At 42.2% G+C, this 565,503-nt stretch overlaps 7 protein-coding genes, 3 non-coding genes and 6 pseudogenes across 14 annotated transcripts; 7 read left to right on the top strand and 9 right to left on the bottom strand.

The window, feature by feature from the left end:
• Window positions 1-78,603: 78,603 nt before the first annotated feature.
• Window positions 78,604-79,989, bottom strand: LOC128566873 (vacuolar protein sorting-associated protein 4B-like; annotated as a pseudogene).
• A 23,715-nt stretch (window positions 79,990-103,704) lies between these two features.
• CBY2 (chibby family member 2) lies at window positions 103,705-119,969 on the bottom strand. The gene is made up of 3 exons (XM_053563615.1): window positions 119,815-119,969; window positions 119,432-119,512; window positions 103,705-105,076 (listed from the first exon to the last, which is right to left on the bottom strand). The coding sequence occupies exons 1-3, from the start codon at window positions 119,887-119,889 to the stop codon at window positions 103,886-103,888; spliced, it is 1,347 nt and encodes a 448-aa protein (XP_053419590.1). The 5' UTR covers window positions 119,890-119,969; the 3' UTR covers window positions 103,705-103,885.
• Window positions 106,748-107,620, bottom strand: LOC128566966 (homeobox protein TGIF2-like; annotated as a pseudogene).
• A 15,803-nt stretch (window positions 119,970-135,772) lies between the features above and the next one.
• On the top strand, window positions 135,773-137,053 carry LOC128566602 (tubulin beta chain-like; annotated as a pseudogene).
• Window positions 137,054-212,520: 75,467 nt separating this feature from the next.
• Window positions 212,521-263,030, top strand: ERICH6B (glutamate rich 6B). Its single transcript, XM_053563320.1, has 13 exons — window positions 212,521-213,102; window positions 215,751-215,811; window positions 218,620-218,662; window positions 220,737-220,918; window positions 227,697-227,759; window positions 234,196-234,284; window positions 241,867-242,003; window positions 243,920-243,981; window positions 247,327-247,472; window positions 254,994-255,079; window positions 255,241-255,393; window positions 260,259-260,484; window positions 262,845-263,030. The coding sequence occupies exons 1-13, from the start codon at window positions 212,521-212,523 to the stop codon at window positions 263,028-263,030; spliced, it is 2,016 nt and encodes a 671-aa protein (XP_053419295.1).
• Window positions 263,031-269,377: 6,347 nt separating this feature from the next.
• Window positions 269,378-356,637, bottom strand: COG3 (component of oligomeric golgi complex 3). 2 transcript variants are annotated; one of them, XM_053563638.1, is made up of 23 exons: window positions 356,329-356,637; window positions 335,423-335,569; window positions 333,311-333,372; window positions 332,055-332,220; window positions 331,250-331,324; window positions 329,753-329,845; window positions 328,972-329,097; window positions 327,219-327,299; window positions 321,992-322,035; window positions 321,408-321,534; window positions 320,738-320,829; window positions 319,556-319,695; window positions 318,068-318,228; window positions 308,659-308,764; window positions 304,728-304,852; window positions 301,916-302,005; window positions 298,790-298,910; window positions 295,123-295,211; window positions 294,882-295,016; window positions 279,756-279,831; window positions 275,419-275,546; window positions 274,573-274,671; window positions 269,378-271,409 (listed from the first exon to the last, which is right to left on the bottom strand). In XM_053563638.1, the coding sequence occupies exons 1-23, from the start codon at window positions 356,500-356,502 to the stop codon at window positions 271,380-271,382; spliced, it is 2,487 nt and encodes an 828-aa protein (XP_053419613.1). In that variant the 5' UTR covers window positions 356,503-356,637; the 3' UTR covers window positions 269,378-271,379. The 2 variants fall into 2 exon arrangements, with proteins under 2 accessions (XP_053419613.1, XP_053419614.1); XM_053563639.1 differs by lacking the exon at window positions 356,329-356,637 and adding an exon at window positions 355,948-356,242.
• LOC128566686 (39S ribosomal protein L42, mitochondrial-like) lies at window positions 325,260-325,894 on the bottom strand. The gene has a single exon (XM_053563646.1). It carries the CDS (start codon window positions 325,686-325,688, stop codon window positions 325,260-325,262), a length of 429 nt encoding a protein of 142 aa, XP_053419621.1. The 5' UTR covers window positions 325,689-325,894.
• A 3,863-nt stretch (window positions 356,638-360,500) lies between the features above and the next one.
• On the bottom strand, window positions 360,501-421,643 carry SLC25A30 (solute carrier family 25 member 30). Of its 4 annotated transcripts, none has more exons than XM_053563640.1 (10): window positions 421,464-421,643; window positions 411,603-411,721; window positions 410,195-410,342; window positions 399,558-399,652; window positions 389,918-390,003; window positions 387,403-387,498; window positions 386,527-386,651; window positions 384,494-384,632; window positions 383,051-383,131; window positions 378,612-381,859 (listed from the first exon to the last, which is right to left on the bottom strand). In XM_053563640.1, the coding sequence occupies exons 2-10, from the start codon at window positions 411,664-411,666 to the stop codon at window positions 381,818-381,820; spliced, it is 876 nt and encodes a 291-aa protein (XP_053419615.1). In that variant the 5' UTR covers window positions 411,667-411,721; window positions 421,464-421,643; the 3' UTR covers window positions 378,612-381,817. The 4 variants fall into 4 exon arrangements, with proteins under 4 accessions (XP_053419618.1, XP_053419615.1, XP_053419617.1 ...); XM_053563642.1 differs by lacking the exon at window positions 421,464-421,643 and adding an exon at window positions 419,605-419,728; XM_053563643.1 differs by lacking the exons at window positions 378,612-381,859; window positions 383,051-383,131 and adding an exon at window positions 360,501-360,960.
• Window positions 363,353-363,457, top strand: LOC128567129 (small nucleolar RNA U13). The gene has a single exon (XR_008374784.1). It is a non-coding gene; the product is annotated as a small nucleolar RNA U13 (small nucleolar RNA).
• A 17,167-nt stretch (window positions 421,644-438,810) lies between the features above and the next one.
• LOC128566457 (putative protein FAM10A4) lies at window positions 438,811-441,004 on the bottom strand (annotated as a pseudogene).
• A 13,151-nt stretch (window positions 441,005-454,155) lies between these two features.
• Window positions 454,156-470,111, bottom strand: LOC128566456 (keratin, type II cytoskeletal 8-like; annotated as a pseudogene).
• Window positions 470,112-509,255: 39,144 nt separating this feature from the next.
• Window positions 509,256-511,131, top strand: LOC128566454 (glyceraldehyde-3-phosphate dehydrogenase-like). The gene is made up of 2 exons (XM_053563319.1): window positions 509,256-509,438; window positions 510,565-511,131. Exons 1-2 carry the CDS (start codon window positions 509,256-509,258, stop codon window positions 511,129-511,131), a joined length of 750 nt encoding a protein of 249 aa, XP_053419294.1.
• A 147-nt stretch (window positions 511,132-511,278) lies between these two features.
• On the top strand, window positions 511,279-511,762 carry LOC128566453 (glyceraldehyde-3-phosphate dehydrogenase-like; annotated as a pseudogene).
• Window positions 511,763-529,522: 17,760 nt separating this feature from the next.
• On the top strand, window positions 529,523-533,330 carry TPT1 (tumor protein, translationally-controlled 1). The gene is made up of 6 exons (XM_053563645.1): window positions 529,523-529,756; window positions 530,032-530,105; window positions 530,633-530,823; window positions 531,223-531,328; window positions 532,109-532,225; window positions 533,131-533,330. Exons 1-6 carry the CDS (start codon window positions 529,729-529,731, stop codon window positions 533,131-533,133), a joined length of 519 nt encoding a protein of 172 aa, XP_053419620.1. The 5' UTR covers window positions 529,523-529,728; the 3' UTR covers window positions 533,134-533,330.
• Window positions 532,933-533,062, top strand: LOC128567104 (small nucleolar RNA SNORA31). Its single transcript, XR_008374768.1, has one exon. It is a non-coding gene; the product is annotated as a small nucleolar RNA SNORA31 (small nucleolar RNA).
• Window positions 533,331-545,977: 12,647 nt separating the features above from the next.
• Window positions 545,978-546,084, bottom strand: LOC128567013 (U6 spliceosomal RNA). Its single transcript, XR_008374689.1, has one exon. It is a non-coding gene; the product is annotated as a U6 spliceosomal RNA (small nuclear RNA).
• Between the last annotated feature and the right edge of the window lie 19,419 nt (window positions 546,085-565,503).

Below are 565,503 nucleotides of genomic sequence, written 5' to 3'. Positions count from 1 at the left end.
AACCTGTCTGTGGATGGTAAATAAAAAGCTGCCCTCCCCCTCTTTGGCCCCTCAGTGCCCCTTATCTTAGCTGTCCCTTGACTCTGCCTGACATACTGACCCTGAAATTTACTTTCGGACCTATCAGATCAATTGTCAAGGAAGCCTTCATGGTTTAATTCTTCAATTTCAGGCCACTGTTAGTTACTGGCAAGATCAGGATTGAGCAAGAGTTCTAATCCTATTGCCTGTCAATTCACTTTAACCTCAATCTCCCCTACCTGCTTATTCCCAGGACCTGTTTCCTGCTCTCACAAAGGCTAATAGAAAGTGCCTTGAATTGATCTGACTGATCAAGACTGCCTGGCTAGCATGAATATTCATGAGCCAGAGTACTTTTCAGGCCATGTCCTCTCTTGGGACCATTCTGCACCCCATGGTCTACCACATATTTGCCCTTTGCCTTGAAATACCATCAAAGACCTGCACTCAGGTTGCTCAAGGCTGGATAGAGACTTCTCTGAAAGAAGGGAGAAAGTAACCCTCCAGAAACTTGGGATCTAGGGTTCTGTTTCCCAAATCTTAGTGTGCTTAAGATCACCTGGATAGCTTGATTTCTGGCCCTGGAGCCAAAGATTCTGATTCAGGAGGTCCATGTGGAAGCCAGGATTGTGATTTTCAACACTCCTGTTGAAATGGAATTTTGCTGGGGCATTTTGCTAAACATTAGATTCTTAAAATCAGAGCCAGGGTTCTAGTGAGAAAAGTGGCCACAGGAAACAAAGAAGAAGGTAAAGAGCCAGTGCTTCTGCAAGAGGGAGGAAGTCAGGAAAGCGTGGCTGGAAATGACTGTGGTTACATTCTGATGGAGAATCAAGAAAATTTTAATGGAGTTCAAAAAGCATAGCAGAGTGGCATTAGGCAGAAGCTTCCTGTAACCCAGTGCTAGAGGGAATCCATGCTTTTTGGACATTTGGGGATGGGAGGGGAGGATGGAGAGGACAGAGGAGCCAAGGGAGGTTGTGCTGGCAGATCGCAGGGCCACCCTGGTGCAGCCCAGGTGCTGACTGTCACCCAGTGGCAATCGTCACTGCCTGCTGCTGTGGTGACTGTGTGAATCTCCCTGGGAGCCTGGGAGCATGGAAGGGGCTCATCCTGCAAATCCCTACCCAGTGGGATGGTAATTCACATTTAAATCTCTGCCCCCAGTCCTGACAGGAAGATACCTCACAAATCCCCGGGAGTCATTTATTTAGACAGCAAATCTCCCCTGGTGGCCTGAGCAGGGGTCACCATTTCAGGGTCTTCCCAATGGGAATATGAATTATCAGACTTCTTTCTCTGACAGCTCAGAGCTAAGCTCCACATAAACCCTGCATACAGAGTAGAGAGACAGAAATCCCTGAACTATCTTCTTATTAGCCTAGAGGTAGACAAAATAGACTCTGCATCCCCTCTGCAAGGGGGGCCAATGAGAAAAGCATCTATTAGGCATCAAAGTTGGGAGGTTTAATTATCATCCCTCTAGGAGGGAACCCAATCTTCCATTTTCTTTGCCTCTTCCTGGGTTTCAATTCAACTTCCATTTATTCACAGGAAGTGGGCATTTCTGATTTTTTAGATATGACTTTAGGAACAATTCTGAGAATTATAAATTCAAAAAATAAACACCATCAAGCACCCTGAAACATTGATGCTTTCAGGCCAAAGACGATTGCTGATGGTCCCACTTTCTGTAAACAGTGACAAAATTTTCTAGGCCAACCAGCAAAATTCAAGGAAGTTCTCTGGAAAGGCTGTGTGCATTATTTGAACATCCAGCTCTGCACCTCCACTAACTCAGGAGAAGTGCTAGATAGAAAAGAAGAAGAAAAAACTCATTATCAATGGAGGTAGTTTGGAGAAGGAGCCAAACCCTGAGAACAAAGCTTAGTTGGGGAATGGGGGTCTAGAGGGAAGAGGACAGGGAACAGGCCTGCTTAATAAAATACAGAAGACCCAGTTAAATTTGAATAACAAGAACAACAAAATTGAGTATAAGTCTATTCTGGTCTATGAAAATTAGGTCAACTTAAGGAGGTGGTCAGTGTAGGGATGTGGTCAACTACGGAGATTCTATTGTACAAGAAAAAGTCAGGTCCTGTGGAATCTTCATCTTCAAGGTTCTTGAAGAGCTGAGCGGGCCACAGAGCCTTACACATATGACAGCTTCCAGGTTCCCTGAAGTAAATGATAAAGGAGACTGAGTCTGACAGTCAGCGACCCATTCTTAACCCGTGGAGTCTTCATTATAACAATGCGAGGAGTGCATTAATGGGGAATCCGGGGAGTGAGCTTCCTGAGTCAGAAGACAGTCGAAACACCAGGGCTCTGTTTAAGGAAATCCAGTTCATAATTAGAAATCAACACTTTAGAACCATGTTACTGCATAGTGTTGCTCAAATATCTTCTTTTCCACTATTTTAAGATGTGCCTGGGACTTGTTTTAATCAAGTATAGTAATATAATAGACATGAAGACCACTGCCTTTAAGAGAAAAGTGTATTACTTACAGTTCAAAGGAGGGAGCAGGTCACCTTACACAGGGCCATGCAAGGAAGAAATGGGGTCAGTTGGGAGGCAGAAGGATGAAGGGAAGCATGGGCAAAAGCCCTTCTTGTTATTTCCATGGAAGGAATGGGTGAGGCAGGTGAGCAGGTGAGGATTGAATGGTAGTCTCTTGTCTGTGCCTAGCCCTGCAGTGATATAAGGTAAGGGGACAGATTGCAAAAGCCCAATGGAAAGGACAAGTGAGGTATGGACTCAGGATCAGTTGGTTTGCATACCAAAGACGTGTTCTCAGGTGAGTTGTTTGCTCTCTCTAGGAATCAGTTGACCCTGGGATGGGCAGTATACCGCCTAGGTCTGCAAGGCCCCAAGATGCCAAAGCATCATAAAATATAGAAAATAAAACACATGACTAATACACCCAACCCCTAGAAAATTTGTTCTAAGTGTTTAGACTGAAGAAACTAATAGCTTAAAAAAGCTTTAATCGTTTTTCATTTGTTTTGTTTTCTTGAAGCAACTACAGAAGACAAGCTTTAATCTCTTGAAGAAGGTTATGTGGGCTGCAAAGAGTTAAGATCTTTGCAGAAATTTCTCCCTTCACCCTTGAGTGGCAATAGAAGCCCAAACCAAAGCAGTAGAAACAGCAGAGCTTATAGACAGACAACAGCCTTTCAAGAGGGCAGCAATTCATATATATAAGGCAATGTTGTTCAGCCCATGTGAATGGTGTCCTCTGGATTGTGCAATGCACTAGCTGCACAACTGTCCTTGGTAGCCCTAGCTAACTTTGCACACCCAGGATACACAGGAAAGGGAGGGTATATCTCTCAAAGTTTTTAGTTGCAGACAAGAAAGAGAAAATATCAGGTTATTTGTAGTTTGGAGGCACAAAAATTAGTATACTAAAGCAGGGGTGTCCAACCTGTGCCCGCAGGCTGCATGCTGATTATCTTTGGAGTTGGATACATGAAAAGTATGCTAGACTTTTTTTTTTTTTTTGCTCTTCAGCTTTTGCTCCTGTGTGGCCAAGGCAACTCTTATTCTTCCAAAGTGGGGCAGAGAAAAAAAAGGTACGACACCCCTGCCCTAAAGTACGATGTTTTGGCATGTTACACACTTCACATTAAAAAAAAAAAGAAAAAGGGAAGATCTCAGAAGCTGCTTCAGAATGCAAGTGTCCTTCTCTTGTCTTTCCCCTCAAGTGTAAGGGTGTGCGTGACAGGGTGCATTCTCATTCTCTTATTCTTTCTCTCTCTATATAAGTGCCCTTATCTGAGGGAAGTTTTTCCAAAAGAAACACAATTGTCTTTAACACTCCCTCCATCTGAAATCTTATTAACTATGGAAGACTAATCATCAAAGAAGAAACTGAAAGTTGTCACCACACCCTCCCAGACAGACTTTTCATATATTTTTTGAAGGATGTTATCTTATCTATATAATAAGATAACCTTTGGGCTCGGCGCCTGTGGCTCAAGCGGCTAAGGCACCAGCCACATACACCTGAGCTGCCGGGTTCCAATCCAGACCGGGCCAGTCAAACAACAATGATGGCTGCAATCAAAAATATAGCCAGGCGTAGTGGTGGCGCCTGTAGTCCCAGCTACTTGGAGGCAGAGTTAGGAGAATCGCTTGAGCCCAAGAGTTTGAGGTTGCTATGCACCGTGACGCACGGCACTCTATCCAGGGCGACATAGTGAGACTCTGTCTCAAAAAAAAAAATAATAATAAAAATAAAAATAAAAAACCTTTGCTATGGATCCCTGGAACACAAGCCAGATAAGGTTCCCCTGTTATCTCATTTTACGTCCTCAGAGCTTGGTTTTGTGACTAGGTGAAAACTCTATCTAGTCCCTGCCAGCTGGAGAACACAAAATGTCATTTTGTGCCAGGCAGTGAACTATGACATGCTAGGAACCTAAGACAGGTTATAAATAGCATTCTCTGTCCAGCTATGCCAAGCTGTCAGAAAAATGTCCTAAGAGGCTTTGGGCCAAAAGGGTCTTTTTATGTCTCAAGCCTTTGCTGCCCAGTCAGTGCTGAAAAACCCCAATCTAAGTAGCACATGCTCTGGTGTCATGAATGAGCGGGCTTGTGAGCGGAGGCACTTCACATGTCTACGGAGGAGACCAAAGACATCGTTCATAAACACTGCCCTCAACTCTCTGTGAGAACAAGTTCTTTTCTTTCTCTGGGAATGAACTCTTTGGATTATGGGGGTCATACCCTCTGTACCCCCTTTGAAAATACCTCTCAAATCTATGGTAAAAATTTGTTCTGAGGTTGGAAAGTTACCTCCTGGTATTTCCATGGAAAGGCTTATTGGATTGTCACTAATGGAATAAATAGACCATTGAATATCCTAATCATCAATGGCCAATAAATTCTTTAAATTGAAAAGATTTCTATATTTGAAAGAAATTTTAAAGATCTCTCATCCTAAACAATTTCTCTACTGGTATCTATAGGGAAATCAAATTAAAAGGACACAAAAAATGTAGCCAGACTTTGGGACTTCATTAAAGCAGACTTAGAACAAAAGCTAAAATCTGCACACCCGAATCCATTTTCATTCTACTCGGAAAGAAAAAGATCAGTTCACCAAAACATACCCCAAACAAATAACCTTAAAATCAGATTCATAAAATTGCTAACTTAATACCAAATTTAAATATCAGTGTCATAATTAATTTCATGAGGCTAAACTGACATAAATTATAATTTCTATGACCTTTTCTTTAAATTTTATTTTCCAGATTTAAGAAAAATTTTTTCTTTAAAGCTATCTATAACTTATAACAATTTGATAAAGTACATTTTTGTAAACAGAATTAAAACATTTACTTTTATCCTTACCTGATCCCTCCAAATTAAAAAATTATTTTTTCGAGTATTCTCATTTTTATGATAATATAGTTATTTACATAAGTTCAACTAAAATCTGTTCCTCTTATAACAGGACACAATTAAAAACATTGGTTCTTACAGTGAAACAGGTACATGGATCTCAGTATTAAAGTTTCCTGTTTTTCCAGACTGTCCAGGTAATTGCCTTTTGAAAAAACACATGGCTTATCCTGCTATTCATATAGTTTAAGAAAAAAAAATTCAATGAAAGTATAAAAGAAAAAAACCCAAACACTGATTATATCACCAAAGCTTTAACTAACATGTCATATTTTCAGCTATGACCAGACTGCTCTAAGGAACTGAAGTTGACTTTATGGAAGCAATAAAAAACCTGGCCTAGTACATCAAATAAACAGGTCAGATGATTGCTTTATGAGTGAGTAAAACAATGTCACTTCCTGATAGGCCCAGAAATCTGAAAATATTTTGGAAACATTGAGAAGAAAGATTTTCACCCAATTTTACATATATTATAGGAATAATTTGAGGCCAAATCCTTCCCTTGTCTTCCTAGCTTTTAAAAGTCTAATTTGTAATTCCATATAAAAGATTCCAATAAGGCCAACTTAAAAAGGTTCTATAAGATTAATCACTGTGCTTGAGATAAACTTATGTAAATAAGCTAAACATATGAGACTAAAAATTTTTTTTAAATAAATTAGACTTATTGTGATTATCTTTGGTAGAAAGGGGGTAAATGGAGGGAAAAAATTAGGTTAAAAAAAACTGTACTACTCCTCTTATTAGATTCTACCCTATTGGTTTTGAGATTTTATTATTTATCTACAGTTTGAACTGGATTTGGATTTTCTTTGTTTCCTCCAACATCTAGCTACAAATTTCCAAACTAACTTTCCTGATTTTCTCCTACCCTTCTGACTTGAAATCACTAAAAACAAAAACTGCCTTTTTCCTAAAGCACTGAAAACTATACCTGATTGACTTGATAAATAGACTCTAGAGAAACCACTTTACATTCAAATTACAAATCAAAAGAACTGTCAGATTGCCACTGTCTTCTTACACCCAAATAAAGATGCTTTGAGTTTAATTTCTAAAAATCTTCTCAGCTGGCTGTTTTCCACACCCAGAAACTGGCTAATAGACTGCTCTGAATATTAACTTTTATTTTTCTTTTGTTTCTATAAAAATGCCTCTTACTAAAGAACTGTTTGCTTGCACCATGTAGGGTCCTACCTTGGTATAATGGAAGCCTACAGGCTTCATTACCTTCTAAAATGAGACACAACTGTTTGACCTATTCCCAGTAACGAGAAACTGGTGTAATAGAAACCCTTGCTACTCAACCACTGATCACAACCATCAACTCAACTTTAACATGTGAAACTTCTAAGAAAGTTTCAATATGGGGAAAGGGGAAAGGGAGGGAGGGGCCTGGGGAGGATGGGTGGAGGGAGGGTAATCGGTAGGACCACATCTATGGTGCATCTTACAAGGGTACATGTGAAACTTACTAAATGTAGAATATAAATGTCCTAACACAATAATGAAGAAAATGCCAGGAAGGCTATGTTAACCAGTGTGATGAAAATATGTCAAATGGTCTATAAAACCAGTGTATGGTGCCCCATGATTGCATTAATGTACATAGCTATGATTTAATAAAAAATAATAATAATAAAAGATAGTTTCAGACAGAGGACTGTTGGGACTCAGAAAACAATAACCCAAAGTAGGGTTCTTTGGCATGTAGAACATTTTAAATTAATGAAAACTGGAAGGCCTTAGAAGCTGCCTCAGAATCAAGGTGTCTCCAACCTTCCTTTGTCCCCCCCGCCCCCAGAACAGAGAAGGGTATTTTCTATCTCTCTTTCTTTCTCTCCCTCTCTCTGAAGTTGTATTTGACTGAGGGAAGTTCTTCCAAAAGAAACACAATTACCTTTAATCTCCTGTCTGAAATCTAATTAACCAGGGAATATTAATCACTTGGGGGAGGGGGGAATAAATTAAATGTCATCACCATGCCCACCCAGACTTTTCATCTATTCTTCTTAGGACTGCTACCTGAGAGATTTTATCTGCATAATAAGATAACCTTTGTTCACAGTGTAGATCCACCCTTTACCTTTCCATAACTTATTGCCACCTGCCCTGGCGACTAGGGGAACTTTATCCCCAGACTATTGTCTATTCTTTATGCCCATTCTTCTCCCTAAAATTACCTACATCCTCCACTTCCCTCTTTGCTGTGAAGAAGGTATTTAAGCTTCAATTTGGCCCTTCTTTGATTTTCCTAATTGGTATGACTCTTATGCATTTTCACATTAACAAATCTGTATGCCTTTCTTCTGCTATGTCTATTGTCAGTTTTTTCAATGGATTCAATTATTGAAACTTCAGAAAATGCCCTTCACCCTGACAATAGCAAGGCTTGAGAGTCACACAACCAGGGACAGGGAAGTAAGAGAAAATACCCAGCTATAGCTAATAGAGATACCACTGCTGTTGCTTGGTATCTTCTGCTTGGCACCTTGAAATTAGGAACTAGACCCTTAGGGTCAGAAACTGCCACTGCTGTACCAGAAGAGCGAGCTATGCCTGCCATCATGCTTGCCAGAAGATCAAATCTCTAAATCATAAAAGAATCCTAGGAAATTTGGGAGAATGTGAGTCTTAACTTTTAGGACCTATAGCTCAGGAAGACAAATTTCAAGGAGATCGGAACCGAAGTTAAGTGAGCCAGTTACACTACCTGCAGCAGTAAACAATGAGAAGCTTAGGGTTTCAGGAAGAAAACTAGGGATTAAAAGCAAATACCACGGGATTATCACCTGAGTTCTTAACTGTCCCCATGCCAGTATGGGCTGGGCAATAAAGCCTGAATAATCTGAAGAGGCACCAAATTCTTAGTAGGCAGCATTTTTCCTATAGAACTATTCCTAAAATAATGAGCTAAATCACATGCTAAATGCCATATATAATATAATATAATGCCATATATAATCACTTTAAGAATTCCATTGTGAATTCTTTTGCAAATATCTTTCTATATTTCTTTCATGTGAAGCTGGATTTAATATATTGAAATTTTTTAAATCAAAGAATACCATCCCATTGGAGCCTTTTAAAAGAACAGAACATCACAAATCTTACGGAAGGAGGCTATAAAAAGTCACGGTTTGTACATAACGGGGCACAGCATAACTGCACATGGAAACTGCCAATTGTCAATGCCATTGTTTAATTTCCTGCCTTCCAAGTTAAGAGCACATGGAGGGAGAGAGCTGGACTGTCCTACATGGTATTCTCACAGTAGCTAAAGCCCTTGGAACATCAACTCAAAGGTAGATCACAGGTTGCACATCCACATGTGTGCTATAAATACTCACCAGGGTGCTAGACAAGAAGAGTAGAAAATCAATGTTCGTATAAAAAACAGTGTGCAGATGATAATTAACACCTCACACCTTCTGTCCCCAACAAGCAAAGCAAAATTGTTACAGTGGTGGCAGCAGCACAGGGGTGTGGGGCTTCCTGTCTAAGCTTTCATTCTTATTTATTATTATTTTTAAAAAATTTTTGCCCAAAGAGCTAGAGGCTACAGCTGCACATTATAAATATTTCTCTGCCTACTCACTCACATTTCAGCTCATAAAGGAGATTGGTTCTCGTTAATAGATTCATGTACTTCCTTCCCCAGGGCCTTGTCAAATAATAGCACAGTCAGAGCAATAACAGAGGAGTCCACACTCACAGGTCTCACAACTCCACCAGGAGGAGGGGGGCGTGTTTACTGCACTGTCTGGAGTAGAATCAAATTATTTATGGACCATTTAGATGCAAATGTATCATTCCTTTAGCAAATGCACTGCATATGCAGACAATTTAGCCAAACAATGGATCTATAAGGACATCTCCACTAATCTCTGAGTATCAACTGTGCCTTTTCAAAGGGGATTTGGATTTTCTCTGAATTGATCAAACTTGACAAGTAATTTCTGCCTAATGTTTAGGCTAGCCTCTTCTCTCCTTCTCCATCTATAGGTGAGAAATCCTATTTTCTGCTTGTGACAAGGTAATGTAAAAGGCTACAGAGGCAAGTGAAGGAAGAGAAGGAGATTGTGTGCCCACAACTATGTTGCCACAGAAAATAAGACCATTCTGAAGGATCTGGTTTGGTTGCTTTGAAAGTACAAAATATTTCCATTTGACACATGCTCCATCCCCCAACCCATGAATGCTTTCTGAGCTATTGCAGGAGAAGAAGCTGTGATGAAATCTAAGCTATCTTTGCAGACAGAGAGAGAGAGAGAGAGAGAGAGAGAGAGAGAGAGAGAGAGAGAGAGAGAGAGAGAGAGTTCACATACCCTCTCAGAAGAATGTCAGGGTCCCCGATCAGGAATTGTAAAAAAGCCTGGGCTATTGAAACAACTCCCAGAATCAATGGAAACCATATTAGAGATAGAGAGTCCAAATTTGAAAACTCAGCTCATCCAGGAGTTTATTATCAAAATGTCAGCCTGATTCAGTTGTACTAAACAACTGGGCAAATGGGAGGAAGATAACGTAATCAGCACAGCAGGTCAAAGAGGTAAGATGGAATTAGGTGATTTTTTCTACCGCAGGCTGGGAGGGAGGGGCAGAGAGGCTGTGCTGCCTCTGAGTGACTTCTGAAAATCAGCCTCTAATATTCTAATCTCACAACTAAAGCTTACACAGGTTTCTGTCTTGGTGCCAATGGGTGACCTTAACAAAACAGTCACTTTTTCTTTTTTCATGTGTCTAAATGGAAAATTGATAACCCACTACCTGTTCATTGTGCCTCGAGGAGCCATTGCCCAATTGAGGCTTCAGACAACTACAGGCTAGTCTATCATTGGGATACAATAATTACATTTCCAACACATTCTGTAACTGAGTTACGAGTTACCGCCTGTTTACTGGAAGGCCAGACAATGCCTAGATTCATCTGACAGTAATAAAGTGCTAATAATGTGTTCCAGGAACACCGGGGTAGGCGCCTTTTAAGTTTCTTAAGGGGAAAAAAAATCCCTTCTCAGCCTTTTGCCTCAAATGAAGAAAAAATAAAACCTTGATATTGTTTGGTATTAACTAAAAAAAATTTGTAAACAGAACTCGTATCAAAGGAATTGTAATTCATCCTCATGTCTCCCCACCTCTCCTTCCTCACCTGCCCATGTGCATGGGTGCACACACAGTTTCCACACACTCTCCATCCCCCAGTCCTTACACTGTTAAAGAAAACCAGAGTCTGACAGTAGTTAAAGTAGTAAAAATAGATTTTCCTCAGAAACAATTACAATGAGGGTGGGGAGCCCTCATTATAGAACAAGTGGGGATTTATGACCAAGTAGCAGAGTAGGGAGGAGGGCAGTGGATGGAAAGTTACTCAGAGGAGTCACCAGAGGTAGGGGAATTCTTGCTAAACTGATCCACTGAGATGGGCCAGGGTAGTCAGATACCACCTGGAGGATAAGGACTTTGACCAGAAGTTGAGGGTGATCAGATGTTACTCCCTAACTCCAGCTAGCTAAGAGGTTTCAACACTCCCCCTTTAAGACAGGAAGCTCAGCTGAAAGAGTTTAGTAATAACCGCAAAGCCCCAGCTCCCCCTTGTAAACACTCCCCTTACCAGGTGTTGGCTCTTGGGAAATTCGGCTTGCGTTAAGGACTTCTCCTCCCCTACCAAAAGCCCCTTATAAAAGGTTTCCACCCCTGCTTCTAGGGGTCGAGAAACTTTGAGGTGTGAGCCTGTTCTTAGCCGGCTGATCGATAAAGGACCCTTGCTTAATTTGGACTCAGTGTGCTGGCATTTCTCTATTCCACTTGCTTCGGTATAACACAGACATCAAGGGTGTGAGTGTCTCTGTAAGCTGAGATTGGCAGGATTCTAGTCCAAACCGGGTGATGCCATTCCAATCCTGATGGACACTGATGGTTATAGTTGAAGCCTAGTGGAGAGGACTCAGCAGAGGCTGACACAAGTTAGGTAAGGAGAGAGTTTTTGTTGCGAGAATCCAGGCTCTAGAAACTGATGCTTGGTCTTGGTCACTGACGTCTAAGGTCTTCCTTTTCTGTGTTCCAGCTTCATCCCTTACAATCCTACTTCCTCAGCGCTTTCAAAGCCACAAAGTACCAGCTTATTGTTAAATCCACTGGCTTCTAACTCTCTGCTACTTTTTTTTTTTTTTTTGAGCCAGTCTCATTCTGTCATCCTTGGTAGAGTGCTGTGGCGTCTCAGCTCACGGCAACCTCCAACTCCTGGGCTTAAGCGATTCTCTTGCCTCAGCCTCCCGAGTAGCTGGGACTCCAGGCGCCCGCCACAACATCTGGCTATTTTTTGTTGCAGTAGCCACTGCTGTTTTAGCTGGCCAGGGCCAGCTCAAACCCACCACCCTCGGTGTATGGGGCTGGTGCCCTACCCACTGAGCCACAGGTGCCACCCCCTCTCTGCCATGTTTGATGCTATGGACACTCATGAATTTCCAGAAAATTCCTGAACACTGAACAGAGAGGCCCACTAGGCACCTGAGACTGAACTGGCCTGAAGTCAACATTCCCTGCACCCGCTTACCAGCATCAGGACATCCCCACCGAACCGTTCCTCCTTCGAGTTCCACTCCTCTGGTGAGGCAGCACTCCCCGTTCAGCTCTGGCCTGACAGGAAACCCCTAAAGGCATTTTAAGCCCCTCTCTCTGCCTCATCCCGCTTTCGCAGGGCAGCTTGACATCCCCTGACTTTGCCTCTCCATCTCTGCTTCTCCCTGATGTGTCCACATTGCTGATCAGAGATGCCAGCAGCATTTCACCCACGTCAGATTATGTTGCACTTACAGCAGTGGCCTCCAGGATGATTTCAGTATGAAATAGTCTGCCTACTCCACATGGAACTGCATAGTGTTTTATTATAAATAGCTTCCTTCCTGCTTCTCCTTTATAGCATACTTAGCATATTATCATTTCTGAAATTATGAGACTAGGTGGTTATATTGTTTATAGACTTTATTTCAGATGGGTTGATAAATACTCCTCTCTTTTATAGTTTATATTTAAATCTACCTTTTCCAGGCCACTACTCCTTTCCAAATTCTTACCTAGGTACTAAAATTATCATTTGTTCCCCTCCCCATTGCTTCTCCAGTCCTCCTAGGAAGATTATCATCATATAGCACATGTCAGACCATGTCACTCCCCTCCTGGAGTCCTCAATGGCTCCCCACTGCCTTGTGCTACAATTCTAACTTTGAGTATGGTGTGTAAAGTCATGGTGATGGGGCTCCTGCTCTTTCTCGGGCTGCTTCTCCCCGTGTCCACCACACATCCTGTGCTTCTGTGGGAGACTGGAACATACCCACTGAAATATGAAGGATTGTTGAGTTGAAGGCAGTTAAGAAGAAGATGCAGGAAATCTCTCTGCCCTCCCTCTATTGGCCTAAAAGCAGGACATAGATTTATAAAGACGTGAGATATCTCCCCACCCACCACCACCACCACTGCTTCCAGAGTGGATAAAGTTTAACCCTGACTATAAAAAACAAACTCACTTTTTCCCACTATCCTCTCCCAAGGCACTCCTGACACCAGATGTGTGGGATTTCTTCCCCACACACCCAGCAATCAATTCTGCAGCAGTCACCCGCTGGGCGTCCTCTACGTCAATTCCATTCTGACACTGTCTACTTGGAGACGGCGTCAGCTCACACTGGGTGAGAACTCAGTCCCACAAGGTTGAGCCCCACTTTGGAGGCCCACAGCCCCATGTTATTTAGCTTGTGCTTTCGATTGACCTGCCGTAAATCAAGGTTCCTGTGCCCTCCTCTGGAGGTTTGATTAATTTGCCAGAGTGACTCACCAAACTCAGGGAGACGCTTGCATTTACTGCTTTCTTATTATATCAAAGATATTACAAAGGACTCAGATGAAGAGATGTGTAGGGCAAGGTGTGGGGAAAGGGGCATGGAGCTTCTGTGTGCTGCTAGAGCTTGCCACCACCACCACCCCAATTTCTGGAAGCTTACAGAACCCAGTCCTTTTGAGTTTTTATAGAAGCTTCATTACATAAGTATGAATGAGTACATGATTGGCCACTGGGGATCAACTTAACCTTCAGCTTCTCTCCCCTCCCCGAGGTTGAGGGGTGACCTGTGTTGGTCTGTCTGGTGACCAATCCAACCCTAAAGCTATCTAGGGGCTTCCAGCCATCAGTCAATTATTTGTATACAAAAGACATCACTTTGGAGAGTCTAAGGATTTTAGGAGTTGTATGCCAGAGACAATACCAAATATCTATTTTGTAATATCACAGGCCCTTCTTGGCTCAGAGATAGTACCAGAGAAATCTACACTAAGAAGCTTTACAAGCTAGCATTTATCTTCCGTTATTGTCTCTCCCCGCAAGTTGCAGACTGTAGAGACTCTAGTCCAGGCATCCTCAAACTTTTTAAACAGGGGGCCAATTCACTGTCCCTCAGACCATTGGAGGGCCGGACTATAGTTTAAAAAAAAAAAACGTATGAACAAATTCCTATGCACACTGCACATATCTTATTTTGAAGTAAAAAAACAAAACGGGAACAAATACAATTCACACCACTTCATGTGGCCTGCAGGCGGCAGTTTGAGGACACCTGCTCTAATCCCTACCAGACTTCCCCCTTGTCTTGTCACCTCTCAAAAAATTTACTCTTGCTGGAATTCAAGCCACCTCTTTGAGAACTGCTCATCCCTGGGTATCTCCCATGTATATACACGAGTTTGAAATACGCATGTAAATAAACGTGTTTGCTTTTCTCTTGTTTGTCTGTCCTTTGTTACAGGGATCCATTCTACTTAAGAACTTAGGACTCCTGAAGAAAAAATTATTTCTCTTCCCCTACACTTCAGTAACTGAAGTTTACTCTTCCAGACCTCTGCTTACAACTGTTCCCTCTGCTGGAGCTCCCTTTCCTGACCATCAAAACAGCATGAGCCTACAAGCCACAGGACAAGGGTTACCCTCAGTGAAACCTTCCTGTCCCCAGCTGTTACCCCCCATTCCTCCTGAGCACTCTCCCTGAGCACTCCAGCTCACCTTGTCCCAGCATTGTTCATGTATCTCTACTCCCACTGAACAGTCCAGTCTCGGAGGACTGTCTCATTTGTCCTACCACCCCTTACCACTTCACACCTTGACAAAGTGAGTGCTCAAGAAAGGCTTACTGGGTTCAGCTGAAAGAGCAATTCCTCCTAGAGCTATGAAAGTTGTCAAAATTAAAATGAAGTCAGAGGCCAGGTGTGGTGGCTCATGCCTGTGATCCTAACAGTGTGGGAGGCCAGGCGGGTGGATTGCTTGAGCTTAGGAGGAGTTTGAGACCACCCTGAGCAAGAGTGAGACCCCATCTCTAAACAAATAGCCGAGCATTGTGGCGGGCTCCTGTAGTCCCAGCTACTCAGGAGGCTGAGGCAAGAGGATCACTTAAGCCCAGAGTTTGAGGTTGCTGTGAGCTGTGACGCCACAGCACTCTACCAAGGGTGACATAGTGAGACCGTGTCTCAAAAATATATATATCAAAATGAAGTCACTAATGTTAAGAAAACCCTGACAAATAGATTCCAGGAAGGCCATACAGAGAAGGTTCTCATGCTCATGTGCCTGATAACGAAAAAGATTTGACAAGAACCACAAGCTTGTACAAAAGCCATCCCAACCTCACATGAAAAGTACTTTGCAAAGATGTCTGCCTGGCAAAATTGCCTGTCCAAACTTGGGCTGGAGTCACCCTTGTTTTTGATCTTTACAGCCAAGGATAATTATTTCAAAACAACTGTGTGAATCTCCTTAATGTTTCCCTTTAAAACCCCTTGTCCTCTGTTACCTCCCTGGAATCGCATATAAATGTACTATGCATGTATATTTCCATTGCAACGCTCTATTCCCCAACACTTCCTATTCCTCTATTCTCTATTTCCTAACAAATCAATTTTTTTCTTTTAGAAAGCATCTCTCTGTTTGTAATTTAGGTGGATAAGCGCAAAATATGACTGGAGAAAGATGGATCTGGTGAGACAGAGGTGGGAGAAGACACAGCTGCTGCCTCCATGGCAGTATCAGTGGAGCTAAATTCAGGGCTTTGAGCTCCTCCGGGAGAGGTCTCGCTTTCCTATTATTGTATTTTATTTTTTATTATTAAATCATAGCTGTGTACATTAATGCAATCATTAATACACTGGTTTTATAGACCATGTGACACATTTTCATCACACTGGTTAACATAGCCTTCCTGGCATTTTCTTAGTTATTGTGTTAAGACAATTATATTCTACATTTACTAAGTTTAACATGTACCCATGTAAGATGCACCACAGGTAATCCCACCAATCACCCTCCCTCCGCCCATCCTCCCTCTCTCTCCCCTCCCTCTCCCCCTTCCCCATATTCTTAGGTTATAACTTGGTTATAGCTTTCATATGAAAGCCATAAATTAGTTTCATAGTAGGGCTGAGTACATTGGGTACTTTTTCTTCCATGCTTGAGATACTTTACTAAGAAGAATGTGTTCCAGCTTCATCCATGTAAACATGAAAGAGGTAAAGTCTCCATCTTCCTTTAAGGCTGCATAATATTCCATGGTGTACATATACCACAATTTATTAATCCATTCGTGGATGGATGGGCACTTGGGCTTTTTCCATGACTTAGCAATTATGAATTGGGCTGCAATAAACATTCTGGTACAAATATCTTTGTTATGATGTGATTTTTGGTCTTCTGGGTATATACCTAGTAGAGGAATTATAGTATTGAATGGCAGATCTATTTTTAGATCTCTAAGTGTTCTCCAAACATCTTTCCAAAAGGAATGTATTTCCTATTATTTTAATTGAAATTAAAAGCACACATCAAAAAAAACCCAATAATTAATAAACGCAGCACTTTCCTGAAAGGTCATACCATGATGCCAACTCAACTCACAGAACTCTGCTCCAAAGCACCCCTTCTTTGCCCAACTGTCACCATTTTGGTCCTGGAAGTTCCCTCCAGTGGTATTGTTGGGGTTGGGGTGACTCTACTGGCCAGTTCTTCCAGCTAAGAGTAGGTTTACAACATTCATTCTGCAGTGGGCTGGGGACCAGGACACCCTGGGGACCATGTTCCTTGCAGGCAGGTCTCACCAAGGGTCATGGCTAAGTGTGCCAGCACTCAGCCTGGCCCGTCACCCCTTTGTGGCCTCCATGGTCATCTAACTCCATTTGGTCCTAGCCAGGCGTGTCCCCAGCCTGCTTTTCTTCTGTTGCTGTGGGCTCTGCCTACCTGGCCCACTTTGATTCTATATTCTCTGTCATTTCCCCCCACCCCTCACACTCTGTCCTCTGGCAATTTGGACCATCTTTCAAGCCCTGAGACTCGTTCCACATCCCCTCTCTTCAGGGTCTTCTTGATGTTTTCTCTTCCTGCTTTCCACCTTACCTCCATTTAGCTGGATAATGCTACTTCTCCTTCAAGCCTCAGAGAGGCCTCTCCTGACACCTTCAGTCTAAAACTCACACTAAGTCAAATCCCTCCACTCTGAGCTCCTTGCATCTGGTTACCCTGTAACTCTTGTCACACTTGTAGTAGTGTGTGTTTTTGTTTATTGGGGTTGTTTTGTTTGTTTGAACATACTATAACTTCATTGAAAATTAACTTATCTATAATTATTACCAAAAAAGACCAAAATTAATTGTAATCTTTATGTATAGATGGTACAGATTATTAATTTCTGCATCATGATTACTGTATGAATGAATTACATTATATTTCTTAAAAAACCGAAATACCATGTGATGGTAAATAATTTATTATCTATCAAATTATAGGTGTTAGTTTTATTTCACTTTTATCATTTTTCTTTACTGCAGCCAAAAAGTCAGAAATTTTACTTCCTGTTTACCTTAGAATTTTGGCTATGTAACCTGCTATTGCAGTAAATTTCAGACATATCTAAAAATTTAAATTGTCTTCGGTTGATGTTCAAATAAAAATGGACTAGATAAAAACAATCAACAATTAAAGTATATTTACGAGTTAGTTTTGAAAGACCATTTTAATATTCGTTTTTTAAAATTTCAAAATGTTAAGGGAGTATAAATGTTCTTGTTACATGGCTTGAGTCAAGGCTATAAATGTACCTGTTAATTGGGTTTTTGCTTGGTTTCCACTGACTTTTACTTCCCTCTGTGCACATGTGTGCCCATCCATGAGTACCAGCTTATTAGAGAGCACATGTGGTGTTTATTTTTCCATTCTTGAGATACTTCACTTAGAATAATGGTCTCCATTTCCTTCCGATTCATTGCATGAGGCATTAGTTTATCCTTTTTATGGCTGAATAGTACTGCATGGCATACATATACCATATTTTATTAATCCATTCACAAATTGATGAGTACTTGGTTTGATTCCAGATCTTTGCAATTGTGAACTGTGCTGCAATAAACAGTCAGGTGCAGATGTCTTTTGGATAAAAGGGCTTCTTTTTCTTTGGGTAAATGCCCTTTGGATTGCTACATTGAATGGTAGGTCGATCTTTGGGAAATCGCCATGTTTTTTCCATAGGTGTTGCACTTATTGGCAGTCCCACCAACAACGTGTAAGAGTTCCTTTCTCTCTGCATCTTTACCAGTATCTATTGTTCTTCGACTTACGGTTTTAATTTGCATTTCCTTGATGACTAGTGATGCTGAGCATTTTTTCATATGTTTTTGGCCATTTGTCTACCTTCTTTTGAAAAATGTCTGTTTATGTCTTTTGCCCACTTTTGAATAAGGTTGTTTGTCTTACTGATTTGAGTTCTTGGTAGATTCTGGACAGTAGCCCTTTATCAAATGTGTAAATTGTGAGTAATTTCTACCATTCTTTAGGTTGTCTATTTACTTTGTTGATTGTTTTCTCGGCTGTGCAGAAACTCTTCAATTTAATCAAGTCCCATTTATTTATTTTCGTTGTTGCTGTGATTGACATTCAGGTTTTAGTCATAACTTCTTTGCCTACACTGATATGTGCTATCTAGAAGAGTTTTTCCTAATCTTCCTCTAGAATTCTTACAGTTTCATGCCTTTCATTTAAGTCTTTTATCCATCCTGAATTAACTTTTGTGAGTGGTAAGAGATATGGATCCTGTTTCACTCTTCTGCATATGGCTATCCAATTCTTCCATTACCATTTATTAAATAGGGCTTCTTTTTCCCCAGGTATATTATTTTCTGCTTTGTCAAAGATCAATTGGTTGTACTCATATGTGCATAGTTTTATATCTGGGTTCTCTTTTCTGTTTCATTGGTCTATGTCTCCATTTTTGTGCCAATATCATGCAGTTTTGTTTATAGCTTTGTAGTATAATTTGAAGTCTAGTAATGTGATGCTTCCAGCTTTGTTCTTTTTGCTAAGGACTGCTTTGGCTATTTGGGCTTTTTTTCTGGTTTCAAATGAAGTATAGAATTGCTTTTTATAGATTTGTGAAATATGTTGTTGCTATTTTGATGGGGATTGCATTGACTCTGTAAAACACTTTGGGTAGTATGTACATTTCAACAATGTTGTTTCTACCAAGCCATGAGCATATGTTTTTACATTTGTTCATGTCATCTGCCATTTCTTTCCTCAGTGTTTCATGGTTCTCCTTGTAGAGATCTTTCACCTTCTTGGTTAATTATATTCTTAGGTATTTTATAAATGGTATTGAGTTTTTGATTTGACTTTCAGGTATCAATTTCTATACATTAATTTTATAATCTGAAATATATTTACTGATTTATCAATTCCAGGATTCCCTTAGTACAGTCTTTGGGGTTTTCTAGATGCAAGATAACAGCGTCAGTGAAAAGCAATAGTTTGACCTCTTCTTTTCAAATTTGGATATCATTTATTTGTTTCTCTTGCTTGATTGCTCTGGCTGAGACAATCAGCACTATGTTAAATAGAAGTGGTGATGGTGGGCACCCTTGTCTTGTTCCACTTCTTAGTGGAAATGCTTTCAATGTTTCTTATTCAGGATAATGTTGTCTATGAGTATGTCATATATGGCTTTTATAATTCTGAGATATGTTCCTTCTATGCCTAGTATATTGAGGTTTTTATCATGAATGGGCACTGGATTTTGTCAAATGCTTTTCCTGCATCTATGGACATGATCATATAGCTTTTGGTTTTGCTTCTGTGTGTGTGGTGAATCACATTTATTGATTTACGTGTGTTGAACCATCCTTGCATTCCTAGGATGAGGCCCACTTGGTCATGGAGATTTATTTTTTCAATGTACTGTTACATTCAGTTTGCTGGCATTTTATTAAGGATTTTTGCATCTATATCCATAAGGGATATTGGTGTGTAATTTTGTTTTTTTTTTACTGTTGTGTCCTGTCTTGGCTTTGGTATCAGGGTGATACTGGCTTCATAGAATGAGTTGGGGAGTATTCTCTCCTTCTCAATGTAATGGGATAATTTCTGCAGTATGGGTAACAGTTCTTCCTTGTAGGTCTCATAGAATTTAGCTATGAATCCATTTGGACTGAGGCTATTTTTTATTAGAAGACTTTTAATTATGTCTCCAACTGTGCTTCTTTTTATTGGTCGGCTCAGGAGTTCTATTTCTTACTGATTGAATATTCGAAGGCTGTATGTTTCCAGGAATTTGTCCATATCCTCCACATTTTCTAGTGTACATGCATAGAGACTTTTGTACTATTCAAGGATGATGTTTTGTATTTCCATGCTGTCAGTTGAAATGTCTGCTTTTTCATTCCTGATTGAGCTTATTTGGGGCCTCTCTTCTATTCCTGGTTAATCTAGCAAAAGTTTTTTATCAATTTTATTTATCTTTTCAAAGAACCAACTTTTTATTTCACTGACCTTCTGTATTATTTTCTTGTTTTCCATTTATTTTAGTTCTGCTCTGACTTTTGTTATTTGTTTGCTTCTGTTGTTCTGGGGTTTGGTTTGCTCTTCTTTTTCTATTAACTTGAGATGTGATATTAAGTTGTTAATTTGTCAACTTTCTGACTTTTGATGTGGGCATTTGAGGCTACAATTTTTCCCATTGGGAATGCTTTTGCTGAATCCCATAGATTTTGGTATCTTATGTCCTTTTTGTCATTCAGTTCAAGGAATATTTTGATTTCCACCTTAATTTGGTTGTTGATCCAATAATCATTCAGCAGGAGGATATTTAATTTCCATGACTTTGTGTAGAAATTAGTTGATACTCTTGGAATTGATTTCTAATTTTATTCTACTGTGGTCTGAGAAGATACGTGGTATGATTTCTATTTTTAAAAATTTGTGGGGATACGTTTTGTGGCCTAAGATATTGTCAATCTTGAAGAATGTCCCATGTGCTGAAGAGAAGAATGTGAATTCAGTAGTTTAGGGGTGGAATGTTCTACAAAAGTTTATTAGGTCCATTTGTTTTAGGGTCTTATTTAGAGTCAGTTTTTCTTTATTTATTTTCCATCTCTGATAGTGGGGTGTTGAAGTCCACAGAAATTACATTTTCTTACTTAGCTCCAGTAGATTTTTATTTATTTATTTGGGAGCTCCTGTATTAGGTGCATATATATTTAGGATTGTTATGCCTTCTTGTTGAATTGCTACCTTCACCATTTTATAATGACCATCTTTGTCTTTATCGTCATTGATTTTAAAGTCAATTTTGTCTGATATGAGAATAGCTACCCCAGCTCTCTTTTGGTTTTGAATTATGTGAGATTTTTTTTTACATCCTTTCACTTTGAGCCTGTGTGCATCCTTATATTTTAGGTGTGTCCCTTGGAGACAACAGATACTCAGGTTGTGTTTTTTATCCATTCTGCTGGCCTGTGTCTTTTGAGTGACACATTTAAACCATTAAAATTAAGATACAGAACTGATAAGTGGGATGCTATTCTGTTCATCATGTTGGGTAGTACCTTCTTACTTTGTTTCCTCTCTTATGCTATTGCGTGGTAGCTTTTTGAGGTGATTTTATACTGATGGGCATCTATTGTGCTGTTTTGTGTATAATGCAGTTCTAAGTATTTCCTAGATGGTAGGTCTGGTCATGACAAATTTCCTCTGTATTTACTTATCTAGAAAAGACTTGATTTCTCTATCAATTATGAAGCTTAGTTTTCTAGGAAAAAAATCTATGCTGGAAGTTGTTCTGTTTGACAAGCTTAAAGATGGGACCCCATTCCCTTCTGGCTTGTAAGAGTTCCACTGATAAGTTTGCTGTTAGGCTTCCAGATAGTTATAGTTCTCCAAATCAAGGACCAACTTAAACTTTAATTTATGTGAAAAACAAACCTGAAAAATATGCTTCAGAAGCTGTGCCTAGTTCTAATTGAAGCCAGATTATATATTCAAATTGTAATTATGTGATTTAAATATTAGAACAGTATGTAATGTAGTATAATTACCACTATTTTAAAACAATTCATTTAAACACTGCTGCAGTATTTCAATATCGTGCTTGAAAATATGTACAGTTTTTTCCAATAGCAATACCTTATATAATACTTTAAATATTTTCTAAAAGTGCCTTGTGTCAACATTACCTTTTTTTCAACATTATCTTTTATAAACATTAATAAGACTTGTTAGTTTTAAATACTAAAGGAAATAAGAGCTGGAAAACCCCTCTGTAGCTTAAAATCAATCATTAGAACTAACAATAAAATCAATATAGCCACCTATTCTTAATGTGTAAGTGTAATTTGTTCCAAAGATGGAATATTGAAACTTAGTTCATGTCTATTGTAATGTATTATTTAAATGGGACTAGGCACTTCATATTAAATCATGTATATCAATAACTACAACAAAGACCAAATATGAATAGCTAATGTGGCTGCTTTGGTGATAACGGACTAATATTGGTGTGTTAGATTGTAAGGTATTAATATTTAGAAATGATTTTATTTCTAAATTCATGTACTGTGTATAACCTTAAGTGAAAATAAAATGCCTTTTTTTTTTTTTTAAAGGAAGTGTGCTGTTAACCTGATGGGTTCACCTTTGTAAGAGACAGTTGCTTACATCTAATTAATGGCTTGTAGAATTTTCTCCTTCATTTTGACTTTGGCCAAGTTGATTAGTATTAGTATGTGTCTAGAAATGTCCTATTTGCTGTGACTCTTCCTGATGTTTAATTACCACCTTATATCTGTAGGATAATATTTAGAAATAAACATATCCTACATCAAGCACACAAAGTGAACTCAGTGTGAGTTTAAAATGGCTTGGTATTTTTCCAGAGGCTTAAGGGACCTGGGCCCCCCTGGGACACACGCAGAGTTGGCTTGCCTGAAGTTAAAAATTCCACAAGCCCATTCTCTGAAGCTGTGTGCCCTATGAAGCATGAGATCAAAGAGCATGCTGCCCTTCCTCAGAGTTACGGGCCAGAGGGTTGACGTATGTTAACAACATATTCTCAGAGGTCTATTGGTGCTCTGCCCTGAGGAAAAGACACAGTCGTTACTTCATGCCGGGTAAACTGAGTGAACGTTTAAAGATACTCTTTCATTAACTCTGTTCCCCTGTGGCTACTTTCTTCTTCTTTTTTTTTTTTTTTTGGGAGATTTTCTATAATTGATTTTATTTATTTATTTACTTACTTATTTATTTATTTATTTATTGTTGGGGATTCATTGAGGGTACAATAAGCCAGGTTACACTGATTGCAATTGTTAGGTAAAGTCCCTCTTGCAATCATGTCTTGCCCCCATAAAGTGTGACACACACCAAGGCCCCACACACCTCCCTCCTTCCCTCTTTCTGTTTCCCCCCCCCATAACCATAATTTTCATTAATTGTCCTCATATCAAAATTGAGTACATAGGATTCATACTTCTCCATTCTTGTGATGCTTTACTAAGAATAATGTCTTCCACGTCCATCCAGGTTAATACAAAGGATGTAAAGTCTCCATTTTTTTTAATGGCTGAATAGTATTCCATGGTATACATATACCACAGCTTGTTAATCCATTCCTGGGTTGGTGGGCATTTAGGCTGCTTCCACATTTTGGCGATTGTAAATTGAGTTGCAATAAACTGTCTAGTACAAGTGTTCTTATGATAAAAGGATTTTTTTCCTTCTGGGTAGATGCCCAGTAATGGGATTACAGGATTAAATGGGAGGTCTAGCTTGAGTGCTTTGAGGTTTCTCCATACTTCCTTCCAGAAAGGTTGTACCAGTTTGTAGTCTCACCAGCAGTGTAAAAGTGTTCCCTTCTCTCCACATCCACGCCAGCATCTGCAGTTTTGAGATTTGGTGATGTGGGCCATTCTCACTGGGGTTAGATGATATCTCAGGGTTGTTTTGATTTGCATTTCTCTAATATATAGAGATGATGAACATTTTTTCATGTCTTTGTTAGCCATCCGTCTGTCGTCTTTAGAGAAAGTTCTATTCATGTCTCTTGCCCATTGATATAAGGGATTGTTGGCTTTTTTCATGTGGATTAATTTGAGTTCTCTATAGATCCTAGTTATCAAGCTTTTGTCTGATTGAAAATATGCAAATATCCTTTCCCATTGTGTAGGTTGTCTCTTTGCTTTGGTTATTGTCTCCTTAGCTGTACAGAAGCTTTTCAGTTTAATGAAGTCCCATTTGCTTATTTTTGTTGTTGTTGCAATTGCCATGGCAGTCTTCTTCATGAAGTCTTTCCCCAGGCCAATATCTTCCAGTGTTTTTCCTATGCTTTCTTGGAGGATTTTTATTGTTTCATGCCTTAAATTGAAGTCCTTTATCCATCTGGAATCAATTTTTGTGAGTGGGGAAAGGTGTGGCTCCAGTTTCAGTCTTTTACATGTAGACATCCAGTTCTCCCAACACCATTTATTGAACAGGGAGTCTTTCCCCCAAGGTATGTTCTTGTTTGGTTTATCAAAGATTAGGTGGTTTTAAAATGTTAGTTTCATTTCTTGGTTTTCAATTCGATTCCAAGTGTCTATGTCTCTGTTTTTGTGCCAGTATCATGCTGTCTTGAGCACTATGGCTTTGTAGTACAGACTAAAATCTGGTATGCTGATGCCCCCAGCTTTATTTTTGTTAGTAAGAACTGCCTTAGCTATACGAGGTTTTTTCCGGTTCCATACAAAACGCAGAATCATTTCTTCCAAATCTTGAAAGTACGATGTTGGTATTTTGATAGGAATGGCATTGAATAGGTAGATTGCTTTGGGAAGTATACACATTTTAACAATGTTGATTCTTCCCATCCATGAGCATGGTATGTTCTTCCATTTGTTAATATCCTCTGCTATTTCCTTTCTGAGGATTTCATAGTTTTCTTTATAGAGGTCCTTCACCTCCTTCGTTAGGTATATTCCTAGGTATTTCATTTTCTTTGAGACTATGGGTAAGGGAGTTGTGTCCTTAATTAGCTTCTCATCTTGACTGTTATTGGTGTACACAAAGGCTACTGACTTGTGGACATTGATTTTATATCCTGAAACATTACTGTATTTTTTGATGACTTCTGGGAGTCTTGTGGTTGAGTCTTTGGGGTTCTCTAAGTATAAGATCATGTTGTCAGCAAAGAGGGAGAGTTTGACCTCCTCTGCTCCCATTTGGATTCCCTTTGTTTCCTTGTCTTGCCTAATTGTATTGGCTAGAACTTCCAGCACTATGTTGAATAGTAAAGGTGACAGAGGACAACCTTGTCTGGTTCCAGTTCTAAGAGGAAAAGCTTTCAGTTTTACTCCATTCAGTAAAATATTGGCTGTGGGTTTGTCATAGATAGCTTCAAACAGTTTTAGAAATGTGCCACCTATGCCTATACTCTTCAGTGTTCTAATTAGAAAAGGATGCTGGATTTTCTCAAATGCTTTTTCTGCATCTATTGAGAGGATCATGTGATCTTTATTTTTGCCTCTCTTAATATGGTGGATAACGTTTATAGACTTGCGTATGTTAAACCAGCCTTGCATCCCTGGGATGAAGCCTACTTGATCATGATGAATGACTTTTTTGATGATAAGCTGTAATCTATTGGCTAGGATTTTGTTGAGAATTTTTGCGTCTATGTTCATGAGTGAGATTGGTCTGAAATTCTCCTTTTGGTTTGGGTCTTTTCCTGGTTTTGGTATCAGGGTGATGTTTGCTTCATAGAATGTGCTGGGGAAGATTCCTTCTTCCTCAATTTTTTGGAATAATTTCTGCAGTACAGGAATAAGCTCTTCCTTGAAGGTTTGATAGAATTCTGGAGTGAAGCCATCTGGACCAGGGCAGTTTTTGGTTGGAAGATTTTTTATTGTTTCTTTGATCTCAGTGCTTGAAATTGGTCTGTTCAGGAGCTCTATTTCTTCCTGGCTGAGTCTAGGGAGAGGGTGTGATTCCAAATCCATTTCTTTCACATTGTCAAATTTCTGGGCATAGAGTTTCTGGTAGTATTCAGAGATGATCTCTTGTATCTCTGTGGGATCAGTTGTTATTACCCCTTTATCATTACTGAATGAGGTTACTAGAGATTTTACTTTTCTATTCCTCGTTAGTCTGGCCAATGGTTTATCTATTTTATTTATTTTTTAAAAAAACCAACTTTTTGTTTCATTAATTTTCTGAATGATTCTTTTGTTTTCAATTTCATTGATCTCTGATTTGATTTTGGATATTTCTTTTCTTCTACTGAGTTTAGGCTTAGATTGTTCTTCTTTTTCCAATTCCATAAAATCTCTTGTGAGATTGTTGATGTGCTCTCTTTCTGTTTTTCGAATGTAGGCATCTAAAGCGATGAATTTTCCTCTCAAAACTGCTTTTGCAGTATCCCACAGGTTTTGGTAGCTTGTGTCTTCATTGTTGTTATGCTCAAGGAAGTTAATGATTTCTTCCTTCACCCATCTGTTATTCAATAGAAGATTGTTTAATTTCCATGCCTTTGGGTGGGGTCGAGCATTTTTGTTAGAGTTGAGTTCCACCTTTAGTGCCTTATGGTCTGAGAAGATACAAGGTAAAATTTTAATTGTTTTGATTCTGCTGATATTTGTTTTGTGTCCCAGGATATGATCAATTTCGGAGAATGTTCCATGGGGTGATGAGAAGAATGTATATTCTTTATCTTTGGGATCGAGTGTTCTATGTGCGTCTATCAAGCACAGTTTTTCTAGGGTCTCATTGAAATCTCTTATATCCTTGTTTAATTTCTGTTTAGAGGATCTGTCCAGCTCTGTAAGAGGAGTGTTAAGGTCCCCTGTTATTATGGTATTATCAGATATCATATTGCTCAGACTGAGTAAGGTGTGTTTCAACAATCTGGGAGCATTTAAATTGGGTGCATAGATATTCAGAATTGAAATGTCTTCTTGTTGTATTTTTCCCTTGACCAATATAAAGTGACCATCTTTGTCTTTTTTGACTTTAGTTGCTTTAAATCCACATGTATCTAAAAATAAGATTGCAACTCCTCTTTTCTTCTGAATTCCATTTGCCTGAAAAATTGTCTTCCAACCCTTGACTCAGAGCTTTAATTTGTCTTTTGAAGCCAGGTGTGTTTCTTGCAGACAGCAAATGGATGGCTTATGTTTTTTAATCCAGTCAGCCAATCTATGTCTCTTCAGTGGGTAATTCAAGCCATTAACATTTATTGAGATAATTGATAAGTGTGGCAGTATTCTATTCATCTTATTTTGTGAGAGTCCATTGCTTAGTTTTATCTTTTGCATCAGTGTGGAGGTTTGGTTCTGTCCTTTAATTTCTGAGTTCTTACTTTGCTGCTGATCCATTATGGTGGTCAGTGTGCAGAACAGGTTGAAGTATTTCCTGTAGAGCTGGTCTTGTTGAGGCGAATTTCCTCAATGTTTATGTATCCGTAAATGATTTGATTTCTCCATCAATTTTGAAGCTTAGCTTAGCAGGGTACAGAATTCTGGGCTGGAAATTGTTCTGTTTCAGTAGATTAAAGGTAGATGACCATTGTCTTCTTGCTTGGAAAGTTTCATTAGAGAAGTCTGCCGTCACTCTGATGGATTTGCCCCTGTAGGTCAACTGGCGCTTACTCCTGGCAGCTTGCAGAATCTTTTCTTTTGTCTTGACTTTGGACAGGTTCATCACAATGTGTCTTGGAGAAGCTCGGTTAGAGTTGAGGCGACCTGGGGTCCGATATCCCTCTGAAAGCAGTGTGTCAGAATCTTTGGTGATATTTGGGAAATTTTCTTTTTTTTTTTTTGTAGAGACAGAGTCTCACTTTATGGCCCTCGGTAGAGTGCCGTGGCCTCACACAGCTCACAGCAACCTCCAACTCCTGGGCTTAAGTGATTCTCTTGCCTCAGCCTCCTGAGTAGCTGGGACTACAGGCGCCCGCCACAACGCCCGGCTATTTTTTGGTTGCAGTTTGGCCGGGGCTGGGTTTGAACCCGCCACCCTTGGTATATGGGGCCGGCGCCTTACCGACTGAGCCACAGGCGCCGCCCCGGGAAATTTTCTTTTGTAATATTCTCTAGTATGGCTTCCATTCCTCTGGGGCATTCTTCTTCCCCTTCTGGAATTCCTATAACTCGTATGTTGGAACTCTTCATAAAGTCCCATAATTCTGACAGTGAACGTTCTGCTTTCTCTCTCTTCTTTTCTGCCTCTTTTACTATCTGAGTTATCTCAAAAACTTTGTCTTCTACCTCTGAAATTCTTTCTTCTGCATGTTCTAACCTGTTGCTGATACTTTCCATTGCATCTTTAAGTTCCCTGATTGACTGTTTCATTTCCTTCAGCTCTGCTATATCCTTTTTATATTCTTCATATCGTTCATCTCTGATTTGAATCTGTTTTTGGATTTCCTTTTGGTTATTTTCCACTTTATTAGCAGTTTCCTTCATTGTTTCCATCATTTCTTTCATTGTTTTCAACATGTGTATTCTAAATTCCCTTTCTGTCATTCCTAACATTTCTGTATAGGTGGAATCCTCTGCAGTAGCTACCTCATGGTCCCTTGGCGGGGTTATTCTGGACTGGTTCTTCATGTTGCCTGGAGTTTTCTGCTGATTCTTCCTCATGGGTGATTTCTTTTATCTGTTTCCTTGCCCTAATTTTCCTTTCACTTCCTCTGGCTCTTTAAGTTCTCGTGCCTGTGAACTAAGGGTTACAGGACCAGAAGGGTGAGAAGGTTTAAGAGCAAAAAAGGGATGAAAGAAAGGAGGACCAAGTGATAAGGAAAAAAAAAAGAAAAATAGAGAAAGGAGAGGGGGTGGTTAAAAGGAATATTGACAAAAAGAAGAGAGGCACAGAAAGAGGGAGACAGAGCAATATAGGTGTATAGTAGGGTACTTTGATACAACCTTAAAAAAAAAAAACCACCTTCTCGGGGTGCCCCATTGGGTGGTTCCCTTGAGGTCAGCAGCTCTTTGCTAACCTGATCAGACACAGTACCCCACCTCCACCAAGTAGAGAGGAAAGACAAAAATGCTATAAATCAAACCAAAACAAGGAAACAGAAAACTTTACGGGATAAAATTGGCTGGAAAAACCAAATAATAGCGGTAGAAACACTAACAAAAATGAAGTTCTAATTATTGAAATAGGCAGCAATGGGAAATTATAATTAAACTAGAAAAAAAAAGGATCTGTATGGAAAAGGTTGAACCAAGAAAACAAAACAACAATCCACAACATCAAAATAAACAAAAAAAGAACAACCAAACCAAAAAAAAAAAAAAACACAACCAAAAACAAAGCAGTATGTATATGTTATTGAATATTGTCTGGGCAACACGTGGTCTTCTGGGGTATGGGATGTTAATCACAGTTCTGATACGACTGGAGGCTGCTGGTTTCTCAAACCCCAGCAGGTAGACACCCTAAATCTCTCTTCAGCCCACTTAAAAGGCATTTTGAACTTGTTCACTTACTGAGCAGAAGCTTTCTCAGGGAAGTGCTTGTCGCTGGAATCACTGCTGAAGTGGCTATCCACTTACCCTGTGTGTCAAAACTGGTCTCCCTCTGCCCCCGAGGGTTAGGACTGCAAGGTGGCTCAGACCCCGCCCTTAGGCTACTTGGTCCCTGGGTTACCAGCTCCCACCCAATTCCAGCTCTGCGACCCTGAGGGTGGAGCTTGCTGGGGCAGATCGCTCACAATGTCTGCCTGTGACCCAGAGCCAAACACTATTAGCTCCGTCTGGCTCAGCGGCTCAGACTGGGACCCTAGACAAACACCAAAGTTCTCCGCACTCCCGCTCAGGCTCTCCCCAAGGCAGTTCAGCTGAGTGCCAAGTCCAAAGACACCAAAACAGTTCACAGGTAAGGCCTTTCTGGTTTGCAGTCTCACTGCTACTGAACTTACAGTTGCGGGCGGGTTTAGACGGATTAAACACACGCGACCACTTGCCGGTTTTCCACTGTTTTAGTCCTCCTGTTGGGGTCCAGAAGTCTCTCGCTGACTCCCTGTATCCTCTCAGGGGTGATGATAGGCAGATCCCACCAGCCAGAGATGCCTGGAGTCCTATATCCCCAGACTCACGGTGCCCAGATGCAAGGAAGCTGTTACTCAGCTGCCATCTTGCTCCTCCCTCTATGGCTACTTTCTTCTTTGTGATCTTTATTTAGATACCTGCCCAGAGATTAGTCAGTGTCTAGAAGAAGTTATTTACTGCAAAAGTGATTGGTTGATATGGTAACAGGATATTTTCTTTCAAGTTAATTTCAGATAGGTAAAATGAGGTAATGGTGAAACTAACAGATGATAGATTAAGTGTGTACGTGACTAGAAAGGTATAAAATCAAAACCCTGAATAAAGAATTTTGCTACACGCCATCCTATCCTATGTAGTCTGTTTCTTGACTTAATAATTACAGGAGCAAGTTTACACCCACGGCAAAGTTGCTGTTCATTAGCGTCTCCGGTCACGCAACTGTATCTGACTATCTGGATCTCTGGTGATACCAGGGATGTTTTCCTCAATAATTCCCATGAATAGATTTTCCATGCTTTTAGCTCTTTCTTCTTCTTCCTCATGGATACATATATTTCATATGTTGGTTCACTTCACATAGTCCCATATCTCTCTAAGTGATAGCTTTGCCTTTTTGCTTTCTTCTTTGCCTCTTTAAATGACTGGGTTAGCTGGAGAGCCTTATCTTCAAGCTCTGAGATTCTTTCTTCTCCGTGGTTTAGTCTGTTGCTGCAGCTTTCTGCTGTTTTAAAAGTCTCTAAATGACTCTTTCATTTCTTTAGTTCTGTTATACCCTTTCTTATGTTGTCTAGCTCTTTAGTAAGTTTTTTATTAATTTTTGGAAATTTTTTTGGCTTCTCTTTGTTATATTTCAATTTTATTTTCAATTCTATTCTTTTTATTTGCCATCTATATTCTGAATTCACTATGATAGTACCATTGTGATCCCTTGGATGTGTTGTACAGGTTTTGTTTTTGTTTGTTTGTTTGTTTGCTTTTTTTTTTTTCATGTTGCCAGAGTTCTTTGCTAGTTTCTTCTCATTTAAAACCTCTTTTGTCAACTCAGGGCTAATAGGTTGACAGGACATCTGTTCTTTGCTGTAAATTCTGCTTAATTAGAAGGGGAGGTCAGTATATGGCACTCCTCCCCTACCCTGAATGTTGATGTGGCAGTGGAGGGGCATGTACACTAGAACCCTATAATGCACCTGTTCTGCAGCTGTTCTGCTTTGTCCTATTTACCTTTGGTTGTCATTGTTCAAGCCTTCGCTGGATGATCTTTGTTCTGGGCATTGGATTAATAATCAAATAGTTATAGGAAGTTCAAGATGGGAGCTTGGCAAAACCCTCTTCACAGAGGCTGGCATTGTGGGGATTTCTCTGCCTGGGGTCTCTCTGTAAAGGTGATGGTGGTATCTGGGTGACGCTATCTAGGCAGTGGTCATGGGTTCCCAGCCTGTGAGCATTTCTCAAACCAGGTCCCAGTGTTTGAGAAACACTCAAGGCTCAAGGCTCAAGGCTAAGGGTCCCTGGCAGGGTATTGGACCTTAGAGCAGTTCTACTGGCCCTCTGGCAGTGGTAGATGCTCAAAGGTGGGGGTCTCAGGGTCCAGATGCAATGCTAAAATATCAAGGGCAGTGTCCTAGACATGGATGGAGCTCTGGAGCCACAGAAGTGGAGGTTTGGGTTCTGCCTCAGGGCCAGGAATTTGAGGGAATCAAAACTCAGACTTTTGAAGAGAGTCTCAGAGCAGGAAGCAGGGCTGTGTAGGCACCAGGGGTGATCTGACCTAGAGGACAGGGGTACGGCCAAGCAGGCAGCAGGCTATTCCATGGGATTAGGGACCATGCATATACCAGGTGACTTGGGAGGAATCTGTTTTTAATGCAGAGCTCTCCCTGCTCCCCCATGACCCACTGAAACATTGCCCAAAGCATCCCAGGTCAGAGCCTACAGCACCCAGTCAACTCCCATGCTCAGATCCTGTTGCATTATAGGAGAAGGGTATTTGCCTTCCAGTCACAGGTACAGCCAAGAGACGACTGTCCTTAGTTCTTTCCTTCCCCAGCCTAGTGGGAGGAATGTAAAGGCCACTGCCACAAAGCTGAGTCTTATACCAGCCTGGTTCAGGGAACCCAAAATCACAGGATGGTTTTAACTATAGTAAATTGGCTGACACCCAATGCCCACTGTGCCTGTTGTCCAGTGCAATGACTCTGCACAGAGTCCAGGCAGGTCTCTGTCCAGGCAGAGGCTGGTGGTGAAGTAGGGAGCACTCTCACAAGTCAGCCACAGTGTCTCTGGGGTGAGCAACAGCTACCCACCACTCTACCCTCCTAATCTTCCCTGCAGGTAGAAGCCTTCCCACAGTTACCTCCAATCTTGTCAAATGTATCACCTGGTCACTTTCTCCCTCACTCCAAGTGTCCCACATCACTCCTCTGATTTCACAGTATTCCTTCCTGAGCTATCTGCAGGTAGGCGTCTGCTTACAGTTTGCATTGCTTTTCTTGAGAGCACCACCTCAGGGGCTGCTCCTAATCCACCATCTTCCTTTGTACTTTTTGAATCAATTTTTTTGTAAACCTAAAACCACTCTCTTTCAGCTGGTATCTTTCCCTTTGATCCAGCAATGCTAAACTTCTCCTAAGGCATCCTTCTCATGGTGGCTTCAGGATACATTCATCCAGTGGCAGTAGCCAGGCCCTGTAACAGCTTCCACTGGCAGCCACAGAAGAAATTTTCCCTGGGCAGAGAGGGGCACTAGAAACTTGTATGGGGCCTCCTGTCTTCCCAACAGCAGCAGAATGTCCCAGAACCAGCCACGGAAGGCAATGATGGCAATGCTCACTGTAAGCTACAGGCTGGGGCTGAAGCGCAGGCAGCTTCGCATGGCTCTGCTGTGGATTGCTTGGTACTATATCTGCCCTGTAGCCTGTAGCCCCCAAGATGCCAGTGGCAGCCTTTCTGCTGAACTTCAAGCCCCTCAAGGATTGACTTTCAGCAAAATCGCTCCTTTCTGTTCTGTTTCGCTTTCTCTTACCATGGAATTTCCAGTAAGTTCTGGCACTTTTCCCTCAGAATTACACCTGAGGTAAATTTTCTTTTCAACTAAAACTTTTCCTTCTTTTTGGGACAATTTGGTGACTGATGTCTGTAGTCAACCATCTTGTTGCCTCCCTCCCGTTTTAATATTCTTGATTTTAAACATATCTTAAAAGCTATTCATGTACAGTAGAAAATGAAGAAATTTATTTGGAAATAACTAAATTCCTGTGAAATAATCAGTGGTAGAAAAAATAGAACAACTTACGAATAATTAAAATAACCATAAGGTAGTAAGTGTGACAATCATTTCTCTACTGTGGAACTCAGCTGTTCTTAAGAAGAAAGGCACAGGGTAAGGTGGGAAGGGGCAAGGTTTCTCAGAGTTTCCATAGCTTCTATGCCTTATCTGTGCACAACCTTCTCCCAGAGCCCCCATGTGCTTCTTAACTGAGAAGCTACTATAGTAACATGTTTTGTATTTGTTTCCCCAGATCTGCATTTGTTCACCAGTGTACCTCAGGCCCAACACAGAGTCTGACACACAATCAAAAAGTTAATAATTATTTGCTGAATTGAAATGTGTCTGACTGGGTTGGTCTGCATATTTCATGTGAATGTCTACCACATACCAGCAGTTGTTCCTAAAGCTGTAGGGGAACAGCTCTGAAGAAAACAGGCAGAATCCCTCTGCCATGGGTCTTATGTTCTGATGGAAAGAGAGAGCTTAAGAAAACACATAAATAGATCACAAAGGAAGATGATTACTTCGAATAGTACTCATAAAAAGTTTTTATAGAAAGTATTCAAATCCTCCCTTTCTTCATTAACCTGTTAAGGTTGCTGAAGTTATATGAGCTCCAACTCTCTTGAAACCCATGATCACCTGATACCTGAACAAAATTAGGCTGATGTTAATGAGAAAGAAACAAGACCCTAGCCTTTGGGTTGACAGCTGGGTTTCTGCCATCTTCCTCCATGCTTGGTCTGTCTCTCATCATCTCTGTCTACACCATTGCACCATCTCAGGTCCTCTTTAGTTCCAGTTATCCACAAATGTCTCTCTGCATCTTTATTTGTGAGCAGGGCAGTGGAGACTATCACTTCTTTAACCCTACACACAACTCAGTAGATAGTAGGAGCTAAATAACATTTGCTACTTATGATAAAGCTGAACTTTAAGTACAGAGAAATAGAGCAAAGAGCAACTTGACTTTTGCAAACTTTGAAAAGATAATTCTACATGATTCATTTACTGGTCTTTCTAATAATACCCTGTTTCCCTGAAAATAAGACATCCTCCAAAAATAAGACCTAATTATGGGAAAGATAAGACGTCCCCTGAAAATAAGACCTAGCGCATCTTTGGGAGCACACCTTAAAATAAGACACTGTCTTATTTTCAGGGAAACAGGGTAGTATTCACTGGGTCCCTGTTAGCAGATTTGAAGATGAGTTGGTGTGACATTGGTCAAAGTCCCCATTCTTTTGTCACTCAGCTATCCTAACTCTTTGGTTCCTGGAGTCTGCTACCCATGTCTAAGGCCAGACCTCCCACCTATAACGATGACAGCCTCCTCTGGGGCTTAGCAGAGACATGTTCCACATTCATGCAGCTGACAAATATGGTTCTATGCACACTCTTACCATCCCTATACAAGTCAGAGCCAAGCCTGGTGGACTGGGGATGTTCAGAATATAAGGCAAGGTGGGAACATCTTGAAGGCCTGGATAGGAGGGTGAGCAATTTTTCAAAGTTTCCTATCAACTGGCATCAAGTTGTCCTATTCCTCTGCCATATGACGGTATCAGAGAGAAAGAGAGTGCCAGCAGGGGGCACTCAATGAAGGTAGAGGTGCAAAGGGAGAAGGAGGAGGTGACAAAGTTGGGAGGAAGAGACAAGGAGAGAATTATTAGATCAGATCAAGGCATCTCAAGCTTTAAGGGTGGAATCACCTGGAGATCTTATTAAAATGAAGGTGGGTAGAGGCTCAGATTCTGCATTTCCCAGGTGATATCTATGTGGCTTGGCCTTAGACCTCATATTATGTCATAAAAAAGGAGATGATTTCTGAGGCCCTGTGTACTCTAAGACTGAGCCTTTGACTCTGTGTGAAGGGTTGGAACTAGGTGTGACCATACTGACTCATGGGTGCTAGAAAAAGTGTCCTTATTCCATATAACCACATGCCCAAGTCAAGTGGGATAAAATAGTATTGTATAAGAAAGAAAGAGCAGATTTTGGAGAACAGCTGCCACTGCCACAAGAACACTGAATCATCACTTACCTAGGGGTGAGCTCTACATGGGTACTTTATTTGCCAGGCACTTCCTATACAGTGGGTACTCTCATTATTCCTGTTTTACAGCAGAGGAAATTAAGGCTTATGGAGGCTTACGTAGTTTTTCCAAAGTCACCCAGCTTGAAAATGGCCAAACAAGATTTTGAATGCAGTAGCCTGAACTGAGAGGCCATGATATGTAATTATTTTGACATGGCCAGGCTACTTGAATTTAAATGAAAACTCCAACACTTCCTGGCTGTGTTCTCTTGAGCATATAGTAGGCACTCAGTAACATTATTGACAATTATTACCATAATTATTATCATTAAATGAAAGATTTGGCGTATTGAGATCATGAGGGAGGAGGCCTTTGGGATTTAGAAAAGGAAGGGAGAAAGGGGAGATTGCTGTGATGCTACTGAATCTCTTGACTACAATTTAGCCTCTGCTTATGCAAAGCCCTGAACTGAGAAGAATGGTCCCCATCATTTGCCCTCATTCGGTCGCTCTTTCTCCTGAAGCATCCAACACACCACAGGGAAGTAGTAGGGCAAAAGTTGAGCCCAGCCTCACGGTCATCGTCTTTAGTATGTGTGTCTAACAAAGATGGGACACATTTACTGCAGCAGAAAGAAGACCGGGCAGATGTGGCCAGCTGCTCATACAGATGACAGGCGACCTTGAAACCTGGCAAAATATTCTCACTGGGCGAGAAAGGTGAGGAATTGTGTCAGGCACAAAATTTAAGCTGATGCAATCAAGAAAGTCAAGATAATTTTTTTCTTTTGTTTTTTGAAGTTTTTGGCTGGGGCTGGGTTTGAACCCGCCAACTCTGGCATATGGGGCCGGAGCCCTACTCCTTTGAGCCACAGGTGCTGCCCTTTTTTTTTTTTTTTGAGACATGGTCTTTCTCTGTTGCCCAGGCTAGAGTACAGTGGTGTCATCATAGTTCACTACAGTCTCAAACTCCTGTGGTCAAGTAATTCTCCTGCCTCAGCCTGCTGAGTAGCTGGGACTATAGGTGGTCACTACCAAACCTGGCTAATATTTTTTTTTTTGGTTTTTTTTTTTTTTTTGGCCAGGGCTAGGTTTGAACCTGCCACCTCTGGCATATGGGACTGGCGCCCTACTCCTTGAGCCACAGGCGCCGCCCCTGGCTAATATTTTTTTGTATTTTTTATTTTTGTTGCCCAGGCTAGTCTTGAACTCCTGGCCTCAAGTCATCCTTCCATCTTGGCCTCCCAAAGTGCTAGGATTATGGTGCGAGCCACTGCACTTGGCCAGAATAAATCATATTTTAATGTAATATGCAGTGGACTGAATGTTTATTTATCCCCACCCACAAGTATATGTTGAAATCCTAACCCCCAAAGATTAAGGTGATTGAGAGGTCATTTAATCATGAAGGCGAAGCCTTCATGAATGACACCAGTGCCCTTATAAAAGAGGCAAAGAGAACTCCTTTGCCCCAGTCCTCCATGTGGGAATGCAATGATAAAACAATCATCCATGAAGAAGCAGGGCCTCACCAAACCCACCAGTGCCTGGATCTCGGACTTCCCAGCTGTGAGACGTAGAGAGCCATGAGAAACACATTTCTACCATTTATAAGCCACTTGTCTAAAGTATTTTCTTTTAGCAGCCTGAACTAAGACAAAATATATATATTTTTTAAATCAAAATTGAACCAGGCCCAGTGGCTCAATGCCTGTAATCCTAGGACTCTGGAGGATGAGGCAGGTGGATTTTCTGAACTCAGGAGTTCCAGATCAACCTGAGCAAGAGCAAGAGCCATCTCTAAAAATAGCCAGGCTTTGTTGTGGGCACCTGAGGCAAGGGGAACACTTGAGCCCAAGAGTTTGAAGTTGCTGTGAGCTATGATGCCATAGCACTCTACTGGAGCAAGAAAGTGAGCTTCTGTCTCAAAACAAAATAAAACAAAACAAAAAACAGAAAGAAAATCAAAATTGATACCAAAATATCCATGATGAAAAAATATAAAAAATTTAAATAAAGAACAAATCTGATCTGGCACTTTGCACAACTCTAAGAATGAGTTCCTCATTCCCTTCACGTGGTCCCAACTTTGATAAGCTGGACATGGACCAGAGATTTAGCCCTCAAGATGCAGTGTAGGGACAAAAGGGGAGGTATGACTCTTGCCCTTCAGGGACTTGCAGGTTTAACTCCATCAAGCCAGAAAGGGTTCAGAAGAATAGTTGCTGTCAGGCCTAAGGAAGGTAGGACAACATTTAAGGAGGTTAAAATGGCAGTATTGGTCAAAATCTTTCAAAATATTCTTAAAGCTCAGAACATGACACCCCAACATATGGCACCTTGCATAATAAGTATTTCAAATTTTTTATAGTAAGTATTTTTACCTGAAGGAAATTGATAAAACCATTGAAGCAGAAAGGCAACTCTCTGATCCTCTCCTGCCTTTCTCCTCTGAATCAAGGCCATAGGGGAGTTCTCTGACCCACCTCTCAGGAGAGCAAGTGTGGCTCTCATGTGACATTTGTCCTGCCCTACCCCTGGAGGCTGAGAAGTATATGAATAAACAGGCCTTGCTGACTTCTCTTCCACCTCACTACCATTAGCTCACATCTCTTTTAGTTCAACCATGTTTCTCCACAACTATCCACTTCTTTTATCAGACTTAGAATAAAAATATACAGTTTTTCCAAGAACTTCCAAGTCTCTGGGTCTTCATTTCTGAAGGGTCCTGTGTCACATAAAATTTTGGTTAAATACATTTGTTGTGCTTTTCTCCTATTGATCTGTCTTTTGTTATGGGATGTGTGTGGAGGGGAGTGTTTAGAAAATGACACCCCAACTATGGTGCTTTCGTGTGCCAAACAAAAGAAGCAGCATCCAGTGCTCTCCAACCTTCCCACCCGCACTCCCAGCCCCCAACTCCTGTCTCTCAGTTCCCTGTCTCTCCCAAAGCACAGGAGGAAGCTCTTCTCTGAGGTTTCCTTATTTACCAAGAAACCAGACCCTGCGAAAGGGAGACAATTCATTTTGATTTTTTCCCCTGAAATTTCATTAACTGGACATTAAAATTCATATCACGGATGAAGAGACTGAAAATTAAACATCACACTTGGCCCTCAGACAAACTTTGAACTTTGTCCCAAATCATTATTTGTTCCCTGATCCCTTCAGTTTCCAAAGAGAATCATTCACAAGATAATGTCTGCCTCCAGGGTCCAGTCCTCTCTCTTAAAATCATTTACTGCTTGGGGCCTTGGTGTGTATCACACTTTCTGGGGGCAAGACATGATTGCAAGAGGGACTTTACCTAACAATTGCTATCAGTGTAACCTGGTTTATTGTACCCTCAATGAATCCCCAACAATAAAAAAAAAAAAAAGAAAAATCATTTACTGCTACACGCCCCATCTCCTCTTCCTCTCTGAAGAAGGGGATATAAGCTGGACCTCTCTGGTAATCATTCTCCTATGAGTCTCCTATGCTATACAAATTAAATAAATTTTGTATACCTTTTTCTCTTAATAGTCTGCATATTGTATGTTCATTTTCGGCAATTCTTCAAAGAGAGAAGAAGATTTTCCCTTTGTATCCTACAGGTATCAGCTGTGAACCTTGTGGTGGCTAACAAAAAAAAATTATTTTTTTTTCTCCTGCAATATGCATGCTCTTTAACTCAGCAATTTCACTTCCAGAATTTATCTTAAAGAAATAATAACAGATATGTGAAAAGACATTCATCATTGCAAAGTTTATATGACAGAAATAAGTAGAAGCTTCCAAATGTAAAGAATTGTTTTGAAAATAATAGCAACATGTTTATATCATAAAGTAGTATTCTGCCATTTTAAATCAGTTTATAGAAAAATTATCAGTGACATGAGAAAAAGCCACGGCATACTATCAAGTAAAAAAAGTGCCTTAATATATATGAAACCATCACTAAAAGGCTAAAAACAATTACCTTTGGGGGCAGTGGGATTATTATGATGGTTGGTATTGTATTCTGAAAATGAATTGTTCTTATGATCATACTATACTTTTTAATGAAGCAAATTTCTATTTATAGGCTGCTGAAGCTCTAGAGCCCTGAGAGGAGAGAGATTTGTGTGTAAAGCTGTCCTCAGGAGTAGGAGAACTGGCCAAGTGTGGTAGCTGAAGAGGAAGGTGAGGAGAGCTTTCCAGGGCAGGTGAAGGGCACGGGCAGAGAGGGATGGCCAGTGGGGTGCCCAGAGTGGCTGGAGCTTAGGGTCAGAGGAATACAGGAGTAGAGGAAAAGATCACTGGGCTCAACACAGGACACAAGCGACCAGACAGCTGGCCACACAGCTTCCAATTCCAGAAAGCCCTGATAATCCTGAATACTTTGAGAAGGATCCGGGGACCTGCTTCATCAGGGAATGGAAGGAGCCACTGGCATAATTCAAAGACCATGATCGAAGTTTCAGCAACTCCTCTGATTAAAACTGAAAATCCACAGCTCTGCAGCTAATCCCTTGGTGAAAAGGGAAGATTAGCACAAGTCCCAGCCCTGATAACTCCTCCCTTTGAATTGCATGTAAAATTTCAGGCATCTCCCTGGAGAGCCCAAGCTGGACTATTGCCATTGCTCTCCCACTAATTGGAAAACTATAATAAAAAAGTAAACATTGCCGAGTCCGTAATAACCTGGATAATAGAGCAGCCAGCCTTGCACTCCCTGATTACTAAATACACTTGCATAGATTGAAAGGATGAATCATGGGGGCTATCCTAAGCCTTTGATTTCCTGTGTTTTTCATTATATTAAAACAATAACATCTGCATTGAGGGAGATCATTTGGTCCAGAAAACCTTTGATCTCCTTTAGGGTGGCTTGGGAGGCTTTGCAGATTTGAATGACTCCCTTTGGCAACATAAAGACATCAGCTTTCTTTGGCCACAACTGAATCATCAAACCTCAGATGGAGGAGGAGGCAGGTGCCTCAGTCAGGCTGTCACTTCTTCATTCCTCCTTTTTGTTCCAAAGAATTTTACTTCTGCGGGCTGCAGTGTCTTAGGCTATTACTTTGTGGGGTAGAGGAAGCCAGGCAGAGTCCATCAGGGAGAGAGGAATTGAGCTTCTGTGCAGAATAGACATACAGTCTAGTTCTGCTACCACCCAGGGACTACCTCCCTGCTCAACCTGGTCACAAGGTCCAGAGAGCCATGTGGCCATAGCCTGCCTGCTCCCCCTGGGGAGGACCCAGTCACCCACCATGAAGCCACAGAAAAAATTTCAGGAAAAGAAAGAAATGCCTTACAGCCTCAGCCCTGGGTGACCCTTAGTCAGACAAAAGACAATGCAGGGACCCAAGGACCCCTCATGCAAAATCCACTGATTTTCTAACTGATGTTTTCCCAGAATTTTTTCTAAAGCTCTCCTGCTTTTACTACTGATTTCTATAGAGTTAGTGAAGTACGGGAATGGGGCAGGAGGGTGCAAAATACAGTGCTGGGACATTGACTTTAATTCAATCACTTTACCTTACTTTTTCTTGCATTAACTGCATTAAGGTATTAAAATGTGCTGAGGTTGGGCGGCGCCTGTGGCTCAGTGAGTAGGGCGCCAGCCCCATATGCCGAGGGTGGTGGGTTCAAACCCAGCCCCGGCCAAACGGCAACAAAAAAATAGCCGGGCGTTGTGGCGGGCGCCTGTAGTCCCAGCTGCTCTGGAGGCTGAGGCGAGAGAATCGCGTAAGCCCAAGAGTTAGAGGTTGCTGTGAGCTGTGTGACGCCACGGCACTCTACCTGAGGGCGGTACAGTGAGACTCTGTCTCTACAAAAAAAAAAAAAAAAAATGTGCTGAGGTTATTAAAATAGTGGACAACAGTAAAGGAAATATAATATAGTGGTGTGCTTTTTAAAGTATCAGATTTAACACAGAGAAAGCATTAATGAAATTTGAATGAGAAGTCAGCTCGCAGTGATTTTACAAGTAATGATTACCTTCACTCCAAAAACTGTCCTAATAACTATCACCAGAGTGATGTGAGCCGTTAGCAGAGGTAGGTATTCCTAAGAAAACCTCTCCAGAAACAGACCACAATGGTTAATTTGGCATCAGAATAGCAGAGGTGTTCACTGGTGATGATGTCTAGACTTCATACAAAAGAATGTATTTTTTTTTAATGGGTTCCTGGTTTGGGATAAAGTCACAGGAGTGCTTCACAGCTTGTTAACAAAGGAGTGTGAACTAACATAAAATATTAAGGCTCCCCCCAGCAGCTGACTGACTGCACCCCCCTCTTGGCCAAGGGGAATCCCTTAAAATTGAGTTGGTAGCTCAAGGAGTAGGGCACCGGTCCCATATGCCGGAGGTGGCGGGTTCAAACTCAGCCCCGGCCAAAAAAAAAAAAAAGAAAGGAGATCAGATGTACTTCATCATGTTCCCCTGCCTCCTGAGAGATGTCCTTTGAGACGTTAACAGACCTAAGACTATGCAAGACATATCTGTAGGTCCATAACAAATCACTTGAGTCTAGGCATATGTCCTGTAGTTTGTCTCTGATTAACAGACCCTTATCAACATTCCGTTTCAGCATTCCTTTTCACTAACTCCTGGTCTATTAAAGTCTAACTCTTTCAGCCAATTGTCAGCTAAAGAATCTTTAAGAACACCTGCAGCCTGTAAGGAGCTCTCCAAACCCCGCTTTGTGTGCCCTACCTTTTGGGGCCAAATCAGTGTATGCCTTCCATACTCTGTATGGCTTCTTTTCCATCAATGGAAAGATGCTTCTGATAAATGCAAAGCAATTTTCCACAGGATACTGTGAATACCATTTCCCTTTGCCTAGAATAAGCAGTGGGAAATGAACAACACTTGAATTGCAGAGAGCATTCAGGGCCCCTCGTAAGGTGTGCATGGTAGCCCATAAACCATAAGAGAGGAAAGGCTGAAGGGTAGGGCAGAATAGGACGGGAGGAAGAAGAGGATATTGCTGGATGAGTGTATGGTGGTCCTTGGCATTGTCCCCAAGACCATGCCATTTTGTTAAGCCCTGTGTATTGGGGCTGTACAAACTTTTTATTTATTTATTTATTTATTTATTTATTTATTTTTTATTGTTAAATCATAGCTTTGTACATTTGTGCAATCAAGGGGTACAATGTGCTAGTTTCTTATGCAATCAGAAATATTCTCATCAAACTGTTCAACGTAGCCTTCGTGGCATTTTCTTAGTTATTGTATGTAGACATTTGTATTCTGCCTTTAGTAGGTTTCACATGTACCCATTCTAAGATGCACTGTAGTTGTGGCCCCACCCATTTCTCTCCCTTCACCCTAACCTCCCCCCTCCCTTCCTCTCCCTTGGCTCTTTCCCCATATTCTTCAGCTATAGTTGGGTTATAGCCTTCATATGAAAGCTATAAATTAGCTTCATAGTAGGGCTGAGTACATTGGATACATTTTCTTCCATTCTTGAGATACTTTGCTAAGAAGAATATGTTCCAGATCCATCCATGTAAACATGAAAGAGGTAAAGTCTCCATCTTTCTTTAAGGCTGCATAATATTCCACGGTATACATGTACTACAGTTTGCTAGTCCATTCGTGGGTCGATGAGCATTTGGGCTTCTTTCATGACTTAGTAATTATGAATTGGGCTGCAATAAACATCCTGGAACAGATGTCTTTGTTATATTGTGACTTTTGGTCTTCTGGGTATATACCTAGTAAAGGAATTATAGGATCGAATGGCAGGTCTATTTTTAGATCTCTAAGTATTCTCCAAACATCCTTCCAAAAGGAACATATTAGTGTGCATTCCCACCAGCAGTGTACAAGTGTTCCCTTTTCTCCACATCCAGGCCAACATCTCTGGTTTTGGGATTTTGTTATGTGGGCTACTTTTACTGGGGTTAGGTGATATCTCAAAGTAGTTTTACTTTGCATTTCTCTGATGATTAAGGATGATGAGCTTTTTTTCATGTGTCTGTAGATCGTGCATCTGTCTTCTTTAGAGAAGTTTCTCTTCAAGTCTTTTGCCCACCCTGAAATGGGACCACTTGTTCTTTTCTTGCTAATACGTTTGAGTTCTCTGTGGATTCTGGTTATTAAACCTTTATTGCAGGTATAACCTGCAAATATTTTCTCTCATTCTGAGGGCTGTCTGCTTGCTTTACTTACTATGTTCTTCGCTGTGCAGAAGATTTTTAGTTTGATCAGGTCCCAGTAATGTATTTTTGATACTGCTTCAAAGGGTGGGGGAGTCCTCCTCATAAAATATTCACCCAGGCCGAATGCTTCAAGAGTTTTCCCTGTACTTTCATCAAGTATTTTTATAGTTTCATGTCTTAAGTTTAAATCTTTTATCCAGTGAGAGTCTATCTTAGTTAATGGTGAAAGGTGTGGGTCCAGTTTCAATCTTTTACAGATCGCCAGCCAGTTCACTCAGCACTATTTGCTAAATAGGGAATCTTTTCCCCACTGAATGTTTTTAATTGGCTTTTCAAAGATCAAATAACAGTAAGTAGCTGGATTCATCTCTTGGTTCTCTATTCTGTTCCAGACATCTACTTCTCTGTTTTTGTGCCAATACCATGCTGTTTGATCGCTATCAATTTGTGGTATAGTCTGAGGTCTGGTAGCGTGATTCCTCCTGCTTTGTTTTTATTGCTGAGTAATGTTTTGGCTATTCGAGGTTTTTTCTGATTCCATATAAAATGAAGCATTTTTTTTTTCAAGATCTTTAAAATATGACAATGGAGCTTTGATAGAAATTGCATTAAATTTATATATTGCTTTGGGTAGTATAAACATTTTAACAATGTTGATTCTTCCCAGCCCTGAGCATGGTATGTTTTTCCGTTTGTTAACATCTTCAGCTATTTCTTTTCTTAAAGTTTCATAGTTCTCTTTGTAGAGATCTTTCACGTCCTTTGTTAGGTATACTCCCAAATATTTCATCTTCTTTGGCACAACTGTGAAAGAAATAGAGTCCTTGACTGTTTTTTCAGCTTGGCTATTGTTGGTATATATAAAGGCTACAGATTTATGAGTGTTGATTTTGTAGCCTGAGACATTGCTGTATTCCTTGATCACTTCTAAGTTTTGTAGTAGAATCCCTGGTGTTTTCCAGATATACGATCCTGTCATCTGCGAAGAGTGAAAGTTTGATCTCTTCTGACCATATGTGGATACCCTTGATTGCCTTTTCTTCCCTAATTGCAATGGCTAAAACGTCCATTACAATGTTAAAGAGCGATGGAGACAATGGGCAACCTTGCATGGTTCCTGATCTAAGTGGAAATGATTTCAATTTAACTCCATTAGATATGATATTGGCTGTGAGTTTGCTGTAGATGGCCTCTATTAGTTTAAGAAATGTCCCTTCTATAACAATTTTCTTAAGTGTTCTGATCATGAAGGGATGCTGGATATTATCAAAAGCTTTTTCTGCATCAATTGAGAGAATCATATGGTCTTTATTTTTTAGTTTGTTGATGTGTTGAATTACATTTAAAGATTTACGTATATTGAACCAGCCTTGAGAGCCTGGGATAAATCCGACTTGGTCATGGTGTATAATTTTTTTGATGTGTTGTTGGATTCTGTTTGTTAGGATCTTATTGAGTATTTTTGCGTCAATATTCATTAGTGATATTGGTCTATAATTTTCTTTTCTTGTTGGATCTTTCCCTGGTTTAGGGATCAAGATGATGTTTACTTCATAGAATGGATTGGGTAGTTTTTCTTCTTTTTGTATATTTTGGAAGAGGTTTAGTAATATAGGTACTGGTTCTTCTTTAAAGGTTTGGTAGAATTCTGATGTAAAGCCATCTGGTCCTGGGCTTTTCTTTTTAGGGAGATTTTGTATATTTGATGCTATTTCAGAACTTGATATAGGCCTGTTCAACATTTCCACTTTGTTCTGGCTAAGTCTTGGTAGGTGGCATACTTCCAAGGATTGGTCAATTTCTTTCAGATTTTCATATTTCTGAGAGTAAAGTTTCTTGTAATATTCATTAAGGATTTTTTGAATTTCTGAGGGGTCTGTTGTTATTTCATCTTTATCATTTCTGATTGATGAAATTAGAGATTTTACTCTTTTTTTCCTGGTTAGGTTAGCCAAAGGTTTATCTATTTTATTGACCTTCCCACCTCCAGAAGAGCTGCACCAGGACCTGTGATTGGCATCCTCCCGGACCTCCGGAAGAGCTGCGCCCGCCCATACCCTGGTAAGAGCTGTGCAGGGACACGCTACCCCACCTGCTGGGCCTCCCCATGCCCTGACCAGGAACTCCGGGAACCGTACAACCCCATGTCCTCCCTCCCATACACTCCTTGCCTCCACACCTGCCCACTCATCTGGCCAGGGACTCTGGTAGCCACATGCCCTCCAGAGCCCTCTTTGCCTCTGCGTGGAGCCCTTCTCCTGGCCAGAGACTGCTGGAACTTTGGGCTCTCTGTGCCAAAGTCACTGGGCATCAAGCACTCCCAGAATCGTGTGCACCACCCCCAACCCTATTGCTGGATCTGGGTGTGTCACATTCTGAAGCTGCTCTCACAACCAGAACTCCCTGGCTGGGGCAGCCCCAGAGGAGCTACACAGGTTAACTCCCTACAAAGATCCAGCAACAATAGAGCGATCCCGCTGACATCTAATCTTGGAGAGACACCTCCCAACTCTGAGGATGGTCAGAGGCAACAGTTAAAAACAATCATGAGGCTAAATCAAGGGGAAAACTCTGCAATATGAATAATCAGAGTAGATCAACTTCCCAAAGGAACAATGGGGCAGACACAGCACAAGATCCCATGCACAAACAAATAGTTGAGATGTCAGAAATCAAATTGAGAATCTGGATAGTAAATAAGATCAAATTAGAATTCCAAGCAGTAACCCAAAAGATGTCTCAAGAATTCAACAAATTCAAAGACCAAATGACCAAAGATTTTGACACATTGAGACAAGAAGTTGCAGCCTTCAAAGATTTGAGAAACCCAGTAGAATCCCTCAGTAACAGAATGGAGCAAGCAGAAGAAAGGATTTCTGACATTGAAGACAAAGCTTTCGAACGCTCCCAAACGCTCAAGAGGAAGAGAAATGGAGGGCAAAAACAGATCACTGTCTCAGAGAGCTCTGGGATAATTCAAAGAAAACCAATTTTCATCTTACAGGGACCCCTGAAAGCAATGAAGTGGCTTCACAAGGCACAGAGTCTCTTCTCCATGAGATTATGAATGAGAACTTTCCAGACATGCCAAGAGATTCTGAAATTAGATAGCAGACAGTTTCAGAACTCCAGCACGACTTAATTCAAATAAGACATCCCCCAGACACATCATATTCAATTTCACTAAAGTTAATATGAAGGAGAAAATTCTGAAAGCAGCCAGATGACAGAAAACCATTACCTACAAAGGGAAGAATATTAGAATAACTGCAGATCTCTCTGCTGAAACCTTTCAAGCTAGAAAAGGATGGTCATCAACTTTTAATCTCCTAAAACAAAATAACTTTCAACCCAGGATCCTGTACCCAACTAAACTGAGTTTCATTTATGATGGAGAAATTAAATACTTTCATGACATTCACATGTTGAAGAAATTTGCCACAACTAAACCAGCTCTCTAGGATATTCTCAGACCTATCCTGCATAAAGACCAGCATAATCCTCCACCATAAAAGTAAACTCACCCAGAAAATTTTGATCAAATTCCATCTTCCACAGTTGCAAAAGGATTAAAAATGTCCACTGGACACTCAAAAGGCTCATCAATATTCTCAATTAATGTAAATGCTTTAAATTGTCCTCTAAAGAGGCACAGGTTGGCAGAATTGATTCAAAAACTCAAGCCAGATATCTGCTGCATACAAGAATCTCATCTTACATTAAAAGACAAATATAGACTCAAGGTGAAGGGATGGTCATCTATACTCCAGACAAATGGAAAACAGAAAAAAGCAGGCATTGCAATCCTATTCACAGATGCAATAGGCTTTAAACCAACCAAAATAAGGAAAGATTAGGATGGACACTTCATATTCGTTAAAGGTAATACTCAATATGAGGAGATTTCAATTATTAATATTTATGCACCCAACCAGAACGCACTCATTTTATAAGAGAAACTCTAACAGACATGAGCAACTTGATTTCCTTCAGTTCCATAGTAGTTGGAGATTTTAACACCCCTTTAGCAGTGCTGGATAGATCCTCCAAAAAGAAGCTAAGCAAAGAAATCTGAGATTTAAACTTAACCATTCAACATCTGGACTTAACAGACATCTGCAGAACATTTCATCCCAACAAAACTGAATACACATTCTTCTCATCAGCCCATGGAACATACTCCAAAATCGACCACATCCTAGGCCACAAATCTAACCTCAGAAAATTTTAAAAAATAGAAATTATTCCTTGCATCTTCTCAGACTATCATGGAATAAAAGTTGAACTCAATAACAACAGGAATCTGTATACCCATATAAAAACATGGAAGCTAAATAACCTTATGCTGAAGGATAGATGGGTTATAGACAAGATTAAGAAGGAAATGACCAAGTTTTTTGAACAAAACAACAATGAAGACACAAATTATTAGAACCTCTGGGATACTGCAAAGGCAGTCCTAAGAGGGAAATTTATAGCACTGCAAGCCTTCTTCAAGAAAATGAAAAGAGAGCAAGTTAATAACTTAGTGGGACATCTCAAGCAACTGGAGAAGGAAGAACATTCTAACCCCAAATCCAGCAGAAGAAAAGAAATAACCAAAATCAGAGCAGAATTAAACAAAATTGAAAACAAAAGAATTATACAACAGATCAATAAATCCAAAAGTTGGGGTTTTTTTGTACAAACTTTTTAAAGAAGAATTTTCAAATGTATGACAATTCCTATCAAATGTATGATATAATCCTATCATAGCTAAGGCCTATTAGAGCAGGCTTTCTCAAATTTTAATAGGCGTCTGAATCACAAGAAGATCTTGTTAAAATGCAGATTTGGATTTGGTCAGTGTGGGTTGGGGCAGAAGATTCCCATATTTCTAACAGGTGGGTTTGAACCCAACCCTGTCCAAACTGCAACAAAAAAATAGCCGGGCATTGTGGTGAGCGCCATGGCACTCTACTGAGTGTGACAAAGTGAGACTCTGTCTCTAAAAAAAAAAAAAAAAAATTAGGTTTAATTCTTACAGATATAATTCCTTACACTCCCCTATCCCAGTGTGAATTCACACATACAGGCTCAGCTTTCAGCTTGTTGACATTTCTTCAACACATCTCTTTGACAACATTTATCAAGCAACTACTTGGAGCCAGCCCACGGCTGAGCTCTGAGCTTATGCAAAGCAAGCCCTGCTAAAAGGCACTCACAGGTTTGGGGAGCAGGCTTTCTCAAGTTTTAATAGGTGTCTGAATCACATGAAGATCTTGTTAAAAGGCAGAGGGGAGGCAGGCAAGGCAGAGGGACAAGTAAACCAGCAGCTCTGATAGGGCATGGCCACGCTGGCATCTCAGTATGCGCTGGACAGGCTCACATGTCTAACTAACATGCATGTAGTCAGATTATTGTTTTATTGTCCTTAGGTAGAAGGGAAGAAAAGAAAAGAAAAGGGAAAACTAGATTTTTTTTCCAAACTCCTACAACATGATAGCCCTTGGACATATATTACTTTATTTGACTTCACATCAAACTGAAATACAGGTAATGTTATCCCTGCTTTAAAGCTCTGTCTGACCTTATCCAAGGTCATAGAGTGTGAGCAGCATTTGAATTGATGTCTAACTGACTCCAAAGCTAGTGCTTTTCCCATATACCACTGTTCCAGCAATCCATTGCTGCAAAACAATCCCATAATTTAGCAGCATAAAATAACATCTATTATTATTATACTCAAAGATTTTGTAGGTCAGAAATCCAGAAAGGCCACAGCTGGGAACATTCTCTTTTCCTGGCTACCTTGGGCTAAGATGGCTCAAAGTGGAGTGAAAACATATAGTTAAGTCTGGAGGAGCCACGTCCAAGAAGGCTTCTTCACTCATGGCCTGGTGCCAGGTTGGGAAGGCTTAAGGGTGAGCTTGTTCAGCTGGGACAGTCCCTTGGATTGCCTCCTGGTGGCCTCTCCAGAATGGAAGTCTCAAGAGAGTCAGGCTCTTCACAGTGGCTCAGGGCTTCAAGAGCAAGTTTTCCAACAAACAAGGTGAAGGATGTATTCTAGCCTTGAAATCACGCAACATTACTTCACTTTTCTCTACTGATACGCCATTGTTCACAGAGCACACCAGATTCAAGGGCAGCATATAGACTCTGTTCCGTCTTTTGATGGGAAATGTGCCAAAGAACTTGTGATCACATTTTTAAATCAAATGAGGCTTAAAAGTTCAGACCAATGGGGTGGGGGGAGGTTTAGAAACTGACCCCACCGATGGTTTGTTTTCACCTGCCCTGTTGTTCTGTTTAAACAGATGTACAAAAATCCCCTCAGTGGCACCAGTCCCTGACCCCTCCCCACACCGTTATATCACTGTTTTAAACCATCACAATCACTTTGACCCTACTTATGTGTAGCTCTTGCCTCTCAGAACACACAGAAACCATTTAATAACTCAGCCCAGGGTTTGAGGACATCTGACAGTCCAACATGAGTCAACCTGGACCCCATCCAAGGGAGTGAATTACTGATTGGCTGAGAAATATCGTTAGAGCAGCGGTAGTCACTGAAATAATTAAAGAGACTTGAGCAAGTAAAGTTTTAGCAAGGAAGGAAAAGTTTATTTTAAAAGCCCGATGCAGTTAGAGTCTGGATATACTTAGAAGATGGACTGAACAGAATTGACTGCAGACTGGATATAGGGTGTGAGAGGAAAAGCAACACAAAAGCCTACTCCAGAGTTTTGCACCTGAGCAATGGGAAGCTGGGAGTCATCATTCTCCAAATGGAGAAGCATGTGGGCAGAGCAGAATGGAGAGGAAAGAGGAGGTGTTCTGTTTGGAGTTAGAGGTGCCTACCACACTTCCAAGAGGGGACAGCAAGCGGGCAGTGAGGGGTTTTGGCATTGCCAGTGGGGGAACCATTTGAGAGGCAGCCATTCTGCAGTAAGGCCTGAATGCTCACAGGTGACAGCAGGAGCAGCCTTCCCTGAAGATATGAGTATTGGCTTTTGTCAAAATGAGAAAGCAAGTCAAAGGTCAGTGATCAATCAACACGCGTGCTCTGGGCACCTGCCAGGTCGCAGCACAGTTCTAGGCATGAGCTCAGGCATGAGTGTCTCCTTCAGGATATTTTAAGTCCCCAGCAGAACTGACGCTCGAGCTGCACTCAAATCAGCGAGTTAATAGATATCCTGAGAGCACCGCCTCTGTGCCAAGCACTAGAGGAAACACATACAGGTGCCAAGATACAACCAAGAGTTATCTAGAGTTACGAGAAAAAGTCATAAATCTGTGAAAATGTAAGAAGAAATTCATTAAACATCACAGGAAAAGCTTGGCTCCTGCAGTTCTGTGAGTAAGGGTGCCTGCCACATACAACGAGGGTGGCGGGTTCAAGCCCGGCCCAGGCCTGCTGAACAACAACAACTGCAACCAAAAATAGCCAGGTGTTGCGGTGGGAGCCTGTAGTCCCAGCTACATGGGAGGCTGAGGCAAGACAATCACTTAAGCCCAAGATTTTGAGGTTTCTGTGAGCTGTGATGCCACAGCACTCTACCAAGGGTGACATAGTGAAACTCTGTCTCAAAAAAAAAAAAAAAAAGAAAGAAATTAAAAAAAATAAAAATAAAAGATCACAGGAAAATCAATGAGCTGATGTAGAATAAAAGAAGGATAAGCTCCCGCAAATGACTTCTTGTTCAAGACTTTTTGGGGGGGAGATTTGAGTATAAAATCAGGGGAAGCGAGACCTGGTTGGATTGAGCAAGTTATGTGCTCACCAGCTCTAGAACAATCCACCTCTGGTTTCCATAAGCCTTCTGAGATGCTGATAATGGACTTTAGGAATCATTTCATATCTAAACTTTATGTTAATGATTCTCAAACCATAGTGTTTTAGGAACTTGTAAAAAATTGGACCCCTAAACCATGTCTATAGGAATTTTGATTCATTAAGTGATGTTTGAGAAATTTTTTCTCTATGCATTATGGCCATCAGCCCCGTGGTGATTTTTAAAAGCCTAAAAGACTAGAATCCAGAATCCAGTCTCTATTGAGAGTAACACCCCCCAGGGGAGCATTACCCTAATGATCCATCACGGCAGCCACAGACGGGAGTGAGCAGGTGGTTGCCAGGTCCCAGGGGATTGGGCTTGGGGAGACAACAGTCAGCAGGATTTAAGGGGTCTTGATGATTTACTGACTCATTCAGAACTCATGAGTCTCTATTTTAACCACATTTCATTATCGTTTTCTTCACTTTAACAAAATCGAAAACAAAAAATTTGGTGTAAATCCATTTCTGGAAAACATAATGAAGTATATTCACCTAGCACTGATTTCTCTTCGATGATGAAGGAATAAAAGCAACCACTAGGGTTAGATTCTCTTCTTTTCCTGCTTTTGATACCACTGGGCATTGTCATTTTTGAAATCAGGCTACTTACAACATAGAAACATGATAATATCACACCCCCGCTAGGGCTAAACACTAGAGGAAAAAAAGGATTTTTGTGATCTCTTAATTATTGACCCCTATATATGAACCACAGGTTGAAATGTGTTAACTATGGTTCTTTGAAGGCAGAGCAGTGACAAATCCATGTGTACATGGGTATTGAGCCCTATGGGTTCATCCGTGATAACCTTACAATAGTCTCTGACATGTCAGGAAACAAACACAGTCATGGCACACCCTGCTTTTCTTATTTTATGGCTGTTTAAAGAGACCAACTTCTTGAGCAGCTGTTCACACTGAGTGATGAAGAAATGAATCTGCCCAAGACCACAGGCTGAGAAGTGGTGCCTCTAGAATTTGAACCCAGGTCTGTGTGATTCCAAAAGCCATTCCCTTTATACCCTTTCATTGTGGAAAGCACACCTGGATCAATTTTTAAGTTTAGACATTTCCCCACAATCAATCAGGCTGAGAAGTAGTGACAGGTCTCTTACCACCCCTGCTCTAGGTCAATCCAGGATGTAATTTGATAGGAAGACCCTGTTTGGTGAAGAGAAGCATCTTGTGCACACCAAAAATAGTACAGAGAAAATTAAATGATCCTATCACTTGAGTGGTAGGGAATGAGTTCCAGAGAGCCCCCTTTGTACAAGCATAATCAGGGGATGGAGCATAAAATGTATACAAAAACACTCTGTTCTTCACCCTTTGTGATCATGGCTTCATTCAACCCTTTAAAGCACTATGAATGAAAGTTGCTTTATGCCAACATAACAGCATCACAGTCCCAGGACTTGGCAGGTGGACAGGGTCTGAGGGAAGGAAGGAAGTAGAGAAAAATGGATGAGGCAGTCACTGAAATCAGGAAAACAACCAGCAAAATTGAGCGCCTTCTAACCTAATGCATTTAAATCAGATCTGGTAAAGTGTTGCACTGGTCCCTCGTGACTGTGCTATGGAGATCTCAGCCAATTCTGATTCACACTCTGGGTGCTTTCTGAAATGCTCTTTCTCAAAGTTGTTGAGACTGGGAAAAGTAGAGGCTGATGCTGTTTACCAGCTGCTTTCCCCCGTCTGGGCACACGTTAGGAGGGCACTTCCTGGTCTTTTATTACTGGATGGGGCCCTGTAACCAGCTTGGACTCATAAATTATGTGTTACTTCCAGACAGAGATTTGAGAACTTACAGAATACTTCCTTCTGGTGTGGCAGCTCACCACTTCAAGATGGTGGCTCTGCCATCCTCAGTCCTGGAAGGATTGCTACATGCGCACACCCCTTGGCAGCCCTGGATAAGCAGATAATATGTGAGTGTCTGCCTACATGTCTGTGACCTGGGGGCACATAGCCATGTGTGAAAATGCCTTGTTGTCTTAAGCCACAGTTTTTGTTACTGTGATGTACTCCAGCCTATCCTGACTGACTCAGAAAGCAAGCTTTTGAACCAAGAACAAGCCAAGCATACTTTGAGGTTGCAGGAAGGTTTTACCAACATCACCTTTAAGAAATTACAGATGACCCAAGATTTCTAGTGTACCATGAAGACTTCTGTTTCTGAAGAACTGCAGTATGAAGTCTCTAAAGCCCTCCTAAGTCTTTTTTGACTATAAGGGTCATCTCATGATGCTGGAGGGTATGACTTTTAGTGCTGTGACCGCCTGTAGAGATACTCAACAGACATCAATACAAACCGAAAAGTCAGTAACTTGCCTGGGCAATTATGGTGTTCAGCCTTCAACTGAGTTCCTTGCTTTAACGTGGTTTGGGATGATGACCATGTGTTCTGGGGCTAGACTGATAAGATTCAAATCTCAACTTCACTAGCTGTATGACCTATGGACAAATTAGTTAAATCTCAGTTGTTTTTAAACTGTGTAGAGGAAATAATACTACTACCCACCTCATAGGGTTATTGTAAGGAATAAACAAATCAATATAAGTAAAGAGCATGGACCAATGTCTGGCACATAGTAAGTACTGTGTAAGTATTTGCCATTAACATGATTAATTTATTGTTATTCTCATTAGTCCATTTTTCTTGCTATCGGTGAATAGCTCCCCCCCCCCACCTTTTTTTTTACTAGACTGGTAAATCTGAGTATGCATCTAAAGGATTTTTCTTGACCATAATTTCAAATAAAAATATAAATTGTAAATAAGTTTTGTTCACTCTCAGAGCATTTGAGAGCCATTCTGCTGCCATCATTCAGATGACCCTGCCTTGGCAGACCTCACTTGGAGTGAGCACTGTGCTGCCACCCACAGCACTCATGCATCGAGCTTTGGTGCTCTAGGATTCAGGAAACAGTAAAGTGACCATTGTTCTTGGCTCTGGACACCATCCTTTTAAGATGTCTCCTTGCTGCACAGTACTCACAGTTCACCAGTTCTGCAGTACATACTGAGACGTTCACTGTAAGACAGAAACTTAATCTTTAACTTCTGGTTGAGCTCAGTGCTCCATTTTATTGAATGACCCATGGGTTTAACAACCCAAGGAACAACCAAATGATGCATCAACATTTTTCAGGTAGTACTATCCTGTTTCCTCGAAAATAAGACATCCTCCAAAAATAAGACCTACTTACAGGAAAGATAAGACGTCCCCTGAAAATAAGACCTAGCACATCTTTGGGAGCACACCTTAAAATAAGACACTGTCTTATTTTCGGGGAAACAGGGTAGGTCCCACTTGACTTTCGAAGTGTCTGTCACCAAAGTATCCAATGCATTTTGGAGGGACTCCTAGAGCTCGGTGTGCTCACAAATGCCACTTGCTTCACTTCCCTTACCAGCTCCCACCACCACCTACTCTCCAAGGTGCTAGGGACTGCCAATGTGCCACATTGCAAGTGTCATGTAGCACATTGGCAGTCCAATCCGCCCTGGGAAGCTCTAGTGGTCAAGTGTCCCTGCATCCTCCATCCCCACTGAACGCCCCCAGTTTCAGTCTCTCTCCCGAAGGTGAGTCTGCTCTATAGATTACAATGAAAATGGCAGAAAATAAATTAGCCCTTCTTTTGCCCTTGGAAAGTTTGGGATAGCTCTATTATTTATTTTGTGAGTTCAATTTATTCACCTGAAGTTTCTATACAGTAGCACTTACTCTTCTCAGGTGTATGATTCTCTAAACTTTCACAAAACACATAGCTATATACCACTATGGTTGTGCAGCTTTTAATCCAAAGGTTGGGAACTTCTTCTCGTGGGATCCCCGTGGGGATGCCAGGGAATCCAGAGGACCGCAAATGCAGCTCAGGCTTCTGACTTCTGGACTTGCATTCTTGCCCTTCAATCCCCCAGACGACTGATCAAAACCACTTTGAATACTTACCAGTAAAGGGCACATAAGCTCCAGTTTTCTATTGGACTCTGAGAGACTGAGATGGCACCTTTCAACTAAGCAGAGTTGTTTATAACTGGATTAACAGTGACTTTTTATTTTTTTTGTATTTCTAATGCTTTGACATCTGGGGCTTTATGACATGGACAGACTGCTTCCTCCACCAGCCAATTCCTAGAGACAGAAAAGAATCAATTTACAAATGTGCCTTTCATGTGCAAACTAACCAGTTCAAGGCCAACATCCCCTCCACCTCCTCAGCTGGGTTCTAACAGGGCTTTCACACTGAGCCACTATCTTGGTGCCCTTATGTCCCCAGGGCCAGGTACCAGACAACTAGGATCAACCCTGTGCCGCAGAGCAAGCTCTGAATTTATTCAAACTAGTCAAACCTGATCCTGTTTACCCTGCTTTGCCTTGCCTATCTCATGGAAACCACAATAAAGGCTCATGCTCAAGCTTTCCTCTGGCCCCTTCTGCCTCCTGAGGGATCTGGGTATTTAAGACATGGGAAGAACTGCCCTTGTTGGCTCTCTGTGGTTGGGTACAGCCATGTGACCAATTTTATCCAATGAGTTGGATGCGGAAGAGATATGTATTAGTCACTTCTAGTCTGAGCATGTAATTGCTGAAGTGAGACCCTAGAGCTGCGGTATCTAATGACTTTTGAAGTGTCTTTCACCAAAGTATCTAATGCACTTTGGAGGGACTCCTACAGCTTATCGTGCTCATAAACACCACTTGCTTTAGGAACACTAAGCTTCCCTTGCCAGCCCTCCGGCTGCTCTCCAAGGTGCTAGAGACTGCCACATGGCACTTGCAATGCAGCAGCCACTAGCCTCACTTGGCTATTAAGCATTTGCAATGTGTCTAGTCCAAATGAGATGCACTGTCAGTGTGAAACACTCATTTTGAGTTACAAAGACTCAGCAGCAAAAAGTGTGCGCGTGTGTGTGTGTGTATAGGAGCACATATGTGAATGTATTCATAATTTTATATATTGAAATTATAATATTATGTAAAATAAAATACATTATTAAAATTAATTTTACCTTTTTCATTTTATCTTTGAAATGTGGCTTCTAGAAATTTTGAACTTACAAATGTGGCTCATATTATAGTCCCATTGCATAGAGCTGCCCCAGAGCTTTTTTCCCTCTGCTTTAGTAACTGCAAATGTGCCAGATAAAGCTATTTCTGATGGCCAGGGTTCTAGAGTGAGGGTGTCAATGACATGGAGAGAGGTGCCCAGCTATCTTCAAAGGACATGTAAGAAACAAAGCTTTGGTTGGTGTAAGAGAATTGGGTTTGGATGTTAATGCAGCACTGCCCAGTCTATTCTAACACAGGATGAAGACTGTGGGTGGATGCAGGTCATACAGCAGAATAAGGACAGAGAGGAGCAGACATTGCTATGTTGGAATGTTGCCTGTGACTGTTCCTGCATGTACAAGTGTGCACAAATGTGCATGCGCACACACATAACTGTTTATTTCATACGGAGAAGGAAGGACCCAGGGCTTGAAATGCTCTTTTTTCCTCTAGGGACACCTCAGACCAACTGTGTCCTACGAGACTGCACAGATCTCATAAGGATCTTGGCGTACAGGGATGGTCTATGCCAGGGGTTTAGCTGGCTATGTAGCTCCTGCACAGGCTGACATGTTCTCACCTCAGTCCTGCTCATGGGCCATTTCCGATGTTTCACTCTTAGCACTGACAGTCACAGTGATGCCTCATCCAACCTGCATCCTCAATTCACTCAGGATTCATGATGATGGTGCAGAAAAAATAATCCTGGGAACCAACATCTGAAGGAAAATTTGTAAAACGTCACAATATAGGTGTGGACATCATCATTTGGTTTTCAACAAGAGAGATCAGAAAGTCTGATTGTAAAGGTGGTGTGAGTGGTTTCTCTGAAGGTAAATTTGCCAAGAATCAGAAGCCATACTTCTCTACCAGCTACCTGTCACAGCTCTGCTCCCTTCTTCATTTTGTTTCTTTTCTGAGTTTTTGTTTTATTTTTTTGAGATGAGGTCTAACTCTGGTGCCCAGAGTAGAATGCATAGCTCACTGCAACCTCAAATTCCTAGGTTCCAGCAATCCTCCTGCCTCAGTTTGTAGCAGCTGTGACTAAAAGTGTGTGTTACTATACGTGGCTAATTTTAAAATATTTAGGTGGAGATGTGGTTTCTGTGTGTTTCTCAGGCTGGTCTTAAGGTCATCACCTCAAATGATCCGCCTACGTTGACCTCCCAAAGTGCTGGGGTCATAGACATGAGCCACTGCACCCAGCCTTCTGTTTTGATTAGGGTATTTTAGCTGTAAGTAATGCAATTCTTAATGGTGGTTTAAAATAGGAATTTATCTTTCTCACATAAGAAGATGTTCAGAGATACCAGCCTGGGGCTAGTGTAGCAATTCACCACTGTCTTTAAGGACCCAGCCTTCACCGAGGCAGGTTGGTGTGTTGCCCACTGGTTGCAAGATGGCTGCTTTAGGGTCAGGCATCGTACCTGCCCTTAAGACAAGGAAAAGAGGGAAAAAGAAGGAGCTAGCGTCAGGCCCACTTATGTTGTGAGAAGAACAGGGCAGATGCTCTGGCCTCACACTTAGGAAAGGAGCCTACTTTGAGAAAGGGCTGTGGGCTATAGAGGAGATGTACTTTCTTCTCCTGACTCCCTGGGCCTTGACTGGGAAGAAGAGGCACTGTTTTGAGACCTTACTCCCTAGGGGTTCTCCTTTTTCCAATATGCACAAAGGTACTGATTATGCTAGTGACATTGGACCTAGCAGCCTTGTAGGACAGGCCTTTGCTTCATACCCTTTCAGGGGCGTCCCCAGCCAGTGGTCACTTTTATAATCACTTTTATCAGGAAAGATGATCAATAGTTTAGAAAACAGTACTTAAATAGTTATACTGCACACAGCCCAGAAAGGGTCACTCCCAGTCTGTGTCTGGCCCCATGCTAATCCCACTTCTCCTCCCCTCCCCACTCCATCACCACCAGCAGTAGCACCATCCAGAAACACAGCAAATTCTTACCTATCCTAGGGCAGCTGATTGACAGCTCATCCTTGCTCCAAACCGAGCAGATAATCACAAAGTGTTATGCTCCCGAAAGCCCTGATATTAACAGACTGCTCTGGAAGCTTCAAAGCCTTTCCCAGAGCTCGAGGGCCATTGGTAGCTATGAAACTGAGAGAGAACAGCTCTGGGGCAAGCCCATCTTGCTCCTGCTCTGCTGCCAGCCTGGAGGCTCATTGGAATTTTCCACAACTCCCAACTCAGACAGGGATGCTGAGCCCCTTCAGCAAAGACAACTCCCACAAGTGGCATTTCTAGCTGGGTAAATTGCCCTGCAGCAAAAAGAGCTGGTGCTAATTTAGTGTTCACTTCTCACCAGCTGAAATGTTTTTATTTTTGGAGGGAATTGGCAAGCTATAATTATTATTGATCTCTGTGACAGCAATCAGAGAAAGCTTTCGTGTGCCCTCCAACTAGTGGGACCAAAAATAGTGTCTTTCTCAGCCAATCATGGCTTCTCTTTGCTCTGAATTGATTTTATAGCAAATTGTCATTTGAAGAAAAAAAATAATAAAGTCCTGCATAGTGAATGTGGGTGTCCTAATCCTTCCGCTATCAGTCTTTATGGCATATTCATTGGAGCCCCGGTCTTAGAGAATGCCTTACCTGACTTGCAACAGATAGATGTTAATGGGATATTTATTTACAGAATAAAATTAAATTGGAGCTGCATCTTAATGCACAATTTACATAATCAGCTTTGTTCTGAACTGATGAGCTGTTTTCAATAGCACTTGGGACCTTTCCATTGCAGCTGCCTCAAAGCGGCAGCCACTGAGAATGGAGATTAAACAATTTCCTAAAGCTAGAAGTCTTCATAAGGACCTATTATTCCATCCCAAAGACTTCAGAATTTCTCTAGACACCAGCATAGGATCCAAGATTCATATTCGCTTCTTGCCATAGTTTGGGAGCAAAAGGAAGATGTTCAATTTGCATTTGGAAACCATTATAGCCTTGGATAATCTCCATGCCCACCCTCACTTTTGTAAAATGTGTGGCATTTCTATTTTTATAAAGCCACGTGCTCCAAACAACACATGTAATTACCAACGTGCCGCACCATGTGCATGGGGAGCCTGGAGGGGACCTTCCTAATGAGGAATTTCATTGTGATAAGTGTTCACAGACAGCTGATCTCCAGGGAGAGCAAATCGTAGGTCAGAGGAGTTCAGACTCTGAAGGGGCAGAAGGGGTAAATGCTGTGTGCCAGGAGAGCAGAGTTACCAAAGCTGGATCAATAATAATAATAATAATAATAATACCTGTTACCTTTCTATCCCTATCCCAGCCTATAGGGCAGTGCAGTGATCAAATACCTTTTGTTTTCCAACCCTGCTGATCCTGACCAATTCCCCAGCGAGCAGCATTTCTCCTGAGAGAAGTCATAAGAGCAAACACTCAGACTCTTTAAACTTGCTGTGATTGATTTCTCCTTAAGAGATAGCGACTCTTACTGCTACCCCCCCCACCTTTGCCAATGAGAACACTGAGTCTTTGAGAAGCTGGGTTACTGGCTCAAAATCCCTCAGATGGAATAACCAGGAGTTGAACCTTGGCCGTCTGGCTCCAGAACACAAAGCACTTACCACTGTGCTACATGGAATCCCAAGAAGCGAACAGCCTGGGAAGTTCTATTAGTAGACCCGAGGATCCCACTTATTCATAGAAATAAAAGCATTCTTAAAATGAGAATTTCATTCCTTGGGGCTATATTTCCTAACCTTGAATATTGGACAAACACAGAAAAATCCTCAAAGGAAAAGCTGATTTAATTATTTATTTATTCATTGCAAAGTGGCTTATTCCAAAGTTAGCTACAGTGAAGATAACAGTAGAAAGGTCAGATCTGCAAGCCCCAGGGAGAAAGCAATGTACACAACTGAGGTCTCAACAGATTTGGATGTGGGGACCGCAGCTGGTTATCCAAATAAACTCCAATCCTAAGGGAGTGGTTCGTATACATGAAACATGTTCCTAAAATCCACTGAGATCATTAGGACAACAAAATGTAGCAGGGGAAACACTCGGCTGGGAGTGAGGGCTCCCCGGACTTCCCCGCTCCCCAGGGTGCAAACTGCAGTTGAAGGCCTGCCAGGCTAAATGGCCACTACACCCTATCTATACTTAAAAGACCAACTCAGTTCCACCACAGCCTCCCTTACTTGCTTGCAACTATCCAGAAATGAACCAGGGCAGGAAAGGGTTCACTCTTCCCTGCAGAGTCCATGAAGGTGAGCCATTATAGATATTGGGCAAAATTCGGAATGGGCAAACTCTGCCTTTGGCTTCCTAACGTCTAACTTGGGTTCAGTCCCCTGGGAATGCAAGGTCTCAACTGATAAAACCCCTTCCTACCCCCCAGAGCCCCACACCACTGCTGCCTCTGATTGCTTAAATAACGTAGACCTCATCCGTGCCCTTCCTTCAGGGTCCCGCCCTCTGCTCTGCACTAATGGGCACTAAATGTCCACCTCCTCAGAGTTACTTTACTTTCTCTTAGGGAGAAAGTCTAGCAGCACAGTGCTTAAATTTCAGTTATATTTCTAAATGGTGGCAGTTTCACACTTAGCGTTCAGGAAAAGTTTGTACTTGTTCTTGACACTTCATCAGAAAAAACATGAGAACAAGTGGTTTTTGAGAAGAAGCAAAGGAAAATTTATTACCTTGCCACCAAAGGAGGAAAAATGGCAGACTCTTTGCCTCAAAATATTGATTTTTCCTGAACATAAGCAGAAACACAGAGCTTTTAAAGGGGAGGACCAATTGTCATTCAACTATAGTTAATGATTCTTGTTGCCCCATCTCTGTCTCATCGGTGCTAAAGACAAAACCTGGACCTCCACCTGCCAGGGAAGCCTCCACACTTGGCCAGCCAGGCACCAGCCTCCAGCCCCATCTTCTGTAGTGCAAAGAACACAAGACATTTCCTTCCACTGCCCAATCACCACCAGAGGCAGGAATATAGGTCCCAGTTTCCAAAAAGAGTTTTGTTTCTTTATTTTTATATTCCAGACTAATATGAGAGTACAAATGATTACATTACATTGTTTACATTTGCCAAGCAAAGTCCAAGTTGTAGTTGAGCCCTTCACCCAGGGGGTGTGCTGTATACTTTTACATTGTGCCCTTAGGTGAGAATTTACCAATCCCCCATTCTCCTCCCCTTTCCCCCACACTTGAATTTAATTGTGTTTTTCTTTCATGTGGGTGTGTAGTTGTCTTTCTATTGGCTTCATATTGAATACATTAGATACTTGCCTTTCCATTCTTGTGATGCTTTACTGAGGAGAATGTTCTTCGACTCCGTCCAGGTTAATACAATAAATGTAAAGTCACCATCTTGGTGTGTATATACACCACAGTTTGTTAATCCATTTATGAACAAACAGAAAACATTTTTTGCTGGTTTTTTTCCAGGTCATTTCCTCCATTAAATATTCCCACTGTCAATGTTACACTTCCATATTTATGAGAGGAGGGTGGCTATCCTGTTACACAAGGCAGCAGGTTGGGAGAGAGATGACTGCTGCAGTGGTTTGTTGAACAGTGGCGTTTAAAAAGGTAGCCCATGCTTTAACCCTTGGAACCTGTGATAGTGTCCTTATTTGGAAAAAGGGTCACTGAAGATATAATTATTAGGATCTCAGGATGAAATGATCTTGGATTACCCAGGTGGACCCTAAATCCAATGGCAAGTAGCCTTAAAAGAAACAGAAGAGGAGAAAATAGAGATACAGAGACAAAGTCAAAGTCAGAAAAGCGTCTACAAGATGGATGGAGTCTGAGAAGCAAAGCTGAAGCAATACAGCTGACCGAGAGGTTTAGGGATAGAGTGAGGGTGACGGTCTGCAAGGTGGGAAGGCCAGCCCCAGGAATTGAGGAGACTTTATTAGAAAAGAGCAGAGTCGAGTCTGACTAGGAGCCAGCCACCTCACACAGTTCCAAGAGGCTTTTATTGCCCCTTAGTAGTGTCATTGGAATGAGGGTGGGGGTTGGGAGGGGTAAGGGGAGAGTCACTCTCTTCTGCTGAGTAAAAATGTGGGAGGGCGTGAGGGTGAAGGGAGTGCTTCTCTTCTGCAGAGTGACCGATCTTCATCCCAGGGGCTTATCTTTAGTGCCAGCCAGGACCAGGGGATGGAATTGATTGTTTGATGTTTCCCTGACCACCTGATGTTTCCCAGGCCCACTGACCTTGAAGCATTCCTAGAGTGTTGGGAGGGGGTTGCTGTAACCGTACCACTTGGTTTCTGACCAGCTTTCTATCACTAGCTGTCCTCCTAAGATGACTATAGTCTTATCAGGTTCATGAAGACTCCTTTCCCACACTGACCTAGTTAGTTTGCTCAGCCCACATTCTTTCCCCTGGTACGTTCCATGATTGTCTGGCAAAGGTTTCTCCATAATTGTGAGGATGTTTATCGCAAAAGGCTTTGGGGGAGGTAGTAATGCTTAGACTATAAGTATTATTACATTGTTATAGTAAAGGCCCTTTCTATGTTGTTTTCTTTGATGATTCTTTTAGATAAAGTTGAAATTTTCTATGTTTGTTTCCTTGGATCCCATTAAAAAAATTATTAGAATTGTAACAGAGGCAGAGCAGTCTTTGAGAGGCTAATTCCTCACTGTTCTCCAAAACTGCTGACCTTCTGATAAGAATGCCTGGTAGACCTATAGCCCATTTGTGTGTATTGGCTGGACAGTGACAGGCAGCTGGACTTCTTTGTCCAGCAACGATTGCGAACATGGAGGTGAGACTGGAGTTGTGTGGCCACAAGCCAAGGAATGGCTGGAGCCACTGGAACCTGGGAAAGTAAGGAGGTATTACCAGATGAGGAGAGTCTGGCCCTCTGTCACTGTCAGCCAATATACAGAGACAGAGACAGGTCCACCAAATTCTATTTGTCAGACGCTGGCAATTCTGGAGAACAGTGAGAGTAGCCTCTCCAAGACAGTTCTGATCTTCCATTTCCAAAACCACAGTTGCATACATGAAAGTTCAAAGCAAAACCTGTGTTAACCCTTATCTTAAACAATAATCGTCATAACCCATAAACCACAATAAATAATTATCAGCATAACCCATGACTCAAAACAACATTTCTAATTCAAAAGCTAATCTCCTAAATCAATAGCCCAAAACTACTCATGATACACACTTTTAGATTACAGCTAATTTACAAAACAACAAGAATGGGAGACATGAGGTGAAGGTCACATAGGACCTGAACCAGCCATTCCAGCTGTGTCATCTCACCCTGGCCTGACCAACTCCATCTTATTCTCACTACGCGTGCTCTCAGAGGGATTCTCCCCCTGAGCCTTCACGTGGTCCTACCAACAGTTTGTATTCAGAAGTTTGGTTCCCAGAACTGGGAAAGAATAAATTTCTGTTGTTTCAAGACACCAAGTTTGCAGCAATTTGTAATAGCCCTAGAACCTGAATACAACCACCTTGAGAGAAGACCTTTCTACAAGCACACAGGTGCCCCTGCCTTCTGCGCTGATGTGGAGAAGTAGTCTGAGCCATTGCCCTTCACCCTTCTGTGTCTTCTCAGAAAAGCGACGGGTGAGTTCGTGACCCTATGAAGCTCTGGTCTTGTCACACCACTGGGGAGCTGACTGTCTCCTGGGGGTATCTGTATTGTGTGTGGCAACCTTCCTCACCAGCCCCACCTTTCTGCATTGGGAAAAAGGTGGGAGGCAAGTGCCCAGCATTCTTCAGACTCCACACTGGGAGAGTGGATCATGAGAAAAACTCAAAAGCATAAAATCTATCGCACCATGACATGCTTGAGAGAGAATGTCACAATTTTCCAAAATATTGAAGAAGAGTTTAACATAACAAAGGGGAATGGTGAAATAAAGAAGTAATGGAATTAAAATGAGAAAAGAAATACTTAGATGAATATGCAACTGCAAGGTGATTTCAATAGAGAGATGAGGGAAGACTTGTCCCTCAGAACATTTAAAGCTCAATCAGTCTGCAAGATCACACAGAAGTGAGATGCATTATCAGGGCCATTACTCAAATAGTCAGGAAGGTAAAAAATACCATTCTTTGAAATAAAACAGTTCTGTCATCTAAAAAAACTACATTTGATCTTCATGCTGTTTGAATTCATCTGGCAGTTGTTTGTCTACTTTTTTGTATAAATTTGTAAATGCATTCAATTTTCCTAGGGAACCTTGTCAGGGTTAGGTAAACATCCTCTGCCAGCAGGAAAATCAAATTAGCATAAAGATGACCCTAGCAGGCTCCAGTGTCTGATTGCTGGAGCTCAGAGGTTCTCTCTCTAGGCGCTCCTAAAGGTAAGATGGCTCTTGTGCTGGCCCCATCTCTAGCCACCAGCTTCATTTTCCTCCATCCTCCAGGCCTCACGATGGGGCAGACTATTCTGAGGGCCTTCCAGAGGTTGCTTGAATGAGTCACCTAGACAATTTCCTTAGGCCACAGCGAGCTTGTGCTCCTCTGCAAAACCAGGAGACAGAGAGGGGTGCTCTGTCCTTCCAGCACCCAGATTCAGTCCCCAGGTAATGCTCTGCCAGAGCACACACTTTACCTCCTTGAGAGTCGGATTTGACCCAGGCTTTAAAAGGCACAAGCTCCTTTACTGGAATGAGTGATCACCATCAGCCAATTTGTGTTCTCTTGCGTTCTGCATGTTCATATCACCTGTGTTAGGAACATGGTAGGAGACACATACAAAAAAAGAAAAACACGTGGGGATTTTCTACTGTAATATTTCTATCTCTGGAATGCATGTCAAAGTCACTGGGAATATGCCATTCAATCATTTTTGCTTAAACCTTCAAGATGTACCCAAGATAAGTAGGTTCCATTCAAAGGGTGAGACTTCCAGTCTTCCCATGGAAGGAAACAAGGCTCTTGTGTTACAGAGGGAAGGCCTTAAAAAAAAAAAAAGGAAAAAACATTTTCTGTTTCCTCAACTCTTGGGGAACTGAAAAACTTTCATCCCTGCCACAAGCCACTTATTGGGAGAGACAGGAAATGTCTCTTGTTCTTTGTGCCACAGGAGATATCTCAAGGGAATCACCCCGGTGGAGGTCACAGGATCTTCTTAGCTAAAGTTAGAATTAATCTAGATGGAAGCCATGAAATTGTTTTAGCCAGAAGATGGGATGAATCTGGCCAGAAGCCACCAGATTGTCTTGGCCCGAGATGGGATTATGGGATCAGAACCTTTAAATGCTCTGTGTTTCTGCTTAGAAGGAGCAATTTGGATTCGAGACTATTTGCTGCTTTCCTCTTTTGCCAGCAAAGTTATAAACTTCTCTTTCCCTCTCCTCAAACCACTTGTCCCTCTTTTTCTGACACAGTTTTGGAAGACAAATGCAGAACTTTCAGTAACACTTTCCCCCTTACAGTTTGCTAAAAATTCACTGACATGAGGCAGATTGACTAATAGGAGAGAAAAGATGCAAATTTATTTAACATGTGCACATGGGAACCAGGGTCAGAAAGAAGATCAACTGTTCCCCAACAGAGCTTAGAAGCTTATGCGCCTTTCTGGAGAGAGAAGAGGAGGAATTCTGTTAGGGGCACTACAGAATTGCTCGAGAGGATGAGTGGGTGGGGAACAGAGATTAACCCACAAATCGTTCTCTTTGAAATCTGAATGAGTCTGAGAGATAGGACATTATCTTCTTAATAAGTCTGTTCAGACGTGGTCAGATCCTGGTCTTACTGGAAGGGAAAGAAAAGAAAAATTGTTCTCTTTGGTCCGTCTGGACCTTAGGCAGATAAAGAACTTTTGGGGGAATGCCAATGTTGGGAGAAGGTCAGACAGACCTTGAGCCTTCTCCAGTCAGTCCAGAATGTTAAAACATCATATTCTGGAGTGAAATATTTCTAATTTCCTTCAATCCCTACTTTGAAACTAAAAAGTTTTGCATCTTAACAGCGAAGATGATAGCTTTGAAGAAGCTTGGGTTACAGGTTGTTAGACAGTGATAGACAAAGGAATGGATGGAAAAAAAACAAGTTCAAATAAATGGAAAAGAGCAGATTTAAACCTATCATACCGTATCTTCTTTAGCCAGTCTATATATATATATATTTTTTTTTTTTTTTTTTGAGGCAGAGTCTTACTTGCCCCGGCATCACAACTCAAAGCAACCTCAAACTCTCAAACTCTTGGGCTCAAGTGATTCTCTTGCCTCAGCCTCCTCAGTAGCTGGGACTACAGGTGCCTGCCACAGTGCCCAGCTATTTTTAGAGACAGGATCTCGATCTGGCTCAGGCTAGTCTCCAACCTGTAAGCTCAGGCAATCCACCCACCTAGGCCTCCCAGAGTGCTAGGATTACAGGCATGAGCCACCTTACAGTCTCTTACTTCTGTAAATAGATCAGTTCAGCTGAAGACAAGCTTTCAAACAGAAGAAAATAAAGGCTAATATTTGGAACAGTTATAAAACTAGCTTCCTTAGAGTCTGAAGGGCATCCAGCTGAGGAGTCTGGATATTAAAATTGAAGTGTCTTAAATTAAAGCGCAAGTAGGCAGGGGTGACCTGACAATTTTTTTTTGCCCAGAGTTTATATGTAACAAAATACACTTGCAGGGCCTCAGGAAAAAGGTAGTAGCAATTTCACTGAGTCCAAGACTAAAGAAAAAGGGAAAGAAAAAATTGAAAATGTTGTTTGAAGACTTGTAGCCAAGAAAGAATTTAGGATCCAATGCAAATTGTAGGCAAATAACTCAAAATCAAAAAGGCTGGGATCTAATAAAGGTTTTATGCATGGAAAAGAATCCATGTTCTGCAAAATAATTTAAAGAGGTTTATTCTGAACCAAATTTGGGGACCATACCCAAGAAGCCAGAGCCATACCCAAGAAACCTTAAACAAGTAGATTCATGGTAATGGGGTTACAGTTTAGCTTTATATGTGAACTAAAATAAAATCTTAAGCATCCCCCCTCAGCAACTAACTGACTAGACCACCTCTTGGCCAAGGGGATCCCTAAAAACTGAGTTGCTAGCCATGAATAAGGAGATGAGATACACCTCATGGTGTCCCCTCCCTTCTTAGAGATATCCTCTGTGACTGATTAACAAGCCTAAGACTGTGCAAGACCTAATGCAGGTCCTCAATATACATAACAAACCACCTGAGTCTGTCCAGTACTTTGTCTCTAATTAACAGACTCTTTAGCTTGAGCATTTCTTTTCATGGACTGTTGGTCTTTCAGGAAGACCCTAACTCTTTCAGCCAATTTTCAGCTAAAAAAATCTTTAAACCCACCTATGACTATAAACAACACCCCCCCACACACACCTCCAGATGTCCCACCGATTTGGGCCTAACCAATGTATGCCTTTCAAGTATTAGCTAAAGACTTTACTTATAATTCTGGTCTCCCTGGCATGTATAAAACCAAACTGTAAGGGCTGGGCACAGTGGCTCACAGAGTAATCCTAGCACTCTGGTGAGGCTGAGGCAGGTAGATAGCTTGAGCTCAGGAGTTCAAGACCAGCCTGAGCAAGAGCAAGATCCCCTCTCTAAAAAAATAGCCAGGCATTGTGGTGAGCATAGTCCCAGCTAATCAGGATGAGCCCAAGAGTTTGAGGTTGCTGTGAGTTATGACCCCATGGCACTTTACTAAGAGGAACAAAGTGAGAGATTCTGACTCAAAACTAACCCCACCACCATGAGTCCATTTGCTCAAGGCTTCTGGGGTGTGGCTCTGGATCATGGTCCTCAAATTTGACTCAGAATAAACCTCTTCAAATTATTTTACAGAGTATAGCTTCTTTTCCATGGACATATACATTTCAGAGATTACAGATAGATAGATGCTGAGACCTAGGGGTTTATTATCTATATTGAGGACTAGGAGGATGTCTTGAATAACCTTAGACTTGCTAATAAGTCACAAAGGATGTCTCCAAGAAAGCAAGGGAACATGATGAGGCCTGTCTGATCTCCTTTCTCATGGTTGGCAACTCAGTTTTCAAGGATCCCCTTTGATAGGTTGATCAGAGGAACTCCAAAAACAGAGCAAGCAAGGGCCACTCCATTTGGAGCATAAGGCACTCATCTTGGCTGTTCAGTGACCTTAGCTGAAACCATCACTTTCTGGGACCCAGCCAAAGGAAGGGGGAACTAGCAGACACAATGGCTCCAGGGGGGCTAAACCATAAACAGAATGGTCTTAGTGTGAAGTCAACTGGAACAGTACCTGGCCACAGTCACTAGCACACCAAAGTAACACTCTCCCCATCTTACCCCACCTAAAACCTTTAAAAGACAATCACTCTTGCTCTTTGGGGCTGATGCCTGTTCAGTCTCAGCCAGCCTTCACTGAGGTGAAAATAAACTTTAGCTATTGCTCTGTATCCAGCTTCGTAACTTAGGCTCACTCCTGTAATCCTAGCACTATGTGAGGCTGAGGTGGGTGGATAGCTTGATTGCATTGGCCTCTACCTTACATCATTGGATGGGGGGACAGGGTGTCCAGTCAGTCAGCCACTGGAGGGGTGGAGTCTTAAGATTTTAAGTCACAAGTTTACTATAGTTTCTTTTCTTTTTTGGCTGGGGGTGGGTTTGAACCCACCACCTCTGGCATATGAGGCTGGTGCCCTACTCCTTTGAGCCACAGGCGCCTCCCTACTATAGTTTCTTTCTATAATTCTCTCTCTAGTTTGCCATTTTTACCAAAGACAAATCATAGTGTTGTAGAAAGACAAGGCCTAACGGAGAGAAAGAGCACCCAAACACCATGTCTTTAAGAGGAAGGGCTTTATTCACTGGCCGGGATCTTACAGCATAGAAAAATTCCAAATGGTTGTGATCCCCATTTGGCTTGGTCTTTTCCTTTTTATTGATAGTCAAAAAGTTCCACCCCACAGGTACCTTTCTCATTGACCAGTTTGAATAGATTTCACAGAAGTGGAAATTTCCAAGTTCCAAGAAGTTAAGTTTACAAATTCCCAAGAGCTGAGTCACCATGGAGAGGACCCTGCAGGTGTATCCTTGTGGTTTCCTTGAGAAGACCTGGTCTCCTAGACCTCACCCTTCTCAGGTTTCCTCTCTCAATAGCAGGACCAATTTATTTGTAAAATAAATTTTAATGTCATTATACCTGGCCTGACTATTTGCATAAAGTATAACAAAAATAATTATTGGTCATACAGGCTTTTAAAAAATTGGCTTCATGGGAATTTTTTTTTTTTTTTTTTATTGTTGGGGATTCATTGAGGGTACAATAAGCCAGGTTACACTGATTGCAATTGTTAGGTAAAGTCCCTCTTGCAATCATGTCTTGCCCCCATATAGTGTGACACCCACCAAGGCCCCACCCACCTCCCTCCTTCCCTCCTTCTGTTTCCCCCCCCATAACCATAATTGTCATTAATTGTCCTCATATCAAAATTGAGTACATAGGATTCATGCTTCTCCATTCTTGTGATGCTTTACTAAGAATAATGTCTTCCACGTCCATCCAGGTTAATACAAAGGATGTAAAGTCTCCATTTTTTTTAATGGCTGAATAGTATTCCATGGTATACATATACCACAGCTTGTTAATCCATTCCTGGGTTGGTGGGCATTTAGGCTGCTTCCACATTTTGGCGATTGTAAATTGAGCTGCAATAAACAGTCTAGTACAAGTGTCCTTATGATAAAAGGATTTCTTTCCTTCTGGGTAGATGCGCAGTAATGGGACTGCAGGATCAAATGGGAGGTCTAGCTTGAGTGCTTTGAGGTTTCTCCATACTTCCTTCCAGAAAGGTTGTACTAGTTTGCAGTCCCACCAGCAGTGTAAAAGTGTTCCCTTCTCTCCACATAGATGCCAGCATCTGCAGTTTTGAGATTTTGTGATGTGGGCCATGCTCACTGGGGTTAGATGATATCTCAGGGTTGTTTTGATTTGCATTTCTCTAAAATATAGAGATGATAAACATTTTTTCATGTGTTTGTTAGCCATTCGTCTGTCGTCTTTAGAGAAAGTTCTATTCATGTCTCTTGCCCATTGATATAAGGGATTGTTGGCTTTTTTCAAATCTTGAAAGTACGATGTTGGTATTTTGATAGGAATGGCATTGAATAGGTAGATTGCTTTGGGAAGTATAGACATTTTAACAATGTTGATTCTTCCAAGCCATGAGCATGGTATGTTCTTCCATTTGTTAATATCCTCTGCTATTTCCTTTCTGAGGATTTCATAGTTTTCTTTATAGAGGTCCTTCACCTCCTTTGTTAGGTATATTCCTAGGTATTTCATTTTCTTTGAGACTATGGTGAAGGGAGTTGTGTCCTTAATTAGCTTCTCATCTTGACTGTTATCGGTGTACACAAAGGCTACTGACTTGTGGAAATTGATTTTATATCCTGAAACATTACTGTATTTTTCGATGACTTCTAGGAGTCTTGTGGTTGAGTCTTTGGGGTTCTCTAAGTATGAGATCATGTCGTCAGCAAAGAGGGAGAGTTTGACCTCCTCTGCTCCCATTTGGATTCCCTTTATTTCCTTGTCTTGCCTAATTGTATTGGCTAGAACTTCCAGCACTATGTTGAATAGTAAAGGTGACAGAGGACAACCTTGTCTGATTCCAGTTCTCAGAGGAAAAGCTTTGAGTTTTACTCCATTCAGTAAAATATTGGCTGTGGGTTTGTCATAGATAGCTTCAATCAGTTTTAGAAATGTGCCACCTATGCCTATACTCTTCAGTGTTCTAATTAGAAAAGGATGCTGGATTTTATCAAATGCTTTTTCTGCATCTATTGAGAGGATCATGTGATCTTTATTTTTGCCTCTGTTAATACGGTGGATAACGTTTATAGACTTGCGTATGTTAAACCAGCCTTGCATCCCTGGGATGAAGCCTACTTGATCATGATGAATGACTTTTTTGATGATAAGCTGTAATCTATTGGCTAGGATTTTGTTGAGAATTTTTGCGTCTACGTTCATGAGTGAGATTGGTCTGAAATTCTCCTTTTGGTTTGGGTCTTTTCCTGGTTTTGGTATCAGGGTGATGTTTGCTTCATAGAAAGTGTTGGGGAAGATTCCTTCTTCCTCAATTTTTTGGAATAATTTCTGTAGTACAGGAATAAGCTCTTCCTTGAAGGTTTGATAGAATTCTGGAGTGAAGCCATCTGGACCAGGGCATTTTTTGGTTGGAAGATTTTTTATTGTTTCTTTGATCTCAGTGCTTGAAATTGGTCTGTTCAGGAGCTCTATTTCTTCCTGGCTGAGTCTAGGGAGAGGTGAGTCTAGTGATTCCAAATATTGATCCATTTCTTTCACATTGTCAAATTTCTGGGCATAGAGTTTCTGGTAGTATTCAGAGATGATCTCTTGTATCTCTGTGGGATCAGTTGTTATTTCCCCTTAATCATTTCTGATTGAGGTTACTAGAGATTTTACTTTTTTATTCCTCGTTAGTCTGGCCAATGGTTTATCTATTTTATTTATTTTTTCAAAAAACCAACTCCTTGTTTCATTAATTTTCTGAATGATTCTTTTGTTTTCAATTTCATTGATCTCTGATTTGATTTTGGATATTTCTTTTCTTCTACTGAGTTTAGGCTTAGATTGTTCTTCTTTTTCCAATTCCATAAGATGGCTTGTGAGATTGTTGATGTGCTCTCTTTCTGTTTTTCGAATGTAGGCATCTAAAGCGATGAATTTTCCTCTCAAAACTGCTTTTGCAGTATGCCAGGGGTTTTGGTAGCTTGTGTCGTCATTGTTGTTATGCTCAAGGAAGTTAATGATTTCCTGTTTTATTTCTTCCTGCACCCATCTGTTATTCAACAGAAGATTGTTTACTTTCCATGCCTTTGGGTGGGGTCGAGCATTTTTGTTAGAGTTGAGTTCCACCTTTAGTGCCTTATGGTCTGAGAAGATGCAAGGTAAAATTTCAATTCTTTTGATTCTGTTGATATTTGTTTTGTGTCCCAGGATATGATCAATTTTGGAGAATGTTCCATGGGGTGATGAGAAGAATGTATATTCTTTATCTTTGGGGTGGAGTGTTCTATATGCGTCTATCAAGCACAGTTGTTCTAGGGTCTCATTTAAGTCTCTTATATCCTTGTTTAATTTCTGTTTAGAGGATCTGTCCAGCTCTGTAAGAGGAGTGTTAAGGTCCCCTGTTATGATGGTATTATCAGATATCATATTGCTCAGACTGAGTAAGGTCTGTTTCAAGAATCTGGGAGCATTTAAATTGGGTGCATAGATATTTAGAATTGAAATGTCTTCTTGTTGTATTTTTCCCTTGACCAATATAAAGTGACCATCTTTGTCTTTTTTGACTTTAGTTGCTTTAAATCCACATGTATCTGAAAATAAGATTGCAACTCCTCTTTTCTTCTGAATTCCATTTGCCTGAAAAATTGTCTTCCAACCCTTGACTCGGAGCTTTAATTTGTCTTTTGAAGGCAGGTGTGTTTCTTGAAGACAGCAAATGGATGGCTTATGTTTTTTAATCCAGTCAATCAATCTATGTCTCTTCAGTGGGGAATTCAAGCCTTTAACATTTATTGAGATAATTGATAAGTGTGGTAGTATTCTATTCGTCTTATTTTGTGAGAGTCCATTGCTTAGTTTTATCTTTTGCATCAGTGTGGAGGTTTGGTTCTGTCCTTTAATTTCTGAGTTTTTACTTTGCTGCTGATCCATTGTGGTGGTCAGTGTGCAGAACAGGTTGAAGTATTTCCTGTAGAGCTCGTCTTGTTGTGGTGAATTTCCTCAATGTTTGTATATCCGTAAATGATTTGGTTTCTCCGTCAATTTTGAAGCTTAGCTTAGCAGGGTACAGAATTCTGGGCTGGAAATTGTTCTGTTTAAGTAGATTAAAGGTAGATGACCATTGTCTTCTTGCTTGGAAAGTTTCATTAGAGAAGTCTGCGGTCAATCTGATGGATTTGCCCCTGTAGGTCAACTGGCGCTTACTCCTGGCAGCTTGCAGAATCGTTTCTTTTGTCTTGACTTTGGACAGGTTCATCACAATGTGTCTTGGAGAAGCTCGGTTAGAGTTGAGGCGACCTGGGGTCCGATATCCCTCTGAAAGCAGTGTGTCAGAATCTTTGGTGATTTTTGGGAAATTTTCTTTTATAATATTCTCTAGTATGGCTTCCATTCCTCTGGGGCATTCTTCTTCCCCTTCTGGGATTCCTATAACTCGTATGTTGGAACGCTTCATAAAGTCCCATAATTCTGACAGTGAACTTTCTGCTTTCTCTCTCTTCTTTTCTGCCTCTTTTACTGTCTGAGTTATCTCAAAAACTTTGTCTTCTACCTCTGAAATTCTTTCTTCTGTATGGTCTAATCTGTTGCTGATACTTTCCATTGCATCTTTAAGTTCCCTGATTGACTCTTTCATTTCCTTCAGCTCTGCTATATCCTTTTTATATTCTTCATATCGTTCATCTCTGATTTGATTCTGTTTTTGGATTTCCTTTTGGTTATTTTCCACTTTATTAGCAGTTTCCTTCATTGTTTCCATCATTTCTTTCATTATTTTCAACATGTGTATTCTAAATTCTCTTTCTGTCATTCCTAACATTTCTGTGTAGGTGGAATCCTCTGCAGTAGCTACCTCATGGTCCCTTGGCGGGGTTGTTCTGGACTGGTTCTTCATGTTGCCTGGAGTTTTCTGCTGATTCTTCCTCATGCGTGATTTCTTTTATCTGTTTCCTTGCCCTAATTTTCCTTTCACTTCCTCTTGCTCTTTAAGTTCTCGTGCCTGTGGAAGTTGCAGGCGGGTTTAGATGGATTGAACACACGCGACCACTTGCTGGTTTTCCACTGTTTCAGTCCTCCTCTTGGGGTCCAGAAGTCTCTCGCTGACTCCCTGTATTCTCTCAGGGGTGATGATAGGCAGATCCCACCTGCCAGAGATGCCTGGAGTCCTATATCCCCAGACTCACGGTGCCCACATGCAAGGAAGCTGTTACTCGGCTGCCATCTTGGTCCGCCTCCCGGGGATTTTTTTATATGGACTCTCAGGTTAGACTTAAATGCCTCTCAAGCCAAGCTAAAGATTTAACTGTGCCTGTATGCATTGGCTAAATACTTCTTTTTCTTGAGGTCCCAATGTAACTTCGGGGTTCTTGAACCTGTCAGAAAGTGACATTCTTTACTTACTGCAGATCATGAAATGTTACTGGAAATGTTACTGATGAGGTATTAATGTAGCAGGAAACCAACACAGAAAGGGAATCCAGGCACCAGTTGGAAGAGGAAGTGGCTGTATTCACAGGCTGGGAGACTTGGTGGACTAGTGTCCTAAAAACTGAGCCCACCAACTCAATCTCTTGCCTTCCTTTCATACATTTGTAGGGCTTGGGCTCATGTAAAGGTCATGAAAGACGTGAGAGATGTTAGAGACGTGACAGACGTGAAAGTCTTGTAACTCGAGGAAGGTTAGGTTGGCTCATGCCCTTGGTACTGGGTGGACTACCTGTCCTCAAAGGTGACAGAAGGTTAGGGAAGTTAGAAGGTTACTATCTAGGCCCAGCACATACCATGGGAAGGACATTCGGATAACAGAGACATCTGCTGCAGTAGAGGTAGTAGTTAGTGGTACAGACCACCTGGCTAATGCCTGTACAGAGTGACTAGGACAGAATTTAGCTCTTCTTTTACTCTCTTGCCTCACTGATACAGGACTCCCCCATTCAAGGCTGGGCAGGGACCCCTATTTTCTAGGCCTGAATGATCTCAGAAATCAGTCTCATCACAGACTCCCATCTCTAGGTACAAACAGGCCCTTTCCAGTCCAAAATGGAGCAAGATTATGAAAAAAGCAGCCTGATCAATATCTCACGTGGGCAATTCCTCCTAGAGTAGGGAGCATACATCCTAACGCCTTGCCTGGAGCAAGGACTGCAAGGACCAAATTCCTTTGCTAATTTTAGGATTGTTTTCTGACTACAGAAAATTGCCCCAGCCAATTATGACATGCCCCAGCCAATTATGACATGTTCTGGACATACATTCCCTCACCCTCGCTGCCTGCAGGATAGGAAAAGCAATATATAGACGCCTAGACAGGGTCTACATGGTCTGCCTACTTGGATCCCCCTCCATTGCTGAAGGTTTTGTTCCTCCTCTGTCTCATACCTGTCTCTTTTATCTTTCAATAAACTCTGTCCATTCACTTACTTGAGTGGTCTGTGGTTTCATTCTTCAAACCCCCAGATCAAGGACCTAACAGAGAGAAATTCGGGCTACAGTACGAGGACAGTTTTTCCAGAGGGTTTTTTTAATTGGTCTTATAAAGTCAACCTTAATTCCTCAAAACATCTGGGCATATCTAAAAATATACTGTTCCAGTCAAAGCCTTGGTAAAATAACCTGTGTCTCTAATTCCATACCTTTAGAAAAGAAAGCAGATTATTATTGAATTTATGCAAATAACTGTATTCCCATAAAATAAGAATACTTACAAAGGAGCTAAGAAAATTTAACCCCCAAATAGTATTCCTTTGTATGAAGATTATTATTTTTTTTATTGTTAAATCATAGCTGTGTACATTAATGAGATCATGGGGCACCATACATGAAGATTATTTTGAATTAAAGGCTATTCATTATCAGAGAACTTTGAACAAAGACTTTCATCTATCTTAAAGGGCTGCTAGACTCCTTATCACATGCTAATAGACCTGTGATAAGGTCATTTGAAGCACAATACCCATCTCTCTGTTTCCCCTCCGTCTACTCATCCCTCCTTAGCAACCACTTGCTGCACGTATACTTTCCATTTTCTCTCCCCACTCCATTCTAAAAGCATCTTTGAAAGCCACTATCACTAAAACTTGGAAATCATTCTTGTGGTTCCCCCTCCACCCATGAGCATGGTATTTGGAAATAAACCTTTCTCTTATTAATCTACTATAATTCTGAGTTGATCTTCTTAGCGAACCAACCTAGGGGAAAAGGGCAAGTTTCCCTAAGACTCCCCTTCACTTACAAATAGTTTCCAAATTCTGGAGAAATCAAATAGGAAGAAAAATAAATGTTTGAAATTGCTCATAAATATATACTTTACCAATTTGTTTGTAAGCTATAAATAGCTCAAAAGAAGGAAGAAAATGTTTTGATTTCTAAAAAGAATCAGCAATACATTAAACAAAAAGTTATGAAAAAATAATTCAGTCCCATGTATTAATTTTTGCTCTGTTTGAGGTTGGGTTATCAGTCCTCATGAATGGATCAGCTTTTTAATTAAAGTCTTGGAAGGTTTCCTAGTTCAGAAGCTACAATCTCCAAAGTTATCAGTTTCACTTGTATTTTGAAGTATTTGTGAGAATCTTTGCCATAAATTTTCTTAAAGAAGCAAATTTTGAAATGTAGCCAGTTAAAAGCCAGTTTGTTTCGTTTTAGAAGAATCAAAGTAAAATAGTAATTGTCTTGTGTGTTTGGTTTCAAGGCAGCTTCCTGAATCCTACAATGTCAGGGTTCCAAACAATTGCCCAGACCCTTGGTTTTTGGAGTGCTTTTAGTTGAAAAATGACCAGACACCACAAAGTAAGGCAAGCATGAAACAATGTTTATTGAAAAAGAGAAAAATAGGTTTACAGAGTAAGATATAGGCTTACAGAGCAAGATACATTAGCCATAGATGGTGAATAGGCCACCATTTTCACAAGGAAAAGGTCTGGGTCATGGCCACTGATTCTGTTTTATACTGTCTGAGCCAGGGCAACCTCATGGTTCAGAGGTCACCTCAGAATCCAAGTCTTACTTGGCATGTGGACTTCTCCTGAGCCTCTCTGAAAGCCCATTGGAGGGGAATGTGGACACAGTATACATTCAAGCTAATAACACAGTAATTAGTCTATTAGTTTTTGGCAATACCAGGTTATATCAATTTACTTCACATAAGAGCAGCGTATTTCAGGCCTATGATTTCCATTTGATATTAACAAAAACAACCTGTACAAAAAAACCCCAAAGGCAACCATATAGCCTAGTATGTAAATGTGCAAGTATACTTTTAAAATGTAAGTTATTCTGCAATATTTCCAAGGTAGAACATTATAGTAATTAAGGAATCTGCCCCATTTTAGCTAACTTAATCTTTTACATGTATGGCCAATGCAAATGGATAAGGCACAACTTAGTTTTGATGCTAAAGAGTATAACACACATCCTCACATTCTTTATTTGAAGATATTAAAATAATATTATATTTTTCTTTTATTTGTAAGTCATCAGCTCATTTCTAAAGCTTTATAGTGCATTATGCTAAATAACATATTAAACTTAAAAAGTGAAAAACAAGGGCGGTGCCTGTGGCTCAGTGAATAGGGCGCCGGCCCTATATGCCGAGGGTGGCGGGTTCAAACCCAGCCCCGGCCAAATTGCAACAAAAAAAAAAATAGCCGGGCGTTGTGGCAGGCGCCTGTAGTCCCAGCTGCTCGGGAGGCTGAGGCAAGAGAATCGCGTAAGCTCAAGAGTTAGAGGTTGCTGTGAGCTGTGTGATGCCACGGCACTCTACCTGAGGGTAGTATGTGAGACTCTGTCTCTACAAAAAAATAAAAAAGAAAAATAAAAAAAAGAAGTGAAAAACAAGACCCTATACTGCTACCTTACATTAAAAAAGAAATTTATACATACATATGCACACACACACACCCCAACATCACACACAAGAAAATTCCCATAACGCAAAGAGAGGACATTTCCTTATTAGCAAATTTTCCCATTACAGTATTTCATGACAGTTGTTTAAAAATTACATACTTATTTACCACTTGTTTAGGTCAATACTACAAAAAAATTGAAATACATAATTGTCTTCTTCAAGGTAAAGAAAATGCTTAATTTAGAAAGTCTTTCTCTTGAGATTGGACAGTGAAAGGTATCATTTAATTAAATATAAAAGCATGCTGCTTTAAAAGAAACTACTTAAATCTAAACAGGAATCAACCTATTAAAACCAATAAGAAGAGCTCAATATAACTCAATTCAAAATCTTTCAAACCCAATCACAGTGCTTTTTGCTTTTTATTTCCTGTGCCTACAAGTAAAAATTCTATCATTTTTAATTCTTTAACAAAGTAAATTTTACATTGATAATAAGAATGATGTTTAAGAATTTTTTTCAAAATATAAAATAAGCCCTATTTCATTTTAGTTCAAAAAAAATGATAAATGCTTTTTACAAAGACCACCATTCCTAAGAATTCTAAAGATTTGTATGTCAATTTCTAATAATCTTTTCACTAGATAATTTCTTTTCTTTTTTTTTTCTTTGTCATTTATATATCACTCAATTCTTTATAACCCATTATTTTATTCTTTTTGTTAATGGAAGTGTTTGATAGGTAATGGGGGAAAAGTACATATAAAACTTAAAGGAACTCTGAAGTAAGATGTGTATTTGCCTGTGGTAAAAGGCATTACTGAAAATAATCTGAATGCTATTCAGGAAAGGTAAAAATGTCTACGAAAGAAACAACACATATGGTAAACATCTTCCTCATTTTTGGTTTAGCCTTCTTGACCAAAATCTCCTGCAAACTTTTTTAATTTCCAAAAAGTCATATTCATTGACTGTGGGTTTTGTGTTGGAGAGTGACCACAACATATTTGACATGGAAATAACTGGCTCCAAAAGTTTATCCCCACAGACATTTATCCATGTCATCACAATGGCAACAGGGTTGCCTGGTGTTAGAAGATCATCAAGAGGCTGTTAGAGTCGGCCTGGGAAGGTCCATGAACCTTTTAAAACGAAGAGCTGATTGTACTTTTCTAACAGACTGCATAAGTACATCATACACAATAATACTTATATCTGCCCCTGAATAACCATCAGTTTTCTTCCCAAGTTCTTGGAAGTCTTGTTTCTGTTAGACTGTTCTGAGTGGCCAGCAAATGCAGTGTAAACATTGCTGCTCAGGCTTGGGCTTCAGGCAAAGGAATATAAATTTTTCTCCCAAATCTTTGCCTAATGGCATAATCCAGAATCTGGGGTGTATTTGTAGCTTCCAGAGCCAAAATTCCATCATGGTCCACATCAACCAACCCCTTGCATTGGAACTAGGAACTCTGTCTTGATTCTATATGCAGCTTCACTTTCGTTTTCCCTTCTTGAACCAAATGGAGAAAATCAATTTGATCAATGAAGATAATGGAGGGCTTGTTCACTCTGGCAAGTTGGGATAAATTCTTAACCAGTTTTTCACTTTCACCTAGCCACTCTGAAATAAGATCAGAGGAAGATATTGGGAAAAATGAAGAGTTGTTTGCTTCTGTGGTTACAGCTTTGGCTAAATAGAACTTTCCTGTTTCAGGCAGCCCAAATAATATAGAATTGCCCTCCAAGGCAGTGGTTCTCAATCTTCCTAATGCCACGATGTATTTTTATTGTTACAAAGGGGTCGCAACCCACAGGTTGAGAACCGCTGTTCCAAGGTGTCTTTTTGACCATAAAAAGATGAGGAAATTTAATAGGCAGTGCTTCTTTGGCTCTTTTAAGATCAGCAACATCATTCCACTTCCCATTTGGTTGTTCTATCATAATGTCACTTTGAAGTTGATTCTGTAGTTTTTTTTTTCCAGGATCATCAGATTGCATCATTGTCATTCCCTTTGTCATCCATCTGACTCAGCTGTTCCCCCCACACTGTCTTCTGTGGGTTTTTTTTTCCTCTTTCTTTTGCAGGTACTCCTTACATTTTTTGGCTCTATCAAGATATATGCAATGTACACTTTACCCTGATACTTTGCTTGGCTTTTTCACCTTGTGCTTCATATCTAACTACATGGAGAAAATACTATATGTTGATAAACTTGAAGGGCTTCTTTGTCTTCCTGGGCTGATTCGCTAGCAAGATCTATTGCTTTCTAGAGTTTGGTCAAAGTTGAAGTCATGGTGGAGATCTGAGGTCATTCCCTATGGGGAGAAAAGGCCAGAGAAGAGCCTGCAGCAGCAAAGTCGAATTGCAGTAGCTGTAACAGTCTCTAAACTGGGGAGGCTAGAGGCCCTCTGACCCTGAGTGGTGGCCTCCCCTACAGAACTTATCCTAAAATAACACCATTCCCCCTCAGCTGGGGGACCTTTCTCACAAAACCATGGTAAGTAGTCTTAAGGCTGTTCCATATCAACTTAGAGACTCTATTGTACCTACTGCCAGGCTAGAGGGTTTCTATGTTTTTTTCCAGTTGGCATGCTAAGTTCTGATTGGTATATTGCTAAGATGTTCCCTTCTCCCCAGGTGTGAGCAATTACTCAAGACAGGATCAAGGTGAGTAGCACCAGGATTGGGGGCCTGCACCCCGCATCCCGCACTTGTTCTCCTTCCCTAAGAGAGCTGGATTTCTAGTTATGTACCTAACATGTGAATGATAAAATGTCTTTGAGCCACAGGTGCCACCCCAATGAATGATAAAATGTCTTAAAATGGTCATGAGTAAAAATAGAATTGACAAAGAAAGTTGGTTATTTTTGTGGCATAAAATTAAATATAACCACAATTATTACTGATAACATGCACAAAGGCACATTAAACTTTTAGGAATTTCATACAACTTTGGAACACATCAATTATATGTATACATATGTGAAGAAAGTTAAACATTTCATATTTGACAATGTTTCCTGTATAGTTTAATATGCCAAATAAGCCCAGTATCTCTCTCTTGGAAATGGCCCTAATATTGAAAAAGCTAGTTAGAGGCCAAAAAGACTGAATTTAGAATTTTGATTTCAAAAAATATGTCAAATAGCAAAGATTTAAAACATTCGTTGTCACCAAACAGGATTACAGCTTACTATAAAATAATAGTCATTTATTTAACCAAAGTAATAAGTGGAAGATTTTCAAAGGCAAACATTTTTCCATTTGATAGAGAGGAGAATCAATTTCTTAAACAACCATAAGGCCTAGTAAAGACAAACTGAAAGACAAAGGATGTCAGGAAATTTCACCCCAAAATATGACTCCTTGCTATAAAGAGTATTTTGAATTAAAGACCCTTAGAAATCAACAGCTATAAATAGGGGCTTTCCCTCTTTCTTCATTAAAAAAAAAAGACCTTCAAAAAGAACAGTGGATTTCCCTTCTTCTGCCTGTTATCTCAATATATTGCAGGAAAGAAGATCAAGAATGCAACCAGACATGGCCCAAATTATTTTAAATATAATATCTATGTCTCAGGTTAATTTAATTTCCAAAGAGAATCATGTACAAGTCAGTTAGTTCCCTCATCTAGTCATTTTCCCAAGTATCTGTTCACCCTCCCTAAACAGAATTACCTGCATTCCTAATCTCCCCCTCTACTCTAAAATGAAGTCATATAAATTTCTGGGTTCCACTGGTAAATTGAGTAATTACTCCGTGAATCTCTCCATGTGCACAGTAAATAAATCTCTTTCTCGTATTAATCTGCCTTATTGTGAGTTGATCTTTCAGAGAATCTTTTGGAGCAAAAGAGAAGTTTCTCCTCACCCCCATGCTAATAAAGGGGCAAACTGAATATGTCTGTTTCTCTCTGCTCTGTTGTTTTTTTTTTGCAGTTTACTCAAAAGGTTAAAAAAATTATCTCTATGAATATTATATCAAAATCTCGTTTAAAAGAGAACACCATATTTTACCTTAGCGTTAGAATATAATTAATGGCAAGGCTAATTTTAATAACATCTTATAAACTACACTATTTAATCTTAATTAATTTGACCATAAGGTAAGATTTCCATGAACCTTTTAAAATTTTTATTCTTTCCCAACTTGTATCCATTTAGTTTATCATTATTTCTATTTAATTTAAAACAATGCTTAAAACCTTTAAATTAGGCAAAATTACTTTTCATTTAATAAAGCACACATTTCTGTGTCTTTTTCTAACCTTTTCTCCATCAAAAACCACATTCTACTTTCCTGCACATTTTGCATATAGAATTTTTCTTATATCTAGTAGTTTGAAATATTAATACATATATTAGAAATATTCCACTCTAAAATATGACATTTTGAGGGGGCGGAGACAAGATGGCTGACTGAAGCCAGCTTTCCACAGAGGTGCCTGTCCAGAAGGAGAGTTAAAAAACAGAAATATAACAAGTGACCTGGTGGATTAGAAATTAGCAAGTGACCTGTTGGCACCAAGAGAGAAGGTTGAAGAATGCACATCAACCCTGCTGAGGCAAGCTGCGACCCTTAGGATACAAAAAAAAGGTACAAAATGCATCACCAAGTGGACGGGAATCGCCTCCCCCATGAGAATGGCTAAGTGTGCCCCACAAACAAACGAGCAGAGTTCAAAGGTCCTCCCACTACACTCCATAGGAGAGACCCTCTAAAAACTGAACCTACCTCCCCTATTAGGGTGCCACGGTGTTCTCCTGCCAGGCATAAAACTGTATAAAACTTCATATATTCTCTACCTGCAATTCTGAGCTCCTAGCACTCCCCTCCACTCTCACTCTGAGTTCTGGAGGTCTGTCCCAGGGAGTCCAGATTCTTGGGTGATTTCTTGAGGGGTGTGGACAGGGCCTGGACTGTAGCTGGTCAGTACTGATTCTGCAGCACGGGAGTGAGGAGAGGACGGTCGGCTGAGAGGGAACCATGCCGGAGCGGCAGTGCCCCAAGGCACAGAGCAGCAGCCATTTTTGGCAACAATAGGGCTCACTCCTGGATATTCCAAAGCCACACCCCCTGTCTCTCTGGGCAACCAGAGGAGGCTGGGCATCTTCTCAGGTGGCAACCACCAGTGGAAGATCTGGGACAGAAACGCAGGCCCCATGAGTAAAGGGTTTGCCTGAGGTGGTATTAACCTGGCTGGAGCAATGGACTAGAAAATGCACATGCAAGCCAGGAGATTCCCAGGGTGGGGCTGACCCAGAGGACCACTTTACTGAGCCTAAGACGCACCTGGCCCTCAGGATCATCAGCCTATAGACAAAGGAAGGCAGGAGGCTAGAACTGACAGCTAACGGTGCTGTGAATACAAACCTGCAGGAGCAAAGACAGGGCCTGAGGCATAGGTTCTGGGAACTCAAAGCAGCTTCTCTTCTGCATGGGAATTTAGCAGGGATAGAAGCAAATTCCCAAAAAGTTGTTCTGTTCTTTCAGAAACATCAATCAGGGGTGGGGCTGGTACTGAATGAACACCCCCCAGCCTCCATCAAGCAGCTGAGGTTGTTAGGCCTCACCTCCCCCTGCTGGATAGAGGCAGAGAGCAGTGGCCTGGCTGAGCAGATACAGATTTACTTGTGATTCAGGCAGGTACAAACCCCTGGAGTATCTGCTCATTGGAGGCAACTAAGTCACAGCCCTGCGAGGCTATCAGTGACTGGGTGTGACAAAGGTACAAGGTGGGGAAGGAGGCATCAACCTTCCCAGACTAATCTATTTGCTGGGTGGGTCCTCCTGACTTCACGGAGCACCCGAGCAAGTCATATGTGAGTTGTCAGCAGACCCCAGCAATCTAGTTGCCAGAGACCTTTTAAACTCTCCCACCTGAGACAGGTGCTGACTGAGACAATTGATTTGGACCTTTGGAACTGAGCCAATCGTGGGAGGACTATCCAAGTGGTGCCCTGGGTGTGTGGTTGTAGGAAGGTTTGATTTTTCTTTTCCAATTGTTACCTATGGGGGGGGCTGGGTGACTTAATTGCTGGTATTTCTCCACAGCTGAGACTTCAACCCAGAGTAACTGTTTCACTAGGGTCAAACAGAGACCAGCTGAAAACAAGACAGAACCACTTAGCCCCACCACACCAAACAGGTCTCCAGTTTCTCAGGCCATAGCACTGTATGGGTCCTCGACAAAGCTCCAGGGGAAAAGTCAAATGGTGTAAAATAATCATGGGGCAGAATCAGTGAAAAAACTCTGGTAACATGAATAATCAGAATAGATGACCCCCAACCAAGGAAAGATATGGCAGATGTAACTGAAGATCCCATTCATAAACAGCTGGCCGAGATGTCAGAAATCGAATTCAGAATTTGGATTGCAAACAAGATTAATAAAATGGAGGAAAATCTGGAATTAGAAATTCGAGGAGCAATTCAAAAGTTGGAATTAGAAATTCAAGGACAAATTCAAAAGTTGGCTCAAGAATTTAATGAATTTAAAGACAAAACCACCAAAGATTTTGACACTGAAGCAAGGTTTTCAGCCCTCAAAGATCTGAAAAATACAGTAGAATCCCTCAGTAACAGAGTGGAGCAAGCAGAAGAAACGATTTCTGACATTGAAGTCAAAGCTTTTGAACGCTCCCAAACACTCAAAGAAGAGAAATGAAGAGCAAAAACGGATCATTCTCTCAGAGAGCTCTGAGATAATTCGAAGAAGGCTAATATCCACCTCACTGGAATCCCTGAAAGTGATGAAGTGACCTTGCAAGGCACAGAGGCCCTTCTCCATGAAATTATGAAAGAGAACTTTTCAGACATGCCAAGAGATTCTGAAATTCAGATAGCAGAACAGTTTCAGAACCCCAGCATGACTCAATCTGAATAAGACATCCCCAGGCATATCATCATTAACTTCACTAAAGTTAATAAGAAAAAGAAAATTCTGAAAGCGGCCAGATGTAAGAAATCCATTACCTACAAAGGGAAGAATATTATAATGACTGCAGATCTCTCTGCTGAAACTTTTCAAGCCAGAAGAGGGTGCTCATTGACTTTTAATTTCCTAAAACAAAATAATTTTCAACCCCAGATCCTGTATCCAGCTAAACTGAGTTTCATTTATGATGCAGAAATTAAATACTTTAATGACATTTATATGTTGAAGAAATTTGCCATAACCAAACCAGCTCTTCAGGATATTCTCAGACCTATCCTCCATAATGACCAGCCCAGTCCTGTACCAGAAAAGTAAACTCACTCAGAAACTTTTGATCAAACTCCAACTTCCACAGTGGTGAAAGGATTAAAATGTCCACTGGACTTTCGAAAAATTTGATGCCCAAAATTTTACCAGACTTATCAATGTTTTCCATTAATGTGAATGGCTTAAACTGTCCTCTAAAGAGGCACAGGTTAGCTGACTGGATACAAAAAGTCAGGACAGATATTTGTGGCATACAAGAATCACATCTTACTTTAAAAGATAAATATAGACTCAGGGTGAAAGGATGGTCGTCCATTTTTCAGGCAAATGGTAATCAGAAAAAAGCAGGTGTTGCAGTTCTATTTGCAGATACAATAGGCTTTAAACCAACAAAAGTAAGGAAGGATAAGAATGGTCACTTCATATTTGTTAAGGGTAATACTCAATATGATGAGATTTCAATTATGAATATTTATGCACCCAACCAGAATGTGCTTCAATTAATAAGAGAAACTCTAACAGACATGAGCAACTTGATTTCCTCCAGCTCCACAATAGTCTCAGATCTCAAAACTCTTTGGCAGTGTTGGATAGACCCTCCAATAAGAAGCTGAGCAAAGAAATTTTAGATTTAAACCCAACCATCCAACATTTGGATTTAGCAGACATCTACAGAACATTTCTTCCCAACAAAAGTGAATACACATACTTCTCATCAGCCCACGGAACATACTCCAAAATTGATCACATTATAGGTCACGAGTCTAACATCAGTAAATTTAAAGGAATGGAAATTATTCCTTGCATCTTCTCAGACTACCATGGAATAAAAGTTGAACTCAGTAACAACAGGAATCTGCATTCTCATACAAAAACATGGAAGTTAAATAACCTTATGCTGAATGATAGCTGGGTCATAGATGAGATTAAGAAGGAAATTGCCAAGTTTTTGGAACAAAATGACAATGAAGACACAAATTATCAGAACCTCTGGGATACTGCAAAGGCAGTCCTAAGAGGGAAATTTATAGCACTGCAAGCCTTCCTCAAGAGAACAGAAAGAGAGGAAGTGAACAACTTAATGGGACATCTCAAGCAACTGGAAAAGGAAGAACATTCTAACCCCAAACCCAGTAAAGAAAAGAAATAACCAAAATTAGAGCAGAATTAAATGAAATTGAAAACAAAAGAATTATACAACAGATCAATAAATCAAAAAGTTGGTTTTTTGAAAAGGTCAATAAAATAGATAAACCTTTGGCTAACCTAACCAGGAAAAAAAAAGTAAAATCTCTAATTTAATCAATCAGAAACGACAAAGACAAAATGACAACAGACTCCTCAGAAATTCAAAAAGTCCTTAATGAATATTACAAGAAACTTTATTCTCGGAAATATGAAAATCTGAAGGAAATTGACCAATACTTGGAAGCATGTCACCTTCCAAGACTTAGCCAGAATCAAGTGGAAATGTTGAATAGGCCAATATCAAGTTCTGAAATAGCATCAGCCATATGAAATCTCCCTAAAAAGAAAAGCCCAGCACCAGATGGCTTCATGTCTGAATTCTACCAAACCTTTAAAGAGGAACTAGTACCTATATCACTCAACCTGTTCTAAAATATAGCAAAAGAAGGAAGACTGCCCAACACGTTCTATGAAGCAAACATCACCCTGATCCCCAAACCAGGAAAAGACCCAACAAGAAAAGAAAATCATAGACCAATATCACTAATGAATATAGATGCCAAAATATTCAACAAGATTCTAACAAACAGAATCCAGCAACACATCAAACAAATTATACATCATGACCAAGTCAGTTTTATCCCAGGGTCTCAAGGCTGGTTCAATATACATAAATCTATGAGTATAATTCAGCACGTAAACAAATTAAAAAACAAAGACCATATGATTCTCTCAATTGATGCAGAAAAAGCTTTTGATAATATCCAGCATCCCTTCATGATCAGAACACTTAAGAAAATCAGTATAGAAGGGACATTTCTTAAACTAATAGAGGCCATCTACAGCAAACCCACAGCCAATATTGTACTGAATGGAGTTAAATTGAAATCATTTCCACTCAGATCAGGAACCAGACAAGGTTGCCCATTGTCTCCACTGGTCTTTAACATTGTAATGGAAGTTTTAGCCATCGCAATTAGGGAAGAAAAAGTGATCAAGGGTATCCATATAGGGTCAGAAGAGATCAAACTTTTGCTGTTCGCAGATGATATGATTGTATATCTGGAAAACACTAGGGATTCTACTACAAAACTCTTAGAAGTGATCAAGGAATACAGCCGTGTCTCAGTTTACAAAATCAACATTCATAAATCTGTAGCCTTTATATATGCCAACAATAGTCAAGCTGAAAAAAACAGTTACAGACTCTATTCCATTCACAGTAGTGCAAAGAAGATGAAATATTTGGGAGTTTATCTAACAAAGGACATGAAAGATCTCTATAAAGAGAACTATGAAACTCTAAGAAAAGAAATAGCTGAAAATGTTAACAAATGGAAAAACATACCATGCTCATGGCTGGGAAGAATCAACATTGTTAAAATGTCCATACTACCCAAAACGATACACAATTTTAATGCAGTCCCTATTAAAGCTCCACTGTCATACTTTAAAGATCTTGAAAAAATAATACTTCTTTTTATATGGAATCAGAAAAAACCTCAAATAGCCAAAACATTACTCAACACACGCAACCACTTGCCAGTTTTCCACTGTTTTTGTCCTCCTCTTGGGGTCCAGAAGTCCCTTGCTGGCTCCCTGTATCCTCAAAGGGATGATTATAGGCAGATCCCATCGGCCAGAGATTCCTGGAGTCTTGTCTCCCCAGACTCGCTGTTCCCAGTTGCAGGGAAGCTGTTACTCGGCTGCCATCTTTTCACATTCTTTGATTTTGTATCTTGCAATTTTTATTCATCCTTCAAGGCTCAATTCAATTATGATCTGTTTCAGGAAGCTTTCCTGAAAACTCAAGATCAGGCCAAGGGTGCCTCTTCTGTGCTCTGCTACCTACTCCTTCTACACCAAGCATGATCATCAGATTATCAAAAAGTAGTTTGTTTATGTATCTGTCTCTCTTCCCAGCCTGAGAATTCCTTGAGGACAAAGTTAATCATCTAGAAATTCCTCCACTGCCCTGCACTATGCCTGTCATACAGTAGGTGCTCAAGCAATAAACTCAAGGAAAAACATGGAGGAGAGTTATGATGCTCATCTGTCTGCTGGCAGCTTAGTTAACAACTCCATGCCTCCATGTATGCCCTTTGCTAATGGAGTCCAATTTACACTGTCCACCAGCTCTAGATATTGAGGATTTAAGTCCCAAATATCAGAATGTTGAAGTTGATGTCATCAATAACAGATACAGTTGTGCTAACTCTCAGCAGTGTTTTTTACTGTCAGCAAATGAGAAGAAACATACCTTCCCAAGCAGAGAGACAGAGAAGTGAGAATTATTGCATTAGTGAGGAAACCACTGGAACACAGGCTAGCTTTCATTGCTATCTCAGCACCCTGGGGATTTAGTGTTATTTTAGTTAGAGTTTGCAGACTGTAATTGGTAGCAAATGATTATATAAAGAGACTAGCACAGAGTCAATATTACAGAATGACTCTACCAGTTGCAAACACCAAAAGTTCGTAAAAGAACTCACATCTTGATCACGAACACCACCCACCCACATAAGCATGCACATAACTGAGGCTGTAAAATGTACCCCTTTGAGAAATATGATTTATTGGAGCTGAAAAGCTGCAGAGGGCTCTCTGTTCAGGGGCCTTCAGAGATGTCCTCCATAGCTGCCCTTAGCAGGACACCATGGTTAGGTCACCCTAGTCTCTTCACTTCACTGACCATCCTTAGTGGAAAAGTCTGGGGAAGAAGGAAGGGATGTTTCAAAGAGGACAGAGAAATTACAGCAGTGATTTTTGGAAGAATTAGCTTTGACTCGATGCGTGTCATACACCATGGGAAGATACAGTCAGAGCCATGTCCGTGTACCACCTGCCAGAGGCAGCAGATCCTCCCAGCGTATGTTAAGTAGAGTTATCCAGAGAAACAGAACCAATGGCATCTATATGTGCATGCACACACACCTGAAAACTTGGGGGGCAAGTGCCTTGCTGCCTACAGTCTGGCACAGCAAGCAGAGTGACGAAAGCCACTCTGTTCTACTAGAAAGCCCCAGTGAAGAAAAACCAGGAATCCTGACAAAGCCAGCAAAAGTGTAAGGATTTCTTACCTGCCGGGCTCCTGGCTTCTCTCCCTGTGCAAACAGATTGAGCAAACAGTAAAGATCACTATTTGTCTGTTTTTATTAATGAGAGAAAAAAGATTTGTGTGACTAGTCTTGGTACAGCGACTCCCGTGTACTTTTGGTTTTATGATATGAATTCATGTTGCTTGGAACCTTTCTTCCCAGAAACAGTATTTTCTTTCGTTCTGTCTTTCTGTGTTGTTCTGTCATAAAGAGGAGTATTGGAGGAAGTTCCCTCTCACTTTGTTTTATTGTCCTTGACCATGTGGGAGCCCTCCCTCTTGGTCGCCAACATCCAGGGTATACCATTTTCAGATTGTGTTTGGTGGCCAGCATAAAAATGGCTGGGAATTCAAAATACATGTGTTCTGAAAGTGGCAAGCTCTGGAGAGTATTTGTCAAAAAAGTCCCATTCATTAAGGAAGGGCTTACTTTATTTCTGGGAAAATGAAGGGATCTTTGGAGTCATTTCTTCTCTGAAGAGGCTATTAAGTTACTGTGGAATAAGTATAACATTGAAAATGGCCAAAAGCAGTAGATGATACAAGCTAATACAAGGGGTGATGTAGGGGAATGAGGGAGCAGGAAGAGGGGAGGAGGGAGGTGGATGGGGGGTTATCATGTATGCCACACCTCTTGGAGGTGGACACAATTATAAGAGGAACTTAATCAAACAAATGCAATCAGTGTAACTTAATTCTTTGTACTCTCAATGAATCCTAAACAATTAAAAAGAAAATGGCCTGGGCTTGGCGCCTGTGGCTCAAGCAGCTAAGGCACCAACCACATACACCTGAGCTGGTGGGTTCAAATCCAGCCGGGGCCTGCCAAACAACAATGATGGCTGCAACCAAAAAATAGCCAGGTGTGGTGGTGGGCACCTGTAGTCCCAGCTACTTGGGAGGCAGAGGCAGGAGAATCACTTGAGCCCAGGAGTTGGAGGTTGCTGTGAGCTGTGATGCCACAGCACTCTACCCAAGTGACAGCTTGAGGCTCTGTCTCAAAAAAAAAAAAGAAAGAAAAGAAAAAAGAAAATGGCCAAAAGATGAATCCTTTAAATTAGAAAGACTCCTAACTTTTTGAAAATGAATTTTATAGATCTCTTATTCTAAACAATGACCTTATTTGTATTAATAGAAGGATTAGATAAAAGAAAGGACACATGATAGCCTTAAAAATTATCTAGACAAAATTTAAGAGCAAAATTTGACCCAAGAGATAAACATTACTCAGAAATAAAAAAAAAAAAAAATCCTTTTTATGCTGTCTATCTAGGAAATAGTTATTCCTATGGGAATAATGATAAGAGCTGATTTGCCTTGTACCTAATGGTTAAATTCTGTGCTTGCACCCCAACCTACTGGCTTTGACTCCTGGTCAGGGAATGAGTCTGGCTAGGATGGTTGCTAGGGAAGATAAATGGATGGGGGAGAAATAGCTTTACTTGAAGATTAACCTGGGAGAAAGGTATGCATGACCCCATTCCCAACCCTCATTCCTGAAATATTTTGGGATAACAGGAGGGGGAGAGGAAGTCAGTTGTCCCCCTTGATTCTCGATCAGGTCAGTCCAGTTTATGTAGGTAGAGGGAAGGCCTCCTCCAGTGTTTCTTGACTTTGAATGGCCTTCAATACAAAATATTATTTATATCAGGAACTCATATTTTGGGGTGAAATTTCTTTAGCTCCTTTATTCCCTGTCTGAAACTTCCCTAGAAATTTCTATTTCACAAATTAAAAGCTGAATCAGTAGTTGCAGAGAGATCAGATTAGTAGTCCGTCAACAAGAGATCTAAAAAAGGAAACAAGAACATAAACTACATGAGAATGAATAAGCAGAAAATAACAGATCTAAGCATGTTTGCCCACAGTCCATTGAACCAGTCTCCTATTCCTGGGAATAGTCAGACCAACAGAATGGTTTTACTTTATTAATCTGATGGAGAATATTTCTTTTGTTTTTGAGACAGAGTCTCACTTTGTCACCCTCGGTAGAGTGCCATAGCATCATAGCTCACAACAACCTCAAACTTTTGGGCTCAAGCAATTCTCTTGCCTCAGTCTTTCGAGTAGCTGGGACTAGAGGTGCCTGCCACAATACCCAGCTATTTTTGGAGGTGGGGGTAGGGGGGCAGGTCTCGCTCTTGCTCAGGTTGGTCTTGAACCTGTGAGCTCAGGTAATTCACTTGCCTCGGCCTCCCACAGTGCTAGGATTATAGGCATGAGCCACTGCAACTGGCCCCTGATGGAGAATATTTATCTTGTCTTTTAAGAGATGTAGATCAGACTCTATTTTCTCTGAATGATTTATGTAGAAACAGAATTTTTCACCAATAACTGCATAAGCTCCTCCCTGTTGGGTGGCCAAGGCATCCAGGATGAGGTGATTTTGAAGTACAGCAGAGGCTGGGCTATTTACTTCTAACTTAGGCACTCCTATTGCTTGCGTGGTAATGTTGAACTCATGTTCTATTATCATAGAGAGATTCAAAGTTGCCCTTTCAATATAAGTTCTGGAGAGAAACCCGAGCACTGAAAAGAACTTTAAATTGTGATTTATAGGCAAGTTTCTGTATTGTCATTCTTTGTGTGTGCATGTGGTGTCACTTTATGAAGGAAAGAGTCCAAGATTGTAATTTGGCTGGCATTTAAAGTGGAGTACCTGGTAACAGAGGGTGTCAGATAACCAAGTCCATAGTGTCCTGACCATCTAGGTGGAAACCACTTGCATACTTTATCATCATATAAGATAAACGGACTGGTGTTATTTACACATAGGGTCAGGTTGGCACCTGCCACCTTCCTTCCCAGAGTTTGATGTGCCTCTCCTTTGTTACTGGCACTTCCTCATCTCCATGGCCATGTGCCTGTGGGAACAGACAGGTTGTGAAATATTTGACATAAAGACTTTTGGTCTGGTTCCAGCAGTTATGGGACTTGGTTCTGTCATCCTACCATGTCAGTCCAGGCTTTTAGTCTATCCATATGTAATCTCTAGTGTCTGGCAACTTAACACGGGGAGAGAATGAACTACCCCAAGTTGCACAGGTCTGGCCTGTGGGCTGCCCATAACATCTGGTGATTTAACAAACACTTACATCAAGAGGGTTGATGTCAGCACCACCTATGATCTTTGCAAGAGATGCAAGAATGCCATTTGTGGAATCAAACCATAGAGTCTGATCACAATATCACCCTACAATATGTCACCTAGAAAATGTCACCTCTGTTTTCAATGCAGAGGGGAAAAATTCCTTTCTGGTGACTTTATTTGGGCAAAAAATAGTTCTTGAGTTTCCACAGATGTTAACAGATGGAAAAACATACCATGCTCATGGCTGGGAAGAATCAACATTGTTAAAATGTCCATACTGCCCAAAGCAATATATAATTTTAATGCAATTCCTATTAAAGCTCCATTGTTATACTTTAAAGATCTTGAAAAAATAATACTTCATTTTATATGGAATCAGAAAAAACCTAGAATAGCCAAAACATTACTCAGCAATAAAAACAAAGCAGGAGGAATCACGCTACAAGACCTCAGACTATACTACAAATCCATAGTGATCAAAACAGCATGGTTTTGGCACAAAAGCAGAGAAGTAGATGTCTGGAACAGAATAGAGAACCAAGAGATGGATCCAGCTACTTACCGTTATTTGATCTTTGACAAGCCAATTAAAAACATTCAGTGGGGAAAAGATTCCCTATTTAACAAATGGTGCTGGGTAAACTGGCTGGCAACCTGTAGAAGATTGAAACTGGACCCACACCTTTCACCATTAACTAAGATAGACTCTCACTGGATAAAAGATTTAAACTTAAGACATGAAACTATAAAAATACTTGAAGAAAGTGCAGGGAAAACTCTTGAAGGAATCGGCCTGGGTGAATATTTTATGAGGAGGACTCCCCAGGCAATTGAAGCAGTATCAAAAATACACTACTGGGACCTGATCAAACTAAAAAGCTTCTGCACAGCCAAGAACATAGTAAGTAAAGCAAGCAGACAGCCCTCAGAATGGGAGAAAATATTTGCAGTTTATACCTCCGATAAATGTCTAATAACCAGAATCCACACAGAACTCAAACGTATTAACAAGAAAAGAACACGTGACCCCATCTCAGGGTGGGCAAGGGACTTGAAGAGAAACTTCTCTAAAGAAGACAGATGCACGATCTACAAACACATGAAAAAAAGCTCATCATCCTTAATCATCAGAGAAATGCAAATCAAAACTACTCTGAGATATCACCTAACCCCAGTAAGAGTAGCCCACATAACAAAATCCCAAAACCAGAAGCGTTGGTGTGGATGTGGAGGAAAGGGCACACTTCTACACTGCTGGTGGGAATGCCCACTAATACGTTCCTTCTGGAAGGATGTTTGGAGAACACTTAGAGACCTAAAAATAGACCTGCCATTCGATCCTATAATTCCTTTACTAGGTTTATACCCAGAAGACCAAAAGTCACAATATAACAAAGACACCTGTACCAGAATGTTTATTGCAGCCCAATTCATAATTGCTAAGTCATGGAAGAAGCCCAAGTGCCCATTGACCCATGAATGGACTAGCAAATTGTGGTACAAGTATACCATGGAATACTATGCAGCCTTAAAGAAAGATGGAGACTTTACCTCTTTCATGTTTACATGTGGAGCTGGAACATATTCTTCTTAGCAAAGTATCTCAGGAATGGAAGAAAAAGTATCCAATGTACTCAGCCCTACTATGAAGCTAAATTATAGATTTCACATGAAGACTATAACCCAACTATAGCACAAGACTATGGGGAAAGGGCCAAGGAATGGGAAGGGAGGGGGGAGGTTTTGGTGGAGGGAGAGTAATGGGTGGGGCCACATCTATGGTGCATCGTAGAATGGGTACAGGCGATTACACTAATGTACACAGCTATGATTTAACAATAAAAAAAAGAAAAACAAATAAAATGGCAAAAAAAAAATAGATGAAGTCATAAAAAAAAATAGATGAAGTCATAAAAAAAAGAAAAAATCAAAGAATGTTCCAGATACAGACAACTGTGTGGACAGAGAACCCAGAGGCTGTAGATATTTCCATATTGCTGCTTTACAAGGTAAGGAGTCCTAGAAGACAGAGATAGCAAATGGAGCATGGTCTGCACAGCGTGGGTTTTATTCTTCAAGCCTTTTTCACATCATGGCACAAGTAGTAAATGGCACCAGTGTAGAATACAGGGGTAAATCAATGGGGCTGTGCACAGCTTGGTCACCTTTTGAACTACAGGGATCAATATTCTTGCACACCTATAATTCAACCCAGCACACTGGTGGGGAAAGTCTGCTAAAAGAAATAAAGAGCCATTAAAAGCTTTGAAGGAGGGTTATGACACTGTGTCATTGTGCATTTTAAATTACTCATGCTAGCTGCAGTGTGGAAAATGGTTTTACTTAGGATTTGACCATAATCCATAATCGTTTAGGCTAGAGCTGAGGAGGCCTGAACTGAGTCAGTATTTGGACGGATAGAGAAACGGACAAGTTCTAAAAACACTGAGGAAGTAAAATTGGCTAAACTTAGTGACTTAATACTTGTAGAAAATCAGAGAAAAAACTGGGAGTCTAGGGCAGCTCTCCCACGTGTAGCCCAGGTATTGAATAAATGAATAAATATAAAAATCTATTTTCTCCAAAAGATTAAGATCTTTCCCCATTCATCACACCACACAAATTGAGCTAGAGAGTGGTTTTTTTGAAGACTTTCTACTTCAGACAAGCAAAGAAAACACTGGAGACTTTTGGTATCCTCTCTTCTTTCTCAAAGTCCTATTTGAATTTCAGAAACAACATTCTTGAAGAGACATAATTTAAAACAGAAAAGAAAGCAGGGAAGCTTGTCTCCCAATAAACTACAAGGTAGTATGTAGATCAAGGGCATTGATGAGCTCAACCAATTGCTCCCCTGTGGCCATGTCCTTTGTAGCTCCTCCCTAAAATAGGTAGAATGTATTTCACATCCCTTGAATTTGGTCTGATGTGGAGACTTGCTTTTGCCTGTAGAATGTGGTTATCAGAAGTGGAGATGGACCAGATCTAAGACGAGGCTCCAAGAGGCCTTGCACACTGATACTTCTCCCTTTTGGATCCCTTGCCTTCTCCATGAGACCAACGCTGGGACCACTTCCTGGATGATGAGGGATGACAAGGAGTGGAACTAAGAGGCCCTAATTCTCAGCCAACCACCAAAAGCAGAACTGCACATGTGAAGGGAGGAAGTGAGGGAGGAGCGAGTGGGGAAAAGACAGGCCAATCTATCAGATATTGTGTGACAATCTGATATTAAATTCTTAGTGATATATATATCTCTCTCTCTCCTTTTCTCTAGTGCTTTAAACTTTCTCTTTATTCTTTCTAAATAAAATCTCTGTTACCCTGAAAATGAATAAATAAATTCTCCTTCGTGTGGGGCCCCTTTGCCATCTGTTGTATCTTAGGGCACTAGAGGGAACCTTGTAGAAACAGCTCCTTACCTCTTCTCTTTCTAAGACATCAGGTCTCAAGATAAAGGTTTGAGTCTCATTTGTTTCAAATGACCTTGAAATCAATGAAGCTAGCCACTGGGCAATATTGGTTACAACACCTCATAGCTCTAGGAAGCAGCTTTCTAAACAGTTCTAATATGGCCACACTGGCCACACTGGCATACATCTATACTGAGCCCATCAGGGCATGGCTGGCCTGATTTCAGGTGACACTTGTGAGCACTAGATGCTCCAAGAACTGAACTAAAATTCTCCTTCTTGAAAACCAATGTATGAAGCATAACAACAAATGCAATGCATGGGTCTTATTTGGATCAGACAGACAATGGATAAAATTTTATTATGGATTGGGTATAAGACGATATTCAGGATTTGTAGTTATTTGGATAAGTGTGATAATAACATTGTGGTTAGATAGAAAATTAAAAGAAAATGCCTACCAGTGATACATACTGAAATATTTACAGGTAGTTAATTTTTAAAAACAGAGCTTACTTAAAAAAATAAAACATTTTTCCAAAAAAAAAGTTGAGGGAAATAAACAATGATTGACTATCAGATGATCAGTACCAGCTGTATCCCAGAGGTGTAGAGGCCCATATAACTTACATATGCCAGTGTGTCCAGGAGGAAATTTCCATCATAAAGCTTTGTTTTGCTTCTATTTAATCCATTGACTCCACCTGTTAGCTTTGAATTCTCAGCATCATGTAAAGCCAAGATGCATTAGAATTAGGAATGAATTAGGGCTGGTTAAGAGGTAGATTCTTTTTTAAATCATTGACCTTGTTGCTGCAGTTATATAATAATCATGGATACCATTATTTGGTGTTCATTACCCCTCAGGCACTGAGCTAGTAGTTTTACAAACATTGATTTATTCCATCTTCACCATAAATCTGTGTTTAAGAGCATAAAGAAGAGCCCAGATGCTGACTCAAGACCATTCTTCCAGGAACTACAAAAAATTACTCTAGTTAAACAAGCTGAAAAATCCTAAAAAGCCTCTGAGGCAGGTTTCTGTGAATTGCTGTAATTTTTATCTATGTCCTTAAAGGTACCCAGAAAAGCATGAATATGATGATAATAATGACTAGCATTTATTGAGCACTTACTCAATAGTGTGTATTAGGTGTACAACACAGTGTATAGGCTGTGTTGTAAGCACTTTCCATGTATTGTCTCCCAACCAGCTATAAGGTAATATGTAGACCAAGCATTGATGATCTCAATCAATGGCTCCTCTGTGGCCATGTCCTTTGCAGCTCCTCTCTAAAACAGGCAGAATGTATTTCACATCCCTTGAATTTGGTCTGGCATGGAGATTTGTTTTTGCCTACCCAATGTGGTCATCAGAAGTGAAGATGGACCAGATGTAAGCCGAGGCTCTGAGAGGTCTTGCACACTGACACTTCCCTCTTTTGGATCCCTTGCCTCCTCCATGAGACCAACCCTGGGATCACTTCCCGGATGATGAGAGATGACAAGGAGCGTGACTAAATGTCCCTAATTCTCAGCCAATCAAAAGCAGAACCACATGGGTGCACAAGGGAGCCCAGCCAAGACCAGAACTCCCCAGTGGAGCCCAGCCTAATCTGTCAAACTGTAGAACTGTAAGCTTAATCAATGGTTGTTTCAAGTCATTAAGTTTTGAAATGCCTGTACAATGCATCAAAAGGTAACTGATATAAGTACTGCTATATTCTTCATTTTATTGATGAGAAAACACAAAAAGGTTAAATTACTTGCCCAAGGTCACATATTACATGGTGGAGCTGAGACACGTCTCCAGAAATCTACCCTAAAGTCCGTGCTGCTTGGAGCAAGCTTGTTCAAAGCACATGATCTTTACTAAAGGAAAGGAGCAGGGTTAGAGGTTATTAGCTTTAGGCACTCAACAGCATAAATTATATCCAGGGTGGGTTCATTACAAATACCTAGCAAGACGGTATCCCCACCTGTCTTAGGTAGAGCTACGATAACAATATACCATATACTAGGTGGCTTGAACAGCAGCTTATTTTCTAGAAGTTGGAAAGTCTGAGATCAGAGTGCCAACATCGTCAGGTTCTGGCGAGGGCCCCCTTCCTGGCTTGCAGAAGGTCACTTCTGTGTCCACAAATGCAGGTAGAGTGTGAGTGCAGGCACTAATCCACCACGAGAACCCCTCCCCCATGCCCTCATCTAAGCTTAATTATCTCCCAAAGGCCCCATTTCCAGATACCATCACAATTACAATTGGGAATTAATGGGGGAGGGATGAAATTCCCTCTATAGCACCATCCTTCCTCATGACTCTCCAACCACATCTTCCCAGAGCTGTCTGACCTTCCCAGGAGGAGGAATCTTTGTCCTGCCTGGAAGTAACTGCCATGAGACAGGAGTGACATTTGATTAGATGATGTTGATTTCTGAAGGAGCCCAGTGGGGATCCTGAGAAGCAGTGATGTGGTAACTGAATTCAGAAGGTCAGAAGAATGTTAAGTAGCATCTACCCTTAAGCCAGAGATCCACAGTAAAAATTTGTTTTATCTTAAAAACCATGGAAAATTAGTGGTGAATTTTAAGTAAGGAAATAACATGACTATATTTATACATTTAAGAAATCCAGGTTACAACCTGGGGAATGGGCTAGAAGCAATCGATTGCAACTTAGAGACAGGCCAATTCGGAGTTGTAGCAATCACCCAGAAGACAACACTGGCTACAGTGGGATTGTCCTCGATGGAATGGAGAGAGATGGAAGGGTTCAAGTTTCCCAGTGCTCTTTAGAAGACAGGATCTGCAGTTGCCCAGTAAGTGACCCAGCAAATGGAAGAGAGGGGAAAGTGAGGACCAGACAACCACAGGTCCCCAGAAGAAACTCTCCCATCCAACAGTGTCTCTAAGTGACTACTGAGCAGTTTTTGGAAAAGGTTCCTACCAAGTGAGAATTTCTAAAGCAGAGCTCTGAATCACCCTATCTACAAAGAATAAAGGCGGGCTTAGAGAAAAAAAAAGTCATAAATTAAACAGCCACTTGTCTCGACAGCCTTAAAAATAATCTGTCACCTGCTCCTAACTTTGTTCTCAGTTACAAAGACCATTGTTTGAGTGAACAAAGAGGGTAAGGAATCTGGAAAGAACTGTTTACTCAGAGAAACTGATAAGAGCTGAGACTGGAGAAGACCTGCATGTGAATGAGAAAGGGATGGGCAGCTCCGAGCGCACACATGCTCTCTGCAGCAAACAGGGAGACCAACTCAGAGGCTCACTGTCACCAATGGGATGTTCAAAATATTCTAAGAATGACTTGGCTTCACAGTAAAAGCCATTTCCCATGATGAACCAGAAATTTCTCTCTAAGGACAACAACCTGATAGTGACTGAGAACAACTCAGGACCTCCAACTTGCTCCATCAGACACATCCTGTCAGTGTACCCTCCTCTCAGCTGGGTCCCACACTTACGAGCATAACACTGGACTCCAGCAAGCATGGATTCCAGGCAGATTGAGGTCACTGAACGTTAGGTTGGCCAGACTAACTCCATCTTGAAAAGCCATTCTGTGAGACACTGTTGCAGGTGGACATAACGCAGAGAAGAGAAAGACATGCTGCAGGCTATTCCTTGCACCAGCCCAATTATAGACACAACCAAGAGAAGTATGCTGGCATTCCAATAAGAAGAATCTTCCCAGAGAGTCCCTATAATGAGATAAAATCTTTAACGTCCTGATGAGAACAGAAATTTGGTGGTCCTTGATAGAAACCAGATTATCAGCTCCTCAGCCAGCTATGCACCCAAGTGTAAAAACAAACAATGCTGGCTTTCTTACATTTTGGTCTGGAATGTTCTGATATGCTCCTTTCTTCAGTTTTTACCTATCACTCTATTTTACGGAAATTCCTCAGAAAAGAGAAGTGTTTAAGAATGGAATCTGAGCATGCAGAAACTGATGGGGTTTTAAGGAGTTGTTTGATTCTGCTTCCTATTGTTGGCTCTCCCTACAAAACACAGGATGGCCAACTTTGTAGAGATGACTTCCTCATTGGAATCCCTTCCCCAAACTAATACTAGAGCTCTAGTTTCCACTAGCTAAATAATTGCTTTAGGTTGTGACTTTTAACTTAACGGTACTAAATCAACCTATGGACAGAAATTTGGCCAGTTCAAGAGGAGGGTTGTAGTTGACTCCAACAATCAAAAAGGCTATCCAAGTCAAGGACAAAATGGGAGAAGATAGGAAAGATAGAAAGCATAGCTCAGAGCAAAGACCTGCCCTACAAAAACAAAACAGCTTTAGCCATTACAGAAGGACCTGGGGTCAGACCAGAAGACGGACACCGAAAAAGCTGAGAAAGGAACAGAAATGCTTAGAGGACTCTCTCCTTGAAGGATGAAATTTCATTCTGCTCAATAAGAGGTTAGGTCTCACTAGAATGTGAATTCATCGATGACAGATTGCACAGTATGATGAAACATTGTTTTGAAGCAAATCTCCCCCACTCCATAAAAATGACATTTTATGGCTTGTCTTGCTAATTTTTCACCCATTTAGATTCTGCCTGACAGAGACTAAGTTGACATTGTTAAATAGTAATACGTTCTCTGAGCTCTCTCAACTTCTGAGAAAGCAATCCCACTAATGTTGTATACATTAACTCACATTAAATATTTGTAACATGAACATGGGGAGAGTGCCTGTGGTCTTCTAGTTATCTCAAACCACAGAAATCAATTTTTTTTTTTTTTATCAAAAAAGCACTGTATACCCTGGGTTTAAAGTCCTGGGGGACTTTAAAATGGTAGAATACTTTATCATGCCCTGAATGATGAATTTACCAAATAGAGGAAAATAAAAACCAGCAAAGGCCAGGGACTTATCAACAATAACTTCTCATTTTTCAGATTTTGGTGGCATTAGAGGAATAAATTCAGCTTTTGTGTGTACATCAGTTACCTTTCACCTTTTTGTACAGATTATGTGTGTAGAGCGAAAGAGCTCAGGAAATTTTACCCTAAAATATGACTGCTTGATAATTTTTTTTTTTTTGAGACAGAGTCTCACTATGTCACCCTTGGTAAAGTGCTGTGGCACCATAGCTCACAGCAGCTTCAAACTCTCTTGCCTCAGTCCCAAGCAGGTGGGACTACAGGCGCCCACCACAACGCCCGGCTATTTTCGTGTGTATGTGTGTGTGTTACTGTTGTCATTGTGTTTAGCAGGCCCTAGCTGGGTTCAAACCCACCGGCCCTGGTGCATATGGCCAGCACCCTAACCACGGAACTATAGGTGCCAAGTCAGACTCCTTGATAATTTTCTAGATAAAAAGGCATTGGAAGGGCTTTCCCTCTGTATAAACCCAACTGATGGAACAAAAGATCAAAATAAATCAACGGACCTCCCTTCATGTTATCTTAAGATATTGCAGATTGCAACCATATCTAGCCCAATCATTTAAAAAAATAATACCCATTTGTCAGGTTAATTTAATTTACTCAGATTAATTTAATTTCCAAAGAGAATCACTTACAAGTCAATCAGTTTCCCTCATCCATTTTTCCTCCCTAGTACCATTTGTCACCAGTAAACAAAATTACCTATACTCTTCATTTCCCTTCCCTTCATAAACACAGATATAAAAATATCTGAACTTCACTGGGATATTGAGTAATCATTCTATGATTCTTCCCATGAGCAGGCTAAATAAAACTTTCTCTCCTAATCTCCCTGAATTGGGAGTTAATCTTTAGGTGAACTTTCAGGGGAAAGGGTAAGTTTCCCCTGAAGAGGTAATACTAGTGAGAGGAAATACTCCTACCCATTTGTTCTCCCTCCTTTGGAATTTCAGAGGCTATTTTAGGTAAGACTTGCAGGTTCCCAAATCTGGAAAATAGGCACCAAAACTATTTTTAAAGTTAATTTTCACAGGCAGGTTTACTTGGCAATGTGATCTCATAGAATGAATTTGAGATCTGCAATCATGTGGTCTATGTTGAAGTCCTAGTTTGGCTCTTGCCAGCTGACTACCAAATCGCTCAGAGTTCCTGTTTTCATAGCTGTAGAAGAAATGCTAATGGCTTCAGATGGTTCTGATGATCATAGGGGGGTCACATCAAATGAAAAGTGAGATGCAAAGAGTTCTGTGGCTGTGGGCTATTACCTAAGGCTCAGCTTCTAGAGCTTGCTCAAGTTCAGAAATGCATGAAGAATGGGGTAAAAGTAAGGAAACTCCAGTCTCAAACTATGTCTCAATACAAATATCGGTTTTCCCTTCAGCAAAAAGGGTATACACCTTCTTTCCTTAACACATCCCTACTCACTAATGTTCATTACTAGTCAAAGAGGAGCATTATACTGAGAATCGGAAGGCTTAACTGACCTAAACTTTGCTGCATATTGGAATTAGCCAGGAGCTTCTAAATATTCCAATGCCCACTCACACCCAATATCAATTAAACAGAATGTCTGGAAATGGAGTTCAGGTATAAGTATTTTTCAAAGACCCTCGAGTGATTCCACTATGCAGAAAAGTTCAGGATTGCTCTCTCCAACTCCCTTCTGTAGTAGCCTAAGGTTAACTTTCAACTTCTTGGATCTAAACTACGTCCAATTTTGAAAGGAGAATTGATGCCCATGACAATAAATCTGGAGGCTCTACACCTCCCTCCAGGAAGTCCAGTGGCCAAACACCCCCACCTCTTGCATCCAAGTGGAAAGTGTGAACCATGAGTAAGCACAGGGATGCCAGGGGTAAGGAGCGGAGCCTGCGGTTGAGGAGAGCTCAGAGGACTCCTTCCCAAACCTGGTGAATAACAGAGAGAACAGAAAAAAAGATTTCAAGATCCAATAAGATTGGGCAATTCTGTGTTCCCCAAAGATAAGCAGAATTGTAAATCTGCTGAGGAATATTTTAGCAGTGTTTTCATCGTGAAAAACTTTTCATTTTCTCAGAGCATTTCTAGGATTAGTATTCCGAGTATATACTTTGAGAAACCGACAGCAGGGTTAGGATTTTGTTCTCTAGGTAATATTCGGCATGTTGGAGACATATTTGTCACAGCTGGAGGTCAGGTGGCTGTTACCGGCACCTAGTGGGAGGAGGCCTTGGATGCTGGTAAACATGTACAATGCTCAAGACAGCCCCCACTGTAAAGGTGCCAGGCCCCAAGTATCACCAGGGGCACCAGAATCTACTGCTCAGAGTGACCTTTCTCCCATAGACCAACCTCACCTCACAGCCTCGGAAATTAGAGGTGATGAGACAGCAAGAAAGACAAAGGAGGAAGAGAAAAGGAGAAAGAAGGGGGAAAAATAAAAGAAAAAAAGACAGTAATCGAGGCAGAGGCAAGAAACGGGCTGGGGAAGAAAGGAGAGAAATCAGATTCCTAACTGCCAAAACGTGGAAGCAACCAACACGGTGCTCAGTTGGTGAACAGATAAATAAATGATGGGACATCCGGACAATGTAATATTATTCAGTGCTAAAGAGAAATGAGCTATCGATCTATGAAAAGACACGGGGAAACTTCACTGCAAATCTGAGTGAAAGACGCCAACTTGAAAAGCCTCTATGAAGTACAATTCCAACTTATACAACGTTCTGGAAAAGACGGAACTACGGAGATAGTAAAAATATTCATGGTTGCCAGGGGGTGTGGGTGAGGGAGGAGCAGGCAGAGCACAGCGGCAGGGCTGGGTTAGGGCAGTGGAACTGCTGGGTATGATCCTACAATGAAGGCGACATGTCGTTACACACTTGTTCATCCTGGGGAGCAAACCCTAACGTAAACAGTGAAATCTGAGTGACTGCAAGGTGCCCACGCGGCTCGATGGTCGGTCACTCAGGCACCACTCTGGAGCGAGGGCTTATGTGTGGGGGGGGGGAGAGGGGGGCGGGAGCAGATGGGAACTTCTGTACTTTCTCAGTGTAACCGAGAAACCAAAACTGCTCTACAAAATAAAGTCTACCTTTTCTAAAAAGCAAGAAAAAGACGGCAGAGCAGCACACTGGCGTTGACCGGCCCCAGCCTCCTCACACCTTTATTACTTCTCTGCGTTTGGGAAGGCGGATGACGCTGCTCTCCCGGGGGCGTGAACAGGTGGCGAAGGCGAGGAGGCTGGGGAAGGCAGGGGACGCTCTTCCGCCGGCCCCGTGCCCCGAGCCCGGCGTCCCGGCACACGGCGAGGCCTCAGACCCTGCTGGGCTTCTTGGGGTCCTTGCTCTTGGCCGGCATGAAGGCGTACAGCTCCTCGATGAGCATCTCCATGCGGGCAGTGACCTCGGTCACCGTGTCGATGACCAGCTTCTGCTGCAGCTTCAGCTTGTTGTTCTCCCACAGGGCCTTGTTCTCCTCCTGGAAGATGCGGTGCTCCTCCCGCAGCACGTGCAGGGCCCTGTTCTCCTCCTGCAGCAGCCGGTTCTCCTCCCGCAGGGCCTGCAGCGCCTGGTTCATCTCCCTCAGCAGCTGCAGCGACGGGCCGTCGGGCAGGCCTGGGCCGGCCTTGCTCTCCTCCTCCCCAGAGGGCCCGGCCAGGTTGCTGACCATCTCCCGCAGCGCTCGCAGCGTCTTGGAGTCCTCCTGTGGCGTCGAGGTCCCTTTGGGCTCCTCGAACGAGGAGCAGAGGCCTGAGCTCTGGTCGGGCAGCAGCCCGGGGCTGTGCGGTTCCTCGTGCGGCGACGCGGCGGGCTTGCTGTCGTCGGCAGGGGCCGCCTTGTCCTCCCCGGGGCCCCAGTAGGCCTGCCTCTGCTCCAGCAGCTGCTGCAGGGCGCGGTTCTCCTCCCGCAGCAGCTGCAGGGTGCTGCTCTCCTTGTTGCGGTGCACCTGCGGGGCCGCCGCCGCGTCCTTCTTGGCCAGCTCCGGGGACGCGGCGTCCTTGTGCAGCAGCGGCGACGACGCCCGGCTGTCCTCCCGGCCCAGCGTGGCCTTGTGCTCCTCCCAGAACACCTGCAGGATCTTGTTCTCTTTGCGGAGCGTCTTGTTCTCCTCGCGCAGGGCCTTGTTCTCCTCGCGCAGGGACTTGTTCTCCTCCTGCAGCAGGCACTCCTTGGCCAGCCGCTTGTGGTGCAGCTTGTGGTGGAAGGACGGCGACGGCGAGAAGTAGGGCGACTGCAGGCGGCAGTTCTCGTTCACCCAGCGCCCGTCCTGGAAGACGAACATCTCGTCGCTGAGCTGCACGCGCGGCGGGTTGTAGTCCAGCTCCAGGTCGGCCTGCGAGGTGGGGCGCTCCATGGGGTCCGTGGGCACCGAGGAGAAGCGGTTCAGCGGGTACGAGTGCTGGCTGGCGACCCTGCGGCTCGGCCGGGGCAGGGCGGCCTGCCTTGCGCAGCGAGGGGTGGAATAGAGGTTGTGCAGCCTCAGGAAGGGCTCAGCCGTGCCCCTCTGCGGAGAGAGCAGGGAAACCCAGCGTTAGACAGGCCGACACGCCCAGGGCCAGCGGCAAAGCGAGAGACCCAGACACCCCCGCCACCCCACCCCAATAAACGCAGCCTGATAGCCTGGCCCCGCCACTGTGGTACTCTTACCTCCTGGGGTCCTACCAGGGAAATACTTTCTAGTACGCACAGGCAGTTCCGCTCTACAAAGTCACCTCCAACACTGAATTAACGAATGCAGAACCATTGCTCCCAGGGAGACACAGGACTAGGTTCCTGCGAGCCTCTAGCCACAGCATTTTTGTCAGCTGATCAATACACAACCTCGTTTTGCGTGTTTCTGTTTAAACAGACCTTAATTGGTAGGTATGGCAGCAGCACTGTCTTTCATGCCTGGATATAACTTGTCTAACACGCGTTGTCTCCATAAGGCTCACACAGCCTTCTTGTGATTGAGGGGAATATTACACGGCACCTAGCTTGTGAGGGCTTAGAAGCCATTTTTATCTTACTTGTTTAATTTTCGGATCAATATGAAGGTACAAACGATTAGATTACAATGTTTGCATTTGCAAGGTAAAGTTCCTGTTGTAGTTGTGTCCTGCGCCCAGATGCGCCCTGTACCTTTACCCATTATCCACGTGGAGCACACAATCCTTCTCCTCCTTCCTTTCCCCTCCTCTCTCCTCTCCCCTCCCCCAAACTTGAATTGGGTTTTTCTCTGTGTGAGCATCTATTTGGAGAATAAAAAAGAGAGAACATTAAAGAAAAAATATCCACTGCTTCAGTCTAGCTTACTTCCCCACCATCCCCACCACCCAAAATACAGTAAATAAAACAAACAAACAAACAAAAAAACACCTCTCTGGTTTTACCATGTTTCTCTGCTTTGGACCTGTAAGGTTTAGTCAGATTCTAAGGACTATCTTTTATCTCCTGTGCCTGATGCAGAAAAGCCAATGTCCACAAGTTGTTTTGTTGTTGTTGTTGTTTGTTTTGGTTACCCAAACCAACAATACAACAACCATTTGGAATTTCACACAACTACAGAGTTAGCTGGTACTCAACATAAAAATACTCCTTTCCTTATAAAACACTCCCAAATCGCAGTGGCGGGTCATTCCTAGTTTGTCAGATTCCACTGTGCAATGCATTCTCATTCCCCACACCTGGGCTAACTACTCCCATTAATGCAAACTACAGCAAAAAGGGAAAAATAAACAGTTTAGCAAAAACCTAAACATTCATCTGGAGTCAGTTCTGTTACATCTGCTGGGCTCCTCTTTTTTGTTCACATTTATGAACTTGGAATGTCCACACCTGGCGGCTTGGAACCAGCATAGGTCTGAATGTAGCTGGACTCCTAAGCCCAGCCCTGGAAACCAGGCTGAAACAAAGGTGTCCCAGGAATCCTCTGGAGAAGCACCACCATCCCTGTCTCCAATCTCTTGATCTCACCACTGAGGGGAGGCCTGGAGAAATGGCAAAGTTAGCAGAGGAGCGGTCCCTCTGTCACGGAACAGTGACTCCAGCTGGCGTCTTCCCGCTGAAGACCTCTGGACAGAGATGATCCTGATGTTTGGCAGTGATCCATAGAAAACCCTTTGTATGGAAGGGAACCAAAACGGAAACCCAGGGCAGCTGTCTCAACCCTCAAGCACCTCTGAGTAGGAAGAGCCTACTTGGGGTTTTCAGAGACTAAAGGAATGAGAGTGTGTGGTAATGGGAGAGATGGGTCCTGCTGCTTCTGAAGTGCCATCTCAGCTGCCCTCTGTAGAGCCACCTCCACCAGCAGCTGCAAGCTGCTGAAGTCTCCTGCATCCTGCTCTGGGCCTGTGGGTGGAGGCATGTTGAAGAGTCTACCTGTGAGGCTTCTGGCTCAGCCCTGGTCAGCAGGGGGAGGCTGCCACCAGGGTCACCAGAGGCTTAGGGGGCTCCAGCTCTCCCTGTGAGAAAGGGGCTGCTGGCTTTTTCCCTGGCTTGAGTGAAGTGGCATGGAGCACACAGACAGGAACAGCACATTGGGGGAGACTGGTACAGAGACAGCCAGCACTGAGGGCTGCTTCTGCCCAGAGGGCCATAGCTGAGGCCTCACCCCCAGCGGGAAATGGTGGGAGAAGCCAACTCCAAGTGTTGATGAACCAGTTACATATCTACAGCACTGACGGATTGGTCTAGAAATGCGTTACGGAGGTGCATGTACAGCTAGTTCCCGAGGATCTGCATGGACACCTTGGGCAGGTTCCCCCTGCACTTCTTGCTGGCCAGAGAGGAGGCCTTTGTCCTCACCAAGATCACTGGCTGATATGGTGTCTAGGTGCCAGGCTGGACCTTGGGCAAGCTTTTCCGAGCAGCTTGTGGGTCCACGTGGCCTCAGGCTTGGTGAGGGCATCCTGGCAGGGGGTGGAGGGCACTGGGGGAGTGCCCTGTGTACCTGCAGGGCCTGACACTCCGTGTGACAGCTCACAGCTGGAAAGCACCTGGAGGCCTGACTCCAGATCCTCTCTCCTCCCCTCTGCACATACCTCAGCTGCCCCCACCTGGAAGCCATTTTTAACAACAAAATCACCAATGCAAAGTATTAGAGTGCAAAAAAAAAAAAAAATGGCACTAAATAGACTGTCAAAAGGACACTATCAGTGTGAGAGCTGAAACAAGAAGACTTTAGCTGGGAACTCAGCATTATTTGCAAAATTTTTCACTTCTCTGTGCATATTTTAGAGTAACCGTAAAAGTGCTGTGAGTATTGATTTGGGGGTTACAAACAAATTTTAGCAAGTAGGAAAATTTGCTGATATGAAACCCATTAAAATAACTGTGGAGGCTAATGGCATTGATTTTAGAGTCAAACATATTTTGAGTCCTGGCCTCACCATTTATCAGTTACAAAAAATTTGTCAAAAGAAAAAAAAAGAATTTGTCAAATTATTTGAGCTTTAGTGTTTCTATAATTTCAAATTAGGTAATTGCATTTACCTCCTTGACTCATAGAGATAATGAGTGAGAGCACACTCTGTCGCCCTATCATGAGGGTAGTGGTGAATCTCAAGACCACAACATAAAATGGGGATCAGATCCACGGAGCTTAAATTCAACAACCCAGTGGCTTTCATATTCCCCAGTACAGAAGAATAATCCAAGTTTTAAATGCAGATTTCTGAGCCTCCTACTTGTACATCTGATTCCGTCAGTGTGGGGCGAGGCCCAGGAATCTGCAGTTCTGACCAGCTCCTTTTAAGGTGATTCTGGCTACTAGTGCTCAGGACAGCTTTGAGTTACATGGAATGTGCAATTTGCCTAGATGAGGGTTACACCACGGTTAAGGACTGAGGGGCCAAGACTAGGAGGTCTCAAAGATTCTCCTTCTGTTTCTGATGGGCAGAGAGCTCTCTCACCCTCTCTGACATCCAGATTTTTCACTGGTGAAAAAGAAGCAATCAGACTCCATGGTCTTAAAGGCACCTTCCAACATGAAAAGTCAGTGAAATGTACCTGTAAAATGGAAACAATAATATACTCCCTGCTTAATTAACAACATTGTTGCAAGAATTGAATGGGATAACAAATGCAAAAATGTTTTTAAATCCGCCAAGTGACAGAGAATTGTAAGGTACTGTTATTAAGTAGATTTCACTCATGCAAGAATTCTGGGATATATTCAAAAAGAAGTGAACGGGTGGAATGCACACTGGAAAAGAGGCAACGCAACTGCAGCAGTACATTTAAATAAAAATAAAATCAGGATAGCTACTTCCAAATACATCAAAAACTTTTCATTCAAGTACATCAATGTTCTCCAGATATTAATGCCTTATTTCTTAGATTATTTTCACAATTGTATGGATAAAGAAGATGGAAAACAAGTCAGGTTATCGGTATTATGTATGTGTGGAGAGAGAGATATAATTTGCATAGTGTATGAAGTTCTTAGAATTCCTTAAGACTCAAAGAGCTAGACAAATAGAAGATGCAGTTCTGTGCGGTTGACTTTGCAATAAGCACATGTCATTAACTTTGTAAGGATATGCTCAATCTTCCAGATAGCAAGGGCGTGAGGGCATTTTGCAATCAGAACCTTATTTACTTTAAATAAATTCAGCCTCCATGGTATTCACATTTCTCTGTTGGGAAAGAACCTTTGAGCCTATGTCTGAGTCGGGTATTAGAATGAATCTCAATGTGGATAACACCTGAGGTCTGGAGTTCTGGGAAGATGAAGCAAAGGCCAAGAAGGAATGAATTGTAGGAGGTCCCTCCATCCTTACACTAGAACCAGTCCAGAGCTCCATCTCAACAGATCTGGATCCAGAAGGTATTACTATGGGGAAAAAAACGTGTTTTTAGTAAAACCACATGTGTGTATCTGAATCCTGAGAAGGAAAGGGAAGAAGAAAACAAATATTGAGCCCCAATTTCATGCTAGGCCCTGAACTGAACATTCTGCCTATTGAATTCATTTGATCTTCACAACACTTACATATAAGATGTTACTATTACCCCCATTTTACAGATGGAGAAGCAAACTCAGAGAGGTTAAATAACCAGCACTAGCTCACTCACTAAGATACAAAATCACATCCTGCTCTCTGAACTGACATACGAAGTATACATATGGGAAATCTCTGTGGATTTATTAAAAGACTTGTCAAGATGGTTTTTCTTAAATTTTTATAATGGAAATTTTCAAATATATACGAAAAGAGAGAAAATAGTTTAATGAACCGTGGACCATCACCTAGTTCCACCAAGTTTCTAATCAAGGCCACACTAATGTGTCTACATGTCCATGATGGCCTTTAACTCATGCCAGTCACCTGCCTTTGTTCTATGTCCACATTCCAGACTGAGTGCCCAGGGAATGTTCAACTGACCCCTTAAAAGAAATGCACTGGGTAAAAGCTTGCACCATGGCAGATCCCTAGCTAGGCACAATCTGGGTATTTGAGCCCTGGTCCTTTCACACACCATCAGGTGACCGTGACCACATCCTATCACTTTCTGGCCTTAGTTTCCAATTCTGTATAATGAAGTGTTGGAGGCATTATCTCCACATGCTCCATTGGCCTAACTTTCTCTGATCCAAGGGATTTGCATTTGTAAAATGGAACCACAATGGCCATAGTAGCCCTCTTTTCCTAACCTAGATGGCATCTTGTCCTCTCCCTTAAGTGGCAGACCCTTCCCAAGCAGACCTTGTGCCTTCATACCTGCTCCATACCCACAGTAATCCAGGAAATGTTGATGGACTAAGAGATCCTCTTGACCTCCTTAATAGGAAACCAAATGGTCCTCTTATGACTCAGTCCTGGTACATTCCTCAGACAGGACAAGTAAGTGGTCAAGTCCAGCATTGTCTCATGGCTTACTTTCTCAAAATACATAAATATATATTTTTAAATTTAATAGTTATGTATTTGTTTGAATGGATAATAGAAAAATACCTATTACCAAGCCCATAATCCTGTGGATATTATTAAGGTGGGCCAGAGGAAGCAGCACAGTTCCTATTTCTGAAAGTGAGAAGATTTATGGAAAAATATCAAGCATACAGGCATTTTCAGCTATGACAAGAACCATGATTGGACTTTGGGGAAACATTGATCCAAATAAATTCCTACATTCCTTTTTTTTTCCTGTGATATTTCTCTGATTGCAGTCAAAGCTAGCTGGATTTAATGCTCAAAGGAAAACTCTTGACCTTGTAGAATAGAAATTCTTCCCCCTAACTTTTCTCCAACTTGGAATGTTCTTGCACCAATTTTTCCTCTACATTTGCACCAATCAGCTGACATTAACTTGGCATCTACTGTGTTCCAAGCTCACAGACCCTGCTGTCTGGGAACTTCCAGTCAATTTGAAGGATTAGTAAATAGCACCAATTATTTCTTGGTGCAAATGAGAGAAATCAAAGTGCAAGAAACATGAACACAGGAAGTGAGGTGTGGGAATAGGAGACTGGACGTTATAACACCTGAAGAAAGTCCTGGCTCAGTACTGTATAAATGAATGATCTTTACAAAGTCACTTAATTTCTGTGTCTCAGTTTCTGCATCTAGAAAATGCAGACACTAACACAATTCAGGGCCGCCCCATCCATTTTTGCAGGCAGTAAAACACCCAAGCCAGGGGAGTGCTATTCACAACTATTGTTGCAGGGCAGGATCTGTACAACCATCCACAGCAATCTCACTAACATTTGCCCTATTCATTTCAAAGAGTTTGTTATGGAATTCAAAAGGAGAAGGGGAATATGTAACATTATCTCTGTTTATAAAGAACTATAGATACACAGGAGGTGTTATGGCATTTATAAGAGAAATTGCATCACATTTCCTTAAAGGAAGAGTGTATAGAACAAGAAAAAGGAAATAACACTTATGGTGTGTCTATTATGTATCAGACAATATGCTAAATGCTTTCTGTATTCAAATGTAATATCATACCCTAAAGAATTGGCATGTTTCTACTTAAGTACAGCCAGAGTTTAAAACTAGGATATTTGACCCCAAACTCCATGCTCATTCTAGCACTCCACAATACTCAGATATTTTATCTGAGTATGTTAATATTATTACTTGCAAGGGTTCTCTTACATCCAGTCCCCCTCCCCAAGGACATTTACCTATCCTTTATAATATTATAATAATAATATTTAAATATTATTATCTATATGAATAAATTTCAGCTCCCCAAGGACAGTTGCCTATCCTTTTTTTTTTTTGACATCCCTAGTCCTGGGAATCAGAACAGCAAAGTTCACATACAATGGAGATTTAACAAGTCCTTGCCAATCAACCAAAACGCACTGAAAGGTTGGGAGGAAATATTGAGTTGAGTTAAATGATTAATATTTCACTATTTGGGTCTAAAAAAGTAGCAATTTCTTTTGTGTTAATATAGACTATTTAGCGTGTTTTGGTAAAGCTATAGCCTCATTTCAATTCATATTTTAAAACTTTAAAATCATCACGGGCAAAGCTGTTACTGTGTGATATAAAATCTGTAACAGTGGATGGGTTTCTCCCCATGTGAGTTCCACAAAGCCCTGGGTCCATCTATGTACTCCCCTTAGAGCAGCAGTTCTCAACCTGTGGGTCGCGACCCACAGGAACTGTATTAAAGGGTGGCAGCATTAGGAAGATTGAGAACCACTGCCTTAGAGGAAGCTGCTCCCTCACTCAAGCAAGCTAGTTGTCTTTTCTGTCATCTGTCATCTTGCCTCTATAATCCAGCGATAGTAGAGGCCCTAAATTCCCAGCAGCTTTGGGCTCAAATGTCTCACCTTTGACTGCTTCATTTCTTTGAATGTCACCTCTAAAACATAGTTGCTCTGTCTACTTCCTAAGAGGCTAAGAAAGTGGTAGGCAAGTTGTCATAAAGACAGACAGATGTCAGTTATACTGGTAAGGTGTAAAACCTTCCTGGCCTAAACCACTTTAGCAAATGCCGAATATATTTCCTTACAAAAGGACTTTCCAAAAAGTAGGCATCAGAGCTAAGCAAACACAAGTGGGTATAGGATCTCAGACCTCCTCAGCCTGTGTTTGAACCTAGTTGGTTTCATGGGCTGAGTTAATATGCCCTGACATCCTTCAGCCCCGGGAAGATGTGTGTGGAAATAAAAAGCCCCCCGGAACACCCAAGAAAGATTCTCCTAAGCCTGGGAGGTAGAGCCCACGGTAGTAACACGGGGAGAAGGCAGGTAAGGAAGGTCGAGAGAGCCTGAGTGTAGCTGTGTCGACCGACACCAGACACAACCACCCTGAGCAAGGGAGGGTCACTGGCCAGTCAACAGCCCAGGACCACCTGAGGACGAGTGAATTACCAAGCTGAATGCCTTACAAACTGTGCTGACCTTTCTGTGATGGCACTTTATGATTAACCTTTATGGCCTGACCACAAGACAATGTTTGCTTATGGCTGTATCCTAAAGGGTTTTGAATACATAAAAATGTTACCAGCGCCCTATAAGGCAATTCCTGCTCAAGCAAAGGCCCCCTACTCTGTCTATAGAGTAGAATCTATTGTCTCTCTCTCTCTCTCTCTCTCTCTCTCTCTCTCTCGTTACTAGCTTGCTCTCCAATTCTTTCCTGAATTCTTTCCCACATGAAGCCAAGAACCCACTTGGTGAGTTCAGAGGGCTTTCCTCTTTTGTTGGGGCTCCCCCACATCAGTAGCATGGCCCAACTTTCCCATGAGGGAAAGGATTGTCCATTCCTGGTCTCTGAGAAGTATCCTCACATAGGGACTTTTCAGCAGGTAGGGAAAAAAAAGAGTGCCTTCTTCACAGAAGAATGGGCAACGAGATGGAAGCAGAAGGGGGAAAGTCAGCTGTGGGCTCATCCTGTGCAAGCTGATCATGCTGATTGAGTCGTCTTGTCATACCCAACTAAATCACAGTCAAGGGGATGCTGCAGGGGGAGCACTCATTGCTGCAGAGACGGAATTCTCTGCAAGTTCGGCATCTGAAACTGCCCGTGGTAACCTGAAGCCAGTGTTATCTGTAACTGCTGAGATAACTTGTAACTCTGAACTACTTTTGCCTACCACCATCATCTACCAACTGGAGCTTGTCAGCTCCCCAAACCTTTACTGATTGATACCAGTGAACTTTGTCTCAAAACCATGCCTAACATTCCTGCTCTTTTTTATAAAATCTCCAACCTTCTCTTCATTTTTTGAACAAACCAAAGACCACTGGGTCTGTGCATATGCCCCAAATTGCAACTCTTTCTTCCCAAATAAAATGTTAAATTTAGGGATTTGTCTCTACGTTTTTATTTTGACTTCCACAATATCTTCCTATCAGATATTAGAAAGGTGACAATGAGGGTATGTCCTCAGGAGCACCGTACTCCTAGCTGGGACTCCAGGAAGGGCTGTGGACACAAACACCACCCTCACAGGGACGCCTGAAGTCTCACCTTCTGCCTGTTTTTTTTTTTTGTTTTATTTATTTATTTATTTTTTGAGACATAGTCTCACTATGTCACCCTCAGTAGAGTGCCATGGCACCACAGCTCACAGCAACCTCAAACTCTTGGGCTTAGACAATTCTTTTGCTTCAGTCTCCAAGTAGCTGGTACTATAGGTACCCGCCACAATGCCTGGCTATTTTTTGTTGTAGTTGTCATTGTTGTTTTAGCTGGACCGGGCCAGGTTTGAACTCAACAGCCTTGGTGTATGTAGCTGGCACTGTAACCACTGTGCTACGGGTACCAAGCCCCACCTCCCGCCTATGAACTGGAATTCTTCCTAAGTATTAGGCCTGCAGCACCCCAACACCTCCCAGCATCTCCTTTAGAAATGTGACTGGCCCAGGAGGAAAATGCTTGAAATCACCAACTGTGTATGTCTGTCAGATTTCTTCACAGCCTGGTGGCAAGTGAAGAACTTGGGGAAGAGTGACCAATTGAAAGACTGGTCAGGGATGGGGAAAAAAAAAGAAAAAGAAAGAAAGAAGAGAGGTAAAAGCCAAAAGCCAAAAGCTGAAGGCCAAAGGGGAGGTAACAGGACCAAAGTCCTTTACAGTGTTACAAGACATCTAAGGATCAGGGTTCACTGGGCAGGACCTTCTAGGATGGAGTTCTGGGGTTGGTGGCCTACCAGCTAAAAAACCTGGGGACAGGACTAAGCAACGAGCCAGGCTTAGCTGCCATGTACTAGCGTCCTCTCCACTACTGGGAAAAAGAGGCTACCACAACCCAGAAGAGATGCCCAAAAATGCCTGGTAGGGTTACTATCAGAGAACATTCTGCCATTTGAGGTTCTTTTAAGGCACGTGACACGGAGTGACTCCAGGATTCTGGAAGGAAAAGCCAAACATGCTACTGACTTTCAGATGAGATGACAAGGCTGAGTCTCATTATCATTATTTTAAATTAACTCAGCTCCCCAGTACCTTGACAAAGTCAATGTTTGTTTTAATAAACACCAACAGCCAAAAGGATAACTCACAAGGTAAGTGTGATTGATTTTGATAGAACTACAACATTAACAGCAAAGAGGATAAAGAAGGTGGCATATGTGGTGGTTTTAGCTAATTGTTTAAGAGAGAACCTCCTGAAATCGTCCTCTGAACAGTTATTCAAACTGGCAGAAATACAGGTGCTGTCAGCAGGATTCCACGGTTCAGAGGAACAAGCCCAACAAAGGAGAAAAGGCCACAGGGAGGGAGGGAGGGAGGAGCCCTTGCAGGGTACCGTGGGAGCTTGGTCTGCTCTGGCGCTACTCCTTCATTAAGGATCTGGGAGTAAACAATGCCTTAATGAAATTCACACAGAGTGTCACTGGGGAAATGCCAATGCCTGTGAGAACTGAATCATTACGTACAAAAGGAACTAGGAGTTCAGCTAGCTCGGGCAGGAAATAACATTGATGGCTTCCAAGTGAATGCACTGAAGGGAAATAGATCAGAAAACACAAATATTTAATGTGAGGACAAAAAATGGGAAATCAATAAGACCTGAAAAGACCTAAGGGTGCTAACAAGTAGTGAACCACAGGCATTTGCAATGTCACTGAGAAGCCCCGTGCGCAGAACTGCAGGACTGTGAGCTGGATGCCAGAGGCATTTCTTATAGACACGGGGCTGCCACCACCCACCGAGTCCTTCCACCCCAGAATAAAGCAGTATGTGGCAGGTGTACCCAGGGAGTTCCCCATGAGCAGTTAAGACCTGGGAAGAGGAGGTGACATCTCCTAAAAACAAGAGAAGAACCACAGAACTAAGACACAAACTGTCCCAGCCAGGTGGTATGTGCCTAGCCTGCAGCAGAGAGGAAAGCATAGACACTGACCTGGGTTCACACCCCTACCTCCAGCCCTGCTATTACCAATGGGGCTCCGGGGTATACCAGTTCCCATACCTATAAATTCTCTAGCTCCCACTTTCAAGGCCTTGTGCCCAACACATGATCTGATCAGCCCTGTCAGCATTTCTTCCTCCCCTTGTTTTCTAGATCAATCCTTTCCCCTGAACCATGTACCATCTCATTTGGAGATATGGAGAGAGCACATCAGTCCCTCCCACAGCCCCGATGGGGGTTAGGTTCCAATTATCTAGTTATAGACACCAACTTCTCCCCCAGAGTACCAGGCTAGAGCATCTTGGCAGGTATCCAAAACTTCGTGCACAAAGTATTGTGCCCCCTTGGCAGGTGCACCTACCAGATCACATCTGGCCAGGTGGGGCATGTGTGCTGAGATGGCAGATATCCTCTCATTCCATGCCCATCCTTCCCTCCAAGACCCCAGCAGCAGCTCCAGGTGCTCCATCACAGGAAGTGGGCAGCCCCAGAACAAGGTCAAACCCTCTAAAACTTTGACCCCCACCCCCAGGCCTCAGGCCAGTGGGCGGGGGCCTGTTAGGAACCTGGCTGCACAACAGGCTAGCGAGCAAAGCTTTATCTGTGTTTACAGCCACTCCCCATCCCTCAAGTCACTGCCTGTGTTCTTGCTGCTGTCCCATCTGTGGGGCCATTAGATCCTCATAGTAGTGCAAACCCTACTGTCAACTTTGCAAGGGAGGGATCGAGGCTGCACTCCTTAAGAGAATCTAATGGGCCTGTAACCCTAGCTCTCTGGGAGGCTGAGGCAGAGAGAGGATTGCTTGAGCTCAGGAGTTTGAAACAGCCTGAATAAAGAGAGATGAAAAACTAGCCAGGCATTGTGCCAGGCATCTATAGTCCCAGCTACTCAGGAGGCTGAAGCAAGAGGATCACTCGAGCCCAAGAGTTTGAGGTTGCTGTGAGCTATGATGCTACAGCACTCTACCCAGGATGACAGAGTAAGAAAAAAGAAAAAGAATCTAATGCCTGATGATGTGAGGTGGAGCTGAGGCAGTGATGACTGTGCTGGAGAGTGGCTGCAAATACATATTTTATCATTAGCAGAAAGTTTTAAGTACATGGACACCATAATAAATCAATTGCTTGCAGACTCGTCTCAAAACCCTATCAGTGAATGGCAAGTGACAATTAAGCTGCATTTGCTGGATGGCGAGTTATATAATTATTTCATTACATATTCAATGTAATAATAATATAAATAAAGTGCATGATAAATTTGATTGTGCTTGAATCATCCCCCGAGCCATCACCCCACCCCACCCCCAGTCCATGGAAAAATTGTCTTTCCATGAAACCGGTCTCTGGTGCTAAAAAGGCTGAGGACCACTGCTCTAAGAAACCATCCCGCCTCCTCAACCTGCTGGGCTGTTTCCAAGAGCTGGGGAGGGAAAGTTGTGCTTGGTGTGGAAGGAAGCATCTTTCTATTCTCTCTATCACATGGCTACTACTGTTTCAAATCCTACTGCCATCCTCTCCCCACCTTCAGCTCAACATCCTCTGCCTGTCCCTTGGAGATGGAAACATTGGTGTGGACGAGCTGGCAAGGGACTAAGAGCAACGCGCAGCCTCAGTGGGGAGGAGTGCCATGGGAGTCCATGCGTATTGCAAGTGGAAAGAATCAGACCTAAAAAGATCCCTACAGCTTGTTGTCATCCTGTCGAATGAGCAGGAGAAACTTAGATTCTGGCTAAGACTCAAGAGCTGAAACAGATAGAAAAGTGGCTGCTCATTACAAAGGTATAAGGTAAGCACCCAGAATGTTTCTTGTTCTATGTTTTGCCTTCTGCTGGATGTCCTTGCCTAGATTGTTACAGTTGTGTGGAGAGAATGGCCATAGGTGATGGGTCCTCCTCCTACACACCCCTGGACAGAGCTTTCAGAGATTTACCTCTGCACTGGATTCCTCCATCCTACATTTCAACCCCTCTGGCTGCATGGCCATGGTCTTCCAATGGGGGCTTAGGTGACTCTGAAGCAAGCAAGGCCACCCCTTTGTGACATAGCAGTGGTAGAAACAATTAGTCAAGAGATTCCACCACGGAAACCGCTGATTACAAGAGGAGACCTGAGAACCTCAAGCCTGGCAGGATTTCACCAATTCATTGGCCTTGAAAAAACATATGCCCATCTCCTTACACTCTATCTTTGGTACATAGCAGAGTTTACATCTCTTGACAACTCCAAATAACTCTGTACCCCATGGTCCACTTAAGAGGTCTTCTCAGCATTCCTTCTTATACATTTGATTCCAACTCCCATTTCTGATTTTCCCCCAGAAATCCAGAGTTGGTACTGAAGGAACTCAGGAAATTTCACCCCAAAATATGACTCAAAGAGTATTTTGAATTAAAGGCCCTTGGAGATCAACAGGCCCTTGGAAGGGGCTTTCTGTTTGCATAATCAGATGGACCCATCAAAGAAGAAACTGGCTTCCTTTCCCTTCCCTGTTATCTCCCTATATTACAGGAAAGACAAAAGAAAAGCAAGAATGCAATCAGACAGACATGGCACAAATCATTTTAAATACTATACCTGTTTCTCAAGGCTAATTTAATTCCCAAAGAATCACTAACAAGTCAATCTCTTTTCCCCATCCTTTTCTCCTCCCTAGCACCATTTGTCACCTCTAAACAAAATTACCTATATATTTCTCATCTCCCTCTCCCCTCTAAAAGGAAGGTATAAAAGTTTCTGGACCCCAATGGGATATTGGATAATCATTCTGTGATTCTCTCCATGTATATGGTAAATACACCTTTCTCTTACTAATCTGCCTTAGTTATGAGTTGATCTTTCTGAGAACTTTCAGGAGAAAGGGGAAGTTTGCCCTCAACCCCACAGTGCACAGCAGCGAAAGATCTCATTTTGAGAAGGTTGGATTGCTTCAGAGCGTCATAGAAACTTGGAATGTTTGGACTAGAAGGTCCTACCAAGTCAACAAAATCCAGCCCCTTCATTTAAGGGCAGAGGAACCCAAGGCCCACAGAGCCACGTGGCCTTCCCAACCACACAGCTGCCTGGCAGCCAACACATACTGCAAATCTGAGCAGCTGACTCTTCTGCTTATTCTACAAAATCTTGCCCAAAATTTTTTTTTTGTTGTTGTTGCTTTTGGTTTATTTGTTTTTTCCTTTTTCTCCTCTCTCTTGCTCAAGTTTTGTTGTTTGTTTGTTTTTTGAGACAGAGTCTCAAAGCTGTTGCCCCAGCTAAAGTGCCGTGGCGTCACAGCTCACAGCAACCTCAGACTCTTGGGCTTAAGTGATTCTCTTGCCTCAGCCTCCCAAGTAGCTAGGACTACAGGTGGTTGCCACAATGCTCGGCTATTTTTTGGTTGTAGTTGTCATTGTTGTTGAGCAGGCCCAGGCTGGATTTGAACCAGGCCAGCACCAGCATATGTGGCTGGTGCCCTAACCGCTTAGCTACAGGTGCTGAGCCTCTCTTGCTCAAGTTTCAAAAGAGGACACTTATTCTGACTAGGACTGATAGTTACACCCTTCTGTGATTGTCCCTACCTGAGGCAGAACCACATTGATTGGAATTTCTAGGTTTTCAGATCTGGTATCTCTTTTTCTTGTAAAATTTGGCCTCGAGTGCTGTGGAAAAGAGAAAATAAGAAGATTTCTGCTTCCCAGCCCACCATCTAGGCCTCAACTGCCTACTTGGAAAATAGGACTTTCTACTCATGCATTCACCTACTGTCAATTACACGCATTATGAAAATCTGAGTCTTGAAAGAATGTGTAGATGATAGCTGATGATTTGACAATCTCTGAACAGAAATTAATACAGGTACTATAGCTCACAGAAAAGCCTTTTGAAAGTTTTTGAAGCAGAAATAGCTGTACCCACTTCCTTGTCTAAGATACTTATTTCTATCTCAAGTAAAAAGCCATACCAATGTGAGGTGCCAGGTATAGGTCCTATGTAGAAGTTGGTCACCAAAACACTCAGAACATTCCAGAGGTGACATCACAAGACAATAAGGTGTTTTTCAGGGCTCATGGTTTCTCTCTGAGCATCACAGCTGGGATTGAGGCATCTGACAGGCAGGAAGAGTTTACGCTGGATATGACCACAGGGTTGGTTGCAGTCAGCATGACACACAATAGCCCAAACAGTAGCCCCCTGTGTGCTCATCCTGGTTGCCACTCACACCCTCACTGCCAGGCTGGGTTGACAGCCCCAGCCTCTTTCTAGAGGTGGCATCCTCTACTTGGACTGGGATCACTCAAAAAGGAAGAAACATAAACTAAACTCTTTCTAGACCAAGGGAGAAACGTAGTTTGAGGTGTTTTCTGGCACCACCCAATTCTCTGGCATCAACTGGGTGTCCTACAATTCAATTTCATTCTCACACTGTGTACCTGAGTTAACATCAAATCCCATAAGTTAGGGGCTTAGCCCCACAAGACTATCTCACTTCAGGTGCCAGTCACATAGGGCCACCATCAGAAGACTGACCAGCTATTAACTGGAGGCTCCCACAACTCCCTTTTGGATTCAATAATTTGCTAGAACAGTTCACATAACTCAGGAAAATATGGTTACACTTTTATTGTAAATAACACAACACAGAAACAGCCTCACGGAAGAGATGCCTAGGGTGAGATATTGAGGGGGGAGGGGCATAGAGCTTCCAAACCTCCCCTGGGCATGACGTCCCACCACCACCATCTCACTGTGTTTACCATTCCAGAAGTTCTCTGAACCCTATTGTTGGGGAAGGTTTGAGGGGTATGGTTAAAATTAAATCACTGACGTTTGGTAATTGGCCTCAATCTCTAGCCGCTCTACCCTTCCTGGAGGCTGTGGTTGGGCGTCTGAAAGTCCCGGCTTTCTAATCTCAGGGTAGGTTACTCTGGCTACCAGACCTCATCCTCCAAAATTCACCTTATTAGCTTAAACCCATGTGTGTTCCAAAGGGGCCTGTTCTGAATAACAGAAGATATTCTATCATTCAAGCAATTCCAAAGATTTTAGTTTCTGTCCCTGCCAGGAACCAGAGACAAAGGCCAATGACATGTTTTATTATAGCCTATGTAGAAACTGCATCAAGACGGTAGAGCCCACCCCCTCTGACCTGAATTCTGTCAAATCATTCACCTCCAGAGGCTATTAGTAGGAGCCCTTTTGTGTATCTCAAGCCTCTTATTAGCCAGAGAGCCCTAATTCTACATTAATATGCCACAAGTAATGGGAAGGAGACCCGGGTTAGAAGATCCAGTGACGATGACCTGCACACTCGCATCTCCACCCCCATGTTACAAGCAAGCTTTGCTTTAAGAAAATCCAGCATATGGGCGGCGCCTGTGGCTCAAGGAGTAGGGCTCCGGTCCCATATGCCAGAGGTGGCAGGTTCAAACCTAGCCCCGGCCAAAATCCAAAATAAATAAATAAAAGAAAAAGAAAATCCAGCATACAAATTTCAAAGATATACTTATGGAAAAACCAAGGTGATCAATTACATTATCAAAGATTTCTTCATTTAACAAACGAATTTCCCCAAGGATATAATTTTTTTAATTTTTTAAATTGTGGTTACAAACACATAAAGTTAAATTTACAGCCTCAAGCATTTGTAAGCGTACAGTTCAGTAGTGTCGAATATATTCACATTGTTGTGAAATAGATCTCTAGAACTTTTTCATTTTGCACAACTGAAACTATACACCCTGACCCCCAACCCCCACTCCTCCACCGCCCCCAACCCCTGCCTCAGCCCTTAGCAACAAACTGTCTACTTTCTCTTCCTGTGATTTTGACTGCTTTAGATATCTCATGTAAGTGGAATCAGAGTATTTGTCTTTTTGTGACTGGCTTATTACATCTAGCATAATGGTTCCTTGTGTTGTCACATGTGACAGCACTTCCCTCTTCGTAAAGGATGAATAATATCTTATTAAACGTATGCACCACATTTTGTTTATTCATTCACCCATAGGCAATTGCTGGGTTGTTTTCACCTCTTGACTATTGCAAATTAATGTTACAACCAATGTGGGTATCTTATAGATCCTGCTCTAAATTCTTTGGATGTGTACCAAAAGTTGCATTGCTGGATTGTATAGAAGTTCTATTTTTCTTACTGAACCAAACTGGGGTTGCTCACACAACACAATAAAGCCAGATATTGACACTGAGATTTGTGGCGAGAGAAAAGGACATCTATTACATGGTGCCAAGCCAGGAGAACGGGTAGCGAAGGCTTAACATCTGAACCCCACCCCCCATGGCTTACAAGGAAGGGTTTTTAAAAGCTGAGGTACGTTTCAGATGAACAGAAGTAGCAGGCAAATCAATACATGGAAGTTATACATTGGTTTGGTCAAAAATAGCAGTACATCTTGAAGTAAGAGTTTCCAAATCATAGACAGATTCAGAGATTCTTTGATTTCTATGGGTGTGACTCTCCAGGCCCATCAGGAAGAAATTTCTATAAAGAAGGGCAGTCAGAGTTCATTTCTAATTCCCCCCTTATCTGAGGTGATAGTGGTCTTTCCATTTGGTGGGGGGTTCTGAATAAAATGACTCAAGAACAAATGTTAAGATATTATCTTTAGTGGTGGTGATGGCTCACACCTGTAATCTTAGCACTCTGGGAGGCCAAATCCTGTGGATTCCTTGAGCTCAGGAGTTTGAGACCAGCCTCAGCAAGAATGAAACCCTATCTCTGCTAAAAACAAACTAGCCAGGCATTGGTCATGTAGCATCTGTAGTCCCAGCTACTTGGGAGAATGAGGTAAGAAGATCACTTGAGCCCAAGAGTTTGAGGTTGCTTTGATCTATGATGCTACGGTACCCTACCCTACCTAAAGCAAAACATAAAAAAGACATTATCTTTTAGTTTCTATAAGGAACCAAAACGCCTTTTGACTCTGGACCCTTGGGAGACACTATTGTGATTATTTTAAAAAGTATGTTGCTCACTTAACTTTTCAAGGCTGGCTAGATACCTGAGATTTCCCTTGAAGGGACTCAATATTTTTCCTTTATTTTCATGCTTGGGGGACTCAACAGGCCGCCAAGAGGGCTCATTGTTCAGTCTCATTTTTAATATATATATGTATTTTTTTTTGTAGAGACAGAGTCTCACTTATGGCCCTCGGTAGAGTGCCGTGGCCTCACACAGCTCACAGCAACCTCCAACTCCTGGGCTTAAGCGATTATCTTGCCTCAGCCTCCCGAGTAGCTGGGACTACAGGCGCCCACCACAACGCCTGGCTATTTTTTGGTTGCAGTTTGGCCGGGGCCGGGTTTGAAACCATCACCCTCGGTATATGGGGCCGGCGCCTTACCGACTGAGCCACAGGCGTCGCCCCCATTTTTAATATTTTTGAGTAACCTCCATGCTGTTTTCCAAAGTGGGTGCACTATTTACATTACCTTCAACAGAAGGGTTTCAATTTCTCCACATCAGCACCCATACTTATTTTCTGTTTCTCCAAGGGCTTTTTTATGTGGCTAACTTCTATGCTGTCTGAAAACAGAATTCTGTTTTTCCCTTATACTCCCATACCTCACACAAGCACCTGTACGTGCACCAGGTCACAGTAAAAAGAGCTGCATCTGGCATCAGGGAAATATGGGTGTCATCTTGGAAGGGGGTCTAGAAGGAGCCCCTCAAGGCTGAGCTAGGAACTAAGCAGAGGATAGCAGCTGCATTCATTTTCTAGGAATTCCCCAACAAAGGACCATGAACTTGATGGCTTAAAACAACAGAAATGTGTTGTCTCACAGTTCTGAAGCCCAGAAATCCAAAATCAAGGCATTGACAGAGCCCCACTCACTCTGGCACCTGTGGGGAGAATCCTTCCTGGCCTCTCTCCAGCTTGTGGGGGTTGTCAGCATTCCCTGGCGTCCTTTGAACTGTCAAAGGACAGTTGTCTTGTACTCAACACTTCAGTCCCTGCCTCTGGCATCGAATAGCACCACCACCCTCTCCCCCGCCAACACGCCCAACCCCGCCAGCGTGTGTACATCTGTTCTCCTCTTCCTATAAGCACCCTGGTCATATTGAATCAAGAGCGCCAGTATGCCCCATTTAGACCTCATCTTAGCTCATTACATCTGAAATTACCCTATTTCCAAATTAGGTCCCATGGTGAGGCATTGAGGGTTAGGACATCTTTTTGGAGGACACAGTTCAACCCATAACAGAAGCTGACATTAAATGTCTAGCAAGGACTGGTACTATGCTACTTTGTGTGTGAGGCAAGTAACTTAAATCAAAGTCATGGGCATGTATGCAGTTCCTATCAGTCTTCAGGTATCGCCCTACTCTTAGGGTCCCTATACCCATCACCCTGGTCCATCTCCAGTGGGTTCAATGGAGCCTCTTCTTCCCACAGGAAAGTCCTCCAGTACCAAGGAGGACAAGCTCTGCCCTGAAAGGTCCCTCATGTGCAAAGGAATCTGCTAGGATGCCTGGTATGTTTTTGTTACTATTATACATATTATATTGTTCATGTTTGTTATTATTTCTGGTGTGTTATTTTGCCTGCTCTTAGTACTCTGCCTTCTCTACACTTTTGGCTGTCTGGTGACTGGTTCCCCTTAGTGCAGTAAAAACTTGACTCTGTCTCTGTTCTATAGGCGATACCTGAAAAAAGATAAAACCCACCCCACTTAAGTCCCTCTGTGGTTTTCTTCCTAAAGTTATATCCACGATATCAGGGAAGGCTTGAGGTACAGTCCATTCCTAGAAAGGAAGTCTTGCTCTCAGTTGGCCGTGAGAACTCCTAGGGCCCAGACAACAGGGCAAATCACCTGTCAGTCCCATGGAGTCGTCCTCCCCGGGGCATCCAGAAGGCCCTTCTCCTTGTGAGCTCTCTCCTTCCTCCAAAGGCCAGAGCCTTTGGCCTTTGTCTCCCCAGAGGCCTGGCTCCAGGTGAGGGGGCAGTGCAGATCCTTCTGGATCTCACAGGGGGATACGTTCAGCATCACCATGTCTGGGGCTGATAGGGGTGGCTCTCACAGTCTCACTGTGACTCATTACCGGGTCAGATCAAAGACCCTCACCAAGGGTCTGCCAAGGAAGTACTGAGGAGGGAATGAAGGCAGATGGAAGCACAGACTTCCCTGCCATATTAGCATTAAAGGGACTCCTTTACAGAACCCAAAGAGAGGCAATGATGGGACAAAATGAGGCTGCAGATAGCAAGGTTATGGCTATTGATGTCACCAGACCTGGTTCAACTCTGGAAGCCAAGAAATAGTTACTTACTATGTGAGTTGGTCGGTTTGTGCTGCTATAACAAAATACTACAGACTGGGTGGTTTAGACAGCAAAAATTTAATTTCTTTTCTTTTCATTTTTTTTTGTTTGTTTGTTTTGTTTTGTTTTGTTTTTGAGACACAGTCTCACTTGTTACCCTTGGTAGAATGCTATGGTGTCATAGCTCACAGCAACCTCAAATTCCTGGTCTCAGGTGATCATCTTGCCTCCGCCTCCCCAGTAGCTGGGGCTCCAGGTACCTGCCACAATAGCCAGCTATTTTTAGAGATAGAGTCTTGCTCTTGCTCAGTCTGGTCTCGAACTTGTGAGCTCAATCAATCTGCCTGCCTCAGCCTCCCAGAGTGCTAGGATTACAGGCCTGAGCCACCACACCTGGCAGAAATGTACTTCTTACAGTTCTGGAAACTTGGAAGTCCAAGATCAAGGTGCTAACACCCCAGGGCCCACTTTCTAATTTGTAGTTGATGCCTTCTCACTCTGTCCTTGCATAGTGGAAAGAGAGAGTTCTGGTCTCTCTTCTGCTCCTGCGAGGACATGACTCCCATTGTGAGGACCCCACCCTCATGACCCTATCTAAACCTAATCACCTCCAAAATTTCTAACATTGGAGTTAGGGCTTCAACATATAAACTTTAGAGAGGCACAAAGCCCGTAGCACTATTTGACTTGAGCAAGTAATTCCACTTCTCAGAAGCTCAGTCTCCTTCTCTCCAAATTGGTAAGTTATATCAACACACATAAAAAGCTGACATTCCATAAGCTCTCAATAAATAATCATTGTTTTGGCTCCACAATACAAAACTATCCTTTGGCTCAAAAGCTTCTGCAGCTGACACAGTTGGTGCCTCTTTTAAAAAGGCCTGATACTGCAACTTTTGTGAAGACTTGTTTGCTTCTTGTTGGATTTACTTTTTGTTTCTAAAGGAAGGAACATTTTAAACTGGGCCATCCTGGTCCCAATATCTGCAGTTAGCCATTAGCTGGTTTCTTCCTGCTCTGTGGGACACAGGCATCCATAGCCCAGTACCGAGATGCTTCTTTGAGACCAGGCCCAAAATGTCTGTTATTACTCAGATTAACACCATCATCAATCATCCACGTTCTGTGAGCAGCTGCAATTGGTGAGTGCTATACAGGGTACAGAGGGAGACATGCCTCACAGATTTCTCATCTGAACAGACAGGTAGAGCAGAGACCAGGGAAGGGGCAAGCCTGCACCGAGCCTCTCCAGGCTTCCCCGGCTTGCAACTGTCCGATGATGAATCACACGGGGAAATTCAACAAGCAAGGGCCCATCAAAGAGCACAGGGCTCCCTGCCCTTTCCCAGAGAGTCACAGAAACCGCAGCTTTTGGCCCAGGAGTCAGAGGTAGACAGTGGGGGTTATGCTCTTTACTTCCTCTGGCTCTCATTTGTAGAGAAGGGGGGCAGGAAGGTGGATGGATGTGGTAAATTGTCATGATGCTTGTCATCTGAAAGTTGAATGATGTGATTGGAAATATTGATTATCTTTGCTACTTAAAGCAGAGGGTAACTCAACTCTAGAGCCAGAGGAGCAGCCCAAGTACAGTAAGGCCTTAGGCAAGCTGCCCTTGGAGCAGGTTGATAGCTCCTGCCTCCTAAGGAAGTAAAAATCTCAAGAGAGGATGCTAATGAGTCTACCAGGCAACAAATAAAGACCAATAGTAGGAAGAATCAAGGAGTGGAAAGAAGTAGTCAAACGGAGTGGCAGCTGTCAGGAGCAGCTGGTTGAGGGGAATGGTTTTTATAAGACAGAAGAATCACATTTGCAGGAATATAGAAAGAAGCAATGGAGATTATAGGTACTAGAAAGTACTATAGGTGGTGCTCCCAAGTTCCGGTGATGGTCAGGAGACTAAATCCCTCTTAGCGAAGTCAGAAAAGACCTTCTGTGTAGGACTGGTTCCCATAAGTAACATGCAAACTTGGAGGCTGCTAGAGCTGTGTAAGATCCCTACAAAACTCTCCTTCTGAATCCAGGAGCCACAAAATTTCCCCAATGTTCAGACTTTTTCTTAATATGAATTTGTTTACTTGATTAAAAAATGAGGCTCTATCAAAAGACAGCCAACAGAAAAGACTTTTGTTCTCTAAGAAATGGTCTTTTATTGTGGAAAAAGGCAAAAGACATGACTAAGGAGGTCTGTGCCCCTCCCCACCCTCCACTCTGAAATGATCATTGGCCTGGTGTCTCCAGCAGGGCAGGCACTTCCAAATGAGGAGGCAGGTAGGTCTCCACTTCACCTTTGACCAACAGGGGGAAAACTGAAAGCTTTGTTTATCAGGACAACTCTACTCATGATTTATGCAACTCTGTACACTTCAACTTAACCAGAATTAAAAATCATCAGATTAGTTAAGTGTGTAATCCCTTAAATGAGTTGTCAATTAGCTGCTCCTTAATGATAATGGAATGCTTACCAAATAGCATATGATCTCTGAGTAGTGCCAAATAAATTAATTAAAATATTTTGTCAAGAAATAACAAGTATGCCATTTGCTCAATGAGTTATAATGTGTTTAAGTCTTTGAAAAATAGATCTAAGATTGGACTTGAATTACCCCAAGGAAAGACAAACTTTTAAGGTTACTGTGTTGTTACCAAAGGTCCGGTACTTGTCTCCCAGACCAAATCCATGAGAAGGAAGAAAGAGAACAAATGGTTTGAGAAAAAGGAAAGAGAAGTTTATTAAATTGCCAACAAGTGAGGAGGGCATCAGACTAGCATCTCAAAAGACTGTCTTCCTGCCTTTAAGCAGAAATACAGGGCTTTTTAAAAAGGGAGGTGGGTGGGTTCAGAAGCTGAGCTCGGGTCTTTGTGATCAGGCTTTGAACTATTGTAGTTTAATATAGTTTGTGGTTTGACCAACCTTATCTCCAGTGAAAATGATCTCATGACCTCCAGACAATTCTATTGAGCCCTCTCCCGTGGTTCAAGATACTAGGAAACAAAGAATCTTTGATTACTGGCCTTCAGCAAGGCAGAAATACAAGTTTTAATTCCCAAAAGGGATGGGGAGTGTTAAAGAGACAAGTCATAAAACATTTTGCCCTTTTTCAGACCTTTTCCTCTGTTACAATGTAAGCAGAAACATTCACCTCCACACCTGGACCCCATCACAGGGGTAGCTGAAAAGGCACAGACCCTAAGTCAGAATGCCTACTTTGCAACCCCATTTCCACTCCCAGCTAGCTATGTGACCTCTGTCCCTTATTTTGGTAAGTCTCAGTTTCTTTGGTGAATAAAGGGACATGATAGTTCTTCCAATTTAAGGTTGTAGTGAGGACTTAAGTGACACAGAAGATGAAGGACTTGAAAGCTGTGGCTGGTAGGCTTCCCCCATGGTGGTACTCAATTAATATTTATTGGCTGAAAAGTTTAGGTGAACTGAAATGATAATTAATAAACACCTTGAGCATCATCATCTCTGAGCCAGGCACTATGCCTTAGAGATGGAGATAAGGAAGGGAAAAAAAGCAGCAGACAAGAGGAGAGGAGAAGAAATCAGATATTGATTCTCAAAAGGATTGTAATCTAGTTAGAGAGCCAAATTTGGGGAAATGAGAAACGATGATAACAGTAGTCAATATATACTGAGTGCTTCCTATGAGTCAGCCCTATCACAAGCCCTTTGAACATCATTTAATCCTCTGAACAATTCTGTAAGGCATTGTTTAACATATGAGGAAACTGAGGCACTGAGTTAAGTAACTTGCCTAAGGTCACTCAGTAAATGCCAGAGCTAGGATACCAACCCTAATTCTGCACTCTTAATACCACCTGCTGCATAGAGGGGTAGGAGGAATCCAGGCTTCGAGTCAGAAGTTCTGGGTTTGAATCATCCACACTATTTGTGCAGCTTTGGGAAAATCACTTCACTCAGAGTCTCTTCATCTGTGAAGTGAGTTAATATTCCCCACTGCACGTTTTCTGTAATCGTGGAATAAACTGAGTGTACTTTACATTGTGACTGGCAGGCAGTACATGTGTAATAAAGGTTAGCCACATCTGAATCCGGGTTGCCATTTATACCAGAATCTGTCTGCTAAAAATGCCCTGATCTCTATAGGTAAAACCTAGACACTAAATACACTTAGACCCTCTCATAAAGTTGACCCAGACTATTTCAAATACTATGTCAGGGAATTATATGTGAACACAGGTAATCCCCCATCAGTGAGCTATAAAATCTTTTCAAAGTGAATCCCACCAAAAAATCATTTTGAGCACAAATTCCTATATGTATATTTCTTAATTTAAAATTTTGATACTTTTTCTAATATATTATTACAGTATAAACATTACAAAGCATAGTCCAAAATAAAATTTTAATAGGACATACAAAGATGAAATAAATGTTTTAGAATAATGTAATCTTATTTTTCATCTGAGAGACCAAAACAGATGCCCCTTTAAGACAGACCCTAAGGTTAAGGAAACAGAAGTTACCTATCACGGAGAGTTCAGGACTCCACTGGCATGGCAACTTCCTAAGTTTCTAAGTCTACAAGAAAAACTATACTCTTGCTATACTCCCTAATGATAGGAGCTATAAGGCAAATTGTCATACCCTACCTAACTCTGATTTACTACCCAGACTATTATACCTCTACAACTCTAATGGGACAGCGGACTGGCCTTACAGACATTCTTTCCTGCTAAGCAGCTGCCGGCCTCAAACCACTTTCAGCAACTTACAGAGGCTACACACAAACTGTCCTTATGTCCAACCATTCACCTTTTGTTGTAAGGAGGCAAATTCCATCTCATTTTAATGCTAAAATCCCACCCCAAAGAGAACAAGGGATATCTGTTAACACATGGGGGTCCAACAATTAAGTTTGAGAATAAGTGCTACATACCTCGTTGCTGAATATCACTTTGGTCATCTTCGAAGTACTCCCTTCGGGAAGCTAGGCACTCTCCCCAGCACGTAGTCCACCCTTCAAAGCAGTTTTTCATATATGTTTACCCATTGTGCATGAGCTTGACACCCTTCATACATATGTATAGCTTTCCCCCCAAATACGCTGAATATGTATGACTCTATTGTGTAATACAGACCCTGTGAGATATAAAAAACAACCTGTCTCTTTCCTTCTTCCAAGAGAGAGCATCTTCAGTTTATGCCAGAGATTATTTCTTCCCAATTTGCAAAGTGTTATCACCAATAAAACTCTCCTTTCTATTATTTAGTCATCCCCGTCATCTTTGGGATAATAATGTCTATCAATAATACAAACAAAACTTTTGCTTTCACAAAAATCAATCATCAACAGCAATATTTTTAGTGAGCACAGTGTAATTAAATGTGGTTATCTTTCTTAAAATCTTAGCTTAAAACTGTGAGCTAAAAGATTCTAAGTTTACTTGGATTTTTTGGATCTAATGATTGTCATTGCTGAAAAGGAAATAGTACAAAGATTTATAGATCCCAGTGGTAAAATATCACATCAATTGCATTTTCTAAATCACAGTACTCAATATTTAATCTTATTCTCAAATAACCCAAAGGCTCTTACTAAAATTTTCCCACTAACGGTGCATCTTAGAATGGGTACAGGCGAAACTTACTAAATGCAGAATACAAATGCCTACATACAGTAACTAAGAAAATGCCATGAAGGCTACGTTGAACAGTTTGATGAGAAAATTTCAGATTGTATATGAAACCCGCACATTGTACCCCTTGATTGCACTAATGTACACAGCTACGACTTAACAATAAAAATAAATAAATTAAAAAAATCATAAAATAAAATTTTCCCACTAAATTTCTATCTTTTCTATTGTTAATGAGTTACTCTTCAACACTCACTGGTTGAGATGATGAAAACATTCTGGAATTAGATAGTGGTGGTGGGTGCGCAACTTTGCAACTAAAAAAAAAAAATTTTTTTTTTGAGACAGTCTCACTCTGTCACCCTGGGTAGAGTGCTGTGGTGTCATAGCTCACAGCAACCTCAAACTCTTGGGCTCAAGTGATCCTCTGGCCTCAGCCTTCCAAGTAGATGGGACTACAGGCACCCACCATGACATCCAGCTAATTTTTTTTTAGAGATAGCGTCTTGCTCTTACTCAGGCTGGTCTCAAACTCCTGAGCTCAGGCAATCCATCTGCCTCCCAGAGTGCTAGGATTACAGGTGTGAGCCACCAAGCCCAGCCTGCAAATAAATTTAAAACCACTGAATTATATTCTATAAAGGGAAGAATTTTATAATATGCAAATTATATCTCGATTTTTAAAATACGCATTGGAAGATTTTTGACAAATGAGTGAGAACTCACTGAAACTATTCTTTTAGAAAATTGCAAAAGAGATTAGAAATTTATCTTTTCGACTGTCTTCACCATAAAGAAACGGAAGTTTTTATAGGTGACTTCCTCATATCATTTGAGGTAATAAATGCACAGAACAATAGAAATATTTCCAAGTATCCCTTTTCATAATGTTCTCTTCAATGAATAAGTTACTTTCAAAGAAAAAGAAAATCTCCTAACTCCCTCACTCATTGTTAAAACACCACCTATCTCATGAAGAAAAAAATATAATTGCACTTTTTTTTCTTTTCAAAGTGGATTCTAGAGAGCAGACTGTTAACAGCCACTTGTCACTACAAGAAAAGGTCAGAAATTTGAAGCACTTGTCCTTTTGTAAGAATAGATAACTGCAAGATTGTCTATGGCCCAGGATCTTCATGATTATTCTCTTTCTTGGTGTGAGGTGTTTCAAAGAGCCTCACATTTCATACAGCTCTCTCACATTTAAAAATCAGATTAATTACATGTGTGATCTCCTCTGGCTCATTGAGCTCTTCTGACTTGAGTTCTGTAGCAGTAGTTGGCCTATGAATTATTACGAGGCAAATAAATTTCCTGAGTGATGCTATCTCTGTACTCCCATCCAGCATCCTCTTTGAATCCCATCAAAGCAACCACTCCATCACATGTTATCATAAACAATTCTTCCATGAGAACATTGTTTCTAGTAGAGAAGTTATTTACAATTGAGAACACATCTTTTTTGGCATGCTTTTCTATAATTGGTTCACCAAAGGGGAGCATTTTGTGTGATTTATTACCAAAGCAGAAGCTCCATCCATATTTCACCCGCCTATAAAATAAGTACTACTTGATTGGTTTCCATACTTGTTTCTTTAATGTTTTCTTTGCATCTACTGGCAATAGTTGCTGGGTAAAAATGAATATTAATTGCACTCAATCATTCATAAAGGATTTCTTGGCATGAGCCAATCACTGTTCTAGGCGCTAAGGAGGTAATTAACAAAACTAAGTTTTCATGGAGCTGTGTTCCCATAACCAGCCCATCACTGAACAAATTTTAGCGGCCTCTATATAATTCTTTCCCATAACTCCCTCTCCCTAACTACTTGACTTATTGCCAGAAATGGTGACTTTCCTATGAGACAAAGGAGCTGAGATTCTGAAGTCTTCTGAGCCAACCTCCCGACCCCAAGATTCACCATATCCCACAACTGCCCCAGTGCACAACAGCCCCCCATGAGATATACCACCATGTGCCCCAAGGCTTGAAAGAGACAGATTTGAGGCAGCTTCTCTCATTCTCCTGACAAGATGTCTGTTGAATTCAAAACTCCTTTCTTTCTTGGCAATTTTCTCTGTCTCGATTAATAATTGGATCTTTGTGCCAGCACATGGACCTAGAATGAAACCCCCATGTGGTTTTGACAACATTCCTATAAGAGATGACAGTCAACAAGCAAATTCTAAAAAATCAAATGTATGTCAATGGTGAGTTCTGTTAAAAAAAAAAAAAAAGAAGTTCAACAGTCTCCTGGGACAGGAAGTAATAGACGAGCCTTTTCAGGTGATAAGAAAGACCTCTCTGAGGAGGTGACGACCACCTCTAAGGAGGTGTTTTAAGGCCATGAGCCATGCATTATCTGTACTTTGAAGAAGAGCCAACCACAGAGGGAGCAGCAGAAAAGAGCCTGCTGGTTGTGGCTGAAGCACAGGAGGTCAGTGTGCCCATGCAGAGAAGGATAGTCAGTAGGACAAGGGGCAGAGGGCAGCCTAGGGAAGGTCACAGAGGGTTTTAGGGGTTAGAGTATTATGGATTTTATTGCGAGCAAGGCAGGAAGCCACTGGAGGGTTTCAGCATGGAATGACTTGACTTAGGTTTAAAGTGATTTCTCTGGGCCACCAGGAAGAACATAATACAACATAGCAAGGCAAGAACAGGGGACAGCGTCAATGGTCCAGATGAGAGATGGACTGAAAAGGTGGGGTAAGACAGTGAAGGATCTGGGATGTATCTTGATGTGAAACCAAAGATGTACTGAGAGATTTGGGTACAGGGTAAGAGGAAAGGAGATGAGGTATACTGTGGTTTTAACCTAAGCACTTGAAGAGGGTAATAGCCATTTAAGGGGGAGATGTTTGGGCGAAGGCAGGAGATAGAGGTAGTGTTACCAAAAGTTCAGGACTTGTCCCAGAGGCCAAATAAAGAACAAGGACAAGTGGCTTGAGGAAAAAGGAAAGAGAAGTTTGTTGATTTGCCAGCAAATGAGGAGGATGTCAGATTCTCATTTTGAAGAATCGATACCCTCCACCCCTTTTAAGCAGAAATGCAGAGTTTTTAAGGGGATTTTTCAGCTTCAAGCTAACGCTGTTTAACTATGGTTGGTGATCCTGGTCAACCTTATCTCCCCAGAAGACGATTCCATGACCTTTGCCAGATAATTCCATTGAGCCATTTCCTCTGGTTTAAGATACTAGAAAACAAAGCACAAAGAACCCTTCTCTGCCCCTGTAATTGCTGGCCTTGGGCAGGAATGGAGCTTTTCATTCCCAGAAAGGAGGGACATTTTGCCCCTTTTCAGCCCATTTTGCCCTTTTTGCCTTTTTTCAGGCCTTTACCTCTGTTACAATCAGGAAGTCAGTTTGGGCAAGTGAAGGAGCAGAAGCCTAGATATCCCAAGTGCAGTCAAGAAACCAGTCAGGAGTTATGGGGAAGGCATTTGGAACGGTAATATAAATTTGGAACTTGTCAGTGTATTAAAAGCCTTGTCACTGTATTTTGTGTGTGTGCATTATTTCAGCTGTTTTATTGCAGTAGAATAAGTATTTCCCACAGTTGCATGCAGCTTTTTTTTTTTCACTACTAAGTAAGAAATCTCAAAAGAAGCTTTTAAGCGCATTCCATTATACTAATTAACATCTTTAAAGATATTGCCTTGAATAGAACATGATTTTAGATAAGTGAAAAAGATTGCAGACATCTTTATTGTCTTTTTAGAATCATGATGGCTTCTTACACTTATTAGCTAATATCTCAAGCCATAACACAGGCAAAGGAGGGACATCATTAGTGATAGTGGGTATAAGTTTGGGTCTATACAGCTACTTAATTCCTTGACTGACAAAGGAGCAGTTGTGAAAGCAAAGCTGTGGCTGTGGCCGTTTTGTTCACTTACGCTCGCCTGTCACTACTACATCCCACTAACATCTCTGCAGACATCTTCTCCAGCCACCTGTCCATTCTGTGATGACGAGCTTGGTTAAGACTAGATAACATAATCCATAAATCCACTCTACCTGACATGTGTAAACTGCCATCCATCATTGCAATATGCAAAAGAGGAACGGTGTCACCCTCAACCCCCTGAGGAATTGGTTTTCTCTCAGGATAGGTTCCTTGACTAACAAGAAATGTGACACACTGTAGAGGCCCTGTGAAGGGACCAGTGCTGTTTATGCATTATTTATTAATAGAGCTTAGTTTTTTCCTGATTTTTTCGGAAAAATAAACATGTATAGAATTGCAATGTTTTCTTCCCTTGTCTCACTGAGCCACCTTCAGAGCTCACACTCTGCTCTAGCCCTTCTCGCTGTCAAAGAAGGTGACAAATGAGGCTGCTGCGGAGTTGGAACAGGACCGGACCCAGCTTCTGGGCAAACAGAATTCCCTTTAACACCTCAATTATCACACACCCAGTGGCACAGAAGAATGAAAGATCAAGTTGAGTTCCTAAGCTTAAAAAAAGAAAGCATTATAAAGCTGAAAAGCATCGCTTCCTAAATTTTATTTATTTTGCAGTTTTTGGCCAGGGCGGAGCTGGGTTTGAACCCACCACCTCCAGCATATGGGGCCTGTGCCCTACTCCTTTGAGCCACTGACACCACCCCTCGCTTCTTAAATTTTAAAGGCTTGTCCTCTGACTATTAAAAATTTAAAACTCGGCTCATTTTCTTCCCTGAGGTAATTGCTATTAAGTTGTTTTTGTAGCCTGCACAAGTCCTAACTTAAAAAAAAAAAAAATCTATTTTTGCATGTCTGTGTGGTCTTGCTAATAGAAGTCGTCTTCAGAGCGGATTAAGAACCTGAATGTCAGTTCTCCCACCTCCCGGCCCCAGTGCAGGCGCGCCCGCCCTGCCAGGCTTCCCTCCCATGCCTTCCCCTATTCTTTCTCCCTCTCAGAACCTTCCTGTCTGCCTGTTCAGACCTCACTGCTCCAGCTTTTGGGGCATGTTCCATTCTTTTAGCCTGCGACCAGCAGAAAGATAATCTGCCTGGTAAACACCTCGAGGCGAGCAAAAACAATAAATTTTAACTATGAGGGAAATCGTGCACATCCAGGCCGGTCAGTGTGGCAACAAAATCAGTGCCAAGTTCTGGGGGGCGATCAGCGATGACCACGGCATCCACCCACTGGTACCTACCACGGGAACAGCGATCTGCAGCTAGACCAAATCTCTGTGTACTGCAGTGAAGCCACAGGTGGCAAATGCGTTCTTCGTGCTATCCTGGTGGATCTAGAACCTGGAACCATGGACTCTGTTTGCTCAGCTCCTTTTGGGCAAATCTTCAGACCAGACAACTTTGTTTTTGGTCAGTCTGGGGCAGGCAACAACTGGACCAAGGGCCACTCTGGAGAAGGGGCTGAGCTGGTTGATTCAGTCCTGGATATGGTACGGAAGGAGGCAGAGAGCTGTGACTGCTGCAGGGCTTCCAGCTGACCCACTTGCTGGGTGGGGGCACAGATTCTGGATGGGTACACTCCTTATCAGCAAGATCCGAGAAGAGTGTCTTGACCGCATCGTGAATACCTTCAGTGTGGTGCCTTCACCCAAAATGTCTGATGCCGTGGGTGAGCCCTATAATGCCACCCTTTCTGTCCATCAGTTGGTAGAGAACACTGATGAGACCTACTGGATTAACAGCGAGGCCCTTTATGACATCTGCTTCCGTACCCTAAAGTTGACCACGGCAACTTATGGGGACCTGAACCACTTTGTCTCAGCCACCATGAGTGGTGTCACCACCTGCCTCCGTTTCCCTGGCCAGCTCAACGCTGACCTCTGCAAGCTGGCAGTCAACATGGTGCCCTTCCACGTCTCCACTTCTTCATGCCTGGCTTTGCCCCTCTCACCAGCTGTGGAAGCCAGCAGTATCGGGCTCTCACTGTGCCAGAACTCACCCAGCAGGTCTTTGATGCCAAGAACATGATGGCTGCCTGTGACCCCCACCATGGAGGATACCTCACCATGGCTGCTGTCTTCCATGGACAGATGTCCATGAAGGAGGTAGATGAGCAGATGTTCGATGTGCAGAACAAGAATAGCAGCTACTTCATCGAACAGATCCCCAACAATGTCAAGACAGCTGTCTGTGACATCCCACCTGGTGGCCTCAAGATGACAGTCACCTTCATTTCAACAGCACAGCCATCCAGGAGCTCTTCAAGTGCATCTCAGAGCAGTTCACTGCCATGGATGAGATGGAATTCATCGAGGCTGAGAGCAACATGAACGACTCGTGTCTGAGTATCAGCAGTACCAGGATGCCACTGCACAAGAGGAGGATTTTGGTGAAGAGGCTGAAAAGGAGGCCTAAGGCACAGCCCCTATCACCTCAAGCTTCTCAGTCCCCTTAACCTCTTCCTCAACTACCCCTTTCCTCTCCCTCAGAATTCGTGTTTGCTGCCTCTTATCTCTTTTTTTTCTTTTGAGGGGGTCTAGAACAGTGCCTGGCACATATAGGTGCTCAATAAATACTTGTTTGTTGAATGTCTTCCTTCTCCTTCCACTTTGGGAAGCCTAGATTTCTGCAATCTAGGTAACTCTATATTTCCTTCTGGTGCCCATTCCTCCCATCTGTCCAGTTAATATTTCCTTCTGTTTGTAAAATAATTCCCTAAGAAGCTGGGTCTCATCCAAACACCATTTATTTTAGAACCAACTTGCTGAAAATGCAGATGATGACCAGGTAGTTTGGGGATGGGAGGAGAGTAGAAAGTGGGAATAGAAGTAACTCCAAGAAAGGAGGTGGGATTTTTCCATCCTAGAAGAGTTTTGGAAAGGGAAATCCAGAATATTTAGTGATAACTTTCAGGTATTTGCAGGTTCTATCTCTCAGCTTCAAGGGAGGTATTAACAGTATTATCTTCATTTTCAATCTCCCTCCAAGCTCTCTCCTTGGGAGCATTTTTCCCCCCAAATGGGATCCTCCCCTCCTACACTTCACCTCACTGATACATCAGATTCCTTCCTTTCCCCTGATAAGAGAAGGGGATCAGGAGGGGAGAGAGACCAGCCTTGGTCCCTAAATTTCCAGAAATGCCCTCCCCATACCCACCTTTTCTTACCCACAAAAACATAATATCCCTGACTTATGTGGGAAAGGTATGTCCTGCCACCTAAATGGGCCATTTCATTCCCCAGAGAGGGGAAGGACACCCTCTGTTTTTTGCGACATCTCATTTCTTCCTTTTGCTGTTGTCTTTTTTTTTCTTAGTTTTTATAACCTTTTATTTATATAGAATTATAAATTACAACTTATTTTGCTTAATCTTTTCAATTATCATATAAAGCAGACAGGCTGGAAGACATTAGCTCCATTTCACAGGCAAGAATGAAAACACTGCTCCCATATTTAGCACAAAACAGTGGGGATTTCAGCCTTGGCTTCCATGCTCACCACTGCTTTTTCCCCCTGACTTTGCGATACATCATTTTAAAGTAATCTGACTTTACGATGCTTTAAAATATAACACTAACATCTATAACATCTATTTCTGGCAGGTTAACTCTGAAGCCAGTCGACCTAATTAATTACCTCATAACCTGGCACATTTTAAGGCACTCTTAATACCTCTAATGCAACATCACAGCTATGTGTAAGGGCCCATGAGCCAATGCTGTTGCCTTTTTTCTCCTTACATTTGTTTTTGTCCTATCCTATACTTCAGATTTCTATTTTGTGTCGAACTTGCTGCTTTTTTTTTTTACTGAAAAGATGACATTGCCCCAAGAGCCAAAAATAAATAGGAATTAAAAAAAAAAAAAGAACCTGAATTTTGTTTCTTAGGAAAGTTTTACACCTAATGTAAAAAATTAAGAGAAATTGAGTTAGAAACTAAGTGAGCTTTCTTATATCCTCTCTCAGAAACTGAAAAACTTTTAATTTTGCTCAGCAACAAAATAAGCAATGTTCCTCCCTTGAACATTGACCAAGATGAAATACCTCTTATCTTTGAGGTTTGAGGTGGTGGCAAGAATGTGAATGAACTCCCTAAATGATCTGGTTCTAAATGGCTGCTAATCATCTCACGGGCAGGTCCATAAATACAGGGCCACATTTCCAGGACGTCCCTTTCTCTTATTATCATTTCTCTTTCATACAGAAATCCAAACCTTAAACTAAATCATTTGAAATGTGTTATCCAGCACCCACCCCAAATTAATTGAACACCAGTGACACACACATCTGGGTGCCTTTCCCCTGAAAGATGGGATTAGTTGATTGGACTCCTACGAGTGACATTGCACTGAATGGTTCAAGGTTTACCAGTAACCACGACATTGCACAGTGAATGCTGCTTAGCACCCAGCCCTCCATGGAGTTACAAGGAGCCTCCAGCAAACCCAAATGCAGAGCTTATAAGAGTGAGGAAGAAAAAGGATGAGAAACGATCTGCATATTTTCCCAAGAAGCAAAGACACAGTTCATTTAGAACAGTTTTCCTAAGGTAATGGAAGTACCAGAACCCAATATAAGGACATGCGATGGCTTCATGCTGTCCTCTCCTGTTGTAATACCTGCAGGATAATCAGATTTCCTCTTTGCCCTGTCATTTTCTCATGTCTGGGAGAAGAAAAGCTTTGGTGGCTTTAGCAGGTCAAGTAACAGACTCCAACTTTCGAGAGAATGTGTTGAAGATACATTTGGCCTGGTTCTGCAACCAACTTAGCAATGGATCTAAAACAAATTTCAAAAGAGAATTAAGGCAGCTTTTTATAAATCTGGGTCAGATCTCTTCAGTTTGCACATCTAGATCTGTTCTCCACCCTTCCCTGCCCCAGGAGGCTGACCTGTGTGTGGAGACTAGAGTAACAAATGCCCTTGCCCTTGGGTTCCAAATGGGCTCAGCCAGTAGGGAGCCCTAGAAAGAGATGTTAGAGAGGGAACAAACTGGGAAAGGGTGTCATTCCCTTGCTTTCTACCTTAATATTTACAAAAGAGTAGGCAGGGTCAGGAAAACGACAGGGCAAGGTGCAAGTACCCCTTTGGGTACTAATAGACCAGTGCTACTCCCAAGGTGGGTTCACCTTGGCCTGGCTGTGATCTCACCCAAAGTCACTGGTCCCCTGGAAGTCCTTGACTATATGACTTCTCTCTTTCTGGTTTTAATAACTGCTTCCTATCCTCTTCCCTCTGATTCTATGGTGGCAAAATGCCCCTGCTACAAGCTCCAGGTTACTGCACCAACCTTGTGTTCTTCTAGACCCACACCTTTATAAATAGTCTTTTTATGAATAAACCATTTTGAATAATTCTATTTCAGCACTTGCTGTGTTTCCTGTTGGGTGTCTGGATTGATTAATACAGGGAATCCTGCAAGACCAATGGTCTGGACCCTAGTAGGCACCTTTAGAGAAGCAGTATCTCTTTCAGAATACTAAGGCTGACTTGGAAATGCCAGTTTTCTCCAGGTTCCCAGTCCATTTAAAATCCCAGGAGAAAACAAATGGGCACTTAAATTTAAGAGAAGTCCAGAATGACTTAATATTTACAAAACAGTAGGCAGGGTCAGAGAAACCACAGGGCGAGGTGCAAGTACCCCTTTGGGCTACTAACAGACCAGTGCTCCTACCAAGGCCCAAGGAGCAAAAGAAAGAGAGTGGTTATCAGAATGGGGAAATAAAGAAGACAGTGCCTCCTTGAGAAGAGCAGAGACTTCCTTACAAGATCACGGCCAGCAGAAGAAGACACCACAGCGGGAGTCAGTCACCAGAGTCGCGGACATGGCTGTTCTGTCTTTTTATCTCCAGCTAAAAGCTCCACTGATCAAATTCAAGAAGCCAGAGAGAGAGTTCCTCAACACAGTCACATTATGGGCCAAAGAGAAGGGTGGGGACAATCTAGGGAGCAAACAGAAGATGACCAGCACAATTCCCAAATGGCAGGAACTGCCTACACCAGTTCATTGAAGACACATTTTAAAAAATATACAATTTTCCCAGAGCCACCCACCACCCTCAAATTCAGAGTTAGAAAGTCAGGGGTTGAACCTCAGTCATCTGTTCCCCAGTTTGGAATCCCTAACTTTACAAGACACACAAATGACCTTGAAGATTTCAAAGCACATCACACAATCTCTTCTTATCATAAGATCAAGCCCAACAAGACTGAATCATCTCAAGAATCTTCTATAAAGTGATTGCATTCAGAACAGTGTCCTGTCAGGGACAGCCCTTACCAAAGGAAGAATCGTGTTACTTCCTATCATCAAGTACAGACCCTTAGGACAGCTGAGCCTAAGGATAAGTTTTGCATATTTGAATATTATTATCCTTTTAGCACCTGAGTAGAAAATATAAGTAGTAGCTCCAAAGGACCTGATTCCTTAGAAATGCTTCACACAAAGGCCGCTTGAAATGATAGCAGGCCCCAGTGGTTAAATGGGAATGTCCTTCCACGAGGGCCATTCATTGGCAAGGAACATCATTCAGAACTTTTTACTTAAAGATCATTCTTTCCATTATGATTGTCGAAATGAAGCCAAGAGGGAAAAAAATTGACAGTCTAAACTCTAGAATCTTGGCTTCAGAAATGCCTATTAATTCAATACAATAAAATCACAAACTCCCAGTATTCCTCAAGGTGCTCTTAAATTGAAATTGATTCTGTGAAACTGCTTTCGCCTACCCTCAAGAAGGAAAATTCCATTTTAACTCAACTCTTAACATGGAGGGTGTGCAGCAAAGTATTATGTCCAGGAATACAGAACATTAGGAACACTGGACTTCCTGGAAAGGAGAAGCAGAAGGTGTATAGCCAATCCAGACCTTGCATTTGCCTCTACTGCAGATTCTGGGTCTAGCGATTGCTCATTTTTCTAGGGAATTAAATGGAGAAAATATCTCATAATTTTCAATCACACAGCACAGTTAAATAGAAAGTTGTTTTCCGCAAAAGTAGTGTTATGGTTAATGCACCCAATATTAAAAGAAATTTGGGCCGTGGTAGGGGAGCGTAGGAGATACTTATTTACTTACATCCCCAGAGTAAAAAAACACTGCATTTGACTGCAGAAGTGGGAGCTGGAAAGTGTAGGTTTATCCAGTAATAAATGGGTCCCCTGGGCTGTGGTTGGGATTGCTGGACTCCTGGGTCCTATTTCCTGACAGGTCATTAATCTGCTGCGTAACCTTGAGCCAAGGCTCTTAAATGTCTCCCTCTAGCAATCTTCCAATGTGATGGTTAAAAATAAAAAATACCTACCTTACAAATCCTATCAGAGCCAAAATTCTTTTTCCGACAGCTATGTCCCACTATATCCAGAAGATTTGTCCCTAATTGCACTGAAATGCTGCTTACAATGAGTGAGAAATCAAATGGTTGTCAAGTGGTCTTTTAACTACTCTCAGCAAGTTGACTTTAAAAGCACTCATTTACAAGAGCGACTAAGAGGTCAGGTGCTAAAGACAGTTCTGTTTTCTTTCTGTAGCAAGACAATGTTTTTTGGTACATTAGCCTATGTTTTCTCCTTACCCCTTAATTCCCTTTATCCCATGACTCTCCTCCGTGCCAGGACCTTCTGCTTTTACCACTGTGTCAATGACAGCGTATTGATCACCAGGAACAAGTGCTCCAGCCCCTCTGCAGTATGTAGATGTTGCCGGTAAGTGACTCCCCAGCCAAGGACTGCCTTTCCAAGCCCTCTCAAATGAGGGCAAGGCCATGAGTCTGAGTTCTGGCTAAGGTGACAGGGGTAGAAATGATACACATTCATTCAGGGCTGTCTCTGCATGAGCGCTAGAAAGTCAAGGAACAGGACAGGACCCTGCAGTCATCAGGGAGACTCCTTAAAGCAGTTCAAGAAAACAGACATGGCTCTTCCCTTTTGTGAGTCCTTCGGCCTCACACACTTCCTGAGAATCAATGCAGCTGCCTCCCTTGCCCGAAACCAGGCACCTGCCTCCTTAAAAATCAACTAAGCCTCTGTTGACTGCCCATAATATGCCAAGATCTTTCACCTACAAACACAAAAACTCATTTTTAAAAATCATCTCTATTTAATAGAGGGGAAAACTAGGGTCAAAGAGATGCCAAGTGACTTGTCCAAGGTCATTCACATACCATTCAAATGCAGTGATGTCAGCACTATTTCACGGTTTCCTCTTCTGGACAACACACCCAAATGGATCTCAATCAGATGTCACCCTCAACCTCGAGCATTCAGTTCAGGGTCTGAGAATGACAAATTGCAGCCCACCTGTCTCTCAGGGGCAGCCTACTTAAAATTCTGAGGGAAAAAAACAAAATAAAAAGTTTTCTCGAAATTGTTTGATCTACATGAATGCATAGGCCAGGGGGTCTGACCATCTGTCCACCATTATCCTTGTATAACTGACCACTGACAGGTGTCATAACAGCCAGCATGGGTTAATTAGTTTAGTATAAACCGAGTTCAAGGTAATTAATCATGCAAACTTGAACCCTTCATGTCCAAGACTGCTAAAAACATACCATAAACTTGAGACAGTAGAAAAGATTAATGACCAAAATGGAGATAGAAATATGGCCTCGAACGCAGTTGATTCATGTTTGAATTAAGCCTGATACTCATGTGCCCAGCAGGGACTCCCTCAACTCACTATTGTTATCAATGAAAAATTCATGTGGCCTGAACACATATGGATTTCTGATCATGTGACCCACTATAGAAAAACCTCAAACAACCCCTTTGTGAACCCTTCCCTTCATACATTCCAACCAATTAGCCCAATATATTCCAGACCTACTGACAAGCAGCACAAGGAGTGCACTGCCGAGGTTACCATGGCAGCCCCCCAATGTTCCCCTTGAGAAAGGCCTCCATTTGCCAGCCCCATCCCCTCCATTATGGGACTACAACACATTTATCACCTTAGCTTCCCAAGACTGGCTATGATATTGATTGTTTTCGTGACTTAGGTGGGGAATTAGAGTGTTGGGTTGGTAATTTCCTATGTACTTTCACCTTCGTTACTTAAAATTTGGTGCTATTTTAATCCTTGGAAGAACGCTGTGCTGCTTGGATGCCCTGGTGGTGATCAAGAGCTAGTTATTTATCTGCAAAGCCCACTGACACCCAACATGTCCCTGGCTGATGTTAGATAGAAGATCAGGCCCCAAAAACTTGTTCAGCCAAAAACAAAGACTGAGAACAAATAAAGGACCCAACTAAACAGAAAATGCCAAAGCCAGGGAAGGGATGCTTTGTTTTGCTCTTTGAAAGATCAAAACTGGACTTGGAAGTCTCACGTCTGCCAAGGAGACCGCACACTGCAAGTGTTTACCTCCTGCAATTCTATTCCCAGGCAGCGTACTAGTTTACCCCAGGCCATTATCAGTCACATGTGTTCAGGCAAAGAAAGCTAAGAGACAGAGATTTCTCACCGGGAAACAAGGCCAGAAAGCAGCTCCCTTCCTCTCTTCCTCTTCCTTCTTTTTCCTCCTAATGCCTCTAAGATGATTCTGAAAACTTTCATTCCCTAGGCTGGAATGACTCACTGTACTATGAATTCTAATTTGTTTTGTTTTGCTTTGTTTAGAGATATAAAACACTTTATAGAGTTTAAGTTTAGGACAGTTAGGGACATCCTTATTCATTTTCTAGAACTGAAAAAGCTAAGCTGTCGTTCAAGCTAAAGTGCAGTTTTGTGATCATAGTTCACCACAGGCTTGAACTCCTGGGCCCAGGTGATTTTCCTGCCTCAGCCTCCTGAGCGGCTAAGACTATAGGTGCACGCCCCCACACCTGGCTAATTTTTTTAGAGATGGGGTCTCCCTGTGCTGTCCAGTCTAGTCTCAGACTCCTGGGCTCAAGTGATCCTCCTTCATCAGGCTCCAAAAGCACTGGGATCACAGGCATGAGTCACCATACCTGGCCTAAATTCTAACTTTAATCCCACTTTCAACTCATAGGTAACCAAGACAACCCACTAGGACCTAGTATTTTCCTTTAACCCTACTCCCAAAAGAAATTGGCAAGGAACGCCAAAGACTTAATCCTACGAGAAATGGTCACTTAATTTGACTGGGACCAAAACCCTTCAATTTATGGAACTGTTTCCCAACCACATTTGCCTGTCTCCCAGTGCCTTTTAGATTTTTTTTCCCAATTGCACCCCCACCTGTGAAATTTTAATACCACAGCCATACAGCTAGTGTGTATCTGTTTGTGCTTTGTATGTATATGTGTGATTTATAAAAAACAGAATAAGACATTTTTGTCTCCCAAGAACCAATTTTTGCCCTTTGGGAGGGAATACACAGGCTTAAATTCACATGAAAAGTATGTCCTGTTGAGTGGAGAGAATTGAAAGCTTGGTAAGTGGTAAAAGGGACTAGTTGGGGGAAAGGGTACCGAAGCAGGGAGACCCAAGATCAATTTACATATTTTATAATATTGTCAAAGGCCACACTTGAAGCTAAGCCTCTTTTTTAAAATTTCAAATTAATATGAGGGTAGATATTTTTAGATTATATCGTTTTCAGTTCTAAGCTAAAGTTCAAGCTGTAGTTGAGCGCTTCACCCAGGGGGCGCTCTGAACACCCTCACATTGTGCCTTCCCTCCTCCCCACTCGCCTCTCTCTTCTCCCACCGCCCCCCCCCACTAGACTATTTTTGTGTTGTATCATTCCTGTGCACATGTAGTTGTTTATATATTGGTTTCATATTAGAATTGAGTACACTAGATTTTTTTTTCCATTCTCAAGATAACTGTACTCTTTTACTGGCCCAGTATATCTGTTGACGTAAGGCATAAACATCACTTGCAATCTCTAAAACCACTGCCTTTCCCCACAGTTTGATAGGATCAGTCTTTAGAGGAAGTACTAAACCAGCAGTGATTTTAACTAATGAGAAGCACCTTTATTAGGACAGACATAGCCCTTTCCTCTGCCCCTCTCAGTGCTCCACTGTGTGACACCCAGTTTTGCCATGTCCCTCCAGCTCCTCCAGCTGTCCAGCAGTTCAGCTCTAGTCTCAGCTCCTTCCCTGGTGCTCTGTGTTGGTCAGAGTCTATTACAGTGTTCTGTAAGTAGCCAGGAGTATTGTAGATTCATGTTTGTATTCCTCATCTCCCTGATTTTTTTAAATTATGTGTCAGCATGAAGGTGTTAAAAAAAAAACTTAGCAGCAATTAACTGCAAAGCTTTTAAAGCCTAGTTTTCATTTCATTTCATAATTAAGAGCCAGAAAAAAATATCAATAACTATTGAAATCAAGTTGTATATTACCCCTGGTTTAGAAGGCAGTAAGTGGCTTAGAGGCACTATTATCTAAGGCAATATTTGCTAATCTTTTCCTTTTCTGCCTCATTTCTAGCTGTCAAAATCTCTTAGACACCCTCCCCCCCATAAATGAAAACATATCTAGGCAAGACTTAGCTGAAGTGGGCATTGCTCATTGCTATGGTCTGAATGTGTCCCCAAAGATCATGTGCAATGCATTTCTCAATGCAACAACTGTTGAGATGGGATCTTTCAGAGTTGATTAGCTCATGAATAGATGAATGCCACTGTTGCAGGAATAAGTTAGTTATCTGGGGAGTGGGTTGGTGATGAAAGGATGATTGTGGCCCTCTCTTCTCCCGTGCGTGCACACACACTCTCCCGCCCTTCAGTTTCATCCGGGGATCATGCAATAAGAAGACTCTCGCCAGATGCCAGTGCCTTGCTGTTAGACTTCCCAGCCTCCAGAGTTGTGAGAAATAATTTTTTTCTCAATATAAATTACCCTGTCTGTGGTATAGCAAGACAAAATGGACTGAGCTACGCATAAAGGTGGTGTTTGAGTGAATGCTCAAGATTTCTGACCACTTTTGGAATGTCACCATTTTGCTTTGGACAATGCTTAAGTTAGGACAGTTAGGGACATCCTTATTCATTTTCTAGAACTGAAAAAGCTAAGCTGCCAAAAAATGTAACCCTCAGAAGGTTATCTCAAACAATTGGGAGTGAAGAGCATAAGCAAGGGAGACAGAACTGCTCAGATGCCTCCTTTGTCGAGCACTGTTTAAAGAGCCCCCAAATTGCAGAAGCTTGGAGACCTGATTATTTTTAGGAGCAGTGAGGAGAGGCCCCCCTCTGGAATTTGGTATTTACTTGCCCCTGGGGTATACATTGATTGAGATAACCGCACCAAGTGTCAGTTGAGGATTCTAGACATCCAAGCAGCACAGCTAATGATAGAAGAATCTACTTCACCTTCACCTTCCAGTATTGCAGAAAAATGAAGGCTGAAATCTGGCAAAAATGTCCCCCCCAAAGCCTTCCATCTGCCAGATGCTAAGTGGTCATTAAAGCTTTCTATTCCCATTGTACCTTTTAAGGGTACCCTTAATTTTTTTTTTTTTTTTTTTTGAGACAGAGTCTCACTGTGTTGCCCCAGGCCAGCCTAGCTCATAGCAACCTCAAACTCCTGGATTCAAGGTATCCTCTTGCCTCAGCCTCTGAATAGCTGGGACCACAGGCATCTGCCACCATGCTCAGCTAATTTTTCTATTTTTAGTAGAGACAGAGCTCCCTCTTGCTCAGGCTGATCTCTAACTCCTGAGCTCTAATGATCCTCCTACATTGGCCTTCCAGAGTGTTGGGATTACAGGCATGAGCCACTGCCCCTGGTCCTGCATGCCAGTTTTAACCACATTTTACCTTCTTTTCTTCTTCCATATAAATGTGTGATTTATTAGCATTGGCACTGTTTGACATATGAGTTTTTAGTAAATAGGCTGAGTTGCCTGGAAGTGACAAAAGAAGGCCCAGTTTAGGGTTGGAATGGCAGGCTTTCCCTTCCTCCACTCTTTCTCGCTGCAGTCCCATTTGGCGGAGAAGTCCTGGATGGAGCTGACCTTCACATGGAGCATCCCTTGTTCTACATGGCCACCCACTCTTCTCAAAGGTGTGCAGAAGGAGGCCATACACATAGCTCCTCCCAGATCAGAATGAGAGCTGAGAGGCCAATGAAGAACATGGCAGTGCCCACAACCATCTCCCTGCCTCATGCCCCGCTGTTCATCTCCACAAAGCTCTCAGCGAACTGAAAATTATACAACTCTAATGTTTCATCCATGGAGAGGTTGCCCCAGAGGGCCTTCTCCTCCTTCAAAGCCGTCTGGTTGGCAGACAAGGGCTTGGCTTGGGTCACATTGGGCATAGGATATATGCACCCATTGGCATAACTTAGAAGAGCACAGTTGTCACTCCTGACAACAGCACTGTGTGCTCATGTGCACACTGAAGAGGGAACTGCTAGCTTGCCGACCAGGCTAAGTACTCTGGTGGGCAATGTTCCATCTGGGCCCAGCTGCCCATGACCATGACCACGACACTGACCGTGACCACAATGGTGGCTATAACCATAAGAGAAAGAGGCCACGCAGGGCTCCATGGAAGTTATTATGAAGCAGGAGGACACCTTCTACTTTCAGGTACAGCAATGTAAGGACTAGGGGGCCAGGGGAGGGGGCAGCCACCCTGGGATTTGGCCTTAGATTGCTGCTTCAGAAGATACAAAATTAACCTTTATTCTTGGGCTAACGCGTCCATCTGAGCTCATACACCTACACTCCTCTTGTCTCATAGCGTATTTCATTTTCTTAGATAAGTTGTCATGTCTGTTAGGAATCTCAAAGCCCAATGTTGTTGGGCTCAACTGCAGGATCCTTAGCCCACATTTTCCAACACAGTTATCTCACCCCATCCCGTGCTCATTACACAGCATTTGGCCTTTGTTCTTTTATCCTCACTTGGCTATGATTTTTAAAATAAGCTACCTACCCTGTAGCTTTTTTGGTGAAAATACATAAAAGAAAAAGAACTAAATTTTCTTTTAATGACTTTCCATTTTGGAGCAGCCAGTCTTTGGGACACCCCTGTTATTGCGAAAGGCTGATGTGGGGGTTGTGCACTTTTGTCCGGTGGTCAGCACAGCACACAAGTCATAAAGGCCTAGTCTGCTCCCCATGAACCGAAGTCATCCCTGCCTCCCTGGTGAAGTCCCCCATCTATAAAAATGATGACAATGCACACTCCTTCTCTCTGTCACACTCATGTTATGAGGATCAATGGGACAGCAACTATAAAATGCTTCGAGCTCCTCAGGGGACAGCGCTCTACGACTGTAATTCCCTTTATTGACAGCAACGAGGAACTGCTGTGGGCTTTTCAGGGAACGGTTCCTCATCCTCTGTGTCTGCCACAGCTCCACAGAGGTGGTTGGGGCAGCTGACGGAGTCACATGCAGGCAGGTTTGTCCTTCAGCTAGGGAACAATTGCCACTTGTTCTAATAAATGTCCAAAGCTCTGATACAAAAGAGAGTGCTCAAAATGCAAAAAGATTTGAAGAAGGCTGGAAACAACATGCCATTGCTACTGCCATTACCGGAATGTTTGAAGCACCCAACAGTGCATCAGTGTAAACTGGCATATTGTAGGCACAGCCGGTGGCAGGTGGCACAAGGCCCGGCTCAGCACAGCTAGTCGACACAAAGATAATCCTTTTCCTAGTTAGGAAATGCTTGCATAGGATTCCATTCTGTATATGGGGAAAAATAAATGATGTCCACATCCATCAAGCTGACAAGGCTTCTATGGCCTGTTTAGACTCCTTCCAGCAGCCTGTATTATTGCAAGGAGACACCTTGGTCCAAGTCCATAACTTTGGCATTGTGCATCCTGACTGCAACTAAGTGACTACTCTCCTTTCATTTTCTCTCCTCTGAGCTGACACGCTACATCATCTTCAGCTGGGTCAGAATTCCATGGGAAGATTCTTCCTCTGGACAGCTCTGATTTGTCCACAGTCTGCAACTTTACCCTTTGCATCCAATGAAATTTTAAGATTGCATTTTAAAAGTTATCGTATCATGGGGCCTGGTGGCTCACACCTGTAATCCCAGCACTTTGGAAGGCCAAGACAGGGGGATCACTTGAGGCCAGAGTTCAAAACCAGCAACATAATAAGACTTTATCTCTACACAAGATTAAAAAATTATCAGGAGGCGGCAGCTGTGTCTCAGTGGGTAGGGCACTGGCCCCACATACTGACGGTGGCGGGTTCAAACCCAGCCCCAGCCAAACTGTAACAAAAAAATAGCCCAGCATTGTGGCAGGCACCTGTAGTCCCAGCTACTTAGGAGGCTGAGGCAAGAGAATCACCTAAGCCCAGGATTTGGAGGTTGCTGTGAGCTGTGACACCATGGCACTCTACTGAGGGCAATAGAGTAAGACTCTGTCTCTTAAAAAAAAAAGAGAGAGACTCTGTCTCTTAAAAAAAGTGGCAGCGTCTGTGGCTCAAAGGAGTAAAGCACCGGCCCCATATGCCAGAGGTGGTGGGTTTAAACCCGGCCCTGGCCAAAAACTGTGAAAAAATAAAAAATAAAAAATAAAAAAATTATCCAGGTATGGTAGCACTGACTTGTAATTCTAGCTACTGGGGAGGCAGGAAGATACTTAAACCCAGGAATTCAAGCCTGCTGTGAGCTATAATCCCACCATTGCACTCCAGCCCTGGTGGCAGAGGGAGACCTTGTCCTGAAAAGAAAAGAAAAAAGCATCATATATTCTAATTCCTTCTCCAGCCCCTCTGTTTTGAGTATATTCTTCCAAGTCTTTTCTGTTCCTAAAGAATGCCAGGACAAATCCTAAAATCAGACATCATTCACTCGACTCCAGAAAAAGTATATTTGCCTGCTATTTTAAAAATCTGGGCACAACTTGTATAGTAACAATGGCTCACCAACAACTTCAAGAACCAAAGGAAATGAGGTGGTTTCTGGGTCAGGCAACTGTAAAGCCAAAGCAAAAAGAATAATAGAAAGAAAAAAAAAGATATATATGCATATATATATATATATATATATATATAGTTCCAGGCTTGATTTGGGCGCAAAAGAAAAATACACTGTACTTAGCAATTTAGCATCTCACTTCCAGTGAAGCATCAATAAATGCCAGGAAATGTGATTTCAGAATATCTGAAATTCAACTGCAAACTTGCATTAACACTTAGGAAAGAGGAGGGGAACATAAAATGACAAATTTGCTTGAAGTCTTACATACTCTTTTTTAGCCAAATTGCCAGTTTGAGACAGCTCATCATCTTTCTAAGAACATGAACTGCAGACTTGTCACTTTCCCTGCTCCACACTAATACAGGCTGAGTGATTATGTGCCTGCCCTCCCCAATCAGTAGCCGGGTTCCTGTTCTCTGCTGAGCAGTTAGAGCCACAGAAAAGTCCTCTCACAGGACTAATGAAGGACTGTCATCAGCACTGTATGACTGGATGATGGTGGAATAAATGTTACGGGTGAGCAACACCTTGGTGTGGAAAGTATGCATCTCACTAACAGAGAACAGACTCATTGGGTGAAGACCCTCTCAAGCTCAGCATTCAGCCAACGAGATGCTGCTTCTGGTTGCTTCTGTCTGCTGACCTGTCCTCAGGGACCATCACCTCTTTCTTCTACATAATCAGGCTTACTTATAGTTGGACAAGTGAGTAAATTGGGAGCATACTTCCAATGAAGATCTCACAGATACTTCAAGAAAAAAACTGACACTGAGGATCTGTGAACCCTCTGGCATAGGAGTTAGTGTTGATCTGACTATGTGCCCATAAGGGTATCAATAAGTGTGTAGTGAGAAGCAAGAAATGTATGGAATGATGTGTTAAGTACTTGGTTTATTATATGCCTATAATACCCTATTTTCATAAAAAAAATAATTTAATTATCACCATCACCCTATGAACATATCACTATCCTTATTCAAATGGATAAAGAAGTTTGGCCAAGTTCACGCAGCTGGTAAGAGTCTGATTCCAGACTCCACAGCTTAACTTTTTTTTTTGAGACTCTCACTGTTGCCCTGGATAGAGTACTGTGGCGTCATAGGTTACAGCAACCTCAAACTCTTGGGCTTGAACCATCCTCTTGTCTCAGTCTCCCAAGTAGTAATATAACGCAGGTGGACATTTCGGAGGACTCAAATGACAATGGCCCCGGGTCTCAGCACCCCCTGTCTTGCTGCTTAGCACTCTCCTACAGTAGCACTGGCAAGGGAGATTGGAATGTTCACCTGCATAGACCTAAATCTAGTTTGGGGATATCTGGGTAAAATTCAGCACCTCAGTGGAGACAGGACACCAGCAGAGTTAGAAGAGGATTAAAAATTACCCTTGAGCCAAGACAATCCAGCCTGAGGTCTGTAACCCTAATCGGTCCTCTTCCATCCCCTGAGCAACTGCGTTATCTATTTAGTTCTGCCTAGTTCTGTGATTTATTGCCTCCATCCTAATGACCTTTTTCATAATCAAAAGTAAAAATTAACTTTTTACTTCATTCTGTAAAGACATGCCCTAAAATCGTAAATAAAAACCTCCTGAGAATTTGAATCAGGGCAACACCTATCTGCCTCACCTCAGGCTGATGGGGGCCCATCTGTCTGGGTCTCAGCAGACTTTTTCACAAAAACTCTGAGTGGTGATTTCCGGTTGCAGTTTCTCCCTCTGCCTCCAGACACCTGGTGGTCAGGAAAGTCTCTGGGGAATTCTCAGTTCACTGTGTTACTGCAGTTCCTTCCTACACTGCAATGGGCTGGGACTACAGGCCCCCACCACAATGCCTGGCTAGTTTTTCTGTTTTTAGTGCATACAGGTCTCGCTCTCGCTCAGGCTGGTCTGGAACTCCTGAGCACAAGGGATCCTCCCACGTCGGCCTCCTAGAAAGCTAAGATTACAAACGCGAGCCACTGGGCCCGGCCTTCACGTGCTTAACTTACTTGTATACACTGCTTCCGAGTTTGTGAGCATGGGTCTTCTCTCCCAGAACTGTCCCTTGAAGCCAGTGACAAGGCAAACAGATACTGTGAGGCTCTACAGGAAAGGCCTGCAATTGGACACTTTATGTACAAGCTAATTAAAACCTCCTTCCTGCCCTCTCTTAGGCCCTCTATCAAATGCTGGCAAAGAGGAGTGAAGGACAAAGGTTACACCAGCTGCTATGGAAACCCATCTTCTTGTCCTGCAAGGGCAACATTCTCCCTCTGCTCCTACCATCCCCTACACGGCTGTGTCTAAGGCAGTCTTTTCAGCACGTGCTCTCACACCAAAGACTGTGTTTTTCCCAACTTTAGCTACTTGTTAGCCACAAAAGAAGGGGGTTTTACCCTATTGCAGGTGAGAAAAATTAAATTCTAGAGTCCCTCTGTCAGAAAGTCCAGAACTTAAAGAAAGATGGAGACTTTACCTCTTTCATGTTTACATGGATGGAGCTGGAACATATTCTTCTAAGTAAAGTGTCTCAAGAATGGAAGAAAAAGTACCCAGTGTACTCACCCTTATTATGAAACTAATGTAGGACCTCCACATGAAAGCTATAACCCAGTTACAACCTAAGAATAGGGAGAAGGGGATAAGGGAGGGGAGGGAGGGGGGAAGTAGGTGGAGGGAGGGGGATTAATGGGATTACACCTGCAGTGCATCTTACGGGGGTATATGCAAATCTTAGTAAATGTGGAATGTAAAGGTCTTAGCAAAATAACTAAGAAAATGCCAGGAAAGCTATGTTAACTAGTGTGATGAAAATGTGTCAAACGGTCTATGAACCAAGTGTATGCCCCATGATCATACTAATGTACACAGCTATGATTTAATAAAAAAAAAAAAAAAAAAGAAAGTCCAGAACTAAAATTCCTCTTGGATTCTCAGGGAAGTGCATACAGATGCAGCCCAGCTGAAATACAATGCCTGGGTCATCCTGCCCAGGGGGTTCTGGTGCTTGGGTGACAACAGGTCTGCTGTGCCCTGTTGACATGGTAGCATGTAAACTGTAGTCAAGGAAATTGGCCTGGGAAGGTCCTCAAGGTGATTTATTTATTCATTTTTTAAAATTTATTTCAGAGACAAGATCTCACTGTCACCCAGGCTACAGTGCAGTGGCCAGATCATAGCTCACTATAGCCTCAAATTGCCAAGCTCAAAGGATCCTGTTGCCTCAGCCTCCTGAGCAGCTGGGACTACCACCACATCCAACTAATTTTTTTATTGTTCTTGTAGAGATAGGGGTCTCTTTATCTTGTCCAGGTTGGTGTTAAACTCCTATCTCAAGGCCAGATATCCCAAACCTCTGCCACATGGTGGGAGGCCTTTTTTCAAACCAATTCTTGCAATTTGTTTTTGTTACATCAAATCCTATTTGCTTGCTATGGTGAGTTTTTGGGGTTTTTTTTCCTTTAAAAGAAAACACTAAAAATAAGTAAATTCCCAGAGGGATTCTATTCCACATACTTAAAATGTGGCTGGATCTGATAGCTCATCCTCCCTGCGTGTACCTCATTCCTGATTCGTACCTTCATTTCACAGAGGGCAGAAGAAGGGAGATTTGTGCCCCCCTCACCACGTGGCTGTCATGCTGGCAGCACAAGTCCCCTCATTGCACCTGTCCCTCTAATCACTTGTTACCATGCCACTGGGACATCTATAGGAATCAGGTTACTTGTGGAGACTAAATTAACTTTTTCAAAATTTATTATCACATAAGCACAATGTCATCAATTGATGAAATGATTTTCATGTATAAACTAAGACTAAAGCAAAGATGGATTTAAGTCATTATCTGCCGCGGACCACCCTGTCGGTGGGCTTCAGTCCGAGGGAAAGCAGGGAAACGGAGTCAGGTTGGTTGAAAGGTCGACGCAGGAATGACAGTCTGGCACACTACGGGTGAAGTATGCAGCTGCGCTTTACTGAGTTTTAAGTACAGTTTTTATACAGTTTACACAAAGCATTACAGGTTACACAAAGTATTTTTACAACTTGTTGACCTTTACAAGTTATATTTTAAGTTTGCAAACGTGGGTAGTTATCCATTACTACTTCTCAATGTTCTGTCCTTAAGGGGAACAAAGGTTAGTGGTTATCAGTGAAACCTGCTTGCTTCCTCTTATCTGAGGAATGTTAACATACTGCAACTTCTTATATTTAAACTTAAGTAATAGTAAAGGTATAACTTGTTTAAAAGTTCTTCTATGGTATATAAATGTTAATTTCATGTTGATTATATATATGTTTTTATTTTGTGTTTATTATTAATCATATGTAATTATTCCATTGTGCGTTGATTGACTAAAAAGTAAGTGAAGTAAGATGTTTTTTAAGGAAAGTTTTACTGTGGGTGGTGATGGTGTATATCGTGCTGGAACATCTTGTTTAAACATCTTGTTTGTTGTGCCTGCATTGTCTTAGCCCACTGGCGTTTATGGTGGGGACTTGCTTTTGTGCAGGCTTACTTGGAGCCACTGAGTCTGGCACAGTCATACTTCTAGTGCTGTTTCTGGATCAACTATCATTGTGTTCATTCTGACAAGACTTATTGCTTACTTATCAGGACAAACAGACATTCAGCTTAACATACACGTACACTGTAACAGAAAGCCATACCCTTAGGTTAATGCGACAAAAAACAGCATGCTGGGCAACATCTCTGTCGCTGCGCACACTGGGGGTGCTGGGGGCTTCGCTCCGGGGAGCACAGACCTCCTTTCCGTCGTTTTACAACGTGGACAGCGCCACCTCGCTGCGGCTTGGTGCCGAGGATGCGGCAATTATCAATAAGTCTATTTGCTGATTTGAATAAGATAATAGACATCAAACTGCTAAACCATTGTGTAGGGTAAAGTGAAGGGTGTGTGTGTGTGTGTAATATATATGAGATACATACATGAGTTACAAATGCATATATATGTCTGCATGTAACATGTATTTAGGTCAAGTACTATTAGTTCAAAGAGTTTCTCTTAAACCCTATCCTTCAAAACAACCCTTCACCCATTTGTGTTTGCAATGTTTTCCATACGTGTTTAAATTCACAGTCATCTGGCTCTAGAGGTCTTTTTGTGAGGGGATGGCTAAGTGTCAAAGGGATAAAGGATTCTCCGTAACATTCCCCTAGAATGTGAAGTCTCATCTTAGATTCGCTGGCTACACTCACTGCCTCGGTAGGGAATTGCTGGCAGAGGCTATTAAGCACTTTTTAAAAACTTACTATGCTTCTCAGTGATCCTTCTTATAAATGATTTGAGCCTCATGACAATTGGAATAATCAATCAAGAGAGGTTTTCTGCAGAGAAAAGAAGATATTTCACATTCCAAGGAGGACAGGTTTTTGCAGCTCTCACAGCCCACAGATAATGATGGTGAGAGCTTGCCAGAAGGCCCAGCTGTGACAGTGAAGTGTTCTGTGGTGAAGACAACAGTTGACCAGGAGCAGAGACTCAACCCAAAAGATTCAGTCAGAGAAATCAGGATGGGTGGCTGGTATGAATTCTTAGACGTCTAGAGTACTAGACAGTGACCATGACTTTCAGTCTTTTCCATTCAGCCTAAAGAAACTCTAAGCCTAGAAAAAAATACTAAAATAGAAAATTAATCCATTATCCTCAGCATACACAAACCTTCTGTCACCACCAGCCACCTACTCCTGCCCCACCGCAGTGTCAGCACCTTCTGAAGATGATTGGAGATGAAACCAGAGAACACATTCAATGCCTTCCCCCAGTAGCTTTATGTGGTCCTCAACTGTACCAAACAAAAATTTCAAGGCATTTTTTTATTTTTCATTTTTTCCCTGTTTAATTTTTTTCAAAATTTAGGATTCCTATGCTCAAAACATGAAACAACATAAAACTACATGAAAAAAATGGTTGTTTATCTCAGCATACCCCTCCTCTTCCAGCCTAACAACCTATTACCCTGAGGAATCCAGAGTCAAAAGGATGGTGTGTATTCTTCTGGAACTTTCTTCTAGCTTATGCACATATATTCTTGCAAATGTGCACATATACAGGAGGTTTTCTGGGTTTTGCTTGGGGCTTTTTTCCAGACTGAAATCACACCCTACACATTATTCTGCAACTTGATTTTTTCACTTGGCAATGTCAGGGACGTTTCTTCTTTATCAGTTTGCGATAAATGACTAATTTAGTATGGGGTTGCCAAACTACAGTCTGTGAAACAGCCACCTGTCTTTGCAAATGAAAGCTTTATTGGAGCACAGGCCAATTCATTTTCCTTTGGCCCTAAAACACACAGATAAATAATTATCATAAAGACCTAATGGCAGCCAGGCACGGTGGCTCACACCTGTAATCCTAACACTCTGGGAGGGCAAGGCAGAAGGATCACTTAAGGGCAGGCGTTCAAGACCAGTCTAAGCAAGAATGAGACCTCCTGTCTCTAGTAAATATAGAAAGAATTATCCAGGCATGGTGGCATGTGCCTGTGATTTCAGCTACTCAGAGGGTTAAGGCAGAAGGATCCACTGAGCCCAGGAGTTGGAGGTTGCAGTGAGCTATGACGATGTCACTGCTCTCTAGCCTAGACAACAAAATGACACTCTGTCTCAAAAAAACAATAAAGAGAATGACCTTATGGCCCACAAGTCTAAAGTATGTATTGTCTGGCCCTTTAAGAACAGTTTTGCCAATCCCTAGCTTAAAACAGCGTCATTTATTTCCTTCATTCTGGATAGTTCTTCTGCTGGTCTCACCAAGGGTCACTCATGAATACAGTCATTTGGCAGCTGAAGAATTGAAATGGTTTCACTCAACATGTGGACAATTGGTGCTGGCTATCAGCTTGGCTACCCAGGTCCAACAGATGTCTTCACGTGGTGGCAGCACTTGAAGAGGGCAAGCCCTGTGCACAGATGGAAGGCAGAGCAAGTCACAAGTCCTGCCCTGAGCCAGCAGGAGAGGAGACTACTCAAGCACATGGATCCATCAAAGGCTGTTACTATAGCGATCTATTCCACCTTCCAAGTCAATGGATATAGTCACTCAGTGTCAATCTAATCCTCATCTTATTCTGATTTCTTCAATCATAGTCATATAAGTGCACAATAATATATAATTTTACAAGAATGGATCATATGCAGGCCTAAGATTTTAAGACAGCATTTTTTTTGTATCTGTTTTCCTGCTCCTTCTTGCTCTCCTCACATCAGGAAACAATCTGGTCTATGCTCTCCACACTCTTCTCCATGTTCACACAATCACGCACACCATTTTACCTATATATGATCATATCACACATGCTGAGTTTTTTAACAGTATGTATGGGGTTTGGGGTTTTGTTTGTTTGTTTGTTTGTTTATATCCTCTTTCCTTTTCTGTTCCTCATCTTCACCACGTGATTCACCACTAACCCAAACACACACACATACACACACATCTGGGGAAGGGATGGGGGTTTGGTAAAATCACTTGACAGACACTTTTATGCATCTTGCTTTTCTTCGTACTCAAAGTATTTCTCAGAAACATTTCCAAATCAGCCAGTGTGGCCCTAATTCATTCTTCATACATGATTACACATGCTAGCTGTGGTGGATCCATTCAATCTCCATTCCACACTCTTCCAAGAGAAGTTGAGAAGCAAGAAACTCTACCCCAGATACCCTCGATTCCAGGACACGATGTAAATGAATTCCACCAATTAAATGACATCACGTAAGGTCCAAGTGGCAGAGGTGAGGTGGAGGTCATTTTCCTGCCCCTTTGGACTGTTTCTGCAGGCAAACAAGGTCATGCACATGATGGGTCTCCTGTCGGAGCACACCAGTGTTTGTTATCCAGCCTCCTGGATGTCAGGAAGCGATCATAGTGGAGCAGTTGAGGCTTTCTGGATCCCAGCTGTGAGTGATCCCTAGCTTTCTGTCCAAAGTCAGTCGCAGTTACAACAGCAATGGTGTCTTAACCTCAACATAACCTCAGAGGTGACCTCAGAGCAGTTACCTTCCCTAATGGGTCAGTTCTGTGATGTTTCAGGAGTCACAGCCCTTATAATCACCATGTAAAACAATAATTCCTTGTAGTAAAACCTTTTCTGCTTAAAATACGTGAAGTACTTTCCATTTTCTGCACTTAATCCTAACTGACACACTGATAGAATCCAATCATGCCTTACCTATGTGCATTCATTTGGTCTCCACATCTTTGCACTGTAAACATGCTGCAATAAACATCCTTGACTTAAACCTTTTATTTATACGAAGTACACTCCTGTGAGATTATATTTTAAAGGATGTGTTTTTTGAAAGATTTGAAAGATGAGTGTGTTTTTATGGTAAGAAATGTTTTCAGAACACTTTCCCAAAAGGCAGTAACAAATGCTATTTCTAGTAGCAATTGGACTGCTTTGCAAACCTGCCAGTAATAGGTGTTATTGTTTTTCATTTTCCTTAGTCAAAAGTAGTATTAAAATAGGATCTTATGTAGTAGCAACTTATCTCCCTATTAGCAAATTTGAACACCCTTCTGTATGTTTTTGGCCATTAGTACTTGTTTCACAGTACCTACTTCATTTTTATTTGGGGCTCTTTGTTTTGTTTTCTTTTTATAAAGAAAAGTAAATTTTGGTCAAACTTGTGAGACATCACTGAATATACAGATTTTAACACATTGCCAAATGCATTTGGGTTTTTTTATTTGTTTCGCTTTGTTTTGTTTTGTTATTTGAGAAAGAGTCTCACTTTGTCACCCTTGATAGAGTGTGGTGGTGTCACAGCTCACAGGAACCTCAAACTCTTGGGCTCAAATGATCCTCTTTCCTCAGCCTCCCTAGTAGCGGGGATTACAGACACCTGTCACAATGTCCAGCTATTTTTTAGAGACAAGGTCTCAGTCTTGCTCAGGCTGGTTTAGAACTCCTGAGCTCAGGGAATCCACCCGCCTCAGCCTCCCAGAGTGCTAGGATTACAGGCATGAGCCACCTTGCCCAGCTGTCAAATACATTTGTAATCTATAATTTCTCCATATTATATAGTCCATCATTATCTTTTTCTTTTAATAGATTTTGAGATTTCTGTCTTAATTAAGAAAGTTGTCCTCAAATCCTGGATTGCATTTGCAGTTTCTCAAATTTATTTTATAATTTTTATTGTTTTCTTTTTATATTAGCATTTTGATTTATTTGTAATTTCATACTAGACTATGATATAAATTGGGAACCAAGTAATATACCTCCAGATGGAGAACAAGGAAAGCCAACTTCTTTGATTGAATAAATCGACCTTTCCTACTGAGAATACATTTCTGATTCTCTGCTTGGCTCCACATTCTTTACCATCCTTTTTCAATCAGATTGGTGTTATTACAGTAGCTTTTGAGCATATTCTGAAACCTGGTAGTGCAACAGAATTTTTGCACTATTATGTTTTATATTTATTAGCAACCTGATATACAATTATTCTTCCAAATAATATTAAAAATCACATCACGCATTTCAAAACCAGCAAACAAAAAAAATACAACACAGTTGGGCTGTAACTGAAATTGCAATAAATTTATTTTAACTTAGGAGAATTGACATTTTTATGATATGATGTCTCCTCATCCAAGAATATGATATGACTTTTCATTTGTTCAACTAACATTTTTTACTGTTAAGTACTGTACCTTCTCTAAAGTTTTTTCTTTTTTCTTTTTTTTTATTGTTGGGGATTCATTGAGGGTACAATAAGCCAGTTACACTGATTGCAATTGTTAGGTAAAGTCCCTCTTGCAATCATGTCTTGCCCCCATAAAGTGTGACACACACTAAGGCCCCACCCTCCTCCCTCCATCCCTCTTTCTGCTTCCCCCCCCCATAACCTTAATTGTCATTAATTATCCTCATATCAAGATTGAGTACATAGGATTCATGCTTCTCCATTTTTGTGATGCTTTACTAAGAATAATATCTTCCACGTCCATCCAGGTTAATACGAAAGATGTAAAGTCTCCATTTTTTTTAATGGCTGAATAGTATTCCATGGTATACATATACCACAGCTTGTTAATCCATTCCTGGGTTGGTGGGCATTTAGGCTGTTTCCACATTTTGGCAACGGTAAATTGAGCTGCAATAAACAGTCTAGTACAAGTGTCCTTATGATAAAAGGATTTTTTTCCTTCTGGGTAGATGCCCAGTAATGGGATTGCAGGATCGAATGGGAGGTCTAGGTTGAGTGCTTTGAGGTTTCTCCATACTTCCTTCCAGAAAGGTTGTACTAGTTTGCAGTCCCACCAGCAGTGTAAAAGTGTTCCCTTCTCTCCACATCCACGCCAGCATCTGCAGTTTTGAGATTTTGTGATGTGGGCCATTCTCACTGGGGTTAGATGATATCTCAGGGTGGTTTTGATTTGCATTTCTCTAATATATAGAGATGATGAACATTTTTTCATGTGTTTGTTAGCCATTCGTCTGTCGTCTTTAGAGAAAGTTCTATTCATGTCTCTTGCCCATTGATATAAGGGATTGTTGGCTTTTTTCATGTGGATTAATTTGAGTTCTCTATAGATCCTGGTTATCAAGCTTTTGTCTGACTGAAAATATGCAAATATCCTTTCCCATTGTGTAGGTTGTCTCTTTGCTTTGGTTATTGTGTCCTTAGCTGTACAGAAGCTTTTCAGTTTAATGAAGTCCCATTTGTTTATTTTTGTTGTTGTTGCAATTGCCATGGCAGTCTTCTTCATGAAGTCTTCCCCCAGGCCAATATCTTCCAGTGTTTTTCCTATCCTTTCTTGGAGGATTTTTATTGTTTCATGCCTTAAGTTTAAGTCCTTTATCCATCTTGAGTCAATTTTTGTGAGTGGGGAAAGGTGTGGGTCCAGTTTCAGTCTTTTACATGTAGACATCCAGTTCTCCCAACACCATTTATTGAATAGGGAGTCTTTCCCCCAAGGTAAGTTCTTGTTTGGTTTATCAAAGATTAGGTGGTTGTAAGATGTTAGTTTCATTTCTTGGTGTTCAATTCGATTCCAAGTGTCTATGTCTCTGTTTTTGTGCCAGTACCATGCTGTCTTGACCACTATGGCTTTGTAGTACAGACTAAAATCTGGTATGCTGATGCCCCCAGCTTTATTTTTGTTACTAAGAACTGCCTTAGCTATACGGGGTTTTTTCCGGTTCCATACAAAACGCAGAATCATTTTTTCCAAATCTTGAAAGTACGATGTAGGTACTTTGATAGGAATGGCATTGAATAGGTAGATTGCTTTGGGAAGTATAGACATTTTAACAATGTTAATTCTTCCCATCCATGAGCATGGTATGTTCTTCCATTTGTTAATATCCTCTGCTATTTCCTTTCTGAGGATTTCATAGTTTTCTTTATAGAGGTCCTTCGCCTCCTTCGTTAGGTATATTCCTAGGTATTTCATTTTCTTTCAAACTATGGTGAAGGGAGTTGTGTCCTTAATTAGCTTCTCATCTTGACTGTTATTGGTGTACACAAAGGCTACTGACTTGTGGACATTGATTTTATATCCTGAAACATTACTGTATTTTTTGATGACTTCTAGGAGTCTTGTGGTTGAGTCTCTGGGGTTCTCTAAGTATAAGATCATGTCGTCAGCAAAGAGGGAGAGTTTGACCTCCTCTGCTCCCATTTGGATTCCCTTTATTTCCTTGTCTTGCCTAATTGTATTGGCTAGAACTTCCAGCACTATGTTGAATAGTAAAGGTGACAGAGGACACCCTTGTCTGGTTCCAGTTCTAAGAGGAAAAGCTTTCAGTTTTACTCCATTCAGTAAAATATTGGCTGTGGGTTTGTCATAGATAGCTTCAATCAGTTTTAGAAATGTGCCACCTATGCCTATACTCTTCAGTGTTCTAATTAGAAAAGGATGCTGGATTTTATCAAATGCTTTTTCTGCATCTATTGAGAGGATCATATGATCTTTATTTTTGCCTCTGTTAATATGGTGGATAATGTTTATGGACTTGCGTATGTTAAACCAGCCTTGCATCCCTGGGATGAAGCCTACTTGATCATGATGAATGACTTTTTTGATGATAAGCTGTAATCTATTGGCCAGGATTTTGTTGAGAATTTTTGCATCTATATTCATGAGTGAGATTGGTCTGAAATTCTCCTTTTTGCTTGGGTCTTTTCCTGGTTTTGGTATCAGGGTGATGTTTGCTTCATAGAATGTGTTGGGGAAGATTCCTTCTTCCTCAGTTTTTTGGAATAATTTCTGCAGTACAGGAATAAGCTCTTCCTTGAAGGTTTGATAGAATTCTGGAGTGAAGCCATCTGGACCAGGGCATTTTTTAGTTGGAAGCTTTTTTATTGTTTCTTTGATCTCAGTGCTTGAAATTGGTCTGTTCAGGAGGTCTATTTCTTCCTGGCTAAGTGTAGGGAGAGGGTGTGATTCCAAATATTGATCCATTTCCTTCACATTGTCAAATTTCTGGGCATAGAGTTTCTGGTAGTATTCAGAGATGATCTCTTGTATCTCTGTAGGATCAGTTGTTATTTCCCCTTTATCGTTTCTGATTGAGGTTATTAGAGATTTTACTTTTCTATTTCTAGTTAGTCTGGCCAATGGTTTATCTATTTTATTTATTTTTTCAAAAAACCAACTCCTTGTTTCATTAATTTTCTGAATGATTCTTTTGTTTTCAATTTCATTGATCTCTGATTTGATTTTGGATATTTCTTTTCTTCTACTGAGTTTAGGCTTAGATTGTTCTTCTTTTTCCAATTCCATAAGATCTCTTGTGAGATTGTTGATGTGCTCTCTTTCTGTTTTTCGAATGTAGGCATCTAAAGCGATGAATTTTCCTCTCAAAACTGCTTTTGCAGTATCCCACAGGTTTTGGTAGCTTGTGTCTTCATTGTTGTTATGCTCAAGGAAGTTAATGATTTCCTGTTTTATTTCTTCCTGCACCCATCTGTTATTCAACAGAAGATTGTTTAATTTCCATGCCTTTGGGTGGGGTCGAGCATTTTTGTTAGAGTTGAGTTCCACCTTTAGTGCCTTATGGTCTGAAAAGATACAAGGTAAAATTTCAATTCTTTTGATTCTGTTGATATTTGTTTTGTGTCCCAGGATATGATCAATTTTGGAGAATGTTCCATGGGGTGATGAGAAGAATGTATATTCTTTATCTTTGGGGTGGAGTGTTCTATATACGTCTATCAAGCATAAATGTTCTAGGGTCTCATTTAAATCTCTTACATCTTTGTTTAATTTCTGTTTAGAGGATCTGTCCAGCTCCGTAAGAGGTGTGTTAAAGTCCCCTGTTATGATGGTATTATCAGATATCATGTTGCTCAGACTGAGTAAGGTCTGTTTCAAGAATCTGGGAGCATTTAAATTGGGTGCATAAATATTTAGAATTGAAATATCTTCTTGTTGTAGTTTTCCTTTGACCAATATAAAGTGACCATCTTTGTCTTTTTTGACTTTAGTTACTTTAAATCCACATGTATCTGAAAATAAGATTGCAACTCCTCTTTTCTTCTGAATTCCATTTGCCTGAAAAATTGTCTTCCCTTGACTCGGAGCTTTAATTTGTCTTTTGAAGCCAGGTGTGTTTCTTGCAGACAGCAAATGGATGGCTTGTGTTTTTTAATCCAGTCAGCCAATCTATGTCTCTTCAGTGGGGAATTCAAGCCATTAACATTTATTGAGATAATTGATAAGTGTGGTAGTATTCTATTCATCTTATTTGGTGAGAGTCCATTGCTTAGTTTTATCTTTTGCATCAGTGTGGAGGTTAGGTTCTGACCTTTGATTTCTGAGTTCTTACTTTGCTGCTGATCCATTGTGGTGGTCAGTGTGCAGAACAGGTTGAAGTATTTCCTGTAGAGCTGGTCTTGTTGTGGCAAATTTCCTCAATATTTGTATATCCGTAAATGATTTGATTTCTCCGTCAATTTTGAAGCTTAGCTTAGCAGGGTACAGAATTCTGGGCTGAAAATTGTTCTGTTTAAGTAGATTAAAGGTAGATGACCATTGTCTTCTTGCTTGGAAAGTTTCATTAGAGAAGTCTGCGGTAACTCTGATGGATTTGCCCCTGTAGGTCAACTGGCACTTACTCCTGGCAGCTTGCAGAATCTTTTCTTTTGTCTTGACTTTGGACAGGTTCATCACAATGTGTCTTGGAGAAGCTCGGTTAGAGTTGAGGCGACCCGGGGTCCGATATCCCTCTGAAAGCAGTGTGTCAGAATCTTTGCTGATGTTTGGGAAATTTTCTTTTATAATATTCTCTAGTATGGCTTCCATTCCTCTGGGGCATTCTTCTTCCCCTTCTGGAATTCCTATAACTCGTATGTTGGAACGCTTCATAAAGTCCCATAATTCTGACAGTGAACGTTCTGCTTTCTCTCTCTTCTTTTCTGCCTCTTTTACTGTCTGAGTTATCTCAAGAACTTTGTCTTCTACCTCTGAAATTCTTTCTTCTGCATGGTCTAACCTGTTGCTGATACTTTCCATTGCATCTTTAAGTTCCCTAATTGACTGTTTCACTTCCTTCAGGTCTGCTATATCCTTTTTATATTCTTCATATCGTTCATCTCTGATCTGATTCTGTTTTTGGATTTCCTTTTGGTTATTTTCCACTTTATTAGCAATTTCCTTCATTGTTTCCATCATTTCTTTCATTGTTTTCAACATGTGTATTCTAAATTCCCTTTCTGTCATTCCTAACATTTCTATACTGGTGGAATCATCTGCAGTAGCTACCTCATGGTCCCTTGGTGGGGTTGTTCTGGACTGGTTCTTCATGTTGCCTGGAGTTTTCTGCTGATTCTTCCTCATGAGTGATTTCTTTTATCTGTTTCCTTGCCCTAATTTTCCTTTCACTTCCTCTTGCTCTTTAAGTTCTTGTGCCTGTGGACTAAGGGTTACAGGACCAGAAGGGTGAGAAGGTTGAAGAGCAAAAAAAAGGGGGATGAAAGAAAGGAGGACCGAGTGATAAGAAAAAAAGAAAGATAGAGAAAGGAGAGGGGGTGGGTATAAGGAATATTGACAAAAAGAAGAGAGGCACAGAAAGATGGAGACAGGGCAATATAGGTGTACAGTAGGGTACTTTGACACAACCTTAAAAAACCCCACCTTCTGGGGGTGCCCAGTTGGGTGGTTCCCTTGAAGTCAGCAGCTCTTTGCTAACCTGGTCAGACACAGTACCCCACCTCCACCAAGTAGAGAGGAAAGACAAAAATGCTATAAATCAAACCAAAACAAGCAAACAGAAAACTTTACAGGGATAAAATTGGGTGAAAAACCAAATTATATCGGTAGAAACACTAGCAAAAATGAAGTTGAAGTTATTAAAAAAGGCAGCAATGAGAAATTATAATTAAACTAGAAAAATTGAGAAAGAAAAAGGGATCTGTGTGGAAAAGATTGAAATTAAAAAAACAAAAGAACATCAGCAACGTCAAAATAAACAAACAAATAAACAACCAAACAAAAAAAAGAAAAAAATACACAACCAAAAACAAAGCAGTTTGTATATGTTATTGAATATTGTCTGGGCAACACGTGGTCTTCTGGGGTATGAGATGTTAGTCACAGTTCTGATACGACTGGAGGCTGCTGATTTCTCAAACCCCAGCAGGTAGACACCCTAAATCTCTCTTCAGCCTACTTAAAAGGCACTTTGAACTTGTAAACTTGCTGAGCAGAAGCTTTCCCAGCTTTCTCGCTGGAATCGCTGCTGAAGTGGCTATCCCCTTACCCAGTGTGCCAAAACCGGTCTCACTCTGCCCCTGAGGGTTAGGGCTGCAAGGCGGCTCAGACCCCACCCTTAGGCTACTTGGTTGCTGGGTTACCAGCTCCCACCCGTTTCTAGCTCTGCGACCCTGAGGGCGGAGCTTGCCGGGGCAGATCACTGACAATGGATCCGTGTGACCCACCGCCAAACACTATTAGCTCTGTCTGGCTCAGCGGCTCAGACTGGGGCCCTAGACAACGGCCAAAGTTCTCCGCACTCCCGCTCAGGCTTTCCCCAAGGCAGTTCAACTCAGTGCCAAGTCCAAGGACATCAAAACAGTTCACAGGTAAGGCCTTTCTGGTTTGCAGTCTCGCTGCTACTGAACTTACAGTTGTGGGCGGGTTTAGACGGATAGAACACACGCGACCACTTGCCGGTTTTCCACGGTTTTAGTCCTCCTCTTGGGGTCCAGAAGTCTCTCGCTGACTCCCTGTATCCTCATAGGAGTGATGATAGGCAGTTCCCACCAGCCAGAGATGCCTGGAGTCCTATCTCCCCAGACTCACGGTGCCCAGATGCAAGGAAGCTGTTACTCGGCTGCCATCTTGCTCCGCCTCCCTCTAAAGTTTTTTCATAGATACACTATAGTTCTGATAATCACAGTTAATGACATTAATGACATTTTCTTTTCTTTTGCTTTATTTTTTTATTTTTTAATTTTTTTTAGTGACAAAGTCTTACTCTGTCTCCCTCAGTAGAGAGCCGTGGTATCACAGCTCACAGCAACCTCCAGCTCTTGGGCTTAGACAATTCTCTTACCTCAGCCTCCCAAGTAGCTGGGACCACAGGTGCCTGCCACAACACCCAGCTATTTTTTGTTACAGTTTGGCCGGAGCTGGTTGGAACCCTCCACCCTCAGTATATGGGGCTGCACCCTACTCACTGAGCTACAGGTGCTGCCCTGTTTTTTGTTTTATTTTTGTTTTTGTTTTAGAGATAGCATCAAGCTCTATCACCAAGGCTGGAGCACAGTGGCACGATCATAGCTCACTGCAGTCTTGAATTTCTGGGCTCCAGCAATCCTTCTCCCTCAGTCTCCCAACTACAGGAGCACACCGCCATGCCCGGCTAATTTCTTCTTCTTAATTTTTGTAGACACTAGGGTTTTGCTATGTTGCTCAGGCTGGTCTCAAACTCCTGCCTTCAAGCAATCGTCCCACCTCAGCCTCCCAAAATGTTTGGATTACAGGCATAAGCACCTCACCCAACTAATGAAATTTTGAAGATTTACCTCAGTATTGCTAAAATAGAGCAAACCATTCATTTTCTATATTTACTGGCCAAACACTTTGGCAAATTCTCTATTAATTCAAGTCATTTTTTATTAGAGACTCAGATTTTCTGAGAAAACAATTATGGGGTATGCAAAAAAGAGAGACTTCTATTTTCTCTCATTGCTTATATTGATATTGATTATAAAAATACTACACTCCATAAAAATGCAAATTCTACTGTAAGTTCAAATGAGAAGAAGATAACTGTTTATCTTGGGGGGCAACACATATGTATCATCATGAACCCCCACCTTCAATGGCAGGATGGGTTCATACCCTCCATGCAGGAAGGAATTCAAGCACAGAGTCACAATCAGGAGTGAGAGTCCAAGCATTGAGTAAAAGCAGAAGCAGAAGGTTTTACTGAAAATAAAGTTCACTCTTTAAGAGCAAGTAAAAGAATAGACAGATCCAAGAAGGAACAGTACCACCCACCCCCCAAATTCTTGTCTTTTCTGTTATGTTAATCGCTAATAATATGCTAAACTGGGGTGGAATATTCACGTATTTTCTAGGAAAGCAGTGGAGAATTCCTAAAACCAGGAACACTTGCTTTTCTTGACTTCACAGAGTATATTCTGGAAGTTGCTATTTGTTTTTGTTTTTGTTTTTTATTACAAATTAGCATTTTATTTTTCTGATTATTAATACACTTATGTAAAGCACTTAATGCATAAAGTACATACATATCAGGGTGGCACCTGTGGCTCAAGGAGTAGGGCGCCGGTCCCATATGCTGGAGGTGGCAGGTTCAAACCCAGCCCCGGCCCAAAACCACAAAAAAAAAAAAAAAAAGTACATACATATCAATTGATATGGAAGTTGCTATTTGTAAACTGTTACACGGCTGGTGGGTATGCTGCTTACTACATTATTGAGGGTAATTCATTTAGGGACACTATTGCCTCAACTATGCACAGGCCCCAATTAAAGCAACTTCTCCTTTTACCTTAAGAAAAGATGTTCTGGATAAAGTAAGATAACTACAGGGTCCCTACTGGTTACATTTATCTTAGCTAAGTATATTCACACTCTTCTGACTTTCTTATCCTGTAGACCTTCTCCTCTGACACCTGCCCCAACAGCCTGCAAGGTATCTGACTCCTGTCTCAGGGGAAGGGGTGGTTAGGGAATACACGAAAGGGAAGTGGAAGGTGGATCCCTAAATCTCTATTATTTTCCTAGGCCAATCTCCCCGCCAAAACAGGAACCGAACAACTTAGCTTTATTGCCAATATCTAAAAAGTCCAGCCCTCTGATATTTAAACCATAGCAGACACATTCTATCACGTAGCCCCAGAATTGACTTTGACAGCACAGCCCAACTCCAGAATTCCCAGCTGTCTGCACAACTGATCTTATTTCATTAACTCACAAAAATACAACTCTATATTCTGTACAGTTGGATTTTAGGAACTTTGTTTACTACATTCTGGTGAGGTCTCCCAAGTTTTGTCTTTCTGTGTTTTTGTTTTTCAAACTGCATTCCCCCTAGAACCTTCAAGAAAATTGTTGACTATGAATGGCAGGAGGAGGAATTTTAGTGAACTTCTTGTTTGATTTTAATTGAAAACATTTTTGCATTTCATCACTTACCATAATATTTGCTATTGGTTTTTAGTAACTGTTACAAGTTATAAGTTTTGGTATTGGGTTTTTTTTTTTTAATGTGAAGTGGCTTTAATAGTGTCAAGGCAATGATTTAGACATGACAACAACTTAATTATCATAGTAGGAGCTAGCTCTGGTAAGAATAATATGCAGAGATAAGGCATTAGAAGGACCAAGCAAGTGCTGGTACAAAGAACTGAAGCTGAAGCAAGTCGTGGAGGTTCAGGGTCTGGGACCAGATGTGGGCATTCTAGAAGTGTTCATTCCTCCCAAATCTCTTCATGGTACGAGGCTCTGAATCTCACTGCATGACACAGCCATCTTCCTGGCCTCAGCTGGGCTCCAACAAAGTATGTTAGATGTTCAGGTTGTTGCAGGAAGACGAGGTCCCATGATGGAAAGAGTACCCAAACACCACGTTTATAAGAGGAAGGGCTTTATTCACCAGCCAGGAGCTTAGCATAGAAGAATTCCAAATGGCCAGTCTTTCCCTTTTTATTAACCGTCAGAAAGTTCCACCCCACAGGTACCCTTCTCATTGGCCAGTTTGAATCAAGCGGGAGATGCTATTCCAGCCCCTACAGAACTCCAGGATTTCACAGAACTTGGATATTTCCAAGTTCTAGGAAGTTAAGTTTACAAATTCCCAGTAGCTGTGTCACCATGGATAGGACCCTGCAGGTGTATCCTTGTAGTCTCCTTGAGAAGACCTGTTCTCCTAGACCTCATCCTTCTTGGGTGTCTTCTCTCATTCCCCCCTTTTGAGACTCTAATATATTTTAATTTGGGGTCTCAATAACAGCTTATTTCTGCAGGTGCCAATATTAATTACTTTTTAGCACTGAGGTCTTAGGGACTGTGACTCTTCTTGGGTTCTCTACCCAGGCCTTAATAGTACTATGGTGGTGGGCTAATACACATATGAGTTTTTACTTTTCCCTGTGACATTTCCCCCCCCTTTTCCCAAAGTCCAAAGTCCAATTAAGACAAATCCCTCAAAGAGTTTCCTCAGGCTTCAGCCGTGCATTGACCAGCCAGCTCCCAGTATGTGGCTAGAGCAGGACGTGTTGACTGTCTTAAAAGTTACCTTTACTTCCCAAGGTGCAGTGAAGTCCTATTCAGCCAGCTGTGAAGACTCGGGTGAGGATTCCTTCCACCTTTGCTGCTGTGCATATGGTCAGGATGATGGTGTAAAGTCCTTTCTACCTTGGTTTCAGGAGGCCAATTTCTGGTTCTAGACCTTGACTAGGTCCTCTTGATCCTCCAGAGAGAAAGGATGTACAGACACAAAAAACTAAAAAGAACACGGTTCATTACCCCAGTGGAGCTCTTCCTTGCTACTCTTTCTAGGGTTTTTGTCTATTCAGTTCACCCTTTCCCAGTTCTTTTAGGAGTTCCTGCTAAATTGCAGTGGATTGACAGAAGCCTCTTTGAACAACACCAGTGACAAGGCTTGTATCCAATTAAGCTTTGCTTCCTGGCAGAGTTTACCAATTTCTGCTCTTAAGGTCCTGTTCATGCACTTTACCCTGTCTAAGTTTTGAGGCCTATAAGTTATTCAAAACTTTAGCTTATTATTTGCACTAGTTCTATTATAAAGGCTAGCCCATTGTCAAATTTAAACCAGAATGGCAACCTAAACCATGGGACAATTTCTCTGGGCAGTACTTTCACTACTTCAGGAGTCCCTTTTATCCCGGTGGGGAAGGTTTTTACTTATTCCAAGTCTGATAGACCATCACCAGTAAGTACTTGTTCCCTCTAAACCTGGGCATTTCAATAAAGTCTATCTGGAAGTCCTCGAAGGGTGTTGCTCCATATGACTGGATTGCCAGGGGTACATCAGTCCTTGGCACACATTGAACTGGCAGCAGGTGACACACTGTAGACTGACAGCTTTGGCCAAGGCTGCCAGGTGGGAGATGTAGAAGTACTAGCCCAGCAACTTCATCAAATACTCCTGTCACCACAATGGTTCCTAAAATCTGGGGGACTGCTACTCGTCTGTCTGGCATCTTTAGTCATCCTTCCTCTGCTTCCTGGCTCCCCTCCACTGCTAACCATTCCTTCACCTCCTGGGAGTAGATAGGGGTGAGCTCTGGAACCCATGGGATGAGGGGAGCCACTTGCAACACCTGGTATGGTTCAAATGCAGCCCTTTTGCCTCAGTACCAACCCTAGTGTTCCCTTTAGTGATGGTGGAAGCATCTCCTTGATGTCCATGACAGTGCATCACTGCCACCTTCAGGGGTTTCCATACTGCCTCTAGCAACTGAAGTATCTCCTACTGATACTTAATGTCCTTTTCTCCAGAATTTAATAGTCCCTTCTCCTTTTACAATGCCCCGCATACTTGGAGAGTCAGAAAAGCATTCACATTTTTCCCCTGACTTAGTTCTAAGACTCAAGTCAAGGCAATTAACTCAGCCTTCTGAGCCAATGCTCCTTGGGATAGGGACTTAGCCTCTACAGTTTCTGTTACGGTAACCACTACATACCCAGCCCACCGCTCACCTTGCACCGTCATATAACTGCTTTAGTCTACATACAAGTCCCAGTTTGCAACTGTCCAAGGTTGGTCATGCAAGTCAGGTCTGCTAGAATACACATTATCTGTAACTTCCATACAATCATGCTCAGTCTCTCTTCCACTGACTGGAAGGAGCATGGCTGGGTTTAGGGTGTTCTTGCATTACAGAGTCAAAAATATTCCTTTGTGTTCATTAAAGTGGCCACAGAATGGGGTTCTTTCACCCTGAGATCCTGCCCTGGAGTCAGCTTATCATCTTCTAACACAAGGAGAGCAGTAACGTCTAGAGCCCATAAGCATGCTGGCCATCCTTTGCCACTCCATCTAACTGCTTACAGAGGTAAGCTACAGGCCTGGGCCAGGACTCAACCAGGACTTAACACACCTACAGACATCTTTCCTCTCTTTGAGATATACAGAGTGAAGGGCTTGACCAAGCCTGGTAACCCCAATGCAGGTGCATTTATCAGTCACATCTTTAGCTGGGAGAAGGCATGTTCCTGTTCTCCTCCCCATTCTAAGGGCTCTTCTTGCCCTCCTCTAGTTGCCTCATACAAGGGCTTAGCCAAGACAGCAAAGTTGGGGATCCAAAGACAACAAAAGCCGACTGTACCTAAGAATTCCAAACCTGCTTTTGGCTTGTGGGGGTGGGGAGGTGATTAATGACCTGCCTCCGTTCCATACCTAGATACCTCTACCCCTGCTGGATAGTAAATCCTAGATAACATACTTGCCACTGGCAAAACTGGTCCTTTTGTTTGGACACTTTATAGCCACATAACTCTAGATGTCATAAAAGACAGTCCGTATCTTGGGTGCAGCCCTCCTGGGTAGGGTGCCCTAAAAAGAGGTCATCGATATATTGGAGCAGCACACATTCTAATTCCTCAGCTGGGACTTTCTGGAGGTCACGAGCCAGCACTTCTCCAAAAATCGTGGGTGTTTTGAACCCCTCTGGCAATCTGGTCCATGTGTACTAGATTGCAGTTTCCATGACTGGTCTCTCCCACTGGAAAGCAAACAGCCTCTGGCTTCCCTGAGCCAGCCTTATACTGAAAAAGGCATCTTTTAAGTCCAAGCAAGTGGGCCACTTGGCTTCTGCTGGCAGCAGACTCAGCAGATACAGATTAGGCACAGTAGGATACAGTGTCACAGTTACATCATTTACTGGGAAATTCTCATTTTAGGTTTTAACTTTTTCCTCAGGTATCTGTATAGACACAGTAGGTAACATTTAATACTGCACAGATTTTTCCAGTGTAGCCAACAGGTGATCTTTATTGAGTCTTCAGGCTTCAGAGTAAATATAACTACTGTATATAATTCTGTGCTCTTTGGCCAGTCTCTTATTTACATTTAACAGATTAGTTCAGTAAAACCGTTATGTCTCATTTTATGAGTTGACATTACAGACAAGGCTGGGATTTAGTACAGGTGGGTCACAGCCTCTTTCCTCTTTGAACCATTTTTCTCTCTCTAATTTCTCTTTTTTACTAGAGACAAATTATAGCAGAACTAACTTAGTTGCCAAAATAAACCATACCTTCAGTACACTGGGTCTGATTATTTGCATAAAGTGAAGTAAGAATAATTAATTATTAGCCATCTAGGCTCTTCTATCCTTTAAAATTGGCTTTGCTGGAACCTTTTATAAGGAATCTCAGGCTGGACTTTCTTAAAAGCCTTTCATGAGCCCATATTTCATCTGTGCCATTAGATACCTGTATGCATTGGGTAAATTCCTCTTCTCTGAGCACATTTTGACTCCCAGACCCATCAGCAAGCAACCGTCATTACTTACCACAGATCAGGAAATGTTACTGATGGGTATCTGGCCAGTTTTCCAAAGAGCTTTTTTTCATTGGCCTTATAAAGTCAACCTTAATTCCTTAACACAGTCTGGATACCTCTGGAAATGCTAATCCAGCCAAAGCCTTGGTAAAATAACCAGCGCCTTCATCATGTCCTATAGAACAAAACAGATTCTTATCGAACTTATGCAAATAACCGTATTGTCAGAAATTAAGAATACTTACAAATGGCTTTCAAATTCCAGAGAAATCAAGGAGAGAGAAAAAAATACATGTTTCAAATTCTGCTCATAAATACATACATTGCTTGAAAAGCTACAAATAGCTCAAAGACAGAAAATTATTTTCTTGACTTCTGGAAAACAGAACATAGAAAGAATCAACAATATTTCAAACAAAAAGTCATTACAAACTAGCCCAGTTCCATGTAACTGATTTCTGTTCTGTCTGAAGTTAGGTTAGCAACACTCATAGATTTGTTAACTTTCCAATGAAAGTTCTAAAAATCTGCTTTTAGTCTGAAGGTATTCAATTTCCAAAGACATCAGGAATTTGAATTCGAGAGAATTCATCAGTCTCTCTTAATATTTCTTTTTAGGATAAACTTTGGACTCAGTTACATAAAAAATACTTTCTTTTTTAGATGAATTAAAATTATTATCAACAATATATATTAGGACAGACCAATGTCTTATATATTAGGACAGACCAATGCTTTCCAGGTGAGGACAGACCAATGCTTTATACATTAGGACAGACCAATGCTTTATAATATTGGAATATATATATATACGTCCATAACCCATTCAAAATTAATCACCATTTCCATTTGACATTGTTTCCTATACATTTTTAATAAATCAAATAAGTTTAATTATTTTTCTATGACTTTTAGTGGTCTTAATATTTTAAGAAGACCAAATTCAGAGTTGTATTTTTTGGAGTTTTTTGTTGTTGTTGTTGGCCCAGGCGGAATTCAAACCCGCCAGTTTCCATGCATGTGGCTGGCGCTGCAACCATTGCACTACGGGCACCAAGCCCCAAATTTAGAGTTTTGATTTTGGAAGGTTTGTCAAATATCAAAGGCCTAAAACAGTGGTTCAGATAAGATTACATGCTGAAAGATTTTAAAGGAAATACATAGTCAACTGGATCACATATAAATTCTTTCACAAATTCTCTTTTATGAACTTCATTTAACCTACACAGACAATCTACAAACACTCTAAACTTTCTTTAACTTTTGCCCTGCCTTTCACTTTCTTACACAACAATTCTGTTCCAGGACAAAATTTATCACACAAGATTCTTTCTTTACATAATGTCATTCTCCTTTCTGTCTAATTTCTGTTACTCTCAAAAACTCACTTCCCACAAAACAGGATCCCGGTTTACCATGAAGTCACCCATTCACTCAGCCAAACTGATGATAAGAAGGTTTAACAGGCAAGAATCTTATCCTTTGACAAAGACTCAGTTTCCCCAACAATTTAAACAACCGAATTATTACATTTTACAAATTAGAGACATTTTACAAGATATAACATTGATACAGGATTTTCCCATTCAGAGCTGGATAGGGAATCCCCATTTTTCAGGCTCAGGTAAGTTCAGACATCAGACTCCCATCTCCAGGTACAAACTCTGGTATTGGATTTTAAATTGCTTCTTTCTAATTAAGTCAAGTGTATGTTTGGCCTAAGTGTAACAGAAAACCTGATTGTAACTTAAACAAGAAATTTAGAGTTAGACCCCTGCTAGTGTTAACAGCTCAGCAAAGTCAGAAATAGAATACCTGTAACTACATTCACCTGTTTCTCATGTATGTTGCCTCAGGGCTGCAGAATGGCTGTACCAGCTCCAAACATTACAGTCACATTTAAGGCAAAAAGAAGAAAGAAAGGGATAATACCAACTATATTGATCCCTTTCTATCAGATTAGCAAAAGCTGTATCAGAAAACCCTCAGCACACTTCAGTTAATATGAAACAACAGGATTAAGAGCTAGATCCCAGGAATGATTTTGATAAAAACACATTCCAACCCCCTAGAGTAGAATTTACATAAGACTAGCACGAAAGGCCATTCCGACTTCTCAGGAAATTCATCCATCATGAGGCCAGGCCAGCAAGGTGTAGACAGTGGCATCAGAGCCCTCAGTTAAATGTAGTCACAGCTTAGCCATGGGCAATTGACTTAACCTTGGTTTCAGATTTCTCATCAATCATGCTGGAGAGAGATTACCCACCTTTGTGTGTAAGGATTAAATGAGATCCCCTAAGAGAAAACTCCTCACTCAGGGTCCTGTGAAGAGGAAGCCCTCTGTAAATTCACATCTACTTCCTGATTACTTCCCACAGTATTCTTGCCTGTGCTAGGGACCACTGTAGCACGCCTGGGCTGGGCTCCCCAGGCTGACACAGCAGAGGGTGCCATTGTGATTCTTGGCCACGCCTGAACCAATTCTGTGTCCAGTGTGCTACCTTCACATGCCTTCAAGGCTGATGGTCACTTCTGCTCTTCAGATTTGAGTGAGCAAACATACTTAGTGTTCTGAGGCCTGAGACAAACACCTGGAAGTGCCCGGTTCATCCTTCCCTCCCCTTTCCCCCACTTGTGCAAAAGAGGGAACATAAAGTGTTCAAAAGAATCTTGAAGCCTGTGAAGGAGGGTAAGAGGATGAGAAAAAAATAGGCAGGGTGAGGGGTGGGCTACAGTGAAGAAATAGGGAAATTTCCTTTTCTAATATGGAGGAGAAAGAAAATCCTGCAGCATTTTCTGGAAAATAATGTGGATGATGATATGGAGATGTGATTTTGATTGAAAACCTTTAGCTCATAACTAACCTGCAAATCTTAATGGCAGACTCAGAAAATCACAAAAGACCATTGTGTTGCTGGATAATTGTGTCCTAGTATACATTCGGGACATAAAATTCTCAAACTTCTCGCACCATTTCAGGAATGAATGAACATAACCAGTGGGCACTGCGTTTCAGAGACCTGGAAATAAAAGTTCTCTTCTAACAGGCTTAGAGCTAAAACAAGTCTTCACAGAGAGTCCTCCATGATGGTTTCAGCCAGTCTTTCATTAATGTAAATTGACATCTTTCCAATGAGATGTAGGAGGCCAGCCTCTGGGGCTTCAAAATAAAGTCTTGGCTTGCCCAGGAGTTCAGCCCTCTCAGTACTCATGTTTAACACCAATACCTCAAGCAAAAATAATGACCTCGGCTCCTGTTTCAGAAGGCACCAAGGCTATAATACAAAGGGGACACAGATTAGTAAACCAGGAGGTAAATCATTTCTGGCTAAGCTGCTTCAAGTTTCCCTTCTTTAATTAGCTCAGACAGGTAAAGGCTGAGCTGTTTAGAATTCTTTTCACCTGCTATTGGAAAAATTAACTCAATTCTCTCCAAAATGTTTAGAAAGCAAAATCATTATCTCAGAGTCTCAAAGTTCCAGAGTGGATTGAAACAGAATACACAATATGATTTCTCACAGGAAAAATAAGCTTCCCAACTACAGCCTGATCAAGCTCCAACTTTAATGGAGCCATAAAAGTGTTTGGTGCTGTACTCAGAGACAAGATCCAGTAATTCCTTCGTGAACTATGAAAAAAATCTATCACAGAGGCCTTGTGGGCAGGAACATAGATTCAGGTGGTCAAAACACCAAGCATTCCTATCCCTGACCCCACCACATGAACCCTTAATTAATTATGGGTGTCTTTACATGAAAAATATTTTCATAACTGAAGGGCAACCTATTTCCATTCATAAGCAGACCACAAATCAGTCATAATTCCCCAAACACCAGGAAGGGGTTGCTCAATTTGTATCTGTGTTGAGCTTCAAGTGTTGCATAATTTATATCTAAAAATCCACTCTCATACATCTACTAAAATACCCCCTCTGACCTTCGCTCCCAATCCCAACTGCATTAAAAGGGACTATAAATCACTGAAACACAGGCACCCAATCACAGCCCCGCTCTTTCGGAGCCAGGCAACTTTCTTCCCCTGATGAGTTCATCATCCTGCAGAACAGGTTATAAAAATTGTCTGCATTTCGAGATAATAATTCAAAGGCTCTTTATTTTACGCTGTGGTTCATTGTCCACCCAGGCGAACCAAGTGAGAATGTAGAGTAGACAAATGGAGCGACCAGGTTCCCCAGAGTTGTCATTTATCCCTCCCTCAAGACACCACCCTCAGGTCCATCCATGCTCACACCCTGCAATGAACCCGGCTTCGATTTAACAGAGCTCTGCTTTTGCTTCAACATACCTGTATCTGACGACAGCCCGAGCCACAAGCTCATATTGTCCTTTTATTACAGCAAAGCTTTGCCTTGAGGTACAAATATTTCTTGATTCCCAAAAGACAATGTTCTCTTTGCTCAGTTTTGCCAGGGAATGAAAGCTTTGAAACATTCTCCCAGTCCCTGGGTGCAGTTAATGTGTAAATGATAACGCTTCCACAGTAATGCTTCAATACTTCACAACTAATGATGTGAAGTCTGCCTGCACCCCAAACCACACTACAGGCAGAGAACTAGAGGCTCTGCAGCAAACCAGTACTGCAAGAAAAGGTTTCTTCCAGCAGTTTCCAGGGAAATTTTCCAAAGAGATTTAGGAAGAACTGTGAAGAAGTCTTGCTACCAACTGCCACCTGGCAGTGGGGCAGCTTAGGGTTTTTCTTGGCAACTATGGTGTCATCTGTGTCTGAGGCAGGGCTTAGTCTATCCAGGGTGGTAGCAGATGGATCTTAGGCTGGGACAATGGCTCAGTTTGCTTCAGACCTTCCATGAGTCTGTTTCCAGAGAGACAGTATGCTTGGAGTTGACATGTATCTGTCCTGTTCAAGAGACTTGGTCAATGACATACACCCAAAACCGAGTATTTATGGCCCCTTCCCCAATCCTCAAAAACATATTGTGCTTAGCTCCCTATAAAGGCACACACAACTTGTGTGTGTCACAAATACAAGCTGGCCACTCTGCTAAAAATAAGGTAAAGGAGCTGGGAACATACTGTATTTTGCTGTGTTTAATGTTCTCCCGTGTATAATGTGCACCCATGTTTTTGACACAAACTTTAAGGGAAAAAATATCTTTGGTTTTAACTTTTAATTCGGATTTTTATTTGCTTATATTTAAGTACTTGAGTTTTCTATTGTAAAGGAATTTTCTCTTTTTTAACATATTGTGCCTTGTAGAGTTACACATTTAATGCGTAAGTATAAATAAAAGAATTAAAAACATCTATATAGATATAGAATTTGTATGACCCATGTATAATGCACACCCTTATTTTTCCCTCAAACGTTTAGGCAAAAAGTGAACATTATACATGGAAAAATATACTACATATCTACCCACTAGCTTATTAAGAAATTTAAATTTCCTAGGCAGTATATAACATAAGAGGAAAAAATGTCTTCTCCAATGGTCACCACATACGGCAGAATTAGATCTGCTGTACTACCAAGAGATACCGCAGAAAGAGACTCTCCCATGTGTTTGATTCCTTTCTTCGTCTTCTTCTTTTTTTTTTAACTACTCAAAGATTAATTTTTTATCTTATGACACCCTCAAATGCAGTTAAGGGCTCTGTACAGTAAAGCCAAGTTAGCAATGTGCCAATTTGTTTGTTTATCTTGTGTTTCTGGGCCTGGAGTGCATCCCTAACCTCTGTTACCTGGGGGTGCTATTTCTTATGGCTGGGCAGGGCCAAGAACTAGAAGACGCAGGAGGGAGCTATCTAAGTGGAGGGTGTTCTACACACTTCAATTAAAGAAGGACCAAAGGAACCAGCACCCTGGGGGAGGAAAGGCTGATTGTCACTATATGAAAGGGAAAAATTTTCATAACATCTTTCGCCTCCCTTGTTCTTTAGAGAAAAGCTCCCTGAGTTTTGCTTGTCAGAGCCAGTTGCCCTCTGAGTGAGAAGATAGAAATCCAAGTGAGAGTAAGATTCAACATGGATTACCACCAGGCAGGATGGGAGGCATAGAGGCCAATAAGGGGGTAAGCAAAGGCCCCAGTGCCTGGCTTCTGAAAAAGGGAATAAAAGGGGTGCCCAGCTATTTAAAGAGAAGAGGTGCCCCTGGCAATCTTGGAGTGCTCTGTGAGACTATTTGTAGTCACCTGGAACAATACAAGGGAAAGAGAAGTCACCAGCTTGGTTTTATGAAAAACAGGTTTATCGGCCCATCCTCACTTGGCTCTGTGTGGTGACAGGTGGATGCTGGAGAGCAATGGATTTCCAGTGTTAGTTCTGGAGGCTTCCGTTAGACTCTGGATTCTCTTACTTCACTGGTAACCCAAGGAATTTGTCTCTGAATGAGTGATTTGGGGGCTGGTGGCTGGAGACAACAGCAAGTGGCCTGGAGAATGAAGGGGGAACAGAAGGTGGGAAGAGAAAGAAGGTCAGTTTACTTCTGTCCTGACACAGGGTGGGCAGAGGGCAGACTGGGCTCAAGGAGCGCCCAGGGGTGCCTGTGGAAGTGAAGGGAATTGTAGCTCTATTCTGTACCCCCTGGCCTGTCCCCTTTGGTTCTATCGCTGTTTACTGCTTCTGCTTTTCCAGGTTTTAAAACTGCTCTGGCAAAGTCAATGCTGAGAAGTAACAACAGAAGCCAATTTGCATACACATGCTTACTTCTCAGAATGTGAGTCTAACTAACGAACTTGTTAAAACTTCTAAGTTGCTAACAAACTCTAAATAAGGCCTGGTAATGAGAAAGGCTAAATATTTACTATCATTGATAAAAATGAACCATTGCCAAAAGTGACCATTTGTCCTAGTTTGCCAAGGATAGTCCCAGGTTATGCCTGTTGTCCATGCAAAATTTCCTGTATCTCCTTTCTTACTGACATAAGGTTCTTAGGCTGGGTAACAAATCATATGTTCAGCCAGCTGAAGACCACGTGGAAACTTCTCCCCCACAGCCTCCCCTCCCCTAATAATCTCCTGGTCCTTTCTTGCCCATTACTTTCTACTCTTACTAATTTAATAATTTATTATTCATATTCTACTTATTTCCAAAAAGGATGAAAATGGTATACAATGCATTCACTTGACAAATATGTACGGGAAGCTAAAAAGCCCCATGAATACTATACTTGAGGATGTAATTAAGCTCAAGTTGTTCAAATAAAAGCTAAAAGCAAAGGCAATGTGAGCCATACAAAGCCAGGTGCAGTGGCATATGCCAGTAGTCCCCGCTACTCAGAAGGCTCAGGTAGGAGGATCAGTTGAGCCCAGTTCAAGTCTGTGTTGTCATGATCATGCCAGTAAATAACCACTACACTGCATTCCAGCCTGGGCAACAGTGTGAGACGCTGCCTTTAAAAAAAAAGTACAGAGGAAGATTACTGAGTTAGAGACCATGGAGGAGACAGTAGTTGTAACTTCTATATTTGACTTTGAACTTGCTGGTGGTGAAACCAAGAAGTACAGGGTATGTAACACCAATCATATTGCCTAAAGGCATGCAACTTTGACACAAAAGATATCTTTCCCTGACACTAAATTCTATGAGAATTTAAACATACATTCAATAATTATGTATTAGTTGAGTACCTACCATGTCCCAGGCACTATTATAGGTTCTGGAATATAGACATGAACAAAGCAAAACAGACAAAAATCCCTGTCCTTGAAGAGCTTACATTCCAGTAGAGCAGAACAGACAATAAATAAAATAGATAATGTTCCAGATAGTGACAACTGCTGTTAAGAAAAATAAAGAAGAAGCTGGAGCAGAGAAGAGAGTGAGCTCAAAGAGAGGCAGCAGTTTTAATAGGTGGTTAGGAAACTCCTCCCTGAGAAGGTGACATCTGAGGAGAGACATGGAAGGGAAGAGGGGGTGGTCAGGCTGGCATCTGGGGAAGGATCTTCCAGACACAAAGAAAAGCAAGAGCACAGCCCCAAAGGTGGGAGCACAAGAGGCCAATGTGGCCCTGGTGACACAGTCAGGAGTAGATCCCAAGGACATCCAGTCAGAGCTGGAATGGGGAAGGACAAGAAATGGAGAACTTGGTTTCTCCCCTCCCAAGAAGATGGAAAGTCATGGGAACATTCTGAGTGGAGAAGTGTTAAGACCCAACATGTTTTAAAAGAGTTGTTCTGGCCCCCATGTTGAGTGTGGATATAGGAAACAAAGGGCAGAAGCAAGGAGACCAGTTAAGAAGCTTGCGAAATATCCAACCAGAGAAGATGGTGAGATCCTGGATGTGTGTTAAGGGTAAAGGCAACAGGATTTGCTAATGCATCACGTGTGTAATGAGAGAGAAGAGGGGTCCAAGACGGTTCGGAGTTGCTCAGGCAGAGCAGTGGAGCTGCTGTTAGTGACTGACAATGCCTGAGAGAGGAGATCAGAAGTTCAGTGTGGGCCAGCCAAATGGGACATGCCTGCTGGACAGTCTAGTAGAACTGTCCAGCATGTGGCTAGATACAAATCTGCGGTTCTCGTGAATCCTTACAAAAAGGACCTGGAAGGGTAAAGTGAACAGTATCTCTAGTAGATATTTTTGCCAAAAGTACAGAAATATCTGATTTATGACCATTTTTTATATCAGTCTTCAATAAAAATCAAGGGCACACTCTTCAATCACAGCCAAGTGAAGACATTTCTGGAGCAAGCCAAGTCAGTGTCTTTTAGATGTTGCCTTTGGGAATTTAATTCAGAACAAGTGTTGTTTACTGAACCTGGGAGAATAGGCAATTCCCACGCAGTTTGGCCTCTCTTTCACAGCTATGATTTCAGATTTGCCTTTGGCAAGAGTGAGCTCTTTGTATGTGTCCTCTGGGGCAAGTGAAAGGGCTGACAGTTTGCTTGTTAAGCCCAGGAGTTGGAGGTTGCTGTGAGCTGTGTGAGGCTATGGCACTCTACTGAGGGCCATAAAGTGAGACTCTGTCTCTACAAAAAAAATAAAATAAAATAAAATAAAAAACAGCAAAAGAGTCTGACAAATTCTCACCCAGATCAAAGCCCGATTCACCTTACTTGGATGTAGGTCACCGAGGATATCTAAAAGACCCACCAGAATTTTTCTCAAAAAGTAGCTATGAGTTTACTCAAATAGACAGACAAATCCAAAGCTAAGAGCCCAGAATGATAAGCTGCTGTTTAGTTATAATTTGGATTATCCAAGTTAAGTTTGGTCTTTCCCTGGCAAAAGGATGGATCTCAGGCTGTGGCTTACAAAGACAGATAGAAGTTAAATTCTCTCCCCAGCCAAATAACAAAAGAATCTATCATTCCTTGGTGTCACATCAATTTAGAGGGGAAAAAAGTGTGCAACTGTCAGAAATGTAGTAGAATTCTCAAAAGTATTTATCAGCAACATAAACAGGGAACCTTCCATCAGAGTTTTGCCTCTGAGAGTGTAAAGATCACAACCTTTTAAAATTCCATGAAACCAGAAATTCATTTTATCTTGCTCAGTCTGAATGTCCAGTGTCTCCTAGGACAAGACTAACACATAGTTGGTGTTCAATAAAATATTAAGCGAAGAATGACTCTAGCAAGATAATTTTTTTATAAACCTATGTGCGCCATCTTGTGGAAGACTTTGCCATGACAACATCCAAGAAAGATTGCAGGCACCAGGCTGGGAGAGGACATGAGAATTTCTGTGACAGCGACTTAGGGGTGATGGACTGTTGGAAGTGATGGGCTAGGAAACTTGTCGTGAAGCTGTGTTTGTCCACCAAATGCACGTTTTACTCATATTCAGATGAGGTCAATGGAGATTACAGGGGGCTACAAGCATCCCCAAGTCAGCCTTTGGCGTTGCCCCTGAGTATAGTTGAGAGGTGGCTCCTGTTTCTCCTGCACTCCTCCCTATTCCCTCTGATACCTGTGTGGACGTGGCGTCTCTTCTGTTTCTCTCCAACTTTGTCCACTTGTAAGAGGAGGGTGAGGGTCAGAGATGGGCACTGGCTTCAACTTGCTCATGTCCTCCGGGACCACCACAAGGAGCAACCTGGGGGTCTCTGTGCTCTGTATCTGGGACCACCACGAGGGGCGGCCTGGGGTTCTCTGTGCCCTGCATCCGGGACCACCACGAGGAGCGGCCTGGGGGTCTCTGTGCTCTGTATCCGGGACCACCACGAGGAGCAGCCTGGGGTTCTCTGTGCCCTGCATCCAGGACCACCACAAGGAGCAGCCTGGGGTTCTCTGTGCTCTGCATCTGGGACCACCACGAGGAGCAGCCTGGGGTTCTCTGTGCTCTGCATCCGGGACCGCCACGAGGAGCAGCCTGGGGTTCTCTGGCTGCTGCATCCGGGACCACCACGAGGAGCAGCCTGGGGTTCTCTGTGCTCTGCATCCGGGACCACCACGAGGAGCAGCCTGGGGTTCTCTGTGCTCTGCATCCGGGACCATCACGAGGAGCAGCCTGGGGTTCTCTGTGCTCTGCATCTCTTCCCTTGGAAGTCTTCCTTTTGTCATCCTCATTCCCCTTCCCAGGAGCTTGGCACAGGTCACCAAGAGACAAATGAAAAAATCCAGTAACACATCTGGGATGTATGGGGTACTCTGATTCTTCCGGTTTCGTATGTACCTGGAGCTTATACAATTTGGTGGACCTCTTCAAAAAAAAAATTATAAACACAAATTTATAAAGTGAATATTTATTTAGAATGAGAAAAGAAGTCACAGTAAATTACTGGCACTTCTTTTTTATTTTTTTTTCACCATACACTGGTTTTATATACCATTTGACAAATTTTCATCACACTGGTTAACATAGCCTTCCTGGCTTTTTCTTAATTATTGTGTTAAGACGTTTATGTTCTACATTTAGTAAGTTTCTCATGTACCCTTGTAAGATGTAAGGTAGATGTGGTCCCATCAATTACCCTCCCTCTCCTCCCTTACCTCCCCCCTCCCCTTATTCTTAGGTTATAACTGGCTTATAGCCTTCATATGAAAGCTATAAATTAGTTTCATAGTAGGGCTGAGTACATTGGATACTTTTTCTTCCATTCTTGAGATACTTTACTAAGAAGAGTATGTTCCAGCTCCATCCATGTAAACATGAAAGAGGTAAAGTCTCCAACTTTCTTTAAGGCTGCCCAATACTCCATGGTGTACATATACCACAATTTATTAATAATTACTGGCACTTCAAAGACCAGGTCCTTTTCTTCTGAGATCTCCGTGACTAGTGACCAGAAACGCCTGTGCAGGCAGCCTCCCTGCCCCAAATGGACCACTCTGCCAGTCCATCCAGAGTGGCCAGCACATGACTTTCATTGGCTTTCCCCAACCCTTGACCCCAGATCAAGTCCGTGTATGTCAACTCTCTGTCCCCTTCAGGGCAGTCCTGGAAGGGGGCGCAGGAGGACAAAGAGGCATCATTCAGGCTGTTCAGGGCTTTTTGTCCTGGGGACCAGCTCAAGTGACCTCACACTGTCCCAGCTTTTCATCTTAGCAACCACCCCCAAGCTCGGCGCTAGGCCCCAGGGTTCTAGAAAGTCCAGGTTGGGAGCAGTCTGACGTGTACAGTCTCTACAGGGCTGCGATTTCCACTCAACGCAGGCGGCCTTCGTGCAAACTACCACGAATACTTGCGGGCAGCCGGTACGCTGGGCCCAAACACTTCCCCTGCCAGGAGAGAGAGGCTGGGAACAGGACATGGAGGGCAGGTGGCAAAGACTCAGAACTCTCTGTCGCCAGCACTACCAAGATTAGGTTCTGCCGGGCAAGCTGAGAACGCTGTTCCCATGGTAACCGAGGCCAGGACACACGCCGGGCGGAGATTGCAGCAGACGCCCCAATCTGGCTCGGGTAAGAGTTGCAGATGAGCGGGACGCGCTCCAGGTGACCGCCTTGTCCCCGCCAGTCTGCCAGCCTCAGCCCGGCGAGAGGGAGCAGAGGGCAGAGCTGAGGGTCTGAGCAACAAAGAAGCCTCCAGCGCACGGACTTCTGTGTTCCTCCCTCGCTTTCTCCGCCCCTGCCCTCCCTGGGTGCGTCCTCTGCTCTGCGCTTCTCTCCGCTTCTCTCCCTCTGTGCAAGGCGTTTGGTCACAATGCTGCCACAGACACGGCGCCGCTTCCCCTCCAGAGAGCCTGGGCTCTGGGTGTGGGGAAAGTGTGGGGGCAGGGAAAGTGTGGGTGTGGGGAAAGTGTGGGTGCGGGGAAAGTGTGGGTGCGGGGAGAAAGTGTGGGGGTGGGGAGAAAGTGTGGGTGCGGGGAGAAAGTGTGGGCAGGGAGAAAATGTGGGCGCGGGGAAAGTGTGGGTATAGGGAAAGTGTGGGCATCCGTGGCAAGACGATGTTTTACTTGACCACCTACATAGACTGTTCAGTCTGGAAAAACATTCCCCAGATCTAAACTCCCAGCCTAGTCCACAAACCCACTCCTGTGACCCAAAGGCAAGTCATTCGGTTTCCCCGTGTTTCCTTCCCCCACCTCTCCGAAATGGGAGAAAGACCGTGGTCCAAACCAGCCGACTGGGCAGATGGTGGACAGTGACCAAAGGATGATATTTTACAAGTGTTCTGTGCCCCGTGCCAAGTGATGGCTCAGAGTCACCCTCCTTGAAAGTTCAAACCTGAATACATTTGAAATTCTATTTATAAAAAAGGTCCTAAGAAAAGATGTTTTAACAAGTGCACTGGGGGGATCTATACTGCTAAAAACTGCACTGATTGGCCTAAGGTGGTTCAGCTGAACTTTTTGACATGAGCATTTGCCCCTTGGCATTGTTTTAATGTGGATGCAGATCAGCTTAGCCCTGGCTTCCTGGAATTCACAGAAGTAGGTCATACGTGTGTGTCTCATGGAGGAAGGCCACTGACTTCAGCCAAGGATTCTGCCAGTTAGTTACAGAGGCTATAAACAGCCACAGAAGACAACAGCCTCAGCAACAAGAATGCCTGGGGTCTGCAGAGTACTGCAGGATACCCTGGGATCGTACACGGGAAGGAGGCGTCTCTCCTTGCTGCAACTTGGGTTCCAGGCATCTGTTGCCAGAACCTCAGTGTCCATGAAGGGCCCTAGGCCTCACTCCACCGTTTTCACCATCTCCCTCTGCAGTCTGAGCCCACCCAACACTCATCTTTTGAGTTTTCCCTGTAGCAGGAAGGAAAGTTAAGTGATGGGGCTGGAAAGTCCAAACCAGAAATTTCATTTGTAGTGAGTCTTCAGTGGGCCTCTCCTTCCCATGGATCACCTGTTCAGTCCACACCCTTCTGCGGAAAATCTTGCTGTGTGCCAGGCATTGCAATGGGCGACACAGTCTTAAAAGAGAGGCTGACGCATAAACCAAAGAGAAGAGCACCGTGAGAGCTGTGCGGTAAAGAGAGACTCTTTCTGGAAGAATCTGCATGCCTTCCCAGAGGAGGTGGCTTTGAGTTAGATCTTTAAAGAATGAATACATTTGCTTTAAAGTGATAAAGAAACTTGAAAGTAAGTTTGGGACTCCAAATGAAATTCCATTCTGAAAGAGTTGGCAGAAATATATTTTGCATCTTCTAGAAAACAAAAATCATGTTAGAATAAGAAATCAAGAAGAAGTTGGGGAACATGGGCCAGGAGGAGGCCCAGGCAGGAGGACTGCTTGGGTGACTGAGCCTTGATCCTAGCTCCAGGAGAGGTTTATGGTGCCCAATAAGATGCAAACTAATGCATGAGTAGCCCAAGTCCCAGCCTCTTCCTAGGCTAACTCTTAAATAATGTAATGCCTTCAGCAAGTCCTCCTAGACACATCAAGAATTAAAGAGAAAGACGTAGATCCTACAAGTAGAGTTTTGAATAAACTGAACTGTTGTAAGACCAAATTTCTCTTCACTCTTCTATTGGCAGGGATATTTACAACTGTCTACCGAAGTTTTAGGCTTCTCTTGTGCCATGAGATAGGGTGAAGCCCTGTCCTCCCAGCTCTTCTGGTGGAGATGGGGCTGATATAGCCTATTAAGAAGGGACCCCTAGCAAATTCCTCATCCTCCACAGACCTCAGCCAATTTCTTTGTCCTTAAGTCCCCAGTCCAGCCTTCCTAGATGTTAGTGGTTTACCTGGCCTCTTCGCCTTCTGTTTATGTAACTCAAAATCTCTTACTCTGCAAACATTTGCCTATGTTTTTCCTGTCCCACCAAAAATAGAATAGGAGTTTATTCTAGCTTTGAGATTTAATCCCTCCAAACTGGAACCAGGCATCCAGCCCCTCTTAGATTAGAGCCTTAGCCCTTTAGGAGAAAGGGACACTTCAGCAGCACTCTGGGCTGCATCTAGCTCCAAATCCATAGAAAACCCCAGTCCTGTTTCAACCAGTGGTCATGATTAACTTCAGCTACATGCTAGTTCACAGCGTCAAGCCATGGTTTCAGAGCCTGGCTGTGTGCCTGGTCTGTGCTCAGTGCCTGGGGAGCCACACCTGACAGTGTTCACAGACATGCTAACCAACAAAATGACACCCTCAGCATGTCTCACCCATGTCTAATTTTCTGAATTCCTGACAAAAGGTGGCACTCAGCAGCTCTGGTCAAGTCAGTCTGTGCAACCAGCTTCGACAGGGGCTCGGGGATTCTAGGAGGCACTGAGGAGAGATCTAGGGACAGCTCCCAAGTGATAGTAGGCACCTGGCCCAAGAAGCCACTAATTCCCAGAACCCTGTAGCTTTTTGGCTGTGAACATTTATTGCTCTTGCTAGGAAGGGCTCACTGCCATGGGATGCCCTTCATTGAATAAGGACATGAATCCAACATAAAGTAATGGATCTACCACCATTATGAGTAGAGACAGAGTGGCTTCTCTATCCTGCAAAATTCTTGCCTCCTGAAAACTTGCCAACTCCTGGCATCATCCTGGGCTCTGCAGCACCTGCAAATGAGCCATTCTGCCTGGACTTCTGAGATGCCAGTGTTTTTGCATTGAAAACAGCTTCTAAGTGATCTGAGTAATTGTGTTTGGAAGAAACCCAGTAGCAGTCATAACCAGAAAGTCTCTTTGCTCTTTACCCATCTTCCCAATAACTAGTACGAGGAATTTTCAGGTCCTGAAAGACCCCCTTCTTCTGATTCTGTCCCTCCCCGTTCTCTTGTTGAAATCTAGAATGCTCCCTGCTTATCTAGTCTGCCATGTGGAAATTTCAACCCTCTAGCCAAGGCAGCTGCCCTTGACTCTGTAGGGAAGTCCTCAGGAAGAAAGAACCCTGTGGGACAGGCAGGTAGGAGGGAGGAGAGAAGGCTGTCACACTGGGCAGTAACAGCATAGCCACCTTCCATAAATAAGCTCCCCTGGCACATTCTCTGCCTAGCTTTTAATTAAGCAAAGACTGCCCACTTCCCTGACAGACCCTATACCCCGGGAGCCAGAAGTAGTGCTGGCATCTACTGTGATATCTCGCCATTGCCTCCCATATAAATGAGTACTCTTCCAACTCCTATTAAAACTCTCCTCTTTCTTTCATTCATTACACAATCACATTATGCTGTATTTTATTTTTTTGTCTTCCTTCTTAAGCTGGAAGCTTTCTTGAAGTCTGCAGGTGTACCTAATGCAACCTTGTGGCCCCAATGCCCAACAGTGTCTAGCACATTTAAAAAGTCCTCAATAAATCTTTGTAGAAGGAAAGAGGAAAAGAAGAAAGAGAAAAGGGTAAAGGAGGAAGACTTGGATGCTTATTTTCAGAAGCACATTGGATAAGGCCTTGTTAATACACTGAATGATAGAATCAGAATTGATAAATAATCGCTTCTCAGTCTTTTGGCTAAGATTAAGTGTAGAAAAGTGCAGAATTCACAAATATTTGGGGCAGCCTGAAGGGTGAGGCAAAGTAAGCAAGATGAAATTTAATACCAATCCATGTAAATAACCTGTATCAGATTCAAAAAGTAAACAGAAGTTCAGCAGAGAAAAAGAAAAACAGATAAAGAACATAAAAGCTGCCTTCAAATATTTGCAGCTCACTGTAGAGCAAGGCTGTTGTGTGTAGCTCCAAGGAGCAGACCTGGGAAGCCGGCTAAAAGCCCAAGGGAAGATTTAGCAGCAGACGTCAGTACATTTATTTCGTGCCAAGTACAGCGCTTGACACATAGAAACGGTGGCTATGATCTTTGTTATTATTACTGCAGCGTCACGGGCATAATTTATTGTTTATTAGAGCTGTCCAACGGTCTGCCTCAGGAGGCACTGAGCTCCCATCCTTGGAAAATCCATGGTTGTCACTGGGGAACCTGCTGTCTAGGGGGTTTGTCGTACTGATTGTTAACCCCAGCCACCCCTTTTCCATAATCTCGTGATTCTAGGAACAATGCTCTGTATGTCCTGGGTAGTGAAAGCTGTAGATACAATTGCTGGCTGAATAAACTGTCTTTCCTATAAAGAAGGTTTTGCACTGCCTGCATTTGTTACCATGTGCTCGCTCACACAACCCCTCAGAAGCGTCTCTTTGATGTTGGAAATAAAATCGCTTTGTGTGAAAGCTTCTTTAATCTTCTATAGACACAAATGCCTTGTATCTTTGGGGATGAGCCCAGCCACTTTTAGTATTTCAGAATTAATCTTATTAAAGAAAGCTCTGCTTAATCCCCATTGCTGCTCACCAGAAATGTTGAATAATTCCTCATCTGTTCCTACTGCCAGTTTACAGCACACCCTGCCTGGATTTACTATTGTTGAAGAAACGCGTCAGCAAAATTAGGCTGGTTTAATGTGGTAGTAATAGTAATGTTCCCCTGTCTTTCTTTCAATTTCTTAACTAAAGAAAGGGAAAGAAAAGTAAAGGGAAGTTTACCTGGTGTGAAAAATAATAAATGACACGATGAAGTTGCTTCATAAACTAACTCAATATATATAATTAGGATAAATCATCAGTTTTATGATAACCTCTTCAGAAAAATGGGGTTCATAGAAGGTAACTGTTGTCTCTTCCCAAAGAGTATAGGAAAATTTTGTCATTGATAAGACCTAGTTTGCGAAATGTATTTTATTTACAAATGTACATTATATATACACACACACAGAATCATGTCCTACATAATGACATTTTAGTCAAATGACAGACCATGTATACAACAGTGGTCCCATAAGATTATAATACTGAATTTTTACTGTTCCTACATTTAGGTTCACAGTAACATGCTGTACTGGTTTGTAGCTTTGGAGCAATAGGCTATACCGTATGGCCTAGGTGGGTAGCAGGCTCCCCATCTAGGTTTGTGTAAGTACACTCTGTGACAATCACACAACAAGGAAATTGCCGACTGACATGTTTCTCAGAATATGTCTCCATTGTTAAGCAACATGTGACTGTTTACATCCATCAAAATGAACTTACTGGCTCCTTCTATCCATTTCTAGATCTTCTCTATTGGGTGCTATCAATAAATGATCCAAAAACCCAGCCATTTATTCATTTATTCATTCTGACAAATATTTATCAAGTTCCTATTATGTGCTGGGCACTGTTCTAGGTGGTGGGAATACAAAGGTGAACAAGAAAGTAAACTTCCTATTCTCAAATACACAGACCAATGAACATGATACATTCAGGAGTGACAAGTATTATGAAGGAAATACGATGACGTGATAAGATACACAGTGATTGGGGGTGAGTGTGACAGTGGGGGTAGGGTGATTTTAGATCACTTCCTCAAAGAAGGCCTGACTGGGCAGGTGAAATTTGAGCTGCAACTTGAGGAGACAGAGCCTTTGAAAGCCTACAAGCTGATGAAGAACTTTCCAGACAATGGAGAGGTCTAATGGAAGAGTCCCAAGGTCAGAGCAGGCTCTAGGGACAGAAGGATGGAGATTCCAGGAGGACAGAAGAGGAAGTTAGGCTTCCAAGAGTGGGTCTTGGAGGTCTTCCAAAGTGAAGTGGAAGCCACCGGGGGATTTTTAGCCAGGGAGCAACTATTTTATGGTCTATTTTATGTTCTTAAAAGATCACCTCTGAAGTATGATTACTGGAAAGCAAGAGCCAAATCAGGGCAATCATTGTAAAAAATGCTCATTAGATAAGGATGATTGCAGGGGTAGAAATAAGAATCCATGCAGAATATTCAGGGGGAGATATTGCTAAGAGGACTTACTGATTGATTTGAGTTTAGGAGGATGAAAGAGGAGTCAAGGGTGACTCCAAGCTTCTTCATCTGAGTGCTCAGTGAATTAAACTAGAGGTTCCCACACTTTCTTGGCTCACTAAGCCCTTAGTGTCTCCATGAAATTTTCATGGTGTCCCTGGGCCAAAAGATATCCCTAATGGTTCTACTTATTAAATAATTATATCCAAATAATGAATATTTTTCTTATCCTTACATCACATATTCATGTCACAATTAAATACACAGAAAGTGCAGCAAAAAATAATGCTTTTATTTCACTTTTAAATAGCCACAATGCCTTAATGATGGAATGTGTGTGCCTGTTGGATATCGCATAACTTCTCAAATCTTGAAATCACTTTGGACACGGTCACCCTCATTTCCTGTTCCATACTGACTTTTGTGTGGTACTTGCTCTTAACAGCTGCCCAAAACCCCAGCTTTACAAAATTTGCCATCATTGAAAGGAATGTAATGTAATCTAGAGTCAGCATTTTCCATGACATCCAACAAAGACTGAGTATCACTGTTTCCCTTGAAAATTTAAGCTACGGGCGGAGGCAAGATGGCTGACTGAGGCTCCCATCCAGAAAGAGAGTTAAAGGACAGAAATTTAGCAAGTAACCTGGTGGATTAGAGCTGCACCAAGAGAGAAGGTTGAAGAATGCACATCAACCCCACTGACGCAAGCTGTGACCACAAGGATACAAACAAAAGGTATAAAATCCATCACCAAACGGACGGGAGTCCCCTCCTCCATGAGAACGGCTCGGACTGCCCCACAAACAAACGAGCAGAGTTCAAAGGTCCTCCCACTACACTTGGGAGAGACCCTCTAAAAACTGGACTTATCTCCCCTACTAGGTGCCACGGCATTCTCCTGCCAGGCATAAAACTGTATAAAATTGTATATATTCTCTACTTGCAACTCTGAGCTCCCAGCACTCCCCTCCACTCTCACTCTGAGGTCTGGAGGCCTGTCCCCAGGAGTCCCAGATTCTTGGGTGATTTCTTGAGGGGTGTGGACAGGATCTAAACTGCAGCTGGTCAGTGCTAACTCTGCGGCATGGGAGTGAGGAGAGGACGGTTAGCTGAGAGGGAACCACGCCAGAGCGGCGGTGCCCTGAGGTGCAGACCAGCAGCTGTCTTTTGGCAACAATAGGGCTCACTCCCAGATATTCTGAAGCCACACCCCCGTCTCCCTGAGCAACCAGAGGAGGCTGGGCATCTACTCAGGTGGCAACCACCACGGAACAGATCTGGGACAGAAACACAGGCCCCGTGAGTAAAAGGTTTGCCTGAAGCGGTACTGGTCTGGGTGGAGTGCGGGGACTACAAACGCACGCGCAGAGCCAGGAAGTTCCCAGGGAGGGCCTGACCCCAAGGACCGTTTTACTGAGCCTAAGATACACACGGCCCTCAGGAGATCGTCAGCCTATAGACAAAGGAAGACAGATGGCTAGAACTGACAGCTAACTGAATACGAACCTGCAGAAGCAAAGACAGGGCCTGAGGCACAGGCTCTAAGAACTCAAAGCAGCTTCTCTTCTGCAGGGGAATTTAGCAGGGTCAGAAACAAATTCCCGCAAAGTTGTTCTGTTCTGTTCTGTTCTGTCAGTAACATCAATCAGGGGCGGGGCTGGAACCGAGTGAACACCCCCCAGCCTCCATCAAGCACCCGAAGTTGTCAAGCCTCACCTCCCCCTGCTAGATAGAGGCAGAGTGCAGTGGCCTGGCTGAGCAGAAATAGATTTCCTTGTTATTCAGGCAGGTGCAACCCCCTGGAGTATCTGTTCACTACAGGCAACTGGGTCACAGCCCTGCAGGGCTATCAGTGACTGGGTGTGACAGAGATGCAAGGTGGAGAAGGAGGCATCAACCTTCCCAGACTGATCTATTTGCTGGGTGGGTCCTCCTGACTCCTCGGAGCACTGGAGCAAGCCATATCTGAGTAGTTACCAGACCACTGCAATCCAGTTACCAGAGACCTTTTAAACTCTCCCACCTGAGACAGGTGCTGTCTGAGACAATTGATTTGGACCTTTTGAACTGAGCCAATCACCTGAGGACTATTCAGGTGGTGCCCTGAGTGTGTGGTTGTAGGAAGGTTTGATTTTCCTTTTCCAATTGTTGCCTGTGGGGGGTGGGGTGACTTAATTGCTGGTATTTCTCCATAGCTGAAACTTCAACCCAGAGTAACTGTTTCACTAGGGTTGAACAGAGACCAGCTGAAAACAAGACAGAACCACTTAGCCCCACCACACCAAACAGGTCCCCTGTTTCTCAGGCCATAGCACTGTATGGGTCCTCGACAAAGCTCCAGGGGAAAAATCAAATGGTGTAAGACAATCATGGGGTGGAATCAGCAGAAAAACTCTGGTAACATGAATAACCAGAATAGATCAAACCCCCCCCCCCCAAGGAAAGATATGGCAGATGTAACTGAAGATCCCATTCATAAACAGCTGGCCGAGATGTCAGAAATTGAATTTAAATTTGGGTTGCAAACAAGATTAATAGAATGGAGGAAAATTTGGAATTAAAAATTCGAGGGGCAATTCAAAAGTCGGAATTAGAATTTCAAGGAGAAATTCAAAAGTTGTCTCAAGAATTTAATGAATTTAAAGACAAAACCACCAAAGATTTTGATGCACTGAAGCAAGAATTAGCAACCCTCAAAGATCTGAAAAATACAGTAGAATCCCTCAGTAACAGAGTGGAGCAAGCAAAAGAAAGGATTTCTGACATTGAAGACAAAGCCTTTGAACGCTCCCAAACTCTCAAAGAGGAAGAGAAATGGAGAGCAAAAATGGATCATTCTCTCATAGAGCTCTGGGATAATTCGAAGAAGGTTAATATCCGCCTCATTGGAATACCTGAAAGTGATAAAGTGGCCTCACAAGGCACAGAGGCTCTTCTCCATGAAATTATGAAAGAGAATTTTCCAGACATGCCAAGAGATTCTGAAATTCAGATAGCAGACAGTTTCAGAACCCCAGCAAGACTCAATCCGAATAAGACATCCCCGAGGCATATCATAATTAACTTCACAAAAGTTAATATGAAGGAGAAAATTCTGAAAGCAGCGAGACATAAGAAATCCATTACCTACAAAGGGAAGAATATTAGAATGACTGCAGATCTCTCTGCTGAAACTTTTCAAGTCAGAAGAGGGTGGTCATCGACTTTTAATCTCCTAAAGCAAAATAACTTTCAACCCCGGATCCTGTATCCAACTAAACTGAGTTTCATTTATGATGGAGAAATTAAATACTTTAATGACATTCATATGTTGAAGAAATTTGCCATAACCAAACCAGCTCTTCAGGATATTCTCAGACCTATCCTCCATAATGACCAGCCCAATCCTATACCACAAAAGTAAACTCACTCAGAAACTTTTGATCAAACTCCAACTTCCACAGTGGCAAAAGGATTAAAAATGTCCACTGGACTTTCGAAAAACTAAATACCCAAAATTTCACCAGACTTATCAATATTCTCCATTAATGTGAACCGCTTAAACTATCCTCTAAAGAAGCACAGGTTAGCTGACTGGATACAAAAACTCAGGCCAGATATTTGCTACATACAAGAGTCACATCTTACCTTAAAACATAAATATAGACTCAGGGTAAAAGGATGGTCGTCCATATTTCAGGCAAATGGTAATCACAAAAAAACCAGGTGTTGCTATTTTATTTGCAGATACAATAGGCTTTAAACCAACAAAAGTAAGGAAGGATAAGAATGGTCACTTCAGACTGGTGGGATTACACCTGTGGTGCATCTTCCGAGGGTATATGTGAAACTTAGTAAATGTAGAATATAAATGTCTTAGCACAATAACTAAGAAAATGCCAGGAAGTCTATGTTAACCAGTGTGATGAAAATGTATAAAACGGTCTATGAAACCAGGGTATGGTGCCCCATGATCACATTAATGTACACAGCTATGATTTAATTAAAAAAAAAAAAAAGAATGGTCACTTCAAATTTGTTAAGGGTAACACTCAATATGATGAGATTCCAATTATTAACATCTATGCACCCAACCAGAATGCACCTCAATTTATAAGAGAAACTCTAACAGACATGAGCAACTTGATTTCCTCCAACTCCATAATAGTTGGAGATTTCAACACTCCTTTGGCAATGTTGGATCGATCCTCCAACAAGAAGCTGAGCAAAGAAATTTTAGATTTAAACCGAACCATCCAACATTTGGATTTAGCAGACATCTACAGAACATTTCATCCCAACAAAACTGAATACACATGCTTCTCATCAGCCCACGGAACATACTCCAAAATCAATCACATCTTAGGTCACAAGTCTCACCTCAGTAAATTTAAAGGAATAGAAATTATTCCATGCATCTTCTTGGACCACCATGGAATAAAAGTTGAACTCAGTAACAACAGGAATCTGCATACTCATACAAAAACATGGAAGTTAAATAACCTTATGCTGAATGATAGCTGGGTCAGAGATGAGATTAAGAAGGAAACTGCCAAATTTTTGGAACAAAATGACAATGAAGACACGAATTATCAGAACCTCTGGGATACCTCAAAGGCAGTCCTAAGAGGGAAATTTATAGCACTGCAAACCTTCCTCAAGAGAATGGAAAGAGAGGAAGTTAACAACTTAATGGGACATCTCAAGCAATTAGAAAAGGAAGAACATTCCAACCCCAAACCCAGTAGAAGAAAAGAAATAACCAAAATTAAAGCAGAATTAAATGAAATTGAAAACAAAAGAATTATACAACAGATCAATAAATCAAAAAGTTGGTTTTTTGAAAAGGTCAATAAAATAGATGAACCTTTGGCTAACATAACCAGGAAAAAAAGAGTAAAATCTCTAATCTCATCAATCAGGAATGACAAAGACGAAATAACAACAGACTCCTCAGAAATCCAAAAAATCCTTAATGAATATTACAAGAAACTGTATTCTAAGAAATATGAAAATCTGAAGGAAATTGACCAATACTTGGAAGCACGTCACCTTCCAAGACTTAGCAAGCATCAAGTGGAAAAGTTGAACAGGCTCATACCAAGTTCTGAAATAGCATCAACCATACAAAATCTCCCTAAAAAGAAAAGCCTGGGACCAGATGGCTTCACATCAGAATTCTACCAAACCTTTAAAGAGGAATTAGTACCTATATTACTCAATCTGTTCCAAAAGGTAGAAAAAGAAGGAAGACTACCCAACACGTTCTATGAAGCAAACACCACCCTGATCCCCAAATCAGGAAAAGACCCAACAAGAAAAAAAATTATAGACCAATATCACTAATGAATATAGATGCCAAAATATTCAACAAGATCCTAACAAACAGAATCCAGCAGCACATCAAACAAATTATACATCATGACCAAGTCGGTTTTATCCCAGTGTCTCAAGGCTGGTTCAATATACGTAAATCTATAAGTATAATTCAGCACATAAACAAATTAAAAAACAAAGACCATATGATTCTCTCAATTGATGCAGAAAAAGCTTTTGATAACATCCAGCAGAACACTTAAGAAAATTGGTATAGAAGGGACATTTCTTAAAGTGATAGAGACCATCTACATCAAACCCACAGCCAATATCGTATTGAATGGAGTTAAATTGAAATCATTTCCACTCAGATCAGGAACCAGACAAGGCTGCCCATTGTCTCCACTACTCTTTAACATTGTAATGGAAGTTTTAGCCACCACAGTTAGGGAAGAAAAGGCAATCAAGGGTATCCATATCGGGTCAGAAGAAATCGAACTTTCGCTCTTCGCAGATGATATGATTGTATATCTGGAAAACACCAGGGATTCTACTACAAAACTCTTAGAAGTGATGAAGAAATACAGCAGTGTCTCAGCTTACAAAATCAACATTCATAAATCGGTAGCCTTTATATATACCAACAATAGGCAAGCTGAAAAAACAGTTAAGAACTCTATTCTTCTGTTCACAGTAGTGCCAAAGAAGATGCAATATTTGGGAGTTTATCTAACAAAGGACGTGAAAGATCTCTATAAAGAGAACTATGAAACTCTAAGAAAAGAAATAGCTGAAAATGTTAACAAATGGAAAAACATACCATGCTTATGGCTGGGAAGAATCAACATTGTTAAAATGTCCATACTACCCAAAGCAATATACAATTTTAATGCAGTCCCTATTAAAGCTCCACTGTCATACTTTAAAGATCTTGAAAAAATAAAACTTCGTTTTATATGGAATCAGAAAAAAACTCAAATAGGCAAGACATTACTCAGAAATAAAACCAAATCAGGAGGAATCACCCTACCAGACCTGAGACTATACTATAAATCCATAGTGATCAAAACAGCATGGTACTGGCACAAAAACAGAGAAGTAGATATCTGGAACAGAATAGAGAACCAAGAGATGAATCCAGCTACTTACCATTATTTGATCTTTGACAAGTCAATTAAAAACGTTCAGTGGGGAAAAGATTCCCTATTTAACAAATGGTGCTGGGTGAACTGGCTGGCAACCCATAGAAGACTGAAACTGGACCCACACCTTTCACCATTAACTAAGATAGACTCTCACTGGATTAAAGATTTAAACTTAAGACATGAAAGTATAAAAACACTAGAAGAGAGTGCAGGGAAAACCCTTGAAGAAATCGGTCTGGGCGAGTATTTTATGAGGAGGACCCCCCGGGCAATTGAAGCAACTTCAAAAATACACTAGTGGGACCTGATCAAACTAAAAAGCTTCTGCACAGCCAAGAACACAGTAAGTAAAGCAAGCAAACAGCCCTCAGAATGGGAGAAGATATTTGCAGGTTATGTCTCTGACAAAGGTTTAATAACCAGAATCCACAGAGAACTCAAACGTATAAGCAAGAAAAGAACAAGTGATCCCATCACATGCTGGGCAAGGGACTTGAAGAAAAACTTCTCTGAAGAAGACAGGTGCACGGCCTACAGACATATGAAAAAATGCTCATCATCTTTAATCATCAGAGAAATGCAAATCAAAACTACTTTGAGATATCATCTAACTCCAGTAAGATTAGCCCATATCACAAAATCCCAAGACCAGAGATGTTGGCATGGATGTGGAGAAAAGGGAACACGTCTACACTGCTGGTGGGAATGCAAATTAATACATTCCTTTTGGAAAGATGTTTGGAGAACACTTAGAGATCTAAAAATAGATCTGCCATTCAATCCTATAATTCCTCTACTAGGTATATACCCAGAAGACCAAAAATCACATTATAACAAAGATATTTGTACCAGAATGTTTACTGCTGCCCAATTCATAATTGTTAGTTCATGGAAAAAGCCCAAGTGCCCATCGATCCACAAATGGATTAACAAATTATGGTATATGTACACCATGGAACATTATACAGCCTTAAAGAAAGATGGAGACTATACCTCTTTCATGTTTACATGGATGAAGCTAGAACATATTCTTAGTAAAGTATCTCAAGAATGGAAGAAAAAGTATCCAATGTACTTAGCCCTACTATGAAACTAATTTATGGCTATCACATGAAAGCTATAACCCAGTTACAACCTAAGAATATGGGGAAGGGGGAAAGGGAGGGGAGGGAGGGGGCAGGTGGGCGGAGGGAGGGGGATTGGTAGGATTTCACCTGTGGTGCATCTTACAAGGGTATATGTGAAACATAGTAAATGTAGAATGTAAATGTGTTAACACAATAACTAAGAAAATGCCAGGAAGGCTATGTTAACCAGTGTGATGAAAATGTGTCAAACGGTCTATTAAACCAGTGCATGGTGCCCCATGATCGCATTAATGTACACAGCTATGATTTAATAAAAAAAAGAAAGAAAGAAAGAAAATTTAAGCTATACTGTGGCACCCCTGTGAATTTTCTGCATTGCCAGGGGAGTCCTAGCACACAGATTGGTTATGCCATTTAGGGATGTGATGAAGGTGGCAGAAGAGGCACTGTAAATGAGGAATACTTGGGTTTGATTCGTTGTAGGGCCAAGGAAAGTTAAGGAAGTAACATTTAGTACAAAAAGAAATTCTACAAACATTCGTATATGATGTCAGACAATTAAGTTTGCAAAATTGTCCTAGAAAAAGTGCTACATACCTCATCACTGGATATCACTATGGGCACCTTCAAAGTACTCCCCTCGGCCACCTGGTGACTGTAGTGACAGGCAGCAATGAGGTATGTAGGGCTCCTTCTAGGATGAGTTCCCAAACTTGCTTGTCAGAAAAATCTATTTTCCAATATTACTAGGATATACTGTGTTCTCTGTCTAATTTTCTGGATAACTAACCAGAAAACATTTTTCTTTCAGCTGTTACTGTTGAAAACTCTCTTGGCTTGGACTCAGTTCACTCCCTGACGTTGTAAGTACTGAGCCATGAGTCTAAGTGGCTGCACTGTGCCAGCTCTTAGAGACTGCACAGTCATGATACCAAGTAATGTTCTCCTTGCTAGCCACTCTGTGAACTTGGAAACAGCATTGTCAAAATGGATCTCCATGAAGTGGATTTTATTTTCCTACAGAAAAAGAAAATTCATTTTAAATGCACTGTATTTCCCATCAAGAACATGGTATTAAATAAATCCTAGATGTTACCACCAGAAGGCTTCCAAAGAAATGTTCATACAGGGTTAAAATCTCTTATCTGAGAAGTCTGACATACAAAAGGTTCTGAAGACTGAAAGTCTTTGATACATGTGTCAAACTCATTGCCCACAAAACATTATCTCCTAGAACTCAACACATCTCTTGCACGTTGCCTGCCACACTAGAAAAAAATTTTTTTCCTTGGGGCCATGGTGTTTTATTAAGTCAAGGTAGGTCAAGAGGCATGCTTCACAAGGCTTCAGACTCAAAACCAGTGTGAGTTAAATACAACTCATATGGCAGTGAATGTGCTTGACCCAATAAAACCATGACCCATGGCTTGGTGCCGGTAGCACAGTGGTTATGGTGCCAGCCACATACACTGAGGCTGGCAGGTTCAAACCCAGCCGGGGCCAACTAAACAGCAATGACAACTCTACAAAAAAATAGCTGGGCATTGTGGCAGGCCCCTGTAGTCCTAGCTACTTGGGAGGCTGAGACAAGAGAATCACTTAAGCCCAGGAGTTTGAGGTTGCTGTGAGCTGTGACACCACAGCACTCTACTGAGGGCGACATAGTGAGACTATCTCAAAAAAAAAAAAAACTCCATGACCCCAAGGAAAAAAAAATTTTCTAGTGTGGCAGGCAATGTGTTGAAGTTTTTCTTTATTTTCCTTATTATAAAAATGTATGTGTTTCCTATAGAAATACTATTTTGTTGGCTGGTGCCTGTAGCTCAGCGGCCAAGGCACCAGCCACATATACTGGAACTGGCGGATTCGAATCCAGCCCGGGCCTGCCAAACAACAATGACAACTACAACCAAAAAATAGCTGATTATTATGGCAGACACCTGTAGTCCCAGCTACTTGGGAGGCTAAGGAAAGAGAATGGCTTAAGCCCAAGAGTTTGAAGTTTCTGTGAGTTGTGATTCCACAGTACTCTACCCAGGGCAACAGCTTGAGACTCTGTCTCAAAAAAAAAAAAAAAAAGAAAAGAAATACTATTTTATTATAAGACTCACCTTGGAGTACTGCCTCAGACCCCTTTAGGAGCTATAGATATTCCAAAGCACAAGTAGCCCCAAGAATTTTGAACAAAGGATATTCAGCCTTAGAAATAGGGTAGGAAGGAAGTCAGAGCTCTTCCAGGTTGGTCTATTCATTACCCAGAACACATGTGGCAGGAACAGGGATTGTATACAAAAATCAGAAACTTAGTCTGGAGCTCAGCCAAGACAGTGCCTCTTCCCCTGCCTCTGCTGCCTGCCACCCTGTGATGTGACACACGTGACCACACGCTTACAATTGCTGAAACTCTGGCATCTCAGCACACCACCAAAACAACCTTCTACTGAGATCCTAAAGTGAGCTATCTGAAATTGAAAATGGTGTTTACTATATGTTACTTACAACCCTGCTTTTTGCCAACAATTTTGATCATTTGATCATTCAAACTTTTTTATTGAAAGTGTCTCTATATGATTCCTGAAAATTAGTGCAGTAAACTTTTAACTGAGGATGTGATATCTTTTCATTTAAATATTTCTTTGTTCTGTTATATGATTGCCCACGAAAGCCTCTAAAGAGCTGAAGGAATCCCTAAGAACTTGAGTTGGCTGGAACGAAGACATACTTTGCTTAGCTCTTCTTTTGCAGCGTAGTTTATTTAAATTTGGGAATTAGACAGACCTAATGTGAAATCCTAAATATGGCACTTAATAGCTGTGGCCCAAGGCCGGTTACCTAACTTCTATGAAACCTGATTCTCTTAGTTGGTTAATAGGATAATTCTACTTTACCAAAGTAGAATTGATTGTGAAGTAGAAAAGATTGTGAATCTTTAAAGGAAAAAGGAAACAAAAAAGCAAAATACTTCATTCTGCTTTAAGCACCTAGACGTGCTCAGCATGTGACAGAAAACCACCTTCTCCCTCCTTTCCTCTTCTTACTCTCTTCGCTTCCTTTATCCAGGAGAATTATGGTTTAACTAGAGTTTGTGGAAGAGGCAGTGAGAGAACTAAAGCCTTGGAGGGAACCCTAGGAAGGTTTGCTCACTAGTTCTTTCCTGCAGAGCACTGCACTCAGGCACAGTGGTGACCTGGGTCCATCCTCCTTTGGCCTCTCGTCCGACCCCCTCCTCTGATTTCTCTGATCCTCAGTGCTGTCATCTATACAGTGGAGGTGATAGTGTTTCCTGCACAAGGCTGCTGTGAGGAACACTTTAAATAGAGCACATGGAAGCATTTTGAGCTCAAAGCAAGGTACAAATAGAGCATAGAGAGGAATGGGAGCAGTGCTCCAATCTGGAAATAGGAGACCCTGACTTAAAATGAGAGGAGGAAGCAGATGTGGCGAATCATAGCCCAGTCTGTTTCATGTCGATGCTGAGCAGAAGTCTGGAACACTTCAGTGAGGTGGCTGGGAGCACCTGACAGAGATCACGGGTAGCAGGGATCCTTCAAGAGCAAGCCAGGTGAGGCTACTCCCTTCAGACCACCCCTTAGGGAAGGGAGGATGCCTTGAAGGGGTTAGGGGTCTCAGGGAGTCAAAGAGAAGGGGCCTCCGAGGGTCAAGGGGGAGGGGCTTCAGAGGCCAATGAGGTGGGGACTCCAAGGGTCAAAGAGGAGAGGCTTTAGAGGGTTGAGAGGGAAGGGCCTCAGGGAGTTGACAGGGAAGGACTCAAGGTGAAGAGAGAGGAACCTCAGAGATGCCAAGGAAGGGGTCTCAGGGAGCCATTGAGGAGGAAACTTACAGAGTACAGGGGGGAGTGACTCAAAAGGTTGACCCAGCCATTCACCAGTAGAAAGAGTTGGGTTTTTTTAACACCTTATGGGTTTGTTCAGCAAAAATTCCTGGAGTAAGACAGGGTCTCATTCAGTTGTCCAGGCTGCAGTTCAGTGAGTGGATCATAGCTCACCACAGCCTTGATTTCCTGGGCTCAAGTGATCCTCCCACCTCAGCCTCCTGAGTAGTTGGAACTACAGGTGCCCGCCACCATGCCAGCTATTTTTTTTATTTTTTATAAAGATGGGGTCCTCACTATGTTGCCCAGGCTGCTCTAGAACTCCTGGGCTCAAGCTATCCTCCTGTCTCGGCCTCCCACAGTTCCAGGATTACAGGTGTAAGCCACCAAGTCCCACCTTGGTTCATTTTAATGCTCGGGGAAAAAAAAAACATTTTTTTCTCAAACTACTTTTTAAAGATTGTAAACTCTTCTGTTTCCCTCAAAAATTGACCCCCATTTCTTCATCTGTGAGCTAGGGATAGTGATATCCACATTGGGGTGGCTATGAGGATTGGGGGGATGTCAATTCCTTCTCCTCAGTCTCTCCTAAGGGAGGAGGGTCTGCAGCAGCCACCTCAGGGCTTTCTGATTTGACGTTTGTGTCAATGGTTTGGATGCGGACACAGATGAGAGGAAGCTGGGGGGAAGGGAAATGGCTGGCAGTCCAATGACAAACTATTTGGACAAGCCAGAGAAAAACATAACGTGCCAATTAGAGCAGAAGCAGCCCACTTGCCGTTTGGAGTGGCTGCTCTGGACACACTAACAGAGGTGGCAGAGTTCACTGTTCTCAGACATGCCAGGTGGTGTGAGGGGAGCGGGACCGTGCCCCGCCCCTCCCCTCTGCACAGTCAGCCTGGGCCTGGGCTCAGCTCTGCTCTGGGCCATGTGCATCAGAGAGCCCTCAGGATCCTGCCACACATCCACAGGAGAAGGCCCTAGAAGTCTTGCCAGCTAGTAAAGGTCACAGTAGCTGTGAAGGGGGTGTCACGACTCATACCTTTGTGTTATTACCTACTGTGTGCTGGGCAGGGTTCTAGGCACTTGAGCTACCTCAGTAAGTAAAAGATTCCTGACCACAGGGAACTTACTTTCTGATGAGAAGAGCCAGATGATGCATATCGCAAATAGATGGAGTACCCGGTGTGATAGAAGGTGAGAAGTGTTCTGGGAACAAAGGAAAAAGCAGTGCTGGCTAAGGGAAAGGGAAGTGCTGGGGATGGGCAGGGGACAGGAACAGGGCAGGGCAGACGCAGGAAGAGCAAAGGCCCTAAGCAGGGTGGCTGACTGACATGGTTAGAACAGCACTGAGACCAGCTCAGTGGGAGCCAAGGGAAGGAAGGGAGAGTAATAGGACATTGCAGCCCCAAAAGGTCTTTAATCTAATCTGGGAGATGGACATTAACACAGGGAAGTGAGGTGATCTGACCAACATCTTAAAAGCTGGTTACTCTGTGAAGAATAAACCTGTTAGGAGGTATAATGGTTAATTTTGGGTGTCAACTTGACTGGACTAAGGGATGCCCAAATAGCTTTTAAAAGAACTACTTACTTCTGCTGTGTCTGTGAGGGTATTTCTGGAAGAGATCAGCATTTTAGTCAGTAGCAAGAGTAAAAAAGATCACCCACCCCAGTGTGGGCAGACATAGTCTAACCCATTGAGGGCCCGGAGAGAATAAAAAGACAGAGGAAGGGAAACTTTTTCTCTCTCTTCTTGAGCTGGGTCATCATTTTCTATTGCCCTCAATCCCCAGAGCTCCTGGTTCTCAGGCCTTCAGACTCCAGGACTTACTCTAGCAGCCCCTCTCTCCTGCGTCTTAGGCCTTCACCTTATTCCGAATGACACCACTAGTTTTCTTAGTTCTCCCGCCTGCAGCTGGAAAATGATGGGGTTTCTCAGCCTCCATAATTGTGTGAGCCAATTCTCACAATAAAGCTTCTCTTATTTATATATGTCCTATTGGATCAGTTTCTCTGGAGAACCCTGACTGATACAGGAGACAAGTGTAGTAATGCAGGCAAGACGTGATGGTACCTCAGAGCCAACTGTGGAGGGCAGAGGACAGGTGAGGCCCTTTGAAGGAGAAGCCAGCCTGATCTCCTAGTGGATTTGACATAGGGTGAAAACCAAAGACAAGGGTGTATAATGACCCCAAGGCCTTTGTCATCAACTGAAGGGCCTGGGAGGAAGATCAGGATCTCAACATGTGCACAGTGAGCTTGAGATGTCTATTAGACATCCAAGCAGAGATGCTGAAATGGCCATGGCAGCTGAACCTAGAGCCTGGGAGAAAGGTCTGATTGCAGGCAGGGCGCAGTGGCTCCCAACTGTAATCCTAGCACACTGGGAGGCCAAGGCAGGTAGATTGCTTGAGCTCAAGAGTTCCAGATCAGCCTGAGCAAGAGTGAGACCCCATCTCTACTGAAAATAGAAAAATTAACCAAGTGTTGTGGAGGACACCTATAGTCCCAGATACTTGGGAGGCTGAGGAAGGAGGATCGCTTGAGCCCAGGAGTTTGAGGTTTCTGTGACGTAGGCTAACATTCTAGCTTGCTTGGGGGACAGAGTAAGACTCTGTCTCAAAAGAAAGAGAGATAGAGAAAGAAAGAAAAACAAAGAGAGAGAGAGAGCTGATTAATACCTGAAACACTGAAAAGGCTGTCGAATGGAGGAAGAGTGAGAATTCATGAGAAAGACTGATTCAATCTGATGCCTTGTGATCTGCAGCTGTCTCAAAATCAAATGAGCAGCTTCGTAAAGATCAGGCTCTCCTACATTTATAGATAACAACTTCCTGAAATCACCACCGAGAATCAGAAAATGTGCTGACTCAGAAATCGTGAGACAATTCTGTTTCGGCAAACAGAACATCACCATGAAAATTCCCTGGACCAGGCCACGTTTCAAGGAGGAGCACCAGCCTCTTGAGGATGAAAGGAGCTCAACTCTGGCATCACCTGTCATTTCACCTCCATCCCTAGGCCCAGCCACTAGGACTCAGGCTGAAGAACAGACATAGCCTAATCTCTAAACCTCTTAATGGGGCTGCAGCCAGCACCTGGAGCAGAGTGGTTGGAAAGCAGTCTTGTTTCCTCTTCCCATGCCATGGACTAATTAAGGGCTCAGAAGGACCCAATGCACACACCCTCACACATACACGTTTCACGCATTCACCCTCAGAGCTGCTTAGGAAGAAGTGTGCAACCACCACAACATAGCTCACATCTGTGCCAGGCACCACTTACATCTGCACACACTGCCTCTCTGCATCCTCACTGTCCTCAAATGGTCATGTTCTGGAAGTCAAGCCAGAGCCAAGATGTTTGCCTCAGATACTGGGTGTCAGGTTGCTAGATTGCATAGAATGCATTGCTTTTCTCATCCTGAAATGAGAATGCAACCAACTGAATCCTTTTTACAAGGTCTGAAGAGGTAGTAGGAAGAAAAGACCCATCACTCTGAACAATAGCGTGATGTTGATAAATGCCCTCTGGGCTGTCCAGGGAACCAGGTGATTCTGGTCTCCTAAACAGTTAAAAAAAAAAAAATCTGAGAAGTAGGGAGCCCTCAACTGTGAGCCTTTGATGGGAGTGGCCAGCTCCTACATGTGCTACTTACCACTCCGAGGGTAGGGCTGGACAGACCCGCTGTCACACAGCAGCAGAGCTGGACAGCCATTAAAGCAATGACAAGAGATTTTATTGCAGTAGGAGAAAAGAGACCTCAGGATGGAACTAGGCTCAGTTCTGAATACAGTAAGGGCACGTGGGAATTTATATTCAAAGTGCAAGAATCCAAATCAACATATAGAGAATTAACTCGGAGGAAACATCAAGATGTCATCAGAGAAGATAGAAAAGTAACTAAGAAGAAATATCAGGGTTAAGGAGGAATTCTTCCTAAATCAACCCAATGGGATTCCGGCTAAAAACAGACAAAGGGGATCAGACAGTACCCAGAAAGTGGAGAAGGGTGTAGAACCTGATCAGATGTCAAGGGTAGGTGGTAGATCAGGTAACAAGGATGGAGACTGGTTCTTGCTAACCTGACTTAATGGAGTTCTTGCCAAAACTGGATTTTATGAGAAAAATGCCTGGGAGAAGGTTCAAGAGCCTAACTAAAGTTTGGTCAAGCAAAGAATCTTTGTTACTGTTCTCTGATTGCACTCACCACATGGCTCTGGCTTAGGCAGAGCCCTCAGGAGCTAAATTCTGTAGGAGTCACAAGTGGACAGCAGTAATTGGTGGCTGAGGTTTTAAGTCAAAATAAAGCTGGAGGGACTTTCTTTAAACACAACAGGCTTCTGTACACGAAGCTATAGGTCCCAAGCCTTTCCCTTTTTCTGGAAGATAATTTTCCCTACCATCATCTCATGTATTATTCATACCTCACCTCCTCCAAAAGACATTCCAGGCAGCCTACGAGAAAAGAGGTTCACGTACTGCAGAGCCGGAATGATGGATGAAAAGACAAGTCAGCCACAGGCAGAGCTCCCAGTTTCTGCTATTTCTTAACTGACAAACAGACATGAGAATCCTCTTGCTCCAGAGATGCTTTAATCATAACACTTTCCCCATCACTGCTGTTAAACTGAAATGATGGGAGGCCATTGTTTTGGACTAGGCTCCTGCATAGGCCCCAAGAGAGCAGCCCAAACCAGAATGGAGTCACTCAAGCTAAATGCCACATAATCAAACTGAAACATCCAAAAAGCAAATAGACCCCCAAACAGACTAATTTTTCCTGAAAAGAGATTCCAGTCTACCCAAGTCAGCATAATAAGGAAGTCCCCTTAGCTTTAACCCTTATCGAAAGCAGTAACCTGAAGTAACCTGACATTACCCGATCATTCTGTTTCCTTGTTCCCACCTTACAAAACCCATTGTTCTGCAATTACTCAGTGGGAGCTCCCATCCTGTTTCGTAGAACGGAGGTGGCTCCCATTCGTGAATCACCAATAAAAGCCAATTAAATCTATAATATATTTGTTGTAATTTTGTCTTTTGACATGACCTACCCCCAAATGCTTTATAATGGGTTTTAAGCCTTCCATGAACTGGCACCCCCTTTGCTGTCACAATCCTTGTGTTCCCACTCTCCCTACCCCAGGCAGGTCTGGCTCCTCCCTACCAGCAGATCTAACCTTCTAAACTATGCAGCTACTTGGGAGACATCTCCCCAGGTCTTGGCAGAGAGAGAGGGTCCTTGTGGCAAAGTGTTAGGCAGCTACTACAGAGCTCTGGAGTGAGTGTCACCTCTCAGAGGTGTCCCACCTAGGATTGGTTGGGCTTTTCTACCCCCATCTTGCCTGGTCACCATACATAGGCTGTCCCAAGAAGGTCATAACTACTGGAAGGAGAATGCTGCTGTGGAGACAGATTCAGAGGAGCTGGTCCTGGAGGCTGTCTGTTGGCCACACTCCCCACAGGGGGGCAGAAAGGCCCTCTCGGAAAAGGCCTCTGGGCAGTGCACAACTCTTTAATACTGCCCCAGGCTAATGCTATCAGAATCCAATAATCCAAGGGCTCTAGCTACCCTGGAGGAGGATATATACACTCAATTGCCTATGATAAATGTCCTTGCCGGTCACACACCTCATCATGTTGCATTTGCTTAAAGTGATCCTGGTAGTCTTGTCTGGCTGGTTCCTTAGAATCTTCCCAATCAGAAAGCCAGAAAAAGGTGGGTCGAGATATTTATCTCTTATGTTCCCAGAGCAAATGAGAGGATTCTGGGCCCATTACCTATTGTGCAGAATAAATATTATTTTTAAGCCTTCAGAATGCACCACTCTAGAGCCACCTCTTCTTGGTCTTTCACTCAGTTTTTGGCAATATGTTTATTTTATTTTATTTTGTTTCATTTATTTTATTTTTTTGAGACAGTCTCAAATGTCACTTTATGGTTGAGTGCTGTGGCATCATTATAGCTGAGAAGATACAAGATATAATTTCTATTCTTTTAATTTTGCTGAGGTTTGATTTGTATCCTAGGATGTGGTCGATTTTGGTGCACATACCATGGGCTGATGAGAAAAATGGACATTCTTTAGCTTTGGGATGCTGTGTTCTGTAGATGTCTATTAATCCCATTTGTTCTAGGGTCACATTTAAGTACTTTGTATCTTTGCTTAGTTTCTGTTTAGAAGATCTGTCCAGTTCTGTCCAGAGTGTTGGATGTTAAACTCCCCAACTATTATGATGCTATGGCATTTCATATTGCTCAGACTCATCAAGGTCTGTTTCATAAATCTGGGAGCGTTTAACTTGGGTGCATAAATATTTAAAATTGAAATGTCTTCTTGCTGTATTATTCCTTGACTAGTATAAAGTGTCCATCTTTGACTTTTTTAACTTTAGTTGCTTTAAATCTGCTTGAATCTAAAAATAATATTGCAACCTCTCCTTTCTTCTAATTTCCATTTGCTTGAAATATTGTTTTCTAACCCTTAACCCTCAGTCTTGATTTGCCCTTCAAGGCTAGGTGTGTCGTTTGGAGACAGCATATGGATGGCTCATGCCAATCTGTGCCTCTTCAGTGGTGAATTTGGTCCACTGATGTTTATTGAGAGAATTGGTAAGTGTGATGGAGTCCTATTCATCTTATTTTGTGAAAGTCTGTTGTGTGGTTTTGTCCTTTGCACCATTGCAGAAGCTAAGTTTTGACCTTTAGCTTCTGGGTGTTTACTTTGCTAGTAGTCCATTGTGATTATCAGTGTTGAGAATAAGTCTCAGTATTTCCTGTAGAACTGGTCTTCTTTTGGTGAATTTCCTAAGTGCTTGTATATCCACAAAAGATTTTATTTCTACATCAATTTTGAAGCTTAGTTAATCAGGATACAGAATTCTGGGCTGAAAATTGTTTTGTTTAAGAATGTGGAAAGTGGATGACCATGCTGTTCTGGCTTGGAAGGTTTCAGTTGAAAAGTCTGCTATCATCCTAGTGGTCTGCCTCTATAGATCAATTGGCACTTAACTCCTGGCTGCTTGCAGAATTTTTTCTTTCATCTTGACCTTGGACAGGTTTATTACAATGTATCTTGGAGAGGCTCTGTTTGAGTTGTGATGACCCAGGATTTGATACCCATGTGAAAGGAGTGTGTCAGGGTCTTTAGTAAAACTTGGGAAATTTTCTTTTTTTCTTTTTTTGCAGTTTTTGGCCGGGGCTGGGTTTGAACCCACCATCTCCAGCATATGGGGCTGGTGCCCTACTCCTTTGAGCCACAGGTGCTGCCCAACTTGGGAAATTTTTATTTATGATTGTCTCCAGTAGGGCTTTCATTCCTTTGGGACAATCTTCTTCCCCTTCAGGAATTCCTATTATTCATACATTTGAACACTTCATGGAGTCACGTAGTTCTCTAAGCACCTCTTCTGCTTTCTCTCCTTTTCTGCCTCTTTAACTACCTGGGTTAACTCAAAAACTTTATCCTCTAGCTCTGAGGTTCTTTCTTCTCCATGTTCTAACCTATGTTTGATACTTTCTACTGCATCTTTACATTCCCTGATTGTCTCCTTCATTTCCTTAAGCTCTGTCATATCCTTTCTCTATTCTACATATCTCTCATCCAACTTTTGGTTCTGACTTTCCATTTTCTCAATCATTCCTTTCATTGTCTTTATCATTCATAATTTAAATTCCCTTTCTGTCAAGTCCATTAATTCTTTATAGGTGAAGTCTTCTGCAGTAGCTGCCTCATGGTCTCTTGGGGGAGTTCCTGTTTTGGATTTTTATGTTGCCCAAATTTTTCTGTTTGGGCAACATAAAAAACATTTCTCCTCATATGTTCTTTTTTCTTGTTCGCCTCCTTTTTCCTTCCCACTACCTCCTTTGCTTCAAATTACCTTCTCTCAGAGCTTAGGTCTTCAAGTGTCCTCAGCCTGAGCAAAGCCAAACTCTTCCTCCTGGCCAAATAAACAGAAATCCTTGCTCTTTGCGACAATATTTTGCAATATATTACCTGCACACCAGGTGGTGCTGTAGTTTTTTAGAAGACAGAGAGCACAGTCAGCTACCTCTATGGTCCTTATTCCAAACTTAGTTACCCTCGGTGATCAGCTGATTGTTTCCTCAGCATTCAGACCCTGCTGGTTGGGACCTTATAGCTCACAAGAATCCTTCAGAGGCGGTCTCCTTCAGGGGCCCCCTGACTCCAGTTCCCATGGAGTGTGGGGATCCCTCAGCCTGTCTCAAGAGTGGAGTTCTGATCCTGGCAGGCAAAATTGAGATTACAGTGCTTTAGGCCCCTGCTAAGACCTTCTCATAACCTTCCCACAATGACAGCCCCCTGGCCACTGAGAACTTCTCAGTATGTATGCCTTACCAGCCACCAAACCTATGGCAAGTCCACTCCAACCAGGATTCAAATCTTGGTGCTGTATACTGTTCAAGTCCACCCACTCTTCTAAGCTCCATTCAAAGCACAGCTTCCCCTAACAATTGAAAACTCCAAAACACTTCCTCCCATCCCTGATCTCTGTGGGGGGCCAGCTGATCCCAGCTGGATACAATCACTTGCCTAACTCATCAGATTTCCACTGCCCCAGATCATAATCTGTATTCAGCTTACCACCTCCTCACTGTACTCCCTGAGCCACAACTCTGGGTAAGGTTCCCTGTACCAGTTATGGCTGGGTTCTCTCTTTTTTCCCAGTTCTTCTAGGAGAGCTCAGCTGACCAGTCCTTCTGGTCCACCATCTTGCTCTACCCTTCCTGTTGGTTTTTTGCTTAAGCTGGTCTTGAACTTATGAGTTCAAACAATCCACCAACCTCAGCCTCCCAGAGTGGAAATACATTTTTAAAAAGAAATAGTCCCCATTCCCCACCTTTAAGAAGTTTGCACTGTTGGAAAAACAAACAGGTAAACAAGATAAAACTAGTTACTTTACTAAAAATATATAAGGCACAGGATGGAGCTTGGAAGGCTTCCTGGAAGAGTCAAAATGCTCACAATATTAAAGTAAGTAGTGTTTGTCAGGTAAACTAATAGTGGGTGGTGTGTCTAGCCAAGATGACAGTGTATGTGGCAGCCATGAAATGTGCCTTGCAGACCTCAAACCAAGGAGACCCTAATTGACCAAGGGCCCAACCGCTGTGTCTATACCACCCTGCATGATGTTCTTTCATTGCATTTGTCACTGTGTCTGTATAACCCCACATCTCCCCAAATTTCAAGCTCTTAGAAGATAATCTCTACCTCATTTATTGTGGCAACAAATATTTCTTGGTAAATAAATAAAAACTTTCTCCAATGATTGTACCACTAAACACTGGTCACTTTCCATCCCTCCTCATTTACTACACATTGTGTGATAATTTCAAAGGTTTTACCTTCATTCCATCTAGCGCATTGAGGGTAAAGCCTCTTTCGCTTTTTTTTGTACCTTTTCAAGGGCCACCATGTACTGATTTCCATAATTAAAGAGATCTCCAAAGACTATTGAATGAAATGAGTGAACAAAAATGGGTTTAAATCAACAAGCAGTTGCTATTACTGACTAATAAGAGTTTATTCCTTTCTTGGTTACCAGGATGAGGAGGTGACTTTGTCTGCTGTTGAAAGAGTCCATCTGCTCACTGCCTCCCCAGTATGTCTGCTGAAAATAATCAGCCATCAGGAGCATCATCTCCTCACTCTCCCACAGCTTCCCCGCATTCCACACAGAGCTTATCTACAGGGGAAGAGAATACTGAAATAAAACTAGATGAGGAAAGTTGTCAGGATGAATCTCTATTTCCTAAAGAGGAAGAGTATCTGGAGGAGGAAGAGCACTTGGGGGAGGAAGAGTTTCAGGAGGAGCAAGAGCATCTGCAGGGGGAAGAGTATCTTAATGGGGAAGAGCATCTGGAGGAGGAAGAGCATCTGGAGGAGGAAGAACATCTGGAGGAAGAAGAGCATCTGGAGGAGGAAGAGTATCTGGAGGAAGAACAGCATCTGGAGGAGGAGGAGTATCTGGAGGAGGAGGAGTATCTGGAGGAGGAAGAGCATCTGGAAGAGGAAGAGCATCTGAAGGGGGAAGAGTATCTACAAGAGAAAGAGTATCTGAGGGGGAAAACATATCCATATGAAGAGTCTCTGCTTGAAAATTATCTGAAAGAGGGTGAGTATCTGGAAGAGAGCAATTATCTAAAGGAGGAAAAGTATCTACAAGGGAAGAGTACCTGGAAGGAGGTGAGTATCTAGAGGATGACCTCTCAGAGGATAGTAGTTGTAATTCACCACAATAGCCGGGAAGGGGGGGACCTGAGATGTAGGCAAAGCTCAAATTTTCAGCCTGATTCACAGTGCTGACAGGTAGAACACCCATTACTGTCCAAGCTACAATACCATGCCCCAAAGTGTTATGTCAGCAAAGCTGACAGGGAGACATTGTGAACATAAAAAACCTGTTTAGGATAAGAATAAGAATTTGTAAGCTTTGCTTTTTCTTATTGCACAAGTAATACATGTTTATTGTGGATATTTTAGAAACTATACATGAGCAAAAAGAAGAAAGCAAAAATTACCACCCCCCAGAGATAGTAATCACTTTCCACACTTTTAGGTATTTCCTTCCAAGGCTTATTTTATATATACATGAGAACCTCCATAGTTAACCACCTCTCTACATTGACCCCACTCCTTAAGTTGACCTAATTTTTAATAGACTAGACATGCACCATACGTATGTATCAGTACAGTAGGCCTAGTCCTTATGTTGACTACTTCCATATGTTGACCAGTATGATATAGACCCTTGGGTGGTCAACTTACAGAGGCTGTACTGTGTACATACACACACACACACACTTCCCTCTCTTTTTGTAAAAGAATCGCACATTATATAGCATTTGTAACCTGCTTTTTAAAATGCCTTTATTTATATATTTATACAAAAATTATAATTCCATATAAATATTATATACTTATATGAATATCATTTCATAATTCATAAGTTTAATTTACTATGTTAATTTTTCAATAAATCATTTTAATGTTCCATTGTATTGGATTGATACACCGTAATTTTTTTTTTTTTTTTCTGGTAAGACATTTCACTGACCCCTTATTATCGATCATTTATTGCTTCTGATTTTTTGGACTTTTTTAAAAACAGAACTTTGGTGAGTATCCACATAGCTAAGTTTTATCAGTGATCTCTAGTTATTTCTGTCATCAACAGACGTAAGTATACTTCTCATGGTACTGTTTGGTCCCCTTAAAGAAATCATCTTTATGGATATGTGACTTTGAAGAGATTTTTCTTATTCTGTGGCTAACATTTTCCCAATACTGTTTCAGCGATTAGCAACACTTCCTCAAGTTGGGCTTTATTACTTGGCAGCAGCCTCCTTGTGTGGTTTGCTAGGTATGGCTGATGTGCGTTCACTCATAGACCCACATGGTATCTGCTCTTGATGTTGTGTCTGCATGGCCATATTCATCTAGTACAGAAATTTAAATCTCGTTAATCTCTATCGTCTTGATGTTGGCTTAGAAGTAGAGCCAATCTAGTTCTGCTATCCACTGCAAGTATCCCAGGCAGCTTGATTTTTTTAAATGCTTAAAAATCTGATCACACACTATCTTCATCCTAAAAGTTGAATGTTCTCAGCAGGCACACAGACATTATATTTTTACACCCCTTTCCATCAAATTAGATCTACCATCCTTGATTCCTACTCCCCTCATGAAAGCTTAGTTGTTGCATTGAAGAGGAAGTAACATTGCTGGATGACTCTATTCTGTGTGCCTCTACCATTGCAGTCTCTCTTGGAACCCTACTATCCCTGCTTTTCAAGAACCAAGTGTAATTCTAATACTGAAAACTAGCATTCAAGGTTTTTTCTCTTGCACAGTATGAATCAAGTATTCTTAACATGTACCCTCTACGCACTGGATCTTTGTAAATATATTACCCACTAGAGTAGGACAAATACAATGTGGTCAGGTGAATGGAACTGTGCATAAAGCAAAAGCTTTCAAAATAAATGTTCTGCTACTAAAAATTGGAGAGGCATGGAAAAAACTATAGGGAATGCTAAAATGCCTTTCAAGTCACGTGGGAAAATGTTTTGGTCTATGAAAACCCAGAATACCAAGCCACATTGTAAAAAATAGGGTAAGAAAGGGTTTACAAGAGATTTATTAACTTTTCAAAAGAATTTCTATCAATATTTCTTTCTGCAGAATATTCTCCTAACACCCTTTTTTATTTTTGAGACAGAGTCTCACTATGTTGCCCTTGGTAGAGTGCCATGGTGTGTCACAGCTCACAGCAACCTCCAACTCTTGGGCTTAAGTGATTCTCTTGCCTCAGCCTCCCAAGTAGCTGGAACTACAGGTGCCCACCACAATGCCCAGCTATTTTTTGGTTGTAGTTGTCATTGTTGTTTGGCAGACCCAGGCTGGATTCAAACGCGCCAGCTCTGGTGTATGTAGCTGGTCCCCTAGCCACTGAGCCACAGGCGCCGAGCCGCTCCTAACACCTTTTAGACGTAATTTTGTTTATACCCTTTGCTGAATCACAGTGCCTAACAGTGTCTTCCTAACCCACAGCACATGCTCAGTACATGTAAATTGAATCAAATGATCACATCCATTTCATAAAGCCAGGTACACACATGTGCATTCACCTGCACATACATTTACTTTTTTAAACTTCATGAATTGGCATCTATAAAATGAGCTCAAGAAATAACAAATGGGTTTTCATCTGTCATGCTGATGCATTGATTCCTAGAAGTCAGTGGTGAATCACTAGGTTGAGAAGAATTCCAAGGCCTTCTCTGGGCTTAGCAGGAAAGAATGCTGTGATCAACTAGTGATGTCTGCCACAGGACCAGGCAGTGGAGAGGGAACATGAGTGCCATTTATTTGTCTGCTTGGTGGCAAATAGGAGTCTGTCACAAAGATCACATTTTCTTTCTCTCTCAAGAGCTTGACTTTCCAGGTTTGAAGGCCAATTTTCTCCTACTCACTACTTAGACGAGCTTGGGAAAAGCACTTAACCTCTCTGTGTCTTGGTTTTCATCACTGTAAATTAGGAGCAGCAATAGGCCCACTTTATAGGATGTTTGGGGAAATTCAAGGGGTTAAATTATGGAATGCATTATGAGCTATGCCAGGCACATCACATTTTTAGCCCATGTAAGTGTTTGCTATTAGTAGTAGTATTACATTACCTTATATATTATTATTCTCCTGCCATTGACTTATGACGGCCACACTCCCCTGGACTCATTTCCCCCACTTTGTGAAATGGACATAACCAAAAGACAAGATGCAGTGAACTCAGGTGTGGGAGGGATCTGCATCCTCCCCACATCTACTCTGCAGGCAGATCAACTCCAGAGATTCCCAGTGCCCTGGATGAGCCTGGTTAGTCAGACTAACAATTTCCACACTCCTGTCTTCTTTAAAGGGATGGTCTTCTCCCATAGTTTGTGACGGATTCCAATAAAATTAAATAAGCAACTTGGATATACATGCAGCATCATTGCTAACGACTAACTGATAGTCACATCTAACTGGCCTCCCAGGGAGGTTCCAGATATAGGACATAGAACACGGGTATGAACACCATGGTGTCAGAGTCAGATGATCCAACAGTGCGGTGCCTGTGACCTCGGGCAAGTCCGTTGCCTTCTCTAGGTTTCAGTTTCATTTCCCCATGATCAAAAACACCTTTTCCCCAGTGTGGTTGTGATAGTTAAATGAAGTAACATATCTGAAAATGCTTTGAAAGCTTTCCACACCGTACAATTGTAAGGTATCAAAGCTCACAAGAAGGAAGGTGCTAGACAACCTACATGGCTCTTCTGCTGCCATAGAACGTGCTATGGAGTGAAACCACCCCATAACAAGATCTCTTTTGTTTTTCTTAGAACCCAGACCTTCCTAATGATGAATTCTGCTCTGTGGTAAATAATGCTGTAGAGAAGTCACAGTATGTTGACTTTGATCCATCATGTTTTTGCCTAGTAGTATTTTGATATGCATCGTGGGTTAGATTTGATTTTCTTTACCCTGCTGGCTCATCAGCATCTCCAGTACTATTTGGCCTAAATGCTATAATTCAGTTGCCATTTCCAGTTGCAGGTTGGTGATCTGACTACAATTTCCAACAGGGAACCTTGTCTGTGTATTTTAGAAGAAAGGTGTAAGAGATAAGGCAGGGATGGGAGAGCCGGCCAACTCTTTATGAGGAAGGCTCGTAGTTTGTGGCCTTGATTTGGCACCTGGGGTTGAGGGGCATGGGCTGAGCCCCAGGGCCATTTGCCTCCAGCCTCACTGTGCTGCCTACAGACAGCATCACGTTCTGCACCTGTCTTGTCCCAAAGGATGTTGGGGAGCAAAGTCCAGTGGCCTACGGTGCAGACTGTACATGTCACAGTCTCCCTCTCCTTTAATTCTTCCAACCATAATCCCCTCCCCTCCACTTCACAAATGAGAAACCTGGAGTTAAAGAGAGGGTATGAGCATAGCCCAATATTACAGAAAATTATCAGAAGATCCCAGACAGGCTCCTAAACTTTCTCTTCTCTTCTAGTGACTTCTTTCTTTTCTTCCTTCCTTCTACCTTTCACCCTTTGTTTCTGCTTTTTAATAATTTGTGTGCATAAGAAAATGCCATGAAGGCTACGTTGAACAGTTTGATGAGAATATTTCAGATTGTGTATGAAACCAGCACATTGTACCCCTTGATTGCACTAATGTACATGGCTATGATTTAACAATAAAAATAAATAAATAAAAATAATTCATGTGCATATTTTAATTTTAGAAAAGTGACATCAAAGAAACAAAATCTATTCTTGTTCCTTTCTTTTAAAAATAGAAAATGTGAAAAATAAGTACAAAAGCATCCCCCAACCTACTATCATCTAAGCACAAATAAAGCTAATTCACATTTAACTGATTTTTTTCTGTCCCTCTACCTGTATTTTTTGCATATTTGATAGTGGTGGTCTTTGTCATGTGATTTGATTTTGTTTTTACTGTTTTAAACATGCTGTTTATATTTTACTTTTTAAACTTAGTATTGTAACTTTATCATTTGCCCATGTTGCTTAATTTTTATAGACATGATTTTAATAGCTAAGAATATCCCCCCAGTAACATTCTGTTGCCTGGGCAAACTATGGATGTGTGTGAGTGTTCAACATTTCTGTCTCAAATGCAAATTTTCTGATTCTTACTCTTCTGTTGCTTCCACTGTTGCCATTCTCTGTCACTACAATTGGTGGCATATTTTACCCCAACTGTACATAAAATTCCTGATCTCATTTTATTGATGACAATCAGGTGATTAAATTACATAAGGAGAATCTTTAAAATTAATAAAAGTTCTTTAAACATTTATATCCTCTGCACCTTAGTCATCTCTGCTGGACAGACATCCTTTGTCCCAAGACAGAGAGTAGCTTCTATAATAGCCAAAGAAATTAGCAAAGCAAACTCAACCTTCTAACAGCCATGATTTATTCAAAATTATCTTCTTGAGTTATCTTATAAAATTTCAGCCTGATAAATTTTAATGGAAAACATTAACAGAAATAATACTGATGAAAAGTGAAAACAGGAAATTTCTATAATCGGGACCCTCTCCACCTCAACCCCAGCATCACCTACTTAACAGCACATTTTGAAATAGAAATATGCTTTTTTTTGCCAATATTGCTTTTCTGTTCCTTTTGTTTTTTCCAGAAGAACTCAAGGCATTGAAAACCAAGCATCATCTTGACACACGGTAATAATTTTCTTTTGGGATAAATTAGACACTATGTTTTAGGCACCTTTGGAGACCCAAAGAGGAGAAATGGGATTGGATAGGGAGTGGGGCAGGATAGGGTGAGGGGTGCAGGTCTCTTGAGGAAGAATGAGTGTAGTGGGAACTCCTGGAAGCCACAACCCTGCTCACACTACCACTCAGTCACTCACTAGAGAGGAACAAGTCCCAGGTTCAAAGTCCTGGGCACCCAGAATGTTCAGAGTTGAAAGGGCAGCAACCGTCTGAGTCTGGGGAGATGATCCCAGCCAGGGAGATCAGCAAAGGGCTCACAGGTTGTGCTCTCAGAAAAGCAGATCAATGAATGCTGGAAAGAAGTTGCTATCAATCTAGGAGAAGAATAAGCTCAGGCATATTTCCAAACTCTGAATTATCGTTCAGTGAATATTCCTTAAAATGCTGCTACAAGACTTGGCTCGCACTAGATGGTTAATAAAACATCTGTGGAATAAGTTAGTGAATGCCTTCTACGTGCCCAGCTCCGGAAAGACCAGTGTTGGGGCACACAAGGCTCCTAATCCACGGCCCTGTCCCCGGGTCTCGTGCCTTACAATTCCTCCCCAAAGAGTGCTCGCAGGAGCTTGGGGCATTCATCTCCACTGATGAAGTGGGCCGGCACTCACTAGATCTAAGGAGAGCACAACCAGTTTGGTTACAGTGAGAAACAGAAATGAAATCCTAGCTTTGCTGAGTGGGGAAGCCACAGGGTATGACTTGGGGGCACAGAGCTTCCCACAGGGCTGCCCCTCAACCTGGCAAGGTGACCCCCACTCTGACTCTGTGCTGGCCACTTTATTACCCCCCTCACATCTCCAGAGGCTCAGCAAGGCATCTGACAAGTAGCTCTCCCTCTCCTGAAGCAAGTTTAGCAATGTGGCCAGACAGCAAAAAGGTAGACAAGGCCAATCAGACCTCCTTAAAGGTGATGGAGAACTGGACCTCCAGGCCTCCGCCCAGCCAGCTGTGTGCAGAACTGGACCTCCAGGCCTCCACCCAGCCAGCTGTATGCAGAACTGGACCTCCAGGCCTCCACCCAGCCAGCTGTGCACTGCAGCTTAATCTCCTTATGCCTCATTTCATCTATAAAGTGGGGAGAGGAGCTGTCTCCTCCTCTCTCCCTTCACCTCTTCACCCAAGCCCCATACTCTAGCCCTCGCCTCCTCCCCACCCTGCATCAGGAACCCTGACCTGGATAGGGAACAGGCACATTTCACTTGCCCTGTGAGACCAACAACAGCAAGTATCCAAAGTGCCTCTGTGGTAATGCAGGAGCCAGCATTTAAGCTCAGGTCATCTCGCACCAAAGTCTACGTGTTTTCTACCAACCATAGTCACCACTCACTTATATGTTGGGCATTTTCCCTGTGCCTGTCTCTGCCCATCAGGAAGTTTACATGAAATAACACTCGGGCTTAGACACCCTCAGAGACTCCCCTTATTCATGTGTATTATAGTTTCCTGCCCCCAGGTCAAAGCCAGGGATTACTGAGCAGGAACTCAGTGTAGTTGGGGTGTGGGATCTCCTCTCTTGAGGCTAGGCTGACAGATAGCAGGGCCCCACCTCACACCCAGTGCCCTGCCCTCAAGCCCTTTGGCAAACTTTCTTGGTGGCAGTATCTCTGATGAGCCTGCTGCAGGGACAGACCTTGGTACTTGCTTTTTTAAACTGCTGTGGCATTGGAGTCAGTATTTTTTCCACTCAGCTCGCAGCCACTATGTGGCAGGAGGGGGCCACCAGAATGAGCAGAGTGTGAGCCAGGAAGAAAGAAGAAGGTCCTGGAGCATTACAGCGTCAGCTGTGGCGGTCTGCCCGCTGGCCTTCGAATGCACCCATGGATCCTTTCCTTGTTCTGTAAAGCAGCCGTGGCGATGTGTGGCTCTCTGCCCACTGTGGCATGTGGGCCTATTTTCCACTGTCCCCAAGCTGGTCCCTTTTAACCTCTTGATGTCCGCCATCTGGGACTAGTCACCGTAGAATGGGTCTCCGGGGCTGCCCCCATCTAGAAGCTGACCAACCTGTGCTCCCCTCTGCCAGGAGCCCAGACACCGACTCCTCTCAAGCCACCACTCCCTCCACTGTCTCACGGACCAGTGAAGTTACCTCTTCTCACGTCTACGAACCTGTCATGGGGTCTCCTTATGTTCCCCGGACGCCTTCTCCACCCCTCATGGTAGACAAGGCCAATCAGACGGAGTGGGCCTACGAGGGCGTTCTGGGTAAGGGCAGCTGCCCCGCCACCGGGCCGGGCTGTCTGCGGGCTGGGGGGTGGCCTCGCAGCATCTTAAGAAACAGTGTGGCACAAGCATCCTCTCTCATGCTAACCACGGTCTGCTGCTTCCTGGCCATCTGAACTCATATTCTGGGTAAGGAGTTAACTCCTCCGCCAGCCCTGCTATCTCTTCCCCCCCACACAGACCCCCTTGGAGAAAGATCATCAGCAAAGAGCTGAAACAAACAGCTTCGTTGCTCTTTCTCTGCCTCCTCCCCTGTTCCTTCATTAGTCTCCCCGTTCTTGTTCTATGTGAACGCAGCACCATTTCCCTCAGGGACACAGGCCATTTTCTTCCCAGATTACAGACTGGGGGGAGAGGCCATATCCACATAATCATGTGGACCGTGGCAAATGGGACCCAGCCCACCTCAGACTGTCTCAGTGTGCTGCCAGTCCTGATGCAGAACCAGCCAAAACCACGCATGTAGTGGACGTCTGTGTCTACAACGAGGAGACGCACAGCAGAGAATCCAGCAAGATTGCACTAAGGGTCTTCATTCTCTACCCAATTATGCCCCCAAGGCCCTCATTCTAGGGTCCTGGGGGTGGAAGGCTGAGCAGCATGTCTCACCATTCTTAATCATTTAAATCCTGCCTGCGTGAGGTCAATCCATCACTAACTCACAGATTTATTTCACATCTGTAGTCATGGCGGCAGGAAATGAGATTCCTCTCCACCTCACCTCTTGGCCCCTATCTGTGCCTGCTAAATTCTATAGCAAAAATTATTTAAATGAAATTAAGAGGCAGAGGACAGGCAGCACGGGCCGAGGAGTGTCATGGAAGCTACACTGGCTCATCTGGAACATCTCTCAGCATGTGTGTCCTCAGGCAGCCTGGAGAACTGGAACCATGCAGTCAGTGAGCACTACTGCTGGGGAAAATCTGAGCATGTAACTAAATATTCATAAGCAGGATTCTGAAAGTCATTTACTGGGTAATCACCAGTGCAGTGCCAACGCCAGGCTTGAAAGAGCATGGAGAGGAGAAAGGGGACCAGAAAAGGCTGGGTGTGATATCCTGTTGGTGCCAGTGTGGCCACACTGAAACCCTTGTTTCATTTCTCTGCTCAGTCAGCCACCATCCTTTTGGTCTTCGAGCGTAATTAATAGAGCTAGTCATGCCTGTATTAAATCTCAGTTGTAAGCACCATGTGTATTTGATCTTTATGGGTGTGTTCTGCAGCTGTGCGTCTCTCCAATACTGAGTTCCTTAAAGCAAACTTATGCTGAGTTTAGCAAAAGTCTGGCCACGCACAGTAAATGTCTACCAATCTAATACCGTGACTTTGGCAGCCTGAGCCAAAGCTATGAACTATTTTGGAGTCTCGAAGCCAGGATCAGTGACATCCACATCCCTACGGTTACCTAGGAGGATGGTCATTTGAGCAGAGATTGAAACACAAAGAAAAGTTGGCAATTTCCTGAAATCCATGAAGGTTTTTCTTTCCCCTTCTGCCTATGGTTTTCGGTCTCTTTCTGGAAAGCATTGGTGGTAATAGATACATTGTGTTCAGCCAATGGAGTGGAGAAAGTATGATGAAGAGTGACAGAAAATGTGTAGACTTAGCAGCCCTCAAGTCACCGCTAACTGCCAGGAGGATATTTATGGGCTACATAGCTGTCTTTCCACATCAGACCTGCCACCCTTTGGAGTTAATAGGTTTCAAGGATTTATCTGGGTATTTTCTTGCATATTTGGTTTGAAGTTCTCCCAAGAAAGCCCTGGAAAGGAATATTCCATCTCTTCTGGCAGCCTTTCGGGTCAGGGAAGCCAGATCCTGTGACCCAGGCTAAGAGGGAGAGAATCTGGCAGGTGAGCCCATCGCACTTCCTGCCATGCCGTCCACCTGCTGATTTTGAAATGGTCCCAGTTCTCAGCTCCATCAGAGTACCCACACTAACAAATCCCAGCTTCAACAGGAGCACCAAAAGGGAGCATCCACGTTCTGGCGCTTAGTCTCCAACTCAGGATGACCTCATGCTTAAGGAGGTGGCAGAGGAGCAGGACTTCATGAGGATGACAAGAAGGAAAGCTCCTCAGGAAGGCAGAGGAGCCAGGAGGAGATAGGGGAAAGAGACACAGGGACCTCAATCCATGGGCAGCGGGGAGGGGCACACGGAGCAGACTCCTGAGGATTCCCAAGCCTGGCACATTCGAGAAAGAATCTGCTCTCAGCCCAGGGCAGAAGCTGCTCAGACACCTGTTGGAGAAACACAGGTGGACATGGCAAAAGTAATCCACAGGGCTGGGAGCACAGGGCTGAGGCCAGCAGGAGCGAGGAGAGAGGAGGCCAAGTGTGGGCACCATGGACAGGGTACCCTCTCACTGGGCACTTGTGAAGAGGCAGCGTCCTAGCCTTTATTGGAAAACCAGTCTAAGACAGGTTTTTCCAAATCTGCATTCTCAGTAAGATCCTCAGAGGGTGCTTGGACACACAAACAATGGAGAACCAGGAACCTCCAGCTTGGGAAGAATGTTTGGGTGATAGGCTCCTGTTTTAAACCATGTCTTCATTACGGAATTGTTCCACCCTGATGGGTCAGAAACAGTATTTCATATGGCCTAGCCCTTTTCAACAAACAGAATTTCAAACCAAATATGTAAGAAAATACCCAGATAAATCCTTGAAAACTATTAACTCCAGAGAGTGGCAGGTCTGACGTGGAAAGACAGCTAAAGGCACAGGAGAAACCTCGGGCTCCATAGAAGGAGGTGTTCAGAAAGCCCCGAAACCCTATTTATGGCTTCACATGTCCATCTATCCAGGCACAGAGCAGGATCATAAACCAAGAAGTCCAGAAACTCTCACACAGAGTGTTTTATCCACGCTCGCAGAAATCCTCAAGATTTAGTGCCTGACACATAGTCAGTACCCATAAATATTTGTTAAATACTTGGAAGTTGTGGTTGAACCCTCATCTGATTCAAGATCAGATCGTGGTAATAAAAGGATATGTCCTACTCCATAGAGATAGTGTTGGTAGAAATGTGTGTACATGTGCATCACGTAGAAATGGGGGTGAAGACAAACAAGAAAGGGGAAAGTGATACTTCAAGCCACTTGGCCAGATGGAAAAGAAGTCTGGAAAGCTCTCCAAAGTGCAAACTAGTATGTTTGCACAGATTTGACTTCAGGAGAGTTGGATTTTGAAAGATGATTTGACATGCGGAGGTTAAAAGGACAAGGATGTTCCCAACAGTAAATATAAGAAAATGGCTCTGAGCCAGTGTGGTGGCTCATGACTATAATCCTAGCACTCTGGGAGGCTGAAGCAAGTGGATTCCTTGAGCTCAGGAGTTCAAGACCAGCCTGAGCAAGAGCCAGACTGCATCACTACTAAAAATAGAAAAACTAGCCAGGTTTTGAGGCAGGTGCCTATAGTTCTCAGCTACTTGGGAGGCTGAGACAAGAGGATTGCTTGAGCCCAGGAGTTTGAGGTTGCTGTGAGCTATGACGCCACAGCACTCTACTGAGAGTGACCTACTGAGACCCTGAAAAAAAAGAAAAAGAAAGGAAAAAGGTACTGAACTTTAAGAATCGTGTGGGCGGCACCTGTGGCTCAGTCGGTAAGGTGCCGGCCCCATATACTGAGGGTGGTGGGTTCAAACCTGGCCCCGACTGAACTGCAACCAAAAAATAGCTGGGCGTTGTGGCGGGCGCCTGTAGTCCCAGCTACTTGGGAGGCTGAGGCAAGAGAATCGCTGAAGCCCAGGAGTTGGAGGTTGCTGTGAGCTGTGTGATACCATGGCACTCTACCGAGGGCCATAAAGTGAGACTCTGTCTCTACAAAAAAAAAAAAAAGAATAGTGTCAGGAAAGCTGAATCTGGGATAAACATTCTTACCAAAAAGTAACAGTAATAATAATGACAATGATAACACAGACAGCAACAGAAGACAGAGGCCCTTTTAAGATACGATTAGGGCAAAAAGATCAAGATTGGTAGGCTACTGCTGTGTAGTGCAGTACTGATGAGTGATTCCGAGAAAGTCAAGTTCTTCCATCGCTGTTTAATTTTGACTTCACCTTGAAGGAAAATTATCCTCAGATTAAAAAGGGTACAACAAAATTAGGTAAGAAAGAGCAGAAACCAAAGATTGAGGGATAAAAATCAGAAAAGAATGATAACTGCTATCTCCTCACATAGATAAAATACACCCCAGAACATATGGACAGAATAGCTTAATCATGTTTCTGGTTTGTTTTTTTGTTGTTTTTTTTTTTTTTTGTAGAGACAGAGTCTCACTTTATAGCCCTCGGTAGAGTGCCGTGGCCTCACACAGCTCACAGCAACCTCCAACTCCTGGGCTTAAGTGATTCTCTTGCCTCAGCCTCCCAAATAGCTGGGACTATAGGTGCCCGCCACAACCCCAGCTATTTTTTGTTGTTGTTGTTGCAGTTTGGCCGGGGCCGGGTTTGAACCCGCCACCCTCCAAATATGGGGCTGGCACCTTACTGACTGAGCCACAGGTGCCGCCCATGTTTCTGGTTTTTGAGGAACTGTTAGAGATTGGGGAAATGAATCTGTGACCAATCTGGGGCAAATATTGAGAGCAAAATGACCACAAGAAGCCAGCCTCGGATCAGTAAAAGCAAATCATGTAATACTAGGTTTTAGGTCATTTTTTTGACAAGGTTATTAGATCAGAGAATGGTGGAAACCTCCTAAGGCCAAATTCCATTACCCATTTCATTTCCAAAGGCATCTTGATATTCCTGGACAAGATAGAGAAATATTAGATGGGTGCTAATGTAAGATGGTATTATCAGTAGAGGAAAGTAATTGAACACCATCCTGTTTAACAGACCAGAGTCAACCCAGTGTCCAGTGACAGTCATGGGGCTCTGTCCAATACAACACTTTTATGATAGACTCAATGCAGAGGTAGAAGGAATATTTATATTTGTAGATGCCCTGAAGCCATTGGAGGATGAGGATAACACAATCAGATTCTAAAAGATTTTGACAGGTAGAAACATCAGAGCAGAGTTAGCTAGATGAAAGATACTGGAAATTGATATTACATCCTGCTACTTACTAGGTCCCCAAAAAACAACGGGATGGAGAAGTACACAATGGAGAAGTCCTGTTTGTTTGCTTGTTTGTTTGTTTGTTTGTTTAACACAGAGTCTCAAGCTGTCGCAGTGGGTAGAGTGCTGTGGGCATCACAGTTCACAGCAACCTCCAACTCTTGGGCTCAAGTGATCCTCTTGCCTCAGTTTTTCTATTTGTAGTAGAGGAGGGTTCTCACTTTTGCTCAGGCTGGTCTAAAACTCCTGAGCTCAAGCAATCCTCCCGCTTTGGCCTCCCAGAATGCTAGGATTACAGGCGTGAGCCACCACATCCAGCCTAGAAGCCCTGTTTATCATAGGTACTTTATTCAACCACAAGCTCAACAAGTAGGTAGCATAATTAATATGACTGCCAGAAAAGTTAACATAACCAAACACAACTAAAAGTTATAGCCAGGCATGGGGGCTCATGATCATAATCCTAACACTCTGGAAGTCAAGGAAGGAGGGTCACTTGAGGCCAAGAGTTCAAGACAAGCCTGAGCAGGATCAAAACCCAAGGAAGGGAAGGGAAGGGAAGGGAAGGGGAAGGGAGGGGAGGGGAGAGGAGGGGAGGGGAGGGGTAGGGAGGGAGGTGGGGAGAAAGGAAAAATTAGCCAGGTGTGGTGCCACAGGCCTGTAGTCCCATCTACTCAGGAGGCTGAGACCAGAGGATAGCTTCAGCTCCTGGGAGTTTGAGGTTGCTGTGAGCTATGATGAGACCACTGACCTCTAGCCCTACAACAGAGCAAGATTCTGTCTCAAAAGAAAAAAAAAAAGGAAGCTATATAAAAGGGATTAGGTCCTGCTCTCTGCTCTCTGCTCTGCTAGAGCAGAGCCCTGGAGAGCCAGTCCTGGAACAGTGCACTCCATTTGAGGGACACCAAACTCTCTGAGGATTTTCAGCAGCTTGGCAGGGCAGCAGACCAACTGTTGAAGCAAAGGGAGATGTTGAGTCTGGTAGACACACGACTTTGAGATAGGAAAATACTTTTAAATATTTGACGATCTGCCTTGAAAACTAAGGCCTAAGTCTTCCCATCTGGATGAAGGGCTAAAACAGGACCACTAATGGAATCTCAGGGAAACATTTTAAGGAGGTGGCTTCTAACGGTCAGAATGATCTGATGGTGCAGTGAGTTTTCTTGAAATTGGAGAGTTCTCCACCTGTGACGCACTCAGCCTCACGCTGAAGATCTAGTGGGCACCGGATGGCACTTGTCCAGAGGCCCCTGCTCCCAACACCACAGGCCAGACCAGAGTGGACACTCTCAGAAGCAAATGGAGCAAGTGCTCTTGCTTTGTTGTCATGAACTTGCTAGTCCCAGCTATTAAGAATGAAATGGAGCGTGGGTATGTGCATGGATATGTCCGCATATGTTTAGGAGTGGGGGGCAAGAACAAATGTGGATGGCGGTGGCAAAAAAGGAGCTGGTATCACAAAATTCCAGAAGACAGAAAACAAATGTAACCAAGAACTTACAGAAATCTGAGCAAAGTACAGTAGCCTCCCATTGCAAATCCTACAGGATCTACGCTAGGCCATCTGTTTCCCAGCCAGCCCCCATTATGCACCCCTTAGGGACAGAACACAGAGACACCCACTTCCTACTGGAGAGTGTAAGGCTAAAAATCATTAATGCCTAACTTCTTCTGCCTTTTAACAGTGACAACTGTAAAATCGAAATTAGAAACAGATCAAGAAACCACCATGAAGTCTGGTTCAGAAGGTATAATTTATAATGATGTTTAATGACCAGTAGAAGTTAACTAATCTATCACAAGATTAGTGATGTTAATTTATCACGAGAAGGTAAGAAGCACAGAATCGTCATGCCCCTAGCCAAGAAGCACCCACATTTTAGACCAGGGCAAACTTAATTAAGGCCAGTGGCCAACACGTTGTTTCTGGAATTCTGAGTCAAGGCTCAGCCAAAATGTGGAGCCAAGAGTAGAGGGCTCTGCCCTTTTGAAAGGAGAAGAAACAATACTTACTCCTGGAGGGAGGAAGGGAGATAATGTGTTATCCACCCTCAGTTCATTTAGTGACATTTAATGCACCCCTACCATATAAGGAAGAGATATAAAGATAGACAAAACCCACCTCCCCCTCTCAGAACTTAAACTCTACCGGAAATGGTGACATATGAACCAAGGGAGGGGAATGATTGTTCACTGAGCATATGCTTCAGGCTTCAAATTGCTGCAGATCAAGGAAGCTCTTATCCCAAAATGCATGATCTCCACCCTGAGTCTCCCCAGCTATTTAGGAGATGTTTATTAAACTGATGTCATCAGGGATTAAAAGGTCTGGGCTAGTTCACCATCCCACATCCTATTAATAATTTGTCTTATTATTTTTCAGTGTCTCTTCCTGGTATAATGGTAACAGAGGAAGAAAATGGTAAGAGACATAATATATCCAAAGATCCTTGCTTTCTGCAGAGTGTCCTGGGCTGAGGAAGGTGCCCCAGATAGGTGGCTCCCTTGCTGGTCCAGCTTGCTCCGAATCCTAGAGGGAACCTAGAGACATGCTGAGCACGTAGCACCAGAACATCCCAAGGAAAGAAACAGAAAAGGAGCTCCAAAAGAGCAGGGCCAAAAGTCCTTCTCCCTGCTCAAAAGCTCCAGTCTAGAGGCTCCCACATTAAAGAGTGTCCAGTCGGGTTCTGAATTTCCTGAGGCGTGGGAAACAGAGCTTTACTCGGGATCCTATGGCACTGTGGTGGTGAATAAATTAGACCCCCTACAAATAATGCCCTTAAATATTAATTAGATGTCTAAAAAGGAGTTAGTTGAATCCTACCAAGGAGGATTACAGAACAGGAGAGAATCTTTAGGGAGGTAGATTCCTGCTCCACAAAACAAAATCCTGTAATTAACCACACCCATACTTGCTAGAAAACAATCTGAAGAGTATGAGCTGTTGTACTTGAGCATGGGAGTAGGGGGAGAGGGATTAGGTCTTATAGACACACATGCCCCACTATCAAACAAACTCAAACTAAACTATGCCTCCCACCCACCCCACTGCACTGTCAAAAGAGTAGGGATAAAGACAGTTTTCTGCACCTTATTCCGTCTCACAGATGTTTCAGAACTATGCTACTCAAACTTTAATGTGTGGGACAATCTCTTGGGGGTCTTGTTTTAAGTGCAGATTCTAATTCAGTAGGTCTAAGATTGGGCCTGTCTAACAAGCTCCCCAAAGCAGATCCATGGACCACACCTTGAGGAGCAAGGTTTGAGAACAGTTTATAGATTTGTGCATAAGCAACCACTAGCCCAGCCCAGACTTTGACCTACCTGCCTGGGCTAACAAGTAGTTCACTGTGTGCAGCGTGGAAGAGGTGAAAGTGGGGCTGGGTTTCACCTGTGTGCTCTTTAATACTAGCTGGCCCTGGGCTAGCTGCTCATGGCTTCTTCCCTCCCTTTTCTCTTCTATTGGTAAAGAAAAAGTTTTTCAATGATATGTGTTAAAGCACCAAATGGCAGATTTTATTTGGAACCAGTATGACACAGGGACCACAGCAGTGGGATTTTGCTACATCAGCGAGAGATTTGGCTCAACTCCAAACATAGCAGGGGCTGTTACAAAAGGTATTAGTTCACCGTTTTTTTATGGCTGAGTAATACTCCATGGTATATATATACTTGTGTCTGTATATATATATACCACATTTTATTTCATCCTCCTAAGTGAAGTATCAAAGGAATGTAAAAATAAACACCACATGTGTTCACTTTTAAATGGAACTAAATGTCTACAGGCCTGTGCACCTATGTCAGTGAAATTCAATGGAAATCCCACAGGTGGGGGAGGAAGGGGGATGGGTAAACTCACTCCTAACAAATACAATTGCTCTATCAGGGGATGGTTACAATTATAAGATTGACTCAAACTATACAAAAGTAATGCATGTAACCAAAATGTGCCCTCATAACATTCTGGAATAATAAATAAATAAATACAAACAAATACAGCATGGGCAAACGGGAATTTACAGCCAAAGAGAAGGGTGGGAGGTCAGCGGATGGAAAGTTACTAAGAGGCAACAGCAGGGGAAAGTCTGGCTGAACCAACCTAACAAGATTCTTGCTAAAGGCAGGGCAGGGGGACCAGACAGCACCCAAAGTGGTGGTGAAGGAGGAAGAACCCGATTAGAAAATAGCGGGTGGTCAGAGATCAAGAGTGATTAAGAACAACTTAATTTAGCAAGGGTTCTTGCTAAACTAACTCAGCAGGGTTCTTGCTAAAAATGAACTTTTCAAGGAAATGCACAGATGGGCCTGGGAGAAGGTTCGGGAACCTGTCTAAAGTTTGGTCAAGCAAACAATCTTTGTCATTACACTGTAGAAATTACTGTATATAATCTGCGGGGCAAATACACACTGCTCAAACATTTGTCCCCAACTTGGGAACTACAGTTCCCTCAAGAAAATGTTAGAGGGTGGCACGTGTGGCTCAGTGAGTAGGGCACCAGCCCCATAGACCAAGAGTGGCGGATTCAAACCCAGCCCCGGCCAAACTGCAACAAAAAATAGCCAGGCATTTGTGGTGGGCACCTGTGGTCCCAGCTACTCAGGAGGCTGAGGCAAGAGAATCGCCTAAGCCCAAGAGCTGGAGGTTGCTGTGAGCTGTGATCCCTCGGCACCCTACCAAGGGCAACAAAGTGAGACTCTGACTCTAAAAAAAGAAAGAAAAGAAAAGAAAATGTTAGAGGAGAGGCACTCGGATGAGGCAGAATTAAGAGTTGTTCTTAATCAGCCCTGGGAAAGACCCACTCCACAGAGGGAACAGTGTGTGCGGGTCCTGATCAGCACTGGTCTCCAAAGCCACCCTAAACATCACTCTTATCATCCCCATTGCACAAATGAGGCGCTGGGGTGCAAAGGGGCTGGGTGACATGTGGAGGTGGCCCAGGTCCCGCATCACAGGCCACCATTGGAATCTGGCCTGATGCCTCCCCCTGGCCCTCCCCCTTCCTCCCAGGGAGCAACTGTTAGGAGAAGATAAGGATCTCATCAGAACAGAGGTAGAAATTGACAAAGTTCCCAAAGGGAAAGGTAATTAGAAATAAACCTTCTCCTTCTCCTGCAGCCCTAGTTAGAGCTGTGTTGCTGTTTATTTACTGTGCTTGATGTGACATGTTGACAATGCCCACTGATGTTAATAAGCTTAATTACTGCGTTGACTTCAACATTTCTGAGCACAGCTATTCAGTATTCAGAGCTGCCAAGTTCCCCTTTTTCCTGTAATAACACCTACTTTTTCTCCCCTCAAATTAACATGTATTATTCAAGAAAACCTAGTAAAGCACAGAAAACACAAATGCTGGGGCTGCGCTAAGCAGATTCATTCTCCACCCCGGGCAAGCACCTGGAAGGTAGCCTGCCCCTGGCTCAGAGCATCTCACACCTGCGGCCAGCTGCTGGGTCTCTCAGCTTCCCATAGGTTCATGACTCCTCTCCAGTCCCACACATAAGGAGCTTCCTGAGTCCTAGCTTGAATTCCTAAGGATTCTTGTTGGGTTTCCCTAATTGGATTTTCAAAGTGTCCCTTGGTCGTTTCCGTGGCAGACAGTTCAGGAACACATTGTTTTTAAAATTAAGCCGCATGTTCCTCCTGGCTTTGCCCTGCTGCGAGTACCCCAGTGGCGGTGGTCTGGGTGTGTGCCCCTGGGGGGGCAGAAAGCCAGGAATCCGCGGGAGCATGAGGTCAGCCTGAGACACCTCGGGTGTCTGGCACAAAACGAGGCTGCAGTGAGAGGTGCACAAGAGGAAAGCACCCTGGGCCTTATGTGAGGAAAGGCAGCCCCAGCTTTGTGGAATTCGCTATCCCACCAGGAGCCCAAAGGAGTCAGAGCTTTCGTTACAGAGCCAAAATTGGGAATGAATATCAAAGTAACGTGTGGAGATCACCAGAATACCCCCTCTCCACCTCCAATAAAAACACAAAATCAAGCAAGTTAGATCAGTCCAGTGCCACCCGGGTGTGTTTTCAGGGCTCTCGGAGAGGCCAGCATGAAAGTGCTGGTGTCACCTAAAGCTGAAACAACAGACCACTGAAATTTCCCTGGGGGCCCAATTATTGTGGGAAGCTGCTTCCTCCCAGCTCTTCCCTCTGGAGCCACCTTCCCAGCAGTAGTGAAGACAGGCCCAAGTTATAATTATCAGTTCCACAATTCAATTTGCACTCCTTCTCACTGGAAGCAGGAAGCCCTCTCCTGGCCCGGAGAGCCATGAGGCTGTGGCTGGCCTTCTAGAAATTGGCAATTTTTGACAAACCTGGTAGAAGGCAGAGGTATTTCTTAAAATTTCCAAGAGTGGGCGGCGCCTGCGGCTCAGTGAGTAGAGCGCCAACCCCATATACCAGGGTGGCAGGTTCAAACCCCACCCCAGCCAAACTGCAACAAAAAATAGCTGGGCATTGTGGTGGGTGCCTGTGGTCCCAGGTACTTGAGAGGCTAAGGCAAGAAAATCGCCTAAACCCAGGAGCTGGAGGTTGCTGTGAGCTGTGATGCCACAGCACTCTGCCGAGGTGACAAAGTAAGACTGTCTCTAAAAAAAAAAAATTCTAAGAGAAAGTTATGCTCAGAATAATTATGCCTTAGAATAAAATCTAAAGTCCTTTCCACAGCCTGCAAGGTCCTTCCCTGGAGCTGGCTCCCCTCTCATCTGCCCTGCAGCTGTGTTCTTCATGCTCCTACCCTCTAGGCCTGATCCCCTTATGGTTTATCAAATGCGGCCCTCCCACACTCACCTCAGGGCCTTTGCACCTCCGCCAGGAGTGCTCTTCCCCACCTCTCTGCTTGCTCCTCCCCTGGCTTCAAGTAAGACCCAATCAAATACTGCTGTGTCAGACTGACCCTCACCAGCAAGCAGGAACACACGCTCTCTTTCTTAAGCCAGCCATCAAAACGGACCCTTGTATTCCTAATCGTATTAGTACCCCCAGGCTGAATTTTAGCTAATTTGGTGAACTTTATTTGAAGTCTTATTGATGATGCATGCACTTTTCGAAGGGCAAGGGTAAAAGCCATAAATTGTATTTCCAGTGTTCCAGAGTCCAGAGAACTGCAATTCACATTTCTCAGACTCTCTTGTGTGTAGGGTCCCCCGGGTGGCCTAGGATTAGAAAAACCAGATGTACATTGCTGGTAAGTATAGTTGACGATGTACTTCATTTTTGTTTTTGTTTTGTTTTGTTTTTTACATCAGTGTTAGTAGAAATTTCAGGGCCTAGTAATTTATCTTGGGCATCAGCTGACCAGGAATAGAGCACGTCTTTTGCTAGTGGAAATCACAGCAAGTTCTGGAGCCAGTAGACACATCAGATTTTTATCACTATGGCTGTGCAGTTCTTCATTGTGTAGGGTGTGGTTCTGGAGCCAGCGGATTACTGGTCATTGAAAGTCAGAAGCTCCCTTGGTGGCCAGTTTTGCAATGTGCCTTTGAACACATTTCTAAAAACTCAAAGGGGTCTATTTCTTCAGCACTTCTAATGATTCTACAAGCCATTTAATGACCGGTAATAAGTTCTTTCCTGTGTAAACCAGCTAGAGATCATTTTATTCTTAGAAACACAATCTTACACATAAATATAATCCTCTAACCATTGATATCCAAGTTAGGTCGGAAGCTGACTATCGGCTGTAGTCAGGACGTGCCTGGAATACCTCCCATACTTTCTTTTCAAAGTGAATTTCTACTCTCCTTTAAGACCTACCTCTCTCTTCTGTAACTGTGTCCCTCTTTTTCAGGGTTGCTTATAACCCCCTCATCTCCCACCACATTTTGTCTGTGCCTTTTTTTATTAGATTTTTACATTATATCATATGTTCCTTATAGCACGTCATGCTATTTTTTCCTGTCTTTTTTCTCCACAAGCCCACAAAATCCTTAAGACTAAAGAATATTACATTCATTCCTGTACCCCTGTACCTAAGAGAAGATATGATATACTTCACACCTTCAAAATGCTTGAGATAAATGAGTGTGTAAGGGAAAAACTGACAAGTATATATACCTATTTTTAGGCACATACATAATCCTCTCAAATTAGATAATAATTAATTAACTGAATTTTATTTTATTATCAAATTTTTTTCTTTTTGTTTTCCTTTCCAAATGCCTTCCTTTTGATGTGCCATCCAAAATTCAAAGTCATGGAGTTTGTTTCAAATGCGAACTTCTGGGAGACTGTATCAGAGGAACACATGGAAAGGCTGGAAGTTGAAGACTTTGAGCAAAATGTAAGTTGAAGAGAGACCTTTAGAGACATTAGAGAAAGCTGTTCTGAGACTGGCCAGGAACTGCCCCCTGAACTCTGAGAGTCATAGCTTCAATCTGTGGTTTGCACAACCTGAGTAAACTCCTCACAGAAACAGATATGATTGTAAGTGGGACGCATTAAATCAAAAAGGACTAGAAGAAAAGCAAACGTGGTGTTCCAAGCCCCTACTTCTGTAGCTCCCTGCTTGTAAAATGAACAAATACCCCCAAGATTGCTTTTGAAGGTGGCAAAGTGAAAAATAAAACCCATAATATTATCCAAGTATCAAGGCAAATCTTTCTTTGCAGAAATCTTGTGTAAAAATAAACTTAGATTCAGGAAAGAGGTAATCGATGTAATTTTTCCTATCCTTCCCATGAAATATAGCTTAAAATCCTAGACATCACACATAAAACAAACATAAGAAGGCTATGAAATCTGGAGAGAGGAATGCAGGCCACTCAGGGCTGTGAGACTCAAGCACCAGCACGACAATAAGTTCCCTGGATTCTCTTTTTGCCTCATATATTTCAGACTGGGTGGTAGAGAATACAGCAACCCAGAAACCCCAACAAGCACAGACTAAAAGAAGTTCAAGGAAAGCCTGCTCTCTCTACATATGCAACAACCTGGCAAAACAGAAAACTTTGGATTATACTTTCTGTGCTCCAGGCAAACTCCACAACAGATAATTGTGCATCTTCCCCAACTTTGTAGTTCTTTGACTCGAACCACCCTTCAGAGGGTCACAGAACGAGCCCTGTCAATTGGACAGGCACCCTCTCTTCAGCTGTACCCAATAACCAGAGACGTGACGGGAAGTCGTAATAGTTTAGTAAGTCTTATGTCCATCGGATGTTGTATTGTCTTTAAAACAAAAATTTTGTTATGAAGGGTTTGGAAAAAGTTGATTTCAGCCCTCATGGATAACACTGAGGACGTTAACTATAGATACAATAGAAAGAACAAGAAAACCAGAATTACAAGTAGAGCCTGAAGAAAAAAAAAAATTTTGTTGTTATGATTTTATGAACAGGCCAGATGAATGTTTTGCCTACTGAGGCAGCCTTAGGGGTCTAATTTCTTATGTCAACTTATCTCTAAGGATTACAACTCATGTTGACTTAAGTGGAAACATTATTATTTATCCTCTATTACCAAGATTCTCTCTCAGAATTATAGGTACTAACTACAATCATAAGAGTAAAGTCTTGTGTCCTTGGAACACCAAATTAAGCAAATATGTTTTTGTAAGCTTGTGAAAGAAGAAGAAAAAAAGTAGATATTTAGTTTTTTAATGTTTTTCATTGAGAAATTTTCTGGTCTCTATTCATATTTAATCCTAAATTCCTTACTTTCTAACGCTTGCTTCTATACACCACTGTATGAAGAAGATTTACTTTCAGAATACTGAAATACAATATTGAAGAGAGAATAAAGATAGTGAACTCAGCCATTTTAGAAAGATTTTCAACTAGAGTTGAAACCTAAAGAAATTGTTTCCATTAGACACAAATTATTCAGAAAGTTTTGAGGCTTCTGTTCACTGAGGTTTTGGTATATCGGTGATACTGTGTTCACAGGAGACACACCCTCGGAGTAGCTCTGAGAGGTCCAGAAAGGAAAGGCACATCTGGGGGCATTCAGTAGGAGAGGTCCAGAGAGGACTGGCACTTCTGGGGACATTCAGTAGGAGAGGTCCAGAGAGGACTGGCACATCTGGGGACATTCAGTAGGAGAGGTCCAGAGAGGACTGGCACACCTGGGGGCATTCAGTAGGAGAGGTCCAGAGAGGACTGGCACATCTGGGACATTCAGTAGGAGAGGTCCAGAGAGGACTGGCACATCTGGGACATTCAGTAGGAGAGGTCCAGAGAGGACTGGCACATCTGGGACATTCAGTAGGAGAGGTCCAGAGAGGACTGGCACATCCGGGGGCATTCAGAGGAGAGGTCCAGAGAGGACTGGCACATCTGGGACATTCAGTAGGAGAGGTCCAGAGAGGACTGGCACATCTGGGACATTCAGTAGGAGAGGTCCAGAGAGGACTGGCACATCTGGGACATTCAGTAGGAGAGGTCCAGAGAGGACTGGCACATCCGGGGGCATTCAGTAGGAGAGGTCCAGAGAGGACTGGCACATCCGGGGGCATTCAGTAGGAGAGGTCCAGAGAGGACTGGCACATCCAGGGGCATTCAGTAGGAGAGGTCCAGAGAGGACTGGCACATCCGGGGCATTCAGTAGGAGAGGTCCAGAGAGGACTGGCACTTCTGGGGACATTCAGTAGGAGAGGTCCAGAGAGGACTGGCACATCCGGGGGCATTCAGTAGGAAAGCTCCAGAGAGGACTGGCACATCTGGGGGCATTCAGTAGGAGAGGTCCAGAGAGGACTGGCACATTTGGGACATTCAGTAGGAGAGGTCCAGAGAGGACTGGCACATCTGGGACATTCAGTAGGAGAGGTCCAGAGAGGACTGGCACATCCGGGGTCATTCAGTAGGAGAGGTCCAGAGAGGACTGGCACGTCTGGGGGCATCAGTAGGAGAGGTCCAGAGAGGACTGGCACATCTGGGACATTCAGTAGGAGAGGTCCAGAGAGGACTGGCACATCTGGGGACATTCACTAGGACAGGGCGTGGGTCGGGATGCTCTCTTCACAGGCTCCTTGCCCTATCCAGGGCTGTGCCACTAAAGGATTTTAATTAGGGGTATGACACAATCAGGTTTTTAAAATTGTTTTGTTTAGGAATTTTGGTTCTAACTAGATTTTGAATTGTGAAGCTACCATATGTACATGAACTTTAAATATTGAAATAGTAGTGAAGGCTATAAAATCAATGTTTCAATTCTCTACTGCCTTACTTCCCAGAAAGAACTACTGCATACTGATTTTTATGTATCTTTCTGGACATTTTAATGCTCATTTTATGCTCATATATACCCATCTTTAAAAACATATGCATACCCACAAACGGAATCATAATGTACATCCTGTTCTATAGCTTGCTTTTTCCCTTAATAAGATATTTTGGAAATCTTTGGTATTCCCTTATATCCTGTACCATAATCTAACCAGTACCTTATCTGGGGATGTTTACGTTGATCCCAGTTTTGTTTTTGTATTTTGATGTGTGTGTGTATATGTGTGTATGTGTTTGTATATATATATATAAATAATTATTTATTTTAAATTGCACACGAACTTTATGTCCACCCTGTATAGCAATTACTTGTGCATATGTTATCACATACAAATGCTAGTGTATGTAAAAAATAAATTCCCAACAGTTGAATGCTGGGTTCGATGGTATCTGCATCTTTAATTCGAAAGGCATCAATAAATTTCTCCCCAAATAGGGTGTGCCATTTTCCCATTCCCACCGAGATACCCTGAGAATGCCTCCTGCATCACATCCTTACCCACCAGGGATCATAATTCTGGCCCACCTGATAAGGTGAAAATAACAAGATCTCATTGTCATCGTCTTCCCTCAGCGCATGTCTTTGTGTCCAAATGTCCCCTTTTAATAAGAACTCCAGTCATATTGGATTGGTGCCCACCCAAATGGCCTCATTTCAACTGGATTATCTCCAAACACAGTCACAATCTGAGGTACTAGGAATGAGAACTTTAACATATGAATAATGGGGCTCAGCACCCTTAGCACAGTGGTTACAGTGCCGGCCACATACACCCAGGCTGCCGGGTTCAAACCCAGCCCAGGCCAGCTAAACAACAATGACAATTGCAACAAAAAAAAAAACAGCTGGGCATTGTGGCAGGTACCTATAGTCCCAGCTACCTGGGAGGCTGAGGCAAGAGAATCACTTAAGCCCAAGAGTTTGAGGTTGTTGTGAGCTGTGATGCCACAGCACTCTACCAAGAGCAACATAGTGAGAGTCTGTCTCTAAAAACAAAAACAAACAAAAAAAGTATGAATAATGGGGAGGGGACATAATTCAAACCATAATAGGCATGTAACCATAAATTCTTAGCATGTAGTCAGATCCTTGGGACAGGAGGGGTTCCTAGGGCATTTCTGTCTGACTACTGCATGTAAACAGTATCCTTTTCCCCCAACCAACATAAGATCATGCCAGTGTTAGCTGGTTTTACATAAAACCCTGGAGGTTTTGGTTTGCACTTAGTGAGGAAAAGGTTTTGGGAGTAAATCCAGGAATGAAAGGGGATGAAATTGTGTCTTGTTTCTTATCTAAATGCCGTAGATGGGACTAGAACCCCTGCAGTTAGGGTGTGAGAACCAGCAGCTGGGAGTAGTCACAGTGAATACTGTGAGACTCTGGACACAAGGAGTGCTGCTCCGAGGCCCAGGGTATGACACAGTGTTGGGGGTTCTGTCCCATTGTCTGTACCCCTCTATGCCCTAAGGAGTGGCCGTTGAGGACAGTGAGGCACCGCCTGTGGCACAGATGCTACATTGTCATGGTTGGCAGTGACACGGCTGGGGAACCGGGCCTCCTCCGGGGAGCATGGTAGGTGGCAGAGGCAGATGAGCAGGCCAGCACCACAGCAGGAGGGGGGTGTGAACGCCGCAAGGAAACCTCAGCTGCAAGACTTGCTTGTGTGAACTTCTGAGGTCCCTTCTGAGGGAATATCGGAAACCACCAAGGAGTAGGTGATATCTTAGGGGGTTTTGATTTGCATTTCTCTGATAATTAGAGACAATGATCATTTTTTCACATGTTTGTTAGCCATTCTTCTATGTTCTTTAGAGAAGGTTCTATTCATCTCACTTGCCCATTGATATAAGGGATTGCTGGCTCTTTTTATCTTGCTTAATTTGAGTTCTCTGTAGATCCTAGTTATCTACAGATATCAGACAGAAATGCCCTAGCTTTTGTCCAGTTGGTAATATGCAAGTATCTTTTCCCATTCTGATGGTTGTCTCTTTGCTTTGGTTGTTGTCTCCTTAGCTGTTCAGAAGCTATTCAGTTTAATTAAGTCCCATTTGTTTATTTTTGTTGTTGTTACGATTGCCACTGGAGTCTTCTTCACAAAGTCTTTCTCCAGGCTAATACCTTCAAGTGTTTTTTCCGCACTTACTTCAAGGATTTTTATTGTCTTATGCCTTAGATTTAGATCTTTTATCCATCTTGAATCAATTTTAGTGAGTGGAGAAAAATGTGGGTTCAGTGAGAATGGCCCACATCACAAAGTCTCAAAGCTGCAGATGCTGGCGTGGATGTGGAGAGGAGGGAACACTTTTTCACTGCCGGTGGGACTGCAAACTAATACAACCTTTTTGGAAGGAAGTATCGAGAATCCTTCAAAGAACTCAAACTAGACCTCCCATTTGGTCCTGCAATACCATTACTGAGCATCTACTCAGAAGAAAAAAAATCATTTTATAATAAAGACATTTGCACTAGACTGTTTATTGCAGCTCAATTTACAATTGCCAAATTGTGGAAACAAGCTAAATGTCCACCAATCCAAGAATGGCTTAACAAGCCGTGGTATATGTAAACCATGGGATACTATTCAGCCACTAAAAGAGATGGAGACTTTACATCTTTTGTGTTAATCTGGATGGAGTTGAAACACATTCTTCTTAGTAAAGCATCACAAGAATGGAGAAGCAAGAATCCAATGTACTCAATTCTGATATGAGGACAATTGACGCTAATAAATGGTGTGGGGGGGGGATAATGGAGGAGCAGAGAGAGGGAAGGAGGGAGGAGCATGGGGAGTCATGGTGTATGACACACCTCTTGGGGGTGGGACACAATTATAAGAGGGACAAGCAGTGTAACCTGGTTCTCTATACCCTCATTATTTCCCAACAATAAAAAAAAAAAAGAAGCAGCAGCCACTGGGGTGCCGGGCACAGTGGCTCATGCCTGTAATCTTAGCACTCTGGGTAGCTGAGGAAGATGGATTGTTTAGCTCAGGAATCAGGGTCAGCCTGAGCCAGAGCTAGAATCTGTCTTTAAAAATAGTGGGTCATCGTGGCAGGTACCTGTAGTCCCAGCTACTCAGGAAGCTGAGACAAGAGAATTGCTTGAGCCCAAGAATTTGAGGTTGCTGTGAACTATGACGCCACACCACTCTACTGAGAGTGACAAAGTGAGACTCTGTCTCAATTTAAAAAAAAAAAGAAAGAAAAGAAACCACTGGGGTATAACTAGGGAGAGGGAGCTCTGATTTGGGGTGGGGGTTATCAGCCTATACTGTGGTTATTCTTTTTGCTGTTTTTAGTTCACTATCACATGCTCATTTTCATTTCCATGACACTGACACATCACAAACCTGCTATGCAAGAACCAGAGACTTACCAGGAGAGGTTCCTGGGCATGGGAGGCCTCATTACTGAGGCACAAGACACACCTACAAGATGGTGAGGATAGTTCTACCCTAAGGCTGGGCCAGCAGTTGGGATGAATCCTCTAGGACATCACCTGTGCTGGCTTACTAGAGAGGGATGACACAGTTTACATGGGATTAAAACCTCAACTCTACCCACCCAGTTGGGGAAATTCTCTAAAAGATCACAATAGACCCTGCTTTTTTTTTTTTTTTTTTTTGTGAACAGAACTTGAAATGCAAATGGGACGGTGACAGATCACTGGCCTAGCCAAATATTTAATAGAAAGTGACTCCACCCCAAAAGATGGCTTATCATCCATGAGGGATTTAGAGGCAGGGATATGAGCAGCCAGGCCCTCAACCGCCACCTGCCCTGAAACAACGATTTGAGTAATGGGGAGCAGAGGGGTGCCAAGGCTGCAATTAGGCAAGCCAGACATAAAGCACCCCAGCTTTACCCCAGCCTAGAAACACCAGCCAGCCACAGGCCATACCCATGCGTCTGTCCCAGGTTTCCTGCCACTCTGCATATGCTGATCTTGTACATACTGGGAGGCTAAGTAGTTGGTAGTATTCTAGCCATTGTCACACATTGAACAACAATAATAAAAACCTAACCTTGTAGGTGAGCAGGAATAGGCCACGTGACTGATGCCTGGCTTTCCTCTGTAGAAAGCCGGTCTTTACCTTCTATCAAAAGGGATCTAAAAAAGGAAACTCTGTGAGGCCCACCTATGGGTCTCTCTTGGTACGCAGCACAGAATCAGGAAAGAATGACCAAATTTACAAAACAAAAGGCAACTTGTAACGTCATGGCTGTGGAAGCATCTTCAAACGTGGAACTGTGCACTGGGAGCCACACTGCCTTCCTGAAGACTCGTCCTTCACACTGAGTACACAGACCACCACTGGGAGCTCAAGCCTCAGACGCTCTTAAAGCGAGGAAGAGCCTCTATGTCCCGTAGCCATTTGGAAAAAGAAGATAATTTATGTTCTCCAAAGATTTCTTGGCGTACTGATGTTTAAAAAAAAAAAAATGCTTGAAGGAACTAAGTAGCAAGAATAGGATATGATGATAATGGAAATGCTTGCTAACCGCTCTACTGTTCCCCAACACTGCATTTTTTGAATAGAAATGTCACCTGGTAACTTTGGGAATCAGAAAAATGATTAAAGAATGAATGATTGACTCCCTTTTTTTTATATTTCCTTTTTTCCTTTGGTCCCTTTGCAGTTTCTCACCAGCTCCTATCAGTCAATTTTTAAGACAATAGTCAAAGAAATGACTGCTCTCAACGAAGTAGAAGGAGACGTTGACATTCCCCTGGCTAACCTCGTGGAGAGTGGAAACAGAAGGAAACTGGCAACTCTGTGAGTGACCGGAGAGATCAAGCCGTTGATCAGGGGGTTCATGTAAGACAGAGGTGGGAGCAGGAAAAGTGTGAATTGGGCCACCCTGGGAGGAGCAAAGGCAGGGCCAGGCATTGCCCCCAAATCAAGGAACAGGCACAGGGTGAGCACGAGATCCAGGTGGGCAGAGGAGTCCAGCTGCCAGACCAAGATCAAAACTCAAGAGCAAGGAAATAGCAAACATGGGAAGCACAGGACAGGTTCGAGGCAGGCATGGCAAAGCTTGGAGATCCAGCAAGAAAAGTGTTGGAGGGCCCATGAACATGTACAGAGTGTAAGGGGCAAGCCTCAGACCCTTGGGCCTTTGCGAGGGTCAATGAGATGTCAAGATTCTGAGCCTTTGCCCAGTAAATTCCCTACCTTCATATTAGACTGGCTCTTGCTCTTCCGTGCTCTCTGAAGGAGGAAGAGCCTTGAGCCTCACTGCACTGGGGGTCATGGCCCCAGGAAATAGTCATCCTTTGCTGGACGGGGCCATTGCTCTTTGCTAGCTGAAATAGTGCAGCTCTTCCCAGCAAAGGATGTCCATTTCCTGGATTACAAAAGGTTAAATTATTATGTTCGCTTCAAGGAATCTAATCTAAGAACTTAAATCCTGTCATGTCAAAGGCTTCCTTCTCTGATCCAATTAAGCCTGGGAAGCTCACTCTTTCTGGCACTTTCCCTTTCAAAGAGGCTTGGATCCGAAAACCAGAAAACAAAGCTGCCCTGCCCTGGAGACCACCGTTATTTGGAAGTAAAACAGTCCATGCCATGATGTCAGGATAACTCACTTTGAATACTGACATGAGAGGGAAGAAAGGGCTTGATTATTTTGAAAGGCTGGGCCTTGGGTGACTTTCATGATAAGTCATTTTGAGAGAGGCTATTTGAATATGTTCTACTATATGCAAAGGGGTTTCAAGTGGCTCTGTCCAGTTCATAAACAGTGCTACTTTTCCAAGCTATTTCCAGATATAACCCCCACCGGGACGTGGACAACACATAGGAAACCTGGTTTCTTTTTTTTGAGACAGAGTTTCACCTTGTTGCCCTCAGTTGAGTGCTCTGGCATCACAGCTCACAGCAACCTCCAGCTCTTGGGTTTAGGCGATTCTCTTGCCTCAGCCTCCTGAGTAGCTGGGACTACAGGCACCCGCAACAGCACCCAGCTATTTTTTGTTGCAGTTTGATCGGGGCCGGATTTGAACCCGCCACTCTCAGTGTATGGGGCCGTGCCCTACTCACTGAGCCACAGGCGCCACCCAAAACCTAGTTTCTTATGCTGACTCCCAGAACCACCTTTGTGGTGGTTAAGCCCTCAAGATGACCATTGTTGAAGTCATCTGGAAGGGTTTGGGGGTCAGCCATGTGCTTAGCTTGAAGGTCAGTTAGAAAGCAGGACTCAATGCCATGTGGTAAACTTTACATCTGAGCATTGCCTGGAAGGAAAGAAATCTGGGTCAAAGGCAGAGCCATTGGCTCGACTTTCTACCTGTGTCAAAGACCCAGCAGGTTCTGGCACATGTAGGTCTGAAATGAGTCTTGGCTTTATTTATTTATTTATTTATTTATTTATTTATTTATTTATTTATTTTATGGAGACGGAGTCTCACTATGTCACCCTCATAGTAGAGTGCCATGGCATCACAGCTCACAGCTCACAGCAACCCCAAACTCTTGGGCTTAAGCAATTCTCTTGTCTCAGCCTCCCGTGTAGCTGGGTGGGACCCACCACAATGTCCAGCTATTTTTTGTTGCAGTTGTCATTGTTGGTTGGCTGGCCAGGGCTGGGTTCCAACTGGCCAGGCTCGGTGTATGTGGCTGGCACCGTACCCACTGTGCTACAGGCGCCAAGCTTGAATCTTGGCTTTTAAAGATGATTCATGTTCCTTTAGGCTGAAGAAAAATTATGAAAAGTACAAGGAAGCACTCTTGTGGCTCATGAAGAAACGTGATGGTAAGCTCTGCTCTATCACTTTCCAGCCTGACTGTCCTGTCCACATCTCACTGCCTCTCACACTCCGAGTGTTCTATAAAGGAGGTAGAACAGCTCGTTCACTCACCTGAGTGCCTCCTGGCTGGTGCAATCCTAGCTGATGGGGATGAAATACCGAACTTGACAGACATAGCCTAGGATCTCAGTGGCTTATCCCTCAGTTGGGGGTAGGGAAGAGAAGAGGCAAGAAAGTAGGAAATCATCATACAGAAAGGTCAGTGGAAGGAAGGTGATGCCGTAGGACCACATGGTGGGGAGCTAGCCTGGATTTGGGGGAGCGGGGCAGGGAGCTCCAGGAAGTCAATATTAATGCAAAATTTAGGAATGAAATAAGCCCTATGCCAGGAGACTAAAAGCATTTGGTATCCAGCTGTTAAGATTTGCCAGTTTTTAGATCTAATCATGGAAAGCTTGGGTCAAGGGCCTAGGCTGTCAAGCTACCTAATTCAAAAACTCAAAACCACAATACAGAATATCTTTCAGGTTACCAGATCCGACTAATGTAGAAATGACAGCAATCAATACCCATGGGGAACACACCTAATCAATCATCGAGTTTTTTCACACTGGGCCAGCTCACAGCCTGAGGTCCCCTCTCAACAGAGCGTTCCCATCTCCCAATGCCTATTCGTGCCCTGACGCAACTCCTCAGGAGTAGCTGCTGTGAGACAGATACTTTCACAATCACTCTCTGATGTAGTGGAATCTTTACGACCGAGTGAAGCAGGATAAACTAAGGTTAGAGTGACTAAGGGGCTTACCTAAGACCATCCAGCCATTAAATGGAAAAGACACATTCATGCCCAAGACGTCCCAGGTCAAACCCAGAGCCCATCCCCTTAGCATGCGTAGCAAACCACAAACGCCAGTATGTCTGGAGAAGAAAATGTGACAGGCCATCTAAGCCTAGGTTCCATGTCCTCGTCGGAGCAAGGGGGCCGGGAAACAGAGGAATCATCATCTCCAGCTGCTGAAGTGGGACCACCCTGCCTCCCACCAATATTCACACAATTGGGGTCCTCCAAACAAGGAAAAGCGTTCAGATTTTCAGCAGCCAAAAACACAACAAATGTCTATTACACTTAATGGGTCATACTTGTCTACTACTTATGTTTCTGTTCCCCCTTTCCGGTAGTCATCTTCCTTTTCTTGGTACTTTAACAAGGCACACAGTAGGCGCTCAGTATGTGTTTCTTGAATGGATGCATGCATGCATAGTTTTTTGCTCTGTTTGGGGAATAAAGGCCTTTCAGGACACTGTACTTCTGCACAACTAGGGTAGGATTTCCGACTGGACAATGAAATTTAATATAATACAGATGGCCCTAGACTTCCCTAATTCCCCACTTCTGGCCACACTCTGCTTCTCTGGACAACTAAAGCCTAGAAGACATGAGCTTTTTTAGAAACACAACATTTCTCATCGACAAGAGGCATCCTCCCCACATTCCTGCCATGGCCAGTCCCAAAGAAATCTCCCAGACACTTCTAGGACTCAAAGTCACTTGCAGTATGCAGCCCATTTTTCTGTATTCCAGGCTCACAGCCCTATGTCTGTGGACACTAAATTTCCAAACCAAGACCAGGTTTCTTCTTGTCCTGTGACCTCTGCTGTCACTCCGGGCTCCTGGCATGCAGAAGGATCCTGTGCTTGGTTTAAAGCACAGCTGTCACTGTCTTGAAATTCTTCGTAATCTAAAAACAAGGATCTCTACGTGTTCATCCTGTACTGGGCTCCTCACATGATGAAGCCTTTCCTGTTTCGAACCATCTAGCCTGGTGACAGAAGGGAGGAGAACATGGCACTGCTTGTATGATGAACCATCAAATGCAAAGCTTTTTGAGAAGGACACAGATACATCGACCTATTAGTGGTTCTCAACCTTCCTAATGCCATGACCCTTTAATAAGTTCCTCATGTTGTGGTGACCCCCAACCATAAAATTATTTTCGCTGCTCCTTGGGTGGCAGGCACTATGCATGCATGATTTCATAGTGACCCCACATGTATCTGTAGGCAGCATTACCCCATTTTAAGGCATCCAAGGCTCAGATACCATCATCTCTGCCTTGGAACTCCTTTTTTTTTTTTTTTTGGAGACAGAGTCTCACTTTGTCACCCTGGGTAGAGTGCCCTGGCGTCATAGCTCACAGCAATCTCAAACTCTTGGGCTCAGGCGATTCTCTTGCCTCAGCCTCCCAAGTAGCTGGGACTACAGGCACCCACCACAACACCAGGCTACTTTTAGAGACGCGGTCTCACTCTGGCTCAGGCGGGTCTCAAACCTGTGAGCTCAGGCAATCCACCCACATCAGCCTCCCACAGTGCTAGGATTACAGTTGTGAGTCACTGTGTCTGACCTTGCCTTAGAATTCTTGTCCCCCACTGACACCCATCTTCTTGTCTCTCCGTCCTTTCTTCACCTTCCAGCACACTCTTTTAAGACCTCTTCATTGGCTTTCCATTGCCTCCCAGAATGTGTCTGCATTCTCATATGGCTTAGAAGGCTCTCAGCGTGTTCTCTCCATGAACACTGACTTTTTTGTTGTTCATCACTAGGCCCTGTGTCCCCTGCCATAGTGCCTTTGTACTTGGGGCCCCTTCTGCCTAGAACAGACTTGGAGCCAATATCCCTGCAGCTTGTCCTTCATTTTATTCAGGGCTGTACTTTTTTTTTTTTTTTTTGAGACAGAATCTCACTTTGTCACCCTTGGTAGAGTGCTGTGGCTTTACAGCTCACAGCAATCTCAAACTCTTGGGCTCAAGCAATTCTCTTGCCTCAGCTTCCCAAGTAGCTGGGACTACAGGAGCTTGCCACAATCCCCATCTATTTTTAGAGACAAGGTCTCGCTCATGCTCAGGCTGGTTTCAAACTCATGAGCTTAGGCGGTCTACCTGCCTTGGCCTCCCAGAGTGCTAGGATTACAATGTGAGCCACTGCACCTGGCCTCAAGGCTCTACTTAAATGCTACTTCTCAGAAATACTTTCCCTGGCTACTCTCCATACGTGAGTTCTCTTTACACATCAGTCTCCATACGTGAGTGCTCTTTACACATCAGTCTCCATCCTCCCCCCCTCCTTTTCCCTTCAGAGCACTCATAACACCTGGCACATCACAGGTTGATCTGTTCACTTGTTTCCCATGTGTCTCCTCTGAGACAGCAGAGATTACACCATCCCTGATAGTTGAGATGGTTCTTAGCACACAGAGATGCGATTGGTATTCATTGAGTGAACAAATGAATGACTGACCTGCTCTGCCTCTCCTGAATCACATGTCACCACTACCCCGTTCCCCTTCCAGCCTTCAACTATGCAGAGCTTATGCTAGGACACACACCCCCCTCCCCTCCCATGCCTGTTGGAGACCTACCTTCCACTGGCAGTCTCAGCTTCAAAGCCTGGTCGAGTTCCCTTCTGCGAGCTCTCGTGGTGGCCCATGTTGGCCCAGTACTGGGCAACCCAGAGCTCCCTTCCCTGACCTGTCCCTTACGAAGCTTCTCACTCCTACCGAGAAGATTCTGGTGGATGCCGCAGTTGGAAGCGCCTCCCCATGCTTCACTGTCTACAGATCCCACTGTTGTGACACAGGAAGCAGGGAGTGTCCTTCAATTGTCCTTACTAGCTCAGTTTCAAAACTCAATTTTCATAAAAATGGGCAAAAATGAATGTACAAAGAAGCTTGTTGCTATGAAAACAAGTTGAAGCCAGGCTTGGGGGCTCACGCCTGTAATCCTAGCACTCTGGGAGGCTGAAGCAAGATGTTCCCTCGAGGTCAGGAGTTTGAGACCAGCCTGAGCAAAGCAAAACCCTTGTCTCTACTTAAAATAGAAGTTAGCCAGGTGTTGTGGCAGGTGCCTGTGATCCCAGCTCCTTGGGAGACTAAAAAAGAGGATTGCCTGAGCTTAGGAGTTTGAGGGTTGCTGTGAGCTGGCTGAGGCCATGCACTCTAGTCCAGGCAACAGAACAAGACTCTGTCTCAAAAACAAAGAATAAAAAACAAAAAAACCCATGAAGCTGAATTTCTTTTAAAACCTCAATAAAAAAATAGCTTTTAAAGAATCTGCTGTGAATTAGCTGTGGAAACATACAGCATATACAAAAGATTGGGGGATGCATAGAAATCTTTTTTCAAAATTCTATGATTCTGCACTTACACTATTTTAAACTCCCAAAAGTCAGAATGATAAATAATAAATAAGAGGTGTGATTTGAGCAAAAATGATTAAAGACCCAGTCATCTGACCTGCACTCAAAGGAAAGATCTTGGCCTTTATTTTAAATGGCACGTTCATATACAATTGCGCTTTAAGTTACAATAAGGTGTTTAAGGTAGGGGTTTATTTTAATGACTCCCCACTTTAGGCTACTTTTTCATTTACCAGCCACACTGTTGTTGGCTGAGTGAGTGCTCAGCTCATTACGGTGCAGTTGGCACATTGCCGCGTGGCCCTGTCGCACCCCCACATCTGGACTAGGTGGTCTTCACTAACACATCAGACATCTAGCACTGGGACAGCAACATTAGGCTCTTGATCTATATGTGTTGAGGGAATGAATGGCAAAAGAGAGTAAGCTAGAATTCCAGCCCCTTAGAAAGTCTTGCTCTCCTGGCTACCTGGCAGCCTTCCAGGAGCCCTCCAACTTCCTTGGGCACCTTGAGAGAAATAGATCTAAATTTCCTTTCTTTTTTTCCACTGAAATCTTACTCAATCCGATCACTGGATTGAATGAGCACTAGGTGCCAAGGTGACAGAGGCGAACACTGTTATATATCGTTCATTGGCGCAACCACCACCCGAGGAGCTTGAGACAAAAGTAAGCAGGAAACGTCGTAAAAGGAAGAAAGAACTAGATACGAAATGGATAAGTAAGAACACAAAAGTGAGTACGGCATTGCTTTGGTGTTTTTACTTTGCACAGATTTTGGCTCAGGTGAGACACACACACACCCCATCAGAGAGCTGTCAGGACCAGTACACAATGTGAACACAAGCAAGAAAAATGTATCCAGTGTATGCACATAAGGGTACATCTGTTGGGGGGAGGGTATGGGCTAATTGACAAGGATTTTTGCTAGGATGTAGATTCTTCTGCCTGCAGGGTCTATATTCAGCAACTGGATGGGAGGAGAAGTGTAATAAAGGATGTGCATATATATTATTCATGTGTGTATCTTATAATACATAGGTCCCAGCTAGGCACAGGTGGCCATCCCCTGTGTTGGGAGGTTGGGAGGGAGGATCACTGGAGCTGAGGAGTCAAGGCTACAGTACACTATGATTGTGCCTGTGAATAGCAACTGCACTCCAGTCTGGGCAACATAGTGAGATCCCACTTCTAAAAAGAAAAGAAAAAAATATATAGATTATAGATCCATCTTCTTGTAAATTAGAATCCACATCAAAAGTCAATCACATAGTGAATGGATAAACTGTAGTACATTGATACAATGAGATATGATTCAGCACTAAAAACAAATGAACTGTCAAACCATGAAAAGACATGTAAGAATCTTAAACACATAATTACCAAGTGAAATAAAGTAATCTGAAAAACTTACATAACATTGATCCCTACTCTACAACTTCTGGATATATGACGTTATACGTTTGTCCAAACCCATAGAAGGTACAACACCCAGAGTGAACCCTAATTTAATCTATGGACTGTGGGTGATAATGGTGTGACCATTATCAATTCATTGATTATAGCAAATACACCAGTCTGGTGCAGGATGTTGACAGAAGTTAAGTTGTGTTTATGGGAATCTCTGTACTTTCCACTCTATTTTGCCACGAACTGCTCTAAAAAAATGAAGCCTATAAGTAAAATCAACCATGTAACCTATTTCTGAAGATGGATACTGCAAAGTCATAAGTGAAAACAAGTCTCAAAATGTTAGAGTCATTGAGAGTAAGCTAATAACCAGGTCCGAAGTTCAAAAAAGAAGCATTAAGGTTAGAATTAGAGAGAAGCCTTCAGTAAATATGTATTGAGAAAATAGCACATTCTAGGCATCTTTCTGGGTGCTGGAGAGACAGAGATGAATAAAATAAAGCCCCTGGTCCAGGGCAGTGTACGGTCTAGGAGAGGAGAGAGCCAATATACAGAAGTACTTTACAAGGCTGTGTCAGGTATTGTCACGTGCCGTGTGGGAAAAACAGCAGAGGGGGCTCCAGTTGTTAAGCTGAGAGAGGAGCTGCTCTCATCCCCACAGGATGGTTGTGGAAGGCTGGTTGGGCCAAGACCCTTTGAGCCTAGGCATGTGTGAAATGAGGAAGCCATGGAGATTCCTGGGGCAGAGCTAACAAGTGCAAAGGCCTTTTCCTCAAGGACAGCTGTGAGCCAGTGAGAGAGGGGTAGGAAATCGGCTCAGGTGCCCAGGCCAGGAAGAACCCCTGCCTCAAGGACACACAGCCTATATTAGTCAGGACAATGCTCATTCACTGCTGAAACAAATGCTGCCTGAAGCTAGTAGCTCAATAAACAGATGTGTGTTTCTTGTTCTCATCTCATCTATTTTGAGTCTTGTAGCCCTTTTGAGTGACTCTCCTCCAATGTGAGCCTCTGGGCCCTTTCATCCTGTGTCTCCACCATCTTGAAGTTGTTGATGTCCAGTTGCATGGACAGGACGTGAAGCCAAGGTCCAAGCTTCAATTCCATTGACCAGAACGAGTTACATAATTCCACCTAGCTGTGAGAGAGCTGGAAAATGTTCTCCTGCAGTGTATCCAGGGGGGAAATGGAAACAGTTTTCACTATGAGGAAAAGCAATAAAACATCTAAATGTGATTAGAATGGCCTCACTTGCAGAAGAAGTGGAAGAGAATAGGGAACTGACATTTGGCCAAGAGGTGGACTCTTCCGCCTCCAGACAAGGAATGGCAAGTTCCATATTCCTTCACTTCCTGCAGCGGCATGGAGAGGGGAAGTCAGTGGGACCCATCAGAACTCCTATGGATAGAGGGGTTCTCGAGGTCATAACACACAATGGTAAGGGTATTGGAAGCCTTCATATAGAATTGTCAAACTTTCTCATCTCCTTGGCCTCATCTCCAATAAATTAAAGAAACTATACTTGGTTTCTGGCTAACTCCATGTCCCTTCCATACTCTGTTCTACCTGAGAGCTTTTGCACCTGCACCATCTGCCCCCACCCCACCTCCCAATCTAAAATGTCCTCCGTGCAGCCAGGAGGAAGAGATCTTCTCACCAAGATCTTCAAGCAAAGGCACCTTTCTAGCGCACACCATTCATGTCAGGCTGCACCGAGGGCCCCTGAGGTATGACAGGCAATAAATGCCAAGTCGTTTCCTGAGTCCACTAGCACTGTTTGTAAGTGTGTGCTGGTATTCGGGCCAAATCCAGCTTTCCAGCCCAGGGCCCAGTGGCTCCCGAGTGGCAGACGTGGCTCTAACACAGAGCGGGGTCTGCCTGGAGCCATTGTTCTTCCCCTGGTGGAACTGAAGAAAAGACCAGAGACATAGCCTCTTCTCCTTAACGTTTAGTTCTCAGCCTCATGCTCTGTCTCCAAGCAAATGGCAGTAAATCTCAGCCCTTTAAACATGCTGTTTATTTCCCAGGGAGAGAAAATGTACCAACTCCACCTCTTTGTCAGAGATTTTGTTTTGCCCACATGGTTCTTATCATCAGAATAATGTCATTACGTGACGAGTGAGTGTGACAAGCAGAAATCATCTTGAGAAATGTTGGCTTTTGAGAGGCTTTTGAAAATAAGACTTGAACTATAAATACCCTCTCCCATGAGAAATATCTGGACACCTCCTACGGGCCCCCAGGACAAACCAATGGTGGGTGTCTTTACAGAGGCTACTCTGTAGCCTAAATGTCCATCAAAAGATGGATGAATAAAGAACATGAGCTATATATACACCATGGAATACCATTCAGCCTTCCAAAAGGACTTCCTGTCATTTGTGACATCCTGGATGAACCTGGAGGACATTATGCTAAGTGAAATAAGCTAGGTACAGGAAAAAGTCAAATTTATAGAAGCAGGGAGTATCCAAGGACTGGGAGGGAGGGAAAGAGGGAGATATGGTCATGAATTATAAAATTTCACATAGGCAAGTTGAAGAGATCTGTTGTACATCAGGATGACTGTAGCTAATAACAATACATTGTATACTGTAACCTGCTAAGAAAATAGATTCTAAGTGTTTTCACCACAAAAAAAGTCCAAGAGGTAAAGTATATGTGAAATAATTTGATATAGCTCCCCCACAATGTATTCATATAGCCAAACATCACGTTGTACCATAATTATATGCAATATTTCATTTTTTAATGAAAGAAAGGGCATTCTTTTAGGTTTTAAGAGGAAAAAATAGCAGTGATTTGTAAGCTAAATGCTCAAGGTGCTCAGGAGCTTAATGGTGAAGGGCAGCAGTGGGCACCAGCCTGCAGCTTGGGGCTCAGATTGCCAGAGTCCAGGTTTCTTCTCGCTGGGTGACTTTGTGAAAGTCACTTAGCCTCTCGTAAACAAGGAAAATGACAGTGCCTATTTTGTACGGTCACTCTGTTGTGGCAGTAAAAGTTAGCACAGTGCAGGTGCAGTGGAAGGGCTTGGCTTTGCATTAACTGTACTATCATCGTCACCTCCAAGAGCAGTTTCCACCCCACTGCTCAGATTTCTGTGCAATTAAAGGTCATGGCCTGGGGACTCCCAGCAGCTGCCCATCAAACAGAGCTGCACCTCTTCTCCTGTCATCTTAGGTTTTGCATTCTGCTGTAAGCTATCTTTGGACAAAGGATTCTCCAACTGTCAAAGATTATAGTTTGAGCCTATCCAGTGGCCACAGCGCCCGCCCCTCCCCACCCTTCAGCTGGCAGCACAGCCCGTAGCCCTGCAATGGTGTCAGACATTGAGAGCCAGTGCTTAACTGAGAAAATAGGCCTCACTGGAAATTTCAAACCAAAGGTTCAACAACAAAAGAAAAGACACTCATGCATCAGAAAAGTGATTAGCAAACATTACAAAAGAATATGGCCTCATTTGTACAAACACCAGAATCTGACCAAATAAAAGGATTTAAGGAATTTCTTGAAACTACAATAAACTTCACAGAAACCTGCTTTTGGCCTGTGTTAAAGACTTCACAACAAGAAAGATAAAGAGAGAAGAGACCATCTGTTCAGAGCATTGCTGGCAGAAATATTCTTAGCCAGGTGTGGTGGTAAACATCTGTAGCCCCAGCTCCTTGGGAGATTGAAGCAGGAAGATGCTTAAGCCTAGGAGTTGGAGGCTGCAGTGAGCTATGAGATGCCACTGCACTCCAGCCTGGGCAACAGAGCAAAACCCTGTCTCCCAGTCAATCAATCAGTAATGTTTAAATAAAAATTGTTTGTAAAAGAAAGCAAAAATAATAGAATAAACAAATCAAAACATGTTTCTTCAAAAAGACTAGTGAAATAGGCAAACTTTCTGGCAAAGTTGATCCAGAAAAAACAGAGAGAAAGTATAAATAATATAAAGAATGAAAACAGGGACATAATTCCAGAGACAGCAAAGAGATTTCTTTAAGACACTATTTGACATAAAAATTTTATGACAATAAATTTTAGTTTTAAATATATTTATAACTTTTCCAAATTTTAAAACTTACATAGAATGTAAGTTTTAAATTATATTTAAAAATATAATTTACTAAAACTAATTGAGGAAGAATTTTTAAAAACCTAAATATGCCAACATTATGGGTTAAACTGTGTCCCCTTGAAAAGATACATTGAAGTCCTAAACCCTCAGGGCCTCCTCATGTTGTATAACTATTATCCTTATAAGAAGATAGCCATGTGAAGATAGAGATCATATATGGGAGACCAAAGTAGAGATTAGCATAATACCTCTCCAAGGAAAGTCAAGGGTCTCCACCTACCCTATGAAGCAAAGAAGGAAACATGGAAGAGATTCTTCCGCAGAGCCTCTAAAGCAGTGTTTTTCAACCTTTTTTAATCTCATGGTATACTTGAACCTACAGGTAAACTTCCCAGCACAACTTAAATTATGTTGATCAAAAACAAATTTTTTTAAAGAATATACTGATTCAGTGTTCATAGCTCAGTGAATAAGGGTGCCAGCCACATGCACTAGAGCTGACAGGTTCGAGCCCGGCCCGGGCCTGCTAAACAATGACAACTGCAACCAAAAAATAGCTGGGCACTGTTGTGGGCACTGGTAGTCCTAACTACTTGGGAGACTGAGGCAAGAGAACCGCTTAAGCCTAAGAGTTTAAGGTTGTTGTGAGCTGTGACGCCATGGCACTCTACCCAGGGCAACATAGTGAGACTGTCTAAAAAAAAGAATATACCTACTGTGCTTTGAACTTATTTTGAAAATAATAAAAAAATTTTTTTTGCGGCACACGGGTTGAAAATCACTTCCTTAGAGGGAGCCAGCCGGCCCATAGCTTGATTTCAGGTGAACTCCACAACAGTGGGAAAATACATTTTTGTGTTTGTTTTTTTTTTTTGTAGAGACAGAGTCTCACTTTATGGCCCTCGGTAGAGTGCCGTGGCCTCACCCAGCTCACAGCAACCTCCAACTCCTGGGCTTAAGCAATTCTCTTGCCTCAGCCTCCCAAGTAGCTGGGACCACAGGCCATTTTTGTGTTTTTAAGCTGCCTGGTTTGTGGGACTTTGTTCCAGCAGCCCTAGGAAACTAACACAACCCTTAACCATTGGGGTAATTGAAATGATCCTTTAAAATCTCTCTCTCTCTTTCTCTCTCATGTGGATCCAGTTCAGCCTCCTTATTGTACAAGCAAGTAAACTGAGGCCCTGAGAGCTCACCCAGCAAGGTGGTGGGCGTGATGGGTGGGACAGCACATGGGCATCCGACAACAAACAGATGGGGTCCCAGAGCTCCAGTGGCCCCACAACGCTCTGAATAGGACAGGGGGCACTGTGCACTTTCCACACTTTTCATAGTTTGTCTTTTCTTCCCAGGAACATCAAGGTGACGGAAAATTTGTTCTCTATCCCAATAAGAATGTCTTCCAAATTCTCTTTCCTGATAAGACAGGCCAGATGTAGTATCCTCTGGAGAACAGGGATGCTCCTATGGACATACGTTGGCACCTAAGTCTGTGATTTGAGGCTGGGGTAGGGAGTCTCCCCAAGGTCTGCAGCCTCTGCCTTCCCCGGGGGGTTCTCAGGGACTGCTTATGCAGCTTATGCCTTAACCACCTCCCAGTTATCCGTCAGGAAACCTGGCTATGCTCATCTTCTGTATGAAAAGCGAAACGTTCACGTACATCATCCTGGAAGACAGTAAGGACCTGCAGGTCCGGGCCCTTATCAACAACTCTGGCCATGCCACCTTCTATGATGAAAATGGAAATATCTGGTGAGATTGGGTCATGGATCCCAAATGCCCCTGCAGGTGGGGAAGTAGCGTGGGGGAAGTTCAATTCCCCGTCTGCATGGCCACCCTCCCTCCCCGTCTCACAGTGTTGGAAATGGGAGATGGGTGCCATGATGGGCCAGTCTGATGGAGCCAGCCCTCAGGGCAGATGCAATGCCCCTGCTGCACCGTTGCCCTCCCCGCCTGGGTGGAGCTACAGGTGAGGATCCACCGCCCCCCACCGCCCCGCGCTGTGCTGACTTGGTCTCCTACACTCTTCTTGTGCCCCAGAGAGGCAGGTTTGGTAAGGGCTTGGGAGACACGTATCTTCTATGGAGAGTCCACAATCAGAAAGGCAGCTTCTAAATAGCTCTTAAGTCCCCATTTCTGGTAATGGTGAAAACCGTCCTCTCACCAATTTAAGGTAACTCAGCCACTTCAGAATGTTTCCCCATTTCTCCCAGGTAAGGGCTCTCTTTTCAGGCTTTTCCCTTCTCCTACTGTCCAAAATGCTCATGGCATGGGAAACATATATCATCTTGGACCAAGTTTATACTTTCTTCTTGATAGTCAAAGCCAACTTTTTTTTTTTTTTAATTCCAGAAAAAAGTAGTTTCACTCTCTAGGTTTTTAAGACTATTTTCTCTGCTGTGAGTCTTTTTTAGACACCATTTCCTGATTCACTCCTTCGTTCTGGCAATACCTGCCCCCTGGCAGGGCCCATTGTGTGGAAAATACTTGTCTGGATGTGACTGCCTGGAGGTCCTAACAACAGGCACAGGGGGAGCAACTCAGCTGATTATCTCTAGTAGACTCTGGGGACGTATAGTCTGGCCTCCTCTCCTTAATGACACACTCCGCCACAGGACCAGAAGAGACCTGCGGTAAATCTAGAAACGACTTTTATTTTATTGAAGAGAGAATTTGGTTCAGAGAATACACTGAGCCACTTGCCCTGAGTCATGCATGAAATTATAGGCAAGTTTTATGACTTTTTGACTCAGCTGAAAAGAAAGCATTTTTTAGATGATTGAAGAACATGTACGAGCGCTATTGCTCCTTCTCCCTGAATCTCAGCCCACCAAAACCCAAGGTTGATGCTCAGAGTTAAGGTAAGGGCTGACTCTCCCCTGCCCTAAGACTGATTCTGTAGGTTTGGGGTAGGGCCTAGAGGTCTTCATTCTTTCCAGATGCCTCTGTGGGTCAGCCAGTTGTGGGTTGCCCTGCCAGAGTCCCCTCTACTGTGTCTCTGTGCCTTTAAAGCTGTGGAAAGGGGTGATGACCAAGAGTTGCAGCCATGACTCTGCCCTGTCTCCCAAGGGGTATGACGCCCTCTCGGGGCTGCAAGATAGAGACGGGGGACCCAAACCCACAGAGAGCCATACCTTGGCCCTCCCACAGTGTGCTAACACCCCAGACTGCTACTAGGGCCCTGGAAATGCTTCAACTTCATGAGGAAATGGGCCAGGTGTCCTGTCCTGGGGACAGCACAGGCCAGTTTTTAAGTCTATCTTATCCAGAACAACCTCGTTTCTGGGCTTCTGGCACCATCCTTGTAGCCAGTCATGGTCCGGAGGTCCCTGACTCCTCATCATCTTTTGGAAGCTGCTGCCTTTCTGCCCCTGAAGGAATTTTAGAAACTCGGAAACCAAAACTCCTGTATTTTCAAGAGTGGGAGAAGTACTGACAGCTTTCCCTCCTAACCCTAAGCTCCTCTGCTGGGGAAAACGGGGCGGCTTACAATTGGGAGGCCTCCTTGTGTTCAGAGCTCATCAGGTAGGCTCAGAGTGGGCTCCACAAATCTCAGCAAGTGGCCCGTGCAGTGTCCTGCCCACAAGGACACAGGCTGGGGCTCAGGCCACCCACTGGGCCTCTGCACTCCCCCTGCCTTTTTGATCCGACCCTCTGGGCAGCCTCTGACTCTTTTTTCATTCCTGGCTGCCCTCCAGGAAGGAGGAACCCCAATGGTGTCACTGATGTCTTCTTTGCCCTTCTTTCTTGGTGCTGGACAGATAGCCAAGCTGCCCAAGCAGAGGGAGAGAGTTCCCTGTTTACAGTCCCTGCACACAGCCACCTGGGTGAGAGATGACTGTCCACATGTACCCCCCCCATCCCCCTCACACTCCACCTCACCCCCGCCATTCCCAAACATCATACCACAAAGCCAGATCCTCTTCCTGAACAGTCTTCCCACGTGCAAGCTGCTTCCTTCCCCAAGAACAGCTGGCCAGAGAAAAACAAGGCTCACAGAGGGAGGACTTGGTCTCTAAGGGAGCTCATCCTGAAGACTGCAGTCCCTTTGTCACCAAGAGTCATTTGGGAATACAGAGCTGTGTGACCAGGGCCCCTGACCCTACTGCACTGACAGCTCCTCCATGGTACCTCGAGTGCCAGGCAGGATTTAGAAGTCCCCCAGGTACATAGAAACTGCCAGCTGAGGAGTCTGAGCCAGGCTCCCGCCAAGCTTGGAGGCTTCCACACAGGGCCAGTCTCTAGACCTGCCTCAACACATTGTCCAGGGCAGGTGGGTTCTATCCACTCTGCAGTTCAGGGTCTTCACACCCTCTGAGCATAAGCCTTCCAATTTGACCATTTCTGGGCATTCTCAATCCCATCCCCCTAAGGCACCCAGAGCCAGGCACCCCCAGGCAGGGGCAGATCCCCACCCTAGGGAGTGGGGCGACCTAGTGCAAGAACTCTGATGGGAAATGCGTAAGGGTGAAAAGCTTGCTGGGATCTGGTCCCTGTGGGGTGAAGTAGGATTGCTGTTTGCCCTCCTTTCCATCAATGCTAATAATAAGGAAATTGTTTTCTGAGTTATTGCTACCTATAGGTAGTACTATTATCATCTGCATCTTGAGTAAACTGAGGCCTAAAGAGGTTACGTAATTGGCCCAAGGTCACACAGCGTGCAAGCAGCACAGTCAGGCTTTGAACCCAGGAGGGTCTGGCTCCAGAGCCCAGGTGTTTAATTCATGACTGTACATACAGCCTCTCGCTTAGGTAAAGAGGAATGAGGTTGGACAGGCTGGAGCCCGATGGTGGAGGACTAAGGAGTTTGCTCTTTGAAATGGGAAGACGGGAGGGCCGGGGTTTGGCAGTGCCTGGGAATCTTCCTGGGGGGTGTCTGCAGCAGGCCCCCAGCCAGCCCAGACAAGTGGTGACACAGTGTCAGAGCGACCCAGCTTGGGCACGAGCTCTACCTTCTTCTAACTCAGGCCTCAGCATCCTTTCGTTTCTTCCCTTGATTCCCCATAGACATTGCTGCCTCAGGGCACCAATTCTAGGGACAGTCCAAGTGGGATTTTAAAAGCAGAAGCCAGGGCTAGAGGAATGGATGGGTTTGAAATGTCAAGAAAGGACAGCTCTTATATCACTTGATTGTTCACAGTCCCCCATCTCACTTGTGCACTTGGCTAGTCTTAAAAAACAACAAAAAAAGAAAGGACAGCTCAAGGGGCAGGCGAGCCCCCGGAGAGTAGGGGCCGGGTGGACAAGACAGAAACCACACACTCCCCACTCACTTTCATCTGTTTATGTGGGTGTCTGGCACAAAGCTGGGTGACAGGAATTCGGGAAGGTACTGACGGACGTGTCCCTGCCCTACAGGATTTTATATTTTGGTGGGGAGGAACAGATGATAGACGATCACAGTTGAGTCTCCTTATTCATGGTAGTTATGGTCTGTACAGTCACAAGAACACTGACCTGGCTGGTCCTACACCCACTGGTCCTACAGGAGATACGTATGTACCCCCACATCTCACATGGAACCGTGCACACACACAGAAGCTGGAAAACTTGGTTCCCAGTGTGCACGCTCCCATCTGAGACTGAGCGAGGCCATGCTCTGCCTTTCTGCTTCAGCTTTCCCAGTGAGGTGACCAGACGACAGAGGCGGGGTGGGGGCGTGGCCAGGGAAGGGCAGTCAAGTGTAAGAAGCTCTGGCCCAGGCCCAGCAGGAGAGGTTTGACTCCAGGTGGCAGCACCTGTGGAGCAGACTCAGGCAAGTCAAGTGACACTTCATTTTTGTTTTTCTTTCAGACTGTATAAAAGTTCTGAAACATGACACTTTTTTAAAGTAATTATACAGTATTTTTAAAATCTTTTTTATTTCAAAACATTAATTAAAGGGGTACAAGAGCTTCTATTACCTGGACACCTTGTATAATGCGCAAGTCAGTGCTTTTAGTGCACCATCACCAGAATAGCGCTCACTGTGCCCATTAGATAAGCTTCCCATGCCCAACCTCCTGCCCTCACCACTCCTTGGTTTCTCCTGTCCTTTGTATCAAGGGACATGACACTTCTGAGCCTCATTTTCTCCTTGTAAAATATAACAAATCTAGCAGGATGGGTTGTTTTGGGATTTGAGATTATAATCTAGGGGGGATCCATATGTGTGTGTGTCCATGTATCTAGTGCATATTTACCTGAGCAAGCCACGCGTTCAGTAGTCACTAAATCTGGCTTCATAGAGCTTAACTACTGAGAATAATGAGAACTGACCATATCTGTAAATTATAAGAAGGACACTAACAAGGGGTGGCAACAGAGTCCTGGCGGGAAGCAGAGGGGCTGGACAGGAGTCTCCTCTGAGGAGGTGACATCTGAGCTGAGACCCAAAGCACGAACAGGCACCAGGCATGTCACAACGGCCAGAGGACATTTCCAGGCAGAGCATGGCAGAGCCAGAAGGAGGAGGAGAGGGAGGGAGAGCAGGCATGCAGCGGGGCTGGGGGCAGTGCCTGGCCTCGGGTTAGCCTTCGTGTTGGAACTTCTTCCACTCACCAAGCTCCTGTGGCCTGCAGGGCACAGGGGAGGGCAGGGTGCCCGGAGCTGAGCCTGACATGCTTTCTCTCCTCTAGGCTAAGCCTGAACCCCAACCTGGGCTACTACTTCCTCAAAGACCAACACCAGAGAGCCTGGAACTGGTGGAATCTGGACATCCACGTCCATGCGCCCCCTGTCAGGCACATCTGCCTGAAAATCAATCGTTACATCCAGGTTCACATAAGGAGCCAGGATAAGATCATCTTCTGCTTTGCCCACAAACGGAAGCGGGTGTCTATAAATATGGGCACCAAGTACAAGGTAAGGCAGAAAGCTCCCCCCCAACCTTCTTTCTGCCAGGCAGAGTGCCTACTGCACACAGGCCGCTGCTGGCTTGGACCAGCCCGTGCTGTGTCACAGTCCTCTGGGCCCTGTTCTGTGGCACACAGATGTGTAGAAAAACAAGGCCATCTTCATTTCCCCGGTGCTTAACCACATGTCAGTGCATTCATGTAACTTACCAGCACCATGAGAGTGGGCCCTGAGGAAACCGACACCCTCAAAGAGCTCCGGCTGTGAGCCAGACAAAAAAAAAAACACAAAGTCAATGTACTATCATGTCACCTGACACTCACAGCAGCCCTTCATGAGGTGGGGCCAGGAACAGGGGGAAAATCTGTGTCCCCAGCCCTGCCACTGTGCTCTCTCCTCTCCTCCCCAACACACTCATCTCATTTTCCTGGGGCTGCTAGACCAAATTTCCACCAACTGGAAGGCTTACAACAACAGAATCTGATTCCCTTGTGGTTCTGGAGGCTGAGGCTGAAATCAAGCTGTCTGTGGGGCCGCCTTCCTCTGATCCCATAATGGAGGAGCCTCCTGGCCTCCCCCGTGTCTGGGGGCCACAGGCCTTTCTTGGCTGGTGGCTGTGCAGCTCCAGTCTCTGCCTCCCTCTTTGCCGACTGTAAATCTCTGCATGCCTGTAAATCTCCTTTTCCTTCTTCCCACGAGGACATCAGTTATTACATTTAGGGCCCTGCCTAAATCCAGGACGAGTCCATCCTGACAGCCTTAACTTAATTACATGTGCAAAGACCCTATTTCCAAATAAGGTCACATTCTCAGGGACGGGGGCCAGGACTTGGACTTAACTCTTGGGGAACACAATTCAACCCCTGCAAATTATGCATCTGGAGCCCCTGGAGTTCTGACAGATGGGGCGTGGTGGGGGGGCGGTGAAGGTGGCTCTTGAGGCCCTTTGTGAGGACCAGAGTCAAGAAGACGAATGGTGTCCTTGGCTGCCCCAGCAAGGCCCTGTCCTGCTGCAGCTCCTCGCGTCCATCCCATGTGGAGGCCCGTTTACAGAGCCCCCAGGGAAGCACTGGAGGCCTCTGGAAGTGGGACCTCCTGGGGAGACAGAGAGACGTCTGGCCATGTCGCCCAGGTGGTGGGGCAGATGGAGAAGCGGGCTGAATGAGGAAGTGGCCCAACATCAGAGTTAAGCTATTTGAGAGAGAGGAGGGAATGTGGTGGGCTCACAGTGACCGGCCACCCCAGTGCCTGGGTCTGACGAATCTTCCAAGACTTTGGGAGCTAAAACCTGGAAAGTTCCCAGTAGGCCTGGCCACTACAGATTCCTGTACTTGGCAATGCCTACTGTTTTGAAGGTTGAATAATGACATCCTACCATTGCCTATATTGCACTTCCCAGAGTAGCCAACCCAGAGGCAGGGAGATCAACACTCCCAACCCTGCACAGCCACTTGCACTCCTATCCCAGCACTGACCAGCCAAGAGGACGCGACTGGGGCTGGAAAGCATGGGGACCCAAGGCACCTGCCTCAGAATGGCTGGGGCTCCCCTGAGGGAAGAGGACCACACTGGGCCCCAGGAGGGCTGGCATGGACAGAGAAACCATGAATCCTGACAGGCCTAGGGAGCTGGAGAGCCGAGGGTAGAGGTTCCAGCACAGGGAAGGTCCCAAATGAAGCAGATCAGCACCAGTGACCCCAGTCAGAGTCCAGGGAAGGAGACAGAGCCAGGGCAAACTGGGCAGCAGCACACCCAGGCAAGAACAATGCCTTCCATGCCCAGGCCTCCACTGCTGGCCCATCTTCTGTGGCACGGTCCCTGATGTTGTCTGGCTTAAACAGATACACTGTGTCAAGGACACTGCATAAGCTAGTCACCTCACAAACACTGAATATATGAGTATCGGCTTTCTTATTCCCCTCCAGGAGAATCCTTTCTCCATCTTCTGTAGGTTACAAACCAAGGCAGCAGTGGCCAGAGGTAGCCTCACTGGGCCAAACCCAGACAGAAGCCAGGGGAGCCCGAGATAGAAGTGGGGCTTGCAGGCCACCATCATGAAGTCCCCTGGCCCCAGCAGGGTGCGGCTCAGCCACATGAGACCTGAAAACCTAGGAGAGTACCGCCTTCAGAAGGCAGGGGTCAGCCTCGGGTATGGCTTCAGCCCACATCGCCATAACCCATATGGCTACAAGCACAGGCCAGATAAGAGAGAGAGTATTTGGGGAGCAGGGGAAGGTCACAGGGGGCAGGGCTGGGAACGTAGGTTTGCTCTGAGAGCGAAGATTCCAGGGGAGACCGGCACAGAGCTGGGTGGAGGGTGTGGTGCCAGGCAGCAGTGACCCTCACCTCGCCTTTGTGAATCCCCACAGTTCATAATCCCGGAGGTGCTAAGTGAAATGAAGAGGAAAGCGATCCTGGAGGCGGAAGCCAGGCCCCTGGGTCAGAAGATCCAGATCCTTCTGGGAAAAATAAGTAAGGTCCTGAGTTACCAGACTGTCTCTGATTTGGAAACCTTCATAGCGGACACCAAGATCTTGCTAACAAACAAAATATAACTCAAAGAACAGGCAGTCTCTGCCCTGGTGTCAGGGTGGTTACCAAACGGTTCCGGGGCTTCTCCAGCTTGGGAATGTCTTGGGAAGGGGCAGTCCTCAGGAATTGCAGGGAAAACCCCAAAGACCTATTTATGTCTTTTGAGTGTTGGTTTGTAATTTGAGACTTTTGTTTAAAACACACACACGCATTTGCAGGGGTGGACAGGATCTGGCTGGGTAGGGAAAAGCTTTAGCAGTCAGCTGTTGTTTCAGTGGGCAGCACGTGTCAGCGCCTGTCCTGCTTGTCCCTGCAGGTCTCATCCAACGCAGCAGTTCTCTCGTGGCTGTGAGTCCTTGCCTTGACCCAGGACACTAACTATCCAGGCTCAAAGCCTAGCTCTGCTCTTTGTTAGCTGTGTGACCTTGGGCAAATGGCTTTATATCTCAGTTTCTTTATCTGTAAAATGGATCTAGAAACAGAACCTACCACCACAGAGTTGGGAGTTTTATTTTTATTTTATATTTTTGAGACGGAGTCTCACTCTATCACCCTTGGTAGAGTGCCGTGGCGTCACACAACTCACAGCAACCTCCAACTCCTGGGCTTAGGCAATTCTCTTGCCTCAGCCTCCCAAGCAGCTGGGACTACAGGTGCCTGCCACAACACCCAGCTAAGAGCTGGGAGTTTTAAATTGCTTAATAAATGCAGAGTCCCTAGAATAGTGTCTGGCCCGTAGACACCACTCAGTAAGTGCCACTCCAAATTGTTGTTAGCTTGGCCTTCCTTTTATATCTGGGAAGCTCAGGGAAGTGTTTGTCCAACATGCATCTCTTGGTAAGGCCAGCAGAGCACAGCCCCACCCAGCATTCTCAGACCTCCTCATGATACTTGCTATTATTCACCAAGCCTGTGCCAGAAGCAAGGCGGGTGCCGGGCTCAGTACTCTGCAAGTTCTAGCTCGTGTGGCTGTGATGTGGGCAGGCTTTTATCAGGGACACTGGGGCTCAGAGAGGTTAAATGACTTACCCAGGATCACACAGCAGTGTAGTAAAGGTGGGCATTCCAGCCCACTCAACTAAAAAGTGGCACCACTCTGGTGACAACATAGGTATTTTAACGACTCTCCACCTCAAGGTCAATAGCTCAAGGCATCTCCAAATGCTACTGTCCTTATTCTACTTTCTTGCACAGCCCATCCCAGGCCAGTCCCAAGAGCAGTCCCAGCCACCAAGCTGCTGCTTACTCAGCATAAATCATGTGTCAGCTTCTATGCAGCACCCCCCAAACACAGTGCTTCTTCCTAAAGCTAAGTAGGAGGGGAACCTCAGTGCCTGGGCCCCCCCAACACACACACACACACACACACACACACACACACACACACGCTTCCTGTACTGCCCCAAGGCTCTCTCCGACCCTGACCACATCACAAACACCCCTGCCTGCCCCCACCAAAGCAAAGGGAAACTCAGACGGCAAGCCCACACCGGCCTACACCCAGGACCCCAAACCAGGAGCCCAGCAAGACCCACATGCCAGTTCCCTCTAATAGCTGGGACTTTGCTCACAGGTAACAATTACAAACACAAGCAGCTGAAACAACAGGAAATGTGTAAACTGGATAGCAGAGGACACAGGGGGCCTCAGCAAGGATGGCCAGCCAGAAGGACTTTCAGCCTCCCACTTCTGTGGCGTGTTTTCTAAGTATCTCATTCACATGGCTTTCTCGCCCCTTTTGTCTCAAAAGAGGCCCAGTGGCCCTGGTTGGTCCTGTTTGAGTGAGACCACCCTTGTTCCCATCCAGGGTGGTAAGAGAGGATGGGGTTGTGTCTTATAAACATGGCTGCCAGCAATGCCTGAGCATGGGAGAGGCAGAAGTTTCTAGAAATGGGAGGCTCAAGCTGGGCAGCTCCAACAGAGTGCCTTTTACACAACCCCAAGACACCCGCAAACTTCCCAGGATGACCTTCACTCCAGCACCAACCAAGACAGTATAGAAAACCCCTTCCTTGGGCTCAACCTGGCAATGAGCCATTTCCTGCTGTGACCCGTGACACCCGAGTGCCACCTCCGTGATCTCTACTACCAACCTTCACTTCTAGAAATAAAAATTAAGTTGGGCTGTTTATCAACAATACTGCCCTGGTAGGTTATACTCAAGGATTTTCTGATGGGTAATTAATCAGTAAACGTCCCGAGGTAAATAAGCCCTCGGACAGGGGGTTTCCTCAGGGTTTAGTTGGGCCATGCAACAAATCCACACTGAACACCCACCAGGTGCTGAGAGTGGCCCTCTGCTCTCGGAGATTACAGAGCCAGGGGACAGAGACGCCAGCAACAGCAGAATGACGCCACCATTGCCTTATCGAGGAGGCCCGGTGGACCTCAGGAGAAGGGGCACTGGGAACAGCACGGAGGCCCCTTCTGCACGGAGCCGCAGGGTGAAGAGGAAGTTGGGGGTGTGGCATTTCTGGGAGATCAAAGGAGAGGCAAAGGCAGCGTGTGCAGAGTTGCAGAGAGCCAGGCGACTCGGAGAGACACAGGCCATGGCATGTGGAGACGTGCTGGACACGACTCTGCCTTTGGCTGTCCAAACCCCAGTCCTCCTTTGTGAGGAATCACCCTTGAGTGCATTTAGTAATGGGCAGCAGTACCCTGCCTCCAAACACAGAAACAAAAAATATATAGATTTATCAGTCAAGAGATCACACCCGTTATTTGAACAGGAAAAATGCAATGTGAACCAATACCAAGTTAATACTAAGAAGGGTAAAAGAGAACTTTAAGAATTCAAGAACAGGGCGGCGCCTGTGGCTCAGTCGGTAGGGTGCCGGCCCCATATACCGAGGGTGGCGGGTTCAAACCCAGCCCCGGCCAAACTGCAACCAAAAAATAGCCGGGCATTGTGGCGGGTGCCTGTAGTCCCAGCTACTCGGGAGGCTGAGGCAAGAGAATCGCTTAGGCCCAGGAGTTGGAGGTTGCTGTGAGCTGGGTGAGGCCACGGCACTCTACCAAGGGCCATAAAGTGAGACTCTGTCTCTACAAAAAAAAAAAAAAAAAAAGAATTCAAGAACAGCAAAAGCAGGTGTGCAGGGTAGTGAGCACGCAGGAAGTGGCTGCGGGGTACAGAGGCTGGTTCACAGATGCTGCTCACTGGCAATGCCAGGAAAACTCACCAGAGGGTGAGCGCCACCAGACCTCCCAGCCTCTGCTGGCAGCACAAGGAAGGAAAAGCACACACCAGAAACAGAAGGAGACACCTCCCCCAGGCCATACCGTGTCCCATTACCACTCCACAAAGCCTAGCATTGCACGGCTGGTGAAGAATCTCAAGGTAGGGCAAAAGTGGGGAATATGTAGCTGAGAGGCAATAAAGTAAGTGACCCAAAGAAAACTGTCCTCCTTTGTTCCAGCACTCAGTTTAGAAATCAGACACACACACACACACACACACACACACACACACACACACCCCATGGTGGGGGAGGGGAGGTTAGCTCACCTAAGATAAAAGCACGCTGCAGTGGCCCAGCCCAGACCCTGCCATAGTAGTGGAAACAGTACGGACCAACTTTCTCTGCTTTGAAAACAAAACGCACCTGTGACGCTTTCTGTTTTTATCCTTCTGGTTCTCCAGCCTCTTGTCTGTCCCCACAGTCCCTGTATCTTTCCAATAAAGCCCTTTCCTGCTCAAGTTAGACAGAGATGGCTTGTTTGCATTCAAGGATAGTGACAGGCATAGAGGATGCATACAGAGTAGACCAGGCCTCAGAGCCTGTGCGTCTGCAGGAGGGTCAAGCTTTATGAGACTGGGCTCTCGTTGTAAAGACATTTCAATGTTCTAAGCAAAGAACCGGAAATGAGGGCCTTGACCCAGGGCAAGGGCATTGGAAATACGGGGGTGGGGAGGAACTGCAGTGCTGTCTGGGATAAAGGGCAGCAGCTGGTAGTGACAGGATAGTGTGGGACTCGGGCTACAGTCCCTCAGCAAATCCTTACTGGGCACCACTGCACACACTGCTTCAGGTGCTGGGCGTGAGCAAAGAGCTTGCCATCTGGATTAGGGTTGAGGGACAAAAGACAAAACAGCAAAATCTATCATGTGTCAGGTATGAAAACAACTACACCAGGTGAAGAGAATAGCAAGTGCTGGGGCTTGGGAGGCTGCTACTGTATATAGCAGGCCTTTGCAACCTCTGCACTACCAACATTTGGGGCCATGTGATTCTTTGCTGTGGGGACTGTCCTGTGCGGGCAGGATGTCCAGTAGCCCCTCGGGCCTCTACCTACTAGAAGCCAGTAACACCACACACACACCAGTCATGAAACCCAAGTTATCTTCAGACACTGCCACGTGTCCCCTAGGCAGAGGGACAGATCACCACTTGCTGAGGCTGCTGCAACAGATCACATTTGGGACTTTTTGTGGTTTTGTTTTCTTGTGGCCTGGCACATCTATCTTGGCAAATGTTCCATGCATTTGAAAATAATGCATGTCCTGCACTTATATTCTGAATTTACTAATGGGAAAACTCAGGAACATTTAGACTGTGGCACATTCTATAAAATAAGACCCTTTACCGCCCCCCCACCCCCCAAAAAGCCAGTATGATGAAAACAAGCAAATAAATACATAAGAGGAATGGTCTAAATTAAAAAAGGACTACAGAGACGTGAGAACCAAGTAAAATGTGTGAACTTGAGTTTTAAAAAAGCTATGAGACATTTTAGGGGGATAATTAGAGAAACTGAACTATGGACTACATATATTATTGAATTTGCTTTTTTAAGGTGTGATCATGGTATTGGGATTATGTAGGAGAATACTCCGTTATTTGGAGATGGATGCTAAATTATTTAGGAGTAAAATTTAGGGGTAAAAAGTCATGAAGTCTGCAACTTACCTTCAGAAAATTCAGCAACAGAATATGAACATGTGTGTGTGTGTGTGTGTTTGTATACACTGATAACCAAAACCCACTTGATTTTCATTTAAAATGTGTAAAAGAATCCAGTCTTGTACAAAAAAATATTTTGTAATATACATTTAAAAAATATGGAAGCTATATGCCAAACATTTAATTTTAGTTTACAACTGAAGGCTCATTTATGAAAGACTTTCACATTTTAAAACCAAAATTCAAGCACTACAGAAATGTCAAGTAGTGAGCTCATATTTACAATCAGAAAAGAAGGTTTCTTTTAAACCTTTCATTTTAAAAAATAAATATATACATTTATCAGGCTGTACTGGTTTTCTAGCAGCTGTTTCCTTTTTGTATAAATTCAGTGCTGAGGAACAGAAGATAGTTAAGCTAGCAAAAGAACCAGGGCCAGGAAGGGTAGCTTGGGAGTCTGAAGTGGGAGGACAGCTTGAGACCAGGAGTTCAAGACCACTACACCCCAGCCCGCTCAGGCAAAAGAGTCCTTGTCTCAAAGAACAGCCACAGTAGAAAAGTGCACCAAAAGGGAAGCAATAAGGTCCCTCTTTTCTGCGAAGTAAAATCTCCCATCAACATCCCCAGGTTCCTTTAACTAATGGCCCTTTCTTAAAAGGTTGACTAAGCTGACTATTCCGTCTTACTCATGAAGTAACAGTAGAAGAGAACTGAAAGAGATGGTATCGTTAAAACAGGGGTGAAGGGGTGGGGGGAAGGGAGCTCGGCGCCCGTAGCACAGTGGTTCAGTGCCAGCCACATACACGGAGGTTGGTGGGTTTGAACCCAGCCCGGGTCAGCTAACCAACAATGGAATTGCAACAAAGAAAAAAATGGCTGGGCGTTGTGGTGGGCGCCTGAAGTCCTAGCTACTTGGGAGGCTGAGGCAAGAGAATCACTTGAGCCAAAGAGTTTGAGGTTGCTGTGAGCTGTGACACCAAAGCACTCTACCGAGGGCGACATAGTGAGACTCTGCCTCAAAAAGAAAAAAAAATGAAAACGGGGGTGGGGAGAATGTGTGTTTACTGCTACTACAATAATACTAAATTTTAATACAATTTTATGTGCTGACAGTATTCAGAAAATTGGCAGTTTTGCAAACAAAGAAAAAATGAAATTATCTTTTAACTAATGAAGCATTAGGATGCTTCAAAAATGTCTTTCCAAGATAATTATCTTGCCAAAGGAATTCACACAGTACAAGTAAAACTGGGGAAATGTGACTAAGATTGGTGGTGTATTAACATCAATACCCTGGTTGTGATATTGTGCTATAGTTTTAAAAGATGTTATAATATTGCATGAAACTGGGTACAGGGTTCATGGGATCTCTCTGTATTCTTTCTTACAACTGTATGTGAATCTACTAGTTACCTTAATAAAAAATTTTAAAAGAATCTACACGCATATGAAGACACACGAAGACAGAGTAGGAAGCAAAAATCTTTATTTTTTAAAAAATTCACATTTATTAAAAACAGCAATTTCTAGCCAAATAATATAAAGCACTTTAAATTAATTATTTGAAAGTATGTACACTCTTTGTATAAGTAAACACTTGAAACTGTACAGATTTAAACAAATATTCATTTAGCAAACAAGCTAGATCACTGTCACCTACTCAGCACTTTATAAAGTGTTTGAGTGTTTCAAGAAATAAAAAATCAAAGCACAAGTATGAGTGCCGTTAAATATTTTTATCCTTAAGAACACACATTTCCCTGTACATCAAATTAAGTCAGTCACAGTATTTATAGTATAATAATCATGCCCTCATTTCTTTGGAAAGGCTATTAAAAAATCAAATGTACATATAATACAAAAAACTGGATATTTTACAGTTTATTTCATTGAACAGGTATTTATAAACAGGTAAGTAAATATAATCTTCCTAATTTATTCATTTCATGGCAAAGAATGAACATGGACCCTCTTACCTTCTACCTTCCCCAAATATAGAGTAATAAGCTCTATCAAGCATCATCTATCACCAATTTGAACTGAGTGAAAAACAAGTGTCCTGTTAACACACGACAGACATCAGGATATAGAATGCACCCGTGCCCTACCAAAGTGCTGCCTCGGCCATTTCTAATGAGTTCCAGGCACCAACGGCACCACCGGGACTGCTGGTCCCATTCCAGAACTCTCTGCAGTGTCCCCACCCTTAGATTAGTGTTTTCAGTAACTCAGAATTCTTTTTGAACCAAAAAGCAGGTTACATTTACTGTAATACTGGAAGCAAAAGCAGTCCAATCAGGAAATAAGAATTTGTGGGAAAATTCACAGATGTACATAATTTATTTATGATCCCTGATCTGATCTGGTGCGGTAGTTTTATGATGTGGGCAGTGTGCGTCATGCTCATGTCTGTTGGAGATTCACAGGGCTGGGACACAGCACAGCCAGCTGACGGAACAGGCAAGGACTTGAAAGTGTTTGCTTTTCAAAGAACTGCTAAGACCAAAGGCAGCCTGCAGAAGGGCAGTAACCCTAACCTTCATTCAGGAGATGTGGTATTCTTCAGGTTTCCTTCTCTCCATTATATGCCAGATTTTAGACACCTAATTGGTACTTTGCACTCACAAACACTGACTATGGCACCAAGAAGATCCTCATTAAAGACAGTGCGCGCGGGGGCAGCGCCTGTGGCTCAAGGAGTAGGGCGCCGGTCCCATATGCCGGAGGTGGCGAGATCAAACCCAGCCCTGGCCAAAAACCAAAAAAAAAAAAAGACAGTGCGCATCTATCATAAGGAAACTGCAGCTCTTGCTTTGCAACCTTCTGTACCTAGTAACTCAAGGAATACCAAGACCTTACACCAGGTCCCTGCATCTTCAAACCAGCTCACATCAAACGGGGAGAAAGATAACACCTTCCTCAGAACCTGTTCTCAGAAGCGACCAATCTACTCCAAACTACATAAACTTCAAAACGACAGGAGAAATGTTACATCAAATAGAGAGTAGAAATAGTATTTCTACAAATTAAAAGAACAGTCACTGCAGAATGCTCAGTGGTTAAAAGTGTTACAGTATTTCACGTCCGAGCAAACCCTACTCTTAGAAGCTTTCTCATTAGCTGTGTTTCTGTGAAGTTCTTTACTTATCATAACCTGTTTTCATTGCACATGAGGAACCATTTCACTGCGTGCCATCACAGCAACCTCTTAAAAACTTCATGTTTCTTGTGACCATTTAAAGGAGAGAGTTACCACTACTCACAGATAAATCTTTGGCATTTTGATGCTTTTAAAAGGGAAACACTAAAGTCTTAAAGCTTTGCCTGTATTTCACTCTGCAGTCAGCACTGAGCAGCAGGCTGGTGTGGCTCTCAGGGACGTCCCCACGTTCCTCAGCGCTCTGCAGGCTGCAGGACTTCTCAGCCCTCTCCTCCCAGCAGACCATGCACGCACGCAGCCCTATGGCCTGCTCACTTAGAAACCGACAGCACGAGGCTCAGCTGAAAAGCAAAGTGAAGACGTAGGTTAGTTCTGCTGAGGAATACCACGCTCAAGAAAAGTTGTTTAGGGCGGCGCCTGTGGCTCAGTCGGTAAGGCGCTGGCCCCATATACCGAGGGTGGAGGGTTCAAACCCAGCCCCGGCCAAACTGCAACCAAAAAATAGCCGGGCGTTGTGGCGGGTGCCTGTAGTCCCAGCTACTCGGGAGGCTGAGGCAAGAGAATCGCTTAAGCCCAGGAGTTGGAGGTTGCTGTGAGCTGTGTGAGGCCACGGCACTCTACCGAGGGCCATAAAGTGAGACTCTGTCTCTACAAAAAAAAAAAAAAAAAAAGAAAAGTTGTTTAGAGCTTCAAAGACAGCATGAGAGAAAAAGACGGAGATTTTTATGAGGCCAACAAACATGCTGTGAAGCGTGAGCGGGTCCAGAGCCAGCTATCTCTGAAGCCGTCACTGGGCGCTGACCTGGGAGGCCCTGTGGACAGTTACACTGCACCATCAAATCTAGGCTGTTAGTCATCTAAAATCCAAGGAGGATGATGGCAAAACTATACAAACACTAACAAAAGACAGAAATACACCTACATAATCTATTGCACGCTGTCCTATGCAGAACATGTTGTAGTAAGAATTGTGTGTAAGATGAATTCTTTAAGTGACTTTTTTAAATGCTTAAGAACAGACATGACAAGTGAATTTCAGCTCACGTGCCAACTCTGACCAACCAGAGGGGGTGACCTACCCACTCTCTAAAGGAGGGTCAGGACATCAGAGCCAGGTCACAGTGGTGACAGGAAGGGAAGGGCGGCCTGTACACTAGGTGTCTGTCACTCAGGACCTGGGGACCTACAGGTAAACAGACCTGGCTATGAATCCTTCTCTATGATACAACTGCTTTGGTAATCTAGATTTCCCCCTCCCCCAATCTCTTTTATAAATCTGTGCTGCCAGAAGGACACAAAAAATCTGGCCTGTCAAGGTCAAGAAAGGCCATGGAGGACTGGTACCGTGGCTCACGCCTGTAATCCTGGCCCTCTAGGAGACTGAGACAGGCTCCAGCTCAGGAGTTTGAGACCAGGCTGAGCAAGAGTGAGATGCCATCTCTACTAAAAACAGAAAAACTAGCCAGACACTGCAGTGGGCACTTGCTAGGTTGCCCCAGCAAGTTTGAGGTTGCTGTAAGCTATGATGACACCACAGCACTCTACCCAGGGCAACACAGTGAGACTCTGTCCAAAAAACAAAAAACAAAAAAAAAAAAGAGGAAAGGCTATGGAACGGCACCAGGTTAAAAGAAACTAAAGAGACGTGACACCTGACAGCAATGCACAATCTGGGACTGGTCCTGGACTGAATTCTATACAGGACATTACGGGGACATTAATGAAATGTGAATATGAACTGTGGATGAGACACTAAAGCATCACTTAGTGTCCTGTTTTGATAACTGTATGGGAAGACAGTCTGAGTTACTCAGGCATAAGCAGCACAATGTTTTCCAACTTCCTCTCCCATGATTGGGAGACAGGGGGAATAAGCACAAGTGAGAGCAAAGCAAATGAAACAAAGTTAAATTAGGGAAAGGATATGTGAGAGCTCCTTACACCATTCCTGCATCTTTTCTGTAAGTCTGAAATTATAGCAAAATAAACTTACAAAAAAATTTGTACTGCCATATACTGGATATTACGATACAGCTATTCTGTATCTACCTTCATGCAAGTGCCTGCGAAAAAAGAAAATTAGACAACTGGGATGAATGGTCTCTCTTGGATGATCATAACCATGGAACTCAGGTGAGCCTTCCCCCCCTCCTCAATGTCAGCAACGACCCTTCTTGTCACTCAGAAACATGAAGCACTCAGAAGGGTCTCCACCCGCTCCCCTCATGCCTACCACCTGTATCTAGGCCCAGCAAAGGCCTCCCCCAACTGTTCCTGAGATTCTAGCCCACATTCTCTACTCAAGATGTTTTCCTTTCTTTCAATCTTCCTCATGAACACATAAATAGGCATTTTCCTCTGTCTTTAGAAAAAAAAGGAAGGACAATATAGTAACTAATACAAATAGTTATCTGAAACATATGTGGGGCACATGCCCCGGTCCCCGCTACAGGAGGCTGAGGCAAGAGGATTACTTGAGACTGCAAGTTCATAGTAAGATCCCCATCTCTTAAAAAAAAAAAGTTATCGGGGAGGTGCCTATGACTCAAAGGAGTAGGGCGCCAGCCCCATACACCGGAGGTGGCGCTCAAACCCGGCCCCAGCCAAAAACTGCAAAAAAAAAAAAGTAGAGAAGAGGGAGAGAAAAGGCTGGGTCGGACTGGAAAGGGCAAATTTACCTTGTTCTACAATTCTGACTTGGAAATCATAGAAATATTTTAGGTAATTTTAAAACATTAAAACAGGGAAAGAATCTCTAAATATTAAAAATAAACCTACCTACACATCAAGTTAGTGGTACGATCACAGAAAGTAATTATTTCAAATGACTTACAGAAAGTATTCTGACTGTACAATTCTAGACCTAAAGACTTTATATGACCCCTCCCTCACCTATTTCTCAAGTAACCAAACAAAATGACCCCATTTCACCCCCAGCTCCCATCCCACTCCAAAACACCCATCAAAAGATGTATCCACACTTCACCATCACCTGTGCCTCTCCTCCAGGCTCTGCCCACTCCGACCAGGCTCTCACTAGCATTGACCACTCTCCTCAACAATCTCCAGTCCTTACCATATACTAAATTTCTAAACTGAACTGAAGACCAGACATAGAACCTCCTCCACAGCACCAGGCTACTCCAAATATATAATGGGTGTTCTATAATTTCCATTTTTTTATTTGAAATTTGGGCATCTTATGTGCATTTTAAACAAATTATTCAGCAAGTTACATGCCACTATTTGAGTCTTTCACAAACACATTATTCATAGTAAACACAGCAATATTCAATATTGGAAAGGATTAAAATTCAACTAAACATTCTAAAACTATCCCCCAAAGTTTAAGAGAATAATTCAAAGTTTGAATTCTTGCTCATCAGAATAAAATAATGTGCAGTTTTTAAAACTAGAAATAGGTTTGTCCAAAGACATTTTCTGCTCAAGTAAAATACCCAAGAGGACATAAAAGTAACAGGGATCTTCGGTGTTACGGATTACCTGTTCCATGGAAGGACAGGAAATGACCTGGACGTCAGCAGGGCTGAACTCTTCCTTTAACAGAGCATGGAACTTCTGGAAGACTTGCTGAATATTATTCTTACACAGAAGGAGAGGAGATCACAGCATATAAGTCATCTTAAACAAGAAGCACTATACAGTGCATATAAGTCATCTTAAACTAGAAGCACTATACTGTTCAAGTGTAAAGTTATTTGCCAAAATGAGTGAAGGAAATATATCTTTCATGATATTATAAAAAATATGTGTATAATTTGCACTTAATATTTTGCATGCTGGTACAATCCAACTGAGACTTATCAGATAATACTATTCCTGGAAAAACTAACTCTAGCAAGCCCTGTCCCCCTAGAGAATAATAAGAGTCTTCAAGAGCAATTTCTGACACAAAAGATAATAACATTCCCAGACTTATAAAATGCCCAACAAAGAACTGGAAATTGTGAGCCCAAATTTTGCTCTGACATTTAATCCCGTAGTGGCCACTCTCACCAGTAAAATGGGGCATAATTCCTGAAATGTTGCTCTCTTGAGTATGGGACACATGCAATGTAAGGGTCTGAATTTTTACTTGTTTGTTTATTTTATAATTTCTACTTTCAGGGGTAACAAAAAAACTTAAGACAAATTCAAAGTGAAAAAAAAAAGATATCAGACAGATACAGGCTTTGTAAACCTTTCAAGAATCATAGCAATTATTAATTTCACTAGAGTAATATATCAACATTTATAAGTGTTTTCAGGAAGAAGAAAATGGTAGATGAGGCAAGAACAAACACTTGGAAATCACTGGCTAGAATTCGAAGAAGTTATCATGATACTCACTCTAACAGGTTTAAACAAGATGAACTCAGTATCTTTATTGGATAGGTACAACGACATACTTCTCAATGTCACGGGCAGCTTTGCTTTTATTGTCTTATAGGCAGTTGCTACCAGGTCACTAACCTTTGCTAGAAAGAAATTAACCTCATTAGTGTCACAAAGAAAAGGAGAAGAAACATTTCCATTTTAATTCAGAGGGGAATAGGGAAGGGGAACTAAAAGACTTAATTTCCCCAAAGAATTTCTTTCATTTTTCTAGTTAATTTATCAAGTTTAATCACAAACCCTATAAACATTCATTAAAGTATCTACTATATACAAATTCTAATCCCTAGGGCTAAGGCAGCAAAAAATAAAAAATTCCCTCAGTATTTAATGACCTTCATAGAGGCTATAATATGTGCCTTTGGAGTTTGGAGACAAGAGACTAAGGTTAAAAAGAAAAAATCATTTTCAGAGAGATACTAGTAAGAATTACTTCATAATGAATGAGCTTATTCATTTGCAGAACTGACTCACAGTAAAGGTTCTTGCTAATCATCTTGCTTAGATCATTCAGAAAATACCTACACATATTTAGAGGGAAACTAAATATCCATTTGTTATATTCTTATACTATATCATCACTAAGGGAATACAATTTCAGAAACTGTAACCCCATGTATTGCCTGAAGAAGCTATGGGGGTGAGGGTAGTAAACTATATTAAGCATTTAAAAGGAAAAATTACCTAGAAAGCTACAAAGAAAAAGACAATTAGGCCTGGCACCCAGAGCTCAGTGGCTAGGGCACGGGCCACATACACTGGAGCTGGCAGGTTTGAACCCAGCCCAGACCAGCTAAACAACAATGACAACTAGAATAACAACAACAACAAATAGCTGGGTGTTGTGGTGGGCACCTGTGGTAGTCCTAGCTGCTTGGGAGGCTGAGGCAAGAGAATCGCTTAAACCAAATAGTTTTAGGTTACTGTGAGCTCTGACCCCACTGCAGTCTACTAAGGACAACATAATGAAACTATCTCCAAAAAAAAAAAAAAAAAAAAGATGATTAATAACTTCAAAGATGCTCAACCTCACTCATAATTACAGAAATGAAATGCAAATTTTTTTTTTTTTTGTAGAGACAGAGTCTCACAAATTTAAAGCAGTGAGATATTTACAGATTGACAAAAATTACTAAGATTATGGATATGCATGTTTGACAAGGGTGTGGGGAAACAGGCATCTTTATTACCACTGCTGATGGGATTATAAAACAGTTCAACCTCTTAGGAGGAATACTAGGCAATATCTAGCAAAACTAAAAATACACATATTCTTTCCTCTAACATTTTCTACTGCTAGAAATTTACCTGATGGGTACACTTATAAAAATACCAAGATGTGTATGGGATCATTTATTGAAGAGTATGTGGGGGAAAAAAACTGAAAACAATTCAAATATCCATTAACAGAACGACAAAGTAAATCATGCTTTGATGATGCATTCAATGTATCTAATAAACAGAGTGGATAGAGCTGCGTGTGCTGGTACAGAAAGGTTCCTATATATATTAGAAGTTAAAAAAAAAAAAAGCAAGAGGAATAGTACAATCTCATTTGGATAACTTTTTAAAAATCCACATAGGCTAGTATAGACATCAATAATTTGGAGGGAAAAAACTATGATAATGGTTACCTCTGTGAGAAAGACTAGTCTGGAAATGGAAAATATAATTTTTTTTCATTTTATACCTTTTCACAGCTCAAATTTTATACCATGTAAAGATACTTTTTTTTAATTGAGGAGAGTTGCACTAATGCAGGATAAGAAAGTGCCAATGCCCTCAAGAAGAAAGAACAAATAAATCCAGGAATTGCTTATTTGTCATAAACAGATGAAAGCTCCTTTAAGACATTTACTCTGGTTCTTTAATCACTAACACACTTCAGCAGGGATCACTAAATCTGTTTTCAGAGCCCTTGATAACCAGAAAATAGGTGTGCAGGCTTATGAATAATGTGGCCTCTAATTCCTAAAAAGGGTATATTCTCAGAGTAAATTAATGAATGGGCGTCCTAGTTCATGACTCACACTCCTGTGAATTTATCCTAAAATGATCCCTGAGAACCTGGCCAAGTATGCATGAACCAGTAACCCTGGGCTTCCATAGACTGTCTTCCATGTTCCTACCCCAAGAGGCCCATAAATCTCTTTGACTTTTAAGCGTGGGCTTTAAATATTACAGACCAAGAAAAACCAACTTCATGCCTCCACTGTGGCAAAATGGGATAGAAGATACAACTACTGTGTAAAAGATAAACTGAACTGTCACTGCTGTGTTCACTAAGGTCTTCTCACCTAGAAAGGAAATGGACTAAATGACAAAACAGCAAGCCCTATTTCAAGCTGTCCTTTTGTCAGTTTCCTTTTGTCTATTCCTGCTTTACTAACAACAATTCTAGTAGTGCTTAAGAGCACAATACACCTAACACTGTGAATTCTATTAGGGTTACACTTGAGAAAATGACAGCTTCAATTCTGAGAGAAAGGATATGTCCAAAGGGAAAAGAACAATAAATTATGCATCAAGTACCTGGCTTAGATACACTAAATATGCCTATGCCTGTTGCCAGTTCCTACGTATTTTAAGAAAGATTTATTGCACCCAAGAATTTCATTTACATAAACGTTCAAAATAAAAATTGGTTCCCAATTCTAAGTAAACCCTATAAGTACAATAGGAACCTTGAGCCAGAGGCTCCAATTAATCCTAAAACAATCAGAATTCTTTCGAGAGCCACTCTGAGTTAATGAATTGAAAAGTCTGCTTCTTGACTATGCGGAATCAGGACAGGTAGTTAACACTACAAGAGATTATGATTAGAATTTCCAGTACTGTCAGTAAAAGAATCTAATTTTCTGTCTTTTGACAGAATGTAATACTCCACCAAGTGTGCTCTTTTGATGAGAGGTTGAAGACTTCAACACAAATGTTTAAAATAAGAAGTAAAATATTCCGGGCGGTGCCTGTGGCTCAGAGGAGTAGGACACCGGCCCCATATCCTGGAGGTGGCGGGTTCAAACCCAGCCCTGGCCAAAAACCACCAAAAAAAAAAAAAAGGTAAAATATTCCGTCTCTGTCATCACCGTAAACAAAGGGCCTAAAAGCAAGTCACAAAGTTTATCTGCGATCCAATCAATTCAACCCTGCACTGACATCATCAAGGTTCACAAGAGGAACCTCTGAAATAAAATCCTGTCTTCCTTTCAAAGACAACTGATAATGCTCTGCTAAGAGACACATAGCTACTCTTTTAATTTTTCAGTTCAACTTCAAATTAACCTGAGGCATTAATAATAAATGAACATTTGGAGGCTTAGAATGGCTCCAATCCTTTTCCCAAAGGAAATGAACAACTGACAGATATGACATTCTTTCAATATGGAAAATCAATCATATTAAAAAGTTGACTCCAGATTAGGTGCCTGCAGACAGCCAATTTTTCATGGATATAAAGCTAGAATCATTATTTTGGTCTTTTTTGTTGTAAGTGAAAAGTCCTCCAGCTTGGACACGACTTACCCATAATTAAACATGGATTCTTGCACCATTTTGCCCTTTTTAGTTTCAAAGGCTCTTTATCACAATATGGGCCAGGGCATAGCCAGAAATACCAATTTAATAAAATGATTTATTCTGCTTTTATGGTAACTTAAAATGCCACAAAACATACCAAAAATAACCCACAAAGTTAGTTCTGATTTTAAATGTCTAATTTCTAAAGCTAACGACAAAAAAAAAAAAAAAGAAAGAAAAGATTGGGAATATCTCAAATATATCTGCCAATCAGATGATAATATTGCCTACAACTCTCAAATCTCAATTCTTATGATATTTTTTCCAAGCACTCTAAAATGTCAACAGATGATGTAACCTGAAGAAAAAGTGGAACAAAATAGTAGCCCAACATTGTTTCACGTCATTAAAAATAGGTGTGCTCTTTTCACAATGTCGTCCTATCAAGTAAGATTTTCATCAAAGCTTGAACGCAATGAATAGCAGGTGTGCAGAAATCAGCAGACTTAAAGTGTTTCTACCTAAGCCATCTTTTATTTTTAACTGGGTAATATACTTAAAATTCTTCCTTCCTTAGAATGCTTGTTAAAATGGAAGTAGTACTTGGCCAATTAAGACAGCTGTACTGTCAGCTCCAAACTGAATCTCGCCTAAGCTCAGATAATACCACTCTAGAGTGAGCAGGAAACCCACTCTAAGCTGTCACAGCAAGGACTATATAAATACAAATTAATAACATCCTAAAAAAGAAATCCAAAATAGTAAAAACAATATACCTGGTTGTGCCCAAGGCTGCTGCGAGAGAGTATATTTGGGGCCTCCCTGAGTGGCCATTGTTTTTAATGCTGAAACCTAGTCGAGGAGACAAAAAGAAAAAGGTTTCATTTCACTGATGCCAATTCAAACTGCTATTGCTCTCAAAGGATATACAACACCATTTAAATCTATTAAAATGTAATGATAATCAAATCCTTTACAGCTAATAACATTTTTAGCACAACTTCTTTTATGATTTCAAGGCATATGTTATCTTGGGAAAAAAAACACAACAAAGTCCTGAGGCATTCTGGCTCAGACACTGCACAGTAGGAAGACAAAAATGAAGCCCAAGAGAACTGTCAGCACAAAGCAGGTCTGTTTCAAGTGGACTGTTATGTTAATATTAAATTATTATCGTATGTTATTAGACAAGTGTCACCACAGCAGGAACAAAATATCTTTTATATACTAAAGGATTCTTTTTCCTATTATAGCAAAGGCAGTGAGAATGTCATTAAAACAAATAAGATTTGCAAATACCAACAAGAGGTACATTTGGCCAACTAGCGCTGAAGATAGAGAATTGAAAGCCCATCTTCTATTTATCTCTTTTCACTAGTCAGCAGCTGCGTAGGAAATCGAATACATTTTGCTGCTTGGACAAGACTCTTCTGAAGACCATAATTGTGGGGAAGATAAGAGGTATCTGGGAGGGAGAGAGACACAACTGCATAAATATTGTATTAAATGGACAGTCATGTGCTAGTGACCCAGGCTTTGGCCTTAGTCTCACTGGAAGAGTCTCACTAGAAAAACTTGAGTACCAACTCTTCACATTTCTCACACAAAAAGCCATACAAACAGGGAGTAGCTGAGTTACAAGTGAGATAGGTTACGTAGGTTTGTGCTTAAGTTGAATTTGTATGTAAGTTGAAACAGGTACATTTACCAATGACCTGTAATAGCCTCCATTCATAAGTGGGACTTGTATATAAGCTAGATGTTTGTAACTCAGGGACATACTGTATTTATGCAGAGAATGGGCAGAAACAGAGTAAAATGCTGACTTGAATCTCTCCAGCCTTCTCTCTATTTCTACTTTATTTCTAGTTTCTATTTCTCCTCCTGGACCACTCCAGGCCTTTGCTCATGCTGCCTACATGTGTAAAATCACCCCTTTCCTCCTCTCCCTCTATTCCTCTGCATGCCTTTCTTTTTTAATGTGAGATGCAGCTTTTAAGAACAAATTGTGTATATAAATAGAAATTATGAGACAATGCTAAAAGGCAGACACATTCACATTTTAGTGTATATTGTCCTACATGTTTTCTGATATAAAAATATAAATATATTAATGTATAATACACATTTATAAAAATGGGAATACAATGTTCCATGAACTTTTTTTCCCCACTTAAATCTATGTTCGGGTTATTTTTGTGTCAAACAGTTGGGGTTTGTGTTTTTTTTTGAGACAGAGTCTCACTTTGTGTTCCTGGGTAGAGGGCCGTGGCATCATACCTCACAGCAACCTCAAACTCCTGGGCTCAAGTGATCCTCTCACCTCAGCCTCCTGAGAAGCTGGGACTACAATGCCCAACATTTTTTTTTTTTTTTGAGACAGGGTCACTCTAGCTCAGGCTGGTCTTGAACCCCTGAGCTCAGGTGATCGGCAATCCACCCACCTCGGCCTCCCAGAGTGCTAGGATTATAGCCGTAAGCCACCATGCCTGGACTCAAACAGTTTTAATAGTAAAGACTACCTACTTCCACAGATTCCTCCACAATTTAGCCAGTTTCATAAAGACATAAATGTAAGTTGTTTACAATTACTCTTATATTAAAAACAAATAGTAACTTATATATTCATGTCCAATTGCTATCCGGATAATTTACTTATCTTTAAGTCAAACCTCAAAGAGCATTTTCTTCTGAAGTTTTCACCAAAATCCCTATATTTTTTTAAAAAACCTACACAATGAACAAAGACCCACTATCTCATACTGATGATCTTGCTTTTCCTTTAGTTTATACATCCTTGAAATCAGGAATTAAATGTATAGGTCAAATCCTATTACATGTACTACACCAAGAAATAAATTTAAACTTACAGTATTACTGAGGAAATTAATAACACTCCAGAGGGAACATTAAGAGTAAACTGTAGTTGGGCAGCAGCTGTGGCTCAGTGGGTAAGGCGGGTTCAAACCCAGCCCCAGCCAAACTGCAACAAAAAACAGCCAGGTGTTGTGGCGGCTGACCGTAGTCCTAGCTACTCAGGAGGCTGAGGCAAGAGAATCGCCTAAGCCCAGGAGTTGGAGGTTGCTGTGAGCTGTGACAGCACTGCACCCTACTGAGGGTAATAAAGTGAGACTTTGTCTCTTAAAAAAAAAAAAAAAGCAAACTGTAGTAATCCTGCACTCTGGGATGTCAAGGTGGGTGGACTGCTTGAGCTCAGGAGTTTCAGACCAGCCTGACCAAGAAAGAGCGAGACCCTATCTCTACGAAAAACAGAAAAGCTAGCCAGGTGTTGTGGCAGGCACCTTAAGTCCCAACTACTCAGGAGGCTAAGGCAAGAAGATTGCTCAAGCACAAGAGTTTGAGATTGCTGTCAGCTATGATGACCCAGGATGACAGAGTGGGACTCTGTCTCAAAAAAAAAAAAAAAAAAAAAAAAGACTAAACACGTAATACTTTATTAAACTGCTTGAAGGAAAATAAACATTTTCTACATTGTAAGTGTGAGATTTTAGCATAAACTGGTCCCACACAAGAAAACACTTTTAGCTTAGATGTAAACCTGAAATTATATTTCCTTTAAAATGCCTTAATTAGGACTTGTACTAGACTGTTTATTGCAGCTCAATTTACAATCGCCAAAATGTGGAAACAGCCTAAATGCCCACCAACCCAGCAATGGATTAACAAGCTGTGGTATAGGTATACCACAGAATACTATTCAACTATTAAAAAAAATGGAGACCGGGGAGGAGAGCAAGATGGCGGCCGAGTAACAGCTTCCTTGCATCTGGGCACTGTGAGTCCGGGGAGATAGGACTCCAGGCATCTCTGGCTGGTGGGATCTGCCTATCATCACCCTTGCAAGGATACAGAGAGTCAGCGAGAGACTTCTGGACCCCAAGAGGAGGAATAAAACAGGGGAAAAACGGCAAGTGGTCCTGTGTGTTCAATCGGTCTAAACCCAACGCAACTGTAAGTTCAGTAGCAGTGAGACTGCAAACCGGAAAGGCCTTACCTGTGAACTGTTTTGGTGTGTTTGGACTTGGCACTCAGTTGAGCTGCGTGGGGGAGAGCCTGAGCGGGAATGCGGAGAACTTTGGCCGTTGTCTAGGGCCCCAGTCTGAGCCACTGAGCCAGATGGAGCTAATAGTGTTTGGCTGTGGGCCAAAGGGAGCCATTGTGAGCGATCTGCCCCAGCAAGCTCCACCCTCAGGGTCGCAGAGCTAGAATCGGGTGGCAGCTGGTAACCCAGCACCGAGTACCCTAAGGGTGGGGTCTGAGTCGCCTTGCAGCCCTAACCCTCAGGGACAGACTGAGACCGGTTTTGGCACACTGGGTAAGTGGATAGCCACTTCAGCAATGATTCCAGTGACAAGCACTTTCCTGGGAAGGCTTCTGCTCAGCAAGTTTACAAGTTCAAAGTGCCTTTCAAGTGGGCTGAAGAGAGATTTAGGGTGTCTACCTGCTGGGGTTTGAGAAACCAGCAGCCTCCAGTCGTATCAGAACTGTGATTAACATCTCATACCCCAGAAGACCACGTGTTGCCCAGACAATATTCAATAACATATACATACTGCTTTGTTTTTGGTTGTGTTTTTCCTTTTTTTTTTTGGTTTGGTTGTTTTTTTTTTGTTTATTTTGATGTTGTTGATTGTTGTTTTGTTTTTTAAGTTCAACCTTTTCCATACAGATCCTTTATCTTTCTCAATTTTTCTAGTTTAATTATAATTTCCCATTGCTGCCTATTTCAATAATTAGAACTTCATTTTTGTTAGTGTTTCTACCGCTATTATTTGTTTTTTCCAGCCAATTTTATCCCGTAAAGTTTTCTGTTTGCTTGTTTTGGTTTGATTTATAGCATTTTTGTCTTTCCTCTCTACTTCGTGGAGGTGGGGTACTGTGTCTGATCAGGTTAGCAAAGAGCTGCTGACCTGAAGGGAACCTCCCAACGGGGCACGCCCAGAAGGTGTTTTTTTTTTTTTAAGGTTGTATCAAAGTACCCTACTGTACACCTATATTGCTCTGTCTCCCTCTTTCTGTGCCTCTCTTCTTTTTGTCAATATTCCTTTTACCCAACCCCTCTCCTTTCTCTATTTTTCTTTTTTTTTTTTTCTAATCACTCGGTCCTCCTTTCTTTCATGCCTTTTTTGCTCTTCAACCTTCTCACCCTTCTGGTCCTGTAACCCTTAGTCCACAGGCACGAGAATTTAAAGAGCAAGAGGAAGTGTAAGGAAAATTAGGGCAAGGAAACAGACGAAAGAAATCACTCATGAGGAAGAATCAGCAGAAAACTCCAGGCAACATGAAGAACCAGTCCAGAACAACCCCGCCAACGGACCATGAGGTAGCTACTGCAGAGGATTCCACCTATACAGAAATGTTAGGAATGACAGAAAGGGAATTTAGAATACACATGTTGAAAACAATGAAAGAAATGATGGAAACAATGAAGGAAACTGCTAATAAAGTGGAAAATAACCAAAAGGAAATTCAAAAACGGAATCAAATATATGAAGAATATAAAAAGGATATAGCAGAGCTGAAGGAACTGAAACAGTCAATTAGGGAACTTAAAGATGCAATGGAAAGTATCAGCAACAGGTTAGACCATGCAGAAGAAAGAATTTCAGAGGCAGAAGACAAAGTTTTTGAGATAACTCAGATAGTAAAAGAGGCAGAAAAGAAGAGAGAGAAAGCAGAACGTTCACTGTCAGAATTATGGGACTTTATGAAGCGTTCCAACATACGAGTTATAAGAATTCTAGAAAGGGAAGAAGAATGCCCCACAGGAATGGAAGCCATATTAGAGAATATTATAAAAGAAAATTTCCCAAATATCACCAAAGATTCTGACACACGCCTTTCAGAGGGCTATCGGACCCCAGGTCACCTCAACTCTAACCGAGCTTCTCCAAGAAACATTGTGATGAACCTGTCCAAAGTCAAGACAAAAGAAAAGATTCTGCAAGCTGCCAGGAGTAAGCGCCAGTTGACCTACAGGGGCAAATCCATCAGAGTAACCGCAGACTTCTTTAATGAAACTTTCCAGGCAAGAAGACAATGGTCATCTACCTTTAATCTACTGAAACAGAACAATTTCCAGCCCAGAATTCTGTACCCTGCTAAGCTAAGCTTCAAAATTGACAGAGAAATCAAATCATTTACGGATATACAAACATTGAGGAAATTTGCCACAACAAGACCAGCGCTACAGGAAATACTTCAACCTGTTCTGCACACTGACCACCACAATGGATCAGCAGCAAAGTAAGAACTCAGAAATTAAAGGACAGAACCAAACCTCCACACTGATGCAAAAGATAAAACTCAGCAATGGATTCTCACAAAATAAGATGAATAGAATACTACCACACTTATCAATTATCTCAATAAATGTTAATGGCTTGAATTCCCCAGTGAAGAGACATAGATTGGTTGACTGGATTAAAAAACACAAGCCATCCATTTGCTGTCTGCAAGAAACACACCTGGCTTCAAAAGACAAATTAAACCTCTGAGTCAAGGGTTGGAAGACAATTTTTCAGGCAAATGGAATTCAAAAGAAAAGAGGAGTTGCAATCTTATTTTCAGATTCATGTGGATTTAAAGCAACTAAAGTCAAAAAAGACAAAGATGGTCACTTTATATTGGTCAAGGGAAAAATACAACAAGAAGATGTTTCAATTCTAAATATTTATGCACCCAATTTAAATGCTCCCAGATTCTTGAAACAGACCTTACTCAGTCTGAGCAATATGATATCTGATAATACCATCATAACAGGGGACTTTAACACTCCTCTTATAGAGCTGGACAGATCCTCTAAACAGAAATTAAACAAAGATATAAGAGATTTAAATGAGACCCTAGAACAACTGTGCTTGATAGACGCATATAGAACACTCCATCCCAAAGATAAAGAATATACATTCTTCTCATCACCCCACGGAACATTCTCCAAAATTGATCATATCCTGGGACACAAAACAAATATCAACAGAATCAAAAGAATTGAAATTTTACCTTGTATCTTCTCAGACCATAAGGCACTAAAGGTGGAACTCAACTCTAACAAAAATGCTCGACCCCACACAAAGGCATGGAAATTAAACAAACTTCTGTTAAATAACAGATGGGTGCAGGAAGAAATAAAACACGAAATCATTAACTTTCTTGAGCATAACAACAATGAAGACACAAGCTACCAAAACCTGTGGGATACTGCAAAAGCAGTTTTGAGAGGAAAATTCATCACTTTCGATGCCTGCATTCGAAAAACAGAAAGAGAGCACATCAACAATCTCACAAGAGATCTTATGGAATTGGAAAAAGAAGAACAATCTAAGCCTCAACTTAGTAGAAGAAAAGAAATATCCAAAATCAAATCAGAGATCAATGAAATTGAAAACAAAAGAATCATTCAGATAATTAATGAAACAAGAAGTTGGTTTTTTCAAAAAATAAATAAAATAGATAAACCATTGGCCAGACTAATGAGGAATAGAAAAGTAAAATCTCTAGTAACCTCAATCAGAAATTATAAAGGGGAAATAACAACTGATCCCACAGAGATACAAGAGATCATCTCTGAATACTACCAGAAACTCTATGCCCAGAAATTTGACAATGTGAAAGAAATGGATCAATATTTGGAATCACACCCTCTCCCTAGACTCAGTGAGGAAGAAATAGAGCTACTGAACAGACCAATTTCAAGCACTGAGATCAAAGAAACAATAAAAAATCTTCCAACCAAAAACTGCCCTGGTCCAGATGGCTTCACTCCAGAATTCTATCAAACCTTCAAGGAAGAACTTATTCCTGTACTGCAGAAATTATTCCAAAAAACTGAGGAAGAAGGAATCTTCCCCAACACATTCTATGAAGCAAACATCACCCTGATACCAAAACCAGGAAAAGACCCAAACAAAAAGGAGAATTTCAGACCAATCTCACTCATGAATATAGACGCAAAAATTCTCAACAAAATCCTAGGCAATAGATTACAGCTTATCATCAAAAAAGGCATTCATCATGATCAAGTAGGCTTCATCCCAGGGATGCAAGGCTGGTTTAACATATGCAAGTCCAAAAAGTTAGCCACCATATTAACAAAGGCAAAAATAAAGATCACATGATGCTCTCAATAGATGCAGAAAAAGCATTTGATAAAATCCAGCATCCTTTTCTAATTAGAACACTGAAGAGTACAGGCATAGGTGGCACATTTCTAAAACTGATTGAAGCTATCTATGACAAACCCACAGCTAGTATTTTATTGAATGGAGTAAAACTGAAAGCTTTTCCTCTGAGAACTGGAACCAGACAAGGTTGTCCTCTGTCACCTTTACTATTCAACATGGTGCTGGAAGTTCTAGCCAATACAATTAGGCAAGACAAGGAAATAAAGGGAATCCAAATGGGAGCAGAGGAGGTCAAACTCTCCCTCTTTGCTGACAACATGATCTTATACTTAGAGAACCACAAGACTCCTAGAAGTCATCAAAAAAAACAGTAATGTTTCAGGATATAAAATCAATGTCTACAAGTCAGTAGCCTTTGTATACACCAATAACAGTCAAGATGAGGCGGCGCCTGTGGCTCAGTCGGTAAGGCGCCGGCCCCATATACCAAGGGTGGCGGGTTCAAACCCAGCCCCGGCCAAACTGCAACCAAAAAATAGCCGGGCGTTGTGGCGGGCGCCTGTAGTCCCAGCTGCTCGGGAGGCTGAGGCAAGAGAATCGCTTAAGCCCAGGAGTTGGAGGTTGCTGTTAGCCGTGTGAGGCCACGGCACTCTACCGAGGGCCAGAAAGTGAGACTCTGTCTCTACAAAAAAAAAAAAAAAAGTCAAGATGAGAAGCTAATTAAGGACACAACTCCCTTCACCATAGTCTCAAAGAAAATGAAATACCTAGGAATATACCTAACGAAGGAGGTGAAGGACCTCTATAAAGAAAATTATGAAATCCTCAGAAAGGAAATAGCAGAGGATATTAACAAATGGAAGAACATACCATGCTCATGGATGGGAAGAATCAACATTGTTAAAATGTCTATACTTCTCAAAGCAATCTACCTATTCAATGCCATTCCTATCAAAATACCAACATCGTACTTTCAAGATTTGGAGAAAATGATTCTGCGTTTTGTATGGAACTGGAAAAAAACCCGTATAGCTAAGGCAGTTCTTTTTATTTTTTTTTGTTGCAGTTTGGCAGGGGCTGGGTTTGAACCACCCTCGGCATATGGGGCCAGCGCCCTACTCACTGAGCCACAGGCGCTGCCCCGACAGTTCTTAGTAATAAAAATAAAGCTGGGGGCATCAGCATACCAGATTTTAGTCTGTACTACAAAGCCATAGTGCTCAAGACAGCATGGTACTGGCACAAAAACAGAGACATAGACACTTGGAATCGAATTGAAAACCAAGAAATGAAACTAACATCTTACAACCACCTAATCTTCAATAAACCAAACAAGAACATACCTTGGGGGAAAGACTCCCTATTCAATAAATAGCATTGGGAGAACTGGATGTCTACATGTAAAAGACTGAAACTGGACCCACACCTTTCCCCACTCACAAAAATTGATTCAACATGGATAAAGGACTTAAGGCATGAAACAATAAAAATCCTTCAGGAAAGCATAGGAAAAACACTGGAAGATATTGGCCTGGGGAAAGACTTCATGAAGAAGACTGCCATGGCAATTGCAACAACAAAAATAAACAAATGGGACTTTATTAAACTGAAAAGCTTCTGTACAGCTAAGGAGACAATAACCAAAGCAAAGAGACAGCCTACACAATGGGAAAGGATATTTGCATATTTTCAATCAGACAAAAGCTTGATAACTAGGATCTATAGAGAACTCAAATTAATCCACATTAAAAAAGCCGACAATCCCATATATCAATGGGCAAGAGACATGAATAGAACCTTCTTTAAAGATGACAGACGAATGGCTAACAAACACATGAAAAAATGTTCATCATCTCTATAAATTAGAGAAGTGCAAATCAAAACAACCCTGAGATATCATCTAACCCCAGTGAGAATGGCCCACATCACAAAATCTCAAAACTGCAGATGCTGGCGTGGATGTGGAGAGAAGGGACACACTGCTTTTACACTGCTGGTGGGACTGCAAACTAGTACAACCTTTCTGGAAGGAAGTATGGAGAAACCTCAAAGCACTCAAGCTAGACCTCCCATTTGATCCTGCAATCCCATTACTGGGCATCTACCCAGAAGGAAAAAAATCCTTTTATCATAAGGACACTTGTACTAGACTGTTTATTGCAGCTCAATTTACAATCGCCAAAAAGTGGAAACAGCCTAAATGCCCACCAACACAGGAATGGATTAACAAACTGTGGTATATGTATACCATGGAATACTATTCAGCCATTAAAAAAATGGAGACTTTACATCCTTCGTATTAACCTGGATGGAAGTGGAAGACATTATTCTTAGTAAAGCATCACAAGAATGGAGAAGCATGAATCCCATGTACTCAATTTTGATATGAGGACAATTAATGACAGTTAAGGTTATGCGGGGGGGGGGGGGGAGGAAAAGCAGAAAGAGGGACAAAGGGGGGGTGGGGGCCTTAGTGTGTGTCACACTTTATGGGGGCAAGATATGATTGCAAGAGGGACTTTGCCTAACAATTGCAATCAATGTAACCTGGCTTTATTGTACCCTCAATGAATCCCCAACAATAAAAAAAAAAAAAAAATGGAGACTTTATATCCTTCGTATTAACCTGGATGGAAATGGAAGACATTATTCTTAGTAAAGCATCACAAGAATGGAGAAGCATGAATCCTATGTACTCAATTTTGATATGAGGACAATTAATGACAATTAAGGGTATGGGGGGAGAAGGAAAAGAGGGAGGGAAGGAGGGAGGGGGGTGGGGCCTTGGTGTGTGTCACACCTTCTGTGGGCAAGACATGATTGCAAGAGGGACTTTACCTAACAAATGCCATCAGTGTAACCTGGCTTATTGTACCCTCAATGATTCCCCAACAATTAAAAAAAAAGGCTTAATTTATACTTTTTATTAAAAATTATACTTTTAGGGTGGCGCCTGTGGCTCAAAGGAGTAGGGCACCGGCCCCATAAGCCAGAGGTGGTGGGTTCAAGCCTAGCCCTGGCCAAAAACTGGAAAAAAAAAAAAAATTATACTTTTAATTAAAATTATACTTTTTATTAAAGCAAAATCTTTACCTCAAATTTGCCATATTTTGCTATAAAATAACGTTTCTGCAGCACTTACAGTTAACAATATGCTTTTACATATATGCTCTCCTATATGGTCCTCACAGTATCGTTAAGCAAGGAGCGTGGATATTAGACTCTCTCCACCACAGAGATTAGAAAACCAAGGCTTGGAGAAACTGATTTGCTAACAATTTCAGTCAGGAGGTGTAGTAAGAATTAATGAAAAAGAAGTATCTCAACCAGAAGAGCGGACAAAGAAGCTACGTAAACAGAAGAGGCCCATTTGGAGTAGATGAAGGGGATCAGAATCATAGCCCGAGTCAAAAACAAGTCTTCTGACTTCATGAAGAAGACTGCCATGGCAATTGCAACAACAACAAAAATAAACAAATGGGACTTCATTAAACTGAAAAGCTTCTGTACAGCTAAGGACACAATAACCAAAGCAAAGAGACAACCTACACAATGGGAAAGGATATTTGCATATTTTCAATCAGACAAAAGCTTGATAACTAGGATCTATAGAGAACTCAAATTAATCCACATGAAAAAAGCCAACAATCCCTTATATCAATGGGCAAGAGACATGAATAGAACTTTCTCTAAAGACGACAGACGAATGGCTAACAAACAAATGAAAAAATGTTCATCATCTCTATATATTAGAGAAATGCAAATCAAAACAACCCTGTGATATCATCTAACCCCAGTGAGAATGGCCCACATCACAAAATCTCAAAACTGCAGATGCTGGCGTGGATGTGGAGAGAAGGGAACACTTTTTCACTGCTGGTGGGACTGCAAACTAGTACAACCTTTCTGGAAGGAAGTATGGAGAAACCTCAAAGCACTCAACCTAGACCTCCCATTCGATCCTGCAATCCCATTACTGGGCATCTACCCAGAAGGAAAAAAATCCTTTTATCATAAGGACACTTGTACTAGACTGTTTATTGCAGCTCAATTTACCGTTGCCAAAATGTGGAAACAGCCTAAATGCCCACCAACCCAGGAATGGATTAACAAGCTGTGGTATATGTATACCATGGAATACTATTCAGCCATTAAAAAAAATGGAGACTTTACATCCTTCGTATTAACCTGGATGGAAGTGGAAGACATTATTCTTAGTAAAGCATCACAAAAATGGAGAAGCATGAATCCTATGTACTCAATCTTGATATGAGGACAATTAATGACAATTAAGGTTATGGGGGGGGAGCAGAAAGAGGGATGGAGGGAGGGGGTGGGGCCTTAGTGCGTGTCACACTTTATGGGGGCAAGACATGATTGCAAGAGGGACTTTGCCTAACAATTGCAATCAGTGTAACCTGGCTTATTGTACCCTCAATGAATCCCCAACAATAAAAAAAAAAAAAAAAACAAGTCTTCTGGCAACCTAAAAATGTTCTCCACCACTAACATGGTTTATTTTACTATGCCAACCCATATATATTTTGAAAAATCAGTCCAACTTAGAAACAAGCTGAAGAAATTTTGTGGTTACATCGTAATGGTAAAAAGTGAGACCTACAAGCATATATCCAAATGAAAGTTGAATGTTGGTACCTTTCTGTACTTACGAATATTGTTTTTCCTGTAATCTTTTATCACGGTACAAGCACTAGCTGCCTTATAAAATGTTAACTACATAAAAGGATGAGATTCTGCACTTGCAGGTCATGAAATGCTGAGGTTTACTTCTGAAGAAAATCTTTTTTTTTTTTTTAATTGAGACAGTCTTACTTTATCACCCTTGGTAGAGTGCTGTGGTATCATAGCTCACAGCAACCTCAAACTCTTGCGCTCAAGCGATTCTCTTGCCTCAGCCTCCCTAGTACCCGGGACTACAGATGCCCGCCGCAATGCCTGGGTATTTTTTTGTTTGTTTAGCAGGCCTTGTCCGGGTTCTAACCCACCAGCCCCAGAGCTTGTGCCCGGTGCCCTAACCACTGAGGTATAAAATCATTTAATCATTTTAAACTTTTAAAATCTTTTATCCTTTCTCTGCTATTCAGAATGCTAATAATAATCACCAGGTAAAAAGTAGAAAATGTTTGATCCACAAGTTCTAAGATGCGCAGTCTTAAATGATCACATATGTGCGAACCCTAGTGCTTACATCTGTGTGTGTGCCCAAATCTTTGTCTCCAACTCACTCTATGCCAACAGGACAGGAAAAGACCTGAATGTGAAAGAAGACAAAAGTAAAAGGGATGCTCAGTCCACTAGGCTGTAGCATTCACTCCATATTTTGACTAGACACTCAGCAGCAGAGAGGAACAGGGTTGAAAGAGGAAAGTGACTACGAGAAGTCTGAACAAGGGCAGCACAGATTCTTCAGGGTGGGGTGAGACTGGTCTCTCCACGATGATAAGGGATGAGGCCCTTCCTCGCCCAATCCTATAGTGAAGGGAGCATAAAATGAGGCCACAAAACAGCACTCAGGAATCTCTGCTATGCGTATATAGCATTTCCTTAGCTTTAGGAAGATTTTCTATATAAGCCCCTATTTATCTCCTCCCTCCCTCCCTCCTTCCCTCCCTCCCTCCATCTGTCTGTCTGAAGACAGGGTTCCAGCCTGCTGCTTGTGCCATGTGCAGTGGCAGCATCACAGCTCACTGCAGCCTTAAACTCCTGGGCTCAAGAGATCTGGCAGTATAAGCCTCCCAAGAACTAGGACTACAGGTGTTTGCTGCCACACCTATTTCTCTTTTTTAAACATTTATAGTGTCCGGTGTCTTCTAAAACATACAACTGCAGAGTTATACCAGATTTACCAAAATTATACTAAGATTCAACTTGGACAACTATATCATGAATTTTGATTCACTTGATTTCTAGAAAAGCTGTACTTTTCTAAAATCCTTTAATCCTAGAGTTCATTATAATCAACTTGTTTATTTCAGAAGATTCATTTAAGCTATTCTGTTGTATAATATTGATCTATAGATATAATATCTTCCACCAGTATTAACATGGATACTCTGCCAGAAATACCAGCTGTTTTTTATAAGGATAATTTCCGTAAAAACTATAATTATCTATAAAGTACAAAGTATCAAATACTAGACTTTTAATTTCTAGATTTTTTTTATACCATTAAAAAAATCAAAACCTGATAGAACACATTTCTGCCACCCTCCTTGTAAATTTTTATGGTGGAAAAAAAAACACATATACACACATATTCCAAATACTTAAGAGTTAATGGACTAAAATCCATTAAACAAGTAATACACACACCCACCAATGATAAACAATGGAAGAGTTTGTTTTGACCTTCTGTATTTGTTTTTTGGGTCTTTTTATTATTTATTAAAACTATTATCTTCTTTCTTTATCACAAGCTTCAGACCTGTTAGTGTTGATGGCCCCAGCAACAAGTTACTAATGAACAGTTTGCAGTCTCCCTGTCTCCTGGTTGTTTCTTAGATACATCTTGCCTGCCCAGTTAAGACTGGCCAAATTTGAGGGAAAAGACCATCATATTTTCTTTTTTTTTTTTTTTGAGACAGAATCTCCCTCTGTCACCCCAGCTAGAGTGCAGTGCTGTCATCACAGCTCACTGCAACTTCAAACTCCTGGCCTCAAGTGATCCTCCTGCCTCAGCCTCCTGAGTAGCTGGGACTACAGGCACATGCTACCATTTCAGGCTAATTTTTCTATTTTTATACAGAAGGGTCTTGTTCTTGCTCAGCCTGGTCTCAAACCTGAGCTCAAGTGAGTGCTAGGACAAGCATGAACTACTGCGCCTGGCCATATTTTTATTATTTTTAATGATGTCCTCTAATACAAGTCTGGCTTAATACCGTAGAGGCTTAATGAATGGAAGTTAATTTCTAGACTTTTTAAACATCTTTAAGTCCTAAGTAATGACATTTAAATTTTAAAATACTGATTAAGTTGAAACAAGAGTGTGAAAATGGATAGGACCTTTTTTCTTTGCTGGTATTTACCAGTTAATAGATTTTAGCTTAAGAGACAGAGCCAGACCAACCATAATATCCACTTACACTGTCAGTCGTCCTCAATTAAAGTAGGTGAAATGTCCTTGGAAATTGGGACATTAAGTGAAATGACATATAGCCTCATATGTCCTCAGATAATGTCATTTTATTATAATGTCAGATGAGGGAAAAAAATGTGATTTTGTTATGTGTAAAGTCATAGTTTCCAAAGAGTTATCGCCAATGTAAGTGAGAACTGATTGCATATTAAATCCATTTGTCTGGTGGATTTATGACGATGCTATGTCATAAAATCTTCAACTGTCAATTATCCATGGAAAATGGAAGAAAGAAATAGTGTATAAAAACAACAAGGAAATAAATCACCCATTTTAAGTAACAGAAAACCCTATCCACGACTGTGATTGCTGTCCCTGTCCACATGCAGATAACCACCATGTGGATAAATGCACAAGGCTAACCAGCAGGTGGCTCTAACTAGCTTTGCAATATCTGCACTCTTCCTTTTAAAAACAAAAACCCTTCGAGCATTTCTACAAGTCCATAAACTAAAAGCAGCCATAATAGGAAACATGGTGATTTCCTACACAGAATTATTAAAACATGGGTTTACTATCCTCTGCCAGTTTTCACAAGAGGGTAAAAGGCCATCTAAAGAAGAATGCAAAATGACTTTACCAGATAGGCACCAGGTGTATACCTTTGTCATGAACTCCTCCAACTGCTCCACAAACTGCTTGGTCTGCTGCTGAATGAACTGCTCACAGGCCGATTTCAGATGACGGTCTACATCCTTTTTAGAGTCAAGATAATGTTCTCTTATCTCAGGAGTACCCTTAAAAAGAAGATGATTACTTCCTGCTTTTACGTGACTAGAAATTACCAGACATGTAAAGAACATCATTTATCTCCCACCACCAATGACACAGACTTCTTCTTACCTCCAACAAGAACTCTATCAAGGCATTGTTGCTATTCAGCCTAAAAAATCTTGGAACAGTCATAGGGTTCAGGATTTTAAATGCTGCATCTGTGGAACAAAATTACTCATCCAGTGAACGTGTACAGCTTCAACAGAGAGGCCACGCGTGACATACACTCATTCTCTACCACCACAGAGCAAAAAGCCATTTCAGCTCCACCAACTCACCTCCATGACAGCATGAGGGTGACATGAGGGCCATTGATGGCTCAGAACCCACAGAGTACAAAATAACCAAAGTTATTTTCTAGTAGCTGGAACTTCGAAGTAACTATTAATCTCAATTATTCACTTACAGAAATAAAGAAAAATAACAAATGGTAACTGACACCACAAAATTTCACTATTTTACTTTCAGCACATGAAATAGGTTTTTAAAAAATACATACTTACCCAGCTTATTAGTTAAAATCCTGGCTGGCACAGAAATTTATCCACTTGAAGCACAGTAAATAAATTAATGTGTCAGCCAGGAAGAAAACACCAAAAGGACATATTACCCCTTAACCTCCAGACTAACTAGAATCTATACAAAGTATTAGGTGAGGTTTCATTAATGTTCAAATGCAATAAGATATAATATTAGTCATGAGAGGTTAGAGGTTTAAAAGTAAAGATAGCAAGTATTAAGTAACAGTAAGGTAAGACCATTTCTTTGCTTTCTTGTGCCAGACTGGAGAAAGCAAAGCATGAAATGCTTCCAACCCCGCTTTTGCAAGCACGCATCCCCATAATACTTAATGCTTTGACTCTGGTCTTAATGAAAAAAAAAATCTCTTATCAGTTTAGTATTCAGACGTAAGCTTTAGTAAATGGCTCTTTGTGCCTGCTGCCTTTTCTACGAGACAACAGATTCTGTCTACAATAAACAGAATCAAGTTACCATATGGTAGGGTTATATTAGATTCATAACATTTGGGGGAAAACACACCTTAAACCAAATTTTGCCACAATCTCAGGATATTTCTAAACTAAAATTAAAGAACAAGAAATTATGAATTAGAAAAAGAACAGAAGAAAGTAAATCAGGCTCAGCGCCTATGGCTCTGTGGCTAGAGCGCCAGCCACATACACCAGAACTGGCTGGTTCCAATCTAGTCCAGGCCAACTACAACCAAAAATAGCCAGGTGTTGTGGCGGGCATCTATAGTCCCAGCTACTTGGGAGGCTAAGACAAGAGAATTGCTTAAGCCCAAGAGTCGGAGGTTGCTGTGAGCTGTAACACCACAGTACTCTACTGAGGGTGATACGAGACTCTGTCTCAAAAAATAATAATAATAAGTAAATAAATATAAAAATTTTTTAAAAAGTAAATCAATCCTGCTCTTCCACATCTTTTTAATATAGTAAGGACTTTCAACAGCTGGGAATTCTTCAAGGTAAGAGCATCATTCCCACACTTGACACTGAAAAGAAATAAGGAAATCAACCAGAATGATCAGGATAGAAGCTTCTGATAAGAATAAGCTTTTTAAAAAGTATGTATTCTATAAAGACAAAGGTGAGTAAATCTGGCTCCTGTTTAAAAAAAAAAATCACAAAGTATACGAATAACACACAAGCCTTACAGAAGTAAAATACTCTGTGATGTATCTGCGGGCTCAGCACCCACAGCTCAGTGGTTAGGACGCTGGCCACATACACCATAGCAGGCAGGTTTAAACCCGGCCTAGGGCTGCCAAACAACAATGACAACTGCAACAACAACAAAAAGAAAATAGCCAGGCATTGTGGTGGGCACCTGTAGTCCCAGCTACTTGGGAAGCTGAGGCAAGAGAATTGCTTAAGCCCCAGAGTCTAAGATTGCTGTGGGTGGTGATGCCAGAGCACCCTACTGATGGCAACATAGTGAGACTCTTGTCTCAAACAATAATAATAATAATAATAATAATAATAATACACTGTGATGAACGGGGGAGAGCATTAAAAAAAGACAAAAAGATACCTCTTGGGGTTGGGATACAATTATAAGAGGGAGTTTATCTAACAAATGCAATCAGTGTAATCTAATTCTTTGTACCCTCAATGAATCCCAAATAATAAATAAATAAATAATAAAATGAAGTGAGATAATGTATAAAATTACTTAGAAGAGGGAATATAACTTAAACAAACAAACAAAAATGACAAAAAGGCCCAGCATAGTGGCTCACACTTGTAATCCTAACACTCTGAGAGGCCTAAGTGGGTGGATCCCCTGAACCTAGAAGCTTGAGACCCTGTCCTACTAAAAACAGAAAAACTATTTTTTCTATTTTTATATCTCTATATTAACACAACAGCCAGGTACTGTGGTGGGTGTCTGTAGCCCCAGCTACTTGGAAGACTGAAGCAGGAGGATCACTTGAACCCAGGAGTTAAAGGTTGCTGTGAGCTAGGCTGAGGCCACGGTACTCTAGCCTGGAGCAACAGAGTGAGACTCTGTCTCAAAAAAAAAAAAAAAAGAAAAGAAAAGAAAAGAAAGAAAGAAAAGAAGAGGAAAGATAAAAAGCAAAATGTTTTCATATAACTCATGATGAAGTCCTATTGAATCTCAGGTGAATTATGAAAAATTAAGTCCATTATTGACTAAGCACAGTAATTAGAAAATTAAAACCCTGCTACCCTTGAAAATCTGACATTGGAGTTCCTCTGAACCACAGAATACGAAAATAATATGAGTGATTATTTTCTCAGTTGCCCAAATTCATTAGAGACAAGTTAATTGATTACATAAAACAGTGACTTAGGAATCAGACTGGAAATCTCTTGCAAATGATTAAGAAAAGACAGTTTATATAAATTTGAAAGTAATTAAGAGAAATGAGGGATGTTTATGGTATATTTTTTTAAGATCAACATCTTACAAAGTAACTACTTTGATCTTTTAGAAATCATCTCTTATGAATTCAATCAGAGACAAATTATTAGGATGGATGAATCTTGATTTGATGTCTACGCCAACCCAAGAAACTTATCCACCTGATTACTTATAAACCAACTGATTTAACAATTATACCATTCTTTTAAATTTAAGGCCCTGAAACTTGCAAAGCACTTTCACACAATTTTTTGTTCACTTTCATTTCTAATGATCTTGATAACCCAGTGAAAGTATCATGACAAGTTGATTATGCTCATTTTTACCCAGGTAGAAGGTGGGGTAGGGAAGCTAAAACACCCATCCAAGATCACACAGTAGCCAGGGAATGATGAGACAGGAACAAGACCCCACTCTTTCAGATTCCTAAATAAGTACTCATCGAATTTTATCCAGCTGGCCTCCTGAATTTTCATAAACTGATAACTCAATATTTTAAATCGTCCATATTGGCTCACATTCACTACTTACTTAGGAAGTAGTTATTATACTGATTTTTCATTTTTTAACTGGTTATAGTAGTATTTGGCAGAGTCTAAGACAGGTAATACAATTTTATAGATGTACCTCACTTCATAAAGAAAATAAAACAAGTTAGAAATAATTAGGATGTTGACAGCTGAGCTTAGTATAAACAAGTAATATATTTAGCAAGCAAAGCATGCAAAAAAAATTGCAGATGAACATAAAATAAACCTAAACCCTGTGCTGACACATCTAGACAGGTAAGACACAGCTAACTGTGTCAGCCAGGACAATGAAGTACCTCTAGTTTTCTTGAGGTCCAGGGAAATTTCCTTAATGGTGAATTCAGTGTGAAATGGAGCAATTTGTTCTCGAAGAATCAAAAGGTGCTTAATTAAGAAAAGTTGTCCATCAACCTGAGTCTAAATTGTAAAACAGAAAAATGGATATGATCACAAATTAAATGAAAATAGGAGCAAATAAAGCACTTATGTTATGGATGAACATTAGTCTACCTACGCTATGGTCTTAAGTTGCCAATACACCTTTGTTTAGCAACAAATTCTCCCCATGTTAGAATCATCTGGCAAAAGGTTGGTTTAAACTCTTTTTAGCACTGTCATCTGCTCTTCTTAGGACATCCAAGAAAGTCAGACAAAAGGCTATAAGCAACACATTTAAAAACAGAGGTCAAATCTATTTCGACCTGGTGCAGAGGCAGAAGAGATGATTCAGCCTGACAGCACGAGGCGGGAGGGAAAGAAAGGCTTAAAGAACGAACATGATTCTCACTCTCCTGGCTTTCTAGTTTCTCTTCAGGAACAAGGTTTTCTCTCCATTTGGTTAAATATCCAGAACACCAGACATACTCGTATTTATACAAAAGTACAAAAAATGTTGCCAAACTTGTGTCATTCTAGAAGTAATGATATACATTCATGGAAATACAAATTATAGTAGAACCTCTGTAAGTTGACCACAAGGGACTGCAACAAAAGAAACCCCCTAAGTAGACTGCTGTGGGTGACCACTATAGATTACCATCCCCCTAACAGAGCACCGACTATCTACACCCCTGGGGGTCCTCTCAAGATCTATCCACAAGAGTCTTAAGATTCACGCTTAGTTCTCAAATCTCTGACCCAGTCCCAAAATAGTAAATTTTCATAGCTCTCATTTTAGGAAAGAATCTGTATATTAATAAGGACAATGCAGTATTTGCTTCTTTTGGTTGCTACTCAAGACAGAATGTTATTTCAAAAATATTTCTAATGAAATTTTTCACACAACATTAGGAAAATATAAAGTCATCTTTCAGTAAGCAATATAAATTTTAAAGAGGTTATTAAACCAAGTGAGTCCTCCCTAGTCTCTCCCTCTTCTCTCTCATAAACACAAAAGTATGACTTATGTGATGGAAACTTACTTTGCATTCTGAAACACAGAGCATTTATTTTTAAAAGAATTAGTAACTCTGAGGCCAAAAAGAGACCATACAGATTTTACTAAAGCTGCTGTAATCCAGCTATAGGACCATGCTTATCGTGTTTAATACCATAGTTAGTACCATGACAGACGAGGTGCTCAATTTAAGTATGTAAAAGTAATTTCTCACCCTAAAAAACTGGAAAACTCTGTAACACCCTATTTTACATGATCACTTTTAAAAAGTTGAAAGACGAATGTACACAAATTCAGCCATAAAAACAAAGAAGCTAATGTTTACCAAACTGAGGGCTTCCTCAAATATACTTCAACCCCTTATAATATGTAAGAAACAGAATGAGACAAAAGACGCTGGTCTGTGGATAATGAGGACAAAAGGCTTTTCATGCCTCCCTTAAAAGAGGGGTCAGTCCTAGAAGAGGACATACACACGTAAACTTTTCTTCATCAGGTCACTTTCCTCTCCTGACAAGCTAAGGAATACACGCTCACTGTAGAGAATGTGAGAAATAAAGAAGCACGTCGGGAATGAGGGAAAATCATCCATACTCACCCCAAAGCTTTCACAGCTACAGATTTTCTTCAATGCATTTTTTATTACATAAAGTCATACTCAAACTGTGATTTTTATTCTGCTTTTTTACTATCTTAATATGTTTAAGGTAAATTTTATTGTTTCATTTTTTAAAAGCGTAATGACTGTGTCATATTGTATTATATTTAATATTTTTACAATTTACTTAACCATTTCCCTAATTTCCCACTTTCACCTATTACCAAAAATGTAAGAGTTTGAACTTGGAAATACTTATAAAACTTAAATTTGTCTGTCTATAACTTTGTTTCTAGTCCTTATATGAACATTTCATTTTAACTCTCTATTCTATGAATGGGAAAATATAGTTATCACAAAGAAAGGACAGCATTTTCAGCAATAAGATTCCAAATTCTTTTGTGGTGAAAAAAATGTTTTTCAATGATCTGAAGTCTTTAAGTTAGAAATTAAGTTTATAAAGCTAGAATTAAAAAAAGGTTCAGAAAGTCTGAATACTTCCAATAGCAACAAAAGTCTTGCTAGAAACAGGCTCATGACCCAATTCCCTGTATGCGACAAGTATTTTAACAGAAGAGTTAAGCAGAGCAATACTTCTTCTTTTTTTTTTTTTTTTTTTTGTTTGAGACAGAATCTCACTTTGTCGCCCTCAGTAGAGTGCTGTGATGTCACAGTTCACAGCAACCTCCAACTCTTGGGCTTAAGTGATTCTCTTGCCTTAGCCTCTGAGTAGCTGGGACTATAGGTGCCCACCACAATGCCAGGCTATTTTTTGTTGCAATTCTCATTGCTGTTTTTTAGCTGGCCAGGATGGGTTTGAACCTGCCACCCTCAGTATATGGGGCCAGCACCCTACCCACTGAGCCACAGGTGCTACCCAAAGCAATAATTCTGATCATGCGCTACATGTCCTGAAAAGAAAAATCTCAGGGGATGTGGAGAAACACATACCAGCAGCCCTCAGTCCCATACTCCTTCTTGATGAAAAACTATAAGCCACGTAGTCATAGCAACTATTTCTAGTTACACAAGCGAGGGCCACAATTGCCTGTCCTCAAAATTGACTGGTTCATTTCCTCCAAGTGAAGTTGTTCAACTATTCAAACATCATTGTGGGGATGATTATGAATTGCTACATTTCCTTGAAAATGCATTCTTGGTATTCCAGGGAAACAGCAGTACTTTCCCAGTTGCTAAGGCTACAAGAGACCTATACCTTAAGCACTATCTTTAGTATTTTAGAAAAGTTGGATTCTTTATTTAGCTCTAATGAAATACTAGCTTCTCTCAAAAGGCCTCAAAATTTAATCATATTAAACCAACAAATCCCACTGCTAAAATGGTTTTAAGTTTTTGTGCCTTTAAGTAAATGCTATATTTCACAATATTATAACAGGTAATAAGATTTCACCTAACATTGCATCAAACCTTTTTTTTGCTTATAGACTCTGATGCTCCAAGTAAGGACTGAATGCAGGCAGACAAGGCTTCCTGTGATAATCCTTGGAACACTGCCCTCTGGTGGAATAAAAAAAAGAAAACATCACTCAGTGGCATTCACAAAACATAAAGGAAAATCCTAGGATATTGAGTGCAGCAAACAATACTTGCTTGCCCTCATCATTGGATAAATTTATTATTGGTACTATTCCTCCTGATTTTCTACTCCCATGTAACTTTTCTAAATGGCTGCAAGTTTTTTAATGTGCAGGTATCTCTGGGAACACTCATGTGACCCTTCAACAAATACTGACTGACACCTACTGCACATGGAGCATAGTGCTATAATGTTGGGAAGTACCGTGCCAACTGGCAGATGTGGTTCTGCCCTCATGGAGGGATCCCTTCCACCAACACAATCTCATGTTGGGAGACTGCTTTTTACATCTCCAAAATCAACTTTAAAATAAACCCTTATGAAATCCACTTCTAAAAATGTATCCCAAGTAATTCATATTGTATTTTAAAAGTCACACGTATGGTTCTTCATTACAGTATAAACAGTAAAAAACTGGAAATAACATAAGTGTTCAATGATGGGGGATTGACAAATAAAATACGACTACATCTAAATTCTAGAATACTGTGCATATATGAAATCAAAGAATGCTGAAGAAGGTGATAAAATTCTTAAAAAATATAATGGAGTGGGGGGGGGAACAGGTTACAAATGATTCATGAAGTATAATTCTTCATTTAATTCTACCATTTCAATACCCTTCCAGAGGTGGGGCATGTTGGCTGGGCCAGGACGCACATCAGTCCCCTTGCTTCCCTCCCTGCCTTCATTCTACCTGAGACAGAACTGAGATGAATTAATAGGAGAAAAATATTTGTATTATTAGGCCACAGTCCCGGGCCCTGGTCTCCTATTTGATGTTATTCTCCTTTTCTATTGTTTCTTTATTATTTCCCATGACACTGCTGTGGGAAGGTGAGATTAGGTCTGCCTCCTCCTGGGTCACTAAGCCTGCCTGCGAAGGCTAAAGACAAGCTGCTTGGATTAAGTAGCTCTCTTTCCCCTGCTCAGCATGTGTTTCCCCAGGCTTGTCTTTCCTCATCTTTGATCAGTAAGACTGAATGGGTTAAGATCTGAATATGAGCTGAGTGAAAAAAGAATATGAGCTAGGTAAAAATAAGTCTATGTCATAAAACAAAAACCCAGCCATAACCTCTTTAGGCCTGACTGCTGTCTGGCTAACATCTCTGTTAAGCACCCGAAAGGCTTCGTTCACTGGGGACTGTGATGACAATGGATTCTACATGGAATATACACCTGCATATTTTCCCTAAGATCTTGGCTCCACTGTAGGGGGTTTCCGCATCCCAGACTAATATCACTATGCAGTACACCTAATAGGGAACCTGTGGAAGAAGAGATGCCAAAAGCCAAATGCCACACCTCTCTCTGGAAGAGATCTCATCAGCTAGACAAAAAAGCCATGACATGCTAAGTCTGTAGAAGTGATCTAACTTCATCCCTAAAAGTCCTGGACTAGGCAAAAGGCACTCTTGTCACATTTCGAAATCTCCAAGCACCAAACCCCAGCAATTACGCAGTTTAAATTAAACACAGAGTAGTGTGAATTCTACCAAACCAATGAAAAACTGTACAACTTTGTTCACTTTGTTCAGTCCTAGGATTCTGTGGTATGGAATATATGTATGGTGTGAGAGTATATGCATGCTCCTTTTGAACCATATTCATAAGAAAGAGTGGCATCTGGACAATTCATTACATGACTGTATGTTTAATCATTTTACTCTTTATACCACATATGCAGTCCCAGTATTGTAATCAAATTAATAAATTAAAAAGTAAATTAAAACCATCAAATTTTATAAAACATTTTGGTTCAGCAATAAAATCAGTGACAGCAAATAAATGTCAACAAATCTGATGTTGTAGGGAATAATCTTATCATTAAACTGGAGTGCCTCTCTCACTCCCTCTTTCCTTCTAAAATATGAAACAATTACTTTTTTTGTCTCTCTTAAATCCAGCTACCCCATGAACCTTGGGAGAAGGGCATTCTTTCTTCCTTTAGGATGCCATGCCATCTCTCTGCTCTTTTCTCCTTATTTCTCTATCTCCTTCCCTATTCCTCTCTCATTCCCTCTCTCCTTCTAAAATATAAAACATTAACCTGGAATGCTTAACTTAACTCTGCCCCCAGTAATCAACACACAAAATTGGTATTTAAAAGTAAAAAAGGTACTGTTAACTTCAGTAAATAACTAAACTGAGTACACAGGTAGAAACACATGTAATCTTAATACTACTTGTTAAGGATACTGGTTAAAACTGAATGCAAAACTAACTTAGAGTTATTGCATTTAATAATAACTGTATATTATACCTATGTGACATTGCATAACCCTTCTGCATCTCTCTATCTTCATCTACAAACTAAGGTAGACAAATTAATCAGTTGTAAACTTACTTTTGGTCCTGGCCTCCTCTGACAATCACTAAATGCTAAAGCCCATCTCCTGAGAAAGGCAAAATACAAATATACATACAAAATTTACCCACAGTTTCAAGGTGTTCAAAAAAGTTCAAGTTAGGAATCTCTAAATTAGCTTGACCTACAAGTTACCTCGATATGTAAAAATTATGATTCTATGAATCTGAAACAAAATACTGTACCAAGATCTTAAAAAAAAATTGAGATTTAAAAATACTCCAAGTGAAAGAGCAAGCAATTCAGAGAAAAGTTACAAAAATTTACATATGTACATCTATGCATCTGTATAATTTGGAGAGACAGACAAGAGTTCTTCGAACTGTAGGATACCACATTCCATGAAGATCTGCTGGAGAAATTGTGGTCTGTGGTCTAGGATTGAGGGATTCTGTTGAACCTAAAAGCCAAACATAAAAGAAGACACATTTCACACATGTGTGTTTGTCTTACAATAATTTATATGGCAACTATAAACTATTTATTCTTATTAGCTATCAATAGCTGGGGGCATCAGTTTATTGCAGTCTCACCTTTAATCAATAACATTTGTTATAAGAAATCTAAGTCAGTCACAGGTGAGATTTAACACAATAAATGAGAACAAACATGAATATATACATATATACAGTCTAGCTTCACATATGTACTCAGTCCAAACTGCTTCTCCCAAACTGTTATCAATAATCTTTATGAAATAAATGAAAAGCAACTCCTATTATACAGCACAGTCATTAAAAAGGAGCCAAATCTGAATGAAATCACATGGAGCAAGGAGGCGCCACTAGATGTAAGGAATGACAAAAAAGCAAAGCAATTTCAAAGCAATTTTAAATAGGAAGATTAATGAAAGCCTGTCTGTCTGTCAGTCAGCCTGTCTTCTGTGTTCTGAGTTACATCACTTGCAAGTCTAATTAGTATATTCACTTCCCGAGTGAAAAGAACCGGCCTCCCCCCGTCCCCCATCAAAACAGGCAGCCTCTGAAGAATGTGAGGAGGAGTGTCGTTAAGCAGACAGTCACTTTTATAAGCAAAGCACAATAACTTCAGGGTCGAGGGACCAGATTTCACATGAGACACAAATGTGGAGTTGGTCTAAAACTTGAGGACAAGAGGGGATACTGAAATATGGACACTGGGAAATGTATTAAATTTTTAGTGTAATAAAGATCTATGATTATAAAAGAGATATCTTTATTTTTGGAAATAATGGAATACTCAAAGGTGAGTGTGAGTGATGTCAATATATTTTTACAATGATTAGCAAAAAAATTACATATGTATATCCAAGGCCTGATAATTAAGTTCATAAACTCATCCTAGAAAAAGTGCTACATACTTCATTGTTGAGTTTACTACAGTCACCTTCAGGGTACTCCCCCCTTGGGAAGCTATGCACTGAGCTATGGCAGTGTCTAGTCTACACTTCAAAGCAATTTTGCAACTCTTTTTCTGGAATGACCATTAGAGCCATCATCACAGGAAGGCCTAACAATTTCTTGAACTTGTCACCTTGCACTTACTTTGACAGCACTGTACAAACAACTCAGTGTGGTTTCATGATCTTGGTATATCGATGTCTCAAAAATATGTTCGCGTCAGGCTGTGGTTGTGTCTTATTGAATGGCATTCATTATTATTGTTGCAGGTTTCTGTGTGCCATATAATGACAGCTCTGATGGCCATTCCAGAAAAAGAGTTCCAAAATTTCTTTGAAGGGTTGACTAGATGCTGGTGTTGATACATAGCTTCTCAAAGGGAGTGCTTCAAAGGTGATTGTAGCGATAGTCAACAATGAGGTATGTAGCATTTTTTCTAGGATGAGTTTGCAAACTTAATTGTCAGATTTCATATAATGTGATAAAATATTAAGTCTTGAATCCATGAGGTGGGTATGTGTGTTCATTGTATATTTCTTTCCACTTTTTATATATTTGGAATTTTTTTTTTTTTTTGAGACAGAGCCTCAAGCTGTCACCCTGGGTAGAGTGCTGTGGCATCACAACTCATAGCAACCTCCAACTCCTGGGCTTAAGCGATTCTCTTGCCTCCCAAGTAGCTGGTACTACAGGTGCCCACCACAATGCCCAGCTATTTTTGGTTGTAGTTGGCATTGTTGTTTGGCAGGCCCAGGCTGCATTTGAACCTGCCAGCTCCAGTGTATGTGGCTGGAGCCTTTAGCCACTTGAGCTCAGGTGCCAAGCCATGGAATTGTTTTAATAACAAAAAATAAAAATGTATTCATGATATACTGGTAATAAGTTACAGAAAAAATGTAATTCCTTTTTTAAAAAAGAGCCAGATCTACATATGCTTTAAAAAAGACTTAGAGGTCGTGTGGCATAGATTTGAGGGGAAAAGACAGGGTTGGGGAAATGCTGAGTTAGTTCTTTCACTTTGTAGTTTTGTAAGTTCTTTTTTTAAAAAGCAAGTAATACTTGTATAATTTTTTTTTTTGCAGTTTTGGTTGGGGCCGGACTTAAACCTGCCACCCCTGGTATATGAGGCTGGTGCCCTACTCCTTGAGCCACAGGTGCCGCCCTACTTATATAATTTTTAAATTTCTTTCATAAAGCCTTAGTAAACTAAAATCAACTTTAAATGACATTTCTTAAAGAAGAATAAACTAAACAAATTATATCTAAGAATAGGAGATTTATTTATAGTTTTCCTAAGGATTATGGTATCTACAGGATCCCTCCTTCAAAAGAGAAAGTCAAAAGAGTACCCCCAAATAAAAGTTTAGAGAAACAAATGTGTTTGAGTACTTTAAAGACAGAAGTCAGCTTGGGTTCACTTCTCCCTTTCCTGAGAGTGGCTTCTGCAGCACACCAACACGAGGCAGGTGTCTTCTGGCTGCCCCTTCTGAAGAGCAGAGCAAATCCCAGGACCAGCCACCCTGCACATCTGTCTCCTCCATCCTTTGTGGCCTCCACCATCCTCTACAGGCTCCCTTCCCCCTCACTTACTCTACACGGAGACTAAAGCCTTTTCTTCTTGAAGGTACTGATAATCAGTCTCTTCACAGAACGGCCCCTCTACCAGTGTGCCCTGACACATCATCCTACTCTGTGTTTAAAGCCTTCCTTTCAAAGGCTTCTCCTTCTCTCACTTAAAACATACCTGGGACCAGAGAAGTGATTGTACTCTTTTTGGTTTTGTTTCCCTTCCTATCTGATTCTGAATCTTGCTTTCTACCCTAAGTTCTATCATGATTCTAGTAACACCAATAAGCATATGAAAGGATGATCAGATGGTCATCCTTGACCTTCTTGCCTCCAAAGACTTTCGCTTCCACCTTCTATCCCTACCCCAGAGGCAGACTTTCTTGTTTCTTTCAGAATATCATTCATTTTACTTTCTACAGATTTTCTTCTCACTCCAAACTATTCTACCATGTAAGTATTAAAACATGGCATCCCACTCTCTACCCACAATGTTCTCAGGATTTCATCCTTCTCACCTGTTTACTCCAACTACACTGCCAACCCCTCTCCCCTCTGGGTTCAATCACACTCACTCATCTGCTTCTGAATTCCCCAAAGTAGCCACACCGTCTTCCACTCCTGAATGACCACCTACATGCTATTCTGTCTTTTTTTTTTTTTGAGACAGAGTCTCACTACGTTGCCCTTGGTAGAGTGCCATGGCATCACAGCTCACAGCAACCTCAAACTCTTAGGCTTAAAGCAATTCTCTTGCCTCAGCCTCCCAAGTAGCTGGGACTACAGGCGCCCACCACAAAACTCAGCTATTTTTTGTTGCAGGTGTCATTGTTGTTGAGGTGGCCCGGGCTGGGTTCAAACCCACCACCCTTGGCATATGTGGCTGGCACTGTAACCACTGTGCTACAGGCGCCAAGCCTATGCTATTCCGTCTTAAACAACCTTACTTCACCTGCCTCTCTTACACTCTTTTCAAGAACACATTGCCGCTTTCTGATGTCACACCTCACACTGAGCCCACCTTCCTGTACACAGAGCTGATTTCCCTTCATAACTTCCATGCCCCTGTACACGGCCCAGGAGTGAGTGCCCTGTGCATATCATCAGTCTCTCACTCACCACTAAATTATGCCTCTGGCTCGGCAATCTTCCCCCACAAAGTGTGGCAAAGTTGTTTTTCATGCTTTGGATATCACAAATCCCGAATAAAAGTTTACTAACTGAATGAACGAATGCTGGCAGTTAAGACATCATAACATACCAGATTTTGTCAGACTGTTAAACTCTCCTTCTTCTAACTGAACATCTGAAAAGGAAGCTTCTGAAGGTACCTTCTTCTGTTCATCTTTTAAACTCTGTGCAATTTGCTGATAGAGAAATCAAAAGGAACATTATAGTTTTCAGCGTGTTTGGCAATATAAACATGTTCTTTCTACTATTGTAAGTTTCAAAAATGCTAATTATTAAACTAAATTAGGACTAATTAAGAGAACTATGTCAAAGCAATTCATGGAAATGAAAACATTAAATTAGTATGAGGTATTGCTACTCTCATGAACAAAAACACAGCCTTTTCACCTCATTTCAGAATGGGGTCAAATATATAAGGCTCATAAAAGAATCATACTTTTCAACTCAAAGTGCAGAAACAAAGTATTCAAATTTAATATTGGATATATTTTGTCAAAAATGCCTTTTTCAAAGTACTGGCCAGTCCAAATAACAGGCTTTCTCTTTATGTGAAAATTGCTGCAGTATGCTATTTTGAAACTTTTTTTTTTCTCAGACAGAGTCTCACTCTGTTGTCCCATGCTACAGTACAATGGCGTCAGCTTAGCTCAAAGCAACCTCAAACTCTTCGGTTCAAGTGATCTTCCTGCCTCAGCATCCCAAGTAGCTGGAAGTCCGCCACAATACCTAGTTAATTTTTTCTATTTTTAGTAGAGACAGGGCCTCACTCTTGCTTAGGCTGGTCTCTAACACCTAAATTCAAAGGATTCTCCCACCTTGGCCTCCCAGAGTGCTAGAATTATAGGTACGGAGCCTGGCCAGAAACAGTTTTTTGTTTTTTTTTGTTTTGTTTTTTTACATCAGAACGGACTCATTGTCTAAAGAACATCATCCAGTACACACAGGACACCAATGACGAAATCAGCAATGAAAATCCCATAATTTACATTGGTTATATAGGTAGAAATATACAGAAATGAGGACCTAATTAATACCTAGCTACTGCCGAAAAAGAAGGGCTAGAGAACTAGTTAGAAGAGAAGACCCTTTCTCACTTGGTCCAGTCTGCTCATTCTGCATATAGGAATCAGAAATTACAGCTAATCCCTGAATAGCACACAGGTGTCATAGCCAGACCACTTTTATACCTAGCTCCTCAACAAAAGAGAAACAGGTATTATTTACTACAAGTAGTTACTTTTCATAAACCAAAAGGTCTACCATACAGGAAACCATGCAAGATACCAGTCATACAGTAACTATATAAATATGCTAAAGAAATCACTAAATTACCCTGGGAGGGGGACACATAGTAAACTTTATAACCTAACATCCTATCAGACAAAACTATTAAAACACGCATATTATCAATAATAGAGAAACGTGACATTCATAATGAAGACCAGGAGGGGAGGGGAGGAAAAGGAGAGAGCACAATTCCCTAGATCAGCCTGAGAAACTTCATATCTCACTGTATCTCACCACACTGCTTCTCGTATCCATTTAGGGTAAATAACTCTTGCAAATGGACTAGCCATCTGCTCTCTGTTGTTATTAGCAATACCCAGACACAGAAAGATAATTCCTGCTATAAGCCTTGAGAATAAAAGCTAGTTCAAAAACACACAGCCCCAACAGTATCTGCCCTGCTTACCATCTGATCCCTACAACATTAGTTTTGCATATTATAAAAAATTAGCAATATACCAATAATTAATATAACTAGCTAAAACATAATAAATGTAAATAGAAGTCAAAAGAAGGGACAAGGAATTCAGAAGAAAGACTATCCCTTTTTTTCTTTTTTTTTTTAACAGACAGTCTCACTTTGTCATCCTTGGTGGAGTGCTGTGGCGTCACAGCTCACAGCAACCTAAAGCTCTTAGGCTTAGGCAATTCTCTAGCCTCAGCCTCCTGAGTAGCTGGGATTACAGGCGCCCGCCACAACACCTGGCTTTTTGTTGCAGTTTGGCAGGGGCCAGGTTCGAACCCTCAGTATATGAGGCCGGCGCCCTACTCACTGAGCCACAGGCGCCGTCCATTTTTTTCATATAACTATATGAAAAGGTGAACATTCTTAAAACAACAGGTAGGGGCATTTTAAATAGTCTGACATATTTTTAGCTTGTTAGTTCTAAAACAAACATACCTATTATCATACATTTATCAGTCTGGGAACTGAAATAGTTATGGTACGTCAACATGCTGAGCAGACACAGAGCAACAGGAATAAGTTGGTATACAAACATGTATTTCTTTGTTCTATCAACTGAGAAGACTTCAAGGCAACTACCCTAGTTGCAATGAGCCCAGCTAGTGCCCTGATGTTGTTTTCTAACATGATCCTTCAACAAAAGGAACCAGCACTCCATGAAGTGCTAGGAAATAGTTAAGTACTCAGAATCAAAAACAAAAAACCTGTAACAGTGGAGAATGTCAAAAGGATATATGAGCCCACTAAAAGAGCTCCCAACAGACAAAGCTGTACTACTACAGCAGGAAAATAAGGAAAGTACCAGTGAACTATAACCCAAAGTATAAAGTAAATATCCCTAACTCCATACTGATACCAATAAGGGATTAAATAAAAAAGCAAATGGGGAAAAAAGGACAAATCTCCCTTGCAGAAAAGTTCTAAATACAGTATTTATGACACTTTAACCTCAAGGATGTAAAGCATAAATCCCCACTTCTTAAGCAGGAGTTGAACACAAGACATTCTTCTAAAGAGTACAGTGGGAAAGGTGAAAAGAATAATAACTGTATAGTGGAGAAAACTGACAATACTACCTTAGCCAGGTGATCAAGGTCAACATCAACAATAATAGTTCACGTTGATAGGATCTACCCTTGATAGGATGTGATGACTATGACACTTTGCTCTCTCAAAAACCCATAACACCAATCTAGCCATGAGGACAAATTCCAACAGAGGGACATCCTACACAAAACTTAACCAGTTTTCCTTAAAACTGTGAAAAGTCATCAGAAAGATGGAAAGTCTGAAAAACTGTCACAGCCAAGAGGAGCCTAAGGAGACATGGAAACTAAAAGTAATGTGATAACGTAAATGAGACCCTGGAACAGAAAAGGACATTAGATGAAAACTATGGAAATCTCAATAAACGATGGCCTTTAGTAAATACCAATGTCATTACTGGTTCATTAATAATGGCAAATGTACCAAACTATTCTAAAGTATAAAATCGGTTTTTAAAAATATAAATAAAGGGGGCCGGGTGTGGTGGCTCACACCTGTAATCCTAGCACTCTGAGATGCCAAGGCAGGTGAATTGCTTGAGCTCAGGAGTTCAAGACCAGCCTGAGCAAGAATGAGACCCTGTCCGGTACCTGTAGTCACAGCTACTTGGGAGACTAAGGCAAGAAAATCACTTGAGCCTGAGAGTTTAAGGTTCCTATTAGCTGTGACACCACGGTACTCTGCTGATGGTGACAAAGCAAAACTCTGTGTCAAAAAAAAAAAAATATATATATATATAAAAATACATATATAAAGGAAATCAGTACATATGACATCCAGGAAAAGCAGTCTATGTAGTAACAGGATAATATCTGAGCCACATCTGACAGTTCAACAAGAGAGACTGCCACTTGGTGACAAAAGATATGCTGATGAGTACAGAATACACTTAGGCAAAAAATAAGCTTTAATCCATTTTTCATAGACAAAAAGATTTAGGTCTATTGGCCCGCCTCATGTAAACTAATTAAGAATAGTTTATAAACCTGGCAAAATTAGATTACATTTTAAAAAATATGTTAGAAACATGATGACTTCACAAAATTATTCGGAGGGCATTTTTAAATTCACTAGCATCAAACTTTCCTTTGGAACTTTTCAAATAAAATAACCAGGGTATTTATAATCTTTACCCTATTGCTTCTACATCTGTATTTTTCAAGCAACTAGACTGTTTTAATCAGTGAATAGTTACATTCTTATAGGTAAGGGAATCTGAAAGGACATTTAAGTTTTAATACAGAAAAGTAGAGGTATCAAAACCCACATTTCCGAAAAAAAAAAACCTCACATTTCCTAACAAGTGAAATGTCTCATAAAGAAAAAAATTGATGAATATATAAGACTTATTAAAAACACAATAAAATGTTATGTTTTTAAATATTTCAAAGGTTAAATAATAACAAGAGCTAGTACAGTGGCTCACACCAATAATTCCAGCAACCTGGGAGATCAAGGTGGGAGGATCATTTGAGCCCAGGAGTTTGAGGCTGCAGTGAGCTATGACTATGCTGTTGCACTTCAGCCTAAGTGATGGAGTGAGACTCCATCACTTTAAAAAAATAAAAAAGACAAGTCACTGTCTACCATATGAACACTAGTTTAAATACTACCTAGTCGTTATCTTTAGTCTCACAACCAGGATCAGTATTGTTATGCTTATTTGGGAAAAATGAAAGAAATTTGTAAAACACATGAAGTCTGACAATTAAGTTCGTGAACTTGCCAGCACTGTACAAACACAGTAGGGTTTCATAACCTTGGCATAGCAAAGCCTCACAGCTGTGTTCATGTCAACCTGTGGAAGTATCTTGCTGAGTGGCATTCATTACTGTTGAGTGTTTTTGAGTGCTATCGTGAGAATGCTGGAGCTGGAATTAGAACACCCAACAAACATTGAATTTCTTATTAAACTTGGCAACAGTGGAAATGAAAATGGGGACATGTTAGTCCAAGTTTATGGGGATAATATCATGAAGAAAATGGCAGTGTACAAGTGGATTAAATGTTTTTCTAAGGGGAGAGAAAGCTTCACTGATGAAGAGGGGTTAGAGCAGCCAATAATAAGCAGAACTGATGAAAACATTGCATAAGTTTGTCAAAGAAGCATAGCAGACCAAGTAAACGTCAATAGAGAAACAGAAAAATCTCAACTGAAAATCTTGGCATGAGAAAAGTGTGACTCTTGTATCATGACGACGCATCAACTCACATGGCACTGTGAGGGAGTTTTTAGCCAGTAAACAACTGTATTGGAACACTCTCCCTACTCACTTGATCTGGCCACCAATGACTTTTTCATTTACATGAAGAAAAAGGAAATACTGAAAAGATGACATGTTAATGACATTCAGGAGATGAAAGGGTATATGCTCTGGGAGGCCAGGGTAGGTGGATTGCCTGAGCTCATACATAGGTTCGAGACCAGCCTGAGCAAGAGCAAGACCCCATCCCCATCTCTAAAAATAGCTGATTGTTGTGGTGGGCACCTGTAGTCCCAGCTACTTGGGAGGCTGAGGCAAGAGAATCTTGAGCCCAAGAGTTTGAGGTTGTTGTGAGCTATGATGCCACAGCACTCTACTGAGGGCAACAAAGTGAAACTCTGTCTCAAAAAAAAAAGGATAATTTGATAACAGCTCTGATGGCCATTCCAGAAAAAGAGTTTAAAAATTGCTTTGAAGGGTTGACTAGGCACTGGCGTTGATGCATCGCTTCTCTATGGGAGTATTTTGAAGGTGGCTAACTAAAGTGATATTCAGCAATGAAGTAGGCAGCACTTTTTCTAGGATGAGGTCAGGAACTCCAATTGTCATACTTCGTAAGTAACAGCTGCTGACAGAGCTGGGATTCAAACTGACTCCCCCTATGCCATGCAAATGGCAACCTTACACAGGTGAAATCTCTAGTCCAAAGAGATTTAGCCCTTAGTTTAAAATCCGTAAATCTATACTTAGAATGTCTAAGTTGTATAGTAGTAATCCAATCATGTATCTTAGTAGGATATATTCTAAAGGCAAAAAAGATACAAAAACCTTGAACTTCATCAGTATCCTGTAGGTTATGGTATTAATGCTGTAATTCTGAAACTATTTTGTATATGTTGTAACTTGTAACTATTTCGTGTTGGGAGTCAGGGTTCTGCCTATGAGAAGGGAGATACAAATATAGAATGTAGAAAAGATAAAGAACCCTGTGGAATAGATTTGAATTGGAGGTTTCAGTATTAACTCCTATTTTCAAATGTCTATCACCTAGTTCTAGCCTTTAAAAGGTATTAGAAGTAAATCTCTAGAAATGAACACACCTCACATTCAGAACCTGTTTTGTAAATACCACCTTGCTTCCCTTTTAAAGGAACCAGGGGTTCTTAGAGAAATAGCTGACCCTAGGTCTAGGGCAAGGAATAGATATGAAAATTGAGTGCCTGGATCATCTTGTGCAAGAAAATAAGTAAGTCTAGATTAACAGAAAACAGAGAGAAGACTCAAATTACTAGGATCAAATGGAATTCCAAGGGGCCCAGAACAATCTCGAAAAAGAACAAAATAAGAGGACTCTCACTTCCCAATTTCAAAATTTATTATGAAACAACAGTAATAAAAATAGACTGGTAACAGCACAAGATTAAGACATAAAGATTCATGGAATAAACTTGAGAGTATAAAAAAACCCAGACTTCTATAGCCAACTGATTTTCAACAAAGGAGCCAGCACCATTCAATGGAAAAAAATACCCTTTTCAACAAATGATACTAGGAAGAATGGATAGCCACATGCAAAAGAATAAAATTGGATCTCTATCTCACACACTATACACATACAAAATTAACTCAAAACAGAGAAAAGACCTAAATTTAAAAGCTAAAACTATAAAAAACATAAGGGTAAACCATCATTACCTTGGATCTGGCAAAGGCTTCTTAGATGTAACACCAAAAGCATGACTGACAGAAGAAAAAAATAGGTAAGGTAGACATTACCAAAACTTAAAACTTTTGTGCTTCAAAGGATACCATCAAGAAAATGAAAATACATTCCACAGAATGGGGAAAGTATTTATAAGTTATATATCTCACAAGAGACTTGTATCCAGAATATATGAAGAACTCTTACGACTCCATAATAAAAAGACAAATAATCTAATTTTTAAAAAGAGCAACAGATCTGATTAGACATTTCTCCAAGGAATATACACAAATGGCCAATAAACTCATGAAAAGATGCTTGACATCATTAGTTATCAGGGAAATGCATATCAAAATCACAATAAGATACCACTTCATTCCCCCAAAGATGGCTTTTGTGTATGTGTTGTAGCCCTCCAATGGCACGTATGCAGTAAGTGGTAGCCAAGATCTTTTTTTTTTTTGAGATTTTTGTTAGAGTTTTTTGTTGCAGTTTGACCAGGGCTGGGTTCGAACCCGCCACCCTTGGTATATGGAGCCAGCACCCTACCCACTAAGCCACAGGCGCTGCCCAAAGATGGCTTTTTAATTCTTAAAAAGTCATATAATAACAAGGGTTGGCAAGTATGTGGAAAAATCAGATCCTCATACACTGCTTCGTGGGAATGTAGAGTGGTATAGCCATGTTAGAAAACAGTCTGGAATTTTCTCAAAGAATTAAAAATAGAGTTACCATATGACCCAGGAGTTCTATTCCTAGGATTATACTGAAAAGAAATAAAAATACACATCCACACAAAAACATGTACATGGGAGGAGTAAGTTCTGGTGTGCTATTGCACAATAGGGTAATATGGTTAACAATAACTATTGTATATTTCAAAAGAACAAGAAGAAAGGATCTTATATGTTCTCACACGAAGAAATGATAAATGTTTGAAATGATGGATATGCTAATTACCCTGAGTTGACCATTATACAGTGTATACATGTTTCAAAACAGCACACAGCACCCTAAAAATACGTACAATTATGCATCAATTAAAAGTAAACAAAAAGCAACTCTAATCTGTACTAATCAGAAATCATTCTCAGTTATGTAAGTTTTTCATGAATAACATTGAAAATTTTTAAAAAACATGTAAATGAATGTTTATAGCAGCAATACCTCTAACAGCTAACAGATGGAAGCAACTAAGATGTCCATCAATGGATAAGAAGATAAACAAAATGTGATATATCCATACAACAGAATATTAGCCAGCAATAACGGGAATGAAGTACTAACATATACTACTACATGGATGAACCCTTAAGACATTACACTAAATGAAAAAGACCAGACAGGTCACAAAAAAAATCGCATTTGATATGATTCTATTCATATGAAATGTCCAAAACAGAAAAATCTATAGAGACAGAAAGTAGATTAGTGTCTGCCTCGGCTTGGCTGGGGAGAAGGGTATAGGGTTTCTTTTTAAGATGATAAAAATGCTCTAAAATTAATGGTTGTGATGGTTGCACATTATCTGTGAATATACTAAAAACCACTGAATTATAAACTTTAAATGGGTCAATTATATGGTATGTAAACTATGTATTAATAAAGTGGGGCTTTTTTTAAGTACTCAGAGGCTATAGGGAGGACAAAGGAACCAGCCTGAAGGGGACATTTGGAGCATCAAAGAGAATAAAGATGGAAATAGATTAAAAATATACTGACTCTGGGCAGTGCCTGTAGCTCAGTGAGTAGGGCCATGGCCCCATATACTGACGATGGTGGGTTCAAACCCAGCCTCGGCCAAACTGCAACAAAAAAAAATAGCCAGGCATTGTGGCGGGTGCCTGTAATCCCAGCTACATGGGAGGCTGAGGCAAGAGAATCACCTAAGCCTAAGAGGAGGTTGCTGTGAGTTGTGACGCCACGGCGCTCTACCCAGGGTAACAAAGTGAGACACTGTCTTTAAAAAAAAAAAAAAAACAATTGACTTTTTACAATGAAAATCTAGTCTACAGTACTATATGAAGCAGGGATAGTGAAAAGAAAGGGAAGGGAAATTAAGCAGAAAGGAAGGGAAATTAATTCTTTACAAGAGCAGGCCAACTACTAAAGGGTAGAAGAATGGCAGATGTGAAAAATCACCATTTGCTACCCCCAGTGTAATAACTGTTTTTTTGGCCCACTACCATTAATGGAACCACTGACTGAAAAGATCCTGGGGAGCTAACATAATCTCAACATGTTATCCTATAATTATTTATTAATTACAAAGGGAAAATACATTTTTATAACAATGAGAGCTAGTAATCATCACCTTAACCAACAGTGAAACAACCTGACATTATGTGGCTTTGATGGAACTAAGAAGTAACCATCAACTACTGTAGTATTCTTGCCAAAAAGTTTAAAACAAAATGTGAGGAAAAGCGCAGGAATCTGGATTTGATTTAAAGCTATTAAAAAGGCCATGTGTGGTGGCTTATTCCTGTAATCTCAGCACCTTGGGAGGTCAAGGCAGGAGGACTGACTGAAGCCAGGAGTTCAAAGACCACCCTGAGCAACACAGCAAGACCCAGTGTCTACAAAAAAAAATTAAAATGACGATATTAAAGAGACATAAAAACCAAATGCAATACAGTTAACTTTGGGTAACAAGCAAGACCCTGTCTCTACAAAAAAAATTTTATGAAGAAAGAAAAATCCTTTTTTAACTAGTACAAAAGATCTAAAAGCTGTATGAGGGTAGAGGGGAGATCAAGTAAGGAGACCCTACCTCCATCATGACCAACTTATCTGGATATGCCAGATCTCCTGGAGCCGGTTTGTAGCCCATAATGTCTGTCTGAATGTAGATGTGCGTTCGGTAGACCAGCCGCTCTTGTACATCTTCCAGCATCTGCTTGACTCCAGCTGCAAATGCTCCCAGTTGTTCAGCTGATAAAAAAGTACAATCATCAATTCCTTTAGATTTAGAAAAATACTTTTTTTTAAATAAAGATATTAAATAAATTGCTCAGAATCATTATGAACCTCTTTTGTTTCAGAAACTGTAGTTATATTTCAGTATGACTCAATAACCTTAAAGAGGGCGGCGCCTGTGGCTCAAGGAGTAGGGCACCGGTCCCATATGCCGGAGGTGGCAGGTTCAAACCCAGCCCCGGCCAAAAAAAAAATAAAATAAAATAACCTTAGAGAAGTTTAATAAATGTGTTTCAATTTCCTCAATTTTAAAACTAAGAAATAAATTTTCCTGTATACTTCTTTCCTGGAACTCTGTTAAACTGATTCTATTATTAATATGAATAAGAAAATCTGAATTTTAAGAGTGTTTTTGCTAGGCAGTGCCTGTGGCTCAGTGAGTAGGGCGCTGGCCCCGTATACCGAGGGAGGTGGGTTTGAACCCAGCCCCAGCCAAACTGCAACAAAAAAATAGCTGGGCATTGTGGCAGGTGCCGATAGTCCCAGATACTCAGGAGGCTGAGGCAAGAGAATTGCCTAAGCACAGGAGTTGGAGGTTGCTGTGAGCTGTGATGCTACAGCACTCTACTGAGGGCAACAAAGTGAGATTCTGTCTCTAAAAAAAAGTGTTTTTGCACTTTAAGTTATTTCATATAGCTTCAGACCAATCCTAAGAAATAGCTAGAATAGCTTATTAATTGGGTTATTATCCCCATTTTACAAATAAATTGAGTCCCACAGATATCAAATAATCTGCTAATGTTTTCAGAAAGAAAAATAAGTAAGGTTTGGCATCTGTAGCACAGTGGTACAGCGCCAGTCACATACACCGAGGGTGGCAGGCTCGAACCCGGCCAGGACCAGTTAAAGAACAATGACAACTGCAACCAAAAAATAGTTGGGCATAGTAGCAGGCACCTGTAGTCCCAGCTACTTGGGAGGCTGAGGCAAGAGAATCACGTAAGCCCAAGAGTTTGAAGTTGCTGTGAGCTGTGACTCTACCAAGGACAACATAGTAAGACTTGGTCTCAAGAAAAAGAAAAAAAGAAAAATAAGTAAAAAATAAGATATGAGTATAATTCTTCATTTCTAAGATGTCAGCAATTTAAGATGCTAGTAATTCAGTAACAGTTTTCCAAAGGCTAAGAGATAGTACATTATCACATTAAAAAACTCACACTAATTTAAAAATCATCTTAAATTCAGTAGTATTAAAATGTGAGAAAATGTTCACCTTAGAATAAATTAAAGGTAGTAGAATATAATTAAAAAGACCCCCAAATTATCATTTGTACTTATTTACCATTGTTTTGTACATGATCTTCAAGCACCTCATTTTTAAGAATCCCACAAAGTTCTGACAGGGTCTCTAAGTGAATGACATGAATGATCAATGGCCTGAAGACATCATATAATGACACACACAGTTTCTCTAAAAGCTCACTAAAAAGAAAGAATAAAACATGGCTGTTAGTAGTAGTCTTTTCAGAATTTTCTAATAGTTTTAAAAGCCTCATTGATTTCTTCTAACGAATAAAAATAACAAATATCTATTGGAAAAGAGTATTTGGGAACACAATAGAATGAGAAGAGAAAGGCTGAAATAATTCTATAATTATTCTGTTTTTGCTGTAAAAGTTTATAATCAATAACCATTTCACAATAGTCAGTTCAAACTAGCTGCCCTCAACCAAAAGTCAACCTATTATAACTTTTATCTATTTCAGCAATAATTGTGTATGTGTCCTTTTAAAAACAATGAAAAATATTTCAGTAGACTTAACATTTATATTCTAGTCACTATGAGTCAAATGTAATTTTGTTCCCCAGGAAAGACAGATTCAAAATTCTTGAATACTTATAGATTTAGATAAGCAAAACTCAAAGTACTTTAGATACAGATCAAGTATTTTTAAAAATTTTAAACATTTGAAAAGAAAAATTAAGTTGTCTATATTCTTCATATTGTCATTAATACTCTTCTGTATACAGTATTTCATCAAAAGTGGTCACTCCAATCAAAACCATAAAATATTTTTCTCCTCCCCCTTATAAGTCATGTGAGTCAAAGCAGCCAACACGAAAAAAGTGAAAGTAACAGTAGATCTTTGACAAAATAAAGGAAAGGTTATTATAAATAGCACTTGTATTTTGAATTATCTTTCATTAGTTAGAATCATATAATAGAATTTCTTAACTAGAAGAAATTATTGTACATAATGGAGATAAAGGGATCTAGATCCCAAGACTTAGTTCCCAGTAGAGTTCTTTCTATCACACTATAATGTCTCCATAATTATATTACAAACAATAGGAAAGCATATTGGCCTTTAAGCAGTACGTTTATCTTAAGAAAATAACCACTGTCCAACCCAACAATATTCTGTTCGTACACAGAAAAGAGTTAAAACACTGCTAAATGTACATTATGGTCACTAGCAAATTAAATCTTATCAAAAAAGGTTACATTCTATGTACCACCTACTCTAATTTCGGTGTCGGTTTTGTGAAAAACTCATTGTAAAGTTGGTGCTCATCCTGGCATACATGGACCATAAAGGCACAGCCACTGCGAACCTGTAGTAAACAAACACACACCACCTGCAGTTAAAGGTATACATCTCCAGAGTTTATGAAATAAGCCTATACTTTATTTGCAAAGAAATTATGCACATGTATTCATAAAATAACTTATTGAAGAACAGAAAATGGCTGGTTTTCCATAGATTACTATATAATGGGATTACAGGTGATTTTTATTTTCTTAATATTTTATTTTCTAAACTTTTGATAATGAATATTTTACTTTTCTAGGCCAAAGGATTATTAAAAACAAAGAACACTTATGTATTTTTTGATGGTATGGATTAAATTACACTAAAGAGAAAGGCACTTCAGCAAAAGCTAAGCTAAAATTAAATTGGCACTAATAAATCTACAAACTTTAAAACCTCATCTTTTAAGGAACAATAACTTATTTGTGAATATTCATACCCTAAAAAGTAAATGAAAATGAGACTATTTTGCAACATCAAATAAGGCTAATTACCAAAGCAGATTTGCCATAGGGGAACCAAAACTTACTTATAGCTTCTAAGGTATCAACATAGCTCAGAGGAAGGTTTAACATTAAACCAAAACAAGTAGAAACTTACCAAGGCACAATGATCTCTGTTATTTTGACTGGTTAACTCTGTGACAGTACAAGCAATACTAGGGCTCAAAAGGAGCTCCCGCTGATCAAGGTAGCACTGGTGAATATCATTTAGCAGCTGTTGGTATCTGATGGCAAGCAAATGAGATTGCAGTAAAAACTTTTGATTCAGATATGTAAATTAAATCTCATCTTAAATCTCAGAGTAGGCTGCCAAACCTCTAAAGCTATAAAGGTCACCTCTCATTTCCCCACATCAAGTACCACGAACACAGATATAAAATAAAAACAAGCCATGATGGACTGTGGTGCGATAAGCTTTTCTTTTAAAGAAGGATTTCTGTTCCAAGAAGGACCTCATAGCTGCCCAACTGCTATAATATGAACTTGCTAAGTCAGATCTGTGACCTTGCTCCCCCAAAAAGTTGTGTGTTATAAAAACAAACTTATATTTTGCTATTGCTATTGCTATTTTGCTATTTTTAGAGGTAACTCCTCAAAAATATCATGGACATATCCAGATTTGGAAAAATAGCACTACAAGAGAAAGCTAATTTGGAAATCAAAGAACTTCTAGGTACTCACTCAGGCATTTTTTCAGATCGTTGTTCTATTTGTTCAATAAGAGTCTGCAGAAAAAGGAAAAATACGTAAAAAAAACTGTTGCAATTATACTATTCATTACTTCTTGATTATAACAGTATCACATGCTCACTTAGAAAACTTTAAGTATAAAAAAGTGAAAAATCATAAAAGTCACCTAAATACCAAAATATAATCAGTTAATATTTCAGTATTTTCTTTCAGTTTTTTATATCCAGTTATTATACTTTTTAAACAAAACAGGAATTATACTATATATTCAGGTTTATCATCTACTTTCTAAAAATTATTTTATAATCATTTTCCTATCATTAAATAATTTTCAATATGAGATGAAAATGTATAGGAAGACTTAGCACAGTAGCTACTACCTAGTAAACAATGATTCATCCTTATAAATACCATGTAAAACATTACATTGAATAGCTATATAATATCCCATTGGATAGAGGTACCGTAAGTCAACTATTCTTCTACTGTTAAAGACACCAAGGCTATTTCAAAAAATTAAAAGCCCAATGGTTAAGCGCCTAGAATGAAGCTATAGGTTCAACTGCCTGCTCCTTAGTAGCTGTTTAAAGCCCAGCCAAGATGCCTCATTTCTCTGAGTTTCCACTTCCTGCTAGATAAAACTGGAATAACCAGAGGAGTAGTGGCCCACATCTATAATCCTACCACTTAGGGAGATCAAGGTGGTTGGACTGCCTGAGCTCAGGAGTTCAAGACCAGCCTGAGCAAGAGCGAGACCCTGTCTCTACTAAAAATAGAAAAATTAGCCAGGCATTGTGGAAGGCGCCTATGGTCCCAGCCACTTGGGATGCTGAGGCAGGAGGATAGCTTGAGCCCAAGAGTTTGAGGTGTTATGAGCTATGAAAATCAATCAATCAATAAATAAATAAATAAATAAATCTGGAATAATAATATGCTTACATCTCAGGTGGAGACTCCAACATACTGGATCAAAAAGACATGTATTTTTCTTTTTTTTTTTTAATTATCTTTTGTTTTTTTTTTTTGAATTTTTTTTTTTTTTTTTTTGTGGTTTTTTTTTGGCCAGGGCTGGATTTGAACCCGCCACCTCCAGCATATGGGACTGGCAACCTACTCCTTGAGCCACAGGCGCCACCCAAAAAGACATGTATTTTTCTTTTTTTTGGCCGGGGCTGGGTTTGAACCCACCACCTCCGGCATATGGGACCGGCGCCCTACTCCTTGAGCCACAGATGCTGCCCAAGACATGTATTTTTCTAAGCATTTGATCTATTCTCCAAAAATGTTTTTAAGAAAAGGAGCTATTTACATTCCTATTAGCAGCACTACTTGTCTCATCAAATCCTCAAAAGCACTGAATTTAAAATGCCAATTTCTGACAGCCAAAAAAAATGCCACCTAACCTTAACTCGGATGTATTTTCCACATTTTCTAAGAGTAATTGGGTCATTTTATATTAGATACTCATCTTTCTTACACTGATTAACCTTCTTATCTGTTGCAAACATTCTCTTCAGTTTGCCTTTGCTTTATTTTTATACCATTGTGTAGTGTGTTTTCCAGTAATTTGTTCTAGTTTTTTGTTTGCTTGGCTTGGTCTTCATTTTTTTTTTTTTTTAATTTTTTGTCGCCCTCGGTACAGTGCCGTAGCATCACAGCTCACAGCAACCTCCAACTCCTGGGCTTAAGCAATTCTCTTGCCTCAGCCTCCCAAGTAGCTGGGACTACTTGGTCTTCATTTTTGTATTCAAAACTCCTTAGCTCAGTTGGAATGTATTCTTTTGGGAATGTTATAAGATGAAAAGCTTACTTTTATTTCCCAAATATTTAGCAAAGCTTCCCAATACCATAGAAAACTCCAGCTCTTTCTGATTTGAGATGTTTCTTTATACACTAAGTTCTAAAACTTTCTGTTCCAATGATCGCCCAATGAATTCTTGAATCAATGACACACTGTATTTTTCAAAATTCTCTTGTTTAGTCTCACCTGTTCACCAGATAAAAGCTTAGAGTCACACAAAAAGAAATTTCATTGGAATTCTTTGCTAGGAGTACATTCCAACCAATACATTACACTGGGAGAAACTAAGATTTTTGAAAAGTTAGTCTCCTCAATCAGGAACAGGATGGACTTACTATTTATTCAATATTTTATAACATTCTGTCTGATTTTATCATTTTCTTCATCCTTATATCTCCATTAATGTTACTGGTAAGTAAGTACTTCATGCTGTCACTAATACAAATGGGACTTTATCACATATGCTAGTTGGCTACTTATTGGTATATAGGAATGCCACTTACATAATTATTTTATAATCACCCACCATACTAAGCCCTTTTACCTATACCATTTCTTTCCTAATCAAACTTTTATCATTAGTCTTTGGCTAATATGCAAAAGTAATCAGTCAGGTACAATCTAAATTTCATGCCATCCATTATATTAATATCTTCTATAAACAAAAAATAAGTATTTTCCCACTTCAAAAAAACCTCATCTCAACTGGCTGACTTTCAAAAGGAAAACAAAGGAGGGAATGAAATCAGAGTCAGCAAAGATAGATTATTCTTTCTAGCAACTTCACAATGAGTAGAAAGAATATACATCTTGGGTGGCGCCTGTGGCTCAAGGAGTAGGGCGCCAGTCCCATATGCCGGAGGTGGTGGGTTCAAACCCAGCCCCAGCCAAAAAAAAAAAAAAAAAAAAAAAGAGAATCACTTAAGCCCAGGAGTTGGAGGTTGCTGTGAGCTGTGTGAGGCCACGGCACTCTACCGAGGGCCATAAAGTGAGACTCTGTCTCTACAAAAAAAAAAAAAGAAAGAATATACATCTACTATTACTCCAATACATCTACTATTACTCCAATTAAACATATATCAGGTATGTTATAATCTGACTCCTCCATTCCAATCACTTAAACAGACGAACATAGGTGCATTCTTTATGTACCAGATACCACGAAGAAGGATAAATAAGGCACATATCCAGCCTCAGAGAATATATTACCAATGCATTAGTTCAACCTTTACTTCTCACCTAGATTACTACAAATCTTCTTGTTAATTAGTCTTCCTGTCTCAAATCTTCTCTTCACCATAATCTATTCTTATATTGCATCTTTAAACTTTTTTTATATGAAAAGGCATTTTATTATTACTATTTTACTATATAACACATTAATGAATATACCATATTGCATTTTCTCAAATGCTATATGAGGCACATTTTTCTCCAATTACCCAGAAAACCTCAGTATCATCTGTCTTTTGGAGGATTCAGTTTCTTATGATGAGTGTGATACTGCCCATGAGGATACCAACAGTGCTTAGTAGTAAAGAACATTTTTCTAAGTTGTTCTATCATGGGTCCTTGTTCAAGGCGTTCACTTTTTTCTGCTAATTTGGTTTTCAGCACTTGACCATGTGCTTCTTCATTATTACACACAGGATCTGGTACAGGAATAGGTTTTGTGTGTTCATATGGAATGTCCACAGAAGGATGGTAGCATACTATTGTCCTGCCATCAGATGTCAAAGCAAGCTCTACTTTGCAATTATAGTCATCTGGTAGAGAAGAATATGTAGATTTATGACAAACACAATATAAAGCTCCATTTTGGATTGGAAATAAACGTTTCAAAATACTTCTCTTTGATATCACCCATTTTACTGCTGCTCCAGCCATGGTTTATCATGATACTTATGAAAAAAGATGTTTTGAAGAAACACTGCTTTTCAAATCTGCTTCCTAGGAAAAATCAGTTTTCATCCCTTGACAGTGCCTCACCGTGAGCCTGCCATCTTGTTTCCTGCATCTTTAAACTTTTTAAATCGATAACAATTATATATATTTATGGGGTACATGTGGGTGAGAAGATATTGTGGTTTTGATTTGCTTTTCTCTGATGTTTAGTGACATTAAGCATTTTTTCACATACCTGCTGACCATTTGTATGTCTTCTCTTAAGAAATGTCTATTCATGTCCTTTACCCACTTTTTAATAGGATTATTTGATTTTTCACTGTTGTGTTCCTGGTATATTCTGGATATTAGTCCCTTGTCAGATGAATAGTTTGAAAATATTTTCTTCCATTTACAAGTTGTCTCCACTCTGGTCATCAATTCCATTGCTCTGCAGAAGCTTTTTCATCTAATACAATTTCACTGGTCTACTTTTGTTTTTGTTGCCTGTGCTTTGGAAGTCTTAGCCATAAAATCCTTGCCTAGACCAAAGTCCTAAAGCATTTCCCCTATGCTTTTTAAATTTTAACCAGTCACATTTAGCAGTGGGGGGAGTTATATACCAATTTTAGCGACAATAATGTTAATAAGTTCTGATAACCCACAATCATTAAACCAATCCCTCCTATGCCTTTGTATACAAGCTTTATAATTTTGGGTCTCACATTTAAGTCTTTAATACATTTTGATTTTATTTTTTTATATGATGAGAGACAGAAGTTTAGCTTCATTTTTTTGCATATGGATATTCAGGAGCTTTTTTCATGTTTTTTGTTTTATTTTTTTCTTTTTTATTCTTTATTTTTGTTAAGAACTGTCAGATATTGATACTAAGTTTTTCCAGCACCATTTATTGAAAAGACTGTCCTTTCCTCACTGAATATTCTTGATGTCTCTGTCAAAAACCAGTTGGCTGTATGTGGATTTATTTCTGGGTTCCCTATTCTGTTCCATTGGTCTATGTGTCTGTTTGGCAAACCTGACCAAATTGCTCCTCTGTTAAGATATTACTTCATTGGTTCTCTACTTTTCCTGAACATGACATATAATATTCCCCTGTGAGACTGTCTTTGTCATCTTTCCTAACTTCTTTCCCCTCATACCCCACTAATGTCCTATGTTCCCATCATAACAAATTACGAGAGCGCTCCTAAATAGCAGGTCTTTTAGGTCTCTACAATCTTCCCTATATGTGCTATTCTCTCTATATAAAATACCCTTCCTTATCCATTCCCTCAAGTCCACTACCTGAACTTTTTAAGCTCAACTATCACCTTCATCTAAAAATCGTCCCTGAGCATCATAAGAGCTAGGTGTTTCTAGCTCTGTGGACTTCAAGCACCTAGGACACACCTCTAAGATACACTGCTGTAATACAGAATTTCCCTGGCTGAAGCAAAGTGCTTAACATAACAGTACTTCAAAAGGCCTGGTTGAACAAATTTCATAGCAATATCCTGTCAATAGACTTACTCTGACTTTGGGGGCAGCAGCTCGAAATTTCACATAAAATAGTGTAAAGGCATTGTCTGCATTAGGTACAGATGAAGGCTCCTAAAAGAAACATGAAGGAGGATAGCAAACAATTATTCAAAAACTGGACACTAACCATTTCATATGGCTAATGGTTGGCTTCCATACCAACCAAAAGCTTAGAGAAAAATCTCAAAGAGAGATTAAATACCATTACTGCTACAAATGAGTAATAATTAATTGGTTCTGTCATCTCTCTCTTCTTTATAAAATTTACCCTATGTTATCTGAATTTTGGTGGTAAGCAGACCTGAATTCATATTCATACTGTAATTTACTGAGTGCAGGACATTATTTAATCACTCTGAGATTCAGTGCATCCATTAAATTACCATATTTTTACCATAAATTATCTTGCAGAGGTTTTGTATAGCTAGTCCTTATCAGATATTAGTTTCCTAAACTTACTAGAAATTTTGCTAAATAGAAAAATATATAGTTCAACTGGTAGGTCAGTTAAGAACAATGTAAACAGTAAAAAGGCAGCCAAAATTACTGGCTTTGAATTGCAAGTTCAAGAAAATATTTCATGTTGTTTAGACAGCAACTTTAAAAAATAAAACATAACTTTTATGGTTTTATCTTCTTAGGAAAGAAATATGACCCATGACCATCCTAGCTAGCTCAACTCTTATTTTCTAACCCAACATCCTATTAATTTTCTACCCAGACTCTACTATGAACTATAATTTAGTTTCCTTCTCTACAGATTATTTCTCCTGAATATAAGCTCCATGACAGCAGAGACCTTGTTGGTTCCTCTTTGCTACTGCATAGTTCCTAATACAACACCAAGCATTACGAGATGCTCAACAAAAATGTGTGCTAAATACAGAAAAGAAAAAAAAAACAAAAAAAAATATAAAGAACAAAGTTTAAATCATCCATCATATCCTATCATTCAAATCACTTTTATTATTTTGGTGTATTTCCTTCTAATATTTTCACGAAAAAGATAGAAAGGAAATGTTTTAAGAAACAAATATGCAGTAGCTGATGCCTGTAATCCCAGCACCTTGGGAGGCCAAGGTGGGTGGACTGCCTGAGCTCACGGGTTTGAGACTAGCTGGAGCTAGAGCCAGACCTCGCCTCTAAAAATAGCCAGGCATTGTGGTGGGTGCCTGTAGTGCCAGTTACTCCAGAGGCTGAGGCAAGAGAATCGTTTGTGCCCAAGAGTCTAAGGTTGCTGTGAGCTATGATGCCATAGCACTCTACCAAGGGCGACAAAGTGAGGCTTTGTCTAAAAAAAAAAAAAAAACTACTGTAGAACCTCCATAGTTGACCACCTCCTTAACTTAACCTTATTTTCACAAACCAGACATGTACATGTATGTATCAGTACACAGTACAGTAGGCCTAGTTCCTTATGTTGATCACCTCTGTATGTTGACCAATTAGTTACAATCTCTTGGATTGTCAACGTACAGAGGTTCTACTGTTCTTCATATCTTATTGAACTATTCATCATATAATACCAGACATTTCCCACACTGATAAATATTATTTGAAAATAAGATTGCAAGGGACAGTTCTAAAATGGCTATTTTTCCCTATGTAAATAAAACTGCAGTACATATTCTTACTTAACAAAAGGTACAATTTTCTTAGAATTGCATAGTATTAATCTCAAAGATTATGCAATATAAATGAAACAAAAGTGAAAAAAATTTGCTATTGAGACAAGTTAACTTACCCTTTTTAGTAATTGATTTGTAAGAGTCTGTAGTGTGTTCACAATATATGTCTTCATGAGGTGTAAACCTTTAGAAAGACATTGTTTAAACTTCAGCAAATACACAGGGTAATCTTTAAAATTAGGCTGTAAGAAAAAGAAAAAGACTTACAAAAGGAAACAAAATTGACAAAAAGCAAGCTTTTAATGAAAACTAAGGAGTCCTTTATGTAAAACAATATATAAAGCCCATAGAAAGCTTAATGCAGATTATAAATCCATGAAGATGAGTCTGTGGCTGTCCCCTATGCCTGGCACAAAGTAGGGGCTCAATAAATATTTACAGTATTGGCATAATGCATCTTCAGCACCCCACAGACTTCAAGGCCAACAGGTAAGAACCAACTAGGAAAAGAATAGGATTTAGGGGCAATAAATCCCTGGGAGAAATAGGAGGTGATTATATCAAAAAGCTTATCTGTTTAATTACCCCCAAGTTAATACTTTCTGTTTCCAAAGAAATACATTGCATATCAGGACTACAACAACTTAAAAATACTTAAAAATGGCTCACTCTTCTACTTAAGATAAAACTGAGTCAGTCAAGACCCTTTCCACTTCAAGAGACACCTCAGGAGCTAAAAGTACTTTTTAGTCCACTTCTGATAACAACTAAGAATTCAATACATTTCTTCTTCAATACCTATTTACATAATTTTTTTCCTTCAGAAAAAATAATTACAACACAAATGATAAAACAAGAATATTAAGATTTCTTAAAAACGAAAATTCCACGACTTACATGAGATGATATATATGTTATACAATCGTCTAACTTGGCCAGCATAGGTATAAATCCTTCACTATTCACAGACAACGTAGAGGAATTCAATTTCTTTAAGAAAAAAAATCAATCTTAATTCACAAAAAACAATATAGGTGAAAGTTGAAAATTAATAGATTAGAATTAGTATATTCCTCTTTAGGATATAACACAGTTGTACTAACATCTTTATAATATATTTTAAAAGTCACCAAAATATCCTCAAATATAGCCCACATATAACAATAAAAAGGGGCAAATGGGAAAGAATACCGATTAAATTCAATTCACTCTTAATCAGCTTTAATGAGGCTCTTCATGAATGAGGAAATATTTTATGTTATATTACATTGAAATAATATATCAAATACCCAGATTTCCCACTTTTTAGTACTTTACAACATAAGTAATTTTTATACTTTGAAACACTTGTGATCTTCTCACAGTAAAAGCATTAACTAGCAGTCACACTATGTTTAGTTGACATACTATGAAAGTAAAATATTACCAACCAATTATTTCTTATATTGGTATGCCAATGGGTGGCAATGAACTACTTCCCATTACATTTTATTGTTAACTAGCTAATAGTTTTACTTTTACATCTTTAGTAAACTATAATAATTATGATCAATTCAATTGTTTTAATAACATGACTTATATATAATTATGATTAACTTTTGAGTCAGAAACACAAAAATATAATTTACATAGTAGCCTTTACTGGAACTATTACTTTGGGTTACAAGTATATGTCATAAGTACTATACTTCTCTTCACACTAAAACATGAGAACTAGTTTAAAAAAAGATCTGACCACTATTATAGTAGCACAACCACAGCAAGATTTAAAATTGAATATTTTTTCTTATAATCTTCATAGCTTACAAATGAAACACTAGAAAAGGTAATCAACAAAAATTTTGTGGGTTTTTTTTTGTTTGTTTGTTTTTTGAGACAGAGTCTCACTATGTCTTCCTCGGAGGAGTGCCCTGGCGTCACAGCTCACAGCAACCTCAAACTCTTGGGCTTCAGTGATTCTCTTGCCTCAGCCTCCCAAGTAGCTGGGACTACAGGCGACCAACACAACACCCAGCTTTTTTTTTTGTTGCAGTTGTCATTGTTGTTTAGCTGGCCCAGGCCAGCTTTGAAGCTGCCAGCCTGGTTGTATGTGGCCAGCACCCAACCCACTAAGCTACAGGAGCCTCCCAACAATAAGTTTTTAATACATGTAATAATAATAATAATTCTTAAGACATAATACTACTAGATTTTAAAAAGACATACTACTACTTAAATCACATTTGAAAAAATCTGAACTGGTAATGGTATCTCCATTGGCTACAAATAGGAGTATCAGCAAGCAAACTATTAAATTATATACTCAAGTCAATTTATAAGTTGAAAGATACACTAAGAAAGAGAAATACAAAATAAAAATCACTAACTTTACAAAAAGCAAAAAACAGTACTTACTGTGTTAATAGTCTCCAATTCATTAAAATAGGAAAGCTTTTGTTGAATGTTTTCAGCCAGATCAACAAGTTCCGACTTGCATTTTTTAAAAGAGAAAAATCAATTATTGTAGGAATAAGAGAATCAATACTCCAGTGCCAGATCAACAAGTTCCGATGTGCATTTTTTAAAAGAGAAAAATCAATTATTGTAGGAAAAAGAGAATCAATACTCCAGTCTCAATATTACACTGAATAAATTTATATTAGACATGGATGTTTATATCAGACATATGATTTCAGAATAAAACTCAAATATAGTATTTCTGTAATCCTGAACTAAAATAGGCAAGAATTATTACAGTAAATCTTGTATGATCTTTTCATAAAATAATAAATGATCACATCTTTAAAACACAGAAGTATACAGAAAAATCTGGAAATAAATAATTTAAATGTTCTAGCTCTAAGTCATAAATTTAAGCACACCCTCAACTGATCTTTCCACAAACCCCACCATTATTATAATCACTATGCTTGTTTGAAAAGTGTCAATAATAAAGAGTGGACAGAGAAAACTTACATGTCTATCGCAGTCTGAAACTGTACTAATACCTGATAGATCAAAACATATGAAAACTTGCCTTTGCCCTTGTTTACATGAACTTATTTAGAATAAAAGTAGGCTGTCGAGTTAACAATCTGCATAATTAGCACGTGGACCCACACAGTACAGCGTTCCCTCAACATCTACTTCAAGAAATTAAGAAAATTAAATCATATTTATTTTAAAATAAAATATTAAATATAACTCTACTCCAAATTACCTGTTCTTTCAGGAGCTGTTCACAGGCTTCATGTAGGGTTCCTGTCTTATTGGACACAAAAAGATACTGTTTCTGCAAGGACTCCAGATGCTGAAGAGCACTGTTTACATCATTCAATATAGCATCACACTGCTCCTGAAACCCAGACAAGTAATCCCTCATCTGTCTAGAAAACAGAACCAAAAGGGGATTGGCAATAATATTTTCCCCTAATAAGCATAGTCAATAAATAACAGTCTCATTCTTCCCAAAATGCTTCAATTTCAGGAGGAAAGTCTGACCTACTCACAAAAAGTTGTTTATATTCAGAAATGTACCAAAAGCTGTCATAAACTGTTTCAAGACTTAAAAAGGCAAATCACTGATCCTATAAGCAAGAAAAGGAACTCAATTAGCCTTGAAGCCATAACTTGGCTTTTCAAATATAAAGCAATGAATCACTGGCTCAACTTCCAGAGAATGGGTCACTAAAGCCATCCTGAAGCATCAAGTAAGGTCAATCCTCCAGGTCACTTACACCTTTAAAAGATAGTATGATATCATGGGAAGAATTCTGGATTTGGAATTAGAAGACCTGATCAGTCCCCAGTCTACATGACAGTGAGCAAGTTACTTAACATTTCCAGGCCTCAGTTTGATCATTGTAAAATGGGACTCATAACAGCTTTCCTCACCCAGCTGCTATGAAGATTAAATGGGATCATACATAAAAAAATCTTAACACATTAAAAAAGAACCTTAACATACTGCCTAGTAATAATAGCCATCAATAACAATCAATACACTGAATTGTGAACGTTCAACCCACAGCCCCCAAATCAACTAGAAAGAGTCCACTGTCATTCTCCCCATGCTATCAAGATACACAAACAGAACTATAAAGTTACACACAATCTAGGTAGCCATCCTTAAAGTCTCTTAGGAATGTTTCTTCTTCTAAAGAAAGGCAATACAGATCTCTTAGAACTCCTGTAAAACTCCTATTTGAACCTAATCCTTTCTGGAGTTATCCAAAAATCAACCTCTGTCCCTCCTAACCTATTAATTATGAAGTAACTCTTTTTGTTTTAATCACATAACTTCCAATAACTGCTGTAATGACCCAAAATCTTCTCTCTGGCTGTTGACAAAGAATATGTGGCTGGTGGGAGTTTTCCTTTTAACTTAATTTTGTATAAAGACATGGATTTTTGAAATGCTTCCAATGACGTGATCTAAAAATAAGGATATCCAATAAATGCAAGAGCCACACATACCTGTATTTAGTTCCTTCATCCTGATCCATCTGAGTTTGCAGCTTTGCGAACCATAAGAAAAACTGGAAAAATAAAAATTACATTGTCAACAAAACTAAAATTGGCAAAATGAAAATGGCTTAACAATAAACAGCAAGTCAAAAAGGTAGAGACTAATTCTTAATGTTTAGGGCTCACAAATTAATAATTAGTTTTAAGCCACAAGAAGATAATTTAATTACATGCACAGTATCTATATACTAGGAAAAGCAAAGGACATTAAAACATTAGTCATTTTCAGAGTCAATTAAGAGTATTAAAGATACAACGTATAAAAAAATGTTTCTTCCTAAGAGGATAATGCCTACTTGCTAGCTTGTCAAATTTGAGTACGTAATAGGGGTTCTGGGTAAATATCATTATTAATGTTATCTAATAAGAACTGTGAGAATACAAACTCAGAAATAATATTACATAGTGGTTTAAGAACATGAACCCCCTGGGCGGTGCCTGTGGCTCAAAGGAGTAGGGCACCGGCCCCAGCCAAAAATTGCAAAAAAAAAGAACATGAACCCTGGAATCAGCTAAATATGGGTTTGAATTCTAGCCCTACTATCAATGTCATAGAATATATCTCTTATTAAAAACAAGTAGGGGACGTGGCACCTGTAGCTCAGTGGGTAGGGCGTCTGCCACATACACCCAGGCTGGCAGGTTCAAAACCAGCCCAGGACAGCTAGACAACAATGACAACTGCAACAAAAAAATATCTGGGCACTGTAGCAGGCGCCTGTAGTACCAGCTCTTTGGGAGGCTGAGGCAAGAGAATTGCTTAAGCCCAAGAGTTTGAGGTTGCTGTGAGCTATGACACCACCGCATTGTACTGAGGGAAACATAGTGAGACTCTGTCTCACAAAAAAAAAAAAAAAGTAGGGAGGCTTAAACTTAAATGAGCATCAAGCAACTTTTTAAAATGATAGAAACTTATATTTTAATTGTAATGGCAATTATACAAGTATATACACTTGTCAAAACTTAACCAGCAGACACCTATAATCAGTGTCATTTTATTGTACAGTAAATATAAATTATATGTACTGTAAATTATAACTTAATAGATTTTTTTTATTTTAAAGAGAGATGATATTCAGTTACCAATTTAATCTAGAAGATTTCTTTTTCCAAACAGTCTAAAAAGTTCACAGACATCATGCAAGATGACGTTCCTTCTATAATTCTCAAGTGAGATTCAATGCCCAGGGTTTGCAAGCTTGCCATGTACCTTGGCTATTGTTCACTCAGCATGTATTGTGTGCATGCCACACACTATATTTACATACATTATTTTATTTAACACTTACAAAAATTCTATGAGATAGGTATATAATTATCCTTGTTTTGTAAATTAGGAAACTAAAGATCCAAGGTAAGTATTTATTTGCCTAAACTCATAAAGATGATAAGGAATGGAGCTGAATTTCAGATGCAGATCAGCCTAACTCAGGAGCAGGAGCTCTTTCTTAACAGCTTTAAAGCACTCCCAGTCTAGGCTAAACATATATACAATGCAGTACACTTGCTTTGTTGTTTAACTTGTTAAACACCTCGGGGCTTTGACTCTTAACAGTACAAAAAAGAGGACACAAGGGAAGTGGCAGAAGAAATTGCTACACATTAGGTTTCTAATTAGAAATAAGCAGAAACCAAGATAAAATTACACATGCTAAATTACTGAAAAATAACTATAAGGGTTCATCTAAAGAGAATATTTAGGTTTTTAAAAAAGGGAGAGTAGTACCCATCCATATACAGGGAGCCAGGTTAACACAGATATACTCAGGGCAAGTCTAAAGAGCATAAAATATTAAAACCTTAATAAATACAATAAGCTATCAACATCTGAACTTGGAAAATGGTATTTTTTATCTATATTGCAAATATAATTAGGCAATAGATACATGGAAAACGCTTAAGAAATAGCCAAAGTTAACACAAGATCAAGAATGTTCTAGAAAGACTTGATGTTAACTATATGTGAAATGTTCAGAATTTTTAATTAGAATCTTTTTTATTAGCCTTGTCTGGAAACATCTAAAATAATCAAACATCCTACAAAAAAGTGCTGCAATTCACCTGTTGTGCAGTCTCGATTCTTTCTTCTTCCATTCCTAAGGAAGTGAAACCCTTCAAAAGAATGTCTTCTGTAGATTCAGGCACTATTGAATTCAGTTCAGTGGACAGTGAATGGGGTGGTAAACTGCATGAGTCTTCAACTGGGAGCTTTAAAGATAAAAATTTAAATAACCTGAAAATTCTCCAAACTTAATGCAAGACTGGGTTTTTATCTCAGTTGCTTTAAAAGAGAAAGAAATGTTTTCCATTAAATCACATGAGGTTAATAAATATCATATAATACTAACACTTTTACCTGGCTCTATGCTAAATGCTGGTCTCAAATTGTGAACATGGCTAGGTATAGTGGTGTACACTTATAATCCAGTTACTTGGGAGGCTGGGATAGGTAGACTTGACCCCGTAATTAAAAACCAACCTCAGCAATACAGTGAGACCTCATCTCAAAAAAAAAATAAATAAATAAAACATAAAACATGACACTGATCTCCCACCATTCATAGGTATTTAGCTTTCTAATGGAGTGGGGTCTCCACACTAAGCCATACACATTTTCTCACTTGAACTTCTTCTGAACTACTACCAAAGGGAAAATCTGTATGCTGTTAAAAGTAGCTCACTCTCCCCAGTATTTAACACAAAGGTCTGACCAACCAACCAACAAGATTAACAAATCACACCTCAAAATTAAAAAACAATAAACATTATCTCCTCCTACCATTTCCACCCTTTGGCTCACATCATCCACACCTCCTTGCTCATAAGTTTTGAAATTATAATTGACAGCTGGGCATTGTGGTGGGCACCTGTAGTCCCAGGTACTCGGGAGGCTGAGATAAGAGACTCACCAAATCCCAAAAGTTTGAGGTTGCTGTGAGCTGTGACGCCATGGCATTCTACCAAGGGCAACAGCTTGAGACTCTGTCTCCAAAACTAAAAAAAATTAAATTAAATTATAATTGAATAGAAGAATTTCAGACTTTCCAATCCGTTTCAGAAGTAGGCCTCACTTTGATACCAGAAGACCTTCAGTACCTTCTAGTTCACTACTAAAGATAGCCCAGGTGTTAATTTACCTACAGTCTTTTTTTTTTTCTTGTAGAGACAGAGTCTCACTGTACCGCCCTCTGGTAGAGTGCCGTGGCATCACACGGCTCACAGCAACCTCTAACTCTCGGGCTTACGCGATTCTCTTGCCTCAGCCTCCCGAGCAGCTGGGACTACAGGCGCCCGCCACAACGCCCGGCTATTTTTTTGTTGCAGTTTGGCCGGGGCTGGGTTTGAACCTGCTACCCTCAGCATATGGGGCCGGCGCCTTACTCACTAAGCCACAGGCGCCGCCCAATTTACCTACAGTCTTACAGACAAGCTGTTTGTAGACCTAAAATAAAGGGGAAGCAGATAGTGGGGAAAGTAAAAGGGCCTAATTATTTAGGTTCAATTCGAGCCTTCAGCCCTTAGTTCATAATATTTAAGTCCATTAATATAAGACATTTCCAAGGCCTTAGGAAGTTACTTCCCTATTTTTCTAAATACAGAAGTTTCATCTAAACACAGCATTTTCTCTTCAAAGCTAAAATAAACTAGATGCAAAAAGTAATAATTTAGAAACAGTCCTTTAAAAATAGGATTTTGGCTGGATGTGACAGCTCACGCCTGTAATCCTAGCACTCTTGAGAGGCAGAGGCAGGACTGCTTGAGCTCAGGAATTAGGGATCAGGCTGAACAAGAGCAAGACTCTATCTCTAGTTTCAAAAATTAATTAAATAAATACAGCATTTTTTGTAAAATAGTTCAAATGACATGGTAAAATCCATTATAGAGCATCCTGGTTAGAATTAGCTCCTGCTCACTTATAATCTATACAACATTGGTCAAATTACTTAAGGCCTCCAATACCCCATTTCTTTTCTCATCTGATATAGTATCATAAGACTACTGCGAAAAGTAGAAGAAAACATGGGTGTGGGGAAATCAGCTTCTCACAATGCTGGGTAACTACAGACATAGTGTTCAGGAAGGTCCTTGATTTGGTTTCTCCCTACAAATGAGTCTGACTCAAGAGTCAGGAGTATAGTTACATGTGTCTTCTTAATAGTATCACTTGTTTATGTAAAGTCTTCTCGAAGGGTAACATAATCCCTGTGGCCCAGCAAGAATTAAGTTTCTCAAATCCACTGAGATTCTATCTTGAGTCTAAAGTGTCACCAGCAACTGTGTGCTGCCAGTATGGGTTCTGGAGGTCAGGGGAGGCTAAGCTGAGAGAAGGTGTATCTGCACCTGCTCTGTGGAACCACCCCAACAGTGAGCTATCTCTGGGGAGGAAAGGGAACCCACCCAAGACAATGCTGCACATACAACACTTAGCATAAGATCTGCCACAGAATAAACAATAAATCTGAGTTACTGCTATTATATTATCATTATTCCTATTAGCAGCTACAGTATAATTTATAAATCTGAATCTAAACTTCTTCTTAGAAACAGAATACTCACTAATTTTATAAACTCATATTTTATTAGTACTAAAATTTAGTTCTATGGCAGGTGGGAGGCTTAGATTTGAAAAATATACCAGAAAACACATGGATGCTAGGCTAGGATGAAAAGATCTGAAAAAAGTGCTGTTAACAATTCTCTGAAAATGAGAAAAAGCCAAATCATCTACAAGATCATAACTATTCTTCAATCTCTCAGAGATGAGGTTGCACAGTAACCAAGTAGCCTAAAATCTGGAGAAAGATGATTAACTCCACAGAGAGGCTACAAGCAATGGCTTACCTGTGATCATGGAAAACAAGAGGCTACAAACACCATGCAAGTGGGTAAGCAGAATTCTGCTAAAATGTTCCACAAATTGCTAAAGGCAAGTAGAGGGGAGTATAGGTTGAGTATCCCTAATTCAAAAATCCCAGATCCAAAATGCTCTGAAATTCAAAACTTACTGAGCACTATCATGATGCTCAAAACAAAGGCTCATTGGAGCTTCTAGGATTTTGGATTTCCAAATTAGGGATGGTCATCTAGTAAATCAACATATTCCAAAATGCCAAATCTGAAATCAAAAACACTTCTGCTCCCAAGCAATTCAGAAAAGGGACACTCAACCTGTATGTAGCACCTGGAAGACACTGACACAAAGGAAATTCACCTCCACTCATATGGTCTTCTCCACAGAGCTCCGCTAGACACTCATGGCTAAGAATGTGAACATGGGAGGGGTGGAGCAAGACGGCAGCCGAGTAACAGCTTCCTTGCATATGGGCACCGTTGAGTCTGGGGAGATAGGACTCCAGGCATCTCTGGCTGGTGGGATCTGCCTATCATCACCCCTGTGAGGATACAGGGAGTCAGCGAGAGACTTCTGGACCCCAAGAGGAGGACTAAAACAGGGGAAAAATGGCCAGTGGTCGCGTGTGTTCAATCCGTCTAAACCCGCCCGCAACTGTAAGTTCAGTAGCAGCGAGACTGCAAACCAGAAAGGCCTTACCTGTGAACTGTTTTGGTGTCTTTGGACTTGGCACTCAGTTGAACTGCCTTGGGGAGAGCCTGAGCGGGAATGCAGAGAACTTTGGCTGTTGTCTAGGGCACCAGTCTGAGCCCCTGAGCCAGACGGAGCTAATAGTGTTTGGCTGTAGGTCACAGGAAGCCATTGTGAGCGATCTGCCCCGGCAAGCTCTGCGCTCAGGGTTGCAGAGCTAGAATCGGGTGGGAGCTGGTAACCCAGCGACCAAGTACCCTAAGGTTGGAGTCTGAGCCGCCTTGCAGCCCTAACCCTCAGGGGCAGAGTGAGACCGGTTTTGGCACACTGGGAAAGTGGATAGCCACTTCAGCAGTGACTCCAGCGACAAGCACTTTCCTGGGAAAGCTTCTGCTCAGCAAGTTTACAACTTCAAAGTGCCTTTTAAGTGGACTGAAGAGAGATTTAGGGTGTCTACCTGATGGGGTTTAAGAAATCAGCAGCCTCCAGTCGTATCAGAACTGTGATTAACATCTCATACCCCAGAAGACCACGTGTTACACAGACAATATTCAATAACATATACATACTGCTTTGCTTATGGTTGTGATTTTTTTGTTAATTTTTTTTTTTTGGTTTGGCTGTTTTTTTTGTTTATTTTGATGTTGTTGATGTTGTTTTGTTTTTTAATTTCAACCATTTCCATACAGATTCTTTTTCTTTCTCAATTTTTCTAGTTTAATTATAATTTCCCATTGCTACCTTTTTCAATAACTAGAACTTCATTTTTGCTAGTGTTTCTACCGCTATTATTTGGTTTTTCACCCAATTTTATCCAGTAAAGTTTTCTGTTTGCTTGTTATGGTTTCATTTATGGCATTTTTGTCTTTCCTCTCTACTTGGTGGAGGTGGGCTACTGTGTCTGATCAGGTTAGCAAAGAGCTGCTGACCTCAAGGGAACCACCAAACTGAGCACCCCCAGGTGGGGTTTTTTTAAGGTTGTGTCAAAGTACCATACTGCACACCTATATTGCGCTGTCTCCCTCTTTCTGTGCCTCTCTTCTTTTTGTCAATATTACTTTAAACCACCCCCTCTCCTTTCTCTATTTTTCTTTTATTTTCTTATCACTCGGTCCTCCTTTCTTTCATCACTTTTTTGCTCTTCATCCTTCTCACCCTTCCGGTCCTGTAACCCTTAGTCCACAGGCACAAGAACTTAAAGAGCAAGAGGAAGTGAAAGGAAAATTAGGGCAAGGAAACAGATAAAAGAAATCACTCATGAGGAAGAATCAGCAGAAAACTCCAGGCAACATGAAGAACCAGTCCAGAACAACCCCGCCAAGGGACCATGAGGTAGCTACTGTAGAGGATTCCACCTATAAAGAAATGTTAGGAATGACAGAAAGGGAATTTAGAATACACATGATGAAAACAATGAAAGAAATGATGGAAACAATGAAGGAAACTGCTAATAAAGTGGAAAATAACCAAAAGGAAATCCAAAAACAGAATCAAATCAGAGATGAACGATATGAAGAATATAAAAAGGATATAGCAGAGCTGAAGGAACTGAAACAAGTCAATTAGGGAACTTAAAGATGCAATGGAAAGTATCAGCAACACGTTAGACCATGCAGAAGAAAGAAGTTCAGAGGTAGAGGACAAAGTTCTTGAGATAACTCACATAGTAAAAGAGGCAGAAAAGAAGAGAGAGAAAGCAGAACGTTCACTGTCAGAATTATGGGACTTTATGAAGCGTTCCAACATACGAGGTATAGGAATCCCAGAAGGGGAAGAAGAATGCCCCAGAGGAATGGAAGCCATACTAGAGAATATTATAAAAGAAAATTTCCCAAATATCACCAAAGATTCTGACACACTGCTTTCAGAGGGATATCGGACCCCCGGTCGCCTCAACTCTAACCGAGCTTCTCCAAGACACATTGTGATGAACCTGTCCAAAGTCAAGACAAAAGAAAAGATTCTGCAAGCTGCCAGGAGTAAGCGCCACTTGACCTACAGGGGCAAATCCATCAAAGTGACCGAAGACTTCTCTAATGAAACTTTCCAAGCAAGAAGACAATGGTCATCTACCTTTAATCTACTGAAACAGAACAATTTCCAGCCCAGAATTCTGTACCCTGCTAAGCTAAGCTTCAAAATTGACAGAGAAATCAAATCATTTACGGATATACAAACATTGAGGAAATTTGCCACAACAAGACCAGCGCTACAGGAAATGCTTCAACCTGTTCTGCACACTGACCACCACAATGGATCAGCAGCAAAGTAAGAACTCAGAAATTAAAGGACAGAACCAAACCTCCACACTGATGCAAAAGATAAAACTCAGCAATGGACTCTCACAAAATAAGATGAATAGAATACTACCACACTTATCAATTATCTCAATAAATGTTAATGGCTTGAATTCCCCAGTGAAGAGACATTGATTGGTTGACTGGATTAAAAAACACAAGCCATCCATTTGCTGTCTGCAAGAAACACACCTGGCTTCAAAAGACAAATTAAACCTCTGAGTCAAGGGTTGGAAGACAATTTTTCAGGCAAATGGAATTCAAAAGAAAAGAGGAGTTGCAATCTTATTTTCAGATTCATGTGGATTTAAAGCAACTAAAGTCAAAAAAGACAAAGATGGTCACTTTATATTGGTCAAGGGAAAAATACAACAAGAAGATGTTTCAATTCTAAATATTTATGCACCCAATTTAAATGCTCCCAGATTCTTGAAACAGACCTTACTCAGTCTGAGCAATATGATATCTGATAATACCATAATAACAGGGGACTTTAACACTCCTCTTACAAAGCTGGACAGATCTTCTAAACAGAAATTAAACAAAGATATATGAGATTTAAACGAGACCCTAGAACAACTGTGCTTGATAAATGCATATAGAACACTCCATCCCAAAGATAAAGAATATACATTCTTCTCATCACCCCATGGAACATTCTCCAAAATTGATCATATCCTGGGACACAAAACAAATATCAACAGAATCAAAAGAATTGAAATTTTACCTTGTATCTTCTCAGACCATAAGGCACTAAAGGTGGAACTCAACTCTAACAAAAATGCTCGACCCCACACAAAGGCATGGAAATTAAACAATCTTCTGTTACATAACAGATGGGTGCAGGAAGAAATAAAACAGGAAATCATTAACTTCCTTTAGCATAACAACAATGAAGACACAAGCTACCAAAACCTGTGGGATACTGCAAAAGCAGTTTTGAGAGGAAAATTCATCGCTTTAGATGCCTATATTTGAAAAACAGAAAGAGAGCACATCAACAATCTCACAAGAGATCTTATGGAATTGGAAAAAGAAAAACAATCTAAGCCTAAACTCAGTAGAAGAAAAGAAATATCCAAAATCAAATCAGAGATCAATGAAATTGAAAACAAAAGAATCATTCAGAAAATTAATGAAACAAGAAGTTGGTTTTTTGAAAAAATAAATAAGATAAACCATTGGCCAGACTAACGAGAAATAGAAAAGTAAAATCTCTAGTAACCTCAATCAGAAATGATAAAGGGGAAATAACAGCTGATCCCACAGAGATACAAGAGATCATCTCTGAATACTACCAGAAACTCTATGCCCAGAAATTTGACAATGTGAAGGAAATGCATCAATATTTGGAATCACACCCTCTCCCTAGACTTACCCAGGAAGGAATAGAGCTCCTGAACAGACCAATTTCAAGCACTGAGATCAAAGAAACAACAAAAAATCTTCCAACCAAAAAAAGCCCTGGTCCAGATGGCTTCACTCCAGAATTCTATCAAACCTTCAAGGAAGAGCTTATTCCTGTACTGCAGAAATTATTCCAAAAAACTGAGGAAGAAGGAATCCTCCCCAACACATTCTATGAAGCAAACATCACCCTGATACCAAAACCAGGAAAAGACCCAAACAAAAAAAAGAATTTCAGGCCAATCTCACTCATGAATATAGATGCAAAAATCCTCAACAAAATCCTAGGCAATAGATTACAACTTATCATCAAAAAAGTCATTCATCATGATCAAGTAGGCTTCATCCCAGGGATGCAAGGCTGGTTTAACATACGCAGGTCCATAAACGTTATCCACCATATTAACAGAGGCAAAAATAAAGATCACATGATCCTCTCAATAGATGCAGAAAAAGCATTTGATAAAATCCAGCATCCTTTTCTAATTAGAACACTGAAGAGTATAGGCATAGGTGGCACATTTCTAAAACTGATTGAAGCTATCTATGACAAACCCACAGCCAATATTTTACTGAATGGAGTAAAACTGAAAGCTTTTCCTCTGAGAACTGGAACCAGACAAGGAAACTCCTTCTGGTTTCCTTGAGAAGTGGAACCAGACAAGGTTGTCCTCTGTCACCTTTACTATTCAACATAGTGCTGGAAGTTCTAGCCAATACAATTGGGCAAGACAAGGAAATAAAGGGAATCCAAATGGGAGCAGAGGAGGTCAAACTCTCCCTCTTTGCTGACGACATGATCTTATACTTAGCGAACCCCAAAGACTCAACCACAAGACTCCTAGAAGTCATCAGAAAATACAGTAATGTTTCAGGATATAAAATCAATGTCCACAAGTCTTTGTATACACCAATAACAGTCAAGATGAGAAGCTAATTAAGGACACAACTCCCTTCACCATAGTTTCAAAGAAAATGAAATACCTAGGAATATACCTAAGGAAGGAGTTAAAGGACCTCTATAAAGAAAACTATGAAATCCTCAGAAAGGAAATAGCAGAGGATATTAACAAATGGAAGAACATACCATGCTCATGGATTGGAAGAATCAACATTGCTAAAATGTCTATACTTCCCAAAGCAATCTACCTATTCAATGCCATTCCTATCAAAATACCAACATCGTACTTTCAAGATTTGGAAAAAATAATTCTGCATTTTGTATGGAACCGGAAAAAAACCCATATAGCTAAGGCACTTCTTAGTAATAAAAATAAAGCTGGGGGCATCAGCATACCAGATTTTAGTCTGTACTACAAAGCCATAGTGCTCAAGACAGCATGGTACTGGCACAAAAACAGAGACATAGACACTTGGAATCGAACTGAAAACCAAGAAATGAAACTAACATCTTACAACCACCTAATCTTCGATAAACCAAACAAGAACATACCTTGGGGGAATAATTCTCTATTCAATAAATGGTGTTGGGAGAACTGGATGTCTACATGTAAAAGACTGAAACTGGACCCACACCTTTCCCCACTCACAAAAATTGATTCCACATGGATAAAGGACTTAAATTTAAGGCATTAAACAATAAAAATCCTCAAAGAAAGCATAGGAAAAACACTGGAAGATATTGGCCTGGGGAAAGACTTCATGAAGAAGACTGCCATGGCAATTGCAACAACAACAAAAATAAACAAATGGGACTTCATTAAACTGAAAAGCTTCTGTACAGCTAAGGAGACAGTAACCAAAGCCAAGAGACCACCTACACAATGGGAAAGGATATTTGCATATTTTCAATCAGACAAAAGCTTGATAACTAGGATCTATAGAGAACTCAAATTAATCCACATGAAAAAAGCCCACAACCCCATATATCAATGGGCAAGAGACATGAATAGAACTTTCTCTAAAGATGACAGATGAATGGCTAACAAACACATGAAAAAATGTTCATCATCTCTATATATTAGAGAAATGCAAATCAAAACAACCCTGAGATATCATCTAATCCCAGTGAGAATGGCCCACATCACAAAATCTCAAAACCGCAGATGCTGGCGTGGATGTAGAGAGAAGGGAACACTTTTACACTGCTGGTGGGACTGTAAACTAGTACAACCTTTCTGGAAGGAAGTATGGAGAAACCTCAAAGCACTCAAGCTAGACCTCCCATTTGATCCTGCAATCCCATTACTGGGCATCTACCCAGAAGGAAAAAAATCCTTTTATCATAAGGACACTTGTACTAGACTGTTTATTGCAGCTCAATTTACAATCGCCAAAAAGTGGAAACAGCCTAAATGCCCACCAACCCAGGAATGGATTAACAAGCTGTGGTATATGTATACCATGGAATACTATTCAGCCATTAAAAAAAATGGAGACTTTACATCCTTCGTATTAACCTGGATGGAAGTGGAAGACATTATTCTTAGTAAAGCATCACAAGAATGGAGAAGCATGAATCCTACGTACTCAATTTTGATATGAGGACAATTAATGACAATTAAGGTTATGGGGGGGGAGCAGAAAGAGGGATGGAGGGAGGGGGTGGGGCCTTGGTGTGTGTCACACTTTATGGGGGCAAGACATGATTGCAAGAGGGACTTTACCTAACAATTGCAATCAGTGTAATCTGGCTTACTGTACCCTCAATGAATCCCCAACAATAAAAAAATAAATAAATAAATAAATAAGAAAACTTAAAAAAAAAAAAGAAAAGAATGTGAACAAGGGGGTGCAGCCCTGGAAGAAGGGAGTAGCTGCTACTGTATGAAGAAAACTGGCCACAAACCCCACCCAAACCATTCTCCCCAGTGGAACAAAAGCCATAAACAACAGGGCAGCAAATTCTGTCAGTCCTTGCACACAGAGGAAGACCTTACTATAGCTAGGAAAAGGGAAATTAAAGACAACCCGGGCGACAGGCAAGAAACCATCCACGGCCCAAAACATGACAGAGTTCCTACAGCTAGAAGGGAGAATGGGTGAAAAGCCCCACCTCCAAAACTCAGGGATGAATGGCCTAAGACTGAGGCATGACCTGGATGACCGAAAACTCTCACGCCCCCCTACCAGTCTAAAAAGCACCAGCAACCTGCTTCTGAGGGAGGGGACCAAAGCAGAGAGAATGACATTCTTTGAGGCACAAGCACACAAGACACCAAAGTTAAAGGTAGAGGGGGGAAAACCTGCAGCAACCCATTCCCCAACCCTACAGCAAAAGGCTATTCTAGAGAAACTCTTTTTATTTTTTTTTTTTTGAGACACAGTCTCACTGTTACCCTGGGTAAAGTGCAGTAGCATCACAGCTCACAGAAACCTCAAACTATTGTGCTCAAGCAATCCTCTTGCCTCAGCTCCCGAGTAGCTGGCACTACAGCTGCCAGCCACAATGCCCGGCTATTTTTAGAGCTGAGGTCTTGGAACTCCTGAGCTCAAGCAATCCACCCTGCCTCAGCCTCCCAAGAGCGCTAGGATTACAGGCGTCAGCCACCATGCCCAGCTAGAGAAACTTGAAGCCGTGGTAAACAAAGATAACCAGAGCAACAACAAAATCTAAAACCAGCTCAATTCCTGACTAGACTGACTCAATCTCCCACACTAACAACCTAACAAAAGAAGAAGTGTGCCTTTCCTAGACATTAATACTATATCCCTCCTTCTTCTCTTCTGTTCTGTATACAATCTTCTATAGTCAATAGAGAATTATAATAACTCTCAACTATCAGTCACAATATAAAGGTAAATGACAAACCTCCTGGCGAGGAACACAACTACAACTTGAAGTCCAGCCAATAAACGCAAACAAAGGAACCTAATTCATCTGTATCATCACATTAAGCTGAAATTTTTAAAAAGCAAACAGAAAGACTTAGAATTAGAAGAAAAGTACAATGTAGAAGCAGATGAAAAAGATTTAATTTTATAAAGTTGATGATGTCCCCCCTTCTCGTCAGAAATCATACAACCCAGAAGACAACGTAGTGACATCTTTAATATGTCTATTTTTAGTAAAAATTCTTTAGAGAGATTTTAGAAATTTGACACATATACTCAGACTTTTCTAAAATAATAAAAGAATATCTGGTAATACATTGAAAAAGACTAATACAATAATTTATCTTAGAAAACAATGAAAATCCTTTTGAAAATATTTATTTAAAAAATAGGTTAATTTACCAACAATCTGTAAGTACTTACCCAATCTTATTCTGAGATAAAAAAAAAAAATTGCAAATTATACATTTTTATACTGATACTAATTTGATTGCTTTAAGTGGTACATTCTTGCTTTATTAATAGAAATAGAAAGGGCAGCACCTGTGGCTCAAAGGAGTAGGGCGCCAGCCCCATATATCGGAGGTGGCGGGTTCAAACCCAGCCCAGGCCAAAAACTACAAAAAAAATAAATAAATAAAAATTAAAAAAATAAGGCCAATCAAAAAAAATTACAATAAAAAGGCAAGAAAGAACTACTCACTGTCAAAAGACAAAGTCAAGGGGCGGCGCCTGTGGCTCAAGGAGTAGGGCGCCGGTCCCATATGCCGGAGGTGGCGGGTTCAAACCTAGCCCCGGCCAAAAAAAAAAAAAAAAAAAAGGTGAAACAATCACCTATTCTAAAAAAAAAAAAGACAAAGTCAAACTCTAATAACCTAGATAATGGAACTATCAAGACAAAGAATTTAAAACAACCACGATTAGTATACAAAAGCATCTGGTGTAATACATAGATAAGAGGTATGAACAGATACAAAATTTTAGAAAAAAAATGAAACCCTAAGTGTCAAATGAAAATGCTAGAAATAAAAATCATGGTGACAGAAATGAAGAACACTTACAATGGCTCATTAGTACACTTAATACAGCTAAGGAAAGAATCAATGAACGTGGAGATGGGACACTGAAAATCACCCAGAATGAAACCTAAAGAGAAAACACAGGATGGGGGGAGATGAACACAATGCTCAAGAATTGTGGGATGGTGTCAAATTTTATGTGCGTAATTGGAATCCCAAAAGTAGGAGAGAGAGAACAAGATATTAGAAATAATTGAGAATTTTTCCAAAAATAATAAAAGATATGAAACTACAACTCTAAGAAGCTCTTAAAAATCAAAGATAAAATTTTAAAGGCAGCCAGTGGAAAAAAGACATCATATACAAAGGAACAAAGGTAAGAATTATAGCAGACTTCTCATCAGATATATTATGCAACCCAGAAGACAATGTAGTTTTGACATCTACAAAGTGCCAAAAGAAAAATGATCAACCTAGAATTCTACACTTAGTGAGAATATCTTTTTAAGGAAATAAACTGTTTCAACAAACAAAAACTCAAAGAATTCATTACCTGCAAACATTTAACATTTACAAAAAAAAAGGTTAAAGCAGGGTGTCCAACTTTGTTTTTATCTGCTGGCACATTTGAAGAATAAGAATTGCCTTAGACCACATAGTAAGTACACAAACACTAACGAAAGCTGATTAGCAAAAAAAATTTAAAAGGTCTGTGCATGCTTTTCATGATATCCAACAGCATAGATAAGCAAAAAAGTCCTCACAAATCAGCCCACAGACTGAAGGTTGGACATCCCTGTGTTAAAGTTAACACTAACAATCATTCCCTTTAACTTGTGTTAAAGTTAAGTTCTTCAGACAGATGGACTATAATACCACTCAAGAAGAAATGTCAAAGGCAAAACAGTTGCAATGTATTGTGGGTTTATAACATATATAAAAATAAAACAATACCACAAAACAGGGAAAGGAAGAAATAGAAGTATTCTGTGTTAAGGTTCTTATACCATACATGAAGTGGTATAATATTTTTATATATTTATAATATTTACAGGTAAACTGTGACTAATTAAAGTAGTACAGATGCTCTTCAACTTACAATAGGGTTGTGTCCCAAAAAAACAGTGGTTCTCAACCTATGGGTCTTGACCCCTTTGTAACAATGAAAATACGTCCTGCATATCAGAAATTTACGTTACAATTCATAACAGTAGCAAAATTACAGTTATGAAGTAGCAATGAAAATAATTTTATCGTTGGGGGTCACCACGAGGAACAACATGAGGAACTGTATTAAAGGGTCGCGGCATTAGGAGCCATTAGGAAGATTGAGAACCACTGCAATAAACCTGTGATTTTTTACATCATAAATTGAAAATATCCTAAGTTAAAAACTGTGCTGCTAAGAGCTGTACTACTGCCCAGCATTGCAAGAGAGGTACACTTTCTACTGAATTAATATATATTACTTTCACATCACAGCAACATCAAAAAAACCGTTAAGTCAAACTATCATTAAGTCAGAGACTAATTGTATGCTGTAAATCCTAGGGCAAACACACAAAGAACCTCGCAAACTTCAGTCCTTGAATACCACCTAGCCCCATATCCATCTTTAATTCCATTTCTTTTTCTTTTTTTTTTATTGTTGAGGATTCACTGAGGGTACATAGAAGCAGGTTACACTATTTGCTTTTGTTAGATAAGGACTCTCTTATATTTGTGTCCTGCCACCAAAAGGTATACCACATCCCTTGACCCCTCCACTCCCTTCCTAAATTCAATCTTTTAAGAAAAAAAAATTATAAATCTTTTTTTTTTTTTTTTTTTTTGAGAAAGAGTCTCATTATGTCACCCTTGGTAGAGTGCCATGCCATCACAGCTCACAGCAACCTCTAACTCTTGGGCTTAAACAATTCTCTTGCCACAGCCTCCGAGTAGCTGGGAATACAGAAGCCCACCACAACACCTGGCTATTTTTTTATTGCAGTTGTCATTGTTGTTTAGCAGGCCCAGGCAGGGTTCAAACCCGCTTGTCTCCGTGTATGTGGCTGGCGCCCTAACCACTGAGCTATGGGCACTGAGCCTATAAATCTATTTTAAAGAATATAAATCAATGTCAAAATCCTGGTTGTGATACCAAATACTGTAGTTGTGCATAATGTTACCACTGGGAGAAACTGGGTATAGTGTACTAGGGATATCTTGGTATTATTTGTATAATTTCTTATAACATGTAAGTCTCCATTGTTTCAATTTTTTTTAAAGTACTACAATAATTACATTCTATCAGAGTTCATGAGGTCTTACACTACATACCAGGAATTTCGGTACTATTTCATAATATGTAACAAATTCCAGAACAAAGTGAAATTTCTCTTGTTCTAGAATCATTTGTAATACACAGAACTGTCCTTTAAAATGTATTTATTTGACTAAATTTTTATGGCACAAAATTAAAAAAAATAATCACTGAACACTCAGTTAACCTTCCCCAGGGACCCGTTCTCCAGCCATCCAGTTCCCTCCTCAGAAGTACATTATCATTATTGTTGGCTTCTTCTGTTTATTTTCCCCAACACAGTTCATACACATACAAAAGAAGTGTACACTTTTTTAACCCAAGTTAACAGTTTACTGTAACATCTTGCCTATTTCATTTAATGTACACTATTTTTTTCTTTTTTTGAGACAGAGCCTCAAGCTGTCGCCTTGGGTAGAGTGCCATAGCATCACAGCTCACAGCAACGTCCAACTCCTGGGCTCAAGCCATTCTCCTGCCTCCGTCTCCCAAGTAGCTGGGACTACAGGCGCCCGCCACAATGCCCGCTATTTTTTGATTGCAGCTGCCATTGTTGTTTGGTGGGTCCAGGCTGGATTTAAACTCGCCAGCTCAGGTGTATGGGGCTGGTGCCTTAGCGGCTTGAGCCACAGGCACCGAGCCTAATGTACAGTATTTTAAATCGTCTCTTTAACAGAAAATAACAAAAAGATATAATTTACTTTGCCACTAAACTACAAAGAGCTCATTATTTTAAAAATCCAAGAGTAAAGAAGGATATTTAAGTAAACAATCTCTCTTCTTCCCCTCTTCCCTAATTCTTCTCTGAAGCAATAGCAACATTTATAATTTAAGAAACTATAAGGAATTTAAGGGTAGAATTAACAAACTTTCAAAATAAAAAGAACCAAAGAAATAATTTCCAATGTTTATAACCTTTCCTTTATATTATTCAAATTACATGAATATAATTTTCAAATCCAAATCATCAAGAGTTAAAATGAAAAGTAACATTCTCTTTCAACCCACTTTTAACCATCTTCAGTATTTTTTTTTTAGAGACAGAGTCTCACTTTGTCACCCTCAGTAGAGTGCCATGGCGTCACAGTTCACAGCAATCTCCAGTTCTTGGGCTCAAGTGATTGTCTTGCCTCAGCCTCCGGAGTAGCTGGGACTACAGGCGCCCACCAGAAGGCCAGGCTATTTTTGTTGTTGTTACAGTTTGACCGGGCCGGGTTTGAACCCACCACCTTCGGTATATGGAGCCGGCACCTTACTCACTGAGCCACAGGAGCCACCCAACATCTTCAGTATTTTTGACAGTTACTCCATAACTCTAAAAAACAAACTTACAGTTTTGTGTTTAAATTCATCAATTTTAGGTCTTATTTATTGACTCTCACTTCATCAAGTAAGATAAAGAAATTATTTTCTTCCATATTTACTCTCAAATTTGTCATCTATACCATCTCTTTCTCAGATTGTCAAATTTCTAACATTTATACCTTATTCTGTAATTAGGTCTTTAGATTGATTTTTAAAATGATTATACTTCCTGCCTTCTACAAATCTGCCAAAATTGCAGGCTCACTGACATAGTCTTTGGTTTTGGTGCACCACACGTTTTACTGCTTTCATTTCAAAGGAATCCAGGGGTATCATACATGTGTTCTCAGTCTGTTATCTTGAAACAAACAAAAAAAGAAATGTCTTCTAATTCACTTTTAAAAATCATTACAAATCACTTTATAAAATCATATGGAAACTATGGATACCTGAGAAGTTATTATAAATATTGTAGACATATTCTGTAATCTAGATGTGGGTAAATAATTAAAATTTATGAAAGAACATTCCATTTGATTGCTTCAACCACAAATACTACTTTCTAATCACAAGAACTTCAAATAACACAAGTAGGAGGAGACTCCCTGTTCCCTTGTTAATACTGCTACATACAATATCATTTTCTCTCAAACCAAGCAAAAGTCACAATGCATCCACTTAAAAGAAATAATTTTTGAAAGTAGCAAAAAAAAAAAATGCGTTTAATAGAATATACTAAAATGCCCCCATTAGATACACTGCCTTCAAAAAGGGGTGTGGTTGTAGTGGTGTCATAGACTTTCCTAATCTGACCTCTCACTGATTTCTTAGGAGGTGACTAAATGCCTCCCACTCATTAGCACTGGCCTGGCTTCCAGATGGAGCAGAGAAATGCCACAGATCTAGGCTTCTGGTGAGCAGTACTGGAGAGCTATTGTATAATTTTTGCAAATAGGAATGCTAATGTATTAAATAATAACTACAATAACCTACCAGGCATTGCCTGACTAGCTGAGCAGGCCCAGGAAAAAACAAGTAAATATACCTTTCTCTCTTGTCTTACTCCTTTTGTGTTGCTATAAAGGAATACCTGAGACTGGGTAATTTATTAAAAAAAGGTTTATTTGATTCACAATTCTACATCCTTTACTTATGGCAGAAGGGCAAGGGGAGCTGGTATGTACTGAGATCATACTGCAGGAACAGAAGCAAGAGACTGAAGGTGCCAGGCTCTTTTCAAGAACCAGTTATTATGGCAACTAAGAATGAGAATTCAAGCTAGAATGGCACCAAGCCATTCATGAGGGATCTGCCCCCACAATCCAAACACCTCCCAGAAGGCACCGCCAGCAACACTGGGGACCAAATTTCAACATGAAGCTTGGCAGGGCCAAACAAACCTCCAAATCATGGCAGCCCACAACTTTTACTTCTTGCAAACTTCTGAGTTGAAAAAAGATCACTTTCATAGTCACCTGAACAATTCACTCCCTAAATGAAACCTGATGCTACTTTCTCTGTTTGGACAAAGCAAAGAAGAGGTATAGACAGAGTCTCAGAACCCTTCTCAAGGCACCTAACCTCGTCTTTTCTAACCTTTGATCTGACTGACACCTATTGCTGCTCCGGATCACGAAATTCTAATCTGCTCTTTTAAGGCGTGCTATAGTTTGAATCTGGTTTGTCAGATACCTCCAAATCTCATGTTGAAATCTAATTTCCAATGTTAGAGGTGAAGCCAAGGGGAAGTGTTTGGGTTATGGTGGCTGATCCCTCACCAATAGTTTAATCCCCTCTGGGGTCAGGGTTAGGTTGAGTGAGTTTTTTCTCAATTCGTTCCAGCAGGATCTGGTTGTTAAAAGGAGTCTGGTGCCTTCCTCCCTCTCTTACTTCCTGTCTCACCAGGTGATCTTTAACACAAGCCCTTTGCCTTCCTTGAGTGGAAGCAGCCTGAAGCCCTTGTCAGAAGCAGATGTTTTTCACACAGCCTACAGAACTGTGCACTTTACATATCTCATTACATTTAATTCATTGCATTTAATTGAGATAAGTACTCAATATGAAATAAGTCCCCATTATATAAAGAAGAAAAGTAAGGTTCAGAGAAGTTAAATATCACCTCTAAAGTCACACAGCCAATCACAGCTATAACTGTAAACTCAGGCAAATTTCAGGGAAAATTACAGTAGCATTTTATCAAGAATTACTAAGTTCAGGGCAGCACCTGTGGGTCAGTGAGTAGGACACTGGCCCCATATACCAAGGGTGGTGGGTTCGAACCTGGCCCCGACCAATCTGCAACAAAAAAATAGCTGGGCATTGTGGCAGGTGCCTGTAGTCCTAGGAAAGGCTGAGGCAAGAAAATTGCCTAAGCCCAAGAGCTAGAGGTTGCTGTGATGCCACAGCACTCTACCGAGGGCAATAGAGTGAGACTCTGTCTCAAAAAAAAAAAAAAAATTAGTAGGGTGGTGCCTGTAGCTCAAAGGAGTAGGGTGCCGGCTCCATATACCGAAGGTGGCAGGTTCAAACCCAGCCCCGGCCAAAAACTGCAAAAAAAAATTACTAAGTTCAAGCGAAAGAAAAAGGCCCTCACTACTAAAAAGTTTGTCCTGGCTCCAAAACCAAGTCTACTAAATACTTTATTCCAATTTTTTTCTCTATGCATATATATATGTATATTATCCTTTTCAAGATAAGACTTCATAAAAGAGAAAGCTATTTAGCTATCTTCTAAAGAAGTTAACAGATTTATGATATTTACTGAGAGTTAGCTGGCCTCTCTCTATTCTACCAACCTGCCCAATGCTGATGTTCAGAAAGTAACTTATCTCATAACATTTGTGAAACACTACAGAAAATCCTTTAGATACACTGGTTGGACAAAACAAAAAGCAAGGTATTCTTTTTCAGGGCCAATGTTAAAAGAGTGTTAACAGGAATTAAAAATTAAATCCAAAGTCTTCCCACTAGACGTTCAAACACTTTAGTAAAGGGAAATGAGCACAGTACAGAGATGAAGAGCCATGAGAATTCATTCTCACAGGACTCAAAACCAAGACTGCAGGCACCAGAAGATCCTCATTGAATCATTAACAGTCTTGAACTTGTTAACCTCATTCTCTACCCATGACTTTTCCTACCACTGGGATATTATTTTTTTAGTCTTTGCAAGGCTGACTTCATGTTTTCCATCATTAGTTCTCACATTAGACTATCACTTCCTCAGAAAGGCCTTCTCTCCCTCCTTACCTAAAAGGGCACACCCATCCCCTTTTAGCACACCATCCTATTTTAATTTATTTTCCTGAATGTAAATGTCTTGGCAAAGTAACTAGGAAAATGCCAGGAGGGCTATGTCAACTAATGAGATGAAAATGTGTCAAATAGTCTATGAAACAAGTGTATGGTGCCCCATGATCATATTGATGTACACAGCTATGATTTAATAAAAAAAAAAAATAAATAAAATAATTAAATTAAATTAAAAAAAATAAAAATAAATTATTTTCCTTTTACCATGTATCATTATCTGAATTTAACTTCTTCATTCTTTTTCTGTATGTTTTTCCTATTTAACTTTCTATCCCCAATTCCTATATCAAAAACATTAAAGACTGTGTGCAGCTAATGGTGGGTATCATTATACTGCACAAATATGAAAGAATGAAGTGAAAATGAAAATATTCCATTTACTTCACTCCAAACCTTCTCCCTCAAGCTCAGAGAGAATAAAGAATAATAGGTTATTTCCTGCAGATCGTGTAGAGCAGATAAAAAAAAATAAAATAAAAAACAGGCCAGACACAGTAGCTCACACCTTAATCTTAGCACTCTGGGAGGACAACGCAGGAGGATGCAGCAAGAATCAGACCTCATCTCACAAAAACAGAAATAAAAGAAAAAAAATATTAGCCAGGCATTGTGGCAGGCGCCCACAGTCCAGCTACTTAGCAGGCTGAGGCATGAGAATTGCTTGAACCCAGGAATTTGAGGTTGCTATGAGCTAGGTGCCATGGCACTTTAACCTGGGCAATGACACCCTGTCTCAAAAAATAATAATAATAGGTTATGACTCATAACAATAAAAAAATTTACTTGTAGAATATGTGTATCTCCCCTACCTTACCCTCCAGTGCTATGAAGTCCAAGCATTCTGCTTCAGTTACAAGCCACATCAATTATAAACAGACTGGAAAATGTATGGAGCAAAAAACTTCTATTATCCAGAGTATAAAAGAGTTTGATAGCTGAGCCCAAGAAATTTCCACCTGTCTCCTCATTTATTTCAGACCCACTTCTGGCACAACAACCTACAAAGGGACAGAAAAACCCAAGAAAGAACACCTATTTGATGGCAAAGCATGCAAAAGTAAACAAGAACTTTCAAATCAAACCTTCAAAGTTTGAGGACAGAAAATGTTTTAGACTCTAAGCTCTATCTGCATTTGGACACAATTCCAAATCATGTAAAAGGAATGCTTCCAACATCGAATATAACCATAACTGTCTCTAAAATAATCCTCCTAGATTATTTTGGGACATACCTTGGAACTAGAAACAAGTTTGTCAAACATGACAATTCATAAAATGTACCTCTTGCTGTTATAACTAATTGAATGAATCACACAAGCAGTAACCTGCATAATATTCCAATGATAGTTGGATTAAAACGTTGACACTAAAACTGAAAACCAGCATTGCTTAACAATGTACTGAACCAGCTTTCAAAGAAAATTCATTTTTATTACTTTGCTATAGGTCAAATAAATCTGATCCTCCATAGCCCTCATTTGATCAACAACTCATAGCTCAATGTGCAATGACTGAAACTGTCACTCGGATCAACTTTTGGTCTGCCCAAGTCCTCCCACGGAAAAAGAAGGCTAACTTATCCATTAAGATAAGTAAAGGAGCACCACCTGGAGACTATCTTGCAGCAAAGCACCTTCGGTGCCTCTCCTTGGAAGATGGTGGGCAGCATCTAGCTGACACCAGGGACCTCTGAGGCAAGACTCCAGGTCAACCGTCCCATGTTGCTGAGGGAGGGCTGGATGCCGGCGGGCCCCAGGCACTGGACTACCCCGCAGCCGTCTGGGAGCAGAAGCAGAAGGCAGAGGTCGCCCGCACTCTGAGGCCTGACAGCCCTAGGAGGTGAGGAGCCCCTCCCACCGGATCTGCCACCGTGGCCAGGAGGAACCAGAGAGAGACCCTGGGCAGAGGATGGCGAAGCCGAGGTCATGCCAGGGCACCCGAGCATCCCATCCCCGTCGCCCAAGCCCGGTTGCCGCCCGTCACCTCACCTCAGCTGGCATCGGCAGGTTTTCTGCTGCCGCCTTCAGCTCCAACACCGAGTCCGTCTGCCTGTCGGTCAGCGGCGCCGTCGAGTCCGGTCTCCGATCCCAAAGAGCTAGCTTCTCTCGAGCGTCCCGCTCCGCCGCCGCCTCGGACAGCAGAAGCAGCGCCGACTCCGCCATTGCCCTCGCCCCCGCAGCCCTCAGCAGCAGCGGGGTGAAGGGGACCCCGACAGAGAGGCCCGGCCACTTCCGGGAGAACCGAGACTTACCAGCACGGCACCGGCGGAGGGGCGGGCCGGAACGTCCTGACCCGGAAACACTTCCTCAGTGAGGCGGGACCGAAGCCAGAACAGACGTGGCTTTAAACTGGGGCCCACTATTTCCGGTTGGGATGTAGAAGAGGGTGGAGACAGGACGTGACGGAAATAGGAATGCCCCTACCGGAAGTCTCTTCCTCAACCTTGGTAACTTTATTGTTGCGAGTTGTTCATAGTGCGATAAGTCACCCTGCCGGAAGGGGGCTTCGTGAGCTCCGGGATCTGTCGCTTCTCTGCTCACTGGAGGGCAGTGTGTAGAAGGCGTGATTTCCATGTTAACGTGTTGACAGTTTCCGTCACTTACATCAAAATCAAGAGGTTGGCTCGGCGCCTGTGGTTCAAGCGGCTAAGGCGCCAGCCACATACACCTCAGCTAGCCGGTTCGAATCCAGCCCGGACCCGCCAAACAACAATGACGGCTGCAACCAAAAAATGGCTGGGCGTTGTGGCAGGCGCCTGTAGTCTCAGTTACTTGGGAGGCTGAGGCAGGAGAATCGCTTGAGCCCAGGAGTTGGAGGTTGCTGTGAGCTGTGATGTCACAGCACTTTACCCAGGGCGACAGCTTGAGGCTCTGTCTCAAAAAAAAAAAAAAAGAAAGAAAAGAAAAATGAAAGAAGGACATCAAAAATTCAAAATGTGTATCTTAAACATTAATAGTATCAAACATCAAGAAACGGCCTAAGTGTTGAACACCGAATAATAGGATCAATAACTAGTGGTACAAACATGTAATTAGAATACTGTTGTACCATTTAAATCATGTAGAATTGGGCAAAAAAAAAAAATTAGCGACAGTATTGGATCATAACCTACAGAATAAAATAAATATGAATCCATGCTGATATAAACAATTGAATAAATAGTGGAGAAAAGACAACCTTCTACCTTACAGAAGAATTCCAGTCAATAAAAATAGACAGTAGACAGCCTGAGCAACATAGTCAGATCCCAATTTTACAAAGAAAAGAAACTTTTTTTTAATTTAGCCTGCATGGTGGTATGTGCCTGTAGTTCCAGCTACTTGGGAGGCTGAGGCAGGAGGATCACTTGAGCCCAGAAGTTTGAAGTTGCAGTGAGCTGTGATGACACCACTAGACTCTAGCCGGGGTGACAGAGATTCTGTCTCCAAAAAAAAAAAAGAAAATGTTGGCCCTTTTCCTGAAATTTGACTAGTCTTAACTGGTCAGGCAAGATGTATCTAAGAAACATCCAGGAGACAGGGAAACAAATTGTTCTTTAGTAACTTGTTGCTGGGTCCATCAACACTAACAGGTCTGAAGCTTATGAAAAAGACAAAAGATAATAGTTTTAAAAAATAATAAAAAGACCCAAAAGACAAATACAAAAGGTCAAAACAAACTCTTCTTTTGTTTATCATTGGTGTGTGTGTGTGTGTGTATGTGTGTATGTTTTTCCACCATAAAAATTCACAAGGTGGGTGGCATAAATGTTTTCTATCAGGTTTTTTTTTAATGGTATAAGTATTGATACTTTGCAATTTACATATAATTATAGTTTTCACAGAGATTATCCTTGTAAAAAAACAGCTGGTATTTCTGGGAAAGCATCCACATTAATAGTGGTGAGGGATATTTTATCTATAGATCAATATTGTGCAACAGAATAGCTGATTGATAACTCTTCTGAAATAAACAAGTTGATTATAATGAACTCTAGATTAAAGGATTTTAGAAAAGCAATTTTCCTAGAAATCGAGTGAATCAAAATTCATGATATAATTCTCCAAGTTGAACCTTAGTATAATTTTGGTAAATCTGGTATAATTCTGCAGTTGTACATTTTAGAAGACCCTGGATACTATAAATGTTTAAAAAGGAGAAATAGGTGTAGTGGTGAACACCTGTAGTCCTAGTTCTTGGGAGGCTTATGCTGTTTCTTGAAACTCCTGATATCATAACAATCTACCACTATTTCCTAAAGAAGGTCACCTTCCAAATGTGTACAGCCACATGGCTCTGTTTGTCTAAGTGCCTAAAACACACTTTCTCTTCTTAGGCCCGACTGATTTCTAGTTCCACAAATCTCTAAAATTAATCCCATTGAATTTTGTGATGACTATTTTTTACCAAATATCATCCCTTCAGGGCCAAAGGTAAGCATCTTCTTTCCCAAATGTGTTTCTGTTACAGATTTTCCTAAATCGATGATCACTCTACTTTCTTCTAAATATTATCTTTAAGTCCTTAAGATATTTTTAACAACTGTTGATTCATGATGCAGAAGGCATGCAATGCAGATCATGATACCTATGGAAAAGATTTGGGCCAGGCATTGGCCTGGCAATTTAATCAGCTGCTTTAAGGTCAAATGAGGGAAGACAAAGGTAAAAGGCAACACAATGATGTCCCATCTGCTTTTGAACTGAGGAATCAAGGGAGCCAAAAGAAGACAGCTGTGCCTGAAGGATTCAGCCGTCGCCAGCTGGCTTTGCAGAGGCAAGGGAGGAACCCTTGAATCAAGGTAATGGCAGTTTTATAGGGTATTCTAATTTTTAGACTGCTAGCATGGAAGTATATGCATTTAAACAATGCAGTGTTGCTCAAAATCTACTGGAAAGTGTCACGTGTAACATACTGAAACTTCTAGTTCAGACACTAGTGCTTTTTTTCTGTATGGAGAAATATTGCCTAGTGCCCTCTCCCACACACCTCCCCCCAAAAGTACAAATTTCCTATAATGAATTCACTTTTATATTCTGTATACAAGTCAAATTTCTTGCTGTTACTAGGTAGTGATTAGTTTAGTCCCTGAAGCAGCAGACATGACAAATATTATACAACAGCAGTTTTCATTTTCTACTACAATTCTTACAATTGACTCAAGTATTGGTAATTGTTCTCATAAAAATCATGCATATTGATATGGTAAACACTCATATTGCATATATCTATACACAGAAGATATACATATTCCTTGTGTGTGTTACAGAGAGAGGGGAGTTTGAAGGGAGGTGGGAGCGAGAGAATGAATGAATGAGAAGACAGAAAAGGACAAAGATAAAGTCAGAGCAGCCTCATCCCCAAATGATTGAGATCCTCAGATCATAGTAGATGACATCTTGTTTGTATGATCTTATTCAGATTTCACTTTTGACCTCTTGATCACCACCCTGTAAGTAAGCAGGGTAGGGGTTATTTTTCATTTAGAACAGTGGTTCTCAACCTTCCTAATCCAGAGGATCGAGACCTACAGGTTGAGAACCGCTGATTTAGAGACAAGCAAGGGAAACACAGGGAGATGAAGTGAATTGTCAAAAACTTTGGGGAGACCAAAGGAAAAGATACATGTTCTTTCGAGAGGGAAACTGGCCAACACCCATTAAAGAGGGTAGAGAATAAGAAAACAATAGAAAAACAACTATACGCCCACAAAAGACAAAGACACAAGTATGTGGGGGGCGGGAGAGAAAGGGGAGAGGGGGAGGGGAGATTGGTAAACTCACACCTTTTGGGCACAAAGTTAGGGTATACAGCATGCCCCCTGGTAAAGGATTCAAGTACAACTTCAACTTTACCTGAGAAACACAAACAATGTAACCTAATCATTTGTAACCTCATATTAATCCAAATGTAAATAAATAAGAGGCTGGAGAAAAGAGGGGAGAGAGGGAAGAAAGTCCTTGGATCCAGCAATTCAGTCTCCAGGAATTTATCTTGGAGAAATTCTCACATATTCAAAAAGGTACCTGTACAGGGTAGTGTGTAATAGAGAAAACTCAGACACAATTTAAATATTTATCAATAGGGGACTAGTTTTGTTCCCATTATTTAGTGTAGCCCATACAAAACTAACCCAAAAATCCATGTCCTAAAAAAATCATTTCATTATTTTTCTTATGATTTTGTGAGTTACAAATTTCAAATTTCATAAGCAAAGGCCTGCCTCTGCTCACGGTGTCTGGAGCCGTAACTAGAATGACTCAAATGGCTACAGGCTGGACAGCTGAGGACTGGCTATGCATCTCTGTTACCTTCACGGGGTCTCAAAGCCTCTCCACCGGCTCTCTCCACCTTATGGTCTCTCAAGCATAAAGATCTCAGGGCATTTGAACTCCTTGTCTGGTTCAGGAATGGAAGAGATTGTTCCCAGAGTCCTCTTTTGACCTTCATGGTAGGCTGCTCATGCTGCTGTCGTTGTCAAAGGGTTCACTGTAAGCTGCCCAGATTCAAGGGGAGAAGACTAGCCAGGCATGGTGGCACGTGCCTGTAGTCTGAGCTATTCAGGAGGCTGAGACCAGAGGACAGATTGAGCTCAGGAGTTCAAGGCTGAAGTGAGTATGATCAGGCCACTGTACTCCAGCCTGGGTGACAGAAGAAGAACCCATTATCAAAAAAAAGTGAAGAGAGGAGGAACATTGACTCCACCCCTGGATGGGAAGAGCAACAAAAAGCCTGCAGCATTTTCAATCTACAAAAGAGCTGACACTTTGCAACCATTGAAAGGAACAAAGTATTTTATGGATTTTGTTTTTGCATACGCAAACTTTCAGAAACGATGGAAATGTTATCTTGATGTGGTAACGGGGTCACGGGTATACACATATGCCAAAACTGATCAAATTGTACATTTTAAATATGTGTATCCACATACAATGTACTTCAATTACACCTCAAAAGAATTGAAAGAGAGAATTAAATAGATCTGTAAGTATTGATAAAAAGTAAGTTTGCCATATACTGTTGAAATAAGAAATTGCTGAAAAATATAAATGCAATCCCATTTTTGATTTGAAAATCTCTCACTCTCTCACACACAGAGAGCAAAATGGTCTGAAAAGATAAATAGCAAATTGTTATTAGTAGTTATCCCTGAGAAGTTGGATTGACAGAAGAGGAGGTTAGGACAAGGTAGGACAAGGTCTACATTATTTTCAGATTATTTATATTTAAAAAAAATATTTTTTTTTTTTTTTGTAGAGACAGAGTCTCACTGTACCGCCCTCGGGTAGAGTGCCGTGGCGTCACACGGCTCACAGCAACCTCCAACTCCTGGGCTTAAGCGATTCTCTTGCCTCAGCCTCCGGAGTAGCTGGGACTACAGGCGCCCGCCACAACGCCCGGCTATTTTTTGGTTGCAGTTTGGCCGGGGCTGGGTTTGAACCCGCCACCCTTGGCATATGGGGCCGGCGCCCTACTCACTGAGCCACAGGCGCCGCCCTAAAAAAAAAATATTTTTTTTGAGACAGTCTCACTCTATTGCCCTGGGTAATATGACCATTGCATCATAGGTCACAGCAACCTCAAACTCTTTCACTTGAGCAATCCTCTTGCTTCAACCTCGAGTAACCGAGACTATAGGCACCCATGATGATGCCCAGCTAGTTTTTCTATTTTTAGTAGACAGGGTCTTGCTCTTGCTCAGACTGCTCTTTAACTCCTGAGTTTAAACAACCCTGCTGCCTCGGCCTTCCAGAGTGCTAGGATTACAGGCATGAGACACCATGCCTAGCCAGAATTTTATTTATTTATTTATTTATTTATTTATTTATTTATTTATTTATTTATTGAGACAGACTTTTACTCTGTTGCCCAAGCTAGAGTGCTATGGCATCAGCCTAGCTCACAGCAACCTCAAATTCCTAGGCACAAGTGATCCTCTTGCTTCAGCCTCCCAAGAAGCTAGAACTACAGGCACCCACCATAATGTCTAGCTAATTTTTCAATTTTTAGTAGAGACGGGGTCCTGTTTTGCTCAAGCTGGTCTCAAACGCCTGACCTCAAGCAACCTGCCTCAGCTTCCCAGAGTGCTTGGATTATATGCATGAGCCACCATACTTGGCAAAAAGAATTATTTTAAAAAATGAATATTGGGGCTCGGCACCTGTAGCTCAGTCACTAGAGAACCAGCCACATACACCAGAGCTGGTGGGTTCGAACCCAGCCCAGGCCTGCCGAACAACAGTAACAACTACAACAACCACCACAAAAATAGCCGGGCGTTGTGGCAAGCGCCTATAGTCCCAGCTACTTGGAAGGCTGAGGCAAGAGAATCGCTTAAACCCAAGAGTTTGAGGTTGCTGTGAGCTGTAATGCCACGGCACTCTACCTAAGGTAACATAGGGAGACTTTGTCTCAAAAAAAAAACTCAGCGTTTATTGAAAGGCCTAAAAAATCTTTGCAAAGTTAAGACAAAGCTCAATAGTATATGGGTGGCAGAAACAGCTCATCGCCTCCACTCAGCCTTTTACTTCTTATATATCCTATAAACTACATTTATTTCTTGTAACATTCTTACTTAATCTTTACTTTCCATCTTAGCTACTGCTATGGGGTGGTCAGTACCAGTGCCAGCTGGTCTATGGGTCCGGCTGCCTGTTGTAGGTAAGTTCCTCCCTTTGTTGAAATGCCAGTTTTTTTCTTGCTTGTCTGCTCTATACCTTGTTCTGTTCATTTTTCACCCTTTCCATCAGGGCTGCTTCCTGTTTGTCAGAGATCCCCTTCACTTGGGATTGTGCTGACAAAGCAGCGTGGGGTTTGAGACCCAGAGCCCACCACTCAGGCAAGCCCTGGTCACTCCCACAGGTGAATGTGGGCAACTTAATCCTCTGTGCCTCATTGTCCTGAGAGAAAATGAGAGCTAAATATTGTAATGAAAGGACTTGCCTCACAGGACGTGTGGTCAGAATAAAATGAACTAATTTGTAGGAGGGCTGGGGACCACATGGTAAGTGGCCAGTACCGCCTGGCTCTTGGATCCTTCTGTAGTTCATAAACATGACGGTTGGGTTTTCACACGCCTGTGTGAAATGTGCCTCCCTCAAACCTTGTTGCAAAAGTCAGCACATTATCTGTCTGATATGAAAGAAAAAAATTATCTATTGAAGAAGGGAGAAGGAAGAAAGGTAAAAAGAGGAGGAGTAAGAAAAAGGAAAAGGAGAAATCTTCAAATTGTTTAGATTTTAATCCCTCTGGAATTCTCCAGGCTTGAGTTTGCAAAGCTTCTGGGATTTGGTTCCCCACTTCTACTGCCTGTGACATCTTCCAGAATTTCACTTAGTACTTTCCAACTGCTTCGCTGCCATTTTCCAGCCACACCCCAGAGGGCTTCAGTCTGGCAGAAGTTGCATCATGGTTCTCAAGAGGGGCAAGGCTTCAAACAAGGAGCTGGCTGGACTGACAAGCCCTTGGGTGATTCTGACAACCCCCTCAATCCCTCCAATCCCGCCCCATCCCCCTTACACCCCTGTGGGCCCTAAGAAATCATTGCTCTAGGCCAAGGCAACCAAGCTGTCTGAGCCAGCAACACTCATGAAGGCCTCTCTCTGGTCTTCTCTGGGGTCAGGGCAGCTAGAAGCAGCTTCCTAGCAATCTTGACAGTCATCTTATTCAAGTGACCTCAGGCTTTATTCTCAGAGTTCAAATAGCTCAAACCAGTGCCTGACTATATTCCCAACTGAGGGTTCTGATCTTTCAAGAATAGAATTTAGAAGGCTGAATATGGTGGCACATGCCTATAATCCTAGCAGTTTGAGATGCCAAAGCAGGGAGATAACTTGAGGCCAGGAATTCCAGACCAGCCTTAGCAACACAGCAAGACTCTGTCTCTACAAAAATTAAAAAATTAGCCAGGTGTGGTGGTGCACCCCTGTAGTCCCAGCCTCACTGGAAGCTGAGGCAGGAGGATCACTTGAGTCCAGGAGTTGGAAGTTACAGGGAACTATGATCACACTACACTCTAGCCCAGGCAAAGAATGAGATCCTGTCTCAAAAAGAAAAAAGAAAAAAAATCTTACAATCAAGCCCTTTACTTCTACACATGAGCGTACTGAGATCTACAGAGGTGAGATGAATACCCCAACATCCTACAAGTAGGCAATTAACATCAAAGCCACAACTAGAAACCTTGACTGTAGCCGATACTCTTTCTACTACCACAGTTTCTCCAAGTTGAATGATATACAAAGCCCTTTAAAAAACTGGAGATTCCCCCATTACTGGGCATCTACCCAGAAGGAAAAAAATCCTTTTATCATAAGGACACTTGTACTAGACTGTTTATTGCAGCTCAATTTACCATTGCCAAAATGTGGAAACAGCCTAAATGCCCACCAACCCAGGAATGGATTAACAAGCTGTGGTATATGTATACCATGGAATACTATTCAGCTATTAAAAAAAATGGAGACTTTACATCCTTCGTATTAACCTGGATGGAAGTGGAAGACATTATTCTTAGTAAAGCATCACAAAAATGGAGAAGCGTGAATCCTATGTACTCAATCTTGATATGAGGACAATTAATGACAATTAAGGTTATGGGGGGGGAAGCAGAAAGAGGGATGGAGGGAGGAGGGTGGGGCCTTAGTGTGTGTCACACTTTATGGGGGCAAGACATGATTGCAAGAGGGACTTTACCTAACAATTGCAATCAGTGTAACTGGCTTATTGTACCCTCAATGAATCCCCAACAATAAAAAAAAAAAAAAAGTAAAAAAAAAAAAACTGGAGATTCCCCCATGTTGACATAAATAATTATGTTACTAAAGTATGAACTTTAGTAAAACTTAACATACGCTTTATACATTTACGCCAAAATAAATTTACAAGTTACATGCCAACAGAAATAGAACATTTACAGTGTATAACCAGTTAACAACATTAATGAAATGGAGGATATTGTTTTCCTGGAAAACTGAATCTCCACTGGCCACATGAAGACAGTCCTGACTACCCACACACAGCTGCGTGGGGTTAACTTTGCTTACTCCACACCAGCAACGTGCTCCGTTCCCCCAACACTGTTTGAATTACCAGGAAGCCTTCACTCCCCATAGATCGCAAATACCATTTTGTCTTTGAATGGCTTGTACATATCATTTGCATATTATAACAACCCTGTTCTTAGCTTTATTAAAATAGTTCATATGCATAAACAAGGAGGGTAGAAGCTAAAACCATGTGGTGATCCTAAACTACAGGACAGGCTTGGCATAGTGGCTCACACCTATGATCCCAGCACTCTGGGAGGCCGAGGCGGATGGCCTAAGCTCAGGAGTTGGAGAGTAGCCTGAGCAAGAGCCAGACCCTGTCTCTAAAAATAGCCAGGCGTTGTGGTGGGTCCCTGTAGTCTCAGCTACTGGGGAGGCCAAGGCAAAGGAATCACTTGAGCCCAGGAGTTTGAGGTTGCTGTCAGCTATGATGCCACAGCTCTCTATGGAGGGTAACAAAGTGAAAGTCGATATAAAAATAAAAACCCAAAAAACTATAAAACAGTTGTATTGTTGATCCAGAATATGCATAAATACAGTTTTAAGAGGATATTGAGGATCAGTGCCCATAGCTCAGCAGCTAGGGTGCCAGCCACATACACAGGAGCTGGCTGGTTCGAACCCAACCCAGGCCTGCCAAACAATGACAATTATAACCAAAAAATAGCCGAGCATTGTGGCAGGCACCTGTAGTCCCAGCTCCTTGGGAGGCTAAGGCAAGAGAATTGCTTAAACCCAAGAGTTTGAGGTTGCTATGAGCTGTGACGCCACAGTACTCTACCAAGGGCAACAATGTGAGACTCTGTCTCAAAAAAAAGGATATTGAGAAACACAAATTTAAAAATTTGGCCCACAGGCACAAGTTTGAGAAATTCTGCATGCTGTGCTACTGCTTGCTGCCCTAAAGGCTCAGATAGTGGTGACACTTCCCTGTCACCTGCTACCAGTATCTGAAATTGCACACTCTTGAACTATGCCTTGGTTTCCTAAAGCTTTCATCCATTGAATGTCTTAGACTGGGCCTCTGGAAATGGAAAAAACACCTAATGGACAAGGGCAGGGTGCTCCTGGTTGAAGGGTAAGAGGGTAGGAAGTGAAGGAGATGGAGGAAGGGGTTCAAAGACCTGCCTAGGTGGGTGCTTCATAGACCGGCTTGGTCAGCCCTCCTTGGTGACTAAAACACACGTTGCAAGAGATCCCTGCTAATGACATAACATTGCAAGAACAGCTAACGTGATGGTTTCCAAAGCACCTCTCACCTGCTCCTCACTTCAACTCAGGAAGTTGGTGGATGTTATTATTTTCAAGCGATCCTCCCACCTTAGCCTCCCAAGTAGCTGAGGTACAGGTGTGAGCCACTGTACCAGCCTGTTCTGTAGTTAGGATCACACATGATTTCAGCTTCTAACCTTGTTTGTGCATATGGACTATTTTAATAAAGCTACAGTTCATAAGCTGCTCAGGATGACAGTTAGTGAAGGGCAGTCCTGTCATTGGAACCAGGACACTGGACAAGGCCTTCTTTCTTCCCTCCAGGCTAGCATGTGAAAGTGAGCAACACGAAGATGCATATTTGAGCCCAGTAGCACTTTTTTTGTAACAGGATATTTTAGCAAGCATGAGTCCTAAGGGTGAGTGTTACAGGCTTGTAGAAACACCTGAGCAGCCTATTCCACTATAAGACAGTAGCCATTCAAATGTCAAAACACTAAATCATGGCATCAAAGAGGAGGAACGGTAGAACACACAGACCTTTCAGCTCACACTCCATTTCACCTCATTGCTTGTATTAATAAAACAATGAAGTTACAAAACGAAATAATTTAAAAGAAATTACCCTAGTACACACCTGCATGCCACAACTGCCTCTTGAATTTTCAGAGTGTGTTCTATTGGAATTGACTTTCTTTATGTGCAGTCCTCCACCCTATTATCAGAGCCATTTATCTTGCTATGAGTTTTTATAGCTTTTTGAAGTGTTTGAAGATCTGTTTTCCTTTTCAAATTATTTCCTTGCTTACTCTGTCAATTTCTCATTCACACATCAGTGGACTGTATAAATCACCTTGAAGCTTAACAATTTATTTAAAGAATAACTAAGGCTTACTTTCATAACAAGCATTCCTGTCCTGGATCAGATAGTCCTTCAGCTTAGAATTTAGAACCTATATTTAGAATCAAGGGGCCAGGAGTAGTGGCTCATGCCTGTAATCCTAGCACTCTGGGAGGCTGAGGTGGGAGGATCCCTTGAGCTCAGGAGTTCAAGACCAGCCTGAACATGAGTGAGACCCCCATCTCTACTAAAAATTGAAAAATTCGCTTGGCGCCTGTAGCTTAGCTACTAGGGCACCAGCCGCACACACTGGAGCTGGCAGGTTCAAATAAAGCCTGGGTCTGCCAAACAACAATGACAATTATAACCAAAAAAATAAAAATAGCTGGGTGTTGTGGTGGGCATCTTTAGTCCTAGCTACTTGGGAGGCTGAGACAAGAGAATCACTTAAACCCAAAAGTTTGAGGTTGCTGTGAGCTGTGATGCCACAGCACTCTACTGAGGGTGACAAAAGTGAGACTCTATCTCAAAAATAAATAAGTAAATAAATAAAAATTGAAAAATTAGCCAAATGTTCTGGTGGGTACCTGTAGTCCCAGCTACTAAGGAAGCTGAGGTGGAAGGATCACTTGAGTCCAGGAGTTTGAGGTTGCTGTGAGCTAGGCTGGGGGTACGGCACCCTAGCCTGTGCAACAGAGTAGAACTCAGGAAAGGAAAGGGCAAGGGAAAGGAAAAGGGAGGAAGAAGGGAGGAAAGGAAGGAACATATTTTAAAGAAAGACATAAATACATTTTAGGATTTCAACCTCAAAAAGTTATGAACTGCATCTTTGCCAATAAAAAAATTAAAACAAGTTCAATAAAACATCACGTACTAGTTACGATAATAAATATTGGTAAAAACATCTTTGGAAATATCAAAGATATATTGATGGCCTTGAAATGTTCACTATTTTTTAACTTCCTCTTCTGGGGATTTTTCATAAAGTGATAATCTTTTTTTTCTCTAAAAAAATAAAAAGCTTTATGTACAAAGATGTTCATAGCAGGATACTAACAAATACTTGGGAACAATTTAAGCATAGAACTGTCGTAAATTTGTTTGATGAGTTATTAGATAGTGAAAATCATTGTAAATGTTTACATTTTGCTTGTATTTGCCTTTGGTTTATATATTTAAATGAGTATTGTTATGTCTAATGATGTTCATATATCATAATTATTTCTATGTTTGTTATGTGTGTTAGAGATCTCATAACATGACAAATTAATTGCCCATTTATTCATTCACTTATTTACTTATCTAACATTTATTTTGTACCTATAACGTGCCGGGTTGTATACTGGTCTGAGTGTTTAATACTAAATCATAACATTTCCAGTCTTCATGCAGCTTACAGTCTGGTTCAATAGACAAATACTAGAAAGTACAACACAATTTAGGATGTGAAGCCAGTGAATAACCCAGGGTGATATTACAGGAAACACAGAAGAGAAGCATCTAATCCATTCTCGGGGGATGAGCGCAGGTTTCCTGGAGGAAGGAACCTCTAAGCACAATGCTTGGCACGCACCGTGTTATTGATGCTCAATAAACATACTTGAATGAACTGGGACCTGAAAAGCAGTAAGATGAAAAAGAAAGTGAAACCCTTTCCAGCCAGAGGGAACAGCATGTGCTAAGGTCTAGCAGTGAGAATATAGAACATGGAAAGTTAAAAATTTGACAATATGGATGGAATTTGAAGTTGGAAATGGAAAGGTGACAAAAAAAAGAAGTCAAGAGGTTAGTAGGGACAGGACTGTGAAAGCCTGGGTGCCATGCTAAGAAGTTTGGCCTCTGTGCTGAGGTGAGTGGACAGTGAGGACGTTGTTCCATTGGCCCTATTGGAAGGGACAGAATAACGTGTGTGTTGGCAGAAGGACAGCCTAGGGATGGGGATGCAGAGGTAAGGCTGTTTCCGTCTTCTGAACAGCCTGAACTCAGTAGTGTTGGTGGACATGTGAAAAGGAGGATATATGGAGAAGGTATCAAAAAGATAAAAGTCTACAGGGCTTGAGCTATGGACACTTCCCATTCAATTGGAATCAGGGTATCAGGTTTGGACATATGGGTGTGTCCTTCACTGAGAGTGGACAACAGAAGGTGGTTTAGCAGGGGGATGAGTACAGTGTTGGACAGGAAACATTTCTCCACCTACACACAGCTCATTGCCTACCCTAAGGAGCCACACTTGAGTGTCCACCACTTGAGGGGAGGGCTGTCAAGGCAAACAATGCTTTCAAATCAACAGCTTTTGAGTTTTAAAAGCAGCCACTGAGATGTAAAATGGATATTGGAAAATTGTATTGTACATTTTCATCCTACCTCAGGAAACTAGAGAAGAGAGGGAGGTCACACAGGGGAGCAATATATCTTCTTAGTACAGGTTTTGAAAAGGGAGCCTTACTAACTGGATGGTGGGGATGAGGGTGGTTCATGAATGTTCTGAGAATGGAGAAAATGTTTCTCTTGCTTTATAAGTATAGTGGTAGAGAATTTAAAAATATCAGAGTACTCCCCAGTCCTACTGAAGAGTGTGAACAATGGAGTAGAAATGCCTGAAAAATTCTAAAGGTGGCTTCAAAAAGACCCTTCGTATAGACTTTAGCCAGTGCAGGAAGCAACCAGATCTTGTTCCATCTCCATGGGTGGTGGAAGACTTTGGACTTGAGGTAGGCCTGGAGAGGCCTGGGGTCCAGCAATTTGGGTTCCGGTGCAAGTGGCTAGGCATCCCTCAGTTCTCAGCTCTAACATCTTTCTCAAGGAGGTCTGTGCTGCACCCCGTGGGAGGTCCAGCCCCTCATACACTCCTGGGGCACCCTGTACTTCCTCTTGGTAAAGGATCCTGTGCAGGTAAAAGTAGAAGCATGGCTCTCCGTACATAAGAAATGGAAGGAGTAAACCGAACAGGGAAAGAAGACTATCAAAAGTAACTAGGCAGATGATAATCATGTAAAACAATAATTATAAAACTATAGGCTTTTAAAAACAATCCTTAAAACTAAAAAAAATTATTGTTGGAATTAAAATAGACTGGGGAAATAGTTGAAAAGAGAATTAGTAAATTGGAGAACAGATATAGAGACATTTCTCCAAATACAGCATGAGACAAGGAGATGGAAACCAGGAGAGGTTAAGCAGCATAGAGGAGAGAATGAAAAGGTTATATTTCAGTTGATGACCTAGTATACAGTGGGGCGTGGAGGAAGGGGATAGCAGAGAGAGGGAAGGAGGGAAAGGGTGGAGGGCTGTGTGACACACCTTTCGGCAGCGGGACACAATTATAAGAGGGACTTTACCTAACAAATGCAATCACTGTAACCTGGTTCTTTGTACCCTCAATGAATCCCCAACAAATACAAAAAAAAATCATAAAATGAAGAAAGACCTTAAAAAAAAAAAAAGGTTATATTTGATCAGCGTCCCATCAAGAAACAAAATCTATCTCAGATGATCAAAATGCAGGTCTATAAGGAAGACAGTAACTGCACAGGCGTGGGCAGAGTTAAGAAGACCAATAATGGCCAGGCTCAGTGGCTCATGCCTATAATCTTAGCACTCTGGGAGGCCAAGGCAGGTGAATTGCTTGAGCTCAAGAGTTGGAGAGGGAGACCCCGTCTCTACTAAAAATAGAAAAACTAGGCCAGGCATAGTGGCTCACTAGCACTTGGGAGGCTGAGGTGGGTGGATTGGTTGAGCTCACAGGTTCGAGACCAGCCTGAGCCAGTGAGACCTCATCTCTAAAAATAGCCAGGCGTTGTGGTGGGGGCATATAGTCCCAGCTACTTGAGAGGCTGAGGCAAGAGAATTGCTTAAGCCCAAGAGTTTGAGGTTGCTGTGAGCTGTGACACTCACTGCCAAGAGTGACCAAGTGAAACTCTGTCTCAAAAAAAAAACAAAAATAGAAAAACTGGGTTTCATGGTGGGCACCTGTAGTCCCAGCTATTGGAGAGACTGAGGCAAGAAGATTGCCTGAGCTCAAGAAATTGAGGTTGCTGTGAGCTACGGCACCACAGCACTCTACTGAGAGTGATAGAGTGAGACTCTGCCTCAAAAAAGAAAAAAAGAAGACAAATAATATGAATAGATATTGATGCACCTACAGAATAGCAACAGTGAAGAATCACTATCATCTGTAGGGTTGAAGAGGCAAGGTTAGGAAATAGTGTTACCAGAGCCCAGGGAAAACCGTGGCTGTGGAGGAGGGGCCGTTTGGCAGGACCTGTGATCGTAGAGGGACACAGCTATTAACAGGGACACGGCAGTGAAGCAGGGAGAGCGTGAAAAAATATCATCTTCCCTCTCGCCCTCATTTCCTGCTGGTGCTTCCATCGGCTAAGGGAACCTGAGTAATACAACCAACACCGAAGGCACAGAGCAGGGCACAGATGGGCAAACGCAAGTGGATATTAATGACCTTGTCCTTGCTCGTGGATTCAAGATTTCCAGTCCTGGAAGTACATATGTACTGTTTGAGGTTCTGAGCACCTGCAAGATGTTCTTTTCCAGATATCATTCAGGGACACTCATGACTGGGGCTGTCACAGTGCAGCAGTTCATTTCTATCTGGTCCCTACACGTAGTATATTGTTCACCACTATCTACACGTGAGGTCTCAGGTTTTTTCTTCCTCTGTCAACTGGTTTTATGGAAATCCCCAAGATGCCACAGGTGTGGTCCAAAGGAATGCAGTAGATGGAGTGCCATGCAGGCCTGAGCCACCGACTCATGCTTTCAGAAACTACTCAAGCCTGAAACTGTCCAGACTGTGCCCTTCCATTTGCTAACAGCGTGTTGCGCACACCTGACTGCATGCCTTGTGGGATTTGATAGCACCTAGTTTGTGATGGGCAGCTCAGATCACAAGAGCAAATGCTCGGTTTCTGCCAGGGCCCAGTAACAAGTCAAGAGCTATCTCCTAAAAGGGAAATAGTTATTTGCATAAGATCTTTGCTGCAAACCCCAGGGTTCTGCCCTATGACTCTCCTAGCATCTCCTGTGTCCTGAGTGACAGAACATCTTTTTTTTGGCTGGGGTGGGTTTTGAACCTGCCAACTCTGGCATATGGGGCCAGCACCCTGCTCCTTGCGCCACAGAACAGGCTGAACTTGCTGCAGCCTTCTCTCACTCTGATCCCCACTCATTCCTTACAAATTCCTTCAAAAATAGGCCAGGGCAGCGTGCCTGAATATGCTACCTACCACCTCCACAGGGACCTGTCAACTATGTGAACGCTTTCCCAGTGTAGGAGTGCACAGTGCTGCAATCTGTTTGCACTGTGATGGGGATAACCAACATGCCTCAGACTGTCAGACTCCAGAAATGTCACATGCTTAGCATGGGACCCACACAATGGACTAGTTTTATGTTTTGTGGGATGCCGTGATTATAAGATCCATGAAGCCTTGCTTATGACAGAATAGGAGAGTTGCCACAGACCTAAGCTAAAATAGTGAAGATGTACTATTGTCCTGCTGTGTGAAAGCAAACACCTTCCAGAAATGCCTGCTAACCAATACAGAGGGAAAAAGTATTTTTCTAGATTACAATAGCTCCATCCCAAATAACCTGGGCCACTTGATTTACTCTGGTAAAGGCATTACATTTGGAAGAGTATCAGCAGCAATTGACTAAATTTACTATATTCTCTAAATGAGTCTCATTCTTTAAGACTTGTTTGCATTTTGCACAGGCTGAGTAAGCAAGTTAAATGCAGAGATACTCGGAAATCACCTGTGTGGTAGAATGTATCACTATTTGCCAAGTATTCTGGTTCCTTCCCTGTGGAAAAATCATACTTCCCTAATTCCAGCCAGTCTTGCCCATGTGATTTGCTTTAGTAAAAAAAAATAGGAACAGGGTGGTGCCTGTGGCTCATATACTGAAAGTGGCACTGGCCCCATATACTGAGGGTGGCGGGTTCAAACCCGGCCCCGGCGAAACTGCAACAAAAAAATAGCCAGGGGTTGTGGCGAGCACCTGTCCCAGCTATGCGGGAGGCTGAGGCAAGAGAATCGCCTAAGCCCAGGAGTTGGAGGTTGCTGTGAGCTGTGTGATGCCATGGCACTCTACCGAGGGCCATAAAGTGAGACTCTGTCTCTGAAGAAGGAAAGGAAAAGAAAGGAAAAGGAAAGGAAAGGGAAAGGAAAGGAAAGGAAAAGGAAAAGGAAAGGAGTCCCTTTTGGAGAAAAGCTTTGCTATGGTGCATTTTTTTCCTCTCTGCCCTAAGACTAGCAATGCTCCACAGAGGCTGCTCTACAGCTGCATCTTGGAGTGAAGCCAAATGGGAAACAGCTTCAGTCAAACTGCAATGGACATGTAGTGCAAGCAAGAAATTAATGCCCTGAAATTTTTGGTATTGTTACCAAAGTATAATAAAATGGCCTAACCCAAAGCATACAGTCCCCAGAGACTAGCATCATTTCAGAGTCAGTGTTCAGCCATTCCAAAATAATCCCAAGTATTTCCCCTTCCTTGGCAATGGCCATGGGTCTCTTACTGTTTGAGGAAAGACTTTTAGTACATATTACAACGATGTCAAGGGGCTCTAAGTTTGTGAACTTATTCAGGTCTTAGAACTGGTAAGAGACCACGACTCTGTTATGCTGATGCAAATAAGATCTCTGCCTACCTGATAATTTCCAATTATGCAGGTCAAAATATATTTTACTAAATTGGCCATATATTTCTTTCCTAGAGACACCACCAAAGATCCTCACAAGTCAAAGCATCTCTTTTGCCACTGTGGCCCTGCTGCCTTTTGCCACTGTGGCCCTGCTGCCTGTCACAGTAACTACCCCCAAGGGAGCCCATTTAAATGGCACTTCTTATCATCAGCCAAGCACGGACAGGACACCCACTGCAAAGTTTCTGAAGGAAGATGGTATCATCCTCAGATCATTTCTTCATACCTCATTGAAAGTAGTATCCTCTGGGCCCCCTTGGAGAACACAGTCAAGGGATGAATTTTTCACCCTCTTGGTGTGGAGGCCCACATATGACATAAAATAATGGCTGTGCACGCCACGTGGCCACTAGGAGTGGGTGACTAACTTCAGAGAATATTCTAGGTGGCTCTGTCTTCCCCCCTACCCAGGGGTGCACAGTATTCTGGTAAATGTTTAACAACCAGCACTCAAGGACAGAAACAAAACGAAAGCCCTGACTTGTAGCACCTGTCAGTATTCCCACCAAGGCCAGTGTTAAGCTGCCAACAAGACAACACTTCCTACAAGGTTGGGAAGACACTCAGTAGCACGTGATTATATAGCACAGCGGTTCTCAACCAGTGGGTCGCAACCCCTTTGTAACAAAGAAAATACATCACAGCATTAGGAAGTTCGAGAACCACTGATATAGCATCTCCACCATACACATAAAAGAGATGGGAATAACCTCAACAGCGTAGGTACGGGTAAATAATTAGGAAGTGGTAAAGCTTAATATGAACTTTGTCTGGCATATAATGTATTTAGTTATAAATTTTTATAATTTAATTTTTAGTAATATTTGTAACAACCAGCTCACAAAATTCCTGACAACGTGGCAATCTGTCCTTGTGCACTGTGAACCAGCTCCCACGCACCGTGTTCTTCCCTATTTGTAAGACCTGTCCTCCCCTCAGCTGCCTCACATCTCAGCATATAGGCAGTCCCTGGGTTACCAATGAGACAGGTTCTGTAAATTTGTTCTTAATTGAATTTGTATGTAAGTTGAAACAGGTATATTTACCAATTACCTATAATAGCCTTGGTTCATAAATGCGAGTTGCACGTCAGTCACATGTTGAACTAAAGGACTTACTGTAATAGCTTCCTTTTGTGAGTGCTAGTTGGGTGTAAGTCAAGTCTTTGTAACTCAGGGACTGCCTGTATTGTCACAGTTGAGGCATAGTGGGCAAACTTTTCCTAAGTTGCTTGGCCACAGTCACCAGCATTGTAGGATTTAAAAGCAACTGGGTACAGCCCACTCTGTATTGTGCTCAGTGGAGCCTTGTGTATAAATGCAGGAATGCTTAGGAAGAGCCCTTGTGAGAGATCTAAACAGCAATCATTCGGCTGGGCACAGTGGCTCACCCTGTAATCCTAGCACTCTGTGAGGGCAAGGCGGGTAGATTGCTTGAGCTTCAGAGTTTGAGAACAGCCTAAGCAAGAACAAGACCCTGTCTCTACTAAAAATAGAAAAACTAGCTGGGCATCATGGTGGGTGCCTGTAGTCCCAGCTACTTGGGAAGCTGAGGGAAGAGGATCTCTTGAGCCCAGGAAATTGAGGTTGCTGTGAGCTATGATGCCATGACACTTTACCCAGGATGATAGAGTCTGTCTCAAAAAATAAGTAACAACAATCATTGGTATTGGCTTTATTCCTTATCTGAAAGGATAAGAAGTCCAGGGGATAGGCTGGTTAAATGAGAAATGTCTGCTCACACACAGGAGTTCCTCTATCTAGATTAGCTCCAGGAAGTCTGGGAACTCCTCACAGTATCAACAACCTTGAGTACTCAGATGGGAGCTAGGGCTCCTACCTTCCAGTTTGGGCCTGTACTGGGGCCACAAGGATACACAAAGGCAAATGAATTAAGGAACAAGATCTGCTCAACACTATCTCACAAAAGTTCTTTAGACAGACAGTAGTGATGGTTGCACAATAGTGTGAACGTCCTTAATGCTATAGAACTATACACTTAAAATGGTTCAGATGGATAATTTTATATATTTTCACAATTAAAAAAGAACACATCTTGGCCTGAACTGAATGCTAGCTGAGAGAGGTTTTGATTTCTTTGACCATAAAGAAGTATCAGCAGGCTAAGAACAAACTCATTTTTCTCAAGAAGCACATAGTAAGCCACTGTATGGTTGGACCATAGTTTTCATGAAGCAGGGGATACTTAAACATAGAGATCATTTCCATTTTTTTGCTTTTGGTTCTTTTGGTTTCATTATTTACATCAAGCTTTTGAGAAACAGATTTACACACTGGTTTTGTCTTGAATTTCCTTGCTTTGCTACAGACGAATCTACTTATAATCTACCAAAATTTAACCATCACATTTTCCCAGCTGCTGGTTTAAAAATAAATCTCCTGGATTTAAAGGCAAATGTGTCTAACAGGTGCCACCATCCAACTGAGGGTTCCACCACTCGCAGGCATTTGAGACACACCAGAGCCAGCTGTTCTCACAGTCCTTCATCTGCAGTCAACCCTCTAAGGGGGTCATTCAATCTCTGAGAACTGAGGCCAAAAGTCTCTCCCCTTTTAGGGCAGTGAAATTATTCTGTATGATACTACAATGATGGATGTGTTTCATTGTACGTATGTCCAAACCCAAAGAATGCACAATGCCAAGAGTGAGCCTTAATGTAAACTATGGGCTTTGGGTGACAATGATGTGTCAAAGTAGGTTCATAAGTTCTAACAAATGCACCATTATGGTGGAGGATGTTGATAATGAGGGAAGCAGGGGGTACATGGGAATTTTTGTACCTTCTGCTCAATTTTGCTATGAATCAAAACTGCTCTAACAAGTAAAGTCTATTTTTAAAATGGCTCCCCCCTCTCCCCAATTTGAGTTCTTTAACAAAGGACTATGTTTAATTCAAATGTTAGAAGACAGACACCTAGAAAATACTTTCAAGTAAAAAAATTAATGAGCCAAGTTCACATTTAGTTCACTGGTTGTTTTCTGTCAACCAGCTGTCCCTGCCTGGTCCACAGCTGACCAAGACTCCCTGCTCCCGCCTCTAGGAACTTGGAACACTAGAAGAAGACTGAAGTTCACGACACTGACATCATCCCGCTGGTGTTCTGAACGTCCAGGCTGCCTTGCCACGCCAGCCCACGAACCAAGTTCACCATGCAGGTGCCGCACCCCCGGCATCTGGCCGTGGTGGGATGGCTCTGTCCGCGTTGTAAAGTACGTGGTTAGGCGGTCTGTGCTCCCCGGAGCGTTACCCCCAGTCCCCCTGGCTTGCGACAGCAGCGCATAAGTTGCCTAGCATGCCTTTTAGTGAACGTAGGAAGTCATGAGGTGCGGCATAAAAGCCTAAGAAACCTTTACCCTGAAACCTGTCTGTTCAGTTGAATGACTGATTATTGCCTGATTGTTTTGAGAAACTAAGAATAAACACAGTGACTTACTGATCCACAATTAAACACAGCAAGTATGGCTGTGCCGGACTCAGTGGCTCCAAGAGAGCCTGCACAACAGCACGTCCCTACCATAAATGTCAGTGACTTGAGACAATGCAGACACGGCAAACAAAATGTTCCATCACGATATGCACACCCACCATCCACGGTGCCTCTCACAGAAAAACTTTTCTCTAACACAACATGCACTATCACCATCTGCAATAAAACTTTACTTAGAAAAACATCTTACTTCACTAATTTTCATATGTAACACAAATCAATAGAGTAGTTTAATGTTTAACAAGCAATTAACTATGAATCAAAATATAGTTACTAATTAAAATAAAAATATATAGAAGTAGTCAAGCATTATACATAAAAGAATATGTTCAGCTGTTTTTAAAAGAGATCATAAGAAACTGAGAACAATTACAGAACTAAGAGAAATTACTAGCCTTGACATTCCTAGATAAGGGGAAGCAACCAAGTGTTACTAATAAAACCACCTCCCTAGAGCAAAAACCTTGAAAAGATAAACCACCTCCCTCCAAAAAGAAAAACCTTGAAAACATGTAATGCATGATAAACCACATATGCAGACACAAAGATAATTTGTAAGCATAAGCTAAATAATGATTACATTGTTTAAACCCTGGGAAGAAAATGTATAAATACCAGAGTTAAAAATCATTAAAGTACAGCTGCTTTCTTCATCACTCAGTGTGTGGCAGTCTGTCATCTTCATCCTGCGTCGACCTTTCAATCAACCTGTAACGTTCACCCTGAACACCCTCGGACTGAGACCCATCGACTGGCGGTCCGCGACATGCAGGGTATTTCATATAATGGGAACTGGGGTGGGGGTCCACACAGGTCCCAGGCAATAAACAAAATGACTCCAACAACTTCTCCAAGCAGGAAGATGTGTCTATAGTCACTTACACAAACACTATTTCTACTCCAGCCTTCTGGATCCTCTGGAGTTTGCCTTTATTTAAATGTTTCTAGTTATCTGAAACAACCACAAATCATTTTTATATAGATCTAGTTTATTAAATAAAGGAAAACAAGGTTTATGCACATATTGCAATGAGTTTAAATAAAGAGCTTAAAGTATAAAGCCTTTATGACAAATTTCTACTCTTCATATAATGTATACTGTTTCTAGCATAGGAATAAATATGGTGAACAGGAGTTTTTGTTAATATTATGGATTGACAACATTTAACATCAATGATTACACAAATCATAAGCAAAGAAACCACTTTCTTCAACTTGGTTATAGACGCTAGACATCCTTTTGCCACCTTTAAGCAATATCCAAAGGTAGGGATGGACTTGGTAGCCCCATCCCTGACAGCAAGGAGTCCAAGTCTCCCAATTCTTTTAAGTTGTTTCGTGGTTAGAAGCTTCAACAATGGCATTAACTCTTTTAAGAAACAGAAAAAGCAGGTTAAGAAAAAGAGCAAGTTAAGAAAGACCCTGGTCTTTAAGGCACTTCATTAATCTACATTAAAGAAATATATTTTTGTCTTAAAACAAGCTTAAGTTTTACGTGTGAGGTCTGAATTTCTTTTCATCGTGGTACGAACATGTACATAATTTGAACAAATCGGTAATAATGAACACTGTCTGACATTCACTCTTTATATAGTCTTTAAAATAAACTTGCTTCTACTGTTATGTACTCTTGAAAAAACAAAATGTTTCCTTCAAAGAAAAGAGTGGTTCCTAAAAATCCTTTAAACTCAAAGAACTCAAAAGTGAAAGCCTCTCTATAGAAAGTCCTTATCACATTAGTGGAATGTTTGTGTAAGAAGAAAAAAAAAAAAACCGGGGGGCGCCTGTGGCTCAGTCGGTAAGGCGCCGGCCCCATATACCGAGGGTGGCGGGTTCAAACCCGGCCCGGCTGAACTGCAACCAAAAAATAGCCGGGCGTTGTGGCGGGCGCCTGTAGTCCCAGCTACTCGGGAGGCTGAGGCAAGAGAATCGCTTTAAGCCCAGGAGTTGGAGGTTGCTGTGAGCTGTGTGAGGCGACGGCACTCTACCGAGGGCCATAAAGTGAGACTCTCTCTACAAAAAAAAAAAAAAGAAGAAAAAAAACCTAAGTCTAAGGGGTGGTTCAGTCCCATGAATGAGCTCAGGCCCACGAATAAGCTCTACTGCCACCTAGAGGCACCCAAGGAGAGGAGGACTTTCATCTGAGTCTTTAAACCATTAATACCTACAGGTCACCCCCCAACCGTTCTTTCTTCCTCTCCTTTTAATGATTTTGTCTTAGCGCTTTTGGAAATAAAAAGGAAATACTAAGGAAGAAGGCAAGGTGAAAATGGCTGGGAGGAAAAACTGCCCTTTCCCTAAAAAAAAACATACACGCCTTTCCTTGTTTCATTAAAGGAAGGAGCCACAGGGGCTGGGCAAACGGGCAATAGTGTGGAAGTGGTCTGGCCTCTGCAGCCCCAGTTAGTATGTATTTTAATGTCCTTTTCAAAGGGTAGAACTAAAAGCACCTGAGTAAATATATCCCGTTTCTTAGGGCTGGCTTCCAGAAGCGTAAAGTTCTCAGGGCTCTCACAGTCACCTTTTGTTTTAAAAAGAACAAGCCAATGACAATAAAGAAGGAGAATGATTTATCATGTCTTTAGAAAAAAGAAAAATATCATGTACCTCTTGTCCAAATAGATAAATAGATACACTAAAGAAATCATTTTTGAAATTTTTAAGCAGGCAACTTCCATCCAAACGAACTAGGAAGTCCAAAACAGGAAAAATTTTAACAAATACGACATGAACTAAAGTAAAAACTGGAAATCTAAAAACATCAACTCCTCCTCTTCAATTCAATTAAAAACATTCTGCCAAGGAAAATGTATCAAATCCTTAAACAGTGCTCTTTAACAAGTCCTTTAACAAAGGGCTTTACTCATAATTACCATGAGAAGCTCATAATACAACATTCTTCTACATTCAGACTGTTTACTGAGAAATTGCAGCTGTATACAGCATGATGTAAACACATTTACCTTTCAAGTCAAGGAGCAGCAACTACTATTTCTTCATTTGACCCTCTACATCAACAGATACACATCTGCATTTTATAGACGGAGAAACAAACTTTGCTAAAAACAAACTTTGCACAGTGGCTCATGCCTGTAATCCTAGCACTTTGGGAGGCTAAGGCAGGAGGATCACTTGAGCCCAGAAGTCGAAGATCAGCCTGAGTAATATAGCAAGATCCTGTCTCTACAAAATAAAAAAACCCAGAAAAATGTCTGGGTTTGATGGCACACACCTGTAGTCCCAGCTACTAGAAAGGCTGCAGCAGGTGTATCACTTGAACCCAGGAGTTTGAGTTTGCAGTGAGCTATGATGATGCCACTGTACCCAAACCTGGGCAAGAGAGCAAGAGCCTGTCTTGAAAACAAACAAACAAAAAACCCCAAAACAACAACAACACACACACACACACACACACACACACACAAAAAGCATAGAGCTAATTGTTATCATAACCTAAGACAGAATCCAAGCTGCTTGAAAATACCTCCCCCTAATAAAAGGTAACAGGTAACATCACCATGAATTCAGATACTGGTACAGCGTAACAATTCCTCACAAAGGTCAAGTCCTCAAAGATTTAAAATCACTTATTATAAGTGAAAGATCCTGCCAAAATAGGTAATTATAAGCAGTGCAATATTCCAAGGATCTATTTCCTACGCTGTTAAAAACCTATGGTTGAAAAGTCCAGGTTTCTACTCAGGATATTTCTGCTGATAAGAAGTAAAAATTCCCAAGAGTTCAGGAACCATAATACCCTCTTGGAGACTCCATCCCACCATTCCAATGAGCTTCTGTGGAGCGGTCTGAGATACTCAGCTACAAGCTGGATGCACCAGGACAACTCCCTGAAGAAATTAGTACATAGCTCCAGGTGTTCTTGCAAGTTTTCTATAGCAAGAGAAATGCATTTCATATCTTTGATGTCAAAGAGTGCTTCGGTGGTAAAAACTAGAGTTTGGATGTTAGAGTTTATGCCATTAAACTTCTAGTGAAGAACATCAATGCCGACACACAGCAATCTGAGCCCAGTCTTCGTCTGTCACTCACACCCTGGAATCTGTGATGAGCCAAGCAGTGAGAAGCAGAGTGAAACACAGGAAGCTTTACTATTTCAGAAGGTAGCATTTTCAGAAGGGTGTCTCATGCAGCCTTGTCTTGTCACAAATCCAATTTCTTCAGCTGCTCATATGTCACAAAGAACTGCAGTTATGGGTTAAGAAAATGCTATCTTAACGACTCCATTGTTAACAACAGATGTATAAATAGTAGACCTAGTAACAAGTATGTCCCGACTAACCCATGCCATGGACATCATTAAATAGGAGGGGCTCTGTCCTTAACCACATCAAAAGATCTCCCTGTGAGCACACCCCAGGTCAGCTTAGAACTGAAAGATCATAGTCAAGACATAGACATCCCCAGCCTCTTTGGAGATGACACCCACACTGATTAGCCTGTGAGATTTTGCTGTAATGGGAAGACTTTACAGAACAGTAAACTTGTGTGTGTGTGTGTGAGAGAGAGACAGAGACAGAGAGAGAGAGAGAGAGAGAGAGAGAGAGAGAGAGAGTTAGCAAGCCCTGGAGTCACTCCTCAACGCTTACCAAGGGGCAGCCTTCCTTGGGAGAGAAGAGCAGATACAGATAACAAGAGGAAGGGCAGATACCAACATTCTGACTTCACAATTCTGCCCATTTGCTTCTAATGAACTGCTACTACTTCCCTTCCCCAATCAGCCTAACTGTTCTGGAGCTACTAACAAGCATTCTTCCCAAGGGTGGCTGGGCTATAAAGTCAGCCCTTGTTTCCCTCTAAAATACCCTCAGCTTCTAGAACACAGTCTGACAAAGTTTTATTGGTATCATCACCTTTTGATAACACCACAATTAAAATAAGATCTAAAAAGGCCAGGCATAGTGGCTCACAGCTATAATCCCAGCACTCTGGGAGGGTGAGGTAGGTGGACTGCTTGAGCTCAGGAGTTTGAGACCAGCCTGAGCAAGAACGAGAACCTATCTTTACTAAAATTAGCCGGGCATTGTGGTGGGTGCCTATAGTCCCAGGTACTCAGGAGGCTAAGGCATGAGGATTGCTTAAGCCCAAGAGTTTGAGGTTGCTGTGAGCTATGATGATGCCATGGCACTCTCCCCAGGGTAAGTAAGTGAGATGCTGTCTCAAAAAAATAAAAGCCTAAAAGTTATAGGGTCTAGCACAGAGACTTTATATTTCCTAAAAAAGAAACTGAATAAGTTGTTTCTTAGAATTTGAGGAACTCAGAAGAGTGAGTACCTACTTTTAAATCATAAGTACTAACATGATAGTTTATACACATAAAAAACAGTATTCTTTAGCCACAACTTTTTCCAGATCGATTCCAACAAAAAAGGATACAATGATATTCCAAGGACCAAGTCTCAACCAATTTGGCCAAAACCCTTTATATAGAGCAAAAAATCCTTCATTCTTCCATGTCTGTTAAAAGAAGGGGAAAAAAAGAAAAGTCAACTTCCAACTTTCTAATTTGACAAATACATCTATATTAGTAATTACTGGCCAGATTGATCTGTACTGCTAAAAAATAAAGTCCTGTTTGGAAGGACTTAAGAAATCTTTGCCCTTGGCTCAGCGCCTATAGCACAGTGGTTACGGCGCCAGCCACATACACCAAGGGTGGCGGGTTCAAACCCAGACTGGGCTAGCTAAACAACAATGACAACTGCAACAAAAAAACAGCTGGGCGTTGGGGCAGGTGCCCATAGTCCCAGCTACTTAGGAAGCTGAGGCAAAAGAATTGCTTGAGCCCAAGAGTTTGAGGTTGCTGTGAGCTGTGATGCCACGGGACTCTACCAAGGGGGACATAGTGAGACTCTGTCTCAACAAAAACAAAACAAAACAAACAAACAAAGAAGAAATCTTTGCCCTCTTTCTTTGTTCTATAAAGGCTTCTGCATAGATAGAAGACTAAAGCTCCATGCCAAAGAACCCCACACAAACAGGTGAATAAACCCCATAGAAGGCAGATGAATAGTAGTTGAATGAGTAGGAAGTTAGATTTAAATCCAATTAGGGTCTCTTGCTTCTATCCTGTTTGGCTTCTAAATAGGTCAGAAACGAAGCAATGTGGCAAGGATGTCATTGAGAGCATCATTAACACCTTCAGTTGTTGGGTGGATAAATATGGTAAGTATAAATTTGCTTCCTTAAGGCAACACTTGAAGTGTAAAATGCATTAGCATCATACTGAAGAATAGAAACCACAAAAAGTGGTCCCTAATCTTAAGCTCCCAGCAATGTAGAAGGGGAAACAGTTAAAAACTTTCATCCACTCACAAACAGCAAGTCCAATTATTTAAGCTGAGAATTATAGCAAGGTTGATGTGTTCCTCTGAAAAAAGATGTCTGAATGAGAAATATTCATTCAAATTAGACTCAATAGGAATAAGGTATATTTTTAAAAGAGAAAACAGTTCCCCTCTGATCATAGGTAATAATACTATTTTCTCACCCTTCACAGCAGAGTGGAGATATAAAAAAAATGAACTTTTTTTTTTTTTTTTTTTGGCAGTTTTTGGCCAAGGCTGAGGTTGAACCCGCCACCTCCGGTATATGGGGCTGGCGCCCTACTCCTTTGAGCCACAGGCGCCATCCTGAAATTTTGTTTTTAAATATTCATCTATATATTGAATTTATAAAATGTAACCCCAGTGTGGCAAAAATTGTATACAGTATGTACATCTCAGAGGTTTAAAGGATCAGTCGTCTTAGTTTTAATAGCTCTCAAAATTTAGGTCAAAAAATATGTAATTCACAGCCCTGCACAGACATTCCTCTCACCTGTAATAGGCAATCCAGGGTACCTGAGTAGCCAGAGCACCTGCCATCTCGAAGGACTCTCTGATTCATCAGACGTGTTCTCACAACATCGACAGGGTTTGAGGCCAGGGCCCCTGCCAGACCACAAGTGAAACTTGAGCTGTGAAGAAGGTATCATTGGAAAAGAAACAAAAAGTTAACCACCCCTGAGCTACAACCACCACCATGAAAGGCAGAAACAGCCTCCTCCCAAAACTATGTTAAAGTAGCATATAACGACATGAAATATACCAAGAATAAGGTCCATATTCAGAGAACTAAATAAACTTCTTAAACATCAGAACTGATTATACTGCTTACAAATACCAGCCCCAGCTACGAATGCCTTTGGGGTTCTGGAACGTCCAAGAATCATAGAGGAACATCCTCCAAAGATGATCTATTTATCTGTAAGTAGGCTTCAGAGTAATTCTAGCCATATCATAATCATATTGTTCCTTGAGATCAAAGAAAAAGATCTCCTTTCCATAATGCCCACTAGGGGTCTAAGGTTCTACTACACTTTCAGTCTCACACGACCACCAAGGACCTCAACTGGTATCAGCTAACTCATAGCAAGGATTCTCAACCTCAGCTCTATCAGCACTCCTTGTTGTGGAGGTAGGTCCTATGCACTCTAAGATGGTTAAGCTGCGTCCCTAGCCTCTACCCAGCCTACTATATGCCAGTAGGACTCCCCCTGATTGTGAAAATCAAAACGGTCTCCATATATTGCCCAAAAATGGATTAAATAAATGATGACACATCCACACGATGTGATAATCTATAGCTATTAAAAATAAAGTTAGGGCGGCGCCTGCGGCTCAAAGGAGTACAGCGCCAGCCCCATATGCCAGAGGTGGTGGGTTCAAACCTAGCCCTGGCCAAAAACTGCAAAAAAAAAAAAAAAAAAAAAAAATTTGTGCCTGTAGTCCCAGCTACTTGGGAGGCTGAGACAAGAGAATCGCTTAAGCCCATGAGCTGAAGGTTGCTGTGAGCTGTGACTCTACAGCATGCTACTGAGGGCGACAAAGTGAGACTCTATCTCTAAAAAAATAAATAAATAAATAATAAAGTTAGCTGGGTGTGGTGGCTCACGGCAATAATTCTAGCACTCTGGGAGGCTGAAGAGGGAGAATCACTTGAGGTCTGGAGTTTGAGACCAGTCTGAGCAAGAGTGAGACCCATCTCTACAAAATAGAAAAATTAGCCAGATGTTATGGTAGTTCCTGCATTCCCACCTACTCAGGAGGCTGAGGCTCAAACTAGGAGTTTGAGGTTGCTATGACCTATGTTGAGGCCTCAGTACTCTAACCTGGGACAACAGAGAAAGACTCTGCCTCAAAAAAAATTGTTTTTTTCCTAAGTTGGGCCTAAGTCTGAGAAGCCAAAAAAAAAAAAAAAAAATTGTTTTTAAATAAAACAATAAATAAAGTCTGTAAGTACTGACATGGAATGATATTTGGAATATATTGTTAAATTTTGAAAAGCAAATAAAAGAAAGCAAAGCAGGCTCGGCACCCGTAGCACAATGGTTATGGTGCCAGTCACATACACCAAGAGTGGTGGATTCGAACCCAGCCTGGGCCAGCTAAACAATGACAACTGCAACAAAAAATAGCCGGGCGTTGCGGTGGCACCTGTAGTCCCAGCTAGTTGGGAGGCTGAGGCAAAAGAATCGCTTAAGCCCAAGAGTTTGAGGTTGCTGTGAGCTATGACACTACAGCCCTCTACCAAGGGTGACATATTAAGCCTCTTGTCTCAAAAAAAAAAGAAAGAAAGCAAAGCATGAGCTTATTTGTGTAATAAAGTACTTATTTGTATATACATAGAAGATGCCTGGAAGGGACATATCGAACTGCCAAAGTTCTACTTCACTTCCGTATTATAATTTTTCAAATAGAAGAATACTTTGATAATAAACTTTCCTTGAAATTTCTGTAAGTTAGTACCAATTTTCTATCTTAAACTCATGCATACGTAAAATATTAATTTTTTTAAATCCATAAACATACAGAAAATGGGTGTATACAGTGTCTCCCATCAGGCCGGAGAGAATCAGATGCTTCTTGGTGAAGTCATAGACCGGCAGCTCCACACCAACAACAATAGCAGCCCTCTGAGCAGTAAGGGACACACCCTGGGTAAAAACATTAACAATAAAAAAATCATTCCGGTATGCCTCTGTAGAACAAGCCTTGCATATGTGCAAAAGTCCTATTCCAGAAACTAGGACCACTTTTTATGTTTTCCTACTTGTAGCCATAAACATAGAATAACAGAAAGAAAAAGACCACATGGCAAGAACGCAAAAGCTCTGGTCTAATTCTGATGCTGGCACTAACTGCACGACCTTGAACCAGACCGTGGCCAGGACAAGTCACGTCTCAGAGCCTCAGGTTTCCTCATACAAGCTGAAGGATCATACTGGATGATCTTCAGGCTCGATTTTATGAACTGATAAGTCAGTAGAATACTCGGAAATAGCACTCCACACCAGCATTTGCCTAATAACACAGACTTCACTTAAGAGCCATGGAACCATATAAATCAAAGCACCCAATGGAACTGTAACCTAGAAACCTTCTCCAGAAGAATTTGGGGGGCAGGAGAACAAATGATCAAACAAAAAAAAAGTGCTCAAAAACTTAAACATCACAGAACTTCTTATACATGAATTATCCAAAAAGTACTTTAAACTCATGACATATTCCTTACACTCCATTTTACAGACAGGAAATTAAGGAAGAAGACATTTTCATGGACAGATGATGCTATGCTTCTTCCTTTACTTCGTTAGGCCACTTGGATTAAAATAAAGGGCTGGAAGGAGGAAAAACAAATTCAAAAAAGGAAAGAACTAAGTCAGTAGATCCATTTTTCAAGTTTACCTTCCACAGTCCTCTTGTTCCCTCCTGCTGGTAAATGTTAATGAAGTTGCCGATCATTCCCCCTTGAATGGTGTTGTTTTGTGCTTGCATCCGTATCTAGAGATTATTTTAAAGACCAGTGTGAGATGGAAACTAGTACACGCCCTCAGGTGTAACTCTGAAAATCATTCAGTCTGTGGCTTAACAACCATTAACGGAAAAAAATTATAAATATTACTATGATTCTACTTTGAAATGTCCTCAGTAGAGTAAAAATGTATAAGGATTAGTCTTAGGAGCTCTGAAATATCCAAAAAGCTCTAGCAGAGTCCCAAGAGTCCTACATACAGCAGTTCGTATCAAAAAAGAAGTTAATTTCTTTTAAAAACTCTTTTCCAGAAGGACAGAAAATAGCATATTTCCCTATAGGTTAATCTGTAGGAAGGAGAGAAAACACTGGTAATTTCAAAAGAGTTAATATTACGAATAAGAGTTATCCAGAGTACTTGGCAGCACAAAGCCCAGGCAAGCATAGCTCTTGTATTAGCTGCTCCAGGCCTCTACTGTTTCTAATGAGCTGAACCAGAAGATATGCAGACAGCTGGCCAGACGATGGCCACATGACACCCATTACACTCTGTTACACTTGAACTTACCAGTGGAATCCACATTGCTGTGATTCTATTATAACAAATATTTGCATTTTTAAGAATGAAGGAATTTGCACTGGAGTTTTAATTTTGTTTATGAAACAATTACAGGATATTTTACAACTAACTTCTAAAGGAAACTCTCATGGCTATACTAAGATGAGAAAATAAACGAAGATAAGGGAACTGCCTTGCCATAAGCCTTGTGATGTTTAAGAAATGCATAGTGGTATGTGTTTTTTTTCTCTAGCTTCCCTACCCCAACACAGGGTAAACTTATAGCAAAAGTACCTTATACTTCCTCACATTTACTATACCTTCACTATAGGGCCTGTGTTTAGCATACCCAACAGATTGCATTTTTATGCTTGTCAAAATCTTCAATTAGACTGAAGGCTCTTTAAAGGCAAGGTCTTTGTCTTACTCATTTTTGGATTCCAAGCATATAGTACACCAAGTGGTACAAGATTAGAACAGTGATTTTCAATCGGTGTGCCATAAGAGGATCTTAGGTGTGCTGTGAAAAAAAAAATTCTTTTTTTTTTTTTGAGACAGAGTCTCACTTTGTCACCCTGGGTAGAGTGCCATGGCATCACAGCTCACAGCAACCTCAAACTCTTGGGCTTAAGAGATTCTCTTGCCTGAGCTCCCCAAGTAGCTGGGACTATAGGCGCCCACCACAACGCCCGGCTATTTTTTGGTTGCAGTTGTTCTTTTAGCTGTCCTGGGTCAGGTTCAAACCCGCCACCCTTGGTGTATGTGGCCGGCACCCTAGCCACTGAGCTATGGATGCTGCCCTACTGTGAAAAATTTTAAAGATCATTAATTCAATTATTTTTGAAAGAAGTTCAAAGCACAGTAAGTATATTTTTACTCTTCTTTTTCTTTGATCAACATAATTTAAGCGTGCCATGGAAGTTTAACTATAGGTTCAAGTGTGCTGTGAGATAAAAAGGTTGAGAAACACTGAGAAAGATAGAATACTAATTAATAATGGAGGAGGAAAAGGAGAGAGAAGGTGGAGGAGGAATGCTCTTAGAAGGCTCAAAAAGTAATTTGTATCTAACTTTTAGTTTATTTGACTAGTTATTCCCTTGTATTATTCCAACAAAAGGATTTAAGAAGGGCTGAATCCCTAGTATTCTCAATAGGTCATCTAACATGTTATATCTAACCGTGGTAAGTAAATATTTTCATTTGTATTTCCCGAAGCAAAATTAATGGATAAGAGAAAGCATTCAGAAATAGTCACTAATAAGCAACCTAGATCTGTATAGGTACAAATAGGTTTTGTACAGCCCATCTATATTTAATGAACCCATATAAAAAGAAAAATTTTCAATGAAAAAAGAAATCCAAATGCATCCTAGCCTCGCCTAAATGTTTATTCCCGATCTACTGCTAAAATCCTAGTCTCCAAAATAAGCTCTACTTTTGACCTCATCTGTTTCAGTGGGAAATCCACCTAATGGATATTTTAAATTAAGAGTTGGCAGTTCGGCGCCCATAGCACAGTGGTTACTGCACCAGCCACACACACAAAGGGTGGCGGGTTTAAACCTGGCCCAGGCCAACTAAATAACTGAAGCAAAAAAATAGACAGGCGTTGTGTGGGTGCCTATAGTCCAGCTACTTAGGAGGCTGAGGCAAGAGAATCACTTAAGCCCAAGAATTTGAGGTTGCTGTGAGCTGTGACGCCACAGCACTCCACCAAGGGCAACATAAGACTCTGTCTCAAAAAAAAAAAAAAAAAAAAAAAGAGTTGTCATGGCACTTAACTTATAAACAGATTCATATGGTTCATTCGCAGATTTTTCACTATCTGAATGTTGTTCTCAACAAGCAAATGTGAAATGTGCCTATAAGATACGGATAGCACAACTTACTTTCAAAACATCAGTTGGATTAGCAATGGTTGAGGATATGACTCCAGAGAGAATTCCACATATGACATTTATCGGTAAGGTTTCATCTGTAAACAATGACATATTATTTGACTTTTCATATAGAGAGCTTTTCCTGTGAGTAATTCAAAAATAGGTGTAACTCATTGACACATCACTTGTTCACCGTAAGCTAAATCTATGCTTCATGCATAAGGTAATTCTAAAAGGATTAGGAATTTTACTGGCTAAGGAATTTTGCTTAGCAAATTTCTTATCTAAAAAGGAATGTGAATCATCAGGCAAAGTGATCTACCAGTTCACTTTTGTGTATAAATGCAGACCATCTTGATTAAGAGGGCTATCTATGAGGAGAATACAAAAGATACATTCCCGTCACATAGCCTGGAGGCTGATTTGGCACAGAAAGTTTCTAAGTACACATTTAGTTTGAAATATACTGAAGTATTTCGAAAGCATCTGAGCTCTTGTTCTCACAAAACACTGGCAGGTGCCTATCCATTATAAAAAGAAATAGTTTTTTGGAACCAACCAGCCACAGTATCAGAAGTCCAACTTATTTATTTCTTGTCTTTTTTTCTGTTTAAATTATACCACATTTTTACTGTAAGAATTCCAAGTTCTTGGGAGGCAGAGCATGATGGCGGATGGGACGGATGTGTAGCCCACCTCTCCCAAGTCATCAGGGGACAGGAAGAGGGGTCTGGACCTTGTCCCCGTGTGGATTATTGGCGTGAACAGACAGCTGGAGACGTGCAGCGAATTGGCGGATTGCTGTATATGACGTGTAATTTAAAACCACAGACTCTGTTGTAGAGATTTTCCCTGCTTGGCCATGCTGGCCGGTGGGCCCCTCCCTCACGGAGGACAGCAGCCTACAATTCCTGGCAAAACTCAATGGAGGAAAATTTATTCCTGAGCCAAGTGTGGCACCCAAAAGGGCAGCCACTCAGAACCACGAGGAGTTTAAGCAACCCAATGGGAAATTGAAGGGAAGGGATCCAGCCCGGGAAACAGACATTTTGAATTATCCAAAATAGCGGGCACCTTCCCCCAGAACAACAGGGGTGATTAAATAGATGGGACCATTCTTGGTGGGGAATATTGGAGTGGGCTGGCAGTTCGGGCTGTGCGGTGAACAGGCAGGTGGCTGGACTCAAAAGTCCAAGACTCAAAAGTCCAAGACTCTTGAGCCACAAAAACTGAGGATAAGGTTATTTTATTGTAGTTGTGTTTTTTTGTTGTCGTTGTTGTTGTTATTGTCTGTATGTGTGTTTCTGATTGTTTGTGCATGTATGGGCTTGTGTGTCTGGTAGCCTTTTTATCTGTTTATTTGCTCAGTTGGTCTCAATGAGTTTAGTGTTTCCACTTGCAATTCTGAGCTCCCAGCACTCCCCTCCACTCTCATACTGAGGTCTGGAGGCCTGTCCCCCAGGAGACCAGATTCTTGGGTGATTTCTTGAGGGGCGTGGACAGGGCCTGGACTGCAGCTGGTCAGTGCTGATTCTGCGGCATGGGAGTGAGGAGACAACGGTCGGCTGAGAGGGAATCATGCCGGAGCGGCAGGACCCTGAGGTGCAGAGCAGCAGCCGTTTTTGGCAACAATAAGGCCCACCCCCAGATATCCTGAAGCCAACACCCCCTGTCTCCCTAGGGAACCAGAGGAGGCTGGGCATCTTCTCAGATGGCAACCACCATGGAACAGATCTGGGACTAAAACACAGGCCCTGTGAGTAAAGGGTTTGCCTGAGGGGGGACTGGCTTGGGTAGAGCACGGGGACTAGAAAACGCATGCACAGAGCCAGGAAATTCCCAGGGTGGGGCCGACGCAGAGGACTGCTTTACTGAGCCTAAGACGCACCCGGCGCTCAGGGGATCGTCAGCCTATAGACAAAGGAAAGCAGGAGGCTAGAGCTGACAGCTAATCGTGCTGCGAATACAAACCTGCAGGAGTAAAGGTAGGGCCTGAGGCACAGGCTCTGGGAACTCAGATCAGCTCCTCTCTACAGAGGAATTTAGAAAGGACAGAAACAAACTCCCACAAAGTTGTTCTGTACTGCCAGTAACATCAATTAGGGGCAGGGCTGGAACTGAGTGAACATGCCCCAGCCTCCATCAAGCGAGTGAGGTTGTCAGGCCTCACCGCTCCCTGCTGGATAGAGGCAGAGAGCAGCAGCATGGCTGAACAGATAGAGATTTCCTTGTGATTTAGGCAGGTGCAAACCTCTGGAGTATCTGTTTGCTGGAGACAACTGGGTCACAGCCATGTGGGGCTATCAGTGACTGGGTGTGACAGAAGTACAAGGTGGGGAAGGAGGCAGCAACCTTCCCAGACTAATCTATTTGCTGGGTGGGTCCTCCTGACCTCACGGAGCACCGGAGCAAGTCATATTTGAGTTGTCACCAGACCCTTGTGATTCAGTGGCCAGAGACCTTTGAAACTCTCCCACCTGAGACTGGTGCTAACAGAGACAATTAATTTGGACCTTTTAAACTGAGCCAATCGCCTGAGGACTATTCAAGTGGTGTCCTGGGTGTGTGGTTACAGGAAGGTTTGATTCTCCTTTTCCAATTATTGCCTGGGGGGGCAGGGTGACTTCATTGCTGGTATTTCTCCACAGCTGAGACTTCAACCCAGAGTAACTGTTTCACTAGGGTTGAACAGAGACCAGCTGAAAACAAGACAGAACCACTCAGCCCCACCACATCAAATAGGTCCCCAGTTTCTCAGGCCGTAGCACTGTGCGGGTCCTCGAAGAAGCTCCAGGGGAAAAGTCAAATGGTGTAAAGTAATCATGGAGTTGAATCAGCAGAAAAACTCTGGTAACATGAATAACCAGAATAGATCAACCCCCCCAAGGAAAGATATGGCAGATGTAACTGAAGATCCCATTCATAAACAGCTGGCCGAGATGTCAGAAATAGAATTCAGAATTTGGATTGAAAACAAGATTAACAGAATGGAGGAAAATTTGGAATTAGAAATTCGAAGAGCAATTCAAAGTCAGAATTAGAAATTCGAGAAGAAATTCAAAAGTTGTCTCAAGAATTTAATGAATTTAAAGACAAAACCACGAAACATTTTAATGCACTGAAGCAAGAATTTGTAGCCCTCAAAGATCTGAAAAATACAGTAGAATCCCTCAGTAACAGAGTGGAGCAAGCAGAAGAAAGGATTTCTGACATTGAAGATAAAGCTTTTGAATGCTCCCAAACTCTCAAAGAGGAAGAGAAATGGAGAGCAAAAATGGATCATTCTCTCAGAGAGCTCTGGGATAATTTGAAGAAGGCTAATATCTGCCGCATTGGAATCCCCGAAAGTGATGAAGTGGCCTCACAAGGCACAGAGGCCCTTCTCCATGAAATTATGAAAGATAATTTTCCAGACATGCCAAGAGATTCTGAAATTTAACAGCAGACAGTTTCAGAACCCCAGCATGACTCAATCCGAAAAGGACATCCCCTGGCATATCATAATTAACTTCACTAGTGTTAATATGAAGGAGAAAATTCTGAAAGCAGCCAGATGCAAGAAATCCATTACCTACAAAAGGAAGAATATTAGAATGCCTGCAGATCTCTCTGCTGAAAGCTTTCAAGCCAGAAGAGGGTGGTCATCGACTTTTAATCTCCTAAAACAAAATAACTTTCAACCCCGGATCCTGTATCCAGCTAAACTGAGTTTCATTTATGATGGAGAAATTAAATACTTTAATGACATTCATATGTTGAAGAAATTTGCCATAACCAAACCAGCTCTTCAGGATATTCTCAGACCTATCCTCCATAATGACCAGCACAATCCTCTACCACAAAACTAAACTCACTCAGAAACTTTTGATCAAACTCCAACTTCCACAATGACAAAAGGATTAAAAATGTCCACTGGACTTAAGAAAAACTCGATACCCAAAATTTTACCAGACTTATCAATATTCTCCATTAATGTGAATGGCTTAAACTGTCCTTTAAAGAGGCACAGGTTAGCTGACTGGATACAAAAACTCAGGCCAGATATTTGCTGCATACAAGAGTCACATCTTACCTTAAATGATAAATATAGACTCGGGGTGAAAGGATGGTCGTCCATATTTCAGGCAAATAGTAATCAGAAAAAAGCAGGCATTGCAATTCTATTTGCAGACACAATAGGCTTTAAACCAACAAAAGTAAAGAAGGATAAGAATGGTCACATCATATTGTTAAGGGTAATACTCAATATGATGAGTATTTATGCACCCAACCAGAATGCGCCTCAATTTATAAGAGAAACTCTAACAGACATGAGCAAGTTGATTTCCTCCAGCTCCATAATAGTCAGAGATTTCAACACTCCTTTGGCAGTGTTGGATTGATCCTCCAACAAGAAGCTGAGCAAAGAAATTTTAGATTTAAACCCAACCATCCAACATTTGGATTTAGCAGACATCTACAGAACATTTCATCTCAACAAAACTGAATACACATACTTCTCATCAACCCACGGAACATACTCCAAAATCGATCACATCTTAGGTCACAAGTCTAACCTCAGTAAATTTAAAGGAATAGAAATTATTCCCTGTATCTTCTCGGACCACCATGGAATAAAAGTTGAACTCAGTAACAACAGGAATCTGCATAATCATACAAAAACATGAAAGTTAAATAATCTTATGGTGAATGATAGCTGGGTCAGAGATGAGATCAAGAAGGAAATCGCCAAATTTTTGGAACAAAACAACAATGAAGACACAAATTATCAGAACTTAAGAGGGAAATTTATAGCACTGCAAGCCTTCCTCAAGAGAACGGAAAGAGAGGAAGTTAACAACTTAATGGGACATCTCACGCAACTGGAAAAGGAAGAACATTCCAACCCCAAACACAGTAGAAGAAAAGAACCAAAATTAGAGCAGAATTAAATGAAATTGAAAACAAAAGAATTACACAACATATCAATAAGCCAAAAAGTTGGTTTTTTGAAAAGATCAATAAAATAGATAAATCTTTAGCAACCTAACCAGGAAAAAAAGAGTAAAATCTCTAATTTCATCAATCAGAAATGACAAAGACGAAATAACAACAGACTCCTCAGAAATTAAAAAAATCCTTAATGAATATTACAAGAAACTTTATTCTCAGAAATATGAAAATCTGAAGGAAATTGAAAGCACATCACCTTCCAAGACTTAACCAGAATCAAGTGGAAATGTTGAACAGGCCAATATCAAGTTCTGAAATAGCATCAACCATATGAAATCTCCCCAAAAAGAAAAGCCCGGGACTAGATGGCTTCACATCAGAATTCTATCAAACCTTTAAAGAGGAACTAGTACCTATTATTACTCAACCTCTTCCAAATAGTAGAAAAAGAAGGAAGACTAGCCAACACGTTCTATGAAGCAAACATCAATCCCCAAACCAGGAAAAGACACAACAAGAAAAGAAAATTATAGACCAATATCACTAATGAATATATAGATGCAAAAATATTCAACAAGATCCTAACAAACAGAATCCAGCAATATATCAAACAAATTATACACCATGACCAAGTCAGTTTTATCCCAGGGTCTCAAGGCTAGTTTAATATCCGTAAAACTATAAGTATAATTCAGCACATAAACAAATTAAAAAACCAAGACCCTATGATTCTCTCAATTGATGCAGAAAAAGCTTTTGATAATATCCAGCATCCCTTCATGATCAGAACACTTAAGAAAATTGGTATAGAAGGGACATTTCTTAAACTGATAGAGGCCATCTACAGCAAACCCACAGCCAAATTGTATTGAATGGAGTTAAACTGAAATCATTTCCACTCAGCTCAGGAACCAGACAAGGCTGCCCATTGTCTCCACTGCTCTTTAACACTGTAATGGAAGTCTTAGCCACCGCAATTAGGAAAGAAAAGGCGATCAAGGGTATCCATATAGGGTCAGAAGAAATCAAACTTTCGCTCTTCACGGATGATATGATTGTATATCTGGAAAACACCAGGAATTATACTACAAAACTCTTGGAAGTGATCAAGGAATACAGCAGCGTCTCAGGTTACAAAATCAACATTCATAAATCAGTAGCCTTTATATATACCAACAATAGTCAAGCTGAAAAAACAGTTAAGAACTCTATTCTTCTGTGCAGAGTAGTGCCAAAGAAGATGCAATATTTGGGAGTTTATCTAACAAAAGATGTGAAAGATCTCTATAAAGAAAACTATTAAACTCTAAGAAAAGAAATAGCTGAAAAGGTTAACAAATAGAAAAACATACCATGCTCATGGCTGGGAAGAATCAACATTGTTAAAATGTCCATACTACCCAAAGCAATATACAATTTTAATGCAGTACCTATTAAAGCTCAACTGTCATGTTTTAAAGATCCTGAAAAAATAATACTTCATTTTATATGGAATCAGAAAAAAACCTCAAGTAACCAAGACATTACTCAGAAACAAAAACAAAGCAAGAGGAATCACGCTACCTGACCTCAGACTCTACTATTAATTGATAGTGATCAAAACAGCATGGTACTGGCACAAAAACAGAGAAGTAGATGTCTGGAACAGAATAGAAAACCAAGAGATGAATCCAGCTACTTACCATTATTTGATCTTTGACGAGCCAATTAAAAACGTTCAGTGGGGAAAAGATTCCCTATTTAACAAATGGTGCTGGGTGAACTGGCTGGCAACCTGTGGAAGACTGAAACTGGACCCACACCTTTCACCATTAACTAAGATAGACTCTCACTAGATTAAAGATTTAAACTTAAGACATCAAACTATAAATATACAGGAAGAGAGTGTAGGGAAAACCCTTGAAGAAATCGGTCTGGGCAAGTATTTTATGAGGAGGACCCCCCGGGCAATTGAAGCAGCTTCAAGAATACACTACTGTGACCTGATCAAACTAAAAAGCTTCTGCACAGCCAAGAACACAGTAAGTAAAGGAAGCAGACAGCCCTCAGAATGGGAGAAGATATTTGCAGGTTATGTCTCCAACAAAGGTTTAATAACCAGAATCCACAGAGAACTCAAACGTATGAGCAAGAAAAGAACAAGTGATCCCATCGCAGGCTGGGCAAGGGACTTGAAGAGAAACTTCTCTGAAGAACACAGGCACATGGCCTACAGACATATGAATAAATGCTCATCATCCTTAATCATCAGAGAAATGCAAATCAAAACTACCTTGAGATACCATCTAAGTAAGATTAGCCCAAAGACCAGAGACGTTGACATGGATGTGGAGAAAAGGGAACACTTCTACACTGCTGGTGGGAATGCAAATTAATACATTCCTTTGGAAAGATGTTTGGAAAACACTTAGAGATCTAAAAATAGATCTGCCATTCAATCCTATAATTTCTCTACTAGGTATATATCCAGAAGACCAAAAATCACATTATAACAAAGATATTTGTACCAGAATGTTTATTGCAGCCCAATTCATAATTGCTAATTCATGGAAAAAGCCCAAGTGCCCATCCATCCACGAATGGATTAACAAATTGTGGTATATGTACACCATGGAATATTATGCAGCCTTAAAGAAAGATGGAGACTTTACCTCTTTCATGTTTACATGGATGAAACTGGAACACATTCTTCTTAGTAAAGTATCTCAAGAATGGAAGAAAAAGTATCCAATGTACTCAGCCCTACTATGAAACTAATTTTTGACTTTCATATGAAAGCTATAACCCAGTTATAACCTAAGAATAGGGGGAAGGGAGAGGGGGAGGGGAAGGAGGGGGGAGGATGAGCAGAGGGAGGGTGATTGGTGGGATTACACCTGCGGTGCATCTTACAAGGGTACATGTGAAACTTAGTAAATGTAGAATATAAATGTCTTAACACAATAACTAAGAAAATGCCAGGAAGGCTAGGTTAACCAGTGTGATGAAAATGTGTCAAACTGTAGCCAGGCGTTGTGGCGGGCGCCTGTAGTCCCAGCTACTTGGGAGGCTGAGGCAAGAGAATGGCTTAAGCCCAGGAGTTGAAGGTTGCTGTGAGCTGTGTGATGCCACGGCACTCTACTGAGGGCCATAAAGTGAAACTCTGTCTCTACAAAAAAAAAAAAAAAAAAAAAGGGCGGTGCCTGTGGCTCAAGGAGTAGGGCGCGGGTCCCATATGCCGGAGGTGGCGGGTTCAAACGCAGCCCCGGCCAAAAACCACAAAAAAAAAAAAAAAAAAAAAAATGTGTCAAACTGTTTATAAAACCAGTGTATGGTGCCCCATGATCGCTTTAATGTACACAGCTATGATTTAATATTAATAAAAATAAATAAATTATATAGATCATTAAAAATACAATAAAATAAATATATCATTAAAAAACATAAAAACAAAGCAGGAGGAATTATGCTACCAGACCTCAAACTATAAATCAATAGTGATCAAAACAGCATGGTAATGGCATAAATGTCTTAACACAACAATCAAGTAAATGAGGTGAAAGCTATGTTGATTGGTTTGATCCAACCATGTCAGATTGTATAAAAAAAAAAGTCAACACATTGTACCCCACATATGCATAAATATATTCATGATCTATGTGTATTTGACTTAATAAAAAAAAGAAATTTATCCAAAAAAAAAAAGAATTCCAAGTTCTTAATACTAAGAAATGTATTCACTGCTTTCCTGAAAAACAGATAACTCATACAATTTTAGAACATTTTAAGTTGGATATAAAGGCAACAACATATCCTCTAGCCTAGGCATTTCAGAGCTGAAGACAGCTCGTTAAAATGTTTGTGGAGAGGGCAGCACCTGTGGCTGAAGGAGTAGGCCGCTGGCCCCATATACCAGAGGTGGTGGGTTCAAACCCATTTGTGGCCAAAATAACAATAATAATAATAATATGCTGTGGAGATGGTTCCTCTTAATTGTTACTCCCTTCAGTTCAGCTGATAACTTACTTGCTTTAAGCACAATTCATTTAGACTTCATACCCTGAGTTCTCCTTAACAGTAGTAAAGTCACAAATAAGCTGAGAAAATGTGTTGCAAAACCACTTGAACACAAAGACAGAAACCCCACCCTGTAGCAGCCCATATAGCCGATGGCTAGGAGGAGTGAGAGTTATAAGAAATATCTATATAGCTCAATAATGGAACACCTTGGTGGAAAGGGCCTGGAGAGGGATGTAGCTCTCCTAACAAGCATGAGAGCTTGCGAGATGAGAGCAGTGGTGAATTGGCAGTCTCTATACCTGTGGTGTTGAGAGGCACGAGATCAGCCTTATATGAGGCTGGAGGAGAAGGCAGTCGGGAGCATGCACATTCTATCACGGACCTGCTTCCTCTGACTCTGTCTCCTCTCCTGCCTGCAGAACGCCAGCACAGCGTCTCTCTGCTGAAGATTACTAAGCTCTACTAAAGTCTAAGATCTATCTTTTTAAGAAGACTGCTTTACTCTCTCTAAGACACTCTCTCTCTTTCCAGCTAAAGTAGACAGCCCTCAGGCACCTAAGAGACCTGAGCAAGGTAACTTAGCGGTCCATGTCCGGAACCTAGTTAAGGTGGGCCCGAAACCTGGCCAGTCCTGGACCCTGGTAAGTGTGTCAGAAGTGAGGTGTGACACCACCCCACCCCCAACCCAGTCCACAGTGGAAAGAGATTCCCCACTCACCTTCTGGACGTTCAACAAATAGTCGCTTCAAGCTCTGGTAAGTGCCTATCTTGATTGTGCCATAGGATGCCTGGCGTAACATTGCAGGGGCAATCCTGTCAATGCAAAGGACAAAAGCAATCTAAAAATCACTTTACAACCTCTAAAAGACCCAAACATAGAGTGCCTTCCATAATCAAACTACAAACTCTAGGTTTGTTAGGCTGGGCGTGGTAGCTCATGTCTGTAATCCTAGCACTCTGGGAGGCCGAGATGGGTGGATTGCCTGAGGTCACAGGTTCCAGACCAGCCTGAGCCAGAGACAGAGACCTCATCTCTAAAAATAACCAGGCATCATGGCAGGCCCCTGTAGTCCCAGCTATTTGGAAGGCTGAGGCAAAAGAACTGCTTAAGCCCAAGAGTTTGAGGTTGCTGTGACACGATGGCACTTTACCCAGAGTGACAAAGTGAGACTCTGTCTCAAAAAAATTAAAAAAAATTAAAAAATAAAATGATTTCCTAAAGTTCAAAATTCTACAAAAATCCAGTTGAATTTGAGCCGATTATTAGTTCATAAAATGAAAGCTCAGCTTGTCATATTTACCTTCAGGGAAAATGTATAAGAACATGGATGGAGTTCCACTTGTCCATTCTGCTAAAATGCCAGTGCTGTCCTTTCTCAGAACAAAGCACCCGGCCTCACCTAGGCCTACCGCAGGCATCTGAAATCCTTCTACTGCTGCTCTGGAGCTCACCCCCCACCTCCTTGGGGGACAGTTATTTCCTCTCCCTGTAAGTTTTCCCACGGTAATACTGAAACAAGTTCAAGACAATCTCAGGAAAAACAAACCAACTTTCCCCCATCCTATGAGCCCCTCCTGAGATCCTCCCCAACCCACGACACCTTGTGGCACTACCACTCCTCAGCTCTCTTCCTACATGACCCACTTCCTTCCTGAATTGCAGACTGAGTCCCTGCTACCCTCTCCCTCAAAGCTACCTCCCCAACGTGACCGAAGATATCTTTGTTGCTGAGTTAAATGCCTTCCAAGTAGGCTCTTGTAAATCTCTGCACTGTTTGCAGCTGTCCACCCTCTGTCCTACCTGTAGCTGTCTCCCCTCCTGTTCTGCCGCAACATCACTTCCTCCCACTGCTTTTTTTTTCTTGTCTCCATAGCATCCTACCTGTGTCCACCAGGCTTGCCCAAAATTCTACCTTACTCTTCTTTCTTCCACACACTTCCTGAGTGAGCTAACTTGTTTTTAAGGCTTTCATTACAATCTAAAGCAGTGGTTCTCAACCTTCCTAATGCCACAGTGTATTTCCATTGTTAAAAAGGGGTCTTGACCCACAGGTTGAGAACTGCTGATCAAAGACTTATGGCTCGGTGCCCATAGCACAGTGGTTACAGCGCCAGCCACATACGAGGGTGGCAGGCTCGAACCTAGCCCTGGCCAGCTAAACAACTGTAACAAAAAAATAGTTGGGAGTTGTGGTGGCTGCCTGTAGTCCCAGCTCCTTGGGAGGCTGAGGCAAGAGAACTGCTTAAGCCCTTGGGTTCGAGGTTGCTGTGAGCTATGATGCCATGGCACTCTACCAAGGGCAACATAGAGAGACTCTGTCTCAAAAAAATAAATAAATAAATTCTTAAGACTCCAAAATCTATGTTCCCAACACTGATGTGAAGACATGTTTCCAACTGCTTCCTAAGTTCCCAATTTAGATGTCCTATGTATACCTCCAGATCAAGGAACCCACACCTTCTCCAAACCGTCTGTTCTCCTGTTTCCTAGACCAAGGCATGAAACCCCCAGCTATACACTGGCCAAAAGCAAGATGTGAGACATTAGCCCTGTCTCCTCCTTTTCCTCTGCCCCCCTCACATATAGGAACCTCACATATTGGTCACATAGTACTATCAGTCCTACACCCTAAGTGATTTTCTAACCTGTCTTCTTTCTTTCCATCCCCAAGACAGAGCCTCATCTCTGGCTTACATGTGTTCACTTTCTCTGAATTTTTTCTCTGCATGGCAGGTAGGGGACTTTTACAAAGGAAACCTGATAGTGTCGGTCCTCCCCCTTAAAGTCCTGAAGTGTCTTCTGACTACAATAAGACCCCAGTGCTTACTGACTGAAGCAGGTGCTGCGAGGGAGGCAGGCAGTGTCTCACCGCACACAAACACCAGAGGGCCAGAGGTTTCATAAATGAAGAAAGGACACTTAATTCCAGCTACTGTTATCCCATGTGAATAAATGTGGGCCTGATGGTGATTGTTTTTAAGATGAAATCCCAAATTTTGCTGTGTAATTTCCCATTTTAAAAATATTGGCTCAATTGAGAAACAAAAAACTTTAGGGATTGGTGGGTCCACAGAAAGGTTATGGGTCACATGTGGGAGGCTGGATAAAACCAAGACCCTTAGCATGGCATGAGGCACCCATGTCCAGCCCCTTGTTGCAGCTCCAGCTTGCTCTGGCCACCCCAACTTCCACACTACATCATGCTGAATTACTTGCAGCTCCTAGAAGGTAACATGCCTTCCTGCACATGTTGCTGGCTCTGGGTGAACACAGGTCACCCCAGCTTCACCCGGCTGATCCCCTTGCTCCTTCAAGATCTGATCCAGTACTTCCCCACTCTCAACTGACCCCCTCCCCTCTGCCACTCTAGAGCTTATCAGACTCCGTTGTAATCCTGCTTACACGTCTGCAGTCCCCATTTGTCCAGTCCATCCTCACCTTCCTCTGTGCCACAAGAGGCTGCCACCTATGCCCTGCATCCCTGAGGCTCCCTTCCTTTATGGGTGGAATCTGCCCATAGAAGAGTGGAGGCAGGAAGAAAAAACGATAGAGGGATTTCTTTCCCTCCCCAGGTACTATCCCTCAACAACACTGTCCTCTCCCTTGAGGCCCCAGCCCTAGCAGTGGCTCTGGGAACATTTGTCCTGCCCTGGCTCCTTTGGTCCTCGGGTTGGGAACAATTTCTCGTATTGCTAGTTTCTAGGTTTCTTGGTATCTATCCTTCACGTGCTCCCTTAACCCTTAAAAAGTCCCTTCACTGTCTGTTCACTTAAGCCACCAGGTCCAGTTCTGCTTCCTGCAGGGACTCCAGCCAATACAGGCAGGGCCCTGTCTGCCACCCACAGAACTGTTCATTAAATCTTGAATGAGTGAAAAGTCGTTCTCTACAGTTTTTACTCATACGATAGCATTTTCACTATGACGTAAACCACACTAATTCAGAATAGCTAAGGGAAAGGGCTATTTTCAAAGAGTGAAATGGGGAAAAACAGGATGTGTTTAAACAAATGTGACTTTGGGGTTTTTTTGTTTGTTGAGACAGTCTTACTTTGTCACCCTCCATGGAGTGCGGTAATGTCATAGCTCACAGCAACCTCAAACTCTTGGGCTCAAGTGATCCTCCTGCCTCAGCTTCCCAAGTAGCTGGGACTACAGGCGTCCACCACACACCTGGCTATTTTTAGAGACAGGGTCTCGCTTTGGCTCAGGCTGGTCTCTAACTCCTGTGCTCAAGCAATCTACCCTCCTCTGCCTTCCCGAGTGCTAGGATTATAGGCGTGAGCCTCTGCGCCCAGCCCCAAATGTAACTTTTGTCTTGTTATGTGGACTTTGATATAATAAAAACATAGTTTCCCAAAACATTTACTACATAAAATATATACCTACAAAATAAGGTTAAAATTGAAAGTGGAAAGATGGCAGCCGAGTAACAGCTTCCCTGCAACTGGGAACAGCGAGTCTGGGGAGACAAGACTCCAGGCATCTCTGGCCGGCGGGAATCTGCCTCTAATCATCCCTTTGAGGATACAGGGAGCCAGCAAGGGACTTCTGGACGCCAAGAGGAGGACAAAAACAGTGGAAAACTGGCAAGTGGTTGCGTGTGTTCGATCGACCTAATCACGCCGGCAACCGTAAGTACAAGCAGCAGTGAGACTGCAAACCGGAAAGGCCTTACCTGTCAACTGTTTCAGTGTTCTTGGACTTGGCACTCAGTTGAACTGCCTTGGGGAGAGCTTGAGCAGGAGTGTGGAGAACTTTGGGCATTGTCTGGGGCCCCAGGCTGAGCCACTGAGCTGGGCGCAGGAAGCCATTATGAAAGAACTGCCCCGGCAAGCTCCGCCCTCAGGGTCTCAGAGCAAGGACTCGGTGGGTCAAAGTAACCTACTGACTGAGCAGCCTAAAGGTGGAGACTGAGCTGCCTTACAGCCTTAATCCTTAGGGGCAGAGTGAGACGGTTTTGGCACACTGGAGCCTTGGCCTGTTGCCCTGGGTAGAGTGCCGTGACGTCACAGCTCATAGCAACCTCAAACTCCTGGGCTTGGCGCCGCCCAGACCTCCAAAAGAGCTGTGCAGTGACCCCCGATGGGTGACCCGCACCCACCGAGCCTCCACATTCCCTGACCAGGAACTGCGGGAGCCACGCAACCCTGCGTCCTCCCTCCTGTGTCCTCTCAGCTTCCACACTAGCCCGTTCATCTGGACAGGGACTCTGGTAGCTGCGTGCCCTTTGGAGCCCTCCCTGCCTCTGCGCAGAGCTCTTCTCCTGGCCAGAGACTGCTGGAGCCTTGGCTCTCTGTGCCAAAGTCACTGGGCAACTGGCACTCCCAGAACTGTGCGCACCACCCCCAGCCCTATTGCTGGATTCAGGTGTGTCACAAACCGGAGCTGCTTCCACAACCAGAACTCCCTAGCCAGAGCAGCCCCAGAGAAACTACACAGGGTCACTCCCTACAAAGATCCAGCAACAATAGAGTGATCCCGCTGGGGTCTAATCTTGGAGAAACACCTCCCCAACTCTGAGGACAGCCAGAGGCAACGGTGAAAAGCAATCACAAGGCAAAATCAACAGAAAAACTCTGGCAATATGAATAATCAGAGTAGATCAACTCCCCCAAGGATCAATGGGGCAGAAACAGCACAAGACCCCATGCACAAACAAATAGCTGAGATGTCAGAAATTGAATTCAGGATCTGGATAGCAAATAAGATCTAATTTGATTTGATCTAATTTCCAAAAGTTATCTCAAGAATTTAACAGATTCAAAGACCAAATGACCAAAGATTTCGACACATTGACACAAGAAGTTGCAGCCCTCAAAGATCTGAGAAACACAATGGAATCCCTCAGTAACAGAATGGAGCAAGCAGAAGAAAGGAATTCTGACATTGAAGACAAAGCTTTCGAACACTCCCAAACCCTCAATGAAGAAGAGAAATGGAGAGCAAAAACAGACCACTCTCTCAGAGAGCTCTCGGATAATTTGAAGAAAACCAATATTCGTCTTATCGGGATCCCCAAAAGTGACGAAGTGGCTTCACAAGGCACAGAGTCTCTTCTCCAGGAGATTATGAAAGAGAACTTTCCAGACATGCCAAGAGATTCTGAAATTCATATAGCAGACAGTTTCAGAACTCCAGCACGACTCAACCCAAATAAGACATCCCCCAGACACATCATAATCAATTTCACTAAAGTTAATATGAAGGAGAAAATTCTGAAAGCTGCCAGACGAAAGAAAACCATTACCTACAAGGGGAAGAATATCAGAATAACTGCAGATCTCTCTGCTGAAACCTTTCAGAATAACTGTAGATCACGCTGCTGAAACCTTTCAAGCTAGAAGAAGATGGTCATCGACTTTTAATCTCCTAAAACAAAATAACTTTCAACCCAGGATCCTGTACCCAGCTAAACTGAGCTTCATTTATGACGGAGAAATTAAATACTTCAACGACATTCACATGTTGAAGAAATTCGCCACAACTAAACCAGCTCTCCAGGACATTCTTAGACCTATCCTCCATAAAGACCAGCGTAATTCTCCACCACAAAAGTAAACCCACCAAAAAATTTTTGATCAAATTCCAACTTCCACAGTCGCAAAAGGATTAAAAATGTCCACCAGTCTCTCAAAAGGCTTATCAATACTCTCAATCAATGTGAATGGTTTAAATTGTCCTCTAAAGAGGCATAGGTTGGCGGACTGGATACAAAAACTCAAGCCAGATATCTGCTGCATCCAAGAATCGCATCTTACATTAAAAGACAGATATAGACTCAAGGTGAAGGGATGATCATCTATATTCCAGGCAAATGGAAAGCAGAAAAAAGCAGGTGTTGCAATCCTGTTCACAGACGTAATAGGCTTTAAACCAACCAAAATAATTAAGGATAAGGATGGACACTTCATATTTGTTAAAGGTAATACTCATTATGATGAGATCTCAATTATTAATATTTATGCACCCAACCACAACGCACCTCAATTTATAAGAGAAACTCTAACAGACATGAGCAACTCGATTTCCTCCACTTCCATAGTAGTTGGAGATTTTAACACCCCTTTAGCAGTCCTGGATAGATCCTCCAAAAAGAAGCTAAGCAAAGAAATTTTAGATTTAAACTCAACCATTCAACAACTTAACAGACATCTACAGAACATTTCATCCCAACAAAACTGAATACACATTCTTCTTATCAGCCCACGGAACATACTCCAAAATCGACCACATCCTAGGCCACAAATCTAAACTCAGCAAATTTAAAAAAATAGAAATTATTCCTTGCATCTTCTCAGACCATCATGGAATAAAATTTGAACTAAATAACAACAGGAACCTGCATACCCATACAAAAACATGGAAGCTAAACAACCTTATGCTCAAGGATACATGGGTTATAGACGAGATTAAGAAGGAAATCACCGGCGGCGCCTGTGGCTCAGTCGGTAAGGCGCAGGCCCCATATACCAAGGGTGGCGGGTTCAAACCCGGTTCCAGCCAAACTGCAACCAAAAAATAGCTGGGCGCTGTGGCAGGCACCTGTAGTCCCAGCTACTCGGGAGGCTGAGGCAAGAGAATCGCTTAAGCCCAGGAGTTGGAGGTTGCTGTGAGTTGTGTGTGGCCACGGCACTCTACCAAGGGCCATAAAGTGAGACTCTGTCTCTACAAAAATAAAAAAGAAGGAAATCACCATATTTTTGGAACAAAACAACAATCAAGACACGAATTACCAGAACCTCTGGGATACTGCAAAGGCAGTCCTGAGAGGGAAGTTCATAGCATTGCAAGCCTGCCTCAAGAAAACGTAAAAAGAGGAAGTCAATAAATAACTTAATGGAACATCTCAAGAAACTGGAGAAAGAAGAACACTTCAACCCCAAACGCAGCAGAAGAAAAGAAATAACCAAAATCAGAGCAGAATTAAATGAAATTGAAAACAAAAGAATTATACAACAGATGAATAAATCCAAAAGCTGGTTTTTGGAAAAGATCAATAAAATAGATAAACCTTTAGCCAACCTAACCAGGAAAAAAAGAGTAAAATCTCTAATTTCATCAATCAGAAATGGTAATGATGAAATAACAACAGACCCCTCAGAAATTCAAAAAATCCTTAACGAATACTACAAGAAACTCTACTCTCACAAATGTGAAAATCGGAAAGAAATCAACCAATACCTAGAAGCATGCCACCTACCAAGACTTAGCCAGAACGAAGTGGAAATGCTGAACAGGCCTATATCAAGTTCTGAAATAACATCAACTATACAAAATCTCCCTAAAAAGAAAAGCCCAGGACCAGATGGCTTTATGTCAGAATTCTACCAAACGTTTAAAGAAGAACTAGTACCTATACTACTAAACCTCTTCCAAAATATAGAAAAAGAAGGAATATTACCCAGCACATTCTATGAAGCAAACATCACCTTGATCCCCAAACCAGGGAAAGACCCAACAAGAAAAGAAAATTATAGACCAGTATCACTAATGAATATTGATGCTAAGATACTCAATAAGATCCTAATAAACAGAATCCAACAACACATCAAAAAAATTATACACCATGACCAAGTCGGATTTATCCCAGGGTCACAAGGCTGGTTCAATATACGTAAATCTATAAATGTAATTCAACACATAAACAAACTTAAAAATAAAGACCATATGATTCTTTCAATTGATGCATAAAAAGCTTTTGATAATATCCAGCATCCCTTCATGACCAGAGCACTTAAGAAAATTGGTATAGGGCGGTGCCTGTGGCTCAGTGAGTAGGGCGCCGGCCCCATATGCCGAGGGTGGCGGGTTCAAACCCAGCCCCGGCCAAACTGCAACAAAAAAATAGCCGGGCGTTGTGGCGGGCGCCTGTAGTCCCAGCTGCTCGGGAGGCTGAGGCAAGAGAATCGCGTAAGCCCAAGAGTTAGAGGTTGCTGTGAGCCGTGTGACGCAACGGCACTCTACCCAAGGGCGGTACAGTGAGACTCTGTCTCTACAAAAAAAAAAAAAAAAAAGAAAATTGGTATAGAAGGGACATTTCTTAAACAAATAGAGGCCATCTACAGCAAACCCACAGCCAATATCATATTGAATGGAGTTAAATTGAAATCATTTCCACTTAGATCAGGAACCAGGCAAGGTTGCCCATTGTCTCCATTGCTCTTTAACATTGTAATGGAAGTTTTAGCCATTGCAGAAGAAAAGGGAAGAAAAGGCGATCAAGGGTATCCACATAGGGTCAGAAGAGATCAAACTTTCACTCTTCGCAGATGATATGATCATATATCTGGAAAACACTAGGGATTCTACTACAAAACTTTTAGAAGTGATCAAGGAATATAGCAATGTCTCAGGCTACAAAATCAACACCCATAAATCTGTAGCCTTTATATATACCAACAATAACCAAGCAGAACAAACAGTCAAGGACTCTATTCCTTTCACAGTAGTGCCAAAGAAGATGAAATATTTGGGAGTATACCTAACAAAGGACGTGAAAAATCTCTACAAAGAGAACTATGAAACTCTAAGAAAAGAAATAGCCGAAGATGTTAACAGATGGAAAAACATACCATGCTCATGGCTGGGAAGAATCAACATTGTTAAAATGTCCATACTGCCCAAAGCAATATATAATTTTAATGCAATTCCTATTAAAGCTCCATTGTCATACTTTAAAGATCTTGAAAAAATAATACTTCATTTTATATGGAATCAGAAAAAAAACCTCGAATAGCCAAAACATTACTCAGCAATAAAAACAAAGCAGGAGGAATCATGCTACCAGACCTGAGACTGTACTATAAATCCATAGTGATCAAAACAGCATGGTACTGGCACAAAAACAGAGAAGTAGATGTCTGGAACAGAATAGAGAACCAAGAGATGGATCCAGCTACTTATCGTTATTTGATCTTTGACAAGCCAATTAAAAACATTCAGTGGGGAAAAGATTCCCTATTTAACAAATGGTGCTGGGTAAACTGGCTGGCAACCTGTAGAAGATTGAAACTGGACCCACACCTTTCACCATTAACTAAGACAGAACTCTCACTGGATAAAAGATTTAAACTTAAGACATGAAACTATAAAAATACTTGAAGAAAGTGCAGGGAAAACTCTTGAAGGAATCGGCCTGGGTGAATATTTTATGAGGACTCCCCAGGCAATTGAAGCAGTATCAAAAATACACTACTGGGACCTGATCAAACTAAAAAGCTTCTGCACAGCCAAGAACATAGTGAGTAAAGCAAGCAGACAGCCCTCAGAATGGGAGAAAATATTTGCAGGTTATACCTCCAATAAAGGTCTAATAACCAGAATCCACAGAGAACTCAAACGTATTAACAAGAAAAGAACACGTGACCCCATCTCAGGGTGGGCAAGGGACTTGAAGAGAAACTTCTCTAAAGAAGACCGACACAAGATCTACAAACACATGAAAAAAAGCTCATCATCCTTAATCATCAGAGAAATGCAAATCAAAACTACTCTGAGATATCACCTAACCCCAGTAAGAGTAGCCCACATAACAAAATCCCAAAACCAAAAATGTTGGCATGGATGTGGAGGAAAGGGCACACTTCTACACTGCTGGTGGGAATGCCCACTAATACGTTCCTTCTGGAAGGATGTTTGGAGAATACTTAGAGACCTAAAAATAGACCTGCCATTCAATCCTATAATTCCTTTACTAGGTTTATACCCAGAAGACCAAAAGTCACAATATAACAAAGACATCTGTACCAGAATGTTTATTGCAGCCCAATTCATAATTGCTAAGTCATGGAAGAAGCCCAAGTGCCCATCGACCCACGAATGGACTAGCAAGTTGTGATACATGTATACCATGGAATACTATGCAGCCTTAAAGAAAGATGGAGACTTTACCTCTTTCATGTTTACATGGATGGAGCTGGAACATATTCTTCTTAGCAAAGTATCTCAGGAATGGAAGAAAAAGTATCCAATGTACTCAGCCCTACTATGAAGCTAAATTATAGCTTTCACATGAAGGCTATAACCCAACTATAGCACAACACTATGGGGAAAGGGCCAAGGAAGGGGAAGGGAGGGGGGAGGCTTTGGTGGAGGGAGGGTAATGTGTGGGGCCACATCTATGGTGCATCTTAGAATGGGTACAGGCGATTGCACTAATGTACACAGCTATGATTTAACAATAAAAACAGAAAAGAAAAGAAAAGAAAAAAAATTGAAAGTGGAAAATCTACCATGCTAAGTACTCTTTACAAATACACCTCAAATTTTTACTTTTGCGCAATGAAGTATTAGTCTGAAGTCTATCCGCTGGAAAGGGTCAGCAGTGACACAGAAGTGCACAATGGTCCACTCACCCTGAATACAGCGCTTTCAGCCCTTCTTCTCTGCCTATCCTCACCAAGGCATGCAACATTCCTCGATACCTAATTTCTTTAAAGTTTGCATCATTCGTTTGGCCTTGAATCTGGAGCCGTGTCTTCGTTAAATCAATTGGAAAGGTACCTTAAAAATTTAAAGAAAGTAATATTTCACTTAATAAAAAGCAATTCCACTAAATAAAGGGTACATAGTGTTATATTATTGACGAAACATAAGGTAAACCAAGAAAACAGATTATGAAATGGCAATCTTTTTCTACTTTAAAAAAACTGAGGAACTAAATGATTCATAACCCCCCTGAAAATACATAAATATATTTTCTTTTCTTTACATTTTTTTCTGTATACTTTCATCTTACTCTACATAGGATTCGATAGGCTGCATTGCTCTACGAAGTGGATATGTGGAACAGGAAAGCCATTTAAAAACATAAATAACTGTTATGTACACATATAAGGACTAAAATTGGATCAACATGAATGAACAGAAGTAGTAAAAAAGTTCATTTCTAAAGGATTTCCACTAAGTGAGAGTGTTTTATAGCCTAAAATTAAATCTGATAAAGCAGGTAAATGTCTAACAGTCCACCTAAATATATAAAACCCATCTTCAGACAGTAACCTAGCCTCACTGTGCCAACCGGAAAACCCACCAGCACAGAGAGCCTAAGCCAGCAGGCGGGTAGTGACTGATCTCCCCCCTCAGCCCACCCCTCCTCAGCACCTCAGGGGCAACATCTGTCCAGGGCAGTAGCAACTGAGCCCTGGAAGCAGTGAAGTGTTGAGCCTGGCACAGGATACTCAAAAACTGCTCCGTCAGTACGTGCTAAATGAATGATTCCAGAGAACAAACAATACACAGAACAAACATGACCTGATATGGGACCCAACTGATGTGGAAGTCACAAATGGGATCTGGGTAATGTTTATAATTAGAAAGTGATTGAACACTCACATCTATCTAACCCAGATCCGTAAGGACCCTTCAGCTTCTCAGACCTCTTTACAGCCAGATGGGTTAACAGAGGCAAAATGGGGGAAAAGACAAGGAAAATGGACAGTTGCAATCCAAACACAACTCATACAACTTCTGTTTAGCCAAAAGGCTCAATTTTCTCCCCACTAAACTTTGAACCCTAAACTGCTAATAAGTAGCCAAAACGATAAATACATTTAATAAAAATACAAATACAAATAAAAAAAATAAAAATACAAATAAAAACATTACCAAAAGAAGAAATGTTTGGATTCTGAGATTAATGTTTCAGTAATCTCACATTCTGCACTTGAACTACATTCATATCAAACACCAAATGTCAACTCAAAGTTTCAAACACCACCACGTGCAGCAGGCAGAGTGACCCCAGCAGCCCCGACTCCTTACCGCACTCGGCCGTGATGGAGGCCAGCCCTCCATACACAAAAGGCTGCCAGTTGAAGGCTGACATTCTCAGGCTGTCTCTTCTTTGCTTCAGGGAAACATCACCTCCAACAGGCTTCTTGCTGGAATAAGACATTTCAAAGTTGTAATTTCTCACACAAGCAATTTCTGTTCTAAATTCTCCCTGGGCTTTATTTGGAGAGTGCCCTCAGGTGGTAGCACTGAAATCCCCCTGCAACAGTTCCCAAAAGGCCGCCTCGCCTTAATAGAGCAAAGCACCCCATCTCCAAACTCAGCAATTTCTAACCTCACTTTAGCAGTGGTCTTAATTATTACTTAGGCATCAAGAAGTAATTGGCTATGCTGATATCTTGATGTGTGTATGCACTCCGTGTAGCACAGTGGAGGCCGTTTCCCAGGTGGTCTATTTTATCTTGCCTGTTCTTCATGCTATAAGTATTTGGTATTCACTGGCCACTGTCTTAGCGAGTCCTTTCAGAAGTATCACATTCCTCAGGTGCAGTGGAGCAGAAGAGTGCTGCTAACCTGTGTCATACGGTAAAAGGACAAGCTACTTCTAGTCTACATGTGGTTAATGTCAGCTCATCTCTCTTTGCCATATTATGTTACTTTCTGGGAGGCAGCTTGGCATGAAGGAAACAGGCAGACTCTGGGGTCAGACCCATACCATGTCCCTCCTCAGGACATTCTTCTTAAACTCCAGTCTAGGTTTTTTTCTTTCCTCAATACTCTAACCACCATGGCAGCCAATGGAACCAACCAGTGGTAGAGCCCATACTTTTACTCACTAAGCTAAATAAAATGCCCACCTGCTGGCCCAATGGAGGGATTAAATAGTATATATTTTAAAGACACTGGTGCCGGGTGCAGTGTCTCACACCTGTAATCCCAGCACTTGGGAGGCCAAGGCAGGTGGAATGCCTGAGCTCACAGGTTCAAGACCAGCCTGAGCCAGAGGGAAACCTTGTCTCTAAAAATAGAGCAGGCGCCTGTGGTCCCAGCTACTTGGGAGGCTGAGGCAAGAGAATCACAAAAGCCCAGGAATTGGAGGTTACTGTGAGCTATGACGCCAGGGCTATGTCACCCAAGGTGACAAAGTGAGACTCTGTCTCAAAAAATAATAATAATAATTAAAAAACAAAAGACACTCACAAATGTTGCCTCTCATCCTTCTTTCCCTTAACACGACCTTGCTCACTATGATACCTATTCGCTCACATGGCACAGCCCAGGTCTTTCATTTCATGTTCTAAAGTTGTATGTGATTCGAGTTGGTGAATCAGACTTTGTGCTCATTAACAGGGAACACATGCAAATTAACACACTTGTGTATATGTATACGTATACTATCAACTGTACTGTTGGTTTAAGATAAAGTTGCTAACTATTAGAATCATAATTGGCAGGCAGTATGTCCAATGTTCTTACTTTGCTTATGTTTAGGAATTCCCCGAGTCCACTCTTCCCACAAGAGGCCTAGTACAAGTCACTATTGGCCAGAACGTTAGCTCTCAACAAAGCCAAGCTTGCTTAGACTAAGAGAAAACACAAAGATCCCGAAAGAGGAACTTGAATAAATGTGGCTAATGGTTATTCTTCATTTATAGATATTAACCAAATTATAGTAACAAATGAGTAAGGTAGAAGGGATCCTTAAGAATAGAACTTGAAAACCACCTTTCTTTCATGTATTTCAGTACCAAAGAGCAAGCCCTGCCCCCCCAAATTCCGCCCACTTCCCCATTATCCTTAAAAACATTTAATAATTTCTGTACTGAACTATTTGCCTTATTAAATTCAGAACTCATGTAATAATTAACACTATAAGTTACAGACTGTAAGAATATGTTAATAATAAGTCTGATAATTTACTGTCTAGTACTAACTTCTTCAACCCATTCTGAGACTTTGCTAATTGTACCCAACTGTAGTCTCTGTTATTTGGGAGGCTGAGGCAAGAGAATTGCTTGAATGCTTGAACCCAGGAGTTTGAGACCAGTCCAGCTATAGACAACATAGGAAGACTCTGTCCCCCACCCCCAAAAGGCAAAACAATAACAACAGCACATGTGAAAGTGCTGTAACTAACACAATGTCTTGTATAAATGATCTCAGGGGATCCCTGTAACAAGTTTGGGATAGAAGAACAAATATTACTATCCCCACAGATTATGAAACCCAGTCTCTGAGCTGCTATGCCTAAACCACAGGGCTGATGTGCAGGGCAGAGCTGGGCCTCCAAGCCCAGGTGTGCTGACTTCAACTGCAGTATTCTTCCTGCTACAACCTGAGGCTGTACACTACCTACACCAGTGGTTCTCAACCTTCCTAATGCTGCAGCCCTTTAATACAGTTCCTGTGGGTTCTGACCCACAGGTTGAGAACTGCTGACCTCTACTATCAACTATAACTACCATAACATTTTTTTTTTTTGCAGTTTCTGGAACCCGCCACCTCTGGCATAGGGGGCCAGCATCCCACTCCTTTGAGCCACAGGAGCTGCCCATTACCATAGCATTTTATTTTTAAAGACTTCATAAGGAGGTTGTGATGATTTAAGATATTCTATTAATTTTTTTTTTTTGAGACAGAGCCTCAAGCTGTCACCCTGGGTAGAGTGCAGTTGCATCACCAATCACAGCAACTTCCAACTCCTGGGCTTAAGTGATTCTCTTTCCTCAGCCTCTCAAGTAGCTGGGACCACAGGCGCCCACCACAACGTCCAGTTATTTTTTGGTTGCAGCCATTATTGTTGTTTGGCGGGCCCAGGCTGGATTCGAAACTGCCAGCTCAGGTGTATGTGGCTGGCGTCCTAGCCGTTTGAGCCACAGGCGCAGAGCCAGATATTCTATTAATTTTAATTAGAGAGAAAGTATTACTAACCTGGCTTCCAAGCTTCTTAAAAGACACCAAGATTTCACCTATTAAATGAAGATCTCAGGGATGCAGCCCAAGCATCTATGTCCTTACTGAAAATGAGTTAAAATGACGGCCAATTCATTCATTCATCTTCTAAACAAAACTAATATGCTTAATTTAAAAGAAAAATCTTGCCAAGCATGGTAGTTCACACTGGTAATCCCAGGACTCTGGAAGAACACTTGAGGCCATGAGCTCAAGTCCAGCCTGGGCAACAGAACAAGACCCTATCTATACTAAAAGGAAAAAAGAAAATCTTAAGAAAAAATATAATATTCGATCTAAACAGCAATTAATTAATTTTTCTAAGAAATAATACATAAAGATAGTACTCATGTGACTGTTTTTTTTTTTTTTTTTTTTTGAGACAGAGTCTCACTTTGTCATCCTGGGTAGAGTGCCATGGCATCACAGCTCACAGCAACCTCAAACTCTTGGGCTTAAGCAATTCTCTTGCCTCAGCCTCCCAAGTAGCTGGGACTACAGGTGCCCGCCATAATACCCAGCTTTTTGTGGTTGTTGCAGTTGCCATTGTTGTTTTAGCTGGCCCAGGCTGGGCTCGAACCTGTCAGCCTCAGTTTCTGTGGCCTGCGCCCTAATCACTGAGCTACGGGCGCTGAGCCTGAGGGAGGTTATTTAAGGGAAATTCACATAAACATAAAACAAACCATTTTAAAGTGAACGATTCAGCGGCACTCAGTACATTCTCAATGTAGTGCAGTCACCACTTTATCTAGCTCCAAAATATTTTCATCACCCCAGAAAGAAACCATTAAGCAGTTGCTCCCATTCCATGCTCCTCCAGTCCCCATAATGATGCTTATTTTGGGAGGGTGACACTATATTTACATCAAGCACTTGTGTGGAACACAGGCTTCCTTATTAGCGGTTCTTAACCTGACTTCCAAACTTCTTAAAAGACATCAGGGCTCCACATATTAAAGGAAGATCTCAAGACGCAGCCCAGCATCTATGTCCTACTAAAAATGAGTTAAAATGATGGCCAATTCATTCCATGGGACAGAGTGATCACTTAACTTCCTGTTTTAAGTACTTAATTCTCAGTGACATTATGATTGATTCCAATTTTTTTTTACTTTTTTTTTTGAGATAGTCTCACTTTGTAACCCTTGGTGGAGAGGGTGAGCTCACAGCTATCTCAAACTCTTGGGCTTGCCATGGCACTCCACGCAGGGTGACAAAGTGAGACTTTGTCTCAAAAAAAAAAAAAAACCTCTTGGGTTCAAGCAATTCTCTTTCCTCAGCCTCCCAAATAGCTGAGACTCTATCTAGGTGACCACCACAACACCTGGCTAGTTTCAGAGACAGGGTCTGACTGCTCTTGCTCAGGTTGGTCTCCAAATCCTGAGCTTAGGCAATCCATCCACCTCAGCCTTCCAGAGTACTAGGATTACAAGAGAACCACCTTTTTTCAATTTTTTGTAGAGACAGGGTCTCACTATGTTGCCCGGACTGGTCTCTAAATCCTGGCCTCAAGTGATCCTTCTGCCTCAGCCTTCCAAAGTGCTAGGATTACAGGCATAAATGAGCCACAGTACCCAGCCTGACTTTTTTTTTTTTTAACAGTCTCACTCTGCGGCCCTGGGTAAAGTGCTATGGTGTCACAGCTCACAGCAACCTCAAACTCTTGGGTTCAAGCAATTCTCTTGTCTCAGTGTCCCAAGTACCTGGAACCACAGGTGCCCACTACAACACCCAGCTATTTTTTTTTTTTTTTTTTAGAGACGAGGTCTCACTCTGACTTTGCCTACTCTCAAACTCCTGAACTCAGGCAATCCACCGGCCTCGGCCTCCCAGAGTGCTAGGATTACAGGCATGAGCCACTGTGCCCAGCCTAGCCTGACCCTTTTTATTCATCTTACTCAGCAGTAATTTTTTTCTGCAATGAATATAAATGTATACATACATGGAGATACGCATACTACACACAAAACATTCTCTAATGTGTCTGCAAAAATTTAAGAAAAATGAGATTATAATTAATCTTTAATTTTAAAAACATTATTAACTATGCTGCTATGTGACCTCTGTTATCTCACTAACTTTCTGGTTTTCTGCCACTACTTATATTTGTTTTGCTAGCTTAGTTTTAGTGAGTTTGGCTACTTTTTCCTCTGTTAGCTTTGGTATTAAGTTTTTAGTTAATCAGGTTAAAACCCAGAGGCTTACTGTGGAATTGCCTCTTCACAGTTTTGAATCATGTAGGATGAATCATATCCATAAGTTCCTATTCAGAGGTTCTGCCAAATTAAAAATTATATTCTAACAAATGACTGTCCACTCCTGTATCAGCACCCCTGGCTGAAGTACAAGAAAAAAACAACTTTCTATTCAATTCCAATTTTTTTTTTTTATTTCAAACTATTACAGAAGTACAAATTTTTTGGTTACATGGATCACTTTTGTAATGCCTGAGTCAGGGCTGTGTACCCATCACCCAGCGTGTCCACTGCACCCCCCTAGATAGTTTTTCACCCATCCCTTCCTTCTGCCTCCCCTATTTGATTTCTACTGAGTTTTACTTCCTTCTGTGCACATGTGTGATCATCTCAATTATAATTTTTGAAAGTCAGCTAGTTAGAGCAATTCTCTTTTTGTTTCCAAAGTCCAGGACTAGATCCCTAAACAGTTAAGACTACGGGGTATGCCCAAGTTAATGTTCACTGAGTAAAAGAATAATTTGGCTTAAATAAGAACCAGACAGTCTCAGTAGTCGGACAAACATCAAACAAGAGAAGATTTTAGTTAAGACTGGAGTAGGTGAGCATATGTCCACCAAGCTACACTGGCCATAGCAAGCTATGGTAGGGTTTCAGATATTTTAGGCTGAAATCTCTGTTCCATAAACTAACTTATTACTTAGTTTTTTAGTTCCTTTGGAGACGTTCCACACACACACACACACACACACACACACACACACACACACACACACACACACACATACACTCCTTAACTTCCACGTATAGTTTTTGGAAAAATTTCAACTCTACCTACTGAAGAGCCAAGACTGACAGGCCAAGACAGTCAAGAGATTAATGTGTCCTTATTAGCAGTCACTAGTCTCTGGGCAGCATCTCTGGGAAGGGATTACAACTCCACAGAAATTCCAGTGTCAGGCAGTGGCTGTAGATGCCGTGCCTTCCCACTTTGCGTTCCTCTTTCAGCCACACTCTCTAAGCTACACTAAAACCCAGGGACCACTTCTCTTTGCTGCATTATGAACAATACTAACAGTAATAGCTGTCATAAGGCTAGGCACCCGTAGTTCAATGGTTAGAGTGCTGGCCCCGTGCACCAGGGTTGGCAGGTTCGAACCCAGCCAAGACCTGCAAAAAATAAAAAAATAATAAAAATAAATACTTGCTGGGCAGCGCCTATGGCTCAAAGGAGTAGGGCACCGGCCCCATATGCTGGAGGTAGCAGGTTCAAACCCAGCCCCGGCCAAAAACTGTAAAAAAAATAAAATAAAATAAATAGTTGCCATTGTCAAATACCTGCTGTCAGGCATTGTTATACACTTTCCACACAAATGACTTTATTTAATGCTCGATATGTTATAAAATAGGTATCAATCTCCACACGTCACAAGTAAGTAAAGAACATTAGCAAAGAAAAGTGACTCTCCCTAGTCACAGCTATGGAATATTCAGACTAAGGTCTCTCTGAAGGATCATATAATCTTTTCCTCTATATGCTTCTTTGCGGCCAAACACTATCTTCCAATAGCTGTTAAAAAATATTGGTTGGCTGGGTGGGCGCCTGTAGCTCAGTGGCTAGGGCGCCAGACACATACACTGGGGCTGGTGGGTTCAAACCCAGCCTGGGCCTGCCAAATAATGGCAAATACAACAAATAAATAGCAGAACGTTGTGGCAGGCACCTGCAGTCCCAGCTACTCGGGAGGCTGAGGCAAGAGAATCGCTTAAGCCCAAGAGCTTGAGGTTGCTGTGAGCTGTGATGCCACAGTACTCTACCGAAGGTGACAAAGTGAGACTCTGTCTCTAAAAATAAAAGAGGTAATTAAATATAGTACTTGCTGCCCCTGCTTCTGAAAGCTCTGCAAATTTCTCTGATATAGTTAATTCTTGATAAGTTCTATTTTACTTTCTGTTCCCTTTTCAGTGTGCTATCTTAAACTGTAATCACAGTCCCTAAACAAACGTCTGTGCTCTCCTAAATTTTCCTTTCTTGCCGGACTGCCTTATCATAACCTTTTCCAATTTCCTATTCTTTTTAATTTTTTTTGTTTTCTTTAACAAAAAAATTCCTATTGTTTTTAAAGATGTAGAACAAAAAATAAGCTCATCACAAACGTACAAAACCTAGGGTTTAAATGGAACCTTAGCAATCATCTCATTGCATATGAACTGAGCCCAAGGCAGTGGCAAAGCCTAAACCAAATGCACGCCTTTCAACTTTCTCACTACACAAGTAAGACGAACGTAGAATCCGAACAGCAGATCTGACATTGCTTTGCGATTCTTCCACCGGAACAATAAAGCTGACCATCGCCGCTGCTTTACGTGAAATTACATCTAGAAAGGCCTTAAAACCCAGAGCTACGTTAACTTTGCGAGCAAATTCATTCAACCAGTCCCAACAAATGCAACCCAACCTGGCACGTTCTACGAGCAATTCCAAGTGTAGTTAGTTCCCTTTCTCAGAGTAGGAAGCTCGCCGGAGCTCTGGCTGCACAGACTGAATGAACCTACGAGCCGGAGGGACGCGCAAGCAGAAGCAGCAAACTGCGGAGCACACGCCGAAAGCTCGAAGGGGATCTTAATGATGCTGAACAGGGACCGCCCGACACCAACTACAGTGAGCACCCTGCAGGACCCGCCCTGAAATGGCAGCAGCCCGAGGAGCAGGGCCGAGTCCCCGTCGCCGGTGCCGGCGAACTGGAGAGCACAGGCAGCGGTAAGCACACCCGGCATCCCATGGGTTCTCCGAAGACCGCAGCCTCAACAACTCCCAGCTCCGGGTTCCAGGCGTCCCAGGGAAAGGCGGAACGGACAGGAGGAGGCGCCGGCCAGGCACTTACCCCGCGGCAGCTGCAGCGGGAATGACCCCACCTCTTCCCCACGGATCTGGGGCAGCCGGAGAGCCGGAGGCCGCGTGCGAGGAGACGATAAGACAGCCGAGAGCCCCGCCGACCCCGGCGCTTGCGCGCAGCCCCACTTCGGCCCCGCCCCCACGGCCCCGCCCCCACGGCCCCGCCCGCTTCCTCAGCTCCCATTGGTCCCGGTCGGCACCAGTCAGGCCAGGTCACGGCCCCGGCCGCCCTGAGCCAGGCGTATTCCCTTTCGGGATCTAACGCTTGAGCTGCTCCGGGATCAATGACACGGCTTTCAACTTTGAGTCTCGACTTGGCGGTAAAAGAGAAACTAAACTTGCTAAAAGCGACGAAATCTACGGAAAAGGCTCCTTCTCAGGGGGCTGGCTCCCTACGTCCCCGTAAACCCCCACAATCAGAAGGAAGTAAACTCCAACTCCTGGGTTTAGGCGATTCTCTTGCCTCAGCCTCCAGCTATGTTTTTTGTTGCAGTTTGGCCGGGGCTGGGTTTGAATCCACCACCATTGGTATATGGGGCCGGGGTCGGCGCCCTGCTCACTGAGCCACAGGCCCCGCCCAAAACCAAATCTTTTATTTTTTTTTAATTATTATTTTTTATTAAATCATAACTTTGTATATTGATGCATTTATGGGGTTCAGGGTACTGCTTCTATATACAATGTGAAATGCTTGCATTGAACAAAGTAACACATCCCTCACAATTATACTCATTTCTTTTTTTTTTTTTTTTGTAAAAACAGAGTCTCACTTTGTGGCCCTTGGTAGAGTGCCGTGGCGTCACACAGCTCACAGCAATCTCCAACTCCTGGGCTTAAGGGATTCTCTTGCCTCAGCCTCCCGAGTAGCTGGGACTACAGGCGCCCGCCACAACGCCCGGCTATTTTTTGGTTGCAGTTTGGCCGGGGCCGGGTTTGAACCCGCCACCCTCGGTATATGGGGCCGGCGCCCTACCGACTGAGCCACAGGCGCCGCCCCTCATTTCTTAATAGTCAAAACCAAATCTTACTCAAGTTACACTTAGAGAAAGTTTACTCTCATTCTTTATTCCTTGCACTCATTCCCACTCACCTGTTAGTAACTGACCATTATCAGTTTGTAGATTATTCTTCTATTACCTCTTGAGATTAAGAATTGGTGTGATATGTGTGTGTGTTATCTATTGCCATATAACAAACTATTGCAAAATGTATCAGTTTAACACAACAAATCCTTATTATCTCAGAGTTTCTGTGGGTCAGAAACCCAGGAGTGGCTTTGGTCGGTACCTCTGACTCCAGGTTTCTAACAAGGCTGCAATCAAGTTGTCACCTGGGGTATGTCCCCAGGCTTGACTGGGAGAGGATCCACCTCCAAGCTCATGCAACCTGGCTGTTGGCAGCCTTCAGGTCCTCACTGGCCGTTGGGTGATGTATTCATTTCCTGAGGCTGCCATAAACAATTACTGTAAGCTGGATGGCTTAAAAAAAAAACAGGAATTTATTTCTCACAGTTCTGAAGGCTAAAAATCTGAAATGATGGTGTGGGCAGGAACATCTCTCTGCGGGCTCAAAGAGAGAATCCTTCCTTGCCTCTCTTCTAGCTTTTGGCAGTTGCTGGCAATCCATAGCATTCCTTAGTTTGCAGCTGCATCATTCCAGCCTCTGCCTCTGCCTTTACATGATCTTTTATTTTGTCTGTACTCTAATGCTCTAATTTCCTTCTTATAAGGACGTCAGTCATGCCCCAATTCAGTATAACTTCCTCTAACTTGATCACCTCTACAAAGAACGTTTTTCCAAATAAAGTCATATTCACAGGCACCAGTTAAGGTTAGGAATTGAACATACCTCTTTTTTTCTGGCAGATGGTGGGAGGTGTGCACAATTCAACTCACAACAGCTAAAGACATGAGTTTCTCAAAACATGGGCCTCTTCATAAAACTACTCACAACATAGCAGCTTGCTTCACCCTGGAGAGAGAAAGGGAGAGCTTTCAAGACAGAAGCCACAGTTTGTAACCTAATCTAGCAGTGACATTCCCCTACCTCTGTTGTGTTCTATTTGGTAAAAGTGAGTCAATAAGCCCATCCCACATTCCAGGGGAAAGGATTGCATAAGAATGTAAATACTGTGATGCAGGGTGCCATCTTAGAGGCTGCCTACCACAATAAATTTTTTTTCTTACTTCCTCTCTTGTTACACGAAAGGTAGCACACTTTATTCCACCATGCCTTTTTCTCTTAACAATATATAACATATTCTGCAAATCACTCCGCGGTTCCCAGCGGTCTTCCCCATCCTTTATTACTGCAGGATAGTTCTCATGGCATGAATAGACCCTGGGTTATTCATTCAGCTTCCTGTGATGTGACAGGCAGAATTCTCCAAGATTCTTGGCCCCTGGAATGTGCACACTTTCTCACAGTTATTCAATCCAACAATAATCTCAACCCTGCTGTGAAAGGATTTTGAATATGAAAAGAAGGTCTCAAATTAGTTGATCCTCTGATAAAGAAATTATCCAGTGGACCTTAGGTAATCACATGAGCCCTTTAAAACAACACATTTTCTTCTGCTGATCACAGAAGTGGAATTCAGAAATTCAAATCACAAGACGGATTTGATGTGCCATTGCACGCCTCTAGAAGCCAGCATCCAGGAAGGAACCAGCAACCTCAGTCCTACCATCCTGCCAACATTGAGGAGACACTTGGAAACAGCCATTGTCCTCATTTTTCTAGAAGAAAACTAAGCCCAGCCAACACCTTGATTTCCAGCCTGTGGTAACAAGTACAGAACCCAGACACACCACGCCACTGATCTACAGAACCATAAGCCAATAAATGGCTGAGGTTTTAAGCCTCTAAATTTGCGGTGATGTACATGGGTCATTACAAATGTTCTGAGACACACAAAAATCAAGAAATGTAAAATCTGTGTGGACAGAGACAAATGAAGCCCTCATAGCAACACTGGTAAGCCAACCAAGTTCAAACTTGCTCGGGAGAATCAGAAAGAACACTGTTAACTACTGTTTCTTAGAAGTGAAATAATGGATCACAACAGAGTGTGTCTCAAAACTTTCTTAGTGACCTTTGTACTATGCAGAACTTGAAAACTAAGATATGAGAGAAATCTGGAAAGTAGCCATTTAATTGTTCTCATTAATCTTAATAATAGCTGGATATTTTCCAGACAGCTCTCGTAAGTGACCTATAGGTTGTCTACAATATTTTGCTATGACAATAATGATATAATGAGCAGACATATCCTTTTTGGGAAGGGGTGTGGCTTTAGGGTAAATTCCAAGTAGTGGGATTGCCACGTCAGAGAGTAAATTCACGAGTAAAACTTACGTGGACTGACACAGAGTGCTATGTTAGGAATCTTTACATTCATTTGGTCAGTCAAGCCAAAGAAGTGTTATTTCCATCTTACAGAGGGAACAGAGTTTTCATGAGGTTGGCAGCCTGCACCAGAACCAGAGCCCAGAGCCATCTCTCTGTTTCCTTCTCCAGTTTCTTCAGCTCAGGCCCCAGGTTGGGTTTAAACAATCTCTTCCCCATTCTCCAGCTTGAACTCTAGGTGAGTCCTTGGATTTTTGTCCACACTTTGTTTCGAAATCAATACAGTTTGGACAGTTTAAAGTGTCACCTGAATCCTGGCCATAAAACCAGGCCAGAGACGTATGGGGGGAGTTCTTTGGAATGTTCTTCTTTCCAGGGTGAAGAAATAAATACATGCCTTTTTTTTTTTTTTTTTGAGAAAAAGCCTCAAGCCGTCACCCTGAGTAGAGTACTGTGACATCACAGCTCACAGCAACCTCCAACTCCTGGGCTCAAGCGATTCTCCTGCCTCCACCTTCCAAGCAGCTGGGATTACAGGCGCCTGCCACAACACGCAGCTATTTTTTTGTTTCAGCTGTCATTGTTGTTTGGCAGGCCCAGGCTGGATTTGAACCCGCCCACTCAGGTGTATGTGGCTGGTGCCTTAGCCACAGGCGCTGAGCCATGACTTTTTTTTTTCTGTTTTGAGACAGAGTCTCGCTATGTTGCCCTAAGTAGAGTGCCGTGGTGTCACAGCTCACAGCAACCTCAAACTTTTGGGCTTACGTGATTCTCTTGCCTCAGCCTCCCAAGTAGCTGGGACTATAGGCACCAGCCACAACACCCAGCTATTTTTTTTTTTTTTTGGTAGTTGTCATTGTTGTTTAGCAGGCCCAGGCTAGGTTTGAATCCACCAGCTGCCTGTGTATATGGCTGGCGCCCTAGCCACTGAGCTACCACTGAGGCTGGGCACCAAGCCTTGATGGTAATATTTTTAGTGTCTGTTATAAAAATGCATATTGAACTTGAGGACCTCTTGCAATGACCTTGAGTCCCCCCAAGGGTCTTGGTGCCTGAGTTGGAACCACATGTCTAGGGAATAGTAACTTGCTTATAGCAGCAAAACCAGTTTAGAAACTATGAGAATAGCAAAAAAGAAATGGTAAATCTAGAAATGTATCTACTAACTATTCAGTGCTAGTCCCTGTTGGATACAACTCATTTTTTGTCTATTCTTTGTCTTCAACTTTCCCCCAGCACCAGCTCTTTGTATATGTTTTTATCTGACTGCAGGAAACACACTCTCGTGGCAATGTAGAGTTGAAGACCTAGGTTCTACTCAGTCCTGGACACAACTGTATTGCTCTCTGGTCTTGGTTGATTAACATCTCAGCAGTCCTCAGTTGTAAAAGAGAAACAATACCTACCTACAGAATGTTAACTGAGGCGATGTGTGTACAAACACACTTCCTGAAATGTAAGTGCTGTCTTCCAAAGTAATAATCTGAATTCATTCAGCCACGTCATTCGCCAGCTAAAAATTCTTCATGGTGAAAACTCAAATCAATTTTTGTTGAGTGGTGGGGTGGGGGAAACAAGGGAATGGGGAGAGGAGAGAAGGGAGAGGAATGGGTGTGCTCCCACTTAATAGGCACAATCGTTAGGGTACATAGCACGCCTCTTGGGGGCAGGACATAAATATAAGGGGGACTCTACCTCAAATGCAAACATTGTAACCTAATTCTTTGTACCCTCAAATTAACCTGAAACAATAATAAAAAATAAAATAAAAATAAAAAGTTCTTGTGTCCTCAGGATTAAGAGTAAGACCCCTAACCATGTGGTCTTTAGAGCTCTTCAACCACGGGAATCCAGTTCCCCATCCTCCAAACCCAAGCACCTGCCTCTCACCCCTGCATTCTAAAGGCTGGCCACAGAGGCACTTCTTCAGTAGCTAGATGTTAGTCTCATCGATATGTGGGCCTTTTACTAGCACACTGTATACGCCACTGTTTGCAAGAATGAGGTCCGCACAGCTAAAAGCCAGTACCACATTCCCCGAGGTGAATGAAGCCAGAGGTCAATCCCCATAAGGAGCGAGGCAAGCAGGTCCATTCCTCACCGTTGTCGTGGTTTTCATCATCTTAGCGGTTATGTTTGTGCTGTTTAGCAATAAGGAATAACAAATTCATTGCAGTCAGCTTGAATTTAAGAAACAGTGAACTGGGCCGGGTGTGGTGGCTCACACCTGTAGTCCCAGTGCTGTGCGAGGCCAAGGCGGGTGGATTGCCTGAGCTCAGAGGTTCGAGACCAGTATGAGCAACAGAGAGCCAGAGTAAGACCCCATCTCTACTAACATCAAAAACAGCTAGACGTTGTGGTGGGCGTCTGTAATCCCAGCTACTGGGGAGGCAACGGGAAAGAGCATCACCAAAGGAAGAACATTAAAAAAGAAGAAGAAGAAGAAAGAAAATGAACAACAACAACAAAAAAAAGTACTTCAAACGAAGAAGAATGAACAAGAAAGCTGAAAAAAAAAAAAAGAAAAGAAAAGAAACAGTGAACTGTAGGAATGAAGCCGATACATCGTAATATGGCCTGATATCATGTTGGGAAAGTCTCTTGGGTTTTTCTGTATGCTTGGTGCCAGGCAGAATAAAAGGCCTTAATCAGACCATTTTAGGAGTAGCCTTCACAGGTTGATTGCATCTGACTGAGATGTCTGGTCACTCCTGCCCATTGGCAAAATAAAAGAATAATGAGCCATACCTACTCTTAACAAGGACACCTAATGGGTCGGTGTTCCCAGCTGGTATACTGGGAATGGGACAGTGAAATTCTTTATCATTATATCTTATTGCCTAGTTCTCGAGGAGGTATCTCACAATGTCTGGAGTTTTTTGATTATCACAACTGGATGCTTGCTACTATCTAGCGGGTATGGACCAGGGATACTGCTGAACATCCTACAATGCCCGGGACAGGCTCCCACAACACAGAAGTTTGAGAAACCTCGTTTTATAGAAATGTTTCTACAAACATTGGTTGAAAACCTGGTTACAGGGCGGCACCTGTGGCTCAGTGGGTAGGGTGCCAGCCCCATATACGGAGGGTGGCAGGTTCAAACCCAGCCCCGGCCAAACTGCAACAACAACAACAACAAAAAAATAGCCAGGTGTTGTGCAGGCGCCTGTAGTCCCAACTATTCAGGAGGCTGAGGCAAGAGAATCACCTAAGCCCAGGAGTTGGAAGTTGCTGTGAGCTGTGTGGCACCACGGCACTCTACTGAAGGGCGATACCAAAAAATAATAATAATAATAATAATATATAAATACCAAAATAATAATAATAAATAAATAAACCTGGTTACAGGTACTTTGTTGAGAACAGATATTTTGTGTAAGTCAGTGAGTGGTTATATAAAATACTCACAGCTCACCAAACGTGGCAACACTCCCTTTTATGTCCACAGTTTGGCACCACTGAGTTCTTTCTCTCACTAATTCCTTCTCATCCTCCAGGTCTCACTTTGGACATCTTCTTCAGGAAGTCTCTCCTAATCTTTAAAAGCTGTGTGGAGGAGATGCCTGTTCCTACACACATCCATGCTGCAGTCAGAACTGTTACTGGGACCGGGCAGTGGCTCAAGCCCATAATTCTAACACTCTGGGAGGCCAAGGTAGGAGGATCCCTTGTGCTCAGGAGTTCAAGACCAGTGGCCAGTATGAGCAAGAGTGAAACCCTGTCTCTACTAAATCAGAAAAATTAGCCTGGTGTGGTAGTGTGTGCCCCTAGTCCCAGTGCTCAGGAGGCTGAGGCATGAGGATCCTTTGAACCCAGGAGTGTGAGGTTGCTGTGAGGTAGGCTGAGGCCATGGCACTCTAACCCAGGCGACAGAATGAGACTTCAGTAGAATGATTTTCTTGTCATCCCACAGGACAATGAGCTCCGTGGGGTAGAGACCAGTCTTGCTCACTCTGTATTCCAGGTCCTCAGCATACCCCTAGTATGATGGGCACCCAAAAATATAAGCACATTTGGAGAGCCCACATCATTTGGGAGAGGTAAGAGACAGAGGCCAAGAAAGGCTTTATCAGGGCGGCGCCTGTGGCTCAGTCGGTAAGGCGCTGGCCCCATATACTGAGGGTGGTGGGTTCAAACCTGGCCCCGGCTGAACTGCAACCAAAAAATAGCCGGGCGTTGTGGCGGGTGCCTGTAGTCCCAGCTACTCGGGAGGCTGAGGCAAGAGAATCGCTTAAGCCCAGGAGTTGGAGGTTGCTGTGAGCTATATGATGCCATGGCACTCTACCAAGGGCCATAAAGTGAGACTCTGTCTCTACAAAAAAAAAAAAAAAAAAAGAAAGGCTTTATCAAATGTTCTATCCCTTCCCCATTGATATCACATGGATGTAAGTTCTGTCCAAAGCACGTCTGCTTCCTTAGCTGTACTCCACAGCTCATGAGCTGTCCTTGAAAACATAATTGATTTAACTTTATGTTACTCTCTGCATAATTTTTATGCCCAGGGATCACAGCAACCTATGGTCCATAGACCAAATCCTTCCCGTTACCTATTTTGGCATAGCCCAAGGCTAAGAATTTTTTTTTTAATGATTTCATTGTATTACTTTCTTTACTTTTTTCTTTTTTAATGGCTAGTTCTCAGAGGTAAATTTAGTCTGGGCATAGCGGCTCACTCCTTTAATCCTAGACCTCTGTGAAGGTGAGAAGGGAGGATCACTTGAGGTCAGGAATTTGAGACCAGCCTGAGCAAGGGTGAGATCCCGGGGCAGCACCTGTGGCTCAAAGGAGTAGGGCGCCAGCCCCATATGCCAAAGGTGGTGGGTTCAAACCCAGCCGCGGCTAAAAACTGCAGGAAAAAAAAAGAGTGAGATCCCCATCTTTACTAAAACTTGAAAAATTAGCCAGGCATGGTGGCAGGCTCCTGTAGTCCCGGCTACTTGGGAGGCTGAGGTAAGAGAATCTCTTCAACCCAGGAGTTTGAGGTTGCTGTGAGCTATGATCACGCTATTGCACTCTAACAGGAGACTCTGTCTCAAAAAAAGGTTACATTTTAAATGATTATGTAAGTATCTAAGTATCTACACAATATTCTCTATTTTGCCTCCTGGGCCCCAAGGAGTAAAATATTTACAATCAGGTTCTTTACAGCAAATGTTTGCTGACCCCTACTCTAGTCTTTGGCAGAATTTCCATTTACATATTCTGGTCTGGCCTCAGTTGTGCATTAGATACTGTGTCCTTAGCTTGTTCAGTGAAGGGAGACAGCACAGCCTTGGAACAGCCGGCAGTGGCATAAGCAGCTATTGTGACACCCTCACAAAGACCTGGCAGCCTGACGGACAGATTTGCAACACAATTCTCTTAACACGACAGTGCCGTCCACACACTTTTACCAGATTCTCTTGTACTTGCAGTTTTAAAATCACGTGTATAAAACCAATTGCACATTTTAAATTGAAATCACAAGGTAATCTGTGAGGTTCTCTAAAGAGGGTAATTTCTGTCTTTACTATTATATTTCACATAAATAGCAAATACATGCAGGTTGTCTTATACTTAATGGTTAATACTACAAAATATGAGTAGTATGGGTTTCATGTAGCTCATCGTTTCTATATTGAATTCTAAGTCTGTCCAGAGTTACATAGTCATTTAACTAACGATCGATTCAATAGCTCGGATCGTCTGAGGAATTGAGACTTACTGTTTATCTTGAAGAGATGGCAGAGTGGGACCCAGGACTCGGGAGCTACCCTTTGTTGGGGCTCAGAAACGGATACCCCTGAATAAAGTGCTTTGACCAGCTGAACTGAGGAACCCTCAAGCCCTCTGTGAGCTGTCCCCACTCTCATTTCCCAGTCCTCTGTCCCTCCCAAAGCACAGGAAGAAGCTATTCTCTGAAGTCCAGACCCACCAAAGAAGAAAATAATTATCTCTGGTCCCTTCCCTGAGTTTTCATTAACTGATCTTGAAAGAACCAGACCAGCGCCATCTTAAAAGTTTCTCTCCCCCCACCCCCAGCCATTTCACTCAATAAGTTTCACCTTTCAGGCAAGCCCAGGCAATTCCCCAGAATCATGAGACGACTGCCCACCAATCAGGGACCCCCCCCACCTAACCAATCCAGAAGCGCCCCCTTTGTTTCAAGCTGTGCACACCCACCCACTGCACGGGACCATAAAAAAACCCTGCTCCAGAGCTCGGGGCTCCTGGCTCCGATCCGTTGTAACGGAGACCCAGGGGGGCCCAAGCTGGAGTTTGCAATAAAACGGCTTTTTTGCTTTTGCACTGGACTTGGCTCCTTAGTGGTCTTTGTGGGAGATTTCGAGATCTGGGCACAACATTTGGTGCATTGGCTGGGAAGTCCCCTAAGATCCCTGAGGACATCAACCCAAAAAGCCGCTGTGTGGTAAATGTCTGTCTGTCTTGTCTACCATGGTTGTTTTTGGAAGTCTGGAATCTGTAAAGATGGTTGGTGTAAAGTCAAAGTGGACGCACTGGAGGCTGCCGGCTAGGGGTGCCAAGAAGACGTTCCAGCCCCTTCTGGAAGGGACCTTGCCCCCCCATCCCCAGATGAGGAACCCTCGGCGCATGGTGTGGACACAGGCTCTCTTGTAGTTTTTCTGGGTGGACCAAGCGGGTCAGGCCCACAGCATGGTCAGAGACGGTCGTCCTATGGTTTCTGTTGGCCATGGATTTGTATGTCTTCAGTGTGTATGTCTCTTGTATTACATTGGAATTTTAGTGTGGCTGAAATCAGAGCCCAAAATTTGGGACTTGTGGTGAAGAAAAAAAAAAAAGAGAGAGCTAAACTGATACGTTTTTTGCAGGACCTAGTGGCCAACCTTCAATGTTGGCCGGCCTCCAGAGGGAACTTTTCATCTCCCCCTCCCTGGCTGAAAGCACTTCCCAGTCCCTAACCCCACAAACCTTTTGCGCAGCTTTACTCCGTTTTGCAGGATAGTGCAAACCAATATTTACTTTGCCCCTCCTTTGTATCACCCCTTGCTGAACATCTCCCCCGGCAGGGGTTGGATGGTGCTCTCCTGGGGGGCGGGCAACCCCTCCCACAGTGCAACTGCTCTCCCCACCCACTTTGCGTTAACCCTCCGTCCTGGTGATGATGGGGCGGGATGCAGTGAGGGCAGGGGCGGGTCACGCTTTGGGGCCTGGAGGACTTTTTTTTCTCTCCAAGGACCACTTGAGAAAAAAAAAAAAAAAAAAAAAGCCAAGCAAGTACACGGGGTCAGTGGCCATGTTGGCTACCCACCCCACCTGTCTTGAAACCTGGACCAAGAAGTCTAACATGTGTGTGAGTCGCATGAAAGCGAGGCGGGTGTCCTGGCTGGTGACCAGCTGCCGCAGGGCGGCTCCAAGATGGTTGAGAAGGCCTGGCAAGGAAAGAGCTCGGGGCCCCCACCCTTTGCGGGGCGGGCCGCCTCCGGAGTGTTACAGCATTGCTGCCGGAATCTCCATGCCTGGGTAAAGCTCAATAATAAAGGGCCTTTATTATTAGCCCTTTGCCATTAGCAATTTGTATAAATAGAAAAATATTTTTACAAACCGAATCTGTGTCAAAAGATAAGATTCTTGCCTTTTAAACCTTCTAATTATCAGTTTGGCTGAATGAATGGGTGACTTCATGGTAAACTGGGATCCTGTTTTATAGAAAGTGAGTTTTTGAGAGTAAGAGAAATTAGATAGAAAAGAGAATGGCGTTGTGTAAAGAAAGAATCTTGTGTGATAAATTTTGTCCTGAAACAGAATGGTTGTGTAAAGTGAAAGGCAGGGCAAAAGTTAAAGAAAGTTTAGAAAGTTTGTAGATTGTCTGTGAAGGTTAAATTGCTCATAAAAGGGAATTTGTGAAGATGTTTTACATGTGATCCAGTTGACTATGTATTTCCTTTAAAATCTTTTGGCTTGTAATTTAATTTGAATAAATATTTTAAGCCTTTGATATTTGATAAACCTTCCAAAATCAAAACTCTAAATCTGGGGCTTGGTGCCTGTAGAGCAGTGGTTGCAACGCCGGCCACATGCACTGAGACTGGCGGATTCAAACTTGGCCCAGGGCAACAACAACAACTTTAAATTTGGTCTTCTTGAAATATTAAGACCACTGAAAGTCATGAGAAAACAAATTAAACTTTTTTAATTTGTTAAAAATATGTAAGAAACATTGTCAAATATGAAATGGTGATTAATTTTGTGTGGATTATAGTTATATATGTTCCAATGTATAAAGCACTGATCTGTCCTAACATATAAGACATTGATCTGTCCTAACATATATTATCGGTAATAATTTTAATTCATCTAAAAAAGTGTTCTTTTATAACTGACCAAGTCCAAAGTTTGTCCTAAAAAGGAAAAGAAATATTAAGAGAGGCCAACGAATTCTCTCGAATTCAAATTATTGATGTTTTTAAAAATTAAATACCTTCGGACTAAAAGCAGATTTTTAGAACTTTCATTAAAAAGATAACATGTCTATAAGTATTGCTAACTTAACTTCATAAAAAACAGAAATCAGTTACGTGTAACTGGACTAGTTTCTAATGGCTTTTTGTTCGAAATATTGTTGATTCTGTCTGTGTTCTGTTTTCCAAAAGTCAAGAAAATAATTTTCTGTCTTTCGAGCTATTTGTAACTTTTCAAGCAATATATGTACTTATGAGCAGAATTTGAAACATTTTTCTCTCTCCTTGATTTTTCTAGAATTTGAAAGCCATTTGTAAGTATTCTTAATTTCTGACAATACAGTAATTTGCATAAGTTCAATAAGAATCTGTTTTGTTTCTATAGAACATAATGAAGGCACTGATTATTTTACCAAGGCTTTGGCTGGAATAACATTTCCAGAGGTGTCCAGACTGCATTAAGGAATTCAGGTTGACTTTATAAGGCCAATAAAAAAGCCCTTTGGAAAACTGGCCAGATACGCATCAGTAACTTTCCTTATCTGTAGTAAGTAATGAAGGTCACTTGCTGACAGGTTCAGGAATGGAAATGTGCTTGGGGACCTCAAGAGAAGAAAAATTTACCCAATGCATACAGGTATCATCCTGTTACAGCACGGATGAAACCTGGGCTCTTAAAGACTTTCAAAAAGTCCAGCCTGAGATTCCTTATAAAAGGTTCCAGCAAAGCCAATTTTAAAGGAGAGAAGAGCCTAGATGGCTAATAATTAATTATTCTTACTGCACTTTATGCAAATAATCAGACCCTGTATATTGAAAGTACAGTTTATTTTGGCAAATAAGTTAATTCTACTATAATTTGCCTTTAGTAAAGAGAGAGATAGGAGAGAGAAAAATAGTTTAAAAGGAGGAAAAAGAGGCTGTGGCCTATCTGTATTAAATCTCAGCCTTGTCTGTACTGTCAACTCGTAAAATGAGATATAACTATTTTACTAAATTGATTAAATGGGACTAAGAGACTAGCCAAAGAATATAAAATTATATATAATAATTATATTTACTTTGAAACCTTAAGACTCAACAAAAGTTACCTATTGGCTACACTGGAAAACTTGTGCAGTATTAAATGTTACCTAGAATTTCTTAGTAAATAATATAACTGTAAACACTGCATTCTACTTTGCTGAATCTGCTGCCAGCAGAAGCCAAGTGTCCCATTTGTCTGAACTTAAAAGAGGCCATTTTCTTTTTTTTTTTTTTGTAGAGACAGAGTCTCACTTTATGGCCCTCGGTAGAGTGTCGTGGCCTCACACAGCTCACAGCAACCTCCAGCTCCTGGGCTTAAGCGATTCTCTTGCCTCAGCCTCCCGAGTAGCTGGGACTACAGGCGCCCGCCACAATGCCCGGCTATTTTTTGGTTGCAGTTTGGCCGGGGCCGGGTTTGAACCCGCCACCCTGGGTATATGGGGCCGGCGCCTTACCGACTGAGCCACAGGCGCCGCCCAGGCCATTTTCACTGTAAGGCTGGCTCTAAGAAGCCAGAAGCCATTTGCTTTCCAGTGAGAGAGACCAGACATAGAAACAGTACACATGGACCAGGTTGCCACAGGGGTTCAAAACACCCATGATTTTTAAAGAAGCGCTGACTCGTGACCTCCAAAAATTCCTGACTGAGGAATCAGAATGTGTGCTATTACAATATGTCAAGGACCTCCTTTCAGAACACCCTACCCAGGAGGGCTGCGCCCGAGGCATGGATTGTCTTTTATGACATCTAGAGGTATGTGGCTATAAAGTGTCTAAGCGGAAGGCCCAGGTCTGCCAGCAGCAAGTACGTTATCTAAGATTTACTTTCCAGCAGGGGTAGAAGTATCTAGGCATGAAATAAAGGCAGATCATTAATCGCCTCCCTACCTCCATGAGCCAAAAGCAGGTTCAGGAATTCTTACGCCCCATTGGCTTTTGTCATCTTTAGATCCCCTACTTTGCCCTCTTAGCTAAGGCCTTGTATGAGGCAACTAAAAGAGGGAGAGCCCTTGGAGTACGAAGGAAAACAAGAACATGCCTTCTCCCAGCTAAAAATGAGGCTGATAGCTGCACCTGCATTAAAACTGCCAGACTTGAACCCAACTATAGCACAAGACTATGGGGAAAGGGCCAAGGAAGGTGAAGGGAGGGGGGAGGTTTTGGTGGAGGGAGGGTAATGGGTGGGGCCCATCTATGGTGCATCTTAGAATGGGTACAGGCGATTGCACTAATGTACACAGCTGATTTAACAATAAAAAATAAAAAACTGCCAGACTTGGCCAAGCCCTTTACTGCATATGTCTCAGAGAAAAATAAAATGGCTGGGGGTGTGTTAATCCAGCTGGTGGGTCCTGGCCAAGGTCTGCACCCTGTTTACGGGCCTTAGCCACTACTGCTCTCCTTGTGCAAGAAGGTAATAAGCTGACTCTGGGCAGGATCTCAGAGTGAAAGTACTGCACTCTGCGGTCAACTTAATGGACATTAAGGGACATTTTTGACTCTCTAATGCAACACTCTGAACCAAGCCACGCACCTTCCAGTCAGTGGAAGAGAGACTAAGCATAACTGTACAGAAGTTATAGATAATGTGTACTCTAACAGACCTGACTTGCGTGACCAGCCCTGGACAGATGCAGACTTGTATGTAGATGGAAGCAGCTGCGTCACAGCGCATGGTGAGTGGTGGGCTGGGTATGCAGTGGTCACCTTAACAGAGACTGTGAAGGCTAAGCCCCTCCCTCAAGGGACATTAACTCAGAAGGATGAGCTAATTGCCTTGACTGGAACCTTAGAACTAAGTCAAGGGAAAAATTTAAATGCTTTTCTGACTCTCCGAGTACACAGGACATTGTACAAGGAGAAGTAACTATTAAATTCTGGGAAAAAAATAAAGACATTAAGTATCAGCAGGAGATAACTTCAGTTGTTAGAGGCAGTATAGAAACCCCAGGAAGTAGCAGTTATGCACTTTTGTGGACATCAAAGAAATGCTTTCACCATCACTAAAGAGAACACTAGGGTTAGTACTGAGGCAAAAAGGGCTCATCTCAGCCCTACAGGGTCACGAGTAGCTCCCCTCATCCCATGGGTTCTGGAGCTCACCCCTATCTACTCCCAGGAGGAAAAGGAATAGTTAGCAGCAGAAAAGAGCCAGGAAACAGAGGATAAATAAAGATGCCAGACGGACGAGTAGCAATCTCCCAGATTCTAGGAGCCACCATAGTGACAGGAGTATTCAATGAAGTTGCTGGGTCAGTACTTCTACATCTCCTACCTGACAGCCCTGGTCAAGACTGCAGTCTACAGTGTATCACCTGCAGCCAGTTCAACGTGTGCCAAGGACCAGCGGTACTCCCAGGAATCCAGTCATATAGAGCAACGCCCTTTGAGGACTTCCAGTCTTTTGTGACTGTACATCTTGTATCTCTAGAAGATCAAGAGGACCAAGTCTAGGTCTAGAATCAGAACCTGGTCCACCTAAAACCAAGGTAGAAAGAACTTTACACCATCATCCTGACATCCAACATGCCCTGCTCCAGCCACATACTGGGAGCTGGCTGGTCAACGCACAGCTGAAGCCTGAGGAAACTCCTCAAAGAACTTGCCTTAATTAAACGTTGGACTTTAAAAAAAGGGTTGTGCACTGCTCTAAGTAAAAAATGCTATTTTTACACTGATCACTCGGGAATAATGAAAGAATCAATGGCCCTTGTGCGGGACAGCTTGCACAAGCGTAAATTAGAAAGAGAAAATAATCAGAGCTAGTATAAGTCTCTCTTGGCTAACAACTCTGATATCAGCCTTGAGTGTAAGCCTTTCAGTTAGAACTGAATTTGCCTTCATCTTTCCCCCAATTATAAACTTACCCAGTTTTGTATTCTTATTTATTTTATTTATTTATTTTATTTTCTCTTTTTTTGAAGCAGAGTCTCACTATGTCACCCTTGAGTAGAGTGCTGTGGCGTCACAGCTGACAGCAACCTCAAACTCTTGGGCTTAAGTGATTCTCTTGCCTCAGCCTCCTGAGTAGCTGGGACTACAGGCGCCGCCACAAAATCCGGCTATTTTTGGTTGCAGTTGTCATTGTTGTTTAGCAGGCCCGGGCTGGGCTTGAACCCTCCAGCCCCTGTGTATGTGGCTGGCACCTTACTTACTAAGCTACGGGCGCTGCCCTTGTTTGTCTTCTTTTTAACTTTTATAGCCTGATTTAGGTGGGAGAAAGAGAGAGAAACAGATCACAGTTAAAGGATTAAGAGTAATAGCTTCAAACTTCTCAAGAGCAATGCTAGAACCCGAAGAACAATGGAGCAATGCTTTAAATTTCAGAGCAAATTATTGCCACACTATAATACCCACCTATGCAAACTAGCAATGAGAGAATTAAAAAGTTATGATGCGGGGGGCGGCCCCATATGCCGAGAGTGGCGGGTTCAAACTCAGCCCCGGCCAAACTGCAACAAAAAAATAGCCGGGCGTTGTGGGGGATGCCTGTAGTCCCAGCTGCTCGGGAGGCTGAGGCAAGACCAAGAGTTAGAGGTTGCTGTGAGCCGTGTGACGCCACGGCACTCTACCCGAGGGCGGTACAGTGAGACTCTGTCTCTACAAAAAAAAAAAAAGTTATGATGCGAAAGTTTTTAAAGAATTGCCGTCTCATGCCTGCGTCCTCAAGAGAGATAATGCAGGGTATACTTCCCCAAACTCAGGAATAAACTAAGAAACAGGATCTGAGACATAGGAAGTCGAGTACAAGGGCATGGGGCAAGAAATTCTCAAGATGGCAGCAGAAAGAAATCTGAGGACAACAGCAACAGTCCAGATTGGAGCAGCGCGCATAGAGACCCTGGAAATAATACTGCTGAGAAAAAAAGAAAATGAAACTGGGACATCACTTCATGTTTGAAAAAATACCAGTAGCCTCGGCGCCTGTGGCTCAAGCTGCTAAGGCGCCAGCCACATACACCTGAGCTGGTGAGTTCGAATCCAGCCAGGGCCTGCCAAACAACAATGACAGCTGAAACCAAAAAACAAAAAAAAATAGCCAGGTGTTGTGGCAGGTGCCTGTAGTCCCAGCTACTTGGGAGGCGGAGGCAGGAGAATCGCTTGAACCCAGGAATTGGAGGTTGTTGTGAGCTGTGATGTCACAGTACTCTACCCAGGGCGACAGCTTGAGGCTCTGTCTCAAAAAGAAAAAAAAGAAAAGAAAAAATACCAGTAGAAGGCTTGGCATCTGTACACAGTGTTTATGGCATCAGCCAAATACAGCGAGGCTGGCAGGTTTGAACCCAGTCCAGGCCAGCTAAGCAACAATGGTAACTGCAACAGAAAAATTGCCTCTGGGTGCTTTGGAGGGTGCCTGTAGTCCCAGCTTCCATTTAAAAAAAAAAAAAAACAGAGCTAAGTAATCCACCTCTACATTACAGCATTATAAAAAAAAAAATTATCCCTTCACCACAGTTTACAATTTAAATGCACCCTGCACAAGGGTGCCTGTTATCTAAACACAACAGGACTGCTGCTGTCCTGCCAAATACTTCCAGTCCCTACACAGGTCCTATTGAAATACTGTGGTCCCAATACTTTTATCAAAATAAAACTTTTTTTTTTTGAGACAGAGTCTCACTATGTCACGCTTAGTAGAGTGCTGTGGCATCACAGCTCACAGCAATCTCAAACTCTTGGGCTTAAGCGGTTCTCTTGCCTCAGCCTCCCAAGTAGCTGGGACTACAGGTATCCGCCACAATGTCCAGCTATTTTTTCGTTACAGTTGTCATTGTTGTTTAGCTGGTCCAGGCTGGGTGGGAACCTGCCAGTCCTGGTGCATGTGGCTGGTGCTGAGCCAAAATAACGCATTTTTTTACTTTTTTTTTTGGCCGGGGCTGGGTTTGAACCCGCCACCTCCGGCATATGGGACCGGCGCCCTACTCCTTGAGCCACAGGCGCCGCCCCAAAATAACGCATTTTAAAGGACAAATCAAAATGCCTGATTCAGTGCCCATAGCACAGTGGTTACAGAGCCAGCCACATACACTGAGGTGGCGAGTTCAAATTGGCTCAGGCCAAATAAACAACTGCAACAAAAATATAGCCAGGGGCAGCATCTGTGGCTCAGTAGGTAGGGCGCTGGTTCCATATACCGAGGGTGGTGGGTACGTCCAGCCCTGGCCAAATTGCAACAAAAAAATAGCTGGGCGTTATGGTAGGTGCCTGTAGTCCCAGCTACTTGGGAGACTGAGGCAAGAGAATCACCTAAGCCCAAGAGCTGGAGGTTGCTGTGAGCTGTGACGCCACAGCACTCTATCGAGGGTGACAAAGTGAGAGTCTGTCACTAAAAAAAAAAAAAAGCCTTGCATTGTGGCAGTTGCCTGTAGTCCCAGCTACTTGGGAGGCTGAGGGCTGAGGCAAGAGAATCACTTAAGTCCAAGAGTTGGAGGTTGCTGTGAGCTGTGACACCACAGCACTTTGTCTCAAAAACAAACAAAAAAAGCCTCAGTAATCACATATGCAATTCAAACTTTCTCTATTTAAATGAGTTTTTTTAATATTTGTCCCCACTAATAAATCTTTATTTACTCAAACTAGAGTAATAAACTATGTAAGTATGTTCCTTGTCCAGGAATTCAAAGGAAAAAATCCAAAATGATTAGTAAGAAAAATGTAGAAATTGGCGGCGCCTGTGGCTCAGTCGGTAAGGCGCCGGCCCCATATACCGAGGGTGGCGGGTTCAAACCTGGCCCCGGCCAAACTGCAACCAAAAAATAGCCGGGCATTGTGGCGGGCGCCTGTAGTCCCAGCTACTCGGGAGGCTGAGGCAAGAGAATCGCTTAAGCCCAGGAGTTGGAGGTTGCTGTGAGCTGTGTGACGCCACGGCACTCTACCCGAGGGCGGTACAGTGAGACTCTGTCTCTACAAAAAAACAAAAAGAAAGAAAGAAAAATGTAGAAATTAACACACCCTTTAAATTAATTTTAAATATTTTTAAGGTTTAAAAAATATTTAAATATTATAATTTATAGTTGGAAAATATTAATGAATGAATACTCTAATGGCAAACAACTGCAAATGCTTCAGCTGCATCTGGGGCAGAGGGGTAGAGATTATCTTCAAAGCACCCCAGCTCTCTTTTTTATTTTTTTTTATTTTTATTGTGAAATCATAGCTGTGTACATTAGCGCAATCAAGGAGTACAATGTGCTGGTTTCATATACAATCTGAAATATTGTCATCAAACTGATCAATGTAGCCTTCGTGGCATTTTCTTAGTCACTGTATGTAGACATTTGTATTTGCACCCCAGCTCTCTTGATGACGGTCAGAGGTACAGCTGATTTGTATTATTGCAACATCCATCAGGTGACATAGGTTGCTTTTCCTTCAGTGCTTTATTTGTTGGAAGAACATCATGCTTGACCTCCAAATTTGGCTGACAGTTTACTGATGAGATTCATAAGCTTTGGGTTCCTCTGGTATTTTGACTTATTTGCTGAATTTGGGGCCATATCCCGGAAGGCCATCATGACTTCTGGATCCTGTGTGGATTCAAGAAGCTCCAGATCACTAAGAATTTCATTTGAGTCCAGGCATTCCTGCCATTCCAGGCATTCCCCATGCGCTCCCCATTGTCCCTGGCTTCTTCCTCCCTCTGGCCTTTCTCATGATCTTCTTGAGCCTTCTTACTTAACCCTTTCTAATTCTTTCTTTGATCTCTTGCTCTTTCCGTTTTCACTCATTCTTTCTCCGATGTTGTTAGTTTTCTGGGCCCTAGGTCGAACTTCTTTCAGCATTACACAAACATCTTCATCAGAATCCAATTTACAGGCAAGGGCAAGATCATGGGTTCTTCTCCCCAAAGGCCCACAAGTCCACTTGTAAGGCTGACCTGAATCAAGATTTCTTTTGTTTTTTGTTTTTCACACAGGAGCCAGTGATCCTTTATTATACAGGGATTTGGCAAAAGGACAGATTAACTTCTGTTAAAGAATTCCCATCAAACATTTCCAGTGATGCATTTCTGACAAAGTTAACATAATAAGATAAAAACTGATACTTACGGAGCTTGCAATGTGTCGGCATCACCAAATATGATGCAAATTCTACTGTGAAACCAGAATCTTCAGTAGGACTTAGAACAGGGTCAGGTTCAAAGAGACTTGCACTGACTGAGTACTCCCATTTCCAGAAGCTCAAACACCTCCTTTCTTATCTCAGGAATGTCCATCATTCTCCTCAACTTTATTTCAATAGCTCTGTCACAGTCTCGGATGGTAGCATTTGGCTTCTGTAATTTGATAAAGACACTGGCCCCTTTGGCATACAGAATAACCAAATGAGGATTCAGCTTGATGGACAAGTCAGTGGCTTTCTGTAGTTCCCCATCATTTAGGGCTTCAACGGCAGCCGCTTTCTTGCCTGATCCATCATCTCCTCGGTTATCTCTGCATTCTCATCTCTCATTTCTTGAAGGATATCAGTGTCTGCTTCAATCACACCTTCATTATCAACTTCTGGATCACTTGCCTCACTTCATGGCTCCTCTGCCTTTATGTTTTCCTCCGTTTTACTATCTTTTCCTCCTTGATATTTTCTTCTGATTTAGCTTTCTGAGTAGCAAGTGGTCCTTTACCCTCATATTCTCCAGTTCTGCCCTAAGGAAGCACATTTCCTTGGGGTGCAGAATGCTTGGATCCTGCATACACATTTTCATGAAGGCCCAAACCTCACTTACTTTGCAGGGGTTTGTGGTCAGGAGGCAGAGCACACGGCTGAGGAGGCTGCAACTCTGTTCCAGGCCCAAGCGCTAGCTCAGGGTGATTGTGTAGAAGGGGGCAGGGTAGACTAGAACCTCCCTACACCAGAGTGGCTTGTCTACTTGTCTATACTGCTGCAGGGGCTCGCCTCCCTGCTTCCACTCTGGCAGCCTTGCCTGCACCCTCCTTCGTGTATGTCCCAGCCAGTGGCATTAGCTAGGAAGACAGCAGGGGAAGGTTTGCTTCTTGTGTGTGCATTGTCCTAAAGAGACCTCTTTTTCAGAACTCTCGCACTTGCAGGAGATGGACCGAGACTGGTAGCATTTTCAGAATCTTTCCATAGTGACGGTGTGTGACCATGCACCAATGCTTCCAATTCCAGCTGCACTGGTTGCCCATTTCCTCCTACCAACATATCAAATGTTTTTCCACTCAGGGTATTTGCACTTATTAGTTCCTATATCCAGAAAGCTCTTCCTTCCTTTTCTCAGAACTGCTGCTTCTTACCTTTCAGGCCTCAGATCAAATGCCACTTCAGAAGAAATGCCTTTTATGACTGCCCTTTTTGAAATAGTATCCCTTCCAATTATTGCATCACCTTCTGTATTATTTCCTTCATAGCCCTTATGAAAACTCGAAATTATTTTGTTTATTATGTCTGCTTATGTTTTAGTTAGGATTAGTTAACTACTGTAAAAGATAATTCCAAAATCTCAATGGCCTAACAAAGTGAAGCTTACTGCTTTCTCTCACCTACACCAATCAGAATAGTAATGGGCCTCTGCTCCATAGTGTCATTCAGGGACCCACGCATCTTCCTTCTTACAATGCAGCCATCTGCATACATGATAGCTAAAATCTCTTGCATATGTGATAGCTAAAATCTCTGTAGAAAAAGAAGAGAAAGAGCATGAAGAAGACACATTTGCTCTTTTACCAACACGGGTCATAATCCAATGGCAAGAACTAGCCCCACTTTAATATAAGATGCTGGGAAATACTGTTAAACTGTATATCCACGGAGAGGTAATAGATTTGGTGAACCTCTGGCCGTCACATTTTGTGGAATATAGTTCCAAGAGTATAGGTGCACTAGGTCTAACAATTAAGTTTGCAAAACTCATCCTAGAAAAAGTGCTGCATACCTCATTGCTGAATATCATGGTGGTCACCTTCGAAGTACTCCCCTTGGGTAGCTATGCACGGAGGACAGCACCTAGTCCACCTTTCAAAGCAATCTTGGAACTCTTTTTCTGGAATGACCATCAGAGCTATCATTGTAGGACATGCAAAAACAATAATAATGAACGCCACTCACCACATGTCAACACAACACAGCTATGAGACACTGATGTACCAAGGTTATGAAAACTTACCAAGTAGTCTGTACAGTGCTGCCAACATAAGCTCACAGTGGCAAGTCCACAAACTTAATTGTCAGGTCTCCTGTGATAATAACTCATCACCCATGTCCACTCCTGCTTCCTCTATCCATCTTCCTGCTGGTTAAAAGTCTTCCATAATTTCTTCCTGTACTTAGCATAAAACCCTAAATCCTTGACATGACCTAGGAAGCCTTTATTGTCCAGCTTCTCTTACCGATTTCCTCTTCTTCACACTCCGAACTCCCACTCTGGCCTTACTTTCAATTCCTCAGATGTGCCGGCCTCCTCTTCATTTCAAAGTCCTACACAGGTTGTCCCCTCTGCTTGGAATACTACCTGTCCTGCTCCCTCTTTTTGCAGCCTGATACTCATCCTTTTAGTCTCAGGGCAAATGTTGTTTCCTCTAAGAAGCCCACTGTGACAAGCAGAATAATGGCCCCCAAGGATGACTGTGTCTGTAATTCCCAGACTCTGTGACTACATTAGTTTACATGGTAAAGGGGAATGAAGATTGCAGATGGGATTAAGGTTGCCAATTGGCTGACCTTCAAGTGGGGCAATTATCCTGCATTATCTTGTGAGCACCACGTAATTATAAGCATCCTTATAAGTGGAAGAGAGAGGCAGAAGAGTCAGAGAAGGTGATGTGACTATAGAGTTAGGTTAGTGATTTAAATTGAGAGCTAAATCTCTATTGCTGACTTTGCAGATGGAAGAGGCCATGAGCCAGAGAATGTGGGCAGTGCCAAGAAGTGTGAAAAGTCAAGGAAGGGGGTTCCCCCCTAGAGTAACCAGGAAAAAACACAGCCCTACTGACACTTCCACTTTAGCCCAGTGTGCCCCATTTTAGACTTCTGACTTCTAGAACTGTAAGAGAATACATCTGTGTTGTTTTAATCCATGGAATTTGTGTACTTTTGTTACAGCAGCCATGGGAAACAGATCCACCCTCCTGACTTGTGACTTCTCATCTCCCTTCCCTGTGAATTGGGTCCACATCTCAGTCTCTCACTACAAACCCTCTGTTCATTTCCCCTTGAAGGCAGGCCCCCACCTGAGCCTTCTGGGCAGGGACCTGGGCCTTCACTTCACCTAGACTCCCCATAAACACTCAGGAATGTGTTGGCTACCCCCATCCCCAAGTTATTTGCAGCTGGTGAATTTGTGGGCTCAATAGTCAGGCAGGAGGGAGAACAAAAATATATAAGTCCATTCTGAAAAGGGTGAGAATATTTTCTCATGCCCAGATGAACCCTCTCCCTCCATAAATACTCAGCCTGTGGATTTGGTGTCCTACTTGTGAGAACTTAAAAATATATTTCTTCTTTATAATTCCCAGTTTTCTTAAAAATAAAATAAATGGTCATTCTTTCTTCGGGGGGTGGAGGTAGAGAGGTAGATGGTAAGAATTAAAGGAAATGAATGAAATAACACAGCACCCTGCCCATAATAAACATTACTATTGTTATTGTTACCATCATCAGGTTTATCAAAATTCTAAGTGACTCTGCCATGTTATATAGAGAAGATCCACTACATTTAGGCAAAAACAATACTGATAAATATTTAAAAGTCCAAAATTAAAGCCTTTACTATTTGAGGGTGCAACATTAGTTTTGTCCCAAGATTTATACTCAGTACTTTCAATTAATTATTTCTGAGCAATACAATTTAGAAAATATAGTCAGGCCTGGCATGGTGGCTCAGCTTGTCTCCCAAAATTTTGTGAGGCTAAGGCAGGGATTGCTTGAGCAAGGAGTTCAAGACCAGCCTGGGAAACATGGCCAAACCCTCTCTCTACAAAAAAAAAAAAAATAATTGTTTTAATTAGTGTACACCCAGCTAGCGGAGGCAGGAAGATCACTAGAGGCCAAGAGTTTCAGGCTGCACTCCAGTCTCTGGGCAACAAAGAAAATCCTGTCTCAAAAAAAAAAATTAATAGAAACCAAAATGACTGCTTACTGATTGCTATGGCTAGTTGTATCTATGGACACTAAGAAAACTGGTCAATATAACATGTTAAAAAAAAAAATCAGTCTGAGCCTTAACTGGAATTGTCTATATTCTCTTTTTGAGCCCACCATTTGGCTAAATATTTAACTTTTTAACTTTCTGGGTTGTCTTCATGTAGCTATTGCCAAAGCAAACCTGGACTTAAGTTTATCAGGAACAAATATTAAAAGGCAAACTGCAAACTCAATAAATGGAATAAATGGTTCTTTCCATGAAAAAGAATTTAGGGAACTGTAAGTGATCTGGGGTGTTAAGAGGCACAAGTATAAAAGGCACTAAACAGGTGGCTCCCGCAGGGTAATTTTAGCCGGTATGTTCCGCAGCGTGTCTCTGAGGAGTGCAAGGAGGTCAGCGTTGGGATTTGCTGCAGAAACGCCCCGGAATGCTTGAGTACATGCAGAGAATAACTGGACACGGCAAAGCCAAAGCCAACACTGTTTTAAGCAACTAGAAAACTGAAAAGTTATACGACTGCATGAAGGCTGTGTTCTTGGTTCTTGGAATTTACCCTAGAAACAGACTTGTCAGGCTCAGTTTTCGCCTCTGATGGAGACTGGACATGACCTCAGCACGAGGACTCAGCACACCCATGACATGATCACCCTGGTCATATTTGAAGGGTCAGGGAAACTGGCTGAGGCCGCAGGCCAGCGATGAAGAAAAGTCTGAGCAGTACTGACCAGGCCAGCGGCATTTATGTGCACGGCTTTCAAACTGGTTAAACTGTAACCCACATTAAGAAACACATTTCGGGCGGCGCCTGTGGCTCAGTGAGTAGGGCGCCGGCCCCATATGCCGAGGGTGGCGGGTTCAAACCCAGCCCCGGCCAAACTGCAACCAAAAAATAGCCGGGCGTTGTGGCGGGCGCCTGTAGTCCCAGCTGCTCCGGAGGCTGAGGCAAGAGAATCGCGTAAGCCCAAGGGTTAAGAGGTTGCTGTGAGCCGTGTGACGCCACGGCACTCTACCCGAGGGCGGTACAGTGTGACTCTGTCTCTACAAAAAAAAAAAAAAAAGAAACACATTTCACACCATGACCCAGCGTGCACACACCCACACACACACACACTACGGAGGCAAACATTTCAGGAAGGCATATTTACCATGTCGAAAATGCACTCTGCTATTTTTTATTCTATTTCATTTTGGGTTCATACTGTTCATAACCCACTGAATTGAAAATCCATAGTTTGGGGGTGGGGCCTTGGTGCGTGCCACACCTTCTGGGGGCAAGACATGATTGCAAGAGGGACTTTACCTGACAAATGCAATCAGTGTAACCTGGCTTATAGTACCCTCAATGAATCCCCAACAATAAAATAATAATAATAATAATAATAAAAGAAAATCCATAGTTTGAAAAATACTGATTAAAAAAGTACAAGCAAACCATCCTTTTTCTGGGCTAGTCGGAAGGAGCTAGTCCTTTCCATGTCAGTGGAGTTAGAGAAGAGTGTGAAGAGGGAAGCTGCCCCTGCCAGACCCAGAGCAACGCCCGGGAAGCCCAGGGTCCTCATCTTATATACTGAAGGCAGCTGCCCTGCCTCCCTCATGGGACTCTAATGAGGATCCAACGAGCCATTCTGTGACAGTGCCAAGGACAGGTGGAGGGCCTTGCATATAAAAGTTGTTGGGTTGAATGGTGCTGGCCCTTTGGTAAGTCATCTTGAAGACTTAAATTGGAAAATTCCTCTCCCAGTGGGTAAATCAAAGGAGAGCTTCTGGGAGGCGCCTGTGGCTCAAAGGAGTAGGGCGCTGGCCCCATATGCCAGAGGTGGCGGGTTCAACCCCAGCCCTGGCCAAAAACTGCAAAAAAAAAACCCCAAAACAAACAATGACAACAACAAAAAAACAAACAAAGGAGAGCATCTAATTTTCTGTAAGATGCAGGCATCTGTGACCTTGACACAGGCTCAGTTGATCATCATGTGTTTGTTTTTGTGTGAGTTTAACTGCTCTCCAAATTGCCATAAAACGGTTGAACAATAAATCCTCAGCAAACAGTGCTTCATTGCTCAAGGGTTCTCCAACTGAGGCACATTTGGGCATGAGAGAATAAGAGATTTCTGAGAAGTGGGAGAATTGCCACTTGTTCCAGAAATGACCTTTTTCTTACACAGTCTATAAAGAAATGTAGGTACCTAAACCTCCAGCTCAAGGGGTCATTCTGGCCATCAGCCTGACAGAATCTTTTTAATACAACGGACAAGATTATCCCCAACATTCATACACATTGTCCTAGGGCTAAGCCGATGCCTGCAATTTCCTGCTTCCAGGCTTCTTATTCCATGAGAAAAATACCACTTTAACTGAGTGTTGTTACTTACAGTTTTCCTAACTGCTAACATTATATATATATAAATAATAGCAAAACATGCCTCATATATTTATAATTCCCTTAAGTAAACTTTTCAGCAAATCACATGTTATTCATTCCACAGTAGGACTCAGTCACTTCAACCATTTCTTTTTTTTTTTTTTGTAGAGACAGTCTCACTGTACCACCCTCGGGTAGAGTGTCGTGGCATCACACAGCTCACAGCAACCTCCAACTCCTGGGCTTAAGCGATTCTCTTGCCTCAGCCTCCCGAGTAGCTGGGACTACAGGCGCCCGCCACAACGCCCAGCTATTTTTTGGTTGCAGTTCAGCCGGGGCCGGGTTTGAATCCGCCACCCTCAGTACATGGGGCCGGCGCCCTACCGACTGAGCCACAGGCGCCACCCTCAACCATTTCTTTTAAAAATCACTTTAGGGGCTCGGCGCCCGTAGCACAGTGCTTATGGCACAGGCCACATGCACCGAGGGTGGCAGGTTTGAACCCAGCCTGGGCCTGCTAAAGCAACAATGACAACTGCAACAACAACAACAAAATAGCTGGGCGTTGTGTTGGGCACCTGTAGTCCCAGCTACTTGGGAGGTGGAGGCAAGAGGATAGCTTGAGCTCAAAGGTTTGAGGTTGCTGTGAGCTATGTCTACCAAGGGTGACATAGTAAGACTCTGCTCAAAAAAAAAAAGTCACTTTATATTTTGTTAAGGAGAGGCATACAGGGGAACCAGTGGCCAGGCTCTGCAGACACTCCAGAAAAGGAATGCTTTCTACTTAAACATGCCTCCTCTTATACTTCCCTGGGCTCCTGTTCACAGTTTTATGCAGTAAGAATATAAACACCTCATACACATATTTAAGCACACTTCATCACTGGTCATGGGAAAGGGAACTATTTTAGAATCGATGCAGTCCTATGTAATGTTGTCAGGGGATGATCTGTGACAATATGGATGAACTTCAAAGGCATTTTGCTAAGTAAATTAAATTAGTCACAGAAGGACAAGAGAATGCCCTGTATACTTTGACACCGTGTCTATTTCCCAGCTTTAATAAAACGTCCTATCTTGCTCTGTAAACACAAATATGGCGTGATGTCAAACTTACAAAGCAGGAAGTAGAATACAGGCTGCCAGAGGGTGGAGGAGGGAGGAAATGGGGCAGTCATTGTTCAATGGATAAAAAGTCACAATTATACAAGATGATTAAACTCTAGATATCTGACGTACAGCAAATTAAAAATTTCTTAAGAGGGTATATTTCATGCTATGTGCTCCTACCACAAAAGAAAAAAAAGGCAAGCAAAGGGGCTCAAGGAAACTTTTGGAAGTGATAGATATGTTTATTACCTTGATTGTGGCAATGATATCAAGGTATGTACATTATGTCTAAACTCATCAAATTGTACATGTTAAATAAGTGCAGTTTTGTTGTGTATCAATTCTATCTCAATAAAACTGTTTAAAAAATAAAAGCACTAAAAAAAAGAAAAGAAAAGAAAAAATAAAAATAAAAGCACTATAGGCGGGGATAGTGGCTCAGGCCTGTAATCCTAGCACTCCGGGAGGCCGAGGTAGGTGGATCCCTTAAGCTCAGGAGTTTGAGACCAGCCTGAGCAACAGCAAGACCCAGTCTCTAAAAAAATAGCCTAGCCAGGCGCTGTGGCAAGCGCTGGTAGTCCCAGCTATTTGGGAGGCTGAGGCAGGAGAATTACTCTAGCCCAAGAGTTTGAGGTTGTTGTGAGCTATGACATCATGGCACGCTACCCCGGGCAACAAAGTAAGACTCTATCTCAAAATAATAATAATAATGATAAAATAAATTTTAAAAAAATATTAAAAATTAAAGCACTGTAAGTGTAAAGAAAAAAGAAAAAGACCCTATGCAGAATCTAATGTGGATATCATGTAAAAAAATTATTAGAGTCATTCACAAGTGATTCGTGAGGGGAAAATATTATTAGGGAATGGTTCTTAGAGAAATGCATAGCCACACACATATTAAACTTCTTCCCAAATGACCAATGTTTTTATGACCTAAAAAGAGCTCATACTCAGCTCGCCCACACAATAGGAGATCTAAATAGAGTGGGCGCTCAACTAATGCTGGTTAACTAACAAATTCCTCCGCAGAAGGGCAGCTCAGGCAGCAGGCTCATGGTGGAACTGATAACAATGCCTGGCAGGGTTTCTCTCCTCATCTTGTCCTTGCCCACAGGTCAAGGCCAGTTCTCCCTTGATGGCTTGAGTCACATGGACATGCATTCCTCTTAGAGTAGACAAATGCCAAACTTGCTCTGTAAACACCACAGAAAGGTTCTGAATTGACAGAGGTCTCTGTATAACCAGGAACCCAGTCCTTAATTCGATTTTCCAACAGCCTGGGGAAAATTCTATAGTTACAGGCACTCACAGTACCACCATCACCCTTTCACCCTACTTACCTAAAAAGGGAGAACTGGACCTTAGCTGGGGTTTATTGATCGAGTCAAGAGAATGCCCTGTATACTTTGACACCGTGTCTATTTCCCAGCTTTAATAAAACGTCCTATCTAAATAAACAGGATGACCCTTTCCCCACATGTGTTTCCCTTAATCAGAGATCCCTGAAAAATTAAAACTATCAGGATGATTTGACAAAGTAGTTAGTGTGTGGTGTTCATTATCCTAAAAAAAAAAAAAAATCTTTTTATTATTCTTAAAAAAAAAAAAAAAAGGCTTTTCCAGTTGTGATGCTCTCTCGTGCAGCACAATGTAAATGCTTTAAAAATGTGAGGCAAATTATAATCAGCAAAGCCAATCAGGAAATTTATAAAAATTCAGCTGAGAATTATGTTCCGCCCTTGTTTTCTGTGAGAATATCCTGAGAACACTATCAGGACGCATCCAGGATGGATGGCTCCAGCTTGACACCTTATGTTTTGCTCTCACCCGCTAACACTTTACCTTAAAATGAATCATCACAGCAAAGGCCAGGCGCGGTGGCTAACACATGTAATCCTAGCGCTCTGGGAAGCTGAAGTGGGTGGATCGCTTGAGCTTAGCAGTTGGAGATCAGCCTGAGCAAGACTGGGAACCCAGCCCTAAAAAAAAATAGCCAGGTGTTGTGGAGGGTGCCTGTAGTCCCAGGTACTCAGGGGGCTGAGGCAGGAGGATCACTTAAGCCCAAGAGGTTGAAGTTACTGTGAACTATGACACCACAGCACTCTACCCTAGGTGACAGAGTGAGACTCTGTCTCAAAAAAAAAAAAAAAGAATCATCACAGCAAACTATCCAGCAAGAACAGGAAGGAAAACTGTCGTGTTTCCACAGCCAGCCACGGAAGGGACATAAAGAGATTCCACTTTTGTCTGACTACTGGAGTTGACAAAGTGAACTTCCTTTAAAGATCCCTATTCACCCAATTTTCTGGCCCAGGAAACTAGGACTGAATTTCTAGTTACCAGTGTGTACCTTAAATCTTGAATCTTGTTTCCTCCTGAGTTTAGCAGAGAACGAAATAGAATCACAAGAGCAAATATGCCCAGAAAAAACCTGATTAAACCTGTGGAGAGTAGTGGGTAAAAATGGAAACATTCCACATTTGACCTTGAATCTTACATGCAGCTGTGTGAAATAAATATTATTTTCTCACTTTTGCCATTTAGTTACTTGTGCTTTCATGCATTTAACTATCACTGATTGAGTACCATGCTGGCTACAAAGGGGAGAAAAATGCCTTTGCCTTTAGAGATTTACAGCCTAACACAAGAGGGGGAAAAAATACCTGGAAATTCCATAATGACCCGAACAGGTTCTTGGAAGGCTTCCTGGGAGAGATGATACTTGAGCTGAACGAGTCTTGACGCATGAAAGTAAGTTCTCCAGTGGAAGAGCTAAATTAAGACAGTGATAGTGGGAATGCGGAGCGCAGGTTCAAGAGAGATTAAGATGCAGAATCCAGCCTACAGTATGCAATATAGCAATATGCTGAACAGGTTTGTAGTCAAGGACCAATAGGCTATACTCTACATCCTGGGGTGTAATAGGCTATACCATGTAACCTGAGGGTGTAATAAGTTATACCATATTACCTGGGGGGTGTAACAGGCTATACCATATAACCTGGGGGTGTAACAGGCTATACATATAACCTGGGGGTGTAACAGGCTATACCATATAACCTGGGGGTGTAACAGTCTATACCATATAACCTTGGGTGTAACAGGCTAATACTATATAACCTGGGAGTGTAACAAGCTACATCATATAACCTGGGGGTGTAACAGGCTATACCATATAACCTGGGGGTGTAACAGGCTATACCATTTAGGTTATGTAAGTACACTCTGTGCTGTTCACACAACAGTGAAATGGCCAAACAACTCAGGTCACAGATCATTAAATGACTCATGACTGTATATGAAAACAAATCATCAAACTCCACTTTAGTATGGTAAATGTTAAAAACTTTTCTATTACCATCTGTTTGGCTGAATGAAGAATATGTATTTTTCTAATTCATAGTGATAGAACACTACCCTAATTGAAGAACTAGTATTTAAATCCATTATTTATAAAGGTGAAACATCTAAGAGCTTACTTATATTTAAAAGTTTTATTTAAAAGGATATTCAGTTTTAATTATTTTCACCTCTCGGATTGTGGCTCAAGAGGGGGGGGAGACAAGATGGCGGACTGAAGCCAGCTTTCAACAAAGGCTCCCGTCCAGAAGGAGAGTTAAGGGACAGGAATTTAGTAAGTATCCTGGTGGACTTGAGCCTCACCAAGAGAGAAGGCTGAAGAACGCACATCAACACCGCTGAGGCAAGTTGTGATCACAAGGACGCAAACAAAAAGCTGAGACTTCAAGCCAGAGTAGAAGTTGCAATAGGATCGGATTGTGGCTCAAGCAGGTATCACAAATTTGTTTGTCTCCTTTTCCTCTTTTATTATTATTATTATTTTTTTTTCTTGAGACAGAGTCTCATTATGTCACCCTTGGTATAGTGCCGTGGCGTCACAGCTCACAGTAACCTCAAACTCTTGGGCTTAAGTGATTCTCTTGCCTCAGCCTCCCAGGTAGCTGGGACTGTAGGTGCCCGCCACAACATGCAGCTACTTTTTTAGTTGTAGTTGTCATTGTTTGGCAGGTCCAGGCAGGATTTGAACCCACCAGCTCCAGTGTAAGTAAGTAGCTGGTACCCTAGCCACTGAGCTATAAGTACCAAGTCTCATCATTTATTATTTTTAAAAAATACAGAATCCACTGAATTTGACCATCTGCTATGGAGATGGAGAGAGAGAAGTCATTGGATTTGGGTTCCTGGCTTGTGGCAAAAGATGTCTGGTGGTGTCACTCATAGAGCAGAGATTATAGGAAAGGGGAAATTTAGAAGTAAAGGTGATGGATCTACGTGAGATGTTCTGGTTCAAGGTGTCTATTTAATTTGAGTGTCTAGGAGTCAATACACTTACATTGGTCTAGGACTCAGGAAGAAAGTATGAGTTAGAAAACAAATGTAGAATATTGAAGTTACACAAGTGGCAGTTGAATCCATGGCTCTGGAGCAGGAGTCCTGGGGCAGTGAGATGACCAACAAGGGAGGAGTCGCCTCAGGAGGACCCAACGTGGAGGGCGTGAGCCAGAGAGCAGGGAGAGGGCAGGGCCTCCAACACATCACGCGCCAAAAGGACTGTGATAGATTGAATGTTTGTTCCCTCTGTCAGATTCATGTGTTGAATTCCTAACCCCCACTGTGATGGTATGAAGAGGTGGGGCCTTTGGGGACACTATAGTTTGAATGTATGTATCCTTCCAAAATTCATATGTAGGAACCTAATATCCAATGTAATAGTGCCAAGGGGTAGGGCCTGTGTGGACATGACAAGGATGTGAATGCTCAGCTCTCACGAAAGGGAGCAGTGACCTTATAAAAGAAGTTGAAGTGAGTGCCCTGGTCTTTTATGTCCTTCCATCCTTTCTACCACATTGCAGACACAGCATTGGTCCTCTCTGGAGGACACAGCAAAAAGATGCCAACTTGGAATCAGAGTGCATGACTTCTCCAGACACCAAATCTGCCTTTGCCTTGATCTTGGACTTTCAGCCTCCAGAACTGTGAGAAATAAATGTTTAAGACACTCAGTGTGTTGGGTGGGGCCTGTGGCTCAGTGAGTAGGGCACCAGCTCTGAAGACCGAGGGCGGCAGGTTTGAACCTGGCCCTGGCCAAACTGCAAGAAAAAAGCAGCCAGGCATTGTGGCAGGCGCCTGTAGTCCCAGCTACTCAGGAGACTGAGGCAAGAGAATTGCCTAAGCCCAGTAACTGGAGGTTGCTGTGAGCTGTGACACCACAGCACTCTACCGAGGGTGACAAAGTGAGACTCTGTCTCTAAAAATAAATAAATAAATAAAGACACTCAGTGTGTGGTCATTTGCTATAGCAGCTGAACTAAGTCAGGACAAGAAAGATAAACTTTGGAAAGAAGGATGTTGCCTTTTCTCCTGACAAGTAAGTGAAAGACAAAAGGAAGAGAAAAGGCAAATTACAGCATCAGAGACACGTGAAGAGGAGATTCCTTAGGACGGTTCACGATGAGGTTAGGAGTTAAATGACAATGTTTCCACAGGAACAAGGAAGAAGTGTGGTAGAGACGAGGGCCAGCCCTGTCACTTAATAAGCCGGGAGATATTGTGCACTGGTGAGCCCTCTGTTTCCATCTTCCTCCAAGAATTGGGACTCCTTTCCCACGAATGCTGCCCCTGCCCTCTCTCCTCTAGCCTTCTCAAAGCCAAGGTGCATCCTGTTGAGCCCTAGGGAACCAAATCTCACCAGTCATAGCATAGAGGGGACAAGGTCTACAACCTGGGTTTCCCACCCCTAATGCACCCTATAGCTCCTGGTGTCTTGGTTGTAATAGGAAGAGCCACCCCAGCTCAGCAGGGCCACGGACACCTGCGGCTGGAACCCAGGGTGTCTGTGAGCAGAGTCAGCCCTGGCACAGGCCCCACCGTTATTGACCTAAGAAGCTGCGGAGGGGCTGGCGTCAGACAGAGGGGCATCGTCCCACACTGCTCTCAGTTTTTCACAGTGTACCCAGCTAGCCCCAGACCTTTATCCTGCAGGTTGTGCCAGGTTCCAGCACAACAGAGACATTTTCCAACCACACAGTCAAAGCAATTGACCTTATTTTGGAGAACTCATAACTACTCTGTTAAAAATTAAACCTCTTGACAATTTTCTTTTCATTTCAGCTATTAAAAAGCCCCAGGTCCAGCAGATCCATTTGGAAGAAATGATTCAAATGATTGATCCACACTCCTATAAAATCCATCTTGGATTTTTCACACCATCAACTCCCTCTTTTTCCTGTTAAATTGAAATTGAGGCCAGAAGCAGGGTACCACACCTGTAATCCTAGCATTCTGGAAGACTGAGGAGGATGGATTGCCTGGGCTCAGGAGTTCAAGACCAGCCTGAGCAAGAGTGAGACGCCATCTCTAAAAAATAGCCAGGTGTGGGCGGCGCCTGTGGCTCAGCGGGTAGGGCGCCGGTCCCATATGCCGGAGATGGCGGGTTCAAACCCAGCCCCGGCCAAAAAAAAAAAAAAAAAAATAGCCAGGTGTTGTGACGGGTGCCTATAGTCCCAGCTACTTGGGAGGCTGAGGCAAGAGGACTGCCTGAGCCCAAAAGCTTGAGGTTTCTGTTAGCTATGACACCATGGCCCTCTACCAAAGGCAACAAAGTGAGACTCTCTCAAAAAAATAATAAACAAATAAATAAATTGAAATTGAAAGTCCAAACCCCATCCTCTAGGAAGCCTCACGAAAGGGTTTGTTCAAAAAGAAACCTAGAGCCTAGATGTCAAGTCTGTTGTGAAGGAATGAATTTGACTCCACAAAAGGTTTTGTTCATTCTATTATGTCATCAATTAACATCAACAATCAACCTATCTTGGTACGTCTCTTGTATCACTTAACTTTATATAAGTTTATATCTCATCTCCCAAGTCTAGTATTGATATCACATCTTTTTTTGTGTGTGTGTGTGTGTGTGTGTGTGTGTGTGTGTGTGTGGCTGAGGTTTCATTTTGGAAAAAGCAAATTGGTTTTTAGTTGGGGATGTACGTAAGAGGGGGGTAACCCAGGTGGTAAACTCCCCAGAAGAATGAGCTGAGGGATGGGGCTGAGCCTCAGGTGGGTCTCCTGTCCATGTGCTCCCTGGCACAGCTGCCTCTCCCACAGGCTCCATGGCAGCCTTGTGAGAGAGTAGACTGGAGGGGCCGCAGTGGCAGCTCACTTGGGCAGGACATCAGAGGACTCAGACACCAACTTCCCATCTCGGGTCTCAATCTTCTTCACAACCACAGCCCTGGAGCTGGTGCAGCTGAAAGAGCGGGAGCCCCCACCAGAGCCAAAGCCAAAGCCGATCTGGAAGGAGCTCAGACCATAGCTGAGGCCAGGGCTTGTGAGGCCCCCGTAGGCCGAGCTCAGGCCACCTGAGTAGCACTGGTGGTCTTCGTGTGGATACTCATGTTCTGCATCCCCAACTCCAGCCGGCTCTCCTCGCTCTACAGCAGCTTGCAGTAGGTGGCGATCGTCACGCCCAGGGCCAGCTTGACGTTCATCAGATCCTGGTATTCACGCAGCCGCTGAGCCATGTCCTGCTTGGCCTGACGCAGGGCAGCCTCCGGCTGGGCCAGCTTGGTGTTGGCATCTATAAGAGCAAGCTCCCCATGCTGCTTGGCATCTGGGATGGATGCAGGCCTCCAGGGAAGCCCTCTGGCCTTTGAGAGCTTCAATCTCGTTCTGGAGCCGGCTGATGTTCCGGTTCATGCCGGAGATCTCAGTCTTCACACGCAGCAGGTCATCCCGGCGCTTCCCAGCCTGCGCCTGCAGCTCCTCCTACTTGGTCAGGTACACGTTCTCAGCCTCAGCCGGCTGCGGTTGGCGATCTCCTCCTACCAGACGCGGACCTCAGCAATGATGCCGTCCGTGTCCAGCGTGCGGCTGTTGTCCATGGACAGGACCACAGACGTGTCCGAGATCTGGGACATCAGCTCACTGATCTCCTCTTCATACAGCTGGCTGAGGAAGTTGAGTTCGTCAGCCCGCCCTTCCAGGCGGGACTCCAGCTCCACCTTGTTCATGGACGCTTCATCCACATCCTTCTTGATGAGGACAAATTCATTCTCCATCTCTGTGCGCTTGTTGATCTCCTCCTCATACTTATTCTCGAAGTCCTCCACCGGCCCCTGCATGTTGCCACACTCTGCCTCCAGCTTCAGCTTCTCCAGTGTGTCCAGCCGTCCCGAAGGTTGTTGATGGAGCTTTCACACATGCTGTCCATGTTGCTGCGAGCCGTCTGCTGCTGCTGCTGCTGCAGGAGGTTCCACTTGGTCTCCAGCAGCTTGTTCTGCTGCTCCAGGAAGCGCACCTTGTCGATGAAGGAGGCAAACTTGTTGTTGAGGGTCTTGATCTCCTCCTTCTCCTGGGTGCGCACAGCCTGAATGTTGGCGTCCACCTCCAGGTTGAGTGGGCTTAGCAGGCTCTGGTTCACTGTGACGGCTGTGATGCCCCCCATACAGCCCCGGCGTAGCCTCCACCCAGACCCAAGCCTATGCCCAGGCCACTCCGGAAGCTGCCGCCGCCCACCCGAGAGAAGCTCGAGGAGCTGATGTGAGCACCGGGCCCGCTGCTGTATGAGCGGCTGCTGAAGGCCCGTGGGGCAGAGCTGGACACCTTGTAGGACTTCTGGGTAACCCTGATGGACGTGGTGAAGCCTGCAGTAGAGGCAGGTGGGCCAAACCAGAGATTCGAGAAGGTGTGAAAATCTGCTTCTAGATCTTGATATCACATCTTGATGCTTCTCTGTAGTTTCAGCGAGCCCAGAATATTGTACGTAATAGCTGCCCAATAATACTGCTGTGCGCTGTGATGCCACAGCACTCTACTGAGGGCGACAAAGTGAGACTCTGTCTCTAAAAAAATAAAATAAAATAAAAAATTCTCTCTGGAGGGCGGCGCCTGTGGCTCAGTGAGAAGGGTGCTGGCCCCATATACCGAGGGTGGCGGGTTCAAACCCAGCCCCGGCCAAACTGCAACCAAAAAATAGCCCGGCACTGTGGCGGGCGCCTGTAGTCCCAGCTGCTCCGGAGGCTGAGGCAAGAGAATCGCCTAAGCCCAAGAGCTGGAGGTTGCTGTGAGTCCTGTGACGTCATGGCACTCTACCAAGGGCGGTAAAGTGAGACTGTCTCTACAAAAAAAAATTCTCTCTGGAGAATCTAGAGTTTTGCCAAAAATACTTCTTCCCCTCAACCCCCTCCAGACTAACTCTGATTTTGTGCCTGTTTATCCTCTGAGCTTAAACACCGCCCTCTAGGAAAACTTCTCATCTCTAGAAGAAGCCAGAACAATCGAGAGAAGACAGCACAATTACATGGAATTAAGGTTTCCTAGAAAAACATTCCAGATGACTGAAGAAGACACCTCAAGAACAATGCTTACAAACTGAAAAATCCCCAGGCCAGGGGGAAGACTTCATGAAGAAGACTGCCATGGCAATTGCAACAACATCAAAAATAAACAAATGGGACTTCATTAAACTGAAAAGCTTCTGTACAGCTAAGGACACAATAACCAAAGCAAAGAGACAACCTACACAATGGGAAAGGATATTTGCATATTTTCAATCAGACAAAAGCTTGATAACCAGGATCTATAGAGAACTCAAATTAATCCACATGAAAAAAGCCAACAATCCCTTATATCAATGGGCAAGAGACATGAATAGAACTTTCTCTAAAGATGACAGACGAATGGCTAACAAACATATGAAAAAATGTTCATCATCTCTATATATTAGAGAAATGCAAATCAAAACAACCCTCAGATATCATCTAACCCCAGTGAGAATGGCCCACATCACAAAATCTCAAAACTGCAGATGCTGGCGTGGATGTGGAGAGAAGGGAACACTTTCACACTGCTGGTGGGACTGCAAACTAGTACAACCTTTCTGGAAGGAAGTATGGAGAAACCTCAAAGCACTCAACCTAGACCTCCCATTCGATCCTGCAATCCCATTACTGGGCATCTACCCAGAAGGAAAAAAATCCTTTTATCATAAGGACACTTGTACTAGACTGTTTATGGCAGCTCAATTTACCATTGCCAAAATGTGGAAACAGCCTAAATGCCCACCAACCCAGGAATGGATTAACAAGCTGTGGTATATGTATACCATGGAATACTATTCAGCTATTAAAAAAAATGGAGACTTTACATCCTTCGTATTAACCTGGATGGAAGTGGAAGACATTATTCTTAGTAAAGCATCACAAGAATGGAGAAGCATGAATCCTATGTACTCAATCTTGATATGAGGACAATTAATGACAATTAAGTTTATGGGGGGGGGAAGCAAAAAGAGGGATGGAGGGAGGAGGGTGGGGCCTTAGTGTGTGTCACACTTTATGGGGGCAAGACATGATTGCAAGAGGGACTTTACCTAACAATTGCAATCAGTGTAACTGATTTATTGTACCCTCAATGAATCCCCAACAATAAAAAAAAAAAAAAAAAAAAAAAAAAAAAGAAAAATCCCCAGGCCAAATAACTACTTTGCACCATAACTGAATCATGGGGCAGTATTAATTGGGAGGTGACCTGGACATAAGTAGTTAGAGCTGACAGAGGCAGCAAAGTACAGAAGCTGCTGTGGAAGCCAGCTGGAAATGCTATTCTTTTAAAGTTTTCCAGGGACTTTGCAGAAAACAACATGAAATCATAGAACTCTGAAGACTCAATACCAACAATACAAACACTACGTCAAGCAAAATCTTATCTCAGAGAGGATTAGAACAATTTTGATGGACTTACGTATTTCTTATCATGTGTTGCTTTTGTTACACACTTCATAATTAACTTTGATACAGGTCCAATTTCAGATCTGATTGTCAAAATTCAATTAACCAACATAACTATTCATATTATTATTAAAATTATAGGCTCGGCACCTGTGGCTCAAGTGGCTAAGGTACCAGCCACATACACCTGAGCTGGTGGGTTCAAATCCAGCCCAGGCCCACCAAACAACAATGATGGCTGCAACCAAAAAATAGTAGGGCATTGTGGCGGATGCCTGTCATCCCAGCTGCTTGGGAGGCTGAAGCAGGAGATTCGTTTGAGCCCAGGAGTTTGAGGTTGCTGTGAGTTGTGATGTCACAGCACTCTACCCAGGGCGACAGCTTGAGGCTCTGTCTCAAAAAAAAAAAAAAAATATATATATATATATAATTATAATACTCAGTTTAAAATGTATTTCAGCGATTCTTGGGTCTATGGCATATATATTAAGTTATATATATATTAGTATATATAGGCTAAGTTTTTACATACTTCATGTTGTTTAATCCTTGTAACAACCCATGGGAAATAGAAATTATTTCCTCCATTTTTTTATTTTTGAGACAGAGTCTCACTATGTCACCCTCAGTAGAGTGTTGTGGCGTCACAGCTCACAGAAACCTCAAACTCTTGGGCTTAAGCTATCCTCTTGCCTCAGCCTCCCAAGCAGATAGGACTACAGGCGCCCACCACAATGCCCAGCTATTTTTTTGTTGCAGTTGTCACTGTTGTTTAGCAGGCGAGGGCTGGGTTTAAACCTGTCAGCTTCCATGCGTGTTTCCAGTGCCGTAACCACTGTCCTATGGGCGCCGAGCCTATTTCCCTCATTTTCTAGACATGGAAATTGAGGCTTAGGAGATGGATTTATCAAGCGCCCTCATGATAATGTAACAATCCTTTGCTTATTGGGAAAGAATGCCCTGAACATTGACTACAAACTTACCATCTATTCCATATTTTCTCTTGAGCATAAATAAAACTGTATTCTGAATTTTTAGGTATCAGACTCTTATGAGATTGTTTGATCTGAGGAAGTTTCTGGAGCTAGATCATGTCAGTCCAGTTTACAAAGCACCAGGGCCCCTGCTCCAAGCCACCCAGCCTGTTGGTTGGAAGGGCAGCAGGCCTATTAGAACCAGGCCAAGAAATACTGAACCTGGACCTTCCCAGCTTCAAGAGCACAGAGGAGCGGGCTTTGAAGGCCTGCAGTGGCCTTCTCTCATTACTCTCATTCCTTCCCTTGGATGACTGAGGATAACCGAATTCTGGAAGCAGGCTTGGTATTAGACTGAATGAGAAGAGCGTCTTTGGGTCATTTTAGCCGCGTGTGAACTTCTAGCACTTCTTGACCACCCCGCTCTTCCTTTCCTAGCTGCTCATTACACAACCCTATTTCTCATCCTATCATTTTGCTTTCAGTCCTGTTCCTGGCGTGGTCCAAGTCAGAGCTGGAGCTCCAGCTGTGTTAGCGCAGCCCCCTCCTCGGTGCCTGCCTCCCATCGTGTGGCCCTCCCATCGTGGGTCCCGCCCTCAGGCCTTACCATCTCTGGCCTTCCCTGCTGTCAGCGGTACCTGGGCCGCCTGGATTACCTAACCTACTCTCCACATCTGAGTCAAACCACTTTCAAAATTGAGAGGCTGCTCATCCTCCTCCCTTCACGGTTCCCTGCTGCCTTCAAGTCAAAGTCCAAGTGCCCCAGGCACTGCTCCCACAGGCCCCTGGATCCAGCTCCTGCTTTCCCCTTCAGCTTCAGCCTCTCTTCCCGCCCACCAGGACAAGCTGAGCCTCATCTGGGGCAGGTGCCACCTGTGCTGAGGCCACACCTCCAAGGCTTTGTGCTCTGAGCTTTCTGCCTGGGCCTCCTCCCACTCCTTTGTTCTGGCTAACAAAGATTGTGAAAACTGCACCACTCATTCCCTTCTGGGTATGCAGGCTGCTTCCCTTATGAAGAGACAGAGTCCATTGCCACACCACCCAGAAATAGACTTGCCTGTGACTTGCTTTAACCAGTATAATGTGCCAGAAGTATGTGGTGTGGTGTGGGTTCTGAGTCTGGGCCTCAAGAGGCTGTAGCCACTACTCACTCTTGGATCCTTACCTGATCACCATGTGAACTTGAACTTCATTTTGAGACAGAAATGAAGCAATGTAACATGAGTCTTGGGTTTTGATTCCCTGGGCAGCCTGTGAGGAGGGGGTGGATGAAATAAACCAGAAGTTCTGAAGCATCAACCACCTAAGATGGGAAACAAGAGGGAGCCAGACACACCTTCCCTCCCTTTTCTCTGGCAGGACTGCTCTGAGGTCTGCTTCCTCTCTGCAGCCCTCTCTGTGAGTGGATGTGTGTTTGCCCGCAGAGCAACCAGCTGTGTCTCTTGGAAGCTTACTACAGAGCAGGGCCCGGGGAAACTCTTGGCATCTTTCTCTGCTTCACTTTCCTTTTTCTCTCACCCTCGCAGCTCCTGGCTTGCACCCTAAGTCAAGTTTTCAGGTCCCACCCTTTGCCTCAATTCCTGCTTTTAGAAGACTAGGCCAGGGCAGCAGCTATTGCACGCAGTGCTGCAGCCAGGAAGCTCACTTCTAATTCTGCTGCTCTGGTACTCACTCCTCAAGAAGCCAAGAATTCTCAAAAAGCACAAGTATTAATTTCTTTTTGTCCCCATCAAGACATAAATGGATTAATAAACTGTGGTGTGTATATACCGTGGAATACTATCCAGCCATAAAAAAGATGGGGACTTTGCATCTTTTGTGTTTACCTGGAAGGATTTAGAGAACTCTCTCCTAAATAAAGTATCTCAAGAATGATATCTTTGGAAAAGCAGGTATCCATTGTGCTCACTACTATGCTGAAACTAGCTGATCAACAACTACGGGCCCACACAAGAGAAAAACACAATTAAAAGGGGACAGGGGTTCTGCAAATTCCCACCTAATTGGTACAGTGTAGGGGTATGTGGCACACTTCCTGGATGAAGGACTCAACTGCGCCTTTACCTTACAAACCCAAAGAATGTAACCTAATCGTATGTACCCTCATATTAATCTGAAATAAAAAACATTTCCTATTGCCATTTGAGCAAGTTGTTACAAACTCAGTGGCTTTAAACAGCACAAACATGCTATCTTCCAATTCCTGAAGGTCAGAAGTCTGAGATCAGTTTCATTGAGATAAAATCAGAGTGTGAGTGGGCTGGTTCCTTCTAAAGATCCTGGATCCTGAGAAGAGATTTGGTTTCCTTGCCTTTCATAACATCTAATGATGCCTCTTTCCTTGGCTTGGTTCCTGCCTCCATCATCAAAGTGCATGGCTCCAGTTTCCATTGTCACCCTCTCCTCTGCTGCAGTCAAGTCTCACTTTGCTTTACTCTCTTAAGGACCTTGGTGATAACATTTGGGGCTCACACAGATACCCCAGGATAATCACCCCATCCCCATCTCAAAATCCTTAACCTCATCTGCAAAGTCTCTCTTTCTCTGCTCCTTCCTTTTTTCTGAGACAGAGGACAGAGTCTCACTCTGTTGCCCAGGCTAGAGTGCCATGGAGTGAGCCTAGCTCATAGCAAACTCAAACTCCTGGGTTCAAGTGATCCTCCTGCCTCAGCCTCCTGAGTAGCTGAGACTACAGGCTCCTGCCACAATACTTGGCTAGTTTTTCTATTTTTAGTAGAAATATTATCTGTCTTGCTTTTGCTCAGGCTGGCCTCAAGCTCCTGAGTTCCAGGGATCCTCCTGCCTCAGCTTCCCAGAGTGCTAAGATTACAGGCATGAGCAACTGAGCACAGCTGAGTCTCTTTCACTTTACAAGTTAACATGCACATTCAGGAATTAGGACCAGGACATCTCTGGAGACCATTATCCAGCCCCCACAGCCCATACAGTCCTTTTGCTCCCCTACCTTCATCCCTAAGTATAACAAGCCCGTTATCTCTCAAAGAGTTCTCAGTAGTAAGTTTCTCAAGTCCTTATGTAAAACAAAAGTCCAGGCTTATAATATAAATCATAGCTAATTTGGACAAACATTCTATCCTGTCTTTTCTTTTTTTTCTTTTTTATTTATTTTTTTTATTAAATCATAGCTGTGTACATTGATATGATCATGGAGCATCAGACACTCGATTCATAGACCATTTGACACATTTTCATCACATAGCCTTCCTGGCATTATCTCAGTTACTGTGCCAAGACATCCTGCCTTTTCATTGTTTAAACACACGAAGCTCTTGAGGGCTCAACTGTCTCTGTTCATCCCAACATGAAATAGAAACTGAGCAATTACTTACAGAAATTGCTCAATTTGGATGTCAGGTGCCTTGATTTTATTCAGCAAGGCTGTTAATTTTACCCAATTTCTCCTTCCTTTTGCTCTGGTTGGCCCCAAATGGCTCAGAAGCAGTAACTTTCTATGGCTTCTAATTAGACATCAGAGTTCCATATGCTCAATTGATATATATATATATATTTTTTTTTTTTTTTTTTTGGCCAGGGCTGGGTTTGAACCCGCCACCTCTGGCATATGGGACCCAGCGTCCTACCCCTTTGAGCCACAGGCGCCGCCCTGCTCAATTGATATTATACTTAATCTTTATGACCTGATTTTGTAATTTATAGGAAATTCCCTTGGCACCTAGAAAGAAATTGAACTCAGATCAGCAGATTATCCAGTTGTCAAGGTCTGCAAAGTCACCACTCTGCAGTGGAGACTCTGCAACTAGGCGGACACAGGAATCACAGCCAGCCATGCCTGCAAGGAATGCAAGCTCCTGCGCCCAGTCATCCCCTGAAACGCTGGGGTGCTGTGGAGGAAGCTGCATCTGATATTATTTAAATATTCAAGGGTCAGGAATTCCAGAAGGTTGCTTCCTGAGTTACAAGCTTGTTTGCTTTGGGCGACAAGTCAGAAGCTAAGACGAAGGCTCTAGATGAGTGTTACCGTCTGTGTCTGAATCCTGCCTGTCCCACTTCTGAGCTATGGGATTTGGGCAAGTTACTTCAACTCTAAGCCTCAGTTTTTTCATCTATGAAACAGGGATGATAATAGTACCAGTTAGAAAATATTATAATGAGATAATAATCATAAACAATTAGTAGTCCAGGTACAGTAGCTAACATATGGGATTATTTTTATAGACTATGTCTGGCATTGTAATTTCACCATGACTTCCTGAAATTCAAAGACAGAATTCTTGTCCCCATGGCTTGGCACAAAGTAAGACCTTATGTGACTATATGAATAAATGGAGTGAATCTAATTGTTTTCCAGGAAGTACCTAGGAAGATGTGTAAGTGAAATGGTCACTTAACTAAGTCCCAAAGAGGAGAGGGTCTGCTTTTCTTACCTTCAGAACCCAAAGCTGAAATAATTTACCTGTAAAAAGTGGAATGAAATATAATCCTAATTAATTCACGTCACCAGAAATGCAGACATCCCCTGCCCGTTGAGAAGTCTTCTAAGAGAAACGTAAGCCCAAATTCGACCAGGAATCCCACATGGTGTCACTTAATACAGAAGAAGAAAGGGGCAAGGCTTGAGCTGGGAATAAAGGCTTATACAAAAGAAAACTGGGTTTTCATTTCAACAGGAATAGGGACCTGAGAACTCACAGGCTGCTGCAGAGCCCTGTCAGCGCTGAACTAAGAGGGAGAGGAGGAAGGGCGGAGTGAGACCGTGTGAAGGGCAGGACTGGGTAATGGAAAAGCCCTGGAGGGCACGAGGGAGGGAAGGTCAGTCACAGGACAGATGCAGGAAACCAAGGAGCAGAGTTTGGAAGGAAATCAAGATGGGGGCCACCATTCAGCCAGCCGTGGCTCAGGGCCTCTGTGAGAAATGAGCTAAATAACACCCACCTCTTAAAGTTGTGCAAGAATTTCCCAAAACTTTCCATCACCCACCCCCATCCTCTCTTCCTCCATGACATCTTCCCCATGGGCAGAGAGAAAGTAGATCCTGTGTTAGGGGAAGGCCTGGGGCCGGGCCAGACCCGCAGGCGTGACCGGCCTGGAACTGCTCTCCCTCCCTCTCCAGATGTGTCCCTTGGGCTATTTCCAGCTTTGGTTCCTGCTGGCTCTCCCCATAGCCTAGGACATTCCACTTGCCTCTCCCTCATTGTGCTCAAACTCACTCCTTGAGGCTTTGGATGATTTGATTTTTCCTCTGCCCAGAAAAGCTTTCCTCCAGATCTTGGTGTGATCAGCACTTTCTTATTGTCCAATGCCACCACTCCCTTGAAGAGGCCTTCCTGGACCAATTTCTTTCTTTCTTTCTTTCTTTCCTTTTTTTTCGTTTTTTAAAGATAGGGTCTTGCTCTGTCACCCACACTGGAGTACAATGGTGCAATCATAGCTCCCTGGCCTTGAACCCCTGGGCTCAAGTGATCCTCCTGCCTCAGTCTCCCAACTATGGAGGACTACAGGTGCGTGTCAACATGCCCAGCTAACTTTTTAAAATTTTTTGTAAAGATGAATGTCTTGGCTTGGCGCCTATGGCTCAAATGACTAAGGAGCCAGCCACATACACCTGAGCTGGCGGGTTGGCTGGCGTTGTGGTGGGCGCCTGTGGTCCCAGCTACTTGGGAGGCAGAGGCTGGAGAATCACTTGAGCCCAGGATTGAAGGTTGCTGTGAGCTGTGATGTCACGGGGCACTCTACCTGGGGCAACAGCTTGAGGCTCTGTCTTAAAAAAGAAAAAAGAAAAAAGATGAGTGTCTTGCGATATTGCCCAGTTGTTGCACAGCTTTAAGAGGTGGGCATTACTTAGCTCATTTCACACATGAGGCCCTGAGCCCAACTTCTGGGCTCAAGAAATCCTCTGACCTCAACTTCCCAAATTGCTAGGAGGACAGGTATGAGCCACCACACCCAGCCCCTGTCACTTTCTATCACATCTCTGTGTTCCCATTTTCTCAAGAATCTTCTTCTTTATTTGTGTGATTATGATTGTCAGTCTCTCCTTACCAAAATGCATCCTTGGCCCCCAGTGCCAAGGACCCTTTGAAGTCTTAATAAATCCTGGTGAATGAAGGAAAGAATGCATAGGGTGAGGTGAAGGTAACATGAGACAATGCCTAAGCACTTGGAGAGTGCCAGGTGACGGGCCTGGCACGCTGGCTATAATCCTTGCACTTTGGGAGGCCAAGGCAGGAGCACTGCTTGAACCCAGAAGTTCAAGATGCGCCTGAGAAACATAGAGAGACCCTGTCTCCATAAAAAATGGAAAAAATTAGCCAATTGTGGTGGCATATGCTTGTAGTTCCAGGTATTCAGGAGGCTTAAGAATAAGGATCACTTAAGGAGTTTTAGATTGCAGTGAGCTATGACTTTACTACTGCACTCTAGCCCAGGCAACAGAGCAAGATCCTTAAAAAAGGCGCAATTTTTATTACTGTTACTATCATTCCCCTTACATTACAAGTCTGATCTTTTGAATAAGGCAGTGTAAGGGGCCAAAGGAAAACTTCATAGGCCAACAACCCTATGAAGTTTTGCTGTAAAATAAACACACAGAAAGGAAATTAATAGAAGAACCACCTACAAATTTATTAGCATGCATAGAGGGAAACAAGACTGATGACCTGCAATGACATTCAGACTATTATATACCCTTCATCTTAGGAGAAAGAGAAGTAGCTAAGTGTGGATGATTTTAGAAGGATGGTAAATGATTTGGGGGGAATGCAATGGGCTTGAAGAACATACAGTGGCTTGAGACAAAGTCTGTTGGGCCTGCAGAGCAGACAATAGTTTGTGATATGTCTGTCCAGGTGTCTGTCTCTGAAGACAGACTTCACTCTTTCTTTCTGCTATGTGAGTTGAGTTAATGAAAATTCAGGGAAGGACCAAAGTAATTGTTTTCTTCTTTGGTGGATCTGGACTTTAGGCAGATAAATAAGAACTTCATTTGGTGCTTTGGGAGAGACAGAAGATTGAGAGACGGGAAGTGAGAGCAGGGAGGGAAGTCAGAGATTTTTTTCAGTCTGGCATGTCAAAGCACTAGATTTGGGGGTATCAGTTTCTAAGCCCCAGAAGCAGTAATGACTCCAAAACAAGAGTGCAAGAACCACTGATTTTTCAAGTAAGTCACTCTTCTCTTCCTCTAGAGAGAACCAAGAACAAGGCTCAAATACATTCACCACCAGGCCTTTCCAAGGCAGCAGGGTGAATGAGATCACTGGCTCATAGCTTTGTGCTAGCCAGCTGTGTGACCTTGGGTAAGTCTCTCAAACTCTATGAACTCACTTTTCCCATTTGAGAAATAGGGTAGTTTCACTGGGCAGTGTCTGTGGCTCAATGAGTAGGGCGCGGGCCCCATATACCAAGGGTGGCAGGTTTCAACCTGGCCCCAGCCAAACTGCAACAACAACAACAACAACAACAAAAACAGCAGCTGTTGTGGCCTGTAGTCCCAGCTACTTGGGAGGCCGAGGCAAGGGAATCGCCTAAGCCCAAGAGCTGGAGGTTGCTGCGAGCTGTGACGTTATGGCCCTCTACCAAGGCGACAAACTGAGACTCTTGTCTCTAAAAAAAAAAAAAATAAATATATATATACGTGTGTGTGTGTGTGTGTGTGTGTGGTGGGTTCACTAGATGCTGTGTAAGATGTCTTCTAATCGGAAACCTCCTGCAGCTCCTTCTGTTCTTACCTACCTCCTACAGGAAAAGCAGGTGAACTCAAGACAGGCAGAGGCAGAGACAGTCTGGAGTTTCAGATTGAAATATGGCTTTCAGTTTCCAAATGACTGGATTGGACAGGGAACCCCACCAGATGCCCTCTTCTGCCTTTGATTCAGAGCAGAGACTAACCAGTTCTGAATACTCAACTATTAGCTTTATACAGGGATATCCTTTCATCATCAAAGTGACCTTACAAGGTAGGCATTATAGCTCCATCTTTATTAACTATTTTTACGAATGGGGAGAACAGAGTGGGTAATGCACAAAAAGGTCACCCAGATAAAAAGAAACAGGGTTCAAAGCAGAGAACAAATTTATTGCCTTCTCACACCCTCAGTTCCCCCGTGCAGAATTCCCCCAATCAGCCCCAAACCTCTTCCTCAAAATCAGCGGCGAATGTCTTCAAAAGAGGGTCTAGGCCTGCCCGAGTCCTACTGACCCAGAAACTTTGGGGGTACCACCCAGAAATCTGTCTTTTTCAAAAGCTCTCCAGGTTCCGATGACACTCAGCTGGAACTCGGAAACCGTTGCATTTTGCAGGGCAAGAAAGCCACCTAGCCGTTAGAAAGGGTCCTGGGAACCCGCAAACACCGCTGTGTGGTCTGATAACGTGGTTCCACGCCCCTGACCAACCCCATGAGCAGCAGCGTCTTTGCAGCGCCCTCTGCCGGAAACATAGAGAAACAGTAGCTGCCCGGCTCCACCGCAGGGACGTTGCAGGGGTGTCCAGCCCTGAGCCCCAACGCCTTCAGGGGATGCAGTTCCCCGCCCCGACGTGGAGGCGAGTGCTAAATACGCGCGAACTGAGCAAATGCTCTATGATCAAATACTATCAATGCATGAATAAATGATTTAAGAATTTGCCTCTAGACTCGGCGCATGTAGCTCAGCGGTTAGGGTGCCAGCCAGATACACTGGAGCTGGCGGGTTCGAATCCAGACCGGGCCTGCCAAACAACAATGACAATTACAACTCCAAAATAGCCGGGCGTTGTGGCGGTCGCGTGTTGTCCCAGATACTTGGGAGTCTGGAGCAAGAGAATCGCTTAAGCCCAGGAGTTAGAGGTTGCTGTGAGCTGTGACGCTACAGCACTCTACCAAGGATGACAAAGTGAGACTCTGTCTAAAAAAGAAGAAAGAAAAGAAAAGAATTTGCTTTTAATTAAAAAAGTACACACTAGGGCAGCGCCTGTGGCTCAGTGAGTAGGGCGCCGGCCCCATATGCCGAGGGTGGCGGGTTCAAACCCAGCCCCGGCCAAACTGCAACAAAAAAATAGCCAGGTGCTGTGGAGGGCACCTGTAGTCCCAGCTGCTCGGGAGGCTGAGGCAAGAGAATCGCTTAAGCCCAGGAGTTGGAGGTTGCTGTGAGCTGTGTGATGCCACGGCACTCTACCAAGGGCCATAAAGTGAGAAAAAAAAAAAAAAAAGTACACACTAGCAAAACACGCATAAAGAAAGTACATGCATTCACAAGAATGGTGAAGCATGACTCCTATGTATTCAATTTTGATATGAGGACAATTAATGACAATTAAGGTCAAGGTGGGGGTGGGGGAAGGGGAGAGCAGAGAGAGAAAGAAGGAGGGAGGGGTGGAGAAAGGACAGAGAGAGGGAAGGAGGGAGTGGGGTGGGGCCTTGGTGTGTGCCATACCTTTTGGGGGCAAGACACAATTGCAAGAGGGACTTTGCCTAACAAATGCAATCAGTGTAACCTGGTTTATTGTACCCTCAATGAATCGCCAACAATAAAAATAAATAAACTTAAGTCACCCACGAATGGATCAATAAATTGTGGTATATGTACACCATGGAATATTATGCAGCCTTAAAGAAAGATAAAAATAAGACTAATTTTTCATCAGTCTTTGCTATGAACAGGTAGCATTGCCATTCAATGAAGGAGTGGCTACCACTTCCCCTGTACTATTTCTATGACATGATCAGTCTCTGCTAACATACTGTTTTCCTCCAACAAACATCCCAGATCCCTATGGTCTGAGATTGCTCTATTTCCCGTCGGTTGATAGAGCATTTCTTCTTGTAGTGCACAGTGCCCTTATGTCAGGACAAGGGAACCCTGAACACAGCATGACTGATGAAATCACAGTTTTACATTATTCTGTCCATGCGCTCTAATTCAGACTATATACAACCTTCGAAGGCAGTCTTTCTTTTCCAAGGAAGGTAGATACACATGATCTTCCCCTACTGAAGTAGGCCCTTTCATCTTTCTGATTCTTGCCCAGAGTCCACCATGAAAGGCATGTAGGATGGGTGTCAATGAATTTCAGAGCTCACATGGAAAGTCAGTAAAGTAGCTTTTTCAAGAAACTCACATAATTGAATAAAATATTTTATAACCTGAAGATATTTGGCCATTCCCAAAAGTCCTAGTACGTTTCATAGATACCACGAGATGAACTTTGGCATATTTAGTCTTGTATAGCAGTATAAAATATCAAATGTTGATACTGGAAAACTAAAGATTAAGCTATTCCTCTTGAGTGCTCTAATGTTCTACAGTTTTGATCCTTGAGTTACACCCTCAGCATGCACATTATGTTGCTGTGTTTCATAATGTATATTTTGATGTTTAGTAAATATAAAATCTGGATAAAGCCCCTGCCACACATGTTATAGTTGTATGATTTCTCTTTCGCGTGGATGGTGCCATGTAGATTAATGCTTGAAATTATGAAGGGTTTGCCACATTCACTGTGTATAAAGATTCTCTCCAGAATAAATTCTCTTACATTGTGTGAGGAGCAAATTGTGACTAAAGCACTTCCCATATTCATTGCATTTGTAAGGTTTCTCTCCAGCACGGGCTATCTGATGGGTAGTTAGAGCTGATTGCAAACTAAAGGCTTTGCCGCACTCAGCATACTCACTTTCCCATAAGCTTGACATAGCTGTCCTTCAGGCGGATGTGACTGAAACATAGATCTGAACTGATTTTTAATTGTCTTGTTCCTGCATCCCTTTTGTCATGTTGGTCTCTTCCATGGGAAAAATATTTTCTTGTTAGGTCACAGGCACTCCCTTGTATTTTCTTCCTTCCTTCCTTCCTTTCTTGTATTTTCTTCCTTCCTTCCTTTCTTGTATTTTCTTCCTTCCTTCCTCCCTCTTTCCCTCCCTTTCTTTCTTCCTTCCTTTTTTTTTTTGTGACAGAGCCTCACTTTGTTGCCCTGGGTAGAGTGCCATGGTGTCATAGCTCACAGCAACCTCAAACTCTTGGGCCCAAGCAATCCTCTTGCATCAGCCTCCCAAGTAGCTGGTTCTACAGGCTCCCGCCACAATGCCTGGCTATTTTTAGAGATGTGGTCTCACTCTTGCTCAGACTGGTCTAAAACTCCTGAGCTCAAGCAATCCACTCGCCTCAGCCTCCCAGAGTGCTAGGATTACAGTCTCAAGCCATTGTGCCTGGCCCCCTTGTATTTTCTTTCATCATTTCTCCATTGGCTCCAAAATTCATGTCTATGTTTCCAGATTTCCCTAAAGTAAGAATCTTCAACCTCATAGCTTTCATGTCTTTCCGAGATCCCTGTGTGGAGTACTTCCCCAGTATTACTCTCCCTGAAAAGTAAATGTAAAGATACACAAAGGCACATCCTGACTCCTAGAGCCACGTTACCCTCTCCTAGGGAGAGCAGCTGCCCGTAGTTCTCCAACATCTCGCCCCTGTATAAAGCCCTTTGAGCAGTGGCTAGGCATTTCCAATCATTCTTACAGAACTCTGTGGCCCCATCCCAGAATGACAACTGTCCCTGAGTAAAAGCCATCCCAGACCCCTTTTCGTTCCTCTTCCTGCTCATTCAGCCTCCTTCTTCATGTAACACGAGTCTTTAGAAGTCATTAGTTGCACTACAGTTTGACCCAGTCCCATGTAATCGGCTGCCAGGTCGGCTGGAAACTGGTTTTCTTTTGTTAACCTCTTATTGCCACTGCCCCTGATTCTACCCATTTCTCTTCCTACCCTGTTATCTCCCCCCACCCCCGTCCAGCAGAACACATTATGATCTTAGCAAGCATTTCTTTGCCATAATCCTGATAACAAAAATATCATCATCAATTAACATGCTCATTTAAGATTTTCTTTCACATCTCTTGTGGATGCTTGGGAATTGCTGCCATAAATGTTTAAGAAGTTTGGTCTCTGTGGTAAGGAGAAAAAAGAGAAGATGAATTGTCACTCTAGGGCACAGAAACAAGAAGGTAAAACTCTGTGCAGAAAAGTTTCCAGTTTCAGGCAGCACCTTTAGCTCGGTGGGTAGGGCGCCAGCCACATGCACCAAGGCTCTTGGGTTCGAAACCGGCCCGAGCCAGCTAAAAACAACAATGACAACCACAACAACAACAATAACAACAACAATAAAAAATAGCCGGGCATTGTGGCAGGCACCTGTAGTCCCAGCTACGTGGGAGGCTGAGGCAAGAGAATCGCTTACGCCCAAGAGTTTGAGGTTGCTGTGAGCTGTAACGCCATGGTACTCTACCAAGGGTGAGAAAGTAAGACTCTGCCTCAAAAAAAAGGAAAAGAAAGAAAAAGAAAAGTCTCCTGTTTCTAGCCTGACAGGCCAGAGACACAGTTTAGTCACTGGGAAAGTTCTTCCGTTTAAAAAAAGCTACCATTTTCCTAATTATGGAAGTAATTTTTGTGGTAGGATTGAACTTCTCAGACTTTAATGAGCATATGAATCACCTGGGGATCTTGTTAAAATGCAGCTTCTGACCTGGGAGGTCTGTGGTGGGCTCTGCCTTTCTGACAAGGTCCCAGGTGATACTCTAATTACCGGGGAACAAATCACTTACAATATCAAGTATTTAGCAAGCAAACAAAAAATAACTAGGATTTTTTTTTTTTTTAAATAGAGCTTCACTCTGTCATCCTGAGTAGAGTGCCATGGCATCATAGCTCACAGCAACCTCCAACTCTTGCAATTAAGCGATCCTCTTGCCTCAGCCTCTTGGGTAGCTGGAACTACAGGTACCCACCACAACACCTGGCTAGTTTATCTATTTTTAGTACAGATGGGATCTCTCTCTCTTGCTTAGGCTGGTCTCAAACTCTTGAGCTCAAGCAATCCATCCACCTCGCCTCCCAGAGTGCTAGAAAACAGGTGTGAGCCACTGCACCCGGCCAAATAAATAACAATGATTATTAAAAGCCAACCGTGAATTTGTCCCCTCAAATGGGGCATTCTGCTTCCCTTTCCTCTGTCCATGCTAAATCAGCTCAAGAGCCCCAGCCTCTTCTCCAACATCCCCCAGAGTATCTAGAGAAGGATGTGGAGTCACTGCACAGGCCGGGGCTGGGCGGAGTGAGTGGGTATGGGGTGGGGAGAAGATGGAGAGGAAGGATAAATTCAGAGAGGAGCCCGTCCTGCTGCTGCTTGAGATAACTGAGGCTTTGCCTTCTCACCCAAGGTGAGTCAGAGGACCCCTTGAAAAACCTTGAACCTGATGGAAAGGGCTCCAAGTGGGTGAAAACCATAGAAAACCAGAGGAATGAACTTCCCCCCATCTCCCCTCCAAGCCTAAGTCTGGAGGGTGATAATCCAAGCAAGGGATGCCCTTCCTCCCTGCCCCTGAAAGCTCTCAGTGTCCTCCCTGTGAGTTTAAAGGCAAAGCCAGGAACTTGGGTCTAAGGTGAGTGGTCTTAGTGCCTGGGACTTTCCACCTTCCCTTATCTGCTCACCCTCTTCTGTCCCAAACCCCTCTCTTACCACAGCCATGCCACAAAAACAAGAAACCTTACAGAAGAGTCAAGTGGAAAGATTAGGATGAAAATGACAATATTGACATACAGTACAGAATAAATGGAATAAATTGATATAGCCAACAAAAGAATTAGTGGCAATGAATGATCAATTGGAGAAATTCTTATAGAAAGGAAGGAAAAGACACAATTTTTACATTTTTTTTATTGTTTTTTATTGTTTTCACTTTGTCGCCCTTGATAGAATGCTGTAGCATCACAGCTTACAGCATCCTCCAGCTCTTGGGCTTAGATGATTCTTTTGCCTCAACCTCCCAAGTAGCTGGGACTGCAGGCACCCGCCACAACGTTCAGCTATTTTTTGTTGCAGTTTGGCTGGGGCTGGGTTTGAACCTGCCACCCTATATGAGGGCGGCACCCTACTCACTGAGCCACAGGTGCTGCCCTAAAGATACAATTTTAAATGTAAAAGTTAAGAATTATATAGGGTCTCTGTCATCTTCTCTCCTTCATGAGAGGGACCCATTTCCAACTCTTTTTGGAAGTGCTCTAAACTTTCTCTTTGAAAAAAAAAGAAAAAGCCAGGTGTGGTGGCTCATGCCTGTAATCCACTCTGGGAGGCTGAGGCGGGTATATTGCTTGAGCTCATGAGTTCAAGACCAGACTGAGTAAAAGCAAGACCCCATCTCTACTAAACATAGAAAAACCGAGGCAAGAGAATTATTTGAGCACAGAGTTTGAGGTTGCTGTGAGCTCTGACACCACGTACTCTACCCAGGACAACACCTTGAGACTCTGTCTCAAAAAAACTAAAAAGACTCGGTGCCCGTAGCACAGTGCTTACAGCGCCAGCCACATACACCAAAGCTGGCAGGTCCAGCTCGGGCCAGCTAAATAACAATGACAACTGCAACCAAAAACTAGCCAGGCATTGTAATGAGCCCCTGTAGTCCCAGCTACTTGGGAGGCTGAGGCAAGGCAATCACTTAAGCCCAGGAATTGGAGTTTGCTGTGAGCTGTGACACCACAGCACTCTACTGAGCGTGACATCGTGAGACTCTGTCTCAAAAAGAAAAAAAAAAAGAGTACAAAAAAAGGAATCATAGAAGACTAAAACAGGTTAACATCCAGGTAATAGGAATCAGTAAGAAGGGAAAAGTATAAGAGAAGGTGATATATGAAGACAAAATGTAGATTACATTCCCAGAATTTAAGAGAGATGAAAGACCTCAGACTGATAGGAATCCTAAAGGTCAAAGGGGAGAGAAGTAGTAAAATGGACACTTACATACATTATTGTGACTTCAGGAGTATCAAAGATAGGCCAGATGTGGTAGCTCATGCCTGAAATACTAGCACTCTGGGAGTCTGAGGTAGGAGGATCCTTTGAACTCAAGATTTAGAGCCCAGCTTAAGTAAGAGGAAGACCCTGTCTCTACTAAAAATAGAAAACATTAGCTGACACATTGTGGTGGGTGACTTGAGAGGCTGAGGCAGAAAGATTGCTTGAGCCCAGGAGTTTGAAGTTGCTGTGAGCTATGACACCATGGCACTCTAGCTGGGGGCAACAGAGTCAGACTCTCTTTCTCAAAAAAAAAAAAAAAAAAAAAGACAACTAGGCACCTATGGCTTGTCCCTGTAATCGCAACACTTTAGGAGGTTGAGGCAGGAGGATTGCTTGAGGCTAGGAGATTGAGGTCATCCTGGGCAACATAGTAAGATCCTGTCTCTATAAAAAAAAAGAAAAATTTGCCAGGCATGGTAGCATGTACCTGTCCCTCCCTCCTTGGGAGGCTGATTCAGGAAGATTGCTTGAGCTCAGGAGTTCAAAGCTGAAGTGAGCTATGACACAGCCACTATACTTCAGCCTGGGTGACAAAGCAAGACTCTGACTCAGAAAAAAAAAAAAAATCAAAGACAAAGACCAATCCCTCAGATTTTTCAGAGAGAAAGAGCAGATCACTGACAAAAACAACCCCTATCCCTACAGCGTACCAAGTGAAGTGAGCACATCAGATGTCCTTACATAGGTGGGGGTAGGTTTGGGGCCCCAGTGGAACCCTGTGTGCTAGTATTAGGAGCAGGCCTCAGGACTCAGCAGAAGAAGGGCTACATTCTCACAAATCAAGGCCACCACTCTCAATTACTCCTGATACCAACCTGAAAAGGATTAGTGCTTATACTCTTTCCTTTTAACTTGTCTCTGACTTGAAGCTCAATTGCTCTTTTGAAGTCAGGGAAGGCAGTTGCCATTTCTATATGCTCTGGACGTGGGCAACTGGCTGCTCAGACAAGAGCCTCATTGACTGGGTTACCACAGGCGGAGAGTTAGATCTTAGCTTTGCAGCTCAGTGTACTGAGAAAGGGTTCCCCTCTGGGTGAGTGGTGTGGGTGGGGCTGGGCATGCCCTAAAGTGCCCCAGACCTCTGTGTGGGAGTGCATCTCCGGAGACTCCCTTTCTGCTGGTGGCCAAGTACACCTTTGTCCTCTGCTTATCCCAACCACTAGCTTTTTCTGATTGGGTACAGAGAGGATGGGAAATGGACACTTGACCCAAGTAAGGTGAATGTCCCCCTCCTGGGACACTGGAAGTTGAACTAGTAGACTTCTTTGAGCTGAGCTGAACACTAGAAATGGGACCAAGACGATGCCAAACCAAATCAAAAACTAACAGTGATCCATTAAACAAAGAGGAGAGGGGAACGCCAGAGCAGAGGCACAGAGGGGAAAATAAAAGGGCCGGGTTCCTCTAGCAAACGGCGGGGCGGGGGTGTTTGCAGTTTCTGATTCAGCTTCCTTTACTCGTTAGGAAAGATATGTCCTGATCACATATTGTGTGCCAGCAGGGTGGAACCAGGCAGCTAGGGGCTCTGCCCTACTGGAACTCACCTGTTAGTGGGGCAGAAAAAAGATAAACCCACAAGAAAATCTATGAGTTCATGACAGCCTATAATAGCAGGGCCCAGGCTCAGCCACTGCAGAAAGGGGGTCAGGGCAGCCTCTCTGGGGAGGCAGCACTTGGGTTGAGAGCTGAAGGGCGAGAATGAGCCTGCAGAAGGGGCTGTAGTGGATGATGGAGGAGCAGACGTGGGACCGGGGAAAACTGTTAGTGATTACAGAGGTCCTGGGAAGCAACCGTGCCTTCAGTCAGAATGGTGCAGTGGAGATGGCGCTGAGAGTGTGGCAGGACTTGCTGAAGGCTTGAGTGTGGAGGCAAGAGAGAGGGTGTGTTTCAGGATGACTCATAAATCAGGGTGTAACTGAGTGAAATATGACACATTAACTGAGAAGGAGAAATTTGGAGAAGGGGAAAAGTTCAGGAGTTAAATATCAAGATGTCTATTCTACATCCAACAGGAACATCAGGTAGGCAACTGAGTGTCTGATTCTGGAGGACAAGGGAGACATCCCTTGGCTAGAGAAAGGAGTCTGGGTGTCATTAGCACATTGACTCACTCTGAAAACCTACCCAGGAAGTGTGTGGCATACAGCACTCCCACACAGAAGTCCGGGGCACTTTAGGGCACCTGGAAGAAGAACTCTGAGCAGAAGAGTCTGAGCAAAGAGGCAGGAGATGGAGGAAGGAAACCAAGAGTGTGTCTCCAAAGGAAGATGAAAATATCTCAAGAAAGAGGACACACACCCATTTACCCATCTATACATCTTACCTGGGGCTCTATCTTCAAAGTGTTTTGAGAAAGTGATACTTCCCACTAATTCTGCTTTTACCACTCTGATCTTATCAAGAAATCACCTTCACTCCTAATTTACAGATAAGATTAAGGACATTGATCAAAAAGTCCTTAAATGTTCTTTATTCCCCCCCCCCCCAAAAAAAGTCCTTAACCTGCTGGGGGCCTGTAGTTCAGCAGCTAGGGTGCCGGCCTCATACACCAGAGCTGGTGGGTTCTAATCCAGCCCAGGCCTGCCAAACAACGAACACTGTAACCAAAAAATAAAAAATAGCCGGGCGTTGTGGTGGGCACCTGTAATCCCAGCTACTTGGGAGGCTGAGGCAAGAGAACGGCTTAAGCCCAAGAGTTTGAGGTTGCTGTGAGCTGTGACGCCATGGCGCTCTACCGAGGGCAACATAATGAGACTCTGTCTCAAAAAAGAAAAATAGCCAGGCATTGTGGTGGGTGCCTGTAGGCCCAGCTACTTGGGAGGCCGAGGCAAGAGAATTGCTTGAGCCCAAGAGTTTGAGGTTACTATGAGCTACGATGCCATGGTACTCTACCGGGGGAGACAAAGTGAGCCTTTGTCTATAAATAAATAAATAAATAAAACTACTAGGGCAGTTGCCATCATCTAAAATACCTTTGTAGGGTGGCGCCTGTGGCTCAATGGGTACAGCGCCAGCCCCATATACCAAGGGTGGCAAATTCAAACCCAGCACTGGCCAAACTGTAACAAAAAATAGCCGGGCATTGTGGCAGGCACCTGTAGTCCCAGCTACTCAGGAGACCGAGGCAAGAAAATCACCTAAGCCCAGGAGTTGGAGGTTGCTGTAAGTTGTGACGCCACAGCACTCTACCAAGGGTGATATAGTAAGAATCTGTCTCTAAAATAAAGAAATAAAATATCTTTCTAAACTACTGACTTTTCTTGACATGATTTTCTTTGTTCTGAAGAGATAAATAAGACGTGGGATGGGATTATTAGGGTTAGGGTTAAGCCATGTCAAATTTTCTAAGATTACAGCCAGCTACAAAGTATGGCCCATTTTTATGCACATTTTTAAACTGACGGGCAAAATTACATCAAGGAAAATTTAGAATACAAATGGTCATTATTCAAAAAATCTGCAACCATAGAGTTAACATGTAGAGTCTTCTAAGTTCTCTTTTTTCTGCCTACTTTTAATCTGCTGTCATTTTACAGTTGAGATAAAATTTACTAACACTCAGTTTAAAAATTAATAATCTTGGGGCTCAGCGCTTGTAGCTCAAGCTGTTAAGGCACCAGCCACATACACCAGAGCTGGTGGGTTCGATTCCAGCCCAGGCTTGCCAAACAACAATAACAACTACAACCAAAAAATAGCCAGGCGCTGTGGTGGGCACCTGTGGTCCCAGCTACATGGGAGGCTAGGCAACAGAATTGCTTAAGCCCAGGAGTTGGAGGTTGCTGTGAGCTGTGATGCCACAGCACTCTACCCAGGGCGACAGCTTGAGGCTCTTTCTCAAAAAAAAAAAAAAGAAAGAAAGAAAGAAAGAAAAAGAAAAGAGGGCAGCACCTGTGGCTCAAAGGAGTAGGGTGCTGGCCCCATAAGCTGGAGGTGACGGGTTCAAACCCAGCCCCAGCCAAAAACTGCAAAAAAAATAAAAAGAGAGAAAGAAAAGAAAAAATAATAATCTTAAAAGAAGAACTAGGTGTGTATAAAACTTAAGCTCTCATATAAACAATTATTGCTCAGGGCGGCACCTGTGGCTCACAGGAGTAGGGCGCCAGCCCCACATGCCGGTTCAAACCCAGGCCCGGTCAAACCCAGGTTCAAACCCAGGCCCGGTCAAAAAAAATAACTGCAAAAAAAAAAACAATTATTGCTCAGAACAATAAAATTAGGTGTCTTTGTCTAGCATAAACATATTGTTTTATCTGCCACACAGAAGCCAAAAGGAAAAACCTGAGGAAAAAAAGAAAGAAATTGCTAAATTTCTTCCCCACCCACATTTGCTAATTAAGTAAACCAGACAGGCAAACAAAAGATAGATCCATTACTAATTCAAGTTCACTGGAGATTTTGTTTGCCTTATAAAATTCAGCCAATCCTTGGCTGGGTGCCTGTAGCTCAGTGACTAGGGCACCAGCCACTTACACTGGAGTTGGTGGGTTCGAATCCAGCCTGGGCCAGCCAAACAACAGTGACAGCTACAACAAAAACACAGCCGGGTGTTGTGGTGGGTGCCTGTAGTCCCAGCTACTTGGGAGGCTGAGGCAAGAGAGTCTCTGTCTTTTTTTTTAAGGGCAGAATTACACTTTGTCCCCCTCAGTAGAGTGCCATGCATCACAAAGCTCATAGCAACCTCCAGCTCTTGGACTTAGGCGATTCTCTTGCCTCAGCCTCCCAAGTAGCTGGGACTACAGCTGTCTGCCACAATGCCCAGCTATTTTTCTGTTGCAGTTTGGCTGGGTTCAAACCGGCCACCCTCAGTATATGGGGCCGGTGCCCTACCCACTGAGCCACAGGCGCTGCCCCAAGAGAACCTCTTAAACCCAAGAATTTGAAGTTGCTTTGAGTCGTGATGCCACAGCACTCTACCAAGGGCAACATAGTGAGACTTTGTCTCAAAAATAAATTTTCTACCAAGGGCAACATAGTGAGACTTTGTCTCAAAAATAAATTTTTTTTTTTTGACCCTCCCGGACCTCCGGAAGAGGGTCACCGAGACCCGCGATTGGCACCCTCCCACCTCTGGAAGAGCTGCACCGGGACCCCTGATTGCACCTTCCCACCTCCAGAAGAGCTGCGCAGGGACCTGCAATGGGCACCCTCCTGGACCTCTAGAAGAGCTGCACAGAGACCCTCCCCAACCTCCGGAAGACTTGCACTGGGACCCGTGACCAGCACCCTGCTCAACGGCAGTAAGAGCTGTGCAGGGACCCGCTACCCTGCCCGCCAGGCTTCCCCACACCCTGACCAGAAACTCCCAGAGCTGCTCAACCCCGCGTCCTCCCTCCTGTACCTTCCCTGCTTCCACAACCCCGCTAGTCTGGTCAGGGACTCTGGTAGCTGTGTGCCCTCCGGAGCCCTCCCTGCCTCTGCACAGAGCCCTTCTCCTGGCCAGAGACTGCTAGAGCCTTGGGCCCTCTGTGCCAAAGTCACTGGGCACCAGGCACTCCCAGAACTGTGTGCACCACCCCCCACCCTGTTGCTGGATCTGGGGGTGTCACACTCAGGAGCTACTCCCACAACAAGCACTCCCTGGCTGGGGCAGCACCAGAAGAGCTACACAGGGTCACTCCCTACAAAGATCCAGGAACAATAGAGTGATCCCCCCGGGTCTAATCTTGGAGAGACACCACCCCAACTCTGAGGATGGCCAGAGGCAATGGTGAAAAACAATCATGAGATGAAATCAAAGGAAATACTCTGGCAATATGAATAATCAGAGTAGATTAACTCCCCCAAGGATCAATGGGGCCGACACTGCACAAGATCCCATGCACAAACAAATAGCTGAGATGTCAGAAATCGAAATCAGAATCTAGATAGCAAATAAGATCAAATTAGAATTCCAAGCAGTAACCCAAAAGATGTCTCAAAAATTCAACGAATTCAAAGACCAAATGACCAAAGATTTTGACACATTGAGACAAGAAGTTGCAGCCTTCAAAGATCTTAGAAACACAGTAGAATTCCTCAGTAACAGAATGGAGCAAGAAGAAGAAAGGATTTCTGACATTGAAGACAAAGCTTTCGAACGCTCCCAAACTCTCAAAGAGGAAGAGAAATGGAGGGCAAAAACAGATCACTCTCTCAGAGAACTCTGGGATAATTCAAAGAAAATCAATATTTGTCATATAGGGATGCCCAAAAGTGATGAAGTGGCTTCACAAGGCACAGAGTCTCTTCTCCATGAGATTATGAATGAGAACTTTCCAGAAATACCAAGAGATTCTTAAATTCAGATAGCAGACAGTTTTAGAACTCCAGCACGTCTCAACCCAAATAAGACTTCTCCCAGACACATCATAATCAATTTCACTAAAGTTAATATGAAGGAGAAAATTCTGAAAGCAGCCAGATGAAAGAAAAGCATGAGCTGCAAGGGGAAGAATATTAGAATAACTGCAGATCTCTCTGCTAAAACCTTTCAAGCTAGAAGAAGATGGTCATCAATTTTTAATCTCCTAAAACAAAATAACTTTCAACCCAGGATGCTGTACCTAGCTAAACTGACTTTCATTTATAATGGAGAAATTAAATACTTTAACGACATTCTCATGTTGAAGAAATTTGCCACAACTAAACCAGCTCTCCAGGATATTCTCAGACCTATGCTTCATAAGACCAGAATAATCCTCCACGACAAAAGTAAACCCACCCAGAAAATTTTGATCAAATTCCAACTTCCACATTCACAAAAGGATTAAAAATGTCCACTGGACTCTTGAAAGGCTTATCAATATTCTCAATTAATGTGAATGGTTTAAATTGTCCTCTAAAGAGGCACAGGCTGGCAGACTGGATACAAAAACTCAAGCCAGATATCTGCTGCATACAAGAATCTCATTTACATTAAAAGACACATATAGACTCAAGGTGAAGGGATGGTCATCTTTACTCCAGGCAAATGGAAAGCAGAAAAAGGCAGGAGTTGCAATCCTATTCACAGATGCAACTGGCTTTAAATCAACCAAAATAAGGAAGGATAAGGATGGACACTTCATATTTGTTAAAGGTAATACTCAATATGATGAGATCTCAATTATTAATATTTATGCAGCGAACCAGAACTCACCTCAATTTATAAGAGAAACTGTAACAGACATGAGCAACTCGATTTCCTCCACTTCTATAGCAGTTGGAGATTTTAACAACCCTGTAGCATTGCTGGATAGATCCTCCAAAAAGAAGATAAGCAAAGAAATCTTAGATTTAAACTTAACCATTCAACATCTGGACTTAACTGACATCTACAGAACATTTCATTCCAACAAAACTGAATACACATTCTTCTCATCAGCCCATGGAACATACTCCAAAATTGACCACATCCTAGCCACAAATCTAACCTCAGCAAATTAAAAAAAATAGAAATTATCCCTTGCATCTTCTCGGACCACCATGAAATAAAAGTAGAACTCAATAACAACAGAAACCTGCATACCCATACAAGAATATGGAAGCTAAATAACCTTATGCTGAAGGATAGATGAGCTATAGATGAGATTAAGAAGAAAATCACCAGGCGGCGCCTGTGGCTCAAAGGGGAAGGGCACCGGTCCAATATGCTGGGTTCAAACCCAGCCCTGGTCAAAAACCACATACACACACACAAAAATAAATAAATAAAATAAAATCTAAAAAAAAAATAAAAATTAAAAAATTAAAAAAAAGAAGAAGATCACCAAAGTTTTGGAACAAAACAACAATGAAGACACGAATTATCAGAACCTCCAGGATACTGCAAAGGCAGTCCTAAGAGGGAAATTTATAGCACTGCAAGCCTTCCTCAAGAGAACGGAAAGAGGAAGTTAATAACTTAATGGGACATCTCAAGCAACAGGAGAAGGAAGAACATTCCTACCCCAAACCAGCAGAAGAAAAGAAATAACCAAAATCAGAGCACAATTAAATGGAATTGAAAACAAAAGAATTATATAACAGATCAATAAATCCAAACGTTGGTTTTTTGAAAAGGTCAATAAAATAGATAAACCTTTGGCCAACTTACCAGGAAAAGAAGAGTAAAATCTCTAATTTCATCAATCAGTGGTAGATGAAATAACAACAGACGCCTCAGAAATTTAAAAAATCCTTAACAGGGCGGCGCCTGTGGCTCAGTGAGTAGGGCGCCAGCCCCATATACCGAGGGTGGTGGGTTCAAACCCAGCCCCGGCCAAACTGCAACAAAAAAATAGCCGGGCGTTGTGGCAGGCGCCTGTAGTCCCAGCTGCCTGGGAGGCTGAGGCAAGAGAATTGCGTAAGCCCAAGAGTTAGAGGTTGCTGTGAGCTGTGTGAAGCTACTGCACTCTACCGAGGGTGGTACAGTGAGACTCTGTCTCTACAAAAAAAAAAAAAAAAAAATCCTTAACAAATATTACAAGAAACTTTACTCTCAGAAATATGAAAATCTGAAAGAAATCGATCAATACCTCAAAGTACACCACCTACCAAGACTTAGCCAGAATGAAGTGGAAATGTTGAACAGGCCTATATCAAGTTCTGAAATAGCATCAACTATATAAAATCTCCCTAAAAAGAAAAGCCTAGGACCAGATGGCTTTATGTCAGAATTCTACCAAACCTTTAAAGAAGAGCTAATACCTATATTACTAAACCTCTTCCAAAACATAGAAAAAGAAGGACTACTACCCAACACATTCTACAAAGCAAACATCACCTTGATTCCTAAACCAGAGAAAGACCCAACAAGAAAAGAAAATTATAGACCAATATCACTAATGAATATTGATGTTAAAATACTCAATAAGATCCTAACAAACAGAATCCAACAACACATCAAAAAAATTATACACCATGACCAAGTCGGATTTATCCCAGGGTCTCAAGGCTGGTTCAATATACGTAAATCTATAAATGTAATTCAGCACATAAACAAACTAAAAAATAAATACCATATGATTCTCTCAATTGATGCAGAAAAGGCTTTGATAATATCCAGCATCCCTTCATGATCAGAACACTTAAGAAAATTGGTATAGAAGGGACATTTCTTAAACTGATAGAGGCCATCTACAGCAAACCCACAGCCAATATTGTATTGAATGGAGTTAAACTGAAATCATTTCCACTCAGATCAGGAACCAGACAAGGCTGCCCATTGTCTCCACTGCTCTTTAACACTGTAATGGAAGTCTTAGCCACCGCAATTAGAGAAGAAAAGGCAATCAACGGTATCCATATAGGGTCAGAAGAAATCAAACTTTCGCTCTTCACGGATGATATGATTGTATATCTGGAAAACACCAGGAATTATACTACAAAACTCTTAGAAGTGATCAAGGAATATAGCAATGTCTCAGGCTACAAAATCAACACCCATAAATCTGTAGCCTTTATATATAACAACAATAGCCAAGCTGAAAAAACAGTCACAGACTCTATTCCTTTCACAGTAGTGCCAAAGAAGATGAAATATTTGGGAGTTTATCTAACAAAGGACATGAAAGATCTCTATAAATAGAACTATGAAACTTTAAGAAAAGAAATAGCTGAAGATGTTAACAAATGGAAAAACATACCATGCTCATGGCTGGGAAGAATCAACATTATTAAAATGTCTATACCCAAAGCAATATATAATTTTAATGCAATTCCTATTAAAGCTCAATTGTCATATTTTAAAGATCTTGAAAAAATAATACTTCAGTTTATATGGAATCAGAAAAAACCTCGAATAGCCAAAACATTACTCAGAAATAAAAACAAAGCAGGAGGAATAACACTACCAGACCTGCGACTGTACTATAAATCGATAGTGATCAAAACAGCATGGTACTGGCACAAAAACAGAGAAGTAGATGTCTGGAACAGAATAGAGAACCAGTAGATGAATCCAGGTACCTACCGTTATTTGATCTTTGAATAACCAATTAAAACATTCAGTGTGGAAATGATTCTCTATTTAACATATGGTGCTGGGTGAACTAGCTGGTGATCTGTAAAAGACTGAAACTGGACCCACACCTTTCACCATTAACTAAGATAGACTCTCACTGGATTAAAGATTTAAACTTAAGACATGAAACTATAAAAATATTTGAAGAAAGTGCTGGGAAAACCCTTGAAGGAATCGGTGTGGGTGAATATTTTATGAGGAGGATTCCCCAGGCAATTGAAGCAGTATCAAAAATACATTACTGGGGGAAGAGAGCAAGATGGCGGCCGAGTAACAGCTTCCTTGCATCTGGGCACCGTGAGTCTGGGGAGATAGGACTCCAGGCATCTCTGGCTGGTGGGATCTGCCTATCATAACCCCTGTGAGGATACAGGGAGTCAGTGAGAGACTTCTGGACCCCAAGAGGAGGACCAAAACAGTGGAAAACTGGCAAGTGGTCGCATGTGTTCAATCCGTCTAAACCCACCCGCAACTTCCACAGGCACGAGAACTTAAAGAGCAAGAGGAAGTGAAAGGAAAATTAGGGCAAAGAAACAGATAAAAGAAATCACGCATGAGGAAGAATCAGCAGAAAACTCCAGGCAACATGAACAACCAGTCCAGAACAACCCCGCCAAGGGACCATGAGGTAGCTACTGCAGAGGATTCCACCTATAAAGAAATGTTAGGAATGACAGAAAGGGAATTTAGAATACACGTGATGAAAACAATGAAAGAAATGATGGAAACAATGAAGGAAACTGCTAATAAAGTAGAAAATAACCAAAAGGAAATCCAAAAACGGAATCAAATAAGAGATGAACGATACGAAGAATATAAAAAGGATATAGATATAGCAGAGCTGAAAGAACTGAAACAGTCAATTAGGGAACTTAAAGATGCAATGGAAAGTATCAGCAACAAGTTAGACTATGCAGAAGAAAGAATTTCAGAGGTAGAAGACAAAGTTCTTGAGATAATTCAGATAGTAAAAGAGGCAGAAAAGAATAGAGAGAAAGCAGATCGTTCACTGTCAGAATTATGGGACTTTATGAAGCGCTCCAACATACGAGTTATAGGAATCCCAGAAGGGGAAGAAGAATGCCCCAGAGGAATGGAAGCCATACTAAAGAATATTATAAAAGAAAATTTCCCAAATATCACCAAAGATTCTGACACGCTGCTTTCAGAGGGATATTGGACCCCAGGTCCCCTCAACTCTAACCGAGCTTCTCCAAGACACATTGTGATGAACCTGTCCAAAGTCAAGACAAAAGAAAAGATTCTGCAAGCTGCCAGGAGTAAGCACCAGTTGACCTCCAGGGGCAAATCCATCAGAGTGACCGCAGACTTCTCTAATGAAACTTTCCAAGCAAGAAGACAATGGTCATCTACCTTTAATCTACTTAAACAGAACAATTTCCAGCCCAGAATTCTGTACCCTGCTAAGCTAAGCTTAAAAATTCATGGAGAAATCAAATCATTTACAGATATACAAACATAGAGGAAATTCGTCACAACAAGACCAGCTCTACAGGAAATACTTCAACCTGTTCTGCACACTGACCACCACAATGGATCAGCAGCAAAGTAAGAACTCAGAAATTAAAGGACAGAACCTAACCCCCACGCTGATACAAAAGATAAAACAAAGCAATGGACTCTCACAAAATAAGATGAATAGAATACTACCACACTTATCAATTATCTCAATAAATGTTAATGGCTTGAATTCCCCACTGAAGAGACATAGATTGTCTGACTGGCTTAAAAAACACAAGCCATCCATTTGCTGTCTGCAAGAAACACACCTGGCTTCAAAAGACAAATTAAAGCTCCGAGTCAAGGGTTGGAAGACAATTTTTCAGGCAAATGGAATTCAGAAGAAAGGAGGAGTTGCAATCTTATTTTCAGATTCATGTGGATTTAAAGCAACTAAAGTCAAAAAAGATAAAGATGGTCACTTTATGTTGGTCAAGGAAAAAATACAACAAGAAGACGTTTCAATTCTAAATATTTATGCACCCAATTCAAATGCTCCCAGATTCTTGAAACAGACCTTACTCAGTCTGAGCAATATGATATCTGATAATACCATAATAATGGGGGACTTTAACACTCCTCTAATAGAGCTGGACAGATCCTCTAAACAGAAATTAAACAAAGATATAAGAGATTTAAATGAGACCCTAGAACAACTGTGCTTGATAGACGCATATAGAACACTATATCCCAAAGACAAAGAATATACATTCTTCTCATCACCCCATGGAACATTCTCCAAAATTGATCATATCCTGGGACACAAAACAAATATCAACACAATCAAAAGAATTGAAATTTTACCTTGTATCTTCTCAGACCATAAGGCACTAAAGGTGGAACTCAACTCTAACAAAAACCCTCAACCCCACACAAAGGCATGGAAATTAAACAATCTTCTGTTGAATAACAGATGGGTGCAGGAAGAAATAAAACAGGAAATCATTAACTTCCTTGAGCATAACAACAATGAAGACACAAGCTACCAAAACCTGTGGGATACTGCAAAAGCAGTTTTGAGAGGAAAATTCATTGCTTTAGATGCCTACATTCGAAAAACAGAAAGAGAGCGCATCAACAATCTCACAAGCCATCTTATGGAATTGGAAAAAGGAGAACAATCGAAGCCAAAACTCAGTAGAAGAAAAGAAATATCCAAAATCAGAGATCAATGAAATTGAAAACAAAAGAATCATTCAGAAAATTAATGAAACAAGCAGTTGGTTTTTTGAAAAAATAAATAAAATAGATAAACCATTGGCCAGACTAACGAGAAATAGAAAAGTAAAATCTTTAGTAACCTCAATCAGAAATGATAAAGGGGAAATAACAACTGATCCCACAGAGATACAAGAGATCATCTCTGAATACTACCAGAAACTCTATGCCCAGAAATTTGACAATGTGAAGGAAATGCATCAATATTTGGAATCACACCCTCTCCCTAGACTTAGCCAGGAAGAAATAGAGCTCCTGAACAGACCAATTTCAAGCACTGAGATCAAAGAAACAATAAAAAAGCTTCCAACCAAAAAATGCCCTGGTCCAGATGGCTTCACACCAGAATTCTATCAAACCTTCAAGGAAGAGCTTATTCCTGTACTGCAGAAATTATTCCAAAAAATTCAGGAAGAAGAACTCTTCCCCACACATTCTATGACGCAAACATCACCCTCATACGAAAACCAGGACAAGACCCAATGAAAAAGGAGAATTTCAGACCAATCTCACTCATGAATATAGATGCAAAAATTCTCAACAAAATCCTTGCCAATAGATTACAGCTTATCATCAAAAAGTCATTCAAGTAGGCTTCATCCCAGGGATGCAAGGCTGGTTTAACATACGCAAGTCCATAAACGTTATCCACCATATTAACAGAGGCAAAAATAAAGATCACATGATGCTCTCAATAGATGCAGAAAAAGCATTTGATAAAATCCAGCATCCTTTTCTAATTAGAACACTGAACAGTATAGGCATAGGTGGCACATTTCCAAAACTGATTGAAGCTATCTATGACAAACCCACAGCCAATATTTTACTGAATGGAGTAAAACTGAAAGCTTTTCCTCTTAGAACTGGAACCAGACAAGGTTGTCCTCTGTCACCTTTACTATTCAACGTAGTGCTGGAAGTTCTAGCCAAAACAATTAGGCAAGACAAGGAAATAAAGGGAATCCAAATGGGAGCAGAGGAGGTCAAACTCATCCTCTTTGCTGACGACATGATCTTATACGTAGAGAACCCCAAAGACTCAACCACAAGACTCCTAGAAGTCATCAAAAAATACAGTAATGTTTCAGGATATAAAATCAATGTCCACAAGTCAGTAGCCTTTGTATACACCAATAACAGTCAAGATGAGAAGCTAATTAAGGACACAACTCCCTTCACCATAGTTTCAAAGAAAATGAAATACCTAGGAATATACCTAACGAAGGAGGTGAAGGACCTCTATAAAGAAAACTATGAAACCCTCAGAAAGGAAATAGCAGAGGATATTAACAAATGGAAGAATATATCATGCTCATGGATGGGCAGAATCAACATTGTTAAAATGTCTATACTTCCCAAAGCAATCTACCCCTTCAATGCCATTCCTAGCAAAATACCAACATGGTACTTTCAAGATTTGGAGAAAATGATTCTGCGTTTTGTATGGAACCGGAAAAAACCCCGTATAGCTAAGGCAGTTCTTAGTAATAAAAATAAAGCTGGAGGCATCAGCATACCAGATTTTAGTCTGTACTACAAAGCCATAGCGGTCAAGACAGCATGGTACTGGCACAAAAACAGAGACATAGACACTTGGAATCAAATTGAAAACGAAGAAATGAAACTAACATCTTACAGCCACCTAATCTTTGATAAACCAAACAAGAACATACCTTGGGGGAATAACTCCCTATTCAATAAATGGTGTTGGGAGAACTGGATGTCTACATGTAAAAGACTGAAACTGGACCCACACCTTTCTCCACTCACAAACATTGATTCAAGATGGATAAAGGACTTAAATTTAAGGCATGAAACAATAAAAATCCTCAAAGAAAGCATAGGAAAAACACTGGAAGATATTGGCCTGGGGAAAGACTTCATGAAGAAGACTGCCATGGCAATTGCAACAACAACAAAAATAAACAAATGGGACTTCATTAAACTGAAAAGCTTCTGTACAGCTAAGGAGACAATAACCAAAGCAAAGAGACAACCTACATAATGGGAAAGGATATTTGCATATTTTCAGTCAGACAAAAGCTTGATAACTAGGATCTATGGAGAACTCAAATTAATCCACATGAAAAAAGCCAACAATCCCATATATCAATGGGCAAGAGACATGAATAGAACCTTCTCTATAGATGACAGATGAATGGCTAACAAACATATGAAAAAATGTTCATCATCTCTATATATTAGAGAAATGCAAATCAAAACCACCCTGAGATACCATCTAACCCCAGTGAGAATGGCCCACATCACAAAATCTCAAAACTGCAGATGCTGGTTTGGATGTGGAGAGAAGGGAACACTTTTACACTGCTGGTGGGACTGCAAACTAGTACAATCTTTCTGGAAGGAAGTATGGAGAAACCTCAAAGCACTCAAGCTAGACCTCCCATTTGATCCTGCAATCCCATTACTGGGCATCTACTCAGAAGGAAAAAAATCCTTTTATCATAAGGACACTTGTACTAGACTGTTTATTGCAGCTCAATTTACAATCGCCAAAATGTGGAAATAGCCTAAATGCCCACCAACCCAGTAATGGATTAACAAGCTATGCTATATGTACACCATGGAATACTGTTCAGCTATTAAAAAAAATGGAGACTTTACATCCTTCGTATTAACCTGGATGGAAGTGGAAGACATTATTCTTAGTAAAGCATCACAAGAATGGAGAAGCATGAATCCTATGTACGCAATTTTGATATGAGGACAGTTAATGACAATTAAGGTTATGTGGGGGAGGAAAAGCAGAAAGAGGGATGGAGGGAGGGGGTGGGGCCTTGGTGTGTGTCACACTTTATGGGGACAAGACATGATTGCAGGAGGGACTTTGCCTAGTAATTGCTATCAATGTAACTTGGCTTATTGTACCCTCAATGAATCCCCAACAATAAAAAAAAAAAAAATACATTACTGGGACCTGATCAAACTAAAAAGCTTCTGCACAGCCAAGAACATAGTAAGTAAAGCCAGCAGACAGCATTCAGAATGGGAGAAAATATTTGCAGGTTATACCTCTGATAAAGGTTTAATAACCAGAATCCACAGAGAACTCAAACGTATTAGCAAGAAAAGAACAAGTGATCCCATCTCAGGGTGGGCAAAGGACTTGAAGAGAAACTTCTCTAAAGAAGACAGACACATGATTTACAGACACATGAGAAAAGCTCATCATCCTTAATCATCAGAGAAATGCAAATCAAAACTACTTTGAGATTTCACCTAAACCCTGTAAGAGTAGGCCACATAACAAAATCCCAAAACCAGAGATGTTCGCATGGATGCAGAGAAAAGGGCACACTTCTACACTGCTGGTGGGAATGCACACTAATATGTTCCTTTTGGAAGGATGTTTGGAGAATACGTAGAGATCTAAAAATAGACCTGCCATTCAATCCTATAATTCCTTTACTAGGTATATACCCAGAAGACCAAAGATCACAGTATAACAAAGACATCTGTACCAGAATGTTTATTGCAGCCCAATTCATAATTGCTAAGTCATGGAAGAAGCCTAAGTGCCCATTGACCCATGAATGAACTAGCAAATTGTGGTACATGTATACCATGGAATATTATGCAGCCTTAAAGAAAGATGGAGACTTTACCTCATTCATGCTTACATGGATGGAGGTGGAACATATTCTGCTTAGCAAAGTATCTCAAGAATGGAAGAAAAATTATCCAATGTACTTGGCCCTACTATGAAGCTAATTTATAGCTTTCATATGAAGGCTATAACCCAACTATAGCACAAGAATGTGGGGAAAGGGCCAAGGGAGGAGAAAGGAGGGGGGAAGTCAGGGTGGAGGGAGGGGAGTAGGTGGGGTCACACCTACTGTGCATCTTAGAATGGGTACAGGCGAAACTTACTAAAGGCAGAATACAAATGTCTACATACAATAGCTAAGAAAATGCCATAAGGCTACGTTGAACAGTTTGCTGAGAATATTTCAGATTGTATATGAAACCAGCACATTGTACCCCTTGATTGCACAAATGTACACAGCTATGATTTAACAACAAAAAAATAAATTTTAAAAATAAAAATAAATAAATAATGAAATAAATAAAAATTTTTCAGCCAATTCTAGTCAATATGTAAATATTAAATATAAATATAAATTAATTTGAAACTTTAAAAAATGTGAAAGATGCTTTTTAAAATTAAAACTGCCAGAGAAACTACTTCACTGGAAAGTTTGGTTCACAGCCTTAATTAGATTACTTATCCGGGCATATAAAGTTTAGCCCTGTGAACAGGTTCCAGTTTTGTCTGAAATATGATTTGTATTCAACTGTCTTTTACACAGTGGTGAGTTTGTGTTACGTACTCTCTCATGACTAAAATTCTAAATGGAAAGCTAAAAGATCTTCGTGTGTATATATGTATTTAGATGTCTTTATGCGTATGTACATGAATTAATTACATTATGTGTTGTTTTGTTTTGCTTTGAGACAGAGTCACACTCTGTTGCCCAGGCTAGAGTGCCATAGCATCATCATAACTCTTAGCAACCTCAAATTCTTGGGCTCAAGAGATTGTAAGCCTCCCACGTAGCTGGGACTATAGGTTTGTGCCTTCACCTCTGGCTGGTTTTTCTATTTTTAGTACAGATGGGTCTCTCTCTTACTCAGGCTGATCTCAAACTCCTGAGCTGAAGCAATCCACCTGCCTCAGCCTCCCTGATTGCTAGGATTATAGGCATGAACCGCTGCACTTGGCTTTCTATGTTTTTTTTTAATGTTTATCTCAGTCACCTACTTATTTTTATTTATTTATTTTTTCATTTTTTTAGAGGCAAAGTCTTGCTCTGACTCTCAGACTGGAGTGCAGGGACCCAATCGTAGTTCATTATAGCATCAAATTTGTGCTATAAGAGCTCAAGAGCTCCTCCTGGCTTATCCTCCTGAGTAGCTGGGACTTCAGAGATTTGCCACCTCTCCTGGCTAAATTTTCTAGTGTTTGTAGAGACAGAGATCTTATTATGTTGCCTAGGCTGGTCTCAACCTATTGACCTCAAGTGATCTTCCCACCTCCCAGCTTCCCAAAGTACTGGGATCATAGGCTTTTTCTAACTTTTTGACAAATAAGATTATTTTAATATTGCAGTACATGGAGCTCCATAGAGATAGCACCAGGGCAAGTGAGAGCTGGATGGGCACCGGGTGACATTGTGCCTCACTGGAGAAAAATAACTAAACATGGGCAAAGGAAGCCAAGAGTCAAAATGCTGTCATATGCATTCTTTGTGCAAACTTGCCGGGAGGAGCACAAGAAGAAGCACCCAGATGCTTCAATCAGCGTCTCAGAGTTTTCTCAGAAGTACTCGGAGAAGTGGAAGACCATGTCTGCTAAGGAGAAGGGAAAATTTGAAGATATGGCAGAGGCAGAAAAGGCCCATTATGAAAGAAAAATAAAAACCCATGTCCATCCTAAAGGGGAAACAAAAAAGAAGTTCAAGGATCCCAATGCGTCTAATAAGCCTCCTTCAGCCTTTTTCTTGTTCTGTTCTGAGTATTGCCCCCAAATCAAGGACCATCCCAGCCCATCCATTGGTGATGTTGCAAAGAAGCTCGGGGACATGTGCAATAACACGGCTGCGGATGACAAGCAGCCTTATGAAAAGAAGGCTGCAAAGCTGAAAGAAAAGCATGAAAAAGATATTGCTGACTACTGAGCTAAGGGAAAGCCTGATGCAGCAAAAAAAAAAAAAAAAGGGAGTCGGCAAGGCTAAAAAAAGCAAGAGAAAGAAGGAAGAAGAAGAGAGGAGGATGAAGAAGATGATGATGATGACTAAGTTGGTTCCAGCACAGGTTTTTTTTTCTTGTCTATAAAGCATTTAACCCCCTGTACACAATTCACTTATAGTTAACACATTACCAAATGTGTCTTTATACAGCCCTGGTGGTGCTTTCAATAGCCACTAACATTGCATGGAAATTTAAAGCAGGTTCTTGTTGGTGCACAACACAAATTAGTTATATATGAAATGGTAATTTTTTCATCCTTCAGTTGTCTCTGATGTGCGTATATGAAATAATAGTTCTGAATACCACTCTTTAACTGCAAAAAAAGTTGCAGCTGTTTTGTTGACATTCTGAATCTTTTAAGTAAATACAATTTTTTTATTAGTTCTGTTGTCCTTTTCATAGGTCTGAAATTTTTCTTGAGAAGAAGCTAGTCTTTTGCTTTTTGCCCTCGATGGATCACACGAGTTATGACATCCTTTATCTTTTCATATAATTAGCTGACATAAAGCTTTTGTCTGCACACCCTGCATATCATGATGGGGGTAATAAAAGTTAAGTTGAGAGAGTTTTCATCTATAACTGAAACTCCAAAGTTGATAACAAATTTCAGATAGCCCACCGATATTTACAAAGTGAAGAATAAGTGATCTACTCACACATGGGATTATTATCAAACATTTTGAAAGTCTGTCCTTGAGGGACTAATAGAGAAGTTTGTTCTAATCTTTACATGAGGATTCATTCTTTAACTCCCATTACTGTCTAATGGCAGTTATATTTTGCAGTTCCCGTATTAAAGAGGACCTGAGAATGTATCCCCCAAACCATGAGCTTAAAATACAAGACTGCCAGATGACATTTTTTGTTGATGTTAGTCCCAGCAAAGACTACGAAAGTGCTGGCTGTACATGTTTGTTCCCATTTATCGAAATAAATTTCCTTTTCAGGAAACTTCAGATTCTCCATTAGGAGTATCTTTAGTTGGGCCAGCCTTTAAAATGATAACCACATTGAAAATAGGTTATATTTTCTTGTAGTCTGGTTTATCTCTTTTTGAATCAAATTGATAAAAGGAAAAAAGATGTTTAAACTTTGCATCTTAATGCAGTTATTCAATTTATTTGAATTTAATTTTTCCTTACAAAACCCACATTTCTTCATTAGAGTCATGTTTATCTGCTTAGCAGTTTAGCGAATAACTTGGCAATTTTATGGGTTTTGAGATTACCGTTCTCTTAAAGTGCCAGTATTTTAAAATAGTGTTCTTATAATTTTACATGCTTTTGTGATGGAGTGCTGTTTTGTCATATAATTTTGACTTGGATTCTTTCCATTTGCACTTGTTTATGTAATTTCAGGAAGAATACTGAACATTTGGATCCTGGATGATATTAATAAATGAACAATTAAGAGGTATTTTTTAAAAAGACTAATATTATTGTGTTAGGTAGATAATTAGAACCTCTGGCTTGTCTAAGGATAAGGGCCTCTTCTAAGGGCACTGTGACTGCCTTGGTGCCACGTCACCTTAATACCACCACACCTGGGAGAAAGAGGAGCCCCTGCTAACAGCCCACAGGCCAGGCAGCCCAGGCAGGGAGGATGTGGACTGTGACCTAGAGTAACCTAACACTAATTATCAGGTACTCACTGTCCATCAGAATGGTTCCCTGGTGACATCTGAATCACAAGGAGAGCTCAAACCATACACTATAGAACAAAACCCCAAACCCTTACCAGAGCCTTTAGTTACCAGGAGGGATGCATTCACCATCTGTGGCAAACATATCTTGCTCTGTAAACATATCTTTCTCTTCCTCTGTAAACCTGTTCCATGCTTACCTTGCTTTTGGTGGGTCTGGTCATTCTTCAGCTAAAAGCACACCAAGAACTGAGAACACAGACAGCTGACAACCTGACAACTGGTTTAATGAAAATAGATGTAACTTCTGAGTTATCAGCAAAATATCCACGGGTTTAACTTTACGGTTCTTACTTAGGGGAACACCTGATATACACAGGCTACGAAATCATTAATAAGGAAATAATTCCCAATGACAACTAGGTATGTCTAATATCTCAGTTGTCAAAAGTAATCTAGGTGAAATAAATTAGGTAAATAGAAACAGGGTAAAATTCTATAATAAACTTTTCTTTTTTTTTTTTTTTTTTTTAGAGACAGAGTTTCACTTTATGGCCCTCGGTAGAGTGCCGTGGCATCACACAGCTCACAGCAACCACCAACTCCTGGGCTTAAGTGATTCTCTTGCCTCAGCCTCCCAAGTAGCTGGGACTACAGGCGCCCGCCACAATGCCCGGCTATTTTTTGGTTGCAGTTCAGCCGGGGCTGGGTTTGAACCCGCCACCCTCGGTATATGGGGCCGGCACCTTACCGACTGAGCCACAGGCGCCGCCCTATAAATAAACTTTTCTTGTCATTTGAAATCTTAAAGTTATAGTAAATTAAATAGGTATTCATCAAATGTCTGGTGAAAGGTGTAAGCAGTGGTGCCTAGAGATGAGACCAGAGCAGAGATGTTCAGGGCAGATTTATTGAAAGGGGGGTGGTGGTAATAGGTTGGTCAGAGGAACTCCAAAAACAGAGCAAGCGCAGGCCACTCCGTTTTGAGCATAGGGCACTCATCTTGGCCATTCAGTGACCTCAGCTGAAACCATCCCCTTCTGGAACCTAGCCAGAAGGAAGGAGGAGCTAGCTAACACAATGGCTCCCGGGCAGCTAAACCCTAAATGAACAGAACTGTCCCAGTGGGAAGCAGATGGAACCATACCTGGCCATAGTCACTAGTATACCAAAGTAACACTCTCCCCCTCCTACCCCACCTCAAACCTCTAAAAGACCAGCACTCTTGCTCCTCCAAGCCGACGCCTGTTCAGTCTCAGCCCACCTTCACTGAGGTGCCAAATAAACTTTAGCTATTGCTCTACATCCGGCTTTGTGAGTTGATTGAGTCCACCACTACCTTACAAAGGGTGACTCACCTGGGCAGTGTGAAGGTGATGTCTGTGCCTGGGGGCAGTTACGGACCCCTTTTATATGGGGCTGGGCAAATTCTGCAGCTTGCCTGGAAAGTTAGGGACCTTCAGCAAGAACTTCTGTGTGGGGGTGTGTGTGTGTTTGTGTGAGGGGGGCTAACCAGATCCTTTGTGTCTTTGTCTTAGAAGCAGAGGAGGAGGAGAAAGTGTTCATGTGTCGCTGTACTAAGCCCCCCAACACATTCCAAATAAATGTGTATTAAGTGTTCATGTGTCGCTGTATTAAGCCCCCCAACACATTCCAAATAAATGTGTATTAGAGGGAAACGTGTTTGTAAAAGTTATAAATGGTTCCTTTTTTTTGAGACAGAGTCTCACTATATATCACCCTCGGTAGAGTGCTGTGGTGTCACAGCTCACAGCAACCTCAAACTCTTGGGCTTAAGCGATCCTCCCAGCCCAGCCTTCCTAGTAACTGGAACTACAGGCAGCACCATGCCTAATGTCTTTCTGTTTCTGGTAGAGACAGGGTTTCCTTCTTGCTCAGCCTACTCTCAAACTCCTGACCTCAAATGATTCTTCTGCTTCAGCCTCCCAGAATGCCAGGATTACAGGTGTAAGGCACCACACCCAGCCTTAAATGATTAAAATTACTTTTTTCTTTTTTTTTTTTTTTTGAGACAGAGTCTCACTGTGTTGCCCTAGGTAGAGTGCCATAGTGTCACAGCTCACAGCAACCTCTAACTCTTGGGCTTAAGCGATTCTCCTGCCTCAACCTCCCAAGTAGCTGGGACTACAGGTGCCTGCCACAGTGCCCGGCTATATTTTGTTGCACTTGTCATTGTCGTTTAGCTGGCCCTAGCTGAGTTTGAATCTGCAAGCCTTGGTGTATGTGGCTAGCACTGTTACCACTGTCTACAGGCGCCGAGCCTAAAATTACTTGATAAAGTGTCAGGGTGGCATTGTCAAATGATAATACTAAATCTTTCAGTTTTATTTATGGGTATGATATTCATATAAGTGTTCCAAAAATTAAATCAATTCATAAAAATCAAATATAACAATCATAATTTCAATTATGTTAAATCTTTTCTAAAGTTACATTTGTATGGTCATATTATTCATGTGATAATTATAAAGATTACATAAAATTTATAAAAGTTTAATGATCCTGATGTGATGCTCTCAACAATGATTCTGGCTGTTAGAGTAAAATGCTACACGTGATAGAAATAACTTGATATCCCTGCCAATTATGAACTTTCATCAGCTATGTTTTGAATTCTTCTCTAAAAACATTTGTGATTATCTATAGTCCAAAATTCCTTTGGATGGAAAAAGATTCTAACAAATACTCTTTTCCTTTCTTTCTTTTTTTTTTTGAGACAGAGTCTCATTTTGTTGCCCTCGGTAGAGTGCTATGGCATCATAGCTCACAGCAACCTCAAACTCTTGGGTTCAGGCAATCCTCTTTCCTCAGCCTCCCCCTGAGTAGCTGGGACTATATGTGCCCACCACCACGCTTGACTAGTTTTTATTTTTCTATTTTTTTAGTAGAGACCAGGTCTTGCAATTGCTCAGGCTGGTTCTGAACTCCTGAGCTCAAGCAGTCCACCTGCCTCAGGCTCTCAGAGTGCTAGGATTACAGGCATGAACCACCACGCCTGGTCCTTAACAAGTACTCTTAAACACAGATTTCTGATTACTTTAAAATCAATTAACAAAATAAAAATGTATAGAACTCTAATAAGGGAACTGATGGCTTCAGAAAACTAGAGATCAAGATCGAGCAAAATAAAAATTAATTACATTACATGAAATTAGGTAATTGCTGAAGATAATGTTTTAATGACTTATTTAAAACATTGGCGCTTTACTTCAAAAAGTTCTATTTTCATATTTAAGGAATTTCGCTCTCATAACCTAGCTATAATTTGAAACAATTAAGTAAAGTATACTTTTGTGCACAAAGATGGAAGAATTTGCCTTTTCTCCTTGCTCGATTTCTCCAAAATTCAGAAATTGTTTGTAAGTATTCTTATTTGTATTTATATAAGTGCAATAAAAATCTGCTCAGGTGGCACCTGTGGCTCAGCGGGTAGGGCAACGGCCCCATATACCGAGGGCGGTGGGTTTAAGCCCGGCCCAGCCAAACTGCAACAAAAACTAGCCGGGCGTTGTGGCAGGCTCCTTTAGTCCCAGCTACTCGGGAGGCTGAGGCAAGAGAATCAGCTAAACCCAAAAGCTGGAGGTTGCTGTGAGCTGCAACACCACTCTACCGAGGGCAACGAAGTGAGACTCTGTCTCTAAAAAATAAAAAATAAAAAAATCTGTTCTCAATGAATCCCCAACAATAAAAAAAAAAAAAAATATGTTCTCTCTTTGTATGTCAGGTACAATTGGAAATACTAGTTGCATTATCAAGGCTTTGAGTGAAAATGTCATATTTAACAATGTACACAAAATGCCTGGCTTCAAGTATTTCTAGCCTGGACACTTTTCAGAAGGTGGTGTCAAAGGTAAAGAAGGACATTTCTTCCCCTCCCAAAGCCAAAGCCGATACAAAGGCTTTGAAGGACAAGAAGTGGTAAAGTGCGTCCATAACCACCCGAAAGAAGATCTTCACCTCACCCACCTTCTGGTGGCCCAAAACGCTGTTGCTCTAGGAGAAGCCCCAATATCCTCAAAATAGTGTCCCTGGGAGAAACAAGCTTGGCCATCCTGCCATCAAGTTCTCCTTGACCATGGCTTGGCACCTGGAGCACAACGGTTCCCACGCTGGCCACATGCACCAAGGCTGGCGGGTTCAAACCTGGCCCAGGCCTGCTAAACAACAATGACAACTGCAACCAAAAAATAACCAGGCATTGTGGCAAGTGCCTGTAGTCCCAGTTACTTGAGAGGCTGAGGCAAGAAAATCGCTTAAGCCCAAGAGCTTGAGGTTGCTGTGAGCTGTGACACCATGGCACTCTACCCAGGGCGACATAGTGAGACTCTGTCTCAAACAAAAAAAAAGTCCTCCTGGACCACTGCATCTGTCACAAAGAAGAAAGAAGAGACCAACACACTAGTGTCCGTTGCAGGTGTCAGCACACACCAGACCAAATGGACTGTGAAGAAGCTCCTTGACATTGATGTGCCAAGGTTAACCCTGATGAGGCCTCATGGAGCAAAAAGGCCCATGTTCAACTGGATCCTGATTACAATGCTTTGGATGTTGCCAACAAAATTGGGATCATCTAAACTGAGTTCAGCTGGCTCATTCTAAATATATATCTTTTCACCATTAAAAACATAAAAAGAATCCTCAGACTTATAGTGACTGAGTACAAAATTGTCACTTCCTGGCAGGCCCAAGAACCTTAAGGCTGTAAGTAAAATCTAAAGTCTGTCTTGTTTCGTTTTAAGAACTGAATCTGAAAAGTGCCAGGCAGGGGAAAGCAAGAGAAGGATATATTCATTTGTTCATAGTTAAAAAGATGTGGCTACGCAGTGTGTTCTGCTCCCTCATGGTCCAGGGCTGTTTACCCACAGTTGTCAGCTTCACCTCCTAGAGGAGCAAACTAGTCTTTGCTACACTATGACTTGGAGCTCTGTCTTTAAACTGGAGTAAACCTGTCATAGCCCAAAAGATGTAAGCCCACCTTACCTGCTCTCTACTATGAATAACCCATCATTCACATGAAGACATGAAGACGTGCTTTTGACAAATGTGTTAGTGCAGGAATTCTTTTTTTTTGGGGGGGGGTAGAGACAGAGTCTCACTTTATGGCCCTTGGGAGAGGGCCATGGCATCACACAACTCACAGCAACCTCCAACTCCTGGGCTTAAGCAATTCTCTTGCCTCAGCCTCCAGAGTAGCTGGGACTACAGGTGCCCACCACAAGGCCTGGCTAGTTTTTGTTGCAGTTTGACCGGGGCCGGGTTTAACCTGCCACCCTCGGTATATGGGGCCGGCGTCCTACCCACTGAGACACAGGCGCCGCCCAGTGCAGGAATTCTTAAGTTAGAATTCAACGATGAGTATCGGACCATAAACACTTAATATTGTATACAAAATTCTATGAAAATACGCCTTTTTCTGGGGGAGAAAGTCTATATCTTTTCTCAGATTCTTAAGGTGGAATAGGATTCAAAAAACTCAAGAATTGTGAAGGGAATCTATTCCAGAACAGTGACATTAGTCATTTCTGACCAAGCTATCATAGGAATTGTGCTTTAGATTCCTCTTTACCAGTGACCTTAATTTAGCCTCTATTCCCAATGAGAAGCACATCATGTTCGGAATACCTTAGGCCACTAATGCAGCTGAGTACCATATCTTTTTTTCTTTTTTTTTTTTATTGTTAAATCATAGCTGTGTACATTAATGCGATCATGGGACACCATACACTGGTTTTATAGACCGTTTGACACATTTTCATCACACTGGTTAACATAGCCTTCCTGGCATTTTCTTAGTTATTGTGTTAAGACATTTATATTCTACATTTTTTTTTTTGTAGAGACAGAGTCTCACTGTACCGCCCTCGGGTAGAGTGCCGTGGCGTCACACGGCTCACAGCAACCTCTAACTCTTGGGCTTACGCGATTCTCTTGCCTCAGCCTCCCGAGCAGTTGGGACTGCAGGCACCCGCCACAACGCCCGGCTATTTTTTATTGCAGTTTGGCTGGGGCTGGGTTTGAACCCACTATCCTCGGCATATGGGGCTGGCGCCCTACTCACTGAGCCACAGGCGCTGCCCTATATTCTACATTTACTAAGTTTCACATGTACCCTTGTAAGATGCACCGCAGGTGTAGTCCCACCAATCACCCGCCCTCTCCTCCCTCTCCCGCTTCCCCCTATTCTTAGGTTATAACTGGGTTATAGCTTTCATATGAAAGCTATAAATTAGTTTCATAGTAGTGCTGAGTACACTGGATACTTTTTCTTCCATTCTTGAGATACTTTACCAACAAAAATATGTTCCAGCTCCATCCATGTAAATGAGTACCATATTTTTAAAGTGCCCAGGTTAAGCACTGTTCACTCAGCCCTCAGGACCCAAACACCCAACAATACACTACAGCAAAGAGTTCCCCTGCAGATTGCCCCTGGTGACTTGAATAAGGGACCCAGAACCTTAAGTCTGGTCATTTTGATAATAGGATCTGTTACAAGTATCAGTGGTTGAAAAAACTAAATTGGATCTCTGAGAAATTAAAATTATAAACCCCATAAACCAATAAGCTGAAAAAAATAGTTGTTTGATATGCTCCTTAATGAGTGGCCAAATCCGGCTGTGTATGCATGTAAGTCCATAAGGAGGATTCTTTTTTGTGGGGAGAACAGAGTCTCAGTTTGTCACCCTTGGTAGAATGCTGTGGCATCATAGCTCACAGCAACCTCAAACTCCTGGGCTCAAGCGATCCTCCTGCCTCAGCCTCCTGAGTAACTGGAACTACAGGTGCCCACTGCAACACCCGGGTAATTTTCTATATTTAGTAAAGATGGGGTCCCTCTCTTACTCATACTGGTCTTGAACTCCTGAGTTCAAGGCAGGATCACCTGCCTTGACCTCCCAGAGTGTTGGGATTACAGGCGTAAGCCACTGCAACCAGCCTGTAAGACACATTCTGAGAAGATGGCAGTAGGTAGAGATGGAGTTGGGTTTTTTGTTTTTGTTTTTGTTTTTCTGAGACTGAATCTCACTATTTCGCCCACGGTAAAGTGCCATAGTGTTACAGCTCACAGCAATCTCAAATTCTTAGGCTTAAGTGATTCTCTCGCCTCAGCCTCCCAAGTAGCTGGGATTACAGATGCCCGCCACAATGCTGGCTATTTGTTGTTGTTGTTATTGCAGTTGTCAGTTTAGAAGGCCAAGGCAGTGGACTGCTTGAGCTCAGAAGTTCAGAATCAGCCTGAGCAACTGCGAGGCCCTATGTCTACTAAAAAAAATAGAAAACAAAAACAAAAATTAGTGAGGCACCTGTAGTCCCAGCTACTTGGGAGGCTGAGGCAAGAGGATCACCGGAACATGTGAGTTTGAGGTTGCTGTGAGCTATGATGACTCTACAGTACTCTACTCAGGATGACAGAGGGAGACTCTGTCTCAAAAATAAATAATAAACAACAGTAAAGCACTGAGGCTGTTGCAGGGATCTAGGTACAGTGGAGAGAAAGCAGAGAGAGTCACCTGAACACCAGTGATAAAAGAGGAAGAGGTTTTGCTTTAGCTAGTGGAGCTGTGGCAGACTAGAATCCCAAATGGCCCAGCTCCCCATCAGCTCTGTCCCTGTCCTTTTATTGGGCTCACAAGTAGACAAAGGAATTATCACATTGCCTCTCATTGGAGGTGTCAAAGCATGTGCAGGTTTATAGAAGCAGAAGCAAGCAGCAAGCGTTAGTTTCAAGGACCCAGGAAGCTAAGTTTTACAAATTCGTTTTTGCAGTTTTTGGCCAGGGCCAGGTTTGAACCCACCACCTCCAGTATATGGGGCCAGTGCGCCACCTAATTCTTTTTTTTTTTGGAGACAGAGTCTTATTACGTTGCCTTCGGTAGAGTGCTGTGCTGTCACAGCTCACAGCAACCTCAAACTCTTGGGCTCAAGCGATTCTCTTGCCTCAGCCTCCCAAGTAGCTAGGACTACAGGAACCTTCCAGAACACCCAGTTATTTTTTAATATTTTTTTGGTTGCAGTTGTCATTGTTGTTCAGCAGGCCGGGGCCAGCTTGAACCCGCCAGCTTCAGTGTATGTGGCTAGTGCCCTAACCACTTAGCTACAGGCACCGAGCCAGTTTTACAAATTCTTAAGAGCTGGGTTACCATGAAGAAGACCTTGCAGGTATGTCCTTGGGCTTCTGTGAGAAACCCTTTGTTTTTCTAGACTTTGTATTGTCTAAATATCCTCTCGCAAGGCAAGCCCCAATATGTGCAACATAATGTGATAATATTGAAAATATAAAAATTAAAAAGAAAAAAAGCCAGACATTCCAGACCTCTAGATGAAAGAATTCAATCCTACCAGTGGTCCAGCCAGAGGGACTGAACTTGAGTCTTATCAAGCCTCTGAATCTGGCAGGAAATCCTTGCAAGAAATACAGGAGCAGAGGCACATGAGCCACACAAATCCAGGCTGTGAGAAATTCAACATATCGAATGATCCAAATCCTCTAACAAATGAATTAGAGAGAAAGGAAGGAATGGACAGAACCTGTATATTAAAAGAAACTTAGAAACTTAGAAAACCCAACAATTTTTTTTTTATAGATAAGACCAAACTATGATGTCTAAGGATGCCATGTGGCTGATGAAGCTATAAAAACAATGTGAGAAAATGATCACTATCAAATCAGAAGAGTAACTGCCTGAGAGAAAAGGAGGGGTTCTGATAGGATAGAATTAATTTACTGGGGGCTACAAAGCAGCAATATTCTAATTCTATTGTTTCTTTTTAATTTAGTAATTGGAACTCTTTATTAAAAGACACTTTCTCACGTCTATTATTGGGTTACCCAGCAGTAAGGCTCATATAGACAGGGAAGATTAAGTCTGGATGGTAATGCCTGTGGCTCAGTGGGTAGGGTGCCAGCCCCATATACCGAGGGTGGCCGGTTCAAACCCAGCTCTGGCCAAATTGCAACAAAAATAGCCAGGCATTGTGGTGGGCGCCCGTAGTTCCAGCTACTCCAGAGGCTGAGGCAAGAGAATCACCTAAGCCCTGGAGTTGGAGGTTGCTGTGAGCTGTGATGCAACAGCACTCTACCCAGGGCGACACTTGAGGCTCTGTCTCAAAAAAAAAGCCTGGATGGTAATAACATGAGTAAGCTTCTGGATGGCTCAAAACCCTTCTATTTCTTTTTTTGGAGGTGATTACCAGGGTCTTTACAGGGTACATGAAGGAAGGAAAAGAGTTCCTTTTATTTCCAGGGGACAGCCAAGTCAATTATTTGTCTGAAATTATTTGTGTGGGTCTACGTTTATAAAAATAAATAAATTAAAATGCAGAGTCTGCTCATCCATCTGCTCATCTATGTAGGTATATTTACCTATGAGCCCACTTATAGGCGTACAAACATATACAATAACTTCTTAGCCAGGTGCTGTGGCTCACACCTGTAATCCTACCACTCTGGGAGGCCGAGGCTGGAGGATTGCTTGGGATCTGAAGTTTGAGACCACCCTGAGAAAGAGTGAGACCTCTGACTCCACTAAAATAGAAAAATTAGCCAGGCATTGTGGCAGGTATTTAGGAGGCTAAGGCGGGATGATCGCTTGAGCTGAAGAGTTTGAAGTTGCTATGTGCTAGGCTGAGCCCATGGCACTCCACCCAGAGCAACAAAGCAAGACTCTGTCTCAAAAAATAAAAATAAAATAAATTAATAAAATTAAGTAAAACAAAACAAAATAAAATACTTCTCAAAGGCCTATCCTGGATCAAAAAGGGGGCTTTTGAGGTGCTGGTGATAAGCTGTTCATAGATCTAGGTGCTGGCCGCATTAGTTCAGTTTGTGAAACATTACTAGATTGGCCAGGTGCAGCGGCTCACACCTATCATCCTAGCACTCTGAGAGGCAGAGGAGGCTGGATCCCTTGAGCTCAGGAGTCGGAGACCAACGAGAGCAAGAGCAAGACCTCATCTCTACTAAAAACAGAAAAAACTAGCTGGGCATTGTGGCAGGCACCTTAAGTCCCAGCTACTTTGGAGGCTGAGGCAAGAGGATCACTTGAAACAAAGATCATATGATTCTCTCAAATGACGCAGAAAAAGCTTTTGATAATATTCAGCATCCTTTCATGATCAGAACACTTAAGCAAATAGGCTTATATGGCTCATTTCTTTCTTTGCTTTTTTTTTTTAGAGACAGAATCTCACTCTATCGCCCTTGGTAGAGACCCATGGTGTCACGGCTCACAGCAAACTCTAATTCCTGGTCTTAGCCTCCCGAATAGCTGGGACTACAGGTGCCCACCAGAACATCTGGCTATTTTGTTGTTGTTGTTGTTGCACTTTGAACCTGCCACCCTCAGTATATGGGACTGGTACCCTACCCACTGAGCGACAGATGCCACCCATAGATGGGTCATTTCTTTTTTTTTTTTTTATTGTTGGGGATTCATTGAGGGCACAATAAGCCAGGTTACACTGATTGCAATTGTTAGGTAAAGTCCCTCTTGCAATCATGTCTTGCCCCCATAAAGTGTGACACACACCAAGGCCCCACCCCCCTCCCTCTGTCCCTCTTTCTGCTTTTCCTCCCCCCCATAACCTTATTGTCATTAATTGTCCTCATATCAAAATTGAGTACATAGGATTCATGCTTCTCCATTCTTGTGATGCTTTACTAAGAATAATGTCTTCCACTTCCATCCAGCTTAATACGAAGGATGTGAAGTCTCCATTTTTTTTAACAGCTGAATAGTACTCCATGGTGTACATATACCACAGCTTGTTAATCCATTCTTGGGTTGGTGGGCATTTAGGCTATTTCCACATTTTGGCAATTGTAAATTGAGCTGCAATAAACAGTCTAGTACAAGTGTCCTTATGATAAAAGGATTTCTTTCCTTCTGGGTAGATGCCCAGTAATGGGATTGCAGGATCAAATGGGAGGTCTAGCTTGAGTGCTTTGAGGTTTCTCCATACTTCCTTCCAGAAAGGTTGTACTAGTTTGCAGTCTCACCAGCAGTGTAAAAGTGTTCCCTTCACTCCACATCCAAACCAGCATCTGCAGTTTTGAGATTTTGTGATGTGGGCCATTCTCACTGGGGTTAGATGATATCTCAGGGTTGTTTTGATTTGCATTTCTCTAATATATAGAGATGATGAACATTTTTTCATGTGTTTGTTAGCCATTTGTCTGTCATCTTTAGAGAAGGTTCTATTCATGTCTCTTGCCCATTGATATATGGGATTGTTGGCTTTTTTCATGTGGATTAATTTGAGTTCTCTATAGATCCTAGTTATCAAGCTTTTGTCTGATTGAAAATATGCAAATATCCTTTCCCATTGTGTAGGTTGTCTCTTTGCTTTGGTTGTTGTCTCCTTAGCTGTACGGAAGCTTTTCAGTTTAATGAAGTCCCATTTGTTTATTTTTGTTGTTGTTGCAATTGCCATGGCAGTCTTCTTCATGAAGTCTTTCCCCAAGCCAATATCTTCCAGTGTTTTTCCTATGCTTTCTTTGAGTATTTTTATTGTTTCATGCCTTAAATAAGTCCTTTATCCATGTTGAATCAATTTTTGTGAGTGGGGAAAGGTGTGGGTCCAGTTTCAGTCTTTTACATGTAGGCATCCAGTTCTCCCAACACCATTTATTGAATAGGGAGTCTTTCCCCCAAGGTATGTTCTTGTTTGGTTTATCGAAGATTAGGTGGTTGTAAGATATTAGTTTCATTTCTTGGTTTTCAATTTGATTCCAAGTGTCTATGTCTCTGTTTTTGTGCCAGTACCATGCTGTCTTGACACTATGGCTTTGTACTACAGACTAAAATCTGGTATGCTGATGCCCCCAGCTTTATTTTTGTTACTAAGAACTGCCTTAGCTATACTGGGTTTTTTCCAGTTCCATACAAAACGCAGAATCATTCTCTCCAAATCTTGAAAGTACCATGTTGGTATTTTGCTAGGAATGGCATTGAAGGGGTAGATTGCTTTGGGAAGTATAGACATTTTAACAATGTTGATTCTGCCCATCCACGAGCATGGTATGTTCTTCCATTTGTTAATATCTTCTGCTATTTCCTTTCTGAGGATTTCATAATTTTCTTTATAGAGGTCCTTCACCTCCTTCGTTAGGTATATTCCTAGGTATTTCATTTTCTTTGAAACTATGGTGAAGGGAGTTGTGTCCTTAATTAGCTTCTCATCTTGACTGTTATTGGTGTATACAAAGGCTACTGACTTGTGGACATTGATTTTATACCCTGAAACATTACTGTATTTTTTGATGACTTATAGGAGTCTTGTGGTTGAGTCTTTGGGGTTCTCTAAGTATAAGATCATGTCGTCAGCAAAGAGGGAGAGTTTGACCTCCTCTGCTTCCATTTAGATTCCCTTTATTTCCTTGTCTTGCCTAATTGTTTTGGCTAGAACTTCCAGCACTATGTTGAATAGTAAAGGTGACAGAGGACAACCTTGTCTGGTTCCAGTTCTCAGAGGAAAAGCTTTCAGTTTTACTCCATTCAGTAAAATATTAGCTGTGGGTTTGTCATAGATAGCTTCAATCAGTTTTGGAAATGTGCCACCTATGCCTATACTCTTCAGTGTTCTAATTAGAAAAGGATGCTGGATTTTATCAAATGCTTTTTCTGCGTCTATTGAGAGCATCATGTGATCTTTATTTTTGCCTCCGTTAATATGGTGGCTAACGTTTATGGACTTGCGTATGTTAAACCAGCCTTGCATCCCTGGGATGAAGCCTACTTGATCATGATGAATGACTTTTTTGATGATAAGCTGTAATCTATTGTCTAGGATTTTGTTGAGAATTTTTGCATCTATATTCATGAGTGAGATTGGTCTGAAATTCTCCTTTTTCATTGGGTCTTTTCCTGGTTTTCGTATCAGGGTGATGTTTGCTTCATAGAATGTGTTGGGGAAGATTCCTTCTTCCTCCATTTTTTGGAATAATTTCTGCAGTACAGGAATAAGCTCTTCCTTGAAGGTTTGATAGAATTCTGGTGTGAAGCCATCTGGACCAGGGCATTTTTTGGTTGGAAGATTTTTTTACTGTTTCTTTGATCTCAGTGCTTGAAATTGGTCTGTTCAGGAGCTCTATTCCTTCCTGGCTAAGAATAGGGAGAGGGTGTGATTCCAAATATTGATGCATTTCCTTCACATTGTCAAATTTCTGGGCATAGAGTTTCTGGTAGTATTCAGAGATGATCTCTTGTATCTCTGTGGGATCAGTTGTTATTTCCCCTTTATCATTTCTGATTGAGGTTACTAGAGATTTTACTTTTCTCTTCCTCGTTAGTCTGGCCAATGTTTTATCTATTTGATTTATTTTTTCAAAAAACCAACTGCTTGTTTCATTAATTTTCTGAATGATTCTTTTGTTTTCAATTTCATTGATCTCTGATTTGATTTTGGATATTTCTTTTCTTCTACTGAGTTTAGGCTTAGATTGTTCTTCTTTTTCCAATTCCATAAGATGGCTTGTGAGATTGCTGATGTGCTCTCTTTCTGTTTTTCGAATGTAGGCATCTAAAGCAATGAATTTTCCTCTCAAAACTGCTTTTGCAGTATCCCACAGGTTTTGGTAGCTTGTGTCTTCATTGTTGTTATGCTCAAGGAAGTTAATGATTTCCTGTTTTATTTCTTCCTGCACCCATCTGTTATTCAACAGAAGATTGTTTAATTTCCATGCCTTTGTGTGGGGTTGAGGGTTTTTGTTAGAGTTGAGTTCCACCTTTAGTGCCTTATGGTCTGAGAAGATACAAGGTAAAATTTCAATTCTTTTGATTCTGTTGATATTTGTTTTGTGTCCCAGGATATGATCAATTTTGGAGAATGTTCCATGGGGTGATGAGAAGAATGTATATTCTTTATCTTTGGGATGTAGTGTTCTATATGCGTCTATCAAGCACAGTTGTTCTAGGGTCTCATTTAAATCTCTTACATCTTTGTTTAATTTCTGTTTAGAGGATCTGTCCAGCTCTGTAAGAGGAGTTTTAAAGTCCCCTGTTATTATGGTATTATCAGATATCATATTGCTCAGACTGAGTAAAGTCTGTTTCAACAATCTGAGAGCATTTAAATTGGGTGCGTAAATATTTAGAATTGAAATGTCTTCTTGTTGTATTTTTCCTTTGACCAATATAAAGTGACCATGTTTGTCTTTTTTGACTTTATTTGCTTTAAATCCACATGTATCTGAAAATAAGATTGCAACTCCTCTTTTCTTCTGAATTCCATTTGCCTGAAAAATTGTCTTCCAACCCTTGACTCGGAGCTTTAATTTGTCTTTTGAAGCCAGGTGTGTTTCTTGCAGACAGCAAATGGATGGCTTGTGTTTTTTAATCCAGTGAGCCAATCTATGTCTCTTCAGTGGGGAATTCAAGCCATTAACATTTATTGAGATAATTGATAAGTGTGGTAGTATTCTATTCATCTTATTTGGTGAGAGTCCATTGCTTAGTTTTATCTTTTGCATCAGTGTGGAGGTTAGGTTCTGTCCTTTAATTTCTGAGTTCTTACTTTGCTGCTGATCCATTGTGGTGGTCAGTGTGCAGAACAGGTTGAAGTATTTCCTGTAGAGCTGGTCTTGTTGTGGCGAATTTCCTCAATGTTTGTATATCCGTAAATGATTTGATTTCTCTGTCAATTTTTAAGCTTAGCTTAGCAGGGTACAGAATTCTGGGCTGGAAATTGTTCTGTTTAAGTAGATTAAAGGTAGATGACCATTGTCTTCTTGCTTGGAAAGTTTCATTAGAGAAGTCTGTGGTCACTCTGATGGATTTGCCCCTGTAGGTCAATTGGCGCTTACTCCTGGCAGCTTGCAGAATCTTTTCTTTTGTCTTGACTTTGGACAGGTTCATCACAATGTGGTTTGGTGAAGCTCGGTTAGAGTTGAGGCGACCTGGGGCCCGATATCCCTGTGAAAGCAGTGTGTGAGAATGTTTGGTGATATTTGGGAAATTTTCTTTTATAATATTCTCTAGTATGGCTTCCATTCCTCTGGGGCATTCTTCTTCCCCTTCTGGGATTCCTATAACTCGTATGTTGGAGCACTTCATAAAGTCCCATAATTCTGACAGTGAACATTCTGCTTTCTCTCTCTTCTTTTCTGCCTCTTTTACTATCTGAGTTATCTCAAGAACTTTGTCTTCTACCTCTGAAATTCTTTCTTCTGCATGGTCTAACCTGTTGTTGATACTTTCCATTGCATCTTTAAGTTCCCTAATTGACTGTTTCAGTTCCTTTAGCTCTGCTATATCCTTTTTATATTCTTCATATCATTCATCTCTTATTTGATTCTGTTTTTGGATTTCCTTTTGGTTATTTTCCACTTTATTAGCAGTTTCCTTCATTGTTTCCATCATTTCTTTCATTGTTTTCATCATGTGTATTCTAAATTTCCTTTCTGTTATTCCTAACATTTCTTTATAGGTGGAATCCTCTGCAATAGCTACCTCATGGTCCCTTGGCGGGGTTGTTCTGGACTGGTTCTTCATGTTGTCTGGAGTTTTCTGCTGACTCTTCCTCATGAGTGATTTCTTTTATCTGTTTCCTTGCCCTAATTTTCCTTTCACTTTCTCTTGCTCTTTAAGTTCTCGTGCCGCGCACGCAAAGTAGTGACATGGCCGAGGCGCTGGCGAGCCTCTGCGGCGCCCCAGCCCTGCTGCGCTGGGCCGCTCCCTCTTTCCTCTCAGCAGGTGCTGCGGTTGGTCTTGCTAATTGTCCCACGGGTCCTGACGCTCCTCATGGTCCGCCGCTCCCACAGACCCGCCCCAATCCTCACTCTCTGAGCGACCTGATTATGGTGAGTACCGGCAGGCAGGCGGGGAACTGGGCGCGGCAGCAAGGCGCCATGGATGGGTCATTTCTTAAACTGATAGAGGCCATCTACGGCAAACCCACCACCAATATCATATTCAATGGAGTAAAATTGAAAACATTTCCACTCAGATCTGGAACTGAGACAAGGATGCCCATTGTCTCCACTGCTATTCAACATAGTAATGAAGGTTTTAGCCATCACCATCAGGCAAGAGAAGGCGATCAAGGTATCCAAATGGGATCAGAAGAGATCCAATTCACACTGTTCACAGTAGAGATGATCTTATACCTGGAAAACCCCAGGGACTCAACTATAAAACTCTTCAAAGTGATCAAGGAATATAGCAGCATCTCAGGATACAAAATCAATACTTACAAATCAGTAGCTTTTATACATACTACCAATAGACAAGTTGAAAATATAGTCAAGGACTCTATTCCTTTTACAGTAATGTCAAAGAAGATGAAATATCTGGGAATTTACCTAACATAGGATGTGAAAGATATCATAGAGAGAATTATGAAACTCTGAGAAGAGAAAAAGCTGAAGATGTTAACAAATGGAAAAACATACCATGCTCACAGCTGGGAAGCACGAATGTTGCTAAAATGTCTATACTACCCAAAGCATTCTACAGATTTAATGCAATCAAAGCACCAATGTCATACTTTAAAGATCTTGAAAAAATAGCACTTCATTTTATATGGAATCAGAAAAAAACTCAAATAGCCAATACATTACTCAGAAATAAAAACAAATCATGAGGTATCAGGTTACCAGACTTTAGGCTATACTATAAATCTATAGTGATCAAAAAAGCACAGTACTGGCACAAAAATGAAGAGGTAGATTTATGGACAGAATAGAGAACCAAGGGATCAACCCAGCCACTTATTGTCATTTGATCTTTGATAAGCCTATTTAAAACATTCATTGGGGGAAAATTCCCTATTTAACAAATGGTGCTGGGTGAACTGGCTGGCAGCCTGTAGAAGACTGAAACTGTATCCTTACCTTTCACCATTAACAAAAATTGATTCTCACTGGATAAAAGATTTAAACTTAAGACATGAAACTAGGCTCTCTGGTCCTCCCGTTCGTCAGACAGCCACTTCTTCTAGTGCAGCGCCAGCCGCGTCGCCGAGGCACCATGGTGAAAGTGAAGGTTGGAATAAACGGCTTTGGTTGTATTTGGCACCTGGTCACCAGGGCTGCTTTTAACTCTGGCAAAGTGCATATTGTCATCATCAATGACCCCTTCATTGACCTCAACTACATGGTCTACATGTTCCAGTATGATTCCACCCATGGCAAATTCCATGGCACAGTCAAGGCTGAGAACGGGAAGGTTGTCATCAATGGAAATCCCATAACCATCTTCCAGGAGCGAGATCCCACCAAAATCAAATGGGGGGAGGCAGGCGCAGAGTATGTTGTGGAGTCCACTGGTGTCTTCACCACCATGGAGAAGGCTGGGGCTCACCTACATGGGGGTGCCAAAAGGGTCGTCATCTCTGCCCCTTCTGCTGATGCCCCCATGTTTGTGATGGGTGTGAACCATGAGAAGTACGAAAACAGCCTCTGCATTGTCAGCAATGCCTCCTGCACCACCGACTGCTTAGCCCCCTTGGCTAAGATCATCCATGAAACTTCGGCATTGTGGAGGGACTTATGACCACAGTCCATGCCATCACTGCCACCCAGAAGACTGTGGATGGCCCCTCTGGGAAGTTGTGGCGTGCTGGTCACGGGGCTCTCCAGAACATCATCCCTGCCTCAACGGGCATGGCCAAGGCTGTGGGCAAGGTCATCCCTGAGCTGAATGGGAAACTTAACTGGCATGGCCTTCCGGGTCCCCACTGCCAACGTGTCGGTCATGGATCTCACCTGCCTCTAGAGAAGGCTGCCAAATATGATGATATCAAGAAGGTGGTGAAGCAGGCATCAGAGGGCCCCCTCAAGGGCATCCTGGGTTACACCGAGCACCAGGTCGTCTCCTCTGACTTCAACGGTGACACCCATCTTCCACCTTTGATGCTGCGGCTGGCATTGCCCTCAATGACCACTTTGTCAAATGCATTGCCTGGTATGATAATGAATTTGGCTATAGCAACAGGGTGGTGGATCTTATGGCCCACATGGCCTCCAAGGAGTAAGAACCCCCAGACCACAAGCCCCATTCAGAGCACGAAAGAAAGAGAAAGGCCCTTAGCTGCTGAGGTGCCTCTGCCTACTCAGTCCCCCACCTCACTGAGAATCTCCCCTTGACAGTTTCCACACCAGACCCCCTCAAGAACAAGAGGGGCCTAAGGAGCCCCACCTTGTGATGTAACATCAATAAAATTCCCTGAATTAAAAAAAAAAAAGACATGAAACTATAAAAATACTAGAAGAGAGTACAGGGAAAATGCTTGAAGAAATTGGCCTGGGAAAATATTTTAGAAGGAGGATGCCCCCCCCCATCCCCTGGCAATTGAAGCAACACCAAATACATATGTATATATAATTTTTTTTTTTTTTTGAGACAGAGTCTCACTATGTCACCTGCAGTAGAGTGCTATAGCATCACAGCTCACAGCAACCTCAAACTCTTGGGCTTAAGTGATTCTCTTGCCTCAGCCTCCCAAGTAACTGGGACTATAGGCGCCTTCCAAAACGCCCAGCTATTTTTTATTGCTGTTGTTTAGCTGGCCTGGGCTGGGTTCGAACCCACCACCTTTGGTGTATATGACTGGCGCCATAACCAGCCAACACCAAAAATATATACTGGGATCTGATCAAATTAAAAAGCTTCTGCACAGCCAAGTTCACAGTAAGTAAAGTAAATAGACAGCCTTCAGAATAGGAGAAGATATTTTCAGGTTATGGTTACGACGAAGGTCTGATAACTAGAATCCACAGAGAACTCAAACTAATCAATAAGAAAAGAACAAATAACCCCATTTCTCTGTGGGCAAGAGACGTAAACAGAAGTATCTCTGAAGAAGACAGGCACATGGCCAACAAACACATGGAAAAATACTCATCCTCTTTAATCATAAGAGAAATGCAAATCAAAACCACTTTGAGATATCATCTAACTCCAATAAGATTAGCCCACATCTGGGCGGCACCTGTGGCTCAATGGAAGAGGGTGCTGGCCCATTATGCGGGTTCAAACCCAGCCCCAGCCAAAAAACTGCAAAAAAAAAGATTAGCCCACATCACAAAATCCCAAAACTACAGATGTTGGTGTGGATGTGGAGAGAAGGGAACTCTTCTACACTGTTAGTGGAAATGCAAGCTAAGAAGGCCTTTTTGGAAAGAAGTTTGGAGAATACTCAAGGAGCTAAAAGTAAACTGGCCATTCAATCCTGCAATTCCTCTATTAGGTATATACCCAGATCATCAAAAATCATTTTATGGGTGGTACCTGTGGCTCAAAGGAGTAGGGCACCGGCCCCATATGCCAGAGGTGGTGGGTTCAAACCCAGCCCTGGCTAAAACTGCAAAAAACTAAAAAAAAAATCATTTTACAACAGGCTTGGTCCGCATAGCACAATGGTTTTGGTGCCAGCCACATACACCAAGGGTAGTGAGTTCAAACCTGGCCCCCAGCTAAACAACAATGACAACTGCAACAAAAAATAGCCAGGCGCAGTGGCAGGCACCTGTAGTCCCAGCTACTTGGGAGGCTGAGGCAAGAGAATTGCCTAAACCCAAGAGTTGGAGGTTGCTGTGAGCTGTGACATCACAGTACTCTAGTGATGGCGACAGAGTGAGACTCCGTCTCAACAACAAAAAAATCATTTTACAACAAACACATTTGCACCAGAATGTTATTGTAGCCCAATTCATAATTGCCAAGTCATGGAAGCAGCCCAAGCGCCCATCGACTCATGAATGGATTAACAAATTGTAGTATAGGGGCTGGCCCCATATACCGAGGGTAGCCGGTTCAAACCCGGCCCCGGCCAAACTGCAACAAATTGTGGTATATGTACACTGGAATACATAGTATGGAATATTATGCAGCCATAAAAAAGGATGGAAACTTTACATCTTTTATGCTTACATGGAACTGAAACATATTCTTTTCAGTCAAGTATTTCAAGAGTGGGAAAAAAGTATCCAATGTACTCAATACTATTATGAAACCAATATATAATGACCTATACATTCATACGAATGATAAAACACAACTATAGTCCAGAGAAAAGGAGGAAGGGGGTGGGGGGAAGAGGCAGGGTACTTGATGGGACCTCACCTATTGTGCACAATACAATGGTACATTTCAAAACTATTGTGAGTACAGAATAATTGTCTTACCACAACAAATAAGTGAAGTGATGGTTCTGTTAATCAGTTTGATGTAAGCATTCCACATTGTATAACAATCAGCACAAAAAAAGAGAATCACTTGAGTCCAAGAGTTTGAGGTTGCTATAAACTAACAGGATGCCATGGCACTAAACCCTAGAGCAACAGAATGAGACTCTATCTCAGAAACTTAACAAAACAAAACCATCACCCCCAAACCATTACTGGGTCATATACTTATAATATGTGCATCTTTCTGTATGTATCGTCTATTTTATTTTATTTTATTTTTTTGGTAGAGGCAGAGTCTCACTTTATTGCCCTCGGTGCAACCTCCAACTCCTGGGCTTAGGCGATTCTCCTGCCTCAGCCTTCCGAGTAGCTGGGACTACAGGCGCCCGCCACAACGCCCAACTATTTTTTTGCTGCAATTTGGCCAGGGCAGGTTTGAACCCACCACTCTCAGTATATGGGCCTGGCGCCCTACCCACTGAACCACAGATGCCACCCTATTTTATTTTTTTAACTTTAAAAAAATCAATGACACACACAAAAATATGTATTTTTGAAAAAGAAGTATTTCTTCTTTTTCTATTGTCTATAAGATTTGGCATGATATGTTTTTTGAAATTATCTTTTACTTTTATTTATAAATATTAGTTGTCTATTTTTTGATACTTAAAAAATAATAAGAAGAAGTTAACTGATGACTCCATACTGAACCTCAGAGTCAAAGCATTCTAAAAATAGACAGTCTTATTTGACAATGTGAATATTACTTTCTTTGCATTATTATTATTGCTTAATATTTCGATGTAGCAATTGTCTGATTCCTTTTCTGAATGTATTTATGTTCGTTCATTCTTTACGAGGTTTTGTTTCTAGTCCTTATTTTAAACATTGTTATTGTTATTAAATTTTAAGCCTTTTAATTTTGTGAAGACCAAAAAATGGAAACCTAATAAACACATGTATATATAAAAATATAATAAATAAATAAAATAAAAATAGAAAAAAGAAAATAAAAAAACCCACACACACAAAAAATAAATAAATAAATAATTAATGGCTCAGTGCCTATAGCGCAGTGGCTAGGGCCCTGGCCATTGTGCTGGCCACAGCGCCGGCCATGTACACTCGGGCTGGTGGGTTTGAACCCAGCCTGAGCCTGCCAAACAACAATGACAACTACAACAAAAAAATAGCTGGGTGCTATGGCAGGTGCCTGTAGTGCCAGGTACTTGGGGGGCTAAGGCAAGAGAATTGCTTAAGCCCAGGAGTTTGAGGTTGCTGTGAGCTGTGCACTCATGCACTCTATAGTAAGACTCTGCCTCAAAAACATAAAAAATAAATAAATAATTAAAAGCCTCTACTATTCTTAAGAGTCTACTTTAGGAAAACACCCAATACTTATTTAGGTCGTTTGAATTCAAGAATGCATACTGGGTGGTGCCTGTGGCTCAGTGAGTGGGGTGCTGGCCCCATATACTGAGGGTGGTGAGTTCAAACCCAACCCTGGCCAAACGGCAACAATTAAAAAAAAAAAAAAATTTAAAAAAAGAATGCGTACCAACATGTAGAACTGGAATGGTAGTCCTTTCCACTCTTTAATTATCCATGAGATAAAACTGGACCTGACTCACAGCTTGCTTGTCCTTGACTAGAGGAGGGATGCACTGTGCCACCAGAGCCCTGGCCTGGGAGGGACTTAGCAGCAGCCACACTTTGTCCACCACACATGGCCCAGGAGCAGCCGCCACTGCTGGCCGCTGAGTCTGATCCCAAGGAATGGATCCAAGATGGGAGCTGAAGAAAAGTTCTCTAACAGCATACTCTGAGAAGAACTGGAGAAGAGGAAGGAGAGGGCCGGGAGACGGCAATGTAAATAAAATTGCACCTACCTCACGCCTGTCACAATAATGACAGTCTCCAATATTCCTGCAAAGCATAAATCATCCTGCTTTTCATTTACTTCACGCAATGGCATTTGCTGTATCTATTATCCTGGATTCCTAATGCCTACAAAGGCTACTGGGAAAGGAAGTGGTAATTCTTACTCCTTGAGAATACTGTATGGTCATTTGAGCTCCTTGGTTAGAAAGTGCTTTGGAAATACCAAGTCCTTCGAAACCTCTCCCTTAGTCAAACAAATGCCTTATAAGAAAATGATAGATGTCTCTTAGCTATGACAAATTGTCTTTTTTTTTTTTGTAATTATGAAGTATTATTCTACCATAAGCACAATTGTTCTGGAAAACCATTCTATTGAAAAAGAAAATAGTATTAACAACCTAAAGGGAGAAATATATGAAAATGCTCAGACCTTTGACACCTCAAAACTTGCTGCTTTGCAAATGATTTTTCCAGAGGCACCTTTCAAATAATATGAGCTCTTTTCTGTATGAATATTGTTCCATAAAACACCACAATAGGCTAGCCCTGGTGGCTCACTCTTGTAATTGCTGCACTTTGGGAGTCCAATGTGGGAGGATCACTTAAGGCAGGGAGACCAGTCTGGGCACACATACTGTCTCTGTAAAAACCTTTAAAATAATTAGCCAGGCATGGTGATGCATGCCTGTAGTCCTACCTTTAAAATAATTAGCCAGGCATGGTGACGCATGCCTGTAGTCCTGCCTTTTTTGTTCACTTAGAGACAGGGTCTTACTCTGTTGTCCAGGCTGGAAGGCAGCAGCCTGATCACAGATCACTGCAGCCTCAAACTCCTGAGCTAAAGTAACCTATCGCCTCAGCCTCCTGAGTATCTGGGACTACAAGGATGTGCCACCATGTTCAGCTAATTATATTTTGTAAGGATGGAGCCTTGCTATGTTGTCTAGGATGGTCTTGAACTCCTGGCCTCAAGTGATCCTCTCGCATCAGCCTCCCAAAGTGCTGGGATTATAGGCATGAGTCACCTTGGTCAGTCTTAATACTCTTTAAAGAAACGAACTGATAAGACCAGGCATGTTGGCTCACACCTATAATCCTAGCACTTGGGGAAGCCATGGTGGGTGGATTGCTTGAGCTCAGGAGTCCAAGACCAGCCTGAGCAAGAGCGAGACCCTGTCTCTAAAAATAGCTGGGAGTTGTGGCAGGCACCTATAGTCCCACCTACTCAGGAGGCTGAGGCCAAGAGCTTTAGACTGCCGTGAGCTATGACCCACAGCACTCTACCCAGGGTAACAAAGTGAGACTCTGTCTCTAAAAAAAAAAAAAAAAAGAAAGAAAGAAAAGGAAAAAGAAAAAAGAGAAATGAATTGATATTTTGATTGCCTTTTGTCTGGATGAGGTGCTCTCAGCAGCACTCTGATATTCCCCATCATAAGGCTTTTCACATGATGCTGTAATTCCCGTGTTTAATCTTATCTCTGTTCCACTTTTCCTTCAGGGAAAGGACTCTGTCTTGTTGAGTTGTACATGAGCTTGGAACACAAGCACTGCATATGTATTTGCTGAATGAATTAATAAAAAATTAATCCTACTCAATTCTTATCAAGAGCTCTAGTGCTAGTACAAAAAAATTCCTTTTGGGAAAGAACTGCCTATAAGAAAATATTTTAATTAGTCATGTTGTAATAAAAGTAAGAATCCTTGAAGGCAGAAGAAAGAGCTGGTTGTACTGCCTTTATACGAGAAAACGAGAGGGATTTTTTTTTTTTTTGGTCCTACTAGTAGGGGAGATGGGGGGATTAGGGCTGAGAAGGAAAAAGAAAGAGCACAGCCAGTGAGCTGGACAGAGTTGGCAGAAATCATGGAGGGACTGATGATACTCAGAACGGGGACACCCAGAGTTCCATCTGAAGTGGCCTTGCTGTGATGTAATCCACTCTCTTCCTTCCCACGTGTCATCAGTGACTATGAAAATATTAACATCTGCAGAGGGCTGGGGAGGCTTTGGATTTCCTCAGAGGGTGTATGCTGACCTTCTTTGTATTTCATGGGACAGGAGCCCCCAGCAGACATCTGTGTTACAGAAACAATACTTGCAGTAGGTTGCTGGAAGAATATTTTCTCCATTCCAGATCACAGTTTTGGTTTTTTTTTTTTTTCTTTTTGAAACAAAATCTAGCTCTGTTGCCCTGGCTAGATGGCAGTGGCATCATCACAGCTCACAGAAACCTCAGACTCCTGGGCTCAGGTGATCTTCCTGCCTCAGTCTCCGGAGTAATTGGAACTATGGGTTCACATCACCATGCCTGACAAATTTTTCCACTTCTTGTAGAGATGGGTTCTCACCCTTGCTCAGGATGGTCTTGAACACCTACGCTAGAGTGATGCTTCCACCTCAGCCTCTCAAAGTGCTAGGATTACAGGTTTGAGCCACTGTACCCAGCCCTTAACAATAGTTTTAACTCTAGATCAATCCAGACCCTCAGAAAGCTGTGAGGCAGACCTCTTTGTTCTTCACAATTAGTAAAATTATTTTTAGCAAATTGAATGTGCAAGTTAGGCCTACATTAAAGTGAGTTATAAGAAACCAGTCGTATGAAGCCCATTACTAATTTTACTGTAGTGGTTTTGTTGAGACTAAATCACATAATGAAGGCCATGGTAGAAATGCTTTGTAGGTCCCATCCTTAAAAAAGGCTTTTTGAAAATAAAATTAAGTTAAAATGGTGGTGGATCTTATAATTATTACATCCCCTCCCCTCCTTGCTCGAGTTGCTAACGCTCTCGGTCGAATTTGGAGCCTCCCCACTCCTAACGAATATGAAGGACTTGGTGACTCCCAGTTTTATATCATCCCTACCTGCGGCTTCATCTTACTGTCCTGTTCGTATTTTCAGTTTGTACCAATTGCCTCCTTAATTTTTGAAGGAGATTGTGTTACACAGAACTCAAAAGTCTGCTACCAAAAGTTTTCCACACAAGGCAAAGCATAATAAAAATAAATTAATATAATTTATTTTAGAGACAACGAATTACATTATCTCTAAGTCCCACCCCAGTGTGCTCTTCATTTGAAAATGTAGAAAGTAGATGATAAATTATCTTCCTTCCACAGCACGTTGGCAAGCATCCACCCATCGCCTCTTCACTACTCCCTGATAAGTACCTGCTGCCATTTTTAGCGAAATAATTTATAGGTCTATTTTTGGATCAAAATCAAACTAGCTCACATAGACACAAACACACACACACACATTAACTGTGAGCTTATTGAGTGATGAGAAATTAGACATGGACCTCCCTTAGCTCTTCTCAGGTGTATATCCTTTTTATTTCTTTAGTGCATTTTCCTTATAATGTTCATATACAATATAAACACGTCTCCATACATTATTTGTTATTCTGTTTGGTATCTATAAGAAAAAGAATGCTTTAGAAATTAAATGTGAAAGCAACATTGGGGTAAGTATCCGAGCAGTACAGTTAGCGCTGTAGTTTCCCTCGGCCACTCTCTCCTCCCCAGCCCCACTGCTCCTGGAGCATACCGCTGTTCCCAGCCTGACGCAGAGTCTTCTAGACGCTCGTGCTTCCTTTTGAAAATATATGCATACATCCATAGCAACATAACGGTTTTATTATGTGTGTCTGTGTGTTGACTGGAGGGATGCCGTACATGCTGTGCCGTTCTACAATTTGCTTTTTGACTTAACATCTTAGAGCACTTTTTCTGCTCCCAGAGCTCTTGTCTATGTTAACCCCCAAACGGCATCTTCTGGCCACTCACAGCTGTTCACCATCTTTATTTTTCAGTCAGTGGCACTGGAAAAGATTAAGGTGCAGGTCACAAATCTGATTACACAGCATGACTATCTCAGAGGGTTGCTGTGTTGGAATACGGTGTTAATCCAGTATTAGTTACTATGATTAGCCTCAGTTGGAAGTTCATTCATTCAACAATCATTGACTGACAACCTAGCAGGCACTGTTCCAGGCAGTATGAATACATCCGTGAGCAAGAAATGCAATCTCGGGGCAGCGCCTGTGGCTCAGTCGGTAAGGCGCCGGCCCCATACACCGAGGGTGATGGGTTCAAACCCAGCCCCGGCCAAACTGCAACAAAAACATAGCTGGGCATTGTGGCGGGCGCCTGTAGTCCCAGCTACTCGGGAGGCTGAGGCAAGAGAACCGCCTAAACTCAGGAGTTGGAGGTTGCTGTGAGCTGTGACGCCACGGCACTCTACCGAGGGTGACAAAGTGAGACTCTGTCTCTACAAAAAAAAAGAAAAGAAATGCAATTTCTACCTCCATAGCACTTACATTGTCTTGAGGTGAGACAGACAATAAAGTAAGCAAAAAGAATGATATGTTAGTGATAAGTACTACACAGAAAATTAGGGAGAAAAAAAGAACAGGGATTTCCAAGAAGGGATTGTGTGTGTTTTTGGTCTTGTTTCTTTGTTTTTTTTTTTTTGAGACAGTCTCAAGCTGTCGCCCCGGGTAGAGTGCTGTGGTGTCACAGCTCACAGCAACCTCAGACTCCTGGGCTTAAGGGATTCTCTCACCTCAGCCTCCCAATTAGCCGCACTACAGGCACCCGCCACAATGCCCGGCTATTTTTTGTTGTTGTTGCAGCTGTCAGCCTCGGCACCCTACCCACTAAGCTATGGGCACAGCCAGGGATTGGGATTTTAAACACTCTGGTCTGTGAAAAGGTGCCACCTGAGCCAAGTATGCCTTCTATTTCTGTGAAGTGTCTTTTTTTCATAGGGAGAGAAAAGAGTTTAAGTGAGGTGTTTTTGGCAATTTCTTTTTCAACTCAGCTCCCCCACAGGTGCTCACCCTGTGTCTTGAACAGTTTTCTTCTATTAGGAGATCAGGGTGGGTGGTCACACTCTGTCGGCCAACACACAGCACACCCGATCCCCAGCTAGGTGGTTTCTCTTTCTAGAGCCCTTTTAGCCACTTGCACTTTCTCTTTTTTTTTTTTTTTTGTAGAGACAGAGTCTTTATGGCCCTCGGTAGAGTGGTGGCATCACACAGCTCACAGCAACCTCCAACTCCTGGGCTTAAGTGATTCTCCTGCCTCAGCCTCTCGAGTAGCTGGGACTACAGGCGCCCGCCACAATGCCCGGCTATTTTTTGGTTGCAGTTCGGCCGGGGCCAGGTTTGAACCCGCCACCCTCGGTATATGGGGCCGGCGCCCTACCGACTGAGCCACAGGCGCCGCCCACCACTTGTACTTTCAAAGGGTACAGATTACTTCTCTTGACTAATACAACTTCTCTTGACTAATATAACAGAAAAATCTGTTTTTTGTTTTGTTGTTGTTCATTTGTTTTGTTTTGTTGAGACAATCTCACTCAGTCGCTGTGAATAGAGTGCTGTAGATCCATAGCGAATAGCAACCTCAAACTCCCAAGTTCAGGTGATTCTCCTGCCTTAGCCTCCCAAGTAGCTTGGACTACAGACCCACCACAACGCCTGGCTGGTTTTTCTATTTTTAGTAGAGACAAGGTCTCACTCTTGCTCAGGCTGGTCTCAAACTCCTGAGCTCAAGCAATTGAGCTGGGATTACAGGTGTGAGCCATAGCATCTGGCCATAAAATAGCATATTAGAAGAACCATTAATGATATGGGAAAAAAAATACTTGAATGCTTTTCTGACAGATCTAAGAAAAAAGAATTAGGAAGGTTTGTTAGGGAGATTAGTCTGAAGGAAAAAAAAAAAAGAAAGAAAGAAAAAACTACATAAAAGAAAAAGAGGGCGGTGCCTGTGGCTCAAGGAATAGGGCACCGGCCCCATATACCAGAGGTGGTGGGTTCAAACCCAGTCCCAGCCAAAAACTGCAAGAAAAAGAAAATAAACCAGGAAACTGGGTGATTAGCCTAATAATCATTTAATAAACACTTACAGGGGTCCTCAAACTACGGCCCGTGGGCCACATGAGGTGGTGTGATTGTATTTGTTCCGGTTTTGTTTTTTTACTTCAAAATAAGATACGTGCAGTGTGCATAGGAATTTGTTCATAGTTTTTTTTTAAACTATAGTCCGGCCCTCCAACGGTCTGAGGGACAGTGAACTGGCCCCCTGTTTAAAAAATTTGAGGACCCCTGCCTTAAAACTTAACCCCAGCAAGATTAACCCACATTACAAACTCCCAAAACACCAGTTGCTGGCGTGGATATGGAGAGAAGGGAACTCTTCTGCACCGCTGGTGGGATTCCAAACTAATACAGTCTTTTTGGAGAGAAGTATGGAGAATCCTCAAAGATCTGAAAGTAGACCTTCAGATTGACTCTGCAATCCCATTACTAGATATCTACACAGAAGTACACAAATCAATTTACCACAAAGACATTTGCATTAGAATGTTTATTGCGACTCAATTCGTAATTGCCAAGTCATGTAAGAAACCTAAGTGCCCATCACCAATGAATGGATCACAAACTGTGGTATACGTATACCATGGAATATTATTCAGCCATTAAAAAAAGATGGAGACTTTACATCTTTTACATTTACCTGGATGGAGTTGAAATACATTCTTCTTAGTAAAGTTTTGTAAGAATGGAAAAATAAATATCCAATGTACTCCATACTAATATGAAATGAATATATAAACAATTACATGTCCATAAGAACAATAAGACACTATTATAGTCCAGTTTGGGGGTAGAGGGAACTGGGAGGGGAAAGGTAGGAAGATGTAAGGTGGAAGGAGGGGGGCATGAGGCAAGCTGTCACGTAATGTGCACATTATGACGGTGTATAACACGTCCCTTGGGTGAGGGGCTCTTCTACAAATGGAACTTTACCCTGGAAGTGAGAACAACGTAACCTAAATATTGTACCTGCATATTAATTTGAATAAAGCTTTAAAAAATCTAGTGTAAAAGGATTATCTGGGTACTCATTTTCCCAAAAATTATCTCAATAAAGATAAGTTCATCGAATTGATTTGTTCATAGACCCCCTCCTTTACAGTGTGAAACAAAACTATGAAAGATGCTTAAAAGCCATGTGATGGAAAAGTTGCTTTAACATCAGTATGATCCCTCCTCTTTGTTTTAAATCTACAAAGAGATTGAGGCTGGGCATGGTGGCTCATGTCTGTATCTTAGTACTTTGGAAGGCTGAGGCAGGAGGATCCCTTGAGCCCAGGAATTTGAGGTTGCAGTGAACTATAACGACCTCACTGTACTCTAGCCAGAAAAACAGATTAAGACTCTGTCTCAAAAATAAACGATCTACAAAGAGATTTTAAGAGAGAATATTAAAATTTCAATACTAGTTAGCTATGGTTTCTTCTATGGTTTATAAAGGTTCTAAAAATATGTTTTTATGATTAGGAAAATTTTGATGTTTTTCAAAGTTAAAAGAAACAATCTTAGATTCCAATTATTATTTTACATTAGTCAAAGACACTAATGAGTGCTACATTCCTTATATATTGCTTGATTTCACTTATAAGAAAGGGAATGAGGCGCCTGTAGTCCTAGCTGCTCGGGAGGCTGAGGCAAGAGAATCACGTAAGCCCAAGAGTTAGAAGTTGCTGTGAGCCATGTGACGCCACAGCACTCTACCGAGGGCCGTACAATGAGACTCTGTCTCTACAAAAAAAAAAAAGAAAGGGAATGAGGACTCCCAGCCAGGCCCTGATGTGGCTAGGAGCTAGCCAGTCACAGTAGCTAGGCCCTGGTTTCCCCTGTTGAGTGTAAACAATCTCACAAAAGTCAACGTCAGACAAGGCCATGCCATGACCATGATGGATCAAGAAAAAGTAATACCCTTTCCTAATCATGTTTGAGCATAGGCAAAAATGTGAACTGTGTTCCAATGGACTAGAACCAAAAATAAGTATTCACCAAATACTGGGGACATTAAAAGAATAATTTTCTGAAACTGAACAGTTGATGCTGCCAAGCAATATATTTGAAGAGAAAATATGCCAAAATCAATATATTTCAAAACCTTTTTTTTTTTTTTGAGACAGTCTCACTATGTCACCCTCAATAGCATGACGTGGCGTCACAGCTCACAGCAACCTTAAACTCTTGGGCTTAAGTGATTCTCTTGCCTCAGCCTCCCAAGTAGCTGGGACTACAGGTACCCACCACAATGCCTGGCTATTTTGTTGTTGTTGTTGCAGTAGTCATTGTTGTTTTAGCTGGCCTGGGCTGGGTTCAAACCCACCAGCCTTGGTGTATGTGGCCGGTGCCTTACCCATTGAGCTACAGATGCCACCCAAAACTTTTTTTTTTTTTTTTTTTTTGAGACAGAGTCTGTCTATGTTACCCTCAGGTTGAGTGCTGTGGTGTCACAGCTCTCAGCAACCTCAAACTCTTGGGCTTAAGAGATTCTCTTGCCTGAGCCTTCCAAGCAGCTGGGACTGCAGGCTCCCGCCACAACGCCCAGCTATTTTGGGGTTGAAGTTGTCATTATTGTTTAGCAGGCCCGGGCCGGGTTCAAACCCGCCAGCTCCAGTATATGTGGCCAGCGCCCTAACCATTGAGCTATGGGCACCAAGTCACTTTTTTTTTTTGGCCTGGGTAGAGTGCCATGGAGTCATAGTTCACAGCATCCTCAAACTCTTGAGCTCAACAAATCCTCTTGCCTCAGCCTCCCATGTAGCTGGGACTACAGGTGCCCACCACAACACCCAGCTAGTTTTTCTACTTTTAGTGGAGACAGGCTTCCCTCTTGCTCAGGCTAGTCTCGAACTCCTGAGCTGAAGTGATTTACCAGTCTCAGCCTCCTAGAATGCTAAGATTACAGGCGTCAGCCACCTTGCCTGGCCTATTTTCATCACTGCAGAAAGTTCTCTTAGACAGTTCTGCTGTACAGGAAATTTGTTTTGCAATGTAAGTAATGATTTGTTAACAGTACATGAAGAGTCTAGAAAAAAAGAACAATAAGAGTTCATTAATATATTTCCAAATGAAGTTCATACTCACCAGGAATAGAACAGGTTGGCTGGTTCATTTCTAGCCACCTTCTGTCACAATCCTACACTGCATTTCACCCCCCTCCGCCTCTTTTCTTCTTAACCAAACCACATTTTTAGTAACTCAACTACTTCCTACACTGCAGCTAACCAGCTAAGGATTTTTTTATCAAAAGTAAATGGTATTCTAGTTTCCAAATCAAGTTAAGAGTTTGGTAAATGTTTCCCTGAAGCTGACCTCCAGGGAGGAAATGATCACCTCCAAATGATCACCACCTCTGAGAACCAGAAGCTTCACATTATGGTTATAGCAGTGACTACCAGCTGCCTACATGTTTCCTCAGTAACACATTGTTGATTTTATCCAGTTTGCTGGCTTCCTTACAACTATTAGAATTACATGCCTCCATGTAGTTTGAAAAGCTCCTTAAAAGGGAGGCATACAATGGAATACACCTCTTTTCCATTGTTATATACTATAATGATGGTGGGGGGAAAAAAGGAAGAGCCTGGGTTTCTGATGCCCACGGAGCCGCCTTATCAGTCTGGATTACATAACCCTGAATTTCCTTTATATGAAGGAATAAGCCCTCCTGTGTTCAACCATTGTAGTCAATCCCTAACTGAAAAATGATGAGCCCTTCTCAGGGGCTTTTCTAATATGAAGACTTGTGTGAAGAGGCCAGAAGACATTCTCTTTGAGATCTCTTTAATTGGAAGTGAAACCAAGTCATCTGAGTTGTGAAATTCAGGAAAATCTTAGATTTAGTTAGAAATCACTGCTTAAATCATTGTAAGGAATGTTATCAAAAAATGTTTAATCCCAAAATAAAAGCTGCTCAACTTAAAGGCCAAACCCTTAACATTTTGTCAGTGACTTCTTGCAATTAGTGACTAATTTTTCCCTAACAAATTTCATTCCTGGTGTTCTAAGATATATATATATATATATATATTTTTTTTTTTTTTTTTTTTGAGACAGAGTCTATGTCACCCTCGGTAGAATGCTGTGGCACCACAGCTCACAGCAACCTCAAACTCTTCAGCTTAAGCGATTCTCATGCCTCAGGCTTCCAAGTAGCTAGGACTACAGGTGCCCACCACAATGCCTGGCTACTAAGATTTTTTCAAAATACAGCACACATATTCTATTTTATTTTTTATTTATATTTTATTTCATTATTTTTTCTTACTCCACACTATACTAATGAGGAAGCACAGATTTTCTACACCACAGTCTAGAGTTTACAAAATTTCCCCAAATTCAAAATCAGATTTTTCCTGAGATATAATTTTTTAGGCTATCTAGTCACAGAATTGTCATGAGCTATCAAAATGATTCTGATATTTCTTGGTCAGAGACAAATAATTAAAAAAAAGAAACCAGTGTGAAGTTGAGAAGGAAATTTCGTGACAAAGGTTAAATTCTTGCAGTGACCTACTATCAAATTAGTGCTGTGATTAAACAGAATTTCTCTAATGCAACATTTATCAACTGATTTCACCAAATATTTCCAAGTAATATAATTAGAGAGTTAAGTGTTTCAGGAATATTTTGAAAATACCACTCAGAGAGAATTATGGGTCCAAATTCAACCAATATTTACTAATCACCTATTTCTGAATAATTTGAAAATGGTAAAGCAGAGAAAAATAATTAAATTATGATATGCCTTGGATAAGCTTATCTTTTTTTTTTTTTTTTTAGTCTCACTATGCCACCCTCAGTAGAGTGCCATGGTGTCAACCTCAAACTCTTGGGTTTAAGCCATACTCTTGTCTCAGCCTCCCAAGTAGCTGGGACTACAGGTGCCCACCACAACGCCATTATTTTTTATTTATTTTTTTTGTAGAGACAGAGTCTCACTTTACTGCCTTCAGTAGAGTGCCATGATGTCACAGGACTCACAGCAACCTCTAGCTCTTGGGCTTCCACGATTCTCCTGCCTTAGCCTCCTGAGCAGCTGGGATTACAGGTGCCTCCCACAACACCCGGCTATTTTTTGGTTGCAGTTCAGCTGGGGCTGGGTTTGAACCCGCCACCCTCGGTATATGGGGCCGGCGCCCTACTCACTGAGCCACAGGCGCCACCCAACGCTGTTATTTTTTCATTGCAGTTGTCATTGTTGTTTAGCTGGCCCAGGCTGGGTTCAAACCCAACTTCGATGTATGTGGCAGGCACCCTGTCCACTCAGCTACGGGTGCTGCCTTTTTTTTTAGACTTAGTTTCATTCTCTTCCCCCTGGATAGAGTGCCATGGTGTCATCATAATAAGACTAGTAACCTCAAACTCGTGGGCTTGAGCAAGACTCTTGCCTCAGCCTCCCAAGTAGCACATGAGAGGCATGCACCACACTATACCTGGCTAGTTTTTCTAATTTTAGTAGAGATGGCTCTCATTCTTGTCAGGCTGGTCTCAAACTCCTGAGCTCAAGCAATCCACCTGCCTTGGTCTCCCAGAGTGCTAGGATTATAGCACTGGATAGTATTTTTTTTTTTTTTTGAGATAGTTTTACTTTGAAGATCTGGTAGTGTCATGGCAACATAGCTCACCACAATCTCAAACTTTTGGACTCAAGTGATTCTCTTGCCTAAGCCTCCCAATAGCTGGGACTACAGGCACTTACCACAATGCCTGGCTATTTTTAGAGATGGGAGTCTTGCTCTAGCTCAAGTTGGTCTCAAACTCCTATGCTCAAGCAATCCACCCACCTCAGCCTCCCAGAGTGCTAAGATTACAGGCGTGAGCCACTGCCATCAGGCATAATTATTTTTTTGGAGTCTTACTTTGTCATGCTGCGTAGAGTGCTCTGGCATCATAGCTCACAGCAACCTCAAACAATTGGACTCAAGTGATCCTCTTGCCTCAGCCTCTGAAGCAGCTGGGACTACAGGTGCCACCACAATGCCTGGCTATTTTTGTTTTTCAGAGACAGGGTCTCATTCTTTTTTTTTTTTTTTTGCAGTTTTTATTTTTTATTTATTTTTTAATTTTTACATATCCATGTGTTTATTAGGTTTCCATTTTTTTGCCTTCACAAAATTAAAAAGGCTTAAAATTTAGTTTAACAATAACAATGTTTAAGATAAGGACTAGAAATAAAAACCTCACAAAGAACGAACAAACATGAAAACATTCAGAAAAGGACTGAGACAATTGCTGGCCTGGATAATAATCGTTTTACACCAGGATAATTGGTGACAATCATCTCACACATCCCAAAAATAATCAAGATCCTTGAGACAGCCTTCACTGATCAACCATCTCACACATCCCAAAAATAATCAAGATCCTTGAGACAGCCTTCACTGATCATCTTTAGTGTCCACACGTTTTCAGATCTCTTTCACTCACTTTTAGCTTCCTCCCAGGTACCCAGTGTTCTCTGAAGTGTTCAGTGCAGTCCAGGACCCCATCTTCCCCAAAGGGTCCCATTTCTTGGCTCTCCCATTTTGACTTCTCCATCACCCCTATCACCATCCTGTACCCTGCTCTTTCTCAAGGGTTGCTCTCTTACTCTGAATAGTTTATTATTGGGCTTATGAAAATTGTTAATGTATTACAATCGCCTTATGTATTAATTTACTAGAATGAATTTTTTTTTTTTTTTTTGAGACAAGGTCTGATGGGTTACAGTGCAGCAGCATAATCATAGCTCACTTTAACTCAAACTCCTGGGCTAAAGTAATTTTCCTACCTCAGCCTCTCCAGTAGCTAAGACTACAGGTGCTGGTAGCCATGTTAGGCTCATTTTTGTTGTCATTGCTGAGACAGGTGCTACTTTGCCTGTGCTGGTGTCAGACTCCTGGCTTCAAGTGATCCTCCAGTCCGGACCTTGCAAAGTGCTGGGATTACAGGCCACCAACTTGGCTAGAATGAGCACTTCTATGAAGGAAGGGTAGTTGGGACCTCTTGTGCAAACCCCACTTCTAAGGGACATAGTATAGTACAAAGTATTTTCGGAAGGGAACCTACTCTCAGATTTCCCACTGGCATGAATCTTTGTTCTAAACCAAAGATGTGACTAAAAGGGAAAGATTTTAAGTTTTTCTAAAGTGCCTTCTAATTGGGTTTAAAGTCCTTCAAATAACACTTGGGGTAAGGGGGAAGTTCCCTAACTTGTTTAATCTTTCAGCACCAGGGATAAAACTTCAACTTCATGTTAAAGTGACAAGATACCTCTTTTTTCAAACAAAGGACATAACGTAAAACTAAATGCAAAACAAAAAAGGAGTAACTCCAGCTTTCCAACACATAAATACCACAAAGCTTTCAAATACGGGCCTAAATTAAGAGACGAAAGTTGTGTAAACTCGCGAGACACTGTCCCTCCTTGGTCCCTTCCCACAGCCGCTGCGACCCCCACTATTATTCCCCAAAGGCCGAGCGGGACAACTTGGGTCCCACTAGCTGGGCTCGGCTGTGCCCCGCTAAGGGGCATCGGAAAACCCTAGCTGGAGCAGTCCTGAGGCAAGGCGGAAAAGTTCTCTAATGCCCGCGAAAGTCACAGAAGTTAAACCAGAGCCCAGTTCCCTGCCCTCATCCCGGGGACAGCCTTGCGATCTCCGTCAGCTCTTCAGGGCCCAACCCGCCCTAAAAACCTGCATCTGTAGACATTTCGACCCCAGGAAGGGAGTAAGGTAAGGACCACGAGGGGCGGGGCGGAAGCTTGAAGACCTTTCACCTAGTCCCCACTCGGGCCCAGAATCTCTCCGAGCGGCCTCGTGGAGTAATGGGGCAGAGCCCAACAGACATCGTTTCCCCAGCTTCCCCCAAGTAAAAACCAAAGAGCGCTCCCCGAACCCCTACAACCTCCGCTCCACCCTGCTGCCTTATTCCCACGCGCTCGGCAGGCAGCAGCATCCGACGGGCGCGCCAAGTTCCCGGATGCTTACCGCCCCCTTCCGCCCCCGCGCGGCTCAACGTGCCACGTCACTGCTTGCGGCGCTTCCGGAGGCGCAGCGGGAGATGACGTAAGGGACGTGCCCTCTATATGAGGTTGGGGAGCGGCTAGATCGGCCTTTTCCGCCCGCTCCCCCCTCCCCCCGAGCGCTGCTCCGGCTCCGCCGCGCTCGCTCCGAGCTCCGGCCTCCTGCAAAACTAGCGCCGCCGCTGTCTCCCTTCAGCCGCCATCATGATTATCTACCGGGACCTCATCAGCCGTGAGTCCTGACTGCACTGCCCCTACTGCCTCACACAGGGGACTCAGGGGCGGTGGGGGCGGGGAAGGTGGGCGCCGCCGCGGCCGTGGTGGGCCTGGGGAACGCTGGCGGCCTTTCCGCGAGCGTGGAGAGGGTCGGTGCCTACGACACGCGCCGGGGTCGCCAGCGCCGGAGGAAGGGCGGAGGTCGAGAGCGCCTGGCCAGTAGGGGAAATGGCGGCGTCTGCCCCCGATCTTGGGCGCTCTCTTGACTGGCGGGTCTGTATCCCCGAACAGATGATGAGATGTTCTCCGACATTTACAAGATCCGAGAGATCGCAGACGGCCTATGCTTGGAGGTGGAGGGGAAGGTGAGTCGGCCGGGCCTGCGCGTGGGGGAGGCGAGGCAGGGCAGACTCAGGTTTCCGCCGCTCCCCCGCCCGAGGTTGTGCAATCCTCTCCGCCACCTCCTGGCGGAGGAGACACTTTCCCGGCTCGGGTTTTTCTAGAAAAGTGGAGGCGGAGCTGATCCTGAAAATAGGTCCGCCGCCTTGGCGCCCATCCTCCTCTCGAGGCTGCTGGGCTAATAATTGTCTCCGGTTAGGGAGTCCTAAGATCTTAAGCACTTTTCTGTTACTTGTCACCGTGACACCTGAGATCCCACAAGTGAAAAACTTTTTAACTTGTAAATGACCCCTTTTTGTTCCAATCATAAATTAAGGTAAGCCTTTTCAGGAAATCCACGAGTCACAATTTTTTTTCCTTGTGGCGCTTTCCTGGTTTTCAGTTAAAAGTTGGCAAAGTTCGTTGAGAGAGTGTTGGGTGCATGAACTGCTGGTATAGGTGTTTGGGGTTCTTTATTTAAAGTTTTTGCAACTAAACTTTTTTCTTAACGCAGATGGTCAGTAGGACAGAGGGTAACATTGATGACTCGCTCATTGGTGGAAATGCTTCCGCTGAAGGACCTGAGGGCGAAGGTACCGAAAGCACAGTTATCACTGGTGTTGATATTGTCATGAACCATCACTTGCAGGAAACCAGCTTCACAAAAGAAGCCTACAAGAAGTACATCAAAGATTACATGAAGTCGTAAGTGATAGCTGACAATACCCAGCTGATGTTTAGAATCTTACAGGATTTAGGGATTGGCTAACTTTCTGGTTTGTTTAGGCAGTAGACATACTTGTGAAACTTTATTGAGAAGCCCACAGACAAGGGTGGTTGCTTTCCTATATAATCAGTGAGCATACAGTCTGGCTTTAACTTTAGAATGTAATAGTACTAGGAAAATAGTTAACATGAAATTGAGAGTTGTGAATAAAGATTCCCCCCCCCCCCATGAACTAGTCCTTTTTTTTTTCTTTTATGAACTAGTTATTTTTTAGCAGCTAGTTGATTTCCTTTTTTTTTTTAGTGTTGCAGAAGTTTTTTAGCTGTAGTTTGATTTTACTCACTGTACTTTAACATATTAATAAAATGTTGTTTTAGAATCAAAGGCAAACTTGAAGAACAGAGACCAGAAAGAGTAAAACCTTTTATGACAGGGGCTGCAGAACAAATCAAGCACATCCTGGCTAATTTCAAAAACTACCAGGTAAATGCCTTAAATATTTGGAACATGAGATTGTATAATTTTGACTGCAAAAGCGAAAGGTTAGTTCTTGCTTCGTTAATCTTAATGTTAATTAAATTGTGGCTTTGACAAGTACTATCTAGCATCCATTCTTAACACTGGAATTCCAGGTATAGGGGGTAGCTTCCTCTGCTCTAAAAAGTATTTCCAGAACTCGTCATAGGTTTCAAAAAATGCCTTTTTACTCCTTGCTTTTCAGATGACATTTATCAGTTCTTCCTTTCTTGGATTGCTTCTTCATCTCCTAAGAGTTTTTCCAGTTTCCATTCATAATTGCAATGTGTCTTGTTGCCATTGGTGTTCTTTTCTGATATTATATCTTAGCGTGTTGGTCCTGTTTTTGGACAACTTCAGTGACATCTTGTCTCTGAGGTTTAATTTAAAACAACACAACCTAGCTAGTTTCATTTTTCAGCTTTCACACATACTGTGGTCATAGATACTCTATCATTGTCAGCCTTGTGTAGGGATTGGAACTGTATCTGGGGTTGAGAATGAAAGTTTTCCCGAAAGCCTAAGTTGTTCCTGGATTGTTCTATACTCTCATTTTGGCAGTAACTGGTACTTTAATCAGGCAAACAGAGTTTGTGATGAATGAGCATTTTTTCTCTTAGGCATCAGAGCTTTTATTTGTGGAAATGCTGTTGATTTTTGTGGTGTTGTGAAACTTCTCTGTGTTCTGTAGTGTTATACATTACAAATACTAGTCTAATTTGGGGTATTTGTTGCTTGCTTCCCAAGTTCTTTATTGGTGAAAACATGAATCCAGATGGCATGGTTGCTCTCCTGGACTACCGTGAGGATGGTGTGACCCCATATATGATTTTCTTTAAGGATGGTTTAGAAATGGAAAAATGTGTAAGTATGATTAGGAAGTGTTTTGAAATCAGAAATGTAAAAATGAAGATATTTTAGATGGCAGTTCTCACTGTTTCATGATACTAGGATAGTTAGAATAGATTCTATAGCATTTCTCTTTAAAACAAAAAAAAGCACATGGACCTAGTTTTTGTTTCCATGCGTAAAAGATCCTTGTAGTGTAAGAGGGCTTAGAATCTTGATTATTTATAGAAAACTGAGTATAATGGCATTTTAAAGCATGGTTTAAAGACTGAACCGGAGATAAGAAACAGCACTGATCTTCCCCATACATGGGGCCTGACTTGTACAATTTTGTTACTTGTATTTTGCCACACATGCATGAGTATCAAGGTTTTTCACTTTGGTTTAATGAAAAACCAAAGCTGATCATTGAAAGCCTTAGGACATTACTAGTTTCTAGTAAATAACTGCTAAACCAGTATGCAGATAGCTTTAGTAGAATTAAATCATGGTCTACTCTGTAAGGAAACGCTGGAGCTGTACAGTAAAGAAACCATTATCCTAATTTTCTTAGGCTTCTGTATAAGGAATGGGATAAATTTAAGGCTATACTGAACAAGATTAGAGGTAGCAACAGATAAAAATTAGAAGGGGGTTATTCAGATGATATCTGAGGTTTTGGTTGGTAGAACAGTGTTATTAATTGTCTCGAGATGTGGAACGTCTGAGGTGGTAAGGATTTTCTGCATCCACTGATAGACCTTGAACAATTTGCTGTTGTTCTTTTGGTTTGCACTAGGATGCAAAAGAAAAAATTCCCTGCGCTTTCTGTCTGTCTTTGTGGCGGCTCAGATTGAATTCGGGAATACATTTGTAGCCTAAAAAATGTTTAATGCTCTGATTAGGGGAAATAGAAACAACAATTTTCCTTGTTTTTACAGTAACAAATTTGGCTATTACAAATTTGGATCTATCACCTGTCATCATAACTGGCTGCTGCTTGTCATCCACACAACACCAGGACTTAAGACAAACGGGACTGATGTCATCTTGAGCTCGTGATTTATTTGGAGTGGAGGCATTGTTTTTAAGGAAAAACATGTCATGTAGGTTGTTTAAAAATAAAATGCATTTAAACTCATTCGAGAGAATGCCTTTTAGTTTAATACACTTCTAAACTAAATCCATCCTATAGTGTTCCTGCAGAAGCTAGAGACTGGTTGTAGTCCACTACTAGAAAGCATAAGACTGTCATCAGATAAATTCTACAGTGGAAACCACTCCTGAGACTGGAATGTAAAGGAACCAAAAGTTTTAATTCTGAGTTACAGTAAAGGAAGACACCATGCTCATAGCAGTGCCAACACTTGATGTGGAGCCTTAACACATTTCATCACCTACAACGGAAGTAGTGACTGTGGAAGAAATTACCAAGAGAATAAAAAGAGACTAATTCAGTTGGAAGCAAAGTATTGTCTGAGCTTTTTTAACATTAATCAAGTAGAACCGAGTCTCCTGGATGAATGTCAAACTCCCTGACAAATAGGATGGGGGTTGGCAAACTGGTCTGTTCTGCCACCTGCATTTTTAAATGGTTGGGGGTGGGGGGAGAATACCTCATGGAATATGAGATTTAAATTTTTGTTCAATTTTACTGGAATACTCCAGCTTATGGGCCAACTGGCTGTCACTACAAGAGCAGAATTGAGTATAACATACAGTAGGGCCTATAAGCCCTAAAATGCTGCCCTTGTATGAAGTTTGCTAGCTTCTCCTTTATAAAAGGTGGGTTAGCTGATGGGTAGAAAGGGTCTGGGGGTCCATTAAGACCTGTGGATCTGGCAGCACCTGTGGCTTAGTGGGTAGTGTGCCGGCCCCCGTGAACTGCAACAACAAAAAAAAGACCCGTGGATCTGGTGGCGACTGAAGAAATACAAAACTAGAAACCAAGAGATAAGACAGAATTTCTTTAAGTGTTAGAACTCGGGACCTCTGCCCACTTGAGTGTCCGCATGTTATTCACTCAGCTTTTATTGCAGGTTATTTGCTTATTAGCCCAAAGGGTAAGCTGAGAAAGGGAATAAAGTTTCTCTGAATGAGCATATCAGCTCCTATTTCTATAATCATTAAGGGTCTGAGCAGTCTTGAGAAATCAGAACCTGAGTCTTGTGTGGGGGCAGTCTCCTGTCTTAAAGTCAAGATTTCCAGGGAGGTGTTCTACTAGTTCAGTGGAATAAAATGCCAATCTCTGAAGAGTCAGTGGGAGAGAGGAATTTTCCTCTCATCAATACCACAGAGGGTCTTCCTCTTTGATAAGGGGTATTATGTCCTGCCCATAATTTAGGGTTCCAGCTGTTCCTTAATCTCTGCCCCAGTCAACTACAAATCTCCATATAATGGGTATTTGTTTAGTCTGTTTACCTATTTAATGTATCTTTCCAGGCCTTGCCATAGCATCTAATATTGCCATTATTCCTCAGATGTTTACAGACCCAGCAGGGGTGTCGGTAAGTTGTATCCCCGATAGGTCAGAGCTCTAGGAAAAGTGGGAAACTTGTTCAGATAAGTTTAGCAGTGGGCTTGGTGCCAGTTGCACAGTGGTTAGGGCGCCAGCCACATACACTGAAGCTGGCAGGTTTGAACCCGGCCTGGGTCTGCTAAAACAATGACAAAACTGCAACAAAATATGGCTGGGCCTTGTGGCTGGCGCCCGTAGTCCCAGCTACTTGGGAGGCTGAGGCAAGAGAATCGCTTAAGCCCAAGAGTTTGAGGTTGCTGTGAGCTGTGACACTACAACACTCTATTGAGGGCAACATAGATTGTCTCAAAAAATAAAGAGAAAAAAATTTAGCAGTGGCTGGTTTAAAATTAAACCAGCCAACTTTTTTCTGCCTCACTCAGCTTTTTTTATTTTCCCCTTTTTCTGGGGGTGTTTTTTGTTGCCAAGAATGGGGTCTTTGGTCCCCATTCTGCCTGCATCAAGGATTGTGGGTATCAGAATGAACATGAAAATGCATCTGACAGACCTGGAGCAGTAATGTCTGCTGCTGAGGTTTCCAATACAGATTGCAAGAGAAGTGTCCTGCGCTTTCTGTCTGCCTGATTGAGGTGGCCAAGATTGAGTAAAGGAATACAGTGAAAAAATGGAGAATTTTCACAACCCAGAAATAACCTTCCTTGTAAATAGTGAAGAACCAACCTATTTTACCCCCAGAGAACCTAAGGTTTGAGTTTATGTTAGAAGTGCTGGGAAATAATTCTCTACCACCCTTATATGGTTGGTTGCACTTGTAAAAGCTTAAAGGTTGAAACTAATAAAAAGCCAGAAACTCTTGGGTCCCTTTGGACTTATGAATCCAGTGATTTTTGCAATCTGTAATTTGCTCTAGCAATTGCAAAGTCCAAAGTGCCCCAAACCTGAGGGAGATACCAGTTTATTAGTGCCCCCTGATGATTAGAGGAAGTAAATTCAAGTAAGTGTTGGAGACTGAACTAGACAGTTTTTTGGTTTTTTTTTGTAGAGACAGAGTCTCACTTTATGGCCCTCAGTAGAGTGCTGTGGCATCACAGTTCACAGCAACCTCCAACTCCTGGGCTTAAGCGATTCTCTTGCCTCAGCTTCCCGACTAGCTGGGACTACAGGGGCCTGCCACAACACCCGGCTATTTTTTGGTTGCAGTTCGGCCGGGGCCGGGTTTGAACCTGCCACCCTCGGTATATGGGGCTGGTGCCTTACCGACTGAGCTACAGGCGCTGCCCTGAACTAGACAGTTTTAAGCATTCTGATTGCTGGCATTAAGATGTAGGAAGAAGGTGGCACTGGTAGCTCAGTGGTTAGGGCGCAGGCCACATACACGGAGTCTGGCAAGTTCGAACACCACCCAGGCCAGCTAAAACAACAATAACAACTAGAACAACAACAAATAAAAATAGCTGGGCTGGGCGTTGTGGCAGGCGCCTGTAGTCCCAGCTACTTGGGAGGCTGAGGCAAAAGAATCACTTGAGCCCAAGAGTTTGAGGTTGCTATGAGCTGTGACGCCATGGCACTCTACCCAGGGCGACAGCTTGAGACTCTGTCTCAAAAAAAAAAGATATAGGAAGAAGAGTCTGTGATCTAGTAGGCCACTTTTCCTCTGAAACATACTAAGCTCAATTCTGTTTTCAGTGCTGTGAAAACCACAATAACTTGGTGAGTGAGAGAGGGTCTTGAAGTAATGTCTAAGCTGAAACCCAGTTGGTGAGCTAGCCTCTGACGTGAAGGCTAGGGGGTGCTGGCAGGACCTGGCTCCCATGGTCCTGCCAGCTTGTTTTGAAACTTCAGATCTACAGTAACAGTCCCAGTTTGCCTGCAATATTCTTTATATCTGTACTACAACATGCAGATCCAACCATGTTTCATACATTATCTAGTGTTTAACCAGAACTGACCAACCCCAGCTTTCATGGTGAAGTTTTAAGATTCTAGGCAGTTGGCTGAGAGGGATGGCTCATGCCTATAACCCTAGCACTCTGGGAAGCCAAGGTGGGTGGGTTGCTTGAGCTGTAGAAAAATTGAGGGCTCTGGGCCGCCAAACAACAATGACGGCTGCAACCAAAAAAAATAGCCGGGCGTTGTGGTGGGTGCCTGTAAGTCCCAGCTACTTGGGAGGCGGAGGCAGGAGAATCCCTTGAGCCCAGGAGTTGGAGGTTGCTGTGAAAAGTGATGCCACAGCACTCTACCCAGGGTAACAGCTTGAGACTCTGTCTCAAAAAAAAAACAAAAAACAAAACTGAGGGCTCGGGGCACAATGGTTATGGCGCCAGCCACATACACCAAGGCTGGTGGGTTCCAGCCTGGGCCAGCTAAGCAACAACTGCAACAGAAAAATAGGACGTTGTGGCGGGCACCTGTAGTCCCAGCTACTTGGGAGGCTGAGGCAAGAGAATCGCTTAAGCCCAAGAGTTTGAGGTTACTGTGAGCTGTGATAGCAACATCACTCTACCAAGGGTGACATAATGAGACTCTGTCTCAAAAAGAAAAAAAATCTACTTAAATCACTAGATTTGTGTGAATGTAAATTCTATCATTCTGAACTGCAGAGTTAACCAATAATTCACTACAGACTAAACTGGAAGTTATAATTAGGGTAAAATTGCAAGAAGACCTGCAATAAACCTCAACCAACTTGAAAAACCAATGATAACAAAGCATCCTTTGGGAGATATACGTGTGTGTATGCAGATGGAGTGGAGCAACCTTGGCAATAAAGTGGGGCTAAAACCATGAGGATTTGAATTAATGGATTTTTTTTTTTTTTTTTTTTGAGACAGAGTCTCAAGCTGTCGCCCTGAGTAGAATGCTGTGGCGTCACTGCTCACAGCAACCTCCAACTCTTGGGCTTAAGCAATTCTCTTGCCTCAGCGTCCCAAGTAGCTGGGACTACAGGCACCTGCCACAATACCTGGCTATTTTTGTTGTTGTTGTAGTTGTTGTTTAGCAGGCCCAGGCCAGGGTCAAACCCGCCAGCCTTGGTGTAGGTGGCCAGCACCCTACTCACTGAACTATGGGTGCCGCCAGAATTAATGGATCTTTAGTTTATAATTAGGCTGCTATCACATAACCCTTAGTCCTATGGTAAAGGTACAGCTAACAGCCCACTGGTGGGCCACAAACCTATCCCCATAAAACTTCAGCTTTGTAGCAATTGCCGTGTGTTTCTAGAGACTATTACCTACAAGAATTGAGGGTACAACTTGATGGGTTTGGAAACATCTAATATTTCATTATTCCAAAGGAAAAGTTCTTGACTAATGTGTTTAATACAAGAAAAAGGTGCCATACACCTTCTGTTGAATAAAAGCTGCTATGATAGCCATCTCAATAAGCTATATTCTTTAATCTTGATAATGCTGATAGTTAATTGTATCCCACTAAATTCCTCCAAGTTCCAAGTTCATTCATTAATCAATGCAGCGATGGCATACATCAGCCATACATATCAGCATTTAAGCAGATTTCAGTATTGTGGAGACTTTTTTTTTTCTTAATAGAGACTGGGTTATACTCTGTTGTCCAGGCTGAGTGCAGTGGCATCGTAACAGCACACTGCAGCCTTGAACTCCTGGTATCCTCCTCCTCAGCTTCCTAAAATGCTGGGATTACATGTGTCAGCCACTGCACCCAGCCAGGGCATATTTTTGCCTACCAGAACATCTAGTTTACTTTTCAAGAGCCTGTAGATTGTGGATTTCTGCTGTTAAACACAGTTCCATATAACCAAGTCTGGTAATAGGCATTTAGATTTCTTATTACGCTGGCTATGAGTAGATGTGGTTTTAGCTGGAGTCAATACAGTTCAGTGAGAAAAATGTCAAATTGAACCTAAGGAAAGATTGTTTCCAAAATAACTGGCTTATACTCTGGTTTTTCTTCTGATTGGAGAAGTTTTTCATGGAGAGAAACATGTCTGAGTTTTTTTTTTTTTTTTTTTGCCGTTTTTGGCCAGGGCTGGATTTGAACCCACCACCTCTGGCATATGGGGCCAGTGCCCTACTCCTTTGAGCCACAGGCACCGCCCCTACGTCTGAGTTTTTGAAAAAAGGGAAAAAAAGACAAAATCAGTGGCTTATTCGGTGAAAATTCCCTCAATTACATTTTCCCTCTGATGATACCCATGACTTCTCCATTTGTTCATACAGGCATTTCACCCTTTTGAGCTTAGTGTGAGAGCAGGGAGCATAGGGGAAGAACAGTGTGCATGTGTGAGTCACAATTTACAGAGAAGGAAAAACTGAGACATCAGGTGACTCACTGGAGTAATCATTGTTAGTCAAGAGTTAAAACACAGAGGGTTTGGTTTTTTTTTTTAAGAGATGGGATCATGCTCTGTCCCCAAGCTGGAGTACGGTACTGCAGTCATAGCTCACTGCAGCATTTAACTCCTGGGCTCACGTGATATCTTCAGCCTCCCAAATAGCTGAGAGACTACAGATGCATGTCACCATTCCCAGGTAATATTTTTGTTCTTTGTAGAGAAGAGGTCTTGCTTTGTCGCCCAGGCTGCTGTTGAACTGGCCATAGGGGAACCTCCAGCTGTAGCCTTTCAGTGTGCTGGGATTACAGGTGAGCCATTGTGCTTGACCCACTATTTTTAATAATAGCTACTGTACATCATTCAGTCTGAATTTCATTTAGATTCTAAAAATCCCTGGGCACAGTGGCTCACACCTGTAATCCTAGCACTCTGGGAGGCTGAGATGGGTAGATTTCCTGAGCTAAGGAGTTTGAGACCAGCCTGAGCAAAATCAAGACCAAGTCTCCACTAAAAATAGATAAATTAGGCTCGGGGCCCATAGCTCAGTGAGTAAGGCACCAGCCACATACACTGAAGCTGGAGGGTTCGAGCCCAGCCTGGGCCTGCTAAACAACAAGGACAACTGCAACCAAAAAATAGCCAGGCTTTGTGGCAGGCACCTATAGTTCCAGCTACTCAGGAGGCTGAGGCAAGAAAATCTCTTGAGCACAAGCGTTTGAGGTTGCTGTGAGCCATGACACCATGGCACTTTACTGAGGGCAACATAGTGAGACTGTCTCAAAACAAAAAAAGATAAATTAGCCTGGTCCTGGCATTGTGGTGGGTGCCTGTAGTCCCAGCGACTCCAGAAGCTGAGGCAAGAGTATTGCTTGAGCCCAAGAGTTTGAGGTTGCTGTGAACTATGATGACGGTGCACTCTACCCAGTGTGGCAGAGTGAGATTCTGTCTAAAACAAAACAAACCAAAAAAAACCCCTAAAAATCTAGTCAGACACTTGGTGATTGTGATAAGTCCTAGTTTATTATCAAGTGCAACTTGTGTAGCCTGGTGTGGCGGCTCATGCCTGTAATCCCAGCACTTTCCCAGGTTGAAGTGGGAGGAGTGCCTTCAGCCCAGGAGTTGGTCGCTGCAGTAAGCTATGAACATGCCATTGCACTCCAGCCTGGGTGATAGGGCATACCCTATCCTTAAAAAAATAAAAATAGGGTGGCGCCTGTGGCTCAAAGGGATTGGGCTCCGGCCTCATATGCTGGAGGTGGTGGGTTCAAACCCAGCCCCAGCCAAAAATAAGAAAAATAAAAAAATAAAGTGGACCTCTTATTTAAAAAATAAATAAAAATAAAAATAGGTGGGGAAAGGAAGAGCAGAGAGAGGGAAGGACGGAGTGGGGTGGGGCCTTGGTGTGTGCCACACCTTTTGGGGGCAAGACACGATTGCAAGAGAGACTTTACCTAACAAATGCAATCAGTGTAACCTGGTTTATTGTACCCTCAATGAATCCCCAACAATAAAAAAATAAAAAATAGGGTGGCGCCTGTGGCTCAGTGAGTAGGGAGCTGGCCCCATATGCTGAGGGTGGCGGGTTCAAACCCAGCCCTGGCCAAACTGCAACAGAAAAATAGCCGGGCATTGTGGCGCGCACCTGTAGTCCCAGCTGCTCGGGAGGCTGAGGCAAGAGAATCGCGTAAGCCCAAGAGTTAGAGGTTGCTGTGAGGGCGGTACAGTGAGACTCTGTCTCTACAAAAAAAAAAAATAATAATAAACAAATAAATAAATAATAAATAAAAATGCAGCTTGCATATGGAGTCATATAAAGCACAGGGTAAAAAAACTATTCTACTAGGCAGCACCTGTGGCTCAGTGAGTAGGGTGCCGGCCCCATGTACCGAGGGTGGTGGGGTGGGTTCAAGCCCAACCTGGGCCAAACTGCAACAAAAAAATAGCCGGACGTTGTGGTGGGCACCTGTAGTCCCAGATACTTGGGAGGCTGAGGCAAGAGAATCGTCTAAGCCCAAGAGCTGGAGGTTGCTGTGAGCTGTGATGCCACAGCACTCTACTGAGGGCAACAAAGTGAGACTTTGTCTCTAAAAAAAAACTATTCTACCGTTCCCTAAGCAGCTGATAGATATTTGGCAAATCACAGAAAAAGTTGGATCTCTATTCGGAACAGAGCTATGCATATAATTTCCTTTTCCTGGAGTACATTTATTTGGAAGTTTTTCCTTTTTTTTTTTTTTTCTGGTTTAAAATACTTTATTCCATTTTCCACTTAACACCAACAAAACGTATTTCAACAACTCAGCATCCAAACTCAATTTCTTTTTTTCTTTTTCAAGAAAAACATGAATTTATTTCCCTCCTATATAAAAGATGTCCAGGAAAAGTAGTCTGGGGATGATATGTTCGACTCTATATTCACTAGGGTACTGTGTTCTTTTATTTATTGTTTATTATTAAATCATAGCTGTGTACATTAATGCAATCATGGGGCACCATACACTGGTTTTATAGACCATTTGACATATTTTCATCACACTGGTTAACATAGCCTTCCTGGCATTTTCTTAGTTATTGTGTTAAGACATTTATATTCTACATTTAGTAAGTTTCACATGTACCCTTGTAAGACGCACTGTAGGTGTGATCCCACCAATCACCCTCCCTCTGCCTTTTTTTTTTCTCTTAAGCAAACCCAATCAGGTTTGAACCTGCCACCTGGTTCAAACCAGGGCCAGTGCTCTAACCACTGAGCAACAGGCACCCAGCAAATTTGGGAGTTTTTCTTAAGAACTGCCAATTTGACATGCAAGACAAATATCCAAACTAATATTTAACCTAAGGGGAAAACTGGTAAGTTAAAGGGGAAAATTACTTCACATGAAATTAAAAAAAAAAAAAGCGAATACTTCTGACTGCCTCGCTGAGGTGGAATGGTGTGTATGAACAGATGGCAAGGAGGGCCTCAGCCACACGTGGTCTGGACTCCAGGCGCAGGATTCACGCCTGGAGGCAGTGGTCTGGTCCCTACAGAGCCCGATTCACCTCCACCCTGGGCTGGGAGTGCGGACTGGGGCGTTGGACCTTGACAGTGTGGTGCCCCCGCAGGGATGTAGTGGGCCTCCTCTGCAATAGGGATCCCCATCTGCTCAGCCGCAGCTCTAGCATCTGGCTGGGTTCGGTCAAACCATCTGCCACGCAGATCCCAAAGACTGGATGCTCTGTGCCAGGGAGCCCTGACCCGGGAGCAGCAGCTCAGCCCCGCGGAGCGGCCCAGAAGGGCTGCTGGGCCGAGGAGGGACTGATCCAGGCTCTTGGAAGCCAGGCTGGGTGCACAGCATGTCCCGTGTCTTGCGCAGGTGAGTTCTGCAGAGGGCGGGTCCTCTGGACCCACCCAGTCAGTGGGGCCAGGCCTGTGAGCCGAGCGTGGCAGGCCTGGGTCTCCACCTTTGCTGTCCTCAAGCAGAGCTGGACCTTGCTCCTCTCAGAGCAAGTGCCCGGCCGTGGGGTCAGGCTGCTGCAGCCGATGACACCGCGGGGGTGCGCGACCGGCTCTCCCTTGTCTGCCCGCGTAGACCTTGGAAATGCAGAGTAATTTTCTGCAAGGAGTAAGTGCAGGCCCAGCAGGGGGTTCTGTGCGCCCGCCACGCCCACACACACACAGTGAGGGACCCCGCTGGCGTCGGCACCGAGCCAGCTGGTGCGGGGGCGTCTTCTCGCTGGACCCGCTGACCTCGAGCTCCTTCTCGTAAGCATGGAGACACCCGGGTTTTCAGAAGACGGTCACCTTTCTTCTAAGCAGGCATCCTCGGGTGATGGTAATGACCTGCGGCCTTCGAGCTGTTCCGAATAAACACGATCAGCAGCATGGTTTGTCTGGGAACCACCCACGGTCTGTCATTTTACGCGACGGAAGTGAAATGGGGACAAGAGCTGCTCACCTGTGGTCTTGACTTTATCTGCTCTGTTTTTTAAGAGTGTAAACTACTTTTGAAATTATTTTCAAATTATTTCAAATTATTTTCAAACCTCCTTACATAAAAGGCAAGAAAAAAAAGATGGCAAGTATAGAATTGGAGTTGAAGTAAATTCCAATTGCATGGAGGCATTGTAGTCTTTTCCCTGTCAGGTTCCCAGCGCTCCATCTTTCCATCTTCTTAGCTTGAGGAGGATCCCTGGTGACCAGTTTTGTCAGGGGGGACACAGGCTGGGTGTCAGTACCGTGGTGACTGCCGTAATACCAACTGCTGGCATCTATTAAAAGTGACTAAGCTTCGGGCGGCGCCTGTGGCTCAGTCGGTAAGGCGCCGGCCCCATATACCAAGGGTGGCAGGTTCAAACCCGGCCCCGGCCAAACTGCAACCAGGAGATAGCCGGGCGTTGTGGCGGGCGCCTGTGGTCCCAGCTACTCGGGAGGCTGAGGCAAGAGAATCGCTTAAGCCCAGGAGTTGGAGGTTGCTGTGAGCTGTGTGAGGCCACGGCACTCTACCGAGGGCCATAAAGTGAGACTCTGTCTCTACAAAAAAAAAAAAAAAAGTGACTAAGCTTCTAAAATTTGGTTAAGTAACGTACAACCTGTTCTGCTCCGCGTGGTAGACCAGGAAGGAGGACTGCGTGTGAGGGAGAACAGCAGAGATTTTCGGGTAGAAGAGGAAAGATTGTTTTCTTATCCATTTTGCTATAAGCTCCTGTAACAAAAGATGACAAAAGCATACAAAAATTTTTTTCATTTTTTGGGCAGCGCCTGTGGCTCAGTGAGTAGGGCGCCGGCCCCATATACCGAGGATGGTGGGTTCAAACCTGCCCCGCCAAACTGCAACAAAAAATAGCCTGGTGTTGTGGTGGGCGCCTGTAGTCCCACCTACTGGGAGGCTGAGGCAAGAGAATCGCTTAAGCCCAGGAGCTGGAGGTTGCTGTGAGCTGTGTGATGTCATGGCACTCTACCAAGGGCCATAAAGTGAGACTCTGTCTCTACAAAAAAAAAAAAAATTTTTTTTTTCATTTTTTTTTTTTGAGATAGAGTCACACTTTGTCATCCTCGATAGAGTGCAGTGGCATCACAGCTCACAGCAACCTCCAGCTCTTGGGCTTAAGTGATTCTCTTGCCTCAGCCTCCCAGTAGGTGGGACTACAGGCGCCCACCACAACACCAGGCTATTTTTTGTTGCAGTTTGGCGGGGCAGGTTTGAACCCACCATCCTCGGTATATGGGGCCGGCGCCCTACTCACTGAGCCACAGGTGCCACCCCTTAAAAAAATTTTTTTTTCAATGGTAAATTTGATGTGACAGGAGCCTTCAAAGAAAGGAAGACCCAAGAAACATGTATCTTTATGCTTAGGTTTGATGAGGAATCCACGTCACACAGAAGTATGATTGGACGGGGGTGGGGTGGGGGTATGATCTAATGGTAAACTAGGGGAGGATTAAGCAAGGTCTGTTAAGATTCTTCTCTGTGTCACGGTGTATTCAGGGATGAGGGTATTTCCTTCCTCTGGGTATCTGGGGGGTTCCTCCCTGGTGAAAGTCTCATGACCTTCTTTAGAGGAGAAGAATGAGGGGAAATGAGTGTGACCTTCCGGCTCCTGGTGCTTTCCCACATGCCATGGTACCATATTTTGGAGAACCCCATCATTAGCATCCAAAGAGCAAAATGAAGCTAATTTTCTAAGGCATTTACTAAACCCTACCTGTGTCAATGCGGTGTACGAGTTGTACAAAACTTCCAACTACTGCTTATCTTCTCTGGCCAATAGTCTAATAACTTTTCCTGAATATTCTGTTTTTTGGGGGAGGGTATGATTCTCTTGCTCAGGTTAGCATGCCATGGCATCAGCCTCACTCCCCAGCAACCTCTAACTTCTGGGCTTAAGGTCAAATCATCCTCCTGCCTCAGCCTCTCCAGTTGCTGGGACTACAGACACCTATCACAATGTCCGGCTAATTTTTCTTGTTTCTTTTTCTTTCTTTCTTTTTTTTTTTTTTTTCAGTATAGACAGGGTCTTTCTCTTGCTCAGGCTGCTCTCACCTCCTGAGCTCAAGCAATTCTCTAGCTTTGACCTCCCAGAGTGTGAGTCACTATGCCTAGCCTGAATATTTTCTTCTCAATTTCAGGCTCTTTCATTCCCCACCACCCAACCTTCTGTCCCTATTCACTTAGTATTATTTTTCCAGAGCAACTCTTGTCTCTTCTTGTTTCTGTCCCTAATCATGCAGGGCTGGCTCTGTGGGCATATAGCCTGTGCTAATGCTCTACACTTAGAAGGGTTATGTGTTTGATTTCTTTTTTTTTTTTTTTTAAGAGACAGAGTTTCACTTTATCACCCTCGGTAAAGTGCCTTGGCATCACAGCTCACAGCAACCTCCAACTCCTGGGCTTAGGCGATTCTCTTGCCTCAGCCTCCCTAGTAGCTGGGACTACAGGCCAGAACGCCCAGCTATTTTTTTGTTGTTGTTGCAGTTTGGCCAGGGCTGGGTTCGAACCCACCACCCTCAGTATATGGAGCAGGCAACCTACCCATTGAGCCACAGGCACCACCCAAGTGTTTGATTTCTTTTTCTTTTATTTTTTCAATATTATTTTTTAAATTTCAGAATATTATACGGATACACATATTTTGGTTACTCTTAAAAATCAAAGTTATAAGTATCCTTTCACCTAGAAAGTGTACATTGTACCTGTTGGGTCTATTTACCCAATCTCCTCTTTCCCCCACCACCTATTTAATTTCCATTGAATTTTCCTTTCATATGTGCACTTAAATATCGATCAACTAGTTCCAAGTTAGCATTGAGCACATGTGCTTGTTTTTCCAGTCTTGTATTACTTCACTTAAAAGAATGGTCTCTAGTTCCACCCAGGTTGTTACGAAAGATACTAGATCACCATGTTTTTTATGGTTGAGTAGTACTCCGTGGTATACATATACCACATTACATTAATCTCATGTATTGGTGGGCACTTCGGTTGTTTCCATATCTTTGTTTTTTTTTTTTTTTTTAAATATGGAACGCTTCACGAATTTGCGTGTCATCCTTGCGCAGGGGCCATGCTAATCTTCTCTGTATCGTTCCAATTTTAGTATATGTGCTGCCGAAGCGAGCACAGTTTCCACATCTTTGTAATTCTGAATTGTGCTGCAGTAAACATTCAAGCACAAGTATCGTTTTTATATAATGTTTTTTTTCTCCTCTTTGGGTAAATACCTAATAGTGGGATCAAATAGTAGGTCTTCTTATAGTTCTTTGAGGTCTCTCCACATTTTTTTCCACAGAGGTTGTACTAGTTTGCAGTCCCTGTGTATTTGACTTAATGCTTCTGTTTTCACTGTCTTGGAATTCTTTTCTGTTTGTTATAAAAGAGGACAGAGTCTTACTATGTTGCCCAAGCTAACCTCGAATTCCTGGGCTCAAGCGATTCTTCCACCTCAGCCTCCCAAGCTCCAAGCTGGGACTGCAGGTATGTGCACCTCACCCAACTCCATCTTGAAATTCTTTTTTTTTCTTGAGACAGAGCCTCAAGCTGTTGCCCTGGGTAGAGTGCTATGGCATCACAGCTCACAGCAACCTCCAACTCCTGGGCTCAAGCGATTCTCCTGCCACCGCCTCCCAAGTAGCTGGGACTATAGGCGCCCGCCATCACACCCAGCTATATTTTGGTTGCAGCTGTCATTGTTGTTTGGTGGCCTGGGCTGGATTTGAACCCGCCAGCTCAGGAGTATGTAGCTGGCACCTTAGCCGCTTGAGCCACAGGTGCCGAGCCTGAAATTCTTTTTTTTTTCTGTACCGCCCTCGGGTAGAGTGCCGTGGCGTCACACGGCTCACAGCAACCTCTAACTCTTGGGCTCATGCCATTCTCTTGCCTCAGCCTCCCGAGCAACTGGGACTACAGGAGCCCGCCACAACGCCCGGCTATTTTTTTTGTTGTTGCAGTTTGGCCGGAGTTGGGTTTGAACCTGCCACCCTCAGCATATGGGGCCGGCGCCCTACTCACTGAGCCACAGGCGCCGCCCCCGAGCCTGAAATTCTTAATGAAGAGGGTATGTTTTCATTTCACACTGGGCCCCAGAAATGACGCAGCCAGCCCCAAATGTGTGCGTGGAGGGATGGATGGATGGATGTTCAAGGTGTATGTATGTTTAGAGATTAGTAATTGGTGGCAGGTGAAGCAAGGTAAGATCATTGAGAGAAGAGACGACTCATACAAAATTTGTTCTTTTGCATGAATAATAGGAAGCTGACCAGTGTATATAATCTAATCCACACATAATCTACTAAAAGTGCAGGCAAAGTCTTTGAAAATATGAATTTTTACATCTGGCTTATTTCCAAAGCAGAAATGTGAGACTAGTTATGGACTCAAAATAGGAATAGGTTGGGTTTCAGGGATCGAGCCCACTGTTAACAGATTTCACCATCACAGACAAACAGATTTTTATTTTTCTTTCTTTCTTTTTTTTTTTTTTGCTTTGTACTGTTTATTCCAGTAAATGCTATAAGATCATATTCCAGATTTTTAAGAAAAAATAGTTAAGTCAAGCCTGCAAGACACAGCTTTCTTTTTTTTTTTTTTTTAAGCAGTTCTGGCCAGGGCTGGGTTTGAACCCGCCACCTCTGGCATATGGGGCTGGCGCCCTACTCCTTGAACCACAGGCTCCGCCCAAGATACAGCTTTCTTAAGTGTCTAGAACGCCAGTATGAAAATAAAAAATTAAGTTACATTGATACATCCAAGATTTCTTATATGCAGTGATGAGCACAAACAGTAATAGAGATAAAATACTGATGCAAATAACACACCCCAAAATAACATATGCAATTATTTTCCATCATTTACAATACAGTAGTTACAATGACACTCCAAACAGAAAAGCAAAGTAAAAAAATCAAAACCCCAACTTCTATTTCATGTAATTAGACTTATACAGAAATTAGAAGGCTAAATAACAACTAGTTAATCACCTAATTTCACAGCTATCTGAAGTGGTAATCGTTATATAGCAGCTTATCTATGATACAGTCATAAGATAAATGATACAATTTATTACTTGCCTGTAAGCTAAACACAGCCTCAGTTAATACCTTTCCTTAAATTCCACCTCTACACTAGATTTTTATTTTTCTAAATCGTTGTTGAGGATGGGTTGTTGGCTCACACCTGTAATCCTGTCACTCTGGGAGGTGGAAGCGGGAGGATCACTTGAGCTCAGGAAGTTTAAGACCAGCCTGAGCAAGAGCAAGACTTCTACTTTACAAAAAAATAGAAGAATAAGCCAGACATTGTGATAGGCACTTGTAGACCCAGCTTCTTGGGAGGCTGAGGCAGGATGATCACTTGAACCCAGGAGTTTGAGGTTGCTGTGAGCTAGGTTGATGCCACAGCACTCTAGCCTGTGCAACGGAGTGAGAGTCTGTCTCAAAAAAAAAAAAAAAAATTGTAGTTGCAGTTAATAAGCACACAGCCCAGGAATGACCCAAGTGATGAAATGACTATTCAACAGGAATTATTTATCAAGAGGATGTATCTTTTTAAAAAAAAAAAAAGGATGTATGTACTTTGTTTTTTTTTTTTTTGAGACAAGAGTATCACACAGCAACCTTGAACCCTAAACTCTAGGGTTCAAGTGATCCTCCTGCCTCAGCCGCTCCAGTAAATGGGACTACAGGTGCCCCACAATGCCTAGCTAATAAAGATGGGGCCTGGCTCTGGTTGAGACTGTTCTCTTCAACTCCTAAACTCAGGCAATCCTCCCACCTCAGCCTCCCAGAGTGCTAGGATTATAGATGTGACAAGTTCTTTCTTTCTTTTTTTTTAGTTTTTTTTTCTTTGTATTTTACAAACCCTTATGTCGAGGGCTGGTGACAAGTTCTTTCAATATAAACTTTTTTTTTTTTTTTTTTGAGACAGAGTCTCACTTTATCACCCTTGGTAGAGTGCTGTGGCGTCACAGCTCACAGCAACCTGCAACTCCTGGGCTTAGGCAATTCTCTTGCCTCAGCCTCTCGAGTAGCTGGGACTACAGGCACCCACCACAACACCTGGGTATTTGTTGCAGTTTGGCTGGGGCACCCTCAGTATATGGGGCTGGCGCCATACCCACTGAGCCACAGGCACTGCCCTCAATATAAACTTATAATGAATTTTTTCTTTTTTTGAAATAGAGTTGTACTCTGTTGCCTAGGTTAGAGAGCAGTGGCATCACTATAGTTCACTGCAACCTTAAACTCCTGGGCTCAAGCAATCCTCTCACCTCAGCCTCCCAAAGTTCTGGGATTACAGGCCTGAGCCACTGGACCCAGCTATAACAAAATTCTACTATACCATTGTCCTTCATAACTGGGGACTTGGCTGCTGTTCAGCCTTACCTGCCTCTCCTTCTCAATCCACCCTCATTGCCAAGTGGAATGCAGGTGCCATGACATTGAACCTTTGCACGAGCTCTTGGCTGTCCTGAAAAGCCCTTTTTTTTTTTTTTTTGTAGAGACAGAGTCTCACTTTATGGCCCTCGGTAGAGTGCCGTGGCCTCACACAGCTCACAGCAACCTCCAACTCCTGGGCCCAAGCGATTCTCCTGCCTCAGCCTCCCGAGTAGCTGGGACTACAGGCGCCCGCCACAACGCCCGGCTATTTTTTGGTTGCAGTTTGGCCGGGGCCAGGTTTGAACCCGCCACCCTCGGTATATGGGGCCGGCGCCTTACCGACTGAGCCACAGGCGCCGCCCCGAAAAAGCCCTTATTGTTAATTTCTACCATGCTTCAAGATTGCTCCACTTCATCTTATCTTGAAAGAGTTTACAGACACCTCTGACCATCCTACCCACCCTCACACAGGGGAGAGCCCTCCTCTCAGTCACTGAAGACACTGAATTCCTTGTCTTTTGATCACTACTCTTCCTAGAAAGAAGGATGAGGCTTGTCATTCTTCCTTCTTTGCCAGTGTATAGCCAGGCAGGCATTCAGTAAGGATTTGCTCATTTGAGTAATAATGAACTTTCACTGGTTGCTGAAATGCTTTGGGCTGTATTTCTCCTTAGGTTGCTCCTGTTCTTTTCAAATGTAGTCACTACATTTGGAAAAAGTAGACAATCAGATAAGAATGTTTGGGTCTGAAGAACAACAGTATCTTTTTTTGAGTCAGAGTCTGGCTCTGTTGCCTCAGGCTAGAGTGCCACGGTGTCATAGCTCACAGCAACCTTAAACTCTTGGCCTCAAGCAGCACTCTAGGCTCAATCTCTTGAGTAGCTGGGACTACAGGCACCCACAGCAATGCCTAGCTAGTTTTCTACCCTGTTTCCCCGAAAATAAGACAATGTCTTATTTTAAGGTGTGCTCCCAAAGATGCGCTAGGTCTTATTTTCAGGGGACGTCTTATCTTTCCTGTAAGTAGGTCTTATTTTCGGAGTATGTCTTATTTTCGGGGAAACAAGGTAGAAACGGAGTCTTGCAAGCAGTCTACCTGCCTCAGCCTAGACTGCTAGGATTACAGGCATGAGCCCTTGTGCCTGGCCATTTTGCTGAATCTTGAAGGATACAGCATCCTTGTTTCATCTCTGATCATCTTCAGAATTACCTATTATGATTTTTAAAAATACAGATGGAATTCTTTTTTTTGAGACGGAGTCTCGCTTTATCGCCCTTGGTAGAGTGCTGTGGCATCACAGCTCACAGCAACCTCCAACTCTTGGGCTGAAGCAATTCTCTTGCCTCAGCCTCCTGAGTACCTGGAAATACAGGCGCCCACCACTAACCCCAGCTATTTTTAGAGATGGGGTCTTGCTCTCCATCAGGGTTGTCTTGAATTGGTGAGCTCAGGCAACACACCTGCCTCGGCCTCCCAGAGTGCTGGTATTACAGGCGTGAGCCACTGTGCCCCGCCCTCGTCATAGAGATTCTTAACTTTTGGCTGGGCGAGGTGGCTTGTTCCTGTAATCCTAGCATTCTGGAAGGCCAAGGTCAGTGTCAGCCACCATGCCCAGCCTAAAGAAAAGATTCTTAACGTTTTCTATAGATAATATAGCCTTCACCTTTTTGAAACCTAAAGGTATTTTCTGAGCTCTCTACCAGTGGATTGGCCGACACACGCAGACCAGTGGTCCATCCCAAGAAAATGACTCAATAGGAATTGTGACCCCAGCCCAGAACTGACTCAACACAAGATGATTTCTACACCACTATAATTTTGTCCCAAACCTGACCAATTAGCAAACTCCATTGCCTAATCCTTTGCCCACCAAACTATCTTTAGAAACCCCATATCCAGGTGGCGCCTGTGGCTCCATGAGTAGGGCACCGGCCCCATATACTGAGGGTGGTGGGTTCAAACTCAGCCCTGGCTGAACTGCAACAAAAAAATGGGCAGGGTTTGAACCCACAGGTGCCCTACACATTGAACCATAGGCGCCACCCAATAAGCTGCATTTTTAAATCAGAATCAGAATGTCCAGCATTTTAAATGCCCCTCTGGGATTCTGGCTGGTTGCTGGGGGGTAAGGAACCGCTATTGTAAGCAGGAACCATGGAAAGGAAATGAGATCATTAGATAACTCAATGGAAAAGAGCCAACAAGGCTGACTTGTAGTTACTATCTTCTTGCTAAAGCAAAATAAAATACAGCAGAATAGAAAGGAGTCTTAGAAGTTGAAGGAAATCAGGAAATTTCATCCTAAAATATGACTCTCTGGTATAAAAAATATTTTTAATTGAAGGTCAAGAAACACTGGAAGGGGGCAGCATCTGTGGGTCAGTGAATAGGGCACCGGCCCCATATACCAAGGGTGGTGGGTTCGAGCCCAGCCCCGGCCAAATTGCAATAACAACAAAAAAATAGCTGGGCATTGTGGCCGGTGCCTGTAGTCCCAGTTACTCGGGAGGCTAAGGCAAGAGAATTGCCTAAGCCCAAGAGCTGTATGTTGCTGTGAGCTGTGACACCACAGCACTCTACCAAGGGTGACAAAGTGAGACTCTGTCTCTAAAAAAAAAAAAAAAAAAAAAAAGAAAGAAAGAAAAGAAACACTGGAAGGGGCCTTCCCTCTATCTGCATAGACAGAGGGAAAGGGTGGAGCTTTTATTCAGACTCAGATTGCAAAATGTCAGCACTGCACAGCTGGAGCTTGCTGTGAGCTGTGATGCCACAGCACTACCAAGGACGACAAAGTGAGACTCTGTCTTCAGCCTTGCGTTGTGTGTGTGTGTGGGGGGGTGCCTGTAGTCCTAGCTACTTGGGAGGCTCAGGCAAGAGAATCTTAAGAGGATCTTAAGGCTCAGGCAAGAGAATCTTAACTCTTAAGGCACGAGTGGGAGGTTACTGTGAGCTGTGATGTCATAGCACTCTACTGAGGGCAACATAATGAGACTTTGTCTTAAGAAAGAAAAGAAAGAGCGAGAGAGAGAGGAAAGGAAAGAGAAGAAAGGAAAGGCTCAACTGAATTCAAGTAAGGCTGAAGGGGGGAAGGATCTGGGTAAGTCCCCACCCAATGGGTGTATGGCCCACTTCCTGAGGGAAGGGCACAACTACAACCTGAACTTTAACCTCACAAAAGCAAACTGTGTAACCTAATCATAGGTACCCCATGTTAATCTGAAATTTTGAAAAAAAAATTTTTAAGAATATGTTTTTAGCTCATTTATATCACCTACTCCCTGGTAGTACTGAGAGAGGCGACCTGGAAACAGTGAGGTCTATGAGAACAGAGGTCTTCTCAAGGAGGCCACAAGGATACCCCTGCCAAGGTGCTCCCTGTGGTGACTCAGTCCTTAGGGATTTGTAGAAACTTAACTTCCTGGGACCTAGAAACTGATGCTTGTTTCCGCTTCTGTAAAACCTGAGCCCCCTTCTCCAGCCTTATTCAAACTGACCAATGAGAATGGTATCCATGGGCTGGAACTTTCTGACTGGGGATAAGGAGAAGACTGAGTCAGTCAGCCCATTCCGGACTCTCGTCTGCCGCTGCTCCGCGGCTGCGGAGCCCTTCCTCTTAAACGCGGTGTTGAGGTGTTCTTTCTCTCCATTGGGTCTTGTCTTATTGCAACAGTATAACAGAGGGAATGACCTGGAGAAAACAGGCAAAAATATCTGTCTCTTTAAAACTTCTCCTCTGGGCTCGGTGCCTGTAGCTCAGCGTCTAGGGTGCTGGCCACATACACTGTGGCTGGCGAGTTCAAACCCGGCCCAGGGCCTGCCAAACAACAATGACAACAACAACAAAATAGCCAGGCATTGTGACGGGCACCTGTAGTCCCAGTTACTTGGGAGACTGAGGCAAGAGAATCTCTTAAGCTCAAGAGTTTGAGGTTGCTATGAGCTGTGACACCAAGGCATTCTTCTGAGGGCTACATAGTGAGGCCCCGTCTCAAAAAAACAAACCAACTTCCCCACACTTTTTGGAAACTAAGACCTACATCCCTGCCTCAGGCCATAGCTGAGAGGGGCAAAAGAATGTCTTTTGTTTTTGTGCTCCAGAAAAGGGTTCATCTGAACTGTCCAGTTGGAGATCGAGGCTGGGAGCCTTGCTGGGTGGTGGGCAGAGATCATGGCTTTGTCCTCAGCAGAGTTGGAAGAATTAGAATCATTAACTGTAGCTGAAAGACAACGGGCCCTCCCTTTTAAAAGCTCTGTGTTTCTGCTTATGTTCAGGAAATTTGGTATTTTGAAATGAATAGTCTACCATTTTTCCTCCTTTGCCGGCAAAGTAATAAATTTTTCTTTCCTTCTTGTCAAACTTCTTGTTTTTTCCTTTTTTTTTTTTTGGCTGGGGCTGGGTTTGAACCCGCCACCTCCGGCATATGGGACTGGCACCCTACTCCTTGAGCCACAGGTGCCGCCCAAACTTCTTGTTTTCTTTTTCTAATGTAGTCTCAAGAGCAACTACTGAGTTTCCCATAACAGTAGCTGTCCTTACACCCTGTTTTTCACTCAAAACCCCCTTCCTATCACACACTTGGTGGTTTGATAGATGGCTGGCAACATGTTTCTGTGGAGTGAACTCTGATAGAAACCCAGGAGACCAAGCTGTCAAGCTGGCCCATGGAGCCCTCAACTGAAATAAAATGATTACATTGGAAGATCCCTAGTTTAATCTTTAGGTCCTTTCCATCTTCTATAAATCGTGCCCAGTTTTGATGGAGGATGGACAATATTTGCTCAAGGCCATTGTGCAGAACGAACACCTATGTAGTTGACACTGCTAAAGATATCCAAGACTGTTGTCCTCTCCCTCCTGAGAGAAGCTCAGAAGATCCAGGCTTAGAGTGCTGTAGAAATAGAGCTTTAGGATAGAAAACAGGAAGAATTTCTTAACTACCAACAGTGCTATGAGGCACATGACTTACTTGTATTTAACTTTTTGTGGAATAATTAATGGGCAAGGAACATCCTTCTGGAGTGTTTTTCATGCATCCCTTGGTAGAGACAAAAGACTGCATAAAACCACATGGTGGCCGAGTCTTTTAACCTGTGTTTGGATGGTTTCTCTAGCAGTTGCAAGACAGTTGGTGGGGGGGGAGGCGGTGTCAGGGACATCGGAAAACAAACTGTCCCTGTCCCCCTTTTTGGTGTTCAACTGCTAGAGGCCTCATGATACCATTGCAGTGTAGTTTCCCCACTCTACATGCTCAGCTCCTTGTGCTATTAATGTTTTCTCACCTTCACTCCATCCTAGTGCGTTCTTGGAACCTGCCTTCCTCCCACTGAGATTCTACTTCTTTTTTTTTTTTTTTTTTTTGTAGAGACAGAGTCTCACTTTATGGCCCTCTGTAGAGTGCCGTGGCCTCACACAGCTCACAGCAACCTCCAACTCCTGGGCTCAAGCGATTCTCTTGCCTCAGCCTCCCAAGTAGCTGGGACTACAGGCGCCCGCCACAACGCCCAGCTATTTTTTGGTTGCAGTTTGGCCGGGGCTGGGTTTGAACCCATCACCCTTGGTATATGGGGCTGGTGCCCTACCGACTGAGCCACAGGCGCCGCCCCGAGATTCTACTTCTTACTGAAGCCAAATATCAGACTGACCTCATCTCTCTCATTACATCACATTCTTCATGTTCCTTCTCAGAGAGAAAAGATGTCTCATCAAACTTCAATATAGGCCTATTGAAAATGCTTCAGAATTGAGACATGTAATAAATTAGTTACACTGATGGCACCAAGAGTCTCCCTGTATCCCTTTCCTTTGCAAAGTGACTTGGTGGCTACTCTCAGCACGAGGTGAAATCTACTTCTCCACCTCCACCAGCAAATTCCATCAGAATTTCTGATGTGTTAATTCCCAGTCTAGGCTTCAAGAGGCCTTGAGCACTTCTCTCACTCTCTCTTCAAGCACTGCTTCCCCCGGGGAGAACAATCCCGGGCTAGTGCTGGAAGGTGGGAGACCAAGTGGAATAGAGACTGATCATCCCAGCTGAGGCCACCCTAGAGCACCAGGCCACCTGCCAGCTGGCAGCGGAGGCAAGAGGAAGCCTGCTCCAAACAACCCAAGATGAGGACTCCCCAGCTAATTAAGCTCAGCCTGAATTGCTGGAACACAAAATCTTAAGCTAAACATATGTTTGTTCAAAGCCAAATGTTTTAGGATGGTTGCAGCATTATTTATAATGCAGCATTGGGTGGTGCCTGTGGCTCAGTGGGTAGGGCGCCAGCCCATATACTGAGGGTGGCAGGTTCAAATTTGGCCCCAGCCAAACGGCAACAAAAAATAGCCAGGTGTTGTAGTGGGCACCTGTGGTCCCAGCTGCTCAGGAAACTGAGGCAAGAGAATTGCCTAAGCCCTGGGTAGAGTGCTGTGGCATCACAGCTCACAGCAATCTCCAACTCCTGGGCTTAAGCAATTCTCTTGCCTCAGCCTCCCAGCAAGTAGCTGGGACCACAGGTTCCCGCCACAACACCCGGCTATTTTTTGGTTGTCGTTGTTTGGCAGGCCTGGGCTGGATTTGAACCCACCAACTCTGGTGCATGTGGCTGGTGCCGTAGCCACTTGAGCTACAGGAGCCGAGTCTGTTACTGTTTGTTTGTTTGGTAGGTTTTTTTTTGCAGTTTTTTTTTGGCTGGGGCTGGGTTTGAACCCACCACCTCTGGCATATGGGGACAGTGCCCTACTCCTCTGAGCCACAGGCATCACCCGTTTGTTTGTTTTTTGAGACAGAGTCTCAAGCTGTTGCCCTGGGTAGAGTGCCGTGGCGTCTTTGCTCACAGCAACTTCCAACTCTTGGGCTCAAGTGATCCTCTTGCCTCAGTTTTTCTATTTTAGTAGAGATGGGGTCTCACTCTGGCTCAGGTTGGTCTTGAACCTGTGAGCTCAGGCAATCTACCCACCTCAGGCTCCCAGAGTGCTATGATTACTCTGAGCCACTGCGCCCAACTGATGGTAAAATTCAGCATAACTGGGAATTGTACAAGTATCAGTGTCACCAAGAAAACAGTTTACGTACAAAGTGTCCAAAAGCTATCGGATGGTTACAGCCCATATTAATCCTCTGTGCTTCCATTGCATGAACTGAATGGAAGGAACCACCATGTTAGCATGTGGCTAGATGTTGAGGTTCTGTAGGTTACACTGGGGGGATGTTGTGAAAAAAAATCACACATGGAAGCTTCTGGGGTTAAGAAAAATCAGAATAACTTCCTCATAATTGGACCATGTTTTATAGCTTGAACCAGATTTTTACATAATGTATTATTGCACTTAACATGGGTCAGAAGCTCAAAAGACCTTCTTTGGTGGCATCCATTTCAGGGGTCCTCAAACTTTTTAAACAGGGGGCCAGTTCACTGTCCCTCAGACCATTGGAGGGCCGGACTATAGTTTTTAAAAAAAAACTATGGGGGCGGCGCCTGTGGCTCAAAGCGGTAGGGCGCTGGCCCCATATGCCAGAGGTGGTGGGTTCAAACCCAGCCCCTGGCCAAAACTGCAAAAAAAAAAAAACAACTATGAAAAAATTCCTATGCACACTGCACATATCTTATTTTGAAGTAAAAAAACAATATGGAAACAAATACAATCATACCGCCTCATGTGTCCTGCAGGCGGCAGTTTGAGGACCTCTGCGAGTGAGCCTTGACCTAGGCAAACTGGGGGAATTGAGTCATGAAACTACCAGTCCTGGAAAAGACAATCTGCTCCCTATATTAAAAAGACTCTTTAAAAAAAAATAAAAATGGCGGCGCCTGTGGCTCAAGGAGTAGGGCACTGGTTCCATATGCCGGAGGTGGCGGGTTCAAACCCAGCCCCAGCCAAAAACCACAAAAAAAAAAAAAAAAAATCCGATTAAAAAAAATAAAAATAAGAAGACTGTTTTCTCCAGCCTGAGCAAGAGTGAGAGCCCATCTCTACTAAAAGTAGAAAAACTAGGGTGGCAGCTGTGGCTCAGTGGGTAGGGTACCGGCCCCATATACCGAGGGTGGCAGGTTCAAACCCGGCCCCGGCCAAACTGCAACAAAATATAGCTGGGCATTGTGGTGGGTGCCTGTAGTCCTAGCTACTCAGGAGAGGCTGAGGCAGGAGGATCACCTAAGCCCAAGAGTTGGAGGTTGCTGTGAGCTGTGATGCCACAGCACTCTACCAAAGGTGACAAAGTGAGAGTCTGTCTCGGAAAAAAAAAAAAAAAAAAAAACTAGCCAGGCATACTGGTACATGCCTATGGTCTCAGGGTGACAGAGTAAGATTCTGTCTAAAAAAAAAAAAAGACTGTTTTCTTACTGATTGTATTTTTGCCTTGAGAATATGTCTGCATTCCCATTTATTGATGCTTTCTGCACCGTTACCATAGGCACTGGTGCATTCTGCACTGCACCACATGTATTGTTGTGCAAGGCAGCAAGCCACAGAAGGAGGTGGTGTGTTACATAACAACTTGACGCATAGTTAGGCCCAGAGCCCGAAACCTGTTACACACCCCACATGGGAGTTATTACACAGTGACTTTTCCTTGCAGCGTCTTGTAACATTAAACTTTACTTTTCTTTTATTTATTTATTTATTTATTTATTTTTTGTAGAGACAGAGTCTCACTTTATGGCCCTCGGTAGAGTGCCATGGCATCACACAGCTCACAGCAACCTCCAGCTCCTGGGCTTAAGCAATTCTCTTGCCTCACCCTCCCAAGTAGCTGGGACTACAGGCGCCTGCCACAACGCCCAGCTATTTTTTTGTTGCAGTTCAGCTGGGGCTGGGTTTGAACCTGCCACCCTCGGTATACAGGGCCAGCGCCTTACCAACTGAGCCACAGGCGCCACCCTAAACTTTACTTTTCTTTCTTAGATTTCTCTAAAACATTTCCCTTGTGTATAAATAACTTCTTTAAAAATCTGAAAGTAGCTGTCCTACCAGGTTATAGCAGGAGGTTAGCATAAGAAGAAGAAAACTTCGATTTTACTCCCATTATTTTGTTCTTCATTGATTTAATAGCAACCTAGACTCTGAATTCAGTACAAAATTCTGGGAATACAGTAGGGGTCTGAAATTAATAGTGATGTAGTTAAGCTGCCACTTCATACCCACTTACCCTAGCAGCCGACTCTCCTTGCACCTTTCCACTCCTTGGGCAAGATATAAGTTTCTTAACAGCCAACATTTTTGGATACTCAGCACTACACTAATGGGGATTAACAGTTGACTTTTAACTAGCTGTGTGCATGCTCTCTCTGTTCCAGCAAGCTAACCTAAAGTAGAAGAGAGAAGTCTTGCTTTGCATTATTCTGACCCCAGCCCAGTGGTTTCCAAACTACCTGTAGTAAAGAATTTGTCTTCCAGGGCAGCACCTGTGGTTCAATTGGTAGGGCACCGGCCCCATATACTGAGGGTGGTGGGTTCAAACCCGGCCCCAGCCAAATTGCAACAAAATAAAGCCAGGTGTTGTGGCCGGTGCCTGTAGTCCCAGCTACCTGGGAGGCTGAGGCAGGAGAATCGCCTAAGCCCAGGAGTTGGATGTTGCTGTGAGCTGTGTGATGCCACGGTACTCTACCGAGGGCGATAAAATGAGACTCTGTCTCTACAAAAAAAAAAAAGAATTTGTCTTCCAGCAGGGCCAAGGTGGCTCGCGCCTGTAATACTAGCACTCTGGAAAGCCCAGATGGGTGGATAGTTTGAGCGCAGGAGCACGAGACCAGCCTGAGCAAGAGTGAGATCCCTCTCTACTAAAATTAGAAAGATTAGCGGGAGGGCGGCGCCTGTGGCTCAGTTGGTAAGGCGCCGGCCCCATATGCCGAGGGTGGCGGGTTCAAACCCGGCCTCGGCCAAACTGCAACCAAAAAATAGCCCGGCACGGTGGCGGGTGCCTGTAGTCCCAGCTGCTTGGGAGGCTGAGGCAAGAGAATCGCTTAAGCCCAGGAGTTGGAGGTTGTTGTGAGCTGTGTGAGGCCACAGCACTCTACCAAGGGCCATAAAGTGAGACTCTGTCTCTACAAAAAAAAAAAAAGAAAGAAAGATTAGCGGGATGTTGTGGCAGGCATCTGTAGTCCCAGCTACTCGGGAGGCTGAGGCAGAATTAAGGTTGCTGAATTGCTAAACCGTTGAACCCAGCAGTTTAAGGTTGCTGTTAGCTATGCAGAGGCTCAATTTACAATCCCGAAGATGTAGAAACAGCCTAAATGCCCATCAACCCAGGAATGGATTAACAAACTGTGGCAAACACAGGGCAACTGAGTGAGACTCTGTCTCACAAAAACAAACAAACAAACAAAAAAAAACTTCCTTTCTTTAAATTTCCATTCTGGGGCAATGGCTCTGGACCCTCATCCTACACCTCCTACTTGCTAAAAAATAAATAAATGAATGAATAAAAATAAAATCCCAATCTGTTCTGCACTAGTAACCTTTGTAAAATGCAATAAACATGAATTACTAAAAATGTGAGCCGGATATAAAGACATACAAAATAGGGCGGCACCTGTGGCTGAGTGGGGCGCTGACCACATATACCAAGGGTGGTGGGTTCAAGCCTGGCCCTGGCCAAACTGCAACAAAAAATAGCTGGACGTTGTGGCGGGCGCCTGTGGTCCCAGCTGCTGGGGAGGCTGAGGCAGGAGAATCGCCTAAGACCAGGAGCTGGAGGTTGCTGTGAGCTGTGATGGCATAGCACTCTACCAAGGGCAATAAAGTGAGACTCTGTCACTACAAAAACAACAACAACAACAACAACATACAAAATACAGTTCCAGGCCATGCGCTGTGGCTCATGCCTATAATTCTAGCACTCTGGGAGGCCAAGGTGGGTGGATTGGCTGAGCTCATGAGTTTAAAGCCTGAGAAAGAGTGAGACCCCATCTCTACCAAACAAAAAAAGAAAAATGAAAAACTGAGGCAAGAGGATAGCTTGAGCCCAAGAGTTTGAGATTGCTGTGAGCCATGATACCACAGCACTCTACCAAGGGCAAAAAAGTAAGACTCTGTCTCAAAAAAAAAAAGTTCCAAATTTTGTTTGAATTATTAAGTTATTAGATTTCTTTATTTTTAGATTCAAAAAGCAAAATTATTCTGTCAAATTGCCCTAAAAGTTTCTTTTTCTTTTTCTTTTTTTTATTTTTTGAGATAGAGCCTCAACTGTCACCCTGGGTAGAGTGCCATGGGGTCACAGCTCACAGCAACTTCTAACTCTCTGGCTTCAGCGATTCTCTTGCCTCAGCCTCCCAAGTAGCTGGGACTACAGGCGCCCACCACAAAGCCCAGATATTTTTTTGTTGCCATTGTCGTTTTTTTTTAGCTGGCCAGGGCCGGGTTCGAACCTGCCAGCCTTGGGGTATGTGGCCAGCGCCCTACCCACTGAGCTACAGGTGCCTCCCCACCCTAAAAATTTTTAAATGTTCATTCTCAATCTCCGCCCCAGCCTATGAACCACATATTGAGGTAAGTAAGCTTTAGTCAAGACAGGCCTGAACTTTACCTAGTTTGAATTCTCACCTTGCAATCCAATCATTTTATCATCTACCCCTATTCAAAATTGGCCTGACTTTCAAAAACTTCCACAGTGTGCCCCAAACCAATTTTAAACCCCCCCCCCCACATTATTGGCTGGGTACAGTGGCTCACTTCTATAATCCTAGCACTCTGGGAGGCCACGGCAGGTAGATTGTTTGAGCTCAGGATTTGGAGACCAGCCTGAGCCAGAGCAATACCCCATTTCTAAAAATAGCCAGATGTTGTGGGGAGCACTTGTAGTCCCAGCTACTTGGGAGGCTGAGGCAAGAGAATTGCTTAAGCCCAAAAGTTTGAGGTTGCTGTGAGCTGTGACGCCACAGCACTCTACTGAGGGTGATCAAGTAAGACTGTCTCAAAAAAAAAAAAAAATGTAGCACTCCTACCAGGTTAATATATTAACAACTGATTAACTGTTAATGTTTTAGCCCATGATGGTTTCCAGTGGCTAAAGTGAAATGCCTGCCTTCTGCAGCCCAGCCTTTCATCCCCAGCCAACCCTCTCCAGCTCCACCCTCCCAGAGCCCCAGGCAGACCCCAACACACCCTCCACTTTTCTGCACCCATGGCCTGCTGCTCTGGCCATTTTGTCTCCTGGATTGCTCTTCATCCATCCTCCACTTGGCGCCACTCACCCCCTCTTGGTGCACATCTAAGAGCTTTGAGTCTACTGCTCTTTCTATGTATCTAGCACCTTGTGTCAAATTTTAATGGAGTGTTCTCGGTTTTTCACCAAGTCAAATTAAGACAAGCGTTTGGGTTAGATTACTAATTTGGGTTAATCTATTCCATCTACTCCACTCTCAGTCAGGGCTGGACAACTTTCTTTCTTTTTTTTTTTTTTTTTGGCCAGGGTCAGGTTTGAACCCGCCACCCTTGGTATATAGGGATGGTGCCCTAGTCCTTGAGCCACAGGCACCACCCTAGACAACTTTCTTTTAAAGCCACTGGTAAGGCCAGGCATGGTGGCTCACACCTATAATCCTAGCACCTGGGAGCCCCAGGCAGGTGGATTGCTTGAGCTCAGGAGTTTGACATCAGCCTGAGCAAGAGTGAGATCTTGTCTCTACTAAAAACAGAAAAACTAGCTGGATGTGGTGGCAGGTGCCTATAGTCCCAGATGCTTGGGAGGCTGAGGCAGGAGGATTGTTTAAGTCCAAGAGTTTGAGGTTGCTGTGAGCTGTGACACCAGGCATTCTACCCAGGGTGACAGAATGAGACTCTGTCTCAGAAAAAAAAAAAAAAAAAAAATTCAAAAACAGGGATCAAGGGAACAAGGGAACAGAGAACTCTCTTTAAATATCCTCTCAAGTTGCTTTCACAGAAAAAATTCACTCAGAATTGTGACTTAGGACTTAAAGATAAAAGGTCAGGTGGTAGAGGAGAAACAGAGTCTAAAACAAATACAGCCAGAAGCTAGTCTAGGGAAGAGTCATTCACTCCTGAGATGAGTGAAACCCCATATAAAATTGTGTTATATGAATAGTGGGATGAGGGCCCAACGTGGCCAGATCTTCAGTTTTTTGAGAGAAGCTGAACTCCCTCTTAGAAGGCCTATATGTTTTTGTAAATACCTGTAGAATTGTTAGGTTAGGCAGTTAGTTAGGCATGAGCAAGGTAGATAGTGGATGCAGTTGGGCTATTTTGGGTCAGGGCTGTCCTGAGTTGTTATGGGAATAGGGTTAATCAAGAGCCTGCAGGTGCAAGACCTCGCAGGTGGGTTGTTTTGGGGGCTGATTAATGTCCCAAGGACTTACTGACATGGACAGACCTGATCATACTGACTTGGGTTGTTTTGGACCTGGCTGATTAGTACCCTAGGGAGGGGGCTCCCAAGGAAGAACAGATGATGTGTCAAGGGAATCTCCAGGGACTAGGCCTGACCAATTAGAAAGAGGTAGAGAAACCACAAAGTAGAAATACTGTCAAGGCCTCGAAAGAGAGTCTTAGGAGCATGAGTTGAGGCCTACCCTCACTAACAGTGAAAATCACACACCCGAGCACCATGCCAGTTTACAAATACCATGGCAAACCCCAGACAATGCATTATAAAGGTAGAAAGGGGGAGAATTCTCTACCCATTTCCAAGAAAAAACATGAATATTCCACCCTCCAGTTAACATAAAATTAGAGTCAGTAAACAAGGAGAAATCTGTCAAACTCAGGGTCTTCTCCCCACTCCTGGGGAGACCCGTTCCATCTCTGGAATGCACTGTGCTTTAATCTTCTCTCTTTTTTTTGAGACAGAGTCTCAAGCCTTCATCCTGGGTAGAGTGCCGTGGCGTCACACCTCAAAGCAACCTCAAACTCCTAGGCTCAAGCGATTCTCCTGCCTCAGCCTCCCAAGCAGCTGGGACTACAGGCGCTCTCCACAACGCCCAGCCATCTTTTGGTTGTAGTTGTCATCGTTGTTTGGCAGGTCCAGGCAGGATTCAAACCCACCAGCTCTGGTGTATGTGGCTGGCGCCCTGGCCGCTTGAGCTACAGGCACAGAGCTGCTTTAATCTTCAGTAAAACTTTGGTGCTTTGCCTGCTGGCACCTGCTTGCTCTGCTCATTTGTTCCTTGGACTCAGTACCAGTAACCCGTCTTTGGTTCTGGGAACCAAGAACTTGGCAGTGCAGGGACCTGACATCTGGTTCCTAAACTCCTAACTGAATAAAGAGGTGGCCAACAGTTTATAATTTAAGAGATAGGGGAAAATAAAATAAACTATTTTTTGTTTAGGTTTTTTTTTTTTGAGACAGAGCCTCATTTTGTCACCCTTGGTAGAGTGCCATGGCGTCATAGCTCACAGCAACCTCTAAATCTTGGGCTCAGCCTCCTGAGTAGCTGGGATTATAGGTGCCTGCCACAGCGTCTGGCTATTTTTAGAGATGGGGGTCTTACTCTAGCTCAGGCTGGTCTCAAACTCATGAACTTAGGCGATCTGCCAGCCTCAGCCTCCCAGAGTGCTGGGATTTCAGGCATGAGCCATTGCACCAGCCTAAAATAAAATATTTTTAAAATATTATGTTATTTTTCTGAATATCTATCAGGATTTTTTTTATTGTTTTCTGTTTTTGAGACAGAGTCTCATTCTGTTGCCTGGGCTAGATTGCCACCATACCCAGCCTTTCAGCTTTTTAAAATTCAAAAAATTTTGAGATTTATATGTCATTCTAAATCATAGTGGAGGGTTTAAATCCTTTTTTGCTATGGACCTCTGTGGCAGTCTGGTGAAGCCTGAGCTGCTTTGCAAAATAATGTTTGTAAATGTATAAAATAAAATACATATGATTATGAAAGACACATTTTACGGAAATACAGTTATAACATTAAAGAAACAAATTCATGATAAACTAATATATTTGCTTCTTAGCGCATTAAATGAGAAGAGCCACGGCAGGCCTGATGATAATTACTGAGATGTTGAAGTAATGATGAGTGTGAACTATATTCTGAGACGTCCTCGCAACTGTCTCGTCATATGTGATTTCTAATAGTGACAAAGGACTATTTTTCCTACTCTTGTGTGTTGCTTACAGTCATAGTTGAAGAAAATGCTAAATTTCAGTTAGAGGTTAATGAAAGTAAAGAGATGTTTTCTACTCAAATGAGTAGAAAATTTTACCCAGAAGAGATCGAGTGTCCATAGACCCCACATTAAAAACTCCTTTAAAGGCTGCGTGGCTCCTACCTGGAATCCTAGCACTCTGGGAGGCCGAGGTGGAAGCATCCCTTGAACTCAGGTGCTGGAGATCAGCCTGAGCAAAAGTGAGATCCCATTTCTAGTCAAAATAAAAAAAATGATCTGGGGTGGTGCCTGTGGCTCAGTGGGTAGGGCCCCGGTCCAATATACCGAGGGTGGCAGGTTCGAACTCTGCCCTGACCAAAACTGCAACAACAACAACAAAATAGCTGGGCATTGTGGCAGGCGCCTGTGGTCCCAGCCACACAGGAGGCTGAGGCAAGAGAATTATCTTAGCACAGGAGTTGGAGGTTGCTCTGAGCTATGATGCCACGGCACTCTACGAAGGATGACAAAGTGAGACTCTGCCTCGAAAAACAAAAACCAAAAACAACAAAAACCAAATTCCTTTAAGTATTCACTTTCTTACCTTAATTTGTGTGTTATTTCCTTTGGGGATTGTTTATTTGTTGTTTTGGTTTTTTTTTTTTTTTTTGAGACAGTGTCTCACTATGTCACCCTAGGTAGAGAGCCGTGGTGTCAGGGCTCACAGCAACCTCCAACTTCTGGGCGCTAGTCTCTTGCCTCAGGTGCCAGTCACAACGCCCAGCTATTTTTTGGTTGTAGTTGTCATTTTCTTTTTCCTTTTCTTTTTTTTTTTTTTTGAGGCAGAGCCTCAAGCTATCGCCCTGGGTAAAGTGCCATGGTGTCACAGCTTACGTCACAGCTCACAGCAACCTCAAACTCTTGAGCTTAAGCGATTCTCTTGCCTCATCCTCCCAAGTAGCTGGGACTACAGGCGCATGCCACAATGCCCAACTAGTTTTTGGTTGTAGTTGTCATCGTTTTTTGACAGGCCCTGGCTGGATTTGAACTAGCTAGCTCTGGTGTATGTGGCTGGTGCCTTAGCCGCTTGAGCTACAGGCGCCAAGCCACGCCTGGCTATTTTTTGTTGCA

Source organism: Nycticebus coucang, chromosome 15, assembly GCF_027406575.1.
Source record: "Nycticebus coucang isolate mNycCou1 chromosome 15, mNycCou1.pri, whole genome shotgun sequence".
In the NCBI taxonomy this organism is placed as follows: Eukaryota; Metazoa; Chordata; class Mammalia; order Primates; family Lorisidae; genus Nycticebus; species Nycticebus coucang.
The sequence above is the reverse complement of the archived record's forward strand: the minus strand, read 5'-3'. Positions and strand labels throughout refer to the sequence as shown.

Excerpts from the sequence above, each read along its gene's own strand:
- TPT1 (XM_053563645.1), top strand. The coding sequence starts at position 529,729 with ATGATTATCTACCGGGACCTCATCAGCC. Across the intron at positions 529,757-530,031 it reads CTACCGGGACCTCATCAGCC|ATGATGAGATGTTCTCCGAC; the intron begins GTGAGTCCTGAC and ends ATCCCCGAACAG. Across the intron at positions 530,106-530,632 it reads GCTTGGAGGTGGAGGGGAAG|ATGGTCAGTAGGACAGAGGG; the intron begins GTGAGTCGGCCG and ends TTCTTAACGCAG.
- SLC25A30 (XM_053563640.1), bottom strand. The coding sequence starts at position 411,666 with ATGTCAGCCTTCAACTGGCAGCCTTTTGTGTATGGAGGGCTGGCCTCC. Across the intron at positions 386,652-387,402 it reads GAACAAGAGGACTGTGGAAG|GGTGTGTCCCTTACTGCTCA; the intron begins GTAAACTTGAAA and ends GTTTTTACCCAG. Across the intron at positions 384,633-386,526 it reads ACTGTATACACCCATTTTCT|CTCAAGTTTCACTTGTGGTC; the intron begins GTATGTTTATGG and ends CCTTCTTCACAG.
- LOC128566454 (XM_053563319.1), top strand. The coding sequence starts at position 509,256 with ATGGCCGAGGCGCTGGCGAGCCTCTGCGGCGCCCCAGCCCTGCTGCGC. Across the intron at positions 509,439-510,564 it reads CTCTGAGCGACCTGATTATG|CCACTTCTTCTAGTGCAGCG; the intron begins GTGAGTACCGGC and ends TTCGTCAGACAG.
- LOC128566686 (XM_053563646.1), bottom strand. The coding sequence starts at position 325,688 with ATGGCTGGAGCAGCAGTAAAATGGGTGATATCAAAGAGAAGTATTTTG.
- COG3 (XM_053563638.1), bottom strand. The coding sequence starts at position 356,502 with ATGGCGGAGTCGGCGCTGCTTCTGCTGTCCGAGGCGGCGGCGGAGCGG. Across the intron at positions 298,911-301,915 it reads AGTCTATAAGCAAAAAAAAG|ACTCAGGTTGATGGACAACT; the intron begins GTTTGATGCAAT and ends TTTACAATTTAG. Across the intron at positions 295,017-295,122 it reads TGATAGAGTTCTTGTTGGAG|GGTACTCCTGAGATAAGAGA; the intron begins GTAAGAAGAAGT and ends CTTCTTTTTAAG.
- CBY2 (XM_053563615.1), bottom strand. The coding sequence starts at position 119,889 with ATGTCACCTCTGGAATGTTCTGAGTGTTTTGGTGACCAACTTCTACAT. Across the intron at positions 119,513-119,814 it reads ATACCTGGCACCTCACATTG|CACTCGAGGCCAAATTTTAC; the intron begins GTATGGCTTTTT and ends TCTTTTCCACAG. Across the intron at positions 105,077-119,431 it reads TCAATGTGGTTCTGCCTCAG|AGGGGCACGGCTGAGCCCTT; the intron begins GTAGGGACAATC and ends CTCTCTCCGCAG.
- ERICH6B (XM_053563320.1), top strand. The coding sequence starts at position 212,521 with ATGTCTGCTGAAAATAATCAGCCATCAGGAGCATCATCTCCTCACTCT. Across the intron at positions 255,080-255,240 it reads GATAAGACAGGCCAGATGTA|TTATCCGTCAGGAAACCTGG; the intron begins GTATCCTCTGGA and ends ACCACCTCCCAG. Across the intron at positions 255,394-260,258 it reads GATGAAAATGGAAATATCTG|GCTAAGCCTGAACCCCAACC; the intron begins GTGAGATTGGGT and ends TCTCTCCTCTAG.